General features: G+C 45.7%; 2 protein-coding genes across 4 annotated transcripts; one reads left to right on the plus strand and one right to left on the minus strand.

Moving 5' to 3' along the window:
* The first annotated feature begins 93691 nt into the window (after window positions 1-93691).
* On the plus strand, window positions 93692-460702 carry TBC1D10B (TBC1 domain family member 10B). The gene is made up of 9 exons (XM_078652863.1): window positions 93692-96390; window positions 248511-248610; window positions 255649-255756; window positions 259611-259717; window positions 270219-270333; window positions 308274-308339; window positions 348775-348964; window positions 418132-418286; window positions 458249-460702. The coding sequence occupies exons 1-9, from the start codon at window positions 94523-94525 to the stop codon at window positions 459212-459214; spliced, it is 3675 nt and encodes a 1224-aa protein (XP_078508989.1). The 5' UTR covers window positions 93692-94522; the 3' UTR covers window positions 459215-460702.
* Window positions 460703-547792: 87090 nt separating this feature from the next.
* LOC144768862 (sesquipedalian-1-like) lies at window positions 547793-572052 on the minus strand. 3 transcript variants are annotated; one of them, XM_078652865.1, is made up of 2 exons: window positions 571557-572052; window positions 547793-550387 (listed from the first exon to the last, which is right to left on the minus strand). In XM_078652865.1, the coding sequence occupies exon 2, from the start codon at window positions 550369-550371 to the stop codon at window positions 549580-549582; it is 792 nt and encodes a 263-aa protein (XP_078508991.1). In that variant the 5' UTR covers window positions 550372-550387; window positions 571557-572052; the 3' UTR covers window positions 547793-549579. The 3 variants fall into 3 exon arrangements, with proteins under 3 accessions (XP_078508991.1, XP_078508990.1, XP_078508992.1); XM_078652864.1 differs by having other exon boundaries at window positions 571760-571991; XM_078652866.1 differs by having other exon boundaries at window positions 571550-571948.
* Between the last annotated feature and the right edge of the window lie 4664 nt (window positions 572053-576716).

A 576716-nucleotide genomic window follows, 5' to 3' on the forward strand; every position in this document is an offset into this window, starting at 1 on the left:
TTTTAGAGCAACAAGACTTTGTGGAGATGCCTCTGGCTGCTACATTCCAGTCAGCCTCTGAGAGTAAGATGTAGACAAGCTGGTAGCATGGGTGTTAGCAGTGGAAGCTTCACTTATGCAGAAACAATAAATACAATTGGGACTGCAGTGAAAACGTCCCTCACATAGAAAATGGGTATCACATGGGCAGAAGCATTACATGGTTCACTCACTGAGTAGGCACATCATGGGAAGCAGCAGGCCAAGCTTCACTTACACACTGCAAAATGTAAAGCATCAGCTGCAAGGGGGCAACCTCCCTTCACATAGAACATATATAGCCCTGTTGATATCAGGACAATCTTTGGGGCTGTGGTTGGTGGTACCACCTCGCAAAAACAAATCTAGGGAGAAAAGACAGTGACTTTTTGGCACAGTAAGTGGTTTGCACTTTTTCCTGTTTGTCACCAAATGAGAGCATTTCAAAACAACCTTTACCTTCCTTACAAGACTATGCTGCAGGCCCTGACAGCTGAGTGCCGCTAGGTCCCATTTTTGGGCAAGCTAGGGGCAACTGAGACTAGAGATAATCTAATTCAGAATGATGTACACCCACTATTATTGTTACAACACTGAATCCTGCTGCTTGATTCCTACTAAAGTGAATTGGGGCCTTGGGCATGCAAGAAGCCTTTGTGGGCCCCAGTAAGAAGTTGGTGCAAAAAGTGTGAGAAAATGGCTGCAAGGGGGCCACAGGGGCATGATAAGACAAGGAGAACAACGCGGCAGAGGCGCAGACAATCTCACGAACAGAACATATCCAGTTCCAAAGTCAAGAAAGATTGAAAAATTTACATATGCCCGTTCAGGAGAGCGTTTTAAATTACATAAGGGCTTTCACCAATTGTTGAACCAAAAAATCTGAGAGAGAGAGGGAATCATAGTCTACCTGATTATCCAACAGGAGAAAGACCCCCTTACTTGAGAAGGTTCATTACCCCAAAGGCACTATTAAAAAAAACCTACAGAGATCGTCTATAGAAGGCTTCCAGATGATTGTGTTGTGTCCCCAGGGGAATCATCCAAGATTTAAAGGAAATTTTTTTTCTAACATAAGTGTAGAAGCCGGTGACCCCAAAGAGACGGCATGTTCTGATGAAGGTGTTCCAACATCAAGCACAATAACACCGAAACGCGTCGACGCATTTGTGGCTAGAATCCCAACAAGGTCAAGGAGGTAGCAGATATTCATAAATTATAGATACTGTCTACTGTACCACCAGCATTAAAGAAAAGACCAGTGGATCTACATGAGTAGTGGCGGAAAAACATCAAAGCCACAATAATAGGGGGTTTGTGAAAAGGATCCAATTGTTGTTTTCTGTGGAAATTTTATTAATTAACTTTTTCTCCTTTGTTTTATAATTTTGATGATTGTGATATTATGTTTTTTATGTACAATGAACTGTTATTAACTGTCTTTTGAAACTTTTACTGTACTTATTCAAAGAAATGTTCTTTGGATTTTTTTTTTTTTAAATCTTTTTATTATTATAACACAAGAGGAAAAATATACATATCAGGTGTCATTAAACGAAATACAACACAGCTGTGGACGGCAAATGAAGTGAAGAAGTACTGTACAGTCAGAATCAGAAGAGAAATCAATACCAGCGTAAAGCAGAAGTAAAACAATTAGATAGCAGTGACCGCAGGCACCCCCCCACAGCACCCGCCCACCAGGAGTACAGGATATACGAGGCAGACATATGACACCCAGATACGTTTAGGCAGAAATCAGGAGAATACGCCACATCTCTTGTGAAGAAAGGAAAAGGGAAATAGAATGGTCATAGAAAATAACAAAGGAAAAAAAAAAAAAACACAACCCCCCACCCTACACCCCTGCAGATGGCTACGACCTAGCCCCACTAGCAGCGTGCCTGTCGCCCCCTAAACTACACCCCAAGGAAGGGAAAAAGTTGGAGGAGGAGAATGTTGCAAAACGATACGAGCTCCCAGACTCCCATCCCCCCGCCAAAAGCAGACACCCCCTAACGTAATGTTAAACAAGTTTTAGCAAATCAAGAGACAGTCCGTAGGGGAGCCGCAAACAGAAAAAGGGCCATCCCGCCTGACCCCCGGCACCACAGAGGCAGCAAATCCCGTCCCGAGCATATCAGACTAACAATAATCAGACAATCAGATTCACATCCGGCCCTCGCTCCCACAGATACCACCCATCAAAGACAAAAGAAACAGTGCAGCAAAGTCCAATCAAGTTCAGCCCAAACCCTCACGATCCATCACGATGACCCCGTCCAGTACAATTAGGTCGCTGCGTTTCTCCACGCAGGCTCTGTCCATCTGAACCGCCTTCACAACAAGAATAATAGGAAACAGTAGAGTGTCAAAATCAATTCGATAGGAGGGAAAACAGGATAGACGTCCACAGAGTCCAAAATTCAAAGCAAGTCCACTGCCCACCAGCGATAAATCAGCAAAGCGGCCTTGATCACTCACGAAAAGAGGCAAAGGTGTGATCCGACAGACATTGTAGAAGTCACAATGGCTTACGAAGATAGTCACATCCATCTCGGGCGGGATCGACATAGGGCTAAATATACGTCCAGTTCTTTCGGGCTCGATCGCCGCCATCTTAGGGTCGCAGTAGATTTCCGTGTCGGTATCCTGCACAGGGTCCTCGGTGACAATCAAGGCGTTCTCCACGGAAGAAATATCTCGGCTCTCCAGGAACAAAGGGCCGGGATCCGGTCCCAAGCCTATATGATCAACAGTTATGATCATCTCCTGGAAGGTGGCGGTGAATCGTGTGTGGAGCTCCAAAATGGCGGCCATTACAGTGCGTAGCGATGGTGTAGTTTCAGCCCGCTCCATCGCCCCACAATGAGCGACCGGACGGGTGTCCGAACCTCGGAGGTCGACTTCTCCGGGGCACAGGGCAGAAGCAATGTAGAAACCACTTTTAACACGTCCAAAGCACGATATCAGTACTGTCGCTGCCCACGGGGAACCGAGCCCAGAAAACCCCGGGAGCTCAACAGGGCCTCCGGGCAACGGAGCCCCGAACAAATAGTCGGTACAATAGGCCACCGTAGTTGCTGGGGAGAGCTGTCACCAAATCACCATCCATAACGGGAGAAGAAAAACGCCACTTCGGGAGACCGGAACCGCCCATGGTCCGCGGCCGATGTTGTTCAACTCCAACCCGGCCGCGTTAGAACTCGAGGCCCCGGCTTCAAATCTGGGGTAGGCCAAGAATGACACACGACATATCTTTGTCGTCCGAGCAGCTAGAAATTCCGGGATTGCACCTTTCGAGTCAGGCGCAGTTCACCTGCACGGAAGTCCGGCGGGAAATCAGGATAGGAGTCAGGATTCATGAGCCTCTGGCGGAGGTCGGCGGAGCCGGGAGCTTATGCGGCCATCTTGGTTACGAGCGAAGCTCCTCGTTCTTTGGATTTTTAATTTATCTTTTTGTGACAAGAGGCTTCATTTTTACAAAAAATTAAAGAGATTGTGAACGTTTACTTTTAGTGTGGAACTTCTTATCTAATTGGTTTATTTTTACATAAAATCTCCCAGTAATACCTCTATAAGGAATGTCTGTATGATTGGTTAGTACCCGTGCAGTAACATAACACACCCATTTCAGTGTACACCCAGGGATCTTTTCTTGACTGCATGATAAGACAACCCGGAGCTCAATGTCTTCAACCTGTGAGGACGCTTTTCACAGAATAGAAAATAGATATGGAGGCAAAATGGTTCCCCAATGAAGAAGGGGGTTAGTCGTGTTCAAACAAGGCATGGAGACAGTCAATAGTGGCATAGGCGCGGTATGCTGTGTGTAATATTTGAAGTAGTCTGTAAAACAGACGTGGCTGATGGTATCTGGCTGGGACACCTTAGTCTCAGAGTGGGCAGGTCAGCACTGTAGTAACCATAACAATATTGAAAATCGAATAGGGTACTGAGAGGGGGAGGCCTTGGATAATCTCCAAAACATATTATACCATATAACAATAATGCTGCAGCATGGAGAGAGTTAGCTGCTCTGTGAGGATTGCTATTGTTGAGTTTTGGTACCATTCATAATGCAATGTCCCTGCCCTTCAATGCTATCGAAAGTGCACGATTCCTACTTCCATCCAACCCGAAGGATGAGTGGTGCCTTGATGGGAAAACTGTGGCAGGGAAAAGCCTGGAGGGTGGATTAGGACCCATTAGCCTCCTGTAACCTTTGCCTTTTGACAATACAGGTTGGGATGTTTGCTGTGTGATCTAAACATTGCAACACTAAGGAGTAAGCTTCTAAGTGGGCTTTTACCATTACTGCCATTCAAACATCTCCAGTTGAACTCTTTGAGGACAGGGAGTAATAAATGCCTCATGTTCTAATATTTCGTCAAACAGGGGCATTCTCTCCTCTATTTGCTTATCCTCTGTGCTTTAAATAAAATGAAAAAGGTGGTTGCTTTTTAAAGGGAAATTGGCCAAAGCCGAGTAGCAAGGAATCCATTATAAAAGGCATGGCCTATGTAATTAAGGGCATGACCTAAATTCTGTGAATAAAAATCAATGCTTAATATAAAGTGCCATCTGTCTAGTACTTATGTGCCTCTTTTGCCTGATCCAAAAACATCACACAATAAACACATATAACAAAAATAGAGTTATTGACTTCACCAATGCTTGTTAGCACTGATTTATATTTAGCATTAGATAAATAAGTTGTAACTCCAATTGTTCCCTTTACTGCATGTTGGAACTTTGGTCTGCCGGACGTCATTATCTTTTAGTACGCAGACATTCATAACAAGTCCATTTATAGATATATTGCCCGAATCGTAATCTGATAATGACGACCGGCAGACCAAAGTTCCAACATGCAGTAATGGCGAAAAATCCTCCAGCTAGCTCTCTCGGGCTTCCCAAACCAATCATGCGCACTCGGTACTTCTCCATGCCGGCTGCATTGCAACCTATATGGGGAACATGCCATCCCATACAGCCCCTGGCTGGGCGGTTTCTCGACCAATCACTGCGCTCCACTGGAGCGTTGTTATTGGCTATGGGGAGGGGAGGCTGCCTTCTTTCTGTTCCTGTCAGAGGCAGGAGAGCATGAGCAGTAAAGACGAGGGACCCCCCACACCTGACCACCTCCCACCCCATGAGTCATGCCTACCGCTACTGGTGTAAAGGCAGCCCCAAGCAATACAAAATACACCTGGCACGGCTGTAAGCAACAACAGAACAAGCATTTCCCACTTAATTGTTCACTCCTCACTGCCGCTCCATGGACCACATCAAAACTCCACCTAGGTACATATAAGTGCTGGTAGTGCCCACTGGCAACTGCAGGCTCAAATTAGCCAGAGCGTATGCGATGAGCTCACAAAATGACTTGACTAATTGTGTAGTGAAGTCATAATTCAGTATTTTTAAAAAACTAGTTTTATTGGGGTTTTCAGCTAAGAATTAAGGGCCTGATTTGATCTTGGCGGGACTCCCTTTGTCCCTCCGCATCGGAGTGTACAAGTACTCGGTAAAGGTGATGGTAACCCACCTGCCGTATTTAGATGTGTGCTGACTGAACAGCTGTCCGTATCGACAAACTGTTTTCCGTCGCTTAAGCGCCATACCTTCCATACTCAGCCCTTTGTTGTTCAACATCTATGTGAGACCCCTGGCTGCCATCGCGGAGGACGCTGGGCTGACCATTTTTTCATATGCCGATGATACCCAAATTGTTTTCTCCCTTTCCAGCAGTGAGAGCAACAGTGTATCGATCTTGAAAACTGGATTGTCACGTATAGCTGAGTGGATGCAGAGGCATCTCCTCAAACTAAACGGTGACAAAACCGAGATTCTCATCTTAGGGAAGAATAAAGATCTATGGGGCCCCCAACATTGGCCCAGTGACATGGGACCTCTTCCCCAGCCAACTTCTGTGGTTCGCAGCCTTGGTTTTCTCCTGGATGACAAACTCTCCATGAGACAGCAGGCCACTAAGGTGGCCGCCATCTGCTTTGCCACCTTGCGATGGCTCCAGAAAATTCTATGGATGCTGCCTCATACCACCAGGAGAACTGTCGTCCAGGCGCTAGTAACATCTTGCCTGGACTACGGTAATGTCCTCTATCTCGGTGCCGACGCTGCTACCATCAACAAACTTCAGGTTGTTCAAAATTCGTCGGCCCGACTTCTTTGTAACATCCCGAGGAGACTATCTGCATCACAGGCCCTTCGCGATCTACACTGGCTGAGGATCCCCAGTCGTATTAAATTCAAAGCCCTGTGTTATCTTTTTAAAATCAAGCACGGTTCGGCCCCACAATACTTACAGAGTCTGGTCCAATCCTATAAGCCTAGTCGCACATTAAGATCTTCTCACAACTGCGATTTTGTGGTCCCAAGATTCAAGCTTGTAAGGATGGGGGGCCGGGCCTTCTCCCATCTAGGCCCCAAATACTGGAACACGCTACCCATCACTTTAAAATCAGAAACCAACCTTTTCTGCTTTAGGAAAAAATTGAAAACAATACTGTTTCAATGATCTGCCTGCCGCTTTAGCTGATTCATGATGCTGTTGAGAGGTCTGTTTTTCTTCTTTAGTCTATCCCTTGCGCCGGGAAACCCACTGCGGGTAGCTGTTGCGCATTATAAATGTAAATAAATTAACAAATAAAAAAATAATAACAGTGCTAACAGTGCTCCGTTGCGTCAGGCTGACAGGCCTATTTAGATGTCCCCGTTTTGCTGGTGCTGTCCTAGCGGTTTGCTGATGGAGTGAGTCCTTGGTAGAGACTGTTAAGTGCTACTTATTGGTCTGTAAATACACATATATGTTGTATTTGCTTCTAAAACATATGTAGGTAACGTGTAATGCCCCTTTTTCTACATATTGCATTGCATACAAACAACACACAGACACTATTGAATGCACATCCACTGGCACCACAGGCACACCTACAATCACTCATGAACATATTTTTTTTAAGTGTCAATATAGGTGTGTTCATTTTACCTTGATAAGTTGTAAAATGAACACTAAAGCATTACACATAAGAAATAAACTGCATGTAAGAGCAATGTAAAAATATATGAGGCTAAAGCAAATTGTTTACACACTATTCATAGTAAGACAAGTGTAAAAGAAGCTTACCTTAGATCCCAGCGACTACGAAGTTGATTGGCGTCATGGTCAAGTAGTAGCAGCAAAGAGAGGACCTGAACAATGGGGTTCAAGATGAAACGGAAGAGGGAAACATAAAAAAGGTATGTTTCTACCTCATTCCGTTTGATTCCGCTAACTCAAAGTTGGAGGTACCAAGTTTCTTCAATGGAAAGGCACATCGTGATTGGCACAGCATTAATCTTGGCTGGTCTCCTGTTGACAGCCTCTTCTGTCTTTGACAGCATTGTCCCTGGGAGAAATTTCATGGCAGAGTCAGCGGCACTCAGAGGGCTTTTCATCCATGAACCGGCTAACATCTAAATTGAGCAGGTGGACTGCAAAGTAGGTGGCCAGTGAAGCCGTTCAAAAAGTGATGGCATGACCAGATCAAAATCAGGACCAAAGACAGTAGTGGTTTGGCAATGTAATAAAACAAGACGGTATGGAAATGCATCACGTTCACATGTTAAAGGGAAACATAGCTATGGAATGGGGAGAAAGGTGAGACAACTGTCCAAGCGTCTCAGTTCTAGGTGACCAGTGGAGGGGTGTTGCTGTGCTGCCTGCCTCGTAGACTGTCCGACCAGTAGAGATTCCACCCATAATGAAAAACAACTTGAAGAAGGATAGAAGCGATTCAAACTTGACGGCAAGATTCAATGGTAATCAGCAAGGGCAAAAGGTGAAGGCTGGAACAGGGCCTCCCCATCTGCGTGGGCTGGGACTCGGATTGGGCAGGGTGGCGGGTACTGCCGTATGTGGGCATCAGCCAGGTCTGCTGGAAAGTGTGTGAGCTGGATGGACTTTGCAATCTATGCTGTGCAGGTGGTTGAATGAAGCAGTGGAGGAGTGAAGGGGTAGGGAGAAGCTGGTAGGGAGAAAAATACAAACACCGTGGGATGTCCACAGTGGTAAGTCATTGCTGCAGGTAAGTTGGTGGAAGGGCTTGAGGAGGGTGTCTCAACCTGCAGAGATCAGCTATTTGCAAAGGTAACAAAACTTTTTTAGAGCCAGCCCTCGCCCTCAGCCTTACCCCATTTCCTCAGTGCTCCATGCCAGGCATAGATTGCGGGCGCCTGCGCAGCTTTCCATTACAAGGTTAGGGTTCTCTTGGCCAGCAGGAGGGCCAAGCTGGCGAGGTATGACCACGCCTTGTGTTGTTTCCTGCGTTTGAAGATGTAGAGGGCACAGCCCTCTCACGATTCAAGATCAGTGAGCTTGGTTACCTTTGCTAGCACGTCGTAGATTAAGCAGCAATAGAGGGAGAGGGCAGAGCAGGACCACAACATGTGCTGCAGATCGAACCTGACAGCAACCACCCGGTAAATATGTTACTTCGAAGAGCTTGCACGCACTGAATTTTTGGCGCATTTGCAAGTTGTTGCTTTTTACGTGCCACGATCTTTCTTTTATTATTTGTCAATCACCACAGGCTAAGCTTGAAGTACCAGTGAGGTGAAGACTGGTCCCCCGAGCCCTGATGAAGTTGCCGCAAATAGATTGGCAACCAAAACATGTTGGCCTTTCCTATTTGAAATGGTCAAATACATGCCATTCTTTTAATCTGAGGTACTCATGGCAACGAATAAAGTATGTTCATTTGCAAGTGAGTTACACCTCATTTTAGCTTGGAGAAGCAAACGCTTCTTTCTCTCTTTTCACGATCTGGTCCAGTTGGTATAGGATGACACAAGCACTTAGAGTGCATTCGTATACACATCACTTCTTTCTTTTCTTTTCTTCACCTCTCAAAATCTGGACACCTTGTTTTCTTTTATGGTTATGAAAGTTACCAATGATAATAGTGTGGGCAAACTGGTGAGTGCCAACCAGCAGCTCCCTTGGTTACGCTGACGTGAGGTACTTTCTGACCTTTCACACATTTTTTCATCTTGCTGTTTACAAGATGAAATGCCACTTGGTGTATTGACAAATAGTAGTAACTGAACACTCGTATCGGGAGGTGAATGGCATTAATCGTAAAAACCATCCAATGAGCAGAGACAATGTTTTAACTGCTCCTGATATCCGGTAATAAAATAGTGTTTGTAAATAATCAGGTTTTGTGGAACTATAAGTGAATGAGTGGGGGAAACCTGATTATTATTCCCCCTTATGCTCCTTTTTGTATATGAGTGCCTGTTTTAGCCTTTTCGAGATTGGTCGGGACCATGGCCAAAAATGCTGCCCATTTTTTCATACAGTAGTACCCACCCTACACCATTCATATCCACAGAGTAACACACTCACACCAAATGTACTCCACACATTTACTACAAACCAACCCTATGCACAAATCAATGTAACAGCACACACTACAAAACCATACAAACCACACCTATATACACGTCTATTCTAGCTACCAAACATTTCCACCATTACCTACAAACAGTACACAACTCTATCCTATACCACTAACCAATCCACTCATCACTAACACAACCATAATCCGTATCATACTTAACTACAACCCATCCAGACACCCCCACTCTAATTACTCCTAACATACACCCTTTTATCACTAACAAACCTATACTCAGCCTTCCATCATTTATCCACCCAACACCCTCCTCTTCTTTCTACCACAATAACACAACAACACAACACTTACACTCCACAGCACCACACATTTGAACTCTTGCAGCAAACAATTCTAAGACAACAGACTTAACTATACTTCATCCCCTCCTACACATTACATACACTCTACTCACAAATACATCGCCACCCCCTTTACCTTACAACTTCCACTTGCATACAATACTATACAAACAAATCCATCTCATAAAACAAATACATCAGCACCTCTTTTCACTACTCTTCGAAAACAAAACATATCACTTACACCAGCACAACAAAATCTCTCAAGTACAACACCTCATAGTACTTACAGTCACAAAATACAATCATACACCCACCTTTCAAACTACATAAATGAACAAACTACAATGCCAAGCTTTCTCTATTCCACCACACATAACACACATACAGCAATGAAGCAATTCTCTTCTAACCGCCTCTCATCCATTAGACAATTTAGAACCTTACATGACCCACATGCTACACCACCACCCGTAACTCATACACCTTCCGCCCTAAACATACGCTAACAACATAAGCAACGTGCCACACATCACAACGTTGCTTCTACATGTCTACTACACAACAAGGTTACACCACAAAAACAACACAGCACACCAACTCCCTCTTAAACACTGTCTCCACCAACTATGCACACAAACCCATCAAAATGCCTTCTTAGCCTGCTGGATGAGGACCACGTTACAGTACAGCTACACAATTGCTATCCTAATACAGCTAATACCAGCACAAAAAAACACACCTGCTACAAACCCACACAATACTGATCACTCTTCTACAAAACAAAGTCCCACTGTCACCAAGGCTCATTCTCTAAACTGTCTACTAATGGATGCTCAATCACTCACTAAAAACAAACATCACATCTATGACCTCACTGACACAAAACCAGGCATACTATTCATAACTGAATCATGGTTGGGAGATGATATGGCTCCAGTCCTGCATGAAGCCGTTCCTCTAGGCTATCAAATGATCACCCAAAATCGTACAGGCAAAAGAGGTGGCCTAGCTGTTGTGCTCAGGCAAACATTACATATCACTAAAGTGGCTGACATCTCCATAAAGAATTGTGAGGCTCTTCTCACCATTTGAAATCCTACACCGTCTTCCTCCTGTAACTTCCTGTTCCTTTACAGACCTCCACCTAGCAAGGCAACATTCCCAGACACACTTCTGGACACAGTTTCAAACCTGATAACAATACACTCCGACCTATGCATTCTGGGTGACCTCAACATTTGGTTTGACAAACCCAATATGCCCATCCGATAACAATAATCACTGGCCTAGACGCAATGAACCTGCATCACATCGTTCACAAACCCACACACATCCTGCAATGTCATGTTTGCTAATACTGAACTAGTTACCTTTCAAGCTATAACTCCAGTCACATGGTCAGACCACCATGTGCTTGCTTTCCAACATAAAACAACACTAAGCGACTCACCTAAAACCACCTAATGTGTATCCACCTATCGACCGTGGAACAAATTCAGTTTGGAACACTTAGAAACACAAATAACATCCAGTACAGATCTGGAAACAATAAATTCTGTTAAAAAAAACGATTTGAGTGGCTACAGGAAGCTTTTTTTTTATCCTGATACCACTCAAAACCACAAAAACAGAACAAAAGAAAACAAGCACCCTGGAGAAATACAGAGATAAAAGACATAAAACAACAAATTAGAAAGCTGCAACATGCCTGGCTCAAAACAAACGCCAAACAAGACACACTTCGCCGACAGAAAATTAACAGATCATACAAGTCAGCTATCAAAAAAAGCAAAGAAAAGATACTATGCAGACAGAATTCACAATGCTAAATGAGCAAATAAAGAATTCTATAAAATACTCAATAAATTTCATAAACCAAATTGCCTAAAAAGAACTCATTCCGTTTCTCAAGATTTCAAAGAAAAACTGGCAAATCATTACACGGACGAAGCAGACACGTTGGACTCATACTTAAAACAGAGACAAAGCACCAGCACTAACCCTTTTACAAAACAATATTACAAGAATACTCTAACCCAGACTCTCTGTACCTTCTAACACATTTCACATGATTAATTTATGGACCTGGTCAAAACAAGCAGGATGCCGGCAGCCCTTCTGACCAGTGTCCACTGCAAACTTTCAAGAAAATTCTTCTAACAACCTCTGCTGCCACTCCAGTAAGAAGAATCATCAACGATTCCTTAACTACCGGAATATTTCCAGAAGAACTTAAAAAGTCATACATATGCCCTTTATTGAAGAAGAAAAACTTGGACCCGCTGAACCCTGACAACTACTGACCCATTACAAATGGACCTTTTCTGGGTAAATGGATAGAAAGAGTAGCGTTCGCCCAGATGTCACAATTCATGGAGGAGAATGCCATATTTTCAGACTTCCAAACAGGATTCCATACAGGAAGATGCACAGAATCAGCCCTCCTTGCCATCTGGGATGACCTGAATAACACAGTTGACTGTACAGGGTTGCTGCGCTACTCCTCTTGGACCTCTTGGCTGCCCTTGACACGGCTGACCATGACACTCTGATATAAAGACTATACGAAGCTGGCATAGAGGGGACTGCTCTAGACTGGATCACGTCCTACCTTCAAAACAGAACTAATGTCATCCATACCCCACGTTTCTCATCCAAACCGTACTCCACAAAAGCAGGGGTCCCTCAAGGCTCTCTCATCTCACCCATGCGTTTTAACACCTACTGGTTCTGATCAATCAATTTCACCCCACGTGCTATAACTATGCAGATGACACACAAATACTCCTTCAACTATAATGCCCCAAAGACATTGGAAACTCGCCAATTTTCAGTTGTCTCAAAACCATGGATCAATGGATGACTTGCAGCCAACTCAAATTGAATGCTTCCAAAATGGAAATACCCATGTGTGTCGATTGGAAACATTATCACCCGCTTGCCTCCTGGCCTGATGAACTGGGATCACCTCCTAAAGTATCAAAGGAAGTAAGAAACCTTGGAATGACCATGGCCTCCAAGCTATCGATGAATGTCCAAGTGGACAAACAAGCAGGATGAAGCTTTGTTACTATAAAAACTCTGCAACAATCTTCCCCCATTTGGGATTTCCACACAAGGTCTAAGCTACCATCTCCCTTGTTCTGTCCAAACTCGATTACGCCAATAGCCTCTACTATGGATCACCTTTAACAATCATGAAAAGACTACAACAGGTTCAGAACTCAGCTGCCAGACTACTTTTGCATTTCAAACCGCAAGACCACATCTCCCCTGCCTTGAAAGCCCTGCATTGGTTACAAGTTGCAAGAAGATCCACGTCCAAACTGTTTGTATCACTTACAAAGCGATACATGGAATGGGACTGCTTTTCATCAGGAATAAAATCACCAAACACATTCAACAAAGGAACCTCCGGACTAGAATGGCACTTTGCCTCAATATCCCAAGATACAAGAAAAAAACATGGGTGGCCCATCCTTCTCTATTCAAGCAGTGAAACTATGGCACTCTTTACTCCCCAACATAAGATTCATGGACAAACACCATATCTTCAGAAAACTGTTCAAGAATTGGCTCTTCCCCACATAAGCACCATACGCAAACAGAAATATACAGAATATCCCTCCGTATATAAGCATTTATTTGTGTTATAGATATGTACCTATATATGTGTATTGCTGTGTATAAACATGTAGAATAATTATGATTAAAAATAATAATAAATAAATTTTTAAGTGCAACACTTAAAAATCAGAGTTTATCGAATGCATCTTTAATCTACATATACTTACTTCCTTTATGCATCTATGTATCTTCCATGTACTTGGGTCTATATATTTATTACTTCTCTCCTAAAAAAAATACAATGCATTACCCTATTTCTCACCCTATACCTCGCTCAATATATCCTCTACCTCAACTCTAACTCATCTCAAACTTCTCTCTACTACTCTTTCTAATGCACCACCCTATTTACCACCCTATTCCTCTATCAGTATATTTAAACTACATATACTTACTTCCTTTATGCACGTATATACTTTCCATGTAATTATGGATCTATATATTTACTACTTTCTTCTAACTCAACATATCCAATGCACTACCCTATTCTCACCCTATACCTCTCGCAATATATCTTCCACCTCGACTCTCTGACTCATCTCAAACCTCTTTCTACTACTCTTTCCAATGCACTACCATATTTCTCACCCAATACCTCTATCAATATATCCTCTACATCCACTCTCTCATTCATTCCGAACCCCATAGCACTATTATGATCCCCAAAATACCCATTTCTAGACTCTCCCCTACTCTACCCCTCCTTGCATCATATGACACCTATTTTACTATACTGGTCCCCAAAACAAGCCTTTTTAAACTCTTCCCTCTGACTCTTCCCCTCCACATCCCTTTTTACTCACCCCAAGCCTCCTCCTACTGCTTTGACCTCCAAAACAAAAAAACTAAAAAAAAGTCTAAATCCTTTACTCTTCTATCCCTCCACTATCCTTTTCAATCAAAATAACGGACTAACATGTCCACTTCTCAAATTTCATATTTCACTATACTAATTCACCACTAATCCTTTATGGGTTCCAGGGTAGCGTGCTTCTCGCCAAAAAAGTGCTTCAACAACCTATCAGGGGTAACAAGCACTAAATAAATGCAAACCTTTTTTCCTCTTCTATCCCTCTGCTATCCTTCAGAATCCAAATAACTGACTAACCTATCCACCACTCAAATTACTTTCATATTTCACTATACTAATTCAACACTAATCCTGTATGGGTTCCGGAGTAGCATGCTACTCATCAAAAAAGAACTTCGACACCTCTTTAGGGGTAGTAAGTGCTATATAAATGCAATTACAGTACAATACAATGTGTAACATAATATGCTTCCAGTATTGTGCAATGAAGAAGAGTATTGACTCAACACTTTTGTCGCCATGGCATGCACAATAGATAAATAAAAAATGTGTAACTATGACAAGCAGTAAAAGTGTCTTACAATAAGAAAAATACACATTATTTATTGAGAAAGGGCCTGGAGTCTATTTAGTGCTCTCCCTATGGGCTTTAAAGGACTCAAGAATTATGTCCAATTCATTGGCAATGTGGTGCTTGCGCAGTCCCCGACTTTCTTCGCTGCGCAGCGCATAACTCTATGCTGTGACCCAATGCAGCACATCCTCTCTCCACTGGAAGACATGGGGAGCAGTGGGTGACTTCCATTGACTCGTCAAGAGGCGCTTCGCCAATATAACCGCCAGGTTGACAAAACGCATCATAACCTTGGAGCTCATAGACCTTGAGTACAAGTCCAATATACAGTGCTTGACAGTGCCCCAGTGTTCAGACCTGATCAGGTCCCCCATGGTGATCCTAACCTCCACCCAGTAAGGAGATAACGAAAACCAAGCTCAGAGCATGTGAAGTAAATCTGCTTCTTGTGTCTGGCCTCGAGGACAGCTAGAGGGTATAGTGAGAAATATAGAAAGCAGTTGAGTCATCTGAAAAACGAAGTGGGGATAACGGCAGGTTGATAAAATAGTACAACAGTTGGGGTAGCATGACCATTTTAGCAAGGTCAGCTGACCTGCGACCAATAGGGGCAGGGTGACCTAAAATTCATTATGAGATTTCCACGAAGTTATGGTTCTCATTAAACTGACTTCTAAGAAGTCTTTAGGGCCACAATATATTTGTATACCCAAGTATCGAAACGTTTGGTGAGCTATACATATAATTATCAAAAACAAGTAGAAGATTATCCTCATTGGTGGTGTGGTGCTTTCCATAGTTCACCCATAGTTGGACAAATCAACAAACCATTGGAGCATCCTGGATATAGACGTCAGGTCCACCTGGAGATTGGAGAGATATAATATCATGTCATAGTGATATAGCATACAGCATAGGTCCCTAAGGGATCCCCAATGTGGATTGTCTGATGTGCTGTGTCAATTTTTCCAGCACCAGCACAAAACGTAACAATGAGAGCGGGCATCTCTGTCTGGTACTGCGTGACACGGGATATGGCGATTAGACATGTGAGCCCATCTAGGCCCCTGCTTTAGGGGCAGCATACAGTAATTGAACCCAGCGTATATAGCGGGGGGATGCTGAACCGTACTAGGGCTGTGAACATAAACTCTGACCAAAGTGTATCAAATGCCTATTGGAGGTCTAGGGATAAGCAGCTGGCCTCTAGAAGTTGACCCTGTGCAATGTCCATGATTTGGTAAAGGCGGTAAATGTTGAGTGAGGTGTTCCGGTGCAGGACGAATCCGCACTGGTCTGGATTTATTCATTGCAGAAGCAGCGGGAGGAGGCTTTGCACCAGTACCTACAAGAGGTCATATCCTCCGGATCATGGCCTGGCTTCAGCAAAGAGGTGACTGTCGCCTGGTTTGTAGTGGAGGGCAACGATCCTGCCTTTAGTGAAGCTTTAAAGAGTCGTTCCAACAGAGGCATTAAATTAGTCGCAAATGTGGTGTGAAATTCAACTGGCAGTCCGTCCTATCCTGGTGCCTTATTACGAGCAAGATCATCAATGGAACAGCATAGTTCATCCGTCGGGAGTGGAGCACGTATCGCCTCATGGTCAGTAGCGGATATTCTAGGGAGCTGTAGTCCTTCTAGAAATGAGTTGATATCGGCTGGGTCAGAAGGGGGGCAGTGTATAAAGTGGTGCAGAAGAGTTTAAAAGCTTTGGTAATGTTCAATTGGGTTGTTATGCGAGTAGGTGGGGATACGGACACTAATAGGATGGGGGTAGGAGATGGCAGTGGTCTACTTATCCAAGCGAGCAGTGTGCTGTTTTTTTTGCTGTCCATGTGTGATTCGAAGAGTTCAGCATGATTAATTTGTGCCTCACGCAACTACTCTTTATGAGTGTCGTCCGCCTCCATTGCCTATTCTAGTAGGCCTAAACGATTTTCAGTTCGAACAAGGTCATCGAAGATAGTCTTGCGGGCACCCACAATGGTATTAATGCACACCCCCCTTACTACCACCTTACACGTTTCCCACTCCACCATTGGAGAAGAGGCTGTGTTGGTGTTTTCAGCAAAGTATGTTTCAATCGTGGTCGCCAATGTTTTCCTAAACATTGTGTAGTGTAAGAGCTGAGGCTGCACCTGCCAAGTGGGCATGGGGGTGGGGATGCATCCCCAATATAGTGTAAGCTCCAGGAGTTGTGGTCAGACAATGTCTTACCCATGAACGTTGCATGGGTGACATCAGTCCATTGGGGTGCAGTGCAAAGGATCCTGTCCTGGTGTGCATGTAAAGAATGAGGGGGCTGAGTAGGAGTATTTGCGCAGTCCGGTGTTCCTGTCCATGAGACATCAGACAATGATCAACCCATGACCCACTGCTGCAGGGCTTTGGCCTTTTTGATGGAACCCGTACCAGGAAGGGGAGGGTGGGAACAATCTAATTTAACGCCGAGAATTGCATTGAAGCGCCCTCCCACCCCACCCGAGTGCCAAGGATACTGTGCCCAAACAGTTAAAACAGTGGATTAATGCACCAGAAATACATCCTGTTCAGTACTGGGGGCATGTACGCTGCCCAACACTACTTGTCCCCATCCAGTGTGCCACTAACAAAGGCATACCCACCATTAGTGTCAGTTTTGGTGTCTACAACTGCAAAGGACACCCCTGCACAAAGCCATATTGCTGCACCTAGTGAAAATGTTGAATATGAATAGCAAACAATTGTCCCATCCACCTCTTGCGTAATTTCACAGTCAGTCGTAAAATAATGTGTTTCCTGCAAGAAAACTATTTGGGTTCTGAAGCAATTGAGCTGCGCCAGGATACGGTGCTGCTTCTGAATGGATCCCCTGCCCATAATGTTCCATGTTAATCCATTATGTGTGCATGCGATCGCCGCCACATTACTAGGCAACATGCAATCAACAACCAAATCCCATGCCTAGCATTAAACAAACTCATACAGGTGAGTGATGATTACAGCAACTTTTGAACAAGTCCCAGTACTAGGTCCAGCGAAAACGATTGCTTGACCAAAACAGGTGAAACATTATAACAGGTGAAACATTATAACAGGTTTGTGGAGTTTGCAAACACTATAGGGGCATATAGGCCAGAACACTTATCCAAATGAGAGGCAAGGCAACCAAAAGCCGCTGAATCGCCCGGGGTGTGGAGCCCCGGACTCCAGGTTGTGCGCTTTGACCATGCACAGCAGATGTGCATGAGGGGAAAGCCACCAAATTCAGGGGGTATCAAGGGAGGACGCCACTAGGTAAGGACCATTTACAACCCAAGATGGGGCCTCCTTCTTCATATGCCAGCATCCTGGCCTAGTCCCTGGAACAGTAATAAGCCAGGAGGGTTTGTCAACAGGGCACCACACTCAAGAAGGAGCACAAACGTGTTGCCAAGGTCAGCGGTTAATAGTTCCTCACACCCAACATCCATGCCACCCAAGGAAGGTTCATTGTGGCACACCATAGGGAGTTCCAATCAATTGGGGCAGTAAGTCAGGAGAGGGGGGCAGTGACTCTCCAATGCTGTGAGGTATAAACTATGCCTTAACAAGCTACTCCCTGCATGGTATGACAGAGGAGTTCATCAGCCGTTTAGCAGAGGCTGCACCTGAAGGGGGCCTCGCGGGCCAAAGTCATAACGGCCACCAAGGACCCAGAGAAAACGGTGTGGGCAGCTTCAGGGCACCCAGCAACAAAGGGAGATTCTACCTCTCCCATGGGAAAGAGCTCGCACCAAAGGTGGCACAAAAATACTTGACCAATAGGTGGCCAGGTGGCGTTTTAGAATACCCCCCAATTGGGAGATGCCGCAGTAGGCCAGAAGGGGACAATGGGGGGGGGGGGGTTATTTCACCACCGCCACCCCAGCAGAGGTCACTTTTGGAAGGTGGGTGGCGGTGCCCAATCAACTTTCGAGACCCACCCCGAGCAATAGCATTGTCAAATTGCTGGATGGCATGCAAGGCGGCTAAGAAGGGGTACATTTGATGAGTGAAAACCAACAGGGAACTTTATGACCCCATAAAACGGCATGTATGATGGCCTGAACAAACTAAGAGGTGTCACCATTATAGTAGGCAGATTACAGAATGTGATTGTGATATGTCAGAAATGATTTATGACCTGTTAGCCGTTGTGGGTTATGCCCTGTCACTTGATTTAGAAGCCTGTCGAAATGATCTATGACTGTGAAATTAACTGTCATGTCTGTGATTTATGAGCTTGTCAAAACGATTTATGACATTCCGTGACGTTCATTCATGGCTGGTCATAGTGGGATATGACCACAGTACTGTAACACAAAAGGTAATTCATACATGTTATGCAAAATAAACTGCGGCCAACATCTACCACAGGACACAAGACACACGAGTTGGCAATCTTTATTGGAAAATATGTGTGTAGAATGTCATGAATGGCAGTTTGGGAGTGGGCCCAATGCGGATGTTATGTGGTGTAACTGAAGGGAACAGTGCGCCACTGATGCTGGTGTCAGAGTCAGAGGCATCATACCTGAGGAGCTGGAGCAGAGTAGCCGGTGCTGTTCTCTGATGGAGGTCACCGAGGTGAGTGCATCTCTTCTTACCTCTAGCGTCTCCTGCAGACAGAGGGCAGCTCTGTTGGGCACACAGGGAACAGCGTCGCGCCAACGTTGTTGGGGAGGGCACTGAGGTTTTGGCGCTGGAGGCCCAGATGTAGCGGGCCCAATGAAAGTCAAGGAATTGCTGCTTCAGACAGTTCCATGCAGATTGTGGTGTGTCAAAGAAGGAGTGTTGTGCTACAAAAACACGGGTTAACCCAAGTAATCACTGGTACCTGGGCGAAGTGTTGATACAAACAAAGTGGTCCCAGATAGACATGCAATAAACTCAATCGTAACAAGAATACGTACATACACAGGTAATTATGACGACATTGTTTTTAATCACAACGTGTATTGCATAAGATTCATTCATAAAAATGAGTACATATTAAATCACATATAGTGCCCCTAAGAGAATGAAATAGGGAAGGGTAGTGCTGGAATAGTGAAAAGATAAGAACTGAGACAAAAGGTCACTAAGACCAAAATGCAACAGAAATTGTAAAGAATTGACACAATGGAACAATTAGTTGATCAATCAATTTAAACATTCATGCCTCGAATGAAATCACAAATGATAAATGATGAAAGAGGCTGAACACAAGAGGAAGAGTCAACGTTTCGACCCAGATGAATGCAGGCGTGGTATAAACCTTGCTAGAGGGTCTTCATCAGGACAGGGGTTGCGGGAGGTGGGGCAATGGATCTGCGTAAAAAAATTACATTAAAAATTAATTAGTGGGTCACAAAGGATCCCCAAGGGCTTAAATAGATAAAAGGCCAAGGAGGGAACATGCTCATAAATTGAGAAAGGAATACATCATTGGTAGCAGAGGTAATCTCTATGGAGGCCAGATGGTAGGGAAAGCCTGAGAGGCACAATCGATCATTTAGTAATTAGGACTAACCGGATGGCAAACTCTGTATATAGGTAGTTAATACAGGGTATACTTGTCAGGGACACATACTCAAGTGAGAGACAAGATTATTTTTAAAAAAGGGGGAAGTTATATTTCAGTATAGACCTCATTATAAATGACTGATTTAGGCCCCATTGGTAAAAGTAGTTTAAATGACGAAAATGCATACATCCATGGCCCAATTGAAAACATGTGCATCTAGTTTGCAAAAGCCGCTGTTTTTAAAGGTTAAAGGCTATCACGCTTGATTGACACATGACCAAAGATCAAACCAGTAGACGGATGAAGGCTCGCCGTTCATGGTTAACTACTCAACAGTGGCACCTCATACGGGTGCTTAAAGTATCAAAGAGTGCAAAATTACCATCACTTGCATGTAAAAGTAGGCATACCTGTCAATGAGATTGCCGATGGCAAAAAGGCTGTTGAACGGTAAGTGGAGAATCAGTGTGTAGATTCTGTAAGGTAGCAAGATGGTGTATTACGACCCACACTCCCAAATACAACAGACTAATATGGGTGCTTACGAATTAACATACCTGTCAAGGGCAAAAGAGATGGCAGAATGGGAGAAGTTCAACTGCAATTATACAATTAGAGGCATGCGAGGGGCACCGCTGAGGCAAATTAGAGGCGGTCCTAGTCGCTTCAAGACGACGGAAATCTACGAGAATAGTGGGACAGTATGTCAGTGGTAATGTCCCGACATGTACACTTATGATCAAAGCAACATACCTAGGGTGGTCTAACAACATAATTAATACACCTTAAAATTGACATACCTGCCAATGGCAGAGTTGCAGCAGAAAAAGGGGAAGGAGGGGTGGTTCAACTGTCGTATTTGGATGTGGACGTATGGAAGTCAACGCTTGGTTGTGTGTAGTGGCGGTCCTAGTCGAACCCACAAGGTAGAATCTATGAGGGTGGCAGGACAATGTATTAGTATTAATCAACACGTAGGTAACGGGCCACTCACACATTGTTATTGTTACCGTACCTAACAAGGGCAATGCTGCCACAACGCGTGGGGATTCAGTCACAGTCGTGATACACGCTGGAAACCGCTGGTAAATTACATGGTTCAACTTTGTAAACAGTCTAAGGGATGTAATCTGCAAAAAACAAATTGTTGGTGCTTCGTCAATAAAACGGGTGAACCACTCGTAAAACATAGGAGATATAGTCCACCAGAACACGTACCGCGTAAATGGAAGAGTCATGTACTGGATGAGAAATCCTAACCGACAACGCTCATCGCTGGTCTCAGACAGCACTAGCCGCAAGAGGTATCTCCTATAGAGTTCCGATCACGTGACCTTGAACAACCATGGTCACAAAAAGGGGACTAGTCAAAGGATCGAAAAGATCTATGTTCATACCAACTCCGGTATGTAGTTTGATAAAGATAATAGTACAAGTGCTTCCTGATTTACAAAAAGCTCACCAGCGAGTGGAGAACTGGTGCATGTAATCTAAAACAATCATAATACCCGGGATTAACACCCAGCGTGCAATTTTTAGATATTGTTCAAAAGGCAGAATCAATACATTTACCTGCACGTGCTATAATCGGGGTGAACAATTACCTAGTAGCTTACGATTTGGACACATAATTGATATATAATGTATTGCTCATAGAATCGATCTATAGATAGGTATTATACAGGAGACAGAATCAGAAAGTTGGCCTGCATGCGCTATAACAAGGAGGACAATAACCTTATAGCTTGCATGTTGGACGCACAATACATATATAGTGTCATAGACATTACCTATCGAGCACGATGGTAAAAGCCGTCACTGCAGGAAAATTATTATTATGAATTTAGAAAAGTTATTACAGATAACATTGCAATGTAACAGCCAGCATTCATATTCACAGATTGGCCATTTGCGCAAAAGTGCTCTCAGTTTCATTAAGCCCTGTCTTTACTGAGTCAAACAGAAACATTCATTTAGCTTCACGGGTATTCAACACATTCGTGATACTACCACCCCTCGCACCTAACGTGACTTTCTCAAGGATAACCCACCTCAGACTCTCAGGTGTATGTTGTTTGATTTTAAAATGATCGACTAGAGGGGCTCCCACTACCTCACAACGGATTCTGCTAGTGTGTTGAAGGATCCGGGCTTTGGCCTTTTGCTGAGTCTGGCCAATGTAGATGAGGTTACATTCACATAAGATGGCATAAATTACATTTTGAGTGTTACAGTTCGTAAATGATTTCAGTGAGATCTTGTGATCCTTGTATTCAAACACCTTTGTCTGGATTGTGTTGTCACATGCTTTGCATTTGGTGTATCTATGATGCCCTGTGACAGGTGGGAGATTCAACAATGATAGAACGGTGGTAGGTTCTGTTGAAGGGAGAAATGATCGAACAACATGATCCCTGATGTTCTTCCCTCTTTTGAAAGCATGTAGAGGCAAGGTTGGATATCCACTATCGTCGGATATTAGTGACCAATGTTTATTAATGATCTTTTTGAACCTGTTGCTTTCTGTTGTAAAAGTGGTAACACAGACCATGCGATTATCTTGTTCATCATTATGTTGTTTAGGTTGTAGTAAACATTCCCTGGGATTGTACCACACTCGTTTTTTGGCCCTCTTAACCAGACGTCGGGGGTATCCTCTCTCTGTATCAGCTTATTCATCAGATCATCGGCTTGCTCCATGTAGTGCAATTTATCGGAACAGTTCCTGCGAATTCGCAAGAATTGCCCGATAGGCAAGTTATCCCGGAGGGATCTGGGATGGTGACTGCCATACTGGAGGAGTGAATTCCGCTCAGTAGGTTTGCGGAATAATGTCGTCTTCAGGATTCCATCGTCATTATAGATCGTGAGGTCAAGGAAATCAACCTGAGATTGGTTAGATTTAAATGTAAATTTAATGTCAGCAGACTGTAAATCCAACCAGGCCTGGAAGGCAGAAAGCTCAGTATCAGTACCCTTCCAAATGAGTAGGATATCGTCTATATAGCGGACCCATACTCCAAGATGGTGTTTGAATGGGTTCCGCTCATTAAGAATAATGTCTTCTTCGAAGGCCGCCATGTAGAGAATTGCCAGGTCTGGGGCAAAAGTGGCCCCCATCGCCACTCCCTTAGTTTGTAAATAGAAGTGGTCCTGGAACATGAAAAAGTTGTGCATCATGGCCAGCCGTAGAAGTCCTATGATGAACTCAGTTGGTGCGGGTACTGGGGCGGTCCTCTGATCTAGGTAACGTGTCATGATGGTCAGGGCTTCCTCTTGCGGGATGCTTGTATAAAGCGAGGTTATGTCGCAGGTGACCAGTATTTCTTTCTTTGTGTCATAGGGTAGGCCATCTACAATGCTTATAGTATGCATAGTATCGCGGAGATAAGTTGGTGTCGTCTACGCTAAAGGTTTCAAGAAAAAGTCGATATGCCGACCCAAGGGTTCCAGCATAGAACCGCACCCTGATACAATGGGCCTGCCAGGTGGCTCACTCAGGTTCTTATGTATTTTTGGCAGGGTATATATAGTCGGTAGCCTTGGAGTCTGTTGATTTAGGTAATTGAATTCCAATTCAGTAAGGAATCCTTCATCAAGGCCCGACCTGGTCAGATGTAAGATATCAGAAGCAAGCGCCATTGATGGATCAGTATTGAGTCTTCTATAACTGATGCCATCATTCAACTGTTTGAAAATGTCATTCTTATAGTTCTTAGTGTCCTGAATGACAATGGCACCGCCCTTATCTGCCGGTTTGATTATTATTTCTCTGTTGTTCCCAAGGGATTGAAGGGCCTTCTTCTCATTCCTATTGATGTTAAATGGATGGTATTGACGTTTGTCCAGGATCTGATTGACATCACGTAAAACCACTGTTTCATAGGCTAAAATTTTATGTGACATGCTGCTCGCAGGTGGTACGAAATTAGAGGGGATTCTTAAGCCAGTGTTTGATTTGCATTGGTAGGGCGGTCTGTTTTTAAAGAAATATTTGAGTCGGACTTTTCTGAAGAATTTGCAGAGTTCAGACCTGATGGTAAATTGGTTGGGAATGTTGGTCGGTACATATGAAAGTCCCTTGCCCAGCACACTCAGCTCATCATCAGAGAGTTGATAATTTGAAATATTGACCACCGGATTGGATGGACTCACCACCGGTATACCTTGCGGCGGGTGGATATCTCCCCGTGCTGTTCCGGTTGGAAGTGTACCTGCTTCTGTGGCCTGCCGCAGCCACCCTCCCAGTTCTGGTTCCCTGATTGCTGTCCTCGTTGGTATCCTCTGGACCAGTTGTTGCCTCGGTTCCTGGTGGGTTGCCATTGTCCCTGTCCCTGTTCTAAAAAAGGTTGCTGGCGGGGTTGGTAACCGTAATCCTGTCCGCTGTTGGAGTGACTGGGTCCAGATTGGTCAAAATCCCCTTCCGAGCCGTAGGAGGAATCGGAGAACGTTTTATAATTGCGTCTCCCTCGTTGGTGACCCGCGCCTCTGTTGGTGAAACGACCCTGGGTGTCTTGACGATAATAATCCTCCTGTAAATAGGGGTAGGTTTTCTTCTTATCGTAAAGTCTCCTGTATAATACCTATCTATAGATCGATTCTATGAGCAATACATTATAGATCAATTATGTGTCCAAATCGTAAGCTACTAGGTAATTGTTCACCCCGATAATAGCACGTGCAGGTAAATGTATTGATTCTGCCTTCTGAACAATATCTAAAAATTGCACGCTGGGTGTTAATCCCGGGTATTATGATTGTTTTAGATTACATGCACCGGTTCTCCACTCGCTGGTGAGCTTTTTGTAAATCAGGAAGCACTTGTACTATTATCTTTATCAAACTACATACCGGAGTTGGTATGAACATAGATCTTTTCGATCCTTTGACTAGTCCCCTTTCTGTGACCATGGTTGTTCAAGGTCACGTGATCGGAACTCTATAGGAGATACCTCTTGCGGCTAGTGCTGTCTGAGACCAGCGATGAGCGTTGTCGGTTTGGATTTCTCATCCAGTACATGACTCTTCCATTTACACGGTACGTGTTCTGGTGGACTATATCTCCTATGTTTTACGAGTGGTTCACCCGTTTTATTGACGAAGCACCAACATTTTGTTTTTTGCAGATTACATCCCTTAGACTGTTTACAAAGTTGAACCACGTAATTTACCAGCGGTTTCCAGCGTGTATCACGACTGTGACTGAATCCCCACGCGCTGTGGCAGCATTGCCCTTGTTAGGTACGGTAACAATAACAATGTGTGAGTGGCCCCTTACCTACGTGTTGATTAATATTAATACATTGTCCTGCCACCCTCATAGATTCTACCTTGTGGGTTCGACTAGGACCGCCACTACACACAACCAAGCGTTGACTTCCATACGTCCACATCCAAATACGACAGTTGAACCACCCCTCCTTCCCCTTTTTCTGCTTCAACTCTGCCATTGGCAGGTATGTCAATTTTAAGGTGTATTAATTATGTTGTTAGACCACCCTAGGTATGTTGCTTTGATCATAAGTGTACATGTCGGGACATTACCACTGACATACTGTCCCACTATTCTTGTAGATTTCCGTTCTCTTGAAGCGACTAGTGTGGAAAAGTGAATTTTGCCATGTTATATGTGCCTACGTGTTCCCCATCTTATGCTATATGTGCATGATCGATATGCATGTATCCCCCTATGATCGATTAAAGACGCAATCACAGTTGTGTCCAGCTCTAGTATGCCAGTTTCCAGTTCTCGTGAAAGCAACGAGTATTAGGCCTATGTTGCCACGTTTTACAGTGTGCACGTTAATTCAGTAAAATGTCCCCGTTTCTAGGCCTCAAAAGGGCCCGGACACCAGATTCAAGCTCCTGTCTCCTGAACCCTCTCCGAGGAGCGATACAGCCCCCACCTGCATCCCTGACCTTTCACTTCCTTTCGCGCAGCACAGTGCCCGGCCCGGCCTGGCTCTGCCTGCCTGTCTGCCAAGAATATGTTATGCTTCTAGTTATCAGTCCAGTCCTCCTTCTCTGCATTCCTAAGCTACTGAATCGCATCAATAGCTTCAGCCAGGGTCTAGCCTTTCTGTCTCCATGCAAGAGAAATACTGTATTAATATTCATAGAATATTCCTAGCACACGCAATACATGTAGAATAAATGCATGCACCAGCCTTAGTGTCAAGTAGCCTTTGCCCTGATAACTTTTGGACTCTATCAACATGTACTCCAAACACCAGATACCAGATATGATATAGGTACATGTCGTCCTGACACCGCAGACTTTAGTCTCCTCTTCTAGCGCAGAAGTCATAGCCCCCAGTTCTTTCCTGGTAACACGTCATTGCCCGTTTGCGCGCACCACTAGGTTAAAGGTCCCAGCTGCTCGAGTAGCCCCCTCCATGTTTTCCGCCCCATTCATGACACTTCTGTGACGTTCATACCACATGTTTCAGTGTACGCCCTGTACACGCCTTCTTGTTACACCCATTTTGTTCTTATCTTTCGCGACTGCTACGAGTTACGCCTACTGTATTGAATGTAATGTAATTGTTTTAGTATATATACAATGTACTGTTAATGTGATGCTGCGTTCCTGCCATTTTCCCTGCCCCCGGCAGCTGCCATCCCTTCTATTTCCGTACAGGCTATCCCGTTCCTGTCCCTTCCCTTATGCCTGATTAAAGCCTGTTAGACTCAGATACCTCGAATCCTGTCTCTTATTTATTGAGCTATCTGTTTTATTCACTGTATTCAAAAATAGTACCGGTAATTAATTATTTATTTACCACATAATGGCGCCCGAATAGGGACTTGCCCTTTCCCCACGCGCCGGCGACGCCACGCAGGCCCCCTGACCCTCTGCAGCCGTGACGGAACCATACCGTGCACGTGCAGATATTTCTGCTTCAAGTATCCCTCAGGCCCACGGAGGAGACGGAGGTTGCGGTCCAGCATCCAGACGAGGCGGTGAGGAATGCGGCGAGTCCCGACCAGAGCCCAAGCCGAGAGTACAAGGTCCGAGGTATCCGGAGGCCCACCTGTAACTGAAGTCCGAAGTTCGTAGTCCGACGTCGTAGCAGTCCAGTTCAGTCCGAGGCCTTCCGTTCTTGCTGCCCGGTGAGTACCGTTGCTGGGGTAGTATCTAGACAGGGTCAATTAATTTGTCTCTGGTCCAGTGGGTTTGGGTACACAGATCCAGTCCGAAGTGTTCACCTAGGTGGATACGGGTCCTGACGTGTCTCTTTATGGGACCGGTATGTTTCGTACTGTTTTAGCAGTGCATCTAGTAATTCTAGTAAGTTTCGTTCTCGAGAAATTCATGTGTTCTGTTCCCAGTATATCAGGTAATATTCTGTCCGAACTGTTATTCTAATGTTATTTAATGTGTTTTCAATGTCGTGGTATGAGTGATCTGTTTTTCTATTCATTACTGTGTTTATCGTGTATTGTATTGTATTCGGATTCAAGTCTAGAATGCCTCTGTTTTCCAAGCTACGTCAGTTAAAGACCAGAAAAGGGTTACTCGAGGAAGCAGTTCCTGTCCCGCCTAGGGACAGTCCCGGACATTTTATGTATCATAAGCATGGCTTAGGTGCCATAGTATATCTAGACTTATGGGTGGACTATACCAAGGAGTTGGAAGAGAAATATAGATGGCCCATATCAGGTACATGGGATGCCGAGTGCATCATGCGAGTAGAAGAAGCACTATGGAAAAAGAAAGCCAGACAGTCCCAGAAAGATGCCATCGAGTTATGGCGCAAAGAATCTCACAAAAGAACCGAAAAAGAATTCAGAAAAACAGAATTAAGTAGAGAATCCTCAGAAAGAGCCCAAGAAAGGGAATTAATCGAAGTAGGTGAACGAGTTAGAGCAGAACAGTCAGACAGACAGAGAAATGCCCTTATTAAGGGTATGTATCCTCTTCTTGCCGAGGGCTTGCCAAAAGCAACCCCGGAAGCACCCTGTAATTTTCCGCCGCCATTGGTCCCGACTAAGCTACGTCATAAACCGACCGCAGCTGATATTTTTCTCTCGTCCTATTTGGACGATACAGTCCCAGACTATGCAAATCCTGTTCCGCCTGCTCCCGTTAATAATGTAATTCCCGTTCCTCCAGCCGCTGGTCCCGTGGGTCCAGTTAATGTTACAGCACCTGTTACAGCACCCCCGGCCCAGCCTACAGTACATGTACCCGTTTTACCAGTCGCTCTACCAGCACGTACAGTACACACCGACGATTCTAGTTTAGGAGCCGCGGGGGGAGATTCTCCTGGTACCCCGCCTCAACACAGACGTATGACGCTACATGAACTAGCGTTACAGCGTACGCCAAAAGTGAATACATACGTAGATATCAAGCGAGCACTTACCGAATGTCGTTATGATCCAGTTCCAGGCGATGGTAACATGGTCATATATTCATTACGTTTAAGACGGGTGACCGACTATTTGGACACCCTGCCCGATATGAGAGAACATCTAGACAGAATATATCGTTTTATCCGTACAGGAGTGAATCCAGAAAGTATTCACGAAGCCATGGTTCAGAGAAAAGTCGAGACTCAGCTCATGCTTTTAAAGTTTTTAATTAACTGTTTTATTAGAGAGCAAGATTGTCCGGAAAAAGATCAGGAAGAAATGAAAGCCCTGACTAGGTGGAGTGACAATATAGCCGAGGGAAGACACAAGACACAAAATTGTATAGAGAGTATGTACAAGAAAATTCGTAGGGAAATCATAAAGTTACACGAGAAACGAGAAGCAAAACAAGCAACCGAGAAAGAAGATGACTCTTCTACCGAAGAGGTAGACGACGAGAATCCCTCCAGAATAGCGTATGTAGGTAGAACTAGACTTTCCGACCGACATTCATATCTAGACTACAAGAAAGTTTTTCCCTCTCCAGCACCAGAACAATGTTCCCTGGAACAAGTATTCCAGGCTACAGATAAAATCCTGAAATCACGAATAGGTTATAGCGAGCTCAGTACCATGCATGAACAAGAACTAGCCCGATCAGCAGTCCGGTGGACTACTGATTCCGCCACGTTTCCTGACGAAATAGTGTCTCAAACGTTTCTGAAACTGCCCCCAGCCGAGCAGCGACTGGTGGGTATGTATATGATCCAGCACCTCATCACACTATATGAGGATCAGCATTCCGATCCAGGTCCTCTACATGATGTATTAAACGAGTTACTCCAGTACAGATGGAAAGGTCTAGGTACCGATTTAATTAGTGTCATTCTAGAACAGCGCCACAAATACCGAACGTTTCTGAATCCGCATTTTGTTCACGTCTCACCCCCAGAAAGTAAATCATTTTACATAGACAGACAGAATCCGTTACGAGAAGTACATCCAGTCAAGAAAGAGGGTGGTGGTCTAGAACGAGTATTTGTTTACACCCCTATCACAAAGATGGAACTCTTAGAAATGAAGAAGTTAATTCCCTGTCATGATAAAGATCCAGCAGGGTTCCACCGTGAATTAAAAGACATGCTCCGTATGGGAGAATACACGTATCCAGATATCATTAAAATGTTAAAGGTCCTGTTGCCTGCGGGCATATATGAAAAACTCAAAGAAAAGGAATGGGAGGTGGGAGAGAAAAAGATAGATTGGACAGCTTTAGAAGCTGAAGATAATACACGAGTACCAGGTACCGGTCTTGGGGATAAAGCTAAAGAATTGCCCGAGTTATTGGTACAAGTTTTGCCAAGATTACTAGCCACGAAAAAGGAAGACTGGGATGCCATCTCAGCCTGTAAACAGAAACAAGACGAAGATACTAGTGATTTTTATTCTAGATTTGAGAAATGTTTTATTATTAATAGTGGTCTGAAAACAAGTAGTGAATCATACCCTCATCTTTTTGTTACTAAACTAGTCGAGAATTCAAGTCCACAAGTTAAAAATCGAGTCTTGAAAGTCGAAAGCACCTGGCAAGCTAATTCTCCGTCACAGATGCTCCAGATGCTCCAGTACCACCAGAACAGAATCAGGGAAGAACAAGAACATGAAAGGAGACGTATGAAAGACACGAAAATGAAAGTATTAGTTGCACAATCTGTTCCGCAAGACAGTCAGAAGAGGGGTACGAATCAAGCCAGTCATCCTGCAGTTCCCGTTAAAGGGACATGCAATTATTGTAAACAGCCCGGTCATTTTGTAAACGAATGTGCAGTTCTGAAACACAACATAGCTACTGGTAAGACTAAAGAAAAACCACGTCCGCCTAGACAAGAACAAGTTTCACAGACTTCCCAACAACCACAGAATGCACAACAGACAGTTACAGCACCGCAGCCTATCGCTGCCACACAGCATGTTACACAGCAGATGTACCAGTATGCACAGTCAGAGTATCCAGATTACCAGCCATATTCATGAAACAGCCTAGAGAGGGAGGTAGGCTTGCCCCTCATCGAGATACCTGTAGATCAAGAGGGTCCCTATGTACACAGTCAAGTATTAGGGAAAGACAGAAAGTTTCTGATTGATACAGGGGCAAGTAGGACTACCATCAGTAATGACGTGGTTCCAGGGGCTCCACTCTCAGGCTCTAGAAATGTTTCCCTTGGATTTTCAGGAAAGCCTATTGTTAATGAAATATCGAAACCAGTTACTCTAGAAGTTGGTCCATTGTCCCGAACTACAGATTTGTTACTCACGAAATCTTGTCCAGAAAATTTATTAGGCATCAAGACATTAAAAGAATTAGGAGCAGTCATATGCTGTTCCCCAGAAGGGGTCCGCCTGTTCCTCCGAGATTTCAAGGGTCATTATGTATTACGTGATTTTGATCCAAGATTGTTGAATGTACCACAGCATTTATGGGCGCAAGGTCCAACTGATGTAGGTTGTATGCATATCACACCCCATCGTGTGACTCTGAAGCAAGGTGTTGTATTACCACGAATCCGACAGTACAAATTGCCACCTGAGGCTGTAGCAGCCTTATCCAAAATTATTGAAGAGCTTATTGTTCAAGGAGTGGTTGTAGAAACTGACTCCAATGTATGTAATTCTCCTATCATCCCAATTCTGAAACGTACTGATCCAAATGCACCTCCAGTTTATCGATTAGTGATTGACCTTCGAGAACTTAATAAATGTATCATACCCCAGTACCCAGTGGTTCCCGATATTTCTTCTCTATTGACAGCCATTGATTTCGAAGCCACATTCTTTACAGTTATTGATCTCAAGAACGCATTTTTCAGTGTCCCCATTCATCCAGACAGCCAGTTCCTTTTCGGATTCTGTTTAAATGGAAGGAGCTATAAATTTACACGAGCTCCTCAAGGTTTCACAGAAAGTCCTAGCATTTACAGTCAAGCACTTAAAAGACAACTAGACAATATTCACATGCCAACTGACACTGCCCTGCTCCAATATGTCGATGATCTACTGATCACAGCCCGTTCTGAACGTGACTGCGAGCGTGCGTCACTTACAGTCCTGTATTTTCTGGCCGAGATGGGGCACAAGGTGTCCCCTTCCAAATTGCAATTCTGTGTCCAGCAAGTGGTCTACTTGGGACACTTACTGTCCAAGAGGGGTAGGCAGTTGACACCCGACCGTATCCAGTTAATAGCACGTCTTCCGCAGCCCAAGACCCAGAAGGAGGTACGAGCTTTTATCGGCCTCACTTCTTACTGTAGACAATGGATTCCTCAGTATGCATTTCTAGCCAAGCCACTGATACAGTTAACGACACAGGAGGCAGCCGTATCGTCTGTCCTCCCTTGGACCCAGGAACATACACTTGTTTTTAACGAGTTAAAGAAAGCTTTATGTAATGCACCTGTTCTCGCAACACCGAACTATAGTAAGCCTTTTACACTTTTTGTCACAGAACGTGATGGTACTGCATTATCTGTTCTCACACAAGATCAAGCAGGACAATACAAGCCCTGTGCTTATTTTTCTAGCACATTAGATCCAGTGGCCCAGGCTCTGCCTGCGTGCCTCAAGTCAGTTGCAGCCACAGCACTAGCTATCAGACAAAGTGATTCCATAGTGTTAGGACACTCCCTGACAGTACAAGTTCTACACTCCGTGGAAGTTCTTTTAAACCGAACACAGACTCAGCACTTGACAATTGCACGTTTAACAGGTTATGAACTGACACTGTTCCAGCCACACATAGAAATTAGACGCTGCAACATTTTAAATCCAGCTACACTGTTACCGTCAGTTACTTCAAATCCTGCCACACATGACTGTGTGGAAGTTGTTAACACCATGACAAAGCCAAGACAAGACTTAACAGATATTGCATTACCTGATCCAGACCTGACACTTTATGTGGATGGTTCATGTATGAGAACAAGTACAGGAGAACTAGTAGCCGCGTATGCAGTGACTACTGACACTGAAGTTATAGAAACACACCGTATTGACACTCTGTCCGCTCAAGCAGCAGAGCTCGTCGCTCTGACCCAAGCCTGCATACGTGCCAAGAACCTGAAAGTTAACATATACACAGATTCACGATATGCATTCGGAGTCGTACACGACTTTGGAGTGCTCTGGCAAGAGAGAGGTTTCATGACTTCTCATGGAACCAAGATTCAGCATGGTCTCCTCATTCAAGCCCTGTTAGATGCAATACACTTACCGACAGCTATCGCTATCATGAAGTGCAAGGCACATACGAAAGTCACTGACATCATTTCCCAAGGTAACGATCTAGCAGATCGAACAGCCAAGCTCACAGCTCAGACTCCAGACATTCCAGTTAACACGACACTGACACACACTCCAGAACAGACTACTTGTATGATAGTTAAGGACCCTACACAAGATGTCATAGACATACAGTTACATGCTACTCCCGAGGAAATCAAGAAATGGTCCGAACAAGGAGGGGTCCAGACAGATCAAGGATGGTTGACGAAGGGAAAAGCCACATGGTTTCTCCCCGACTCAATGGTTCAAATCATTATTAACACCGCACATAGTCCAGCACATTTAGGAGAAAAAGCTATGTTAGACAGTATTCAGAACCTCTGGTTCAACAAGCATTTACGAGCAGCAGCCAAGCAGAAAGTCCGTACCTGTATGATATGTTGTCAGTTCAATCCAGGTAAAAGTGTCCCGGTGGAACAAGGTGGATTCCAACCCCCTGACCACCCTTTTGAAGTCCTCCAGATGGATTATATTCAGATGGAGCGATGTCGAGGTTTCAAGTATGTCCTCGTAGTTGTATGCGCTTTGTCCAGGTGGACAGAAGCATATCCAGTTCCAGATTACACAGCTGCGACCACTGCCAGGCAGTTGGTTCGTGAGTATTTTCCCCGCTATGGATTACCCAGGGTCGTGTATTCAGATAACGGCCAGCCATTCTCATCCGAGCTCATGAAACAAGTATCCCTTCTGTTAGGGTACCAGTGGAAGTTCCATTGTGTACGCCATCCTGAAGCAGCCGGTCTCGTAGAGAGACATAACCAGACTTTGAAAATCCGCATTGCTAAAGTGTGTACAGAAAAAGGTGTAGATTGGTTAATAGCCCGGCCAGTTGCTCTTTTCTACATGAGAATGGTTGCACATTCCAGATCAGGTCTGTCCCCGTACGAGGTCGTATTCGGCCACCCTCCAAATATGTGGGGTACACCTATGCCCCGTAAGATTACAGATGTTTCCAGTAATATGCTGACAGATTACCTTGCCTCCTTGATGTCTGCACTACAATCTTGTCGTTCACAGGTTGCCGCTGCATTTCCAGACAACACTGAGGTGAAACCGCATGAAGTCGTTCCGGGGGATGTCGTCCTGGTGCGCAACTTTGATCGTTCAAGTCCGTTGGAGCCCCGTTGGAAGGAGCCCCAGCTGGTGTTATTAACAACAAGGACCGCCGTCAAGCTCGAGGGACGTAAAGGCTGGGTGCATACCAGCCACATCAAGAAATTCCATGGATTGCGACAAAAGACATTTATCAAAGACTGCCCTATTCTCAAGGACTGCCCAAGCACAGACTCTGAATCCAAACTTCCCCTGTTAGAGAAAACTCCGCAGCAGGAGTATAAAGCCAAGTTAAGGTCTAGTAAAGTAAGTCAGCCAGTTTAATTGTCTAAGTCCCTCTCGGGTGAAACGGTTAGACAGGTTCCTGACATGTATGAGATAGACCCACACAGTGAGAGAGTTAGTCAAAACTCTAAGAGATGTATTATCGTTCTATTCTTTTTATTGTTTCTAAGTCTTATGGTTACATGCATAAGTTATGCGTTACATTTATGTTTTCCTATTTCACATGTACATATGTTTTCTAACGTTACAGTAGAGCACACATTTAGTGACCTGCCTCCTCACGAGTTATCCTATCGTCTTGCTATGCGTAACAACACTTTTATCCGAATGTTGCACTATTCACACCAGACCAGCAATGCCACTAATTGTTGGGTGTGTGGTCGACTCCCCCCTTTTCAGACACCGAAGGGAGTTCTGCCACTTTTTCCTTATCCGTTTTCTCATAATGGTATGTGTGGAGCATGTTTCACGTTAACGTCATCCTCAACTGATATGTCCCTTCTGAATAGAACATGTTTCCCAGACAAGCAAGGTCTTTCCCATAGAACCGGGTTAGATCTAGAAAATGAAGTATATGATTTAGGTAATTATTCCTCGAATTTCATGGTTCTGAATGTCCAGTCCGATACTACTCCAGATTTGCCTGCTATTTCAGTACTACCAGTCAAAGGCGAATTATGTGTCAGAAAGAATGGTTCCGCACATGTAGGACATATTGATTGTACTACTATTGTCAAGTATAGTGACAGTGGGAAATCCATTTTCAAAGCCTCACGTCATTCTTATTTTGTTTGTGGTCAGACCGCATATGTTCGTCTGCCCCTAGATTGGGATGGAACTTGTTACATTGCCTTCCTACTGCCACCAGTTTTTCTAGCCCCATCTGATTATCACAGAAATACACATCTAGTACACGTTAGACATAGAAGGGAGACTGAGTCCCCAATTGTCGACCAAACTGAAACTACTCTAGAACAATATCAAGACTTCAATAAAGGTTTCTTCTTCTTTATAGGCCCTGTCCAGAATAGTAAGCTAATACGTAGGTTAACCAGAACCCTTGAAGCAGTAGTGAATGAGACTACTTCCGCTCTAGGTAACTTAACTGAAGAGCAATCTGCTATGAGATTTGTCGTGCTCCAAAATCGTCTCGTTCTTGACGTCATGCTGGCCGATAGAGGAGGAGCATGTAGAGTCATCGGATCTAGTTGCTGCATTTTCATTCCTAATAACGCGCCGTCTGTTTATTCAGCTATAACCAGACTTCATAAAATTGCCCATCAGTTACACCAGAATCCAGGCACCTGGACATGGTCCGGTTGGCTCTGGAGTATCATATCTGCCTGGGGATGGAAAGTATTGTCATTCCTAGGTATAGCAGTAATGATCATATTCAGTTGCTGCCTCTGTTTACAATGTGGCCCTGCGATTTGCGGCATGTGTGCTACCTCTTGTATTCCTAGTCCTAAATCCCGTTCCAAGATAATTCGAGACGAGCAAATGATGCTATATGAAATGATAGATGGTATCATGAATATAGATGTTTCCTGATGGAAACGTAGGGCACAAGGAGGGAATGTGGAAAAGTGAATTTTGCCATGTTATATGTGCCTACGTGTTCCCCATCTTATGCTATATGTGCATGATCGATATGCATGTATCCCCCTATGATCGATTAAAGACGCAATCACAGTTGTGTCCAGCTCTAGTATGCCAGTTTCCAGTTCTCGTGAAAGCAACGAGTATTAGGCCTATGTTGCCACGTTTTACAGTGTGCACGTTAATTCAGTAAAATGTCCCCGTTTCTAGGCCTCAAAAGGGCCCGGACACCAGATTCAAGCTCCTGTCTCCTGAACCCTCTCCGAGGAGCGATACAGCCCCCACCTGCATCCCTGACCTTTCACTTCCTTTCGCGCAGCACAGTGCCCGGCCCGGCCTGGCTCTGCCTGCCTGTCTGCCAAGAATATGTTATGCTTCTAGTTATCAGTCCAGTCCTCCTTCTCTGCATTCCTAAGCTACTGAATCGCATCAATAGCTTCAGCCAGGGTCTAGCCTTTCTGTCTCCATGCAAGAGAAATACTGTATTAATATTCATAGAATATTCCTAGCACACGCAATACATGTAGAATAAATGCATGCACCAGCCTTAGTGTCAAGTAGCCTTTGCCCTGATAACTTTTGGACTCTATCAACATGTACTCCAAACACCAGATACCAGATATGATATAGGTACATGTCGTCCTGACACCGCAGACTTTAGTCTCCTCTTCTAGCGCAGAAGTCATAGCCCCCAGTTCTTTCCTGGTAACACGTCATTGCCCGTTTGCGCGCACCACTAGGTTAAAGGTCCCAGCTGCTCGAGTAGCCCCCTCCATGTTTTCCGCCCCATTCATGACACTTCTGTGACGTTCATACCACATGTTTCAGTGTACGCCCTGTACACGCCTTCTTGTTACACCCATTTTGTTCTTATCTTTCGCGACTGCTACGAGTTACGCCTACTGTATTGAATGTAATGTAATTGTTTTAGTATATATACAATGTACTGTTAATGTGATGCTGCGTTCCTGCCATTTTCCCTGCCCCCGGCAGCTGCCATCCCTTCTATTTCCGTACAGGCTATCCCGTTCCTGTCCCTTCCTTATGTCTGATTAAAGCCTGTTAGACTCAGATACCTCGAATCCTGTCTCTTATTTATTGAGCTATCTGTTTTATTCACTGTATTCAAAAATAGTACCGGTAATTAATTATTTATTTACCACACTAGGACCGCCTCTACATTTGACTCAGCGGTGCCCCTCGCATGCCCCTAATTGTATAATTGCAGTTGAACCTCTCCCATTCTGCCATCTCTTCTGCCCTTGACAGATATGTTAATTCGTAAGCACCCATATTAGTCTGTTGTATTTGGGAGTGTGGGTCGTAATACACCATCTTGCTACCTTACAGAATCTACACACTGATTCTCCACTTACCGTTCGACAGCCTTTTTGCCATCGGCAATCTCATTGACAGGTATGCCTACTTTTACGTGCAAGTGATGTTAATTTTGCACTCTGTTGATACTTTAAGCACCCGTATGAGGTGCCACTGTTGAGTAGTTAACCATGAACGGCGAGCCTTCATCCGACTACTGGTTTGATCTTTGGTCATGTGTCAATCAAGCGTGATAGCCTTTAACCTTTAAAAACAGCGGCTTTTGCAAACTAGATGCACATGTTTTCAATTGGGCCATGGATGTATGCATTTTCGTCATTTAAACTACTTTTACCAGTCATTTATAATGAGGTCTATACTGAAATATAACTTCCCCCTTTTTTAAAAATAATCTTGTCTCTCACTTGAGTATGTGTCCCTGACAAGTATACCCTGTATTAACTACCTATATACAGAATTTGCCATCCGGTTAGTCCTAATTACTAAATGATCGATTGTGCCTCTCAGGCTTTCCCTACCATCTGGCCTCTATAGAGATTACCTCTGCTACCAATGATGTATTCCTTTCTCAATTTATGAGCATGTTCCCTCCTTTGCCTTTTATCTATTTAAGCCCTTGGGGATCCTTTGTGACCCACTAATTAATTTTTAATTTAATTTTTACGCAGATGCATTGCCCCACCTCCCGCAACCCCTGTCCTGATGAAGACCCTCTAGCAAGGTTTATACCACGCCTGCATTCATCTGGGTCGAAACGTCGACACTTCCTCTTGTGTTCAGCCTCTTTCATCATTTATCATTTGTGATTTCATTCGAGGCATGACTGTTTAAATTGATTGATCAACTAATTGTTCCATTGTGTCAATTCTTTACAATTTCTGTTCCATTTTGGTCTTAGTAACCTTTTGTCTCAATTCTTATCTTTTCACTATTCCAGCACTACCCTTCCCTATTTCATTCTCTTAGGGCCACTATATGTGATTTAATATGTACTCATTTTTATGAAAGAATCTTATGCAATACACGTTGTGATTAAAAACAATGTCGTCATAATTACCTGTGTATGTACGTATTCTTGTTACGATTGAGTTTATTGCATGTCTATCTGGGACCACTTTGTTTGTATCAAAGAAGGAGTGTTGGCTGTGGATTATCTTCAACCTGGCCTGAAACAAGTGCACATACAATTTCTTCTGCTCTTGTGTTATTTGACCACCGGGAAGGAGGCATGTTGGTGCTGAACCACTAGTGTGTAATCTGGGAAGTGAAGGATTGGAGCATTGCCTATAGTGATGGGCGAGTTCTCCCTGGCACTCCAGAGGAGGGCAACTCAGTCCTTAATGATGAGTATGCGGGCCATTATTGGGTGAGGTTGCACACCTGGAGGAGGGCGTCATGTTAGCCGTGAACAGTTCTGATAGTCAACGAGGTGCCACTTTAGTCTTAAGTAAAGTATCAGTATATTGAGTGGCATTGGAACCCTCTGTATTTTCTTGCATGCTAATTCGGCATACGTTATTGCAACATGCATGTCCCTTTACATCCTCAGCACACTCAAGCAACATTGTGACTTGCTTATGGAGTTCGCAGAGGAGTGATGTTTGTTCAGTTTGCATGGGTGCCAGGGAGGAGAGCAGGGCTCGAGTCGGGGGTACATGCGGGTGGACGGCGTCCCCCCACTTCTTTCACAGGGTGGACGCCGTCCCCCCTGCCAAGAAGCTGGGCCCCACAGAAATGTTTTAAGAATGGTTGTAAGTACACAAGTCTACTACAGATACTAAGCTGAACGTGTCCCGGTGTCATTTTCAGACACCAAGACAGGTTCAGCACTTGACGTCATGAGATCATTTGCATTTTGTCAGTCCCTCCACTTATTTTTATAGGACTTGTGCCTTGTAGGAGAGAGAGAGGTTTCATTAGCCTTCACCCTATCTGTTAGTTTACGGTCCTCATCTTTGAGGAGGCTTAATTCTGTGGTAACTGCGCCAAGTTGCTGCTCTATTGCAATTGTGGAGCCAGGGATTTCTTGGAAAATAAGATCCAGCTTATCCTGTGGGGGGTGCAGTCCACGTGGGGGATACACAGTCCTCCACAACCAAAAGTGAAGGAGTACCAGATTGGGTGGATTAGGACAGAGCGAGCTCGGGTTGTTTAGGCACCAGTGCGGCCCATTTTGAAGAGCAGAGATGTGGAAGGGCGTGAGAGAACTCAGTGAGAAGAGGCCTCCTGCAGCAGTGACTCACAGGCCAAGTCTCAGTCCCAAAACGTGCAGCACCAAAGAAGTCCAGACAGCGAGTCTCCCCTAGAACATCCAATGTTGTATGGAGCATATATGGCTCTTTCAGGCAGCCCCGGGAAATTGCAGTATGGAATGAGGTCGTAATGTTGCAGACCTCCGAGTATTTGCTACGTTTGGGAGTCCCAGAAGCAGCAGCAGGACGAACCCAATTGTGGCACTGATTAATCAAGTAACTCACTAGGGGGTGGCAGGAGGACACCACAGCAGGCGAGATAACTCCCCGGGTGAAGGATTAGTAGAGACCCTTGCCATGCCTCAGCCGTCCAGGCAATTTAGCAACGGACTCGATGGAGGGGGGCACCGCGACTCGTCCCTTAATCACAGAGTGGGTTTATTTATTTATGTGTTTTTATATAGCGCAAACTTTACCCGAAGGTGTCAGAGCGCTTTACAATGGAACCAGTTACATAACATAACGACTCCAGAGTACATGACTTAAATAAAAGATACAAACAGATAAACTCTAAACTCACTTAAGAATGGTCGCAAGTACACAAGTCTACTACAGATACTAGTGGTTAGAGTTACATATATGCAAATTGCAAATTCACTCAAGATCACATATTAACCACTTGGCTGCTAAGGCACCTGATGCTCTTCCATTGACTTTCCATTGAAATCAATGGAAACTCCATGACGAGTTACCCTTGTCATTAGCACTGAAGGGGTTAAGAAAGGTAAAAGCGATTCGGGTTGTGCATATATATATATATATATATATATATATATATATATATATCCGCAATACCTCGCGGCGCTTCACCTATTTAGGTGAAAAACAAGGCATGGACCAACTTTTTTTGTAGCGTATAATTTATTCACCCCAACAGCTAGTCATGACGCGTTTCGGCCGTCCCTGCGGCCTTGATCACATATATGTATATGTATATATGTGTGTAAGAACAAGTCCAGCGGGAGAGTTGCAAGAGTGGTTCAAGGGAGAGGTAGCCCAGGTGCAAAAAAGCAACGTACGGGCAGTGAAATTTTCCAAACGATCTTTATCAAAACACTCAACCCACGATGGCTGTGGAATGGGAAAGGGAACGGGAAGAGGCGGCATTGGATATTTTCCAGGACATCGATACAGGCGAAAGTGACATAAACAATGTGCCGGTTCCCAAAGACAAAGGAGGGAAAAAGGATGATACCAAAAACTTACTGGCAGAATTGGAGAAACTGAGGAAGAAAGAGGTGGCAAAATGGTGGGAGATGAAATCCCTTAGTAGATACATTGAAGTTGGCCGTGTTCCTAGAGGGTTAAGAATTCTAGTAGCTCCCACTTACGAAAATCCAGACCCTGCCATGCTCCAAGATTGGGCGGACAACAGCGCTCAGGCATCCATGAACATGCTCAAAATACTGACGAAATACGCGGTGAGTGACAGAGAGAAACTGATTACCCGCATTGAAGAAATTATAAAAGAACTAGATACAAAAGAAAACAAAGACGAAATCAACAAAGCGTTGGACGAAATCAAAGTGAGAATCTTGAAACATGAAGAAGAAATTAAGGAAAGGAAAGCCATAAAATTTCAAAGAGACAGAAAGGATTATATGACTGGCAGAATCTACACTTTTGCCAGAAAATATGACCAAGTCAGGCGCCAGCCCATACCAAATGCCATAACTAATAGAGGAGTCCCTGGAGAGCAGAGCGAACCCGAACGAAGTACAGACTATGAGTCAGAAAATGAAAGCAATAATAGCACAGGAGCTGCAGGAGCGGTACCGACACCAGCACAGGAGCTGGCTTTTTTACGGTTGCAGCGCCTCACCACCCTAAGACCCAGGACACCACGCCAACAGTGGAGCAAACCAAATACGAGACAGGACCCACAGCAAAAACAAAAAGCCGCCGCAGAAAAGACAGACGGTGGGGGAAAAGGAACAGCAAAAACAACAACAAAAAAACAATACAGAAAGAACAAATGACGATGATGCCAGACACCAAAAATAGCGCAGACAACACAGTAATCAACCTTTCTAATATGGAACTATCGCAAAAAGAACTTGAAATGTTATCTTTGGATTTGACTTTCTCCTTCGTACACTAACTTTGATTACACGCAAACCAGAATCGATTTCTTCCAGTATACGCATAAATTAAAGCTACAAAAGCATTTTATCAACACCACCAACCAAGTCTCTGACATGCAATTCAACACTCAAGATGACCCAGGATTGAGTGTAGCAAACATGAACGCACTTAGAGACATGATAGATCTGGAACAAAACAATGAGAGTGAGCTGATATCATCAGGAACGGCGGCCTCTATGGCAGATATAGACATTTATAAAACTGTGAAAACTAACTTCAAACCACGTTCTGTCTTTATGCCAGCTATGCCTAAAGACGGACTAGACCTATTTATAGACTGTGTGATTAAAGACTTGAAAGATCTGTCAATACGCAGCTCCAGTGATTTCTTTAACAATTACCAAAACAAAGACTGTATGTATGGCAAATTTATGGACAAAATTAAAGCAAGATCTGACATCGTGATCAGGTGGTCTGATAAAGGGGGAAACATTGTGCTGTGGCCATTGGAAATGTACAACAGGGAGGCCATGTCACAACTACAGGACCACGAGTGCTATTCCAGGATCACTCCCTCGCACATTGTTGGGATACAGGAGAAATACACCAATGCACTGTACAAATGGAAAGGTATGGGACTGCTAAGCAGACAGGAGTTCGAATTTTTGAAAACGGACTACCCGGTGTCCCCTCAGCTGTACCTTATCCCCAAGATACACAAGAACGACAAAGAACCACCAGGAAGACCCATCATTGCAGCAATAGGTGGACTTTTTGAAAACACTAGCATTTTTATTGACCACTTCCTGCAACCGTTTGTATCACGACTTCCAGCATATATAAAAGACACTGGAGACTTTCTACGTAAAATCTTCGATGTAAAATGGGAAACCGATTATGTATTTATGACTTTGGATGTGCAGTCGTTGTACACTAGTATCAGACACCATGACGGGCTACGGGCCATCAACGATTTTCTGGGGCAGAGACCTATAACATTGTACAACCACACTAAAATGTTATTACAAATGACAGAATGGTGCATGACTAACAACACCTTCCTTTTTAATAGACTCCACTATAAACAACTGCAAGGATCAGCTATGGGTACCTGTATACTACATTTACATTTACATTTCTCTCCCAGCTATGCGAATTTACACATGGGCTGGTGGGAGGAACAGGTACTAGGAGTCAAACACGCAGCCACACTAACCAAAAATGTAGTCATGTACAAACGTTACATCGACGATATTTTTATATTGTGGCAAGGACCAAAAGAGGAGGCTGAATCATTTGCTGAACAGCTAAATGACAATGTACTGAACTTAAAATTCACATGTACCACCAATACCACCTCCATACAATTCCTGGACTTAGAACTCTACACTGAACACAGTAAAATCCAAACGAGAACCTACCGCAAGCCCACTGCGGGAAACTCAGTGCTACACGCACAAAGTTTCCACCCACATAACCTCAAAGAATCCATCCCGTATGCAGAATGCCTACGCATGACTAGAAATTGCAGCACTAATACAGGGCTCACTGAGGCAAAGGAAAATCTGTTTTCCAGATTGGAAAAAAGAGGGTACACCAAAACAACTTGCAAGAAAGCAGACACCAAATGCAGAACATTAAACAGAAAAGATCTTCTGTTTACACAGAAACAAGTCCCTGCCACACAAACACCTACCAAAGAACCTCCTAGACTCATCACAGGCTTCAATGCCTACCACACCCAGGTCAGGAAAATACTGACTAAACACTGGTCGTTGGTAAGAAATGATCCTGCCATTGGGGAATTGTGTGGAAAAAGACCCTCTATTGCTTTTAGGAAAGCCAAATCAATGAGAAATCATTTGGTCTGCAATGCCCCAATCCTGAAAAAACCTGCTGATTGGCTCACTAACCAAAAGGGCTTCAAGAAATGTATAAAATGCAAGGCATGCAAGCATGGTATAAATACTAGTAAAGTGGATGTGCCTTTCAGACAAAAACCATTTTCCATTAGAGACAAATACACCTGCAAAACGGAATACGCAGTGTACGTTTTGGTTTGTGTTTGTGGGAAACGATACGTGGGGAGCACAATTCACCCAGTACATGTTAGAGTTCTCCAGCACCTCCGAGCAGTGACAAATGATGACCCGGCCTATCCTGTGGCCAGACACATCAAAACGGTCCATGATGGTGACATTGATGTACTGTCGTACTTTGTCATTGATAATGTCCCAAAGAACATCAGGGGGGGAAACCGTCTCCAAACACTGAGGAGATTGGAATCGAGATACATAATCCTCTTGAACTCCAAGATACCTAATGGCCTCAATGCAGATGAGGCTCTTAGCGTACATCTGTAGTCACAGTAGGACCAATATCATTAGTTCCTATCCTCTTCCCATTTTCCCTTTTCCTTTCCAAGAAACATCTGCTGTTCGCATTTTTAACCTCACATCACGTTGTACATATGAGCACAATTACCACCCCTAGACCCTGTAGAGTTTATATAGGTAGTTCAGGCTAGTTTGGACAGGCATGTCGTCTCATTATTGTTATTACAGTATGTGTATGGTTTCAATATTAACAGTGTTCTCGAGGTTTGATATATGTAAAACCCTATGGAGTAAAGCATGGATATATTTGTATGCATTTTAAATGTGTTGGCGCAGAAAGATTCCGTGTGTAAGACAGGAAGGTTTAACACTTTAGTCATGTTTATGGCGCACCTCCACTCGGGCACGATATCTTACTCATCAGATATCCCCATCTTAGTCCACTTGGAGAAGAGGGTTAAGGTGCCTGTGACTTTTGGTACTAGCCTAGCGCCGTTAACGTGCGACACACATAGTTTAGGCGTCTCAACCTCACTCGGGTATAAACCCAGGGCCTTCTTACTGTTTAGGCCCGGTATATGACGAACCAGAACTACCCTTAGACATAAGTTTTTTAAACCCTTTGTTAGTTCCACACGTAATCACACCATCAGAGAGTATCCCTTACACAGTGAACATTCACAATACACGGCTGGATACAAACGCGATGTCCCAGCGCGTAACCCGAGAACCCGACGTAATTTGTCACACATACACGTTTTTACTCACTGTTAGAATACCGCCGCAGACAGGGACCGCCGAACCGCACCTGCCAAGCGCGTATGATAGAATGAAGGAATCACTAGGCTGTCATTGCGGGGAGGTTTCTATAGTAACGGTGAAACGTGAAAGCAAAGATGACGCTATGTAGGAATGTGCATGCCTTAGGAACTTTTCTATGTCTGCCAAAACCTAGCGTAGCTAGCATAGCATGGCAACAAGGCAGCAAAAGTGTAAAACAAGCTTGAACATACCGAGAAACAAGAGTCAAACATGCATGATGTAATGTGATGTCATAGGGGTGATGAAGCAAAGCTTCGCATTTGCGACTTGCTTTTGTCATGAACCTCGCTCATGTGTAACCAAGTAATAATTTGTACGTCTTACTAACCTTTATTTCATGTTTGAAACGAGGTAAATGAAGCTTGCATATGTGTATTTCTAATACGATTAATTCGAGTCCGTAAAATGGCCGCTGCTTTGAAATAGCTTCTGCGCATGCGTCAGTCACACTCACGTGTCCTGACGTGTTTGCAGGTTTGGAGGGAAATAGTTGCGCATGCGTAATACATAGCTTTGGCAATAACGTGGTACTGCTCGTGCCATTGCTCTTGTGCCTGTGTATATGTAGCTAACATTTAGACTGCATAGTATATTTTTATAGTGATAAGTTGAAAGTACAAAACCAATGATGTGTTTCCATATCGTTATTTCTATGTATTAATTTGTTCTCGCTTACTTTTCATGCACCGCGGGAAATGGGGGTCTGACTGAGCCGAAAGCCATCTTGGAGGTCCTTACTGCGCAGGACCGTCCGCCTGGGGAGAAGTCAACCTTGGCTGGTGGAACTCAGCCAGCTGGCAGGGATGGGCAAGATGCTCCTGAGAAACTGACCTGCGAACTCAGCAGGACGGAGTCATGTGTCCCTATTCTGAAACAATGTTAAATTGTCACTGTATTTCCCTGGACTTTCTCATGAGAACCCCAATCTCGCTAGGCGGTACCCAGAGATGCAAAGTAGGCATCCAAATAGTGTGTTCTGATTGGTGTGTTACCCAAATCCTACCTTAGGACCAATCCAAATTGAGGGATTCTGACACTTTGCAACATTGGGGGGTGGTACACCGTCCCCAAACTGTATATCTACCCTGGGTTCACCTAGGGAAGTCGTCCGACTTGTCTGGTTTAGCTGACCTGTCACTGACCCAACGCACTCAATAGGTGACTGGAGATACAGAGAGCTGCGGAGCACTCTGTCCGAATTTGACCATAGACTAAGGTTTTACTGAACCTTAAAGTGCTGGCGAAGCACTTTGCTGGGAGTTCGCTGACCCAATCGGGGTCTTGATCGATAGCTGCAGAGCGGGTGGAGCGCAGGCGTTGCTTCCAAACTGCGGGTGCGGTCCTGTCCTGAGGGGTTCCTGTCCTGAGGTCCTGTCCTGATTCCTAATCTGAGGGTTTCCTGTCCTGTCCTGGGTGTCCATTCTGCACCTGCTGTCCATTGAGGGGTATCCTTCCCTGAGGGTTTCCTGTCCTTAACTGACCCGTGGCCAGGGTTTGGTTTCCACACCAGTCTAGGTAAATATTGCTCTAAAATCTTTAAACTTGCACCTTTCTATTTTTCTGTCTTTTGCTTCAATAAAGACACACCTTTGCATATGTTGATTTTTCCATGCTTTTGCCGCAAATTATTGAAACGTAAAGACATTGCATATTTTCATAACGTGTTCCCATGTTCCCCTACCTGTTAGAAATCATATTTTGCATTGCAGTTTGTCATTTCCTGATATGGTCTAGAACGGCCTTACTTAAACTGTCCAAAGAACTTTTGCCCTAAATGCATAGCGTTTCCTGTTGCATCTCATATTAGCATTTCCATGATTACCCTGACTTTATTTCTCTATAGTTATGTACTTTTCATTATCTTGATTATCGATTGTCTTATTCTTGTGAATCTAATGCTTACTGAGAACGAACTTTAGATAAAGACTTTAAAACTTCCAGTTGGCCGTGGTCATTTTACAAAAGTATTGAATGTCATTTTGAATTGTATTTTGCTGCCTTCCCTTTTACAGCTAGCTCCCTGATCCATTGTGGTCATAGGTACCCGTGTCGGTGGATGGTAAGTCGGGTACACTAAGGAATAACAGTAGGGAATTCACACAAATTGGTAGCGGCCCGTGAAGTCACCCGGTCAATGTATATGGTGAATTGAAATATATGGGCCCGAAGCCGGAAGCGGCGAAATTATTGGTTGGGTGACCTCGCGCGCTCTATCAGTTTTTCTGGTAGCAGAGGTATGGTTAGGGACTAGTTAAAGGTTAGGCAGGATTAGTTAGACTAGTTAAGTCGGTAGCTGCTAGTATATTAATGCTGCTATAAGAGCGGCCATTCCGAGGGAACTGATCACTCTCTTGAAAGGTGTTGCTTTTGAAATTTATGAATTGTTTTATCATTGTTATTCTTGTTCTTATATTGTTATATGTATTAATCCATGCATTTGTAAACCGTCTCGTTCAATGTTATCCGAACTCCCCGGGGAATTGAATGGCAAAGTGGTGAATAGAATCCATTTGCCTTGAGGTCGCAGGCTCAAGGAAAGTTAGGTGCAGGTTAGGTACAACCGGGAAGCACTAACTAGGGTTTTTCTGAATACGTGTGTGAATAAATGTTAGTAACGAGGTTCATTGGCAAAATTCCCATAGTGGCGTAACCTAGTAAGGGTCACATCGGAAGAGTAGCAGGTTCATCGGAGCTTGGGTGAAAGCAGAGGGGTCCGCTGGGAAACCTTAGACTCGTATATATCCCGGAGAAGTGGATGAGTTTAGGGGAGTAACAGGTTCACTGATGCTAGAGTGAAGGGTAGGCGGAAGAGATCTACCCGCAGCGTGTGAAAAGTAAATGGAAGTAGTTTACTTGCAGTAAAATAACTCTTTCTCTGTCTAGACACTTGGGCACTGTGGCGAATGTGTATTCGTTGTAAAATAACAAAGCACTGAGCACTTTTTGAAAGAAAGAAAGAAAGTTTCCGTTACCTTGTGAAGGGAGGGAGTCAGGCGCGAAGCGTCTCTGACGTCACTCCGTGCCGCGCTGGGATTGGTAGAAGCAGCGGGTGGGTAGCGGGGCTGGAATTGTAAAGGAGGGGTGAGCGCCGAAGCGTGAGAACTGTCTCACGAAGAGGCCGCGCACCCATTGGTCGAAACTATTTGAACGCGTGCACCCCATTGGTCGCACGGAATTGCAAGACGCGTTCTGATTGGAGGTAACTTTGTAAGCAAAGTTAAGCATAGAAATCGTATGTGGCACTCGTATTGTCCAGAGACTAGACCCGATCCAAGAAACCTAGGTTTTGAAAGGGATCAGTGGAAGGCTAATAGATACGATATTATGTACGGAACTAAGAGAAAAATGTCCCTTGTAAATAAGGTGAAGAATTACTTCAAGACGGACAAACCGATTAAATCCAGAGAGGGCGTAATAGTTCCACCACCCAATACTCCAGCCTCTTTCATGATGTTTGATCGAGGGTACAATACCTGTGTGTGGTTGGAAAATTGGGTAAAGTACACAAAAGATGACGGAATATTGGCTTTTCCGTTAGACGGTACTTTCAATGGTAGGATTTTATTTAATTTGAGAACCCGAATGAATGAATTGCATCCCAGACCGAGACTAACGCAGTATGAGGCATTAGAGGAATGGGAGATTGAGGCTTTCGAAAGAGAGAAACCCCGAATGGACAAAGGTCTGACCAAGTGGTACCCAAGGCTGAAACAAGAGACCAGGGATAAAAAGATGAAACAGTGGAGACAGAGCATGATTGTTGAGGGTCTGTTTCCCATGATGCCAGCATGTCACACTTCTGCGGGAGAGAAAAAGACAGAAAAATGTAAGCACTGGGGGGCTCTTGGGGAGTCAGACGATGAATTATTAGATGACATTTTTACGCGAAGCCCGCCCCCTTATAATGAGGGAGCCCGACCTTCCAGTGCAGGTGAAAATCCCCAGCGTCCATCTATTAAGGAGGAGGACAGATCCCTAAGTAGGGGGGGAGGTGGTCAGATACCGCCCTATTTTGAGAATCCCGGACCCGCGGAGGTAAGAGATATATATCCTAGAGTGCCCGTGAGCCCGGAGGAAAAATATTCTCGCGAGAGAGTCTTTTTCCCCAGACCTCTTTATGAAAACGAAGAAAAACCATTAAGTTCAGGAATGCCCTTTTTACAGCCTCCATATGAGGAAGAGCGCAGGTCATTTGGCACGGGAACTTTGTTCCCAAAACCAAATTATGGTGGAGGACCAAGTGAAACGCATCCTACTGCCCCGAGTTTTACCCCTCACCTGACCCCACAGATAATACCTGACAGAACATTAGGAAGGGTACTGGATGAAAGGGAGCAAGAGGCCCTAGCTAAACAGAGAACAGAAATAATTCAGAAAATCTCCCAGTTAAATAACAGTCCTGAGGCTTTGACTATTCCGGTAACAATTGGACCAGTGGTTCCGTTATATGGGAATAATCAGGGAAGTCCAAACCCTCCAGTTATTACTCCAATCATGGCCCCACCAAGGCAGGAGCCCATGATAATAGATGATCAGTCCAGTGAGTGCGAGTCTGAAGTTGTGTTCTTGGACCTGCCAAACAAACAGACCGGGAAGGGAGTGCAGAAGAGGCATAATCCTTTTAATGCGAAAGAAATTAAATTAGAATCAACGTCAGGTACTAGGAGTGTCTCTCTGGTAACACCTGAAGAAATTGAAAATTGGAGTCGTGAATTAGAAAAACAGACTCCGCAAACGAAACCTTTAGACCTCTACAAACTGAGGGTAGAAATAGAGGAACTAATGGCAGGAAATATGGGATTAGACAGATTAAATACCTACTCTGAAGAAGAGTTGCTGTTTATGTGTAAAAGCCTTACCAGAAGTACCCGAGTGCTCTACGAAAAGCTGACAGACACTGCAGCTAGTATGGGGGTAGATATTTCAAGGTCCAAGCCCTTGCAAAAACCTTACAGAGCCGATTTCTCAGACAAAGATATAGAGAACCTGAATGTGTCAGGGAAAAAGTTGCAGATTAAAGAGTTGCTAGCAATTCTGCAAAAATGGGGAGATGTGGAAAAATGGAAAAACAGGTGGGCACGAAAGAAAGATGAGGCTCGAGCCAGACAAACGACCCCTGAGTTCGCTTTGAGAGAAGTAGACAAGCCCGAAACGTTATGCCCCATGCGTGAAGTACCAGGTGGGAGGTATGTGCACGTTCCATGGTCCAGACAGGATATTGTGTCCTTTACTAACGATTTCCCGAAATTGCGCGAAAAGCCAGTTGACTGGTACCGGCAGGTGGAAAGGTTCGTAAAGGTGCAAAAATGCCTGTGGAAAGACCTGGATGGATTTTTCGATATTGTGGTCCCGGTAGATCTATGGACCGAGTGTAAAATAGCCATAGCCTGGCCTAGTGAGGAGTACCCGAGGGACTCTAACACAGGGGAACCGTCAATTGAAGTGATGAAAAAATATGAACAAGTAATTCAGCATTTGAAAAATAAGGTGCCCGCAAAGGAAACTGATTGGACCAGGATAGATAGAACGACGCAGGAAAGAGACGAGACAGTGCACTCCTATTATGAAAGGCTGTTGCAGGTGTTTAAAACATACAGTGGTATAGATAACATCGAGATGAAGGATATGACGCATTTTATTTACAGGTTTGTAAATGGTTTAAGGCCTGAAATTTGTCAGTGGATAAAAGATAACAAAATTTGTTGGCAGTCCAAAAAGATAGACGAAGTCCTACGGTATGCAAAATACTGTGAGGACGAAATGGCAGAAAAGAAAAAGGCTCTCAAAGAGAAGGTTATGTGGGCTCAAGTGAAGCTCGCAGAACAGCAGGAAAAACAGTTGAGTAATATGGCCAAAAACACTCAGAACCAAGGTCCTGGGGGTGGGGGAGGAGGTAAGCCCCGGCCCAAAATGAGCAGGGAAGAGGCTATGAAGAAATTTCCCTGTCACCAGTGCGGAGAAATTGGACACTGGCGAAACGAGTGTCCTTATCTGCCCGATGATAACCCCAAAACACCTGATTTAACTCCACAGACGCAGAAAGAAAGACCAAGAAAGACTCAACCACAGGTAAAAACGATTCAGGTGCCCCGAGCTCCAAAGCAAGTATATAAGGGAAAATCCACAGAGGGTGATGAGATAGAAGTCTGGGAAAGCAATGAGAACAGAAATGCAGCAACTTCGCAGTATTTGTTAAACGATACCTTCCTTTGTGATGACCAGTACTGACGGGGCCTGAGAGGGGAGGACGAGGAGTGCGTACTTGGCACCTCCTTGCCGGTAGACCAGTCCGGACCATACATTGAAGGAAAGGTTGACGGAAATGATGTCACTTTTCTGTTGGACACTGGCGCTACCCGTTCTACTGTGAGAACAGTGGACGTTCCAAACCTACCCCTCTCGGGAGAAGCCATCCAAGTAGTGGGTGTATCTAATCAATTGATTAGTACTCCTGTTACCAAACCAATGGAGATATCAATTGGAAACTTTAAAGAAATGCATAGATTTGTCGTTTGTGACACCAGTCCAGTGAACTTACTGGGACGTGATTTGCTGTGCAAAATGAACTGTACCATCTTTTGCACACCAAAGGGTGTTGAAATTCAGACCCCAGATGAAGATGGCATTTATAAATTAATGTTAATCAGACCTGACTCAGAAATTAAACGAATGACCATGCAGGATTTGCCCAAAGAACTCCAAGAAGCAGTGAAGCCAGAGGTATGGGACTTTACTGGGAAGGATGTAGGGCTAATGAAAAACGTGGATCCCATACAGATAGCAATCAAGGACAATGCAGTATACCCCAATACTAAACCCTACAGAATGCATGCAGAAGTGAGAGCAGGTGTTACCCTGGAAAAACAGAAATTGCTAGAAGGAAACATCATACAGGAAGTAATGAGTAGCCCATGTAACTCACCGATTATGGGCATCAAGAAGCCTAGTGGCAAGTACCGAGTAGTGCAGGACCTAAGAAAGGTAAACAAAATCGTGGTCCCCTGCTGCCCTATTGTCCCGAACCCAGCAGTGATTCTGTATCAGATTCCCTGGGATGCTGAGTGGTTCACTGTGATAGACCTATGTCATGCATTCTTTTCCATTCCCTTGCATCCAGACAGCAAATTTCTTTTCTCATTTGCCTTCAATGGTCACGTGTATGTCTGGAAGAGGGTCCCTCAAGGGTACACAGAGAGCCCCTCTATCTTTAATCATATCTTGAAAAAATGTTTGGAAACTTTGGTCTTACCTGGAAACTCTGTCCTAGTGCAATACATTGACGACCTCTTGGTGGCGTCTAAAAGTCATAGGGATTGTGTGATTGACACCATTGCCCTACTGAATCACCTGAGTGAGAAGGGACATAAAGTGGCCCCTGACAAATTACAGTTCTGTGCAAAATCAGTGAAATATCTGGGGCACCAGATAGAGAAAGGTGTCAGGAAAGTAACATCAGAAAGGGTGAGAATAATTCAAAAGATGCAGTTACCCCGTACTCAGAAAGAGATCAGAATGTTCCTTGGAGTGATAGGATACTGCAGGCAGTGGATTCTGGGATTTGCAGTCCTAGCTAGGCCCTTGATAAAAATGACTAAGAGAGGAACACCGGAGATTGTACAATGGGATGATGAAAGCTTAACAGCCTTCACCAAACTACGAGATTGTCTGTGTACAGCCCCTGCGTTGGGAATGCCAGACTATACCAAGGAATTTGCCCTGTTCTGTGACACTCGTGATAACTGTGCATTGTCAGTCCTGACACAAGAACATGGCACGACCAGAAGACCTGTGGCATATTTCTCTGCCACCCTGGATCCAGTGGCTGCTGGATTACCAGGATGTCTGAAAGCAGTAGCTGCTACCTGCGCAAGTTTAGAGCAGAGTGAGTCCATTGTCATGGGACATCCTGTAACGGTGTATGTTCCACATGGAGTGGTAATTTTACTGACCAGAACGAAAACTCAGTATCTCACCCCTAGTCGGCTGACTAAATACGAGAGAATTCTTGTGGGTGCTGCAAATGTAAACATTGTCAGGTGCAGTATTCTGAACCCCGCCACTTTGCTCCCCGATCCAATGGATATGAAAGATGGGGTGGATGATGAGCATAATTGTATTGATTTAACAGAATTCAGCACCAAACCACGCCCAGACATTAAAGAAACACCATTGCCTGTGCATGACAAGGAATTATTTGTGGATGGTTCATGTCTAAGACATGAGCAAGGAGGCCTGAGTGCTGCCTATGCGGTAGTCTCCTTAACTAAAATTGAAGAAGCAGGTTATCTATTTGACGTAAAGTCTGCACAAGTAGCCGAATTGATCGCTATGATAAAAGCTTGCAAAATTGGGAAAAACCTACGCATAACAGTGTATACTGACAGTCAGTACTGTTATGGGGTTGTGCATGACTTTGGCCAATTATGGCTACAGAGGGAGTTCCTGACTTCATCAGGTACCCCTATTCGAAATGGAAAAGTTGTTCAAGACCTTTTAGAGGCAATCCAGTTACCAAAGGAACTGGCAGTGGTAAAATGTGTTGCTCATAAGAAGGGCATGGACACTGTATCACTGGGAAATGATTTTGCTGATCGAGTGGCCCAATGGTGCGCCAGAGATCGATATATCATAAATCCAAAACGAGGGGGGCCCGGAACCAGCTGCCAACTTCAAGTGTTTGAAGAAGTGCCTACATGGGATGAAGTGAAAGAGTGGCAGCAGGCGGCACCTTGGCAAGAGAGAGAGAAGTGGAAGGAAGACGGGTGTAGACCAAGACGTGTGGATGGTGTCATCTTGGGCCCAACTGGTATGCCTGTGTTACCTAGACACTTACTTGGCACAATGGCGAGATTGATACATGAAGGATCACACATTGGTAGGGACGCCATGATTCTAGTGTTCCAAGAGACTTGGTACAGTAAAAAGTTCAGGAAAGTAGCAGAGTCCCTCTGCCAGAGGTGCCTGCCATGTCAAAGGATGAACGCAGGCAAAAGAACTGCGGTGGAACTGGGAAAAATTGGGAGGTCAGGGGGTCCCTTTGTGAGAATACAAGTTGATTTCATCACCATGCCACGTTGTGAAGGGAAGCGATATGTCCTTGTCATGGTCTGCCTATTTTCGAAGTGGGTGGAAGCTTTCCCTACTCCCCAAAATGACGCAATGACAGTAGCTAAGTGTTTACTGAAAGAACTGATACCTAGGTTCGGGGTCCCAGTCACTATTGAATCAGATAGAGGCCGACATTTTCAGAATGATGTAATCGACGAACTCTGTAAGGCCTTTGGAATCACACAAAAGCTTCACTGTGCGTACCGTCCAGAGGCTTCTGGAATAGTGGAACAAATAAATGGAACTAGCAAAAACAGACTAGCAAAACTGTGTGATGCATCTGGCATGACCTGGGTGAAGGCCCTGCCCTTGGTCCTGATGGGACTCCGAAGTGTTCCTGACCGCAAGACAGGCCTAAGTCCCCATGAAATCCTGATGGGAAGAGTGATGAGACAAGCATGGGTACCAGGAAGCAAACTGTTGAGTATTACTGATGATTTGGTGCTTGAATACTGCAAGAGATTAGGTGACCAAGTGCGTTCTATCTCTCGCCAGATCGGAGAAGACGCCATCCTCAATCCAACGACTCCTCTCCACAAACTGGTCCCGGGGGACTGGGTCAAGATAAAGAAGCATACTCGGAAGAGCTGGCTGGAGCCAAGGTGGGGAGAGAAGCGTCAGGTGATCCTGGTAACAACCACAGCAGTAAAGTGTGCAGGGGTTCCACATTAGATACACGCCAGCCACACCCAGAAGGTATTACCAGACGAAGAGCCTGAAGAAGAAGGGCGTCCAGCGGAGGACTCTGCAGGAGCCAGACCAGAAGTAGCTGACGACGTACAGCCCAGTACCAGTCAAGCTGCGGGATCAGCAGACGTTGGCCCAGGAATAGTTGATAACGAACTACCAAGAGCCCAGCCTGCTGAAGGGGTCCAAGAAGCTGAGCCAGAAGTAGCTGAAGACGAGCTGCCGAGCATATGGCCAGAGGAGTGGATACCATTAATTGATCTCACCGAAGACCCCATTCGAACAAGAGAGCAACTTTGTGAAGGTAGAGAGTGGACTAGAGAGGAAAAGCAAGGCAGAGGCGAAGAACCTCAGGATCTTGAGATTCACATCAAAACTGAGGAAGGAAAAGGTCAGACAGGGACAGAACAAGTGATTGATACTCCTCCACTGACTCCTGATGTCGAGAAGGGACAGACTAGACATAGCGTAATAGTTCGAGCAGAAGAAAATCCAGAGATCGAAGTGCTTGGACAGGATCAGATAGGATTAGAAGAACGTGTTCAGGAAACAGAAACAGAGACATTTGAAAAGCAAACACAAGACTGTCCTGAACAAGGCCAGATTAGTAACCAGGCAGAAGAAATAGATGCTATCCCTGGAACTAGTCAGATAGGAGAGGGAGAAACTGAAGCAGAATTGCCACCGACTAATGAAAACAAGAGGGCAAGAGAAGAAAACGAAGTCCAAGTGCCAACTAAAAGACTTAAGAAAAGAAAGCACATTGAGCCTGGATTTGTCAAGAAATTGAGGCTAAGGATAAAAACGGTGGAAGAAAAACGTGCAGAAGAGAGGAGAAGTGCTCGCATAGCTGAGCAACAAGAAGGTACCTCCAAAAGAAGGAGTGATCGAATAAAGAGACAAAACAAACAGTACAAGTCACCTGAATGGATGCTCGTTTTGGAAGAATTTGAAGATCTTGAAATAACTGACGAAAGCGACGGAGAACCCGTCCCCGAGTACTCTGCCGAAGAAGAAGACGAGCCACCGTGAATTTGCACAAAGTAAGCTACTTGTGTGAAGACACAAAGAGGGGTCGAGAAACTTCTTCTGAGCCGAAATGTCTGATTCAAGCGTGAATGGTAGACCTAGTCGCAGTTGTTGCAAAACATGCTGCAAGGTATGTGTATGTAGTATAGTTATACTGATATTAGTTTGGATAGGACTAACAGTGTTCATTCCCTTTGCAGTGAGCAAAAATACTAATATTTACCCTACTGAAATTGTAAATACTGACAGTGAGGAGCTGACAACACAGACTGTAGCAAGACATGAGAGAGCACTGAAACAAACAAAACAAGACTTAGAAGCATCAGATGAGGGAGGACTACATTATCATGGAGTTAAGAACAAGACACACTTAAATGTTTTTGCAAACTTGTTAATACACTACGTAGAGACTATGGAAATTGAAGATTGCTATGTCTGCATGAAGCTACCTACCTCTGTAGCTGAAGGCGTGACATACCATCACCTGCCCCTGACATATGGAATCTCCTGTAGCATTTTAGCCAGTTTATTTTACAAAAGAGGACCGTTACAGTACTATTACTCTAACAATGACGTGATCTTTTTTGAACTTCCTATACGTGGGAACTTGAATCCTGTACATACCAAAAGTGACGTTACTCGCTATATGGGCGAATACTTTCTGACTATAGGTAATATCGACATAGGTGACGCACACAGAGATAACTTGACTTGTTCTTTGCGTGAGCAGGAAAAAATGTTCCTGAACATGGCAGAGAAAAGGAGAATAAAAATACAAAGAAAAGCAGATGACGAAAGACAGAAAAGGCCAAGATGGGCAGAGAACATGGAAGGCACCTCAACTGGTGGGGCGGGTCCTGCTCTGTTGCTGGATTTTGAAAAGAAAGGCAAGCTATGTCTTCACCGCGAGAAGACTAGCTATTATAATAACATTTTCATTGGTTCCAGTGAATGCGAACATAATTACAAGGTAATTGGAGGTTGGGGTTTCAAAAATGGGTCAGAGCCGGTGTTTCCTGGAATTTATTATATTTGTGGGGACAAGGCTTATTTCAAATTGCCGGATCACTGGTATGGAAGCTGCTATTTTGGCATTGTCTTCCCGAAAATATACCATGTGAATGGAGTTGCTGGAAGCAGTGAAAATACTAATGGCTTAGTGCGTAGTAAAAGAGAAAGCGTAGGTGAAATAATGGGTAGTATTTTCAGTGCACTGATACCTGGAGTGGGAGTGGTTCTGAACACTCACAGAATTTGCAAATTGTCTACTATAGTGGATGTGTTGTCTACTGACACAACTCATGGATTTCTGCTGGTCAATACCGAAATGGTTGCGATCAGATCAATGGTTTTGCAGAACAGACTTGCTCTTGACACCTTATTAGCAAAAGAGGGCGGAGTCTGCCGGATGTTGAAGGTGCAACATTGTTGCACTTATATTCCGGACAAAAGTGTACAGCTCAAAAGATACGTGAAAAACATTACTAATTTGGAAAGGGAACTCAAACCACTCGAGGTTGACAGTGCCTGGAAGAGACTGGTAGATGGTCTCTCAAATGTAGGTCATTGGCTTGCTAGCTTAGGAAAAAGCTTATTGTTTAAGGTACTGATGCCAATTGGAATTATAGGTCTTATCCTATTCTTCATATTTGTCTGTTGCAAATGCCGTAAGCACACCAGAAAGCATCAAGTGAATGCGAGAGGAGTGAAACGAAGTGTGGATGAGCTTGAACTGGAGGAAATAAATAATCAGATATACAAAAGGGTGAAAAATTCTCACCCTACCAAAAATGAGAAGGAAAAGCTGAATCGCTTGTTGGAAGAGATAGAGCTGTATAAAGTGTGAGAAGTTGGCATCTGGTTCCATTTATTTTGTGATGATAGTAAATATCATCAAAGAGGGGATTGATGAAGCAAAGCTTCGCATTTGCGACTTGCTTTTGTCATGAACCTCGCTCATGTGTAACCAAGTAATAATTTGTACGTCTTACTAACCTTTATTTCATGTTTGAAACGAGGTAAATGAAGCTTGCATATGTGTATTTCTAATACGATTAATTCGAGTCCGTAAAATGGCCGCTGCTTTGAAATAGCTTCTGCGCATGCGTCAGTCACACTCACGTGTCCTGACGTGTTTGCAGGTTTGGAGGGAAATAGTTGCGCATGCGTAATACATAGCTTTGGCAATAACATGGTACTGCTCGTGCCATTGCTCTTGTGCCTGTGTATATGTAGCTAACATTTAGACTGCATAGTATATTTTTATAGGGATAAGTTGAAAGTACAAAACCAATGATGTGTTTCCATATCGTTATTTCTATGTATTAATTTGTTCTCGCTTACTTTTCATGTACCGCGGGAAATGGGGGTCTGACTGAGCCGAAAGCCATCTTGGAGGTCCTTACTGCGCAGGACCGTCCGCCTGGGGAGAAGTCAACCTTGGCTGGTGGAACTCAGCCAGCTGGCAGGGATGGGCAAGATGCTCCTGAAAAACTGACCTGCGAACTCAGCAGGACGGAGTCATGTGTCCCTATTCTGAAACAATGTTAAATTGTCACTGTATTTCCCTGGACTTTCTCATGAGAACCCCAATCTCGCTAGGCGGTACCCAGAGATGCAAAGTAGGCATCCAAATAGTGTGTTCTGATTGGTGTGTTACCCAAATCCTACCTTAGGACCAATCCAAATTGAGGGATTCTGACACTTTGCAACATTGGGGGGGTGGTACACCGTCCCCAAACTGTATATCTACCCTGGGTTCACCTAGGGAAGTCGTCCGACTTGTCTGGTTTAGCTGACCAGTCACTGACTCAACGCACTCAATAGGTGACTGGAGATACAGAGAGCTGCGGAGCACTCTGTCCGAATTTGACCATAGACTAAGGTTTTACTGAACCTTAAAGTGCTGGCGAAGCACTTTGCTGGGAGTTCGCTGACCCAATCGGGGTCTTGATCGATAGCTGCAGAGAGGGTGGAGCGCAGGCGTTGCTTCCAAACTGCGGGTGCGGTCCTGTCCTGAGGGGTTCCTGTCCTGAGGTCCTGTCCTGATTCCTAATCTGAGGGTTTCCTGTCCTGTCCTGGGTGTCCATTCTGCACCTGCTGTCCATTGAGGGGTATCCTTCCCTGAGGGTTTCCTGTCCTTAACTGACCCGTGGCCAGGGTTTGGTTTCCACACCAGTCTAGGTAAATATTGCTCTAAAATCTTTAAACTTGCACCTTTCTATTTTTCTGTCTTTTGCTTCAATAAAGACACACCTTTGCATATGTTGATTTTTCCATGCTTTTGCCGCAAATTATTGAAACGTAAAGACATTGCATATTTTCATAACGTGTTCCCATGTTCCCCTACCTGTTAGAAATCATATTTTGCATTGCAGTTTGTCATTTCCTGATATGGTCTAGAACGGCCTTACTTAAACTGTCCAAAGAACTTTTGCCCTAAATGCATAGCGTTTCCTGTTGCATCTCATATTAGCATTTCCATGATTACCCTGACTTTATTTCTCTATAGTTATGTACTTTTCATTATCTTGATTATCGATTGTCTTATTCTTGTGAATCTAATGCTTACTGAGAACGAACTTTAGATAAAGACTTTAAAACTTCCAGTTGTCCGTGGTCATTTTACAAAAGTATTGAATGTCATTTTGAATTGTATTTTGCTGCCTTCCCTTTTACAGCTAGCTCCCTGATCCATTGTGGTCATAGGTACCCGTGTCGGTGGATGGTAAGTCGGGTACACTAAGGAATAACAGTAGGGAATTCACACAAATTGGTAGCGGCCCGTGAAGTCACCCGGTCAATGTATATGGTGAATTGAAATATATGGGCCCGAAGCCGGAAGCGGCGAAATTATTGGTTGGGTGACCTCGCGCGCTCTATCAGGGGTATAAATTAAGTCACAGAATGCAGAGATGTAGTGAACAAGGCGGGAGCTAACTGCCGAAACGCGTCAAAGCAGCCATTAAGTGAATAAAACTTATTTGGAATTCGAAATTTCACGGAGTCAGTGCCTTTCTTGTATTGTGAAGTTTGGAGTGTTCCTGATATATATATATATATATATATATATATATATATATATATATATATATATATATATATATATATATATATATATATATATATATATATATATATCCGCAATACCCTGCGGCGCTCCACCTATTTAGGTGAAAAACAAGGCATGGACCAACTTTTTTTGTAGCGTATAATTTATTCACCCCAACAGCTAGTCATGACGCGTTTCGGCCGTCCCTGCGGCCTTGATCACATATATATATATATATATATATATATATATATATAAATAGATATTACATATTTACGCAGCATGATCTTCTCGCCTTTGCTGGGGTACCTGATTACAGCCTGGCCTTCAGGGTGTTGTTGCACTCAAGGGCAGTGATCTTGGGCCTGGAGTGATCCCCAAGCTGGTGATGGCCAGATGTCCTCCATGCTTGCTAGATCTTCAGTGGGCAATTCCCAGCCCCCCGGCCGCTCACCTGGGCTGTGTCCGATGACTTCAGGGGGAGAAGAAAGAAATCAGGGCACACCTGTGCACCTTTCAATTTGGCTGCTCTAGGCCTCCTCTGCACCTCAGGCAGGCCCCGCCATGCCAGTCCGGGCCGTCACCGGCGTCCTCCACCGCTACAATCCATAGGTTGGCCTCACCACATTTGTCTGCATGGCCGCAATCACCGCTGGTGGCGTTGCACTTGGGGTCTCTGTCTCTCTCACGCTGTGCTCCCTCACACATGCCTTTCGGCCTCTTTGCCTTATAGGCCGACGCCTCTCTCGCTTCTTTGCCGCCGATGCAGCATGAGGCCCTGGACTTGGCACAGTCTGTAACGAGGTAGACAGGGACTGCAGGGACGTAACACACGCCCCCGCAGCCCACGCGGTGCGGGGGCCCCTAGCTCCAAGGGGCCAACATCACCTTCAGCAGGGCTTCCAATAAGCGAGACAGACTAGTGGATACTGGACCTGAGGTCATTGCCAAAACAGTATGGTTTCAAAATAAGGGAGGATTCCATAAATGCAAATCTTGCAAAGCCTGCACACATGGAATCAATCGTACCAGTTAGCGTGATGGTTTTTGAAACAAGGAACATAAGATCACGAAAACCCTTACGTGCAAAACTGATTTTGCCGTATATGTTTTGGAGTGTGCATGCCCACTACAGTATGTGGGTAGTACAAAGTTACCTGTACACAGACGCATACTCCAACATTTACGTGCTATATCAACTCAGGATAATACTTATCCTGTTGCACGGCATTTTAAGACCCACCACAATAGTGACAACAAGGATCTTAAATACTTTGTGGTAGATTCTGTTTTGGCTAGTAGGAGGGGTGGGAACAGAGAGGCAAAATTGAGAAAACTCGAGACAAGATATATACTACAACTAAACAGTAAACATCCAGGAGGTTTAAATGTGACGGAAGACCTGTACACCTGTTTACATTAAATTAAATTAAACTATCTCTGAATTAAGTAGTTATATAGGAAAGCCTCGGTTTTGAGTTCATATGATGTTTCATGGTAGTTGTTGGTATACTCAGTAGATCTAACGAAAACTCTTGTTGTTTTATTCAACAGCTCCCTCTGTGGACCTCCTAAAATGTTTTCATCTTTGGGGAACAACCTCTAGTATGTGTTGAGGACTTACCCCATTATATGAACTATCAATCGCCTATAATCAGCCATGAAATATGGGTAAAACATTGAACGGAATCGTTTTTGCATCATCAGAGCATGATTTGAATTTGTAGAATTATCCACATTGAACTACTGTAATAACGTATGGATATTTTGAGGTCTTTTGTATGATGTTTATTTGACGTAGCCTGCAGATCGGATGTCCTCTTCAAGAGAGAAGTATAGATTAAAATGTATTTAACTGGGCTCAGTTAAATAGGTTAGTGTAACCGAATTGTCTGCAATTTCATCAGCAGTACTGAATACAAATAGGGAGAAATAGGAAAGAAAAAAATCTCTGAGAAAAAGAGTATAAAAAACATTTTTATCTGAGCACAAGTCACTTTTGGTATTAGATGTGGACAGAATAATTTGTATTATGTCGAATTTATCATTTTTGTAAGGCTGTCAGTGGTAATAAAGGAATATCACTATTGGATGATAACATAAATAACATGGAAATAAAATTAGGGTTGGACGCAGGGTATACATTATTAACTAAATGAGATGTACTGTATTAACTAAGACACAGGGACTATTCAATCCGGTCCTATTATCAATATATGAATAAGTTGCAAATTAGGTATTTTAATTATATGTATTTTAACTTGATATTTTACTATATGATGCACTCAACAACTTTTTTGATATGACAGTATGAAATGTATATTTTATCATCTTTATATGTATGTATATTGTATATATTTGATAGGTATTATGCATATAGATATATTAACACGTAAATATATTAGAATTATGTGTTGTTTTGCTATGCCACTGTATTTTACAGTTAATGTCCCCCTTTAGCATGTGTTTTCCATTTCCATTTCTATTTTTTGATTTATCCAATCAAAATTGAGCACTTGCATTTTAAATAAGTCACTCTTACTCACTTTCGTTGTCATGTGAGCAAGGCACAGGGGTGCCGAAACGTCATGAAATCGACAGGCGAATAAAGATTTGAATGCTGCAAATTTGGTCCGTGCTTGGTGTAACTGCGCCTGCTGTGATTTGCTACGCGCGGAGTATACTTTGGTTTTTGATATATACATATATATATATATATATATATATATATATATATATATATATATATATATATATCCGCAATACCTCGTGGCGCTCCACCTATTTAGGTGAAAAACAAGGCATGGACCAACTATTTTTGTAGCGTATAATTTATTCACCCCAACAGCTAGTCGTGACGCGTTTCGGCCGGACCATGCGGCGTTGATCACATATATATATATATATATATAAATAGATATTACATATTTACGCAGCATGATCTTCTCGCCATTGCTGGGGTACCTGATTACAGCCTGGCCTTCAGGATGTTGTTGCACTCAAGGGCAGTGATCTTGGGCCTGGAGTGATCCCCAAGCTGGTGATGGCCAGATGTCCTCCATGCTTGCTAGATCTTCAGTGGGCAATTCCCAGCCCCCCGGCCGCTCACCTGGGCTGTGTCCGATGACTTCAGGGGGAGAAGAAAGAAATCAGGGCACACCTGTGCACCTTTCAATTTGGCTGCTCTAGGCCTCCTCTGCACCTCAGGCAGGCCCGCCATGCCAGTCCGGGCCGCCACCGACGTCCTCCACCGCTACAATCCATAGGTTGGCCTCACCACATCTGCTGCTTGTCTGCATGGCCTCTGTCTCTCTCACGCTGTGCTCCCTCACACATGCCTTTCGGCCTCTTTGCCTTATAGGCTGACGCCTCTCTCGCTTCTTTGCCGCCGATGCGGCATGAGGCCCTGGACTTGGCACAGTCTGTAACGAGGTAGACAGGGACTGCAGGGACGTAACACACGCCCCCGCAGCCCACGCGGTGCGGGGGCCCCTAGCTCCAAGGGGCCACCTTGGCACTGCACTCTGGCCGGAGAGCTCCTGATTGAGCCCGGAGGGGGCCCCTCTAAGTACCGTGCAGGGAGGCCCCTCACTTTTCGTTACGCCAGTGAGGGACTGCTCTCCACCACCTCAACCCCAAGCTGTAAGGCACAATGTGCCGGATAATAGTGGGCATGCTGTTGAATTCCGGGGCACTGCGCCGGGGAACTACCAAAGGACGACCGCCATCTTCGGTAGTTAGCTACGACCCAACACAATTGGTTCACTTCAGCGATATCACTGATTGTGACTGTAAATGTGAACTGTCTTCACCTTGAAGAAGTGCTGGAATAGGAACAAAACATCTGGGCTGATTCAATGTATATGGTGTTTTAATTCCAAGATGATGTTCATATGAAGTCTTATTCATGAAGTACCTATATAGAGTGGACATTACCATACATGCCAACTCTCCTGATTCAGGCAAGAGACTACTGATTTTAAGGCTATTCTCCCACCTCACGATTCCTGGATGCAAAAACCTGATTGGTCTTCCCACGGTATGGACTTGTTATGTGTGACTCTGATTATGCACTGCCAGTAACCTTCTCCAGCATCAAGTGCACACAATTTTTGTCATGCTCTCTATACATGCATTAGTGATTTGTCTGTATCCTGATAAGAAGGAAAACAAGAGTATATAATATTTCCATTTCTGATATTCAATCCTGCAGCAGCACACTTGCAAGTCCCTTACATGCAAATAAATCTGATGCAGGTCGTAAAAGATTTCAACAGGAGAAATAGATTCTCCCTATATTTTTTTTAATATATCTAGCTTTCCTCTTCCAAAATGGTGGTATGTATGCATTGCAGGGGCTGAAAGTTCAAGTTAACTTTTTGTTCTGCAGATATTTCAATGATACAACAACACCTGAGTGCCTCTTCCATTCTAGATTTAAGCAAAACAAAACTGTGATTGAATGAAGAAGACTTTTCGTAGGTAGTCCCTTTTGGATCCATGATACCAGTGTTAGTAGTGTGGACCCATGAAATCTAGGTTGCTGCAAAAAAGAAAAAAAAGAATTTGCATCCAGATTTATTCAGGTAGATAGAGTTTTTGCAAGGCATGTGCAACAGCAAGCATTACTCACAGGTACTATTTTGTAAGATTAGAGGGAGGGCAGAAGGAAGCCCTGTGGTGTGGCTATGCTTTCTAGATTGTTTTAATGAAATTAGGCAATGGCAATCACTGTGGACATCAAGGGAGCCGGTACAGCTGTCCACTGATGCATCAGGCACAGAAGGTTTAAGAGCAATATTGGGTTTAGCATGGCGTGCCAGGGCATGGCCACCTCCTTGAATAAGGTCAGGTCTGACACTTGAATATCACAGCATAACATCTCTTTCTCATTCTGGTGTCATTGTTGCTGTGGTCAGCCCACTTAACTAACAAACATGGGGCATATGATTGGACAACATGGTAGCAATCTGAAACATGAATGTGCTTTCTGTTTATGTCCCACCATATTGTTTTTATGAAGACATATGGGGCCCGATGTAGGTAATTAGTATTTACCGATTCGTAAATACCGAATTTTACCGATTCGGTATTTACAAATCGGTAAATGCTATGTAGGTATTTTTACCGAATAAATTAACAAATCGGTAATATTCGGTAAGAATCGGTATTTACCGATTCGGTAATTGCCACAATGGCAATTACCGAATCGGTAAATACCGATTCGGTAAAATCACCAAATTGACTAGGGGGACAGGGTGTCACTTTGACACCCTGTTGCACCACTGATTCAGGCTTGTGTGCCATGTGGCACACATACATGCCCTAAGGGCATGTATGTGTGTCACATGGCACAGGTGTACATGCACAGATGTGCATGTACACAGGAATTCGTTATTTACCATCAAATAGTATTTGATGGTAAATAACGAATTCTTAAGGGCCTGTGGCACTGTTTGCAGTGCCACCTACATCTAGATTTACCGAATCAGTAAATTTACCGAATCGGTACATTTTAGGCCCCCTACATGTCACAAACCAAATACCGGTCAGTAACGGCCGAAATTGGCCGTGACAGACCAGTATTTCGTGACCTACATCTGGCCCATGGTGCACTCCTGCCTCCAATATAATACTGAAAATAAGGCAAGACAAATGGTGGGAATTTGGAGATTGGGTAACAGATGCTTTTTCTTATTTACAGTGGGAGAGATTCCGAGTAGAGTGGCCAGAGACTAATTAAGAGATGCCTTTCAAGGATGGGTTTTATGGACTCGTGTTCTAAAACCGCAACAACGGGGGATGGTGGAGATGGCTCTAGCAGTGGGGAAAAGATGATAATACCAGAGCTGTCTGGAGAATTTTTGGGACGATTCCCTAGTGGGTGGTACTAGAGTGAATGAGCTTGATATCTTGGTGGTTTCAATCAAATAATTCACCATCTAGGCTTAAGAAGAGTGCAAATCCAGGTATTCGGTGACTGAGAATCTGGCATGAATAGCATATCAAGCAAAGCTGATAAATTTAGGAGAGCCAAGAAAAGAATACATTCTCACGGAAGCCTTGATGAGATAGGCTAAATTCAAAAGGAAGAAAAAACATTCCTGGGCACTAATAAATGAACATGCCATCTGAACAATTTAGCAATGTGAACACTACTGGCTGGTTCCCCTCCTTTTGTATTTCTACTTAACAGAGTGCAAACTATTTGAGTGATTGGGCACTTCTTCATGTCTAGGGTGGAGGAAAGCATTGGCAAGAATAGGTGAAACCCAGTGTCGCTATTTAAATGCACAAGGGTGGAATGGTTTAGGAAGTGAGGGTTGTGGTGTGGTATATTGTAAGATGTAATTTAGTTGTGCCAAAAACCAGGCAAAAACCTCTGTCTTGATTATCCACTTGAGGAGAACGATCTCACTGTCATGGCTATTGGTGGCTTATTTGAACTTGCAAAGATATCCATAACTGCCTTAGATAGGATGATAGGGAGTCCACAAGGGGTATCGTCTGACAATTTTCCCTAGACGGTCATGCCCAGGACTTCAAACTCAAGAGGGGAGCGTGTGGTAATCAAAAAAGAGACTAAGGGGGTCATTAGGATGGCGGGCGGCATCCTCGTGGCACATGGGGGGTACCATAGGTACCCCCCATGTGCACCCCCTACCCCCCCGGAGTCCCTGGGGGCCTGCAACGGGCCCCCGCAGGGATTCTCTGCATGCCTTTCCGTGGCGGCATTGCCGCCAAAGAAAGGCATTGAAAAATGCCCATCATAATATGGCTGGCGGTGTCTGATACACACCGTCACAATATTATTCCTTTTCCGCCCCGGCCGCAAGGCGACTGGGGCGGAAAAGCGGTGGACGGTCTTTCCGTCCACCGAGGTCCCTCCCGCCATACTAATATGGCGGGGGGGGAAACTAGTGTGGATGTCGGGCGGATGCAATCCGCGGAGGCAATCCGCCCGACATCGTAATGGGTCCCTAATTGTCTCAAACTTTAATTTTTGTTCGGTGCAAGCCTAGGTGGGGTCAAGCATAGCTTAATTCATTTGTGGCACTTAGCAAACTAGTGTCTTGATGGGGTGCTCTTATCTGACATAAGAATAAAAAACTTTTTCTGAAACATAAGCAGAACTCTGAAATCAAGGGGCTGCTGGTAGGGGTTGGAAAAATGTGGGTCAGCTAGGGTGTGCCGTAGGGTTAGCCGGCAGCAAAGTGGTCAGAATTGCACGGCGGGACTCAGATTGCGATCGCAAGGTAAAAGACAAACACAGTAAAGGGACTAGACTTGCGGCAGGTCATGCTCAGAACTGGGTGGAGTCACACAGGAAGTTTACTGCAAATGTTTATAACATTGGACTGGAAGCAAACACACCAGGATGAAACCTCTGATGGGTTAGAATTAAGTGCATGAGTGACTGGGTCACTTGTAAAGGGAAGGGTGACAATGTTCACACTGTATACCTATACCCATTCCTGCGCTGGCAGCACATAAAAAATAAAATGTTATACCAGAAGTAAATCATACATGCCAACAGACCTGATCCAGGCGAGAGACTCCCAATTTTGCATCGAAAAATGGCTTTGTTTTAGGTGTCTCCAGAAATTGTCTCTGCTTCAATAGAGGTTAACCGGGACAATACATTCCCTGAATTTTGTTTTCAAAATTGTAGTATCTGGCCTCAGCATAGGAAGAATGTTAGCAAGGGGATGGTACAATATTAGGAGGGAAATGTGCCATGTGGGACGGTTGGTTAATGGCGTGGAGAGCCAGGTGGGTGGTTGTTAAGTTGCTCTTCTGGAATTACTAAATAAATGCTTCTTCTAACCTCTGAATTTGTGTCCCCTTTCTACACAAATTGGTGATGAGCAGGTAAGAAGAGCAGCGCTCACCTCATCGGCGATCTGCAGTTTGGATTTCCTGTTGTGCAGTAGAATTAAGCACACCACACTATAGAAGCTCCCTCGTGACCTATGTTTCTTTTTATCTGATTCGCAATGAATTCGAAAATGAGCCGTATTAAATTACAATATACTACAAAAACATCATTATTCTTTATAACTTTGTTTATTAATTTTTTTTCACTTTTCTTTAAATATCAAAATTAATTATCAAATAACAATTTCTCTTCAATAAACATATACATATACTCAGCATGTCTAACTGTAACTTTTACACATATTGACATCATGTAGTCCCCAGGTAAAGGTTAGCACAAAAAAACCAAAAAAACACACTCTCTCATACATTCATACTAGTTCAATCAGCATTCATACTACAATCATCAGCACAAAAAGACTCTGGAAAGTTGGAGACATAAGTATGGCAATAATCTCCTTTGACTAGAAGAACAACTGCGATGAGTAGGATCTAAGGGCCAGATGTAGGTAATTCTATTTTACCGACTCATAAATACCGAATTTTACCGATTCGGTATTTATGAATTGGTAAAATAGAAGGTGGGAGATGTAGGTGAAATCGGTATTCGAAATATCGATTCTGTAAAAATCGGTATTTGAAGCCCATAGGAATCAATGGGAAATACCGATTCTGTAATTACAGAATCGGTAAATACCGAATCCTGCAAGGGTGCAGGGGGTGTCACTTTGACACCCTCTAGCACCCCAAATACAGGCATGTGTGCCATGTGGCACACAGACATGCCCTAAGGGCACGTCTGTCTGTCACATGGCATAGGTGTGCATGCACACATGTGCATGCACACCTGGATTCGGTATTTTACCACCCAATTGGATTGGGTGGTAAAATACCGAATCTGTAAGGCCTTTGGGACTCAGAAGAGTCCCACCTACATCTGGCAGTTACAGAATCGGTAAAAATACCGATTCTGTATTTTACCGATTCGGTAAATTTACTGATTCGGTAAATTTACCGAATCGGTAAAATTGGCCCCCTACATCACAAATACCCATTTACCGGTCGGTAAATGGCCTCCTACATCTAGCCCTAAATGTCAGTGGCCGACGCAATTCGGTGAAACAGGATGAAGATGGACGCCACCTTCATGAGGATCCGCTAAACAACCAACCAAAGTAACAATACCCAGGGACTACTGTTAGAGTTCCTGGGATTTGTGATAAAACTAAGAGGACCGACCCTTTAATATTGGCAATATATGTCAATTTCCGATTCTGGTAGTAACTATAGCCCCATGAGGAAATGGCAGAAAGGAACACCTATAACCGTCCACTCTTTCTTGGACCTGGCTATTCATCACACGCTTTTGAGTGCAGACAACGGCATGGAGGCTTATCAAAGGAACAGCTCATCTATTCTCTGGTTCCATCTTCAGTCACACAAGTACTTACTTTTCTTGTGAGCACTAGAAGGAATCTTATCAGGGACTTCTCTTTGTAATTGCAAATGTATGAAGAAATATTTTTTGAAGCTCTTTTAAAGGTGCTCCTCGCAAAGACGAGTTGCGATTTTTTTTAACAGTTGGTTCAACAGTTCGTTTATTGCGGGTAGCTCCGGCATGTGGCTCTGAGTCGAATTTTTATAGACAAGGATACCTCCGACACCATAGATTGAATACTTATTTGTTGCCACAATAGTCCCTTTATTTGACCTTGGGCTTAAAATGTATATTTTTTTGTTATTTTCACTTTTTTATATACACAATTAGAATATCCTTCATTTAAAAAATGTAATCACCTCTCCTTAAATCTTATCTATACACAGTCTCTATATATACAAAACATTCATTTATATACAACATCTATATACACAAAACATATAGGTTTGTACACCTTATGTACATGCATATTGTCATTGCCTTCAATATTTATTGGGAATTTTTTTGAGGATATCAGCCTTTAAAGTATTTCACAAGTTTGGATGTTGTAACCATATTGGTGGGGGATTAGCAAGGAATTCTTTAACAATTTGTAATACCTCTCTGTAACTACTTGTTTAGCAACTATGGCTAACATTGCAGCTCCACCTCATTTTTGCATTCAGTTGGGGAACCACAATTGGAACGGGAATTGTGGTATCCCATGTTCTTGGCTTATGTAGAGGTACTGGAAGGTGATAATTGTTATGCACAAAGGAAGCTATCATTGCTGATGCATTATGTGGAATAGGCTTGAAAGAATTTTAAAATGTACTTCCTTTGGAGGGTGCAGGAGATACTGACGTTTTTGACCAAGCCATTAAAAGAATGAGTATTCGGCTTCGAATAAAATTGTATACGGTGATGGAACGATTTACATTTTATTCCCGTACACAAAAGGAGGAAGAGTTGATTAAAGACTATGGGCCCAAAAACCATCAGTAATCCCTCGGCCAGCTCTTTCCAGCCGAGGGAATACGATGGCAGCTTCCAACTGCCTTTCTGTGCCGGCCTTTCTGACACAGAAAGGCATTGGGAATCTGTCTTTGGGGGCGCCCATGGGTGCAAGGCCGCCGAATGGCAGCTTACGGGGTACCTATGGTGCCGCCGTTGATCCCTGCAACCGGCGGCAGGCACCTTGAGGTGCCTGCCACCGGGTGCAATGATGAACTGCATCTCTGCTCTTTGCAATGAGAGCATGCATTCCGTTCGGAATGCATGCTCCCATTGTAAAGAATAGGATTCGGTCGCATCCTACTTCCTGGACTGGAACCGACGACAGGATGTCGTTAGGTTCCAGTTCTAATCCGATGTCGGCCTCTCCGACATCTGAATCGGGCCCTATGTGTCTATGGTACAGACATTAGCAGGATCCTGTGAATTAAAAACTATTAGCTATGAGCAAGTATTGAGGGATCAGATAATAATGAAGATGAAAAGAAAGAAAATTCAGGAGAGACTATGGACTGGAACAGAGTCTTGTTTAGGTTCAGTCATAAATATTGCCAAGAGCACTGAACAATCAAAGAAGTTCGTAAACTTAAATGGAAGGCAGAATGTTAAGTCCAGGATACCAGTCCAGGATACTAGTTCTGAAGTCTGTGCAGTGAAAAATCTGATTTATTCTAAAAATAAAAAAGATTCAGAACATAGAGGCAATGAGAAGAAAGAAAAATAATAGTAGTCAATTCCATGTGAGAAATGTTAAAGGGTTTCCAGCATGGTATAAAGTGTGTGTCAAATGCAAGAAAAAAGGACATTTTGGCTAGGTGTGTAGAGCAGCATCATATCTAAAAGTTTCTTCTGTTACTTTGATGAGAAAAGAGAGGACTGTGTAAATTTCAATTCCATCTATGTGAGTGACACTAAATGTAAAGGTGTTCCCAATCCTAGGTTTTACCTATCCATGGCAATCCAGTAGCAATGATGGTAGATTATTGTGTCTGGTACAGTACCATTGGAAACATTATTCACTAACACTTTGAGTGAGAAAAAAATGTTTCCTCCTAATATACAACCAGGGGACAAAATTGATTTGGAAGGGTAAATTTAGGCAGATTTCTAATTTGAAGGAACAACAAGAGCAAAATATAGGTGGCAAACAGAGGAAATGACATTCTGGTGAGGCCTTACCAACAGAAAATGGTAATAACTTTGGATCGGCATGCTTCCCTGCCAAGGTACCTGGCTACATCTGATACAAACCTGACGGAGTATGTTTCTGGCATATGTACATCTTTTTCTAGTTTGTTTCAAGAACAGTTGGTAAAATATGTAGGTTTCAAACAAAGGATTATCCGGAACGAGGAGGCGATACCAGTGATGAACAAGGTTAGGCACATGGCCTCAGCTTACTGTTATAAACTCAAAGACATGTTGAATGATTTATGTGAGAAGACAATTATGCAACCCATAAAGTCTTCCCCTTGGGATCTCCCATTGTTTTGTCTCTTAAAAGGTATGGTGAACTTTGTTTATGTGTGCACTTGTGCAGTCTTACTAAGGAAATCTGGGTGGATAAACACCCTCTTCCTAATATCCATGAGTTAGCTTCAACACTGGCTGGTGCTACTGTTTTTTTTCCACTGTAGATTATACAAGTACGTACCACTAGGTTGAACAGTACGAGGACTCTAGACTTTTAACAGATCTAACAGCGTTTGTGACGAGACGTTTCAATACTTGAGAATGCCATTCTGCTTGACAAGTGTAGCTTTAGTGTTTCAACACTTATTGAAAAACATGCTAGAAGGTGTTGTGGGAGCTGTTGCCTTCCAGGATGATATGTTTATTTCAGGAAAATCCATGAAGAACATGATATGGTTTTGTGCGATTTGTTGAAGATATTGCAAGACAAAGGTCTAACATTGACATTTTTAAAATACAAATTCAAGCAGGATAAGGTTGAGTATTAAGGTCATGAACTTTCTAAAAATGGTATCAAACCCAAGTACTAGCATGTGAAATGAATTTTAGATGCTTCTGCACCTAAATCTAAAGATCAATTACTATGATTTTAAGGGTTGGCAGAGTGTTATGGGAAATGTGTGCAGGATTATGCAACCCAAAGTACATCTGCTTAGGCAATTTCTAAAGAAAAATGACAATTATGAATGAGGTAGTAGTCCAATGGCGACTGGTGACTTTTGAAAGTGGTGAGACATCCATTTAAATGTTAAAAATGATAACGGACGCTAAATGTTTTAGAAATAGAAAGGACCCCAATTACCTCTGCCTTACGAATAGAATCCTGCAATGCAGTGGTGATCAGGGCCCATTAAATTTATAAAGCATCTGTTACACTCGCAAAATAAACAATCTTACCCAGACATCAGGATTCAGCTTGCACCTGCAGACCAGTACATCCAAGTTCACATTCTTCTGCATCGAGTTGCCTGGCTCCAAACGTGCATGCTGGTCCCACAGAAAGTCTCAGTATCCCGGCCAATCCAAGCACTGCTTTAATGCTGCTTACAATGGAAAACGTTACCGTAAAGGGTAGACTCATATAGTGTAGCTGGGACCTGGGTGGATAGCGGTACAGTATGGCAGTTGTCCCAGTACGCAATTGTTTAAACAGAAAACACAGTATTCAACAACATTGTACATAAAAAATCGTTTTTCATTCTGATGTTCTTCCTGACCCAAGGAGAGTGGGGGGAAAAGAAAAGGGGAAGTGGGGGGGGAAGAATAGGGGAAGTGGGGAAGGGTTCTAGTGAATTGTAGTGCAAATGGATAGGTATCAGACAAAGGTACAGTGCAGATGTTGTGCTCCTTATTAAAATAAATCAATACACGGCTTCTCTCAGAGCCACAATGAAAGCCAACAATGTCATATATGTACATAGCCATGCTTGATACATTCGTAAATATATATTACTGAAGCGCAAGCTGGCAAGTTGAGAAGATGTCGACGTTTCGACCCCACAGTGTTATATGTATCTGAAAAACTTTTAAGGGGGTCTTCCTCAGGACAGGGCGGTGATGAGGAGGAGGGGGCACACGAGGGAAGTTGTTTGTTTTAATTCATTGGGTCTTGTCATTTATTTTTAGATAATTAAGAATGTATCAAGCATGGCTATGTAAATGTATGACATTTGTGGCTTTCATTGTGGCTGTGAAAGAAGCTGTGTATTGATTTCTTTTGATGAGGATCACATGATCTGCACTGTACCTTTGTCTGATACCGATCCACAGGAAAGACCTACTGGACATCCACCCTCAAAAAGAGAAAGAGAAAGACGAGACACCCATTTTCACTACCTCAATTCCATATACCCACCAGGGACCTCTGCTCTGCACAACTTGCCCTGGCTTCCGTCCCATGTATCTGCAAGACCACAGCCCGAGGAATATAATCTTCTCCTACCTCGCAGCAAAGACCTGGAAACCCATGCCTCTCCAACTCAGGCAATCACCGTCACTGTCTAAAATCAGGAAGGACCTCAAGACCTGGTTCTTCAGCTCAACCACAGTCCCTCGATGATCTGCAGCTGCATCCTAAACAGTGGCAAAAACAACAGGTGATGGACAGAATGGAGAACATTGTCATACATTCACCCCAGTACAGAGATCTAGGCCTAAATCCATCGTTTTTTTGCACTCCATACCACCCCAGGTCAGACATGGCCATATGCAAATCAGCCTTGACCCTGTGCCTCATGGGAACAGTCCAGCCCGTACTGCCAAGCCATGTCTTTCCTGGACCGGAATCAAGCATCCAAGGACCGGTTTCTGGCTATCAGCCGTCATCAGCCTGGATAGCTTGACTCCAATGGTGTGGAGAGCATGGGACTCACGTCTGAGCATACCCATCCAACTCAGGGCGACAAAGGCAAAAACAACAGGTGATGGACAGAATGCAGAACATTGTCATACATTCACCCCAGTACAGAGATCTGGGCCTAAATCCATCGTTTTTTACACTCCACACCACCCCAGGTTAGACATGGCCATATGCAAATCAGCCTTGACCCTGTGCCTCATGGGAACAGTCCAGCCCGAACTGCCAAGCCATTTCTTTCCTGGACCGGAATCAAGCATCCAAGGACCGGTTTCTGGCTAACAGCCGTCATCAGCCTGGATAGCTTGACTCCAATGGTGTGGAGAGCATGGGACTCACGTCTGAGCATACCCATCCCACTCGGAGCGACAAAGGCAAAAACAACAGGTGATGGACAGAATGCAGAACATTGTCATACATTCACCCCAGTACAGAGATCTGGGCCTAAATCCATCGTTTTTTTGCACTACACACCACCCCAGGTCAGACATGGCCATATGAAAATCAGCTTTGACCCTGTGCCTCATGGGAACAGTCCAGCCCGAACTGCCAAGCCATGTCTTTCCTGGACCGGAATCAAGCATCCAAGGACCGGTTTCTGGCTATCAGCCGTCATCAGCCTGGATAGCTTGACTCCAATGGTGTGGAGAGCATGGGACTCACGTCTGAGCATACCCATCCCACTCGGGGCGACAAAGGCAAAAACAACAGATGATGGACAGAATGCAGAACATTGTCATACATTCACCCCAGTACAAAGATCTGGGCCTAAATCCATCGTTTTTTTGCACTCCACACCACCCCAGGTCAGACATGGCCATATGCAAATCAGCCTTGACCCTGTGCCTCATGGGAACAGTCCAGCCCATACTGCCAAGCCATGTCTTTCCTGGACCGGAATCAAGCAACCAAGGACCGGTTTCTGGCTATCAGCCGTCATCAGCCTGGATAGCTTGACTCCAATGGTGTGGAGAGCATGGGACTCACGTCTGAGCATACCCATCCAACTCAGGGCGACAAAGGCAAAAACAACAGGTGATGGACAGAATGCAGAACATTGTCATACATTCACCCCAGTACAGAGATCTGGGCCTAAATCCATCGTTTTTTACACTCCACACCACCCCAGGTTAGACATGGCCATATGCAAATCAGCCTTGACCCTGTGCCTCATGGGAACAGTCCAGCCCGAACTGCCAAGCCATTTCTTTCCTGGACCGGAATCAAGCATCCAAGGACCGGTTTCTGGCTAACAGCCGTCATCAGCCTGGATAGCTTGACTCTAATGGTGTGGAGAGCATGGGACTCACGTCTGAGCATACCCATCCCACTCGGAGCGACAAAGGCAAAAACAACAGGTGATGGACAGAATGCAGAACATTGTCATACATTCACCCCAGTACAGAGATCTGGGCCTAAATCCATCGTTTTTTTGCACTACACACCACCCCAGGTCAGACATGGCCATATGCAAATCAGCTTTGACCCTGTGCCTCATGGGAACAGTCCAGCCCGAACTGCCAAGCCATGTCTTTCCTGGACCGGAATCAAGCATCCAAGGACCGGTTTCTGGCTATCAGCCGTCATCAGCCTGGATAGCTTGACTCCAATGGTGTGGAGAGCATGGGACTCACGTCTGAGCATACCCATCCCACTCGGGGCGACAAAGGCAAAAACAACAGGTGATGGACAGAATGCAGAACATTGTCATACATTCACCCCAGTACAGAGATCTGGGCCTAAATCCATCGTTTCTTTGCACTCCACACCACCCCAGGTCAGACATGGCAATATGCAAATCAGCCTTGACCCTGTGCCTCATGGGGACAGTCCAGCCCGAACTGCCAAGCCATGTCTTTCCTGGACCGGAATCAAGCATCCAAGGACCGGTTTCTGGCTATCAGCCGTCATCAGCCTGGATAGCTTGACTCCAATGGTGTGGAGAGCATGGGACTCACGTCTGAGCATACCCATCCCACTCGGGGCGACAAAGGCAAAAACAACAGGTGATGGACAGAATGCAGAACATTGTCATACATTCACCCCAGTACAGAGATCTGGGCCTAAATCCATTGTTTTTTTGCACTCCACACCACCCCAGGTCAGACATGGCCATATGCAAATCCGCCTTGACCCTGTGCCTCATAGGAACAGTCCAGCCCGAACTGCCAAGCCATGTCTTTCCTGGACCGGAATCAAGCATCCAAGGACCGGTTTCTGGCTATCAGCCGTCATCAGCCTGGATAGCTTGACTCCAATGGTGTGGAGATCATGGGACTCACGTCTGAGCATACCCATCCCACTCGGGGCGACAAAGGCAAAAACAACAGGTGATGGACAGAATGCAGAACATTGTCATACATTCACCCCAGTACAGAGATCTGGGCCTAAATCCATCGATTTTTTGCACTCCACACCACCCCAGGTCAGACATGCAAATCAGCCTTGACCCTGTGCCTCATGGGAACAGTCCAGCCCGAACTGCCCGAGTCTTGACCCTGTGCCTCATGGTAACAGTCCAACCCGAACTGCCAAGCCATGTCTTTCCTGGACCGGAATCAAGCATCCTAAACAGTGGCACCTTAATAATCCCAAAACCAATGTTTTCACACAAGCAAGGGAAAAGCCTTAGAAATATGCTACTGTACACACTCATTCGCTAATGAACTACAGACAGATCAATCAATCAATCAAAGAATTTGTAGAGTGCGCTACTCACCCGTGAGGGTATCAAGGCGCTGAAGGTGAGATGGTCCAGGGTCAGTCGTAGGTGTGCGGGTAGGGAGTTCCATGTCTTGGCTGCCAGGTAGGAGAACGATATTCCTCCGGTGGTGGCTCTGCGAATCCGTGGGACGGTGGCAAGGGCGAGACTGGTGGAGCGGAGCTGGCGGTGGGGGTGTAGAACGAGAAGCGGTTGTTGAGGTATTCGGGGCACATGTTGTGGAGCGCTTTGTGTGCGTGGGTGAGCAGCCTGAACGTGATCCTCTTGCTGACGGGGAGCCAGTGCAGGTTTCTTAGGTGGGCTGGCTGTGGCGAGGGATGTCGAGGATGAGTCGTGCGGAGGCGTTCTGTATGCGCTGAAGGCGTTTCTAAAGTTTGGCTGTGGTTCCTGCATACAGGGCGTTCCCGTAGTCCAGTCGGCTGGTGACGAGGGCCTGGGTGACCATCTTTCTGGTTTCGGTGGGGATCCACCGGAAGATCTTTCGGAGCATGCGCAGGGTGTTGAAGCATGAGGACGAGACTGCGTTGACTTGCTTGGTCATCGTGAGGGAGGAATCCAGGATGATTCCCAGGTTGCGTGCGTGGTCCGGGAGTGTCGGTACGGTGCCCAGCGTCGTGGGCCACCAGGATTCGTCCCAGGCGGATGGGGATTGTCCGAGGATGAGAACCTCCATTTTGTCCGAGTTGAGCTTCAGACGGCTGAGCTTCATCCATTCTGCAATGTCTTTCATTCCGTCCTGGAAGTTGGCGGTGAGGGGGTCTTTGATGAGGGAGAGTATCAGTTGGGTGTCGTCGGCGTAGGAGATGATATTGATGTTGTGTTTGCATGCGATGGGGGCAAGGGGGCTCATGTAGATATTGAAGAGGGTTGGGCTGAGTGAGGAGCCCTGGGGTACCCCACAGATGATCTTGGTGGCCTCGGAGCAGAAGAGAGGGAGGCGGACACTCTGGGTTCTGTCGGAGAGGAACAATGTGATCCAGTCCAGGGCCATTCCTTGGATCCCAGTGTGGTAAAGGTGGGTTATTAGGGTGCGGTGGCAGACGGTGTCAAAGGCTGCCGAGTGGTCCAGGAGGATGAGAGCGGCAGTCTCTCCGTTGTCCATCAGGGTCCTGATGTCATCGGTGGCTGCGATGACGGCGGTCTCGGTGCTGTGTTTGGCTCGAAATCCGGACTGGGATGGGTCAAGCGAGTTGTTTGCTTCGAGGAATGCAGTCAGCTGTTTATTGACGATCTTCTCGATGACTTTAGCCGGGAGAAGAGATATGGGGCGGAAGTTCTTGAGGTCTTTGGGGTCCACTGTTGGTTTCTTCAGAAGGGCGTTGAATTCTGCGTGTTTCCAGCTTCCAGGGAAGGTGGCTGACGTGAAGGAGCTGTTAATGATGTTCCGGAGGTGGGGTGCGATGATGGTGTCGGCTTTGTTGAAGATATGATGAGGGCAAGGGTCGGAGGGGGAGCCGGAGTGGATGGTGTTCATGACGCGGGTGGTGTCTTCAGTGCTGATGGGCGTCCATGCGCTGAGGCTGGTGGTGGGGGTCACTGGTTTGGTGTCTGGAGGCAGAGTCTGGGGTCCGAAGCTGTCGTGTATATCTGCGATCCTGCGGTGGAAGAATGTGGCGAGGGAGTTGCAGAGGTCTTGCGACGGTGTGATGTCGTTGTTGCTGGCGCTGGGGTTGGAGAGCTCTTTGACGATGCTGAAGAGTTCCTTGCTGTTATGGGAGTTGTTGTCTTGTAGTGTAGTTCCTATCTTCCCAATAGGCTCTGCGCATTGGAATAATACCTACAGCAGTAAAGGCCTAGGCCAGACGTTAACTAGGTCTACTACTGTCGATACTAGACTTAAAGTTTTGGGTTTGCCAGCGTAGCTCAGAGTTCGCTAGAAACTTTCTCGAATGTTCAAGGAGGAATTAACTTGCCTGATTAGACAAGAAGGGATTTAGTTTCTGACAACCATAGAACATGACAACTTTGCTCTCCCCTAATCAAGAGTCAATCTCGAGAGTCGTGAGAACAAAAGGCAAATTATTTTACTCAGTCAGTACGTGCATTCTTAGTCTCATCAGAATGTAGAGAAAAGGAAGAGACGGGCGTGTTCAATAAAAGATGTTATTTATTGATCAGTCTCTTTTCTCATACAAGAGAAATGGATCGATATTATGGCAATACTTATAGTTAAGTAAAGTGCATACATTAAAAGCAATAGTATAAAATAATACTGTAAAAACATTGATATGGTTCCTAAGCCATAAGATGTTTAAAATGAATAAAATATATTTACATACACATATACATTTGACTTAATGTACTCAACTGGTGTTTCTAGATACGCCTACCCCGTGTACCTGACCTAAGTCTAATACGTGGGCGGGAATAGAAAGTTACAGTTTAAGTTAAGTTTGTTTTTGCCAAGTGAATAACTAAAGAATTCTCTGTGAGGGGTTATTCAGTTCTGTACCTGGAATTTAGGATGAATGAGGAATGGTATCTCTCTCTCTGGTCTCGATATTCCAGGCTGCCTGCGAGGGCTACCCGGAAACGCCGGTGCTGGATTCTCAGCAGGAGAAAGCAGCGCGTCTCTCAGCGCGTCAGGAAGGCGGGGCTGCTGCCAGCGGGGTCTGCTCTGCTCTTCGCTTCGGCAAGTATGGCTGCTCCGTCTCGTCACCACGCGTGTGTTTGCATATGGCAAGATCGGTAATATTTATACCTTTAAGGTGCCGAGATTGACGTAAGGATGGACATAGATACGTCAATAAAGATGTCATACGATTTGCTCGTTAGCACATTCTTTTACTAAAGTTCTCGGTGAAATCAAAACAATGGCCGCAGGGTTTTGCCCAGGTTGTCATAGGTTTGATTTGTTATGAGAACTCCGTATGCCTTATCAGGGGCTGGAGGAATATCGCTTGTCTAATTAGATCGCAAGCGTTATGACCTAATCAGATAACACGTTCCTGTGCCGTAGTGTGACTGCGTCAGATAACGGTATCTGCATCATGGGGGTTTTCTGCCTCATGGGCTGACTGCTAGTTAACTTGTTGGTTTGTTTAACTAGAATAGGGTCAGGAATAGGGGGATCGATTCAGAACCTATAGGAATACATGACACCCACTCCACGCTAACTATGGACATATTTACTAATCTAGGCATAGTATAACATAGTACAACATACTATAGAGTAGTGTGTATACCTTACCACCCCAAAATACATAAATGCATTTTGAAATTTTCAAATATACTGAAAAAAAAATTGCAGACATATATATATGGTATGCACTCAAGCTGTAGAAAAATGCCAAAGTAATCGCATTTGTATACATTATTGCTCGTTTGGTATATGAGAATTACACATGAAATGGTTTCTGACAGAAAAAAGTTTCGAGACCATTCCATCACAGAATAAAATATCTTTATGAACATGCCAGCGGGCAGCTAATGTCTATAAGCTATCTAAAATTTAGAAACCTTAGTTCTCTAAGAATAGTTCTTACTTTAAGCAGAAGATAGTGTCCCGAAAAATATGCAAAAATATTTGGGGCTGCTGAAAAAACTGCTGTCCGTGAACTGGAGCGAAAATGTTCATGTGACTTTATTTTTAAAGTTGAAGGCCGAATTCAGGGAACGCCGTGTGCGAGCTTGCTCAAAAGTCTCTATTTCTGTTCGGGTGAGAACATCATATCATTTAGGCTTTCGAAAAAACTGTCAACAGCTTCCTGGGAAAGTTCCACTAACTCGGAAATAGGTGTAATCATGCATTCTTGCGCATGATTGTCTCCATTGACATTCTGATTTGCATTACTGACAGAAGGTCGTACCTGTTCGATGCTGCTTTCATCTTGAACTTCACTACCCATCAATCGTAGTGGTGAAGCTTCCACGAATGCCGTCATCAGGATTGGTAGCCTTTGAGGGCAGCACAAAGCATGAACCTTGATCGGGCTCAACAATGTTTCTGCATCCATCGGCGCATCCGATTGTAGCGTCAGACAGGTGTCTAACACGCATTCTTCTCCGCATAGCAGACACCTCAATACAGGTAAAACACATCTTTGCCACATTGGTCGAAATGATAGAAACCAAGTCATGTTCAGGTCTCTAAGCCGGGAGAGTCCCAGGATTTTTGATATCCGGTCCCGGTATCCAATGGCTAGGATTGTTTCTTCCCTTGTCGCAAGAGTTCTGTCTGTGACATGGGTTCCCATAACGAAAAATAAGGACTAAGAATAGGATTCCTGCAATTAGTCCCAGGATCAGGGGAAGTCCGCCAAAAATCGAATGGATGAAATCTGGAAAAATACCCAGTATGGCTTTGAATGGTGTTAATGCCATCGAAAATACTGTCTTAAATACCCCTGAGATCCCATTGGTATCAGAAATATTTAAGATTTCATTCAGGATTTCCGCGAAATGTACGGGGGAATTAGTTGATAATAATGTATGTATCTATGCAGTCGTCCTTGCGACTTGTAGATCATACGTTTCTTTTGATGACGAGAGCCTGGTAGGCGTCTGAAGAAGGGCTGTTTTCATTCTGCTTAAAGTATCTATTCGAATAGAAGTAATTTTCAAATCGGGCCATGCCCTTGCCTCCCTGTCTGGGAAGGAGCTGGGGAACAATGTGCGTCCACAGCACTTGACCTTCGCAGTAGTAGTTACTAGATAAGGAGTCCCGGGCATAAGACTACAACATCTGCGGTCTACAATAAGAATGTAACTCCCATTATAGAGTCTTTGAAAGAATGGTTCTATTTCTGTTGCAGGTGCGCCTTGCTGGTGACATGAAAGGTTGTATGAATTCCCTTCACAGGCTCCATGCAAACTAATTCCGTTACACAGAAGCGTGCCGCTTAGTGACATCGCACAATTGTTGCCACTAAGAAACACTTTCTGGCCTTTATTACTGACACATGCATGTGAATAGGGCAGGTTCCATGTTGTTTTAAGGTACCCCTTTCCCAATTTCTCGTACATGCCAGCCTGTATATATTTTTGGCAGTATTGAAACCTGAAGGTTGAGATTGGAATATTTATGATTCCGTGTATTATCCATTCACTGACAGGTCGTTCTGACATTGTCATTGGTAATCTTTCTAGTTTTTCAATGCTCAAGATTGTATAATCAGCACCCTTTTGCGCCATACCGATTTGTCTATCAGTAAGGTTAAAGATTTGGAATAGTGACGTTGTGTTGATTAGACGCCAAGGCACATAGCCTGAACGCAGATTTTGTAACGTCCAGCCAAGCTGTACAATAGAACGCAATTGTGACTGACCATGTTGTAATAACAGTAAGTCTTGCGATAATATATCGATTGCTGAAGACACAATGCTGTCCAAAGAAAAAATTCTGGAGGACAGAGTCATTAACCCATTGTCCACTACAGAAAGTGATTTTTCCAAATTGATACGGTCAATTTCCCGTATTCTCTCTGCTGTTTCAATTTGAGTAACCTTCCAGGCCTCATTGTATGCTGCATATACAGAGGCTGCTATGAAACGCTTTTGACGCTGTTTGCGTGGTCCCAAAGTGAAATCACGCAAGTCAGCACCATCAGTAAGTAAAGTTAGGTGTTGCTTAATTTCAGGCAGTGTGGAAGTTTGTAGCCATTGAAGGCATAATTTGCCCACACTGTAGGTGGTAATTATCCCTGGGTGATGTCTTTGGGGATATCTAGGGTCTGGCCTGGTCATTTTGAAACCTTGTGTTTTGTTCAGGAATCTGTCTTGACAGTTATTAGTATCTGTGGGCCAGATCAACCACTGTTTCCAATCAGGATGTGTTCTGTTTTGGTTTAATATTTGGTTTACGTCTATCTCTTCATCTGTATCAGAGTTATTGCTAAACATTATTGGCTTTGGAATAGACGGTTTATTTAAATCTTTGATTTTGGCTAAGCCAAGACAGGTGGTCTGTTGAACAGTGTCATTTAAAAATATCATTTGTTCTGGGATCATGCAGGCTCTAAACAAAGCTTCTATACCCTGTACTTGCCATTCTTTTGTACCCCAAACACTTTTCAATTCAACATTTTTGTCCCAATAATCAAATCCAAAAGTATTCATTTGTTCAAAAAATGAGTCTGAATATAACAATTTTGTGTTGGTTATCATGGTTTTCATCCCTGTCTTGTTTGACAATTTAAAATAAAATGTTTCAGCATTACTTGTGTTAAAACCTGAAAAGTATGAATATTTGTCATAAACGGTTCTTGAGCTCCCTTTTGGAGGTGTTGCACAATGTTCCCATTGATTATAATTTAAAACATTTCTAGGTTGTGCAGATCTATGTAAAAAGTGATTACCATAGTGGTTATAGCAATACATACTGTCATAATTTGTAGAACCCTGCAAATAATCATGTTTGGTAAATTTAGCAGACATTACTAAGTCAGACATCATGTTATTAATGCTTTCGAAGTCCCAATCATCAGCAAATGAGTTTGGTTTTGCAAAGTCACTCAATGAGATCTTAATTTGGTGTGGATATTTCAGGATCTCGACCGGACCATAAATTTCATAGTCAGTGTTGTCCCAGGCTACCCCACCAGGTATTGGATTGGCTGTGAAGTTGGCTGAAGAAAGTTCTCTTTTCTCGACGTGTGAAGATGTGTGTGGTTTGAGGATCAAGTTGATTTTCTGACTTGCTGTGTCCATTTTAGCATATTTTCCCTCAATGAAGCGTCCCAAAGTAAGTACCATGATGAGCCAAAGTATGAGGATAAATGCACCAAAACCCACCCAAAATTCAATCCATGGAGAAATCAGATATGTTTCTTTCAGTTGTCTCAAAAGTTCCTTAGCTTTGTCTTTAAAGGTTTTTGATGATGGCTGTGTCTTTGATTCACTGAAGCCTTCAGAGGAATCATCGAAGTTTATGAAGTAGCCGGATGCAGTTCTGTCAATTGTTCCAATTGGTTCAGGATTTTTGTTTCTTGCATTGTCACTTGGTACTTCATTATAGATTGGTGTGTCTCTGCTAAATGTTTTTATTTGGGTTTTCAGAGGTCTGAGTTCTATTGCATTGTTGCATAGTCCTTGTTGTTCTTCTGTAGGCGTTTCGAATGTGATTAGCCTCCTCGATAGGACCTCTGTACTGGTAGCAAACCTTGGTGTTCTGCTACTTATTGGGAGTCCACTTGGCCTACTGTTTGTTATCGGCCACATGTTGTGGTTTTACCAGGTCGATGGATACAACTCGGTTCTCCTTTTTACCAGCAAGTGGCGGTAGTACAACTGATCATGTCCCGTTGACAGACAAGACAGGAACTGCTTTTCTGTAAGAAGGCCCAAATTCCTTCTTTACCGCGATCTTTTCCCTGACTAGATCCCCGACTTTTGGAATCCAGACAGGTCTTGCTGGGACAGGTGGTGGTTCTTCAGTGGTTGTTGGCTGTTGTTTCAACTTAATGTTGCTCAGGTCTTTTCTTGTTTTGTTTAAGTCCTGCAAAATAGCCAAACGGTCTTTGATATCAAAGGTTTTTTCTTTCACCACTGAAGTCTGACTATCAATGTCAGAGATCATCATCCTAGTTCCAAATAATAATTCGTACGCACTGAATCCCTTCAGAGAATTTCTTGGCAAGTTATTGAGACTACGTTGGACACTTATTAGATGTTTGACCCACCCAGCTCCCGAACCTAATATCCTTTCCGCTATAGATTGCTTTATGCCTTGGTTTTTTCTTTACACCATCCCGTACCCTCAGGAAGGAAGTGAGAAGATTCCCGCTGGACTGTGCTCATTTGATCATGTTTCCCCTCAGGCTTGAGGGCTAGAGTGGAGACAATGGTCAAACGTAGCATGCTCTTAGCGTATATGCCATTTAGACTCGCAAATCTTTGTATAACAGTCCGGACGTCAGCCGAGTGTTGGTGATCTACATTATAAGTGGAACTAGCCTGTATATGTTAATCGCAACCCTTCCTTTTTACTCCTGATTTTTTCTGGAGTAGAACGACGAGGTTTTAAACTGTTTCTTTCCCCACTGCGATCTCTGTTGCAGTTTGGGCAGTTTTTTACAAACATGGTATGACGCAGGATCATGCCTGGCCACCAGTACCTTGATTGTAATTCTTCCAGAGAATCTTTTAGTTTAAGGTGTCTGAGACCCTCGCCCATATGTGCGTCTGCGATTAACAAGTTTCTCCTGTCCATGTTTGGAATCACCCTATCCCCCACTCCAGGGATTCGAGCAAAAGGGACGGAGTTTGCATCGATTATGTATGTATAATTGAGTGGATAGTTGATCGGTAACGCTGAGCAGTCGCCTTTTGATGACGTTTTCACTGCCAGCACTGTTTCACCGTCAATGTATTTTAATGTACGCTTTTTTCGATCTACGGGAGCCGATTTAGTGGCTGCCGCTGTGGCTGTCTCAGCCAATGAATTCCCTACAACGTGAACGCCATCACGCTGATGACTCAGTGAGTGTGTCACGTGAGTCTTTGGTAGTTCTTTTTGTAAAAGAGCTATTTGTTCCCAGAGCAGTTTCTGCTTTATTGGTGCATCTGTGTCATCTTTGTAACCGTTTTGAATCCATGTCTGCAAATCCCTGTTGTATGATTTGACGCAGTAATATGAATCGGACACTATAAGTGTCGGGAATTCGCGATCCGCATTATCTAGCGCCATTTTTAATGCTATTATTTCAGTTTGTTGTTCTGAATTAGTTTCTACTGAGTGTGATTTTGTTAATAGAGGTCTTAGTTTACCTCCGCGCCACACTTCTTTTGTAATCTCACATGTGGGGTTGTATGCTTGTTCTCCCCAAACGGACGGTTGAGCATGTCCGTCTGTATAGATTACACAGGCGTAATGTCGTAAAGGCAGAATGTCGATTGGCAGAGGATATGTTTCTTCATATGCTAGATTTTTCAATTCTTCTAGTTCTGGATCAAAGTAGTAGTATACTTTGTCCGTTGTGATTGAATTCACCCATTGTAACCATTCTGGATCCAATGTTGTTGTTGGTAAATTACACGGTGTTGGTAATGCCTCAAAGGCTGATTCAGCTGTTCTGACTGTGATATGTCTACCGTCTGCTTGATCTTTTTCTCTAGCTATTGCGGTTTGAACTGCATGAACAATTTTTTCTTTGTTGCTGAATTTCTGTTCAGCTTCTGTGTACAAGTGTGATTTGAATGCAATCGGTACCTTTTCTCCCTCATTAGAGGTCAGGTATGTGAATCCGCATCTCCCTGGGATGACTCGAATCACAAGATTGCGTGTGTTATCACGTGTTTCTAATTTTGTTTTAATTAGCATGTCTGTTTGTAAGGATCTCAAAATTTCTGTGTGTATTTGAGTCCAATTGGATCTTTTAAAATCTGGTTTAATTAGATCATAAAGGGGTTTGACCCTTTCTGCGTAATTTGCAATGTATGTTCTTCCGAAATTTAGGAAGCCTAGAATTGACTGTAAGTTTTTTAGTGTTCTAGGTGCTTGGAGTACGGCACATTTCTCTAGGAAATTGTCAGCCAGGCTTTTGCCTTCACTTGATAATTCATATCCTAAGAACAGGACTGTCAGATGGGCAATTCTGGACTTTTTAAAGCTGAATTTGTAACCCTCTGCAGCGAACCCAAGTATTATGGTGTTCACTCTTTTCAAGTGAGTATCCAAGTCATCATCTGTTAAGTAAATGTCATCGACATAAGATAATGCTTCATCATCATATAGTTGTAGTAATTCTGTTACTCTCGCTGAGAATACCCCCGGGCTGTTCTTGTACCCCTGGGCTAACCGACAGAATTGCTTTTGAGTGCCATTTACTGAGAATGCAGTTAAATATCTGCTCTCTGGTGCTATGTTTTGACAAAAGAATCCATTGGAGATGTCCAAGGTTGTTTTGTATTTTTTGCGCACTATGTTATTCATTAGTGCAGCACTGTGTGAGTTTTGCACTGCAAAAGTTTTGCAACATGTGTTAAGGTGTCGGTAATCCAAAACTAGACGATATGAATTGTCTGGTTTGGAGACCGGAAACAAAGGATTGTTCATTTGTGAGGTGCAAGTTTCAATCACCCCCTGGTATTCTAGCTGATCTAGTATTTCATTTACCTGTTTTTTAGCTTCTTGCTTAATTGGGTACTGCCTTTGTGCAGTAGGTTGTGATTTTAACTGGATTTTGTGATGAGGGGAGTCCTCATCCCATCCTACGTGATTTTTATATAAAGCAGGAGCTAGAGCCACTGCCCACTTTCTAGCAAGTGTGTATTTTTTATGAATTGGAATTTGATTTGAGAAGGCAGGCCTAATTACTTCTTCGCCATGAGGGCACTCCCTGACAAACTCTGGTGGCCAGTCTTTTTCAGCTAGAAGGATATCATAGCCCTTGGAGAGATTATCCCAAAATAGTCCCCTTATTTTCCTAGTCTTATCTCCCTCTATACGTAATGTTATCTCGTATATCTTGTGGGGTTTGCTAACTCTGGTGTCTGCAGTTTCCACTTGAAGATATTCATTCGTGTCCACTGTCTCCAGATGATTCATAAGGACTTTGCGAGCTATGCTCACTTCTGCTGCGCTGTCTAGCATTGTCTGAGCCCACTCTCCGTTTTTCAGTTGTGTCCTCAGTATTCTCGGCATTGTTAACTACCTTGATACTGGCTACCTTCTTTTTTGGAAATTGTAATTTCTTTTTTAGTTGAGCAGGTTCCTTGTCTTTGGACTTGGCGTGCTCTTCTCTTTGTTCTGATCGTCCTCTTCTTTCCGATTTCTGCGAGGAATTCTGAAAAGATTGAGAGGGACGTGTATCAATGTCTTGATATCTATCAGGCTTCTTTATATTATCCCTATTTCTAAGGTTATATCTTTTCCCAGAGGGGTCACTCTGGGGTGACCTGTGTCTCTGGTTCGGAGATTTCTCCCTTCGCCTAGGAGACCTTCCTCTGGACTGGAATTTCTTTTCTTTAGGATTGGATTGTTTGTTTCCATCCCAGTTCTTTTTTGGTGAATTATTATTAAAAAATATTTTTTCTGGACTTTCAGTCAGTTGCGGTTTTACTGGTATTCCACCTAAACTATCTCTACCTAGTTCCTCATAGGATTTTTCTATGATTCTGGCAATTTCAGCTGGTTGGTCTGCTATATCTGTCTCCTTTAACCTCTGGCGGATCGCCACGTTTGCTGCTTCACCTTTTATGTTGGCTAGTAATATAGCCGAGACCTGCTTGAAGTCTTTCAGTAATTTCATACCAAGAGTTAAAGCGGGCTCTGGACCGTATTCGTCTTGAATTTGTTTTAGCACATCTGGTATTACCGAAATGGATGGAACACCGTGCGTTTTTGTGTAGATGGAAGCAAAGACTGTACCCCAAGTGTCACAGTCCTCAATGTGTGGTGCGATTCCCATTGGAAGACAGATAGTCAGAATCCTGTGTTTTTCTAATGGGGTGGTGTCAGGAAACACCGCCTCTATTTGGGTAATTTTCTGTGCCAACCAGAATGGTATTTGTTCCCGTTTAGCCGGTACCTTACCTAGGCAGGACTGGATGTTCTGTGGTGTAATTTTATTTGTGGTCCCCTGGTGAGGGGTCAGCTGTGGAAGTTTAATCGCTGGCTGAATTGTTGATGTCCGCATCACATACTGAACTAATTGTCTATGAATTTTTATTAATTGTTTTAGCTGTGTTAACAGTTCTGCTGCAGACATCCCATTGATGTCTGGATGTGGTATGTATCCGGCTAGGACCGGCCACGTTGCTCCTGGTCTACCTAAAGGACCGAGCCTGGTGATGTGATTATTATGTTTTAGGGCGCCATCAAATAAGAGCAAATGCTCTTGGAATTTGAGTGGTACTTCCACCTCCTCAAAAGGAGTGTACTCATTAGGAGGTTCCTCTATTTTGTAATAGTGGAAGTACTTTGTTACAGCATTTGCTGCTGGAAAATGTATCCATGAATAATATACCTCTGTCTGCCGATATTCGTGTGCCTCAATTACGAATATGACTGTACCACCTCTAGGTGTCAGTCCATTTTCTATAAGTTTTAAGGTTATAGATTTCCTTTTGATGACCGGGATGAGTATTATCTCCGGGTCTGCATTTTGTAGTGCAGTATCAGCTTCTGCTATTTCAGCTGCTAATCTAACTGCCTCTCTTTCATCATCACTCTCTGCCATTTTACCGACAGGAAGCTTATGTCTTTTGTTTGCAGATCAGGTTTCTTATGGAACAAAGGTTAGATGCACAATATTTTGGAACTGTTTATCCTTCAACGTTGACTATACCAAGAACCATACATAGGAGTTCCCTCCTGCGAGGTCTGGCGGATATAACCTTTCACCCACTCCAGACGTCTTTGGAGTATGTGGGAAAAGGGGTCTGAGTGAGAAAGCACGACTGAGTTACTCTAAATGTCTTACGTTAGTTTTATCGCCCTTTTCAAATGCGTTGGGCGCCATGTAGTGTAGTTCCTATCTTCCCAATAGGCTCTGCGCATTGGAATAATACCTACAGCAGTAAAGGCCTAGGCCAGACGTTAACTAGGTCTACTACTGTCGATACTAGACTTAAAGTTTTGGGTTTGCCAGCGTAGCTCAGAGTTCGCTAGAAACTTTCTCGAATGTTCAAGGAGGAATTAACTTCCCTGATTAGACAAGAAGGGATTTAGTTTCTGACAACCATAGAACATGACAACTTTGCTCTCCCCTAATCAAGAGTCAATCTCGAGAGTCGTGTGAACAAAAGGCAAATTATTTTACTCAGTCAGTACGTGCATTCTTAGTCTCATCAGAATGTAGAGAAAAGGAAGAGACTGGCGTGTTCAATAAAAGATGTTATTTATTGATCAGTCTCTTTTCTCATACAAGAGAAATGGATCGATATTATGGCAATACTTATAGTTAAGTAAAGTGCATACATTAAAAGCAATAGTATAAAATAATACTGTAAAAACATTGATATGGTTTCTAAGCCATAAGATGTTTAAAATGAATAAAATATATTTACATACACATATACATTTGACTAAACGTACTCAACTGGTGTTTCTAGATACGCCTACCCCGTGTACCTGACCTAAGTCTAATACGTGGGCGGGAATAGAAAGTTACAGTTTAAGTTAAGTTTGTTTTTGCCAAGTGAATAACTAAAGAATTCTCTGTGAGGGGTTATTCAGTTCTGTACCTGGAATTTAGGATGAATGAGGAATGGTATCTCTCTCTCTGGTCTCGATATTCCAGGCTGCCTGCGAGGGCTACCCGGAAACGCCGGTGCTGGATTCTCGGCAGGAGAAAGCAGCGCGTCTCTCAGCGCGTCAGGAAGGCGGGGCTGCTGCCAGCGGGGTCTGCTCTGCTCTTCGCTTCGGCAAGTATGGCTGCTCCGTCTCGTCACCACGCGTGTGTTTGCATATGGCAAGATCGGTAATATTTATACCTTTAAGGTGCCGAGATTGACGTAAGGATGGACATAGATACGTCAATAAAGATGTCATACGATTTGCTCGTTAGCACATTCTTTTACTAAAGTTCTCGGTGAAATCAAAACAATGGCCGCAGGGTTTTGCCCAGGTTGTCATAGGTTTGATTTGTTATGAGAACTCCGTATGCCTTATCAGGGGCTGGAGGAATATCGCTTGTCTAATTAGATCGCAAGCGTTATGACCTAATCAGATAACACGTTCCTGTGCCGTAGTGTGACTGCGTCAGATAACGGTATCTGCATCATGGGGGTTTTCTGCCTCATGGGCTGACTGCTAGTTAACTTGTTGGTTTGTTTAACTAGAATAGGGTCAGGAATAGGGGGATCGATTCAGAACCTATAGGAATACATGACAGTCTAGCCGATCTTTGAACGATGTCCTTTTGGTGGTGCGGATCATCTGGTGGTATTGGCGGGTGGTGCTCTTGAGGGCTGTCATGTTTTCTGCTGTCCGTTTGTGGCGCCAAGCTTTTTCGAGGGTTCGGCATGATTTCTTTGCGGTCTTGAGGGCGTCTGTGAACCATGAGGTTTTTCTGTTGCTAGTCTTGCCTGGGGGTTTCTTCAGTGGAGCGAGGCCGTCGGCGCAGTTGGTGATCCACTGTGCGAGGTTGTCTGCTGCGTCGTTGGTGTCAGGGGTGTCGACAGGTGGGTTCTGGCACAGCGATGTGTTCAACTGGTCCGTGGTGACTTTGCTCCAGCATCTGCGGGGGATTTGTGGCATGTGGTGGTGGGATGTGGTCTTCTTGAAGGTGAAGTGGATGCAGCTGTGGTCGGTCCAGTGTAGTCTGGTGGAGTGGCTGAAGGAGACGAGGTTACTGGCAGAGAAGATGGGGTCGAGCATGTGGCCCGTGAGGTGGGTGGGCGTGTCCACTAGCTGCTTAAGTCCGAGGTTGGCGATGTTGTCGAGCAGGGTGGTGGTGTTGTTGTCGTTGTTTTTCTCCAGCTGGAAGTTCAGGTCCCCTAGGGGGGGCTGATGAAGTTGGCGATCGGCGGGGCATTATACCCCCGTCATGGGCCATTGCCCGTGTGATGGATGTAGTGTCTGCCACTTAACCAAAGCCACAAACAGTCTTGTTTAACAACACCACCACTTGCGAACTCAGAAAGCTTATGAACTGTAACACACAAAGGCTAGTGTACCTCATAATCTGTCCTTACAATTTGCACTACGTGGGTATGACAGCCTGCAAGGTAAAGACAAGGATCTGCAAACACCGTGGCAATCACAGCCGTTTTACAACTAAAATGTCAACCCAATTTATTGAGATGAAACACACAGCACAGGACTACCAATGGGTGGTCCTTGAACAAATGACTGAAACTACGAGTCCAAATTGTTTGAGAAAGAACAACGCTGGGTGTTTAAACTGGAAAAACCCACACTGAGGGTCAGCACAATATAGCATGGGGACCATTTGTTGTCTAACCCCTAGATAGGAAGAGGTCATACACGGAACTTAGAATATTGAACCATATCAAACATCCAAATTGTATGAACAAGCCATCTTTTGTAAGCCTGCATACCAGGAAAGAATATTATATATGAATACATGTATACGAGGGAAATAAATATGTATGGATACATGTTAGGGACATGCTCTCCGATCACCTGTTGATTTCAGAAACATGAGATTTAAATGGTTTGGTCATGATAGGCTTCCTGACTAATTCACATATATACACCCTTGGACATGATGGTGACCATTATGGATGAAAATATATGTTCCACATGTCTTCTGCAGAACATCTCACAAATACTTGTATGTTTTTTAATATACATGCTGACATAAATGGCAACATCTCTCATTCATTTTTATATATATTATGCATCTCAAATGCATCTCATATCCACATAATCTTTTTACAGTTATTTTTACTCAGTCACATCCCTCTGTTAAAACATTGCATCCATCTCTTGAAATGATGTCGAGAACCTGTGAAAATAGCTTCACAACCCCGTTCGGGCTCCTTTCTATTACATGAATGAAACCAGAAAGTGGTTCCACTCGCTGCCGCCACAGGAGGTGGTCTAGTCTCCCCACAAGAGACCAACACAGTGCAGCGAGGACGCACCGCCGACAGACATGCTGGCTATTAAACCAACAAACAGGGATGATATCGGTACTATCTAGAACCCAGAGCGTATCTGTCCTTTTGGGTGACTGGACGAGAGGATGCTTTAACGTAGTGAGTACGGCACAGCAGATTTCGATTCAAGGAACATCTGCTGAATACAGATTCAGGCATTATTTTGACATAATGGGCACAATTTATTTACCCTGCAGAGTGTGACTATAAGCTCCCCATGACCATTGGAGGATCCATGAAACAAAACATTTGCCTAAATAATGTATGTGTCTAACGTTCATTTCTATGTGTTGTGCGTCAGTAGGTACACTAATTTTATCAGATGTGCTCACCTCTATTTTTTAGCAAGTACTAGTTTGCTAGTTATGAGACTAATAGGTGGTGCTCACAATGTATATAAACAGCACGTATTTGAAGTACTTTAATATATAAGTATTAAATTAATTACGTTTTCTGCCAAACCCATTGGCAGACTAACCCTCTCATTATTATATTTTGAGAGTACAAAAAAGTGAATACCAAGCAGGTATAGTCATGTTCTTATATGTAGCATGCAGAGTATTTGAGCACGATTAGTGCCAACAGCACTACGGGACTAGTATCAAGGAGGAAGATCCTTGGTCCAGACGAAAAGCCAATGGGATGGCTTGAAACATGTCGACCCTTAGAAAGACAGGTCATCCACCCTTCCTTCTCCCAGTTTTTAATCATACAGACTAGAGGAGTGATTAAATAATTATTTACCTACTAACCTAGTATTTTAAGGTTTTCGTTCCACATTAAATTGCCGCCCCCCCACTCCGATTATCATCATTCTACACCGTATTAATACATCTATACAGGCTCCCACGTAATTTGTAGGTCACAGCACGCCTTGTTCTACAGTGGAGCGGGATGGACCCGATGATGAAGCATGCCACCAAGGGGCAACCCTGGTGGGTGAGGGTTAGATAAGAAAACGTGTTTGCTTCACCTTGTGCAGGTTTATTTCACATCAAACTGAGTAGCTCCCGATATTTTGATTACTTCTCAGTAGGAGAACAAGCCTCTCTGTTCCTCTATCTCCCCCTAATTGTTGATAGTATTGCAAGATGGACACAAGCTCCGCAAATAAAAAAGGAAATGTTGTTAAGGGTCATTTGAAAGTTGGAAACTAATAAACTGCAGCCTCTTTCAAAAGGTTAAACGGTTTAACGGAGTGGTGGGGAAGAGGTGTTACCACAACAACACTAAATCAGTAGGTTTAATGCGGTTGCTCCTCTTTAGCTACGCCAGATAACCGCGCACTCCCTTTTCCGCCCACAGCCTCCAGCCGATACCAGTCGCTCGCTATTCATTCCAGTGTGTCGGGAAAGGCGGAGAATGGAGCTGACTGAACCAGAGTCAACGGCAACGAGGCATGAAAACAAAAGAAAGACTATAAACAGTCGGCTATTGGTAATGCGTTCCAAGTAGTACGCTCCATGCCTTGATTGTCCTTTTTTTGTTTCTATGCCCCTTTGGACTCAAATGTGATTTATATGTCAGTGTCACGACGGGAAGTAGTTCCACGGCTGTGCGATGACATAGACCCCACCTTAGGCTGTTGCGCACGCGCTTTAACAGGTTCGGAGTAAGTTTAATGTTGTGATAAGTGTACGCGCATGCGCGTATGCGCCCTGCCGTTGGGGCTCGCGCGTGCGCATTTTACACCGAGGTGTCAGAGTGTGGAGGAGGAAGGAAGGGCCGAGCCGGGTCTGGAGCCGATGGTAGCCCGACAAGGAGGAGGGAAGAAGACTTCACGAGCTGGAGGCCCGGCACAGCGGCAGTTCGGGAACAAGAAAGGTCGCGGGTAGGGACACCGCGTCCTGGGGCAATAGGGTAGGAGGGCTTCGAACCCTTTACCCAGTTACTGTGGTAACGATGAACGGGGTGGAAAAGGTATCAGATGGGGAATAAGCCCCCAACAACCCTCGGGGGAACGGAGCTCTTTATACACCACGAACGCAGCATACTGTATGCAGGGTGTAACATAATTAGACCCCCCTCACGCGTCCACAGAGTAGAGAATATATCCTGGCACACGCTCTGCCCTATGCCTTGTGTGTGAGGCATAATAACGACCTATACACTACCATTGATGAGAGAGAGAAAACTCCTAGGCACACTCCGCTTTAAGGCTAAGGGTGGGTGAAAAGAGGACAGTCTTTCCCTGAAATAACATTGCCAGTCTAGTCCTGTCGTTAGTCATTGTTAGGTCATCTTTTGTACACTACCACCCGAAAGGGAGGAGGCAGAGAAACCACAAGCATGAGCAGCAGACACTTAATGTAGAAGGCTTTGGGCCCCCTTTACATATGAACTGGTTAGGAGGGGGCCAGGGGACAACTAATAATTCCACAAGAATAGGGTTACACTGGTCCCTAGGTAGTGTGACAGTGCATTTAAATGTATGGAGACCCCCCTGTTGTAGGCCTAAAGTGGGGGGACACTTTAAAGGGGCTCGGAGTGAAGGAGCCCCTCCTTCCTCAGTATGGAAGCACCTCTGTCGCAGCCTCCTCAGCCAGGGGTCACTAGCCCACCTCTCCGACCTAAGCCCATTCCGCCTCCTCGCAATCCATCTTTCCGACGCGGATCCCAGGATGGCCGAGTACGGCCGGATGGGACAAGGAGTCCCAGCAGTGGTAGCAACCCTACCAGTCCCCCTACCAGCCCGCAACGAGAGCCTACCATAGTCCTACAGCAGCGTCATGAGGTGCGAGGGAATGGAGCAGGCCCAGCCACAAGTCCCCAGAGGACACTAGACTCCAGCAGGACCTATGTTGGCCCTCAACAGCCTGCTGAGACCAAGGGCAGTGAGGGTAGCCTAGTCATCAGCACTCCACAGATATTGCCAGATGCTCAACAAAAATGGGCTTTAGAGGGCTCCAAAAAAACAATGCCAGGGGTTGAGACCAGAGTGGGTGATGACAAGCCAAATGCAGCACCTTCCATCAGCCAGCAGTTGTCATCTCCAGTCTCAAGCTTCCAAGGACCTTTCTTCGCCCCCAGTCCACAGCGGAGGCCTGAAACCAATGTAAACAACTCCACTCTTCAGGAGACACCTCTTACCACCAGCGCCGAAGGGGTACCTTCAACCACAAGTTTTCAGCGGCGAACAGAAACCAATACATGTGACACTGGCCTGCAGAGAGTGCCATTTGATAGACCAGTCTGGAAAAATGAAATGAGCACAAGTTTTAGCAGTGGTCCTTTGCCTGTCCAATCTGGCACTAGTGCTAACTATGCTGCAAGCCCACAGCAGATACTTGAACGCAGCAGCCCACGATGGGTGTTGCCTGGTAACAGGGAGCCCGATGTCGTCAGCATGCAACCTCCTTTGAGGACAAGGCGGAGTCCCACCACAAGCCCGCAGAGGGCACCACAGATAGTGAGTGATGTCTCTAGCTCACATGGGGCTCTTGAAGCAAGATTGGCAAGCACCCCAAATCCAAACAGGGAGCACGAGACATTGGCTGACACCACTGGGCCTCAGGAAGTTCCAGGAACCAGGCTAATAACTGATGTCACCAGCCGAGCAGGGACCCAGGTCGTTTCTCCAAAGCGTGTGTACTCCTATAGCGTTATACTTACAGGCACTTCCAATACTCCGCCTGGCAGTGGGACACCAACAGGTAGTGGTAGCCCGTCTCATGTAAAGTTGGAGACTGCGACAAGCCCAGTCCTTCCTGCAACATTTTTGGCCAGCCCGCTGTTTTATTCCCATGAACTGCCTACTAATGTAGTTACCACCACCTCTGTGAGTAGCACCACCTCCCCAAGTGGGCCTGAGACCCGGCCCTCTGCAGAACCAGTCTTCGAGGCCCGGGCTCTCGTGAGCCCTGCCAGCCCCCAGCGGAATCTGACGTCTAAGCCACCTCTGCCAGGAATGTCAGGGCCACGTGCCGGGAGCAGCGCTGGCCACTTGGGCCCTATGTCTTCAGCTTCCTCATCGTTGCAGTACATTGCCCCAAAGTCTAGCCTGTACTCTGGCCTAAGCCCAGTGCAAGAGCAGCCTCATAACAGTACAGACTCTGTCCCCCATGGTGGACCTAGCTCCGAACCTGTGGCACAGTCTGGATCCGTTTTGGTGCCAGAGGCAAGCCTTGCCTCTTCCCCGCGCCGGGATGCTGGGTCCCTTTCCAGCCTGGACCCCAGTCTCCCATCTTATCGTAGCCAGCAGCCTGCCCCGGACTCCATGAGCTACTTGGACTCTGTCAGCATGATGTCAGGCACTGTTGAATCCCTCAGCCTTATGGACGATGCAAGCTCCTTGGGTTCTGACTCGGAGATCAACGGCATGAGCTATCGCCGGACGGACAAGTATGGCTTTCTGGGTGGCAACCAATTCTCCGCTGGCACGTGAGTATTGCTTTGGAAATTGAACTGTTTTTAGTGATAATCTTGCTTTAAATTGATGCCATCTTGTGTGACACAGCCAGTCATGTCTTTTGAGTCTGCAGAATTTTGCACTCTAGGCTAGTAGCTATGATTTTCTCATTGCAAGTAGGCTTCCAGGTTCTCCCTGCTAACCACTGTTAAGGACCAGGAGCATGCTTAAGCATGTTGCACATAGTGTGGAGCCTTCTGGGTGCTATGATTTTGTAAGTACGCGAAGCCCCCTGGAAAAGTCAACCAGGAATTCTGATTCCTACCAGAGATTGTTCTTTGGATTGAATGTCGTTATCTGGCAAATAATTGATAGTGTGTGTGGTCACTTTACACTAACACATATCACTAGATGTCTCACATTGGTATCATGCTTATCTATAGTTATTTGCTGTCAGGGATTGTCACCCTTTGAGTTGTAGTTTTCCTTATATGTATTCAGTATTACCTTGAGTTATGGAAGATGTCCTGTCAAACACCTTTTATCAGTGTTTGGTCCCTAATCGTGTAAAATGGAGAGGAGTGGAGCAAAACCATACCCATTGGATGTCATATATTGGAGGTTAGAAGGCCAGGTTGGGAAGGCAGCTCGGTTTTATATAGCTATTCAGGTGAACACTTGTTTGTATAATTTGTGTAACGTCTATACCACAAGCAATAGGAGTACAAGCACATCTGGAATCAGAGGTGGCAGCAAGCTGCTAGTGACGTTTATCAAACAGTAATGTCTTGGTGCTCCAGAATCGATCATAGGGGTTTAATGTTACTGTGGCTAAGCATTTGTTGTTAAATTCGTGGGTTATAAGGTATGCTCATTAAAAACGTATGCTTAAGAGAGAATTTTTCAGTGGCCAGTCTTTTGGTTACACAAGCTTGATGTCTATTTGGCTGTGAATACTAATGTGCATCACAAAAAGGTAGAGGTTACTACTTACCACCATATGTGGATACTAATGTGGCACTTGCAAAGCTCGTTGGAAGCATTTTAACTTAAGGCAATTGGGTGCCAATCTGGAAGAGGCGCCTTATGGACACAATCCAAATCTTTGGAAGATTGGTGTGGTTCTAAATGCAATATGCAAACGGGATTGCTTCTCTTGGGGTCAGTAGTGCATGGATTCCTGCTAGCACTTTAAGACTCTCAGTTGTTGGTTCAGCCTTGTAAATTGGCATACTGCCCTGTGCCTGATCAGTGACCAGTCTGCTTGATGTTTTTTCAGCTGCCAAGCATCAGCTATACTTAACTCTAGTGCATGAGCCCAAACTGGAATTGGTGGTTGCAAGGAAGCAAATGGAATACTTGATTGTGTTGGTTATTATAAAGTCATTGCCTGTTTGAAGTGGTGTTGACGTTGAGCACAAACATCATTGTCGCACACAGGTTATCACTTATCCTGGTCCTTCAGGAACTCATGAAGGCATTGTTGGTGGTGTTCATTCCCATACAAGTGCATACTTTGTGAACCCCGATTTTCCTCCAGCTCATAAAACAAAAACTTGTGCATGGTGATTTCATTATAACTCGAGTTGTGTACTAAGGTTGCATTACTTCGGGATGTGAAGGAATGGACCCTAGTGGGTGGAATACATATGAAACTAAATAGGAAATACGAGAGGCTTCAGGCAGACCTCACTGAATGGCGAGAACTTTTCAACTCTGCCCTAAACCCTGATGAACCGGAGAGTGAACAGAATTATAAGGAGCTCAGTGAGTGGAACGGATGCAGATGAGAATAAACGGGGAGAGTAGTGCGAGTGTGCAGGTTTGATGAATGCCCCCCCGCCCCCCCAATTGCTTACTGATAAATACAGTGATGCCTTTTCATTATCCCTCATTGTCACTTGTAATATTGCACCTAACAAAATGGTGGACTTGGAATCTTAAGTGTTGTGCATACGATGTCTGCGTACCAATGTCTGTTGCAATGTTTGTTGTAAAAAACATCCCCCAAAAAGTTGTTAAAAAAAAGTTGCATTACTTCTCTTGCAGCAGCAGATTGGGCCTTTAAAAGTTGTACAAATTGCCGAGGTGGTGTCTGGGCAGTTGTATAAACTCCTTTTGGGTTCATTGATGTCCAGGGCAGAATTTAGTTTCATTAAGACATTTTAGGCCAATCTCTGGAAGTGTACAAGCAAGTGAGCAACATTCAATGATAAACACGTGTTTTCAGTACTTGTCAGTATGGGACAGCCTCTCCGTGGGCCTGTAGTTAGAACATTGACGGCAGACCTTAACCAGAATGGTCTGGTTTATGAAAGAACCCATGGGAGGCGGAACAAACAAGTAAAGGGTCCATCCCTTTAGAAAAGGAAAATAAGAGCAAGGCTTGAGGAGTCTGATGGCCTTTATCTTTAATAGACAGGCCGACTAGACGAGGCTGGTAGGCTCTCCCTGCATTGAACTGACAGGCTATGTTGGCCTGGAGTGCCACAGGCTAAATTAATTAGACTGGTCGTAGAAGGACCACGATGGAAATTGACCAAGACGATTTGGTAATTTGTATTTGTAGAAAATGTATAAACTAGAGGTATCTGCTTGTAGACAATGACCAGAATAATTAAACTTTGAAAATATTTTTTTATGGGCGTGACCATTTAGGTTACTTGGTGGGATTTAGCCACAGAGAATTGACAACCTAGGTTGGCATTGTAGGTTTTATCTCTTAGGAAATGGGCTGACTAGATGGGCTTGGGTTTTGTTTTATTTGTAGGGAGCTGTGATGTGTTTGGTGGACTTTAACTGTAGGGAATACATGCATTATAGAAATCTGGGTTCGCTGTGTTTAGGGAATAGACAGATAAACCGGGATAGAGCACAGAGGTCTTGCAATGGTCGCTGATGCACACATATCAGTGGTGTCCATTGGCAGTACTACCCAAGCCATAGTATTCCCAAACTCCTATGTTCCGAAGCAGCCCTGTCAAGTTACCAAGGTCCTTGTGTGATGTGCTGCTCAATTCCTGTTTTTTTTTAATTATGAAACTTTCAGTCTTGTTTGTTCCATAATAAAACAGAACTACAATTCCCAGAATTTAAAGACATTGAAATCTGGCTTGGAGCAGCACATCACGCATGGACCTGGACAGCTTGGCAGCTGTGCTTATGCACTGGTACTCACCATTTGAGCTTTGTAGTAAGGTGTAACCATCATAAAATGTTGTTTCCTAACGACCCGTGCTCAGCAGTTCGTGAGTTGTTCCCACATAGTCACCGCCAAGCACAAACCCTTGCTCTCTGTAGTCTGCCAGCCACGAAGCACGTCTTATACCTGTGCCACGTGCATCTTTTGGAATACCTCGTTAGTGGTGCATTAAATAGCCATCAATCTGTCTGCCATTGGCACAGCAAGTCCCAGAGCATAGACACTCCGTGCAGTTGAGATGCCTATGCCTGGAGCCCAGCCCTCTTAGTCTCTGCTGTGTGCGCGGCCTCACACTCCTGGCCCTCATGTCTCAGGTTCTATCATCACGGAGGTACAGGCAAAATGTTCAACTGTTACTACCAGAGCTAGAGCATAGACACACGTCTTCCATGCCAATGCATAAGAATAGGCCCTCTTTGCCCTTTCCATGCTCAGCCTAAAGTAACAGATCTCCATCCTCATGTCGCTCCCAACCAGGGGCGACATGCCCCTATCCCGACCTATCGTCCTCGGTGCCTGTGCCGCACACCGCCCAATCTACAGGCTCCCTGTGCCCCTTGCAGGCCTACCATGAGGCACAGCCACTCAAGCATGTCCCTGAAACCACAGGCTTTCTGTACTCTGCCATTCTCGTCCCATGGACATATGCCCATGCTATAGCCAGCCCTTTATCAAAAGCAGAATGCAACCGGGCCACACTCAAAGCGCCCTGTCCTTCAGGGCCAGGGCCAGTGCCCAGCCCCTGCCCACGGGTCCCTAGTGCCAGTGCTAGCCTAGCGCCTGAGCACGGAGCGCCGCCGCCGCCACCGCACAAGCGCTCCTTTGTGCGGCAAGTGTCGGCCGAGCGCCTGGCCCCACCTCGCTCTGTTTCCAGCGGCCTCACGTGTGGGATCTCTTCGAGCCAGTGGGCCGCACATGCACATATTCCAAGACCGCCTTTCTCCGGAATGTCCGGGAAGCTTCCGCCTTCCGCCTGCCGTCGGTCTGAAAGTAAGATTCAGGAAGGCTGCAGGGCCCGAGAGCAGTGAATGACAAGATATCTGCTTTAACCTTGGCTGGCGACGTGTTCGTCTCCGCAGCCTCATTCTCGGTCCCATCATGGCCCATCGGAGCGCCTAGACTGCATACCTTCCACCTCCCTGGGACGGTGATGTTCAGGGGCCATAGAGCGTGAACGTATTCATCAAACCATGTACCCGGAGGCCGGAGTGAGTGCAGCCCGCGCCATTCTCCTTGAGATTGAGACTTGGCTCTGGAGGCGAGGCGGCCCTTTAATGCTGGAAGATGGCAGCTAGAGAGATGCTATTAATGGTTCATAAAGGGAAGCTGAAGTGTGGGTGTGAAGAACTAATAGTGGAACGAATGTATTGCAAACCTACAAGTCGAAGTGATGTAGAGTTGTATTCCACGCCTGTCTTTGCCGAGGACAGCTTCAAAATGCTGGCACTGAGCCTTGTGGTGAAAATGAAATTTGAGACAAGGAAAATGTGTGGGCTGTGCATGTTGCGACCCTACCTTCCCTAATGATCGAAGTTTTACTGCTTGATAAAGATAAGCGGTGCATTTTTATTGCCTTGCCAAGTGTGATCAGAGCCTAAACCTTTCCACAAGGATACCTTGGCTGTGAAGGCCAGGGTAACTTGCCCTGTAACATCTCACCTCGAGTCCTGTCCAGCCCTGTAACATCTCACCTCGAGTCCTGTCCAGACTTTGGCCAAGTCTAAAGAAGCTGGCTGCTGGTACCAGTGTAGAGCCCTGTATAGAGTTTATTTATTTGGGGTGTGTTTTAGAACGATGCCGTCGCGATTTCTGACGTTTAAGATCACTGTTGTTTAATAAACAGTTAGAGTTTAGGTTGACCGTTCTTGTTCCTTGGTTACTGAGCTCCAGAACCTCGGTGGAATGGGGATGTCTACAATCCGACCTGTTGGAGGGCACAAATCGTGTTCATGTTTTTTTTTTTTTAACTGCACATACAAAACTCCACTGTGAAAGACTTGGCTGAAATTGCGCATTTTTAGAGGAGGAAGAAACTGTCAGATCTCAAGTATCTTAGGCCTGGTTCCTTTGTCTTTGCTTCTATGAAGTTTTGGTTGGTATAAAGGCCAAAGTTTGTTGCCTCGCCCAAGCCTGCCTTGAGCCTGTTTTTACAATTTAAAAGAAACGCAGCCTACAGTTCTCCGGCTCCAAGGAATCAACACCATCTACTCATTGCCTTTCTCCCTGAAGCCCACAAATGCTGAGGTGCTGTGGGAAGATCGCATGATAGGCCTAGAATACACATCAGTTAGGTGCGTAAAGCCTCAGTCTGAGGTCTCTGAATTCCAAGTCCTAAGCCTGGGTTTTTACCCCTCCTTGCTTTCAGTCTGTTGGTTGGATTTTGGTTATTGTAGAAATCCATAGTCAGCCCCCCTTCCCACCCACTCTTCCAGAACTCGTGGCTGGTCTTGATATTTACGTTTGTCAGCCTTAGCCACTGTCCCAGCAAAGAACTCTTCGCATATTGAACATTTCTTTTTGGATCCTGTAGAAAAGAAGAGCAGCTGTTTTTGTTAAGTAATATTGGCCAGATTAAAAAAAAAACGGCGAGTCCGGAAAAAAGCCTGTTTCCATAATCTATTGTGATCATGGGAGTAGCCCTAATTATAGTGTTTTGAACTGTGTATAGGAAGGTCTTGGAATATTTCTAGCTAGGCTTCACAGAGAGTCTCTTGTTTCATTCTGCGCGTTCTTTATAGATTCCTGTTTTTCATTTTGCCAAATGGTTTCGTACTTTGGACTAACGTGTCTCTTCTTAGGGCGGTGTGTCAATGAGTCATAGCTTTCTTTTCCTTGTTTTTACCTCTGTTTAGATCTGTTTTATCCATTTAAGTACATCTGCCAGCAGTGTGATGTTTCTGTAATATCTGCTTATAAGTTGTGAGGCCTGCGCCTGGATGTTACATTACAAGTTCCTGGCTTACCTGGATCTTAGATTGCCTACGTCTAGATCTTGAATTGCCTTGTCCTGGAACCAGAATTGCCTTTGCGTGGATGTTTGATGATCTCAGAGTGAACCCAAATTATCTCCCTTTCCACTGTCCATTTATATGCATTGTTTGTCATTTAGCAGACATAACTTTTAACATGTTTAGCAAAAGACAGTTTAACAAAAGTATTTCATTAATCGCAGATCTATTAATTGACTCTCCCATTCTTGCTTGTTAGCTGGGTCACAGGCGATTCATCGCTGCGTAAAGTAGGCTCCGTTTATTCTGCCCATTGCTTTTGCCACTTGAGAGATGAGAAATTCCCTGTATCGTGGTTGCTATTGGGTCTGAGGGAATTTGGTACTTGGGCGTCCCACATGGGCTGAACCTGTCATATGGTTAGCCCCATAATCGATTTTGTGTATGGCTAATGTGTGCCTCTAGTTGAGTATACAATGACACCATATTCATTTGGCAACATCATGTAAGTTAAATGTAGGCCTATGGTGACTTTGCTCCTCTTAGTCGGCATTAAATTGTTGAGAACTGTGCAGAAAATGCTTACATTTAAAATGTCTGGCATGTTAGCAAACCCGTGGGAATTTATGGCATGATGCTAGGATTTTATATAGCGCAAACTTGACTCAAATCAGGTATCAGAGCGCTTTACACATCACCAGTTGCATTACACGGAGAAGTGTGGCTCACTGGTTAGAGGAGGCAGACCTGGAAGCAGAGGTCAGCCCGGGACCAGGGTTCAATTCCCGGCTCGGCGGGGTCTTGAGTCCTAAAATGTCCATGGACTCGACAATTCTCATTCCGGTGCCTACTCGATTCATGGGTTCACACTCTGCGACTCTGGGCAATAGCTTGCTTAATCTCCACAACGGCCCCTCGCGGCGGGATGCCTGGCTTTCACCTTGCGGATACCCTGCCGGGGTTATCTCACAGGGGAATACCAGGACGGGTTCCCTAAGCAAGCGCTTAGAAACCGCTTGGTGATTTGCGCTATATAAATTCCTGTACATTTACATTTACATTTACATTTACATGAGGACACATTCATTTTTGGTAGGCACATGGGGATGAAGTGATTTGCCCAGAATCACAGGATGTGCAGCGTCATTGTAGGGACTCGAACCCAGTTCCCCAGATTCAAGGTCGACTGCCCTAGCCGTTAGGCCAACCCCTCTCCCCTTTGGTTGATGAATGGCTTTAGACTGGCTTGTGTTCATATTGTGGAAAGTCAAAGACTATTACACACAGTTGACACAACAAATGACATGATGTTGTTGCAGTGGCATTTGAAATGTTTCTAGTCATCTTGTTAATAATGCACATTCCTGTGCCAATGTGAATAATAATTTTTCTTACATTACTTTTGTTCAGTGGAGCATTTTTGCTAAATTCAGAATCTTTACAATGATTATCCCTCCCGCATCGGGTAATTAACTTAAAGAAGTTAGCCAGACAGAATGGAGATTTTATTTTCATATAATACTACTTCACTGTAATGAGATGTTGCTTCGATTCAGAGCTTCCTGTGTTAAGAAAGGTACATAAGAAGGTTTTGAATACTAGGCTGACATCCATACTTGGAAACCTAAATGTCTACCACTATCTTAAGTTTGTGGCGGTAAGGCATGTAAATACAAAGAGAAGCCCCTGGGAACAGTCATTTTTACCGGGATTTAGCTACTTGATTTGGCATGACTCAACATATCTACCATTGAAACATTTCATTACATATCAGTAGGAACAAAAATGTCTATTGGAGTGATGAAGGCCAAGACGTTAATTAACTAAAGTGTTTTATGCAGTCACAAGGGAGCAATAGTTCTCAGATTGCTAGGGTTTCGCTGCAAGCCATAGAGGAATTATGTGAGCGTTCTGTGCACATACCTGTATCTTTGTGCCACTTACACTCGAGCCCTACCATGCAGCGGTTCAGTTGTTCCTCAGCCGGAGAGTTGACTTTGGACCCTTATAAGTTGCCCTTTTTTTCAGCTGTCAATCTTGCAGCCATTGCAAGGACGTGCGGCTATATAACTGCAGTCCTTTAAGAGCTTCAGTGTTTACCAGTCCAGCTCCTGATAGTATTCACAGCCTGTCGCACTTTAATAAACCATTCTCCTAAAGAAAACTGCCTCTTAACACTTCACCATCTTGGAGAGTCCGCTAGAACTGGGAAGCTGAACTCTGCCCGTGTTTCCAAAAATTAAAATTTAGAACCAAACAGGATTCTTCAGAAGAGCAGTGCCTCCGATCTGGAACTGGCACCCTTCAGCTGTGATGCCTGCTTTATCTATTGTCATGGCACAGAAAGTTAAAAACCTTCATCTTCCTCAGTTTTCTAAATATAGAACACATTTTTTCTCTTTCTTGTTTTCCTGAGGTGGTGTAGTTTACTGAGAAAAATTGTATTAAAAGTTAACTGTTCCTTCTGAGTTCTGTTCAAATCCCATCATTCCTACCTGGTTCCCCATCCTGCCCTACTCTCCCTTCCCACTGCCCCCATACCTGTCTTCCAGAAGTCTTTTTGTAAATGCTTTTCATAGTTACTCTGTGACGTTCTCTAATGTTCCCCAGGGTAGAAAACTGTACATATAACATGCACATTGATTATTATTATTATTATTTCTGAATTTGTAGAGCGCATGGTTACACTTACAGTGTGTCCCCGCGCTGTCAGAAGAGCCATCTACTCCGTCAGTCAGACAGGACGGGTTAATCTTTAGGGAAGAGGAAAGTTTTGAGCTTTCTACGGAAGATGAGCTCCGATGTTTCCAGTCTTAAGCTCAGGGGGAGAGTGTTCCATTTCTGTGCCGCCAATGTACGAAAGGATCTTCCTCCCATTCTGGCTTTCTTATGTCTGGGGACAGCGAGGAGGCCTGCCCCTAACGAGCGGAGTTGTCGAGTGGGCGTATAGGGGCAGAGAAGGTTCCGCAGGAAGGCTGGGCCCTTGCCATGTACGATCCTGTGACCAATACAAAGGACCTTGAAAACAATTCTTTCATTGATCGGAAGCCAATGTAGGGTTTGTAGGGATTTTTTTGAAGGGGCTCTTCTGGGCAGCCGGAGGACCAGGCGAGCGGCAGCATTCTGAATTGTCTGCAGTCGCCGCCGGCTAGTGGCATTGGCTCCCAGATAAAGGGCATTGCCGTAGTCCAGTCTTGACGTGACAAGGGCGTGGACCAGGGTCTTCCTAGATGATTCTGGGAGGAGGTCGATGGTTTTGCGGAGTTTCCGTAGAATCGAGAAGCACGTCCCGGCTACCCGTCTAGTATGGTAGTCGTAGTCCAGCTTTGAGTCCACCCATACTCCCAGACTCTTGACCTGGTCACTAGGGGTAGGAAGGGGCCCCAGGGTCTGCGGCCACCAAGCAGATGACCAGACTGAGGGGGGTTTTCCCACAATCAGCACCTCAGTCTTGTCACCATTAAGACGGAGGCAATTCTTCGCCATCCATCCCGCCATATCCTGGAGGCATGCTGAGAAGTTGGCGGCGACTTGTTCAGCAGGTTGGGTCAGAGCGACCACCAACTGTGTGTCGTCTGCGTATGTCACTACTTCTACCCCGTATCGTTCCGCAGTAGTAGCCACGGGGGTGACATATAAGTTAAAAAGGGTTGGACTGAGGCTTGAGCCCTGCGGCACTCCTTGACCAAGGTCGAAGGTGTCAGAGCGTGCTCCTCCTTGCTCTACCGAGAAGCTACGGTAGGTGAGAAAGGATTCCAGCCATGACCAGGCCAGGCCTGTCACCCCTCCTTTCTTCAGACACTGTAGCAACGTGTGATGTGCTACAGTGTCGAAGGCTGCACTGAGGTCCAGGAGCACCAGTGCTGCCACATGTCCTGCATCTACGTGTTTCCTCAGTGCCTCAGTCGAAAAAAGGAGGGCTGATTCCGTGGAGTGGCGTGCTCGGAATCCCGATTGGTTGGTATGCAGGAGGCCTCTGGACTCTATGTGCGCGGATAGTTGTTGGTTAACCAGCTTTTCCGCCAGTTTAGAGAAGTAGGGTAAAAGCGAAATGGGGCGTAAATTGCTGAGCTGAGACGCACTGATGTTGGGTTTTTTCTTCAGAGGCAGTACGACTATGATAAATTGACCTGGAGAATAAAACTGACTGGGCATGTGTAATATTGACTATTAATGTATGTTGCAGTTGTACATAGTGAGCTAGACCTGATGGGCGTTGGAGCGCTTGGCATAAGAACAGTTACAATACTAAAGCACTTTTAACATGTTTCTGCAGATATTGCAGGCAGGTTTCAAGTTGAAATCAAGCTGAATTTATTCCTTTCAGGTACTTCGTATATAAGTTTCCATGTCGTCTCTTCTGATTTTTTTGGGTGGACGGACCACTTCTTCACGGTTGAAAATTTAGGCCAATAACACATTCTAAGATGCTGTTTAGAGTTAAAAATGTGCCTGTGTTTTAATTTCTTTATTGAACCAAACTGGTCAGTATCTGAGCTTGTCTCGGGAACGTTTGTTTATAACCGAGGACGATGCAAAACAAGTGATACACCAGACAACTTATGCTGCTGTGTCCTTCATGAAGTTAGTCATTCATTCCATCTGACGCTGATAAGGGAATGGTTTACACTTTGACAGACACAGAAGGACAAGCCGGGGGAAAAAATAACATCATTGTGTTTTTTTCCAGCAGGATTTCTACATCCTGTATTGCTGAGAGCAGCATTCTTTACTGCAGCTGCCTTAAGGTTGCTTATAGAAAAGAAAAGTAGGATTCGAACTATACCCCCAAAACATTTAAGAGCAATGTAGTAGTGGAAGACTGGTATTAATTTGGTGTGTCTGAGCTTTGTATGTGTACTGCAGCTATATTATTTATATTTGCTGTTCGAAGTGCTCAACATACGGGTTGTAGCAAGATGGGTGTTGGGTTGGGAATGTCCCCTGCTTGGTTTATTGGCGTGTTCCTATGACCTGAGTGCCCAATCTGATATCCTGAGCTTTTCTTTTGGTAATGCTAATTCTAGTGGTAATCTAAGAATGTGTGTAGAGGCCTAGATTGGTCCCTAACTATGAGACGTCCTGGACTTACCCTGTGTGCACCAAGCATTCCCTCACTGTTGACAGTGTACTACTGTTCTTGTCTTTGGTTTATAGCATAGAGTTGTGGTGGCAGCACAATGTGGTTAAGAGAATTAATAGGCCGACCAGACCTTTATATCTGTGTTCCTTTAGTTAGGCCTCAAAAACACAAATTGAAGTGAGAAATGCTTCCAATACATCTAACAACTGGTAATTGCTTGGGGTAGCATTCCAGCTCATCGTCCTTTTGATGCCACCTCAGTTTGGACCAAGCCATATAAAACAAAGTCTTGAGTCTGCTCTACTAGCAACAGGCCTGCCTGAACTGCCAGGCTCTCTGTGAACCACTTGGGTAGGGCCTTCCACTCCTATGTACTTGCCCATACCCTTGGACTAACATGCTGTGTGCATGGTAAGTGTGTTTGTGTGTAGCACATGCATTATATGTATTGTATTGTAATTATATAACGCTTACTACCCCTGACAAGGCATCGAAACGCAAGTGAGTGAGTGAGCCAAAGTAATGGGATTTATTTGGCTATTCCTGGCTTAGCCTAACACAAGATGGATGGGGCCGCTCTGTTCCCAAATAGTACAAGTGTATCGTTTATATTCCTGCAGCTGGAGGGAGGAGACCCAGACACTGAAGTGAGGGGAGTGGAGTGAAGACAGGACTGCCATTAGATGCCAAATGAGACCTTTTGGTCAGCAAGGAGTTCATAACTAGTCTACCTTAGCACTGTCATTGTTGTTCGGGAGGAGTAAGGGGCAGGCCTCAGGCTGGGTTGCTAAAGGTGAGGAAGTCACTAGGTAAAGCCTGCCCTTTTGTCTTTCTCTGATTTCTTCTCCAGTTGGGCGAATGACAGCCAGTTGCAGAAACCTGCACCTCTTTGTGCATCTGTGGGTTCTACAGGAGACAACATTCCTAATGCTACCAGCTGTGAGAAGCTTCACCCTACACAAAGATTGTGTATGGAGAACAGATTGGAAAGGACACTTGAAAGAAGAAGCAGCTCAAACCTGTTCTGTAGTTTGAAATCATGGATCCACCTTTCCTGTCTGGAAGTTCTGTATAAAAGTGGACCCAGCCACACCTCCTGACTTATTTTTTCCAGTTCCAAGTTATCTATGACGAGGAAAGGGTGTGCTCCACAGAGTACTCGGAGGACTGCTTTGCAATCATAGCTGAAGTCTTCCTGACAGCCAGTTTCAGAGAGGTGAGGATACATCACCTGAGGCCTGCATTTCTTGCTGGATGAGCTCTGTACCTGCCCTTAAACAACTAGAAGCCTTTCTGCCTGCTGAGAGAAAGTATTAACCTGTCTGGCCCTACAGGAAGAGAGACTGTTTAGGAAGGAGTGAGGTCCAGCACATCCCAGATGACAGTGGGGCACCGAGGAAGAGACGGACAGTACAAGTGCAATGTGGAAGTTGAGCTGTGGTGGGGAAGTAGGTGTGTGCTTGTTTTGTGGTGATTGAACAGTGTGTGAGGGGAAAAGCCATTAACTTTGTGATAGGATAAGGGGAGTAGCAGGAGACCAACTTTTTTAATAGACAGACTTGGTAATGACTAGGACATTGATCAATATTTATTGGTTTTATCTGCTTCCGTGTGTCAGATGGCCCACGGCCGTCTGATGTCATGATGGGCGTGTGCGGAGGACGGCTGGGACCGTCCGAACCGCTCACGCATGGAATTCTCCCGCACACCGGGGGAATTCCGGCTGCAGGGAAGTTGCTTTAAGGGAGTGGTATGGGCAAAGCCTACTGATATTTAGTGCCTTAAACCTGGCAGTCGCTGCAGTATTGAAGGATGTGAGCTTCACCTTATAGCTGTATTGAGTGTTGGTAGGAAAGAAATTTACATAGTCTGTTGTGTGGGGGTGTAGTAGATTCTACAAAGTAAACTATTTCAGTCTCGATGTGTTAACCTTAGGGAGTGAATTGTCATTAAGTGTCAAATAACTGCAAGGCTGAGATTCTGATTTAAAGATTAGAGGTGTAGGATAGAAAGAAGAACAAGATCATTTGCTGAGAAGTGATGAGCTAAACTGAACAGGTAGAGGACAGAAAGTGAGTTATTGAAGGGAAAAATATTAAAAGACCCAGCACTATACATTGGGGAGGCCCACGGGGGTTGGGCGGTATTGAGAGAATCTGAGGAGCACTGGGAGCTGGAGTTGGGATATAGGGATCAAAAGAGCACTATGCCAGTTATTACCAGGGATGCAAAAGTAGTTACCTTAGTGGAGTGGGCAGCAGTTTGACATTATCCTCTGCTGCATGGAGATCATATAATAGTGATATAAAGTAATGTAGGATTAAAAGTGAAGGGATGGTTGGTGGGGAGAAAGCTGGAAACTTGTAGACGAGTGGTGTAAGGAGAGTGGAATTGGTGGAATGCAGATTGTGGGGGTTGAATTTTATGTGGTAAGTTGATCATTAGGAGTTCAGTGCTTTGACAAAATGGAAATGAGACACTGAGTAGTGTTTAGAAGGAGAGGTTGGACAGGCCTATGGATTCTTGAGCATTTGAGTTCAACATAATTGAAGCATTGTTGCTAGGCCCAAAAAATGATAGCTTGGTTGAGAGATGACAGTTCACTGGAGGACAGTAAATGGATTGTTTTGAGAGAATCAAAGGGATTAATGGAAATGGAAAAGATCAAAGGTATAGGATTGAATTCAGCAGAGCAGGCGGAAGAGAGGGTGTTTATGGCGTGAGCTGGTGAATGGGGGACCGAGTGCCAGAAGACTATTGGTGATATTACTTCTAAGGAGAGTGATTTTGAGGTAAAGTAGGAAGTAAAGTCACTAGTTGATAATTAAGATGTTGCAGTGAGAAAACACAAAGAAATGGTGTTTGGTGTTCGGGATGCACTTTTGTTTGTTGGTAGTTGGGCTGGGAATATCAGTAGGACAATGATGGCCTCTTTTGATGTTTTGAGGAGTTCAAGTGTGTAGTCCTGCCTCCGCTTGAAATGGTGTTTTTGTCCAGAGCCTGAAGGTAGAACGTTGTGTTAATGTACCAATGTTCAGGGGCTTGGAGCAGGAGGTTTATAGTGCAGGGGGGATATGGACAGTTTATGCTAACAAAAGTCCATAATTGGTGGCATTGTAGGTGGAGTTGAGAATAGAAGTAAGGTCATGGGGGAGGTTGAGTCGGGTGAGAGTTTTGTCAGCCATGCAGAGTCTGATTTCTTGGCTTTGGGCAGTGGGGAGTGTGTGTTGTCATTCAGTATTAGAAGGAAGAGGTTCGATTAAGGGATGGCATTGGGACAGTGAGTCGTAGGTAAAAATGAAATGCCAGGATTGCTATGAGTGTATGTGCCAGAGAATTGTCAGGCTACTTCCCTACGTGAAAGAAATTCACTAAAATACCTTTTCAAAATGAATCCGGCACTTGATCACCCGTAAGCCGATGATTAAAAAGCATAGATGTGGGCCCCTTTAACGCCACTATAAATGTTTTATATAATTGTGAACCAAATCCATCTTTGTTTACTTTGCTTTACCATTGGGGTGCTGTCCTATAGTCTCTTCCACCCCCTTCTCTGATATTGGATTTAATAAAAGGGAAACCGCCTCTTCCATCAGGGCAGATAATTTTAAACCTTTCAGAAAGTCATCAATATGTTGCTCCTGACCCTTTTTTCCTCTACCATATCAGTACACTACCACGGTCTGTGGGTTCCTCATTCTGGTAACCATATTACGATTAGCCCTCTCTTTTGCCCTCTAGGCTAAAAATCGACCGACCTATAAATTCCGTCTTCTCATAGACTTCTTGCTGAAATGTCTGATTATTGACCAATGCCTTTTGTATAACAAGGAGCAGCACATTTCAAAACTACTTCCAGATGATCCTTTAAGCCACTAGGATAGTGCGAGATATCAGCAATCGGAAAAGAGGGAGGCCCCAAGAAATATAAATCCGAGAGGCAGTGTCAAACCTTTTCGAATAAGTAGACCTAATTCTTGCCTTATTTACACTCCACATTTCCACCACCCCTAAACGAAGAGAAGTATCTTTCAATGTCTTTTCGGTGTGCCTCTTACTGTGCATCCTACTAGGGTTGGAGCAATCCAGGCTTTAATCTAGTACAAAATTAAAATCCCCCCCCCCCCGATAACCCGCCACCCTCCTCTGCAGTTAGCCTAATTCCCACCCCAGTTTCCATGAAGGGTTTGGATTATCCAATACCAGACCATAGAAAGAGGCTAAATTAACCTCGCAAGTATCAATCTGTGCTGGGAGTATTGCCCAGTGCACCTCCCCATCTGTAATAAGTGGTTGGTACCTCATTAGCAACTCCTTTTTTTTTTTTTTTTTTTTTAAACCAAAATTGCTACTTTCCGTTTGGGTATGATTAGCTGAAGAGAGAAACTATCCCAGGGCTTCAGAAACATTATCTTTTAGACTCACTTCCTCTTATCCAATGAGTATCCTGCAAAAGAATTACATTAGGCTTAAATTGCTTTGCCAGGCAAAAATTGCCTCATTCATTCTAATATTAAGCCTGGTAACTTGAGGCTAATCACGGTCATGCCCACCGTCCTAAGAATCTGGAATACACCACCATAATCTGACACCTAGCCAAACTTGGCAGAGTTTTCTACCTCAAGCTTCATTAGAAGCACATACTTGTCAATGTTCTCATGTTTGATATACCCAACCCGATTTCCTCCCTTGCCAACCCATCTCTCCTCCCCTCAACCTCCCAAGACCACCCAAAACCCCTGAAGTACCTAGGCCCGAAAGGTAAATCTCCCATTTCCCTCCTCATAGTTAGTTCACTGGAGAGGCACCTGGGTTGGCTTTGGCATCTCAATCATACTTAAAATTCCCCTACTAACTAGCCTGGACCTCTCTCCAGCTGAGATACATTTTCTTGCCTCTTGCATATGGGGAAAAAACCTGTAATCTCCCAGCCCATAAACTTTCAACCTGGCTGTTTGAATCATATGAGCTTGAACCCCTTTGGCTTTAAGAGCATTGATCATCTGTTTAAATTCCCACCATAAACGTGAAGTTTCAAAGGACACATCAGGGAAGATTTGCAAAGAAAAATCCTTCTCTACATTTCTGGATTTACATTGAATTGCTTTTTTCAGGAGGACTTTTTGACCCGAATATGAAAGTCTTGAAAATCTACCAATATTGTGCGAGGTTTTCTCCCATTTTCTTTCGCACCACTTCCAAAGATACTCTATGACCCCGGGCTATAGATGAATCTGATCTATCATCCCTCTCAGAGTCCAGCGGGAAGCAATTTAGGATGTCAATTGAAAATTTGATGGAACAATGGGTACGTATTGCTCTGAATCGAACTGTGTTGGAATGGGGAGGATTGTAGGAGAAATTCCTCCCCATGTTCCAGCTCCTCTTAAAAGAAGTTCAAGAGATCAAAGTGACACAAACTGTTATGTTTAGTAAACTGGAAGAAAAGTTGGAAGTAATAGAGAGTAAAATCATGGACTTGAATGCCCATCAATCTGAGGTGGAGCAGAAAGTGCCCAATTTAGAGGATGCACTCGTCAATCGGACACATATGGCTTGTCTAATACCCGAAACCCTATCGGAACAATACCCCAGGCTCCGGCTATGCGAAATGAGATGAGGAACATGAGTGAGTTAGAGGACTTGGAAAAATCGATTGCGCATGTCAAACCTACGCCTGGTTGGAATTCTGGCGAGATGGGAAAGAGACTTTGAAATGCAAGAGGCGGTTTCTAATTAGATTTCTTTCCATGTGTTGAAAGTACCTTTATCAGATTTAACCATTATCGGTTGAGGGACAGACTGTGTCCTAGAGTGAGGTCTAGATGGGTAGGAGCAGAAAGTGTCTTTGCTTGGTGCTCAGGGTACGGCAAGGAAACTGAGAATCAGAATCTGACATGGGAACAACCATTGTAATAAAGTGGCTCTGTATATACTGGACCAAAATAAGGTACAGTGTGCACAGAGTCCACAATCCCCAGAGGTTTGGCAGAAGCTAAAGTTAGATATAACCTTACTCTCTAAAGTGGTAGCTTGGTTGGGCAGTAAGGCAGTATCAGAGAACAGTGTAAAGCATTTGTTGTACACACTCAGTCGGCAAATGGTCTCACACACTCAAGAACTGAACTCTAGGCCAATTGTTTTGTATATAAAAATATATAGTTACTTTATTTTAGAACGACAGTAGGTATGGTAAATACTTTCTCAGAATGAGATGTTGCAATTGAATACTTTCAAATAGCAGTTGACTTTTAAATGCAATAGTTACAGTTGTTGCAATATGCAACACAAGTTAAACACAAAATAACATTGAGCTCATGGGGAGTTTTTAAGTAAATTGAATACAATTACTTTACATACGTTTTTCGTACTCGGAGCTGGATCCTGGATTTAGCCCTAGTGCATTTCCTGTAAACGATTGAAATAAATCGTTTTTGTTATATAGACAATTTTTAAGGAATATTTGTAAGTTTGAAAAATCGACACAAAAGAATTTCTGGTAAAAACCAGACAATGGGTTCCTATGGAGGAAAATTGGGTTAACAGTAAATCACGGTTATAATTACTTTTCAGGTTCAGTGCTGTGATCAAAGATACAGCACTGGGATCTCTCCTGATTGTAGGTGAGTAATTTCATTTTTGATGTTCGGACAATTTTTAAGGAATATTTCCAATTTGTGAAAATCGACACTAAGAAGAATTTCCAAGTGAAACCAGCCAATGGTACCCTACGGAGAAAATCAAGTTATCTGTCTTTGGGTAAGTACTCAACTGGTAGAGTTAAGGTTCTGGGGGTAGACTCAGGGGTCTCCCAGGGTCAGGTAAGTACAGTTGTTAGACCCTCAGCGGCACAGGGGCAGCCGAGTGCAGAGTGAGTAGGCCCAATGTTTTCCTACGGAGGATAGGGGGCCTTTGGTTGGTGGCTGCTAGCAGGCAGGCCACGCGGCTGTGGGAGCTGAGGTCCTGGTCACTTACCCAGGGCAAGTGGGGAAGGAGAGTAGGGTAGTTGTTGAACTTCCAGCGGCACTTGGCGGCTGGGTGCAGGGTGCTTTTGGGCCTTCTGTCTCCCAATGTTATTCAATGGGAAAGCTGGAAGTTGAACAAAGGCTGCAGGCTCGGGAATGGAGATTCTTCAGGTGCGAACACCACTTTGAGAGGTAAGTTGGGATCTTGGAGGATAGGTGGACACCCAGGAGTTGGGCACAGGGGGCCGTGAGGTGCAGGGGTGTCTTTTGATTTTGGGAAATCTTACCCTCAGCTGGTCTCAGTTGGAAGGGTCCCTTGTTGTGAGGCTGCAGGCGTCGTCAGGATCGTCGAGAACGGTCCTTGGGCACTGGATTCGTGGTCACAATCGCCAGGGGACGTCCTCGTGGTCTTTGTTTACTCAGGCACAGGCCGGGCTCGTCGGGTGCAGAGTATGCTGGATTTGCGGTTCCTGGCTGGCGCCAGTGGTGTTTGTTGCTTGTTTGAGCAGAACCACTGCTAGTGGGAGTCCCAGTCTTTAGATGAGCAAGGCAGGTAGGTCCTCCGGGGTTTTCGACGTTGCTGTCCGCAGGAGACGCCGGTTTCAAGGATCAACAGCCCGGTGGGGCTGGGGCCAAGTCAGTTGGCGTTGTCCTCTTGTTAGCAGCTGCACGGCAGGTCTTATTCTTTTTGGTCTTCTTTCTTGTTTCGGAATTGGGATCTGAGCAAGGAAGGTTTAGGATGCCCCTAAATACTAAATTTAGGGGTGTTACAGGTAGGGTAAGGGTCCCTGTCCTGTGGTGAGTACACCCCCTATCCTGCTCCTCTCCTGTGGAAGGGGGGCAGGAGCCAATCTCTGATTGGGCAGGGCTCCCCATCCTCAAGATGGCGAGAGCCCGGAGTAGTGCTTCACCTCGCCTTTTCCATCTGAGGGGTGGGGTTGGCAGAGGCTGGCACACCCCCTTTCCTCACTTAGGGTTTTCCGCCTGTCTTCCTGCCAGAGTGGGGGTCAGAACCTGTGGGGGCCAGTTGCTGAGTACAGCAAGTGGCCTGGAGAAGCTCACAAAGGCGGCATGCCTTTGAAGCTCCCCCTGCCCATCCTGGGGGAGGAGACCTAGCACCTCGTCCCAGGATGTGCATTGTTGCAGGCCCAGGAGAGCAGGTGGCTCTCTACCCAGGGGTCCAGCAACATGTCTGCTGTGTGGCAACCTAGGCAGCCTCTCAGTCAGGACACTGGTAGTTGGTTAGGTTTCAGAGATGCCCTCTGTAGTGCATTTTACACTAAATCCCACACTGGCATCATTGTGGGTTTAATGTGCTGAGAAGTTTGATACCAAACTTCTCAGTCTTCAGTGTAGCCATTATGGTGCTGTGGAGTTCGTAATGACAACCTCACAGCACCATATATTCTTAATGGCTTCACTGCACTTACAGTGCCCAGGAATGGCCCTGGGTACTGTAGGGGCACAGGGCTCATGCACCTGTGCCCACACCACTGGCATAGTGCACCCAGCTAGAGGGGTGACTGAGGTATGCCAGGGCAGTGTGTTTGTGGGCATGGCACACAGGGATGTGTGCCATGTCGACTCTCTGTTTAGTTCTGCACCAAGACACTCAGCCTGCAAAGGCAGTGTGTGTGTGTCAGGGTGCAGGGCCTCTAAGGGTGGCACAATAAGTGCTGCAGCCCTTAGGGGCCGTCACTGGTCACAGTGCCCTGGGTACCATTTACCAGGGGCTTACCTGTGGCCAGAGATGCCAATTGGGTTTAGGCTTTAGTCCAGTTTTTAGGGAAGGAACACAGGCCCAGGGTACCTGATTGGCATGGACACAGGGCACACCAAGGAAAAATGCATCAGTTACCAGGCAAAAAGTGTGTGTGGGGAGGGGGGATACTGCAACAGAAACCCACTTTCCTACAGCCATCTACTGCGTCAGAATATAGAGTTCATGTCAAGGCAGCTGAGGCACATTTCATTGGGATGTGGCCTGTCCACACACTGCATGCACTGAGGCACAGTTCACCTAGATGCTCACTTCTCTGCAAGGCAAGGGTTCACCTGGAGGCAATAGTGTGGCATGATGCAATGGAGGCAAGCACTGAGTGCACATAGGTAGTATACCTTCAGACACACATGCTCTGAGCTAACTCACGGCCTGCTCCCTTATATTATAGAGATATGATTGGGTAGCAGTGAGGACTCGCAGTACCTTTATCATCCCTGTCTTCGACAGCTATATCTCTGAGACTGATATAAATATAGTGCCCAAGCATGTCTACCGGGATGTCATCATGAGCAGATGTCAGTTTACTATAAACCCTCAGATGGCAAGTAATTTAAAAAGTATTACTAGTAAACGCAATTAGGGAGTTCTGAGAAGTTTATTTATGTTTAGCTTCATAGATTTGTCTGTGAAATTCTCTGTTTCACTTTGCAAGTTATTATAAACTAGTAATAGAGTGTACAAGAAAAAATATTTCCGAAAGTGGGTGTTATTGTGTGTCTTGCTCCACCCTCTTCCCTTCAGTCGGCGACTGCTTGTCAGTCGGACTCTGTTCCCCTCGCCTGCTGGGTCGCTTCAGCCTGTCCCTTGAAGTACTACATTTCCAGTCTGCCTCTGTGTGTCTTTCTTTGCCATATATTGTGACACTCAGCCATGGTCTCCACCGAGTTCTGTGCCTCACAACCCTTCACCGTCTGCTGCTTTTTCCAGCTTCTCTCACCCTGCGCTGTCCCGACTCCCGGGCGTTTCTATTTCCAATCTGAGCAAAACATCCTCCACTTCCTGCAGACATTCATATCCATTGCAGACAGAAGCGGTTTCTTTTCTTTTTTTCACAATCAAAGGAAACTGTCTGCCTCGTTGTTCAGCACGCTTTCGGCCACTTCCTCTTTACTGGAGCAGTTAGGAGGAGCAATAAGAGATGTGTGCTCAGGCTGTCCGTGTGAAGCCCCCAGAGTTTAAATGCGCCAAGCTAGGCTGGTGCATGCACTGGTCTGGGCCTGCAGACTCATCATGGGCAGTTTAATCAGACCCCCCAGGATTTTGCGGCATAGATTTGCAAATTTAGCGACACAAAAATGGAAATTTAGCAGCATTATTGCGCAACTTTAGTGTACTTGTAATAATTTCTTTTCAGCTTTAGATCAATTTAAACTGATTTAGGAGAGTATTCCACTGTGAAATAGGCATGTTTAAAGTGTCTGCGCAGTGAGACTGCCCCCATCTGTGCTGTTCTGATGCAGCAAAACACCTGGGGTGCTGCAAAAGCTAAAAGGGACATACACCTCAGAGTGCTATTAGTACATCTTATGAACTCCGTGTAGTTAAGGTGCAACCCGGCGACTAAATGGTGATGCAGCACATACCCCTGTTTACCTAAGTCAAAGCACCATCACCCCCCCCCTTGAGACCCAGTTATACGCCTTTGTGTCGAGTATATGCAAAAAGAACAATTGATGGACAGAATGCAGAACAATGTCATACATTCACCCCAGTACAGAGATCTGAGTTTTAAAGAGCCAGCCCCCACCACCACCTCCTGTATTGATGGTGGGGCTGTGCATGTCTAACCCAACCCTGCGCCTCTCACATCTTGGCCAGGAGGAAGCAGATATTGGACGGCGCCACGTAGTGACATGTGCGTACAGCCAATAAAAGGGCATTGTTTGTTTTGTAGACACTTTTTTGTAAATATTGTGGACAAATTATAAATATTGTGGCTATCGTGCTAGTCAGCTGATTTCGTGATTTTTTTTCTTGAATAGCCAAATCACGAAATGCTAGAGGGTCTTAACTGACACCTCAAAGGCAGCCTGGGTGCAGGGTCGTCTTGTCCTCTAGGGCAATCAGGCATTGCCAGGATGATCTGACAGATCAGTGTGTGGTCCTTTTTTAGGTGTGGGCCGATTTCATGACCAAGTGGGCGCCAGTTTTCACTGTTGATTATCCGATGTTACCACTTTTTTAGCTATCTGCATCGCTAATGGGGGCCACTTTGATTTTGGTGCCCGGGCCTACCTATGTCCCAGTTCCACCCTGCCTGGATGATGGTTTAAGTTGTCTCCTGTGCCCAAATCTGTAATATCCCAGGATTCTGAAAGAAGGGGCTGAGATTATTTATGCGTCTTCATGTGAAATATCTCTTGGACAAGTTGCCATTATTGCCCATGCTGTGGGCTGTATCACATCTTGAGTTGGGGGAAAAAGTAATTAATACCCTTTTCAGAGATATTTCTTAGATGATGGAGTGATTATGTTATTTACATTACATTATGTGTAATTAATGTAGCTCACGCTGAGGCTCCATTTCAGTATACACGGTGGGGTCTCTGGATCAGACGCCATGTGTCTCTTTATACGGCACTGGTCGAGCTCCATACAAACCGCTGCCAGATCAGACTCTTTACATGAGTTTGGTTGGTTGTTTATTTCGTCTGCTACCCTCAGAAGTATCCATTGCAAAATGTTTGGGGCCACTAACAATTTTACGTAAGCCGACCACTTCACAGATCAGTGCTGTAATTGAGAAATAAATTACCAGGCCAACCCATAAATTGGGGTTGAAGGTGTGGCTGAGGAAAGGGTGTGGAGTCACAAGAGCTGGAGCTTGAAAAGCAAAAGTCCAACTGGCAGCTTATAAATTTAAAAAACTGCAAAGAAATTGGCAACAAAGACAAATGTGACGGTAAATCTGTTCAAGCTTTACCTAATTGGTCACAAAGAGGCTGCATTTTAAAATATCTTGCAGGGTTAGGACACCTGTTGCAGAGATCTTTGTGTGTCAAGCAATTTTGAAGGGATTGTAATAGCAGTAAGATAATTGGTTGTTAATGCAGTTCGGGAGAGTTCTGTGTTTTGTTCAGTAACATTTCTTGACTCAAAGTAGCATAGAGGGTTAGTGTGCCTGCTGCAAAGCATTTCATGTAAAGTGCACATCACAGATTTGGATTGTATGTAGATAGGTAAGTGTACTTCTTTTGACACAGAGATCATTGTGTCACTTCCAGCTCATAAGTAGCAATTCTAATATAGCACAGTGATAGATTTTCCAGCATCGAGGAGCTTCATTTGAACTGTGAGTCATAGGTTTAGGTCCATATGTTTTTTTTTCCTTCATCTGTTGTTTTCCTAAGATTTCAAGTAAGAGTTACCTTGGGAAGAAATAAAGTATTGCTAGTAGAGACAACCTCAATCACTGTGCTGTGTTTATATCCTGAGTTTGTGTTTCTCCCGACCAATTGCTCCTAATGTATAATTTCTACAAGTCTAAACGATATGTGATTCCTACACCATAAAACCCTCCTGTTTTATGTAAAATGTCCTGTACATTGATATATACAATTGTAAGATTTATTGTGTCTCTGTCTGTGTATTAAGTGCTCTAACACCCTGCACTGACATGAGTAGCGCTATAAATGAATTCAATAAAAATAAATTTGTAGTTGGAATTCAAATTATTTGTGTAATTTCTTATACAGACAGAGATAGATACATTTTGCTTTTTTACAGTGCCAACACATCTCACATGGAGTTGAACAAAGTTAAAAACCTTACTCCAATAGTTTCGCTTAAGTACTTGTGAAGTGATAACAAACTGTGCACCTTTGTTTCCCTCCATTGCATTGGCATCTAGCTGTTAGGTTCCAGATAGCTCCCAAGCAGGATGATACTGTAACAAAAGGAGGGCTGTTTGCTGTTTAAATCAGACCTTTGTTTTTGGCCTAGCTTGATGTTTAAATAGGAAAGCCCGCCCCCACACTGCCTGCAGGTTGCTCAGAACAGAAAGCAGATAATATTGGTAAATGACACCAAGACAAATTCAGCACATTTCAGTGAGTCATCCAGTTCCCAGACATACCTGCCAGAACCTGGATCTGGCTGGATCACCCTACATTCTAGCATTGAATACACAGATGATTTTGTTGAGGGGGACCCTTGAGGGATGGAGACTCCTTGCATCACAGGGGGGTGCATTATACTTGTGTCTAGGTTTTGCATATTTTTGGAAATGTTTCTGAAAGAAGAGATGTCCAAGTTCTTCTGGTAGATTGCCCTGATCAGAAGGACTTGGAATGAAAAACCGTTTAATGTGAACGGTGGGATTTTCAATGTCACATGTGACAGTAGATAGTAACTTTTACGTTTTAGCTGTTGGGGTATTGGTCCAATAGGGTTTCGGGTACTCGACAAGCAATTTTGAATGGTCTGTGTCTTTGAAAAAAACAGCTAGTGAAAAGAACTCCTTTCATCAATCGCATGGTATCTTGTAAAGGCATTTTGCTAGTTTTTCCTTTAACATTCCCTCCAAGCCTTGTGGAGTCTGATGTGAAGTTTGCTTATGGTTTAGCTTATAGACTTCTGTAGTCATGGATCCTACATAGTGTTTTGTTGTTTGTCCAGTCAAGTACCTGGTTTACTGTGCAGCCAAATACCTAGCCGTTTGCTTTTCTGCTTAAGGAAGACCGAAGTGCACAGAAGAAATAATGGAAAAGTGTGCTACTCTTGATGGCATCTAGCCTGACTTAGCATGATGACCTCAGTAACCGTACATCTACTTGTAGCCAACGATTGTCCATCTAACCTCTTACTTGAGTAAGACACTCCATCAACGGATGTCAGTGGGAGCCGTTTACGTTTGTCTGTTTTGGAGTTGCGGACAATGTAGAACTGGCTGAATCCAGTCAAGATTTTAAAGAAAAAATGAAAGGGCTAGTTAATGTGATTTGAGCATATTACTGAGCAGGTTGGAGTTGGGAGAGGTGGGCAAGCCTCTGGAAAAGGTCGATGAGATAATGGAAGTTTGTGTATTTTAGAGGTGATTACTGTTTTGGGCGATATTTGTAAGTATTTTAATGTGCACTTATATATTTATTTTTAATACAGTAAACGTGATTTTGTTATGAGACTTTTTGGAACGATTGCATCTCTGTTGGTCAGAACACCTGTGTATTATTTGGTCTTAACAGATTATGTAAGGCAATTTCACTTGCAGGCACTCATTTCTTGTGAGATTACAGAGTGATCAAGGTTCTACTGGAAGTTGTGAGTGGATTGGCATAAAAGGCTGATGCCAGTTCAGAGACCAGGGATGAGAGGCAGGTGTTAGCTGTGTCACAGAGAGACAAATGCGAGCTGAGAGGCAACAAGAATAGGTTTCTATAGCAGCCGAGAAGGATTGAGAGGAGAGCATGAAAGCATAGGGTCAAATTTGAGCAGAGACGATAGGAAGAATGTCAGATGTAAGCAGAAACGCAATTAGAATAGGGTCCAATAGCTGAGAGTTAAGGGGGTATGAAAAGATATAGGAAGAAAGGCACTGTGAACAAGACCAATGTCAGAGGGTCGATGAGAATAGGAGCTGGAAGGCTATTGGAAAAGGCTCTGAGCTCGGTGCAGCTGTGCAGATAACTACAGGTGCTTTGGACTCACTTATTTGTGTCTGGTCTCTGGATAGGTAGGCCTGCGCAGTGTTGACCGGGACCTGAGGTGGAAGGGAGGTGTTGCCGCTGTAGAGGCATTTGTACTATATAAACTATCTAGCTTGTGTTCGTCTCTGGTCTTATCTGCGGTTGGCCGGGGTCTGAGACAGATAAGGTACTCGTAGTTTACCCACACCCACCTGTGTCTTGGCCTCTGGTGGGTTCTCCTTTTGGAGTTGACGAAACTGTAAAGCTGATGAGCTATTTATGCGTTTGACTCCTCATCTGTCCAAACCTCTTAATGGCTTTTTAGTGAGTAGGTTGGGGCTTCAAGGTGGATAAAGTGCACATCTCCTGTCTGGGTTGCTGCGGCAGATGAGCTGCTGTGTTTGGTACACTTTCTCCGTGTAGGGTTGATGAGGCTCTGAAAGGCTGTGCTTTGGCACACTTCTTTTAGTCTGGGCCACTTGTTGTCAAATAGCACTGTTGATCGGGCTCTTAGGCGGACTCAATGCTGGGGCTTGGACACACTTTCTTTTGTCTTGGCCTCTTTGTGGGTTTCATTGAGGGGTTGACTGGGCTCTAAGGTAGATTCGGTACTTGTGTTTTGGGCACATCTCGCTGCCGGGTTGCTGAGGCTGTTGAGCTGCTGTACTTTGGCACAGTTTCTCCTTGTAGGCTGTGCTTTGGCACACTTCTTTCAGTCTGGGCCACTTGTTGTCATATAGCACTGTTGACCGGACTCTTAGGCGGACTCAATGCTGGGGCTTGGACACTTTCTTTTGTCTTGGCCTCTTTGTGGGTTTCATTGAGGGGTTGACTGGGCTCTAAGGTAGATTCGGTACTTGTGTTTTGGGCACATCTCGCTGCCGGGTTGCTGAGGCTGTTGAGCTGCTGTACTTTGGCACAGTTTCTCCTTGTAGGCTGTGCTTTGGCACACTTCTTTCAGTCTGGGCCTCTTGTTGTCATATAGCACTATTGACCGGACTCTTAGGCGGACTCAATGCTGGGGCTTGGACACACTTTCTTTTGTCTTGGCCTCTTTGTGGGTTTCATTGAGGGGTTGACTGGGCTCTAAGGTAGATTCGGTACTTGTGTTTTGGGCACATCTCGCTGCCGGGTTGCTGAGGCTGTTGAGCTGCTGTACTTTGGCACAGTTTCTCCTTGTAGGCTGTGCTTTGGCACACTTCTTTCAGTCTGGGCCACTTGTTGTCATATAGCACTGTTGACCGGACTCTTAGGCGGACTCAATGCTGGGGCTTGGACACTTTCTTTTGTCTTGGCCTCTTTGTGGGTTTCATTGAGGGGTTGACTGGGCTCTAAGGTAGATTCGGTACTTGTGTTTTGGGCACATCTCGCTGCCGGGTTGCTGAGGCTGTTGAGCTGCTGTACTTTGGCACAGTTTCTCCTTGTAGGCTGTGCTTTGGCACACTTCTTTCAGTCTGGGCCTCTTGTTGTCATATAGCACTATTGACCGGACTCTTAGGCGGACTCAATGCTGGGGCTTGGACACACTTTCTTTTGTCTTGGCCTCTTTGTGGGTTTCATTGAGGGGTTGACTGGGCTCTAAGGTAGATTCGGTACTTGTGTTTTGGGCACATCTCGCTGCCGGGTTGCTGAGGCTGTTGAGCTGCTGTACTTTGGCACAGTTTCTCCTTGTAGGCTGTGCTTTGGCACTCTTCTTTCTGTCTGGGCCTCTTGTTGGGCGTAATGTAGCAGTGCAGTCTCTGAAGCAGGTTCTATACTGGTGCTTTGGACACACTCCCTTCTGGCCCGGCCCCTTCGTGGGTCTCCTTGAGGGGATGCCGGGGCTCTGGGCAGTAGCAGCGCTGTAGCAGCGGCAGGTATCGGTGCGTGGGACGCTCTCCCTTGTGGCTGGGTCTGTGGGTGGGTCTCGGCGCGGTCTGACTTCGAAGCTCTTTTACTCCAGGCTCAGACTGCTGAGTCTGTGCTGACAGCGCGGGCTGCCGGCGCTGCCTCAGCACTGCAGGGCTGCTCCCTGCTCAGGTCCTGGGCCCGCCTGCTCGAGTATGCAGCCGCGCGTTTTGTTTGTTGACTGAGTGAATACAGCCCTTGAAGCTGCCACCGCCCGTGATAAAGTTTATTACTCTATATGGTGATGCTGCATGGTAGTTTACCGACTCCAAATCACGTGGGCCTCAGTTTTTTCTTTGTTTTCAAAGACGCGGTACCTACCCTCACAGACCTACCTGCCCGTCTGTCTCCCCGTCGTGCGATGACTCCAGACCTACTACGGACTGGTTTTCAATGTACACAACAACACACGATACATTATTGACATCACACGGCAGATTGGCATTGCAGCAATAACCTGACTCATGACGTGTTTCTGGGCAGCGCTGTGTTTTCTATGTGGCTTGCCTCTTAAGGGCTGCCCTCTGCCCTGCGCTATGTCCCCTATCTTCCTTATCACGAGCCATGATGTTGCCTCTTTACATTTTCTAAAGTATTTATTTCCCCATCGCAGGAAGTGGGAAATTCGTGTCCTGAAAGCTTTTTTTTTTTTTTATTCCGACGTGTAGGAGAAAAATAGTACCTTCGTTGTTTGCTTGTTCTTGTGGCAGTTTTTCGCCTGACTTGATTTCTGGCTTGGTCTTCTGGTCTCCATTTCCAATTTATTTTCAAGTCGAATTTGATGAGATTTGGTAGCGGTCTGTACTTCGGGCCGCTAACTGGTAGTATGCACGTTTGCCTTTTGTGAGATTGTTTGGCGTTCTGGTTTATTGTGCTAGCGGATACTACCTCCCGGCAGCTTGTGCAATATCTTGTAAATAAAGTACCTGAGAAATAGCACTTCTGTATTTGGTTTTGTACAGTGTGATGGCGCAAGACGGTGCTGCAGTGGGAGCAGTCCGCTTGCCAGAACTGTGAGACAGGATTCTAGCAAAAGAAGACTATCTTTGGGAATTGGTGCATATTAGTAGATTTATGCTCCAAGTTAGTGGTACAGGTCCGTTTGACTGTAGGATTAAAATAAATCAGTTGTTTCGAGATAGCAAAATAGCACTTTTTCTTGCAATTATTTCTTCGTTTTAAATTAACATTTGTGCCTTTTCTGGTGCAGGTGGGAGTGTGTGTCATATTTCTGCAACCTTGTACTAGGAGGACAAATCTTAATTTGTTTTGCTTTGTTCTGAAGGCCTGTGTTCAATCTTTTTTCCTTTAAACTCTATGGCTGTGCCTAGCAGCATTTTTCAACTAGCATTGTTAGTGTGGTGTTAAAATGGAATTAATTGAATCATAGTTGGTCTTTTGAAGCGAATTGTGTGTCCGCACTATCGAGCACAGTTCAGCTGTGAGGTATACATAACACTAGGTATATAAGCGTACTGAGTTTTTCAAAGGACAGATAGTCTTTGAAAACACTAATGTGGAGTGTCGAGACTTTTTAATTTTGGCCAATGTTAATGAAAACGCTCGCCCACCCTCACAAACTGACTTGTTCATAGGCATCTAGGTATACCTCAAAAGAATAGCTTTCACTTGATAAACCAATTCTAACACTCCTATTTATTGTTGCTGAGAACAGGGGCCACTTTTTTGTACCGCTTGACTGAATCCACACTTTGCTATTAAAAAAGGGTGCCTTTCTTGCCTGGCAACCTATAAGAGTGTGAATTACTGGTGAAACATACTTTGAAAAGAGGTCATGGGTTTCGCTCAGGTGAGGCAGTGTCTGCATTTTATAGTATTCCCGTGGAGGGTGGAGACCCTAGGGAGATGACTGTGCACCCTGGTTCTTGAAGCAGTGGCAATTTGGCGTTCTTGAGTGAGAATTGGCGTCCCCCAGTACCATTTTCGGGACAGGACCTGAAAAGACTTTTTCAACTCAGCGGGGTGCGGAGGGGAGGGTGGTGGTGGAGAGGTTGCGGTCGTTCGCAATGAGAAAGCTGCCACTCGGTTAGAAAATCTACTCTAGCAGCAGCAAAGAATCCGCATCCTCTGGAGCTCCGCATGGTGCCGTTCATGCTGATTTTGCAGCACAGAACAAGCTCCCGGCGCTAAGAATCAGCACGACGTGCCATTTTCTCCCGCTTGTAGAACTCAGCGGAATCTCTCAAGAAAATACATGTAACTCCACAGAATTTCGCGGAGTGAAATTCTGTAAGTTCTGCCCACCCCCTACATAAAAGAAACACAGATGATGGACGGAATGCATATCAATTTAAACATTCACCCCCCCGTCAAGAAATCTGGGTTAAATCCATTGTTCTTTTGCTCACCATGCCACCACAGTTTAGACCCAACTATATGCAAATAAGTCTTGACCCTGTGCCTCATGGGAACAGTCCACACCGAACTGCCAAGCCAGGCTGATGAGGGGTACTGCCCCGAAACTGGTCCCAGGATGCTTGTTTCCGCTCCAGGGAGGACCTGTCTTGGCAGTTCGGACTGGACTGTTCCCCTGAGACACAGGGTCAAGACTGATTTGCATATGGCTGGGTCTAAACTGGGGTGGCATGATGAGCAAAAGAACAATGGATTATCCCAGATATATTGACTGGGGGAGAATGTTTGATAAGCTGTACATTCCGTCCATCATCTGTGTCTCTTTTGCTTTCTCGCCCTAAGTGCCCTGGGTATGCCCAGACATGAGTCCCGGGCTCACTGTGCCACTGGATTCAAGACAGCTGGCTGATGAGGGGTGATGCCCCAAAACCGGTTCCAGGATGCTTGTTTCTGGTCCACGGAGGACCTGGCTTGGCAGATGGGTCTGGACTGTTCCCATGAGGCCCTGGGTCAAGACTTATTTGCATATAGCTGGGTCTAAACTGGGATGGCATGGTGAGCAAAAGAACAAAGGATTTATCCGAGATCTATTGACTGGGGCAGAATGTTTGATTTGCTCTGCATTCAATCCATCATCTTTGTGTCTTTTGCACCCCTACTTAAGGCACAGCATCCTTGTTCGTCTTTGCGATCATTATTTAGTTTTTTTTAGCTTTGATACTTGTCTGGGATCTTCACTCATTACACTGGCTTGAATGCTTTTAACACTAATGCTCTATATAAGTAAGTCAAAAATCCAGACCAAGTATGCATGCCTTATGTATTCCTTTTAAACACATGAATACAGTGAATTAGAATAGGGCATGAACCCAACTCTGTAGTACCTATGTAAAGATGCAGGTAGGAGCTAGGTTATTGTGCCCAGTGCTTTAGAGCAAGCACACCTACCACTTAGATGAGGAAGTACTACAAAGTCAATTGGAAAGAACTCCATGCATACCATCACACCCCAGGGAGAGATGTTTAAGTGGACGGCCATAAGTAGGTTGCATTGCCGAAAGAGAGATGTGGCAAACAGGGACTGGAATGTGATCTCTAGATCAAGGTGGAGGGAGTAGTACTGCGCATAGATGTGACGTCCATCATCCGGAATTTTACAAGGCTCCGTATTGCATTAAAAGCCAGTATGCATGATTTGCGTGGGCCTGGGTAAGACTGGAGCGGGGGATGCCACCAACCTCTGGGTGGCATAGTTGAGGGTCTTCTCAAGGGGTTGAAAGTGGTTTAGCAGAAGACAGGGTCGGGCTAGTTGACCAGTGCACTGGATACGATTTTAATGAAGGGAATGGTGAGGTTTGCAGGTGAGGCGGGCACATAAAGCACGAAGAGAGGAAATGGGTGCAGCAGTTGTTACATGTAAGCAGTCAGAGGAGTTTGAAATGGAGGCGAAAGTCAATGGTCTCGGTGTAGCTGGAGTTTAGCATGAGGCTGCGCCTCCCGTCCGGTGCAAGACAGGTAGATTAGAGCACCCGTCATGGCGTCGTTTGAGAGCCGCGCTCCGCTCGTGGTAATCCTGAAAAGCATTAGCAGAAGAGCTGACTGCGCCGTTTAATTACTGCTGTAAACCACAGTTCAGGCGATTTAAAACGCGCCCTCAGCCCGAGCTGGCGGATTGAGGATTACTACCTGCAGCAGCCTGCACACGCGGGCAGGAAGGAGCAGGTCCACTGCTGCGCCAGCCTTCCATTGGAGCGGTCCAAGCTATGGCGGAATTAAACCACCAACGACCGGGAGGGGTGTTCCACTCGTCGGAAACCTACTGCTCTGCTGCCTATTTGTATCTTGAAGCCTTCTTGGTGCCGTGCTGCACAATATAAGCTTCCTAGGGTCTCCTTCCATTTTCCGTGTAGTGTGGAAGGGTTTATGGTTCATTTTTTTTTTAAAGCAACAAAAAAAAACAACAACAAATATGTTACGTTTCAGGCGGACAGATCTATCCTTCGTTCATGTTTCTAGGCTATACGTTTGAAGATTAATTCGCTGTGACCAGGGAGCGACGCTCTGAAAATATGAGCTCCCTTCTTCTTCCCACATTTCCACACCCTCTTGCCTTCACTGGCGGTGGCTAGTGTGGCTCTGCCAAATGGTCTGACCGTTAACACCAGCGGTGTGGGAAATTCACATGTTTTGCTTTCGCGGAATTGTATGGCATTTGTGGGAAAATGATGTAAAAGTTTGTGTAAATATACAGATTGTAAATCCGTCATGAGCGCCTTTTGCAGTAAAATAATGATACTTAAAACACGTGGCACGCTACAGCAGCTCACGGTCTTGCCGTTTATGTTGTTCCTGCACACTGTCAGGAATATTTTGCTGTAAATGGTGTGTAATCACACGATGTGGCTTAATTCGGAAATTTTGCGCATGCAAAATTCCCAAAGTTATGCTAATTATGCAGGTGTCATTTTAATTTCAATTTTAATTTCACCTATGCCAAGTTAAAACTCATCAATTATATTTCTTTTTTGAGGTCCAAGGTTGGATTACAGGGAAGAGATACACAGAGAAACATTATAGTATAGACACTTATATACCGATAGAAAAGACAGAGTGCAGTGTTTACTAGTATTGTTTCGGCCTGACTCATCTCTAGGTATAAGGGTAAAAGTTCACCAAGGTCTGGAACAGATTCGTTTGGAATAAGAACGTTTACTTGGTGCTCAGAACTCGATGCTATGGTTTTCCACAGGTTTCACAAGTTGCACATCCACCGTTGTGTTGCACCCAGTCTGCAATTACCTATGTTTGCTTAGATCCAAGGGCTTTGTGACTCACTTCTTCAGGGACGTAAGGTACATTTGTATGTATGTTTGCGATGTTTGTGCTGTTTAGCCCAAGGCAGGAGAGTGCGGTACATAGTCCAAGGCAAAGACATAGTCAACGTGTAATTGGAGTTATGGATGGTTACTGAGAGTGGCAGTGTGCTGTTTATTAGTTATGGCGTAGTACCTTTTTAAAGAGGTGTGTCTTCAGCGCTTTTCTAATTTGGAGCAGGGTTGTTGCAGTCCTAATGAGCACGGGGGTGTCTTTCGAGATACTGGGTACATAAATAGAGAAGCCCTGTTTTTTTCCTTTTAGCACTTATTAGTCCGCAATCTGCGGTGGCTTGGCTGCTGGCGTGCCAAGAACCATCTGAGATGGTATGTTTGTCAGCCGGACAGTAACGGAGGGGACAATTGTGATGGCTTTGTAGATGATACAACTGGTTTGAACATAGGGAGCCAGTGACTTTCCATCAAAATGTAGGCGGTGTAGTTATTTCTTCAGGCTCTGGATGATACAAGCTGTAGTGTGTAGTGATTCCTTTTGGGGGCACTGTGGAGCAGGGCATTACCACAATCCAATGTAAGGGCATGGTGTTTGAGCAGCAGTTCTGAAGTTTCTTTCTGGAAGGAATGGTTTCACGTTTTTTAATTGGGAGAGCTAAGATAGTAATTTATTTAATTGAATTTTGATGGATTTCTATTTTACTGTGTCGTTCAAACCAGATTTGAATCTTTTTTTTTTTTTTATAAATTCTTTTTATTGTTGCAGCAGGCGAATCATAAGTATTAGGAACAAGACAGCGCGGGGGAGCATCAACATTCCGCTCTACCCGCCGTTACGCAACTTTTGAAATAGTCAGTTACATTGCATTCATCCTGACGAACTTAATTTTCATTTTCACCCCGAACTCCCCCCCCCCCCATCAACTATAAGTAGAGGCAGTAACTGAGAGACCTCTCCTCGAAGCCCCCCTTCCCGTCCTTCCCCCCCCCTAAGCAGCAGAACACCCTCCTCAACCACTCCCCCCCCCGACCCTCGCGGCTCTCTCGGTCCTCTAAGTTGTGTGACATTGAGCATAGGCAAACCCCCCGTCCCGAAATCTTCAAGGGTACAAAATGCTGGAGTCATCGACATATGCACCATCCCTGTGATTCATCCCACCACCCGCCCACTTCCCCCACCGGTCCCACCCTACTACTCCAACCCATGGTAGTGCCTCCACTTGGCCCATATTTTTCTAAATTTGCGGGGGCACCCTCTAGCTTTGTATGAAACTCGTTCAGCTGCCATGTACATATCTAGACCTCTTCTCCATTCCTCGAGATCTGGTTTCCCAGGCGCCCCCCACAGTCTTGCAATGTCTCTTTTTGCGACCACCAGGGCCAGCTGCAGAAAGATGAGTAAGTATCGCGTGATATCCACCTCCGTGGACATTCCCAAGAGCGCCAGTTTGGGGTCCTTAGGTATCTCTACCTCCAGTACCGCACTCAATTCATTGAAAACCTCGTCCCAATATTCCTGTATCACTGTGCATCCCCAAATGATGTGGAAGAAGTCGCCTGTTAGGTGCTGGCATCGTAGACAGGCGGTGTTGGTAACCCTCCCCATCCGGAAAAGCCTCACTCTGTCAAAGTATGCCCGATGAAGGACCTTAAACTGGATGAGGCGAAGCCTCGATTTTATGGCCACTTCTCGGGGGTGCATGAGTATGAGTTCCCAGTCCAGGTCCTCCAGCGCACCCACGTCTGCCTCCCACCTCTCCCTGAGGGCCTGTAGATCCCCCAACATGTTATTTGTCAGTGTTTTGTAAGTCATGGATACCGCCCCCCTTTGTATCTGTTCTTGCAGTAGACGGCCCTCAAGTGGTGCAAACTGGGGAATGTCAGTGAGAGATATGTTTTGGGCTCCCCATGCATGTCGCAGCTGTATGTATTTGTAGTATTGGGTTCCCTGGAGTCCAAATTCCTGCTGCAGTGCCTGAAAGGTTTTAAGTTCTCCCTTTGCTATGACATCACCAACTGTGGAGATGCCAATGTCATCCCACCTTTGAAACCCACGCAGCTTGTTTAGTTCAGTCAGCCACCTACATGACCATAAGGGTGTTTGGCGGGTGAGCCTTTCATGCCAGCCCATTCTAACCGACGCTCTGCGCCACGCCGACAGGGTAATCTTAGTCGCAGGGAGAAGCTGGCGCCCCCCCCTACCCCCATATAAAAAGTGGAGCACCGTCCTATTGCCCCACGTAGATCTCTCTAGTGCATAGGTGGGGTGGTCAGCCGGGGCGTGTATCCAATCGTTGATCGGGGTAAGGTGTTCCGCCCAGTAATAGGCCTCCAAATTGGGTAATGAGATACCCCCACTATATTGGTGACGCTGCATAGTCGTGAGTGCCACCCGGGACTGCTTCCCCAGCCACAAGAAAGAGCGGAGATCGGCATGGATTTTCCGCAGTGTCAGAGCCGGAAGGGGATAATACTCATTTTGCAGGGCGTATAAAAACTTCGGGAGTAGGATCATTTTATATAGAGCAGCCCTGCCCAACATGGTGAGCGGGAGCGGCCTCCATCTATCCATCTCCGCCTTGGCTGCCACCAAAACTCGGTCGACATTGTCCGTGAAGGAGCGCCGCTTATCTCGGGTGATAAAGACCCCTAAGTACCGGAAGCCTTCCGTGGTGTGGATGAGCAGCTCAGGCAGCTCCTCCCCTCGCGGGGCACCCTGTGGGTCGTAGAGGACCGACTTATGCCAGTTTATAGCGTGTCCGGCTACCGCCCTAAAGTCGTCTAGTTCCCTGAATATGGCCGGTATCGTCGTAGCCGGGTCGGTCACGTATAACAGGACATCATCGGCGTATAGGGAGATCTTCTCCTGTTCAGTGTCCGATTCCCCCCAGTGGAAGCCAGTCACCTCTCGGTTAAGCCGGATACGGATCGCAAGGATCTCGATCGTGAGGGTAAAAAGGAGTGGAGACAGCGGACACCCCTGCCGCGTCCCCCGCTCTATCGCGAACTCCCTCGACATTCGCCCATTTATTCGCACTCTAGCCCTAGGTTTCGAGTATAGAAGTTTCACCCAGCGCTGGAAGGTGGGCCCAAACCCAAACCGTTCAAGGGTCCCATTAGGAAAGGCCAGTGGACCGCATCGAACGCTTTCTCTGCGTCCAAGGAGAGGAACCAATGTGGCTCACTCCTGTCGCCGACTTCTTGGAGCCAGTTGTGGGTGCGCCGCAGGTTTAGTTTGGTGGCCCTGTCCGGCAGGAACCCGGACTGGTCTGGGTGGACCAGGCCCGGTATTACCTGTCGTAAGCGTCGTGCCAGAATAGTGGCCAGGATTTTAGTCTCAATATTCAGCAGCGAGATTGGGCGATAGGAGGAACAGTCGCCACGGGGCTTGCCTTCTTTGTGAATCGGGATTATGGTAGCTAGGGCCAGGTCCGGCGGTAGGCCTCCCGAGGCGAGAGCGTCCGCATATAGCGACCTCAAGTGACGCGAAAGGAGGTCCCCCGTTCGTTTGAAGAACTCCGCTGGGAAACCATTTGGTCCCGGAGCCTTCCCCGGTTTCAGGGCAGCCATCGCCTCTGCGATTTCATCTAGGGACAGGTCGGCTTCCAAAGCCTCACTATCTTCGGGGGTCAACTGCGGAACTTCCACGCTACCCAGGAACGACTGCACCGCCTCGCAGTCCCCTAGGTCCCGCGCCCTGTAGAAGTCTTCGAAATAGGTCGCAAAGGCCTCCGCTATAGTGTCGTCTGTGGACGCCCGTGCCTTACTGGGGAGCTCAACCCAATCCACCCACCTGGCAGCTTGCTCGCGCCTGCTCAGCCATGCCATGAGTTTACCAGATTTGTCTCCGACATCGTATAAGCGATGCAGGGTGGCCAGCGCCTGTGTACGCGCCTCGTCCGTGCTTAGCTCTCTATACAGCCTTTGAGTGTCTAGCAGTATTCTGAGATCTACCTCCTCCTTCGTTCTGTGATATTCAGCCTCCCGGGTCAAGATGTTTGCCTCCTCCTTCGCTATAGCTTCCGTGCGTTTCCTTCTGGCCTCCCCCACCCTGGATTGGAAGCGGTCCCTCAACACCGTTTTCATGGCTTCCCATAGTGTCACCCCGGACTGTACCGATCCCTCGTTTTCCGCCAAAAAAACTCTGATATCCGCTCTTATGCCCCCTAGAATTGCAGGAGTCTGTAAATCCCATGGCGACATATGCCACTGTGCCTGACCTCTCCCCCTTCCCCGACCTATGTGTACGAACAGCGGGGAATGGTCCGAGATACCCCTCGCCCTGTAGTCTGCCTCGTCTCCCGCCGAAAGTTCCTGTCTCGATGTGAAAATGTAATCTAGCCTAGAGAAGACCCTGTGGGCCCCAGAGTAGAATGAGTAAGCTGCGTGGGTAGGATGAAGCCACCGCCAAACGTCGGTGAGACCGATCGTGTCCATTCTACGCGCCAAAGCCGTCTCCGCAGCCACCGTGTGGGGGTTCCCAGAACGATCGCGCATCGTGCACATCACGTCGTTGAAATCCCCCCCCACAATCTGTATCGTGTCCGCCGTGTCTAGCAGAATGGTCGTGATCTCCTGCATTGTTCGTGTTTGTAATTTGGGTGGAGCATAAACCGACAACAGAGTGTACCTGCGCCTCCTCCATGTCCCCTGCACCCCGGCAAACGATCCCTGTGGGTCCAACCATGTACGTGCGACTGTGAAAGGTGCTGTTTTCCTGACTAGTATTGCCGTGCCCCGTGAGTCCATGGTGTACCCCGCATGTGCCAGAACGACGTACTGCCCGCGCGCCAAAAAAGCACAGCGGTTCCCCCTCAAATGTGTTTCCTGCAGGAAAACGATGTCAGGTGCTACACGCTTAATATATGCAGTAACCAGGCTCCTCTTAATTTTGGACCCCAAACCGTTCACGTTCCAGGTTAGCGCCTTAACCCCGGCGCCTTCACCGTGTGGTGTAGCTAGTGTACTCGCCATTGTATCACCTGAGGACCGTCCAGTACCGGGCCCCAGGGCCGGGATGGTAGCAAGGGTAAACTCTCCCGAAGTTGCTGCTGCATGCACACCTGTCTCCCTCCCTTCCCAACATCCCAACACCCCAACATGAGGTAAACTGTAACCAAACCCCTTCCCGCACCCCCCTCCCCACCTCCCTCCCCTTCCAGTTGCATCCCAATCCGGGTCTCAACTATCCGTGGGAGAAGGCCTGTCGCCCTCCCACACATCCCACCCTCAATCAACAAACAGTAACCAGTACTGAAAACTTAAGGAATAGTAGGGGGGTGTGTCAACTTGCGTGCTCCGCTGCGCCGAGCCGCTATCTTCCCCGATCCCTATACAGCAACGATCACGAATGTGAGTCCTGAGTGTCCATATTCATCCCTTGACCCGAGGAGTCTTGTTCCAATTGCTGGATTTCTGCGACCAGCGGGTGCACTGAGTCGTTCACTGTTTCCTCGTCCTCTCTTCCAGATATGCGGTCCTCCAAGTCCTCCACGTCTTCACCTTCTGAACGGGTTCCATTCCGCAGGCAATGGAATCTCGAGCCCGCCACGGAGTCCGTGCCCGGGGATGTGGATCTGCTGCCTCTCCCACCCTCCTTGTCTCGTGGCCTGTATGGTGTCGCCGGTGTTTTCTTCTGCGTCCTCCGTACTCCCCGTCGCCGTGTTTTCGGCATTTCCCAGGGCGTCCTCTCCCGGACCGATTTGTCCAGCGCCGCTCGACCTGCCGCCTCTCTACTGTTCAGAATAGGTCGCTCTTCGAGCCATTGCCACACATCCTCCGGGTGAGCAAAAAAGATGGAGTTGTCTTTATAGATCACCTTGAGTTTGGCGGGGAAAAGGAGCATGTAAGTAATGTTCAAAGATCTCAGCTTTGCCTTCACCGAATCAAACGAGCGGCGTTGCTTCGAGACCTCCTGACTATAGTCCGGAAAGATCATTATGGTGGTATTCTCCAAACGGATCTCCCCCATTTTCCTGGCCTCCCGTAAGATCAGGTCTCTGTCTGCATAGTTCAAGAAGCGCGCTATCACTGGTCTCGGTCGCGCACCCTCCGGAGGCTTGGCTAGAAGCGCCCTGTGTGCCCTTTCGATGATGAAGCACTGGGAGAATTGCGCTGTTGGGAAGGTATCTTTCAGCCATGTGAGGAGAAAGGCGGACATGTTCTTTCCCTCAATCCCTTCTCTAAAGCCTACAAAGCGAAGGTTATTGCGCCTCGACCTATTTTCCGCGTCGTCCACCTTCCACAGCAGTTGACGGTGAGAGGCCTGGAGTTCCGCCATGTCCTTCTTGAGAGTAGAAATCGAGGCTTCATTGTCAGTCAACCTAGATTCGGTTGCCGTTACCCGGTCCGTCAAATTTCGGAAGTCCTGCCGCAGTAGCGTCACCTCGGACCCTACCTCTCCAATTTTCGTCTCCAGGGCCGTCCGGGACGCTTGTATGTCGGTCCTGGACGCTTGGATGGCCTCCATTAACATGGCCGTGTCATTGCGCGTGTCAGGCTGCAGAGAGTGTTGCACCGCCCCAGAACGCGTTGCCGTGAAGTCGTCCATAGGTCCCCGCCTCGCAGCCCTGTTCGCCGTGTCACCCTTCCCCATGATGATGAAGTCTGCAGGCCGGAGGCTCCCTATGCAGGCGTCCTGTCTCAGAGGCGCGGAGGGGCCCAGTCGCGTAGCTCCAGTGACGCTAGGTACTCCGGATGTCACTGTCCGCTGTACCGCGTCAGCGGTCTCCCCGGCTCACCTCCCGTCGCAGTCCTGAGGTCCCCCAAGTGTCACCGTGAGGGCCGATGGCAGGGGTCGCGTGTCTGCCGTCCTGCAGACTAAGTCTCCAATGGTGGGGGCTGGGTAGTCAGGGCCCAGGCTCTCAGCCACTTTTCTCCCTCCAGTGCCCTTCAGGTCGGGCGCCTCCGCAGCTCCGCCGCCATGTTGGTAAAGGCGGGAGCCGCGCTCGAGCCGGTCTCTGCTCTCAGATTGCCAGGAGGGCGGCCCTTGATTCCTCTGTCCTGGGCTTACCTCCGCTCCGCCTCGACGAGCACTCTCGGGCAATCCGCGACCCGGGGAGTGCAGCCGGTGGGGGATTTCGCCGTCACACACCGCCGGCCGCCATCTTGGTGCAGGCAGCCGGTGCCTCGCGACTGTCTCGGCTCACCTCCCCTCCTCTGCCGGCGAGACGTTGGTCACTCTTGGGGGTCAGGCGGGTCGCGGAGCCACCTTCAGCTGGGCAGTGTGCGGCAAGACCGCACGTGGGGCACTGGGAGCGCCGCGCTCCGCCAAGCGCCGCAGGCGCCCTCCTGGCCGCCGGAGAGCCGCCGGGGACACCGCACAGCCCGGGTTTCTGCAAAGGCGGCTGCACTCCACTACGCAGGTACTCCAACCAGGTACCAGGGTGTATTGTCGTCCACACAGTGCCTCTTTGGGATCGTGGGGGATATGAAAAAGTCGGATAAAGTGCCGCTCGGCCGGAGCTCCGGCAAGGCACGTCTACTCAGCCATGCTGTTGGCCACGCCCCCCACCAGATTTGAATCTTTATTCCTATTTCCCTACAAGGTGCTAGAACCTTCAGGGTTTTTCTTATTACCATATTGTTAATTGTATTCTTTCACCCATCTGTAAATAAAAAACTATTCTTTTTCAAATAAGTATTTCTGACTGTACATAAAGTGTATATGAATTTTGAAACGTCTACCTTCTAATAGAGAAAACTGTGACTGCTTGAATTTGCTACAACTGTTGCGCTCAGTGTGTCAAGGGAGTAACATTGTTATATAGTTGGAATGTAACAGTGCCTGAGGCGGTGGGCCAATAGTGGTAAACTGCCTAGCAGCCTCGGATTGCCCCAGGACGCTTTGAACAGTACTCGCTTCTTAGTATGGAAGCCTTTTGTTTCCTCATAGGTTAGACGACGTCGTGGCATAAAAATGTAAAATCAACAGAAGTGACATTACACACCCCTAGACCTCTGATTTTGCAGGTCTTAAACACCTGTCCCATTTTAAGTCCCTCAACAGAGTTCATTTGGCTTCTGAGGGGATGGGAAAGGAGCAAGCAGTGCAAACTATAGGATGTAAACAAGGCTTCTGTAAAAGTGTTCACTTTTTAGGTCCAGCCTGTAACAGCTCGCATGCGCTATTCTGGCGAAGACTTCATGTAGGGGCTTTGGAAAACGAACCTAAGAATCGATCACGCTCGTGCACGTGCTTTTTGTTTTGGCCCACACTATTGGCCTTTTTAACAAAGACAGCACGCAATTAGCCAAAGGTGGGCGCATTGCTCCGCCCACGGCCTATTGGTGTCGGTTACCCGTACGGCCGCCATGTGGTTTCAATTATCCTGCCCAGACACGGGTGCGATAATTGAAACCAGATGTGTCGCTGTGGCTCGCGCGCATCACTCGTTTTTCTTTTGTACTCGAACTGCTACCCATTAACGATGTTGTCGAAATCTGTAAAAAAAAATGTATTGGCAAGCTTCCGTTTAAAGACATAACATTGCTTTTCAAGTAAAAATACAGACTCTGCAGCTAACTAACACAACAGTTACAGAAAAAAACTTTAAAAACATTGGCTGCAACAGAACGAACCAGAAGTCTTCTCATGCAGGCAACACATTTTTTTTCCGTGAGAAAGTTACATGATAGTGGCAATTAGGGTCAAACAACGGCGAACCATATCCGTTGAATTCCACTATGGCCATCATACCAAGAGGATGAGGTTTCTTTAGTCAGTCTTTCATGTCCAGTTCTGCCTCTGGTGCGCAGCATAGTGACGACACTCGCGGGTTCGGTTCCGGCGAAAGGGAATGGACGTTGCCCTTTCGCGCTCTTGTAGACACAGGGTCAGTGGATCCAGGAGTTAGGGGACGGGGCGGAAGCCCACAATCAGGTAAGATCCTTGTGATAACTTCATTGTGGAGATGTTTGGGTTGTGCATCAAAGCTCTTCAAATGGTGGCTCTATGGATGCGCAGTGTGCGGCAGCAAGGCCATTCTGTTGTGCTTCAGGCCGGAAGTGCCCAAAGCCGGTTTAAAGCAAACAAACCCTTGTGCATCTGAGAGTCCATAGCCCAACACGTTGAGGTCTGTTTGCACAAATTATAACCCTGGTAGATCAGTAGCATCCCAGTACCGAATGAATGAACAGCCCTCAAGCGGCTCCACACATAATTCGCAATTCTTCAGAAAGAACAAATATTCTAGCCCACACTCACTGTCAAATATATCACAATTCATTTTTAGACGTTGCTCAGAAACCATATTGCCTGCTCTCCTGTTCAGATAAATCTAGTGCCTTAGTCCCTGTTATACGGATTCACGTTATCACACGGCACAATGCAGTCATACACACAGCTAATCCGTACTAGGGTTTCCACAAGGTCCAAAAGGCATCTCCATCCTTTATGTGCCCCCTGCAAATGGGTTCACATAGATTGTAGTATATTTTCAATTCGTAGCAAGTGCACTTTTTCAAATTTGGGCAATTGCTAACAACAATTCTTGATGGCAACCTTAATATACTTAGCTGGGACTATACTGATTAGTTTATTGTCCACAATATTTTAGATTGTCATCGTGGCATTAGTTTTACTTTTGAAGGGTTAATAACACCTTTGGCTAGTCAAGAACTCCCTGTTTTCTTGCAAATTAACGGAGCAAGGCCCCCTAATGATTTTTAGGTGGCCCCTTTTACTCCAAGAGACTACTATAGTAGTTTATTTTTGGGGATTGTTGCTGCTCTGTACGTACCCTTTAATCTACTTCAGAATGCAAGATGTAGTAAGAACCTATTAGTCAGAAGAACAAAAACACAACCCTAGTACCTCGAAAGACCTATTACCATACAGATCTGAATAGTTCACTATTTAGAAGTGTCCTGACGGAGGTTCAGTTCTCATGGAGGGGTTGAAGGAGTTCCCTAGTCTTGTTAGACCTGGGGAGAAGGGCGGCTCTTACAAGAGAATGCGATTTATGGGCAGTGAGGTAGTAACATCAGTCACGCACACATTTAAGAATTACAAACAAACGTATTCCCATGAAGAAGTAAATAAAAGAAATGCTTTTTGTTTTGGTGGAATAAAAATGTTGAAAGTAGAAATGTTTAACTGTGTGACCTTTCTAGGATGATTGTGTTCCTTGCTCGCAGTCTCTGTAACATATCTTGGGAAGCATTTGCAGCGCAATAGGTCTCATATTTCCAAATTTGAGCTATTGGCATTGTAAATGACAATGCCTTTATTTATATGTTTTGAAAACCCGCAACACCTAAATAAAAGACATTGTCATTTACAATGCCAATTGCTCAAACTCTCGCAAATGCAAGATCTATTGCATTGCAAATGCTTGTTGTTACTGCTGTTACCTTCCTGACATCGGATACACGGTAGCAAAGGCAGTGCCAGGGGTACTTAAAGGAATGATTTTTGGCAGCTCCAACTTGATATCCTTGTCTGGCAGGCCTCTGTAAACCGAAAATGTGTGCATATGCAAGCCAACCCCCCCCCCCCCCTGTCACCCTCACACCGTCACGCACGTGAAAGTGGCAACATTTATCAGTTTTCTTGGTATAAATTCACGAGAGAATATGTTGGACTATCGCACTGGCAGGTGGGCTGAGGCTGATGATACATCTGACTATGAGTCAGAATTTATAGTATAGATCTTTGTTTTTGCCAGGAAGCCAAAGCAATGCCAGCAGGGCGCATAGATTGTTCATTACTCATTCCGAGACCAGTAGCAGGTTGAGCCATGCAAACCCTACAGCTAGTAGATGCTGAACAAACCACCCGGTGTCTACTGCATCGCTGCCCAAACTAAAAGCTCTGTCTACCCACTGGATCAACAGGAGGCCATGTTCAACTAAAAGAAATCCACATTTTGCTGCTGCATTGACCAGGAGAGTACACGTCCTGGGCAGTTGCATCAATTCATTTTAAAGCCCTTATAGAGTGAGAAAGGTTCTTACGTCTTGGACACCCTTGCAGTATTTAATGGTATAAGATGAGCATTATATTAAAATGTTTTAAAGTTATCTTAAATGTTTATATCGAGCTTTGTGACTATCTGCAGAGACAGGAGAATATTCTTAAAAGTGAACAAAATTCTTGATGCCCATTTACTATATCCAAGCATTCCGGTCCCTTTATTGTATTAATCCCATGACTGATGAGGTTTTTCTACCCCCACTGCTGAGCACTTTTTAGGTTGAAAGCTACCAGACCGCGCAGTGGTCTGATTTTCTAACAACATCTTGGGGACATTTGTAAAGCTTCCCTGGGAATGCCTTCTGCCCATTACATACCAGATCTGGTGGTTTAATGTACCAATGCGTCCACTGTAGGGGGCCTGTGTTCGACCTCCTAGTCACAGGTTCAAGTCCTGGCGGATCCACTCAGCCTTTCATCCTTTTGAGGTAGATTAAATGAGTACCATTGATTTGGGCAACAAGCCTCTGTTATTCAGCAACAAGATACCCTTGGGTGAACAAGCGCTTTACAAATCTATGTTATGTAGCCTTTGTGGTTTGTTGTAATTCACATTAGCTTGCTTTCTATTTGCTGGCTCTGCTTGTTTAGCGCTGTTAAACTTGAATTTATCCCTTCCGTTACCCAAACTCTATTTACTGTATTCCTTCACCAAGTCTGGATTTCTGGAAACAGGCCTTTGAATCTTGTTATCTTGTCACATTTGTTGTGCATTCAAATACAGAGGTCAAATGTCAGGCTCGGTCTTCCAGGGAGCTTAGTGTTTACTTTTCTCTTTCTAATTCAAAGTCGGAGGATTTACGTGAAAATCATGCTGGCTACTAAAGGTGTGCTTGAGAGGCTGTATGGTGTTAGTTTTTTTTCTAGCACTCAAATGTAAATGTCTGTAAATTAACTGTGCAGATAGATCAGAATTAGAATAGCACAAATGAAGTACACTTTTGGTAATTCTGAAGTGTGGAGGAAACAAATATTTTAATATGATAAAAACAAATCAATACACTAGGTGATGGCATTTCTACACATTATCGTTTGTGCACTGTATACCTTTACCACTAAAACTGTGTGTCTGCGCAAATCTAATTGTCATTTCAATTGAAAATATATTGTCTGTATTGGTAGTGCGCTACCACACCATGCATACTCCACTTTACCCCACTCCAGTCTGCACCACTCCACACTGCGTCACTGCATTCTACTCTGCGCAACTCAACTCTACACCATTTCACTCTATGCCTATCTACTCTATTTCCACTCTATTCTAAGCCAGTGGACTCTACTACACACTACTCTATGCACCACTGCACGTTTTACCACTGCCTCTACATCGCTCCACGCTCTACTCTGCAACACTGCACTCTATGCCAATGCAGTCTACTTTGTACCACTTCACGTTATGCCAGTGCACTCTATGCCAATCCACTCTGCGCCACTCTAATCTGCTCTAAACTCAATGCCACTCTAGTGTTCACCACTCCACTCTACCATGTCCCGAGCCACTCTGCTGCACGCCACTTTATTCAAAACAACTGCACTCTACGCCACACTGCTCTGCAACACTTTACGCTACTGCACTCTACTTAATTGTACTCTACATCACTACACTGTGCGCCACTCTATTGTACTCCGTACCACTGTACTCTACGCCACTGCACGCCACGCTAGTATACTCTGTCACTCTATTATACACCACTGCTCTCTACGGCAGGTCTACTCTGGAATACTGCACTCTATTCGATGCCACTATACTCTATGCTACTAACAGGCCTCAACAAATCTACTTGCCCACTAACTATCAGGCAAGTCAGATTTTATCAAGGGAGCTATATTTAGGACCTACTCGCCCTTCGACGAGCTGATAAATAACAGGTGTTTTGTTCACTCACTAAGTGTAGGAGCATTAAAGATGCCTTTAAGTCTTCTTTTTATCTTCTCACAATTATTCTGTGTCCAGCTACAGAGTCCATAAGGCAGTCTACATCTACAATTACTTTTCTTTATCTGACTGCAAAGTTTGAGCATTTTGTGAAGTGAAGCATCTGACAAACGTGCTGTACAAAAAGTGTGAAATGAAAGGCTGTAGGATGTCATGTTTTATTCGAACACACGCTAAAAAGTGAACTGTACAAATATTTCAAAATACATTTCGGTACTTATGAAAGCCCTTGTTTTGTAATTGTGTGCGATTACAATATTTTTTTAATGGGATGAAAACAAATCAGAGCCCTGTACTTGGTGATGTGCAAATCTTAAATCTGTTTGCTGAAACCCAATTTCCACATATTATTGTTTATACACGATATAGTTTTGTAAGTAAAACTGCATTTTAGTTGAACGTTTTGGCCATTTCAGTGGGAAATTTGCTGTCTGTAAGTGCACTAACTCCTCACGCTTTAATAATATATTTATTAAAAGTGAATTTTTAAAGATGAACTGAGAAACATTCCTGACCCTGCACTGATGGCGTACCCTATGTGTGGGCTAGATTATTATTCTGCTTGGAGAAAACGTTAAGTCTACTAAATAAAAGCGAATAGGTTTTTTTGTACAGCAGAAATGCCGAACTCGTGTATTGGGAGGCGCTCTCATTTGTGAAAAAAAAAAAAAAGTTGACTGCAAAATAAAATATTTGCCTAGAATAATATAAGACCAGTTTATGGGTCAAGTACATTGGTTAGGTCGAGTAGACTAGCCAAGTCACTAGACCTGCGGGTCTAGTAACATTTTGATGATTTTTTGAGGCTTGCATTCTACTCCACTACTCTGTGCCCCTGCACTCTACCCTGCACAGCTGCACTCTACTCTTAACTAATCTACTGTCACTACACTCTACGCTACTGCACTCTTCGTTGCGCCACTCAACTCTGCACCACTCTACGCCACTGCACTCTTTGTTGATGCTCTCTACACCACTTTACTCAAAACCAAAATACTCAACGCCCCTGCACTTTAAGCCAACTACTCTGCCTACTGCACTCTACTCACTATACTCTGCAACACTATACTCCATGACACTATACTCCACTGCACTCTACGCCTCTGTATGCTATGCCACTCTCCACTATTGCGCTCTGTCACTGCACTCTATTTCACTCTGTGTGGTCTTCCCTGTCTCACTCTCCTCTGGCACTCTACTCTACACCACTGTATTCTGTGCCACTTCACTGTATGCCACTGCAGTCTACTCTGCATCACTCTGCTCCATGCCAGTGCACTCTATTACACTGCACTCTACACCACTGCACTGTATGCCATTGCCCTCTATTCTGCGCCAATCTACTCTACTGACTGTACTGTACAACTCTGCACACCACTCTACCCTGCGCCACTTCACTCTACTTTGAAACAATCTACTCTGTCACTGCACTCTACTCTGAACCTCTCTACGTCACTCTACTGTCAACACACTCTACACCGCTTTACTCCAAACAAATACACCCTGTGCAAATCTACTCTGCACCACTGTACTTTATGCCACTTTACTCTAGGCCACTCTACTCAACTTTGTGAAACACCACTCTGACACTCTACTCCACTCTGACACTACTCCACTCTATGTTACTCCTCTCTACAACGCTCTACTCCACAACACTACTCCACCCTGTGTGTGGGGGGCTCTGTGTGTGTGTGGGGGGCTCTGTGTGTGTGTGGGGGGCTCTGTGTGTGTGTGGGGGGCTCTGTGTGTGTGTGGGGGGCTCTGTGTGTGTGGGGGGGGCTCTGTGTGTGTGGGGGGGCTCTGTGTGTGTGGGGGGCTCTGTGTGTGTGTGTGGGGCTCTGTGTGTGTGTGGGGGGGGGCTCTGCGTGTGTGTGTGGGGCTCTGTGTGTGTGGGGGGGCTCTGTGTGTGTGGGGGGGCTCTGTGTGTGTGGGGGGGCTCTGTGTGTGTGGGGGGGCTCTGTGTGTGTGGGGGGGCTCTGTGTGTGTGGGGGGGGCTCTGTGTGTGTGGGGGGGGCTCTGTGTGTGTGGGGGGGGCTCTGTGTGTGGGGCTCTGTGTGTGTGTGGGGGGCTGTGTGTGTGTGTGGGGCTGTGTGTGTGTGTGGGGGCTCTGTGTGTGTGTGTGTGTGGGGCTCTGTGTGTGTGTGTGTGGGGCTCTGTGTGTGTGTGTGTGGGGCTCTGTGTGTGTGTGTGGGGCTCTGTGTGGCTGTGTGTGTGTGTGTGTGTGTGTGTGTGGCTGTGTGTGTGTGTGTGTGGGGCTCTGTGTGTGTGTGTGTGGGGCTCTGTGTGTGTGTGTGGGGCTATGTGTGTGGCTCTGTGTGTGTGTGTGGCTCTGTGTGTGTGGGGCTCTGTGTGTGTGTGTGTGGGGCTCTGTGTGTGTGTGTGTGGGGCTCTGTGTGTGTGTGTGTGCGGGGCTCTGTGTGTGTGGTGGGCTCTGTGTGTGTGTGTGTGTGTGTGTGTGTGTGTGGCTTTCTGTGTGTGTGGCTCTGTGTCCGCGAATACTCTCTACTACTCTCTAATGCTCACCTATTGCCATTGTAAATGACAATACCATTTATTTATGTTTTAAAAAAAAAAACGAAAATAAATGTCATGAGCAATGCCAATAGCTCTACCTTTAATAATGCTGAGACCATTGCATTGTAAATGCTTGTTCTTATAAGTCGACCAATTTAAAAAAAATGTATTTATTTTATTTTTGGGGGTGTGTTTCAGCGAAGTTCCAGTTTACTGCGGAAACAGTTGTGAAACCCATGGGGATCCCAGAAAGCTATACATTACTGAAAAGTAGACTATATTCTGAATTAAGCTCGGAGTCATTTTTGTAGATCTCTTCGGATTGCTCTTTCAAAACTAATCCTTGAAATAAAAAATAATGAAAATTAGTAGGAAAAAATAGTAATTGGTGACAATTTGCACAATTAATGTGCCATTACATCCATTGACCCTTTCTGGTCGCCAATATATTTAGGGTTTGTAGGTTCTCTGAAACCACATGATTACCAGATCCAACAATTGAGCTGCAGCTTATAATGATTTTTTATTGTGTACCAACGATCAGTACTTAATGTGAGCTGGTGGTTTCCGGTGCTCGGCACCGGCACTTAATTGTCAACACTGGCACTTGTGACAGTTTGCTACAAGGTGGCGCTGTCTGAGATGACCACAACAACAGTCAATTACTCATTCAGTTAAATACGTTAAATATGGCTATTAGATGCCACCCAGGCCATTCATATAGCTTTGGGGGCCTGGATTAGTCAGAATCGTCACAATTACTGGAATTTGATGGTTAGTAGTTGCGGTGTTACTATCATTGGATGCAGCAACGTGTGGTGCAAGCTCCAGTGGCCACCTCACAAGAGCCCTGGCAATTATTGTTTTACAAATTGAGCACTGCCGACCATACAGCATTATATATGGTAAAATATAATGAATGAAAAAATGGGTTTGAAGGAAACGTATGACATTATGAAATGTGCACACAAAACTGAGTTTAGGAACAGTGTTTTTTTGTACACCTCTGAATTTGGGGTTACCCATACTATCTATCATGTGATTCTGAGGACATCTTGCAAACTGTCTTCTTTCTTGTACACTGGCTTAGATTTGGAATCCAAAAACGCAGGAAAATACAGCTGCCAATAACAAATGTTCTACTAGTCTGTGTTGCCATAGGTCTCCCAACAAAAACTGTGCCACAGTTGCGTAGCTGGGCCTGGCGCAGTGAGGCAGATTACCCCAACACACGATGTAGAGACCTCACATTTCACCCAGGAAAATCCACTTTTTTTTCTTTTTTCTACTTACAATGTGGATAGCGACTGAATTAGGGCCCTAGCTTAGCTACCACCCACACAAAATAAACGTATACAGTTCTGAAAACTAGACATCCAGTGGAGTTGGGAAGTTACGTCAATCTCTTTACCTTTTTTTCTTTTTACCCAGAAACCCATGTAATCCTAGAAAGTAGCCTAAAATAGAGTTCCGATATCTGTGGGATAAATTTCCCACACATGTCTTGATAAACAACTTGAGTGGCGGAGCCCACAACCAGAATAGGAAACGCCCCAAAACACATGTACAAATCAAATGTATATGTTGAAAAGCAGCCCTTAGTTTGCATGTGCAAGCTGCGAATTTTCAGCCTGGGCTCAGCAGGCACCCACAAAACCTACCAAGCCCAGACATATCTGAAACTAAACACCCAAGGGAGTTCAGGGTGTTTTAGCTTGTGTGGTTCGTACAGTGCGAGTTTTGTTTGTAGTTCTCCCTTTCCTCCTCTTGATTCTGCTCCACCCTCACACTCTGAAACCTCTTTTGGTTGCATTATGATTTCTCAAACGCACTATAAGAGGTTTGAAACTTTTCTCAGCTGTAGAAGTCACTGCTAAAATGGCTGTTCAGTTAGTAGGGAGTATATATTCAGAGGATTTGTGCCTGGTATTCTTTTGAGCAGATAAAATGCTTTCTATAGAGGGAATCTGGGTTCATTTCACCAGAAGAAAACACATTGCTGTTGTGTTTCTCAGGAGCAAAGTTCAGAGCTAAATGTTTTAGTATGGTCTAGTTGTTTTTGATGCACATGTTCATACAGTGGTACTGTTCCTTTATGGATGCCAGGAATTGCATCATGTGTACATTCTAAGGCTGTCTAGAAGTATTACCTTGGCTAAGGTTCTCTGCAGTTCTCTGCCGTTGGCTCTACCCGGAGCACTGCTACATAAGATGTTTCGGAGCACAGAAACCTGCACACACCATGTGGTGCTAGAAAGGAAGGAACAGTAACTTGTAATGCTAGTTCTCCATCACGGGAATATCCATTAAAGTGAAAAGCATTGAATAGCCCATCAACTTTGCGGGATCCCTCAGCACTTTCAAAACAGACAATATTTCTCTTCACATTTTTTATTTAAACATACTTAACTGAAGGCTACATAGGTAAAAATCTTGTTTAATCTCTACTGGTAAAAAAAACTAATTATAGTGAAGAAAAGCTCGGTAGTGAAAAGTTTCACTGGCGCTCATTTTATGAATATTTTTGTGAAGGGGAAAATAAAATTAAGGGAGCTAGGTCAGGGTTGTGGAATTTAATAAACTATCTACTTTTCCATGGGGCAGGTTCCTTCATAAAGCTACTTGTCTTGTAACAAAATCCACTTGTCCCTTTGGTGCAATGTAGTGCGGCGACAAATTATGGCAGCAATCTCATTATATAAGAGATCTGATATAGCCTCTCTGATTATGCGAGGGCTCATACCATAGTAGTGTTTGAATACTTGCAATCCCCTTATGTTGCCACGTTTCTGCAGATCTACATACTGGGGCTAAAGGTAGTGGTAAGCAATAGTTCCAGGGTTAGAATGCCCTTTTGAGTCTGTGCAAACCTACTAACATGCCTGTTTTAAGGGTTGTCAACAACTCTTCTCTAATCTTTTCACATACTAAGATATGTTGGACATTTTCTCCTGATAATGGCAGACATAATAAACCTTCTTCCAGAGTTGGGGAAAAAAGTGTTTGGAGGGAAAGTGAACATGCAAGTACTTAGATTTTCACATGAGCAAATCTACACATGCAAATTTGCTCATCCTAAAATGCAGTTCACAAATATTTTCTAGGAATACTATTCTGTAAATTCTTGGGAATTCACGAAAGTCGTATAGCTGCACTTAATGCACGGATATATACCTTGGGGGCACTGTTTAGACTTTCCTTAATAATAGGGCCCCTTATTTGGTTTGGCGTTGACCATGACCTTTTGAGTTTATTAAAATTCTGTCTCTCTCTCTATTGGCTGGCTTCACTGTGAGTGACAGCATACTGCTCTTTCACAAGGAGCATATCCGCAGACAAAGTAGTTTTGTTCAGTGAAAGTAACTACTGTGGCAGTGTGTGCTTTTTGAGACCAAAAACAAGTTTTGCTTTTGCCAATGTTTGTCATAATGGTGAGGACCCGGCAGCTCCCACACCAAGAAGGTTTTTCAAAAAACATGCCAAAACAATTCACACATTGACAAAACTAAAAAGCTGAGCACCAATTTCAGACCTACTGGCTTTGCCAATGCTTGTTTATTTTTGTTTCCCATAATCTTATTGAAACTGGTTAAAATGATTTTCAACTATGAATATTTTTGGAAAATACTAGCAGGGAAAATGTCAGCAAGCAGCAAGGCAGCTCAGCAGTTCCTTGAATGGTCAGTCACAGCAAAGTGGAAATCCTTTCAACGCACCAGCCTTTTCTCTGGCATAGTTTGTTTCAGGTCTGCTTATGGTGCTTGGAGTGGGAACGTGACTCCAAGACCTGTGAGCACTGCTGAGCCACTCGCCTGAAGGGGCTGAGGGAGTGATTCCCCCAAGCTCCTTGCCACCCTACATTGGACGATCCGGCAATGATTCAGCTCCAGATCATGATGAAGGTCTCAGGATCCTTTGTAGAGTCACTCCTGGCAGTCCTAGTCACACAGTCTCATTGGGGAAGTAGGGGAAGTCCCACAAGCATACAAAACCAAACAAATACAAGGCATTTGACTTCTCCCCGCCTGTCGAAGACGTCCAATAAGGCGCATGGGAGTATTGGCACTCCAGACCTTGTGCTTCGGCAGAGTCCAAGTCTGGCTCCGCTCCGTAGTTCCCTGACTTTCTTGGTGCAGGAACGACCCCGGCCCTGATTAAAGAATTTTTTGAAGCCATGCACCTCATATTTAGGTGCCCCGGTCTCTGTGGAGTGGCTCCATGGGTTTTGGAGTGGTCCCCACTGCATCTTTGCTGGCAGGTTCGCCCTGTGCCCCAGTCGTTCCCTGTGGATCCCTTGTTGGATTCAGAATAGAGCTGCACTCAAGACCAAGACCTTCCTTGGCATCCGCTCCAATGCCAACGCCCCCAGCGCTGCCATCCCCATCTCATTCCCCGACTCCAGTACTGAGCCGGATGGGTGTTGCCCGACGCAGACCAGGACCCTGCTCTCCGGATTGGAGCCTGTACCTTTGACTTTTTACAGGCCTGGAGAGGAAGGCAAGTGGAAGGTGTCTGAGGAGTCTTATGAATACTAGCATCCCTTATATGAAAATGAGGTCAACTGGTATGAGGAATTAGCAGAGGTCAGTTGGTTAGACACCTCGCCTGACACTGACTTCATCTCTCCTACTACTGTGGCTACGGAGGAGGGAGTCTCTTTTCCTATGGCGGTGCGTAGGGTGGCTGAAGAGACCATCAGCTACTCAGAGTGGCATTCAAGACTAATATCTTGACAGAGTTGCTTCAGCTGGGAGTCGCCTCTCCTAACTTCTGATTCCCTTTAATGAAACCCTTACCAACGTCCAACTAGGGGTCTGATCCAAGACCAGCACTGGGGCTGCTGTGCATAGGACAATTGCCCGCTACCATTACTCTGCTCCTGGGGAGCGCAGAGCTTGGTGGTCCAAGCTTCGACTTCTAGGGTCAACGCCAGCGTGTACCCTTCAACTCCACCAGCTAGGAATCACAAAAGGCTGGATATCTTTGGTATAAGAATGTTCTCTTTCGCCACCCTTGCACTGTGGTCGGTGAACACAGTGTGCCGGTATTCCATAGGAATATGTGACGTTACAACGCATGCCATTACATCGCATGCTGTAGCAATGCAAAACTTTACCTTGACTTTCTGTTGAGGGAGTGCAGGAAGTTGGAATAGATTAATTTTCTATTCGAACTCCAGTGAGTGCAACAGTAGGGAAGGTGCTGGAGTTAAATCAAACCCCTCTACCCACTGCTGCAAGACTTTTTACGTTGCAAAGGCATGCGATGAAATTGCATGCGTTGTAACGGTTGCGTTGAAAAGGCTGTTTACCATTCCATAGCATCTGGGATTCGGTTGTGCAAGTGCTGCCTATGGTCTCGAAGGAGGCCCAGGCCGAATTCTTTCAAGCTATTGCTGATGGAAGAGACTCAGCAAAGTTAACATATGATGTGGACTTGACACGACTGACTTGCTGGGTAGAGCGATTTCATTGTCTGTGGCCATGCGGCACCAAGCTTTGCTTATTGACATGTCCCTTGCAGGTTATTGTCCTTTTGAAGCGAAGGCGGACTCCACGCTGGAACGCTTTTAGGATAGCAAAGCAGAGCTATGGTCTTTGAGCTTGCCTATGCCCTCTCGTCACCTCCAGTCCGCCTTCTGACCCTTTCGTGGCCATGGAAGGGTTCTCTAAACACGTCCATACCCTGCCAGCCACCACGGCCAACAGGCTTACCATCCTTTCTGTGGCTGAGGATGCAGGCCCCATAGACCACGTGGGACAAGTAGCAGTGATCTTGTCAGTCCAAACCTCCCCCTCCCCCTCCTCCCCCCCCCCCCCCCTCCCCAAGCAGTCGCAGCCTCGTAGCCCTTTCGTTTCCCCTCCAACCATCATGGGCATCCAGTGAGGGGCAGGATATGCCATCATCTGCACCACTGGCACACTTAGCGCCAGGATGCTCCTTTGGGAGTGACGGCTGCGCTTCATAAATACTAAATTCACTAAAGGTCAGTAAGCCGACCTCTGGGTTCTCCAGAATATCCAAAGGGGCTTGTCCCACCCCTTTGAGCCTAGCCCTCGAGCCAAACCACCTAGTTGTGATAGGTTGACTGAGGACCACATTTCAATACTCTGCCAGGAAGTGCAGGCTCTCTTTTCCAAGGGAGCCATAGAGAGGGTGTTGGCATCAAAAGGAGGTTGTGGTTTCTATTCCCACTATTTTCTGGTGCACATGAAAGACTGAGGAATTTGTCCTATCCTAGATCTACGCCTACTCATCCCTTTCTGGAAAAGGAGAAATTCAAGATGCTCACGCTCGCATAATTTATTTTCAACGTTATTTACAACACTAGCCCAAAAAATTATCAGTTGTAGTCTCTGGCACTACAACCTCTTGTTTAATGTCGGTAACAAGGAGGCTACAATGAAGATCTACATCCTCCTACATAGTGTGTGACTACAGGCGTTCCTATACCAGTCCTCTATGGAGAATATACGGCCCATATTTAGGGTAAGAGGAATGTAAGCTGGCCTCACATCATTATAGTATAAAATACTGTGATACACGAATGCAGTGTCACACTTGCTTTGTGTTTGTCTGTCTCTTTCAGCCTATCGTTTTTAAATATTGTGTGTGCTTGTTATCTTCTAAGTACCTAAGAATGTGTGGGATGACAAAGGTCAGCCCGAATCTAAAGTGGCACTAACAGGAGTACATGCCACAAAATGATCCCTTGTTCTGTTCTGACGAATGCCATGGACTCTTGTTAGACAAGAGGCAGGAACTTGTTGGCGGTCTAAGTGGGGATGGGGTATTGGTTCCCCTAGTCTCCACACTGGTTTTTAACACCACTGATGTCTCACTTAAAAATATATTTTTGATTTGTTTTATTGGTTTTTAACATATTCATATCACGGGTTCAATAGTCAGGTAGAAGATCCTCCTTTACTATGAAGTGTAGGCCCTCTCTTCATCAAATAGGGTTTTTGAAGAGCTTGGGGAGTCCTATGATGAAGCATGACACCTTGTGGTGTGTGAGGACATCCTGTCACAATTTTTTGTGTGTCCATAACGGCTTGAAGGTGGCAATCACTTATAAAGGAACAAATAAACATTTTCTTGTGTATAACATTTGTGATTGTAGAGCAGCTCACCATAGAGACCCCATTGCCTCCTAGTTCCCTACCATGGAGAAGTTCCAAGGTGTTGTGGTTTGAGCTCATCTGAAGAGGTCTGCGGTTCCATTCTTCCCGTACCTTGACGCTTTGCTTGGGGCAATCCCACCTTCAACAGCTCTCATTTCCTACCTCCAGACTACACCAAACCCTCTACACTTACTGCAGTTCACTATCAACAAGGCAAAGTCACACCTTACTCCCGCCCCGACGCTCCCTTTCATCGGAGCTGTTCTTGATACAGTGTAGTTTATGGCCTATCCTTCTGAGTAAGAGTCCAGGATATTCAGGTTATGATACTGATGTTTCAGCCTCTATCCTGGATGTCAGTGAGGCGAACCCTGAGGTTGTTGGGCCCTGTGGCATCCTGTATACTGCTTGTTTCTCATTGCCTTTGGCATATGTGGGCTCTACAGTGGAATGTGAAGTCCCAGTGGGCCCAGCATCAGGTAAATTTCTCCGACATGGTCCAGATCTCGGAGGGAACTGCGAAAGATCTGCAGTGGAGCTAATGGACTGCAATTTGGACAGTGGCAGACCTCTTTACCAACCAGAGCTGACTGTAGCAACAGATGTGTCACTCCTGGGCTGGGGTGACCCCCTGGAGGAGATGGAGATCAGAAGACCCTGGCCTCCAGCGGAGTCTGAGCGCCACATAAACATGTTGGAGCTTTGGGCGATTCGCTTGACATTGAAAGCCTTTCCTCCTTTGATCAGGGGAAGGCTGGTGCAGGTGTTCATGGCCAACACCATCAAACTGGGAGTGGTGGGGTCGTAGACCCTTAGTCAAGAGGCTCTGCATCTGTGGACATGGCGTAAACACCAGGACAATTCCCTAGTGGTTCAACACCTGGTGGGCTCCTTGAACGCCAGGGCAGACCAACTCAACCGAAGCTGCTTATTGGATCACGAATGGTGTTTCCATTTGGAGGTGGTGCAAGGACTCTGTCAGTAGTGGGGAGGGCCCTGGTTAGAGCTACTCACCACAGTCAAAAACGTGCAATTTCAGCAGTTTTTAATACTAGAGATTCTAAGGCTACTCTGGCTCAAGTTGAGCTTGGGCCTCCTATAGGCCTTTCCGCCAATACCACTCCTGCCTAGACTTCTCAAGAAGATCAGTAATGACCTGACTCAAGTAAATATTGTGTCTCCAGATAAGGGATTTGGGACCAAGTAAGTGCCTTTCACTGCTAATGGGGGACTCCATTCTCTTAAATTCTCCCTTAACCAGCCCTCATTAGTGTCTTCTCTATTCAGAGTAGCCATTTTTACCCTGCTGCGTTCCCAACTGCAGACGTTAATCGCAGTGCCCTATGTTGATTCAGCTACTAATTAATTAGCTACTAATTCATTACCACACCGGCCCAGGCCAGGTGTTCTAGTAATTGACCTCCCTTCCTTGCTGCAAACGATCACTTAGGCTCACCACCAGCTGCGCCTGTCCCCTATTTCTTGCTCTTGCACTCTGTGCACCGGTGTTTAATTAATTAGCACTACCACGTAAGGTTACATTCTAAATACCTTACTAGAACTAACTATGCAATCCTTCGCTTTTTTCCTTATACTGTGCCTTACCTGACAAGTTCCATCACTCTTCAGGCCTTCTGCAAGCCACTACTTCTTGATGAAAAATGTGGGTGATTTATGCTCATTAATTCTGCAAGTCACCACTTCTTGATGAAAAATTCGGGTGATTGATGCTTATTACTGTTGTTTCTTTGATTGCACTGGGAGCACAACAGTATCACCTTATGTACTATAATATGTATCCAGGGACCACATATTAATGTAATTTACCGTCTTTTATAGATTCCTCTCGCTCACACTCCCATTGTCCTGATGATGATCTCTAGTCTATGAGATCGAAACGCCGTCGACTTCCTACAACAAGAAACTCCTTATATTGTAAAAATTGGTTCTTAGGAGTTTCTACTTTGTTGTCAATGCGATGTATATATTTTAATAGTCATCCCTACTCGCCACTTCACGCTTGCTGTCACTTTGTGTGAGCACCTGAACTATGTTTGTATATTGTTGCTAAAACAAATAAAATGTGTGTTATATAACTCCCCTGTGTCCCTGTTAAGTAACTACTTAACTGTTCCTTCTTGCATTAATTCCCTATATGCCCACTTATTTACAGGCAATTTGTTTGAATACCACCCTTTCGCTACTTTTTGCCTTCTCCTTGTACCCTCTTGGCCACTTAGAAACCACTGTTTTCCTAAAATATCCAGATTAGGCACGGGCAGTGTGGTATGCTGAGCCGATAAGCATGACCATTGGCCTTCCGATCAGGCTGCCTTTTTGAGAGGATCTTCTGTTGCAGCAAAAGGGGAGGGTTCGGCACCTGAACCTGCAAACTCTTCACCGTCACGCATGGAGATTTAGTGGTTACAGTTGACAACTTTCGACCTTACTCCCAAAATCTGTGCTGTGTTTCTGGCAGCCAGGCGTCCTACATCAAGTCAGTATATGCCTGCTGTTGGAATAATTTTGTGACGTGGTGTGATTCACACTACATTGTCCCTCTTTCTGCACCTCTATCCAAGGTCCTTCTGTTTGCTCTATCGTTGGCCCAGCAGGGCTCTGCTGTGGGCACAGTTAAAAATTATCTTTCTGCTATTCGGCATTTTTGCAGTTGCTGGACTGACCATCTTTATTTAAGTCACCTGTTGTGGCTAGCTTTCTTTAAGGCTTGCAGCACATACCCCCCCCCCCCCCCCGGACTACATTCTTCTCGGGGACCTGAACTTCCACCTTGACAACGGCAATGCCCCCGACTCCACCAACCTCCTCGACAACCTCTCCAGCCTAGGATTGAAGCAGCTCGTCAGCACACCCACCCACAGAGCGGGTCACACTCTCAACCCCATACATCCGCTTCAGCCACACCACCCAGCCCCTTTGGACTGACCACCACCGTGTCCACTTCACCTTCAACACCACCACCGCATCCAAGCCCGCCTGGCTTGCCACCCCCCTCGACGGAACTGGAGCAAGGTCACAGAGGAGCACCTCAACACCACCCTCCGTCAAAAGCCCCCCATTGCCACGAACGACACCAATTCTGCAGCCAGGGAATTTCACCGCTGGGTCTCCTGCTGCACAGACAAGCTCGCATCCCTCCGCCCCGCCAAACAACGCCCTCTGAAAGTCGCCTGGTTCACCGCTGAATTCAGAGAAGCCAGGCGCTCCTGCAGTCGCCTAGAGAAAACCTGGCGAAACCTGAAAACCACAGAATCACGGAAAAACCACAAGCGTCCTGAAGGAATACCACCAGCGCATAAGAGACACCAAATGGACCACCAACGTCCAGACCAACGTGACCAATGCCTAAGAACTTTTCAACGTCATACAGCAGTTCGCTAAACCCACCTGCGAAGCCACGGACGTCACACCTTCCCAGGAACTTTGCAACAAACTAATTTCCTACTTCCATTTTAAGATTAAGGCCATCTATGACAATTTCAGTGAACAATGACTAACACAACCCCCCTACCCGCCGCCACCGATAAGCCTATGATCATGTCCTGGGATCCTGCTAGCGCCAAACTCATCACTGCAACCACGAAGAAAACCCACTCAGGAGCCCCAACGGACCCCTGCCCACCTCACATATTCCATAGGGCCGCCGCCGCCATCGCACCCGAACTAGGACGCACTGTTAACGCCTCCCTCTGAGCAGGCATCTGCCCAGACGACTGGAAAAGGGCAGAGGTAAAACCCCTCCTCAAGAAACCAACGTCCGACCCAACGGACCTGGAAAACTACCGGCCCATCTTTCTCCTCCCCTTTGCGGCCAATGTCACAGAGAGACTCGTAAACCCCCAGCTGACAGCCTTCATAGAAGAGAACTCCATCCTGGACGCCTCCAAGTCTGGATTCCGCAGCAACCACAGCACTGAGACCGTTCTCCTCGCCACCGACGACATCCGTATGCTGCTGGATCAGGGACACACCGCTGCCCTCATCTTTCTAGACCTCTCCTTAGGGTTTGTCACCATCTCACATCTTACGCTCGTCGCCAGACTTCACGACGCGAGAATACAAGGAGCAGCCCTTGACTGGATCCAATCCTTCCTCTCCGACAGAACCCAGAGGATCCGACTCCCTTTCCTCTCCAAACCCACAGAAATCAGCTGCGGAGTACCCCAGGGATCATCACTTACCCCCACGCTCTTCAACATCTACATGGTCCCCCCGCCACCATCATCGGACGACATGGGCTCAGCATCATATCCAACACCGACGTCATCCAGCTCATCCTCTCGCTCACAAAGAAACCAGACTCTGCTTCAAGGAAGCAATGAAGAACTTGGCAGCCTGGATGAAGGACAGCTGCCTGAAGCTAAACTCGGAGAAAACCGAGCTCCACATCCACGGACCCAGCACCTCCGCCTTGGACAACACCTGGTGGCCCTCTGCCCTCGGGAGCCCACCCACCTCTACAGACCACGCTCGAAACCTCGTCAACATCCTTGACTCCTTCCTCTCCATGAACCACCAGATCAACGCCGTCGCCTCCACTAGTTTCAACTGCCTTCGGATCCTCCGTAATTCCTTCAGATTGATCCTGCAGAGGAACTGTCACCCACGCACTCATAACCAGCAGACTGGACTATGGCAACGCCCTCTACTCCGGAATCAACAAAAGTCTTCATCACAAACTCCAAACCATCCAGAACGCCGCAGTCATACTCGTCTTTGGGACACCGCGCCACGAGCACATGACCTAAAACCTACAAGCCCTCCACTGGCTCCCCGTTGAGAATAGTGTCCCCTTCAAACTCCTCACCCACGCCTACAAATCCCCCTACAACTTTGGACCCAAATACCTCAACAAGAGATTATCCTTCCACGTACCCTTGAGAAACATCCGCTCTGCCGACCTTGTTCTAGCAGAGGTCCCCAGCATCCTCAGAAACAGAACCGTCAGGAGAGCTTTCTCCTGCAGCGCAGCCAAAACCTGGAATGAGCTCCCTGTGACCATCAAACGCTCCCCGACCCTGCACACATTCAGGAAGGACCTCAAGACCTGGCTTTTCGACTGATCCGGAGCCGCTGCCCCCCCACCCCTTCCCCCTCAGCACCTTGAAACCCTCACAGGTGAGTAGCGCGCTTTATAAACCCCTGATTGATTGGCTAGGAGTCTCTATCAGATTAACCAAGTTGCTTACCTTTGGTAATGCCTTATCTGGTAGAGACTGTCTAGCTGCAGATTCCTTACCGACCTTCCCATCCTCCCTGCTGTGCAAGCCGATTGAAATATAAGGGATACCCATATCAGGTCATTAGTTTTCACACCAGTGGTCAGTTCTTATTTAGGCTCTGCTCTCCTCGTGTTGAAAGTGGTGAAGGTAACTGATGTCAGCATGTTGGGGTGGCGCATATATAGGGTCCCGTACATCACTTCTGGAGTGGCCAACCTCAACGTGGAGCCAAACTATCCCAACTACTGGCGTGCAGGCATACGTCTCAAAAAACGTCCAGATCCAGTCTGATGCCTGGGAATTATTCTAAGGTAAGGAATCTGCGGTTAGATAGAACTCCTTCTGGTACCATTGCCTCGAGCTAATGCAATCTGATCTTGACTTTCTGGATCAAGCGTTCAAATTTCAATGCTGTTTTGGCTACTTCTTGGCACAGGGCCTCCATTTCTTTTTTAAATTCTAGGAGCGACTCTTAGTAAAGGGGCTGTTAAAGTCCCTTTTCAGCAGCAATTCAGCAAAGGGGTCCTCTGAGTTTCTATATGGGGCTTCCGTTCACCTAGTTTACCTGCCATCCAGGTCAAAAAGTTGTCGTCCTTTGCTGCTGTGCTCTATGTCGATGATATGTTATCAAAGTTATGTACTCTCTACCCTACCTCAAATAAAGTTAGAGGCGGCAGTTGCTCTCCAAGAAATCGGGCCAAGTGTGCTTGAATAGGGCAAATTGTAGGTGAGCAGTCTCGCTTTGGAGGTTAGTGGTGTTTCATATCACCACGTTAGATCTTATTATTCTTTGTACTCCATGGGCTTATAGGCTCCTCCAATTAACCTTTTTCCTCCTTTTTGTTCACCTTATGCTGCGATTGGAGTATCTCAAAAGGAGGAAAGTAGGCCAGGAGTCTCACTATCATCCACAAATTGCAGCTGCTCTTGCTTTCTTATTGGTCAGGTACACTCGCATATTCCTCTTCTCTGGTAAAGGCTAGTTCAGTGCAGCTTGTATTTGGGGTGGGACTGCTTCAGTGCCCTAGGGGCAACCTCCCCATTTACTAAATTGGGGTCCCATCTGGGTGGGTGGAGATGACTTTCCTTTGAGGTTGGCGTGAGTTCCAAAGTCTAGGTCCACAATCCCCAAGCCTTCTCCTTTGTGGCGCCACTCAACTTCTCGATCCCTGAGCTCCACAATGACTGTACACACTTGAGGTTTTTCCAAGTACATGCTGAGGGACACTGGTTCCATCAGGGCTGTCTGATCTTTTCTCTGTTTTTCTACGAGTAGGCAGTCCTAGTGAGGAGCACTGCTACAGAGACAAATGGTCCAGTTCCTTGCCTCCGCCGCTCACCACCCAATCTGTACGTCTTTGGTTTCCACTTTGGTGACTTGCCCTCACTGTGTTACCCTCCTCATTTTGAACTGTGCTTCTTGTGCGTTCTTCTTTAGCGACGCTCATGGTGCACTTTTGGCAGCCCAGAGAATAAGGGTCTTGGTGGAAATCTTCTCTCCTCCACCATCTTCTATCTAATAGCAGTTTGTACATCTCTCGGGAGAGAGATCTTATTCGTGAAATGTTAGGACATATCTCATATATGAGCTATGTGATGACGCTGATCCACACGGCAAAGTCAGCCAGCGCATGGAGTTCGTCAAGGACACATCCACATGGGTCTTTGTTATAACCAGGTCTCTACTGCTGACCCTTTTTAGGGAGATGTTGCTAAAATTGCAATAAATTAAGACCCTCGGTGTGGTGATGTCTCTGTCTAACAATGTTTCATCATCATGCATGTACTCCCAATGCAGAGTGCATGATTTGATTGCATCTTGCACACTGCTGTCTTGTGCTCTATTCTGAGATTATGAAAATGCATTGGGTTTCAGTCGCGACGGTTCGAAACCCAAGACATTGCTTTGCATTTTTTTGAGGTCTGTAATCCCATGGGTGTTGACATTTTGGAACTGGTCTTAGGTGTTGCTTTCCTTAAAGTTGACAGATTCTGAACATTGATGCTGTTTTGGAAAGTCATCTTAAATGTTTAAATGACTTGTAGGGTCTAAAAGCAACTCTGATCATGATAGCAAGCATGTCCCTAAAATGTCATCCTCAAATTGTCTCCATTGACGGCTAAAGACGCTAAAAATGACGTCTTTCATCAGAGAGAATAGCTTATGGTGGAAGGATCTTTGTTTCCTCCCTGCCCAATAAGTTGCAACTCTGCTGCTGTGAGCAGTTTTCTTGGGTCTTCTGAAATGTTCTTCTTTCCTCGGTCAGATATCTCGCTGCCCTTTGAAAGTCCTTATAGACCTGTTTTTTAAACCTTACACTCCTACATGGACTAGGAGGCCGATCGCACATAGCACTTTACAGTTCTATATTAAAATGATGTGTGATTTTTGTGTTTTTTTTTTTTTTACTGCAAGCCTATTGCCGCCATCTTTAAACGGTGGTACGTTTACTGTTTTTTCATCTTTTATTTTGTGCATAAGCATATCAATTGCTGAACTACTGCCTTTGTCAGTGCTTGCATATTCTAGAAAACTAAAAAGTACTGCCTCTCATACATGTATCATTCTTGCTCGATATCTGCCTTCATTTCTTCTTGTTTGACTTAAACCCAGTGGAACACATGGCTTAAACAAAGAGAGAAAGCGGAATGACCGTGCTAGCGCTGGCCATGTCGTAGCTCTTTTTGAATTCATTTTAGCTATGAAAAGCTACAAACCATTGAAAAAGCAGATAGTTCTCTTTGGCGACACCTTCACCTTTTTAGCTTCGTAAAAGCTTGTTTGGCTTTGAACACACCATGGGGGTGCATGTGTTATCTTGCCCACCTTTCGCCTTTATATGCTACTTCTCATACATACCCTCTGCGATCTCTGTTTCTGTCCCACCGAAGCTCATACATTGCTTTCCTGTTGCTATGGGTTTCTCTTTCCTGAAAACGCGCTTTTGTGCACCTTTTTTAGGTCTCGCTAGACGTACGCAAAAGCTTCGCTTTTGCGTCTAGCGAGACAACTAATGTCATCACTTTCAGGGGAATGTAGACAGCAGACTGTCACGAGCGTCTCCTGCCGGAGATTCTACCTCGTGAGCGCGCACGTCGCCGTCCCTCATATTCCCATGCAAAGAAAGGCACACTGAACACACACATGCAGGCAAGAAGGCACACACACACAGGAGCGCACCTACACACATACAAAGCCCCCCCACCCCCCCCCCGCCAACGCCGCATACATAGAAGTCCCCCCCCCCACCTGCCGCCGCCGCATACATAGAAGGGCCCCCCACCCACCTCCCTGCCGCCGCATACATAGAAGGGCCCCCCCTCCCCCTGGCCGCCGCCGCATACATATAAGCCCCCCCCCTCCCCCGCCGCATACATAGAAGTTCCCCCCCCCCATCGCTGTATACATAAAAGTGCCCCCCCAGGTGCCGCATACATGCAAGCGCCCCCCCCACACCATACATGCAAGCGCCCCCCCCTTACCGTGATTCTAAGGTCTTGCAGCCTCCGCGGGGCTCTCCCTCGGGCATGAGCCCCGCGTCACCAGCACTGCTTTCCCGTGGGCGCGTGCGCGGGCTTCCGAAGACGGAAGTCCCGCCCCAAGGAAGGTTTCGCTTTCGGAGCTGGTTTTGCTGGGAGGAGGGGGAAGGAGCCAGGTGCTGGTCCCGCGTTGGCACACTTGTTCTTACTTGCTCCTTTTACTATTCTTTACACAGCCTCTCTCCCTCCCCATTCAGTCTCCCGCCCTTTTCTCCGATAGCAACCCTGCACATCGGGAATTTTTCCCGACCACGATAAATCGTCATGGTTTCCTTTGACTCGGGGTGTCACGTTTTTGTAAAGATGCCACATCAGCTGCTGATGTTAAGGACGGTGCCCATTTCCCTTTGCCTCTTGACATGGAGAGGCAAGGAAGCCGCACGCCTTTCCCGCCGAGTGGAGAAGCACTGATTTGTAAATACTTCTCGACAGTCAGCAGGAAAGTGTGAGTAAATGGTTAGTGGTGCCAGTGTGTGGTGAAATGCGAGGGGGCAATGCTTGCTGCCCGTGCTGTGTGAGAGTTTACCCTCCTTCCTCCCCTTGCTCCATTTCTGCCAGTCATGCACTGCACTGCAGAAGTAGCTCTGTGGAGAGCGAACATAATGCACCCTGGGATGTGATTGGCTAGAAATTAGTGCATTGGCTTCACTGTGCATGGAAAAAACTGGGGAGAACTGGATATCGCACGACTTTTAATGCACTGATCACACAGCATTGCACGTGCACAGCAGTGTAAGTTTACATGTCTTTGGCAGCGCAGAATTATTTTTTTCCTGTCTTCCTTCATTCAGGAGACACACAGGCAGCACTGTCAGAAAGCTCCAACCCCGCGAGGACATGTCCTACACTGACACAAGGGGCAGTTGTAGGGGTTAATGTATGTCACATGGAGCTTATGACTTGTCTGAAACCTTTCAGTCATAGATTTCTGTCACCATGTGTGCTTTACTGCACGCTTGCCCGCAGCAGAAACTCTGTGTCCAAGATTACAGTATGTGCGCAGGCAGCTGGGATCTCAAATGATTACTCGGGCCACTGAATCTATGGAGTTCGATGCTGGATGAGAGACCCTGATCTAGATTACAACCTGCGCGTGCCTGCGGGTTCCTTCCCTTGAAACCCCACTGATGTGTATTTTAGGTGACATGTATTTTAATTGTTACTGCGAAGGCAATGCAGGCCCTGTAAATTACTCCAGCGGAAGGCGTGTCTATGATCAAATGCCTGTGTGCAGTCTGCTGGGCCATTCGTGGTAAACATTTATCACAAACATAGAAACAATAGAATAGGAGCAGTGGTTATTTGCTGTCATTTTTCTTTTTTGCATTTTTTAGTGAGAAAACTACCCTTGCACCAAAAATATAGCGCAAAAGGAGGGATTTGCATTTCACACAATTGCAGGTAATATCACAATATTTTTCCCGAAATTTCACAATGATTTCACTTGGAGTGTGGCTGTTGAGAACACTTATGGTGGGTTTGGCTGCAATATCAACAAAGGAAATACAAATGAAATGGAATGCGCTCACAGGTACTTGCAAATGGTTCAAATTATTTTAATTAACTTTGCTGCTTATTTTATGTCTCCTGGATAATAAGGCAATATTTGATTATTAAAATATTGATTTACTAATTGTATTTTTGTACAGCTAATGTGCACATTTATATGACTTCTGTCCGTTGTATATTTTGGGCATATCTTCTTTCGAGTATAATATTGAGAGGGATAGTGCATAAGCGCCAGCAACACGGGTCCTGAGGCAGTGAACTCCGAGTGTTGACACGAGGGTGTGCAAAGTGCACACTCACTCACACCATTGGAAAGGTATGTGATGTGAAATGGAAGGAGCATTTGTTATGCAATAGGTCTCACATTTGCGAGAGTTAAATCTATTGGCATTGTAAATGACAATGCCTTTTATTTATGTTTTAAAAACCCAAAAATACATTAAAGGTATTGTCATTTACAATGCCAATAGCTCAAACTCGAGTAAATGCGAGACCTATTGCATTGCAAATGCTTGTTTTGTTTAGGTTAGACTACGAAACACAGCTGTCTTCAAGACCAATTATGACAAATTCCTTAAAATAACACTGGCTTTGCCTCTTCCCCAGAGATGGATATCCCTCTCATCGCAGCGGAGGGCTGTCCTCCTTCTCCATTACACATTCAATCCTTTATGATACATTTAATGTAGACATAAAGACATCCTTTTCTTGTTTTCTTTCTCTGCTTCAGCAGATAATGTTTTGCTAATATTTTGATTTAGCTCGTCATAATATTTGTTTGGTTTTCTTCACTAGATAGATTTCTTTTAAATGCGCACTCTGTATACTATTAACTCTGATGTTCATTAAGCATTTGTTTACTTGTCTGCGCTGAATGTACAGCAGTATTTGAATTACATTGGAGAGTTTCACCTTTCAGTCAGATGTGTACATGCTCAGTCAGCCTTGAACATTTTGTTTTCTCTTGCAGGGCTTTAACAATGTTCACTCAGCACTGTGTGTTTTACCATTGCATTTGCTCTACAGAGATATTCAGCTGGCTGTGAAAATTAGAATGGTCTGTATCTCATCTTTTAGGTCTTGCCTGAGACAGCTAGGTGCTATAATTTGCGAGACCTTTTGTTAGCTCACTGTGGGCTTAGAAACTTCTCATTGCTTATCATTGTCGTCTTCGTCTCTCTCCTTTGCTTGCTTCTCTTTGGTCACCGCATGCCTGCTTCACTTCCTTTTCGTGTTTGGCCCTCACCTGGAGCACAGCCCAAATACTTACCGTTCTACAGCTTGAGCTTTTCAGAGCAACTTTGTCCTTTTTGTTGAAGCACTACATAATAGTGCATGTGTTTGCTGTTCGTTTCTCTTGTGCTTTTCCCTCCTCGTGTCGCTTTCTCTTACCCATGCACTTTTTGTGTTGTTCCATGTTGCTGTTTGCCTCCTCCTGCTGTCTCCGTTGTTGCGTGCCCCCTCCCTCCCAACCTCTGGTTGCTTGCCACCACCCACCCTCCGTGTTGTTACTTGCTTCATATGTTCAGAACAAAAAAGCACAGAATGTCATTTACATATTCCTGTTTGAAATAGGTTTCTTAGCCAAAGAATATAGAAGTCTATCATAGTTCTTTCGCAGGGGATCTCCATTGATAATCATAAGCACTGAATAGTACTGTCCATATGCAGGTACCCGGAGCAGTTCTTTCAAAGTCACATTTACTTCACCTTACTTCGGAAAGGCCAAAAGTTCTATTTTGTGACCTTAAGACAGGCTACATTGCCAATTATTTTGAATTACTTTAACATATGGAAAAAGGGGCTTACGTCTTTAAAAGTCGCTATAAAGAATAAAAAGTGATATTTTAAAATCTGTCTTCACTCTTTTTAGAGAAGGGAAAATATGACAGTGTAACTATACAGGCTGCAGCTCTGGAAACAATGAGAATAGGAAACTGTGCGTTTGAGGGCACCTTGGCCTTCAGTGTCCCATCAGACCCCGCAGATCACAGTTTACCCGGTCCTTTTTCTGCCTCTTGCTGACAAGATCCGGGAGCGAAGCTCTGCCTTTTAAGCCTTTCTTTCTTTTAAATTATTTGATCTGTCCCTTTATAAAGGGATTTACCTGACATATCTTTCTGTGAACTGCCCAGAGTGTTGCAGAAAAATGGCAAAAGCAGACCAGTACAGGATCTGTATCCCATATTTGCCTCACACTTATGACCCCAAGACATGTCGTCACTGCAAGACACTTTCCAGATGCACTTTTTCGGAGAGAGGGGGAATTTTCCTCCATGGCAAAGTGGAGCACCTTAGAAAGCAAGATTATTTGGCTAAAGAGACTTCTGAAGGGCATGGAGAGACTGTTTCCTCAACCAGTGCCCCTGTGTCATGCTCTGAGAACTCCTGCAGAGGGAGATCCACAAAAGAAGATCTGGCAAAAAACTTTGCTCCTGTTCAACATAGAGGACATCGAAGTTGATAAAAAATATAGCACCTATGTGCTCGCATGTTCGACCTCGATAGTACATATGGCGTTGAGGAGGAGAGCACCTTTGATGTCACGACACCATACAAAGCTGAGACATCCTTCGACTTATTTGACCAAGACAGTGGAGTGACTTTTCAAGGATGAAAGTGCGCAGACTTCTATCAGAGTCTGACTCTGAGAATTCCCAAGCCTATTTTCCATCCATGCTGACTTTTTCAGTGACCACTCTGGATTCTCCAAACCTACTGGCTCCAACGGAATCCACTCCAACTCATACCCCACCATCTGCAGGTCTATAGTTGCCAACTTTAACAGATTCTCCCCCAGCGAGAAATTCTCCTGTGGATGATATCAACACCTTCCAGGAGGTACTTATAAGGGGTGCTAACAGATATTGATTTATTGACTACTGCAACATCCACATTGGTAATTTTTGAGACACTTCATCAAACATCTGCCGCTAGACCACTACTACCTTTGGTTCCATGTCTCTTGGAACCAGCTATGGAACTTTTTTTTGACACTAGCTGCTGTAAAAGCTGCACCATCACGCCTACAGAAAAAAATACAGGCCACCAGATCCTATTCCAGACTCTTATCGCCTCAGCTGTGCAGAAACTACATGCTATTACTCCATCCTCCACTGTACCTTCTGACAAGGAAAGTAAGTAATTGGATCCAGTGGTCAGACAAGTCAGAGGGGCATCTACAGCTTCTATGAAAGCTGCTAGCGCAACTGCTTCTCTAGAGAGTTATGGTAGGTCTAAGTAGGACTCCAAGAATTCTTGAAAGATATTCCCAGAGATAAAGGTCATGTCTTTCAAGAAATGGTGAATGAAAGCATGATGGTGTCAAATCAGGTCATCGGTGCCACAGCTGATTCCTCCACTCAAGCAGCGCATGGCTATTGCCATGGCTTAGCTCTTAGGTGCTCTTTTTTTGCTGGGACTCAGGCTTGAAACCTGTAGCCAAACATCGAATTCTGAACATGTAGTTTTCATGAAACGCCTTATTTGGCTCTCAGCTGGCAATGAGATGTGAAGTAAATCTGAGCTCGACACTCTAAAAGTTGTTGAATTAGAGAAAAGGCAGAAATATAGGAGACCTTCTAGTAGGCCCTATGACCACTGGTACTTCCACCAGAGGTTTCAAACTCCTCATTGGCATTAAGAGCAACTGCAACAATTATCATCTCAGCAGCCACACTGACATCAGCAACAGCGCCATCAGTCAAGGGACAAAGGAGGTCAGCTATCATCTCCCAAAACCACTAAACTAACCGGTGGCAAACAATGAGTCTTCTGTTCCCCCTTTTCTGTTACCCACTCTGTTAGGGGAAAGTATAACATCGTATCTACAAGAGTGGCAAAATAACCAGAGACAAATGGGTTCTGAATATTGTGGAACATGGATTCTCTCCCAGATTATCCTCCATCATCCCTTCCACTGAAGAAATCACCCTTCCATTAGGAAAAACTGCAGCCAGACGTCTCCATCCTCTTGCAGTAAAATGCAGTGGAAATGATCCCCGCTCACTTGAGAGCGATGCAAATGTATTCTCATCTGATGGAGAGTTCGAGCCACAGATTCCTTACCTTAGAATAATCCCCAGGCATCAGACTGGATCCAAATTGTTTTTCGTGAGCAGTACCCCTGCCTGCTGGTAGGTGGCATCGTTAGGCTCTATGTGACATTGCCTGTGCCGCAAGTGATGTGGGCGGTGCCTATATAGGAGCTACCCTGCTGCGCTGATCCCAGTTAATTTCTTTCCGTGACAGTCAGCTTTGATCCTGAGAAGAGCTACCCCCAGTCTTTTTGACTGGCTCTTTAACGACATTTTGTCTAAGATTTCTTTTGGGACTTTGGCCCCTGGTGCGGCAAGAATCTTTACAAAGAAGGCTGGTTTCAAGCCCTGAGGCTCCTGTCAGTGCCAATTGTCATTGATTAACCATTGCCTCATCTTTCTTTGGTGCCTCAAGTGTGACCTTCAAACCAAGGCCTGCGTCGATTGTGACACGATGCACCCCAAGACCGTTGAGGGAGTGGTCCCTCAAGCCCCTTGCTGCTAGAAGTGTAATGCCGCCATGGTCTCGATCCCCGGTCAAAAGGAAGGTCCTGGGATCAGGCTCGAATCCATCCAGAGCGCCTGTTGTCACAGTTGTTGCTTCTTATTACGGAGACGACGCGGGCTACATTGAAAACGGGAGGCGTAGCTCTAGACATATCCTTTGTGGATTTGGCGAACAAAAGTGATTACTGCCTGTCAACATAGAGGATATAAATTCAGGATTGACCAGATGGGATTAGACTGCTGCCAAAATCTGTAGTTGTGGCGTTCCTTTATGGAAGTTTGAAAGAAGCCGTCTGGTAGAGAATTGTGTTCTCTATAAGTTTTCATACTTGGAAACGGAATGTATGAATTATATTTGCCCTCATAGTCCTGATGAGGCCTGGATTTATAGGAGGCTAAAAAGCGTCAACACCGTTTTTTTGAAGACACCAATATACAAAAAAAGTCTTTTTGACTGTGATGATGAAATAAGAATTAATAAGGAGTGCTAGATGGAGAGAGGTTTAAAGTTGTTAACCTTGGACACTCTTTTTGTGATTGTTTTGGTGATCCGGAAAGAAGGAATTTTTTTTGATTAACTGTAGATAAACATCTTTTTGTAAAATAAGTTGGACAAAAGAACCTCTAATTTGGTTCTAAGAAAATTGTATATATGTGTAAATGTATACATCTTGTTGGTTTTGTATATATGTATAAATTGTGTATATATCTGTGTTAAATGTGCGATACCAGTACTTATGGAGAAACATGGTTTAATTAAAAGAAATAGTTAAACCATATACATGATGATAATTATTTGTATTTGTTTTGGCTGCCCAGTTGGAGAAACTCTATATTTAAAATTGTTTCCAATTAAGTTGTGGTTAAAATGACCAACCCAAGAATGGATAATTAATGGTATCTATTCTTATAATCAGTTAGACATATAACAAATCCGTAGGCTTTATTTTTCTTTTCTTATTGTTGTCACAGTTAAAGTTGTCCGGGCGTTGAGGTAAGTACCACAAACCGAAGAAGAGCTAGAAGTCGAGAGGTCTTCTACTTCACTCTGTCTGTTGAAGTCATTTGATAAAACAAGGGAGAGTCTGCATTCAGAGGCCTTGAACTTTGGTTGAGCCTGCGCTTGGGCCGTCTTGTCACCTCCCTGAGTTTTCAGGAGTCAGACCAACACCCATTCAAATTTGTGAATTTTATGAGGCCATGGACCTCATATTTTGGCGGCCGTCCCCGCTGGAGTGCCTTAGGGCTTGAGAGGGACCCCTACTAGTATTCTGCCAGCGGGTTTGCCCCCGGCACCAGTCGAGCACTTTGGGTCCACGGTTTGTTCCGAAAACGCGACAGTCGAGCCTCCAGAACCTTCACCGGCTCCAATGTGACGTTCCTGGTACCCACAGGCTGCGCAAACCCCATACTCGTCCCCCCGCCTCAGATACAGAGCCAGATTGGTGTCATCTGATGCTGACTCAGTCACCAACAGGGAGCAGACCACCCAGGCTGGAGCCTGTGCTGTATTCCTTTGGGCTGGGACTTGGAGATGATTAGGATGGGCCACAGGACCCCAATGGATACCAGCCCCTATATGTCACAGAGGACTCCTGGTAAGAGGACCAGGTGGATGCTAGTAGACTGGACACCTCCCCAGATACTGTCTTGGGTTCTCCTCCTACCATGGCTATGAGGAAGGACCCTCATTAGCTGTGGTGGGGAGGAGGTTGGCTGAGATCCTAGACCTTCAACTACCTACTGTGGCTGGCAAGACCAATATCTTGACTGAGGTGCTTCAGTTGAGAGTCACCAAATCCAAACTGATTCTCCAGTTTTTCATGGACATCCTACTCGGGTCCTAGTCCAAATCTGGGGCAGAAGCTTCTCTGAGTAGGTCAATTATACTCCGCCATCACCCTTCCCTAAGGGACGCTGGTTTCCTCACAACATGACCCACCCCCGAGAGCTTGGTGGGCCAAGACTCAACTTTCAATTAAATCCTAATGCATTCCCTACCACTACCCTGGAGAGGCAATCCTAGAGGCTGGCTATCTTGGGGAAGATTATGTTCTCATCCAGCCAGGCACTGCAGTCAGTGAACATGGTGTACCTTTTGGGACGAAACTCCCACTCACTCTGGGACTCAGGTGCTGCTTATGGTCTCAGAGGAGGCCCGAGCCATACTCTCTCAAGCTATTGCCGACTGGAGAGACGCAGCGAAGTTTGCCATTCACCATGGGCTGGATACTTCTGACACCCTAGGAAGAGTGGTTTCATAGTCAGTGGCCTTACGGCATGACGCGTGCCTGAGGACGACTGGCTTTTCTGAGGCTGTCCAGACCTCACTCATGGACATGCCCTTTGATGGCTGCCATCTCTTTGGAGACAAGGCAGACAAAGCGCTGGAGGGCTTCAAGGACAATTAAGCTACCGCCAGGTCTTTGAGCCTTTGCATGGCGCCTCTCCAGCCACTGTCTTCTCCTTTCGTGGCCACAGAAGGGTCTTCCAGCCATTTCTCCAACCACCCAGCCACCATGTCTAGCAAACCTCTCAGTCTTTGCATGGCTAAGGATGAGGCACCCACAGGCCTCGTGGGTCAGATAGCCAGAGTTCTCTGTAGTGGGACCTGAAGTTAGAGTGGACGCAACATCAGTTGAATCTCTCTGACATGGTCCATATCTCAGAGGCCAATGCAAATGATGTGCAGTGATGGCTGACAAACTTCTGTTGGGTCAGCGGCAGACCCTTCCCCAACCAAATCGGACGGTAATGGCAGACTTGTCACTCCTGGGCTGAGGCGGCCATCTAGCAGAGATGGAGATCAGAGGACTTTGGTCTCCGGTGCAATCCAGACTCCAAATCAACCTGTTGGAGCTCTGAGCGAACCAGTCTGCATTGAAACTCATCCATCACGTCTGCCTCCTTCCCAGAAGGATGGAAACATGCAGAAGTAAAACCTCAGCAAATAAAAGCTACTGCTGACCAGGAAGAACTCAATAAATACTGGCCCATCTCCTTGCTCACGTTCCCAGCTAAAGTCCTGGAGAAAGCAATAAATAGACAATGCTCCAAACACCTAAAGATTAATAACCTCCTGGATCCATCCCAATCGGGATTCCACGCTAATCGCTGCACAGAAACTCCCCTAATCGCAGCCACAGATGACATCCAATCTCTCCTAGACCAGGTAGAGATCACAGCCCTGATCCTCCTCGACCTCTCTGCAGCCTTTGATAATGTGTCGCACTACACCCTGCTACATAGACTTCAGCAGATGGGATCCAAGGAAATGCCCTTAAATGGATCGCTTCCTTCCTCACCGGAAGAACCCAGAGCATCCGCCTTCTTCCTTACACATCTGGCCAAAAGAACATCATCTGCTGTGTTCTCAAAGGGTCCTCACTGAATCCAACCCTGTTCAATATATACATGGCCCTCCTGGCCACTCTGGCCAAATGCTTCGGTATGAACATCATATTATGCACAGACGACGCTCAGCTCATCCTCAAACCCCACTCAACACCGACGAAACAGAGATACCCATTTTTCGAGAGCAACACCTCCCCATGAGACGACTCCTGGTTGTCAGCGGAACTGGGGAAACCCTCCACTCATACAGACCATGCCAGAAACCTCGACAACAAGCTCACTGTGAAGAAGCAGATAAACGCTGTTTCCTTAGCCTGCTTTCTCACCCTCTGCACACTCTGGAAAATATTCAAATGGCTACCTGTCAACACCAGACACCCTCATCACTAGCAACTTGGACTACGGAAACTCCCTCTACGTGGGCATCACATTACAACTACTGAGCAGACTGTAAACCATCCAAAATGCTGCAGCCAGGCTCATCCTCAACCTCCTGAGAAGAGCCCACATCACCCGCATCCTCAGAACGCTCCACAGGTTCCCCATCCAAAACAGGTGCCAGTTCAAACTGCTCCCCCACACCTGACTAATCCCAGCAGCAACCACCCCCCACCCATTCCAGATACCCTCGTGGGTGATAAGCAGCAGATTGATTGATTGAAAGCTTTTCTACTTTCATCAGGGAAAGGCTAATACAGGTGTTCACGGACAGCATCACTGCTCTGTGGTACTGCAGCAAGTAAGGTGAGGTGATGTTGTGAACCCTTTTTCAAGATGCTCAGCATCTCTGGACATGGCTGAAATATCAGGACATTTCCCTGGTGATTTAACACCTGGCAGGCTCTCTGAACACCATACCGGGCAAACTCGGGGGAAGATGCCTAGCGGATCATGAGTGGCCTCTCCAGCCGGAGGTCGTGCAAGGTATTTCATCAGTGGGGCAAGCCTTGGTTAGATCTGTTCGCCACCTCCAAGAAGCCACAATGTCAGCAGGTTGGTGTGCTGGAGTTTCTAAAGAGGCTCTCGCTCTGAGGCGCTTTTTGGCTCGAGTGAAGATCCAGCTGCCTGTACGACTTTGAGCCAATACCACTCCTGCCCAGAGTTCCCAAGAAGATCAGGAACGTCCTTGCCCAAGTCATCCTTATGGCTATAAACTAGAATTGGAGTGTCTGGCATTCCGAGCTGGTAAGCATGTCCATCGATCCTCCGATCAGGCTGCCCCTTGGAGAGGATCTCCTCTTGTAGCAGCAGGGGAGTGTTTTCCTCCTGAACCTCTCAAAGCTCTGCCTTCATGCGTGGAGATCGATCGGTGACAGTTAACAGCTTTTGACCTTCCGCTCGAAGTCTGCAATGTTATTTTGGCAGCTCTGTCTCCCTCCACCAAGACAGTATACATTGGCTGTTGGAGCAAGTTTGTGGGATGGTGTACAGACAAACAGATGGTCCTTTATCTACACCCCTTTCCTAAGTTCTTTTGTGTTTACCTACCCTGGCCTAGCAGGGCTCTGAATTGGGCATGTTGAAGGGTTATTTGGATGCTATTTCAGCTTTCCTGCTGCTGCCAGATCACCAATCCCTTTTCAAGTACCCTATTGTAAATGGGTTCCTTAAAGGTCTTCCACACGTTTCCTCCAGCTCCTTTCATTATGCCTCAATGGGACCTCAATTTGGTTCTTACATTTCTAATGTGTGCTCCCTTTGATCTACTTCGTAACTGCAATAAACAATGAGGACAAGTCTTTTATCTGGTTGTTAATGTGACAAGAGTGAAGTGCTATGTGAAGTGCAGTTATGTTAAAAATGTCTTTAGGAATGCCCTTATAAAAGTTTTAATAGAAGGGTCCGAGGACATGGATAAAAAAATATATATATCAACGGGATCAGCGTGAGGTTTAAAATATACCTCTGTATCCCTTTTTGAGTTTAGGTCTACTAGTTTCAGCCTTCTGGTATGGTAAAGAGGCTTTCGTCAGGACCAGAGTGATTGTGTGGCGTAAAAAGGATGGCCACAGTGGTACAAGTATCAGCACACACCCTAAAGTGTGCTGTGAGTGTAGTGGGACCTTTGTAACTTACAGATCCTTAAAAGAGGAGTACCTGTAAAGGAAAAGGCTTTTTAGGTGCAGGTACGTCATGATAAATTAACATGCATGTCTTACATTGTATTTATCACTAGCGCTCCAGAATGCTTGGATTGGTGGCATCATGTATGTGACTTTGTGAAGGCATGCATGATGTTTATCGTTTAAAATAGCCCTGCGTGGCTACAATATGCCCCTGTGCTACTCACAAAAAGTCCAATCTATTATAGAGGTTCGGAGATATAGGTGGACTATGTATGGCGCGTGGTGGCACATTGGGTGAGTTTTACTGATAACAGGTGGTTTAAAAACACTTTTAAAAGACAGTTATGATGCTGTAGTTTCCAGAGATAGCGCATAATATTTAGACAGGCGAAAGCACAGGTAGCTTAGACTGACACTTAAACAAGACTGACAACACCAAACATGTAACAATGGAAGCGTCCTCACTTTGACTCTCTGAGGACTTAACCTCATGGATTCCCTCGTAGAGTTTTACCTTAGTCCGAGCCTACGGGAAAAGAAAGGAGGGGAGGACAGTTGGTGGCAATAGTGGAAGATGAAAATGCCTGTTTATGACGTGGGGAAATGGTGAAAAGTATGCCTACATTGGGAAAATTGCCCCGTGTGGGTGAAAGCAAGCCTGACAAATAGTTGGTCGGTAGCAGTGGTTGTTAAGTAGGGTAGGAACCTGATCGTGACTCGGGGAAATGGGGAAGGTACGCCTACCTGGTGAAACTTTCCCGCCTGATGGTTACAGCACGCCCGACATGGTGAAAATTGCACCATGATGGTTGCAGCACGCCCGACAAGAGTCGTGTTGAAGGGCGATGTTGGGGGTGCGGCCAAATAGAGTAATGGCTCCGTGGCAGAAATATACGTAATAAAGCATGGTGGCTTTTACTTACATTTGTCGTGGTAAAAGTGGTCCGTTTGACCTACGCTCTACCCAGGGGTCCCGCCGGTGGCGATATACGCTGAGTATGTCCGATACATGTAGTGAGGGGGGCGGAGGCGGAAACGCCAGTATCGTCACGTGGGCGGGAGTCTGCCTTTAGCAACTAGAATGCTGACTTAGACGCCAGCTAGTTGCGCATGCGCATTTCAAACGTCCCCTTGCATGAAGCACCTGAAAATACAATGCGTGTGCATTATCGTTAAGTCTGCCTTTAGCAACTAGAATGCTGACTAAAACGCCAGCTGGTTGCGCATGCTCATTTCAATTGTCCCTTTACGTGGAGCACCTGAAAATACAATGCATGTGCATTATCATTAAGATGTATGTGGGGATGGCACTTAAGTTGGCATTTCAGTGTAAAAGATGATGTATTCAAGTTCATATTTCATAGTGTATCTGCTGGTTTTGCAGATCGTAACTGATCTTTTATGCTCCTCTCCATCAAGGCTACCTTTATGGTTGCAGTTACATCCACTTGGAGGGTCAGTGAACTGCAGGTGCTATCATCTTAGACTCCCTACGTTTCTTTTTACCCACACAAACTCGTTCTTCAACTGAAGCATAGTTTTTGCCGAAGGTAGTTGCCCCATTTCATGTAGGCCAGTCACTAACCTTGCGATCCTTTTACGATCTGCCTCATCCATGTAAGGAAGAAGATAGACTCCACCGGCTTGACCCAAAAAGAGTGCTGTCATTCTACCTTGACTGCACACAACCATTCCGGGTGGACAATCAACTTTTCGTGGGGTATGTCAGAGCCAAGAAAAGGAAGGCCGTGCAAAAATGAACCATCTCCTGATAGAGTGTAATCTCCATTAAGATTCACTACGCATTGGCCAAGAAGCAACCCAGAGAGGGCTTGCGTGCTCATTTCAATAGAGCAAAGAATGCAACTGTTGTGTTAGCACGCGGAGTTTCGGTCCTGGACATTTGTCGGGCTGCCATGTGGGCTTGGTTGCACATGCTCACCAAGACTCTAGCTGCAGATTCCTTACCAACCCACACATCCTCCTCTCTCTGTGAACTGATTCTTAGGTACAAGGCTTTCTTTTTCAGGGCCCTTGTGTCACACACCAGTGGTCAGTGGTCTTGGTGGCTCCATGCTCCTGGCATGGGAAGCTGGGGTGGTGCCTATATAAGCACTTCACTCGTCTCTTCTGGCGCGGATGAAGCCACGTGGAGTCAAGCGACACCACCTGCCGGAGTACTGGTTACGGAAATATTTCCGGATCCAGTCTGACACCTGGGGATTATTCTAAGGTAAGGCATTGTCGGCTAGATAGTATTGACCAGATAAGGCATAACTGAAAGTAACTAACAGGTCTGGTATTTACTAGTGAAAAAGAAAGAACCGAAAAGCAGGTACAGACCCATTTTAGAACTAAAGAACAACAAACAAGTGAATTTGCAGAAAAAAATTCGGAATATTGGCTCTTCATCAAATCTGCCATCAGCTCCATCAGAGAGACTGTTAATGTTCAATAGATCTACAGATGCCTATTTTCCCTTCCCTATAGCCAAGAAACACAGAAAATTCCTGAGGTTCACTGTAGAAAGGGACCATTACCAATACAAGATCCTTCCATTCGGTCTCAAATCAGCACTGTGGACTTTTTCCAAATACACTGTGGTTGTAGTAGCTCACCTAAGGAAAATGAAACTTTTAGTTCATCCATACTTAGACGATTGGCTCATCAAGGCATATTCATCCCAGTTAGCAAGTCAGCGCTACCATCTTGCTGTCATGACTCTCTTTCGGCCGGGTCTGCATGTGAATCGTGACAAATCAATCTCAACCCCAAGTCAATCCCTACATTTCCTGGGTGCTGTACTAGACACACTACACACAAAAGTGCTTCCTTCCGAGGAGAGGTGAATATCCTTGAGAAAGTCACAATATGAGGACAATAGTCCATCCAATGGCGATACAAGTCTCCTCTCTCTCTCTCTCCTGTGATTAATGGCATCCGAGCATTTTTTTGCTCCCAAATGCCTGTCTACATGAGGCCTTCCCTACAATATCTAGAAGATCAAGGGATCAACTCAGGACGATGGGTGGATAGGGTGATGCCATTCCTGCAAAACAATTACTCAGGTTGTGGTGCTCAGGAACTCTACGCAAAGGAATGAATTTCCAACAAGTTGTACTGACCCAAACCATAGTGCCAGATGCCGCCCAATAGGTTGGGGTGCACATATGAAACCTCTACAGATGGAAGGTATGTGCTCTCATAAGGAACAGTCTTACCGCATCAATCTTCTGGACCTAGGGGTAGTACTCGTAATCCTAAAGACTTTTCTCCTGTCATTCAGGACAAATTATCTCCTAGTTCAGATGGACAATACGTCAACCATGCATTATCTCAATGTGGTACACTTGAAAATGCCCTATGGATCAATTGGTCAAGCACATTTTTTCGCCTTTCCTCCAAGTCTCCTACTGCCAACAGTGAGTATGAAGATGTCACGCTTGAAGGCCAGAATGATTATCTTTGCTCCAGAGTTGCCTAGACAGTGGTGGCTCACGGATCAACTTCTCCTCTCTTAGTGTCCACACGGGTGCCTGCTGTGCAGACTAGACCTTCTTCAGAAGTAAGGAGGCCAGATTCAACACCTCAACCTTTCATTATTGAATTTAGCTTCTTTGTTCCTGAACTCATACAATGTGGTCACCTGAACCTTCCTACGGAATGCATGGCTTTGTTGGAGAGATCCTAAACCACTACCTACTAGAACTTCTTATTCTTTCTTTTGGAAGAGATTCTGCATCTTGTGCTCTCAACAATCCTCTACTTGTTAAGCTGGGGTGGTTCTTCCATACCTCCCATTTGTCTAAAGCTAAATTGCAATTCTCCTCGATTAGAGTGCATCTTGCAGCAATCACAGCTTACCATGGAAGTCTTCCTTCTTGGTCACCATAACGTCTGCTTGTAAAGTTAGCGAGATACAGGCCTTATGTTCCCAAGAGCCTTACACAATTTTTCATACTAATAGGGTTGTTCTGAGAACCCATCCTACATTTCTTCTTAAAGTAATCTCAGATTTTCATGTCCTGTCAGACTATTTCATTACTTACATTTTTTCAGCATCCCGACAGATCTGTTTATACTCTCGATTTAAGGAGGGTGTTTAAGATGTACCTAGACAGGACACCATCTATAAGGGTACCAAAGTATTTTTTTCTGAACCATCATTCTTTACAAACGGGTCTGGACACTTTGAAAAAATATTTATCTAGATGGATTGTCTCTTGGATAATCCTTTTGTTTTCAGAAGGCCAACAAAACCTTGCCTGGAGGACAGAGAGCCCATTCCTCTAGAGGTAAAACAGCTACTGCTGCATTATTTACAAACATTCCAATTGCTGAGATTTGCAAAGCTGCAACTTTGAGTTCGATTCACACCTTTAGAAAACACTATTGTCTTTGTTCAGATGTGAGGGCAAATGCCCAAATTGGCCAAGCCTCTCTGAGAAATGTGTTTGCCTGATTATACTCATCCCTTTTATCGTCTCCCTCGCAGAGTTATTGGGGTTGAATTTGCTAATCTATTCACAGATTATGATTATCAATGGAGATCCCCCAAGATAGAAGGAATGGTTTCTTTTCTGTAATCCTAGCTCTTTCTCAGGTTAATCGCCACTGGAATCGTAAGGAATCCTCCAGAGGGAAGAGATAAAATAAGTATAACTATGTGCAGCTAATCTGTTTGTCAAAAAGAACCGAGTAAACTGCCACCTGCAGGGAATGATGGCACAGTGGAGGTCAACGTGCCTTTAAAGGCGGAGTTCCCTATTCTCATTGTATTCAATGCTGCAGCCTGTACAGCTACATTGCCATATATTTTCCATCGCTTACTTTAAAAAGAAGCAAAAAGGGTTTGTAAAGAACTATTTAAAAGGTCACTATTTATTCTTTCTTGTGAATTTTAAAGACTTTCGCCTTTTTTCTTCCAGATGGTAAAGAAAGTCAGTATAATTGGCAATGTTCGAGGCATATGGGCTGCAGATGGTACATTTATGAATAGATCGCCATCTGGTGTTGGGCTCGGATGATTGCACTTGTTTTTCTCTTGGAGAAGTCTTTTGTAGTCACAAGACTGATGACTCCTCCCTTGGGTGCTAGTGCGCAGGGGCATCGGCTCCATCCTTAGATTGTTTTTTTCCGCCATCGGGTTCGGATGAGGATCGAAGCGATCCGGATCGACTTCGAGAAAAAAGTTATATTTCGGCGCGTATTCCTTTTCCAATTCGACGGTATTGTTATCGAGCGCGAGTTCATTTCCATTTCGACGTCAACAACATCAATTTACAACTTCTACGTCGACCAGACCGGGAGGCCTATCTCGACGTAGTCCAGCCCGGAGTTCATGGAAAAGGACTCCATTCAAGAAATGTCCAACGTGTGGTGCTAAGTTCCCACACAAGGACTTACACGAGGTGTGCAACCTCTGTTTATCACCTGAACACGAATCCAGGGACTGTGAAGCCTGTGCGGCATTCTCCTCCAAGTCAACGATTAGAAACCATCGCACCCGAAGACACGAGGCGTCGAGAATGCAGTCAGATGCAGTCCCGGAGTTGTTCGAGGCACAACATCCAGAAGACGAAGAAGAAGATGAGGACGAGTCGGGTTCGGAAGCGGACAAGTCCGACATCGAAGAAATCGACGTTCATCAAACCATGAGTGACAACGTCCCTTTACTAAAAAACCGACCCCGTTTGGTGTCGACCCCGCCTTCGAGCCCGGTCAGACAACCGAAAAAAGTTTACGACGCCCCGCCTTTAGGCTCGGCACCGAAACCGAAACACTCGGCCTCCCATCATGTCGGATCCGAGAAACGGTCGGCATCGACACCGAAGCTCCATAACAAGGAAAGCTCGCAGTCGAAACATTCCATGTCGAAACCGAAACAAGCTTCGACGTCGAAGACTTCCTCGACACCGAAAAGATCGGACTCGAACAAACTCTCGGTGCCGAAAACATATAACACTGAAAGTCAAAAGCAAAAGTACCTTTCGGAACCAAAAACTTCGGTACCGACACAGGAGCATCAAACAGATCCAAAACAAAAGACTTTGTTGATCCGCAAACTGGCAAGGTGGTGACAAAACTACCTAAAAAGAGGAACAGTTGGACGACAAAGCTCCTCCTCCTAAGAAGAAAACAATGGGGACAAATACAACTCCTCCCCTTTCTCCACAACCTAGAGACACACCCTCTTCTCCTCTTCCTCACACTCTGCCAGCTATTCCTGCTACACCACGCCCATCTACACCTCAAACAGATGTAGAAAGTGACACAGGGGAGGGAGAACTTCCTAGGGATGATAACGACACTACCCCAGAAGATACAGACCCATGGGAAGATTATAATGCAGGATCAGATAATGATAATGACCCTGCCCTGTATCCCTCAAAACCTTCACCACCTGATGATAATACAGGTTTTGCACAGTTAATTAATAGGGCAGCAAAATACCACAAGGTAGACTTACATGCAGAACCTCAGATAGAGGATTTCCTTTTAGAAACACTACCTGCTGCACAAAGAACCTCAGGGACCCTACCAATGCTTAAGGGTCTCCTTAATCACACATCAGACATATTTAAAGACCCAGTGAGGGCTAGGGTATTAAATCCAAGAATTGACAAAAAATATAAGGCAGCCCCAAAGGACCCAATATTTATTAAGGGACAAATACCTCTGGACTCGCTAGTAGTCACAAACGCTCGTAAGAGAGCAAATTCATTAACTACGGGAGAAGCTCCTCCTCCTGACAGGGAGTCCAAGTTAATAGATGCCTCTGGCAAAAGAGTAGCATCCCAAGCGGCAAACAGCTGGCGCATAGCTAATACGCAGGCGCTACTTGCACGTTATGATAGAGCTCAATATGATGAGTTAGAAAAGCTCATTACACATCTCCCTAAAGAATATCAAAAAAGGGCAGACCAGCTCATACAAGAAGGGAAGATAATAACAAACACTTCCATTAAGTGCGCCTTAGACGCAGCAGACACTGCAGCAAGATCTATAAACACCAGTATCATGTTAAGAAGACATGCATGGCTCAGAGTCTCAGGATTCAAACAAGATTTACAAACCTCCTTGTTAAACCAGCCTTTTGATGGGAAAACACTTTTCGGCTCAGGGACAGATGAGGCCTTAGAAAAGATGAAAAAAGACACAAACGGCTAAATCAATGGGAGCATTGCAACAGCCAACTCAAAGGGGTTCCTTTCGTAGGTCCACCTATAGAGGCGGATCCAAGAATACAGGCACAAGCCAGCAATCAACCTCTTTTACACCAACATCACCCAGAGGTAATTCTAGAGGCAGTTACAGAGGTAACAACAAGGGTAGAGGTCGCGGAAATAACAGCAACCGCAACTCTCCAACCCCAAAACAGTGACTTCATAAAGCTCCCCCCAGACCATGTAACACCGGTCGGGGGACGTCTATCACAGTTCCTACCTGTCTGGGAAAACATCACATCAGACAGGTGGGTGAGACAAATTATCCAACATGGTTATTGCCTAGAACTGACAGCTACCCCACCAAACATCCCCCCCAAACAGCGTCCAATGAGTCAAGATCATCTAACATTGTTAAAACAGGAAGTACTATCACTACTACAAAGCATGCCATAGAGAAGGTTCCACAACATCAACAGGGAACAGGAGTATACTCTCTATACTTTCTAATTCCCAAAAAAGACGGGTCCCTAAGGCCAATACTAGACCTCAGACCTCTCAATGCATACATAAATTCGGAACATTTCCACATGGTCACGCTCCAACAAGTACTTCCTTTACTGAAGAAAGGGGACTTTCTTTCTACACTGGATCTAAAAGACGCTTACTTTCATACCCCAATTCACAAAGCCCACAGAAAATACCTCAGGTTTGTGGTAGAAGGACAACATTACCAGTTCAAAGTCCTTCCTTTTGGGGTTACAACAGCACCAAGGGTGTTCACAAAATGCCTAGCAGTGGTGGCAGCACACCTAAGAAGACAACAAATACATGTCTTCCCTTACTTGGACGACTGGCTAATAAAGGCCAAGTCACAACAAGAATGTCTTCAAAACACACAGAAGACAATTCAGTTGCTGCACCAGGTAGGGTTTACGGTGAACTACACAAAATCCCACCTGCAACCAAACAAGGTTCAACAATATCTAGGGGCTACTATAGGCACAGAAAAAGCCAAAGTATACCCCAATCCAGTCAGGATTAAAAAAATGCTCACATTGATTCAAAGATTTCAACCACAACACTCACTAACAGCTCGAGTGTTCATGCAGCTATTAGGAATGATGTCATCCTGCATACTGCTAATACCATATGCCAGACTACAAATGCGTCCGCTCCAAGAATGTCTAGCAACACAGTGGAATCAGGCTCAAGGTCAGATTAAAGATCTGGTGTTGGGAGACGACCGCACACATCGCTCTCTGAAGTGGTGGAACACAACAAACATTTCCAAGGGGCGGTCGTTCCTAGAACCAATTCCACAAGTGGTGCTAACAGCGGATGCATCGCTCACCGGATGGGGAGCGCATATGGACAAATATACAGTACAGGGAAGATGGAGTGTACAGCAAAAAAGACTGCACATCAACCATCTAGAAGTACTAGCAGTGTTTCTAGCATTAAAAGCTTTTCAAATGCTGATTATAAGCAAAGCAGTCCTGATCTGAACAGACAACATGACAGCAATGTATTATATTCAAAAACAGGGGGGGACACACTCTCTCCAACTATCCAGACTAGCGCAGGAAATTTGGAGATGGGCCATTCCTCAAAACATCTATCTGTTAGCCGAACACCTTCCAGGAGTTCAAAATCAGATAGCAGATATCTTAAGCAGGGAGTCAGAACAAATACACAAATGGGAACTGCACGACCAAATACTGCAGCCATTCTTCCAAAGATGGGGACAACCAGAGATAGATCTTTTTGCCACTCATCAGAACGCAAAATGCCAAAGCTTCGCATCCAGGTACCCACACCACCTGTCGCAGGGCAATGCATTATGGATAAATTGGTCCAACAAATTTGCATACGCTTTTCCCCCTCTCCCACTAATTCCGTTAGTGGTTCGAAAACTGCAACAACATTCAATGACTATGATGCCCACGTGGGCACGACAGCCGTGGTATACCACGCTTCTGCAACTCTCACAGGTGCCACATCAAAAACTAAGAATCCTACCCATGCACCTTACACAGAACCTTGGAGAAATAATGCACCCAGATCCTAAACAAATGAACCTAGCGATCTGGCTCCTGAGATCCTAGAATTTGGATACTTACATTTACCTCCAAACTGTATGGAAATCATTAAGCAAGCGAGACGTCCCACCACCAGAGCATGCTATGCAGCAAAGTGGAAAAGGTTTGCTGTATACTGTAACAGTAACAACATCAACCCTCTGGACGTATCCACAAAAAATATTATTTGCTACTTACTACACTTACAGCAATGTAACCTTGCTTACACCTCCATTAGAGTACATCTTGCAGCTATAGCAGCGTACCTGCAAAACAGGCAACATCTATCCCTGTTTAGAGAGCCAGCACTTAAAGCCTTCATGGAAGGCCTCAAAAGAGTCATTCCACCAAGACTGCCACCTTCCCCAGTCTGGAATCTCAACATAGTACTCACCAGACTAATGGTACCACCCTTTGAACCTATGCATAGGTGTGAAATACAATTCCTTACATGGAAGGTAGCCTTCCTTATAGCCATTACCTCCCTCAGGAGAGTGAGTGAATTACAGGCATTGACAATACAAGAACCATTCCTACAGTTACACCAAAATAAAGTGGTTCTTAGAACAAACCCAAAATTCTTGCCTAAAGTAATTTCAGCATTCCACATCAATCAGCCAGTGGAACTACCAGTATTTTTTCCAAAACCACAGACGGTAGCAGAGAGGGCCCTACATACATTAGATGTCAAAAGGGCAATACTGTATTACATAGAAAGAACACAAACTTTTAGAAAAACCAAACAATTTGTAGCTTTTTCCCCAACACATAAGGGCAAGCCTATCTCTAAAGCAGGCATAGCCAGGTGGATTGTAAAATGTATACAGATATGTTACATAAAAGCAAAGAGAACATTAACTGTTCTTCTAGAGCTCATTCTACACGTAAACTAGGGGCATCTATGGCATTCTTAGGAAACATTCCCCTAGATGACATATGCAAAGCAGCAACTTGGTCTACACCGCATACCTTCACAAAACACTACTGTGTTGATGTGCAGCAAACACAACAAGCAAGAGTGGGCCAGGCTGTACTAAAAGCTTTATTTCAAACTGTTGCAACAGACACTGGTGACCACCGCTAGGGAGGTAACTGCTGTATAATCTATTCAGAAATGTACCATCTGCAGCCCATATGCCTCGAACGGAATATGCTACTTACCAGCATGCATCTGTTCTTGGCATAGAGGGCTGCAGAGTGGTACATGCCCTCCCTGCCTCCCCGGAAACCTGTGTCTGTTCCAACACTATCTTATTTAGATACACTTACATGGGCATCTCTTTCTGTATTCTATCATACTACTCCATCTAACCCTACTATGGCAAAACAATCTAAGGATGGAGCCGATGCCCATGCGCACTAGCACCCAAGGGAGGAGTCATCAGTCTTGTGACTACAAAAGACTTCTCCAAGAGAAAAACAAGTGCAATCATCCGAGCCCAACACCAGATGGCGATCTATTCATAAATGTACCACTCTGCAGCCCTCTATGCCAAGAACAGATGCATACTGGTAAGTAGCATATTCCTTAACCTGCATTAAGGCTGCACAATATAACACACTTCTTATGTGCCTCCTGGCCTTTCTGAAGTAAGGGGAATAAATGAGACTTTAAAAGAACTGCTTGTGGGTGAGACAATTCAGTGCTTATAATTTCATTGAAAATTCACCTGAGGGAGAACTAGCATTATAGATAAGAAACCCCAGCGCCGGGACACGTCTCCGGAGGTAGCTGTGCGCTTTACAAATGCTGGTATTTCATTTTCATTTCAATAGTCACAATATATATTTAATTACTTCAGGATATCATTAACCTAGTCTTAATGGAATCAGAATGTATATACATAGGAAGGTAAATGTTCTGGTGCATTATCTACCAAGTCATCATGTTCTACAAAGACGCATATGCACATCACACACACCTACAACTTCACACAATCACATGTACAGACCTACTGTAACACGGTTGTATGTTTTTTCAACGAACTCCGTTGTAACGCATGCCTTACAACGGAATGCTATTTACACGCCTATCTTTTTCCACGTATTTTAGCGTGGTGACGTCATAAGTAAAAAAAAAAAACCGCCCGTTTCCTTCCTCTGCGATGCCGATCACATCACGTCTAAAGGTGAGTGTTTTTTTGGGGGGGGGGGGAAGCCCCCCCAACCCCCCTTTTTTATATGTAGCCTTTACCACACATGCCTTTACTACGTACCTCGTAGTAAAAATATGCGTGGTAAAGGCAGTCGTTGTAACCACGCATGCGTTGTAATGCATGCGTGGTTAAAGTTTTCGTTGAAACGGCCTCGTTGTAGTGGCCGTTTCCCCTGTAACACAAACCATCAACCTCCCGCACCATTATACACCCCAGTACATTATTACTTGGGGAGAGGATGTGGTCTCACCTCTAGAGCTGCCGACTTTGGAGCTGGGAAACCAAGGTTCGAGCCTCAGGGTCGACTCCACATCATGTGATTGTGGGCAAATCACTTAATCTCCCCGTGCCTCCCAAAAAAGAAAATGAATGTATTTATTTATTTATAAGTGTAATTTAACTGTTGCTCATGTAAAGCGGTCAAAAACCTTCAGGTCGAGTTTGCGCTATGTAAATCTGCAAAACACATTGTCTCACAATCACACATACTCTCATAGTTGCTTCAGTCTAGGTCCTTCTAGATGTTGCACTGCTACCATTGGCACATACCGGTTCTTTTCGTTAGGGATGCTTGTCCTCATGCCGGCTATGTTGAAACCGGCCTTATCTTTAATTATTGGAGGGAAAAAAATCAGAGCGTGTTTATCCAGGAAGTATGATTTCAGATGGAATCCTTATATTGCATTTTGTAGCACTAAAGCCATATGTTTACTAGATGGGACAATAGTCATATGCATTACTGTGGCAGTGTTTTTTCATCATGATGTTTTTACATTACAATTTAGTTTGATGTATACAGTCTTTAGCGAACATGTATTTATATCTAACTATGTGAATTTAACATCCGGATCAGTTATTCCTTTGCTTAGCTCCTGGATGTCTGTGAAGCTGAAGCTGCAATTTTGCTTATGATGCATTATTCTGAATCCATCCATTTTACTACAGCAGCCCAGCATATTTGTACTTGTGCATGTATTAAATATGCTGCTGTAGCATCATGAAGCAGAAGTGCACATGCATGATAATGCATGCATGCAATACATCATTGCGCTTTTTTCTCAATGCTCATCAGCATTGGGAATAGCCATTGTTTGGCCAATACTGCAGAGTATCAGCAGTAAACATTGACAAAGTCAAGAGGTCTTCAGTGGCAAAACCAAAAGGTGAAACCTTGCTTATTTTATTGTAGCTCTACTTTTTAAATGCAAAAAGAAACTCAATTCTGTCATTGTGGTGTGCTGATGATTATATATATATATATATATTTATTTTTTATTTGTGCTGCCATAGCCCACATTGTTGCCAGGCAAGATCTAGAGTGTGGGAGAACCGTAAAATCCACAGCTTAAGGGAGTTCCTTGAGCTAGTAGAATACTGAACAGCCATGTTATGAGGGATAGTAGTGAGCTGCAGCAGCACCACATTGGCCACTCCATGAAGGAATATGGGCAGCTGCTGGAGTACTGCAGGTGTCCTCTTATGAGGAAGAGCAAGAAGTACCACTACTGTCTTATCGCAGGAGGAAAGCATGAGCTGCACACGTAGGACATTCCAAAGAAGGCAATCTTGTACCTCTGATTTCTGAAATGATACCAGCGTGAGATGGGACAGTGTCGTTCCCAAAAGAGACAAAGGCCCTCAAGGAGCATATGGTATACCTCACAAAAATTATGTTTCTTCTTGGACGAAAGAACTGTACGCTAACCCACAGCATTGAACAAGTGTAGAGGGCTGCGACTATGGCATGCGTCTTCACAAGCAAAACCGTTGTCGGTTCACACATTGCATTGATGGACCCTGGAGTGCTGCTGCCTAACAGCCAAGAACAATTACTTCTTGGACAAAGCCGTTATAAGGTTGACCCGCTGTACTGAACCGTGATAGAATATTGTGAATATGGTATTTGTCTTCGTGTTCGAATCTGGTGTAGGGTGACCTTCTGTATCTGAGGCTTAAGAGAAAGAAGCACAGCATGAGCAGTATTAGGCTGCGTTCAGAATTTGGCTGGATGCTTTCGTGCACTGTAGTAAAGGGAGTGTTTAATTCCACATGCTGAACTGTAGTAATAGTGTGTCCCCCGGTTGTTAACAAAAAACTGCTAACATCTCCGTCATTGTCTAGTTTGAGTGCCATTCTGGTGTTGGGGTAGAAAAATAATCCTTCTGGCAGGGAGAGGTGGGTAGTGTTGTGTCGTATTGCAAGAGTCCCTGTAACGCCCCCCCCCCCCCAATTGTATTATGGATTGTGAATTTGAGGGTCGATTTGATTTTGAAACTCTCATTACTTCAACCGAAAGGCTTGTAATATGCTGCCCTCCAGATTTAGTTGCGAGCCAGTTATGCATCTTTTTAAAGTGAGAAACCAAACTAATATAGCAGAGTGTATGAATTTCACTTTATTTTTCTTTAATAAATTGAGGGAGGACACTTACTTTACAAATAGTAGAAGACCGTCTGTGAGTGGCACCTTGTCACGGGTTCTGTTGCTTCTCTTGCTTGTCTTAAAGTGGAGTTTGATGGATACATTGTTATTCAAGTCTTTTGTGAAGTCCATTGTACATAGTAAGCAGGTTAGACTCCACAGTACAAACAATTTGCTTATTTGTTCACACCTAAGGATAGGTGCAGAAAACATCTGGTTCAGTTGCAGGGTTTAAGAGTACATCTGCAGAATACCACACCAAAACACTGGAGCTTTCCAACTGATACCCTAGTCTTAATTTGCCTGTCAGACCAACACTCCTAGCAACATTTTGTGCAGCATCCTATTCTTGGTAGATGGGGGAGTAGAGACCACAGAGAAAGCAAGAAGTGGCTCTTCGATTCTCTGCCTCCTTCAGCAGTCCAATGCAGACAGTGGACAGGGAATAACTCTAGCTTGAATCCCTAGTCACACTAGTTGGAGGAGAGAAGGACAAAGATGCCAAAGAAACATGGGAGTTCCCAACACCATGTGCAGCCTCGGGGGAGTAAAAGTTGTGTTGTCTGCATGGTTTGCCACAATAACCCATGCTTAGGAAACGACCAGGCCTAGACAAGATCAGGTTCTTATTTTGTAACAATGTCTTCTCACACTTCTCATTTCGCAACCTTGAACGGAAAGCACACTGATGTGGGTGCCGAGACTTGGGCGTGTTTACCAACCAGGAATAGGAACAAAGTCGGTAAGCACGATAACCTGTGCTGTAACCACACTTCCAGCCCACCAATCAGTGAATATCGGTAAACACTTTGGTTTTAAAAGCCCTTCGTCCTTTTTTTTGTCCCACCAATTCAGTGCGGATCTTGTAGTTGTGCATTTCACTGTTCATCTGACCGCATGATTACAGTTTTCACAGTCCCATTCGCCTTACTGGATTATATACGACATTCAGAAACAATTCAATTTGTCTGGGCATGTGCCAGATCTGGGGTCTAAAATCTTGCCGTATACTCAGATATTTACTTGTTTAGAACATCGGAGATCATACCATAATGGAGAACTAGGGTTAAAAGTAAACCACTTTCTTTTCTTGCAAAGGTAAACATTTTTTATTTATTGAATAGGCTATTTTATCAACAGGCACCAACGTATTGTGGTGCCTGAACTGCTTACTAATGGGCACAACAGATGTGCTCGGTCTTCCTCTATGTGGTCCCCCCTACCCCCCTCCCACTTACCTTCTGGCAGGCAATCGATCGTAAATCCTTCAAAACATCTATTGCTGATTTTATGCTTCGTTCCAATGTTTCCTCCTTGGGTGGAATCTACTTCCAGTGCCAAGAAGTATTTTCCTAGTTATACACGTAATAAATAAATTCTGTCGATCAGTCAATCAAATTCACTGAGTTCAAGACAGATTGACATGCTTATATGTCTTGTATTGAGAGAAAAGTGAGGACATTTTTATTACATGAATGGCTGTAATGCATTGGGACCCGAGAATTGTGCTTTTGAAACATGCAATTGAGCTGTTACCGATAAAATATGAAATCTAGAACTACATGGTCCACTATGCAATGCAGCCCTAGAGAAAGAGGAATGGCTAAACAAGTCCTTTCTGTTGTTCATGCTTGTTTGTTGTAATGCGGCTCCTTAATATATTTTTGCATTAAAGCCACAGAATAGTTTTTCCACTGCATGTATATAACTTTCATCTTGGTGTGTTCTATCAAACGATTTTGGGATTACATTGCATAAAACTCTCACACAATTGAATATTCTATTGAGCAGTAACATAAAACTTCATGGAACATAAACAAAATTGTAATATAACGGGTTACAAAAATGGCATCTAAGCATATCCATTTGATCAAATATAATTACATAATAAATAAAGCAGAATAAAGAAGGGAGGCCTTCCATTAACGTCCTCTGTTTTTATTTGTATCCAGTTATTGGACCAGCTCTCTGTTTCCTTTGGATGTTTTAGGTTGACGTTCTTCCTCAGCTGGCCACCTGATCTGTAACACCTTCATGTGAGGTGTTGCCTAAACCATGGATGACTGTGCTTTTGTCTCTACCTCTGCAGGTACCTGCACCCGTGTGAACTTAGTGTTTCTGCTTTTCTTGATGGGTGGAAAGCAGAAGTCAGTAGACTAGTTGTACCTGAGATGGTTTGGTTATGTAGGGTGGTCACACAGACCTTTCTGCGCGCTTCTTATAGCAGAGCCTGTTTACAGCCTTCTCAGGATTGGAAGGTTAATCTTTCACTATCTGCTCCACAATACGACAATAGATAATACATTGCAGGCTATCCTACAGGAATACTATGCAACCTTTTACACCAGTAGCATTGTACGTTACTCTGGGACTAAGATAGTCCTCTGTAGAGTTGAGCCTTCGCTCTTATTGCCTGATATCTAACCCTGTCCAAATGCTGTGTTGCTAGACTCTGCAAAATCTCGAAGTGCAAACATTTATTTTTGGAGGACCTTAGCTATGTTTTCCCTCCGTAAGGAGGCTTCGTAAGTCAACTTGACTGTACAATCCAGTCCTGGAACAATGTGACTGAAGGACCTGGTTTTGTGGTAAGAAAAGTCAAATTGTGCAACACCTCTTTCCATTAAACAGATAAACTCTGTAGAGACTTATGGTAAATTTCATATTTATTAAGCACTTGTCTCACTAGTAAGTACCATAGTATTCAAGATATGGGACCTTAAAAAAGAGATGCACTATATTTTTTTCCCTAAATTGTGAGTGTCCCATTGAAATAACTCCAGCTTTGAGAACATTGTATGTCTTATCAACATGGATTTGTTAAAAAAATTATGACAAAAAGGACTCGTTATATCTAACTTGAGTGAGTTACATTTCACTATTTAAGGTTTTTGTTTCTTTCAGTAGTTAAAGCCGTTTGCAGTCCAATATAATAGAGATGTCTCTCTGTGCAGCCTTTTCGCCTATTTTAATAAATTATTAAACCAGGGAGCTGAAGTGAAGAGCTGTTAACTTTGGTAAAGCGTTTGGTGAAGCATTTCACACTTTGTGCAGCAATTTTAATAACTTCGGAACTGTTGGAAGTTAGAAACAATTCTTTTCTTTAAATCTAAAAATGATGCTGCAAATGGTAGATTATATGACAAGTGAGGCAAATTCGTGTTTACACGGAAAATGTTGGAACCTTACAAACTAGTTTTTCTAGTGGCCCTTTGCAAATTGACCTGTCCTACTCCGGACCATCCTCTGCAAAGTGGCATGCCATGTCCTCAAGTATAAATCCAAGGTAAGGTGCGGAAGTGGTAAGGTACAGTCTGCTGTGTCAACCTTGGAAAGACTTGATTAACGGCTGGGGTTTGTACATTAGATAAGGACCCACAGAATGCCTGCATCCCAGAGGCTACGATGTAGAGCCTTTTTGTGTGCCTAGAGACCTCTTTAGCTGCCTTTCTAATCTCATTTTATCAAAAAATTACAAATACTCATTTAGGTTGGGGTTTGGTTAGCCCCGTTCATTCATTGGTCTGTCGAATTGTCATTCACATTTTTGTTTCGGCCACCACAGCATGGGACTACAGACCAGCCCACTTCAGTCATCCTTGTATGTTTAAATCTTGTTTTCAGGTAACAGTAATTGAAAAATATTAACATCTTTCCATTGAGTTTATAAGAATCATATTTTTCTGTGGTGGGCATTGAATGTAAATGGATTTTCATACACGTGCCTGCTAAGAAGCACTTGTACATTTATATTAACGTTTTATATATGATAGTTATTTGTTTTTAGGATTAACTGTGTTTATTTGATTTTCAATACACATACATCAGCCTATATCCTAAGGCCGACGGGGTATGCCGATTGTAAGTAGTTTTGTTATAAACAGCATATTGCAAAAAGTGAGTCACCCGTGGCATTACTCAAAAAGGTTATGTTTTAAGAATTTAAGTTTAATATGTTTTATTGAAAGCACATGGTGGCCAGTTTTAGGTTGCAGCATTTTCTGAGGCATATATTTGCAGTAAAAACTTTTTTGGGGGGGGGGGAGGGGGGGGAAACCCTTCACACTAGCTTGCCAAGCCTGGCCCAAAGGCTTTTGCCAATGCTTTTTAAAAAAATATTTACCACCTCTGCATGGAGTCAAAATATATAGCCAAAATATAAAATTTTAATGTTAAATAATATTTAAATTGTGGTTATAATTGCGTTAGTAGCTGAAGTAATATTTCAGGCGCATTTAAAAAACTGTTAAATTCCTGAACCCGGTCATAGAAAACCGGAAACTTACTAAAACATACTGCATTTTGTAAAATTGTATTTCCTTTTGAAGTTTTTTAATTTAAGGGTGCTGTTTTCCAGTAGTAAACTGCTTTTATAACCATATGTTTGTGGCTTTATTATTCTTTCAGTACCAATAATGAATGAAAAATGTCCTAGCTATCGTAACGGAAAGTTTTAATCCTAATAAGGACAACTTTAACTTTATTAACTAATTAACTTTATTAAATAGCATCTATTTTGAAGAAACACAAACAAATTCATTTCCCACAACTCTTAGGGAAAAGGTCAACAGATCAAAAATATATATATATTGTCTAATCACATGAGGCCAGGACCCCTTGCTAGTCCCCTGTTTGCTGCCTATTCCTCTTTCTTCCTGTGACTGCAGGTGGATATGGGCATCTTTAATCTTGCTGCGACCCATCTGACCCTAGAAAAAACATGAGTGGAGATGTATGAAGGTTAAACTATACTGTCCTTGCAGCATTCTTGACAGAAGCCAGTTCAGACAATAATACACTGGAAACAATACATGCATCAATTCAGGAGAAAAAACTGATATCCACCTTAACGGATACCCATGACATCATAGGGTGGGTATGATCTCGGGTGAGTAAATCCTCGCTTGTTTGTCCTTAATAGACTTGAAACTTTCCGTTACGATAGCTAGTACATTTTTCATTACATGTCTGGACCGGAGGCAAGGATTACGCTGGTTCAAAGCTTATCCACACCCAGCGAAGCAATATTGAGGACTGGTTTAAAGTAAAAACTCTTGAAGGTTGAGTCTGACGACCAGTCCGAGGCATTTTGAATATCCTCCACGCGGGCTCTAAGTGCGAAAGCCTTTGAAGCCATAGCTCCTGTAGTCCAGTGAGCCCCAAAAAATATGCTATTGATGCCATCTTCTTGCATGGCCCATCTGACCCACCTGGCGATGGTAGGTGAAGAGACTGCCTTGAATGGTTTTTGCAGGACTATCTGCAATTGCTGCTCACCATGGGGGGTTGAAGGCCTGCCATCATAGCCTCTTAACACTTTATACACCTCACTACGTATAAGTTCTGGGAATCTGGAAAAGAAGAATAAGACACTAGCCTAGAATTAAATTTGGTATGTTTTGAGATATGGAAAGTAACTCCCTCAGGGGTAAATACTCTACCTGTTGCATCCAGTGCTCTAATGTCAGAGAAACGTCAAAATGAAACTAGGCGCAGGAGCATGGTCAATTTGGTCAACAACTCCTTCCGGGAGAGATATTTATTGGATTGCCAAGACAAGAATAGGTTAAGAACTTTGTTAATATTCCCCATCATGGAGAACCTAGGTGCCAGAAGAAGGTTGAGGCGAATGCCTCACAATAATTAATGCACCAAGGGGTGCACACCCCCCTTGTTGGCCAGCGATTTGCAAAAGCCCTGCTGAAATTGTGGATCTGAAGCTATTAATGGACTTCTGTGCAATCCCCTGCGATGCCAGGGAGGCAAGGAAAGTCCCGATGTGGACTACCTCTGTCCCCATGGGATCCAAATTTCTCTGACACCAGCCCAACCATCGAGCCCATGCTGACCTATAACATTTGATTATACTGTCAGCTTGAGCAGGGAAAAGAAATCAGGGGAATAAGGGACGTTCCTTAAAACGAGGAGCTATTGAACCCTATTTGGAAGCTCCCGGCCTCAAGAAGGACCCAAGCGTCTGAGGTAAGAGACTCCCAGTTGTGGGCAAAGTTCTGAAGCCTGCCCCCCAGTCGTTAGTGTAGAAAAATGTGAACGCTCACCTTGATTAGCTCTCTGGTTACCACTGCCTCGGTATCCTCCCCTCGTACCTCTATGATGGGGTTAATTTCTGGTGTACCACTGCCTCTGTATCCTCCCCTCGTACCTCTATGATGGGTTTCATTTCTGGTGGGGTAGAAGTTTAACTTGTTAGCGTCTTGGCACTTTCCTCTCTTGGTGCTGTATCCCCCTTCCGGAGACTGTTTGCTATGCGCAGCTAGCCGAACATCCTCTGCTTCGGCCAGCCCTGGTGAAATCCTAGGGCGTAACAATGCGTTTTATCAAGGCCTGGGCTTCATCAAGTGTATTAAAGGTCTGCATGAATTTTCCAAGCTCCTAAATTAAACGGTTGCCAAACAGTCCCCCTTGTGCAATGAGATCGGCTTTGGAGGTAGCAAGATTCCCCAGCTTGGGGTCGATCTTGATGGGGAGCGACCAGTGCTTTTCCATGGAGATAGCAGAGTTTGGAGCTTTACAATCAAGTTTTGCGGCCCAGAGGACCAATGACTAGGGTGAAAACGCTGCAGGACACCACACGGCCCTAATAACTGGATGGGTACTGGTCAAGCCTAGGCGGATGTCTGCTGGTATCTAGATGGCAAATCGCGCTAAGCACCTCACAATACAGACCCCCGTGGGGGCTTTATGCTCCAGGCGTAGGGGTACCCGGCACTAGTAGAAGATACGTCTGGCGGCGCTGTACAGACTGACGAGAAATGTGTGCCAGCCTGGGTCAGCAAGATGCGCCATGTGCGTGAACTGCAGCTCCCTCTAGCGGCTGGAGGGCTGCTTCGCAATGGCCCCAGGTGCTGAAGTTCGGAGAAAAAAAGGATGACTGCCGCAGAGTGGAGACTAGCATTCATTCGGCTGTATAACAACAGTATTCAATACAAAGGCAATGATGCAAAGAACAATATTCCGTAAACTTGAATAGGCAGAAAAAAGGACCGTAGGCCAGCGACACTTAACTCGGCTGCTAAAGCAGAGAAGAAAGAGGAAGAGGCAACACCAATAGGGGACTATCAAGGGGTCCTGACCTCATCCGATTGGACAGTATATATTGTTGATATGTTAATTTTCCCCCCTAAGAGTTATAGAAAATTACGTTTTTTGTGTGTTTCTTCAAAATGGCTGCTGTTTAATAAACTGAATAAAGTAAAGTGTAAAAAACAAAACACACAAAAGAGCAGACCAGGTCTGAAAACGGTGTGTAACTGCAATAGCGACCGTGAGGCACTAGTGGTGAGTGTGCGAGACAAAGGGTTGCAAAAAATAGAGACTATTAGTCACATAAGGCTAAAGTAATTCCCATCAGACCACCCATGTGGTGGAGTTAACGTCACATGGGAATCACTAGTCTTACCATCCCAAGGTCGACCATATAGTGTCGATGCGGGAAAGGTTGTAAAGAACATAGTCTTGTTGTGACACCCTAAAGTGATGTGAATGAAAACAGTGCAGTGCTCAAAAAATGATAATAAATAAAATTGACTACCGAGACTCCGAAAAGCATTACAATAGAAGTCCAAGTGTCAAAGATTAAAAACACGCCAAGTAGTAAGACTACTCTGTGGCGCTGTGCAGTTTGGTCGACATGTTTCAGCTATAAGAGCATTTAGCCCAGCTTTCTTCAGGACCTTTGACAGAATAATGGCTACTGCAACTACATATGATGTGTATAAGTGAAGGAAAACAAAAATGTACTCGTACAGAGTTACACATATACCAGGAACCTGTATACTTGGAACCTGTATACTTGGAACCTGTATACTTAAATGTCCACTGGAGGGAAAGAAAAGTGTCTTCTTCCTATCAAGAGACAAAAGAACACAAAGACAATATGTCAAACAACACCAAATATCACACATCCACCTGACGTACACACACAGAGACCATGCAGACACACCTGCAGGAATAATTTACATTCTGCATTCTGAAAAGCATAATAGCTTGATCACTTTGAGGCATTACCTCTCAGTGATACTCACCCAGCTTTGTGTGGGTGAAGACCTCACCTCACCCGGCAACCGCTCGGGAGTTTGAGGCCCCGCTCTATAGTGTAGAGATAAAAGACACAGTAAGCACACAACTTTACAGTGCCCAACCCAATGGTTCTACACATTTAACCCAACAGACGTGTGATAGTAGACAAGATGTCACACCCAACACTGACCACCACAAAAATTCCCATGGGATGCATAGAAATCGCACATCTTGCGATTCTGAACATAGCCTAGTTCACTGACATTCCTGGGTGTCTCTAGATAACTTCTTTAAAAAGATGATGTATATCCTAAACCAATATACAAAGTTTTTCGAAAAAACACATGTTTTTTCAAAAGATGGATAGAGATGAGGGGTAAACTGAAGACCTATTAAAGACTATAGCACTATTGTGTAGGTGGGAGGTTACTGGAAAAAACCGAGTAACTGCCTAGACCATCCAATTCAAGGGCTCCTAACCTGTATAGGAATATCAAAGGTAGAGTACCTTGGCCCTAAATTAGATTGAAAAGATTGAAAGTAGGGGCTATACCAGGTACCAATGAGCTAGCTGTTTTAGCGGGGAATGGTTAATCCAGTAGCCCAAATAGGACCTCACTTAGGTCAGGTACGAGCACTCTGTGACTCACCTGTCCGTCGGTGCCCTCGCTTCTAAAACGAGCGGAAGTGGAGGTGGAAGGGGTCCCGCCTATCCTCCTTATATAGCCCCCGTGGATTAGGTGCTAAATCCTCCATAGAGTAAAGATAAAAATAAAATCGCGGCAGATCGCGTGAAGGAAGCCGCTGCTTTTTTGCGCATGTGTAGAGGCTGTTGACCACTATTCTCTGACGCATGCGCAGTCACCAGGTCTCGCCAATCAGCGGAAGTGAATATCCCCGGTTGGTCCATTAAAGAGCGAAAATTCTTATATTGGATAACTACAGCTCCTGTGGGGGTTGGACTAAAACTTTTTTGACGATAGTTTCACTGGGCTTGGTCAGGATCCTGATTATATACCCCTACTGGAGATATTTCTTCCATAACATAGGACCGGCGGAATACATCAGACCGGTCTCGCGTAATGGAGATCAATAATGACAGATGGAGTGTTTCTACATTATTTACATGGAGTGTGATCATTTTTAATTCGGAAACATCTATCCTAGGTAAAGAGTTTCCTTAGGGAATAACTGTTACTTATTCCCTAAGGGGCTTTGTCACTGTGTCATTACACAGTGTCCTATGATGGCATATATGCACTTTAATCTAACTAAAAGTCTTGATTCTGCCTCAGACACCGTCCGTTTTCCTCTGTATAATTAGCAAGCCGAGGAGTCACTCTTTAAGTATGTCCCATCGCACATCAAACACCTTGAGACCCGTGTTGACGAAACTCTTTACCTAGGATAGATGTTTCCGAATTAAAAATGATCACACTCCATGTAAATAATGTAGAAACACTCCATCTGTCATTATTGATCTCCAATACGCGAGACCGGTCTGATGTATTCCGCCGGTCCTATGTTATGGAAGAAATATCTCCAGTAGGGGTATATAATCAGGATCCTGACCAAGCCCAGTGAAACTATCGTCAAAAAAGTTTTAGTCCAACCCCCACAGGAGCTGTAGTTATCCAATATAAGAATTTTCGCTCTTTAATGGACCAACCGGGGATATTCACTTCCGCTGATTGGCGAGACCTGGTGACTGCGCATGCGTCAGAGAATAGTGGTCAACAGCCTCTACGCATGCGCAAAAAAGCAGCGGCTTCCTTCACGCGATCTGCCGCGATTTTATTTTTATCTTTACTCTATGGAGGATTTAGCACCTAATCCACGGGGGCTATATAAGGAGGATAGGCGGGACCCCTTCCACCTCCACTTCCGCTCGTTTTAGAAGCGAGGGCACCGACGGACAGGTGAGTCACAGAGTGCTCGTACCTGACCTAAGTGAGGTCCTATTTGGGCTACTGGATTAACCATTCCCCGCTAAAACAGCTAGTTCATTGGTACCTGGTATAGCCCCTACTTTCAATCTTTTCAATCTAATTTAGGGCCAAGGTACTCTACCTTTGATATTCCTATACAGGTTAGGAGCCCTTGAATTGGATGGTCTAGGCAGTTACTCGGTTTTTTCCAGTAACCTCCCACCTACACAATAGTGCTATAGTCTTTAATAGGTCTTCAGTTTACCCCTCATCTCTATCCATCTTTTGAAAAAACATGTGTTTTTTCGAAAAACTTTGTATATTGGTTTAGGATATACATCATCTTTTTAAAGAAGTTATCTAGAGACACCCAGGAATGTCAGTGAACTAGGCTATGTTCAGGATCGCAAGATGTGCGATTTCTATGCATCCCATGGGAATCTTTGTGGTGGTCAGTGTTGGGTGTGACATCTTGTCTACTATCACACGTCTGTTGGGTTAAATGTGTAGAACCATTGGGTTGGGCACTGTAAAGTTGTGTGCTTACTGTGTCTTTTATCTCTACACTATAGAGCGGGGCCTCAAACTCCCGAGCGGTTGCCGGGTGAGGTGAGGTCTTCACCCACACAAAGCTGGGTGAGTATCACTGAGAGGTAATGCCTCAAAGTGATCAAGCTATTATGCTTTTCAGAATGCAAATTATTCCTGCAGGTGTGTCTGCATGGTCTCTGTGTGTGTACCTTAGGTGGATGTGTGATATTTGGTGTTGTTTGACATATTGTCTTTGTGTTCTTTTGTCTCTTGATAGGAAGAAGACACTTTTCTTTCCCTCCAGTGGACATTTAAGTATACAGGTTCCAAGTATACAGGTTCCTGGTATATGTGTAACTCTGTACGAGTACATTTTTGTTTTCCTTCACTTATACACATCATATGTAGTTGCAGTAGCCATTATTCTGTCAAAGGTCCTGAAGAAAGCTGGGCTAAATGCTCTTATAGCTGAAACATGTCGACCAAACTGCACAGCGCCACAGAGTAGTCTTACTACTTGGCGTGTTTTTAATCTTTGACACTTGGACTTCTATTGTAATGCTTTTCGGAGTCTCGGTAGTCAATTTTATTTATTATCATTTTTTGAGCACTGCACTGTTTTCATTCACATCACTTTAGGGTGTCACAACAAGACTATGTTCTTTACAACCTTTCCCGCATCGACACTATATGGTCGACCTTGGGATGGTAAGACTAGTGATTCCCATGTGACGTTAACTCCACCACATGGGTGGTCTGATGGGAATTACTTTAGCCTTATGTGACTAATAGTCTCTATTTTTTGCAACCCTTTGTCTCGCACACTCACCACTAGTGCCTCACGGTCGCTATTGCAGTTACACACCGTTTTCAGACCTGGTCTGCTCTTTTGTGTGTTTTGTATCTTGATGTAGGGGAGCGAGCAGAAAGGTCATTAAATAATTCCCCCCGACCCTCCACACACCTGTTCTGTTTTTATAAAGTAAAGTGTAAACCTGGCCTCTGGACCTGACACAGAATTCTATGCATTGTCTTATTTGGTCACTTCACTTTACTTTTCTGTCCTTTGAGTTTAATGTTTGACTTGTGTCTAGAGGAAACGTACTTTGGTATTGTGAAAGTATGCCATTGGGCAAGATTTAATAAAATGCTTAACATTTTCTCCCCACGTCAAAGGTGTGCATCATGCTGTAATTCATATTGGTGTAAGCATGCTCATCTAAATAGTAATCTCCTTTTGTAACAAAATAAAGATAAATTAAAGAAATTTGTTATTCAAAAAAGTAATTATTGCCATTTTTAATCAGCTGCAGTCTGTTGTATTGTAGTGCTTAGCAAGCCAATCAAAGGTTCCTTTAGTAATCCAGTGAAGATCAAAGTAAAATGTAATTACAGCAATTTCCTTCAGTAATCTTTTGTGGGATAACCCAATTTAGAGATTTTTCTGTGTTCTAGTAAATGGTAAAGCAATCAGTTATCTTATCAAATTTAGTATACGGTAATCAGGACAGTCTAGCATGAAGCAGTGAACAATCTATCTATTGCAGAATAAGGTGATCTGTAATCTGTACAGTAATGCTGTGCAAAGCAATTAAAGTAACCGGATTCCGTTATCCATCAAAACTATATTCATTGAAGAAAAATCCTTATTCTTAAGCTTTGCAAATAAAACGCAGTAATAATTTTGATAAGCAAATCTTTTTGAATTTATTATAGTGAGTAAAACAAAATAAACACACTTAACTATGGTGTACCGATTCCCACCATGTTATGTTCCCCGCTAAGGCCTCTCATGTTCTCCAGAATACCTAGTAAAGCAATGCAGGCAGCAATCCATCGACCATTCTAGTATTCCGGAAAGAGTAGAGAAAACCTTGGACCTGTAACGCCCAGTGCTGGAGCATTCCCAAACCATATGAAAGAAGCCACACTCCAGCTGGCCCATTCGGGGCAGTCCAGCATAGGAAGTGTGTCCTTTCTACACAGGTGTTGGGGAGTGAGATAGGGCATATGCAGGTACTTCAGTTGTATGAGGTGGAGGCAGGACAGAATGACCAATTCACAGGGGGCCATGAGAATTCGTCATTCTGAACCCAGACTGTCTTCCCAATTCTTCCTTAAGATGGCGAAATGGTCTGCTGCGTTAATTAAAATGGACTTGTAGAGAGCTGATATGATGCCCCAGCTTAAGGGGCTTAGTGTAACTCTCGATTCCAACTTGTTATATTTCCAGTGGGTTTACCTTAACCGATTGATAAACTGTCAAGGTGTGGTGCAGTTGTAAATATTAATAGAATTGTGTCTTATGGAGTTTTAACTACATTTGAAGCTCCTAAAATGGTTTCCTTTGCGAGCCACACAGATGTTGCCCATATTAGAGACACCATTTAAGGAACCATCAGTCGAATTCCTACAGATGGGCAGCCTGGAAAAGCCACCTTCCCTGCCACATGGGGAGAAGCGGGGGGGGCGGGGGGAGAAGAGTTCTCTAGTGTGGGTTTCCAGCCCTATAGATAGCCTATTACCAACCCTAGAGAGGCTCCCTCGTGACTTCAGGGAACGGCCCTGGGAGGAAGACCCCCCATGTAATATACTCGCAATATGCTGTCGTCCAATCAGGGTAACTTCCAGGCGAAATGTGGGATCAGCGTGGCCCGAACAGCAAGTCCTATATCACTTGAATTTTGGAGGCCCGGTAATAAAGATGTGGGTCATCTCTACCCAACCCTCCTCATAGGAGGATTGTCTACATTTGTAGAAAGCACACCGTAATGAGAACAATTGCTCCCTGTAATTGAATGTATTGTGAAGCAATCAAGTTAACCACGTGTAAAGATGAAGTAATCCGTGATCTTCATTAATATTATTGATGGTAAGGTAGTTAGTTGGAGCTCTCTTGTAATCTGATGCATATATGTTCTCTGAGCAATCTCTCTGTAATCCAGAAAGTGGAAATCTACTTTGAATACAGAGCAGTATAATCGGAGTATCTGTTTGCATCCTAATGCTAGATGCTATATTCAGAGAAATGTTTATAATATAATGCAGCATAAAGTAATTAAAATAATTGCGATCAGTGACCTATAATAGAACCAATTTATTGTTTCTGGAATTCTACAAATGGTTAAGTAACCAGCGTACTTGTCTGCGAAATGTGATGCAGGATAGGGCAGTAATCTCAATAGTGTTCTTATTTATTCCAATGCAGGTTAAATACATCACCTTCAGTGATCAGATGCAAAGTGAAAAACAAAGGACATCCTTTTGTAATCTAGTAAAAATGTAGACCATTCAGGCTAATTGTATATAGTTTCATTATGTAATCCAGTTGAGGTAGAGAGATAGTCCGAATAATCTCCATATAAATTAATTCATGGTAATGAGAAATCTGTATTTATATTCTGATGTAAGATGGAGGAACTAGAAAAGCCTTTGAGGTTGAGTTTTTTTATCCTAACAGTGGCAATCATAATACAAATTGAGCATGAAGCCGACAGATTTCACAGAGCTGTGTGCGGCAGTTTATATTGTACTTATTTATAGCTTTGTATCTGTGAAGTGTAAATGTTTTAATACTTTAAGCAGATGCAAGTGTTCTTGTGCTCCTCGAGTAATGGATTTGATGTGAAGATCGAGATTGAATTTACTGTTGAAGATTAAACTTTGATTTAGAATGGTTAACCTTTTATGTAGAAATTGCAATGGGTGTCAATTTCACAATCAAGTTTTGAGTGATGAAGTGTGTCATCAAAATAATTTCAGCCTTCTATGGGGGAGAGAGAAGGTGTGTGTGTGCTGCACCCAGGTCAAGGGGAAAACTCAACTTCAGACGTTAATAGTGGAAATGAAGGAGGGCTGTGCAGGGTGTTTTTTTAGCGTGTCATGATGTAATGTAAGAGAATTGTAATTAGATTATTTACTTCTAGAGTTGCACGAGAGATTTTCTCCCCAGATATTTTTATGCATTTAATTTTAATGTAACATTTTTTACTGAGTATTTTTTCAGATTTGAAGATTTTTCTTTATTTGTATATGATTGTAGTTTCTGTGTATTTAAAAAAAATGTATTACCTGTTTTTTTTATGGACCTGCGCCCCTCCTTTGTTATTGGGGCTCGGATAGCTCCCAAATCCACCTCCTACTGAAACATACCATGCAAGCCTGAAGCCCACTCCTATGCAAGGTGGCTTTGCTGTAACATTTGGACCCTACAGGATGGATGTGAAAGGCTGCACAATTAGGCATCTCAATTCCAGTGTATGTGAGGTTGAAGTAGATTGTCTTCCTTCCCCTTACAAAAAAATATGAGATCCTGCAGCATTTGGCCGGCCAATGGGATCAGAGGCTGCGGGCAGTGGGCCTCCCTCCAGGCTGCTCTAGCAGAGGACCAGCAGCAAAGGAGTGATTGCGGAAACGGGTCTCCCCAGGTCAGCACGTGGGAGAGTCTAGCAGCCGGACCCAACATCTCCAGGCCAATATGTAATGGGGACATGAAGCAGTAAAAGGCCAACAAAGAAGCGACCAGGGAGGCTGCAGCAGTGAGCTTCTCCAGAGGATCAGTAAATGATGTTGCAGCACACCCCTGTTTGTTGCTATGGGAGAGGCTCTAAATCATATACTTTCTGGCAGACCGCAAACTGTAGCTGGGGGCCTCTGCAGGCAACTGTGGAAGAAGTATCAACAATAGGCCACTGCGGGGCAATTGGAGAGCCTGTAGCAGCTGGAATGTTTGGAACAATTGGAGAGAGGCTGCTATAGATTGGGCCCTCATGTGGGTGGTCCTGCATCATTTGCCTCCAATGGTCGTAGAGCCTGTATACACAAGTCCTCCCCAGTAAGTATTGTAGAGGCTGCAGTAGATGTCTTGTAATGGGCATGTCCGAGAGTGCAGCATCCCCCCAAGGGGGTGAACACCCAACAGCAGGACTCAATACAAGTGGGGAGCTCATTCAGGAGAGTATAAGCATGTCCTCATCTCCAGGTTACTGTTGGAGAGTGAGAGTGGAAGTAGGAAAGCCCCAAACTGTTCCAGACAGCTAACCCTGTATTTGCTACTGTTTCCAAGCAAGGTTTCTTTGTGGTTTTTTCAGCTAGTGAGAACCTACTCCATTGTATCACAGCTTGAGGGGGGGGGGATTGCCCACCTGCATGGGCCTTAGAAAGTGATCTTCCTTGCCTGGGTTGAGTAAGGACTTTCTATTTGGTCACAGTCAGTTGAGTACTGAATCCACAGACACTTACTGTACTCTTGGGTTGATTTATCTTCTTTTCATCTGACCAACCTGTGAAAATAATTGCGCTGCCTCATATATATAGACTTAGCCCTAGTGTGTGTTACAAAGTCTTTATGTATGATGGTGAGTCCCTCCTACAGGCGGTTGCACCCATACAGTATTCTCCACCAGAGGGACAACATTTGTACTTTGCCCTCTTCCCTCGCTAAAACGTCTGCTGAAGCTGTTGTCGTTATCTATTTTTTTTCCACATTTTTTGATTGAGCTTGTAAACACACCCATTTCAGCTGTGCTGCTTCCCTCCGTTTGCTTTGGATGGAGCCATAAAAATGCTCTTGGGTAATGACTAGCAATTGCTTCTGGAACAGGAAGGTAATTTGTACTAAAGGCCATGCAACATGATGGTGAGGGTGTGAATGGTTGCATGTGAGAAAGTTGATAAAAGTTTTCATTGACAGTTGCGTTTATGAGGGGTTGCAAAAGAATCAACTTTAAATTATTATAGCCTTAAACACAAGTATGTGGACCCAGGAAAAGAATGTAAAAGATAGCTTCTTCTCTGATCAGATGAGCACTATGTCTGGTCTCAAATAGGGGTTCTGGCACTCGTTCTCTTTTTAGGTTTCGACCTGGCGATCTGCGCAAGCAGTTCGCACAGTTGAAATCTTTTGTTTACCATATTGGCTATTGGAACGTCCCCCACCTCCCATTGGCTAGCTCCATAAATGGAGGCTAGCCATTGGGAGCCGGATCTGTCCGTCAAGGCATGACCAGATTCGGGGGCGTTCCCGCGATTTTTTCCCTCTCCGCCTCTGCGATGTCGTCATCGCGGCGGTGGGCGGAGCTTCGTTTTTTTCCCTTCTGTGTTTGTTTTGGTCATTCCATGCGAGGAAGCCCAGGTGAGTGCTTGTTTTTTAGTGGTGGAGCACGTGAATTCAGTGTAAGTTAGTTAAAAATACATGATGAAGACACAGGCCACGATCTGGCTGTTCATCAAATGCATGGGCGCTAAAACTAATTTTTGCCCCTTTATTTGTAGTGAGGACTACGCAGTGGTTTGTCTGATGTGAAATTGCTCGGCTGATCCCCTTTGTTGCAGCATGCATAACTTTTCATTCTTTCAGTTCGACTTTACAGTCCGTTTTAATAATGTCCTTAAAACTGCGGGTGTTCAGTACCCAAACGGCCTAAATAGACTCGTATGGGCTAAGCATCTCGTGCCCCTCGTGAGACACTTGTAAAACTGCTCATAAGATTTGCAACAGGGAGTTTTTTCATGGTTTGGCATTTTTCGTAATGCATTACAGTTGAATTTATATAGCGCTTCATATCCTAACCGCACTGCAAAGCGCTGAAGAGCATCATAGAGAGTGCAGAGTGGAGAGTGCATGGAGAGTGCATGGAGAGTGCATAGGGAGTGGAGAGTGCATAGGGAGTGGAGAGTGCATAGGGAGTGGAGAGTGCATAGAGAGTGCAGAGTGGAGAGTGCACAGGGAGTGCACAGGGAGTGGAGAGTGCACAGGGAGTGGAGAGTGCATAGGGAGTGCAGAGTGGAGAGTGCATAGGGAGTGCAGAGTGGAGAGTGCATAGGGAGTGCATAGGGAGTGCATAGGGAGTGGAGAGTGCATAGGGAGTGGAGAGTGCATAGGGAGTGGAGAGTGCATAGGGAGTGGAGAGTGCGGAGAGTGCATAGGGAGTGGAGAGTGCATAGGGAGTGGAGAGTGCATAGGGAGTGGAGAGTGCATAGGGAGTGGAGAGTGCATAGGGAGTGCAGAGTGGAGAGTGCATAGGGAGTGGAGAGTGGAGAGTGCATAGGGAGTGGAGAGTGCATAGGGAGTGGAGAGTGCATAGGGAGTGGAGAGTGCATAGGGAGTGGAGAGTGCATAGGGAGTGGAGAGTGCATAGTGCATAGGGACTGCAGAGTGCATAGGGAGTGGGGAGTGCAGAGTGGGGAGTGGAGAGTGCATAGGGAGTGGAGAGTGCATAGGGAGTGGAGAGTGCATAGTGCATAGGGACTGCAGAGTGCATAGGGAGTGGAGAGTGCATAGTGCATAGGGACTGCAGAGTGCATAGGGAGTGCAGAGTGGGGAGTGGAGAGTGCATAGGGAGTGGAGAGTGCATAGGGAGTGCAGAGTGGAGAGTGCATAGGGAGTGGAGAGTGCATAGGGAGTGCAGAGTGCAGAGTGCATAGGGAGTGCAGAGTGCATAGGGAGTGCAGAGTGGAGAGTGCATAGGGAGTGCAGAGTGCATAGGGATTGCAGAGTGCATAGGGAGTGCAGAGTGGAGAGTGCATAGGGAGTGCAGAGTGCATAGGGAGTGGATAGTGGAGAGTGCATAGGGAGTGGAGAGTGCATAGGGAGTGGAGAGTGCATAGGGAGTGGAGAGTGCATTGGGAGTGGAGAGTGGAGAGTGCATAGGGAGTGGAGAGTGGAGAGTGCATAGGGAGTGGAGAGTGCATAGGGAGTGGAGAGTGCATAGGGAGTGGAGAGTGCATAGTGCATAGGGAGTGGAGAGTGCATAGGGAGTGGAGAGTGCATAGGGAGTGGAGAGTGCATAGGGAGTGGAGAGTGCATAGGGAGTGGAGAGTGCATAGGGAGTGGAGAGTGCATAGGGAGTGGAGAGTGCATTGGGAGTGGAGAGTGCATTGGGAGTGGAGAGTGGAGAGTGCATAGGGAGTGGAGAGTGCATAGTGCATAGGGACTGCAGAGTGCATAGGGAGTGGGGAGTGCAGAGTGGGGAGTGGAGAGTGCATAGGGAGTGGAGAGTGCGGAGAGTGCATAGGGAGTGGAGAGTGCATAGGGAGTGGAGAGTGCATAGGGAGTGGAGAGTGCATAGGGAGTGGAGAGTGCATAGGGAGTGGAGAGTGCATAGGGAGTGCAGAGTGGAGAGTGCATAGGGAGTGGAGAGTGGAGAGTGCATAGGGAGTGGAGAGTGCATAGGGAGTGGAGAGTGCATAGGGAGTGGAGAGTGCATAGTGCATAGGGACTGCAGAGTGCATAGGGAGTGGGGAGTGCAGAGTGGGGAGTGGAGAGTGCATAGGGAGTGGAGAGTGCATAGGGAGTGGAGAGTGCATAGTGCATAGGGACTGCAGAGTGCATAGGGAGTGGAGAGTGCATAGTGCATAGGGACTGCAGAGTGCATAGGGAGTGCAGAGTGGGGAGTGGAGAGTGCATAGGGAGTGGAGAGTGCATAGGGAGTGCAGAGTGGAAAGTGCATAGGGAGTGGAGAGTGCATAGGGAGTGCAGAGTGCAGAGTGCATAGGGAGTGCAGAGTGCATAGGGAGTGCAGAGTGGAGAGTGCATAGGGATTGCAGAGTGCATAGGGATTGCAGAGTGCATAGGGAGTGCAGAGTGGAGAGTGCATAGGGAGTGCAGAGTGCATAGGGAGTGGATAGTGGAGAGTGCATAGGGAGTGGAGAGTGCATAGGGAGTGGAGAGTGCATAGGGAGTGGAGAGTGCATAGGGAGTGGAGAGTGCATAGGGAGTGGAGAGTGCATAGGGAGTGGAGAGTGCATTGGGAGTGGAGAGTGGAGAGTGCATAGGGAGTGGAGAGTGGAGAGTGCATAGGGAGTGGAGAGTGCATAGGGAGTGGAGAGTGCATAGTGCATAGGGAGTGGAGAGTGCATAGGGAGTGGAGAGTGCATAGGGAGTGGAGAGTGCATAGGGAGTGGAGAGTGCATAGGGAGTGGAGAGTGCATAGGGAGTGGAGAGTGCATTGGGAGTGGAGAGTGCATTGGGAGTGGAGAGTGGAGAGTGCATAGGGAGTGGAGAGTGCATAGGGAGTGGAGAGTGCATAGTGCATAGGGACTGCAGAGTGCATAGGGAGTGCAGAGTGGGGAGTGGAGAGTGCATAGGGAGTGGAGAGTGCATAGGGAGTGGAGAGTGCATAGTGCATAGGGAGTGAAGAGTGCAGAGTGCATAGGGAGTGCATAGGGAGTGCAGAGTGGAGAGTGCATAGGGAGTGCAGAGTGGAGAGTGCATAGGGAGAGCAGAGTGGAGAGTGCATAGGGAGTGAAGAGTGCAGAGTGCATAGGGAGTGCAGAGTGCATAGGGAGTGCAGAGTGCATAGGGAGTGCAGAGTGGAGAGTGCATAGGGAGTGCAGAGTGCATAGGGAGTGCAGAGTGGAGAGTGCATAGGGAGTGCAGAGTGCATAGGGAGTGGATAGGGGAGAGTGCATAGGGAGTGCAGAGTGCATAGGGAGTGGAGAGTGGAGAGTGCATAGGGAGTGGAGAGTGGAGAGTGGAGAGTGCATAGAGAGTGGAGAGTGCATTGGGAGTGGAGAGTGGAGAGTGCATAGGGAGTGGAGAGTGCATAGGGAGTGGAGAGTGGAGAGTGCATAGGGAGTGGAGAGTGCATAGGGAGTGGAGAGTGCATAGGGAGTGGAGAGTGCATAGGGAGTGGAGAGTGGAGAGTGCATTGGGAGTGGAGAGTGGAGAGTGCATAGGGAGTGGAGAGTGCATAGGGAGTGGAGAGTGGAGAGTGCATAGGGAGTGGAGAGTGCATAGGGAGTGGAGAGTGCATAGGGAGTGGAGAGTGCATAGGGAGTGGAGAGTGCATAGGGAGTGGAGAGTGCATAGGGAGTGCAGAGTGGAGAGTGCATAGGGAGTGGAGAGTGCATAGAGAGTGGAGAGTGCATAGGGAGTGGAGAGTGCATAGGGAGTGGAGAGTGCATAGGGAGTGGAGAGTGCATAGGGAGTGGAGAGTGCATAGGGAGTGGAGAGTGCATAGGGAGTGGAGAGTGCATAGGGAGTGGAGAGTGCATAGGGAGTGGAGAGTGGAGAGTGCATAGGGAGTGGAGCGTGCATAGGGAGTGGAGAGTGCATAGAGAGTGGAGAGTGCATAGAGAGTGGAGAGTGCATAGGGAGTGCAGAGTGCATAGGGAGTGGAGAGTGCATAGGGAGTGGAGAGTGCATAGGGAGTGGAGAGTGCATAGTGCATAGGGACTGCAGAGTGGGGAGTGGAGAGTGCATAGGGAGTGGAGAGTGCATAGGGAGTGGAGAGTGCATAGGGAGTGGAGAGTGCATAGGGAGTGGAGAGTGCATAGGGAGTGGAGAGTGCATAGGGAGTGGAGAGTGCATAGGGAGTGCAGAGTGGAGAGTGCATAGGGAGTGCAGAGTGGAGAGTGCATAGGGAGTGGAGAGTGGAGAGTGCATAGGGAGTGGAGAGTGGAGAGTGCATAGGGAGTGGAGAGTGCATAGGGAGTGGAGAGTGCATAGGGAGTGGAGAGTGCATAGGGAGTGGAGAGTGCATAGGGAGTGGAGAGTGCATAGGGAGTGGAGAGTGCATAGGGAGTGGAGAGTGCATAGGGAGTGGAGAGTGCATAGGGAGTGGAGAGTGGAGAGTGCAGAGTGCATAGGGAGTGGAGAGTGCAGAGTGCATAGGGAGTGGAGAGTGGAGAGTGCAGAGTGCATAGGGAGTGGAGAGTGCATAGGGAGTGGAGAGTGCAGAGTGCATAGGGAGTGGAGAGTGCAGAGTGCATAGGGAGTGGAGAGTGGAGAGTGCATAGGGAGTGGAGAGTGGAGAGTGCATAGGGAGTGGAGAGTGGAGAGTGCAGAGTGCATAGGGAGTGGAGAGTGCATAGGGAGTGGAGAGTGCAGAGTGCATAGGGAGTGGAGAGTGCAGAGTGCATAGGGAGTGGAGAGTGGAGAGTGCAGAGTGCATAGGGAGTGGAGAGTGCAGAGTGCATAGGGAGTGGAGAGTGCATAGGGAGTGGAGAGTGCAGAGTGCATAGGGAGTGGAGAGTGCAGAGTGCATAGGGAGTGGAGAGTGGAGAGTGCATAGGGAGTGGAGAGTGGAGAGTGCATAGGGAGTGGAGAGTGCATAGGGAGTGGAGAGTGCATAGGGAGTGGAGAGTGGAGAGTGCATAGGGAGTGGAGAGTGGAGAGTGCATAGGGAGTGGAGAGTGGAGAGTGCATAGGGAGTGGAGAGTGCATAGGGAGTGGAGAGTGCATAGGGAGTGGAGAGTGCATAGGGAGTGGAGAGTGCATAGGGAGTGGAGAGTGCATAGGGAGTGGAGAGTGCATAGGGAGTGCAGAGTGGAGAGTGCATAGGGAGTGCAGAGTGCATAGGGAGTGGAGAGTGGAGAGTGCATAGGGAGTGGAGAGTGCATAGGGAGTGGAGAGTGGAGAGTGCATAGGGAGTGGAGAGTGGAGAGTGCATAGGGAGTGGAGAGTGCATAGGGAGTGGAGAGTGCATAGGGAGTGGAGAGTGCATAGGGAGTGGAGAGTGCATAGGGAGTGGAGAGTGCATAGGGAGTGGAGAGTGCATAGGGAGTGGAGAGTGCATAGGGAGTGCGGAGTGCAGAGTGGAGAGTGCATAGGGAGTGCAGAGTGCATAGGGAGTGGAGAGTGCAAAGTGCATAGGGAGTGGAGAGTGCAAAGTGCATAGGGAGTGGAGAGTGCATAGGGAGTGGAGAGTGCATAGGGAGTGGAGAGTGCATAGGGAGTGGAGAGTGGAGAGTGCATAGGGAGTGGAGAGTGGAGAGTGCATAGGGAGTGGAGAGTGGAGAGTGCATAGGGAGTGGAGAGTGCATAGGGAGTGGAGAGTGCATAGGGAGTGGAGAGTGCATAGGGAGTGGAGAGTGCATAGGGAGTGGAGAGTGCATAGGGAGTGGAGAGTGCATAGGGAGTGCAGAGTGCATAGGGAGTGGAGAGTGCATAGGGAGTGGAGAGTGCATAGGGAGTGCAGAGTGCATAGGGAGTGCAGAGTGGAGAGTGCATAGGGAGTGCAGAGTGCATAGGGAGTGCAGAGTGGAGAGTGCATAGGGAGTGCAGAGTGGAGAGTGCATAGGGAGTGCAGAGTGGAGAGTGCATAGGGAGTGCAGAGTGGAGAGTGCATAGGGAGTGCAGAGTGCATAGGGAGTGCAGAGTGGAGAGTGCATAGGGAGTGCAGAGTGCATAGGGAGTGCAGAGTGGAGAGTGCATAGGGAGTGCAGAGTGGAGAGTGCATAGGGAGTGGAGAGTGCATAGGGAGTGGAGAGTGGAGAGTGCATAGGGAGTGGAGAGTGCATAGGGAGTGGAGAGTGCATAGGGAGTGGAGAGTGGAGAGTGCATAGGGAGTGGAGAGTGCATAGGGAGTGGAGAGTGGAGAGTGCATAGGGAGTGGAGAGTGCATAGGGAGTGGAGAGTGCATAGGGAGTGGAGAGTGCATAGGGAGTGGAGAGTGCATAGGGAGTGGAGAGTGCATAGGGAGTGCAGAGTGCATAGGGAGTGCAGAGTGCATAGGGAGTGCAGAGTGCATAGGGAGTGCAGAGTGCATAGGGAGTGCAGAGTGGAGAGCAGAGTGCATAGGGAGTGCAGAGTGGAGAGTGCATAGGGAGTGGAGAGTGCATAGTGAGTGCAGAGTGCATAGGGAGTGCAGAGTGGAGAGTGCATAGGGAGTGCAGAGTGCATAGGGAGTGCAGAGTGGAGAGTGCATAGGGAGTGGAGAGTGCATAGGGAGTGGAGAGTGGAGAGTGCATAGGGAGTGGAGAGTGCATAGGGAGTGGAGAGTGGAGAGTGCATAGGGAGTGGAGAGTGCATAGGGAGTGGAGAGTGCATAGGGAGTGGAGAGTGCATAGGGAGTGGAGAGTGCATAGGGAGTGGAGAGTGCATAGGGAGTGCAGAGTGCATAGGGAGTGCAGAGTGCATAGGGAGTGCAGAGTGCATAGGGAGTGCAGAGTGCATAGGGAGTGCAGAGTGGAGAGCAGAGTGCATAGGGAGTGCAGAGTGGAGAGTGCATAGGGAGTGGAGAGTGCATAGTGAGTGCAGAGTGCATAGGGAGTGGAGAGTGCATAGTGAGTGGAGAGTGCATAGGGAGTGGAGAGTGCATAGGGAGTGGAGAGTGCATAGGGAGTGGAGAGTGCATAGGGAGTGCAGAGTGGAGAGTGCATAGGGAGTGCAGAGTGGAGAGTGCATAGGGAGTGCAGAGTGGAGAGTGCATAGGGAGTGCAGAGTGGAGAGTGCATAGGGAGTGCAGAGTGGATAGGGAGTGCAGAGTGGAGAGTGCATAGGGAGTGCAGAGTGCATAGGGAGTGCAGAGTGGAGAGTGCATAGGGAGCGCAGAGTGGATAGAGAGTGGAGAGTGCATCCCCTCTACTTCTCTTCTATGGACACTTGTACTTCTTCTACTTCTCCACCAGCACAGTGTGTGTTTCCACTCGCCCGTGGCACTGGAGACTGAAGCACATCCTTCTTAGGGTGACAACCGTCTAGCTGGTCATTATGGACACTCTTTCCAGTTCTGTACTTTTATGTGATCACACTATGCATTATGGGGGGTGCAGTGTTGTTTTGATTCCATTAGAACACAGCTGAAAACAATGATTTGTAGATAAAAACTCTAGTCCCACTAAATCTTGGAAGTGCTTATTCACACACACACATGCATGCACGCACATATGCAAACACACTCTCTCTCCCTCAACAGGTGCACTACCTCCTCACAAGCACGGACAGCAAGCGTCGCCTTAATGTGCCACCCCAGCACGGTTTAACCCCCTCAGCTGTCAATTGGCCGTCTGTCACGTGACACCTGCAGACCAGACTCTGAATTTCTTCAGTGAAATCCAGTAGGGTACAATAGGTCTTACATTTGCAAGAGATTAAGCTGTTGGCAATGTAAATGACAATGCCATTTATTTATCTGTTTTCAAAACCAACACATACATAAAAATGTTGTCATTTACAATGCCAATAGCTCTAACTTTGGCAAAGGCGAAACCGTTGCATTGTAAATGCTTGTTTTGTATTAGGTCTGGCTTTATGTCTCACTTTAGCTTATTAGGTCTGGTTTGCGAGAACAGCTGTTGCAATACCTTATGTGATACAGAAAACGAGCTAACACACTATTGAAGGAGAAGCTCTGGCTCCCCTAAGCATGGATCTTTTTTCCCCTATTCGATGTGGTTGGGAACAAATGATGGTCTTCCCCTGAAAGAATACTAGCGTTGTACACATTATGGTCAAAATGGTAAGACTAACTTGGATATGGTGACAGGCCAGTGATATTGATTCTGGACCTGTTTGGTTCATTGAGAAAACTTACTTCAGATGCCCTAGGTCTTAGGTTTATTTATTTATTTATTATTTTTAAAAAACAATGTTATGGCAACGGCAGTAGGCCTAAATCATTTATTGGGAAAAGTATGTGTTAAAGTCAATAAGACGTGGATTGTTACACTGTATTAAAGAATTTTCTAAGATAATTGCCACAGACGACCTTAATATGTAAGGTTTTGGTTACTGTTACAAACCTTTTTTAATTATTTATTTTTTAGGTCGAGCCTAGTCAGTGCTGTCTCCTCGAGGCATGGTGTATACAGTTTGTGGGCTTACAGCCCACCCATTACCTTTTTATTCATTACTTCGATTTGCACTTTGACAAGACTAGCTTGCTAGTGATTAGTCTTTGCTCTTTGTCCCTCCTTTTTGTGTATTGTTTTCTCCCACAGAGCTCTGCCCGATTACTTGTAGTCTTACACTTTTCTGATTATCCACATACACATTAGAGTTGCGCACCCTAACACACACACACTGTACAAAAACAGAGTGTAGTAATTGTATGGCTCTTCAATCAATGGCGGCAAAGCACCCAGGATAATGTGTTGCATGGCTACACACATATAAGGTCCAAAAGGTGAGACCTATTGGCTTGTTTAATGTTGTTGCATTTTAGGTCCAGCTTGAAAATGCAGGTGTTTTCGAGGGTATATAAGATCACCAGGAAATTAGCTAAAGTTAGTTGTGCTAAAAGAGGGGCTGTGTACTACAAGATATTTTTTTTAATTAAGTGTTAGTTCGCCTAATAATTAGTTCCATTCCTCATAACTGATAGGACATTGTTAACAAAGACAGCAGGTCAATTACAGCAGGAAGGGCCTTTGCATGGTCTTTCCTTACCAATACAGTGATAAGAGCTTTCATTTTGTAAACTGAAAGACCGGTATAAGAAGGGAGTTTACACTGAGCTGCTTAAAAAACATTACAAAAAGGCTTTACAGTATGAACTCTTTGCTAGACATCACAGGCAGGGAGGGCCTTTACACCGTGAGCATTCAAACATATGCAGTAGGTAGGGGTTTACATAGTGAACTCAGAAATATATAGTAGAAAGGGGTGTTTCATTGTGAACACTATGAGAAACCTCATAGGAAGCTGCTCTACATTGTAAACTGTGACACGTACAATGGAAAGGGGTTTTACATTGTGAATTCGAACAAATGCAATAGGAAGAGGTTTAGTACAGAGGTCCCTTTTTTAGGTCTCGCCTACGCAGCGCGCATGTGCTGCATATGAGGACCTTTAGCCGTCGCTCTGCTCTTTTTGGAAGCACACACTCATGCTTGTGGCGGCATCCAGCTTGCTGAAGCGAGCAGGGGTGCGCCACAAGCACGAGTGCAGTGCTTCCAAAAAGAGCAGACTGGGCGCACATGCATGCAACACTCCAGGGCTCTCTCTCCCTCTCTCTCCTCTTGCTTTCTCTCTCTTTCTCTCTCTCTCCTGCTCTCGCTTTCTCTCTCTCTCCCCCTCTCGCTTTCTCTCTTTCTCTCTCTCTCCCCCGCTCCTTGTGCCTATAACAGACCACTTGAAACAAAGCAGAACTCTTTCATTTTAAATGTGGATGGTGCTATAAGGTATAAAAACCAACAGTGCTCTCATCCACTGCAAAGTTAATTTGCAGTTTTTTTGCTTAATGGAAAACATTTGTGTGCTTGGCATGAAACGTTATTTTTGTTAGGAAGACGTTCTAACTATTCTGCTATGTTGTAACTGCGAACTGTTGCTCTGGACAGCGCCCTGATACTCTTTGGTCGTTTTCACGCTACATAAAACTCTCTAAATAAAGTAAAACAAAATAAGTTTACAACAAAATTTTAGGAATACCACACATAATGTAGCTGCCTCCCAATTCAGGGTTCCAGGCATAAACAGGTATGTGGGTGTGAACGCTCGTCTGGGCCACGCTTGTCTCACCTTTCCCCCTTCTGGCTTAATATTTACAGCCCGAGCTGTCTACATGCCGGGACGCCTGAAGAGAACAAACATTTACTGCCTTCCCCTTCCTCTCATGAGAGGGCGATCCGACCCGGCCTGCTCCATGCCTTCAGGTCACATCACACTTCGACTTGACTCGCTTTTGAACACAACAAAGTGCTGCTCGAGTGTCTGCAGCCTGCTCTGTTAATTTAACCGAAAATGAAGTCTGATTCAGATTCATCTTCCAACTACTCGTGGCCTTCGCTGCCCAAGCAAGATATTTGTATCCCGAATTAAACTGGAAATAAAATAGATCACTCCTAGAGGGCATCCAGTCTCCAGCAGTTGCTTTGGTGGGCGGAGTTGCCATGCGGTGCTGGTTGGACCAGTATCCCATCTGTAAACGTCCTCCCCCTCCCAGTGCTCCCACCCTTGTGCCCGCCACTCGTGACAGCTAGCAAAACAGATGGCAGTGTTTCGTTCGGTACAAACTTTCCATTCAGTCAAATTATGCCTGAGACACGTATTCATGTATGTATGCAATTATTTTTTAACTGGTGAGACCGCTTCGGAACCCTCCTTCTCCATTTTAATTATTGCCCACACTCCTTAGTTCTAATGCTTAGCCTTTTTTATGTTCTGTTTTACTTATATAATTAATTATACCTGCTCCCCCTCCAGTTGTTTTTTAAAACTTCTGATTCTATTATTCCAATGTAATCACCGCGAGATATTTGTATCCCGAGCTAATTAAACTGAAAATAAAATACATCACTCCTAGAGGGCATCCAGTCTCCAGCAGTTGCCATGGTGGGCGGAGTTGCGATGCGGTGCTGGTTGGACCAGTATTCCATCTGTAAATGTCCTCCCCCTCCCAGTGCTCCCACCCTTGTACCCCGCCACTCGTGACAGCCAGCAAAATGGATAATGCCCTCTCTTCCTGGGAACGGCAATGTTGTTCCTGTTTACGTTTCACAAGTTATTTACTATTCCATTCCCTGAGGGTATTTGCCTTTTCCAGGATGGTGTGTTTCTATAGTTTTGTCCTAGCAAGAGTCGCTCCTAAGCAGTTGACTGTGTTTAGGTTGTGTGTGGGCCACGAAAGCAGTGCACTGCATCCCATAGCCCCCCTGTTCTGTTAATTGTGCTTTGTTCTCCTCTAGGTACCCCCCTTGGCAATCATTTAAAATGGGAGATTAATAACAAAATGCTCATTTGTCTTACGTTACTTTTTCTTTGCAAGGTAACGATCAAACCTGCTCTGATATATTCACAGTAATTAATCAAATATTGCTATTTTGTTCTAAACGATTACATTTTGAACGAAGTTTCGTGGAAAGTAAATAAGAATTATTTTTAATTTTTTTACACATGTGAAACAAAGTCTGGCAGAATGAAAATAAGTAAAAGCACTAATCTTTTTTCTGCTAATTGTTTATTACTAAATAATGTTACACAATCTTATCGCAAAGTAGGAAGGGTTAGAGTGGGGACTCTGTACCAAGCGACACAAACGAGACAGGCTCTGCTGAAACGCATCACCCGTCCTTGCTGAAGAATGACAGACTTAACTTGCTGAGTTTATAAGACGAGAATAGCAGGCCTCACTACTTAACTGAATATAGACTTACATAGTTCAAACAGGTATGTGGGTGTGAACCATCTGAAGTTCCAATTAGGCCTACCTTTCAAACTAAGATTGGGTTAGTGTGAAAGGACATGAACGTGGGAATGCTATTAAATCTACTGCCAATATGACAGAATATTCCTTCTGTTAACATTGCAGTCCTATCTCATGCACTAGGATAGGATTATTATTTTAAAAACAAATTTTTAAAATGTTTCTGCAGCATTCTTGGGTTCCACTTTATATCCCTGTGATTTCTCAAATATTGCTTAGTCGGTTGTCAGGTGGTTACAGTCCAAGCCGTTCTTTAACTCAGAACAGCACATTGACTAAGTCCTTAGTGCCAGGAGGTCTAGAAAACCAAATTCTGAGCCGTGTTCTATCAAACATATTGTTCCCTTTCCATAAAGATGTGCTTCTTGAATGGTGTTGCAAGGAAAATCCTACTTTCTAAACTGGCTTTGTGAACGGCAAAAATAGTAATTGTACAGCTATCCAATCCCTGGCGGCACACCACCAGGATTATATGCTGCATAGCTAAGCACTTATAAGGTCCCAAAGGCGAGACATATTGGCTATGCCAATGCTTTTTTAAGTCTCTCCTTAGTAAATGCTTGGTGTCTTCAGAAAGCTACTTTATGTCCATGTCAATGTATACTTTGGGTATGCATAAAATGTTTAATGGATCTCTTTAGGCAGAGACTAAATGGTCATATTTATGGTCATGTTCAAGCCAATAGGCTTAATTTATTGATTTTTAAATATGTCAATAAAGGCAATAGGTGCCTCATTTTACACTGTGTATGACATGACAAGATCTGTAGATCATGTTGATTGTGAAAAGCCTTATGTTCACCAAAAGGTGCATAATGGTGTATTGCTGGTTGTTAGGATTAAAGCCTACTAATACACAAAAAGGAATGTGGACCCTAACCAATAACAGAAACGATCTACATTAACAGGATTAGCTGCCCAAGTGACAACTCTTCATGGTACGTAACTTTGCCCCTAGTTAATCTCCCAGTCCTCAAAATGAGATGTTCAAGTGTGTAATAGACTTAAAATCATTTTCGTATTTGTCATTTTGAGAATAGTGTTTAGTTGTGTGTATATTATTGTGCTTCTCTATTTTTAAAGAAAAGGCATTGGTTGAACATGGATTTATTCGGTTATTTTTGTGTTACTCCTATTTGAGTTTCTAGTTAACAACACCTCCCTAAGTCAGCCTTTAACTACCATACCTTAAAACCCAATGAGTCAGGATTTACATTGTGAACTGAGACAAATGCCCAAGGAATGAGGCTTCCATTGTGGATTCACTAAAAAATGCAGTAGGAAAGAGTTTTTAATTAAGGACACAGACAATAGAGGGAGGTGCTATACATTGTTCAAGACACAGAGACTGTCGCACATCTCTATTTCAGGTGGGACTGTTGTGGTATTTATTTCATTCTGTAGATCTGTTTAGAATTTAGTTGTGTGTGGCTAAAAGTATTTGTTCTTTTTAAAAGTAAAAACACCGGACATTGATTAATTAAGAATTACTGTGCACTGGGTTTTGGTTCATACATGTTCCGAGGTTTAGCCAAACTTAACTTATGTTTCAGAAGATACGGGTACATTGATATACATGTTTACCTAATCCCCTCTCCATTGACCCACTGGGAAATTAGGCAAAGGATGAGAGAAGGAGAGAGAGTTGGATAGAAAGGGTGAGGATACAAGAAGGTTCTATAGCGGAGAGCCCACGGGAGGGGGGGGGGGGTGAGTGAGTCGGAGTGGCTTCACGGGGGCTCGTAGGAGTCTAGATATGTGTCGAGTGACTTCCACATCCCTCTGGTTGCTGGTCTTCAGGGTGAGTTTTGTAGGGCAATGCTATCTGTGCCTCTGAGGTACGTCACCCAGTTGACCCAGGTGGGACTGTTGTGGTATTTATTTCATTCTGTAGATCTGTTTAGAATTTAGTTGTGTGTGGCTTAAAGTATTTGTTCTTTTTAAAAGTAAAAACACCGGACATTGATTAATTAAGAATTACTGTGCACTGGGTTTTGGTTCATACATGTTTAGTTGCTTTAATTCGTTCTTCCTTTTTCAAATATGTTATTGATTTTATAAACAAGTACATTAGCATTTCTGTTCCGAGGTTTAGCCAAACTTAACTTATGTTTCAGTAGATACGGGTACATTGATATACATGTTTACCTAATCCCCTCTCCATTGACTCACTGGGAAATTAGGCAAAGGATGAGAGAAGGAGAGAGAATTGGAAAGAAAGGGTGAAGAGAGGATACAAGAAGGTTCTATAGCGGTGAGCCAGTTTGTATTTATAGCTCTGTATCAAAACCGAGACCCCACGGGGGGGGTGTTTGAGGGAGTCGGAGTGGCTTCACGGGGGCTCGTAGGAGTCTAGATACGTGTCGAGTGACTTCCACATCCCTCTGGTTGCTGGTCTCCAGGGTGAGTTTTGTAGGGCAATGCTATCTGTGCCTCTGAGGTACGTCACCCAGTTGACCCAGCCTTTGTATGAGGTCTTAGTTGTATCCTTCCAGTTGGACAGGACCATTTTCACTGCCGCGGTCAGTAGGAGGTCTAGTTGGTCCCTGTCATGCAGTGAACTTAGCCCTGTGGTCATGAATGCAGTGGTGAGGGTGGGAAATTCAGGTGTTAATGTGCACCCCAGTGCTTTATTTGTAAAATCAAAGATTTTCTCCCAGAACGTTTTGAGTGTCTGGCAGTAATAGATGAGATGTGCTAGGTCCCCCTTCTCCTTGCCACAACTCCAGCAAAGATCGTCTTCCCTGAGGCCTAGTGAAAATAATCGAGCAGGGGTCCAGAATGCCTTGTGGAGTAGCCAGAAGTTTGTTTGTGCTAGTACCGGGGAGATTTTATTACATGAGGGAGAGGTCCAAAACATAGCCAGCTCTTGCTCATTGAGTGAGATCTTGTCTTGTTATACCCATTAGTCAGTTGACTTATCGTTAAGTTTGATGGAGTTTGGGCGTAGAAGTTTATAGAGGTTCTTTTAGCTTAACCTTGATTTTGTTTTGCTACACTGCTGATTAATATTCAGTTCTTGATATAACAAGCTGATAGTAACTCTAACTTTTCTCTTAAACTTCGAAAATCTCTTGCTTTAGTCATGTTGTAGGAGGACCTGTAACCTTTTGAGGGTAAATGCAAATCAAACCGAGGTATTAGTTCTGGGGAATCAACCTTAGACCTGGACTTCCATTTCGTAGTCACTAGCTCTTGGCCCACTCACTGCCCTCGCTAATGTGACCAAAAATGTTGGTGTTCGTATAAATGCTTATCTTACACCCTTTTGAAGAGTTTAAGGAAAATTATTCCTTTCCTTTGACTTGAATGGAGATTGTTGTTGACCCAGGCAGCTATTTTATCCCTTTTGAATTAAAGGAATGCAGTATTACTTGGCTTACTTACAGATTTTACTAACGCCTGCAGATTGTGCTGATTGCAGCTGCCACGTTTGTTACTTAATTTACCTCAGTGCTCTTCTATTAAATCCCAGTCGAACCTTCTTCACATATTTCCACTATATATATGTATCGTGTTCAGGACAGTTAGCGTGATGCATAAGGAACTTGCTGCAATTTGTACTTGTATCTCAGTTCTCATCTTCATCCCTATGTGCCCCCTCACATGCTTTGTACCTTATGCACTCTTGATTGTGCCTTGTTCCATTATACCCATGTGGGCAGATGCTCTTTTTTGGTTCTTGTTTGTAGTCCCAGTACACTACAGATAATATACTCTACCCATGTAAGTGAGCGGTTTGACTGTGAGAGTGCAGCATATTAAAGCCATACCTGTTGACATTGCCAATACGTGTAATTTGAGGATTTGCCCCAAGTATTGTGGTGCAGCTTAGGAAAAAGGATTTCACTAATTCTTTACATATGATAGTCTTGGCCTGTTCGCGAACACACCTTCAGCTTAGTAAACAGTATCTACAGTTATGCGACAAATGTTTCTGAGTAAAGGCATGTAAAAAATACTTGTAAGTTGGCAGAGGCTGAATTAGAAATTCATTTAAACTGTGCACTAGTAATTGTCTTCTGTTAAAGTCTGAAATATTAAACTGTTCAGCATATGGAAATGCAATTTAGAAAGCCCAGTGAACTGTGGAAGGGCATTTTAGACTTAAAGGATTTATGGTAGTACTCCCAAAAATCTTACTGTTGGTGACATATATGTCAGAAGTAATACCTGTTCTGGGTGTTTCTGTGTTGGGTCCAAGTGTGGTAAGGAACGTGTGACTGTTAAGGGAAATTTACTTTGGCAAACCCAGGTACTTTGATACTAGGGATCCGACTCCAGAACTTGCAAATTTAAATAATTAATAACTCCAGTTGTGCAGGGCCATACTGATTGCAGAATAGGTACTATACATATCTCCATCACTTAAGAAAGATGCTACTGGCCGAAACTCTTTTAAGGCACATGTGACATCAGTTTGGGAGGTCCGACAAACTCAAATTGTTAGTCATAATGCTGTCAAGTACAACCATTGGTAAAGTTTTGGAGTATTAGATCAGTTGGTTACCACAAATGCAATTGTTTTAGGAATTAAAGCAGTTGTGAAAGTGGTATGTAAGCAGTAGTCTTTTAGATTGTGAACACATATGCACCAGTAAGCCCATAGTTTATACACTAAAATTATACTTGAATGCTGACGATGCAAAATATGCTGTGCTGCCTATTTTTTCAAATTCCTGTTGAATATTTATGAAGTTGGTGTTAAATCACCAGAAGCTGAAAACAGCTCTGGCAGAATAGAGTAATCAAGCATATTGCATATTGTACTGTTGTCTAGAGCAGTACATATGGAGATGGGTATAGAGACTCAGATTATAAAAGCTATATTGACAGTAGGTTTTATAATGCTATATGTATAAAATGATCAGGAGGATACTGTAATAACTTCAGTCACTTTGGATTTTTTTTGTGAACAGTGTGGGTTTAGGGATTGAGAATGTAATATTAGATGTTTTAAAGAAAGTATTGAAACACAGACAAAAAAAATCAAACTAATTTGTTTTACGATTGTTTTTTGTTGTATTGGGATTCTTTCAGTATTGTTAAAACATTCAGTTGAAAGTGATTATTTGTTTGTGTCCGAAAGTGGAGTCTTGCTTCAGTGGTCTTCAGTTTCGTTTTCTATATGCGCAGATGTCTCTGCCTGAAGATGCAGAAAGGAATGATCTAGCTGCTCTGAATATGGCTGAAATAAGCCAAATTTTCAGATGACGAGTAACTGGCCAGTCAAGAGTTCTCATTCCCCCTTCTCAGAATGTTTTTTTTACCTTTCTTAGTATGTGCTGGCCTTTGAGTAAATCCCACATTCTGTCATTCATACTAGGAAGCAACCAAGGGAGATAAGGAAAAGGCGGGTGGGGGGAAGGAGTAAAGTCTAAAGTAGTGCTAATTTACAATACATCGCATTTGAGCTAAAAATATGTAAATAGCAATTTTCAGAAAAGGTTTACATTACAAAAACAATTTACTCTGGATGCAATACTTTTCATTACAAAAACATTTTACACAGGATACAACGTTTTACATTCCCTCTGAAGGAAAATATTACACAACGCATTAAAGAACGAGTCTCAGTTAACCACGTAATCTTTTTGCCACCTAGATTCTCCCTTATTTCTGCATAGGTAATGTAGTGTAATCTCCGGGAGTATGACGTTTGTGCCAATGTGTTCAATTCTCATTGGACGGGAGAACTTACTAACCTTCACATTGTTTTCCTGGTAATTTCACTTTTACCCAGTCTCCTATCTAAAAATTGGGTTGGTTAACACAAGTCTGTCAATCATAACTTTTTAATATTTGCTTTGATGACATCTTATTTTTTTTTTTTACATCATGTCCTGTCTATTCACAGTGATCGGACTATCACTTGCACTCCAATATGTCGAAATTTTCATCCTCTATTTTCTCCCCCTTAAGGAATCAAAAGGTGATACGCCTGTAACACTATTTGGAGTGGTTTTATAAGCCCAGATTGTTTCTTATATAGTCCTTGCATTTGGAACATGCATCTTTTCAGCCCTTTCCATACATTCTTTTATCGTCCGATTCACACGTTCAACCATTCCATTTGCTCTTGGGCAGTATAGAGCTGTTTTGAGATGTCTTATTGTCATTTCCTTGAATTGTTTTTGCATCTGGTTAGTAGTAAATTGTACCCCATTGTCCGTAATGAAGATTTCCAGTATACCTTATTCAAAATAAATGTTCCCTAAACAAATCTGTCCATATTACATTGGTAATGCAGTGAACGCACCTTGATCAGTACCCACTGTGTAGTTAGTGGCCCTATAATATCCAGAGACAATTTAGCCCATGGTTTACTCGGAAACTCCACTGAGGATAGGGAGAGGTATACGTGTTTTAAGAGTTTTGTCACTGTTGGCACAGTCCAAACAATTTTCACCACTCTCAATCATGGCATCCATATTAGGCCACCAGTAGTTGGGCTTACTTTGTCCTTTTGTCAGACTGCGACCCGGATAGCCTTCATAAGCAAGAGCTATTCTTTTTTGCCTCGTTCCACAAGAGGTAATCATTCCCTGACATATAAAGTTCCCAGAATCATTTAACGCAAGTCTTAATTAGCAATACTTTGCTATAGAGCTTGGTAGTTCATTTTTACTTTTGGGCCACCCATTATGCATATAGGTGAGAAGAGTTACAAATTGGTCATCTTTATTCATGCTCTGTTCCCATCATTGGGATTTAGGCTCGGTAATCTTACTTCTAGGATGAACTTCTCAGAAGATTCTTCCAAATCTCCCTTGTTCTTCTTAAGTAGATTATATGAAAGATAATCACAACTTTGTTAGGTGATCCTGGCACATGCTGCTTTCTGAAATTGTATCCCTCTAGCCCTATTACCCAGCGAGAGATTCTAGGTGTTCTTGCAGATCCCTTTGTGGTAAATTCAAAAATCAGGGGTTGATGGTTCGTCCTAATGGTGAATGGAACTCTCCATCATCATTTAGTCTCTATTTTTTATTTAAAATCACAAAAGACAATTCATTTAAACCATAGAGGTGAAATACATGTGCAAAATGTAAACATATTTAAACATTAAAACAATATTATACAAGGGATGTAATAAATCCTCAGTGATAAAATACTTGTATAATAAAAAGCTAAAAAAAAACTGCTAAGATGAAATCCGGCTTAACAGCCACCAAGGTATACACAAGTATTCCAGGTCCTGCATACACAACTAGGTTAGGTTTATTCTAAATTAATACAGCAATGTACAAGTTACAAGTGCGATAACCCCAACATGGGGACACAGGGGGGAGGTTAACTATGGCAACAGCGATCACTATGGACTCATTAGTAGATGTTTTTAAGATCCTAAGTGCTTCGATACTCAACCTAGTGCCCATATTTGAACATAGGGGTTTCAGCCATTTGGTCCCAGGGATTTTATATGCTGGACATGCAAACAAAATATGGGACAGCGATTCATTTTGGCTGGGACTAAATAGGCATTTGCTGCTAATCGAGGTATGCCATTTTCTAGCAAACAAATTGGTTGGAAGAGAACCCACCCTAAATTGGTGATAGTTTCCTATCTTTTGAAGTAGTAATGAGATCCCAATACTGTTTGTACTCCACTTCATGCTTAAGCTCAAGAAAGTCTCTGGCTAATGAGGGACAAGTTAGGGCAGAAAAACGCTTCATAATAAGCGAATTCCAGTATGTTGCCTTAAATTCACTTTTCGCTGGGAAGGAATTTTCGACGGGATTTGCCCACAATCTACTCATCCCCATCTCGCAAAGAGTTATTTTTACTTGCCTAAGCCACGGGATTTTACTCATACCGTTAAGCCTTCCTAACTTCCAGAAGAGCCTGTGCGTAGTGGGAAAGCTCTGGTGTAACGCAGAGCCTTCTCCAGTAGGCCACAGGCCTAAAGTGTGCCACATCCTCGATTTGAATAGGAACCTAAATCTAAAAATAAGGGCAATAGCGGTGTGGACTATGGAAGGCCAATTAGTGACCTCAGAAATTTGTTCTGGGCTTTTACTAGAGGAACCAAGTTGGCAAAACCCCACAGTTCGGCCCCGTACAGAATTGAGGCGCTGAATTTTTAGGTGTATATTTTAAGGGCAGGAGCAGCTGGTTTGGTGTAAGAAAACCGCTGCTCCTTCAGCAGGGCACCTGAGAGTTGGGCATGCTCGACAGTAAGTAAATCAATCTAAAGGCTTCCAACTGAGTTTACTATCAATAGTTACCCCCAAATAAGTAAAATTCTGTGTCTGTTCCAGAATACCTTCCTTTATTTCAACACTACCCTTGATATTCTTATGTTTTTGTAGGACCATAAATTTAGTTTTCTCCACATTCACTAGGAGATCGTGGTCCTGACCGACCTCCTCAAATCCCTCTAGGGCACACTATAAGCCCTTACGTGTCTTGGAGAGTATAAGGGTGTCATCTGCAAACATAAGCAGAGGAATCATCATTCCTCCTAGGGTAGGTGCATCAGTAGGGTAGTCCTGAAAGTACTGTACTACCCCGTTAATATAGAGGTAAAAGAGAGTTGGTGCTAAAACGCACCCCTGGCGAACCCCCTTCACTATAGGGAACCTTTGCGTAACGCTCCCTTGCATGTCCCAACGAACCTGCGCATAGTTGGCGTCATGTAAGGTAACTAGGAAAGCCAGAATTTCTAATGGCATATCTAATTTCAAAAAGGCTCTCCACATTTTAATGCGGGAGACAAGATCAAAAGCCGACTTAAGGTCGACAAAAGCTGCATAAATAGTACCCCCCCTAACATAACTATACGCCAGTAAATCTAAATAAACCTAAAAACCTGAACATTGGTGCTGGTACATGAGCGGAAACCCGCCTGGAGTGGAGACAAGATCGCATATTCTTCATTCCAGGCCTGTATTCGGCTCAGAACCCACCTAGCTGAAACTTTCTGTATGCAATCAATAAGACTTATCGGCCTAGAGTTGCCTGGTTTAGAGCGGTCCCCCTTCTTGAAGATTGGGAGAATTTCTGCTCCTGACCATGTACTGGGCATAGATGCCCCACTTGCTATAGCATTCACGAGGATGTGAATGTAAGATGCCCAGTTAGGTATATTGTGGAGGAACAGATCCGCGGGAATACAGTCAGGCCCTGGCGCCCTACCTCTCGGGACTGAGAGTAATACTATTTCCACCTCTTTCTTAGTAAAATGAATGGTAGATATGGGAGGCGGCAAATCAAATATTTCCGGTATCTTATCCGTGGTTGCAAACTGGGCTTTAAAGTGAGATACCCACTGATCTGGTGCTATGTGGTTCACTGGCACCCTACTTGGTATGCCGCTGCCCCATTTCACTTAGTGCCAAAAGGTGGTCATACTTCTCCCTGTGCATGCCTTAAGCAGCTCGACCCAGTGCCGTTCGTCCCAGTTCCTTTTAGCTTGATGTTGGGCCAGCTTGTACTCCGTCCTTGCCCTTTTTATATCACCCCTATTCTTCGACCTGATCGCCCTGGCTACCGTTCTGTAAGCCGTTCGACAGGATTAGTCATACCAGGCAGCCGCTTTAAATCCAGAGTGTTACTGGTTTTTTTTATTTGTAGTAATAAAAAAGCCTTTAAGCTTATTAAACAGTTTCCCTTGGACCTGCACAACTTTTAGGTTAGTCTCTTCTTGGGTGGCACACTTCTGAAGAGTATCTAGTGCACTAGCCACCAGATTACTCATCTGCTCTAGATGCTCTTTTTTAATCACATTTGACCATTTAACTCTCCTAGTATCATTAGTCAAAAGTGCTTCCACGTTGCCAGTTCCAGGTGCCTGACCAACACCAAAAGAAATAACTAAGGGATGCATGGAAAGCACTAAGGGGTTGTGGTCGCTTTCAGTACGTTCACGAACCTCCACGTCTATTAAGGAGGGCCAAAATTCCTTATTATAGATGAAGTCAATACGACTAATATGCAACGTTGTTAAAGGTGTGTGTACCCTGCTTATCGGAAGCAGTTCTCCCGTTAGCAGCCTTAACCCCCCTGATCAATGGAAAACACCTTTAGTTGCATTGCTGCCCCTGTCCATTTTTTTGATTATCCAAAGGTGGAATGTTCCACTGGGCGTCCTCCTCTAAATTGAAATTAACATCGTTTTCATCCAGGGGTTCAAAAGAACAATTAAAATCGCCAGCAGTTATCAAATTATTTACACCTCTATGTTCAGTTAAAAATATATCTAAGAGATCGACAGTGGGAGAAGCTTTTCCCCCTTGCACCCACCCTAGCATAAACATTAATAAGTAACAAATCGGGATCATTTACCATCTACATCCTGATTATTAAAAAATTTCTACTGTCGATATGCAATTCCTCCACCCTGTAACATTCAGATTGTCTCACCCAGGCTGTGAGATACCCCATCGGTCTTCCTCTCTGACCCCCTTCCGCTTTCTTGGAAAAATGTAAGTAGCCCTCACGATATACATGGTCAGTAGCCCAAGTTTCCTGGAAGATCAGAATATCGTGGCCTTCAATAAGTGGACCAGTCCGCTGAAGAAGTTTTTGATGTAAGCCCAGCTATGTTCCAGGAAACTAATTTAAATCCTATACCAGGGTCAGAATTATTACTGCTACATGGAGAGTGTTGTTTAATAGTTGTTTCCACTGGACCAGTAACCCCTACATGTGGGGGCATGCTAATGAGAGTTGATCTACACTCCCAAGCCACACCCTGCATGTTAACAGACAGGGCTCGATCCCGCCTTTGACCAAATATCGTAGTCGATATAGAACCTCAAGGGTTGTTGATGCCTGTTACACATTCGCCCAACTGATCACATGGGGGTATGACTGAATTATTAATACTGGAGTTAAGTCCAAGTCAATCTATATCCTCCAGATTAGAAAAAGCTTCAAATCTATTGCATGTGGGAACCACATAATCGTAGGGGCCTGTTACCAAATCTATGTCCCTTAATCCTACTTTACCTCTTACGGGGGCAATAAAGTTACGATAGAAGAAACCTAACGGTAGTATGTTGATATCGTCCTTACTTAGGTGCCCAGACCCTGCCCTATCTAAAATAGTTTGGACTAAGCATGGGGACCCAAAACTTAGGACAACGCAGTCTCCTCTAAAAACTTTCGGGGACTTACCAACCCACGGAATTCTTCGTACCATTTTGAATTCACTGAATAGTAGGTTACCCACCCCAGTTCTAGAATGCAACAAGTGAAGGGCCTTATTCTTGAGTGATGACCAATGTTCGTTAACACCAGGAGGAAGCATGGGTACATTCGTTAATACACCTGTATATGAAGTAGCTTCAGGTGGGAGATAAAGAAACATACTAGTGCTCAAAGGCCCTCTTTGTCGCAGCACAGGGGCCTGATGACCCACTGGGTCCCCTCTATGTGATGTGTTAGCAATAGGAGGATGTATGCCCATAGAATTAGCCATAGGAGCCCTCACCTCACTGAGGGGGGGCAACCATCATCATTATTGGGTAGTCTAGTTTCTGCTCTGCTTTCATGTCTGGGTTCATTGGATCCCAGTAGCACACCCTCTCTCACTGGTTGGGGAATAGTAAATAGATACTGCTCAATTTTAGCCATTCTCGTATCTATACCAGACAGCTTCAACAGTAATGGATCTAGCAAGGCCGAGAGTTTTTCTTCGAACCTTGTTAAAAGGGCAGGCTTGAGATTGCTAAGAGGCTGTTGGTCAGTGACCTTTATTCTAATATCACATATACCCGGGGTTGCTGGAGTTAAAACAACCTTGGAACCGCCCTCACTGCCCGGGGGTACCGCCTTCTGTTTCACCACTTTACAAGCCTGATGCGTGGTTTTAGGCAAACCACGTACTTTCCTTTTTTATGAGCGGCTTCCCCACCTGGGACCAATGTGGACTTTTGCTGACGGGTGAGTACCTTGACAGGTGATACAGACGGTGATGACGAAATACTAGCTACCGGGGAAGACCCATTTAGCTGGTGCACTGGGGAGATAGTGCCCGCTGGGATGGTACGATCAGCTACTACACCAGATTCTGAGACAGGGGCAGGAGGCAATGAGATGACTTCAATAGGGAGTTATTGTGGTTCAAAGGAAAGTCTCCTTTCATTCAGCTCAATCTAATGTATTAACATGGACTCAGCCCGTAACAAAAATGCATCCAGCGTGCCTACAACTCCTGGCCCTCCTCCTCCCTTGCGCTTGATCTTACTCATACTTTCAGGCTGATAACAAACAAGGGTAATACAAATATGGGGTTAAAAAACAAGAAAGAGCGGACCAGATTATGCGAAGGCAGATGAAAAGGGAATGGCCCAGCCCGGTCTCCTTTGGTCTCTGACAGGCTCGAAAATAACTTAAAATGCTTAACTGCCCAGTAGCACACTAAAGGCCTCTTTTTCTACTGCAGAGTATCTGATTTCCGCTTCCTTTTAAGGCTCTGGATGAAAAGGCTACAGTTTGTTCTGTCCCATCTATTTTTTTGTGTCAGTTGCCTCCAGCCCCGTGTTACTCGAATCTTTGGTTAGTTGCATGGGTTTGTTTAAATCAATTTTCCTAGAGGCTGAACATTAACTGTGGCCAACGTCTTATTTTCAAATGCTTGCTGACACTCTCCCATACAAATGGAACTTTATTCTTGAGTAAGTTGCATAAAAGTTCAACGAACGCTGCAAAGTTCTGGACAAATTTAGAGTAGAACTCTGAGTCCTAGAAATGAATTAAGTTTTTCTTTATTAGTGGTGGCAGGGTCTTCCTTTAAGAATTCTAGTAGGTCACGTTTAGGTATGATACCCTCTTGGGATATGATGTGGCTGAGTTGTTCTACTAATTTTACTCCTGTGCGACTTTCTTTTTTTTTAATAACTTCTACGGGTAGAGTCACGTTCAATTTCATTGGTACTGTAAATCAAGATATCAGCTTGGAAGCACATTGTATGATGGACACCTTATAGCAGATGCTGCATGATTCTCTGAAAGGCAGCAGCTCTGGACACTAGACCGAAGGACATGCGTGTATATTAAAATGCTCCCAGGGGTTTGATGAATGATGTGAGGTGTCTTGAAGGGGGATCTTACCCTAATCAAAGATGCTTCATTCTTTAGTGTCCTATCGGCTGCATATCATCAAGTAGAGTAAGTACTTCATGAATACAAGGCAGCAGGTGTCTGTCAATCCATATATTAAAGTTTAGGTTGTACAGATCGGCACAAAGCCTGATCTGTCCTTTAGTGGATTTGTAGGCTATCACTATGAGGGCAGGCCATTCCAAACTTTCAATTGGTTCAGTTACACCAAGACTTGGCAATGTATCTATCTATTCCTTGAGTGGTGCATGCAATAATAAGGGTGTGGGTCTAGGTTTATGTGCTACAGTTTTAGCTTTGGGTTGAAAATTAATATAGTGTTAATTCTTTACCAGCCCTAGTTCATCAGAAAATAGCTCAGAGAACCCCTTGCATACATACTCTCCATACATGGTTGGGTTCACAAGTAAGACTGGTTCTTATCTGTTTGGGTCCATCTTCATTCCTAGTTCTTTTTATATGCTTCCACCCAAACAAATTTGACCCTTTTTCGATAACACATTCCTTTCCTTCAGTACTCATGTCTTAGAAACAAATAAGCATTCTCATCATTCCCTTAAGTTGAATTAAATCCCCATTGTAAACCCCCAGGTTAGATGTCTGGTTTTTCCAACAATTCATAATGATTAGGGAACATTCTCTCAAAAGACATTGTGTCCAATAATGTATATGGAGAACAAGAGTCAGCAAAAGACAGTAACAGGTTCATTGTCTAAAGTAATCTCACAGGATGGAAATTCCACTTTTTCCCCATTCTCTCTCACTTTATTTTCTTCTTGTATGTCGGGTTCTGTTATGTGTACGTGATTATTTTATAGATCTCTGCTTGTTCTGCAAAATGCCCCTTGTTTCAACTCTTCCGGCACTTGGAGCTGTGGGCTTGAAAATAAAAACTGTTTGCCAGGTATCCTATATTTCTGCAACAATATTTCATTCTTTCATTTCTTTCATTAGAAGCATGTGGTTTTATAGGTTATTCCATTCTGCTCCTTGTAGGAATTCCTTATTTTTTCAATTGCATTGACTTCTGTAGTAGATTGATGTATCTGTGTATTAGTCTATATTTCTCTCACGCAGTCTGCTGTGTGTTTGATTCCCACCGCTATGGATTGCTTTAAGTCTGGGTCTTTTGCCAACTATTTCTCCTCTACTCTGCGATTCTTGTTGCACCATACCAACTTGTCCCGGATTAATGAGTCCGTAAAGGTGCCCAATTCACAAGTTTTGGATAAGCGTTTGAGAGACGCAATTTATGAAGTAACTACTGGCTTGTGCCCTAGTAAATAGTTTGTCTTTCTAATACTGCATTTTTGATTTTCCAAAATGTTCGTGAAGTTTATTAAAAGTAATCTGATACACATCCAATTGTGTCTGATTCCTCATCATCTTCTTCCCCTTCTTGTTGAGTTAAATATCGTAAATTTTGAGTCCTTCTATTCCGAGATTGTGTAAAAGTGTTGATTCCTTAAGGTTGTGATTTTCTTTTCCCTCGCCTTCTAGCAATTAAGTAGGACTCTGAGTTTTGTCCACTGTTTCCAGGGGAGGGCAGGTTTACCTTCATTTTGAAATGGTGGTGGGTGTGACATACTAGCTGCTGCCATGTTAAAGGTATGTAGTAGTGCTGACGGTAGAGAGCAGTGGATACAACCAATATAATTATTAGGGTAGCTTATATTGTAATTGGTACAATAGATGGGGATGGTGTGACATCAAATTGTTTTTAAAAAAAATAAAATTGGCTTGTTAAAAATTGAAATACCACAGTGAGAGCAAAATCATATTGAGAAAGAGCAGAATAGTTCATTCTTTTAAAATAGTCCTCTTTTTATGAAGAATTGGATCCGCTGCTGGCGGATGTGAATGGGGTTCTCATTATGGAGTAATGAAATGAGAGCGCTGTATGGAGCTTAAAGGGTCTGTCTGAGCACAACTCCTTCAGAAACTATTCTATGAGATCTGCTGTAGGTGCAGGCCACTGCCTTTACAAGATGAGTTGTAAACTTGTGGTAAGTAGCGGCTGTACTGCTTTTGACTTTTGGAGCCTTTAGGGACTGCGTGTAGTCGAAATGTGGTGCTTACCGCTGTGGTGTGTTCCGATGTCAAGCGATGGCCGCTGCAAGATGTGCAGGTATCCTGAATATGGCGGTTGACTCTGTGTTGAAGTCTGATATTAGGCAGAGGCTGCATCTGATAAAAGATGTGGATTCTACAGAGACCAATGATCCCACCGTAGAGCCAAGAGGCAGCAGAGATCTCTGAATTGCTATCCCTGATGCCATGCCGCGTTATGAAATTAACGAAAGGTAGCTTCAATACGAATTGTACAGGTGAATGTTGCTAATTGTGTGAGCTGGTTGTATGAATAGATAAACACTGGAGGTATCCCCTTGAATATTGGCCACACTAACCTTACAATGTCAATCAGGAGACAATGTCTTGAGAAATGTTTGTTATTCTTGCTTGCTTGATTCTGACTGGGTACTGTCTTGGGGGTGATGGTATCGTTGTCCCTACACAGTGCGGATCATCGCCAATGTTGTAAAAGTATCTTCACTCCAGGAATATATACATCACGTCACTTTGACACTACAAATATCAGTCAAATCAAAATGAACGTTGGATCCTTCAAGTGAGAATGGGCATTACATAATTTGTTACTAGGAAGATACCCAGGAGATAAAGAAGGTGGGGGAGGAGAAGAGTCTAAGGAGGAGATAATTTACAACAATTACACACACAGTACCGGTACTTAACTTCCAAGGATTCACTGTATATGTGTGAGCTAAACATCAAAATGGGTTAACAGTATGACAGGGCTGCAAGCAAAACAAACTATGTTGGGGTGAGGAGTGAGCGGAAACCAGTCCGATATGAATTTGTGTTACGAATGTATAGTATATACATTACTGATGAAACCTTGTCTGGAGTATAGAGTCTAGTTCTTTAGGACCCTCCTGGGTAATAGTTAAATTCTCAGTGTTTCGCTTGCTTAAGGGATATTTATTTTCAAGGCTGCAAGTGGAGTATTGTGTTAAGCTCTGGAGCGGACATCAGAAGTAGTGCGTCCAGTTGGGTAGGGACATAATGAATGAACGTATCCACTTCAAAGAGAACATTCTCACTACCTCATCTGACGTATTGCATCTGGTATGGCATCCCATACCCTGCAGTCGTTACCATATAGGTAAGTACCACATAGACCATTTTTAGGGAGGGGAGGGAGGCGGCCTGGCCCTGCGGCAATCTGTATGCTTTTGCATGTGCACAGTAGAAGGGGGGGGGTGTTGAGGGCACATACCTGGCCTTTGGCATAGGGTGTCCTAGTAAGGTATTGTAATAAAATGGGACCAGTAACTATAACTCCTGGCCTAAAGTAACTATAACTCACACCCTTGCCATGCACTCCTTATACCCTCACATATTACATCACTCATGCCTAGTTTAGTGAGCGCATTAATAACAAACCCAGTGACATCTGAAATTACTTCATTTATGACAACACTATGCATGGCAATAGTACGAGTTATAGTTCAAATAACTGTAACAGGTGAATTTCAAGTTCAAAGTGGAATGTGTTTACTGACATGTTCACTTACCTAAACCTGTGTTTTTTTTCTTTTAATTTCGGAGTTATTTTTCAAAATATAAAGTAATGTATTATTGCCATTCTTAACTACCTTTACTTACTTTTTTTCGTTTTTGTCCCACTGTGTGGGTTTTTATTTAATACAATTATATATTAAAAAATTACAAACATTAGTTAAAAAAATGAGTTTTTAAGTTTCAGCTGTGGTTAAGGGTTTTTAGGGTTCAGAGTTGGGCACGAGTTAACCTCTTAACTACTAGGCATTTTCAAACCCAGCCCCTTTTGGCTATTTGGGGTAGTTGGAGCTTAGAGTCCCATTACATTTTTCCACATAAGGTATCCTCACCAAAATTGCATCATTTTTTCCAGCATCTTAAGGACCCAGGGTTTGTGGATTCCTCTGGAACGAACTGAGAAAAATGTAGTTTTTGAGAGAAATAGGAAAAATGTGCATTGGATAAAAGTGTTTGTTTTTTTCCCTAAAAATGGCATCAACAAATAGTTTGCTGTGCTAAAGTCACCATCTATCCAGCTTTCTGGAACATTCAGAGCTGAATAAAAAATCCTAGTTTTATACCACAGTTTGGGGATTTTTCAAAGAGCTGGCCTATTTTTTTCTATATTTTTTGTGCTCTCAACCTACTCTCAATTTGTGGTCGAAACCAGTGTGAAACCCATGAGTGATCCAGGAAAGCTATAGAGTTCTGGAATGTAAATTTAAACGCCAGCATTTGTAAAGCGCACAGCTACCTCCGACGGAGGTGTCTCGGCGCTGGGGGCCGTCTGGAAGATTAAGCAAGCTATTGCCCAGAGTCACATGATGCTGGGCTAACCTGCCGCCGGAGCAAGGATCGAACCGTGAACCCTGTGGTCCGGAGGCAGGCACCCTGGCCGCTGCGCCACACCTCTTCCACACAACATAAACAACATTCCGAGTTCAGCAAGAGTTCATGTGTCCCTCAAGATTGTTCCAAAGAAAATAACTGTTCAAATAAAGAAATATTGAAAGAGTATGATAAAACGGTCATTTGTGACAGTTTTCATCTTTAGCTTTTTGTCACGATGGCTGATTTACAAGAGCAATACACCATTGCACCTGCTAAGCCCTTCTTTTTGTGGGGATTTACAGGGGTTTGTCGGTTCTCCACGAACCCAAAGTTTCCATAGCCCGCTACCGAGTCTCACCATGCAATGTGTTTTCATTGTATACGGAATATAGAACGATTCATATGGTGAAATATGTAGAGTGCAAAATGGGTATCGAGGAAACCTATGAATTTATGAAATCTACTCAAGATATGGAGTCTAGGAGCAGTGGTTATTTGTAAATCTCTGAATTTTGTGTCTGTACTAGCATATGATTTAGAGAGTACTTTTAAAAATGTCTTCTTTCTTATACACTGGCATAGATGCAGCAAACTTCAATAGGCAATAACAAATGGTACATCAATTGTGTTGGTGGGCCAAGTGCCTGCAACAGGAAACCACCCAAAACGCAAACATAAATGCATCACATTTTTCAACTCAAACTGACCCTTTTTTTGCTAAGTGGGTAGCTCTAGATTTTGGACCCTGGCTCAGCCAAAACCTTGAGAAACCTAGCAAACATGTACATATTCGAAAACTAGACACCTAGGGGTAACCAGGGTGAGGGGACTTATGTGTCTCTCACCGGATTTTTTTGAACTCCAGAATCCATTGCAAACCTCAAACTTTGACTAAAAAAAACATTTTTCTCACATTTCTGTGATGAAAAAGTTCTGGAATCTGCAGGGAGCCACAAACTTCCTTCTGCCCTGTATTCGCCCTAGTCTACCTATAAAAATGGCACCTCACTTATGTGGGTAGACCTAGTGCCAGCAACAGTAAACTGGTCAAAACGCAACATGGGTGCATCACGTTTTTTCCACTGAGAACGGCCCTTTTTTTAATTTATTTTTTGCAGAGTGGGTAGCTGTAAATTTTGGACCCTAGCTCAGTTGGCGCCTAAAGAAACCTAGAAAACCTGTAAATTTGTTAAAACTAGACACCTAGGAGCATCCACAGTGGGCTGATTTGCGTGGCTCTCACTGGGTTTTTTTTTCTCTTCCACCCGGTATTTCCCCAAGTCTCCCTATAAAAAGGGTACCTCACAACGGCCCAAGGCACAACATGGGTGCATCACATTTTTTTCTCAGAAAACATACCCTTTTTTTCCAGCGTGGGTAGCAGTAGATTTTGGACCCTAGCTCTGCCGGCACCTACGAAAACCTAGCAAACCTGTACATTTGGGAAAACTAGGCACCCTATGGATAACCAGGGTGTGGTGACCTGCATGGGTCTCCAGGTTTTTTTTTTTCCTAGAATCTCCTTCAAACCTCCAACTTTGACTGAAAAACACATTTTCTGTACATTTCTATGATGGGAAGTTCTGTAATTTGTAGAGAGCCACACATTTTCTATCACGTATCATTTCCCCAAGTCTCCCGATAAAAATGGCACCTCACTTGTGTGGCTGGGCCTAGTGCATGCAACAGAACCGGATCAAACCAAGCTCAATGAGTGTCCCTTTGCGAGGATTCTTATTGACCGTAGTTTGATCAGTTCCTGTCACGGACAATAGGCCCAGCCACACAAGTGAGGCCGCATTTTTAGTGGCGGAATTCTGGGTGGTAGGAAGTTTGTGGATCTCTTCTGATTCTAAAAGATACGTTTCAGAAATGCACACAACAATTACGATTTTAGGCACAGTTTGAGATTTGCAGGGTATTGTGGGTAGGAAATATTTGTGGGAGCCACGAGAGGCACACCACCCTGTACTCCTTGGGTGTCTAGTTTTCAGAAATGCTGGGGTTTATTAGGTTTCCCTGGGTGGCAGCCAAGCCAAGGCCCAAAACTGCTGCTATCCCTTCTGTTGATGATTCCATATTGCATCTTTGACCCCTCCCTTTTGTGAGTGCTAGGCCTGCCCACTCAGGTGAAGTACCATTTGTATCAGGAGACATGTGGGAACACTTGGTGGCTGGAAATCTGAGGCTCCCTGCAGATTCCAGTACTTTGAGTCACAGAAATATGAAGAAAATGTTTGTTTTTAGCCTATGTTTGAGGATTGTGAGAGCTTCTAGGTAAAAAAAACCTTGTGGGATTCATGCAAGAGACAACACCCTGGATTCCCCCTAGTTTCTAGTTTATGAGAATATCTCCTTGATGGGTGTATTCTTTTTTAGGAGTATAAATCTCTGGAAACCTGGCAGACAAATATTCCACCACAGGCCGAATTTTGAAAAACATGTCATGGTCTGGATGGTCCCGGGCAATGCAGTAGATTTGTCATTGAAATACATCATGTGCTGCAGTAGCAAACATAATCTCTGCTCATGTACAGTGCAAAGATGTGTAGTACCCAAACCATGCAAGTAGACCAGTGGGACAGCAAGCTTGGTTTGTACACTAAAACCACTTTGAGCGCAAGGACCAAACATATCTTTAGCTCCTTAAGTGAGGTGGGAGTCTACTTATGTGCCCTAGAACGGGAGAGTAGAGTGCCTCAATGCTCCCTCAAATTGTTCAGCACTCAAATTTGTTTGCTGCACATTTTGCTCAAGGAAGCCAACATCCAAAAAGAGATAGACAGGCAATTGTCAAAAAATTGACTCTATCGAATTTAGACTCAGCGTTGCTAGTGAACAGCAGAATTTGGGGCTGAACTGAATTGAGAGGTTGCCAAGAGAGCACTCTGTGCTTACCGCTGCACATGTCTGTTTTTGGGTTGGTCTACCCTGCTCTAGTTGCTTTGCTGCACAGAATGTGCTTGCGAAGGGACAGCACGGCTGCCATCATCATGTCCCTTAGAATTGGTGGAAGACAAGTTGTCGACTGGTACTCTGCTGTCTGAAAAATCACTTCCAGATTCTTCTTCCTCAAATAGGGTGGTCTGCTGACTGGCTTAAAACTTACTTTTAAAACACTGTCCTACATAGAAGGCAGCAGTATTATTCTAAATCGGTCAGTGTGTGAGTCTGTGAGATGTGAGCAGCAGTAAATATACAACAAATCATTATTTTCAATATTTCTACAGGTTCTCCAAAGACACAAAAAAGACTATATTACTTCACCTTGCAACATACCCAATACCACAGTATACTTTTGTCATGACATATGCAAAAGTTTATTGTTGAGGGACCTGCCAGGGCCATTGCCAGAATAAAAGTAATTTCCTCGAAGTAACAAATCTCCCTTTGAGCCAAAGAATCACACGTTCAAATAGTAGCCGCTGCAACTTCATGTGCAGGTGTGCTCCTAGTGAAACTCTGTGCTATCACTAGGATCAATGGAATTATGAGGCAGGAGAGCACAAAATTATGCAACAGGGTTGGCTAAATTATGCAGCATAAGGCAAAAAATGTTTTATAGTATGACTTCATTGTTTTATGATTTGCAACCATGATAGTACTGTCAGAGGAAATAAACAGCTGAAAGAACTAATAAACCTGTGCGCAGGCCCTTCCACTGCATGCTAATATGTTGCTACATCCATTAGTATATACTGCACATGCCTCAAAAATCTACCATCCACTGTATAATACGCAGATGGTACACATGTGGCATATGCAGTATATATATAATTTTTCAGGAATATGGGTTTTCCCGTGGGTGCCAGCCCTAACTACATTGCTTTACTGTTTTGGGGGGGAAATATTTGGTTCTCCTGGGGGCCGATCGGAAAAAAACAATTCGGGGGTGGTGTGGTGGTTGGTAGGTGGGGGGGAGGGGGTTCAGCCCATGGGCAAGAAGGCATACACCACTGACAATTGTATTTGGTCCTCAGGGGGCGCAATTGTCTTTCCCGGGAGAAAAATATGTTGAAAAAATAATAAAAATATATAAATCGATATATATATTCATTCCCGGGTGGGAGCCGACCTGTTGCCACAAGGGCCAACCCCCTTGCAATCCCTGTTGGCCCAGTGGGTTTCCTGGCTGTGGATCGTGGCCAAATGTAATTCACAGCCAGGAAACCATTTCAGGGAGGCCTTGTTTGAAAGGGGAGACTCTCCCCTTTCAAACAAGGACTCCCTGAAACCTTGGGAGGCATTTCTGGGCCTCCTATCCCTACTGAAGCAGAAAAGTGGGCGTACCTCCTCCTGGAATGTGCTCTGACGGTGAATATGTAATGTCCGTGTGGCTCCACAGCATGCTGAAGTTATAGATGGGCAGAGGGGGTTGGGGGCTGCCGTGAGAGCGATTTCGCATCTCCCCCGCCCAATAATAATCTACTGATGCAAGCACCAGAGTATCCTTTGTATCCATCTCTGCCCTCTCCAGTGACCACCAGTGGCCGGCAGACACACTGGGGAGGGTGTGTGGGTGTCGGCCATTGTCAAAAACCCGCTCCTAAAGGATTAAGGGTAGTAAGGGATTCTTAGGTTTAAAAAATGGGTAGGGAGAAAGGTTAGTAAGGGGTTGTCGCGGTATAACAATGGGCAGACGGGCTACCACTAAAAAATAAATGTATGTATATAATTATGTGCCTGTGTATGTATGTATGTGTGTGTATATATATATATATATATATATATATATATATATATATATATATATATATATATATATATATATATATATATATATATATATATGTGTGTGTGTGTGTCTGTGTGTGTATACATGTGTGTGTGTCTGTGTGTGTATACATATATATATATATTACCTACTGGCGGTCGCCAGTAGGTATATATAGTTAGGATTTTTTCTCTATGGGATTTTTGAAAATTCTATGTCTAATAACTATGGCGTTTGTGGACGGAATTGGCTGAAATTTTCAGGCAAATGGCACATTTTGTTTCTGAGCAGCCCCTGAAAATTGGGGGGGGGTTCGTCCAGGGGGGGTCGAGAAAAAAGGGGGTCCCAAAACGTGTTTTTAACATTGAGTTTTCCATAGGGCGGTTGGCCTCACTTTTAGCCCGAACGGCTGAATGGATTTGCACGAAACTTGGCAAAATTGTAGGGACTGGTAGCCCGATGTGCCTTTTGTAGGTCTCAATATATGTGCTACAGTGGATTTTGAGAAATTAACGTTTAAAAAAAGATATATATCTGTAACAGCGGACCGGGCAGCGCTCCAGGACGCGTACTTTTCGCGCAACGGAGCTTTGTGAAGCGAAGCTGATTGGTTCTCCGGCGTCTGTCAACATTCCAAACAGTCCGTAGCGGCCGCCATCTTGTCTCTCGGTAGGATCGAGAGACAAGAGGAGGCCAAAGCGAAGGGGCAAATGACCATAAGGGGGAATAGTAGATCCTCGCTGACCCCCTAGGTTTGATGTGGAGGTTTTAAAAGGGCCCCGCGGGGCAAAAAAAAATAATAATAATAATAATCGAACGGCTGAATGGATTTGCACGAAACTTGGCAAAATTGTAGGGACTGGTAGCCCGATGTGCCTTTGCTAGGTCTCAATATATGTGCTTCAGTGGATTTTGAGAAATTAACGTTCAAAAAAAGATATATATCTGTAACAGCGCACCGCTTCGCGTACTTTTCGCGTTACGGAGCTTTGCGAAGCGAAGCTGATTGGCTCTCCGGTGTCTGTAAACATTCCAAACAGTCCGTAGCGGCCGCCATCTTGTCTCTCGGTAGGATCGAGAGACAAGAGGAGGCCAAAGCGAAGGGGCAAATGACCATAAGGGGGCATAGTAGATTCTCGCTGACCCCCTAGGTTTGATGTGGAGGTTTTAAAAGGGCCCCGCGGGGCAAAAAAAAAAATAATAATAATAATCGAACGGCTGAATGGATTTGCACGAAACTTGGTAAAATATTAGGGACTGGTAGCCCGATGTGCCTTTGCTAGGTCTCAATATATGTGCTTCAGTGCATTTTGAGAAATAACGTTCAAAAACAAGATATATATCTGTAACAGCGCTCCGCTTCGCGGAGATAAAATTATATCTGTATTACCTAGCTGTTGCTAACACCAGTTAGCGACGGCTAGTAGGAGATAGCGACCATCTTGGGCCCCACTTTGCATGTGAGTGATATTTATCACTAATGACATGCAAAGTGGGCATGCCAAGATGTTAGCGACTGGAAACAGTCGCTAACATCGCTATCTCCTATTATCAACTTTTGGAAATATTCGAGATAAGCGCGAATATCTCCAAAAAGTAACAGCTGCCCTGAGCAGTTCTTAGCCATGTTATCCAATGGGAGGTGGATAACATGGCTAAGAGCATTAGCTCGGTAATGCATGAATATCGCTGAGTTTTCAGCGATATTAATGCATTGCGGTCGTTTTTTATCGTATTTGCGATAAACCTTGATAATAGCAAGGTTTATCTGCGATAATTTCTGACGGTAAAAAAATCTTTGCAATGCATCGTTAGGGATAAATATCGCTTAACTTTGGTAATATGCCCCAACGTCTGTTAACGTTCGATTCGAAGGAAATCAGGAAGTGTTGAAAAACATTGTCTGCGCCATCTTGTCTTTTTTCAAATGCCACACTTTTGTCGTGCACGGCAGCCATTTTAGATGCCTTGACCAGACCCACTCTGTGCACGCTGTCGATCCTTAGCATGGCTCCCCACCCTCGCAAGCATCTCACCCAGGCAGTGGTCACCCCCGCTCTCTGTCTTATGCATGGGTAATAAACCTCCCCCCATCTGCGCTGCTCTTCCCTGAGAATCACACCCTGTGCCCGCCCGACACCTCCCTTTCGCCCTATTCACTACCGCACCCTCTGACACTCCTTTTCCTCTGTGTCCGATTGTCCAGGCCGGTCCTAGGGTATCAGCTAGCCCTGCAGATGTAGTTTATGGCCACAGCTGTAAAGAATCACCCCTCTTCAAAGGAGTTATAGTAGATCAAGGCCCACACTCGATGAGATCCGTCACAGCAGAAGCGTTGCTATTATCTGAAAACCATCCTGTATTGTGATTGGGGAGGGGACCGAGCGTGAAGCGGAAGATTCCAGGGATGACTCTTTGTACATCAAAGTTTTTACAATTATGTGTCACATTAAAAATATATAGCACTCCGACAAAGTAGTAAGATTATAAAACTTTAATAATTTATAAATATATACAAGAAAACAAAAATAGTAATAACATATAAACATTTTTAGGGAAAAACAACGAAGTAGCGGTCGGCTGTGCGAATAGTCCCAACGCAGCACAACGTCCAGATTTGCGGCGTGGGGCGTCGCGGGGGGTGGGTCATCAGTAGCAAACTGTTGTGCGAATAGTTCCAAGGCAGCAGAACGCGCCGAAATCTAGATGACACGAAAGTGATGTCTAGTAAGTTGCCACCCAGCAAATAACGGCGTGGGGCGTCGCGGGGGGTGGGTCATCAGTAGCAAACTGTTGTGCGAATAGTTCCAAGGCAGCAGAACGATGGCACCAAGGTGATGTCCAGTAAGTTGCCGCACTGGTTTTGGTATCCTACAATGCTGCTCCGAATAACGGCGTGGGGCGCCCCGGGGGAGGCGGCGTGAACGGGCCTCTCCAGGTGGAGTGTCGTCTGTTGTAGTGGGGCGCCCCTTTACCGTTTCAGTTGCCATTCCGTCCGTTTTTGGTCCACTGTGTCAAAAGCCGCAATTCAGCTGAGTTGCGCCCACTCTTGCGGTGCAGCGATAGGCGGCTGTCACAGGACTCTCAAAATGGCGGCAGGCTCTTTCCTTTTTGCGCCTGGTCCACTGAAATGGCCCTGGGACACCTTGGAAATCGGACGCTTGTCTGCTAGGTCTTGGACCCCATTCTCGAAAGCGTCCCCTCCGCCTTGAGAATTCATCAAGTTTTGGGGGCCCCGACTCCTGCAGGCTTCTGGTGGGGAGCGGCTGCCATGATTGCTCGCGGAATGACCACGACGGAGCTACGAGATGGTGGTGCTCTCATGCTGACGCCAGCTTCAGTCTGAAACATCCAGAAACAAGGTGGGGCTTTCATCGTTTGGGAAAAAAAAAGTTTTCATCCAATGAAAAGTGTTGTTTTTAGGTCATATGATCAAGCCTTCCATCATTAGGAAACCAAAAGTAAAATGAACCAATGAAAAGTTTTATAAACAAGTCACATGACCTGTTATGCGGCATAGGGTATAAAATGCGGAGAAAATACGTTGGTACGTGAGGCGGCGTCAGTAGCGGACCGATGTGCGAATAGGCCGAAGGCAATACAACGCGCCAAGATCCGGATGGCACCGAGGTGGTGTCCAGCAAGTTGCAGCACTGGTGTGGCCATCCTACAATGCTGAAAGTCGGCGTGGGGCGCCCGTTGGCCTGTGAGTTTGCGTCAGTAGCGGACCGATGTGCGAATAGGCCGAAGGCAGCACAACGCGCCAAGATCCGGATGGCACCGAGGTGGTGTCTAGTAAGTTGTCGCACTTCTGTGGCCATCCTACAATGTTGAAAGTCGGCGTGGGGCGCCCCGTTGGCCTGTGAGATGGCGTCAGTAGCGGACCGATGTGCGAATGGGGCCAAAGGCAGCGCAACAATATTTTCTGACTGACACCACAAGGCGCTGAGATGCCAAGATCCGGATGGCACCGAGGTGATGTCTAAGTTGCGGACTGATGTGCGAATGGGGCCAAAGGCAGCGTAACAATATTTTTTGTATGGAAGATACCACTAGGCGTTGAGATGCCAAGATTCGGATGGCACCGAGGTGATGTCTAGTAAGTTGCTGTACTGGTGTGGTCATCCTACAATGCTGAAACTCGGCGTGGGTCGCCCCATTAGCCTGTGAGATGGAGTCAGTAGCGGACCGATGTGCGAATAGGCCGAAGGCAGCACAACGCGCCAAGATCCGGATGTCACCGTGGTGGTTTCATAGTAGAGAGGCACTTCATCTGCAGTGGGGCGCCGAGATCCGGATGGCACCGAGGTGATGTCTAGCAAGTTGCTGTACTGGTGTGGTCATTCTACAATGCTGAAAGTCGGCGTGGGGCGCCCCATTAGCCTGTGAGATGGCGTCAGTAGCGGACTGATGTGCGAATGGGGCCAAAGGCAGCGCAACAATATTTTCTGAAGAGAAGACACCAAAAGGTGCTGACATTCCAAGATCCGGATGGCACCGAGGTGGTGTCTAGCAAGCTATGCAGTTGAGTTGTGTGCGCACTTGCGGCGAATAGGTCGAAGGCAGCATAACAATGTTTTTTGAATAGAAGACACCACAAGGCGTTGAGATTCGGTTACCACCGAGGTGATGTCTAGCAAGTTGCCGCACTGGTGTGGCCATCCTACAATACTGCTCCGAATAACGGCGTGGGGTGCCCGAAGGGGGGGGGAGCCGGCGTGAATGGGCCTTCCTAGGTGGAGGCTCGTCTGCTGTAGTGGGGCGCCCCTTTACCGTTTCAGTTGCCATTCAGCTGAGTTTCGGCTGCTCTTGATGCTACAGCGACAGGCGGCTGCAAGAGGACTCTCAAAATGGCGGCCTGTTTTTTGGATTTGGGCCTGGTCCACTAAAATGGCCCTGGGACACCTTAGAACTCGGACGCTCGATTTTTTTTTCCTTTCCTGTACATGCAAAAAAAGGTAAATGCCCGGTACGTTACACGCTTCATCTGCCACGATGAACTCTCCAGAGGAACCGAAAAAATATATAGTTGTGGTAACTATACCATGCATCGTCATATGGAGAGGTGGCACCAATTAATTATAGTGCTGCATAAAAGAGAGATTTGGAGGAGAACCCCTGACCTGCTAGTACATTCATCAAAGAAGTGGCACTGAGAGCTTCAGAGGCAAGGGAAACGGTCCCAAATATTTAGAAGAACTTTGGAAAGATTAAAATGACATGTTTAGATTGTGGCAAATTAATTTCATGTGGACAGATGAGTGTTACTCTAATAAATACAGCATATGAACATCATCATAGTCGATGGTTGGTAGAGACATTTTGACTATATCCTGGACCTGCCCGTCCTCGCCCAAAATGGCGCCGGAATAAATGGGACTCGTAACTCCTTGTTGTGTACTGGTTGCAGAACCTTGAAATCACGAGATACGTATGCAGTTTTGAAGCACATGGCGGGCGGGGACGAGAATTGATTGAATATTTCGACATCCCTATTGATATTAAGTTCTGATGTGTTATTGATTACTGTACTGTTGAAAGTTCGAATTAACGTCACCCATGGTACTTGCCCGCAAATGTATATCTAGATAATTTTATTGTAACTGGCCCTGTCGTATTTTAATTATAAAATGTACGTCCACCGATTCCGTAACTGTTAGACACCTTAGTTCTTGCAACCTAATGGCCCGCCCGTTACGTTCCTCTACAGTGTAAATGTCTATTCATCATATACGATTACAGTTTGCTCTGTGGCAGGCCCACGTGGTTATAGGCTCGTATTTGTATAATGAAATTTTCACAATAAAGGTTTTTAAAAGAAAACATGGTAGTAGTATATACATTGGTAAAGTTTTTAATAATAGTGACTGTTTTAGAATCATTAAAAGGCAAGTGAAATAAAGCAGACCAATTACATGAAGGGTAAAAGGTATAATACGAAGGAACGCAGTAAAGATAAATGGTCAAGGGCTGTTGTGTTTTCTATTCCTGCAACATAAAGTGATCGATAAGAATCTCATATTCAGGCATATCGGCGACTAAGACAGCAGGTCGACCCTCTTTTGCTCAACGGCTCCGTCATGGGACGAAGAAACGCTCTTTTTCTCGAAAAAAGAATATATTTTACTTGCAGGACAGTTGTAAAATTTCCGGGAAAGTACATTAGCCTGGAACATTATAACATATATTTAAGAAAAAATAATGTTCGGAAGTAATGAAAAGCGTAATTTTTAGGTCATATGACCAAGCCTTTCATCATTACAATAAGAAAAGTAAAATGAACCAATGAAAAGTTTTATTAACAAGTCACATGACTTGTTATGCTTACGTTACGCACTGCGCGCCCCGGATGACTTCCGGATGCGCTAACGCGGCGCGTCATATGACGCATTACGCGACAACGCAGGTACAGAATATAGTCAAAATGTCTCCACCAACCAGCGGTCGGAACACAACCCCTTTCAGCAGGCTAAATAGTTCTGTTAAATGACAACAGAAGGGACAGGCAACAAGAACCGTCAGTCAAAGAGGGGAGGGCTAGTTCTTCTCTACCGGGTTACATTGGGGCGCTACCGGAACTGATCGAATTGGTAGTCTACAGTGTTTCTGGATGTTTCAGACTGAAGCTGGGGTTAGCATGAGAGCAGCACCATTTCGTAGCTCCGTCGTGGTCATTCCGCAACCAATCATGGCAGCCGTTCTTTATCGTTATTTTGGGCGGGGTGGGTGGCGGAGCCGAGCTGTTTTGCAGCCATCATTGTGTGGAGTTCAGTTCATCTCACTAGTTTTGTATTTGTCATGAGGGGTTGTTCCTAATGTTTCTATTTTAGCGAGGTCAAAAAGAGATCCCATTAGTGGCCTACTGATTTTGCTCGATTCCTTTTCTTTTTTTTTTACACGATTTTTCGTTATCTGCAAAGACTAAACAGAGTATTGCGACTCTGTGTTTGTTTGTAAATAGAGAATGAACCAAAGAGAACTAATTCTAAAACAGTAAATACTTGGATAACAATCAATCAAATGGAGAGAGAAGCAGGCACGACGGATTACAACGGGGGCAAAGGCCTGCGTTAACTACCTTTCACTATCTGCAAAGAGAGAGTACTCCTAATAGAAATGAGGGGGGGGGGGCACCATTCAAAGCAGATCAGTGTGCATAAACACGAAAATGTTTTCACTTACCACGTACTTGACATTCGACAGCTTATGATATTTGCTATTAAAAAACCATTGAAATTCACTGAAAAAACCATAGGTTATAGACCATATATAGTTAGGAATTAGCATTTACAAAACCTTGAAAATTCACTGAAAAAACCATAGGTTATAGACCATATATAGTTAGGAATTAGCATTTAAAAAACCTTATTTTACTCACACAAAACCATTGAAATTCCATATATAGTTAGTTGCACTAACTATATATCGCGCACCCGCAATCCACTGCTGATCATGTCACATATTACATCATTCATGACATGGTCAGTGACATCACTGATGACATCACTGATGACATCTCAAATGACATCACTGATGACATCTCATTTGACATCATTCTTGTGCTAATACGATAAACCTCTTCAGACTCTAATATAACCTTAGATACACTCAGTGTATACAGACACTCACACACTGCCACTCATCCATGGAGTTACTCACACACCCAGTCAGTCATGCAAAGAAACAATCTCACCTCCATTTCTTCAACTATACAGTTAAACACACCTTACTTATTGAAACATATACTAACACATATTTACTCTCTTATACAATCCCTGATACAAGTTCACAATGATCGATACAACCACTCACTCATTCAGTGGCTCTCATGCACAGTTATTTATATATGCCAACTCTCACATGTACTGTGTTTTACATATGTACTTACTATGACATGTAGCATTGAGATATCCATTCACTCATCAATACACTCATGCACACAGTCAACTGCCCATGTAGCTGTTTCCACATGCACTCTTGAACTCATACACCTAGTGAATAAACTGCTCACACATCTATGCATAGTCACACACCTTCCAGCCACCCCCACACAAACTCAATCTCCCATAGAAATACTTGGGCAACCAATTAATAACACATATAGCCTCTCGTATAGCTAATGATCAACACATGCAGCAGTTTACAGAACAACAGACATAATGATGCACAAATTAAGACAGTTTAGTCACTAACCCATGCATTCAGTGAGACACATTTAATCACTCACTCATACAGTCAGTCACGCACCTACTAAATCCTTCATCCAGACACTTATACATCCACTCATTCTTCAATATGTAAGACATATTTTAACTTTACAGAAACATACAGTCACTGGATGTTGTCATCAGTGATGTCATTTGAGATGTCATCAGTGATGTCATCAGTGATGTCACTGACCATGTCATGAATGATGTAATATGTGACATGATCAGCAGTGGATTGCGGGTGCGCGATATATAGTTAGTGCAACTAACTATATATGGAATTTCAATGGTTTTGTGTGAGTAAAATAAGGTTTTTTAAATGCTAATTCCTAACTATATATGGTCTATAACCTATGGTTTTTTCAGTGAATTTTCAAGGTTTTGTAAATGCTAATTCCTAACTATATATGGTCTATAACCTATGGTTTTTTCAGTGAATATATATATATATATATATATATATATTTTTTTTTTTAATTGGCACCTTTGATTGGTAAAGTACAACAGTGTAAAACATGGTGTTGTAAAGTTCAACACATTGTACTTACTACATGCATTGTTAAGTACCATGTTGTAAAGATGTATATACGGTAACATCATTCATTCATTGCAGCTATATTTTGAGGCCCATTCAAGCATTTTCTCCTCATTTCTAGAGGCCATTTCTGTGTATTAAGTCCAGTACTTGATGCCTTATATGTACTGTTGTGTCCAGTTCTGAGGCCTCATCTGAAGTGTTTTCTAGATCCAGAGTTGTCTTTAAACACTGAATTCAGTTTGATATGCCGCCTTGTTGTTTTGTGTAGTTCCGGTGGCATCAACTAATGTATCACATTCATTTCTGGTGGCCTTGTTTTGTCCATAATGTTTAGTGGGGAAGACATTACCTGGCGTATTAATTCAGTTCCGATGCCTTCATCTGGTTTGTGTTAATTTTTGCTTCCTCGTCTGGAATTTCTGGTTCTTTTGGCCATGTACGTTAAGTAGTGAGACACATCTATAGTACAGTGTAACCTCTGTAGTATTGCCTTGTTGGCCTCATAAGAGGGGAGAGTGTTCAGTTTAAACGCCTACCCTAAAGTGCCATGTGCAGTTGTCAAGGCTGTATGTGCAGTGTTGTTGGGCCCAAAATGCAGTATTGTAACCACTTTTGAAGGGCTCATGTAGAGCATTGTTTCCAACCCTTGAACCCTTATTGTGAGTTTGCTATCCTATCCTGGGAGCTTTCATTTGGAATAGCCAGTTCTCTAAATAGTTTAACCCAACCATTCTGGAAGGTTCATCTGCACTATTGTCCTGTTCTGAAGGACTCGTTAACACTTTCATTCAGTTCTGGACGCCACCTCTCTTGTGTTGTGTGACAGTCCCATCAAAAGGAATGGCCAGTTCTGGAACTCCATTTTGGAGTGCTTTGTCTATTTCTAGAGGCTGCCGATGGCATATTGTAGAGAGTTTAATTGGTAGCATCAAGAGTATTGTATTCTGTTTGGAGAATGAATGAGAGTATTGGGTCCAGTTTTGAAACTGATTTGCGAGTATCATTCTGTGTTGAGATTTAGTATAGAGATTTTTGTCTAATTGTGGATGTTTTTTCTAATGCATTCTGCAGTTCTGAAGTCAGGTTGTAAAAGCCTCATTTAGAATGATTCTAGTGCCTGTTGACCTATCTGGAGTATTGTACATAGTTTATGATGCCTTGAATGTATACCTATTAGTTTTGTAGGCCACATTTTTCACAATATTAGGGACTGTTGCTCATCGGCAGGCAGGGCCCTATTTTGAAGTGACTTTAGTACTTTACTAATTTTGTTGATTTCTGGAGACCTCCACCGATACATTCTGCCCACTTATGGGGGCACTTCAGTTGTATTGTCTAGTTCTAGAGTACTCATCTGCTGCATTGTGCTTAATTGTAGAGTTTCCATCTGAAGTAATGTCCATCCTTTGATACCTCACCTGAAACTTTGTTACTATGTTTAGATGTTGCATCTGCTGTCAAGGTCCATTTCTGGAGTGATTTGTAGTAGTACTGTGTTCCAGCCTGGAGACTACATCGAATCCGTTTCTGTATTTCGTCATCATGGGGAATGTGTTTTATTTGTAACTTCGGTAGACACAAGTTGTATCCTGTGTTTTCCCAGTTCCTGTATGTATGAGGAGAAACCCTGTGAAAGAAGCTCGCAGGTTCCTTGACCTGGCTGACCCTTGACTGTGCATTATTGACTATACGTTTCATTAATTTGGGGAGTAAATGGAGTCAGAAACCGGGCCAGAGACAAAGGGTTTCAATTGTTGTTTTTTTATTTAGTCGAATAATCCTGAAACTTTGACCTGATGAATATCATTTAGACAGACTTTTACATAAACTACCAAAGAGGGTTGTCCTTAAAATTAAAAGTGTCCTCTTTCCCTGTAGCCTTCTGTACATCACCCATCCGTTTACAATCTCTTTGCTTTCTCAAAATGAACTTTGAAATCCCTCAAAAATCTGCCATTTCCTCTGTCTATAAAGACTGCCAACCCACCACACAAGTGAAACTCTGTGGCATTCTTTGCCTTGTTCTGCAGCATTATGTTCAGTTCTAATGGACACGTGTGCCCTGTCTCCAGTTCTCGATGCCTCATTGGACAGCCGCGTTTGGAGAGATCTACAGTCCTCAAAGCCTCATCTGTAGGCTTGTGGTCAGTTCTGGAGGCCTCATTTTGAGTACTCCGTCCATTATTGGAAAGCTCATTAGGTATACTACATAAAAAAGTTGGAATTGTTAGACTGTATATTAAAGAAAAAAACGAGAAGTAATGAAAAATATTGAAAACAAATAATTTAGCTTTTGGGTAGTCGTCCTCCTATTGTACTGCTTAGGGGTAATAGTCTCTGAATAGTTGCACCTAATCAGAGCGGAAACCTGTCATAAACACACATTTTCAGAATATGAGAGGATATCATGAATTCGCTGAAGCGTACATGCTCACGCATCCCCTGCAAAGCTCTGCTTCTTTATTTATACATTGCAGAAATCCGTCTGGATATCGCTCCCCCACACCCAAGGCCTTTTCAACATTGTAACAGTTCAGTTGCTATCATGCATACACCACTTCTATGACCCTGTTTACATCGAACAAAGTTTATGGGGACATCAAATTTGAACATACTCGTCCAACCCGCCTAGATATTTTTCAGCTGTGGTGCAAGTAGGTTCTGTCCTCTGCCTTGCTCCCGCCAGATCCTTTATATCACACTCGGAAGTAGACCAATTATTTTGCTCTCTTAATTAATCCTCTGTAGATGGAGTCATGGTTTACTATTGCTGCTATGAGCCTAACGCGTGGTTTTCTTTGAGAAAGGCATCCAGCAGGCTAACCATTGTGACGATACCAACATACACTCCAAAACTGAGATACTGGTACTGCTCCCTTCGGATACAAAACATCTTCTCATCCATGCTATATATCATTAACACCTCTGGCGCAACGCCAAACCGTAGTGGTCTAGGTGCAATGTCTAGATTTATCCTTTGTACAGTTGAAGGTCTAATGTAATAATAATAATAATAATCCACATTTGTAAAGCGCACAATCACCCGTAAGGGTCTCTAGGCGCTGGGGGCCGTCGGGAAGATTAAGCAAGCTATTGCCCAGAGTCGCATGGTGCTGGGCTAACCTGCCGCTGGAGCCGGGGATCGAACCGTGATCCCCAGATTCCAGCGTCAGTCGCCCTGGCCGCGGCGCCACACCTCTTCCCAATGTACGGTTTATTGTGCACTTTAATGTGTGGAATTTTAATTTCTTTTTCTAGAGACCTTTCTCGCATGCATTTTTCAATGTGTTACGACGGTATATTTGTTTTGCTCAATGTAATCCTGAAGCATGCTTTGGTTACTGGCCCATGTGTCAATAACATCTGATTTACAGTTAATGCACAGTATGTAATATATCAATTTCTGTGTAAAATATACTTTTTATCATTAATGTGATTCTTGCCTTATGAATATGTTTTACAGAAATTAGTTTAACAATTTGATCTTGCAGTCGATTGATCTGTTCTGTCCTTTCAGGGAGTCTTCGCTACCGGTTGAAGTGGCTCGCCAGAGAGAGCTGAAATGGTTGGACATGTTTAAACACTGGGACAAGTGGGTGTCGCGCCGTTTCCAGAAGGTAAGTGTGGAATGTAGTACCTATATCTTCCGTGAAGGACGTTGGAGTATATGGAAGCTACTAGCCATAAACTAGAGTTTTGCAGCGTGAATCTTTCTGGATTCACTATGCTGTGCATTATTCCGCGGTCTTGTGGTTGGGTCCGGATTCGTAGTCTTTTCTTTGTGTTTTTTTTTTTTTTTTTTCTTTGCCCAGGTGGGCGTCGGCGTCACACCCCCTTTGGGTGTATTTCCGGTGACGTCGGCATGCTTCCTGCGGAAGCTCCCACTGTTGGGCGCCATCTTCAGATTCTTTTTTTCCGCGGTCGGGTCTGGATCGTTCCCGTTTGGGCTCCAGACATTTTTGGAGAAAGAAGAAAGAAAATACAGAAAAGACGAGGAGAAGTCATCTGAAGACTCCAGGGGACTTCACCGACGAAAGACAAGCAAAGATAAGGCGTTTTCCATCCAGATCTTCGACGACCGTCGACGAACACGCGACCAGAGAGGCCCTGGACGCTCGAGGATGGACAACACGCCGTTCAAGTTCTGCCGTAACTGCCACCACAAGTACGCGCAGAAGGACCAGCACCCGGTATGCAACCTTTGCCTACCGGTGGACCACGAAAGCGGAGACTGCAACGCCTGTTCCGCCTTCACCCCGAAGACCCTTCGTGTGAGAGAGAGGCAGAGGGTAGCACACGCCGCCCTGCAGGGGAAGGCCCCGACCCCGTCGCTCTACGAGCTGGGGATGTCCTCCGAGGAAGAAGACAACGCTGCCGCCGAAGACGACAGCTACACGGTCGTAGAGACCGATTACACGAAGACTTCTGACAAGGTAGGAGACTCTTCGGCCCCCAAGAACCCGAGAGACTCTGAGTCTCGAAAAATCGAGGGCAAGACCCCGAAAGCGCCGACGCCAAAAAAGGCGGCGTCCGCGACTACTCCCAGGCCCAGCGGATCCTCAGAGAAGGAGTCCCCGGCGCCGAGAGCTGCTGATCAGCAGAAGACGTCGAAAATCGTCCCCGAAAAGGATCGATCGACGAGGGAGAAAGACCCGAAACTGTCGACGACGACCAGAGACCCGATATCCGGTTCGACGTCGAAAACTTCGACTCCGAGAGGCACGGCGACGAGCCATCCGTCGAAGAGAGCGGCGGAACCATCCGACGCGGAACACGCGGCCGAGATGGAAAAGAAAAGAAGGCGCCTCGAGGCAGAAATGGAGAACTTCATGCAGCGGAAAAAAGATTTCGACGCAAGGATGAAGGCCTTCACGATCCCTCACAAGACCAAGCCACCAGTGCTGGAGGCGGTCGAGGAGGAAGAAGAAGAGGTCGCCGAAGTCACCGAGCAAGACCAGGACGTCGAGGTGTTCGACGACCAGGAGGAGTACGAGAATCCCCACGAGAGCTACAGCTATGGGGAGGAAGATGAGGGCAGGACAGACACAGAGTCGGCGCCCTATGACCTTCAGGAGGTAGATTACATCGATGTCGACACCGACAGCCCGGAGGAGGTGGTCGACACCTACCCCTCGAGGCCCTCGCCGCCGGACGACATCGGGGCCTACAACGCGGTGATACAATCTGCCGCAGCAGCTTTCAAGCTCAAGCTCGACGAAGAGAAGCAGAAAGCAGACTTCCTTCTGGAAACATTGCTCCCAACACAAACGAGGAGCCAGTTCCTCCCGATGCTCGAGAGCGTCTTGGCTCAGGGGAAGGAAGCTTTCAGGGAGCCCGCAACATGCAAGGCAGTAACTCCCAGAACTGAGAAGAAGTACAAGCATGCCGCAAAGGACCCGGCCTACATTCAGGGCACGGTCTCCGCAGACTCCATTATCACGGCCACAGCAAGGAGGAGGGCTAACGTACCCACTACCTCGGGCCCGCCACCGGATAAAGAGAGCAAAAGGATGGATCTGGTGGGCAGAAGGATCGAACGGAATGCCGCGACCCACTGGCGCATGGCTAATTCCAACGCCCTGGTAAACAGACACATGTACCAAATCATGGAGGGACTGGGGCAGTTGGTGAAGGACTTGCCCCAGGATGCCAAGCAGAAAGCCGAAAAGCTAATTGAAGAGGGGAAGAATGCTGCAAATTCTTGCCTTAAGACGGCCCTGGATGGGGCAGACACCGCCAGCAGGCTCATGATGATGGGCGTCACGGAAAGGAGACACGCCTGGCTCAGGATATCCGGTTTCAAACCGGAGGTGCAACACAGCATCCTGAACACACCGTTCAACGGCAGTACGCTTTTCGGACAAACAGTTGATGAGCAACTCAGCCAACTTAAGAAGGATAACGAAACAGCAAGATCCATGGGAGCATTGCAGTTCAGAGGGAACAAGAGGGGCACCCCGTCACGGAGGCCCGGCGGAAGAGGCGGAAACCAGCCAGGTACATCACACCAGGCTTTCCAGCAAACGCACCAGGCAGACTCGCAGGGTCAGCAGGGCCATCAGAAACAGCCCTGGCAGTACCAACAAAGAGGCCAGTCCTTTCGAGGGAGAAATGGACGGGGACAAAATAGGAGAGGGGGCCAGCAGCCCACCTCCAAGTGACTTCAAAAAAATCCGTGTGCCCACCCACAAAAAAGATCCCAGGGGGCAGCACGTACAGATGGGTCAAGACAAACTAGACACCTACGACCACAGGACACCAGTGGGAGGAAGATTAAGATTCCACCTCCAGGAGTGGAGAGGAATCACATCAGACAAATGGATCCTCAACATTATCCAATTCGGATACTGCATAGAGTTGGAGGCGAGGCCAACAAGCAGAAAACCAAGAAGAAAGCCGCTAGCAAGCAAGCAGCTGCAGTGCCTTCAGGAAGAAGCAAAAGAACTCCTGCGGAAGCAGGCCATAGAAAGGGTACCCTTCAAGGAAAGAAACACAGGAGTATACTCAACATACTTCCTGGTACCAAAAGTAGACGAGACAATGAGGCCCATTCTCGATTTACGGTTCGTGAACAAATTCATAAGAACGCAAAAATTCAAAATGACCTCCCTGCAAGAGGTGCTCCCACAGTTGCAGACCGGGGACTTCATGGTCACTATAGACCTCAAAGACGCATACCTGCACATCCCAATGAACAGGAAGCACAAGCACATGCTCAGGTTCACCGTCGGAGAAAGCCACTACCAGTTCACGACACTGGCCTTCGGTCTAAAATCGGCACCAAGAGTTTTCACAAAGTGCCTCGCAGCAGTCGCAGCGCACCTAAGAAGGCAGGGAATACATGTATACCCTTACCTGGACGACTGGCTGGTGAAAGCAAACTCATACCAGAAATGCAAGCTGCACGCACATACAGTGACCAGCACGCTCATAAACCTGGGGTTCTCCATCCATTGGAAGAAATCATCAATGGAGCCGGAACAAGTGAAGATCTTCCTGGGAGCACAGATCAACACCTTACAGGGCAAGGTGTTCCCCAGCGAGAAGAGGGCGAGGGCGCTGGTGAAGGAAACTCGCCTCTACCGGAAGGGACAAGCTCGGACAGTGAGGACGGCGAGCAAGATCATGGGGATGATGGCATCATGCATCCACCTGGTACCGAATGTACGACTCCACATGAGACCCATTCAAGAATGGCTACAGGAGCAATGGTCACAAGCTACAGGCAGTTGGGAGGATCTAGTGGTTGTAACGCACGCAGTGCAGAAGGAGATGACATGGTGGACCATGGAGAACATAGCAAGGGGAAAGCCTCTAACGCCCCCAACGCCAACAGTGACCATCACCACAGACGCATCCCTGAAGGGATGGGGCGCTCACATGGAGGAGCTCAAGGTGAGGGGACTGTGGACACCGACGGATGCCACAAAGCACATCAATTACTTAGAATTGAAGACAATCTTCCTTGCACTGAAGGCCTTTCAAACAAGACTGTACAAGCACAAGGTATTGATACAAACAGACAACACCACTGCGATGTTCTACATCAACAAGCAGGGGGGCACACAGTCCGCACCGCTTTCAACGCTGGCGCAGGAGATATGGAGATGGGCCATCCCTCTCAAGATAGACCTGCTAGCCATACACCTACCAGGGAAGGACAACATACAAGCCGATTGGCTCAGCAGGCAGACATCGGCATCCCACGAGTGGGAGCTCAATGCTCAGGAGACAAGATACCTGTTCGACAGGTGGGGGACACCATCGGTGGACCTGTTTGCCACACGCCAGAATGCAAAATGCCAAAACTTCGCATCCAGGCAGCCCGAGGAGGGGACACTGGGGAATGCCCTATGGATAGATTGGTCAAGGACATTTGCCTACGCCTTTCCCCCGATACCACTGATGCACAGAGTACTGAGCAAGTGCAGAGCGAGCAACATGACACTGATACTGGTCGCACCGCAGTGGGCGAGGCAGACCTGGTACTCGCAGATCATGGAGATGACACAGTGTGCACCCCACAGATTCAGCAGGAGGAAAGATCTACTGTCCATGCAGAACGGAGAGGTACTGCATCCAGAGCCAGAGAGCATGAGCCTAGTAGCGTGGCTCCTGAGGACATAGAGTTCGCACATTTGAGACTACCAGAAAGCACCCTGAGGGTACTTCGGGAGGCACGAAGGCCCAGCACTCGAAAGTGCTACGTTGCGAAATGGAAAAGATTCACAATATGGTGCAGACAGGAAAGACTCCACAATAAGATGAAGAGGGACTCCACAGTGCTAAGGTACCTGACGCACTTACTGGAGAAGAACCTTAGCTCATCCTCGTTAAGAGTTCACTTGGCAGCGATAGTAGCCTACACAAGGGGAGAAACGTGCAGGAGCTTCTTCACATCACAGGTGGTGAAGAGATTCCTAGAAGGAGCGAAAAGGATCGCGCCACCCAAGCGGGTGCCGCCACCTGCATGGAACTTGAACACAGTCCTAACGGAACTCATGAAAGAGCCCTTTGAACCACTTCACAAGGCCTCCCTAAAGATGCTAACTATGAAAACAGCCTTCCTGGTTGCGATAACGTCCTTACGCAGAGTAAGCGAGCTTCAAGCGCTGACGCTACAAGAACCATACATACAAATACACAACGATAGAGTTGTGATGAGGACTGACCCACACTTCATGCCGAAGGTGGTATCCAATTTTCACATGAACCAGTCTATACAGATACCGAGTTTTTTCCAAAAACCCACAACCAGCGCAGAGAGAGCTCTGCACACCCTGGACGCCAGAAGGGCAGTCATGCACTACATTGAAAGGACAAAGGGGCACAGGAAAACGAAACAGTTTTTTGTGTCCTTCGCAAACAGCTTCATGGGCAAAGCAGTAACCAAAAGGACCATTGCACGATGGATCGCACAAACAATCCAACTCTGCCACAAACGGGCAGGACAGGAACTGGCTGAGGGGACACGTGCCCACTCCACCAGGAAGAAGGGCGCTACAATAGCCTTCCTGGCTAACACACCCATAGAGGACATATGCCTGGCGGCAACATGGGCTTCGGTGCACACGTTCACGAAGCACTACTGTGTGGACATACAAATGAACAAGGAAGCTCAAGTGGGACAGAAGGTGCTACAGCACATATTCAACACCCAACGCTCATCTTCCACCCAGCCGCCACAGAGATGAGAAACCGCTACAAAATCTATGCACAGCATAGGGAATCCAGAAAGATTCACGCTGCAAAACGAATAGTTTTCTTACCTGTCGGTGTAGTTTTGCAGCTTGAAGATCTTTCTGGATTCACTAGCGAACCCACCCACCTCCGCCAGAAAGATGAGGCTGGAGAGAGAAGAGGTGGTTAACTAAAGAATAGACTTTGAAAGTACAAAGCGGTAAATACAAACTAAGAAGAACATTGCCATTACTTCGGAAACGAAAGAAACACGGAAAAAAAGAACCCGAAGATGGCGCCCAAGAGTGGGAGCTTCCGCAGGAAGCATGCCGACGTCACCGGAAATACACCCAAAGGGGGTGTGACGCCGACGCCCACCTGGGCAAAGAAAAAAAAAAAACACAAAGAAAAGACTACGAATCCGGACCCAACCACAAGACCGCGGAATAATGCACAGCATAGTGAATCCAGAAAGATCTTCAAGCTGCAAAACTACACCGACAGGTAAGAAAACTATTCGTTTTCACCACAGTTCACCATGGAGGTTGGCTGGAAGGGACGTTGACTTGGCAGTGATGAGGATTCGCTGTCCAGCACCATTTTTAGAAGGCATAGCAAGCCAGTCATTAAGAATAAACAGTGTCTTATGTAGACATGTCACATGTTTAGTTAATGCTGCAGTTATGCTAGCTAACTAGTCTTAGTGCAGTTGTTCGCCATTGGTTGACTTTTTTTGCCATTCTTATTTCCTTGCTTCTTATTCAATAACGTATCTTCCTCTTCTTGTGTTTGTCCCTCCCCTGGAGCAATTGCCATCCTTTTGATTGGCTGACTTGTATTCTTCCAACTGTTCACTTTAGGGAAATCATTTTTACTTTTTGGTTAAACTCTTCATAAGAGTGCATGTGTTTTCCAGCGCTCTCCCAAATGTCCTTCTCTTCCCTCCTGAAATACCCGTCCTGTGTAGATCACTCTCTTACAGTGCTTCACCCCAGCCAAACTAATCTGCCACTCTATGTTGTTCTTTCCCTTGTGTGCTGCTTTTCTCTGCCTTTTGCATCCACTCCCTGTTTGTGCCCCCCGCACCTCCATTGCACCGCTCCACCGCGTGCCCATTTTTTATTTGGAGAGCAAGACAGCAAATTTCTGACTGACCTTCCACCTTGCAAAAGCACTTTTGTGCTAGTGAAACTTCATTTTTTGGTAAATAAAAAAATATGTCCCTGTCTCATTTCGTATGTGCATGCATTCTTCATCACTCATGCGCGCCCCTACGAAATGACTTGTTCAGTGGCAGCTAAAGCCTTTTTGCTTTTTATTTTTAATTTAATATTTTCGGAAATGCTGTACAGCATTGACAAAACCAATAGATGCAAAATGCAAGAACTATTTGCTTTAACCTTTCAAACTCAGATTGCTTCCCTGTATGCATCTATTTGTGTTTGCTTGATTATTCGCCTTTTCATGGATTGTAGGTGAAGCTGAGATGTCGAAAAGGAATTCCATCTTCTCTACGGGCCAAGGCATGGCAGTACCTGTCTAACAGCACAGCGCTTATTGAGAGGAACCCAGGAAAGTTTGAGGTACATGCTGGAAAGATGATCAGGGGCTAATAAGTGGTTGAAGCAGTGCATTTTATTCAGTGGACGTGGTAGCATTTTCTAAAGTAAATTGTTTCTAATGGGGGGGGGGGGTGTATGATGTATGGGTTTTTTTAAAAACTTGTTTTCACATTTTTTAAATTTCTTTTGAAATGTGCTTACGTGTCAACAAATAATTTTGAGCATAGAACATTCCCCACCTTGACAATACCATTACCAGATTTGTAGAAAAAAGGGTTGTTTAATACATGGTGTCTTCCCATTTTCAACTTTTGGCTTCCCAACCTGCTTGTCTCATTCTCACATGCTGTAGAATCTAGCCACAAGTCGATACGAGGAAAGAGTAGGTCATAACAGTAGACTAAAGTTTCCTCTACGAGCAACTATTTATCTTATGCCATAGTATATTTCTGTTATCATCAATGCCCTCTCTCCAACCCCTTAAGACATAGGCAAAAAATGCAACTCCTCGATTGTCTTTTTTCTTCCTCCAAAGAAGAGAACTGTCATCGTCACCCACGTGCGTAGTGAAAGAGGCATGTCATGAATAATGCATGCAGTTCCCGGTCCAGCCACCAGTTGGCAAGGCACCCACAAGTCATTTCGAAAGATCCTATATACTGAGTATTAGAAGCACATTAAAGGAATTCGTGGGCTTTTTTTTACGTTTGGTATTAGCCAAGCCTTTCAGTTTTAATTTATATAATATGTAGTTATACTTAGTACACAATTTGCAGAGTAAGAGCTTTTTTTGTTTTGCTAATAACTTTGATGCAGTTTGACAAATATTCACAATATTTTGAAAAACTATTTCATCCTCCGCTTGCTCCTTCCTGGAAAGTTTCAGGGTGATCCAGCATGCAGGGGCCCCAGAAACAAGGGGTCCCAAAACACACTTTCTGCACACAATTTCCATTGTGAATTTTAGATAAACACGCACACAGACACACACACATATTCATATATGTGTGTGTCTGTATTTCCAATTTGTAGGTGGCGAGCAGCTCCTTTATATGAAACACTCTACAATACAACTGACAGTCTAAAACTGTGTTTACAAAAAGGGGGGAAGTCCTATGTTTCAGGAGAAGGCGAAATCACCACTCACCAAGAGGAGTGGTAGGTCCAGCCACAGTGTTCGTCCAACGTATCAGTATAAAAAAAAAGGTTCTGGGCTGTTCCTAGTAATAAGGAGTGTAAGGTCCGCTCAGTTGTTTGGATGTAGTAGGAACTAAGTGGAGTCCTGCGGATGGGCATCCATTTTGTAGGATGTAATGGCCTCACACACCCTTGCAGGTGTCATGCTTCATCATCGGCAGTGCTCCTCGTTGGGTCGGCGGTGCAATACCCAACGGGCGACACCTCAAAGAGGGGCTCTTTGGCGGAGATCTTCTATCCAACTGCCGTATGGGTGAGGTGCGGGTGTGGGGCCAAGATGATGTAGGCGTTGCAGTGAGTTAAAATGAGGCTAAGGGTGCCAAGATCAGGTTTATTCTGGGGGGTCCCTTGCTTCAATTAAAAGAGAACTAGACTGTACTCGAAGGGAGGTTATGTTCCCTTGTGCAAGACTAGGCTAGTGTGTGCAGGACTGGGTCGACATGTTTCTCGCAATTGTACATTGACTAGCGATTCATCAGGACCAGTGTCTGAATAAAAATTATTTTGGAAACTGTCTACAAAATGTATTTTCCTACGTATCAGGTACTTAATACTGATTCTCAAGTGGAAAATGAAGGTGTACCTGTGCTGCGCTGTATCTGCCTAAACTATCTGGTCAGTGGTGAGCAACAACAACAGCACCCGGCGGGTAGTACATCGGGTTATAACCTCTGTATTTTCAGGTTGAAAAGTCCAGTGTCTTTGTGGAAAGACCTACCCCTCGCCGCCGGGTCCGGGAGGTCTACAACTGCTCACCTTAAATGTCTGTTTTTCTTGCAGCACAGTTTTTAAGCATAGGATTGGGACAGTGCCACCCACACAGAGCCAGAAAAGTGACAGAGACCTTTGCCATTTTTGCAGCAGCGCCTTTAACCATAGGATAAACTTGAGCTAACCATGCCAAGCTGAAAAATGACAAATCCCTTTTACCTCTCCAGGCATACCATTACAGCTTTGGATTGGTAGAATAGCCAACCTGGAATGAATAAAAGTAGTCTTGGACACCGTATTCAAGCTCATCAGAGAGAACAGCAAGACATAGCTTTGTCCTGACACAAAAAACGTGGAAACTAACCAGAGTTCCCTACCTCCTTTTTTGCATAATGTATGTGGCACTTCAAGTCTGAAAGTGCATTGCTTTAACTTCTACTGTGGGCTTCCTTGTGTCAGGACAAAGCTAGTTCTCTCTGACAAGCTTTAATTAAAGCGAAACACGTGTCAGGGACTGCTTTTATTTATTCCAGGTTGTCTGGAATCGGCATGTCAAGTTTTCTGCATTGCTTCACATTTTACCTGCCACAGGAATTTTGGGCCTGGTTTAGAGTTCAGCAGAAGCAATAGCCATCCCATTTAAACCGGAGTAATCCGTCTTTGGAACTCTAAATCAGGCCTGTTTCCTGATAGGGAACATAATTACACCAAGCTTTGCAGAAAACTAGCATTTTGCTTGGTATAATGTAAATCATTTCACATGTTTTAAAGACATTGTCTTTTTAAAAATCTGAGCCTTCTAGACCTTTAATTTGTAGATCTTTTGAGGAATTGTGAATCCTTGGAGGATCTGCAAAATCCATTTACACTACAGGAGTGCCATTGGATGAGAGAGCTTTTCCTCCCATCATTTTCTGCAGATTCACGAACCCGGCTATGTATTTTCAAAATCCAGCACTTTCTCAGATTGACTGATATTACTGAAAAAGTTTTGTCGCAGTGAACATTATACACAATGTGACACATTGAACACCACACTAGGACAGATTAAGACAAACCGGGCATAATGTTTAGGACTGACACTAGCCGGATGACTAGGCCAGTCAGGAGGATCAACAAAGGGACCTTCTGCATCAAGAAAAATATTTCTATGGGGTTCGAGGGATTTACTATCCTGGAATCCACAGATCACACTAGGGGTACCTTATTCACAAATCTGGCCCTGGATCTGTGACGACTCAGGAAAAAAAGGACAATATGGCACTCCTCAGCTGCATTGGCCCTATGGCCATGCTACGCTAGAATTCTGCGCAGGGCCTGGCCATAGCCTACCAATCCCGGATATGCACGGATGATAGTCATGTGCAACTGAGGTAGCTGCTGTAAGAGGGGCAGGAGGTTCTGACATTTTCCAGAGGCCATGTACAGCCAAGGGTTGTCTGTCCACGATGGTTGGGCTGCATGCCTAATCATTAGGTCACACTCGGTGTATGAGCCCCACTGCATATGGCCAAAGGTCAGGCAAAATTCACTGGAACAAGTCAGTTAAAGAATGGTAATAATGATCAATTAATACTAAAAACTACTGAAATTTAGTATTTAAAGTTAGTTCCGCAATGGTGAGGTTATGGTTTGCTTGGCTGTTTCGTGAGTAATGCTTTGCGCTGCTATCTTTATGGTGCATGTTTAAGTTTAAAAAAAAAAAGTTTTACATCCTTAACCATAAATACATTGCAACTGTGTTTTCTGTTTTTTTGTTTGTTTAATGAGTTTGCGTGTGTGTTAGAAGAGATACCATTGGTTGTAATAATGCTCTCTGATCCCTATCTTGGGCAGCACTACTCATGACTTCCTTTCTGGAGTTTTGTTGTCATTTGTGCTAGTCTCTCATTAACAATGTTACATTTTTAATATGTTGTTTAGTTGCCTAGTGGACTTGCATATTGTTTTCACTTTTTCCCCTGCAGGAATTAGAGCGGGACCCTGGAGACCCTAAGTGGTTGGACGTTATTGAGAAAGATCTTCACAGACAGTTCCCCTTCCATGAAATGTTTGCAGCCAGAGGAGGACATGGGTGAGAAAAACTGAATGTGTGAGGCATGTAGTATTGGACAGCGCCTGGGCATAGTTCTGGGATTGGAGGGCAATAGGAATGAGCGTAGGATTGAATTGCATGGGCTGCACTGATAGAAATGTAGCAGGGTAAGGGGAATTGGGACTATACAGCTGTAGTAGTATATGAATAAATTTATGGGGCTGTTTAAAGTTATGAAACTAAGGGGAGACAGCTGATTGGTTCGATGAAGTGTCATGTATTGGTGAAATGGGCAGAAGTGGTTGGAACCATTCGCCAAAATTATTTATTTCATTTCATGTTGCATTGTAGAACGCTTGAACAGACAGTAGCTGCATCAGAGCATTAAGGAAGGAAGGACAAGAAAGTGCATGAATATGCAACAAATTCCTTAGTCTGTAAACAGATAGGAACAGATGGGACTGTTGTGTTCTGCTGTCCCTTGTGGTACTGCAACAAACTGGGCCGGTTGGGGTCTTAGACCCTTTGTCAAGAAGCCCTGCATCTCTGGACTTGGCTGGAACAGCAGGGCATGTCCCTGGTGGTACAACACCTGGCAGGTTCGCTGAACACCAATGTGGAAAAACAGCGATTGATGCCCTGCAGATCACAGATGGCATTCTCAAGGCCGGAGGTGGCACAAGGTCTCTTTCAGCAGTGGGGAGAGCCTTGGTTAGATCGGTTCACCTCTGCCGAGAACACGCAATGTCAGCAGTTTTGCGTGCTGGAGTTTCCAAGGTGATTCACTCGGAGACTCTTTTCGTCTTGAGTGGAGCACAGGCCTCCTGTATTCCTGTCCGTCCATACCACTCTGGCTTGAGTGCTCAAGAAGACCAGGAACGACCGGGCCCAAGTCATTGTTGTGGCTGCGGACTGGACATGGAGAGCCTGGTATCTGAAGCTTCTCCAGCTTAGCATCTATCCTCTGATCAGGCTGCCCTTTCGGGAGGAACTTCTGCCACAGAAGCAGAGGAGGATTCTCCACCTGAAGCTGTCACCTCTACGCCTTCTTGCGTGGAGATTGAGCGGCAGCAGTTCATAGCATTTGACCTGCCTCTTGAAGTCTGTAATGTTATTTTGGTAGAGAGATAAACAAGAAAAACTAGCTACTACGACAATGTATGTGTAGTGTGTGTCTGCATAGGAAAACCGATTGGTTTTGTATGAAGGCCCTCACCCACCAACCTAGTTGGTGGCATGCTTCATCATAGTGTACCTCAGGTGTGCTACGACGCCGGACTACAGCAGAGTGGGTTTTGTTACGTGAGTGTGAGTGCTAGTGCGTTGAGTGAGGTTTTAAAATTCTGTCCAAGGGGTCCCAAACATTTACTTTATTGGTGGGACCCTGGCAGGGTTAAAAACAAAGGCTTTAGGACGTGTAGGATAGACTTATGGTCTCCCACGTCGAGTGTGGTCTACTAGTTTCAGCCAGGCCTTTTTTCTCAACTGGCTTTCTTCAGGACCTTTATATGTGTGGGGGTGGTACAGGGGTCTTATGTGCTGTCAGTACCCTGTATGTGTAGCACACGCTAAGGTGCTGTACTTGTTAGAGGTGTTTCCTCTCCGTTTTTACTCCCAACTACGGGGGACAAAGTTCCAAGGGTCTCTGCCGGGGGTCCGAGACACCTGTGCGCATTGGCAATGTCTTTGGTACCGCTGCGAATCTATGGTCCTGTCAGGAGCTCCGTGCCGGACCATAGGTTTGCCGCGGTACCGAAGACCAGGGGAAACAGACTAGCTACTCTAGTTCCTCTCTCTCCCTTTGATTGCATAACTATGTTATTTTGGTAGCTATGCGTCCCTCCAAGAAAGGCTGCACCTGCAGATAGAACACATTTGTAATATATTGTACAGAAAAGTCTTTTGACACTCTTTCTGCTGCCCTTTCTGATAATTTGCTTTTTATTGTTAACCCTTGCCCAGCAGGGCTCCTCTCTGGGCACCCTAAAAGGGTACCTTTCAGCCCTGTCTGCCTTTCTCAGGTTGCTAGACCAACCCTCATTATTTAAATCTCCCATTTTAAATAGGTTCCTCAAGGGACTTGTACATATTTTCCCACATTTCCCTTTCATTATGCCTCTGTGGGACCTTAATTTGTTTCTCACTTACCTAATGTGGGCTCCATTTGAACCTCTGCACAATTGGCCCCTCTGGCTGCTTACCATCAAAACAGGCGTTTTAGTCAGGAGGGTGAGTGAATTGCAGGTTTTGTCATTCAAGTCTCCTTACCTGACAATCTTCCCTGACAAGTTGGTGGTTTGCACTAGGGCCTCTTTCCTTCTGAAAGTGGTATCACCATTCCATGTGGGGCAATCTGTCACCTTGCCCACATTCTATGCTCTGCCGCATTCCTCTAAGGAAGAGGAGCGACTCCACCGTCTGGATCCAAAAAGAGTGTTGTTGTTCTACCTTGACCGCACCAAAGAATTCCATGTGGATGACCAATTCTGTGTAGGTTACTTTAGGGGTCGTGCAGTGCAGAAGAGGACTATCTCACGATGTGTCATCCTCTGCATCAAGATTTGCTATGCTTTAGCTTCCTAAAGGCTTAAGAGCTCATTCCACCAGAGGGAAGGCTGCTGCCACAGCGTTGCAACGTGGAGTTTCAGTCCTCAACATTTGTCAGGCAGCAACATGGGCATCCCTGCTCATGTTTACTAAGCATTACTGCCTCAACTAATAATTCCGCAGGGAAGGCCTCTTTGGCCGTTCTGTCTTGCAGGACTTTCTGGTCTAAGCTTGTCCTCAGTCACTCCTCCAAGGGATAATATTGCTTGTGCATCTGTTCAAAGGTAAGGAATCTGCAACTAGATGTCTCCATCAGATGGACAAGTTGCTTACCTTCGGTAATGCCTTATCTGGTAGAAACATGATATAGCCGCAGATCCCTTACCTACCCACCCATCCTCCCCGCACTGTGGACAGGCTTCTAGGGTTAGGACGGATCCCTTTCAGGGCCCTAGTTGTTGAAATACATCATTGTCCATGCACTTTATGGCTCGGCACTTCTGGCGTGGAAAGTCGTGAAAAATAACTGACGCCAGCATGCCGAGTTGGCGCCTAAATAGGTGACGTGGACATCACTTCTAGCGCCGATGACACCGAAGTCATGCAGAGCCAACCGAGACAACCTACCGGTGCACAGGAGTATTGTTTGAAGAAAAATCTTCTGGATCCAGCCTGACGTCTGGATATTCAACAGTAAGGAGTCTGCCGCTATATCAGGTATCTACCAGATAAGGCATTAACAAAATTAAGAATGTGCTCATCAATGTGCCAGTCACACCTGACTTCCTCTCAGATGCTCGCTTTCATCCGAGCTGTTCTGGGCACAATGCAGAGCCTATCCTCCCGAACGGTGAGTCCAGGATATCCAGTTTATGATACCGATGTTTCAGACTATCCTGGAATTCGTTGAGACTAACTCTCAGGCTTTTGTGCGTCATGGCCTCCAGCCTTCTGGCAACACATGCCCGTTGGCATATGGAGCCTCTGCAGTGGGACTTGAAATATCACTGAGCACAGCATCAGGGAAATCTTTCCGACGTGGAGCAGATCTTGAATGGAGCTGCAAATAACCTGCAGTGGTGGCTGGCAAACTGCTTATGGGTCGGTGGTAGACCCCTTTCCCAACCAGGGCTGACTGTAGTGACAGATGCATTACTCATGGGTTAGGACAACTATCTGGGAGAGGTAGAGATCTGAGGACTCTGGTCTACGGCGGAGTCCCAGCTCCATATCAGCCTGCTGGAGCTGTAGGCGATCCAGCTGACATTAAAAGCATTTCTTCCTTTGATCAAGGAAAGGCTAATTCAGGTGTTAACGGACAACACCACTGCAAATGTTACTGCAACAAACAGGGTGGGATGGGGTCATGGACCTTGAGTCAAGAGGCACTGCATATGGCTTGAACGTCAAGGCATTTGCCAGGTGTTTCAACATCTGGTGGGCTCTCTGAACAGTATAACAACTACTCGTAGGGGAGGGTCCGAGGGAAATGTTTTAACGACAAAACAGGTAAATACCCCCAGTGTAACTACATAAAAAACAAAAATACCTGTAAGTCGAATGACGCTGAGAAAATTAAACTAACACTGGATATGTTGCACAGAAAGGATTGAGTCAGTAATCAGAATTCAGACTGGCTATCAACAATTGCTGTTTGAGTCCTATCAGCCCACCCAGATGGCGGAGCCTCATCATGTAGGACACCCAAACCTTGGTCTGTGTGCGAACGCCCAGATGTATTTTGGCATCGCATCACTTGGCCATGGTCTGGTCACCGCAGTTGTTCATGTAGATGGTGAAGCTGATATGTGCAGTGCAAAAAATAAATCAAGTGAAGTGTATAAAATGGCTGAACAAGCAAACAAGGAACTTTAATAGCGTTTGCCTGGACGTCAGATTAAAAAATAGTGAGGTGACAGTGTGACAAAATCACTGTCAAACTTGCTTGGTAGAGATCAAAAATCGGGCCAACATGTTTCTGCCATAATGTGAAAATTCATTGGCATTCTTCAGGGCCAAGCTCTTGTGTGCTACTGCAATTACACTATCAAACGTGCTAGAATGATGAAATATGTAAAAAAAATAATTAATAAACCATTAACAAAATAGAACTCCAAAGCAGACAAATTCAGCCTTCGATGCCTAACGAATCACAAATAGTGTCTCCATCCAGAAGTAGTGCATGATCTCTTCCAGGACTGGGGATAACCTTGGTTAGATCTGTTCACCACCTTTAGGAATGCGTAATGTCAGCAGTAATGTGCTCTTGAGTTTCCAAGGCGGCTCACGCTTTGAGATGCTTTTCGTCTCAAGTGGAGCTTTCCGCCGATACCACTCCTGCCCAAAGTTCTCAAGAAGATCAGGAACAACTGTGCCCAAGTCATTCTTGTGGCTCCAGATTGGGCATGGAGAGTTTGGTATCCCAAACTCTTGAGCATAAGTATCTGTCCCCTGATCAGGCGGCCACCATGGGAAGATCTTAAATTGCAGCAGTGGTGCAGGGTCCTGTACCCAAACCTGCGCACCCTCCACTTTTATAAGTGGAGATTGAGCGGTGAGAGCCTTTGTCCTTCCTGTGACGCTATTTGGCAGCCAGGCGTCCCTCCACCAAAACAGTCAACTCCTGCCGCTGGGACAAATTTGTGACGTGATGTGCATCCAAAAACATTGAACTTCTTGCTACGCACATACCCTACGTTTTATAGTTTGTTCTTTTTGTTGGCCTAGCAGGGCACTGGTCCGGGCACTGTTTAAGATTACTTGTCGGCTATATCTGATTTTTTGCGGTTGCAGAATCAACCTTCTTTGTTTAAGTCACTTGTTGCGACTTGTTTCTACAAGGGACTACAAAACCTATTTTCTCAAAGGCCATACATTATGCCACAATTGGATTGCAATCTGGTCTTAAAGTTTTCTTATGTGCACACTCTGCGAGACCAAGCACAACTGCCTGCTATAGTCACTTAACATAAAACCGGATTTTCTTGTAGCCATAATATAAGCAAGGAGGATTAGCGAACTTTCAGCACTCTCTGTGCAGCCTCCCTACCCAGACATACTAGAAGACCCATGCTTCTCAATTCCAAAGGTGGTGACTATCCATGTATGCTAAAGTATATCATTATCTACTTTCTTCGCACCGCCTCACCCTTTTAAGAGAAGAGACTCCACTGTCTGGACCCAAAAAGAATGTTATCCTTCTGCATTGATAGTACTAGAGAGTTCTGGGTGGAGGAGCAACTATTCATTGGTTATGTTGTGGCGGTGAAAGGAAAGGCTGTGCAGACTTGGACCATCCCACAATGGAAATTGCTCCGCATAGAAATCTGCTACGCATTGGCCAAAAAACAGCCCAGAGTGTTTGTGTGCTCATTCTGCCAAAGCCAAGGCTGTGACCACTGTGTTAGATCTCGGTGTCCCGGTCCAGGACATCTATCAGGCAGCAACGTGGGCGTCTTTACCGATGTTCACCAAGCACTATTGCCTGAACGGTCATGTCCATCATGGCGGGCACTTTGTCCATTCGTTCCTGCAGGACATTTTGGTCTAATACGTTCGTATACCCACCCAGGAAGGTATTGCTTGGGTATCTATTCTATGGTAAGGAATCTGCGGCTATAAGTCTTTATCAGATGAAAAAGCATTTTACCTTCGGTAACTCCTCATCTGGTAGAAACTGTCTCGCTGCAGATTCCTTACTGACCCTCCCTTCCTCCCCGCTCTGCAAATGGATTTCTGCTTAGGGTTACCCTTATGAGGCACATAGTGACGCACACCAGTTCATCAGCATTCTTCGTGGCTCCATGCTTCTGGCATGGAAATGTCGCTAAAAGAAACTGTCATCAGCGCATTGGGATTGCGCCTTTATAGGCACCACTTAAGGCCAGGGTGCTGCAGATGTGAGGCCAATGAACTCCACCTTCCAGGATGCATGAGTACTGTTTAGGAATCTCTGGATCCATTCTAAAGCAATGAAGCTGTGGATAGATAATCTCTACTAGACAAGGCATTAGCGAAGATCAGTAACTTGTTAGAGAAGCATTTACTCCAAACAACATGTTTTATCAGTCCTCATTTATTTCCACTAGCCTGGCATTCTATGTATAACATGTATTTGTTCTGTTTCAGACATGCATACCTTCTGCCAAAGGTAGATGTTTACTAATGTCTTGCAAAGTAAAAAAGCCACTTTTTCAGTGTGACTTTTTTCTTCTTTAGACATAAATGTTACTGCAATACTCTTTTAAAAAATCATCCATTGTGTGCTTTCTTTTTTGTTAACATTGCTGTTTACAGATTTAGTATTCAGGCCCTGATGAGGCTGGGACTGTTAGCTGGCCAGGATGTACTATTTGCACACTGTCTGGTTTGCAAAACACACTTTATTTTGTAATGTGAGCGATGTATTAATTATTGTTTCGCCAAATGTATATTCAAAGAAGTACACAAAACCTACTCAGGGATTGCAGTCCCCTGTGCAGCTGAGAATTTCAGGAAGAGCTGGGCAGGTACGTGAACTGCTGCGAGCAGCCTAACCATGTCACCCCGTCCGCTCCAGATAGCAGAGGGCCCCGAGAATCCGGACTCCGGTAGCCAGCACCAGCCTGCGCCTCAACCGTGCCTGAGATGCCCTGGTTAGGCTGTTCGCAGCAGCTCACGTACCTGCCCAGCTCTTCCTAAAATTCTCAGCCGCGCAGGAGACTGCTCTCACATGTAAGCAGGACAGGGTTACGTTTCGGACACTGGATGAAGGTTTATGATAGGTGTCACTATTCTAGTTATCCCTTATATATTGCTACAGGCGCCCTGAGGAAGTCTATGGTTAAGGACGAAACACGTGTTGGCTTAATCTGTGGCTATTTGTTGTTAATGAAGATTGGAGTGCTGATTAATATACAAACAAGATATGGAATAAAGTGCAAAAAAGAACAACTTCAAAGACTGCTGTGTGAACTTAATATGTGCTTGATTACATGATTGTTGCTCAGGATATTGACTTTTTGTCTGTTACATATGTGTAGACCGAGGTCTACATTCTTTGACAACACGGGGTGGTCGTTGTACAATATCCTTAGAGCGCTCTCATTAAGAAAATATTAATTGTATACTTAAGCTTCATGACCTTGCGCAGTTTATACCCTACTGCCCTTTCTCACGGATTATGTTGGAATCATACCCCAACATTAATCCCAGTGATAGAAGTATGATTCCATGCACTGGGGGGCTCCCTTGAGGTACCCGCCTGTATTCCCTGTTACGGCCTTTCAGGGCCTGACAGCAAGCTAGTGCCGCTGCTGGCCACAGGCTGGATTCTGCCCTCCTGCTGCTGAGCCCACCTCAAGCAGAGGAAGATAGAACAATAGCTTTCCTGTTGCAGGGAGGTGTGATCCCCACCCAGACAGGACTTTGTGTATTGGGCTGGGGTGGGGTGCTTGCCAGCGCCACCAGACTGCTTTGTAGGGCACATTTAGTGCCCTTCTTACATACTCCAGTTGGAACCAGTTCTGGGAGTCCTTGGCTCCTGCTCTGGTGTGAAACTGGACAAAGGACATGGGAGTATCCTTCCCTCTTGTCCAGCCCCTCCTCTGGGAGGGACCCCTGAGTCGTCCCAACCCTTTTCCTAGGGTACTCAAGGGCTTACCTGTGGATCGCTCTTCAGATTCGTCGTGGGACAAGACTCGAGCCTAAAACCACGTCGCTCTTCGACCGTCTGGACACTTGGACTTCGCCTGGAATAGAGACTGCATCAAGGAAGACTCCTGCTGCTCCTGATTTTTTCTTTTTTTTTTAACAAACTTTATTAGGTTTATAAATCAAGACATCAGCAGTTTGTCAAATCCTAGTTCTAGCATTTCCCCTCTTGATGTGCCCTTTGATCATACAATTCTAGGGTCTCTAACGAAGTCCCATTACACATATCAATACAATATCGCAGAATAATTGACTGAACAAACAAAGAAGAAAATTACATATGAGTCAAGGGGAATATCCTCTTCTGCTTAGCGATGCCCTCAAAATATCCTTGGGTCACAAATCCTAACAATTCCAATCTAATACACTCACAAACTTCCCTCCCCCCAGGCATGTCGCTTCCAATGTTATGCTGTACTATCAATAGACATCAGCTTTACGTAGTTGGTGGCATCCATTGGCCAAATAATGTGGCCCTGTTGCTCCTGATCTCGCTGTTCTTCAAGTTTTCTTCCTCGTCTGTGCTTCTTATAGGATCTTCACCAGACCTGTTGGCATCAAGGACCCTTGAAGTAATCTACCTTGATGTGAAGGAGTCACTCCCCTGCATTTGCGGGCACCGCAACAAAGCTGGCCGGTCTGCTGACCTGGACGTCCTGCAGACTTCGAAAGGCTCAGCAACACAGGTGGTGGTTCTGCAACTCCCTCTCTGCATTTTTGAGGCCAGTATTCCTCATCGGAACTGCTAGGACCAAACCCCTGTGCACCACATCGACTTGCTGTTGCCAAAGCTTGTTGGCTCGGCACTCCAGAGATCTTCGGGCTACAAGAAGCTCCAGCATCTCTTCCTGCCAAGTTCAGTGTCCTCGCCGCATCCTCTGCACCATGGGCCTTCCTTCTTGGTGAGCTGCTTGAAGTCCTCTTCCAACTCCTGTGCCATTTGGCCTGTGGGTATATTCCTGCTTCAGTGGGCTCACCTGCTTGCTCAGGACCTGCTCGGATTCTTCTTGTGGTGAGTCCCTTGGACCTTGCTGATCCCAACGTTGCTTCTTCCTTGTTCTCCACACCAGTGCAGCTTCCAAGGCTTTTTGGTTCTCACGCCATACACCGACCCTCTGGTTCTCAACTACGGACATGGGACAGCTCATGGCACGGCTCCTGGTCTTCCTCAGTGTCACCTGGTCCTCAGAGCTGCAGCGATATGGTCACAGTCAACACTTCTAAACTGTCCAACATTGGTGGGCATTGCTCTTCTTTTCTCCTGGCTAACTCCAAGAGGCAAAGACTCTGTCCCCTCTGCTTACAGGTTCTTCACTTCAAGAATCCACCCTTGGATTCCACCAGACTCCTGCACAGTCTTCTCCAGTGTCATCTCTCCTGAAGACCCCCATTGTGGTCTATAGCGGTTTCCGACGTTACTTTGCACCTACGCACCAGTCTTCCTTGGTGTAGGTTTCTTGGTTCCTGGGGTATCCAAGGGTGGGCTAACTCTCCACACTTCTGTCTTCCACAGGGTTTCTTCATGGTCCAAACTACAACCTCGACTTTCCCGTTGACTTCTATTGAGTACGAGGCTGTGTTTCCACCCGGCAAACGGCCTCCATGGAGTTCCTGGGTACTTACCATAGGTGGTTCCTTGTGTCCCCCGCTCCTCTGAGTCTCCTTGTCCAATTCGCGACTTTGGTCGCAGTTCACATTACACCTTCTTAGTATATGGTTTGGTGTCCCTCTACAGACCGCTGTATTTTGTGCTTACTTACTCATTTGCAATTCAAGTATTGTTGTATTTGTTTTTTGTATCTCTGGGTAGGAAATACACATGTGTTATTAAGTGTTGTGTAATAAATAGACATATTTGTATATATATACACGGTGTGGTTCTGTTTAATTTAACATACACTACAGGATTAGAACTGGTAAAAACAAGCTGCTTAACACTCCTTCAAGATAAGCCTGAAGGCTGCTCTCCACAGCTACCACTTTGGTGCAAGGTGCTTTAATTATTTAAGTGTGCACCATAAACTAAGCCAGCTTCCTACATCTGGTATTTACTTTCTAGAAATCCTGGGAAGTTTCAGGTAAAAGAGGAAAACGGGTGAGCTGTGTTTTTGGGTTTGAAAGTGACAAAAGGAACATGAAAGCATTATATGTGCTATCTACCTCACTATTATTAGTGCCTTTGCAGATGGAGAAGTAAAATAATTATTTTCTTGTGGCAGGACCAATTGTTTGATGAAGCAGGTTGGTTTGTCTCTTTTTTGTGTATCATTTTTTAAATGAGCAATTGCCATTGTCTTTCCAGACAGCAGGACCTATACCGTATTTTGAAGGCGTACACCATATACCGGCCAGACGAGGGATACTGTCAGGCTCAAGCACCTGTAGCAGCTGTCCTACTAATGCACATGCCTGCTGAGGTAAGAATTTACAATTATATGTTTTCCAAAGAAAGGGAAGGGCTTACTATAGCAGGTAACAAAATACTCTGCTTTTAATTAGTGTACTTAATTCTGACCCATCTTTGTTATGTTATGAAGTATTTTTAGAGCGCTGCGTGCATTATGCTTTTTATCGCTCAAAGCCAACATAAGGGCTTAAACCATGGTAAGAAGGATAAATAAGCCATAACAAATAACCACATATTAAATGTAAACTAAAAACTACTGATTACACCTTGTTTTGAGGCTTTATCCAATCTCTGAAGAGTAGATTCCATCCAAAAGTGCGGGTAAAGGGAGTACCATGTCCTAACTGCTCCCACTAGGAGGACTGTGCTACCTCGAGTGTTCATTTGGGGTGTTTGGAGGATAACCTTGTCAGTAGAACGCAGGATACAACCTGGTATGTGCCTTTTTAGTTTTAGTTGCTAGGAAATCGGGAGATGATTGATTAGGAACTCCTTACCAGAGTGCCATAGTTTAAAATGTGCTTGTTTCACACTGTAGCAAGTGCAGTGATCCAAGTACTGTGCTGACATGGCCTTGCCTGAACACACCTTGGAACGAACAGTGGCAGCATTCTATATCAGATTAATAGATGAGGTCTTGCAAGGTGTCAGTTGAGCTGCTAGGTAGACTAGATTAAGGTGTTGATGACAGGACGTTAATATTAAGCCTGAAAACACTTTTCAGTGTCTGTATTTCGAGAAAACCGATATAAACACCTTAGGTGAATAAGCATCAATTATAAGATCAGCTTCAACAATAATGCCATTATTGCAGATGTTTTTGTTTTTTGCAAAGTCTGATGGCTCCTCTATTTCCGCAGGTAGACTGATTGTATTCCAAAAACCAGCTTTGTTTTTAGTGATGAGAGCTCTGTTTTATCGGAGTTGAGCTTTAAAAAGGTTCCCGGATAACAGCTTTGGGTGAAGTATAGACAATTTGTAAGAGATATTGACCTGTCTACCTTTTTGGATTAAGTAAATTGTGACAAATCCACAATCTGCTGTGGTTCATTACATGCAGAACTGGACTCCAACAAATTGGAGAAATTTAGCCAGGGGCTTCTGCAAACAGTAATTAAAAACTGAGATAAAATGGAACCTGAGGAACAAGTGCGTTGCTATAAATCCACTGAGTAAAAGTTGTTTTTAGCAACCCTCTCTTTTTCTCTTTTAAAAATATTGTAATCCATGTCAACGCTTCGCCTGCAAAACCTAATTTTCCCTGTGTCGACTCCAGTGTGGCATGATAGATGGTGTCAAAAGCACCTGAGGGATGTAAGGTAACTAGTGCTCTGACACCACCACCTCCAGTCTTCTGAGATAAGCTAAGGCAGGCAGCATAATAAGTTCCATAACATGGCTCGGCCTGAAACGAGAGTGTTCGGTTTCCGCCGCTAAGTTCTGAATTTGCCTGAACCATATTTCCAATAATTCACCTAAACATGGCTTTAGCAAAATGAGGGAGAAATTGTAAGGCAAGCTTGCAGTTTGAACTTGACTAATCCTCTGAAAACCTATTGGTGCATTTTCCTTGTGAACAGGATGCAGAAGTGTGTTTAAAAAGTATGCAAGTGAGGAATTGTAGGTTTTTTGTAAGTGAGGAATTGAAGGTCTCAATAAATTTCTAGATTTACTATTAGGTTGAAATTTCTCTAGTCTATTGTGGTTTGTATTATGCCTCCTCTCTATATTTTTATAAAGGCACAGATCTGAGATTTGAAACAGAATTTAAAAAATGGAGTGACTCTATGAATGGAATTGGATATCCCCAATATAAACAATTAAAATTTGCTAAATGCAAGGTCCTACTTATTGACTTGTTCTGTGGTTGGCTTCTTAGAATTAAGATAAAGTTGGCTAGGCAATTTTTGGGATTTAGCGATAAGCATGCTCAGTCATCCAGTCATAGATTTAATTCTCCCTTTCAAGGGTGATGGCACCAGCCTCCTCATCTAAGCCTGAGACTTCGTTACAGCTGACTGGCATGGCAGATAAGCTTTGAAATTTACATAAAAAAAATCAACCATTCCATATCTATTTCTAGTTGTTTGTCATCAGCTGATGGGCTACAAAAGCCACTCCTCCCCCTAATTTGCCCACCGTTTCCATGCAATGGATTTAGAAGCTCCAAGGGACTAAGTCATCCAACATTTGGACAGTCATCAGACAGCCTTGTTTCTGTTAAACATGGACTGAATTATATATTGCATTCAGAGATAAGCAATTTAGAATTTTTCTTTCACTGATTATCTGCCTTCTCGTGTTGCTTTTAGGGATACCGCCTTCAATTGCAGTAGGTATGCCATGAGTGTACTATTAGCAAGGGGCTTTTGTGATCGAGATTTTCGCTCTCTAATGCAGCTACTATTTCCCCAACTGGTAAAAGACTAAGTGTGAATAATATTAGCACAGACGGCAGAATATATCAAGTGCCTCTATTTAGCCCCTATCCTAACAGTGAAATTACTTTGACCTTCCTTCACTTTTTTCTGCTTTCAGTTTGTCTTCATCTCTTCATCCTTACCCGTTAGCTTTCCCATAATGCTAAGTTTAGCTAATCTGAATTTAAATGTAATTAAATGGCCTTTCAGTTTAATTAGTAGAATTCTTCTCTAACCCTAGATCTAACTAAACCGTGTATTTAGTTTACATAATTGAAATGCTACCCTGTATTAAACGTTTATGCTAACCCTATTTTCCTTAATAAATCTAATTTAATTACTTTATTAAATGGCAACTTACATGCAATCGTTACCCTAATTACATTTAGGACTTCAAATAAATGTAATTCAGTTATTTTAAATTCTTATCCTGAACCTAAATTAAAATATAAACCTTATGTTCACCATATTTCGAAAAGTAACCGTATTTGTAAGATTTCAAATGCATTTGTATTGACATCATTTTATCGATTTTAAATCACTAACTGCGAATGCCTTTGCAGAACATTATTTAAAATTAAATAAGTAATGTTGTAACACTAACCCTTTATTGTAATTAAATTAAAGTGTGCGCCTAGTAGTTAAACCCTTCACCCTAACCCTAAATTAAACATGTGCATTATTTTAAATTATATAAAATATTACACTGGTGGTCTTATAGCCCTAATAATAGATTATGCAATCCTTAAAATGTATTTCTCCTCCTACTTTTTGGGTAGTGATCGCATAACTTCACAAATGCAGCTGTAATAAATATGTTAATGTGATAGCAGGGAAGTAAATTTCCAAAGTAATGACTGCATAGTGGATATTGAAGATCTGGAAAACTAGAATTACACGTGTGCATACATAAGTTAGTAACGTTTCCTTTGATGCCTTTATGTACATGAACAACTGCGTTGCTGGTGTCTGTGTTAAGGACCACCCACATCTTCCCAGGCTAAAAGTGAAGCTCCATAGCAGGAGTGCTCTCATATATACACATTTTTAATTATTCCTTCTTACTTTTGGAAAGAGAGTCCCTCCTCACTGCATAGGCAAATTAAAAGCTTGATAGTCTGTGAGAGAGATCCATGCTTGAGTCATTGTAAATGTGCAAAACTTTCCCTTTCTCAAAAACTTGACCCTCCATTGATTAACTGCTTGGTGTCATTGAGAATCTTAGAATTTTCATCCGTGGCTGCGGAGGTGTCTGTATAATCCTTTGCTCAATACTTTCTCCAGTGTTTGCACAAATCTTGTGAAAATATTTGGGAGAGGCTATCTTGAACATTTGTGTCTTGTGCCCATGATATGTACATAATGGAGCACTGGGTAGACCTCATTTAGTAGTGATTTCAGAAGTCAAACTAGCACTTGTAGTGGACACTCAGTAAATTCGAAATCTGCAGGCACAGACAAAAGGAGGGAGGGTGCGGGTACGAAGTCACTGACAACGAGAGGGCAGGGGGAGGAGGCATGGACAACGGGAGGGAGGGTGCCGGACAGAAGGCATGGACAACGGGAGGGCGGGGGAGGGTAGAAGGCATGGACAGCGGGCGGGAGGGCGAGTGGACTTAGAAGGCTTAGAAGGCACCAAAGCACGTTGTGCCTGCAATAGGAGAACCTCTGTAAAGAAAATAGTGCTCACAGTCTAAATAACAGATACCCTGTAACAGCCGAAGTAAAGGGGCCAGTTGCCATCGGAGGTAACAAATGAAGAGGAGGCGGTACTAAGGAGGGACTAACAAGCCTATTGACGAATCAGTAGCCCGCATTTAGGACGGACAAAGACACAAGTCAATGGCAAATATGGGCAGAGAGTGGGCGGAGCTTCCTCAAAGTCAAAGTCAAAGTTTTTATTTGTAAAGGTACTCATCAGAGGACCACAAATATACATTTACAACATTCAAAGGAAAAATAAAACATAACTTCACATATCAATCAATATAATTTTAAAAAAGTTTTAAGAAATTTATAAAAGTTATAGCAAACGAGTTCATTTGGAGGCTGTTTACACAGATCCATTAATTCACTCACTCGAGTAATTCTACAAGATCGATAAATGGGAGCGAGGTATCTTTTCCGAGCAGTAGTTACCATTGAACTGGGGCATACATACAACAGATGCTCTAAGGTTTGGTCTCCCCCCTCACACAAGGGACAAATCGTGGATCCCCCTGGCTGCCATTTTACGGTATAAGATAATACGGGTAAAATACCCAGTCTTAACAAAGTAATCATCCTCCTTGGGCCGTGTGGCAATGAAAACCCAATATATGGTCGTTTTTGTTTATATTCCAGGGAGTTTACAAAAGATTTGTACATTGGCAGTTTTTTACAATGTTGGTAGTCTAGTTGATAGCTTAGCTTCGGGGTAAAGCATTTTAAGAAAAGTTTCATTTGAGCATTTGACCAGCCTTTCAGCATTTCCGGGGTAATCTCTGCCATTTGTAAAATAATTTTCATATTTTTTGAAAATGTTTGATTTCTCGATGCATCCTCCAACATTTCCTGGCCCAGCAGATATCTTAATGTCCCTTCTTTTGCATGGAGTAGATTGTAACTCCATCTTATTACATTTGCTACCGCCGTGGCATATGAGCTCGTGATCGAAAGTTCCATACGTAGTGCTTGGACTGGTGTAGAGTCGGAAACTTTCATTATCCTTTTTAAAATTTTTCCCTCCTTACGATCCATATAGGACCACTGTGCCATTGGAATATATTCTGTTGCGTATGACAAAACAGGAGGAATTTTTGTTTTATAAATTTTTATTAAAGAGGAGAAATGCCGATTCCCAGTTGTCCGGTATAGCCTTAGGAGGGCCTCAGTATGCACCTCAGACTTCCTCTTCAGATTTTCTATATGACTTTGATTAGAGTTATTTTTTGTGAGGATCCTGCCTAAGTATGGATATTCGTTGACTGTTTCTATCTCCTTTCCACCTATACTCCATCTATATTTGACAATAGATTTCTTCTTTGAGAAAACCACAATTTTTGTTTTGTTTAAATTGGGAACTAAGAAGTTAGTTTTAGAGTAATCATGAAGGATGTCCAAAGATAGTTGCAGACCATAAGGAGTAAGATCGAACATCACGATATCATCGGCATATAGTAGCACTTGTATATTTTGTTTAGCAATTTTAGGGGACAAATTTGAACCTTGAAATAATTGTTTAGGTAAGTCGCTGAGATATAGGGAAAATAATAATGGAGCTAAGAGACATCCTTGCTTTAGGCCGTTAGATGTTTTTATCCTTTCTGTTAATCCTTGTTCGCCTCCCATTTGGACCTGACTCCATGTATCAGTGTGGAGGTTCACTATTGTTCGGAGCAGTAAGTCTGGGATGCCAAGTTCCTTAAGTTTAAACCATAGAGTAGGGCGATCTACTCGATCGAATGCCGTTGAGTAATCTACGAACACCGCATATACCGCCTGGGATTTACCAGTTACATATTTATCTATTATTGTTTGTATTATAGCGATGTTGTCCGTTACTGAATGTTTTGGCCGAAAGCCAGCTTGAAACATAGGGATTTTTTTTAATGAGAAAGCCCATTCTTTTAATCTTTGTAGTACCTCCGCTGCGAATATTTTTCCAGCAGCATCCATTAAAGCAATTTGACGATAGTTTCCTGCAATTGACCTGCTTCCCTTTTTGTATATTGGGATGATGGTACTTCCCTGCCAGGATATAGGAATCTGTCCAGTGTTGAAAATATGATTGAATAAATTTGCTAACAATTTACTCCATTCCATTATATTTACCTGATAGATCTTTATTGGGAGCTGGTCTGGTCCAGAAGCTGCTGTTTTCCTAGCTTTTCTTATATTCCGTTCCACTGAGATCGTTGTGACTCTATATACATATGGGTCAACGTCATCACTACCTTGTTCTGTGCTTTTCCCCTCAAAATTACCCTGGTTTGCTTTATATAAGTCCATTAAGTAGGATTCCCAGTCCTTTGGAGTAACGGGTATAGCTTGTAACTTTTTTTTTGTACCAGTTAGTTTTGCTACAAGTGACCAGTACTTCCGGGAATTCATGTCTTTTGCCGCTTCTTGTATATCCACCCAATTCCTGTCTTGATTTTCGTTCTTTATTTTTTGCTTTTTCCTTCTAAGTTTATTTTTTAGTTTATTTATTTCCTTCTTAGTTGACATAGAGTTGTTCAAATATTGAGAACGTACTAATCTGTTCAACTTTTTCTTAATTACATTTAATTGGGTATTTTGTGTATTATTTTTATTGCGGTTTTTAATCTCATTATTCACACCTTTAGGAGCGCATTGCAGTTTGTCCATTAATAGATTTTTTAGCTTATTGGTAATGAACTCGAAATTTTCTATTGGATCATCCAAGGTAATTTCTGTTAGGAGATCTTTCTGTTCGATCAACCTCGATATTCTGTCCAATACTTTCGAGCTCCAGAAGATTCTTCTTTGGGCACTATTTACCACAACAGTACTTCTAAAAAATGTTAGCTGCCTACTGGTAGCTGGTTGAGTCCTCCATTCTGTTTTTAAGATTAGCAAAGCATGGTCACTCTCTGGGCGGAGCTTCTATTCACCTACTCCTCTACAATGAGTCTCACAGAGCAGCGCATGCGCGCTGGCTCAGGTTCGATCTGAAAAAGCTCTTTCATGAGTACTACAGAGGGAAGGGTTCTCCCTCCACCCAGATGTTAATTCATTTGAGTACAGCTTTTGATTTGTCAAAAATGTGTGATACCATAGAAAGAATGCTTATCCAGTATTGGGGTATCTTTCATAGATTCACATGCCTGAATCATTCCCCGTCGCCGAGGCGGGAGTCCCACGGTAATTATATATACAAAAGCAGTGCCTTAGAATAATCTGTAGTAGGCTGACAAGACTATAGGCCCCAAAAGGCCCAAAACTTAGCAGCCTATCTACCTCATTATATGAAAAGAACTGAAAGTAGTTCCAACCATTCAGCTGTCAGCACCCACTATAACCTTCCCAGCAGAGGCAGTTCTCCTCAGATTTTCACCGCACGTCGTGTGGAAGGGAGTCTCCCTGAGTGCCTACTCCGTTTTCAACTTTTTTCTACAGAATGTCTGAGAAGAAAGCCCTTTTCAAGGCCTGCAGGACCTGTGATAAAAAGAGGGTCCATGTAGATGATCAGCATAAGGACTGCATCTACTGCCTGCATCCCAATCACATTGTGAAGGATTGCAGGATTTGCCGCACCTTCCCTGCCAAGACCATCGGGACAGGGAGGCAAGGGTTCTTCTTTGGCTCAAATCATCTTCCACAGATGATGAGGACAGAGCTTCCACATCCAGCAAAAGAGCCAGATCCAGAGATAGCTCTTCTCCTGAGAGGAAAAAACAACACAAATCCTCTCATAGAGCTTCAGAACCCTCATTCAGGTTATCCTCTCCTCCTCTTGAATCTCCAGCTTCTCCGCCTTCAGGATCTTCATCTAAAACTGTGAGTAAAGCACAGACAAAAACTGTTTCTCTGGTGTCTTCTCACACAGTCTCTGTGACTTCTACCACCTCAAGCTCTTCGGCTACGGTGTCTACCTCTGCTATTACTTCACCTATTGTGTCAGCCAAGGTTTCCTCAAAGAAATCTTCAGGGGCTAAGGATGTTTTTTTAATCTCTTCAAAATCATCGTCGACGACCATTCCATCGACCGTTCCATCGTCGTCGAAGTCATCGTCGACAAAAGCCCCCTCGACGTCAAAATCATCGTTGACGAAGGCCCCGTCGACGACATCCCCATCGACGACAAGTCATCTACAGTACCACCGTCGACGACAATCCCATCGAGCTCGTCGACAGCCATTCCAGCAAAGAGTCCAGTAATCACTAAGACTCCGCCTGCAAGACCCTGGCCTTCTCTACCTCAGGTGTCTCATGCCTCAACTATAGCATATACTCATTTTCAGATAAAAACCTATCATAGGCAAGACTACTCCAATATTTCTCCACTGCTACCATCGCAGATTTTAGAAACATATGTGGAAGATGTGGAAGAAGAGGAATCTTGATGATGGAGATGATGGTCCCTTTGGGATTGCACGCCATCCATCCGAATTACAAATAAAATGCCAGGATGCGGATGAAGAAGAGGATATACAGGAGCATTACTACCAAGAGGATTTGTCTACACCTTTCTGTAGACAATGATACAGAGCTCCACATTCGGAGGAGTCAAGTCATCTTTCTCCTTCGTTGATACAGGACTTACAGGCCATGTTGGCAGACTATCGCCAAAGGTTCCCACCTACACCGTCCACACCAATTGTACCTCCGGTACCAGCGGACGTACCTACGCCTCCACCACCGCAGCCTCCAGTGTCGCCAAGACACACTGCAGAACCCACACCACAAGAGGATCGTTATACTTCCTCTTCGGATGAGGATGGAAGAGAAGAAGGCGAGTTGCCCCATGACAACACACCTGCGGATCCGTGGGATGACTATGTAATACTCATGCCTTCCCCTCCTTTGCCGCAACCCTCTGATTCTCCGCCGGAGGACATTGGCGGCTTTCAGAATATCATGCAAAGGGCGGCTACAAGATTTGAACTACCAGTTACTATTGAGCAGTCAGAATGTTTTTTGCACGACTTTAAAGAGGGGTATAGGAAGATCACCAGGGCATACCCATTATAGAGTTTATTTGGAAGGAAGGTCTTAAGATTATGAAGACACCCGCTTCTATCCCGGCAGTCCTTCCTCGTATTGAGAAAAAGTATAGAGCACCGCCAGACACTCCATCTTGTTTGGTGGGCCACCCACGTCCGGACTCTGTGATATTCCAAGCTGCTCAACAGAGGTCCAAAAATCCATCCACTCCAGTCTCAACACCACCGGACAAAAGGGCAGGAGATTGGATCTAATAGGCAAGAAGTTCTCCACCAATGCTGCATCCTCCATCAAGGCAGAAAATGGTCTTGCGATTCTTGCCCGCTGTGACCGACAGATGTGGTCGGAACTATCTGAATTCATAGAATTGATACCGGAAGATCGTCAGCAAGAAGTATGTAAAATAGTGCTTGAAGGCGGGAGGGCGGCTTCAGAAATAATAGATTGCGCCCTAGACATCGCAAACACTAACTTTCGTCAGTTAGCGGGTGCTGCGGTGCTCAGACGACAGGGCTGGCTCAGAGCAACCTCCTTCAGACCTGAGGTGTAAATAAAAATCCTCGATATGGCTTACGACGGGGACTCGCTCTTCGGTAAGCACATTGATGACGCCTTACTAACCATCAAGACGGATATAGACACTGCAAAATCGCTTGGTACCCTGCAATATAAAAGAGGTTCTTTTAGAGGAGCAAGAGATCGTGGATTTTCTTCCAGAGGTAATTACCACAATCAACAGAACAGGCAATACCAGTCGCAGTATAACACACCGTATTACCAATCTTCATTCAGGCAATCTTCCTCCAGCAATTTCTCTCGTCAGGGAGGAAGACGAAGATCAAATAAACAAGGACGAGATTCAAACAAATGTCAATGAGCTATGCCGGACTCCAGTCCACAATCCTTCCCTCCCTGTGGGCGCAAAGATCTCCGTCTTTTACCAACAATGGCGGAACATCACATCAGACCAGTGGGTCCTCGACCTAGTGGAAAGAGGACAAACTCTGCTGTTCGTAAAGAAACCACCTACGACCCCGCCCAAGGATCCCCCTCCCCCTCGTCTTCACTTACTGTTTAAAGAGGCCTTAAACATGATTCAGAAGAATGCGATAGAGAAGGTTCCAATCTCGCAGAAAGGAAGAGGATTCTACTCTCGCTTCTTCCTTATAAAGAAAAAGTCGGTAGAGTGGCGCCCAATTCTGGATCTGCGCAAACTCAACAAATTCTTGAAGAAACAGAGCTTTCGCATGGTGACATTGGCAGATGTGCTCAATTGTCTCAACGAAGGAGATTTTATGGCTTCTCTGGACTTGGAAGATGCTTACTTCCATATTCCTATACACCCCAAACATCGCAAATACCTACGGTTCACAGTGGCTGGCGTCCACTTTCAATTCAAGATGCTCCCATTCAGGCTGAAATCGGCACCAAGAATGTTCACAAAATGTTTGGCCCCAGTCTCTGCAACGTTGAGGTCCCAGGGGATGCAGGTCATCCCATATCTCGACGATTGGCTGCTCAAAGGACCATCGAAACAGATCACAAGACAAGCGGTCAGAAGCGCCCTTCGTCTATTCTCAAATCTAGGCCTCACTCTCAATGCAAAGAAATTGCAATTGCAACCCCTACAGGTGTTAACCTTTCTGGGAGCTTCACTGGACACCCAACAGTGCAAAGCGTTCTTGTCTCAGGAACGGCAGAACAAACTTCAAAAACTGGCAAGGCAAATCTCAACAAGAAAGTCACTTTCTGTCCGAACATATGTGTCTCTTCTAGGGATGTGCTCTTCAGTGATCAGTCTAGTCCCCTTCGGAAGACTCCGGATGAGGCCACTGCAAGAGGAGTTGCACCGACAATGGCAACAAATAGGAGGGTCTTTCGACGATCGCATAAAAGTGACACCCAGAATGAAGCATGCTCTTCAATGGTGGTCAAAAGAAAGCAATCGGTCTCCGGGTCGAACGTTTCTTCAAACCCTTCCGGAGTTCATTCTGACCACAGATGCATCCATGGAAGGATGGGGGGAGGCCATCTCCAGGACCTCCAGATTCAAGGCGGATGGTCTCATCAGTATCGGCAGAAACACATCAACAGTCTCGAATTAAGAGCCATTTTCCTTTCTCTGCCAGCGTTCCTTCCGAGAATTGCAAATTCTTCAGTGCTGGTGCGTACGGACAATACCACCAGCATGTTTTGCATCAACAAGCATGGGGGAACGAGATCTCTATCTCTGTCGCAGGAAGCTTAAGAGATGTGGGAGTGGGTTATACAACACGACATAACCCTCAGAGCGGAGCATGTAAAGGGGTTCAAAACTCTCTAGCCGACAACCTCGGCAGATCCCTCGCATGTTGCCACGAATGGGAGCTAGAACAAGAACAGGTGAACAAGATCTTTCAGTGATGGGGCACACCAACTCTAGATCTGTTTGCGACGCAACAGAACAGCAAATGCCTGTATTACGCCAGCAGATTTCCTCAACGGTGGTCAAGAGGGAATGCCCTGTCCATGAGATGGTCAGGAAGCTATGCATATGCTTTTCCTCGGATACCGTTAATACCAAGCATTCTGCAAAAGATGAAGATGGAACATTGCACTCTTCTCCACATTGCTCCTCGCTGGCCGAGACAGTACTGGTTCCAGGAACTGCTCCTGCTATCTCAACAGCCTCCAATTCGTCTCAAGCCGACACTTGCCATGTTGTTAAGGGAAGGAGGTCAGATTCTGCACCCGGATCCACAATCGCTGCACTTGCACGCCTGGCTCCTGACTTCCTAGAGTTTAAAGATCTCAAGATTTCTGCAGACTGTAGAGCAATTCTGTCCAAGCCGTGCTCAGAGTACTATCAGAACGTACCATTTCAAATGGAAACTCTTCTGTTGTTGGTGCGAAGCAAATAATATCCATCGTCTTCAAGCTCCACCTGAAGATATCCTACCTTACTTGCTTTCACTAGCCAAGGCGGGTCTAGTGTTCTCTTCTATTAAAGTACATCTTGCCGCCATATCCCGATTCAGAAGAAGCTCGAACAAGCCTTCACTATGTTCTTCCTCAATGATAAAGCAATTTCTGAAAGGGTTGTTTCGCGCCTTTCCTCCAATTCAACTTCCACCTCCTGAATGGGATCTCAATATTGTCTTGTCCCAGTTAATGAGGAGGCCGTTCGAACCTATTCATAGAGCTGAATTAAAATGTTTAACCTGGAAAGTGACTATTTTACTAGCTCTCACTTCAGCCCGGAGGGTGAGTGAGATTCAGGCTTTCACCATTTCGGAACCTTTCCTTCATTTCTCTAAGGATTATGTCACCTTGAGAACAAATCCAAAATTCATTCCTAAAGTACCATCTCAATTTCATTTAAACCAGCCAGTTAAGTTAAAGATTTTTTCCCCGGATCCTGTCACACTGGCAGAAAAGGCCTTGCACTCTCTGGATGTGAAACGTTGTCTAAAGTTCTATCTTCAGAAAACTAGAGACATAAGGAAATCTAACCAGTTATTTATTGCTTATGGGCCAGTTGCGCTGGGACAAGCTGTGACGAAAGCAACGATAGCCAGGTGGTTATCTTCAGTAATACAATTCTGTCACGAAAAAGCTGACCAGCCTTTAGCCAGAAAGGTAAAAGCACATTCCACCAGAATGATGTCGGCGTCGACAGCATTATTTGCCGGAGTCACACTGGCGGACATTTGCCGAGCTGCGACATGGAAGAGTGTCCATACCTTTACAAAGCATTACTGCTTGCAATCTGCATCACAAGATGATACAGCAGTGGGACAAGCGGTGCTGCATCTTCTTCATTAAGGTTAGACTTTTAAAGGTCTCTCATATTCTATTCATGACATAAGAGTATGCATAATACACTGTAATATTTTGCTTGTCAAATGCTGTTTAAATATGAAAAATGTTATCTGAATATAATTCTTTCTTTTTAGAAGGTTTTCTGCATTTATGTATATTTACATTTCTAGTGCTCTATAACCTTCCGGATCAGTGGGGATATATAGAATTACGCTTTGTCTCCCACCTTCCGCAAACGACTGATATGGGTTTACTGCTTGCTATTCTGATTCAGGCATGTGAATCTATGAAAGATACCCCAATACTGGATAAGAAAACAAGTTACTTAACTGTAACTACGGTTATCCAGTATTGGTATCTTTCATAGATTCACATGCACCCACCCTCCTCCCCGGCAGAACAGTTCTTTATTAGGGATACATACTTCTCACTTGTGCTGGGAAAATCTGAGGAGAACTGCCTCTGCTGGGAAGGTTCTAGAGGGTGCTGACAGCTGATTGGTTGGAACTACTTTCAGTTCTTTTCATATAATGAGGTAGTTAGGCTGCTAAGTTTTGTGCCTTTTGGGGCCTATAGTCTTGTCAGCCTACTACAGATTATCCTAAGGCACTGCTTTTGTATATATATAATTACCGTGGGATTCCCGCCTCGGGGACGGGTAATGATTCAGGCATGTGAATCTATGAAAGATACCAATACTGGATAACCGTAGTTACAGGTAAGTAACTTGTTTTCTTACTCTCCAACCATTTGTGAATATTTGGTTTCCCACCTGCTTGAGCTAAGCCCTTTATCAAGCAAAGCTATAATGTTTGACCTTTGAGACTGTTTAAGGTTGCACACATGCCACCAGGATGCCATTAAACAATTTCTCATCTGTAATTAAATGGGTATGGTGTTTGTTCTTCTCAGGTTGCTGTGTGTGAAAGTTTGTAATTAATACAGCAGAGCTTTGTTGGTAGGAGTGGTGCGCTATCTATAAAGTAGATCTGTTTATTTTGAGAAGTTAGTACAAAATCAGTTGGCGTGACTTATGTATTGTGAAAAGCATATGTTAAAGTCCATAGACAATTATGGGTGCACTCTATTAAAATCTGCAGAGGGGGGTTTTGTTGCATTGGAAATCTCACAATTTACCATAGTAGGCAAGGGTTTTAGTGTTGGTTATCCACTCTGACATACTATGGGGATAGAAGATTTAGCACTCTTATAATTCTTGTTAGTCCCTCTTTGGAGATCCTGTATTTTGCTTTTCCTGCTGCAATGTTGTATGGCTTTCTCATTTTGTGACAGCAAGTGTGTTTCCTTGTTGGAAAGCTTACGCGTAATACAGTATCAGATCGGGACACCTAGCCGCAGATTCCTACCTATGAATTTACCCGGGCGTCAGACTGCATCCGGAAGATTTTTTGTGAGCAGTACCCCACGTGCCAGCTCAAACGTAAGGAATCTGCGGCTAGATATGGTCTATACCAGATAAAGCGTTATGAATGTACGTATTTTGTTTGTTAAAGACAACATACCTTTAATAATGGATTTCTGTCATTCTGTTATCAGCTGTAAGTATTTTGTTTACAAAAATCTTACAGATTGCCATAGAAGACAAGGTGTTTGCTGTTTGTCATCCTGTTACAGACCCTGGGGGTAGAAGATTTTCATTGTGAAAAACATTGTTGATACCTTTTGAGATGACCTGTATATTGTTTTGCCAACTGCCAGAAGAGTTCATACACCGAGAGCAGGTGGGGGACTATGAAGCAGTGGAGGGGGAGGGAGTGATGAGGAGAAAGTGAGAGTTATAGAAAGTACAAAAGTGAGGGGGAGGAGAGGTGGGGTAGGAGAGGTAGGGCAGGAAGTACAGGGAGAGACTATGGAGGTTTAGTGAAAGTGAGCTAGAAGAGAGGGATAGTGAGAACGAGGAAGGCATAGTGAGAGTGCAATAAAAGAGGGAGAGGAAGGAAGGTTTGGAAGGGATGAAAGCAAGTGGAGGAGGTGAGGAAAGGGTCACATCACCTACATCCTGTTGTCAGTTGGCTCCCCTTGCCAGCCCGCACCATCTTCAACACCTGTTGTATCACGCACAATGCCATTGCCACCAGAATCCTTTCTTATTTTGCAGACAATATTCCATCTCTGGATGTTCTCAGCACACTTGCAGCCAGGACACTATCAGACTGAAGTGTAAAAAAGATAGAAGGCAGCAGGCCTTTTCCATCTATGCACCCAGAATCTGGATCAACATCCTGCATCCATCAGGACCTCCCCAACACTGCACCAATTTAGGAAAGCGTTGAAGGCTCACCTCTTTAAAGGTCATATTATCCCAGCACATTAACAGTCTATAGCCCAGGTACCTCTCCTATCACTTGTTGACTTTATGGTTTTCTTTGACACTGTACCATGCCCTATGCCTTTTGCCAGGGTTCACCTTACAGAAACACCAAATACATACATACAATATAGGCAGCACGATCGAATTTGGACATTAATGGAACAATAAGGCTTATCGAAACTGGTACATTCAAAATTTATGTGGTTTTACGTGTTTGCGCAAAGACACACCTATGTTCAGGAGCCACCTGTCTGTTCAACTTGAATTGCTCTGTAGGCCAGACAACCCAAATTGAACCTAATATGGGCCTCAATAGGGATCTGGTTCAGCTTGTCACGATTGGAGTAATAGGGTTGAATTTATTAGCAGATGACTCGAGGCTGGCTGCATCACGCTGTCTAGTTTTGAGAGGGGCCCGCAAGTACTGCATTGCGAAGTCCAATTTTGGAAGAACCATAGAATGGGCCACTGATTTTAGAAGGGATGGGTGACATAAGTTTGATCAGGATGTCTTCATTGAAACTAGCTGCATTAATTAGTGTATTGCTGTGTGGGATCGTAGGTAAGGATGGGTCCAGTGTGATCCCTAGTGAAGAAACGGAGGAAGTGAGTGGTGGGGAAGAAGTCAGGTATGTTTATATTGATTATCAGACAGGAGACAACAGGAGGAATTCTGTTTCTTGAGGATTTATGGTGCTCTGGGACTTTTCTGACATCCTGTTTTTTTTTATGAGAAAAATAAAACGAGGAGTGAGGATGCAAGTATTTCTAAACCATGTATTTAAAGATGTGTGTACCAAGTATCTGGGACATTTAGTTAAAACAATTCTGACTGACCATAAGGCCAAACATAATGATCTCAGGTTTTGCGCTGTTCTATTGTAGATATTTAGTATATGTCCAATTTTTCTTACTTGCCTTATAGAGCTTCAATTGGATCTGATTTCAAAGATAATCTAATTAAATATATATTAGACAAAGCCGGGGGTCAATAGTCGTCTTGTTTAGCGCTACATCGGATTCGCATCTCACTGGGAAATAGTAACACTAGTTTAAAACTTTGTGGTCACTGGTTTAACAAGCATTTGCAATGCAATAGGTCTCGCATTAGTAAAGTTTGAGCTATTGGTATTGTAAATGACTCATTTTTTATTAATGTTTTTTTGAAAATAGCTAAATTAATAGCTTTGTCATTTACAATGCCAATAGTTTTAACTTTCGCAAATGTGACACCTATAGCATTTGTAATGCAATGTGTGTTGTATTTACGTGACTTACATGTATTGATATTACAAATAACAATGGCTTTTAATTTTTTTAAATAATTAAAACTTAAATAAAAGTTATTGTAATTTATAATGGCAATAGCTTAAACTTTTATAAATGACTATTGTGAAGATTACTACTTGTAATAATGCAGTATTTCATGATTGCACTCTGAAGTGTACAGAAATATTGTAAGAGTTTCATGGCAGCACTTCAATGCATCATTGGCCATCGCCGCAAAAAAGCCGAAAAGAGAATTATTAGTGAAAGGAAGTAGTGCTGTAGAAGACAGCACACGACCGATCATCTCGCCACCATTCAGTGGTCCTAATCTCTGCAAGCTTCACACCTGGAAGGGGAAGCAGGCGCCAAAATGAGCCAGAAGCACCTCGCCACCATACGCTAAATAGCTTCCACTGCATGCGTGCCGTGCCGCGAATGTTAGAAAAGCAAACAAATAGAAAAGGAAGGCGGCGGTCACCATGTTTGAAGGTGTAACCGAGGTAAAAGCTGCACAGCCGGCAATGATGTAAAGGCGCCCGCCACCTTTCTTTTCTATTTAATTGCGCCATTGTTAAAGTTAAAGTGCGGCTTTTTACCGATGTTGAAAAGAAAAACAAAGGATGAAAAAAAGAATTATTTAAAGTAAAAGCGCGACGTTTCAGTGCTTTAAAAAAATGCATTTGTTAAGGCGCACGATGCTTGCTAAAAAAAGGCCGTGCGGGATAGCATGTCCTGCCTGCAAAGGTATGTCATTTAAAGAAAACAAGCTGCACCCAGCCCTGGACGCCCACCTTCGCGGGTCACTCTGGGCTTCTCTCTCTGCTGTACAGTTCCTGCACTCGCAGCAGTCACAACACGAAGCGTGGGAATAGGCTCCTTACGATGCCGTTGATGGGTGTGGAAATCGGGCGGCAGCTCCCTGCCCTACTGTCCCTGCCTGCCTGGCACCACTGTCGCTCCTCCATCCGCTCACAGCGTGGCACCACTCAACTCAGCCCTGGAGGTCCCTGCCTCAACCGTCCCGGTTGCCAATAACCCCCACTGCGGCCGTTGCCTCGAGGTTGCAACGCGGACAGCCGCAAAGACCACGAAAAGGGAGGGTCGGCATTCCTCTCCTCTATCAAAGGCCCAGCAGAGGTCCAGTGGCTCCTATGGGCGGCAGCGAGCACAGCCCAGATGTCGGAATGCGATCAAGATTGTCCCCATTGTAAATGCATGCCATCAATACAGTCAGAGTTAATAACAAGTAAAATAACTTCACTACGCAGCACCTTCTCTGTTGCGCAACCCGTGGGTTAAGAGCCACCCGGCCTCTACCACGTCACGTCGCGCTCTGGTTCGCTGTGGTCCCGTGACCACGCGCGCACAGTCTCATCTCCCCGGATTCCTGTGCGCGCTCTTATCAGCCGTGGTGGTCGCTCTGACTGCGACAGACTCCCTCCCGCGAATAGAGGCTACCCGAGGAGATTGCCTGCCGAGAGAGGCTGCCAAGTTACACCCGGGCAGCGCCGAGGTCTTCGCTCCTTCCACAGCCTGAGTGAGTGGGTGGACGGTCACCGCGAGTAGTCCGATAGACCCGGTGAGTGGGGGGTGAGGGGGAGCGCCTGTGTGTCTGTGCATCTGTATGTGTGCGTTCGAGTGTGTCTGTGTGGTGTCTGTGTGGTGTCTGTGTGGTGTCTGTGTGGTGTCTGTGTGGTGTCTGTGTGTGTCTGTGTGTGTACCTGCCTGCGTGTGTGTATGTGTGTGTTTGCGCGCCTCAGGGACTCTGAGGCAGGGGATGTGCACGGCGCCGGCCTGGACGTGCGCGTCCACAGACACCAATCGGCACGCGTGTCCGAACCCTGTCTCAGATTCCCAGGAGACGGGCAACTATAGTTGTCGAGCTGGACAATGCTTCGCATTGTGCCCCAGCTCGACCTAAAAAGGACTAAAGCAACTTCATAGCATTGGGGTCACACATGCTACTGAATCTGGCTTCTCCAATAAAATCTGTGCAATGGAGTAGAGCTGCCTAGTATCACCACTAGCCCCTCATTTATTATTTGCTGACTATAATCCTAAACGCCAATAAAATGTAACTGTAAATGCCTTCTTTTTTCGAAGAATTGTTGCCTTAACTGGCGTGGACAGATGCATCCAATGTGGGTTTCTTTAGGATAGGGACAAGTACTTTGCCTTTAGCCATTTCAGTGATAGTCCTGTTTGTTTATACATTTATGAGATGATTTCTAAAATAGCTAGGGTTTACCAACCATGTTCATTTTCCATTGCCTAAAAAAATTCCTTCTTATACACATGCCATTAAAATAAATTTGAAGCAGGGAGCTGTAAGCATTTGTGGGGGCTAACCCACATTGAGCATATAGAACACCTGTATTTGAAGCATGTGTCGGCTGTAGATTCACATGCTCTGCACACTCCTGCCATCTAGTGTTGGGTTTGGATTCTACAATTTGTTTTTTTCCTCGAAGAAATCTATACGTAACATCGAGTCACCTCCTCTTTGAGAAAATGCGCATGTTCAATGGCGCCATTGTTATATTGATAATTTTCTGCCATCTGGTTTGGACAGATTGCACGAGAGCACTGTGTATCTTCAACGCCTTCGCGGCCTGTTTTAGTACAACGGGCTTATAACGATTTCTACTCTAAGAACCTAACTGTGCCTCTGTTTCAGAGCAGCATCAAAAAATCCACCGTGAAGAATCTAGATCAGTGCCTAATAATTGAATGATGTTTTTTTGGGTTTCGCCTGCCGAAGGCTGCGCTCTGCGCAGCTCTTCAGCGCAGGTGAAATCCTATGTCGTCAATAAGGACTCCTGGAACGTCCCCCGGCTCTCATTGGTTAGCTCCATAAATGGAGGCTAGCCATTGAGTGCCGGATCTGTCCATCAAGGCTGGACCAGATTCGGGGGCGTTCCGGAGATTTTTTCCCAGGGCGGAGTTACGTTTTTTCCGTTCCCTCCCCTTTCACTGAAAGTGAATTCAGATGCGCTGTCCATTCCCGCCCCCTCCGTGTGCCTTTCCGCCCCCCTTGCTGTCCTGTGCACGTTTCCCGCCGTCCGTGTCCTCTCCCGCCCCCTCCCGCCGTCCGTGTCCTCTCCCGCCCCCCTCCCGCCGTTCGTGTCCTCTCCCGCCCCCTCCCGCCGTCCGTGTCCTCTCACGCCCCCAGCGAGTGCCCACCTCGCGATTTCTGCCCGCCTGCCTGCCTAGCGAGGGCCGCCGCGCTGCCCGCGGCGACCCGGAAGTACCTGGCCGGCCGGCCAATCCCTTCGCGGCCGGCCGGAAGTCCCGCACCCGCAGCCCGGGGGAGGGAAAGGGAAGCCTTGCTGTTTGCCGCTTCCCCCTGCCTGGGGGAAGCCTTTGCCGGTGCAGCATAAATCTGGAGCGGGCCGCACTGAACCTTCTGGATACCTGCGCAGTATGCAAACAGAATATAACATCACGCGGACCCTGCTTGCTACCCTGTTTACACTCCTTCTGTCGCCGCTGCCTGCCCCCACCGGAGCGGTACGTCAGCGTGCCGGCTGGGCCTCAGCAGCCTCTGCCCTCCCCGCCGGCCCAACAACCGCAGGGCGCCCGAGCAGCGTCGGATCCGCCCAGCACCCAGGGTGAGTCCCTGAGCTTTTTGTAATGCAAAATTGATCGCGATATAACGGGGTGAACGTGGCGATAAATCGCGATAGTCTATTAATTAGCTATTATATTGAGGTTGGGTAGATGGTTCCTGGACAGTTTGTTCAGTCAGTATGGAGGGGATCAGGTGTGCTTCTGGGGTTATGATTGGTGTGACGCTATAGTTAGGATGAATACTATGTGTTCAGCGCCAGGAGTTGACAGGGTAGTGGTAAGTGATGTGTGACATAACTTCGTGGAGTGGTTGACGGAGTGGTTTTTCGGATTCTTTGTTGGCCTGGTGGCGATGGTAATGGTCGGTAGGCGCGTAGTACTAGTTATAGGATACTGCTCGTGTACCTTAGTGCCACTCCAGATGCTGAGTGATTTTTGATCCATTCTGTCTTGGTCTGTGTCTTCGAGTACAAGGTACCCATGCACCAAGCCTTCCTGTTGACTTATAGGCTGCGTGGGGTCTCCAAGTACAAGTGAGAACTGCGGGTTACGCCTGCCCCTCCTCGCCCTGGTGACAAGTCGTCGATTTCTCTGGACGGCATGCGCGCGCGACCATTGCCTCCAGCAAACACACAGGGTGGCATGTGCGAAGTGAGAGTCGTGGCTGAGCTGTGATCAGAGCATGCACGGAGGGGGCGGAGAGTCAGTCTGGCGAGCAGGGGGAAGCCCAATGCTGCCCGCACGACAAATCACTGCAGACTTCTGTTGTCTCAGTCCTAGATGAAATTAATAGAATCGAGGGGGACGGGGGAGGCAGAAGAGGACTTGCCACCCCTACGAAACGGGAAGCTTAATTGAGCTCCAGAATTTTGCCTAACTTTGTGCTTTCCCTTTCTTTGACACGCGATTGTTGCGAGGGGAATGACACTTGCTCATCTAATAAGTTACAGTTTGTTTTTTGTGACGGTAGAGCGTTTCAACAGGCGGTGGAAACGCTTGTCATTTGACAGCCATAGTCTGCACGTTTTTTTTTTCTAAATAAAATGTTATTTAATGATTGTGGTTTAATTACACTAAAATACACATTGGTAAGCCATACCCTATCCATCCCTGGGCCCTAATAACACCTTACTGTAGCTAGCTGCCACCCTGAGCCGACCCTAAAAACGCCTTACTGCCCCTAAACACTTCCTATGAGTGACCCTTAAAACTCCCCACTCCCCGCACACTGCCCACGCATGAGGCCTACAATCTGCCCACTGCCCCTGCGCACTGCCCCTCTCTGAACACTAAAGGCACTTTTGTGCAGTTTTAAGAAGCACAAACTTGGCCACGGCAGTTGGAGCCCTTGGATTATATAATAGAGGGGAGGAGGCATGTTTTTTAGGCCCAGGGAGATTATGTGATTTTTTTTGTCAAGAATCACACAGTATATTGGCGCAAGGCGTTCAGCTGTGCTATTTGGCACCCCATTTGTAGGGTGATTAGATTGAGTGTATTTTACCGTTAAAGGACCTAGCACACTAGTGTAACCAGGTGCTGTATGTAGCACACGGACATACCAATAAAGGGAATTTAAACTGCATAGCTGCGCTGCTCTAACTTTTCCAAAGGCGAAACCATTGCATTGTAAATGCTTGTTTTAATATGCTTCAACAGTCAGTTGTTTTTTGTACTTTTGATGTACTTGCCTGTTCATTTATATTTATTTAATTTTATGTACAGCGTTCTGATACCCTGGGGTCATGTTTGCGCTTTATAAAACACTCCGCCTAAAATAGTCCGCCTTCTGATTCGAGTTTTCAGCAATTATTTAGCACCGGGCGACTTCAACATGCGCGTCCCCTTCCAAGATTCACAGACCGTGATCGGCTCTAGGTGATCAAAGGTAAAAAAAAGACTTTTTGGGAAGTGCCATCAATTTGGGGCAAAACATGCATACTCTGACTAGCGCGACATCTGCAACCTCTGCTTGTTGCCGTGGCACAACAGTCAGTACTGCGCTGCCTTTGGCCTGTTCAAGAATAAGAAAACCTTATGCTCCAGACGCGACTGACTTCCAGCTCATACCATGGAGATGGCGGCAGAGGCTGAATACTCTGCAGATTAGGAGCAGCAGCTAGAGATCGGCAACTAAGAGTATGTTCCCGTGGAGGTGGGGGTGGGGGGGCATCTTGTGCAGTCCACACTATGTCGCTTCCAATTAATCAAGCCAAAATGAGGAGGAAGACCACGAGGGGTAGAGGTCGACTGTGGAGCTATGGAAAGTTAAGACAACTTCGGGATCGTGGCCTAGGACGAAGAACACGTCAAGGGCCGGGAGTAACTAAGGTCCCCAGACCCTGACACATACCAAAATACTACCCCCGCAGCTCACCTACCATTGCCTTGGTGTGCCATAGCCTTCAGCTTCTGGCCAACACTGATAGTGTGCCTGGGAGCAGAGACAGGATGAAATTGCCCTTAATGTGACTAGACTGCAGGTCACAGGGACAGACATTGACAGGGGGACACAGCCCTCGCAGCAGCAGTCGGTGCCGACAAAGCCATCAATGCTTGCACAGCCTGTGGCGCTGGCAAAACCTTCGATGCCCCGCACTTCATCAGAGTCGACAAAGCCGTTCGAGACAACCAAACATATGCCGTCGATTCATCATACTCCTGTTGGAGCAGAGCCATACGAAGAATTGATTGGCATTGACGAAATCCCTTGCTCTAGTGCAGCACAGGAAAAAAAAGACTGATGAGGACAATGCGGCCAAGAAAGGTCAAACAACTACTGCTGATATGGAGGGGAATGTTTTTGAAAACCTTCAAGAACTTATGGTTAAAAAACATTCTCTAGAGGAGGAACATTTGCCTGAGAGGGCACACAAACAGAAAAGGCTGGACATTGAACTACCACAGCCTCTTTCACAGAAGAAGTTTATAGCGCATAAGGCCACTAGTCCTATGCCACTTGACATTACACCACCTCCACAACCTATGTCACTATCATCCACACATTCAGATAATGCAGACACAGGGAACACTAGTCATTATACTCATAGCGCAGACTCACAGGGAACCCCTCCCCAAAGCCCAGACCTTTGGGATATATATGACGTAGTACTGCTAGACCCAGACATTGAGGTGCCAGCCCCAGCGAAAGCGTCACCTCCTGACTACTACTTCTCATCAAAGTGTTATTCAGCTTGCTGCTGAATACTATGAAGTGCAGATGCATGCTACGGAGGAAGAAACTAGGCAAGACAGAGCGCTTTGTTAAATACTTACCAATGATGTAGTCAATACTGAAAGCCTCCACGGAGATATTCAGAGACCCAGAAAATTTGGGGTGTGCTCACCACACATTGAAGAGAAACACAAGCCTTCCCCTACTGAACCACTTTGTATCAGGGGACACCCAACAGCTGACTCACTGGAAAAACAACTCCAAAGAAGAGGGCCGTCTCCCAAAGTACTGAAGATGAACCTCCCCCTGATCAGGAAAGCAAAAGCATAGATGCAGCCGGAAAGTGGGTTGCAGTGGGCCATGCAAATCATTGGCACCTTGCTATCTTGCTTCAACAGGGCCACTTGGAATGACATGAAAGAGTTATTACAACCTCTTCCAGAGCAGTACAGAAAAGAAGGTTTAGTTACTGAAGGTAGTTAAATCTCAAATGCAACTATACGCTGAGCCCAAGACAATGCGGACACCGCAGCAAGAGGTATCAACTCCTCAGTCCTTCTGCGTAAGCATGCCTGGCTACTCATCTCTCAGTTTAAACCTGAGGTGCAACAACACCTGCTTTATGTTGCATTAAGTGGGGATTATCTCTTTGGCCCGTAGATAGACTTAGTAAAAAACATTTATAAAAAAAAAAAAAAGGATTTATAGACTGAAATCCATGGAGGAACTGCAGTTAACTACTCCACGTCAGCAGTCCTTCCGTAGATATCAGAGGTGAGGGGCCTCCAAGGCATATCACAAGGCAAGGGGGTAAATGTTACTGCAGAGGTGGCTTCAAGAGGTGTTACCAGAGAGGCAGAGGTAGGGGAATTCCTAGGAAGGGAAACTCCACCATCAAACAATGACTCACCACACATCCTCCCCCCCCCCCCCCCCCCCCACCCCCTGACACACAAAACCCATTGGGGAAGGCTGCAGCAGTTCCACTACCTGTGGCCAAAAATAGCATCAGACCAGTGGGTACTATCCATCGTCTGCCATTAATACTGCCCGGAACTGATCTTCAGCCTGCCAACAATCCTCCCCTCCCAAAACATTCCTCCATGTAGACAGACCCTCAGCATCTTCTCCTTCTCAAATCGGAGGTAAAAGCTCTCTTGTTTAAAAATGCCTTGGAGCCCGTTCCACACAGACATCACGGCAAGGGGATTACTTCCTATACTTTTAAAGTACCAATAGTGTTTAGCAAATGCCTAGCAGTGGTGGCAGCCCATTTGAGAAGACACAATATTTATGTCTTCTTTTATCTCAACGATTAGCTGATCAATAGTTCAACAAGACAGAGGTGCTTGCAGGATATGCAGGCCACCATCAATATGTTACACGCATTGGGGTTCAGAATAAATGCCACCAAATCACATGTACAGCCTCTTCAGATGCAGCCCTGTGTGGGATCAATCCTCAATTCGGTCTCAGCCACAGCATACCCCAATGCCCAGAGGTTTCTCAGTCTCCAGAACCAACTGGCTCTTTGTCATATCATCACCTGTCAGTCAGAACAGTGATGCGCCTCCTTGGCATGATGGTCTCCTGTATCGCAATAGTTCCTCATGCGTCCCTTACACGAGTGTCCAGCAACTCTGTGGTCACAAGCTGAGGACAATGTAGAGGATCTAGTGTTGGTTCCACCCAGGGTCCATCAATCATTGTACTGGTGGTTCACAGAGAATTTCCTCAAGGGCAGACCTTTTTTGTACCCGTTCCTGTAAGTGACAATTACCGCAGGTGCTTCACTCATAGGGTGGGGTGCGCATATGAAGTACATGAAGGTTCAAGGTTCTTGGACCGGTCATCAGAAAATGCTACACATCAATTTGCTGGAGCTCATAGTGATTCAGATGGCTCTAAAAGCCTTCCTCCACAATATAACCGGAAGACCGTTCGTCTCTGAACAAACATGACAGAAGTGTATTGCATTCAAAAACAAGGAGGAACACGCTTGATACAGTTGTGTCAGCTGGCACATGACATATGGCACTGGGCGACCTGCCATTGTATACACCTCTTGGCGTAGTATCTCCCAGGAGTGGACAATTCTGTGGCAGACCTGTTAAGCAGGACGCAGCAACAAGTCCATTATTGGGAACTCCAACCAGAGTCCTCTACTGCTGCTTGCAGCGGTGGGGGAAATCCGGATGTGGATCTGTTTGCCATTGTAGAAAATGCAAAATACTAACATTTTGCCTCCCAAGTACCACCATACACAGTCCATTGTCAATGCTCTTTGGATTAATTAGTCAGGGATATTTGCATACGCGTATCTGCCTCTCCCACTTATTCCATATTTTGTCAGTAAACTCAGACAGGCATTGCTCAAGATGATTGCGGTAGCTCCCCCCTGAGCGCGACAACCCTGGTTCACAACACTCTTAGAATTGCCCCAGTACCTCACAAGAGGCTCCCCAACATACCAGACCTTCTCACGCACAGTAAGGGCAGGGTCAGGCATCCAAACCACCAACAACTCAACCTGACTATCTAGCTTCCAAAGTTATAGAGTTTGGATACTTGCATTGCCTCCAGAGTATATGGACATTTTACTGGGGCAAGGCATCCAACCACAAGAGCTTGTTATGCAGCTAAGTGGAAACTCGTTGTACACTACTGTATAGACCAGCACATAGACCCATGTGCGCTTACTGTACAACAGATAGTATGCGCCTTGTTACACCTACAAAAGTCGTGTTTAGCATTACACTTCCATACAACTGCACCTTGAGGCGATTGCAGCTTTTCTGCAGATCCGTCGCCGTTATTCACTTTTTCGAATACCTGTCATTAAGGCCTTCATGGAAGGGTTGAAAAGAATAATTCCAACACGTGCACCACTGTTAGCCTCATGCAATTTAAATGTTGTTCTTACAAGGTTGATGTCCACACCTTTTGAACCACAGCATGCTTCTCCACTACAGTTCCTCTGTTGGAAGGCTGGTCTCCTCATAGCTATAATGTCCCTAAAAAGAGTTAGCGAAACTCATGCTCTTACCATAGAAAAACTTTATTTTCAGGTTTTTCAAGAAAAGAAGTAAGTCTGCAAGCGAATCCTAAATTTCTTCAGAAGGTCGTCTCTCCTTCCTATTAAAAACTTAATTGACCTGTTTTTGTCTCTGAACCAGAGACTGGGGCAGAGTGAGCACTTTATACATTTGATGCTAAAAGGGCATTACTGTACTAAATTGAGAGAACTATACCTTTCAGGAAACACAACAGTTTTTTGTGGCTTTCTCGAATCCAAGAAAGGGTAAAGCCATTTCTAAAGCAGGCATTGCCATGTGGATTGTGAAATGTATTTCAATTCCCAAAATTATAGCCAGACAAACTTTACCAACAGTTCCATTCACACTTTCTACTAGAAAGAAAGGCGCTCCAGTGGCTTTCTCAGGCAACATTACTTTAGCTGATATTTGTAAAGCAGCTACTTGGTCGAATCCACATACTTTTGCGTGGATGTCCAGGCAAGGCAGCAATCTCTTGTGGTACAAACTGTCCTACAAACGCTATTTCAAACACCATCTGATGCCCAGAGCCACCGCGAGAGGAGTACTGATGTACAGTATATGGGTATTTGCTGCCAAGACGTTACGAATAGAGTAGATTACTTACCCTGTAAGCATCTACTCGTAGCGTGTGGTGCTGCAGATTCACATGCGCCCTCCCACCTTCCAGCAGGCATACGCTCGTATCAGATTTACACGTAATATACGTTCTGTATACAAATATGTACATATTTTTAGTTTATTACAAATGTTCATGCTTTTATAATATCTTCACAAGCTCCAGCCTCACTCGCTATTATGGCGGCAAATAAATTGACAATCTAACAGTGGAGCTGTTGAACATGCGCAATTTCTCGAAGAGGACTCGACTTCACGCCGGTAATAAAAAAACATGTTATAGAGTCCGAGCCCAACATTAGCTGGCAGGAGTATGCATAGCATGTGAATCTGCAGCACTACACTCCATGAATAGATACTTACAGGGTAAGTAACATACTCCATCCAGTTAGTTTTTAGAATCTGGTGCAATGCAGTTCGTGCAATGAGGAATTATTATGTATCTATTTCCAGGGATGGCCGCAAAACCCTGGATTTTGTATCACAAAAGAAGCTGCAACATGCAGGTAGGAGGGATTATGTTGCTGGCTCAGGCCTGAGTCATGAATGCCTGCATCTACTGCTATGAGGCTCACCTTTCTCATTCAAGGGCCTTCTATGAGAAAGACCATCAAGTTGCACATACTTGTGAATGCCTCTTGGAGGCAAAACACAAAGTCTGAAAACTAGGGACTATGTAGAACTGCATGACTTTTTGAAACTAGAACCATTTAGTTCCTACCACTGAGTTGGATGGAAGCACTGGGACAAATCCGGTTCTGAGAGCCATATCCCCAGAAGAAATAGATAGACTCCTGGCCAAATCCCTTATTTCAGAGGTTGTGCTTATCTCCCTTGAAATAAGCATTCCGTTCCCTCCAATTAATAGGCATAAGAACCCTAAAAGTTGAACTTCTGTCCATAAAGGGTCCTCATTACTCTCAATCTGTTCTTATACCAACAGACCGCACAACTGTATCTTCCCAGTTCATTTAAGATTAATCTCAAGGAGCTGGTGAGCAAGGTTTGTAAATTAGGTGTGTAAATTAAAATCTGTGTCAATTTCGGTATTGAAATCTGCTTTGGGAGATTATTCCTTGTTTTGAGAAGCATGCAAAACAAAACAATAGATATTTTCTGTTTTGGTACCAGTGATATCTGGCTGAGAATTGAGGCCTCAGATTCCTTATCTTAGAATATTTCCCAGGTGTCAGACTAGACCTGGAAATTTTATTGCACTACCCTGTGCGCCGGTAGATGGCGTCCTTCGACTCTGTGCGTGAAGTGATGTGCTGTGCCACTATGTGTCACCCCATCGCACTGACTTCAGTTCTTTTCTTTCTTCTCCAGTCTGCACCATTCCGGAGAGAGCTACCCCCAGTCAATTTTTTATTGCCTTTTTTTTCTCAACATTTGTTGAATACATTTTTAAAGATTTCATCTCCTAGTGTGTTGGGGATGTCAACTAAAAAGCCAATAGTCTTGAAACTATGCAATGTGGATCTCAGGCAGATGTTTGTGACAGACCCTCGTCTGGTTTGCTTTGGTGCTTGGAGAAGGACCACGTCTTCAATAACTGCCAGGACCTTTGCACCATGATCCTGAGGGCGCTGATGGAATGTTCCCTGAAGCTCCTTGCCTCCGAGGTCGGACAACCTAGTGATGCTCACGGTTCCTGTCATGCAGAAGGTTCCGGGACTGCTCGTGGAGCTGCTCCCGATGACTGTCGTAGCACTCAAATCATCATGTAAGTCCCACAAGAGGAAAAAGTCAAAGAAGTAAAAGCGGTCTTTGACTTTCCCAGCTGGTTCCAGGCCTCGCTGTACCGCTGCGACTGTGCCAGGGCCTCCCAGAATTTTCTAAAGCGATCTCTGTCCGATTTATGGAATTTTATGAGGCCTTGCACCTCATATTTTGGCTGCCCAACCAATCTGGAGCTTTTTTGTGCCCCACAGGTTTGGGAAGGACCATACTGGATTTTGAGCGGGGCATCCGCCGTCTGAGCCAGTTGAGCCCCTTGTACCCAGTGCTGGATCAGGAGCCGCACCGCCTGATCCTTCGGTGCCTGCTTCAGTTCCGATGTTGCCAACGCCCCATTGCGGCATAGGCCCCATCGTCATTTCCACTTCAGACATGGAGCCTGACTGGCATTGTCCAGTGCCTGCGCCGACCAGTACCATGCCCTCCAAATCGAACCAAGTTCTTTTTTTTTTTTTTTTTTGATAGGTCTGGAGAGGATGAAGATTTCAGTGGCAATCAAGACAAACTTCTTGGCGGAGGTACTTCAGCTGGGGTCACTCCCTCTGAACCTATGCTCCCATTCAATGAACCCACAAAGAGGTCCTGCTTGGAACCTGGTTCAAATAAAGACAGTGGCCCCCAACCATCGTACTGCTCCCGGGACCCCAATTTCCTCGCCCAGCACCCCTTTGGGCTGATAAAGCCACTTGTGTGAGATTTGGTTGTTGTGAGAAAGTGGCTCTATATATACTGGACTAGAATGAAGTACAGTGTGTATAGAGTCCACCAACTCCAGAGGTATAACAGAGGTAAAAGTCAGAACTGACCTTACTCTCCAAAGTGGTAGCTTGGTCGAGCAGTAAGGCAGTACCAGAGGACAGTGTAAAGCATTTGTTGTACACACTCAGTCAGCGAAAGGTTTCACACACTCAAGGACTGAACTCCATGCCAATTGTTTTTATATCCACAGATATAGTTGTTTTATTTTTAGAACCGTTATAAAAAATATAATTTTCTCGTTATGAGTACTCTCATGTGATTACTTTGCAAAGGAGCAATTAAGTTTGTGCACACAATTAATACCGTATTGACAGTAAGCAACACAATCCTAAAACACACTATAGCATTGAGCTCAATGAGTTTTCCACATGTAAGTACAGTTGATTACTATACAGATTACTTTAGTAGTCCCAGGACCAGATCCTAGATTCAGTCCTGGGGTCTAAGCTGAAATCAGATTAGCAAAAACGTTTTAGTTACTGTAGTGAATTTTCATGAATATAAAGCTGTTTTAAAAGTTCACACTTAGAAACTTTTCAATGCAAATCTGACCATGTTATTCAATCGGAGAAAATTCAGGTTGCAGGTAAAGTACGGTCGCGTTACTTTTGTAATCCAGCACTGGTCTCCTGGGGCCAGCACTGGGTTCTTAACTTGAAACAGGTAGGTAATTGCGTTTCAGTATTTCGTATGATTTTTAAAGAATATTTAAAGTTTTCAAAAGTAGACAGAAGAAATTTCATAGAAAAGCAGACAATGGGTTCCTATGGAGAAAATACAGATTACTAGTAAACCCGGTGCGGATTATTTTTACGGTTCAGTACTGGGCTGAAAAGTACAGTACTGACTTCTCCCCTGATCACAGGTGAGTATTTCGGAATTCGTCTGATTTTATATGATAATTTTCCGTTTTCAAAACTTCACACGTGGAAGAAATTTCATAGAAAAACAGTCAATGGTTTCCTATGGCAGAAATTTAGATTACTAGCAGACACGGTTGTGATTACTTTTGTGGTTCAGTACTGGTCTACGAGGTACAGTACTGGCTTCTCTCCTGATCACAGGTGAGTAATTCGAAATTCGTTATTCGGCTGATTTTAGATGAATATTTTAAAGTTTCAAAACTTCCCAGATTTTTCGAGTCAAACCAGTCAATGTTATCCTATGGCAGGAAAGTGAGTCATCAGTTTTCAGGTGAGTACTCGACTAGTGAAGTTAAGCTTTCCCAGGCTGTTGCGGAAGGAAAGGATGCTGCGAAGGTCGCCATTCAGTGTGGCCTGGACACCGCGGACTCTTTAGGGAGAGCGATCTCTACAACAGTGGCCCTGCGTCGTCATGCCTGGCTTCGGTCCACTGGGTTTTCGGGGGATGTCCAGAGTTCCCTCATGGACATGCCTTTTGATGGTACTCGCCTGTTTGGCGATAAGGCAGACAGTGCGCTGGAGCGTTTCAAGGACTCTCTGGCTACGGCCAAGTCCTTGGGTCTCTCCACCACGTGCCCAGCCACGTCTACCTTTCGTGGCCACGGAAGGGGCGCCCCTGCCTGCTTGTTCAGTCAGAAGCCTGCGCAGAACCAAACTCAGCACAGCCGTGGGCGTGGAGGCCGCTGTGGCGGCACAGGGGGCTAGCGGGCGGGTCAGGCCACCTCCGCTCCCGCAGCATCCGCCTCAGAGCCTTCCTAGTCTGAGCTTTGGGTACACCCCACGCCAGTGAGCGGCCGGATTCGGCATCACCTTCCCCACTGGCGTTCTGTCACTTACGACAAGTGGGTGCTGCTGCAACTCATCCGGAGGGGTTATTCCCTTCCCTTTGAGTCTACCCCCCCAGCCTTGCCACTTCAGTTCCACTTCATATCGGTGGATCATTTTGCGCTTCTCCAACAGGAAGCCATGGCCCTCTTGGCCAAGTGGGCCATCAAGTGCGTTCCTGGGTCAGAAGTAGGACGTGGTTGTTATTCCCACTACTTTCTGGTCCCCAAGAAGGACAAGGGGGGCTTGCGCCCTATCTTGGACCTCAGGAACGTCAATTGCTTCCTCCGGAAGGAGAAGTTCAAGATGTTGACTCTCACTCAGGTCTTGGCTGCCCTCAACCCTGGAGACTGGATGGTAGCGTTGGACTTGCAGGACGCATATTTTCACATCCCCGTCATGCCGGCCCACCGGCGTTAGCTGCGGTTCACAGTAGGCCAGGAGCATTTTCAGTTTGCCGTGCTCCCCTTCGGCCATACCAGCGCTCGGGTGTTCTTGAAAGTGATGGCGTTGGTCGCAGCTCACCTGTGCAGGTCAGGGGTGTCAGTCTTCCCCTACCTCGACGACTGGTTGTTGAAGGCGGGCTCGCCCCAGGCAATGGTCACCCACCTTCAGACTACGGCCGACCTCCTGCATTTGCTGTGGTTCTCCATCAACATGCCTAAGTCGCACCTGAGTCCCTCTCAGAAGTTCCCCTTCATTGGATCGGTTCTGGATTCGACGTGCTTTCGGGTTTATCCCCCCGCGCAGCAAGTCCGGGATATTCAGGCTATGATTCCAATCTTTCAGCCTCTATCCCGGGTTTCAGTGAGGATGACCCTCCGGATCCTGGGCCTGATGGCCTCCTACATCCTGCTAGTGCAACATACCAGATGGCATATGCGGGTTCTGCAGTGGGACCTGAAGTTCCAGTGGGTGCAGCATCAGGGCAACCTGTCTGATCATGTCCAGATCTCGAAGGGCACTGCACGACAATTGCAGTGGTGGCTCACGAATCGCGATTGAGTCAATGGCAGATCCCTCTCCCTTCCCCAACCGGAGCACCCGGTGGTGACTGATGTGTCCCTCCTGGGATGGGGAGGCCTCTTGGGAGAGGCGGAGATCAGAGGCCTCTGGTCTCCAGCGGGATCCCGGCTCCATATCAACCTTTTGGAGCTTCGGGCGATCCGACCTGCACTGAAGGCATTCCTTCCCTCTGTCCGGGGAAGTGTAGTCCAGGTGTTCACGGACAACACCACTGCCATGTGGTATTGCACCAAACAGGGCTGGTTGGGGTCGTGGACCCTATGTCAGGAGGCACTGCGCCTCTGGACATCGCTGGTACATCGAGGCATTACCTTGGTGGTTCAACACCTGGCAGGTTCTCTGAATGCCAGGGCGGACAAACTCAGCCGCCGGTGCTTGATGGATTACGAATTGATTCTGAACTTGGACGTGGCGCAAGGTCTCTTTCAGCAGTGGGGAGAGCCTTGGTTAGATCTATTCACCACCGAAGAGAACGCGCAATGTCATCAGTTCTGCGCGTTGGAATTTCCAAGGCGGCACTCACTTGGCGGCGCTTTTCGTCGTTAGTATAGCTATGGTCTGTTGTACGCCTTTCCGCCTATATCACTTCTGCCCAGAGTGCTGAAGAAGATTCGGCGCGACATGGCCCAAGTCATCCTTGTGGCTCCGGATTGGGCACATAGATACTAGTTTCCCGAGTTACTCAACATGGCGATCGATCCCCCGATCCGACTGCCTCCAACCCCATGCGTGAAGATTGAGCGGCGACAGTTGACAGCTTTCGATCTTCCTCCTGAAGTCTGTGATATTATTCCTTCAGCCAGGCGTCCCTCCACTAAGACAGTATACGCCTGCTGGTGGAACAAGTTTGTGGCATGGTGCACAGCTAAGTCTGTGGATCTCCTTTCTGCCCCTCTTTCCGAAGTTCTTCTGTTCCCTTTCTTTGGCCCAGCAGGGCTCTGCTCTTGGCACTATCGAAGGTTATCTTTCAGCCATCTCCGCCTTTCTATGGCCTCCAGATCAGCCTTCTCTTTTTAAGTCTCCGGTTGCTTACCGTTTCCTGAAAGGCATCACGCACACGTTTTCTCCCGTGCCGTTCATTATGCCTCAATGGGACTTGAACCTTGTCTTAACATATCTGATGTGCGTTCCCTTTGAGCCCCTTCATAACTGTCCTTTGCGTCTTCTCACTCTTAAGATGGCTTTCCTGGTAGCTATCACCTCTGCCAGAAGAATGAGTGAGCTCCGGGCTCTTTCTTCCAAACCTCCTTTCCTTTCTGTTCATCCGGACAAGGTGGTTTTAAGGAACCGTCCTTCTTTCTTGCCAAAGGGCATCACGCCCTTCCACGTCGGGCAGACCATCACTTTGCCCACCTTCTTTCCGCCTCTGCATCCTTCAAAAGAGGAAGAGAGGCTCCACCATCTGGACCCAAAATGTGCGCTCTTGTTCTATCTGAAGCACACACAACAGTTCCAAGTGGATGACCAGCTCTTTGTTGGATATGTGGGCGCCAAAAAAGGTCAGGCCATGCACAAACCATCTCTCGGTGGGTTGTTCTGTGCATCAAAGCATGTTTCTCTTTGGCTAAGAAGGAGCCTCCTGTGGGACTGCGTGCCCATTCTACCAGGGCAATGGCAGCCACTACTGCCTTGGGACGCGGCGTTCCTTTGCAGGACATTTGTCAGGCGGCTACGTGGGCTTCGCTGCACACGTTTACCAAGTATTACTGCGTTGACAGTCCAGGCCGGTGAGACGGCTTCTTTGGCCGTTCTGTTCTCCGTGACTTTCTGGTGTAATCTTGTTCGCAGACCCACCTCCGGGGTTGGTATTGCTGGGGCATCTATTCTAAGGTAAGGAGTCTATCACAAACGTGTCTCTTTCAGATGCACAAGTTACTACTTGTGTAACGATGTATCTGTAAGAGACATTAGTTAGTGATAGATTCCTTACCGCCCCACCCATCCTCCCCGTTCTGCGAACTGATTTTGAGGGTTAAAGTCATCCCTTTCAGGGCCCTGGTTTCATGGCACCAGGTGTCCGTTTCTTGCATGGCTCTGTGTTCCTGTCGCGGAAAGTCTTGTACAGAACTGATGTCAGTGCGCATGGGTGGCGCCTAAGTAGTCTCCATGACGTCATCTCGGCGATTATGACGCCAGCAACAGATGCGGCGCTGCATGACGCCACCTACCGACACGCAGGGGCACTGCAGATGAAAATCTTTCCGGATCCAGTCTGACGCCTGGGGATATTCTAAGGTAAGGAATCTATCACTAACTAATGTCTCTTACAGATATATCGTTACACTAGTAGTAACTTGTGCTTATAAGATATACAAGAACATCATTAAAAATGGTTCATATCACGTTTGCTACTCCCTCGTATTATAGGAGCTTCTGCCTCCCTGTAGCCTACAGCAGTCTCTTGAGATTTCAAATGATACACCTGAGGCTGTGGTTTGGCAGTACTCTCCGACTGTGTTTTAACCTTGACCACAGATAAAAATACCATTTAACTCAATCGCGACCCTCCTCGGAAAGTGACAATTTAGCCTTTTTTGTTTAACATCATCTGGGAATAAAAAATAACTTGTAACTCATTGAGGTGCTGTTTGGGGAAAAATAGTGTACCTTCTTTTCTTTTTTCAGAGGGTCAAAACATTCTTTAGCAGGTACTTTCCTAAAATATTTTTTCTTTAATCTACCTCTGCTAAGTTTCTAGTTTCTAAAAACATAAGTGGGTCATTTATCAGAACTCCACAAATATTATAGGAAATGTAATCTTAATCTGTAATCAAGTGTTACTGATATATTCTGCAGTTCTTGAAGTCAAATGCAAAATGCATTAGTATTCTAATGTGAAGCAGCTGGGTATAAAAGGATGGTGAAGTCCAAGGGTTTCTGTAAAAACGTTAAGATAAAAGTAGCCTATGCAGAAAAAAGCAAATGCCCACAGAATAATGTGCTCCTCCACGCCACAGGCTGGAGAAATGAGACTAGAGGTGACAGAAGTAACGAGTAAGAATCCTGGAGTAGGGAGATTTTTTATCAGTTTGCTCTTCTTTGCAGTTAAAGTACTAGAGTCTGGCGGACACAACTGGGATGTGCCTATGCATCCACCCCGGAGGCACATTGTTATTACGGAAGCAGCAACAGACTTTTCTGAGACCCCTTTATAATGTGGATCAGCCGAACACCAAATGAGTGGTGGCCAAATCACAAGGGGGTGTTCCCTCATTTGCACAGGCTTGGTCCATTGGTACCTGTTGGCATTCTCCTGCTGGCAGGTGCAATATCAAACTGCACTCACCTACTGGGGATAGCTGCCGCCTCTACAGACTGAGGTCATCCACCTCCAATGAAATACAGATCTGCTCCATCTTCAACTGATGCTCTCCTCAGTGCATGTTTAGTTTAATTTATCTGTGCTGGGTGCGCAGATTTACGGGTGACTCTGCGTACAAACCAATACAGTGCCGCCGATGCATAATTCATGCCCCATTCTCCTGTGCCATCCTATGGAAGGACTCGCCACTTTTAGGAATGTATGGGCTGGGCATCAAAATGACTTATGTAAAACATATTGTTCGCTATTTCCAGAAGAGGAGCTCAAGTACAAAAATGTCTCAATAGTGATCCTTGTTGGATTCTCTCCTTAGAAATCTGACAGGTTTCTCCGAGTCCACATAAACTGCCTCTTTGGCTTAAAGAAGCACATCACTTTGTAGACTCTGTAATTAGACCCCACTCTCCCTTCCTTATAGAGTCCGTTCAAACCTGACTTCAGGATGGAGGTTTAAATATTGGTCCTATTTGACCTGAAAGAATACAAATCCTTGTATGCTGCATACCATACATGTCCCCTCTCATGAGCTTTCGCCATGTGGCCCACATCACACTCTATTAGCTGTGTCTCATTCGTCCTCACCCTGAACGTATTGCAGATTGGATCTCACACACATCTTCTTTCACGAACTGCGCGGCGAACACAAGGTTTATCCTTCCCTTACAACGCCTTGTTGATTTATGCCTTGACAACTCCATTGAAATCGGACCCACCAAAGTTCGTTTGGATAGCATTACCTTCAGTCAGTGGACGTAGAGTATTCCACCGAGGTGTTCGCTTTGGCATACCAAAACTGTTGTTCTTTCCAGAAACCGAGGACATTTTTGACTCAACCCCAGATCGGGTCTCATTTTTACTACACGGTTCACGACACTTGAGTCCCGGGCCCTGCCGGGTCAGAATTATCACCGGCGGAGCGACTTACCTGGAGACTTTTCACTTCATCATAGCCCCGAGGAGTCGCAGGAAACTATCTCATGAGCGACGTAACACGTGTCGGCTGGATTGTTTTGAATAACATTAAATACTTCATTTCGCACGAACCAGAAGATGAATTTCTTGTTTATCCACAAGCTTTGTTTCTAATTGTACCAGTGTCTACACTGACACATTGTATTACATGTAACGGTTGTGTGCAAGGGTATTCTGTTGCGTATTTCTGGTGTGACAGCATCTGCGATCACATAATTGGGGGGTTATAGGGCTCATCCCCTCACCCTTTTTGCACCACATTTTGTACCTATCATTTCCGGACCCTTTGCATTGCGCCCTTTCCCCGACACAAAAACCCTTGTGAATTTCTTGGTCTTGTTTCACATTCAAGACCGTAAACTACCAACACACTACCCTCCCTTACTGACGAGATCAAGATCTCTGGTGGACAAACAACGCAGACATCAGTGACCTTGACAGGCATCGGAGTTCAATAAGAAGACACAAGGCATGCTGCTTGTTTTGCATCCAAAAATCTGCAACTCTTTCCAATACAAATCCATAAGATTCCATTTCTCTTCTATTAACAGATGCAGCTGGACATGCACCTCTTCAAGAAATGGATTGTCTGCAAGTTCTACCGGATTCCTCATACACCTCATCAGGGGTAGCAAGCGCTATATAAATGCAAGCCTATTTCCTCTTCTATCCCTCCACTATCCTTCTCCATCCAAATAACAGACTAAAATCTCCACCGCTCAAATTAATTTCATATTTCACTATACTAATTCAGCACTAATCCTTTATGGGTTCCGGAGTAGCGTGCTACTCATCGAACATAGAGCTTCGATGCCTCGTCCGGGATAGTAAGCGATATATAAATGCAATTACAATACAATAGACACTGAGCAATAATTTCTGTAATACGTTGCACTTGAATTCCCCTATTTCATACCACGTCTTCCTGTACAGGGTTTCATTGCTTTACAACTGGGTTGTCTCTTTTAAGTGCACATGCTAGTGCTCCGAAATCCTGCTGTTTTGACACAGTAGAAAATAAACTTGCTGCAAAGCATTCTGGGAGTAACCCTAGTCTTGAACGATCTTTTATTTAAAGGGAAGAATTCGTTTTAAGTGTTGATTTGAAAACAAAATGCAGGGATACAGTCTTATACAAAACTGCTCTGGCGTCTATGGTACAGCAGGGACTCGTGAACTAACTAATAACTCCTTTTAGGCCATTGTCACAGGCAAGTAACATTTTTCGTATTTACAGGCCTGTCCGTATGAGGTGCCTCTTTAGTATTCTGCTACTTTTGAACTTCTTGTATCTGCATCAAAGGTCTCATATGTTGTGCGCACAATGTGAAAAGTTGTGTTATTGCTCCTTTGCGAGCTCATCTTTGCATTTAATTCAGTTGAGGCGTTTTTCTCCTCTTGTTTGCTGTTCCTTTATGTAAAGCTCTGCACAGTTCTTCTATCGCTGATATGTACTTTCTTCTTCCATTGCAGCAAGCCTTCTGGTGTTTGGTGCAAATCTGTGAGAAGTACCTTCCTGGTTACTACAGTGCCGGTCTAGTAAGTATCGCCAACTGGAGGACGGAGCTCAAACTTAAGAGGACAATTAGAAATGTTCGCAATCACCCTCACCTCGGGATAGTTAAAAATGCTGTGTGGCTGGTTGCCATAATGTTTTATTCTTCAGTTTCACTCCCTGCTGTCCTGTGATTAGGAGGTTATCTTCTACTGGACAGTAGAGCTCCACCCACTGATCCGCCGCACCTTCTTGGCACCCAGCAAGCTCCTGCACTACAGTTCATTTCTCTGCCTGCTGATAGAACAAATACCAACCAGATCCACATTTGGAAATAATTTCTTTTCAACTAGGTTGCTTTAGTATTTTTGACCATCTATATTGTCCTCAACTTTTTCTCTGGAATCTCTTGCTCACTAAGCTATACTTTTAAAACTAGGGTTTGCAAGCAGTGTCGAATGTTTCAGGGACTTTTTTCTGATTCTGACCCTCATTCTTTGACTCCACAAACAGTTGACATGTGTGCCCAGTTGCACTTTCTTTTCCTTCAGTATACTATTGTCTCATTTACTGTGCGTTTTCATGGCGTCTTAATCTTTACAATGTCTGCAGTAGCAGACCATGTTGGAGTGAAACCCATCTCGATTGACCGACCCTTTATCTAGAAGCCATGGCAAAATCTTTTAACAGAAGGTAGTAAATTACCTCGAATCAAGACACTCAGCCCACTTTGCGGGAACAAGAAATCTTACAGGCAGCAGTCTCAAATCAGTTGAGAGTATTTGCTATTTCCAGGACTGCAGTTGTAGTGACATAAAACTGTTCCCTTAATTTCATATGCTTTTATGGTGCTCCGCAATGGTAACAAAGGTGGGTAACTGAGTAGCACGATGTGCCTATACTTTTTTTAATTTTAGAAACACAGTTCCTCTGCTTTTTGTGACAATACAACAATCCCTGTTGGGTTCATTCAGAGAGTTGACATGCTTCAGATAAAGTGTAAGGTGGGAGTCTCCTGTGCGGGGAAACCAAGGGAGATGCAGACAGCGTAACAAGCCTTCTTGCCAGAGGGGCTGCTTACCTGAAAGAAATGTAAATGTGTGCAACTGATCAATCTGCAAATGTCAAGGGTGCTTGGAAGCCGGTATTTGCTTTAATTGATGGAATCACTTCAAGCTTCCTGATGAACCATTTTTTCTTTTTTATGAGATATTGTAGGGGAGCTACCAGCTAAGTTGTAAAATGTGTACGTTTAAAAAACATATTTAAAAATATTGCACTATGTACAGTGTGGGTATTACTAAAATCTATTTTTTGGAAACATCATTTTATCTTAAACCTTTTTGCGCATTTTCCAGGAGCCTGTCTTATACTGCGTGTAATGGACGTTTAAAATAACTTACATGTTCACTGTGGTTTCTGCCACACACTTGGGACCTTGTAGCATTAAACATACAAAGGTCAGTATTCTGCACCAACCAGGATTCATTCAATTCTCTGGCTCTCTGATACAGTGCATTAACAAAGACAGGTTTTAAAATGTACAATAGTGCCTTTCCCACTGGTTAACATAACTTGCATTTAATTTTCATTTAAGCTGTGCATTATTTTTATATGTTGTTACCTGAAGGTGAAAGACTGAAAAAAAAGTAACAGAATATATATATATTTTTTTAACCACACCCCTGTGCTCACCCCGCCACCATTGTGCACAGCATTACAGTTTCCATAAATTTGTTGTACTCACTTCGATCACTGGTGCTTGGTGAAGGCCGGCTGCTGCACTCACACACCCCAACTCATTTCTTCATTACCCCACCACCACTCATGCAAATTATTATATTTTTTTTAATGTCGTTTTTGCAGGGTTCGGCAGCTACCATTTGCTTTTGGGCTGGTCCACCTTATTACAAATGTTTTTTTTTTTTGTTTAAATCCCTTTTGGACAGGTAAAATAATTTTATCATTTACCGATCCAAGTGGCATCTACCATCTTGGATTTGAAAATAAAAACAAAAAGAAAGAAAAGGCCCACTCAGGCAGTAGGCATGCACAAGTATGAAGATGCATATGGGCTCCTAGGTCATCATGCATGCATGCACCAACTGAATGATGCATCGCCAGTACTTGGTCGCCTCGCATCATGGCCCACTTTTGTTTTTATGCAAAGAGCATTTGCTTTTTACCAATGCTGCATAGCATCACTAAAAAGCATTAGCAAAACCAATAGGTCCCAATGGCAAGACATATTGGCTTTACCTAGGCTTTTTTTTTATTACCTCATTGGAGTCTGTGTTTTCTTGCACCCTCTTTTGTGCACTGCTCAAGTCTCAAATCCTGCGCCCCAGCGTTTGAGGAATATTGGTCTGCTTAGCATGGCTGAAAAGGAGATGTCTCCTCTCCTGAAGTCCATACATCTGTTCCCTGATAGCAGTAGCAGAAAACCAAATGATTGTGAATTTTTCCTAGTTTGGAGCCCTGTGGAAAGTAAATTAGGCCTTGCAAGTATGTAACTTTAAATTTTGACACTTCCTTATTCTTTTTACATTCTGTTCAGAGCTTCCAGAGTGAAACATATTTGAAAAATAAGCCATTCCATGTATAAAGATTGAAAATAATAAATGTAATGTACAGTTTTGAGAGACTTTAAAAAATGTTAGCTTCTTTCATTTTTGTTTTACTTTTTTTTTTTAAAGCTCTTTACCAGCAACTCGCATTACTGATGCGAGACCTTTTGGCTTTGCAAATGCTTTCTTTTTTGGTGGCATTTTTTTCTCTTTTGATTGATCCAAATGTTTGTGGTATGCTTTGATTGCCTCTTTCTTCTGTTTTTTAATTCTACTGGCCCTGTGTTAAAGATTATCTGGTTACTATAGCTTTAGAGGTTTTCCTATTGTTAAATGGTTAATTGAGGGCTACTCGTCTCCTTTCTGCTACTTAAAAACGCCTTGAGGCCAGAACATTGCAAAATGAAAGAATGAGGGGCTTAAGATTACGGTCCGTGAAAGGTGCATTCCAAAACGATTTCTCTCAATCACTATTTCTGGAGATTATTTAAAAGTAAGGCTCTCTGTTTCCATGTTGATGGATTTGTACTCATAAATACTGATAGAAATCGATTTGTTTTCTTGTTGGTATTCATGCATTGAAACAGAAGAATAAAATACATATAACATGTAGAAAGGCTCTTTAAGTGATTCCCAGTACTGACTGTGTCCGTCCTGGGACAGACAGATGGATATGTCCTCTTCCAACCCCTCCGTGTGCAGCATTAATAGGTGAAGCGTTTACAGTGACGTGGCCAAAGAGGCACCTGAACAAAGAAGCATTCGAAAAAATGTGAAGAGCGTTGTTGGAGTTCTACTCTTGTTTTTCTGCACACTAGTAGTCTAGGTTGGTGAGGTCTGTTGGGATTTTCGTTCCCAAGCTTTTAAAATTTTTACAAAACAATTATCATACTTTTTGCTAAAAAGGAATGATGGGGGTCTTCCGTACTGTGAGGTAAAAAAAAGGGACAGACACCTAAAAAAAAAAAAAAATTCTCTTTAGGGTGCCTACTACCTTGACGAAGTATAAATGTGTGCAGTTGGTTAATCAGCAAATGTAATGCTGCTTGGGAGTCAGTGTAAGCTTTAAATGATAGAAGCATTTGAAGCTTTGTGGTGTCAACGATGTATTATTTTAGGGAGTTACTGTAAGGTGTTACCAGTTCTGAAATATGTTCTTTCAATCGGAACCTATAAAAATGTTTTGCACCCGTTACACCCAGATATTTTCTTTAGGAAAGTAGGATCTGCTTTTATGGTTACCACCAATTTTTTGCCTGGTGTTTTGCTGTTTCTGACTAGTCTGACTGGGATCTTAGGTACATCTTAGATTGGACACTGGTGTACCGTTATCAGTCCCTAGTATATGGTACTTACGACGAACAAAGCAAACAAAAGGATGTGATGGAAGGAGCGCTGAAACTTTTCAGGCACTCACCCCAGTCACAGATCTGGGTTGAATCCATTTTTAACTGACTTCGCCTTCCTGTTCAGGGAAGACCTGGCTTGGCAGTTCGGGCTGGACTGTTCCCATGAAGCACAGGGTCAAGACTGATTTGCATATAGCTGGGTCTAAACTAAGGTGGCGAAGTGAGCTGAAGAACAATGAATGGATTCAACCCAGATCTGTGACTGGAGGTGAGTGTCTGAAAAGTTTCAGCGCTCCGTCCATCATCTCCTTGTGTTTGCTTTGTTGGTCCTAAGATGGCAGGGTATGCCCAGATGTGGGTCCCTTGCTCACTTTGCCACTGGATTCAAGCGAGCCTGGCTGATAAGGTGTGTTACCCCGAAACCAGTCCCAGGATGCTTGTTTCCGGTTCAGGGAAGTCCTGGCTTGGAAGTTCGGGCTAGACTGTTCCCATGAGTCACAGGAGCAAGACTGATTTGCATACAGCTGGGTCTAAACTGAGGTGGAGAAGTGAGCTAAAGAACGATCATGGATTCAACCCATATCTGTGACTGGGGGTGAGTGTCTGAAAAGTTTCAGCACACCGTCCATCATTTCCTTGTGTTTGCTCCATTTCTCAAAACATGACAAACTAAAGAATCAATGCTGGGTTCTGTTGTAGACTATCACCTGGGTGAGAATGGTGCCAGAACTTGCATTTTCACTCCTTCGCCCCCCCTATACATTCTTCTTATTGAGTTAAGACACACTCTCAAGGTCTGTCTGTAACCTACATGTCCCTTACGCCTTGAGTGTACGTGCTTTGTGAGCAATATTTGGTTCAGCTCTGTCCTGCCTGATCTGTTCTGCAGAAAATGTAAGGTTACACTTATGCCTTCTGTGAGAGAAAGAAACCTGCTTTGCTACTGCTATGCTCTCTGATCTGTGAGGCAGTGAAGCTTGCACTGCTGCTGTTCGATTTGTACCTGTCCTGAAATGGGAAAAGCTTGTGCTTGTGTTACGTGTCAAACAAACATCTTTTTTAATGGAGTAGGCCAATTTGTAACATTTTAGATGACAAGTGTTTCTATGTCATGTGTACGTATCAAGCATTTTAGCCTACGGCACGTTGTAAACTGGGGTTTTGAGCCCGTAATAAAACTGTTATTAGCAAAACCGCTCGCCCCACAACTCTGCAAGATACTGTCTGAAAAAAGCATCTAATTGTGAAATGGAAAATAAAATGTAGCTCCTGGGTTGCTACTTTTTTGTTTTTTCCCTTGTGAACAGCCCAGTGGCTGCGATGGCAGAGACGGCCTTTCAGACGCAAATGCAAGCATTGGCTGCTAAAGGGCTAACATTAACACTCCTTGGAAACCCTGTCTGCCAAGGGTACCTCATTTACCAAAAGAGTGGGAGCAGCGGCAGATACCCGTGCCTTGACACAGAGGAAGGACACATGACGACTTGTCACCGCCTCTTCTCGAGCCCACCTAGTGGTATGAGTTGTTTAGGAGGGGCGCTTACACCACCACTGTGCTGCGCCCTGAGTTAAAGAAGTGCAGCACATACTGCAGGTTCTGCGCCGTGAGGGCTGCCAGTGCTGACTGCGTCATTCAGAAGGGGTGTGCACGAAAGGTCACGCATGTGTCACTACGTATGAGCACGTATTGAACGATACGACTGCATGACGTCATAACAGGTATGCACTCGTTTTTCGTTACTTTTCCCTTAAGTTTTTTGCCTACTCCGTTCATCATCCTAAGCCTAAGGGATCACTTTGCTGAAAAAACATTGGCAAAGCCAATAGGTCGAAAAAGCCGACACTGGCTTTGCAAATTGGTTGTTTAGGTCTCGCCTGTCGATGCGCATGCGCATCGAGCAAGCGAGACTATGGGGGCTTATCCACTCTTTGTCCAACTTGCAAGGAATCGTGGCGATTCCTTGCAGTGCCCGTGACTTTTAAGCTCAATGCGCCTGCGCATTGAGCTTAAAAGCGCGTGCACATGCCCCCAGCCGTATTTTCCCTCAAGGCGCACTCCTCCCCCCCCCCCGCTCCGCCCCCCCCCCCTACCCGCCGTGTCGCATTTCTCCTCCCCCTCCCCTTCCCCTTCTCTGCCTTCGCCGTGCCTACCCTACTCTCCTCCCCCCTCCTCCTCTCCTCCCCCCTCCTCCTCTCCTCCCCCCTCCTCCTCCTACTCTCCTCCCCACTCTCTCTCTCTGCTAATAAGATTAAATTGCTTCTAATCGTGCGTTTGAGTCTTGCAGTTTCACCTTGGCAGCATCCAGCACTCCGCTGCTAAACAAGCGCTGCCCCTGCAGTTCAAGGTTTCTCGCTGCCCTCCCAGCCCCGAGTGCGTCTGCATGAAGCTACTTCATTGTAGATATCACCTATTCAGTGCGTATGATGGGCCTCAGCGAGAGCAGCACCCCACCGAGAAACCCCCATTTTACATGTCTGAAAGCATCCGCTTTGCCCCCAGCCGTATTTTCCCTCAAGGCGCACTCCTCCCACACCCCCGCTCCGCCCCCCCCCCCTGCCCGCCGTGTCGCATTTCTCCTCCCCCTCCCCTTCCCCTTCTCTGCCTTCGCCGTGCCTACCCTACTCTCCTCCCCCCTCCTCCTCTCCTCCCCCCCCCCTCCTCCTCCTACTCTCCTCCCCACTCTCTCTCTCTGCTAATAAGATTAAATTGCTTCTAATCGTGCGTTTGAGTCTTGCAGTTTCACCTTGGCAGCATCCAGCACTCCGCTGCTAAACAAGCGCTGCCCCTGCAGTTCAAGGTTTCTCGCTGCCCTCCCAGCCCCGAGTGCGTCTGCATGAAGCTACTTCATTGTAGATATCACCTATTCAGTGCGTATGATGGGCCTCAGCGAGAGCAGCACCCCACCGAGAAACCCCCATTTTACATGTCTGAAAGCATCCGCTTTGCCCCCAGCCGTATTTTCCCTCAAGGCGCACTCCTCCCACACCCCCGCTCCCCCCCCCCCTGCCCGCCGTGTCGCATTTCTCCTCCCCTCCCCTTCCCCTTCTCTGCCTTCGCCGTGCCTACCCTACTCTCCTCCCCCCTCCTCCTCTCCTCCCCCTCCTCCTCCTACTCTCCTCCCCACTCTCTCTCTCTCTGCTAATAAGATTAAATTGCTTCTAATCGTGTGTTTGAGTCTTGCAGTTTCACCTTGGCAGCATCCAGCACTCCGCTGCTAAACAAGCGCTGCCCCTGCAGTTCAAGGTTTCTCGCTGCCCTCCCAGCCCCGAGTGCGTCTGCATGAAGCTACTTCATTGTAGATATCACCTATTCAGTGCGTATGATGGGCCTCAGCGAGAGCAGCACCCCACCGAGAAACCCCCATTTTACATGTCTGAAAGCATCCGCTTCCACGACAATATGTATATTTAATGCCACTGCATAACAGGCTGAATTATATGCTGCGCACTGCCAGTCCAGATCGGCTATGCTCTTAAGGCATTACCGCAGATTCCCTTTCAGTCGTGCATTATTATTATTATTACTATGCCATCACGTTGAAGAGACCCCTTGAATATCTAACTTTCCACTACAGGGGATGCAAAGGCGCGCTCCTGCTTTGCAATTCAGACCAGACGACACGTGAAATTCATGATTGCCTGTCGTAGCGTTTGTAGCTCTGTTGGTAAGAGGGAGATAGGTCAAACGGATCTTTGTTTAAACCACCAACTTCACTACAGGTTTAATTGTTTAGATTATTTCAAACGTAGGATTTAACTCCTTTCTAGAAGAAAAAACGCGGCCAGCATTTACACAATTATTGGAGATTTATGTATTTTTTATACAGCGCCTAATACCGCCCTTCTGCAGTTTTCGGCACATTAAGTGACGGGCGCTACTAATACGAACTTTAATGCTACCGAGTTTAGCCACCTCCGAATCAGTCTTGGCGGATTCAAACTGAGGGCCTACAGATCGCTGCACTTGCATCCTGCCACCATTTAAAAAGATGTGTGCAAGGCCAGCTGATGTATGAATTAAAGTAGGTCAATAAAAGATTGCTCCCTACAACTATTTGGGATAAATAAAATACGAGGAATGGAGTATATGACGTGTACCACCAGAACACCCATCTCAGTAACACTGGCGAGGACATTTAGTGCAAGCGCACTTTCTTTACCTTAGACTATTCCACCCCCCACCACCCCCACCACCACCACCACCACAACATTGTCATTCACTCTGCAATGTAGTGCTTAAAACCCTAACGCATCAATCCGCCCTTCCAGAAAAGCCTACTTCCACAGCCAAGTTATACCACAACAGTACACCGGCCTCATGAAGCGGGACCTGTGGAGGGGAACTGACTGGTAGCAGTGGCGTCTATGACTCACCCTCACCCTCAAACCTTCACCCTCAACCCCTCACTCACCCTCACTCTCACTCACCCTCACTCAGCCTCAACTACTCTCACTCACCCTCAACCCCTCACCCTAACTCACCCTCACCCTCACTCACCCTTAACACCTCACTCACCCTCACCCTCACTCACCCTCACCCTCACTCACCCTCAACACCTCACCCTCAACCTCAACCCCTCACCCTCACTCTCACTCACCCTCACTCTCACTCACCCTCAACCCCTCACCCTCACTCACCCTCACTCACCCTCACTCACCCTCACTCACCCTCACTCACCCTCAACCCCTCACCCTCACTCACCCTCAACCCCTCACCCTCACTCACCCTCACCCACTCTCACCCTCACCCTCACTCATCCTCAACCCCTCACCCTCACACAGTGCAATAGGTCTCAGACCATTTCAGTTAGAGCTTTAAGAAATGTTTATGGCTTTTTTTATTTGTAATTCTTTAGCATTGGCTACAGGAAACAAAAATGCTAAACATTTACAAAAAAAACCCATAAACAATTCTAAAAGCACTAACTCTAATGGTGCGAGACCTATTGCATTTCCAATGCTTGTTTTAATAAGGCCGCTGACAGCACGACACATGGTGCCCAGAAGGCTTTTTAGACATGACTGTCTCCTGCTGCACTACCTGAATCTTCTTCGGTGAACTCTGCGACAGTTTTCACCTTCAAATTTTATAGAGTTGTGCGACTTTGTGCTTCCTTTTAGTCAGAGGTGAAATCCTAGTTTACCGAATTACCTTCCGGTCTGCCCCACGCCGGTAGTCGCCATCGCCGGCTCCTCTTTCATAGCTTTCATAAGCAGTAACACTACAGATCTGTTTGTATCTGGCGTTACCCACTGTGTCCTATTCGCTGTCAAGTTGATGACTTGAAAGCGGCTGGAAACACATTTAAGTGAATTTCTACACAGATATCAGTTTCTCCCAAATTCCACTAGGTGGCGGCAAAAGATTGGACAGTGCAAAGCACCTCCCGAAACCAACAAAAGCTACTGTATGCATTGTGTTGGAGTATGGGAAACAATACCGTGGATTTTTTTTTTGCATTCAGCTGGGGCATAACAAGAAAAAGGCATGTATGTTACCGAAAAGGCCTCGTCCCTGTAGGAATAAAGTATCTGGAAGCATATGAACTGTTGGTTTCTTCTTTATTCAGACAACCCCTCAGCAATCAGTAAGCACACAGAGTGACAAGCATATAATGAATCCAACATTCCAATCCAAGGAATTAAATACAAAGAACTATAGAATTGTACTGATTCTTAATTCTACTGAATCATGCAATTCCAAAACATGACATACTAATTAGTCAAGTCAAAGGATCTTTATTCGGATATAAAAAAATCCATAAAAGTACAGAAACATCACAACAATCACATAATAACAGTTAAAACAATATAAAACAATTTAAAAATACAATCATTATGTGCGATGGTTACCTATCAGCCTATATAAGGTAGAAGCCTTCAAATTACATCATTATAAATGCATCACTATGGTCTTAACTGGCGCTCAATAAATGTAAACATTGTAAGATAATTAGCTATTTACAAAGTGTCAGAAACGTACTGTGCGGACTACTAAAGTGTGCAAAAATGCAATAAATAAATATTGGGGCTCTTGTGCAAAACCGCAATAATGTACAAGTGGTTCAATTTATCAGGGCATATTCATGGTTGCTCGAGAACGTGTCGCTATTTGGAGAAAGCAGCTTACTCTAAAAATTACTTCATCACAGCCCAACAGTAATAGTTCCTTGAATGCTAGATTAAAGTCCACCACAGCATGCTTTTTAAAGTAGGGAATAAAATAAAGTTTTGTATATCTAGCATAGAAACCACAAAAGAACAAGAAGTGTAACAAGGTTTGCTTACACCCTAGATTACAGGAACATTGCAAGGTCTCCAGGTTTTTATTAAACCCCAATGGAAATGATAAGGAATGTTTAATACTTCCATCCCTAAGACGAAAGAGCAAACGTCTGTTCCACCTCCCCAAATTTTTTCTAAGGTATCCCTGCGGCATGTTGTTAGGCCTGTTACCCTGTGCCAGGAGGGGAATGTATCTTCTGATAGCAGGTTTATACTTCTCTGATGTATCTCTCTCTTTCTGATATAGATTGTACAATGCCCCTCTTACTAGCTTATGTTGTGTTTGTTCAGTGGCTTGAAAGGAAGAGAATAAGTGCTCCAAGCCCACACTAGCCAAACCTCTTTTTACTGCCCCTAGCCAAGGTATATGGTTTGCCCTGTCGCACCCTAGGCAATCCATAATTATTTCTTGGGTCAGAGAAACGGCAGGGTTCCGCCATATTTTTAACCAAAATAGTGCAGGTCTTGACCTTATGAAGTCCTCCACATAAAAAAGGTTCAGCTCCCTGTGACAAATATAAGTGGGTGCTGAGATAGACGCCCCCAGAATCTTTCTACAGAATCTGTTCTCTTCGATCTGTTTACTGGCGCTATTAGAATACCCCATACCTCAGCACCATAGGTTGCCGTAGGTAGGCATTGGGTTCTATAGATTTGCAATAACGGATTTACTATCTCAGCACGTTTAGGTTGTTTAAGGCTGATTATGGAATTTATTGCCTTACCCAGCTTGTTCCTCCCATAAGCCACATGGGGCCACCAAGAACATGTATTAGAGAACATCAGGCCTAAATAGGGGAAAGGGCTAGTGCTTTTTAGGGCGTCGCTCCCGGACATAATATGCTGAATATTGTATTTTTTAGGCCCACACGACATTATATATGATTTGTTAAAATTTGTACACAAACCAAGATCTGCCATATAAGAGACAAAGCCCATTATTAAAGTGCGCATTGCTTTGGGGGTACGGACCATAAGGACCGCCTCGTCCGCGTATAAGAGACAGGGGAGTAAGGTTCCATTGATGCTGGGACATCACTTGTTTGACTAGACAATGAGTTACTTAATTCATTTATATACAAAATAAAAAGCAGGGGAGCCAAGACACATCCTTGTCTGACCCCCCTGCCAATTAGGATGTCCTCTGAAACCTCCCCTTCATTATTTATTCTAACGCAGGCTTTCAAGTCACTGTGCAAATGGGCCAAGAAATATACAAGAGCTTTATCCAGGCCATAATTTAAGAGGGCCACCCATAATTGGGAGCGGTTAACAAAATCAAAAACTGAACTTAAATCCATAAATCCTAAATATAATGGTGCTTTTTTGGCTATAGTGCATTTGCTCATTATTAGATTCAAATTCAGACATTGCTCCACGGTCCCCACGTGACTTCTGAAACCCAATTGGCACGGGTGTAAGATCTTATTATCCTCACCCCAGGCCCTAATCTTGTTAAAAATGACTCTACCTAGGATCTTCAGGGTGTTATCAATTAAAGATATAGGGCGATAACAGCTAGGTTTGAGTCTGTCTCCCTTCTTAAAGATGGGGACGATAGTACTGTTGGACCAGGTCTCTGGGGCAGGGGTATAGGACAAATTATTAAAAACATTACACAATAAAGGTGACCAAAATTCAGGCTCTGATTTGATTTGATCGATGGATAATCCATCCGGACCAGGTGCCTTCTTGCCTGCGCTTTGATTGATTGCGTCTTCCACCTCTATTATCGTAAAATTAAGTGCCAGAACTGGGTAAATGATGTCAACTGATGCGCGTGGTGCAGCATAGATATTTGTGAAATGATCTTCCCACGTTTTACCTGATATATTGCAATTAATAGGGGTGATATTTGATCCTATAGACCTCAGAGATTTAACCTCGCCCCAAAATCCGGACACATCTTTAAGGGCGGCAGTGCTGGCAAGGGATTCCCACTTGTCCTTTAAAAGTTCTTCAGCCCGAGTTTTTGTGGCACGCTTATAGCGTGCTCGCAGTAGTCTTATCAGGGGCTGGTCTTGTGGTTTTACTAAAAGGGCCTCCCGTAGTTCCCGGTCTATATTAGGGAGGTTGACTGGTTTAGAAATCTCCTTTTTAAAGGCCGCACATAACCGTGTAAAGGCCGCTATAATGTCAGAACCTTGGTGATCAACAGACAAACAGATATCAATCAGTTGGGGGTACTTGTTGATAATGCATGATAAGAGCCCCTTATTATTTACCCCCTTCCAAATTACTCTAAGTTTGTCAGTTGATACCGTCAGATTAGTTGCCTCCTATTTCCATACTAATTAACCACAATACTACACAGCCTCCTTCTTTCAATAAAACAAACCAAACAAACAAAAGATTAAGGTTCACAAACATAATCATCAAAACGTTTTGCTCTACCAATGTTTCTACCAAAGGTATTAACCTTTAATTCATGGTAATATTGTGGAACATTGTCGAGACAAAGTTCAGAGGAGGTTTCAGTTTGAGAAAAGCTCTCAATGGAAACCACAGGTGGAAGATTTACAGCAGAGGGACCATCCTCACTCTGAAGACAAAAATCAAACATAACATTCAAAGAAGAACATTCAGGGAAAATATTGATCCACCAATAGTTGCGAAAAGACACACATTTATTAGGATCCCTAGATGTAAAATCATTTTTGACTAAAGATAAATGACTTGTATGACATGTACTCCCATCAGATAGCTTGACAGTATTTTTCATAAGTTTCACAATTTGAACTGGAGAACCAAACCTGCTTTGACCCTTAGACACCTTCTTGTTAGATTTGACTCAAACCCCTTGTCCAATGGACAAATGGACATCCCTGGTACCATGTTTTTTGTCAAAATACTCCTTATTTTTGCATTGAGACGCTAAAATAAAGTTTTTGATTTTCTCAGATTCCCACATAATTTATTTGCTTCTGTACATCCATCCTGGATTGACTTTAGAATGTGGAATGCGACCTCTCATGACCCCAAAAGGGGTCTCTCCAATAGAATCATGACTAGTGACTCTAAGTCCTAAGCATTTTTATAAGTTCATGTTCCAAATTTTTCTTACAGTGAATGGCCAACTGCAGAACACCCTAACAACTTGGTTGACCCTCTCCACGGCACCATTGCCCCATGGGTGATAAAGTGCAGAAAATGTGTGTGAAATGCCAGCAATATCCCATAGTTGATTGTCTCTCAACCGACTTAAATTGCACACCATTGTCAGTGAAAATGTTTTTGGGGAAACCTTCACATATAAAAACACTGCCTAAGAAGTCAATAACAGCAGTGGTGTTTGCTTTATCAACCACTTGGATTTCAAACCATTTAGAAAAAAGAACAAGTACAAGAATATATTTGGTTGAACCATCACTCCACACAATGGGACCCATAATATCCAATGCTAAATCATACCATGGAAGAGAGGGGCAACCTAAAGAGCTTAAAGGAGGGTTAAGTGTTTTTTGTGATTTATCCGCACACTCTCAATCACTACATGATCTTACAAATCTTTCAGTTTCTAAGTCCACTTTAGGCCGCCAAATAGAGACTTGACATTTTTCTTAGTGTGAGTAATGCCACTATGTCCTTCATGGCAAAGGGAAATGCGCTTATTTCTTAAGGAGATAGGTGGAACAATTTTGTCTCCTCTAACAATGTACATTCCATCAACACCCAATTCATTTCTAACCTCCCAAAAAAGCTTTCATTTCACCAAGCAGATCAGGTTTGATAGGACCCCAATCCTGTTGTACTTTAATTCTTACAGATTTGAGGATATCAAGTTCCTCAGCTTGTTCCCACTCTGATTCATTTAACCCTTTAGTTTAATTAGTAGAGAAAATGCTAGTAACACAAAAGCCATTTCAGGGATTATAATCAATTCCTCTGAGAGGTAAAGATAATCTGCCAAGAAAATCAGCAGTTACATTTTTCTTTCCTGGGACATATTTCACATCATAGATTAAATCTTGTAAATGCATGGATAGCCTGGGGATCCTAGCAGATGCTCTGGACAATCCATCTGAGGTAAGTAACTTTGTCAGTGGTTTATGGTCAGTGCATACAGTAAATTTCCTTCCCCACAAAAATTTGCGAAAGCGCTCCAAAGCCCAAACACAGCCTAGTATTTCCCTTTCTATAACAGAGTATTTCTGTTCAGTGGGAGACCGTGTCCTGGATTCAGATGCAAAAACTATGTCTGAACCTCCCTCATCTATTTGGAAAGAACACTGCCTAAACCTTTGCCACTAGCATCTGTGGTGACAAAAGTGGAAGCAGTAGGATTGAAGGCTTGTAGTTTAGGAGCTTTGCTGATGGCACGCTTAATATCATCAAAGGCACATTGACAATCTAAAGACTAGTCAAATTTGTTTTAGTTTTTTGACAAAGAACGCATTTCATGAGTGCGTTCTGAAAAAATTTCAACTAACTTAGAATTGCATTCTGCTAAGCCTAAAAATGAGCGTAATTCCTCTTTATTAGAAAGTGAGGTAGCTTGACTGATAGCTTCAACTAATTTTGTTTAGGTTTAATGCCCTGTTCAGTGAATTCGTGTCCAAGATAGGTAACTTTATTTTCAGCAAACTTGCATTTGCTCGTTTTAGCAGTAAGACCTTTCAGAGATAGGATGGATAAAACTGTTCTTAAAACTTCATCATGATGTTGTCGTGATTTACCCATAATTAGAATGTCATCTTAAAGGTGGTGACTTCTTTTATGTTGCCAAAAAGCTCAAACATTAACCTTTGGAAAACGGCTGCTGCAGACGCAAGTCCAAAAGGCATGCGTCGCAAATGGTAACAACTAAAAGGCGTACAAAAAGTTGTTAAGTGTTTGGATTTTTTGTTGAGAACAACCTGCTGGTATGTGCTAGAAAGGTCTAAAGTAGAAAACCATTTAGCATCTCTGGTTAGCATTAACATTTCATCTATGCGGGGCAAAGGAAATTGGTCCACCACAATATTTTCATTTAAACCTCTAAGATTTGCACATTAACAAACCTTGCCATTGGCACGTCTGGCTACAACTAAAGTCGAAACCCATTCAGATGCTTCTATTGGTTCAATAATACGCACATCCATTACTTTTTGTAGTTCTTCCTTGACTTCATCCCTAACAATAAAGGGAATATTACGTATCTTGGGTGACGCATTGTGTTTGAATCTTATCAAATGGGAAAAACCTTTCAAATTGTCTCTAGGGCCATTAAACACTTCTGGAAATTCATCGAGAACCCATTTTTTGTATCTTCAGCATCACATGCAACAAGAACTTGTTCAGGGTTATTTGGATCAAGAATAATTGAAAGTTTCTTTTGGTCCTTCCACCTTAAAACAGAAGGTCCATCTTTAGCTACATATAAATTGTACAAAGCGTGTGTACCTTAAAACTAAAAATGAGTTCTCTGAAACCAATGACATCAATCTTTTCACCAGTGTAACTTTCTGTAAATATATGTCAGGAGATGATAAATAATCACCAATTACTTTAACAAAATGCTTAATCCAAATACTTTCAGCAACAATTGTGTACGGAGGACCTGAATCGGCAGCAACCTGCAAAGAAACCCCACCAAAAGAGACACAGAAAATGTTTACTGTTAGATTGACTAGAAATTAATCTTCCATTCGTTCCAATGTGTTCCTATGTTTCCAGAGGATTACTTTCCTTCGTCTACAGTAAACCGCTTTTCATTTAATCTACTTTACAGTTTGTGGCATAGAAAACACGAACGGTAAGGTAACGCATTTTTTGTTTCCCATCGTACCTTCCATTCAAACATATTTGTTTTCCATGAGTCTTCCGTGCTGTGTTGCCTCGGGCGCATTCTCGTGCAATCATTCTACGCACGTTGAGCACTCGTACGCACACACATCGGATTTCCTGGAGAATCCTTCTATGACACTGCTTCCGTGTCAGTGTCACAGCGCAGCAGGATTGAATGAACGTTTGTGCCGAAAGCCATCCCGCACGACGTAGTGTACGTCCCGCCATTTTGGATTTTGCAACATTTTTTTTTTTGCATTATCTGCAGTACCCATCCTCGTCGCCAAATTCTTGTAGTGATAAAGAATCTGGAAGCATATGAACTGTTGGTATCTTCTTTATTCAGACAACCCCATAGCAATCAGAAAGCACGCCCACTGACAAGCATTTAATGAATCCAACATTCCAGTGCAAAGAATTAAATACAAAGAACTATGGAATTGTACGGATTCTTAATTCTATTGAATCATTCAATTCCAAAACATGACATATTAACTAACCACAATACTACAGACCCTTAGAGGTTATTGAGGCTGAGCCTTTAATCTGTTCCAGTTGCGGTTAGTCAACCTTTAGTCTGGTGAAATCTTGATCGCTGTTCCAGATTGTAGTGCGAAAGTGACGTTACAAAGCTGAAATTCCATGGGCGAATACTGGGAGGGTAGTCTACGCAGGGGCTCAACTAGACCCGAATATTCCCAGGGGTAGAGAGGGGAGAGAAGGGAGCTAAAAGGTTAAAGCTTAAGTGCTAAATTCCAGAACAGTAGCTTTGGTGGCGGGTTTGTCTGCCCATCTTGGTAAAGCAGAATCAGATATTATCAACTTTAAAAAAGATGTTGTCCTCTCTGAGAGAATGGAAGTATTGGAGAACAACGCTGTCCTAGTAACGAAACAGGACTCACAATAGAATTGAGTTCATGTGTGACGAGGTGGATAGCTGGTACGAGGGGCCTTGGCTACTACCTGGTAAATATGAACCTATGGTGCAAATATACAAGATAGATGTGTTTGAAGAACAGAAATTGATAAGTGACTGGTTGGACGTCCTTTTTAACAAACCTTTTTTGTGTTTAACTTTCACTGGGTGTACAGAACAAGGGTCCAGAAAGGTGGATTAAGACCCCATGCCCTGAAGAAATTGCCTCTACGACAAAGAGGCAATGAAACATGTCGACCCATCATTAAATGGTCTGCAAGCATGCAGTATAGTTTTACTTTGAATAGGCCCACGTGTTTAGAATAAAGTGGTTTGGTAACTGTGTGGCTTATCTCAATTTTAACTTCACCAGGTTTATTTTTGTTGTCAGCAGACACATCTATTTTTCACTGGTTTTCTGGACACCAATGTATGTATATATATATATATATATATATACATACATATATATGTATTATTTTTTGCGAGATAGCGACCGATGATGAAAAACGTGGGTACAACTGATGATAATTAACCAGTAAGAAGCTCTGTTGGTGTTGTGCACGTGAGGTGCTATCTCTTTTGTTCGCAATTTTTCCATACATTTTATTTACAATTTTGTGTCTTATATACACCTGTTGAAGGGGAGGGTATTTGTGTATAACACAGTGACTGTTAATTTGAAGATCGTTGTTTTATAATAAATGAAGACAGGGCTAGTATGAGTAGGGACAATACCTTAGAAATAAGAAGGTTTGTTTGGGTAGAAAATGAAATCCCACTCAGGAAGCCAAAATAATTTAGTGCCCTTGTTGATCAGGTCTAATTGCCTTTGTTGGTTGCTTTGAGTGAAGGGTGACCTGATCTATTTCCCTTCTATAGCTCCCTTGTGTGTGTTAGACATTATGGTAACCTTAACAGCATACACCTTGGAGTGGCATCCAAAAAAATGTTTTATTCAAAGGCCCCCATTTGGAGTTAACAGGATGACACCACTTCTGGCGTCCTTTAATGCAGCCTTAAGTTCCAGACACAGGGAAGCAAGAAGTATTAGTCAAAATAATACCCTTTCAGGCTTAGAGTGCTAGACGGGGACAAAGTTGTTTGTCATTTCTACCGCAAAGTTTTTAAGCATAGGATTAGCGCAATGCCATCCTGTGTCTGGACACAGCCAAACCTCTCTGAAGAGCTACGATGATAGCGAAACACGTGTCACATGTTGCTTTTATTCATTCTAGGTTGGCTTGGGTGGTATGTTAGCAGTACAAAGCTGTAATACTGTGCCTGGAGTGTTAAATGCTTTTTGTAATGTTACAGCTCAATGTAAATGGCACTGAGCTAATCCTATGCTTAAAGACTTTGGCGTAGAAATGGCAAAAGACTTTGTCCATTTGTAGCGCTGCCATGAATGGCACTGTGCTATTCCTATGCTTAAAATATATATATATATATATATATATATATATATATATATATATATATATATATATATATATATATATATATATATATATATATATATATATATATATATATATATATATATATATATATATATATATATATATATATATATATATATATATATATATATATTCCACAACTTTGGCACGTTTGTGCCAGACAAATGAGGCTGCGCACTCTGCAATTTTCTCCTGCTTATTGTTTTGTTACAATAGATAAACCCAACGCATTTCGGTCTTCACACAGACCTTGAGCACAATTAACTTCCCAACATTCAGTGCAAACTATATTTCCTTTTCCCTGCCACACCATTTCCTGTTTTGCTAAGCATTATGGTTCTTGTAGGTCAAGGGAAGCCTAGGATTAAAAGTGACTAAGTGCTTTTTATGCAAATATGCCACTAAAGTGACAATGTGCAATCATTATTAAATGTTACAAAATTGTTTCATGCAAAAATTAACTAGAAAACATTCATTATTTAAATATTTTGAGATATTTTTAAAGTTCTTATTCTTAATATATTCCATGTGAACTGTATGTTCGAGGCATGTGGGCTGCTGATTTTATATCTATGCATAGATCGCCGCCTAGTGTTGGGTCCGGATTATTGCACATTGTTGTCCTGGAAGAGTCTTCAAAGTATCACGAGATAGGTGGCTCCTCCCTTGGACTACACTGCGCATGGGCATCCCCTCCATGCTCAGATTGTTTTTTTCCGCCATTGGGTTCGGATGTACTTCTTAACTCACGTTCGGAATTTATATTAAAAGTACTCTTTTCGAGGCCAAAAGGCCCTAGGGGCGTCTGCATTGTCTTTCGTTCGGTGCCTTTTACCTTTCCGGTTCTTTAAACTCGACTTCGGAAGGCTTTTTGCTTTTCGACGCCAAAGGCCCCTCGACGATCGACGATGGAACGGAGTCCGTTCAAGCGCTGCGTCGGCAACTCCAAATATCCCCACATCGACGTGCACCCGGTGTGCAACAAATGTCTCTCACCAGACCACGACGAGGCCAGCTGCATGGCCTGTTCGAAATTCAGGTCGAAGAAAACTCTCCGTCTTCCACGCGCTGCAAGACAGTCGGCGCGAGAATCGGCACCAGACCCAGAAAACATCTTCGGGGGTGACGATGAAGAACATGTACAAGAAGGGGATCCGGAGCACTCTGATCCGGCGTCGGAGCCAGACGCCACCTACGACGAGGACGAGGGAGAACTCTACGTCCATGATGAAGACATCGTCGAGGTAGGGGACGACGTACAACCTATCGGAGCCGTCGACGACGACTCAAGCGAGGAGCTAGGCCCAACCGCAGTAGCGGGGCCCCATAAAGACTCTTCCGTGGCTCAGGTCGAGGCATCGCCGGAAGGCCTTAGCCAAGATCTTCATCACCGTTCTATAGTCCCGCTTCAAGGCCCGACTACGAACATTTCCAAAGAGCCCTCGGTCGATCGCCCACGCTCAGTGGAAAAATCGAAACCGAAAGAGAGACACAAAATCGAAACCGACACTGGTTAAAACAGCCATCGGCTCGACGACTTTGGAACCTTCCAAGTCCAAACATGCGATCGACCCCTCGGGGTCGAAAGGGGGCGTCGAACCGAAGATCGGATCGACTACGCCTGTGTCTACAGTGAAGCACGTCACGCTCCCGTCGACGTCGACTTCCGGCTCCAAAGATGGCGGCTCTTCAGAAGGACTCGAAGCCCGGAAAACCATTGTTCCGAAGTTGAAGAAGCCGCTGCTGGTCAAGGCCTTCGACCCGAAGCCAAAACTCGGATCCAAAGACCCTACCGCGTCGAAGCACAAAGGCGTTCCTGCAGCGCAACAACAGCTCGACTCGACGCAAGGCCTCAAACGCACTACACCGTCGAAGTCGGTCGAATCGAAGACACCGCCTCCATCGAAGGCAGTCAGTCCGTCGCCAATGCTTGCGGCGCCGATAAAGTTCAGACTACCCCCAACAGCACGGCCTAAACCTGTTCAACATGCACAGGCTACCGGATCTACCAAGTCGACGTCAGTTGCTGCATCCGCTCAGTCTCGGACGGAAGACGTTGTGTTCCAGCCACCGACCCACGACGACCAGTTGAAATTATACATCGACTCCGAATCAGGTCGACTCACAGTTTACAAGCGTAAGATCAGGCCTGATGCACCTATGGAACATTATAGGATACCGCAGAAGAAAACAAGAGACTCTACCACCTCTCCTATACTTTTTGAGCCCGTGCAATCACATGGTCAGGACTATGCCTACTCTCCCACATATGTCACTGAGGATGTGGAAGGAGGGGACAATGAGGACCAGTTTAACTATCCCATTGATACTGATCAGGATGAGTCCCAGCCGTGGGCTGACACCGTGGACCCTGCTGACCCTCTCACCACCCCTGATGCTCTTTCATATGCTATCAAGCCTTCGCCTACTGAAGACACTGCCGTGTTCAACGCACTGATTGAGAGGTCGGCACATAACCATGACGTGGATATGCACGCTGACCCCGTGGAAGAAGACTTTCTTTTTGATACATTCTCCACATCACAAAGGTCTATCAAAACTTTGCCTATGCTCAAAGGTGTGCTCAAACATGCAAGTGACATTTTTAAAGAGCCCACTAAAGCACGGGTGGTGAACCCAAGAATTGAGAGGAAGTACCGGCCTGTGCCCGTGGACCCTACCTACATCAAGGGCCAACTCCCGCTGGACTCCTTAATGGTGGCTAATGCTCGCAAAAGAGCGAACTCTCAGACAACGGGTGATGCTCCTCCTCCGGACAAAGAATCCAAGATCTTAGAGGCCTCTGGAAAACGTGTAGCAGCTCAAGCTGCTAATATTTGGAGAATCTCCAATACCCAAGCCCTGTTAGCAAGATATGACAGGGCACACTATGACACGCTAGAGCAGTTACTGCAACACCTGCCAGACGCTTATAAGGATGGGGCAGAAATGCTTATACAAGAAGGGAAGTTAATCTCCAACGCGTCCATTAGGTGCGCGTTGGATGCAGCCGACACAGCAGCTAGGGCCATAAACACTAGCGTTATGCTTAGAAGGCATGCCTGGCTCCGCATCTCTGGATTTAAGTCGGAGATCCAAACTACCCTGCTCAATCAACCTGTGAACCCTGACTTCCTGTTTGGTCCGAAGGTAGACACCACTCTTGAGAAGATTAAGAAGGATACTGAAACTGCGAAATCCATGGGAGCTCTGCAGTCTCAGGAGTTCAGGGGCGGTTCCTTTCGTCGCTCCGGTAACAGGGGAGCTTCAAGAGGACAAGCGTCGCAACAAGCTCAATACACCAAGGGAGGCACACAAACCACCTATAACAAGAACAATAGGGGTGGATACCGTGGGAACAGCAGCAAGGGCAGAGGACGTGGAAATAATAATACCAGATCCTCCGCCACTAACAAGCAGTGACGCCTTGTCACTGCCCCCGACCATGTAACACTGGTCGGGGGGAGACTCCAGCAGTTCCTGCCAGTCTGGGAAAGCATTACCACGGACAGGTGGGTTAGACAACTTATACAACACGGTTATTGTCTAGAACTGACCTCCACTCCACCCAACATACCCCCAAGGCACCGTCCTATGTCCGCCGAGCACATGCACTTATTGCAGCAAGAAGTCATCTCCATGCTGCAAAAAGGCGCCATAGAACTCGTGCCTTTGGAACAACAGGGTACAGGGGTGTACTCACTGTACTTCTTAATCCCAAAGAAGGACGGGTCTCTCCGGCCCATTCTAGACCTCAGACCTCTAAACCAATACATCCTCTCAGAACACTTTCACATGCTCACTCTGCAGCAAGTTCTGCCGTTGCTCAGTCAAGGAGATTTTCTAGCAACATTAGATCTGAAGGATGCCTATTTCCACATTCCCATTCACCCCAGTCACAGGAAATATCTCAGGTTCACCATCAACAACCAGCATTACCAGTTCAAGGTCCTGCCTTTCGGGGTCACTACAGCACCCAGAGTGTTTACGAAGTGCTTAGCGACAGTAGCCGCGCATCTTCGGAGACAACACGTCCATGTCTATCCTTATCTGGACGACTGGCTGGTACAGGCAAAGTCAGCCCAGCAGTGTGCCGACCACATGTCCCGCACAATTCACCTCCTACACAGTCTGGGTTTTTCGCTCAATTACCAGAAATCCCATCCTCACCCCGCACACGTACAGCAGTACCTAGGCGCGGAAATCAACACGCTCGCTGCCACAGCGCAACCAAACGCAGCGAGAGTCAACAGCATGCAAGTGTTGATTCAAAAATTCAGGCCTCAGCGCTCACTCTCAGCGCAGGTGTTCATGCAACTGATAGGCATGATGGCCTTCTGCATCTTCATAGTCCCCCACGCGAGGCTACACATGCGTCCGCTTCAAGAATGCTTGGCGCGCCAGTGGAACCAGGCTCGAGGACAGCTAAAAGACCTAGTGTTGGTGACCGGTCGTGCATACAACTCTCTGCATTGGTGGAACACACACAACCTTTGCAGGGGACGACCGTTCCAAGAGCCTGTGCCACAGATAGTGCTGACAACGGACGCATCTCTCCAGGGTTGGGGAGCGCATGTCCTCCACTACACAGTGCAGAGACTATGGACACCGCAGCAGCGGAAGATGCACATCAACCTACTGGAACTGATGGCAATCTTCATGGCGATGAAGGCATTCAAGTTGCATCTCTGCAACAAAGTTGTGCTGATCCGGACGGACAACATGACTGCAATGTATTACATCCAAAAGCAGGGAGGGACGCACTCTCCACAGCTGTCCCATCTAGCCCAGAGCATGTGGAAGTGGGCCATTCAAAGGAACATGTTCCTCATGGCGGAACATCTCCCAGGCAAGGACAACCAGATGGCGGACCTGCTCAGCAGGCACAGCCATCAAATGCACGAGTGGGAGATACACCCCTCAGTGCTCCAACCATATTTCCAGCAGTGGGGTCATCCAGAGATAGACCTCTTTGCCACACACAAAAACGCAAAATGCCGCACCTTCGCCGCCAGGTTCCTACACCCTCAGTCTCGGGGCAATGTGATATGGATGAACTGGTCGAACAAATTTGCGTACGCCTTTCCTCCAGCACCACTCATACCGCTGGTAGCACGCAAACTGAGGCAACACTCCATGACGCTCATCCTGGTTGCTCCACCATGGGCAAGGCAGGCGTGGTACACCACGTTCCTAGAACTTTCCGTGGTTCCCCACCAGCACCTAAAACTCACGCCCAGTCTCCTCACTCAGAGCCATGGAGACATTCAGCACCCAGATCCGTAGCAGTTGAGCCTAGCAATATGGCTCCTGAGGTCATAGAGTTTGGCTACCTGGACCTGCCTCCTGACTGTATGGACATTATTAAGGAGGCTAGGCGACCTACCACCAGGGCCTGCTATGCGGCAAAGTGGAAGCGTTTTGTTATCTATTGCTCCAATAATAACATAAATCCGCTTGATGCTTCCACGCAAAACATCATATGTTACTTGCTGCACCTATACAGGTGTAATCTAGCGTATAGTTCCATCAGGATACATTTAGCTGCAATGGCGGCTTATCTTCAAAATAGACAGCACCTATCCCTTTTCAGAGTTCCAGCCATTAAAGCTTTTATGGAGGGCCTGAAAAGGGTCATTCCTCCAAGACACCCGCCTTCGCCGGTATGGAACCTCAACATAGTCCTCACCAGGCTCATGGGCCCGCCATTTGAACCTCTTCACTCTTGTGAAATACAATTTCTCACATGGAAAGTGGCTTTTCTGGTCGCAATTACGTCGCTACGACGAGTTAGCGAGCTGCAAGCCCTCACTATTCAGGAGCCTTTCATTCAAATTCATGCTAATAGGGTTGTGCTCCGCACCAACCCCAAATTTATGCCCAAGGTAGTGTCACAGTTCCACATGAACCAAACTATCGAACTACCTGTTTTCTTCCCCAATCCGGATTCAGTGGTAGACAGAGCACTACACACACTTGATGTTAAAAGGGCTCTCCTGTATTACATAGACAGAACTAAAGACTTCAGGAAAACTAAACAACTGTTCGTTGCCTTCTCTCCACAACACAAGGGCAACCCAATTTCTAAATCAGGTATAGCCAGATGGATTGTTAAGTGCATCCAGATCTGTTATCAAAAGGCTAAACGCAAGTTAACAGTTCCCCCCCAAGAGCGCATTCCACACGCAAATTAGGGGCATCCATGGCTTTCCTAGGTAACATTCCTCTGGAGGACATATGTAGAGCAGCTACATGGACCACCATACACACATTCACCAAACACTACTGCGTGGATGTACACTCAAAACAGCAAGCTGCTGTAGGTCAGGCTGTTCTCAAAACTCTCTTTCAGACTGCTGCAGCTGGCACGGGCAACCGCCAATAAGGAGGGTTCTACTATTTATTCTATGCATAGATATAAAATCAGCAGCCCCCATGCCTCGAACGGAATATGCTACTTACCAGTATGCATCTGTTCTTGGCATGTAGGGCTGCTGATATTTATATCGTACTTTTATGAACAAAGATCCAATTCATTTTTGCCAAAATTCCATCATTTCTATTGATTTTATATCCTCCATTCTATTTCGAATGTTGCAAGTCAATAACCCTGATAATTGAACTGATTTTGATATTCTATTTGTTGAAATTTCATTTATTCTGAACTTTCTATTGGTATGTATATACCGTTGAGTATTACAGTCTTTCCTAACAGCTCATGCTCTCCAGTGGGCTATGTTTGGTAGAAATTGCGTAACTTTTGCGCAAGGAATGCTGGTTGATTAGTCTTCCTTTGTACAAGTCCGTTGTCATTACACTACTATCAGTGGATTTTTTTGTGTGACTTGTGAAGTTGCTGTTCCTATGATTAAGGCACTCATGCCGAAACGCGTCAGGAGTTTGCATATTTAGAGTTTGCAATATTTAAATAAATGCTCTGTGAAGTCTGGAACTGGGCTGTGGCACTTCTGTTTGATATATAGATATATATATATATATATATATATATATATATATATCAATCTATCCAGCGGCGGTCACCACAGTTTAGTTATAATTAGGATCACGTTTCCATAGGAACTGTATGTTTTGGTTTGCTAATAACTTTGTCACCGTTTTACGAATCTTCACAAAATGTTCCAAAAAAAGTCTGCTTGCCTCTGCTCCTTCCTGGAAGGTGTTGGGGTGCTCGGTCAAGCAGGGCTGAGAAAAAGGGGGTCCCAAAGCACGTTTTTCCCAATTCAATTTTCCATAGGAAAATTGAGTTGTGCTACAGAAAAAAATGGCTGAACAGAATTACACCGACTTTCGCAGAAAGCTAGATCTTTACAGAGAAAGACTGCTATTTTGTGATTTGGTGTAAATCAGTTGAGTACTCTTTGAGAAATTAAAGTTAAAATGTATGTACATTTCACTCTAAAGAGTATCACGGACCCAATAGATGAAACATTAATGATGTGATTGGCTACCACAACATCAACAAAGATGTTGCAGCCACCATTTGAGGACTCTGGGACTCAGAACTCAGAACCTGCATTCTTTAAAAGAAGGGGCCAAAAGTGTATTTTTGTTTATAGAACCTTGCATCCATAGATTGCTGTAAAAATACATTTTGTGTTTTAAAAAAAAAATAGTGGCTCCCAAACTTTTGGTTATGAAGCCACTCTGGAGTAGGTCTCAGGGTGGTGCTGCAATACAAAATTAAGGGGATGGAGCTGTGGCATGGTTGGGTCCCCCCTTCTCCCAGCTGATTTTGTACCCCATTTCCTGCGCACCGCTGCATTTTGTTGGTGAGGGTCGGTGTGGCCTCCCCTGTCAAATTTGATTTCGGCCCTGGGACCATATCCTCTGGGACCGGTCTATTTGTAGTTGGCGATGGAAGTGTGTGGTCCCCTCCCAAGACAATTACAGCCCAAGGGACCCTATCCCCTGGGTCCCAATGCATTTTTTAATTGGGAAGGGGGTATGGGTCCCCCATTGAGCCAGGATATGACCCAGGAACCCTATCACCCCTGGCCCACCAGAAAACAGTGAGAGATAAACAAGGACCCCCTGGGTATCACAAATACACAGATTCCTAGGGCAGGGTAAAAAACCAATGTGAATACAAAATCCTAGGACATCCACAGAATAAGTGACCATACACGCTGGAACCAATAGAGAAAAAGAATTGTCGGGAGATAATGTGTATATTAAAAAATATAGTCTTCGAGACCCCAACCCCAGGGAAACTAATGTTCCCTTGCCGATATTTAACTGCTCCTGCAGCCGGGAGCAGAGATCTATCTCCCTTTCTACTCTCTAGCAGGCTGGAAACAGAGGATTGCTCCTACCTGGTGGGAGCAAAAAGAAAAGCTACTGCCACTAGGGGAGCAAGGAAGAGAAGCCGGCTCCTGACGGCACCTTAGGATGAATGATGGCAGGAGAGCCTTGTTTGAAATGACGCCCCTTTTTATTGTTACTTTAAAAAACAGTTTGAAATTTACTGTGAAACAAAAACAACAAACACTAACGTTTTCCTATAACATTTGTTTTTTTCAGTGAATGTCTAAGGTTTTTTTTATATAAAGTAAGATATCATTACAATTCCTAACTTTAAGATCACTTTAACCAGTTTTTCTCAAGTGAGTGCGGATATACATGGGTATATATATATCTAACACCGATGGAAGAGTCCGTGCTGAAATTAGGACTCACCTTTTGCCCGAACAAAGACATGGAATTTACGCAAACACGCATAGATCTTTACAAATTTACTCGGAAAATGAAGCTGCATAAGTTTTTTAAGATCAAACCTACTCAGCTGGAATCAAAACATCTGAGACAGAGTAAAGAGACCGATCTCCTAACGGTCAATGACCTCACGGCCTGTGAAGTTTTACAAAATCTGAGACGAGATGGTGATATGGAGACCAATGCAGCAACGAACACGTTAACACAGAGACTGGATAATGTTGACGTAGAACAAGAAGCACCGAAAAGCACATTCAAATTGGCTTCAAGATTTGTTCCTCAGACTGCAATGGATGCAATTGATGTCTTTTCAGAAGTGGTAACCAGGGATCTGGCTGCCATGAGGACAGAATCTAGACCCCGGAACAAGCACCATAATATTAGCAAGGAACAACAACATGCTGTGCAATGTTTGACGGAGGATGAAAAGATCGTTTGCAAACCCTCCGATAAGGGAGGCAACATAGTCATTATGTCCAGATCACAGTATGTAACAGAGGCCAAACGACAACTTGACGACCACACATGCTATAAGATCATTACCAAGAAGGATTATTTGATCAGCATTGAAGAACTTTACCAATTGCTAAAAAGATGGCATGATCGACAAATGATTGAACTTGAGGAATATCTCTTTCTGAAAACTGTGAACCCCATTTTACCCTGTTTTTACCATCTGCCGAAGGTTCACAAGAGCATGTGCAATCCTCCTGGAAGACCAATTATCTCCTCCATAGGAGGTCTTACTGAGAACCTATCCAAATTCTTAGACCATTTCCTTTTTGGCTTTGTACTGTCTTTGAAATCATACATAAGAGACTCTACGGATTTCATCGAAAAAATAGAATCTATTGATTGGCAACCCTCATATATACTCATTACGTTAGACATTACAAGTCTCTATACTTGTATAGACCACGAAAAGGGACTTATTGCTGTGGAATTTTTCCTAAACCAAAGAGAACTAAGATTTGCATCGCACAACAAGATGCTGTTGGAACTTATCAGATTTTGTCTGTATAACAACATTTTTCTCTTTCAGGACACCCTATACCAACAGTGTTCTGGGACTGCGATGGGTTCCTGCTTCGCCCCCAGCTACGCGAATTTATTCGTGGGCTGGTGGGAGGAGCAGGTAGCCTGGGCCCCTGGAAACGCAGTCTGGAGCAATAAACTAGTGGCTTGGAGCAGGTATATTGACGACCTGTTCCTTGTGTGGAATGGGTCTATAGAAGAGGCCAATGAGTATATTACTGTGCTTAATAACAATGAGTGCAACCTCAAATTCACTGGGGAAATCAGCAAAGAGAAGGTCAATTATCTTGACTTAGAAGTGAGTGTGCAGGGTGGTAAAATCAGCACCAAACTTTATCGTAAACCAACGGCAGGGAACAGCGTTTTACACGCCTCAAGCAGCCACTCTCGGAAATTGATTGCTAACATCCCTTACGGTGAATTATTACGATTAAAACGTAATTGCACCAACAATGAGGATTTCGAACTAGCAGCTAGTGATAGCATAAAGAGGTTCCAACATAGAGGCTATAATAGCAATCAGCTTCGAGAGACACTGAAACGAGTCAGAAAGATGCCTCGCGGCAAACTGTTTGAAAAGAAAGTGATCATTGAATCACAAGTGGCCCAATTCAGAATGATCACACCGTTTGCCGCGAACTCATTTAGACTAAGATCGATCTTGTCCAAACATTGGCACATCTTGAGAGCGGACCCAATCATAGGTCCAGATATTCCAGCTGTGCCTGCTATTACCTTTAAAAGGGCAAGATCGTTACGTGATGATTTGGTTCACAGTTATCTTCCAGCAGAGAAAAAACGCATGGGAACTTTAAAGGATGCAAAGGGTTTCTTCCCATGTGGGAAATGCAAGGCCTGCTCTGCTAGTAAGAGAACCTTGACATATGATGTACCGGGTTATCCAGGTGGCAAGAAAATTAACAAATTCATGTCCTGTCACACTGATCATGCAGTATATTGCTTAGTCTGTCCATGCTCGTTAAGGTATGTGGGTAGTACCATCAACCCAGTTAAACTTCGAATACTGGAGCATATGCGGGCAAAATAAAGACTTTAGTTATCCGGTAGCACGGCATTTTGCCATTAAACATCAGAGTGATAGAACTCTGCTACGCTATTTCTGCTTAGATCAAGTGGTTGAAAATCCAAGAGGAGGAAATCGATTACAGGTCTTGAGAAGATTAGAATCGAGATTCATCATAGATCTTGAGACCAAGGCTCCCAAGGGACTTAATATAGGGGAAGAACTTGCTACTCACCTGGGCTAAGAACTTAACCTGCAATACATACTTAACTACATAATTCTGTACGCAATATCAGTGATCATTGAACTGGATATCATTCTGAACATGTATATAGTGAATACAATGTTTTGTATTTGTTCTTTATGGGATTTATTTTCTATGTACTTTTTTGTGTGTCACTTTACTGAGTATTTAGCAACCCAATAAGAGGTTGCAATTGCCGATCCACGGCAAGATTTGGTTGAATATACCACCTATTAATAAGAATAGCGTTTTGTCGCTTTAAGAATACATTCTTTATATTGTATTTTACCTCAGATATGTGACCGCTGAAGATGTACTGTTTATTATATCTGCTGCCGATACACGGCGAGATTTGGAGATGTTAATGCGTCAATGTCTTGATTGGCGTTTTGAATACAATGCGAAAATTGTGCATTTTATTTCCCATGCTGACATAAATGCAGAAATGTAAATATTTTAGGCGTTCAAAGATGGCGGGCGCGCCGTTTTCTGGAAAATGCATTAGTCCTTTGTTTGTGCCGTTACTTGGTACAAACATAGATAAGGGCGTAATTATGGGCGCTGTGTTGACAACACTGACGAAGGGATTCTAATCCCGAAACGCGTCTGTTTTTCTGAATAAACCGTCCTACTAAACTGCTGTTGCCCGTGTGAGTGCTGTGTTTTTCTTGAAGCCCGGCTGGGCATTTTTCTGGAAATTGGAGCATTGGTATTTCATGCGGACACCACCGCATTACGGCACCCGCCCTGAAGAGTGACTCACGTTTGGTGTCTTGGAGCTTTGATATATATATATATATATATATATATATATATATATTCACTGAAAAAACCATAGGTTATAGACCATATATAGTTAGGAATTAGCATTTAAAAAACCTTATTTTACTCACACAAAACCATTGAAATTCCATATATAGTTAGTTGCACTAACTATATATTGCGCACCCGCAATCCACTGCTGATCATGTCACATATTACATCATTCATGACATGGTCAGTGACATCACTGATGACATCACTGATGACATCTCAAATGACATCACTGATGACATCACTGATGACAACATCCAGTGACTATGTTTCTGTAAAGTTAAAATATGTCTTACATATTGAAGAATGAGTGGATGTATAAGTGTCTGGACGAAGGATTTAGTAGGTGCATGACTGAATGTATGAGTGAGTGATTAAATGTGTCTCACTGAGTGCATGGGTTAGTGACTAAACTGTCTTAATTTGTGCATCATTATGTCTGTTGTTCTGTAAACTGCTGCATGTGTTGATCAGTAGCTATATGAGTAACTATATGGGTTATTGATTGATTGCCCAAGTATTTGCATGGGAGACTGAGTGTGTGTGTGGCTGGATGGGAGGTGTGTGACTCTGTACAGATCAATGTGTACTTGTATCAATGATTGTATAAGAGAGTAAGTATGTGTTAGTATATGGTTGAAAACGTAAGGTGCTCTATGTTTAACTGTATAGAGTAGAAAATGGAAGTGTGATTGATTCTTTACAGGACTGACTAGGTGTGTGAGTAACTCCATGGATGAGTGGCAGAGTGTGAGTGTCTGTATAGGTGTATGAGTGCATATGATTGTGTTGTAAACATGAGTGATTGTATGTATGAATGATTGTATGGGTGAATGAGTGAATGTGTGTGTAGACGTAGGAATCAGTGAGTACGTATGTAGTAACTAGTATTGGTGTGTCAATGGTTTCAAAAATTATACTCTGTTTTTAACACTGGGTGAAACAGAGGTTATATTAAAATGTGAAGAGATGCATTGTATTGTCACATGAATAATATCATCAGTGATGTGGTCATTGATGTCAAATGAGATGTCATCAGTGATGTCATCAGTGATGTCATTTGAGATGTCATCAGTGATGTCATCAGTGATGTCACTGACCATGTCATGAATGATGTAATATGTGACATGATCAGCAGTGGATTGCGGGTGCGCAATATATAGTTAGTGCAACTAACTATATATGGAATTTCAATGGTTTTGTGTGAGTAAAATAAGGTTTTTTAAATGCTAATTCCTAACTATATATGGTCTATAACCTATGGTTTTTTCAGTGAATTTTCAAGGTTTTGTAAATGCTAATTCCTAACTATATATGGTCTATAACCTATGGTTTTTTCAGTGAATTTCAATGGTTTTTTAATAGCAAATATCATAAGCTGTCGAATGTCAAGTACGTGGTAAGTGAAAACATTTTCGTGTTTATGCACACTGATCTGCTTTGAATGGTGCCCCCCCCCTCATTTCTATTAGGAGTACTCTCTCTTTGCAGATAGTGAAAGGTAGTTAACGCAGGCCTTTGCCCCCGTTGTAATCCGTCGTGCCTGCTTCTCTCTCCATTTGATTGATTGTTATCCAAGTATTTACTGTTTTAGAATTAGTTCTCTTTGGTTCATTCTCTATTTACAAACAAACACAGAGTCGCAATACTCTGTTTAGTCTTTGCAGATAACGAAAAATCGTGTAAAAAAAAGAAAAGGAATCGAGCAAAATCAGTAGGCCACTAATGGGATCTCTTTTTGACCTCGCTAAAATAGAAACATTAGGAACAACCCCTCATGACAAATACAAAACTAGTGAGATGAACTGAACTCCACACAATGATGGCTGCAAAACAGCTCGGCTCCGCCACCCACCCCGCCCAAAATAACGATAAAGAGCGGCTGCCATGATTGGTTGCGGAATGGCCACGACGGAGCTACGAAATGATGCTGCTCTCATGCTAACCCCAGCTTCAGTCTGAAACATCCAGAAACACTGTAGACTACCAATTCGATCAGTTCCGGTAGCGCCCCAATGTAACCCGGTAGAGAAGAACTAGCCCTCCCCTCTTTGACTGATGGTTCTTGTTGCCTGTCCCTTCTGTTGTCATTTAACAGAACTATTTAGCCTGCTGAAAGGGGTTGTGTTCCGACCGCTGGTTGGTGGAGACATTTTGACTATATTCTGGACCTGCGTTGTCGCGTAATGCGTCATATGACGCGCCGCGTTAGCGCATCCGGAAGTCATCCGGGGCGCGCAGCGCGTAACGCAAGCATAACAAGTCATGTGACTTGTTAATAAAACTTTTCATTGGTTCATTTTACTTTTCTTATTGTAATGATGAAAGGCTTGGTCATATGACCTAAAAATTACGCTTTTCATTACTTCCGAACATTATTTTTTCTTAAATATATGTTATAATGTTCCAGACTAATGTACTTTCCCGGAAATTTTACAACTGTCCTGCAAGTAAAATATATTCTTTTTTCGAGAAAAAGAGCGTTTCTTCGTCCCATGATGGAGCCGTTGAGCAAAAGAGGGTCGACCTGCTGTCTTAGTCGCCGATACGCCTGAATATGAGATTCTTATCGATCACTTTATGTTGCAGGAATAGAAAACACAACAGCCCTTGACCATTTATCTTTACTGCGTTCCTTCGTATTATACCTTTTACCCTTCATGTAATTGGTCTGCTTTATTTCACTTGCCTTTTAATGATTCTAAAACAGTGACTATTATTACAAACTTTACCAATGTATATACTACTACCATGTTTTCTTTTAAAAACCTTTATTGTGAAAATTTCATTATACAAATACGAGCCTATAACCACGTGGGCCGGCCACGGAGCAAACTGTAATCGTATGTGATGAGTAGACATTTACACTGTAGAGGAACGTAACGGGCGGGCCATTAGGTTGCAAGAACTAAGGTGTCTAACAGTTACGGAATCGGTGGACGTACATTTTATAATTAAAATACGACAGGGCCAGTTACAATAAAATTATCTAGATATACATTTGCGGGCAAGTACCATGGGTGACGTTAATTCGAACTTTCAATAGTACAGTAATCAATAACACATCAGAACTTAATATCAATAGGGATGTCGAAATATTCAATCAATTCTCGTCCCCGCCCGCCATGTGCTTCAAAACTGCATACGTATCTCGTGATTTCAAGGTTCTGCAACCAGTACACAACAAGGAGTTACGAGTCCCATTTATTCCGGCGCCATTTTGGGCGAGGACGGGCAGGTCCAGGATATAGTCAAAATGTCTCTACCAACCATCGACTATGATGATGTTCATATGCTGTATTTATTAGAGTAACACTCATCTGTCCACATGAAATTAATTTGCCACAATCTAAACATGTCATTTTAATCTTTCCAAAGTTCTTCTAAAAATTTGGGACCGTTTCCCTTGCCTCTGAAGCTCTCAGTGCCACTTCTTTGATGAATGTACTAGCAGGTCAGGGGTTCTCCTCCAAATCTCTCTTTTATGCAGCACTATAATTAATTGGTGCCACCTCTCCATATGACGATGCATGGTATAGTTACCACAACTATATTTTTTTTCGGTTCCTCTGGAGAGTTCATCGTGGCAGATGAAGCGTGTAACGTACCGGGCATTTACCTTTTTTTGCATGTACAGGAAAGGGAAAAAAAATCGAGCGTCCGAGTTCTAAGGTGTCCCAGGGCCATTTTGGTGGACCAGGCCCAAATCCAAAGAACAGCCATCTCACAGGCTAATGGGGCGACCCACGCCGAGTTTCAGCATTGTAGTATGACCACACAAGTACAGCAACTTGCTAGACATCACCTCGGTGCCATCCGGATCTCGGCGCCCCACTGCAGATGAAGTGCCTCTCAACTATGAAACCACCACGGTGACATCCGGATCTTGGCGCGTTGTGCTGCCTTCGGCCTATTCGCACATCGGTCCGCTACTGACGCCATCTCACAGGCTAATGGGGCGACCCACGCCGAGTTTCAGCATTGTAGGATGACCACACCAGTACAGCAACTTGCTAGACATCACCTCGGTGCCATCCGGATCTCGGCGCCCCACTGCAGATGAAGTGCCTCTCAACTATGAAACCACCACGGTGACATCCGGATCTTGGCGCGTTGTGCTGCCTTCGGCCTATTCGCACATCGGTCCGCTACTGACGCCATCTCACAGGCCAACGGGGCGCCCCACGCCGACTTTCAGCATTGTAGGATGGCCACACCAGTGCGGCAACTTGCTACACACCACCTCGGTGCCATCCGGATCTTGGCATCTCAGCGCCTTGTGGTGTCTTCTACTCCGGAAATATAGTAGAAAATATTGTTGCGCTGCCTTTGGCCCCATTCACACATCAGTCCGCTACTGACACCATCTCACAGGCCAACGGGGCGCCCCACGCCGACTTTCAACATTGTAGGATGGCCACAGAAGTGCGACAACTTACTAGACACCACCTCGGTGCCATCCGGATCTTGGCGCGTTGTGCTGCCTTCGGCCTATTCGCACATCGGTCCGCTACTGACGCAAACTCACAGGCCAACGGGGCGCCCAACGCCGACTTTCAGCATTGTAGGATGGCCACACCAGTGCGGCAACTTGCTACACACCACCTCGGTGCCATCCGGATCTTGGCGCGTAGTGAAGCTGCAGCAGCTGCAAATAAGCTTCAGACAGTGTTACAACCGCTGCTCAGAACTCTCAACTATGACACCACCTCGGTGCCATCCGGATCTTGGCGCGTTGTATTGCCTTCGGCCTATTCGCACATCGGTCCGCTACTGACGCCGCCTCACGTGCCAACGTATTTTCTCCGCATTTTATACCCTATGCCGCATAACAGGTCATGTGACTTGTTTATAAAACTTTTCATTGGTTCATTTTACTTTTGGTTTCCTAATGATGGAAGGCTTGATCATATGACCTAAAAACAACACTTTTCATTGGATGAAAACTTTTTTTTTCCCCCAAACGATGAAAGCCCCACCTTGTTTCTGGATGTTTCAGACTAAACTGGCGTCACCATGAGAGCACCACCATCTCGTAGCTCCGTCGTGGTCATTCCGCGAGCAATCATGGCAGCCGCTCCCCACCAGAAGCCTGCAGGAGTCGGGCCCCCAAAACTTTTGATGAATTCTCAAGGCGGAGGGGACGCTTTCGAGAATGGGGTCCAAGACCTAGCAGACAAGCGTCCGATTTCCAAGGTGTCCCAGGGCCATTTCAGTGGACCACGCCCAAAAAGGAAAGAGCCTGCCGCCATTTTGAGAGTCCTGTGGCAGCCGCCTATCGCTGCACCGCAAGAGTGGGCGCAACTCAGCTGAATGGCGGATTTTGACACAGTGGACCAAAAGCGGACGGAATGGCAACTGAAACGGTAAAGGGGCGCCCCACTAAAACAGATGAGACTCCACCTGGAGAGGCCCGTTCACGCCGCCTCCCCCGGGGCGCTCCACGCCGTTATTCGGAGCAGCATTGTAGGATACCAAAACCAGTGCGGCAACTTACTGGACATCACCTTGGTGCCATCGTTCTGCTGCCTTGGAACTATTCGCACAACAGTTTGCTACTGATGACCCACCCCCCGCGACGCCCCACGCCGTTATTTGCTGGGTGGCAACTTACTAGACATCACTTTCGTGTCATCTAGATTTCGGCGCGTTCTGCTGCCTTGGAACTATTCGCACAACAGTTTGCTACTGATCACCCACCCCCCGCGACGCCCCACGCCGGAAATCTGGACGTTGTGCTGCGTTGGGACTATTCGCACAGCCGACCGCTACTTCGTTGTTTTTCTCTAAAAATGTTTATATGTTATTACTATTTTTGTTTTCTTGTATATATTTATAAATTATTAAAGTTTTATAATCTTACTACTTTGTCGGAGTGCTATATATTTTTAATGTGACACATAATTGTAAAAACTTTGATGTACAAAGAGTCATCCCTGGAATCTTCCGCTTCACGCTCGGTCCCCTCCCCAATCACAATACAGGATGGTTTTCAGATAATAGCAACGCTTCTGCTGTGACGGATCTCATCGAGTGTGGGCCTTGATCTACTATAACTCCTTTGAAGAGGGGTGATTCTTTACAGCTGTGGCCATAAACTACATCTGCAGGGCTAGCTGATAGCCTAGGACCGGCCTGGACAATCGGACACAGAGGAAAAGGAGTGTCAGAGGGTGCGGTAGTGAATAGGGCGAAAGGGAGGTGTCGGGCGGGCACAGGGTGTGATTCTCAGGGAAGAGCAGCGCAGATGGGGGGAGGTTTATTACCCATGCATAAGACAGAGAGCGGGGGTGACCACTGCCTGGGTGAGATGCTTGCGAGGGTGGGGAGCCATGCTAAGGATCGACAGCGTGCACAGAGTGGGTCTGGTCAAGGCATCTAAAATGGCTGCCGTGCACGACAAAAGTGTGGCATTTGAAAAAAGACAAGATGGCGCACACAATGTTTTTCAACAATTCCTGATTTCCTTCGAATCGAACGTTAACAGACGTTGGGGCATATTACCAAAGTTAAGCGATATTTATCCCTAACGATGCATTGCAAAGATTTTTTTACCGTCAGAAATTATCGCAGATAAACCTTGCTATTATCAAGGTTTATCGCAAATACGATAAAAAACGAGCGCAATGCATTAATATCGCTGAAAACTCCGCGATATTCATGCATTACCGAGCTAATGCTCTTAGCCATGTTATCCACCTCCCATTGGATAACATGGCTAAGAACTGCTCAGGGCAGCTGTTACTTTTTGGAGATATTCGCGCTTATCTCGAATATTTCCAAAAGTTGATAATAGGAGATAGCGATGTTAGCGACTGTTTCCAGTCGCTAACATCTTGGCATGCCCACTTTGCATGTCATTAGTGATAAATATCACTCACATGCAAAGTGGGACCCAAGATGGTCGCTATCTCCTACTAGCCGTCGCTAACTGGTGTTAGCAACACCTAGGTAATACAGATATAATTTTATCTCCGCGAAGCGGAGCGCTGTTACAGATATATATCTTGTTTTTGAACGTTAATTTCTCAAAATGCACTGAAGCACATATATTGAGACATAGCAAAGGCACATCGGGCTACCAGTCCCTAATATTTTACCAAGTTTCGTGCAAATCCATTCAGCCGTTCGATTATTATTATTATTATTTTTTTTTGCCCCGCGGGGCCCTTTTAAAACCTCCACATCAAACCTAGGGGGTCAGCGAGGATCTACTATGCCCCCTTATGGTCATTTGCCCCTTCGCTTTGGCCTCCTCTTGTCTCTCGATCCTACCGAGAGACAAGATGGCGGCCGCTACGTACTGTTTGGAATGTTTACAGACACCGGAGAGCCAATCAGCTTCGCTTCGCAAAGCTCCGTAACGCGAAAAGTACGCGAAGCGGTGCGCTGTTACAGATATATATCTTTTTTTGAACGTTAATTTCTCAAAATCCACTGAAGCACATATATTGAGACCTAGCAAAGGCACATCGGGCTACCAGTCCCTACAATTTTGCCAAGTTTCGTGCAAATCCATTCAGCCGTTCGATTATTATTATTATTTATTTTTTTTTGCCCGGCGGGGCCCTTTTAAAACCTCCACATCAAACCTAGGGGGTCAGCGAGGATCTACTATGCCCCCTTATGGTCATTTGCCCCTTCGCTTTGGCCTCCTCTTGTCTCTCGATCCTACCGAGAGACAAGATGGCGGCCGCTACGGACTGTTTGGAATGTTGACAGACGCCAGAGAACCAATCAGCTTCGCTTCACAAAGCTCCGTTGCGCGAAAAGTACGCGTCCTGGGCCGCTGCCCGGTCCGCTGTTACAGATATATATCTTTTTTTAAACGTTAATTTCTCAAAATCCACTGGAGCACATATATTGAGACCTACAAAAGGCACATCGGGCTACCAGTCCCTACAATTTTGCCAAGTTTCGTGCAAATCCATTCAGCCGTTCGGGCTAAAAGTGAGGCCAACCGCCCTATGGAAATTAACATGGGAAAAACGCGTTTTGGGACCCCCCTTTTTTCTCGGCCCCCCCTTGACGAACCCCCCCCAAATTTTCAAAGGCTGCTCAGAAACAAAATGTGCCATTTTCCTGAAAATTTCAGCCAATTCCGTCCACAAACGGCAAAGTTATTAGACATAGAATTTTCAAAAATCCCATAGAGAAAAAATCCTAACTATATATACCTACTGGCGACCGCCAGTAGGTAATATATATATATATATATATATATATATATATATATATATTTATAATCAATTAGAAAAACAAAAGTTTAAGATTAGTTATAATTAGGAAACCTAATTTACTGTTTCTATGCAAAGACAACTTAAACTACACAAACCGTAGAAGTTAAGAAGTTAAAGTTGTACCTCAGTTATAATTTGGCCCCTCCCCCACAACCTGCTATAACTCACTCCTCCGTACACAGTGTTGTGAACTCACTTCTAGCCAGACTACATCAGCTCCCTCTGCTGCTATGCACAGCGTTCCCATAAATGTTGTAATTTTAGATGGCATGAGTGTTGCTATGAAAGATATTTTTTAACGTGGTATAAGTAATGTAATATGAAGGGCTGTAAGCTTTACATGGGGAAGGCATGTGTTTCATGTGGTCTGGCTATCTGGCGACTACCACAGTACTTTCTCCATAATTTCCCATAGAGTGGTATGACGTAGAATGTTGAAGAGTGGAGCAGAGTGCAGTGGAATGCAATGGCGTAGAGTGCATTAATGCAAAGTAGAGTGCTCTGGCGTACAGTGGTGTAGTTGTGTTGTGCAGAGCAGAGTGCAGTGACTTCGGGTAAAGAGGCGCAGAATAGAATTGTATACCGTGCAGTTGTGCGATATACAGAGCAGTGGTGCAGGGTGCAGTGGTCTTGAGTAGAGCGGCATACAGTGCAGTGGCATTTAGTAGAGTGGCGTAGAGTGCGGTAGAGTAGATTGACGTTGTGTGAAGTGTATTGGGGCAGAATGACGTGGAGTGGCATAGTGGCATGGCATATAGGGTGTGGAGAATAGTGGCCTGGTGTACACTGCAATGCCTTAGAGTGAAGTGGCGTAGAGTAGAGTTGTGCATAGTAGGGTAGAGTTGTGCACAGTGGAGTGCAGTGGCGTAGAGTGTATTAGAGTGGTAGAGAGTAGAGTAGCATATAGAACACTGAGGTAGAGTGCAGTAGAGTATTGTGGTGGGTGCAGAGTAGTGTGGCATATACATCAGTGGTGTAGAATGGTGTGCAGTGGTGTAGAGTGGTCCAAAGTAGAGTGTAGTGGCATAGAGTGCAGTGGCAGAGGCTTAGAGAGCAGTGGCATACAGTTCAGTGGCGTAGAGTGGTGCAGAGTGCAGTGGCACTTTCATAGAGATATATATTTTTTTACATTTCACTTTCAATAGTGCAATGGTCCTTTCTCAATCATTTTGAGAGAGTACCGTGGTACTCTGTAAACTTCATAAAATATATATATAAATCATTAAACTACTTTAATCTAACTCTAGAGTGTTTGCTAAACTGCCTCATGTTTTCCTATGCATTATAAAAAGAGTAATAATGTAGATATCACATTAAATCACAGAATAAAGACAAAGTCTGGTCCAAACAAAATGGCAGCCTTTTTATTTTCCAAGGGCTTATATTGATCCGCAATATTGTGTTTTGCCATCGTCATGTACTGTGTTATACGGCAAAGGTATTGTAGTATAATGTGGCTCAATATATCACTAGGTTTTTGTCCCCTAGTACTTAAAAACAAGTGAACAAATTCAGATCAGATCATAAAAAGCACCTTTACCACGCCATAATCTATATTCCTACCAAATTTCATGTAAACCCGTTGAGGTTTTTAGTTGCTACATCTGATTAAAAAGTCCATGGAAAATGCATTGATGGGAAAATGTGCCCCCCCCCCCTTTTCCTTGCACCCCCTTAACTAATCACCAAAAAAACAGTGTAGAAAACAATAGTATGCGTCCAGCTGTATCCTTATAGAATATCTGCCTCCTCCCTTACAAAAATGTCTGTCCATCTTCATAGTAGTCTGGAGTAGGAAGGGATAGGGAGCAGGAGTTAATAGAATGTACTAACAAGAGAGATGTTAGAGCCCACTTAGAGGATTTGTCTCGAGGAAGATCTAGGAGTATCATTCTCACTACAGTAAGTAACTTGCACATCATTAAACATAAGAACTAATATGCAAAGATAGTGTATGTGACTACAATGAAGTGGCTGCTAGTAATTCTCAATGCTTGTAGGAAGGTTAAAGAAAGACCTGACCCCTCTCCTCATGTCTCCACAGGAAGCAATTCAGTTGGATGGGGAGATATTCTTTGCCCTCTTGCGCAGGGCATCACCAATGGCATACCGGCACTTGAAGAAGTACAAGATTGATCCCATACTCTACATGACTGAATGGTTTATGTGCATCTTCTCACGCACGTTACCCTGGTCCTCAGTGCTGCGTGTCTGGGACATGTTCTTCTGCGAAGGTAAGACTCACTTGATAACTAGATATCCATCCATACTAATGTTTCTTCACGCTACCTTCCCTCTTGTATGCATAAAAGGCACAATGTCTCCACAAAAGTGCAAGATTCTGGGACACCATTTATAAAATGTATATTTTCCAATCGGATAAGATGAAAACGTGGCCAGGCAACATTTTCAGATTTGTTTTTATTAGTGAGCTGAAATAGAGTAAATAAAACATTTCTCTGAAAACGTCACCCAAAGCCATGAAACCTTGGAGCAAAAGAAAAGCAAGAAATGGTGCCCTAATAATACAAAGTGTTCCCTTAATGGAATTAGACACTGTTCCTTGTAGACTCCTGAAAGATTCCACCATCTCATCATGTCCAGAAAGGTGTCAGGCAGTTTTGTTTTTTTCGACTTGTGTTCCCTAACACTAATTAAGCCATTTTTGGAGGTTGGAGTCCCTCACAATACCTTTGGATGTTACCTTTTCCCCTGACTTTCCTTGATGATGTATCACACTCCTTTTGTTTTTCAACACTCTGCCAGCTTTTTAATTTTTTTTTTTATAAATGCAGCGCCTATGGATGAAAAATGTCAAAGAATGATGTCCACAATGTCTGTGTGGTCTGTTTTCTTAAAACCACTCCACTAAAGACTGTAGAATTTGTCAGCAAATGTAATGTAGGAGGCTGTGGGACAGGGAAGGCGCCTGCCTCAGGGCTACTTAAGAGGAAATCGGATGCAGGTTGTCACTAGCAAAGTCCATCTCTTCAGATGACGGACGCCACCATTGTAACCTCCTTTCCTTCCATGCTGCTGCTTCTGCCACTTCTGCAAGTGGGTCGGCAGTTACTCATCATCTCTGGCTCTTCTAATTCTGGTTGACATCAAGGGACAGATGGTCATCGAAGTATAACCACGCTCCAATGTTGAGAGCCTTTCAGTACTCAGGGTTTACTTAAAGGATCCAGTGTACATAGACATTTCCACTTTGGAGAGGGGGGCTCTCCATCCCTTGAAGACTCATTCCCTCAGACTCTTTTTGGCAGCACTTGGGTTATCTTCCGCTTGATGAGGATAGAATCTCTTCTTCTCTGGATCCCACAGATTTGCTGATGGTTGTCTCAACAGAAGATTATAGCCAATTCTCCTGCAGGTTAAAGTTCTCCTCCTAGAGTTCAGCCACAACAGAGACACTGGCTTTCTTCAGAGGTCATGTCTACACTTCACATTGGAAAGACTTAAACATCCTTATGAGTGTTATCACAGGTAAAAAGATGTCACTTTCTTGGTGTTCCATCATGAGACTCAGGGAAGAGGAGCAGGAACATACCTCTCATCACAAAGGGCACGCGCTCCACTTTCCGGAGTCTCTTAATTCTAGAAGAGAAACTTGGTGTGCAGGTTTATGCCTCAATAGCTTTGTCAAGTTTATCTGGTTGCTTGGTTAGGAGGAATACTGTTGTTCTGAGTCTCAGATTAGATTACATTTGGGATGGAGGAAATCATTTTTGCTGATGATATCCTTCTCTATACAAATGAACCAAAGGCTATCATAGATAGACTGCTGCACGTCTTGAAGGTCTTTTGGATTCTACTCCACTTTTAGAATTAACTATAATAAATCTGTAGTTTACTGCCTGTTTGCCTTGTCTCTTAGTCGGTTATAATTCGAAAGGGTTTTAGATATCTTGGATTTATATCTCCTGTGATAAAAGTGAATTCTTTGAGCTCATCCTGTAGGGTGCGCTTGTCGGGTTCCAGGAAGATATCTGCTGCTGAAGAAGGCATACCCCTCAGTCTCTTAGGCCGGGCTGCTATGTTCAATATGATCACAATGTGATTCTTACATTGCCTCTAAAACTTTCCCTACTGTGTGCCAGAGGACTTTGTTTTAAATCCCTAGATGCTTATGATACCTAGATATGCTACTTTTTTGGCCACAGTCTCAATTCATCTGCTCCAAAGCTTTAGCCAGGCCCAATGGGTCTACAACTGATGCATGGCTCTGTCCAAACTTCGAAAATTTTACTGTGGTGCCTAACTCGAGAGTTGGGCTTCTCAACTGATAAGGACCCTTTCCTCAGGATAGAAAGACAGGTGATGGAGCCCCATAATTGCCTTACGGGCATGTTACGTAGTTGAGGAAAGTTTGTTTGATTAATTGAAATGTTAAAGAAATAGTCATTGAGAATAAAGCACACTATTGTGTCATTTTAATAAAAGTATAAGGGGAACATTCTAGCCCAGCAGGCCCCAATATACATAATCTAAGTTGGTTTATCACGTCATGTTAATTGAAATCCTATTTAGACACTGCACATTTATTGATCACCTCAGGGTGATGGAACTCCCAGTTTGGCACTACATATTAGAAATAACCATCCAATCTATATAAAATATTTAAACTTGTTGTCTATTCTTCAGGGTAATGACGTATATCTTACATTATAATATGCTGGATTCATCTAATAAAACTACTTCATTCTTTACTAAACTTATGGTCCTATTGAACAAAGCTTCAACAAAAAAATGTAAAGCTTGATTATACTTTTTCCTATTCAAATTTATGGGAACACCATAGAAATATTTATCAGCCTTGTACAGCAAGAAGGGATCTGCAAATTTACCAGAGCACATGTTATCCGTGATGGACACATGGAGTTCTGCATCTGTGAGTTTAGGCTGAAAGGGTACCTCGACTAGATGCACACCCGTGTGGAAAATCACCTTCCCAATGGATGTTGGGCGACTGGAGCATTTCCCTAAATGAGATATTTTATTTATTAGCACATAGGGGATAAGATAATAACTTGGTGGACACTCTAGAAAACTAAAAGAAAAATTAGCCATGGACTTAGAAGAGCTTGGAGGCCTTTCCTAGGCCTGAGAGAGAGAGCCATTAGAGCGGGAGTCAAGATTGGTCCAAATCAACATTTTACAAAAAATCTTTTACACAATGGCAAACGTAGTACAGTGTGGTAGAGCCTGTTGTGATCTTGACCTTAGGATGCAGCTAGATGAGAGCCATACCCTCTGGTCCTGATCCCACTTTCAATCCTTTTGAGACTGGGTCAGGTGCTGTTTGAGGCTGGTGACAGGAATCCCACTTAGCAGGGATGAAAAACTCCTTTTGCTAAGTATTTGAGATGACAAAACTCATTCCAGCTGTGAGAAGGTGGCCTGGTATATGCTGTCCACTAATTAAAGTGGGCACTCTGTACCAGTCCACACGACCCTTATGATGTATGAGGTCAAAGATAACCTTATTGAAAGTCATCCTAGTGGTAGTTATGGAGAGCAGTCTTCAGGCTTAATTTTGAAAGAATGTTAAGCAGCTTGTTTTACCACAATATCACCTCCTAAATGACTAAATGAAAGGAGAACCACACAGTGTTTTTATAAAAATATGTATTTATTAATATAACACTCTCTACTACTCTCTGTACGAGACTAGGGCACAAAGTACACTATACTGAATCAATAGAACATTCGTAAATCGCAAAATACACAGCGGGCTCCAGGGGGAGACCGAACCATATACAAAACAAGCATTAGAAATGCAATCGGGCTCGGATTTATTTGAGTTTGAGCTAATGGCATTGTAAATGCCAATGTATTGTTGCTATGTGTTATGGAGTGTGTTCATGTGGTGTGTACTGCCAGTGATCTCCTTGTGAGTGTGCGAATATTGCACCGTTACTGCCTGTGATGTCCTTCTTGTGAGTGTGAGAAGCTTGCACCTCTGCTGCCTGTGGTCTCCTTGTGAGTGTAAGAAGCTTGCACAGCTGCTGCCTTTGATGTCCTACTCACTACTCTACTCTACTCACTACTCTACTCTACTCACTACTCTACTCTACTCACTACTCTACTCACTACTCTACTCACTACTCTGCACTCACTACTCACTACTCTACTCACTACTCTACTCACTACTCACTACTCTACTCTCTACTCACTACTCTACTCACTACTCTGCAGTCACTACTCACTACTCTGCACTCACTACTCTACTCACTACTATACTCTGCACTCACTACTCACTACTCTACTCTACTCACTACTCTACTCACTACTCAACTCACTACTTTCTACTCACTACTCAACTCACTACTCAACTCACTACTCACTTCTCTACTCACTACTCTGCACTCACTACTCACTACTCTGCACTCACTACTCACTACTCTACTCACTACTCTACTCACTACTCAACTCACTACTCAACTCACTACTCACTTCTCTACTCACTACTCACTACTCTGCACTCACTACTTTAGTCACCTCACTACTCTACTCACCTCACTACTCTACTCACTACTCTACTCACTACTCACTACTCTACTCACTACTCACTACTCTGCACTCACTACTCACTACTCTGCACTCACTACTCACTACTCTGCACTCACTACTCACTACTCTGCACTCACTACTCACTACTCTACTCACTACTCTACTCACTACTCACTACTCTGCACTCACTACTCACTAATCTACTCTACTCACTACTCTGCACTCACTACTCACTACTCTGCACTCACTACTCACTACTCTGCACTCACTACTCACTACTCTGCACTCACTACTCACTACTCTACTCACTACTCTGCACTCACTACTCTGTGTGCCTGGTGAAAGCGTGCACTGACGGCTGGTGGTGTGTGTATGCCTGGTGAAAGTGTGCACTGATGGTTAATGGTGTGTGTGTGCGCCTGGTGAAAGCTTGCAGTGACGGCTGGTGGTGTGTGTGAGCTTGGTGAAAAGCTGATTACCCTGCATACTCACATAGTGATTACCCTGCATACTCAAACACTGCTCACCCTGCACAGTCACACACTGCTTAACCTACACACGCACACACTGCTCACCCTACACACTCACACACTGCTCACCCTACACACTCACACACTGTTAACCCTGCATACTGCTCACCCTGCACGCTCACACACTGCTCACCCTGCAAAGTCACACACTGCTCACCCTGCACACTCACACACTGCTGGCGCTGGACACCAACGTACTGCTCACCCTGCATACTCACACACTGCTGACCCTGCACACTGACACACTGCTGGCCCTGGACACCAACGTACTGCTCACCCTGCATGCTCACACACTGCTGACCCTGCACACACACACACTCCTGGCCCTGGACACCCACATACTGATCACCCTGCATACTTACATACTGATCACCCTGCATACTCACACTCTGCTCACCCTGCATACTCACACTCTGCTCACCCTGCATACTCACACTCTGCTCACCCTGCATACTCACACTCTGCTCACCCTGCATACTCGCACTCTGCTCACCCTGCATACTCGCACTCTGCTCACCCTGCATACTCGCACTCTGCTCACCCTGCATACTCGCACTCTGCTCACCCTGCATACTCGCACTCTGCTCACCCTGCATACTCGCACTCTGCTCACCCTGCATACTCGCACTCTGCTCACCCTGCATACTCGCACTCTGCTCACCCTGCATACTCGCACTCTGCTCACCCTGCATACTCGCACTCTGCTCACCCTGCATACTCGCACTCTGCTCACCCTGCATACTCGCACTCTGCTCACCCTGCATACTCGCACTCTGCTCACCCTGCATACTCGCACTCTGCTCACCCTGCACACTGACACACTGCTGGCCCTGGACACCCGTATACTGATCACCCTGTATACTCGTATACTGATCACCCTGTATACTCGTATACTGATCACCCTGCATACTCGTATACTGCTCACCCTGCATACTCACACACTGCTGACCCTGCACACTGACACACTGCCGGCCCTGGACACCAACGTACTGCTCACCCTGCATGCTCACACACTGCTGACCCTGCACACTCACACACTCCTGGCCCTGGACACCCACATACTGATCACCCTGCATACTTACATACTGATCACCCTGCATACTCACACTCTGCTCACCCTGCATACTCACACTCTGCTCACCCTGCATACTCACACTCTGCTCACCCTGCATACTCGCACTCTGCTCACCCTGCATACTCGCACTCTGCTCACCCTGCATACTCGCACTCTGCTCACCCTGCATACTCGCACTCTGCTCACCCTGCATACTCGCACTCTGCTCACCCTGCATACTCGCACTCTGCTCACCCTGCATACTCGCACTCTGCTCACCCTGCATACTCGCACTCTGCTCACCCTGCATACTCGCACTCTGCTCACCCTGCATACTCGCACTCTGCTCACCCTGCATACTCGCACTCTGCTCACCCTGCATACTCGCACTCTGCTCACCCTGCATACTCGCACTCTGCTCACCCTGCATACTCGCACTCTGCTCACCCTGCATACTCGCACTCTGCTCACCCTGCATACTCACACACTGCTGACCCTGCACACTGACACACTGCTGGCCCTGGACACCAACGTACTGCTCACCCTGCATGCTCACACACTGCTGACCCTGCACACACACACACTCCTGGCCCTGGACACCCACATACTGATCACCCTGCATACTTACATACTGATCACCCTGCATACTCACACTCTGCTCACCCTGCATACTCACACTCTGCTCACCCTGCATACTCACACTCTGCTCACCCTGCATACTCACACTCTGCTCACCCTGCATACTCGCACTCTGCTCACCCTGCATACTCGCACTCTGCTCACCCTGCATACTCGCACTCTGCTCACCCTGCATACTCGCACTCTGCTCACCCTGCATACTCGCACTCTGCTCACCCTGCATACTCGCACTCTGCTCACCCTGCATACTCGCACTCTGCTCACCCTGCATACTCGCACTCTGCTCACCCTGCATACTCGCACTCTGCTCACCCTGCATACTCACACACTGCTGACCCTGCACACTGACACACTGCTGGCCCTGGACACCCGTATACTGATCACCCTGTATACTCAAACACTGCTCACCCTGCATACTCAAACACTGCTCACCCTGCATACTCACACACTGCTGACCCTGCACACTGACACACTGCCGGCCCTGGACACCAACGTACTGCTCACCCTGCATGCTCACACACTGCTGACCCTGCACACTCACACACTCCTGGCCCTGGACACCCACATACTGATCACCCTGCATACTTACATACTGATCACCCTGCATACTCACACTCTGCTCACCCTGCATACTCACACTCTGCTCACCCTGCATACTCACACTCTGCTCACCCTGCATACTCGCACTCTGCTCACCCTGCATACTTACATACTGATCACCCTGCATACTCACACTCTGCTCACCCTGCATACTCACACTCTGCTCACCCTGCATACTCGCACTCTGCTCACCCTGCATACTCGCACTCTGCTCACCCTGCATACTCGCACTCTGCTCACCCTGCATACTCGCACTCTGCTCACCCTGCATACTCGCACTCTGCTCACCCTGCATACTCGCACTCTGCTCACCCTGCATACTCGCACTCTGCTCACCCTGCATACTCGCACTCTGCTCACCCTGCATACTCGCACTCTGCTCACCCTGCATACTCGCACTCTGCTCACCCTGCATACTCGCACTCTGCTCACCCTGCATACTCGCACTCTGCTCACCCTGCATACTCGCACTCTGCTCACCCTGCATACTCGCACTCTGCTCACCCTGCATACTCGCACTCTGCTCACCCTGCATACTCGCACTCTGCTCACCCTGCATACTCACACACTGCTGACCCTGCACACTGACACACTGCTGGCCCTGGACACCCGTATACTGATCACCCTGTATACTCGTATACTGATCACCCTGCATACTCAAACACTGCTCACCCTGCATACTCACACACTGCTGACCCTGCACACTGACACACTGCCGGCCCTGGACACCAACGTACTGCTCACCCTGCATGCTCACACACTGCTGACCCTGCACACTCACACACTCCTGGCCCTGGACACCCACATACTGATCACCCTGCATACTTACATACTGATCACCCTGCATACTCACACTCTGCTCACCCTGCAAACTCACACTCTGCTCACCCTGCATACTCGCACTCTGCTCACCCTGCATACTCGCACTCTGCTCACCCTGCATACTCGCACTCTGCTCACCCTGCATACTCGCACTCTGCTCACCCTGCATACTCGCACTCTGCTCACCCTGCATACTCGCACTCTGCTCACCCTGCATACTCGCACTCTGCTCACCCTGCATACTCGCACTCTGCTCACCCTGCATACTCGCACTCTGCTCACCCTGCATACTCGCACTCTGCTCACCCTGCATACTCGCACTCTGCTCACCCTGCATACTCGCACTCTGCTCACCCTGCATACTCGCACTCTGCTCACCCTGCATACTCGCACTCTGCTCACCCTGCATACTCGCACTCTGCTCACCCTGCATACTCGCACTCTGCTCACCCTGCATACTCGCACTCTGCTCACCCTGCATACTCACACACTGCTGACCCTGCATACTCACACACTGCTGACCCTGCACACTGCCGGCCCTGGACGCTCACACACTGCTGACCCTGCATACTCGCACTCTGCTCACCCTGCATACTCGCACTCTGCTCACCCTGCATACTCGCACTCTGCTCACCCTGCATACTCGCACTCTGCTCACCCTGCATACTCGCACTCTGCTCACCCTGCATACTCGCACTCTGCTCACCCTGCATACTCGCACTCTGCTCACCCTGCATACTCGCACTCTGCTCACCCTGCATACTCGCACTCTGCTCACCCTGCATACTCGCACTCTGCTCACCCTGCATACTCACACACTGCTGACCCTGCACACTGACACACTGCTGGCCCTGGACACCCGTATACTGATCACCCTGTATACTCGTATACTGATCACCCTGCATACTCAAACACTGCTCACCCTGCATACTCACACACTGCTGACCCTGCACACTGACACACTGCCGGCCCTGGACACCAACGTACTGCTCACCCTGCATGCTCACACACTGCTGACCCTGCACACTCACACACTCCTGGCCCTGGACACCCACATACTGATCACCCTGCATACTTACATACTGATCACCCTGCATACTCGCACTCTGCTCACCCTGCATACTCGCACTCTGCTCACCCTGCATACTCGCACTCTGCTCACCCTGCATACTCGCACTCTGCTCACCCTGCATACTCGCACTCTGCTCACCCTGCATACTCACACACTGCTGACCCTGCACACTGACACACTGCCGGCCCTGGACACCAACGTACTGCTCACCCTGCATGCTCACACACTGCTGACCCTGCACACTCACACACTCCTGGCCCTGGACACCCACATACTGATCACCCTGCATACTTACATACTGCTCACCCTGCATACTCACACTCTGCTCACCCTGCAAACTCACACTCTGCTCACCCTGCATACTCGCACTCTGCTCACCTGCCCTCAGCGAACTAGCATCCACCTGGAAAAATTTCCAGAGAGGCCATGGACTGTATGGGCTTGGAACCATTTGGCGGTTATACAGCAGCGAGGGAAACTGTGCCTGTTCTGTTATGTATTAGTGAAGTGGCTGCATCAGACAGGGTTCAGAAAGTTCAAAATGCCTAAACTTCATTAGAAATTACGGAAGTCTGGGAATGTGCATCAGTCTTGCAGTCAACAGCCTGTTCTAGAAACTGTGGGGCAGTGAAGTTTTTAAAAATCTGATTACGTAGACAACGTCTCTCTCCTCCGTGTTCTGGATCATTGAACTGAAACCTACACACATTCAAACAACGGACGGACACACTCCCCTTCCCAGACCCTAAAAATAAACAGTCAGCACACCATCGCTCATTATTCTTACAGACTGTCACGCAGAGGCAGAAAAAAGACACCCCGTAGCAACTTAAAACAAGAACTACAGTGTGGACGAGCATGTATGAGTCATCTTCTGTGAGCCTCGCCTGCTGCCTCTCGTCATTTAACATTGAACGCGCTCACCGCTGTGAACGCGTTTGCATCATCTGGCTTGCATTACACGGGCACTCTGACAGCTCGTAATTAAGATTAATCACTCTGCCATGCTCGCTCTCGCACACAAAATGCCACATCGGGCACGCGTACATTACTTACAGCCTATCACTTCAAGGCTACTACATACACAGCACAGGGAAGACGAATCACTGACCAGATGCCAGAAAACGCAAAGGAATGTGTGGAATTCCTCTCACCAAGGCCCTTCTTCTTCTTCTTCTTTTTTTTTCTTATAACATTAGGATCTCTTAACTCCTCCCCCAGGAGGGGGAGGAGTCCGAGCCCTAAAAGATTAATCACTCTGCCATGCTCGCTCTCGCACACAAAATGCCACATCGGGCACGCGTACATTACTTACAGCCTATCACTTCAAGGCTACTACATACACAGCACAGGGAAGACGAATCACTGACCAGATGCCAGAAAACGCAAAGGAATGTGTGGAATTCCTCTCACCAAGGCCCTTCTTCTTCTTCTTCTTCTTTTTTTTCTTATAACATTAGGATCTCTTAACTCCTCCCCCAGGAGGGGGAGGAGTCCGAGCCCTAAAAAATGGTATAACAACAACGACTTGACTAGACACAGTGCCTAGAACCTATAGAATTGCTGGGACCACAAGGAACCACCCAGAGGAGTAACACCCTTTGGAACATAGGAGGTTGTAAGGCCAACCGGTGTTACCTATCTCAGAGGAGCCGGGTGCATAGGGGTCAAGTGGTGTTGGAAACCTTTGTCGTTTTCAATGGAGAGTTGCAAAGAAGTACTGCTATCAGGAGGGCGAAGAGTGTCCGTTTGAATCCAAACCTGGATTCGAGGTGAGTAGAACCTGAAAGCAGAGGGGACAGAGTCTGGGTCACTTTAGGTGACCAGGGGCTCAGTAGTGGAATGCCCACCAATGTTGAGTGCTTCAGGAGTGAAGAAAGGTTGCTTGACTCTGCAACCACGGGGACCTGGAGACGTTTAGGATGATGAGGATCCGGAGGTGAGATGTCTCACAAAGGATGTCGAGTGCTGATGGGTCGATGTCCGGCTGGAGCACCAACAAGCCTTGGCAAATGCACCCCACGCGGTCTGAGGAAACCGGTTACGGTGTGGACCAGCAAGGTCCAGGGGACTCTCCAAGCACTGGAGAGTCAGGGCACTTTTGGAGCAACTAGGTAAGCCCAAGAACAAACAAGGTAACCCTCGCCAGTACCCACAGGCCAACGGACATGAGATCGTGAGGAGACCTCAAGCGAGTTTGCAAAGTACCAGCCCACAGGACACTTGGTGAGTGGAGGCCGGAAATCTCTGGTGCAAATACTGCTCACTGCTCTGGGTCAGGACCACAGGGAGTTCAATGCACAAACTCGGGAATCGTCACTAAGCATATGCAACTGCAAATGTACGCGGTGCACAGGGGTTCGGGTTGCACGGTCCCCACGAAGGATACTTGTCTCAGAATCGCTGAGAGGGCAGATCAACCTCAGGGACCTTCGTAAACCCACCTCCTGTGCCATGGAGGGCTCTGGCGGAGTCAGTTAACAAAGGCCATTGAAATTATATTTAAAATTTCACCACTGTTGCCGATCGCTGACCCCCGTTGCGGTACTATAGTCTATGTGTGCACGTTAACCTATTTTGCGACAGGGCCGCTCGAACGGCTCCAGGCGTCACTCTTTGCTGCCCCAATAAATGTGGCTGAATATGTTACTATGTACTCCGCCAGAGCCCTCCATGGCACATAACGTGGGCAGGACGCGGCGATCCTTATAACATTACGCAGCTTCCGAGGGCCCCTTTTAACTGACTCCACCATAACTTACAATGGCACATACCGCGGGCAGGATGTGGTGATCCTTAAAGCATTACGCGACTCCGATAGTAACTACGCTTGCGTGCTATACACAGACACACAAGCGAGACGCGGCAAGTTGTATCTAAATAAATGCTTAGAACCTTGAGATTATCACACAATGGGTCACGAGAGACCATTTACATTTTCAAAAGAGGGCACAACATGAGGGGCGCAATGCTCCATGCTGATTAGTTACAGGCTGACAAGAAAATAGCACCAAACAATTTTTGTTTTCAGCCAGTCCAATGTGAGTAAGCGACACACGTACAGGGGATACTCCATTAAGCATGACTCCATCTAGCTAGTGTACAATAACTGAACTGCATTTTGGAGCACTACAGCTTCTACACATTTCAACACAGGAGAAAACCCTTCCTAAACGATGACCGCTGTAGACAAATATCTTTTTATAAGAGATAGAGAAATGAAAGAGAGAACCACAACCCCACCATCTCTCTAATGATCCCTACCATCCTTCCATACACAGCCATAACTTTATGGAAGCCTAAACCTGTTGTACTGACCGCCGGGTACTGTTGATGCCTGGGAACTAGACATAATAGGTGAGTCCTTTGTTCAACATCAATCAGAAAGTTTTCTGCTGTATTATCCACAGGGGCATGCTGTCCACCTTTGTTCACTGAGGATATATTTTTACAATGGTTTTTATCTGTTTTTACTTAATCAAGACACTAGTTGCACATTTAATAGTGTGTTCCGAATGATGTACGAAGTCACCATTACCATGGTCTAAGACCTACACCTGTTTTTATATGCCTTTGTGTCTCCTTATTACAGGTAGATCCAGCTCATCACAGGTACATTGACACATTAAGCACCTTCTTTTTGTGACACTCTGATTAGCCTACTGGATACTTCTGCAGATCCTTTGGTGTAGATAGTTTCCGTAACAAAATAATTTTTAAGGTCCTGAAGAATCGCGAGAAACATGTTCGTTATTGAACACAAGCGCGAGAAACATGTTAACCGTTACAAGCACACACTAACTGACACTCAAGTAGGAAACGTATTCCATCAAGTACCGGTTATCTTCTTTTTAACTAAGGCAGGAGACCCCCAGAATAAACTTTCACCGGTACTCCCAGCCTTATTTTAAACCCACTATCACGTCTGCACACTGCTGGCCCCACACCCGCACTTCACAAAACGGCTGTTGGATAAAAGGTCTCCGGTAAAGTGCCCCTCTTTGAGGTGAGCCCATTGGGTATTGCACCGCCGACCCGACGAGGAGCAGCCCAGATTATGAAGCATGACACCTGAAAGGGTGTGTGAGGGTATTACATCCAACAAAATGGATGCCCAACTGTAGATCTCAGTGAGACCAGTGGCATCCAGACAATAGTGTGATTCGTACATAATTCCTTTGAGGAACGACACAGCATTCCTTGTTTTGATAACGTTGCAGGCTTCCAAGATTCTTAAAGAAGTACAATCTAATTTTATTAGATTTACTGTTTGCATTGGGCCATCATTTATAGGCCGGGGCAGAACTCAGCGAAGTGACCTAAAAACTCTGCCACTCTACGAGTAGTTCCACAAGTGGCGGAGTGCGCTATTCGCTCAGGTTTTTAGCGCCGGGTGTTTGTCCTGTGCCGGAAAATCAGCGCTAACGGCACTGTGCGCAGCGCAACAGGGCGCTGCTTCATTTGATTTCTCGAGTAGATGTTCTACTTGAGCGGCAGGTTCCTCAACACGAATGGAAGGTTTCTCAATGCGATCTGTTGTGGCCATCCGTGACTGCCTGCAAATCTCGCAGGGAGGTGTTCTGGAGTAAGATTTTCCTCGCTCATCAACTTTGTTGGAGAGCGATGAAAAAACTCTGCTACGTATAACGCAGTTTTTCAGAACTCCCGCGATACACAGAACACGAAGTGGGAAAAACTCTTCAGACTCCACGAGCGGAGTTACACACCCAGGCCTAATAATTTCCTTCTTTTCTCTTACATCATTGTTAACTGGTTGTGTGGTTTCATCCATATCTATGAGTTTAACGGTGTTGTGGCCTATTGGTAATAAATGAGTAAATCTTGCGTCTTTGGTCAATTTTTAATTTTGATTTGGTTAGAAAACATAAAAAAATATGTTCTGGGATCTTGTGCATGTGTGGAACTATTTTACCTTTTAGGGATTCTGAGAGAGCACCAGAATACCAATGGTGGATAACTCTTATTACAAGTAAGTAACCTTTCCTTCTCATTTTAAACACAGTAATTTTGTACCTTACTAGAAAACAGATTTACAAATCCTAATTTGGTAGGTTCCCATGGCTGAAGTTGTGTGTGAGGTATTTCCTCCAAGGTTAGCTTTCATGGTTAGATCAGTGTGTAGGGGCCTTGAAGCTTGAATGGGACGGAACAGTGTGTAGGATGAGCTCCCAGGGCAAAGATGGTTCTCGTAGGTTGAGATCTTTGAAGTGTTTGAAGACTAGTTACTCGGTCACTCGTGTCACAGTGGAGGATTGGTTATTTTAGTATCTTTTGTTTATTGACGACCACTCTTACCCCTCTTTCCTCTCTTTCCTCATTCTTTCAGGTAGTTTGATATTGTTGTAGTTATCCATGATTTTGTTTCTACTACATTGATGGTATTTGTTTTTGTGTTTAGCATTTTATTGTCTGAGGATTTCTGATATTTTTTTGGGAGGACAATTCAGTGCAGATGGGGTGGTTCAGGACTGTTGAAGTTAATTTGTGAACTGTCTAGATACAGGAAAATGTTGCAGTAGGCACTACTACTCTTCTACTGTTATCTAACGTTATCAGCTTCATTGCACATTTGAGTTAGAATTTAGGTATATGTAATAAGACACCTTTTCAGGGGTGTGCAAACATTTCTTAAATATCTACTTGTCCCATGGACAAGATGCTTCAGAAATCTGCTTGTCCATTAAAATAATCTGCTTGTCCCATTTAATGCAAAGTTGTGAGATGACCAATTATTATTATTGTACCATTGTGATATGATAAAAATTATTCATTGAGCGCGCGTTCACCAGCAGTTTCTTGGCGCTTAGTAGGAAGTGCATGGACATGTGCAGCGAAAAATTATTAATTGAAAGCCAGAGAGAAAAACCACATCTTGAGCGATTTCCTGAACAGGGGGTAGGAATGGATTTGGCGTAGTTCGGGAGGAAGTGTGTTCCAGAACTGAGGCGCCAAGAACGCAAACCGTGTTTTTTCTGTTTAAATGAGCGCGGGGTCAAGAGATTGGAGCTAGCAGAGCGTAGGGCACGGGGGGAACATACCGCTGAATTCTATTAGCAATAAAATCGGGCCCATGAGATGACAGGGCTCTGTGGTTCAGACAGCACAATTTGAAGAGACAGCGCTGGGCGACTGGTAGCCAATGGAGGCTCTTAAGCAGGGGTTTCACATGGTATGAATTAGGTTGTCCGTACACAAGTCTGGCTACTTGATTCTGCACCAGTTGAAGCCGATGTAATTGATATGCAGGGATTCCAGCGTAGAGTGAATTAGCATAATCGATGAGTGACATAACTACGGCCAGGATGACTTGGATAAGGGCCTCAAAAGAAAGAAATCTGCTAATTTTCCGAATACTGCGTAGATGAAAGAAACAGACAGAAACTACCGAATTAATCTGGGTCTTCAAAGTAAGATCGTCGCTGATTGTCACACCAAAACTTTTGACCATGCTAACTGGAGAGGGTGGGAGGCCCATGGAAGGGGGCCAGCAATTGTAGTTCCAAGGGTTGGCTGGGGTCTTAGTGAGGACAAGCTCTGTCTTGTCCGGGTTTAATTTTAACTGGTTTAGGTTCATCCAGTTTCTGATAAAGGTCATGGTGGACCGAAAAGTCTCCATTGCAGAAGGTGACGAGTCAATAGTAAAAACAAGCTGGAGGTCATCAGCGTATTTAAAAATGGTTACTTCTGTAGTAGGGGATCTCTGTGTATAGTCATAATCTAGTGAATAGTCCCGCCCATGTGCGTGGACCCCGGAGCAATCAAAAATAATCTCTTAAAGTGTCGAAAAAATGCAGAACTGCACAGACACTTGAGAGAATTTAAAGACAGATAATGCAGCCTATAAAAGGCTACACTGTCCTGTACTTCAACTAGAAATTCCACCACAAAATCCACAAAACAGCAAAGCCTGTACAGATTTCCCTTGCTTTAACAGCAAACACCCTCTGGAATGATAGAGAGGAGAACCTGGACAGACAAGCCCCATAGGCTGCCATTATGTGGCTCAGAACAGGATACTGTGCCTTTAAGAGAACCTTCCAGAACTTCACAGTATCCCAGAATGCACTGCAGGTCCCATTTACTGTCAGTTCTTTTTTCTGGCTCCTGCAAGCAGGACCCTGGAGCATTGAGCTCTCCCTTTTTCAAGTGTTTCTTGGTGATTTTTCACTATTAATTTCGTTTTGAGTGCTTCTAAAGTACTTTGGTGCTGTTCTTCTTGGTTTTTGCTCCTTTTTGATGTCAAATATCCCTGCATTATTTGACAAATGCCCGGAGTGCTCCAGGAAGAAGGCCAAATCAGATCCCCATGAGGTGTGTATCCTCTGCCTTCCCTCTTCCCATGTCCCAGAGGAGTGTGAGATTTGTCAAGGCTTCTCTGGCAGGACCCTGAAGGACAGACAGAAGATCAGGCTTCAGGGACTCGAGGAAAGAAGGCTGAAGGCGCAAGGTGGGTCTGGAGGGGCTCCTTCTGCCCATGCTGAGGCCTCTGGGGGGCTCCCCAGAGGCAGGAAGACCAGCAAGCGTGCCCACTCTCCGTCTGGGTCGATTGCAGCGACCACGACGTCGAGAGGGATGACTACGGTCTGTTCCCCGTCCCCCCAGGGCTCTGGGGCGAAGCGCCGTCGGCGCTCGACGTCAAGGGATGTGCACAGACCGCCGTCGAAGTCTCCGGTGACGATTTCGTAGTAGGTGATCGACGTCGAAGGGCCCGGCGTCGGCGCTCGCCGTCGGCGAAGAGGAGGAGAACATCGTCGTCGAGGGGATCCTCGTCGTCTAGGAGTGATCCGCCGTCGAAGCGGAAGAGGTCGCCGTCGAGGCGCAAGAGGTCGCCGTCGAGGCGGTCGCCGTCGAGGCGCAAGAGGTCGCCGTCGAGGCGCAAGAGGTCGTCGTCGAGGCGGTTGAGATCGCCGTCGAGGCACGAGAGATCGCCGTCGAGGCGTACGAAGTCGACGTCTAGGCATGGAAGACGGTCGACGCCGAGGAAGAGACGCTCGACGTCGAGGGGCCGACGCTCGCCGTCTGGTCACCGTTCTTCGACGTCGAAGAAGCGGGATAAGAGGCCTGATGCCATGGGAGGCTCTCCGACGTCCCAGGCTGGTGGTGGATCACCGGGCTCGGTGTATTCCGAGGTGTATACGCCTTCGCAAGTTACGCCTCCGCCGCCATTGCCGAGGGGTCCCCCTCTGAGGGCTCCTACCACTCCTCCGTTGCCTCCGCTTCCGCCAGCCGTGCCTCAACCTCAACCTCAGGTGCCACTGAAGCCTCCTCCGGTCCCTCCGAGGTCGTTTTCATTGCCCAGGTTTCCGACCCCTCCAAAGGGGCCTCCTAAGCCACAGGTCCCTGCCAAACCTAAGACGCCCGCGCCGGTGGAACCGGCAGATCGCCCGAGGCCTAGGAAGTCAAGATCACGCTCCGGTCGGAGAGGAAGGTCTAGGAGTCGTCACAGATCCTCCACTAGATCTAGACGCTGGCATAGGAGACGAAGGTCCGGGTCCCGCACGGACTCCTCCAGGACACGATCCTATTCGCCGACCTTGTCTGATTCCCCGGGGATGAGGGTGTCTCCGGTGGATGACATCCGCACGTTCCAGGAGGTTCTCCTGAGGGGGGCTACGAAATTGGGCATCACGGTGACGGCTCCTACACCTACGACGTCCGTGATATTCGAGACACTTCACAAGAAGCATCTGTCTCGCCCTCTGCTACCATTGGTGCCAGGGCTGGTTGAACCTGCGGAGAAGCTGTTCCTTACGCCTGCGGTGGTGAAGGCCGCTCCCTCCCGACTTCTGAAGAAGTACAGAGCACCGGATTCGGACCCGGCCTTCCTACGGATGGACCCAGTACCCGACTCCGTGATAGTGACGGCGGCCAGGAAGTTACACTCTACCTCCCCGTCCTCCACCGTGCCGCCTGATAAAGAAAGCCGATGGATTGATTCAGCTGGAAGGAAGGCTTGTGGAACTTCTTCCACGACCATGAAAGCCTCCAGCGATTCGGCATTGCTGGGGCAGTACGGCCGTGCCCTGTGGGACTCCCTAGAACAGTTCACGGACCTTCTGCCACGAGACAAGAAGGAGGACTTCCTGGAAATACTTAAGGAAGGGATGCTGGTTTCAAACCAGGTCATCAGCGCGGCTGCGGATATCTCGCTGTTGGCGGCCCATGGTTACTGTCACGGGATCAACCAGTGCCGCCATGCTTGGCTCAGGCTCACGTCCCTCAAGCCGGAGGCCCAGCAGCGGGTGGCCAATCTGCCCTTTTCCGGAGAAACACTGTTCGGAAAACATGCCGATGATGAGATGGCCCGCATGAAGGCGGAGGCGGAGACCCTGACGGCTGTGGGCTTGGAAAAGCCCAAAGAAAAGAATTCCTACCGCCCGTTCCAGAGACGGTTCGGTGCACAGGGAAAAGGACGAGGCAGTCTTCGGGACAGCAGCAGCAGCAACAACAGCAGCAGTTCCGGAGACCCTTCCAGAAGCGCCAGAGGGGTAGAGGTGGACAACAGTCCTCTACCGTGAACAAAGGCCCGGCCGGGTCTCGACCCTGAGCGGTTACTTCCCCTTCATCCGTTACCCGCTCCGGTGGGGGGGGGGAACGTTCAATTTTTTCTGGCAGAGTGGAGAAAAATTACTCTGGACAAGTGGGTGCTGAATATTGTTTGCGATGGATACAGTCTTCGGTTCACCAGCCCTCCTCCATCGATTCCTCCGGTCAGCTCGCAGTATCAACTGCGCGAGCTCCAGGCGGAGGCGATATCCTGTTAAGGAAAAGGGCGATAGAAGACGTACCTCTGTCTCAAAGAGGAAGAGATCTGTACTCCCGGTTCTTTCTGGTCCGAAAGAAGGACAAGAACGAGTTCAGGCCCATTCTGGACTTGCGACAGGCAAACAGGTGTATTCGCAGAGAAAAGTTTCGTATGCTGTTGTTGCATCAGATTTATCCTCAGTTGCAACAGGGAGACTGGCTATGTGCTATAGACCTACAGGATGCGTACTTCCATGTGCCCATTGCACGCAAACACAGGAAGTTCCTGCGATTTCAAGTCGGCACCAATCACTATCAGTACACAGTACTTCCATTCGGGCTGAAGTCTGCGCCCAGAACATTCTCGAAGTGCATGGCAGTGGTAGCGGCACACCTGAGGAAGAACAAGGTGTTTGTCTACCCGTACCTGGACGATTGGTTGATCAAGGCCTCCTCCTTCTCGGAAGCTCAAGCACACTTCCAGAAGACGTGCGTTCTATTGAACAAGCTGGGGTTGCACATCAACATGTCCAAGTCTGTCCCGACTCCGGTCCAGTGCATTCAGTACTTGGGTGCCACCATCGATACGATGTCAGCAAGCGTGTCTCCTTCGGAAGGCTCAGGCTCTTCTGGCCACTCCATCTACAACAGTGAGGAAGGTTTCTTCTCTACTGGTATCGATGGCCTCTTGTATCTTCCTGATGCCACACGTGTGGCTACACATGAGACCGCTGCAGGAGTGCTTGGAGGATCAGTGGGACCAGAGGAGAGGATCTTGGGACGACAAGATACGGCTGTCTCTGCATGCTCTTCAGTCTCTGAAGTGGTGGTGTTCAGCGGAGAATCTCCTCAGAGGGGTTCCCTTCCGCAAGGACATTCCCACTCAGACTATTGTGACGGATGCTGCTCTCCAGGGCTGGGGAGCGCACTCCGGAGACTTACAGATTCAAGGGACGTGGTCCCCGACGGAGTCCACGTACCACATCAATTTCCTGGAACTCAGAGCTGTTCATTTGGCACTGAAGGCCTTTCACCCGTCCTTCCAGACCAACTCTCTGCTTGTACAGACGGACAATACGACCACGATGTATTACCTCAACAAGCAGGGGGGCTCGAGATCACGCACCCTGTCGCAGGAGGCGCAGGCGATCTGGCACTGGCTTCTGACCCGAGGACTGACAATAACGGCCACCCATCTGCCAGGTGTGCAGAATGTTCAGGCAGACGCACTGAGCAGACTGATTCAGGAAAACCACGAATGGGTCATAAACGACGAAGTACTAGGAGAAGTCTTCGCAAGGTGGGGATCTCCAGACGTAGATCTGTTCGCCACCGCAGAAAACAGCAAATGCCGAGACTTCGCCGCCGGGGACGCTGGGGAATGCGTTATGGATCAACTGGTCGAACAGCTTTCTGTACGCTTTTCCACCCATTCCCCTGATTCCGACGGTTCTCATCAAGCTGTCCCAGTCCAGGGCGCGGATGATCCTGATTGCCCCGTAATGGCCCAGGCAGTGGTGGTTCACGGACCTGCTTCACCGGTCTCTCCTTCCTCACATGAAGCTGCCGTGCAGGCCGGACCTTCTCACGAAGTTCGGGGGGCGGATGTTGCACCCCAACCTCTCGTCTTTGAGTTTGGCGGAATGGCTCCTGAGATAGTGCAATATGGCCATCTGAATCTCCCAGAGGATTGCATGGACATACTGAAGGAGGCTAAACGACCTTCCACTAGAACTTCTTATGCTTACAAGTGGAAGAGGTTTTGCATCTGGTGCAAGTCTAAGAACTATGACCCTACGACATGCAAGGAGGATGTCATCCTTCCATATCCACTACATCTGGCGCAGTCTGGCCTTAATGTCCATTCCATTAAGGTTCATCTGGCTGCTTTGACTGCCTACAGGAAATGCCCTTCACAGACTTCCTTCTTCCAGATCCCTGTGATCAAAGATTTTTTGGAAGGCTTGAAGAAAGTATTCCCTCCTGTCGTGCTTCCTTCCCCTTCCTGGGAATTGAATGTGGTGCTGTCCAGATTGATGAAGGAGCCTTTTGAACCTATTCATAAGGCTTCGTTGCAGCACCTGTCCTGGAAGGCGGCGTTCCTCGTGGCCATTACATCGGCCGCAGGGTGAGTGAAATTCAGGCCTTGTGTTGCCAAGAACCTTATACTGTATTTCATGCTGCTAAGGTTGTTATGCGTACTCACCCTAAATTTATTCCCAAGGTTATTTCTGATTTTCATGTCAACCAGACTATAACTTCACCTACGTTTTTTCAGAATCCTTCATCTCCAGCGGAAAGGTCTTTGCATTCCCTGGATGTTAGGAGGGTGTTGAAATTTTATCTGGATAAAACCAAAGATATTCGTAGGTCAGACCAATTGTTTATCAATTATAGATCAGTCAGGACGGGTCTTGCTACCTCTAAACAGTCCATCTCGAGGTGGATTGTGTCCTGCATACAATTGTGTTACCAAAAAGCTAATAAGACCTTAGGGGGCAAACCTAAGGCTCATTCCACCAGGGGCAAAGCTGCCACAACGGCTTTGCTTCGTAATGTTCCCATTGCAGAAATCTGCAAGGCGGCCACTTGGAGGTCGGTCCATACCTTTGCTAAGCATTACTGCCTGGACACTGATGCCAGGGCAGACGCTCAGGTTGGGCAGGCTTCGCTGCGAAATCTGTTAGCACAATAGTGGTGTTATTTCTCGTTTCTCCACCGCCGCTTTGGTGTGGGGATGGGCTTGCCATTCTATTCACTAGATTATGACTATACACAGAGATCCCCTACTACAGAAGGAGTAGTTTCTGTCCTATAACTCCAGTTCTGTAGTAGGGGTATCTCTGTTATAGTCATAAGCGCCCGCCCTCCTCCCCGGTGGAGAGAGATAGTTACGTAAGGAATGCTACAGGTCTGGCGTGTTACGCCTTCAAAAAGAACTGAAAGTAAATGGGACCTGCAGTGCATTCTGGGATACTGTGAAGTTCTGGAAGGTTCTCTTAAAGGCACAGTATCCTGTTCTGAGCCACATAATGGCAGCCTATGGGGCTTGTCTGTCCAGGTTCTCCTCTCTATCATTCCAGAGGGTGTTTGCTGTTAAAGCAAGGGAAATCTGTACAGGCTTTGCTGTTTTGTGGATTTTGTGGTGGAATTTCTAGTTGAAGTACTGGACAGTGTAGCCTTTTATAGGCTGCATTATCTGTCTTTAAATTCTCTCAAGTGTCTGTGCAGTTCTGCATTTTTTCGACACTTTAGGAGATTATTTTTGATTGCTCCGGGGTCCACGCACATGGGCGGGACTATTCACTAGATTATGACTATACCAGAGATACCCCTACTACAGAACTGGAGTTACAGGACAGAAACTACTCCTTCTTTCATCTGTATGTCTAAAATCAATGGCAAAATGTACAGATTAAAAAGAAGCGGGTGGAGGGAGGAGCCCTGGGAGACCCCACAAGTGAGTCTCTTTTTCTCCGAGGAGAAACCGGAGAGGCGAACAGCTTGTCATTATATCATAGCTTTGGTAAGACCCACTGATATGGCATGTCTTGGATTCTAACAAGGCCCTGAATATGCCTTTGTTCTGGACTTAATATACAAGGGCTTCTAATTTATGTCAGCTCTTTGAATAATTTCGAACACAATTATATATTGCATGTTGAATGTGGCTGGCACCGCTTCTAAGGGAGGCAATACAAGTTTTGTCTGGGCAGAAACTCATGGTTACATAACTCGGGATTTACGCTGGAGGTATCGCAATGTCTCATCAACCTGTCGTTCGGTGTAGAATACCTCTTCGTGCTGCAGGTTGATGAAAAAGTGAAAAAGGACGTAAAGTCTGCAAAGTCTGTGAGGGCCTTACAGGACAGTAGTTTTCGTGGGTCCTTTCTTAAACACCAGGCAAGGCATGGTTCAAAGCCTACCTTCTTTGATTGAGGCCAATCATACCAAAGGCAACAACACTCCTGCCAACATCAGGCAGGTAAGGTTTGCAACCACTGAACCTATAGGGGAAACCACAGGGGTAGGGGAAACACCAACAAAGGGCTTTCCCCTGTTGAAAAGCCCACAGATCCCATCGGTCATACTTCACTTGTCAGGTGGAGACTAAGCCATTTTCTCCATTAATGTCCGCAAATCATCCTAGACAATTGGGTGTTCAGTATTATGCAACATTGTTACTGCCTCAAATTGCTTACAACTCCTTCCAACACCCTCCCTGAAAACACAAGTTTAGTCCAGAACACTTCCACCTTCTCCAAGAAGAGGAGTGTGCACTTCTACTAAAGGGGACCGTAGAGCCAGTATGGCCACAGAGGCATATTCACTGTATTTCCTCATACCAAAAAAAAGACTAGTCCCTCAGAACAATACTCGATTTCGGGCCAGAAAACTTCAAAATTACCACACTTCAAGAAGTCATTCCCCTTCTGCTGCAAGGAGTCGTTATGGAGGTGCTCGATCGTAAAGATGCCAATTTCCACATTCCAATCCACTCAGTGCATCACAAGTACCTGAGCTTCATGGTATGTGGTCATCACCATCAATACGAGATCTAACCAGACCCTCCAGCTTTTCGCGATTTCGCGATTAACGAAAAAATCGCGAAATCAGCTGAGAAGCACGATGGCCGCGATATTTACTATTTCGGCCGCGAAAAAGGTGTCCCAGCTGCAATAAAAAAAAAATGGTGGCTGTTTTCATCTCGTCCTTGCAGAGGGTGAACCACGAACATTTCCAACACTCCCTTTTTTTCCTGAAAACCTCTGTGCCCCGTGCCGCCGCACCAGTAGTGAGCACTCAGTGCAAGATAAGACATGCCCCGGCTAGCAGAATCATTTGGAGCAGGAATGAATTAGTAAGTTGCTCGTCTAATGTGTGTACCCTTGGACTCCACAGCGTTAGAGCAGGGGTGAACGAAGGGTGTCGTCACTGCCAATTTCGTTTCTGCATAGCGGAAGCAGATAACAAGACTAGTACTTTTTCCCTGTCCTGTGGCCTCATTAATGTTAGATCGCTGAGCTGTCACAAATATGATGTATATGAGCTTCTCACCGATAAAAATCCCGACCTACTGTTCATTACAGAAACCTGGCTTGATTCCAACTGTGACCCTGATATTATACAGGCTTTACGAGAGAATTATCAGATGGTCCGCCTGGACAGACCGATAGGTAGAGGAGGTGGAATTGCGATCGCCTTTAAACAACACTGGGCTTGTAAACTTGAACCAATTAGTTTGGCAAGTTGTGAGGCGGGCTTTTTCACCATAACAATCGACGGAAACATGACTTTAAAAGGTCTGTTAGTTTACCGCCAACCAGGACCTATGTCCAGATTTAAAGGCAATCTTCTAGAGTGCGTCACTGAAACAGCGATAAGAAGTGATAAGTTTCTGCTGCTAGGTGACTTAAACACACATCTAGAAGATCCACTAGACAAAGGAGCGATGGAGCTCCGGGAGGAACTTCATACCCTACAGCTGGAGCTCAAGGGACAGCTTCCCACACATAACCGTGGGCATCTGTTAGATCCCATATTCGCCAACTGGGAGGATGTTTTGGTTGCACCCCCAGAGCCCTTGCCCTGGACAGATCACTTTTTTGTCCCATTTGTTATTTACCTGCCTAAGCATAAAGCTCATGCTTCCGCCCCTCTTAATTACCCTCGTCGAAGGTGGGCAACATTTTCCCTGCCAGAGTTTAATAAGGCTCTCATTGCGGAAGGGCCTCCAGGAGGCAAGGATGTGGCAACGGCCGCTCTGGACTGTACAGCCCCATTGGGACGGCCAACAAAAGGTGCCCACAGACAGATAACTGCTCCCTGGTTTGGCGAGGCGTTGCGCCGCGCCAAAAGGGACTGTAAACGAGCAGAGAGACAATGGAGAGTGGCATATGATGACTTGATGAAAGAAGCTTATCATATTAAGAGACGCATCTACCATAATAAAATCCGTATAGAGAAAGCCACATACTATGCAGACAGAATCCAGGGGGCAGAGAACTCCGCCAAGAAACTGTTCAGCATATATAAGTCTTTAGCCACCCCAAAAACCTCAATTCAAGACAAAGGTCACTCAGTAGCAGCATGCAACCGCATCGCTAACTACTTCGGAGATAAAGTGTCTAAAATTTACGCTGCTTTCCCCGAAATACCTCATGCAGCGGAAGAGCCGGCAGACCTAGTAGCAGAGGAAGATGATCAAAATCAGCTACTTAATTTTACCACCCCCTCACCGGAAGAGCTAGTTAAAATTTGCAGATCTGTTAAATCTGGCTCTCCCCGTGATACTGCATCCCCAAAAAGGTTGAGTGACAGTTTGGAGACCCTTGAACCCTACATCAGGCATGTGTTGGATGTCTCCTTCCAATCCAGTTCAATACCTGAGGCTTGGAAACAGGCTGTGGTGCTTCCCCTCCGCAAGAAGCCCAGCATTAGCTTTGAGAAACTGGACAACCTACGCCCCATCTCCCTGCTGCCTTACTTCTCCAAGGTAGCGGAGAAGGTGGTAAACAAACAGCTAATGACCTATGTGGAGGAAGGCAACCATCTTCACCCTACCCAATTCGGGTTTCGACCCCGTCATTCTACGGAGTCTGCCCTTCTGAGGGCCACCGAAGCTCTCAGGCAGGGTGCAGACGAGGGACAAACAATGGCGCTAATCCTATTAGACCTTAGCGCCGCGTTCGACACTGTAGCACACTCCATCTTGCTACAGTGTCTGAACAAGGTTGTGGTGAGAGGGGCAGCGCTGAAATGGATTTACTCATTTCTTACTGGCCGGGGTTTCCAAGTGAGGCAGGGTGACCACTACTCTGAGCGAATTCCTTTGGACCAGGGGGTGCCGCAGGGCTCGTCCCTGAGTCCAACACTTTTTAACCTTTATGTCGCTCCGATTGCCACCTTAGTAGAGAGTCACGGCCTCAGTATGGTGTCGTATGCCGACGACACGCAGTTGGTTATCTCCCTGTCGCGTGCACCCGGTCCTTCGGCGGACATCTTCAGAGCATGCATGCAAGATCTTGCTGCCTGGATGTCCGCCAACTGCCTCAAGCTCAACGGAGGCAAGACCGAGGTGCTGGTCGTGGGGGGCTGCCAGTCTGCGTGGACGTCGGCATGGTGGCCATCTTGTCTAGGCCCAACACCCATTCCGTGCCAGAAAGCTAGGAATTTGGGCATCTGGTTTGATACTGCCCTCACCTTTGGCCCTCAGATCAACCAGGTGGTCGGACTATGCTTTGGGACCCTTAAAAGTCTCAGGAAGACTCTGAAGTTCTTGCCCGTGAGAGCCCGACAAACCTTGGTACATGCACTAGTCACATCAAGGATGGACTATGGCAATCTTCTCTATTTAGGTACCTTGGAGAAGAACCTCAGCCGCTTACAGGTCCTTCAGAATGCCGCTGCCCGATTAGTGCTTAGACTACCCAGAAGAGCCGCTTCTGCAGCGGCCCTTCGGTCTCTGCACTGGCTCCCGGTCAGAAGTAGGGTAGAATTTAAAGCACTATGCACGTGCCATCGGATCATTAACGGGAGATCTCCTCTCCCTCTGCAGGGACTCTTGACATCCTACGAACCTCCCCGATCCTTGAGATCCTCCGGCTCTGGACTCCTGGTTGTTCCTAAGGTGTCTAGAGCACGGATGGGCGGAAGATCTTTCAGATACCTTGCAGCCTCTAGATGGAATAAGTTACCCGTGGCACTGCGATTAGAGCCATCAGAATCAATTTTTAGAGCCAAGCTTAAAACTGCCCTATTCGCTCAGTAGGTATGCCGCTTCTGTAAGTTCCAGTAATAAAAGTTTCTCCTCAGCGCGGGGACACGCCGCTGTTGCGTCACCAAGCGCTTTATAAAACTCCCTAAAAATAAAAATGTTTGTTGTTCATCTGTATCAGACCACCAAGCCCTGGCAACGCCGTTCCTCGGAGCGCTTCGTTTTCCACCAAAGATGTGTTAGGCCTCCTTGGACGGACTACATGTACTTCAGGCCGCTGCTCAGGTAGGCGTCGCAATTTAAGAACTGCCACCGCTTGTCACTCACACTCCCCTACTCCTCACCCAGACCCGCCCGTCTGCTTATAGAGGTTACACTGCAGAATTTAATTTCGGGGTGGGCAAGCGGACGCTCGAAGTAGTGTAACAAACGACCTGATTGATGTCAGCATCTCTCACAATATTTAACAGATTTTTCAGGGCCATTTTCAAAAGCGGTTACTCTCTCTCTCAGGTTAATGCGTATTAAAGGGGAGGGTGTGTGGTTTATTGACCCGAGCTGACGAATTTGGATTTGGGATGCCAGGTTCGAATCTCGGCATTGAGCGTCATCCTGTGATTCTGGACCAATCACTCAATCTCGCTGTGTCTTAAAGATACACCAGCAAAAAAAAGCTGGTGCTCATGTAAAGCGCTGCGGGTCGAGTTTGAGTTAGATAAACCTGTAAAATAAAAAACAACTGAAAGGTCTGTCTGGATTGTTGCTTACTTTGAGATAAACAGGCACAGCCAGGGGTTTAGCTGTCAACAGTGCAACAGGTGCATTAGCACAGGGGCCCAGAACTGTGATGCTCCATTTGCACCTCCGTTATGGCTTTTTTTTCACTGTGTACCGCAGGTGGTGGGCTCCTATTTTCCTTATATTTATTAGGGTATTTGACAACTTTGCAGCACCACTGGGGAAAGACTTGAGATGCTAGTACCGACACATCTCAAATCTGGAAGTCCTTATGAACAACCATAAAATGAAAAATCGCAAGGTTTGAAGTGAAAAAGAAAATAAAACTGTGTAAAATAGTAGTAGTTTAAAGATTAGCAATAATTTACGAACTGGTCATCTGGCACTGCTGAGGAATTCTGATACTTCCTGGGACCCTAGCTGGGATTCTAAGACACCGCCTAGAAGGTCACTCTAGGAAAATCTTGTAAAGCTGACAATACACTCAAGAAAAGCTCACACTGCAGGTATCCTAGAGCATGAGAACCTACGACTGGAGGAAGCTAATAGTTTCTAGGATCACAAAAACACAGAAAAAGCTTTCACACAGGGGCGGTGGTACCAGTGTTAGAGCCGTAATGAGGTGGGATGTACACTGCACCACACATCACCTGTAAGTCACATTGAGGTGGGGGCTGTATTGGGCTCACACCCACCCCATGCCACTGATCTGCGTAGAACAATATATTTTTATTTTATTTTGATAATCTTTTTATTGCTACGTAATATTACAACCTTTCAGATCACCACAGTTCCAGGGCTATTCACAAAATGTCTTACAGTTGCAGCTCATCTGCGCCAAGACCACATTCATTTTTCCCCATACCCAGACGATTGGTTGGTCAAGAGCAGCAGCAAATTCCAATGTCTAGTGCATACACAGGCAACAGCTTCCTCCTGTGTTACTAACTGGTATTCATCATAAAAGACAAAAATCCCATCTTGTGCCTTCTCAGTTACAGCCTTTTATAGTCTGTATACTGGACACGGTCACCACAAAAGCCTATGCAAAAAACACATGCTGCCTTTTTTTCAAATAAACAAACTTATTCTGGTATGCTCATTTGTGTATCTTCTAAGGTTATTGATGGCATCTTGCATCACAATAGTACCATATACAAGGTTGCACATATGGCCCTTGCAAGACTGTCTGGCAGTCCAGTAGTCACAAGCTCCGGGATCACTGGGAAGGTTTAGAGCTGGTCTAGGGCAAACTGCACCACTCTTTGCAGTGGTGGACACCCACCAACATGGTGCAAAGCATGCTTTTCACAGACTCAGTCATATTTGTGACCATTACTAGGTATGGTATGGGGAGCTCACTTAGACCTGCACATAATACAGCAGCAATGGCACACACAACATTAGAATCACAACATCACTTTTCTGGAGCTTCTAGCTTTCCAACTATCTCTCATAGCGTTTCTTTAAATCAATTGTGCAAAAGTACTTTGAGTCAGAACATATAATGTGACTGCCATGTACTACATACAGAAGCACACATTCCCTGCAGCTCTCCCATCTAGTGCAGACCATTTGGCACTGGATAGTTAACCACAAGGTGCTCCTCATGGCACAACATCTCCCACGAGTAACCAGCCACCTTCCAGACCTGCTCAGCAGGTCATATTGGCAAACTCACAAGTCCTTCAGACATACTTCAAGAAATAGGGCACTCCTCAAATAGACCTATTTGCAACAGCCAAAAGATTAAAAATGACCAAACTTTGCTGCCAGATACCCACACCAACTATTCATAGGGAATGCCTTAAAATGGTCAGGGATATTTGCTTACGCTTTTCCACCTCTCCCACTTCCATTAGTCATCAATGAGCTCAGACAAACATCTCTCACCCTCATCCTAGTTTCTTCGATTTGGATACGCCAGCCTTAGTTTTCCACTCTCCTAGAACTTTTCATATTTCCACACAAGAAGCTTCCTCTCAAACCAGATCACCTTCCTCCGAAACGAGGAATATCAGACACCCAGGCCCAGCACAGCTCAATCTGGCATCTGAGGTCCTAGAGTTTGTATACTTGCATTTCACTCAAGAATGCAAATTCATCCCTAAACTGGTCAGGTGCCCTACGATTCACTTTTGTTACGTTGCAAAATGGAAAAGATCTGTTCATTGCTACATAGCCAACAACTTTGAACTCCGTTCCTTTAAACCCTGCAGTGCACCAGATAGTTAATTACCCCCTACACTTACAAAAGTCACGGCTAGCTTACACATCTGTTAGTCTACATATAACCGCTGTTGCATTTTACATGCAGAACAGTCACCATATGGCACTGTACAGAATTCCAATCATAATGGCTTTTCTGGAGGGACTTAAGAGTAATGCCTATATGGAATCTTTTTTATTAGATTTTTTACTGTATAATACGAACATAGTGGACTGCATCACAACGCCTTAGAGGTTATATAGCCAATCTACAGACACACAACACCAGTGTGGACGTTGACATAGTTCAGTCCAGTAACCTGAAGTAAAAGACGGAGGTAGGTGAGGATTCATAACGGGGCACTTAATCAGGGAGAACACATAGACTGGGTGTGAGGGGTTGCGACTAGCAGAGCGCAGTAAGTATTAGTGAAATTGGTACCAAATGTCGTTTGGACGAGACACCGGATGAACTTCTGCAGTGTAGTGCCCCATCATTTTGTTGCAGTATGACATGTCTGAGCCATTGGGCCCTCGTGGGTGAATTATTTTACGTCCAGACCAGTGCCACCTGTCTCTTGGCTAGTTCCAAGACTACCGACAGTCCGCATGTTCTGGTAGGAAGAACTTGTATGTTTCTCAATTGCAATCTGAGAACAAGGGTCAAGTGGGGTTTCCAGTATATCTCTCACTATATCAAATATGTCTCGCCAATACAGTAACACATTTGGACAGTTCCTAGCCATGTGCACAGAACCTGCATTTACCAAGCCTCATTGTTTTCAAACACCTTGGCCCCTATTCCCAAATGTATCCAGTCGTTCAGGGGTGTAATAGTATTGATGCAAATATTTAAAATGTATCAATTTGTTTGTAGTTGAACGGTGTCCTTAACTTGTGCTCAGCAGAATGCCAGGTTTTATCAGAATAATGGTTACTCAAGAAATCTTCCCTTCTACAATTAGCCCCTGGGAGAGTGTCACTGGTACAAGACAAAACCAGGGACTATAAATAGGAAATTGAATGCCCCATGTCAGCTTAAAGTATATAGGAAGTTAATAACGACATTTCAGGAACTAGGTCAGGAAAGGTAGCAAACCCTGCTCTGCCCGCTGAGCGCAATCTCATGATAACTCAACAGTGCTAGTATTGAGTTTCCTTATCTATCTCAAAGATTTTGTAGTGAAAGAAAGGAGCCCTCAAAAATGAGGTTTCCAATTGTAGCCAAGCCCAAGGTGCTTAGGGGTTTCTCCATAGCTTGTTCTTTAGTGGGAGGAAGTAGCGGTTTATCAGTAAGGGTTATTAGAGGAACGTATGGCATATTGAGAGCCATTAATGACAGCATGTCCCACCAGGATCGACAGGTCATGGCGACAATGTCCACATCATTCTGCACCAGACGCGGCCAGACACACACATTCCCCTACAGCGACTGGGAGCTAACAAGTACTCGTTCGACTCTGACATACACAGTGTTGGACCCGGCCTCATGGCGTGGTCCTACCCCTCCCGCATGGCGGGCCCAGGACGACATCGGCCCTCCACCCAGCATCGGGCAGCCCTTTTGCCCGACACTGCACGCACCAACATTGCTGGTCCGGTCACCATCCCGGACCCCCCCTGCCGGCCTGGCCCCATCGTGGGCCCCTCACGACCTAAGCACGAGGCCGCGCCCGACTCCATCTTGGGCCACCACGTCACGACCACGTGGCTCCGGCCCAGGCCCAGCGAAGCCCAGACATCGAGGCGCCAAGATCTACCCAGGTGGTCGAGTGGCCACTCGACAGACCCCGGAGGAGGGGAGTTTCGATGACTCTCCAACCGTCCCCGGACGCCTGGTATCGATCGCCCCCGGCATCCCTGGGTGCTGGCCCCACCCCCCTGCTGGGTGTCTGGACACCATCTTCCCGGCCCCTCTGACCCCCAGGCGCGAGGGTCCGGACATCAAAGGACTCCAGTCCTATATCTGGGCCAGCCCCGGAGTAGGACGGCAGTTGTATCCTGGACTGGAAAGTCCTGCTGACGCTGTCACGGCCGACCCCAGAAGAACGCATTTCCTGGAACCTGAAGAGAACTTGAGATCCTGCTGGCGCTGCCGCGGCCCACCTTTGCCGAACCATCTTGGGAGCCTGCTGGCGCTGCCGCGGCCCACCTTTGCCGAACCATCTTGGGAGCCTGCTGGCGCTGCCGCGGCCCACCTTTGCCGAACCATCTTGGGAGCCTGCTGGCGCTGCCGCGGCCCACCTTTGCCGAACCATCTTGGGAGCCTGCTGGTGCTGCCGCGGCCCACCTTTGCCGAACCATCTTGGGAGCCTGCTGGCGCTGCCGCGGCCCACCTTTGCCGAACCGTCTTGAGAGCCTGCTGGCGCTGCCGCGGCTCATCCTCTCGGAACCCCCGGCTCGAGGATTGAGAGCTGTGCGCAGGGTATCCCTTCCTACACCCCAACCGAGACTGTCCCGCTTCCCTGACCCCCCTTTTTCGAGACTTTACAGACCCCTCGGTCTACTTGTACATATCGCTGGGAACCAGCGGCCTTTATTTCCTGATAAAGCTTATGAACTCAACCTCTGGTGTGGTGTCCATTTGTAGCGTGTGGTTACTCTGCTGTGCGATCCTAGGAGAGGGCCCTCACCCAGGAGGCCTCTCAGTAACGCTCGGCTACTTCTTGACGGAGAGGTGGACCTAGGGGTGGTCAGTCAGACATCTTCTGCCTCCCCCGGGGTCGCCTTTCTAACATTGGTGGCAGGCGACGGGATCCGAGCCGACGCAGATCGTACAAGAGAGTAATTCGCTCACTACCGAGAAAAACACACCGCGACCATGACTACTCAGGAAACCAGACCGACAGCGGAATTCCAGAAAGAAAAGATGGAAGATTACAGCCACAAGGAATTAAAACAATTCTGCAAGGACCTAGGCATCGCTACCACGGGCCTCAACACCAAAGAGGACTTTAAATCAGCCCTGCAAGCCTGGGCGGACACCGATAACGCGCCGCCCCAGAATGAAGATAACCCGGGCCCGAACGGGCGCCCAGAGACCGACGCGAACCCAGCAGGGGAAAGACCCGCAAACCTGGCCACGGGCCTCCCCCACGGAGACGCCCGAGAACAAGAAAGGAACCGGCTCCACGAGTTGGAGCTCGCCCGACTCCGACAAGAAGGAGAGATACAGCTGGCAGAGAGGAAATTAGCCCTCGAGCAACTACGGCTAGAAGGAGACCTAGAGGAAAGGCGAAGACAACGAGACCTCGAAGAAAAGAAACTCATGCTAGAGCATGAGCGCGGCCTCAAAGAACTGGAAATCAAGGCCAAGACAACCGAAACCGGCACCGCCGGGGGTAAGACCTCACCCCCGCAGGTGGACACGAAGGTGCACATACCCAAGGAGGTCGTCAAAGAATACTATAAGAACGACGACATCCAACAGTGGTTCAAAGCCTACGAGGTCGCCATGACCGCCCATCGAGTACCCCTCAAAGACTGGGGCGCCGGCTTATGGGGAAAGTTCATCAACGAGGGGAGAGACGCCCTGCTAGAGCTCCCCGACGCCGAGATGACCTCGTACGAACACATGAAGACCGCCCTCCTCACTCGCTACGGACTCACCCCCGAAATGTACCGGCAGCGATTTCGAGACTGTAAAAAAATCCCCGGTACCACTTGGGTGGAGTACGTGAACTTTTACAGCAGAGCCTTCGAGGGGTGGATCAGAGGCTGCCAGGTCACCACCTACCAGCAGTTGGTCAACCTCATCCTATGGGAGCATCTTTCCAATAATTGCTTCGTCGAACTCCGGCAGCACCTCCTCGACAGCAAATTGACAGAGCCACGAAAACTCGCTGTCGAGGCGGATAGATGGGTGAGCAACCGAGTTCCCCGGAGTCCGATGGGAGACTACGGCCGGGGATCCCCGGTGAACCACCGACCCCGAGGCGGCGGAGGAGGCCAGAGCAGGGGCCGAGACACCCCCGCGGGGTCATCCCCTACCTCCCCGTCGCCATCCCTGGGTTGGAGGGGAGGCCCCCCAGCCAGGCCCGGGCCCCGCCCGAATGTTACGTGCCACAGATGCCAGCGACAGGGCCATTATGCGAACGACCCTCTCTGCCCGATGAACCAGCGACCCGGCACCACCGGTCCCCCGAGCCGCCAGATCGCGGCCGCCGCCCTGAGTGCAGAGGGAAGCGAAGAAGAGGGCAACGACACCGAGCAGGCCGAGTGGGAGCCCGCAGCCATGATCTTAGCATGCCTGGGTGATCGAGACATGATCCCCCGAGACCCGATCCCAGGTAACACCCAGAAATACCGCCAATGGGTCACCATCAATGGACGCCGGGCCGAAGCCCTCCGGGATACTGGAGCCAGCGTGACGGCGGTCCGCTGCCACTTGGTGACCCCCGAACAAATTCTCCCCAACGTCTTGTGCCCAGTGCGGTCGGCGGACAACTCTGAAAGTTTGTGCCAGATGGCCCGCATCCCCTTCGAGTGGGGAGGGGTGTCGGGCATGCTGAAAGTGACTGTCAGAGACGATGCCCCCGTGGACTGCCTCCTCGGGAACGACCTGGAAAGTTCCCTCTGGGCCGGCGTAGAGCGGAGAGAGCATCTGGGGATGCTAGGCCTTCCAGAGTGGGTTTGTGCGACCACCCGCTCCATGTCCGCCCGGGCCTCCCCCCCCCAACGGAGGAAGCCCCGATCGAGGAGCCGGAGTGGCCCGCACCTCCACCGCCCGCCGTCCCCGAGGACACCGACCCTGAACCCGGCCCCCAGGGGCCCAGCCATGAGGAAATCACCGAGCTCGGCCACCTGCCGGAACTAGCTCAGTGGCGCCAAGAAGGTGGCCCCACCCGCGAACAATTCCGACAAGAACAGAGCACCTGTCCCTCCCTCGAGGGGATTCGACGGCAAGCCGCCACTCAAGCCGCTGGAGACCCTGCGGGGTCCCACTGGGTCTATTGGGACAACGACCTTCTCTACAGTGAACAGAAGATTGCCGAACTAGGGGCCAGCCGGGTGCTGGTCGTTCCCCTCCGATTTCGAGACTTCCTCTTGAACTTAGCACATGATGTGCCCCTCGCCGGGCACCTAGGGCAGGACAAAACTTACAGCCGCCTGGTGAATCATTTCTACTGGCCGAAAATGTGCAACGATGTGCACAATCACTGCAGATCCTGCCCGACCTGTCAAGCCAGCGGGAAGAGCGGGGGGAAAGTCAAAGCCCCGCTCCAGCCGTTTCCCGTGGTCACCAGCCCCTTCGAGCGAGTGGGGATAGACATCGTGGGGCCCCTGGACCCCCGCACCCCTCAAGGGCACCGCTTCATCCTCGTGCTGGTGGACCATGCCACCCGCTATCCGGAAGCCATCCCCCTCCGAACCATCACGGCCCCAGTAGTAGGCCGAGCCCTAATGGGGATCTTCTCCAGAGTCGGCTTCCCCCGAGAAGTCGTGAGTGATCGGGGCACAAACTTTATTTCCAAGTATATGCGATCCCTGTGGCAACAGTGCGGGGTCACATATAAGTTCACCACCCCGTATCACCCCCAAGGAAATGGACTTGTGGAGCGGTTTAACCGAACACTGAAGGGAATGATCAAGGGCCTCGAGGAGCCACTACGACGCAAATGGGATTTTCTGCTGCCTTGCCTCCTGTTTGCATACCGCGAAGTACCCCAGAAGTCCCTGGGGTTCAGCCCCTTCGAACTATTGTATGGGCACCCGGTCCGAGGCCCCCTCAGCCTGGTCAAAAAAGGCTGGGAGACGGCTGTCCGAGGTGCTCCACCAGATGTCTACCAGTACCTCCTGACCCTCCGCAACCAGACTCGGAAGTTCCGGGAACTTGCCGAAGCCAACCTTGAAGCCAGGCAGGAGGAGATGAAACGCTGGTATGACCAGAACGCCTCGTCCATCGAATTCGAACCGAGCCAGCAGGTCTGGGTCATGTCCCCGGGTGAACCTTGTGCCCTCCAAGACAAGTGGACGGGGCCCTTCAGAGTGGTGGAGCGCAAGAGCCCCGTCACCTATCTGGTGGACATGGAGTCCCCCAGGAACCCCCTCCGGGTTCTACACGCTAACCCGCTCAAGCCGCACTTTGCCCGCACTGAACTAAGTCTGCTGTTAGCGACCGATGAAGGAGCTGAAGACGACTCCGAACCGTTGCCAGATCTCATGAGCACCACTGAGAAGGACGGCTCCATCGAAGGGGTCATGCTCTCCTCCACCCTGACCCCGGAGCAGCACCATGACTGCCGGCAGCTGCTGGGGCAGTTTGCAGATCTGTTTTCCCTCACCCCCGGAGTCACCCGGTGGTGTGTCCACGATGTAGACACCGGAGACAGCCCGCCTGTAAGACACCGAGCTTTCCGAGTGCCCGACCGAGTTCGGGCCTGCATCCAGTCCGAGGTGGCCAAGATGCTAGCGCTGGGGGTAGTCGAACCCTCCGACAGTCCGGGGGCCAGCCCAGTTGTCCTGGTCCCTAAAGCCGCCGCCCCTGGCACGCCCCCGGAGCTCCGGTTCTGTGTTGACTACCGGGGGCTGAATGCCGTCACCAGGACCGACGCCCATCCCATCCCCCGGGCGGATGAACTGATCGATCGCCTGGGGGCTGCGAAGTATCTCAGCACCTTCGATCTCACGGCGGGGTATTGGCAGATCGGCCTCACCCCTGGAGCGCAAGAGCGATCAGCCTTCTCGACCCCTGATGGCCACTACCATTTCAAGGTGATGCCCTTCGGCATGAAAAACGCCCCGGCCACCTTCCAGAGACTCGTGAACAGAGTGCTGGCCGGGCTAGAAGAGTTCAGCGCCGCCTACCTAGACGACATTGCGGTGTACAGCCTCCGCTGGGATGCACACCTGACCCACCTCCGGGAGGTCCTGTCGGCCCTCAGACGGGCCGGACTAACAATAAAGGCCAGCAAGTGCCAGATCGGCCAAGGGTCCGTGACGTATCTGGGACACCAGGTGGGAAGCGGCCGGGTGGCCCCCCTCCAGCCAAAGATTGACGCCATCCGGGCCTGGGAGCCCCCAATCACCCAAACAGCCGTCCGAGCCTTCCTGGGGCTCACAGGATACTATCGGCGATTCATCAAAGACTATGGAAGCATTGTGGGGCCCCTCACAGGACTGACCTCCAAGAAGCTACCCCAGAAGGTGTGCTGGACCCCAGAGTGCCAAGCAGCCTTCGAGACTCTAAAGACTGCCATGTGCACCGCCCCTGTGCTCCAGGCCCCCGACTACAGCCGAGAGTTTGTGGTCCAAACCGATGCCTCGGAGCACGGCGTTGGGGCGGTCCTCTCCCAAGTGAACTCTGAGGGAATCGACCTTCCCGTTGCCTTCATCAGCCGGCGGCTGCTAGCCAGAGAACCGCGCTAGAGCACCATCGAGAGGGAAGCCTTCGCCGTCGTGTGGGCCCTAAAGAAGCTCCGGCCCTACCTCTTCGGCACCCACTTCCGGGTCCAGACCGACCACCGGCCCCTGCGGTGGTTGATGCAGATGCGGGGAGAAAACCCGAAACTGTTGCGATGGTCCATCTCCCTGCAAGGGATGGACTTCACTGTGGAGCATCGCCCCGGCAACGACCACGCCAATGCTGACGGCCTCTCCAGATTCTTCCGCCTCGGCGAGGAGAATCCCCAAGAAGATGGGCGACTCTCCCCTGCCTTCAGCTGGGGGGGACGCGTGTTGGACCCGGCCTCATGGCGTGGTCCTACCCCTCCCGCATGGCGGGCCCAGGACGACATCGGCCCTCCACCCAGCATCGGGCAGCCCTTTTGCCCGACACTGCATGCCCCAACATTGCTGGTCCGGTCACCATCCCGGACCCCCCCCTGCCGGCCTGGCCCCATCGTGGGCCCCTCACGACCTAAGCACGAGGCCGCGCCCGACTCCATCTTGGGCCACCACGTCATGACCACGTGGCTCCGGCCCCGGCCCAGGCCCAGCGAAGCCCAGACTTCGAGGCGCCAAGATCTACCCAGGTGGTCGAGTGGCCACTCGACAGACCCCGGAGGAGGGGAGTTTCGATGACCCTCCAACCGTCCCGGACGCCTGGTATCGATCGCCCCCGGCATCCCTGGGTGCTGGCCCCACCCCCCTGCTGGGTGTCTGGACACCATCTTCCCGGCCCCTCTGACCCCCAGGCGCGAGGGTCCGGACATCAAAGGACTCCAGTCCTATATCTGGGCCAGCCCCGGAGTAGGACGGCAGTTGTATCCTGGACTGGAAAGCCCTGCTGACGCTGTCACGGCCGACCCCAGAAGAACGCATTTCCTGGAACCTGAAGAGAACTTGAGAGCCTGCTGGCGCTGCCGCGGCCCACCTTTGCCGAACCATCTTGGGAGCCTGCTGGCGCTGCCGCGGCCCACCTTTGCCGAACTATCTTGGGAGCCTGCTGGCGCTGCCGTGGCCCACCTTTGCCGAACCATCTTGGGAGCCTGCTGGCGCTGCCGCGGCCCACCTTTGCCGAACCATCTTGGGAGCCTGCTGGCGCTGCCGCGGCCCACCTTTGCCGAACCGTCTTGAGAGCCTGCTGGCGCTGCCACGGCTCATCCTCTCGGAACCTTCGGCTCGAGGATTGAGAGCTGTGCGCAGGGTATCCCTTCCTACACCCCAACCGAGACTGTCCCGCTTCCCTGACCCCCCTTTTTCGAGACTTTACAGACCCCTCGGTCTACTTGTACATATCGCTGGGAACCAGCGGCCTTTATTTCCTGATAAAGCTTACGAACTCAACCTCTGGTGTGGTGTCCATTTGTAGCGTGTGGTTACTCTGCTGTGCGATCCTAGGAGAGGGCCCTCACCCAGGAGGCCTCTCAGTAACGCTCGGCTACTTCTTGACGGAGAGGTGGACCTAGGGGTGGTCAGTCAGACATCTTCTGCCTCCCCCGGGGTCGCCTTTCTAACACACAGCCATTGCCCAGGATGACACCCAGAATTTCAGATAGTGTGCATGTGCTTCTAGATAATATAAGTGGAAATCTGGGACAGCAATCCCTCCAGCTTTCAGGTGTCACTTTGAGCATGTCCCAACATGCCCAACATGCTCTTGGTTGACCACCTCTCCATATAAGCCGCAGGAGGACCTGTCGCAGCTGCCTAAAAAAGGTCATGGAGACGCAAAACAGTATATGAGTAAAAGAAAATACAGAAATAGTGGGAGTACAACCATCTTGATGAGTGGTATTCGCCGCATTATGGAGAGGGGTAAGACAGATCCATCTCTCAAAGCAAAGCAAACCCTCAGCTGCTCCAGTCCTGTGCCAGAATTACCCCTTATAAGCTTATTGCAGTCTCAGGTGACCCAGATGCCCAAGTATTGGACTGCCTCCAGGCTCCTTTGTAAAGGCTAGCCCATTGTGGAAAACGTAGAAAAGTCAGTATGAGGTGTGGGGGACTTCATATTTAGACCAATATTTTTGCAGTCCTGAGAAACCCCCAAAATGCACAACTTGATGAATAATGTGAGAGAAATTCTCTTGAGGCCGCAAGATGTACAGGATCACACCATCTGCATATGGCAAGATAATCAATGAGCTGTTCCCAAGCCGCAGACCTCAATGTGAGTGTTCTATCTGGACAAAACATGCCAAAGGCGAGTGCAAAAATCAGTTGGGAAAGGGGTCACTCTGTCTGTTCCTCATACCCACACGGAAGGAGTCTGAGTGCAACTTATTAATCCATATTCTGGCCTTTGGGGAGGTGTGCAAAAGATTATGTTCGAGGCATGTGGGCTGCTAAATTCATATCTATAGCATAGATCGCCACCTAGTGTTGGGTCCGGATGATTGCACATTGTTGTCCTAGAAGAGTCTTCGAAGTATCACGAGATAGGTGGCTCCTCCCCTGGACTACAGTGCGCATGGGCATCGACTCCATCCCCAGATTGTTTTTTTCCGCCATTGGGTTCGGATGTGATTTCGACGTCTCCTGTTCGGAATCGTGATAGAACTTTTTCAAGGCCAAAAGGCCTTCTTTGCAACGTCGGTATTGTCCGCGTTCGGTCCCGTATATCTTCCAGCTCGTGGAGTCGGATATCCGGGGGGTCGTGTGACTCTTCGGTGATCGGGGGCCTGGTCGACGCAGCAAGACTTCGACGGCATGGAACGGAGTCCGTTCAAGAAATGTCCCGTGTGTGGATCTAAGTACCCACACATTGACGTCCATCCTGTGTGCAACAAGTGCCTGTCGCCGGACCACGACGAGGCCAACTGTATGGCCTGTTCGAGATTTCGATCGAAGAAGACGATCAAGCTTCGGTGCGTGGCGCGCCTTGAGGCCCAGCGATCTGCTCTGGCACCAGTGGACATCTTTGACAACCCCGAAGCAGACGAGCAAGTGCGTCACCTGCAGATTTCCCCTACACCGGTGGAGGTCGAGTCCGACTACGGAGCGGACGTCCACAGTCAAGACATTGAGGAACTCGTCGAGAAGGTAGGGGACGACGAAGAAGCATATGGGGCCATGGAAGATAGCTCGGAGGATGATCTATGCCCCGTTCGTACTCTTACAAAGGCTCAGGTCACGGGATCGCCACGCGGCCTTACCCAAGACCTTACACCTCAATCCACGGCCCCGCCTTCCGGCCCGGCTACGGAGACCTCCGCGGAGCCGCCATTATTGAAACCGAAACTGAAACCCTCGGTATCGACGAAAACAAAGATGGCCGACACGCCATCGAAACCGAAGACGTCTGCTCCACCATCGACGCCGTCGTCTTCGGGGGCCTCCAAGCCGATGAAAGCTGTCGACCAGGCAAAGGTGCCAAAGGTGGTCAAGGAGCCAAGCTCGAAGAAGGCCGTCAAGCCGGTGTCCACCAAGGCGGACAAGCCGACATCCAAGAAGACTTGTGGAGCCTACATCGGGACCGTCTGTCGCGCCGAAGACCAAGGGGCCCGTAGAGGCAAAGTCAGTGAAGGGCGCAGGGCCACGGTCTGGGGTCGTGACTCCTAAAGGAACACCTGTCGATCCGAAGCCGTCGGCATCGACGTCTGTGGCCGTGGACAGTGATCGAAGCGCACCGGTCAAGGGTGCGCCTCGACAAGACAAACACAAGTCATCCATGCTCGGGTCTTCCCCTGGGGGCGGACCACGGACATCGGTCGGGTCGACGAAACCGTCCGCTTCCTTTACGAAGCAGGTCTCGGACTCCCTCAAGCGCCTTAAGGACAAGGCTTTGGCATCGGAACCGAAGACTCCTTCCGCACCAAAGCCGGCGGACCCACAGAAACCCACCTCGGCGCCGATCCACTACACGTTGCCGCCTAAGGTGGCGCCGAAGGCCTTTGCACCGCGGTCGGTGCCCAAGGACACTGTGTCGAAGTCAACTCACCCGGCTGGGACTTTGGGTCATCGACACCCTTTAGTTGAAGAACGGTTGGAGCATTTCATAGATGCCGACACCGGGAAACTCACGCTATACACGAGGAAAATAACTTCACAGCCTTTAGAGTCGTTTACAATTCCTCTGAAACGAAAGAAGCCTGCACCAGAAACACCAGTTCTGGTTGAGCAGATTCTTCCACAGCCCAGGAGGAGTGCAACACCTTCACCCACATACTCTGGGGATGATGGGCAGCAGGATGAGGAGTACAATTTTCCTGCACATACAGAGCCTGATGAGCAGCAGGACTCATGGATGGACACAGGTGATCAAGGGGACCAGCAGACGGTCCAGGATCCTCAGGTTTATAACGTCAAGCCGTCTCCCACTGAAGATTCTGCAGCATTTAATGCCTTGATTGAAAGGGCAGCTACAAACCATAAAGTGGAAATGCATGCTGACCCCGTGGAGGTGGACTTCCTTTTTGACACTTTCTCTACTGCTGAAAAGACTGTCAAGACTCTCCCAATGTTGAAAGGGGTCCTTAAGCATGCGGCAGACATTTTCAAGGAACCCACGAGATCAAGGGTTGTCAACCCACGAATTGAGAAGAAATACAGACCGGCACCTGGCGACCCGACCTACATAAGGGGCCAGTTGCCTTTGGACTCTTTGGTGGTCTCTAATGCCCGCAAGAGGGCAAACTCCCAAACCACGGGTGAAGCTCCTCCCCCAGACAAAGAGTCAAAAGTGCTGGAGGCATCTGGGAAGAGGGTAGCAGCTCAGGTGGCCAATATCTGGCGCATCTCAAACACGCAGGCTCTGTTGGCCAGATACGATAGGGCACACTATGACACCCTAGAGCAGCTGTTACAACACCTTCCAGACCAGTTTAAAGAGGGAGCTGAAATGCTTATCCAGGAGGGGAAGCTCATCTCCAACGCTGCTATAAAGTGTGCGCTAGATGTTGCGGACACAGCAGCGAGAGCGATCAAGACTAGTGTGATGTTGAGGCGTCAGGCATGGCTCCGCATCTCGGGATTCAAGCCAGAGATACAGACTACTATCCTCAACCAGCCCGTTAATCCAGACAGGTTATTTGGTCCAGAGGTGGACACCACCCTGGTGAAGATCAAGAAAGATACCGAGACTGCCAAGTCCATGGGAGCTCTCCAGTCACAACAATTTAGAGGGAACACTTTTCGTCGCTCAGGCAGTCGAGGTGTTAACAGAGGGCACATGTCGCAGCAGACGCCATTCAATAAAAGTGGTGCGCAATCCTCCTACAGCAAGCGGGGCAGAGGTGGATACAGAGGAAACAGTGCCAAGGGTAGAGGCAGAGGCAACAACAGTTCCCGTTCCTCTGCCGCCAACAAACAGGGACTCCCTGTCACTGCCCCCCGACCATCCAACACCTGTTGGGGGGAGACTCCAACAGTTCCTGCCAGTCTGGAAGTCCATCACCACAGACAGGTGGGTCAGGAAACTTATCCAGTTCGGCTATTGTTTGGAGCTGACATCCACTCCACCAAACATACCCCCAAAACACCGTCCTATGTCAGCAGAGCACTTGCACTTATTGCAGCAGGAGGTTCTGGTGATGCTGCAAAAAGGCGCAATAGAGCTCGTGCCAGTGGAGGAAGAAGGCACAGGAGTTTATTCCCTGTACTTCTTAATCCCAAAAAAGGACGGCTCACTCAGACCGATTCTAGACCTGCGCCCCTTGAACCAGTACATTCTTTCAGAACACTTCCACATGTTGACACTGCAGCAGGTTCTTCCCTTGTTACAACGGGGAGACTTCCTCGCAACCTTGGACCTCAAGGATGCTTACTTTCACATACCACTCCACCCATCCCACAGAAAGTACCTCAGGTTCACCATCCAAAACCGGCATTACCAGTTCAAGGTACTCCCCTTCGGAGTGACCACTGCTCCCAGAGTGTTCACGAAATGTCTGGCGACAGTGGCGGCCCACCTCCGGAGACAGAGTATACATGTCTACCCTTATCTGGAAGACTGGCTCGTTCAGGCAAAGTCAGCCCAGCAGTGCGCCGCAGATATGTCCCACACCATTCACCTCCTTCACAGTCTAGGATTTTCACTGAACTACCCGAAGTCGCACCTTCAGCCGGCCCATGTGCGGCAGTATTTGGGCGCGACGATCAATACTCTGGCTGCCACTGCTCAGCCAAACCCAGCGAGGATCGACAACATCCAGTCGCTGATCCAAAAGTTCAGACCGCACCACTCACTCCCAGCGAGAGTGTTCATGCAGTTGATAGGCATGATGGCCTCCTGCATCTTCATAGTCCCGCACGCCAGGTTGCATATGCGTCCGCTCCCAGAATGCTTAGCGCATCAGTGGACTCAGGCTCAAGGACAGTTGAACGACCTAGTGTTGGTGACGGGTCGGGCATACAGCTCTCTGCATTGGTGGAATCCACACAACCTTTGCAAGGGCTGACCGTTCCAAGAGCCTGTGCCACAGATTACACTGACGACGGACGCATCTCTCCAGGGATGGAGAGCTCATGTGCTCCACTACACAGTGCAGGGACTATGGACGACGCAACAAAAGAAGATGCACATCAACTACTTAGAACTGATGGCAATCTTCATGGCTCTCAAGTCCTTCAAAGTACATCTGTGCAACAAAGTCGTTTTGATCCGGACGGACAACATGACCGCCATGTACTACATTCAAAAGCAGGGAGGTACGCACTCTCCACAGTTGTCTCATCTGGCTCAGAGCATGTGGAAGTGGGCCATTCAGAGGAACATCTTCCTCATGGCGGAACACCTCCCGGGCACGGACAATCAGATGGCGGATCTGCTCAGCAGGTACAGCCACCAGATGCACGAGTGGGAGTTACATCCATCAGTACTCCGCCCGTACTTCCAGCAGTGGGGTTATCCAGAGATAGACCTGTTTGCCACGGAGGAAAACGCAAAATGCCAAAGCTTTGCCGCCAGGTTCCCTCACCCACTATCGCAGGGCAATGCGATATGGATGAACTGGTCAGGCAGATTTGCGTACGCTTTTCCCCCAGCGCCTCTCATTCCGCTGGTGGCAAGAAGGCTAAAGCAACACTCGCTGACGCTCATCCTAGTTGATCCAACGTGGGCGCGACAACCATGGTACACCACGTTCCTCGAACTCTCCGTGGTACCGCATCAAAGACTGCACCTCACACCCCGGCTCTTAACGCAGAACCGTGGCGACATTCAGCATCCAGATCCGCAGCAGCTCAATCTGGCGATCTGGCTCCTGAGGTCTTAGAGATTGGCTACCTTGATTTGCCCCCTGAATGCATGGACATCATCCGGGAGGCAATAAAGCCCACTAATAGAGCTTGCTATGCAGCGAATTGGAAGCGGTTTGTCATCTACTGTACAGAGCACGCTATCAACCCGCTCGATGCGTCCATTCCTAATATCATCTGCTATTTGTTGCATCTTTACAAATGCAATCTAGAATACGCTTCCATTCGGATACACTTATCCGCCATAGCGGCTTATCTCCAAAACAGGCAGCATCTCTCTGTCTTCAGGGTGCCTGCCATTAAAACATTCCTGGAAGGGCTGAAGCGGGTCATCCCTCCCTGGACCCCGCCAGCTCCTGTGTGGAACCTTAATGTGGTACTTACCAGATTGATGGGTCCCCCGTTTGAACCTCTGCATTCATGTGAGATTCAGTTCCTCACATGGAAGGTGGCTTTTCTCATTGCCATCACGTCTCTAAGACGTGTTAGTGAGCTACAGGCGCTCACAATTCAAGAGACATTTATACAAATCCATTCAAACAGGGTGGTGCTGCGCACTAACCCCAAATTTCTCCCGAGAGTGGTGTCGCAGTTTCATGTCAATCAAACCATCGAACTGCCCACATTCTTTCCAAACCCAGAAACGGTAGCAGAAGGGATGCTCCATACGCTTAATGTCAAAAGAGCGCATATGTACTATATTGACAGAACACAACCTTTTAGAAAGACACAGCAACTCTTTGTTGCCTTCGAAGCCCAGCATAAAGGCAACCCCATTTCCAAAGCAGGAATAGCCAGATGGATCGTTAAGTGTATTCAAATTTGCTATCAGAAGGCTAAGCGCACTTTAACGGTCCCCCCAGGGCGCACTCCACACGCAAGTTGGGGGCCTCCATGGCATTCCTAGGTAACATTCCTTTGGAAGACATTTGTAGGGCAGCCACATGGTCTACACCACATACGTTTACCAAACATTACTGTGTAGATGTGCATTCCAAACAGCAGGCAGCTGTAGGACAGGCTGTTCTTAAAACACTTTTTCAGACTTCTGCAGCTGGCACGGGCGGCCGCCGTTAATGGAGGGACTGCTATGTATTCTATGCTATAGATATGAATTTAGCAGCCCACATGCCTCGAACTGAATATGCTACTTACCAGTATGCATCTGTTCTTGGCATGTAGGGCTGCTAACATTCATATCGCCCGCCCCCCTCCCCGGCGCCCGTAGACTTTTCTTGCATTTATTCTCTAGCATGGCCATCACTTACACTGTTAAACTCCATCTTTTCCACAATGGCTAAAAACAATCTGGGGATGGAGTCGATGCCCATGCGCACTGTAGTCCAGGGGAGGAGCCACCTATCTCGTGATACTTCGAAGACTCTTCCAGGACAACAATGTGCAATCATCCGGACCCAACACTAGGCGGCGATCTATGCTATTGATATGAATGTTAGCAGCCCTACATGCCAAGAACAGATGCATACTGGTAAGTAGCATATTCATTAGTGACAGTAAGTAGCTCCATTGCCCGATATGGCACAAGACTTCTCTCATGAACAGCCATTCCAGCATATCAAACACATTTTCAGTGTCAAGGAGCCCTATTATCACGTGTAGAACTGGATCCACTCTATGAAGGGCCACCATCAGTGTTCTTAAATTAAAAGCTGTAGATATCTGGGGGAGAAAAGCAGCTTGCTCGGGTAGGACCGAGAATTAAATGAGCGGTTGGTGGCATTGTGCCAGTAATTTGGCAAGGATTTTATTATCTGTATTTAAGAGGGATAATGGACAGTTTGAGGAACAGAGGGTAGGATCTGTATTGGGTTTTAACAGTGCAATTGTGACTGCCTCAGTTGTGGTGGTGGTGGGCGTAGACTGCCTTTAGTTAGTGCTGCATTGTACTTATCTAAAAGCCGTCGTGCCGGCAAGGCTATATACTCTATAAAAGTCTACTGGGAATCCGTCATCTCCTGATCCTTCCCACTGGGGAGGCTCATTATCACTTTTTTAATGTGTTCAAGAGTTAGTGGCGAGTTAAGCAACTCCCTGACTACACCGTCCAGCCAGGCTACCGCTACCTGGTCTTTGTAACCTACAAGAGCAGGAATATATATAGACTTGCATAAGACTGCCGGAATTCAGCCAGAATATCACTTGGTGCTGTCGTGGGTTCTGCCCTGCCATGGCAAATACTAGTGACCCTCTTGTGTGGGTGACTGGACCTTGTCTTCTAGGCTAGCATTCTGCCAGGCCTATCACCCTCCAGGATGCCTTGGGGCAGTGCCCCCAATATCAGATAGAGGACCTTGTGCTCTGCCTACTCTCTGATCTCAGACATAACCTCTTGAATCTTTGCGAAGATTGCTCTATTATTGGTACTTGTATATGTTTTTGCCAACATTTTGTGCTCAGATTCAAGACGATCTAATTATTTGCAAATTAACATGAGGGCCGCAGCGGTTTAAGATATACACATTCCCTTTATTAATCTACCAAACCATTGGGGTGGCTAGTAGGGAGGAAACACATAGGGCCCGATGTAGGAGCCCTAATACCGGTCGGAAACGGACGAATTCGGCCGTTTCCGACCGGTATTACGGTTTTCTTATGTAGGGGGCCACATAAGTACAGATTCGGTAATTTTACCGATTCTGTACATTTACCGATTCGGTAAAATACCGAATCGGTAAATGTACAGAATCGGTAAATAGAGATGTAGGTGGCACTCTGAAGAGTGCCACAGGCCTTCAAGAGAGTCGGTATTTTACCACCCAATCCAATTGGGTGGTAAAATACCGAATCCAGGTGTGCACGCACATCTGTGCATGCACACCTGTGCCATGTGACACACAGACATGCCCTTAGGGCATGTATGTGTGCCACATGGCACACAAGCCTGTAATTGGGGTGCTAGAGGGTGTCAAAGTGACACCCCCTGCACCCTTGCAAGAATAGGTAATTACAGAATCGGTAAATACCGATTCGGTATTCCACATTGATTCCTATGGGCTTTAAGGCCCATAGGAATCAATGGGGGATACCGATTCGGTATTTACAGAATCGGTAAATACCGAATCTTACAGATTCTGTATTTACCGAATCAGAATTACCTACATTTCCCCCCCCTCTAATTTACCACTTCTTAAATACCAATTCGGTATGATTCGGTATTTTAGAAGTGGTAAATTAGATTTACCTACATCGGGCCCCTAGTGTTTTGAGGAGGATCAAGTGGTCAGACAAGACTGGGAACATACTTCAATCTTGGTTGGCCCAGAATCAGGCAGGGAGCTCGCTCGCCGAGCCTTCACCCATAAAAGGATGGGAGAACATTATTGAGGACCTACAAATCAAGTGCGGGAATACCAAGATCCATAATCCGAGACTGAAAGGGCAACCGAGACCAGGAAGCATCTGCCCAAACAGAGATATACGAGAATGCAAAAGGCTTCTGCGCAAGGCCCTCGCAGAAAAGAAAAGAGGGGTTAGCCGAACAGAGGGACCATCAATCGGATCGCTGAGGTCATCCCTTAGGAAGAAATTATGGGAACACAAAAAAGCCAACATGGAAAGCGAATGGCTCAAAGTCTTTTCTTTGCTTAAACAAAGGAAACCAGCGCAACTGGCGGAGTAATCGAGGACCCTCAAGAGAAAATAGAGTGTCTGAAAAAGAATGGTTGTTACATGTGAAACAGCTATATGTAACAGCGCCCCCCAACAGAGATCCAACAAGTGGAAGGGCGGACCCAGCCGGGCAAGCCGAGCCAGTCAATATAAAGCCAGGAGTCAGGCTCTCAAGCCCAGGCAAGGTCTCCACGGACAATAGATCCCCGGCCGATGCCCAGGGCACCTTACCTGCCAAGATAAATGCTCAACAGGTCATCAAGATCATCAAGAGCATGGCAAATGATGGGGCCCCAGGGCCTAATGGAATCCCAGCACCGGCTTTCAAATTGGCACCAGAATTCTGGGCATCACTCCTGACCCCGCTCTTCAATTACATCTACTCGACCGCCTTAACTCCGGAGTCCTGGAGGTGCTCCATATTGGTCCCCATTTTCAAAAAAGGAGACCGCCTTAAGCCGTTTAATTATAGGCTCATCCCCCTGCTCGATTTGGAAGCTAAGGCTTACGCCCGTCTACTTCTGACAGACTTGGAGAAGTGGGTTGAAGAGAGAAACATAATACCATTGCATCAGACTGGCTTTAGGCAGCAGGCATCAACCATTGGCTGAGAGATCCTGGCGATATCGTATCTCTCAGCCAAGGCAACCGCAAAAAATCAGCCCGCACTCTTCTGCTGCTTCGTGGATTATAGTACAGCTTTCGACAAAGTAGACAGAGAAATGGACTATGGTGGAAGTTAGAAAACTGGGGCATTCCCTCACACCTCCTGAGGGCAATAAGATCATTATATGAGGACACCTGGGTGCGGATTAAAGCAAGCGCCAGCACAGTATCCCCCAAAATAAGCACGGAGAATGGGCTGAAGCAAGGATGCGTGCTGGCCCCGTTCTCTTCAACCTATACACGGCGGACTTGGGGGAGGCCCTAAAAGGCGCCAGTTTAGTAGCGCCAAGACTAGGAAGCATGAGGCTGCCAGTGTTACAGTATGCCGACGACACCGTCATAATGGACCACATGAAGGTGGCCCTACAAAGAGCCCTATACGCATCAAACAACTTCAACATCACTAATAACCTGACAGTCAACCAAGGAAAAACCAAGGTCATCACTTTTGGGTCCTACCATCTGAAATCCAGCATATGATTGCATGCCCAATGTGTTATTGTACAGTTTGGTACCGTATGGCAGTCAAGAAAATCCAATGATTCCACCTGCAATTACATGCACAATGTTTTGTGTACAGTTTAGTAGTCTTCTGGCAATCAAGAGAAACCAATGATTCACTCTGATGTTTAGTTTTTTTTTTAGTTTTTTTTAAAGTCATGTGGTGTTAGTCACCAGCACACAGAGAGTACTCTCAATAAATACTGTGCATGACATTTTTTTATATTTCTTACGTTTTTGTTTGTTTTCTTTTGTTATGTAAACCCATTCACTAAGCTGTAACAGAGTTCAGACTTTCACCTGAGTGTCATGTAAGGAGAGTTTACATGCATTCACAACAGTTAGCATTTCTGATATATAGCGTTCTTCTATATTGCCCTATCTGGTTCGTAGTACCACACGAACATGAAATGGTTGTCAGCAATGCATTAACATTATAGTGAATATTTACAGAGCATTTGAATTCACTGAGTTCATTGTACCTCGGCTGAGGGCACAATGTATAGTTAACATGTCAAACACAAGTGAATCTTATTGTGACTATGACTACCACAGTAGGCGGTGTAGATAATTTGTTTTAGGATACATACGATATTAGTTACAATTGGATTGAAATTTATAACGGGAGCGCCTCCTCGCAGTTTTTCACCATCTACTCACCTCCGATTTCAGCTATTTAGCTGATGAGAATGGCGATGCGACCCCAAGGGATCTCTGTGGACAAGAGGCTGCATGGGCAGTGGTCAACTTTCGACCCACCTTTAGCATTGTTTATTCATGCAAAGCTCAATACTGAAGGAGGCCGAGGTGCGACAATTTAAAACCTAGTGCAAGGCTCCATAAACATAAGTATGTTTTCAGTAATAGTAATAACAGATTTTTAGTATTATCGTTAATTGATATTTAGAATCTAGAGGTTACTACTACTACTAGATGGCTACATTTGCAAGCAGATAGGAGGGCATTTTGGAAAACTAAATTGTGGGGATTGCTGACTTATTAACAGGATAATGTGCTGCTTGGCTAAACACTTATAAAGTCCCAAAGGCGACACCTATTGGCTATGCCTATGCTTGTTGGTCTTGAAGTCGATTTAGTGCTGGAAAAAATGAAAAAGGACACAGATGTGGCAAAATCAATGGGAGCGCTTCAATCCCCTCAAATAGAGGTTCCTTTTGGGGGTAAGGCCTTCTACCATCTTGGCCCACGCCTATGGAATGATCTCCCCATTCGCATGAGACAATGTACAGACTACCTGGCCTTTAGGAAACTATTGAAAACATCGCTCGTGTAACAAGTCTTCTTGGTTCGCTTATGTGTCCTAAGCGCTTAGATACCCTTATGGGGTGATTTGTCCGCTCTATAAGTGAATAAAAATAAATAAATACATTTTGGCACTCTTTTTATAGGGGAGCGTCCATGTCTACAGGCACTTACCAGAACACTTCTCATATAAAGGAAATTACCAATCCTGCTTTACAAAAGGACGTTTCAGAGTGGGTTCTAGGGGAACTAGTCCCAGGGGCAGAGGTAAAAACACCACACGTCGCACTTCCCCTTCCTCAAGCAATCAGTGATTTCCCAACACTTCCAGCCGACTATTCCACACCTGTCGGCAGAAGACTTCAAAACTTTCTCCGCACTTGGAAATCAATAACAACCGACAAATGGGTGCTTGGAATTATCCAACATGGCTTTTGCCTGGAGCTTACCAACAATCCTCCAAGCATTCCTCCTCGATTACACAAAATATCGCCAGACCACCAGCACTTGCTTCAACAAGAAGTGCACTCTTTATTACTCAAAGGGGCTATAAACCACTCCTACTTCAATACCACGGGTCAGGGGCTTTTACTCTCTATTTCTGATTCCCAAAAAGTGCGACTCTTTGAGACCTATTCTAGATCTCAGAGAGTTGAACAAATACATATTGTCAGCGCATTTTCACATTGTCACTCTTCAACAAGTACTACCTCTGTTGCAGCAGGGCGTCTTTATGTCTAAACGACATCTAAATGACACCTACTTTCATATTTCAATTCATCCCGCTCCTCTCAAATACCTCAGATTTGTGATAGCAGGCAGACATTACCAGTTCAAGGTACTTCCATTTGGTGTCACCACACTCCCCAGAGAGTTCACCAAATGTCATGCTGTAGTAGCCGCTCATCTCAGAAGACAATGTATACATGTCTTCCCTTACCTGGAGGACTGGCTTGTCAAAGCAACCACTTACCAAACCTGTATAATACATATTCAGACAACAGTACATCTGCTTCATCCTTTGGGTTTCTCAATAAATGCACAGAAATCTCACCTGTGTCCCGCACAGGTGCAGTCTTATCTAGGAGCACCCTTCAATACTCTCAAAGCTCTAGCCACTCCCAATGTAGCCAGGATTCACAATATTCAGGCCACAATATTACAGGTTCACCCCAATCAATCATTACCAGGCAGAGTCTTCAAGCAATGATGGCACCCTGCACTGCAATCGTACCTCATGCAATGCTTCACATGTGTCCTCTGCAGGAATGTCTAGCACGTCAGTGGAATCAATCACAGGGTCTATTAACCTATCTAGTGTTGGTAGACGGCTGCAACCATCGCTTTCTGCAGTGGTGGAACCCTCAAAACTTAGGAAAGGGGCGACCCTTCATAGACCCGATTCTACAGATTATATCGACAGCGTCTCTAACTGGTTGGGGTGCTCACCTTCAACATCACACAGTACAAGGCTTGTGGTCACACAGTCACAACCGTTTCCACATCAACTAGATAGATCTGCTAGCAGTGTTTCTAGCACTCAAAGCTTTTCTCACCCAACTTCTAGGCAAGACTGTCTTAGTCTACACAGACAACATGACAGCAATGTATTACCTACAAAAACAGGGAGGGACACACTCTCCAGCTGTCGCGACTTGCACAAATCATTTGGAATTGGGCGATTCACCACAAAATGTATCTCCTAGCAGAACACCTTCCAGGAGTAGACAATCAGATTGCAGACCCACTCTGCAGACACAGGTAGCAAATCCATGAGTGGGAACTTCATCCCCAAGTTCTTCTTCACTACTTTAAAAAATGGGGATTTCCACAGATAGATCTGTTTGCCACAGTACACAGCACAAAATGCCCTTACTTCGCATCCAGGTTCCCACACCAAGCTTCCAAAGGCAATGCTCTATTGATGAATTGGTCAGGGATATTTGCTTACACTTTTCCGCCTCTCCCACTAATTCTGTTACTGGTACGGAAGCTCAGACAAATGCCCCTCACGCTGATCTTAGGAGCCCCCACTTGGGCTTGCCAACCTTGGTGCACTACCCTGTTAGAACTCTCAGTGGTTCCACATCTAAAGTTACATCTCACACCATCTCTCCTCACTCAGAGCGGTGGAGAAATCAGACATCCTAATCCCAAAGAAGTATACCGATTTGGCTCCTGAAGTCATAGTTTGGTTTTTACAATTACCACCAGACTTATGAATGTTTTCAAAGAGGCAAGAAAGCCTACTATTAGAGCATGTTATGCTGCGAAATTAAAACGGTCTGTTGTCTATTATAACAACAACCATATCAACCCACTTGATGCTTCTGTAAAAAACATCATTTGTTATCTGTTGTAATTACAGCATTGTGGATTAGCCTACACATCTATTCGCTTACATCTAACAGCAGTAGCTGCATATTTGCAAAATAGACAGCCCCTATCCAGAGTACCAGTGATTAAAGCCTTCATGGAAGGATTAAAAAGGGTAACACCACCAAGAATTCTCCCTGCGCTAGAGTGGAACTTAAACATAGTTCTTACAAGGCTAATGGGTGCACCTTTTGAACCAATACACAAATGTCCGGTGCAATTCCGGTCATGTAAAATCACTTTCCTGATGGCGATAACTTCACTAAGGAGAGTTAGTGAGCTTCAGGCATTGACTATACAAGAGCCTTTCTTTCAGCTTCAGGATAGTGGTTCTTCGCACTAATCCTTTTTTTTTTTTAATTATTAAATAGAATAGAGAGGGTACATTAAAAATAAGTAAGTAGATTAAAAGGAGTAACAATTGATTGCATACATATAGCAGATAATCATGTCAAGCAGACAAGGGAAAAAAAGAAAAAGAAAGAAAGAACTATAGATGTCTAGAGAATCATACAAAACATTCCCATATGCTGCCAAATTTTGCAGAGAGCGTATACCTCTAGTTTTGGTCAGTGCCCGTTCCCTCTCATATATGCCTTTCATAAGGGCAAGCCATTAAAAGAAAATAAGAGGGTAGGCGAAATCCATGCCCTCGCGATGCAGAGGCGGGCAGCAACTAGTGCAATAGATACAAAACTTCTCATGGCATGATTATCACTCTCCTTAAGCCCTAGCATGATCTTTGTTAGTGAAGAAAACATTTTGAACCCAAACATTGACCAATATGTTGTGTAACTTTCTCCCAAAAAACACCCAACATCGGGCAAGTGCAGAACATGTGGAAGATGTTGGCTGCTATAAAACCACACTTAGGACATGATCTGTCTACTCCATCTCCCACAGGCCCCTGTACCTTTTGTTGCTATTTACCAATCTCTAAAGTACCGAGAGCTGAAACTATCTCAGAAGTATCTGTAGTAGTACCTAGTGTCTGACTCGATTTGGAAGCTAAACAATTAGTGTCATCACTCCTGAAACAACAGATTTGTGAATATGTTGAACTAATTTTGGCTTTACGCGAAAGATTTAAAAAATGTCAGTAGTTCATGAGAAGGTGGAAATTGTAGCCGTTGTCGTTTTAGGAAGTAGTCTCTAATTTGTATTTGTTTGAAAAAAGATTGTTGTTGTTGAAGACTAAAGGCAGATTGTAAAGATGCAAAGGTACAGAAGCCATTGAGATCATAAAGCTGGTCAAGTTGTTCAATTTCACACATGCCCACCTGCAAGCAGTAAGATCATGAAATATACTTGGGAGAATTGGGTTATTCCATAGTTTGAAATAGTCATGTTGTGTGAGATCTTCGAGAGAGAATTAGCAATAATCGAGAATTTCAGGCCATATGTGGACCATGTCCCTAATGGTCTTGAAACGGACGCTTTTATAATAATTAGGATTATTGATCCTATATAGGAACATTTTGTTGTCTGTGTCCAATGCTAGAGAAAGGCCAAAGTATGGTTGTTTGTCAGTTAGTAGCCCGGTGAATGCTGCCCAAAAGTAAAGTTTAAAATCAGGGAGTTGTAATCCACCCAGTTTATAGGGGAGTTTAAGGAGAGTTACTGCACTACGTGCTTGCTTATAGCCGCATATGTAACTATTGCACCTTCTAATTTTTGTTTTAATTAGTTTCGGACGCGTGTAGCGATAGCTCTAAACAAATATAGAAACTTGGGCAAAATTGTCATTTTAATTAAATTGCACCTGCCAATAATGGTTATTGGAAGTTTAATCCAAATCTTAGATTTTTGTATAATCAAATGCAGTAGTGGCTCGTAATTAAGCCTCCATATTTGTTCAGTAATAGCAGAAATCCGAACACCAAGGTAAGTTACAACAGCGCAGCTACCAGTTATAGGTGTAGACAAATCTAAATTATGAAGGATTTGATTATTATGAGAGTTGAGTTTATATCCTGAAAATGGCCAAAAGTTTTTGCTTCTTCGTGAATTGCAGTCAGTGCTGTTGCAGATGAAAAAAACGCAATATGGTCGGCATAAGCAATGGCCTTCAGTTGGTAAACCCATTACTAAATAGAGGAATCAACGTAGTCCGATGTAATGCTTTAATGAATGGCTCAATATATAAAGCAGGTTTATAACTAGTCATACTATTCAATTCGGTATATATGTCTAAAAACCCACTATGTACAAACTGTCAACAACTACACAAATATATATTTTTTTAGGATTTATTGTTTTGAAAAATATAATTTTTGGCTTATTTATAGATAGATATTTTTTAAACACATTTCAGTACATTTCATGATATATTGGTATTATTTTTGGAATTTTTCAAATATATCCAGACATACACATAGTTAAACATTAAAAAAGGAAGAGAGACATGATGCAGGCAAAGCGGTAGATGCACTACGCGCGTTTCGGCTTGGGAGCCTTCATCAGGTGACCCATCTTTGACACTATAATTTGAAACATAAATGACAGTCAATTGTACAAAGAAATAGAAAAACGAAAATCAAACAGTAGTGGGCACATATTTTTCTCATTATTTTGATTTATATTGTTTGTTGAAAAAACATTCTCATTTGTTTATATACATTTAAAAATCTATAGTACTTCATTATATACATGTCATAGTATTTCACAATCTAATGTCTAGCCACTTCTAACCACTTCTAAGTGCCATACATTTCATAAGGATTCATGTTATGTACCTCAATACATTAATGTTTTGGCCTATGTTTTAAGGGAAACATAGATATATTCATTTTCTTATTACAGAAAGACAAGTATGTAGACTTTCAATCAATAAATCTTTTGACAATAGAACGTCAAACAATATAGGAACAAATGATGAATTGATCAAACTTGTAGCTCTAAGAAAGAAAGCTAAACGTATAGAGCTACATGGAGAATATACGTTACACTATCTTCGAGCGGGTATAATTCCCCAAGGGTTGCAGATAAAAAATATTCCAGGCCTATTTGCCCACATCAAGGAATTTTTGGTAAAATGGTCACAAATAGCTAATCGCTGTTCACGTGATCTGATGATGCTAATAGTTGAAACAGCGAAAGATCTTATAATGCAGCTTTTAAAAGAAATCACAGAATTAGAAAGTAAAATCAAGTCTTCCCCAGCCATTGCTGACGCCAAAAAAGCACGTGACGATATTGATCTAGAACTTAGCTCTTACAATGACTATTTAACAAAAAGGAAAGCAGATAAACTACAAAAAGATATAAGGTACTTCAGCAAGGAACGGATATATCCCTACCTTGCTGATGGATTTTATGCGTCATCAGAAGATAGCAATGTAGATGACTTTGGAAATCAACAATTTACTACACCAAACTACAATAAAAAGACAACTACATTCTCAAATACGTCAGGATCAGAAATGATGAAGGATCAACATTCTCTGACCCTCGAGGGGCCAGAACTCCACAATATAATCAAAGTGGCCGGTCTTTTTTAGGGAGACGCAACCCACAGAGAGGCTGGAGACCAAGATACCAAAACCATCAGTATCAACCACCGATGCAATACCAACAACCCTTGCAATACCCTCCAGTCCCATTCTCGCACCCATACCAGGTCCCTCAATTGATCAATCCCAATCAGTTACTAGAAACCAGGAACGCTCGGTATTGGAGACAATAGATTGTATACCTATCTTCAACTTAAGTAAAACCAAGTTTAATAAACCAAGTATGGCCTTATTATCGAAAGGTTTATCCTTTGTTCCGCACTCAGGCCTCAACAAATTTGAATTGTTCACTGATCTAATGGCCTTCCTGCGCAAGATCCGTCTTAAGTTCTTCTTTACAGAGATTAATGCAGATAACCATGAAATCAATCAATCCAGCTTGGCTCCTAAATCTACCTTTATGCCAACCCTGGATGAAGTTGCACCAGAAGTTGGCATATTTGAGAAAGTGGTGTACAATAAAATCCTTCAAGCGACTGAATATGTACTAAGGACTCCTTATAACATTTCAACTGAGGAACATAATACCTTATTGAGTTTTAAAAATTCAACATCTGTGACAATTAAGAGCTGCGATAAGGGAGGGGGTATAGCCATTATGGATACCCAAAAATATACTGCCAAAGTTGAAGAAATGTTGTCAGACACCAGGTTCTATACCAAGATCGCTAAAAATACTACGGCTATATTAAAGCAAAAATACTTCGACTTACCAATCAGGCTTTGAACCAAGACATTATCTGCCAAAAAGTGTATGAATATTTGAATGTACAGAATCCTAAAATGCCTTGCCTATATGGAACTCCTAAAGTCCATAAAAACGCTTCAGACCCCCCATTGAGACCAATTGTTAGCACAATTGGATCTGTCACAGAGCCTATATCAAAATATCTTGATGCCATGTTACGTCCTTACATTGAAAACATACCTGGATACATAAAAGACACGTGCCAGATAATCAACTCGCTAGAAGGAACACCATATAACAACAAACGACAATGGCTTGTCACTCTAGATGTGGAAAGCTTATACTCCAACATCCCATGCGAAGGTGCCCTTATAGCAACAGCATGGTTCATAGAAACATACCAGGTTGATTGTAATTCCAAATTTATCCTTGACTGTCTTAAAATTATCCTCACGGAAAACATTTTTGAGTTCAATGGAACGCTATACAAGCAATCAAAAGGTGCGAGTATGGGCGCTTCGTGCGCACCGACAATAGCGAACATCTATGTCGCCCATTTCGAACACCAATTTGTGTTTAAGGAAGAAGCTCCCTTCTTTGAGACCATTTTAAATTGGTCTAGATATATAGACAACATCATCTTCATATGGGATGACAATGAAGATGCTCTGTCTGAATATATCGAATGGCTTAATCTCTGTGATAATCTCCGATTTACCTCACACTGTAACACTGAAGAAATTGAATTCTTGGACATCATGATAAAACATGAAAGCGGTTCACTATATGTGGACCTGTATACAAAACCAACAGCCCGCAACACGATCTTACACCACTCTAGCTTTCACCATGTACGCCGAGTGGACATCAGATAGCGCGCTGCAGGGTGGAGTTGCTGCAGTGCGATAGCGATTTTTAAATATCCCGTTTTCCATTTGTTTTAATTTAAGTTGGATTTACCCTGTTTTTAGGTGCTAGGCGCTGCCCCTATACTTGCACTTTATTTGGATTAACACCGCGCTTTCGGCGGGTCCCGTGAGTCATCTACGATTTTTGGCCGCCATCTTGGGGGGAGACTTGGACGCCTGACGGCGCCATCTGGGTTTGCAGACCAGCTGTCACAAGGACACGCTGACCTGCATATAAAGCTGCCCTTTCTACGCGCAGCGTTTACGCGCAGCTTTTGCGCCGGAGTCACGCCAGAGTCCAGCCCGTCTGCGCTAAGGACGGGCTAAAGGGCGGGAGACTCTGGTCTTTGGGTGCTCCTAACATGCCTCCTCAAATAGGTCCCCTATATCAGGACCTGGTCCTCCTGAGACCTGTATCGCTTCCTTGCCATCATACTTGTTTGCCTGATACTTTACAGGATGCATTTTATTACTCCTGTTTTAATACCTTTGCCAAATCATCGGCAATTTGTCACATTAGGCCCCTCTCTGCTTCTACTCTTATGTCGGCTAGCTTGAAAGAATCGGGTTTTCTTATTAATACGAGATCCTTAGTGAAAAATAATATCGCTTTTCGCAATTTTGTTTTAGTTCAAAAGCCCACATGGGTTTTTCTGACCGAAACCTGGGCAACTGAGTCTTCGGGACCAGATCTGGTTGAGGCTGTGCCGGATGGATACTCATTGGCTAGATTGGACAGAGTAGGGCGTAGGGGAGGTGGCCTTGGAATTCTTTATTAGACCTCTCACACTTGTCACACTACTCAACTTTCCAGGCCTTCCGATCTCTTTCAAGCCCTGCACTTTCTTATCAAATCTCCGGAAGCTATGCCTTTTGCAGGTATCTTGGTATATAGACCTCCTGGGTCTAGAACAGACTTCTGCCAGTCTCTCCTTAATATCCTGGAGCCCTATTTTGGAGCTGCCAACCTAACAGTCTTGGGTGACCTAAACTTTCATTTAGATAACTCCGATTCTAAAGACTCTTTGGATCTCCTCGACTCACTATCCGCATGTGACCTGGTGCAACTGGTCAAACAACCCACGCATCAGGCTGGCCATATACTGGATGCAGTTTTTTCCAATGATGATAGGCTTAAAACCAAAGTCCCTATTCCACTGTCCTGGTCTGACCACTTTGCTGTCCCCTTGGAGCTTCTGGTCGCCTCCACACCTGCTAAGTCAGGTGTTTCCAGTCACCTCAAGCTTAAGAGGAAAATTAAGAACATCACAAGCACCTCGCTGGCTCCATTCATGCAAAACTATAAACCGGACTTCTATGAGGACATCAACCTGGCGGCTTCGGAACTATCCAAAGCCATTAGCGCAGCAGTTGATGTGCTTGCTCCTCTCGCCTCTTGCTACTCTGCCAGAAAGAAACCTTCTGCACCCTGGTTTTCGGAGCCTCTTAGGCTCTTGAGACAAGGGAGTAGGAAACAAGAAAGGCTTTGGCGTTCAAGCTGGAATCTAAAGGATAAACACAAGTCGCTCCTTAGGGAGTATAAGTTGGAGATCATCAGAGTTAAGCAAGAGTACTTTGCTAACCTGACGATGACTCTTTCCTCTCCCAGAGATCTTTTTAAAATAGTGGACTCGCTTTGTGCATTACAGATACCGGACCCTGTTGCAGGTACCCAGGAATTCTGTGATAAAATCGCAGGATTCTTCCACTCGAAGATCGCGGATATATACCTGGATCTGGAAGTACAAAGATCTGTTACACCTCCCCCGCCTGTTCTCCTTTCTCCGCTTTCGAAGGAGATCTCTCTAACTGCTCCCAAGAGCTTGGTAGAGTTCCCGCCTTTATCCTATCAGGAGGTTGATCTGCTTTTAAGCAAGACAAGATCGGGATCCCCTTTGGACCCATGTCCCCTTAAAGTACTGAAGGATTGCAGAGACTCCTTGCTCCCCCCTTTCCTTGCCATCATGAATAGGGCTATGAGAGAGGGCATCTTTCCATCTGAATGGAAGAACGCAGTGGTCAAGCCCCTCCTAAAAAAGTCCACACTTGATCCTGAGGTGCTCAAGAATTACCGCCCCATCTCTTTGCTCCCAGCACCCGCAAAGATGCTGGAGACGTATCTTAATCAACATCTGGCGGTTTTTCTTGACTCCTCAGATCTCCTGGACCAATCCCAGCATGGCTTCAGGAAACACCATAGCACCGAGTCTGCCCTCTTGGTCGTATTGAATAACATCCGTCTGGAGGTGGACCGGGGTCATTCCACCATCCTGGTCCTTCTACCTCACGGCTGCCTTTGATACCCTCTCCCCCTCGGTGCTAACATCTCGCCTGAGGGAGATAGGGGTGGAAGGGGGGCGGCCTTGAGTCTGCTGGCCTCCTTTCTCGACCAGAGGTTTCAGAGGGTTAAGCTGGGAGACTTTTTATCTCCATCCCTACCCGTGCAATGTGGGGTCCCTCAGGGGTCGGCATTAAGTCCTACCCTGTTTAACATCTACGTGACCCCACTTGCCAAGTTGGTTAGATCTTTTGGGATGGAGGTAGTCTCCCATGCAGACGACACGCAGATTCTGGTGTCCCTTTCTCACCTTGATGGCTCATCCCCGCTCAACTTTAGGAGCTGCATGGAAGCAGTGTCACAAGGGATGATCTGCAATTCATTAAAGTTGAACGGGGAAAAAAACTGAGATTCTGGTGTTTGGCCCTAAGAATAACATCTGGTCACCTGAATGGTGGCCGCCCTCGCTGGGGGCTTGCCCTACCCCCACGGAGTCATTGCGGAATCTGGGAGTTCTGATTGACCCTGCATTGTCCATGACTCTGCAGGTAAACAGAACGGTCGCTACCTGCTGGGGGATTATCAAAATACTCAGGAAAATAAAACATTACCTGTCCCCCCAGGCGCGGAAGCAAGTGGTGGTAGCACATGTCGCTTCGCGACTCGATTATTGTAACGCCCTATACATCGGCATGAACAAGGGCCTAATAAAGCGTCTTCAGACCGCGCAAAATGCGACCGCCAAATTTGTCCTTGACGCTCCCAGATTAGCATCATCAACAGCAGCTAGGAAGGCCTTACGTTGGCTTCCTATTGAAGCGAGGATCACCTTTAAGGTGCTCTGCCTGACTCATAGTGCACTTTCTGGCAATGGTGCAGGCGGGTCAAGAAACTGCTGGCCCCCTATGTTTCGGGCAGACTCTTACGCTCTTCTTCAAAGAATTTGCTGGTGGTACCGCGCTTTGGGAAGAGCAGATGGGGCGGTAGGGCCTTTTCCTCAATCGCCCCTAAGCTATGGAATACTCTCCCATGCGAAATTAAAGTTCAGCCTTCCGTCCCACACTTCCGTAAAGCTTTAAAAACCTGGCTGTTTGCAAAGGCGTACTTGTAGTTACTGTTTTATTGCTTCTGATTTCTTTTGTTAGGCGCCTTGATGCCTTCGGGCTAAGTCGCGCGTTTACAAGACTATTTTCATTTCATTTCATTTCACCCCCTTAAACAAAAGAATGGAATTCTGTTTGATCAATTTTTGCGACTTCGTCGTAATTGCACTAAACTAACAGATTTTGACCAAAGAGCCTGTGAAATGAAGAGGAAATTCTTGGATCGAGGATATCCACATAGGGTGGTGCGCGATGCATATAAACGTGCTTTTTTTATGATCGCCAACATCTTTTAGGAGGCAACCTCAACAATAAAAATGCTAACCTGGTTTTCGTAATGAGACATTCTACTGTCAATGAACGAATTCGCCAAATAATATGTTCAAACTGGCATTTATTAAATGTCAACAAAGCCCCTAATCAAAATCTGGAAAAACCAATGTTCGCATATCGAAAAAACAAAAACATAAAAGATTTGATAGTAAGATCACGGATGCCCCCCATCAAACAATTGTCACAGCGAAGTGTTGTGGACTTATCTCCAGTACGAGGTAATTTCAAATGCGGTACATGTGTATCATGTCCTCTAGCGATAGAAGGTCCATCAATTTGTTACAACAAAGAAACTGTAAAATGTAAAAGCATGACCAACTGTAAAACTAAAAACATTGTGTACATGATACTATGCCCATGCAATAAAGCATATGTTGGGGAAACTGCGCGATCATTGAATGTTCGACTTACCGAACACCGATCGGCTATTCGGACAAAAAAGCTAGCAGCCCCCATGGTGTGCCATTTTTTGGAAAACCAACATAAACCGGAGGATATACGATGGTTTATCCTAGAAAATATCATACCTACAGCAGGGATCTGCTGTGAGGCGATTAGGAAAAAACATGAAGTATATTATATCTTTATGCTAGATAGTGTAAAGAAAGGATTAAATTCAGTCACTCCTTGGGAGCAAGCGATTATCTGAGATCCAGTACAGAAATTTGAAATCACAGAACATAAAAATGTATATAAGGGAAAACCATTGAACTAATAATATATTCTTATTTTATGGTTACAAGTATTTGGAAGAAACAAAATTTAAATGTATATCTATGTGGACACTCAAACATTAAGATCGGGGCACACAGGACCATCAGTTTCGTCATGCGGTTATGACGAGAAATTTATGAAATATGCTATGTTACTTCCTTTCGTCTTGTCATCCCCGTTGAAGCATACCAATAATCATTCATGACTATATCAGTATATGCACTTCTCCTTTAAGTAAAATAATAAGTAATATATGTGATGGAATAGTAGGACATCATTTAGAAATTATTTTACTAGTGTTAGTCTGTCGTTTATCTCATATCATTCTCAGTTATTCGTGATTCTTATTTCTAATATCGTGTAACTATATATGTACACCAAACACAATATAAATGGTACCATTGGCTATATGCTTTTCGTGGATGTACGTAGAAAATGTTATTTTTATCATTTATTCCATCTAGAATGCGTAATTAATATATACGCTACATGCACTCGAACTTCTACTCGAGATACTGATGTTGTCCGTCGTTTATCTTATATCACCCCTTGTTATCGTAATTTTTAGTTTCGTTTTTTCACTATGTATTTCTACATGTGCATCCTAATCAATATAAATGGAACCACTGACTATTTGCTCTTTTTAGATGTATTTAGATAATATTGGTCGTATTATTTATTTAATCTAGAATACGTAATTAACATATATGCTACATGCATTTGAACTCTCTCTCGAGACAGTGCTGTTGTCCGTCCTTTGGTATCATGATTTTTCTCATAACAAACTAGTCCGTCTTTCATCTCGGTATACAATACCAATAGGGACGCCCCTTTAAATATGGCGCCTTTCACACTCGCTGTTTTCCGACACGGGTTGTCGGTCTCCACCCAGTACCAGATGCTGTGAGGGCCAGACGATATCAGAGGCTGAATTTTATCAGGCAAGTTGGCCGAATAGTTAGGGTTTATATGTATATCATGGAGGTTGCAGTTACAACCTTACGATGTATCGTAATGCGCAATTAGGCGAAAGCTTCCTCTAAGAAAAGGTCTAGCACTATGATGCCAGTCCTTGCGCAACTATCCCATGCTAAATCTCCCGTATGGAGAAGCGATCTTTGGCACAATTCATTAGTATGACAGCCATAAACCAATACCATAGCCTTGTTACAAAAGGGCATTTGTTTCACCGCATTGCGTCATCCTGCCTCTATTTAATCTTTCCATATATGCGCCTCTAGCGTTATATTCATGAACATATTTACATTTTCAGAACTATCGCTACCATCTTCGTGACCTACAGTCTGGCCCACAATTATCGTTAGATGATCTTGAATTTCAGGTACTTATTGGTATTGTTTCCAATAGTACACTTATTCTTATGTGTCTGCACATATAGTAGTAGGTGGCTACAAACCAGGCTTTTCTTTATAATTGTAGAGGAATCATTCACATCGATGATACCCTTGAGGATACTATTTCCAGAAATATCGGCTCCCATTTTTCAGCAATTAATACAACTCACCATCCATGATGTTGAAGGTACATGAGTATTCTGGACAATTATAGCTATCTTGAGGAATGTGCAGTGTTACGGAGGACATATCCATATTGTTATGTAATTTGTCTTTTAGGACTCCATAACTCTATCTTAAATTGAATTCGTCCGTACCATACGACGACGTTTGGTAAGCGCTCCCAGTACCATCTTAGAATTATCAGCACGATATTTTCACGTTTTGCACCTTTCGGGCTATAAGGTTGAAAGCGATGTCTTTTTCACTATACCTCAGTAGTCACTAGTTATTGGTTTCTTTTAAACATATAGGACTATTTATTTTATTTTACACCAACTCCAAACTCTCTCTCTATCCGTCATGTGGAGTGCACCGCTCTCTACAACATTTATTCATCTTTTATTGTCTTTAGGTAAACAAGCGACTGAAGGACTTCATTTGTATATGTTTTTAATCATCTTCTATTTACACCCTGAGTTTTCTAGTAAGTACCATGATATTCTCATGTATACTTGGTGTGGTTTGCCCGGAAGCCAGACTGCGAGGGGTCGAGGGATCCGTTCGTCTCGAGGAAGGCGGCCAGCTGCTTGTTGACCGTCTTCTCGATGACATTAGCCGGAAACGGGAGCAGCGAGATGGGGCGGTAGTTCTTGAGGTCGGTGGGGTCGGCTGATGGCTTCTTGAGTAGGGCGCTGAGTTCGGCGTGCTTCCAGCTCTCCGGGAAGGTAGCGGTGTTGAAGGAGGTGTTGATAATGTCCCGCAGGTGGGGTGTGATGACAGCGTCGGCCTTGTTGAAGACGTGGTGAGGGCAGGGGTCGGTCGGAGATCCGGAGTGGATGGAGTTCATCGTGCGAATGGTGTCTTCGGTGTTGATCGGGGTCCAGGCGCGGAGGGTGGTGGTGGGGGGGCGGGGGTTCGGTCGTGGCGTGCGTCGGTTGAGTGCTGAAGCTGTTGTGAATGTCTGCGATCTTGTTGTGGAAGTAGGAGGCGAGGGAGTTGCAGAGGTCTTGCGAAGGGGTGATGTCGTTGTTTCCGGCGTTGGGGTTGGAGAGCTCTTTGACGATGTTGAAGAGTTCCTTGCTGTTGTGTGCGTTGTTGTCCAGTCGTTCCTTGAATGCGGTTTTCTTGGTGGCGCGGATGAGTTGGTGGTGCTTTCGGGTGGCGAGCTTGAGGGCCGCCATGTTGTCCGGAGTTGGGTCTCTGCGCCAGGTTCTCTCGAGGGCTCAGCAGTTGTTCTTGAGTTCGTCGGTGAACCATGGGGCTTTCTTGCTGCCGGGTCTGCTGGGCGGGGTCCTCAGGGGGGCGAGGTCGTCTGCGCAGTCGCTGATCCACTTGGTGAGGTTGGTGGCCTCCTGGCTTGGGTTCGGTGTGCTGGTGGGGGGGTTCATGCTCAGGGAGGTCGCGAGTTGGTCGGCTGTGATCTTGTTCCAGCTTCTGCGTGCAACCTGTTGCTGGTGGTGGTGGATCCTGGTCCTTCTGAAGCTGAAGTGGACGCAGCTGTGGTCCGTCCAGTGGAGTCCGGTGGCGTGGCTGAAGGCGATGTCCTTGCTGGATGAGAAGACGGGGTCGAGTGTGTGTCCGGCGTAGTGGGTGGGGGTGGTCACCAGCTGCTTGAGTCCCAGGTTTGCGAGGTTGTCCAGCAGGGTGGTGGTGTTGCGGTCGTTGTTGTTCTCCAGGTGGAAGTTGAGGTCCCCGAGGAGGATGTAGTCAGCGGAGGGAAGGGCGTGCGGGGTGATGAAGTCGGCGATGTCCTCGCTGAATTGTGTGCGAGGTCCCGGGGGTCTGTAGATGAGGGTGCCTCTGAGGGTGGTCTTGGGGTTGATGTGGACCTGGAAGTGAAGGTGCTCGGCGGGTGCGAGGGTGTCGTCGGTGTTGGTCGTGATGCGGATGGTGTTCCTGTGGATGATGGCGATGCCTCCTCCTGTGTTGTTGATGCGGTCCCTTCGGATGATCTTGTAGCCGTCTGGGATGGCGATGGCGATGTCGGGCGCTGAAGAGGCGTTCATCCAGGTTTCTGTGAAGAAGGCGACGTCTGGGGCTGTGGAGTCGAGCAGGTTCCAAATCTCGATGGCGTGTCTGTGGACGGAGCGGGTGTTGAGCAAGATGCATTTCAGGTGGCTTTGGCTGTTGCTCGTCTTGGTCTTGGTCGGTGCTGGTGTAGTGGAGGTCTGGATGCAGGTGAACTTGCAGGAGTTGCAGCAGAAGGGTCCGTGGGTGCGTCTATCTATGTTTCCCTTAAAACATAGGCCAAATCATTAATGTATTGAGGTACATAACATGAATCCTTATGAAATGTATGGCACTTAGAAGTGGTTAGAAGTGGCTAGACATTAGATTATGAAATACTATGACATGTATATAATGAAGTACTGTAGATTTTTAAATGTATATAAACAAATGAGAATGTTTTTTCAACCAACAATATAAATCAAAATAATGAGACAAATATGTGCCCACTACTGTTTGATTTTCGTTTTTCTATTTCTTTGTACAATTGACTGTCATTTATGTTTCAAATTATAGTGTCAAAGACGGGTCACCTAATGAAGGCTCCCAAGCCGAAACGCGTGTAGTGCATCTACCGCTTTGCCTGCATCATGTCTCTCTTCCTTTTTTAATGTTTAACTATGTGTATGTCTGGATATATTTAAAAAATTCCAAAAATAATACCAATATATCATGAAATGTACTGAAATGTGTTTAAAAAATATCTATCTATAAATAAGCCAAAAATTATATTTTTCAAAACAATAAATCCTAAAAAATATATATTGTGTAGTTGTTGACAGTTTGTACATAGTGGGTTTTTAGACATATATACCGAATTGAATCGTATGACTAGTTATAGGCCTTTCCAAACCAGAATTCTCTCCCTATGTATGACTAGCAATTTTTCTATATAGGGGTCCCCTACTTTTCAAACTCAATATATAAAGCAAACAGCATAGGGGAAAGCGGGCACCCCTGACGGGTACCGCGATGTATCAGAATAGAAGCCGAATGCAGGTTGGTATATAAAAGTTTAGCCTGTGGGTTGATATATAACGCACACATCTGTTTAATAAAGCAGCCTGGTAGGCCGTTAATAGTTAATGTTGCCCATAATACGCGGTCGAATGCTTTTTCAGCATCTAAAAGGACCATCCCCATATTACGAGATGTCCTGTTAACAATATCGAACGCTGTTATGGCTGTATTAACATGAGCAGTAGTATCTCTACCAATTATAAACCCATGCTGAGGATCGGATATGAGATCTGTCGTAAAAGGCGCTAGCCGATTAGCCAGTACTTTGGCAAAGATTTTAGCATTGGAGTTAGTTAGGGATATTGGGCGATAGGACCCGCAATCTTCTGCAGATTTCCCCTTTTTAAGAAAGAAAACAATGTTAGTCATATCCCAAGATTTGGGAGCAAGGTATTTGCTGTGCTTATATTCATTCACAGGCATTATGGGATATGTAGTTTTGACATTTCCAGCATGTACTATTCACTGGGAGACTAATAAGAGGCTTGGGTTCAAAACTTCCAAAGTGTCCCAGCACGACTTCACCCTCGAGGGATGAGCTCTTCAAGCAATATGGGGAGCTTGAGTCCCTTGCATCTGAAGACACCGATGCGGCCCATTATTGCTTTTGGAAAAAGGGTTCAGAGGCCAGTAGCACATTTGTGCAGATCAGAATGGCAGCCAAGTAGGCAACTTATGGGACGGAACTGAAAAGAAAAAAATTGAAAGTTTTAATTTAGCCCTAAGCTGAAAATGTCAAAACTACATATCCCATAATGTGAATGAATATAAGCAGAGCAATTACCCCTACTAAAGACCACACCCACTTGAAAAAGACTTTTATGGAAACGCGTTATGATGTTTGGAAAGCTGCTGATCTAATAAAGGAATGTGCCAAGCCTCTGGGAGTGGAGCGTCTCTGTTTGAAAATATATAGTTGGGGGGGGGGGGGGGGGGGGGGGCTGTGGTCTGATACGCCAATACACCACTGGCAGTGACAGTGTGCCAGTGTTTTAGATCACTTTGATGAAGGAGATGTATCAAGTAACTATGCAGTATGGGCTAATATAGCTATTGAGAGAGTTCCGGTGACGACATAAACCATGGGGTCCAGTTGTTTGTAAATATAACCAGAATCCTTATTTAACCTTATCACACATGGCACTCGTTGCATATTTCTTACATGTTTATTTTCGGGTAGTTGGCTTGGAAAAAAAGCTGTGTTCTTCAAAGTGCAGCTAACAGTGGGTAGTTTTTAGAATTTTAGGCACAAATTAGGTTTTGTTTAATTTTCTTGATTAAGCTGTTGATAAAATAGCGAGCAATGGTGTGAGTCAGAGGATTTGCGTGAATCTGGAGTTATTGCATTTGCCACACAATCTGCAACGTTTGCAGATTTCACCCAAAATGTTGCTTCTAGCTCAAATGAATGAAATTAATACTGCCAGAGAACATGCGCATTGTTTTTTTTTTTTACTGCTGCATAATTTGGTTCTACATGCTTCATAGCCCTTATAGCCCTGACAATGTTTAAATGTTAAAGTTCTCCACAGTGGTTTGGGGACTGCCTGTAGGATGATATCTGTATTTCTCAGGCAACTGTGAAATATTATACATATTTCATGGTTCCCTGAGCGATATGGGTTTTTATACCACTACATTTTGTGCAATGTTTTAAAATCACAATCATGTATATGTATACGTGCAAATATTTTTTTCATTTTAGTGATGCTCATACAAGGTAAATATATGAATATTGTTAATTTTTATCTAAAAGATATTTAACCTTCGGGATTTAATGATGAAAAAACTGGGCTCTGCATCCTTAGCACCTGGTGCTGTACGCGATCTCAGTGCTTTGAAGAGTATGGCCCTTTCAGGTCGAGTGGGATTCTCTACTCATTTAGTACGAAGACTGATTAACTTTTGTTTTTGGATTACAGTCCGGTTCCACTGACTCTGTGGCCCTAAGTTTACTAACCTTCTTCTGGTTTGTTGAAACCATTTAAATGGTTCCTCCGCCACCTCACATTAGTCTAATACATTTTCTCTCATTAGAGTTACTCTTCTTGGTGTTCTCATTGAGAATTCCAAGATCATTTCTATTGATGCTTTATAATCCTATCAAGTATAGAGAGAGGGGGCTGCATGTCTCAATAAGTAGGAGTTACTCACCCTGTTGCGTCTGATTCTAGTGGTCCTATATTCTCCACCTCCCAGACACCATGCCCATCTACGCTTAAAAAACATTGCACCATTCATGCCTGGCAGCGATTGAAGACACTTGGAAACTAGTGAACAGGGCAGAGTGTAGGTTCTGGGCTTTTTTGACCTGTGCATATTCTGGCTTCTTTTTTATCCTATTTTGTGCTGTGCAGACATTGTCTCTCTGTAGTTGATTTCTGGCATGAGTATCTCCTGAGTCTGAAGGATATGAGACATAGGACTACTTGTACAAATGTCTTCCCGGTGAGTAAATGGTGCCTGGGCACCAGAGGCACTAAGGTATACAGTGTTTCCTTCCATTATAGTATTGTTGATTGCAGTGAGCAGAGCAGTGTACGTTGTGGTGTTAAGAATTGCTTCTCCTCAGTTCAGTGGCAGGTCACAAATGTAGCCTCTGAAAGCTAATATATATATTTTAACTCTTTCTGTTTATCCTAAGGAGTGAAGATTGTCTTCCGTGTGGGACTGGTATTATTACGACACACTCTGGGCTCAGTGGATAAGCTGCGTAGCTGCCAAGGAATGTATGAAACCATGGAAAAGTTGCGAAACCTGCCCACAGAGTATATGCAGGAAGCATTTTTAGTCCATGAGGTAAGAAGTGCTGGGTTGAACAAATGAGAGCATACCTTGCATAAGCAGATAATAAATTACCTGACTTCTTCTGTGTATGCTCTTCAACAAATGTCCTTGCTTAGGAAGTTCACTGAGCAACTGAAAACCCCAATTATTCCAGTATTGGAGCTTTCATAGATTCACATGCCTGAATCATTCCCTGTCGTTGAGATGGGAGTACCCGGTATATAAAAAAGCGATGCTTAGATAAGTACCAAACTGAAAAGAGGCCTAGGCCCATTTCCATTTTGCAGCCCATAACTCTTGTTATGTAAAAGAGACCAAAATTGTCCCTGAACCAATCTGAACCTCTCACCCTCTAGAACACTCCTTACAGAACCTTTTGCCCCTCAGATTTTTTACCGCACGTTGTGGTAGGGAGTCTCCTTTGAGCTCTGCTCAAGTGTTCTCTTACTACTTAAGATTTGGAGTATTTGCCAGTGAATTTCAACTGCTGATATCATCTGCATTGCTGACTACTAATTCATTCTACCTGAGAATGTCTGGAAAAGAGAAGAAGAGTTTGTTTAGAGCCTGTGTCACTTGTTCAAAGAAGAGGCTCTACACTGATCTACACTGATGACCCTCATTCTGACTACATCTACTGTCTTTACCTGGACAATCAAGCGAAAGACTGTAAGTTATGTCGTACCTTTTCGAGCAAAACTCTAAGGGACCATGAAGGACGCCTTTTAATATGGCTTCAAAAGCTTAAGTTCAGAATGGAGCTCATCTCCAGTGATAGTGATGAGGCATTCTCTTCGTCATCTAGGAGGTCCCAAAAGAGGAAGAAATCTCCTCATTCTCACACCTTAGAGGAGCGTCCTGAGAAGGCCCTCAAAAACACCACTCATTGGTCTTCTGGGCGAACTCCCTCAAAATCTCCTCAACATAAAGAAAAGGAGTGTAAGGGACGTGCTTCAGGGGTTAAGACTGTGAAAAAGACAGGTTCGGAGCCATCTAAGTCACCCCCTCAGGTCAAACAGGCCTTCAAGAAACCTTCCTCAATGCCTCCTGAGGTAAAATCAACAATTTCTAAATCGTTGACATAGAAGGCCTCGTTGTCGACAACGAAGATTGAGGTAAAATGGCTTCTAAAGAAGCCTTCACGTTCACTGACTGGTGATTCTTCGTCAACGATGGCACTGTCGACGACGGTATTGACACCGGTATCGTCGACGACGTTAATTTTAGCGATGACGACGACTACTCCGTCGGCGGGATCGTCGACGACTACGTCGTCAACGACTGATAAGACACTGATGCTGATGGCGGTTTTGATGACGACGATAGCATAGACGACGATGGTTTCGATGACGGGCTCGTCGACGAGGGAGAAAACACCAGAGAAATTGGAAGGTGCAAGTAAAAAAGAGAATTACACCGGAAATCACCTCACTGAGTAAGATTACGCCTCTTGTGCCATCACACCTGCTGGAGGAGCAGGAATCGAAAGAGGAGGATGAAGGCCCTTTTGGCAATGCGAGTAGTCCTTCACGACGATGACTATGAGGAGGATTACGGGGAGTATCAATACACACCCCAACATCAGAGATATCGTCAGGGTTACCAGGAAGAGACGGTTGGCATGCCATCTTCCTTCTTGATGGACCTACAATTTATGTTGGTGGATTATAAGAAGAGGTTTTCACCAACTCCAGGACTCAGGAGTTACCAGTACCTGCTCAGCGCCCACGCTCCATTCCAGCTACTACTGTTAGAAATAGGGAGTTACTGCCAGAGCCCTTACCAAGATCACCTCAACCAATGCCTCAACAGTATCCAGTCACCACGGATGATGACCAAGAAGAGGGTGAGATAACGGACCCTAACAAGGAATGGGATGATTACCTTATTCCTTCGCCTTTTTCTCCCTCTCCAGTGCCAATTGACACACCGCCGGAGGACTTTGGCGCCTCCTGGCAGAGAGGGTGGACGATTGGATAATGCTGGGAAAAGATTTTCTTCAATGTCTGCTCTTCTCGTCAAAGCTGCGAATGCCCTTGTCATCCTGGGCAGATATGACAGACAGATGTGGTGCGACCTAACACCTTACATAGATCTGATTCCTGAGGATAGTAGAGAGGAGGTCAAGAAGATCCTTCAGGAAGGAGAAAGGGCTTTGGCTGAAGTCACTGCTTTTAGATCGCTTGGAGGGGTGGCCGTTCTGCGCCTTCAAGGATGGCTGACCGCAACGGCTTTTAGGCTGGAGGTCCACAATAAGATCTTGGATCTTCCCTTTGATGGGGAGGCTTTGTTTGGGAAGCATGTGGATGCGTTGCAAAGCATCAAGAAGGATACAGATACCGCAAATGCCCTGGGCACTCTGCAGTACCCGAAGGTGCCCTTTCGAGGAGCTTGGGGTAGAGGACAGACATCGTATAGAGGGGGATACCAACAGAGCTGATACCCCTCCTACTCATCATCTTCGCAACCGTACGGGCAACAGTATGGGCAACGACAGACCGGGAGCTATACAAAATCTCTTCCTAGAGGAAGAGGAGGTTGTTAAAGGGAAGGACAACTCCCGAAGACAATGACACCCTTCAGGATCCGGCTGCACTTATCCCTCTCCCTCCAAAAGTTCCCCTGGGTGGAAGAATTTCCAAACATCTTCATTATTGAAGAAAAATAACTACGGACCGATGGGTCCTCAATCTAATGCAATTTGGACATACTCTAGAGTTCCTTTAAATCCCCCCTTGTACTCCTCCGAGGCGCCAGGAGGTCAAACATCTACATCAGGTGCGCTTGGAGATTCGAACAATGCTCCGAAAGGGAGCAATAGAACCGGTGCCAATCTGCCAGAGAGGAAGGGGATTTTGTTCCGTTTTTTTCCTAGTTCGAAAGAATGTTCTTCAATGGCGTCCTATTCTGGAACGGAGATCTCTGAATACTTATCTCAAAAAACCATCTTTCCAGATGGCTTCCCTCCAAGACATTCTGCTACTCTTGAACCCATGGGATCATTTGACCACCTTAGACCTGCAGGATGCGTATTTCCACATCCCCATTCATCTTTCCCACAGGCAGTACCTTCGATTTGCAGTAGCCGGAGACCATTACCAGTTCAAGGTATTGCCATTCGGCCTCAACTCAGCCCCAAGAATTTTCACAAAATGTCTGGCTCCAGTGGCTGCTTTTCTAAGGAGACAAAGACCCCAAGTGTTTCCTTACCTGGACGACTGGTTATTCAAAGTGCCTTCTTGAGCATTGTCTCAGTCGTCAACAGTGGCATGCGTAGAATTGTTTGCCGAGCTGGGCCTGACTCTGAACACGGAGAAGTCATCCCTCCATCCTGCACGGACCATCTCATTCTTGGAGGCGATTCTGGACACCACAGTAGACAAGGCCTATCCTTCTGTGGAAAGACAACGGAGGCTAATCTCTGTATCTGAGGCGTTTGCAAAAAGAAAGTGTCTTTCAGTATGCCGTTAAGTCATTACCACTGATGCATCCCAACCACCGGCTCCGCTGGTCATTACCACTGATGCATCCCTGGAAGGTTGGGGAGCCTTTCTTCAAGACCTCCAGGTCAGTGGCCGTTGAAAGTTCCAGGCGCAACAACTTCACATCAACCTACTAGAGCTCAGGACTGTGAGATTAGCATTGCTGGCTTTTCTGCCGAAAATACAAGGATCAACTGTACTAATCTGGACAGACAACACGATAGTGATACATTGTCTCAACAAACAGGGAGGTACAAGATCACTCCCCCTGTCTCAGGAAGCCCAAAAAATATGGGAATGGGCAGTCCAAATGGAATATCCCTAAAAGCGGAACATCTTCCCGGCGATCAGAATGTCAAGGTGGACACTCTGAGCAGGCTAAAATAAACTTGCCACGAGTGGGAGATCAATCAAGATATCCTAAAAGACATCTTCCTAAGATGGGGAGAACCGTTAGTAGACCTCTTCACGACAGCTCAGAACAAAAAATGCCGGTTCTTCGCAAGCTGGCTTCACCAACGGGGGTCTTGGGGGAATGCGTTTTTGATGGCATGCTCAGGCGTCTTTGCCTACGCCTTTCCTCCAATTCCCCTCCTGCCACGCATTCTGACAAAGATCAAAAAGGAACCGTGAAGAATGACCCCGATAGCCCCCTCGGTGGCCCAGGCAACACTCGTTCACTGAGCTTTTATTACTGTTGGAGGTTCACCCAATTCACCTTAAACCAATACCTTCGTTCCTGATGATGTCCCAGGGACAAGTACTTCATCCGGATCCGAATTCACTACGTTTAGCAGCCTGGCTTCTGAACACTATGAATTTCAACATCTAAATATTCCATCAGAATGCAGAGATATATTGTCAAAGGCCAGAGGGGAGAGTACAAACAAATCATACAGGATGAAATGGAAGAGGTTTTGTATATGGTGCCAGGAAGTTAATATTCATCCTCTGAGGTCGGCAGCTCATGAGATTATCCCTTATATTCTGCTCTTAGCAAAATCTGGCTTAGCCCATGCTTCTATTAAAGTGCATCTGGCCGCTATATCATGTTACAGAAGAACTTCCTCAGGACCATCTTTGTGGTCTGCTAGAATCATCAAACAATTCATGAAGGGGTTATTTCGAACCTTTCCTCCGGTAAAGCCTCCACCACCTCTCTGGCAGCTGAACATTGTAATTATCTCAATTAATGAAGCAGCCCTTCGAACCCATTCACAGGGCGGATCTCAAATTCCTATCGTGGAAGGTAGCTCTTCTCATAGCACTCACTTCGGCCAGGAGAGTTGGGGAGTTACAGGCTCTCACTATACAGGAACCTTTCTTGCAGTATAAGGAGGGCCGGATTGTACTCCGAACTAATCCGAAATTCATACCTAAGGTGCCTTCAGACTTTCATTTGAATGAGCCACTAATTCTTAAAAGATTTTTTCCTCAACCGACTACAGCGGCGGAGAGAGCTCCTCACTCACTGTCTCAAGTTTTATTTACAAAAGACAAAACTTTTCCGAAAGTCTTCACAACTTTTTGTATCTTTTAGTACGCCCAGGAAGGGTTTTCCTCTATCCAAAAGAGGGATTGCCCAATGGATTTCCAGTGCGATACAATATTGTCATCAGGCGGCAGGAAGCCGTTGAATGCACAGGTTTGTGTTCATTCTACAAGAGCAGTATCCACTTCCACAGCTTTGTTTGCTGGGGGGCCTGTCCAGAATATCTGCACGGTGGCTACCTGGAAGAGTACGCACACCTTCACCAGACATTACTGCATGGAAGCAGCCGCTAAGAACGATGTGGCAGTGGGACAAGCTGTGCTGAGAAAGCATTTACAGTGACGGTGAGCCCTCTTTCTTATCCCTCCTTCCTTTGTGTTGCATATTCACATTTTGTTATGCTTTTTGATGTCACAGATTAAGAGTGTTATATATTTTATTATCTTAATGTTGAAAGTGATCTCAATGTTGGAAGACATCTACAAGTATATATTTATACAGAGTACAGTTTTTCAATGCCTCTGCTGCCTGAAATCAGTTTTCGGCACAATAAAATGTGCTGGTTTACTGCTTGCTATTCTGATTCAGGCATGTGAATCTATGAAAGCTCCAATACTAGAGTAAGAAAACAAGTTTTTTTACCTGTAACTGTAGTTCTCCAGTATTGGAAGCTTTCATAGATGCACATGCGACCCAACCTTCTCCCCTGGGGGGCTCACCTTTGGATTTTTGGCACAAAAGATATCTGAGGTACAAGTGCTCTAAAATCTGAGGGGCAAAAGGTTCTCTCAGGAGTGTTCTAGAGGGTGAGAGGTTCTGATTTGTTCAGGGACAATTTTGGTATCTTTTACATAGTGAGAGTTATTAAATTGCAAAATGGAAATGGGCCTAGGCCTCTTTTCAGTTTGGTACTTATCTAAGCATTGCTTTTTTATATACCGGGGACTCCCATCTCGAGGACGGGGAACGATTCAGGCATGTGAATCTATGAAAGCTTCCAATACTGGTGAACTACAGTTATAGGTAAGTAACTTGTTTTCTTACCATAGGTCTCCTGTGTATGGTTTGAACAGATTCCCGCACTTTGAAACTTCACTGAAGAGCTGCAAACACATTTAAACTGCTGCGCTGTGGTGTCAGTTACCTGCTTCAGTAGTTGCCCTCATGCTATCTTGAGTCTATTGACACCCCTGACATCTCAGGATGTCCTTCTCTGTTGCAAGTTATAGGCCAAGAGCACAATTCTAGGCTTGACTTCCCCATTTCTTGCATATAAAAAACACCCTTGGCTGCCATTCATTGGATGTAGATGTGTACTTGAGCCATTGCCTTGTATTTGAAGTCTAAGCTTAGACGCCCGAGAGGTTTCTTTTGCTCGGTTAATTGTTTATTATTAGAAGCCTGAAACTGGGTTGCTCCATGTACTCCAAGACATTGCTGTCATAAGTTCTCACGCAGTCACTGTCCACTGAGTGATGTGTTTTTCAGCTAAGCAGAGAACATTGTTTGCTGCTGATTTAAATGTGTGTGCAGTTGTATTAGTCTTTTCTTAATCAGAAATATTAAGGCAAAGTTTGCTACCTGAAAATGGTTTTAGAAATTGTGAAGGATACGGGCAGCATCTCCATATTCGGGTCCTCTCCCAAGCAGTTTCTCTTGTGGGGCTATCCTCCATAATATGCATGCATGTGGTCTTTGTCCAGCATCAAACAGTTTGATATCTGTTGGTAGTCTTTCCTTCCAAAGATTTCCAGGACCTGATTGGGAAAGTCGGATAATGGAAGTAAAGGTCAATATCAATCAATCAATCAATCAATCAATCAGAACATTTGTGTAGCGCACTACTCGCCTGTGAGGGTCTCAGGGGGGAGGCTACTGCTCGAAATAGCAGTCTTGAGTAGTCTTCTGAAGGCTAGCAAATCATGCGTCTGCCGTAGGAGGATGGGGAGGGTGTTCCAGGTCTTGGCGGCGAGGTGGGAGAACGATCTGCCGCTGAAGGTCGCTCTACGGATTCAGGGGACAGTGGTGAGGGCGGCGGAGCGGAGCTGGCGGTTGGGGGTGTAGAAGGTGAGTCGTCTGAGGTATGCTGGTCCGGTGTTATGGAGAGCCTTGTGTGCGTGGGTGAGGAGCTTGAAGGTGATCCTCTTGTTGACGCGGAGCCAGTGCCTTTCTTTTTTAACCTCACACCACAGTCAGCCCACAGCCACCTCTGCTGAAACTCCGAACTCATTTTACTTTGAATCTGAGATTTCAGCTGAAACAAACTACTTAAATATAGTTCCAGGAGCTCCCTTGAGGTGTTTCCTCCGGGGTAGCTCTGGGTGTTACAAGGTGTATTGTTTAATCAGATTGCATTCTGACAATCATGCAAGAAAACATCCAGATGAAAGTCTTTGGTATCTCTAAGGGCAATAGATAATCGTTGTCATTCACCTACTTCTGTGACTGCTTATTTTGCTAAAAAAAATCAATGCCTATACGCATTTCTTGTCTTTGCACAAATGATTACCTGGACAAAGAACCAATATGATAAAAACTCACATATCTGGTTAAAATGTATTTATTGCACCCAAGAGAGTTGCCCATAAAGTCCAGGCTGTGCCTAATAAACCTCAAAATATTGGACGGAGTCTGCTAAGATCGTGACCGCCTGCATCACATTGGGAGAGCGGTGTCCCCGGAATGTGTGTGATGTAGTGGAGCAAAGGGTACATTTATACACACGATTTTGGGCTACCCAGCTATTCAGGAATGTTGGTCACGAGTGGTGAGGAAACGGTCACTCTTTATTTATTTATTTATGCGATTTTTAAAGCGCTGCAATTACCCATAGGTGTCTCGGCGCTGTGAGCTAAATCTGATACCCGTAATGTAAATCTCTAAAGCAGTATTTTGTGTATTTTATGAATAATCAAGTCATTGAGAAAACAACCATGTCTTTAGTTGCTTTCTAAAGATAATCAGCGTGGGACTGGATTTTATGCTAAAAGGAAGGGAGTTCCATAATTTTGCAGCTGCGATGGTAAAACGTCTGTCTCCCCAGTTGACTTTCCTTGTTCTGGGTATATGAAGGAGATGAGCAGTATTGGAACGAAGCGTTCTGGGGGTTGATAGAGGCTTGAGTGAACTCCTAAGAAATCCAGGTCCAGTATTATTTATTGCCTTGTAGACAATACAAAGGGACTTGAATTTCGTGCGACTTCTGACCGGAAGCCAATGCAGTTGATCCAAATATCTAGAAACAGAGCTAAATTTTGGAATGCCCAGTAAAACTCTAGCTGAGGCATTCTGTATCATTTGAAGTTTGGAGATGACCTTTTCTTGTGCATTGAGGAAGAGGGCATTGCAGTAGTCTGTGCGTGAAAACACCAGTGTTGAAATTAGTGTTTTTCCTGTAGTTGTGGGAAGATATGGAAGAAGTTTCTTTATTTTCCTTAAGATGTTAAATGATGATGAAACTACAGCGTTCACATGATGGTGGAAAAGGAGTTTATCATCAAATATTACTCCCGAGTTTCTGACTTTACTGACTGGTTCAGGTGGAGTGCCCATTTCCTCCGGCCACCATGAGGGAGACCACAAAGGCTGAATCTTACCAAACAGCATTACTTCCGTCTTTGATGAGTTAAGTTTTAGACAGTTGGAAGCCATCCAACTGCTGATGGCCCTCATGCCATCTTTGAAGTTTGCTGCTATCTTGGGACCGTTTTTATGTATGGATAATACCAACTGGGTATCATCGGCGTATGTTGTTAGGTTGATGTTATAGGCTTTTATTACCCTCGCTAAGTCCGAAACATAGATATTAAAAAGGGTCGGACTTAGCGAGGAGCCCTGTGGAACTCCACAAGGAAGGATGAAGGTAGGAGAGGTGAATGTGCCTAACTTAACTGCCTGTTTGCGGTCCGCCAAGAAAGATGTAATAAGATCTCTGGCTTTGTGTTTAATGCCGATGGCCTCGACACGGCCGATCAAAGTAGAGTGATCGACCGTGTCGAAAGCCGCCGATAGGTCCAACAAAATCAACACAGCCTGTCCGCCGTTGTCCATCGTGGTTCTTATTTCATCTGCCGCCTTGAGCAGACATCCCTCTTAAGCCAAGGTATATTCTGCTCAATGTACCAGATGATATGGACGTCCCCTCAGATAAACTCCTTTTTTGCGACCTGGGGCTGGCTGGTGGCCAAGCGCGATGTGGCACGTCGCTAGGGAGTACCAGAAGTCACAACCTTGGGAGAATGGAGGAAGGGGATGAACCTGTGCATGGCGGAAAGGGATAGACCTATGCATTGCGGAAGGGGATAGACCTATGCATGGCGGATGAAAAAGTCACTTAAAGGATTAGGGGGTGTCCTAGACTTCCCTGCGGATGTGGTGAACCCTTTACTGTGATTGTAAGTGAAGTATGTACTGTAATGTCATCTCACTTATTCTTGCAGTACATCCTCCTTGATGCTACTCCTGTTTGCTATGTGCTTGATCTTTGTAAACAGATGTTTGTGTACTCCTGCCTCCTCTTATGTTCGACACCTGGTTGGGGTGCAGGTTTGCACCCTAATTTACTGTTTGTCATGACAAAAAAAAGAAAAATATATATTTTTTTTAATTAATTTAGTGAGCTGGTGGAGAGAGTCCTCATGCATTAAAAAACGTTCTGCTCCACACAACGCTGTTATTTGATGCTTATTCTTGCTTGGGCAGGTGTTGTGTCCCATACACGGCGAAGAATGAGCAGAGAGCAAAAGCAATAGGTATTTAGTCTCTTTAAGCATCATCAGCACAACAGGATGATTTTCAGTGTTTTGATTTTGCTGGTGGTACCCCTTCTTCTGTACCATAAACATCCCCCCACCCCCAGGCCCCTTCCTCCAGGGAAATTAAATCTTTTTCACAACTTCCACAGTACTGACTATTCTGTGGACTGCATTTTAGATGAGTTTGTAACACCTCTCCAACTCCAAAGTCCATTATATTTTTGCTTGGATATTGACATCCTCTATTTAAAAAAAGACATCACAAAAGGAAAGCAATTTACACTTCATCAATCAGTGCACTAGCACCAACTTTTCATAAATAGCGGTGTCTTACCATAGCAGTTTATTCACCAAAATGTATGAGGTAGTGGAACTGGCTTAGCGGCTTTCTAAATCTCAATATTTGGTTTTACTGACATCACGTGACCTTTGACTCGCCCATTCTGGCACCATCATCACAAGAAGTCTGATGTACCTGATGACCTCTCTCGGGGTAACCTTACTAAAAAACCAAGGACATTCTACAGTAAGTTCATTAGTGTCTCAAATTAAAACATCATTGGTCCAAGCATAGTTATTGCATGACCAGACACACCCTGAAAAGCTGAAGCACAGCTTCAGTTGTTGAGAAAGTGGCTCGCATCTAAAATCATGGGTTCAAATGCTGATGAACAGCCTATCTGAAAGAAACAGTTAGTTATAGATTCCTTACCTTAGAATCTCCCCCAGTCGTCAAAATGGGTCCGGCAAGTTTTTCCTCAGCAGTACCCCTGTACGTCGGAAGGTGGCGTCGGTCGACTCCTTGCTCGTCGTTGTGGTCGCTGGGATGACGTTGCAGTATCAACATAGACGCTGCCTTCGCACGCTGACATCCGTTCTTTCTTTTTCCAGGCCAGGAAGCGCAGATCCGTTGAGAGGGGTACCCCCAGTCAATTTTTTTTTTCACAACCAAGTTTATCCCCCAGTCAATTTTTGACTGAACGTTTTCTCGACTTTTGTCGACTTCTTCGTTCTTGAGTTGATCGACTCCTGGTGCACGAGGGATGCCCGGCTATAAGGCTTTCAGTTCCTGTAACCGACTCATGTCTGTGACGGACCTGCAGCGCGTGTGCCTCTACTGTCTGTAGCGCGACCCCAAGTCGTGCTCCGACTGCCGGACCATGGCCCGAAGTCTTTGCGGGAGCAGTCCTGAAATTCTTGAGGCCCGTTAGTTGACTCTGCGCCGCTTGAGGTCCCTGTCGCGGAGGAAGTCTAGGGACTAGTCGCGAAGTCAACACCATTCTTCTTCGAAGTCTTTGCACTCGGGGTCAGGTAAGTCGAAGCACAAAAAGAAGTCTAAGAAGCATTGTCGCTCTTCGACTTCTCCCATCGGCCGACGCGACGAGGGATGCGGGTGCTGCCCCTTCCTTGGCTCCGCGTCTGGAGCCTCCTGGGTCGACTTATGGTGCCCCTACCTTTCTGGGACCCGGTGCGACCCCTGCCCTGCTTCGGAGTATCTACGAAACAATTGCATGCCATCTTTGGGCAGCCCTACTCCGCCGGCGTGCCTTTTGGGCTCCGTGGACTCGGCTGGGGGGCCCTGGGGCTTCGGCTCGGTCCCGCCGGGTCCCCCTGCATCCAGGCCTGGATCCGGATCAGCGCCGGTCGACCTTGTTATGCTTCCCCCGGCGCCGATTCCACCGGCACCACGTCTCCCACCGGCTGTGTCCCCAGCCGACATCTACCCCGGCCTCCACCTCGAGGTAGACACTGATGCCGACGGATACTTTTGTGCCCCTGTTCTACCCTGGCTCTTTGAGACCAGATTGGCAGCCAGTGGAGGGTGAGGAGGACTGGGAGTGGTATGGAGACCCTTTAACAGATCAGCTGGTGTATGAGCAGGACTGGAGAGAGGAACTGGGGAAAGCCATTGGTTTGGATACCTCACCCGACCTTGGCATGTTGTGTCCACCTAACGTCGGAGTGTCATACGCAGTGGTGTTGCATAGGGCGGCCGAGGCTCTCCACCTCGAGCTACCCACGGTGGCAGTCAGGACTAACCTCCTGACAGAGGTGCTTCAACCAGCAGCAAGCTCTTCGGAGCCCATGCTGCCGTTTAATGAAGCCCTGACCGACATCCTTTTGGGCACCTGGTCCAGGCCCAACACTGGGGCTCCTGTGGACAGGATGATTGCCCGATGCCACCGCCTGGCCCTGGGTGACCCCAATTTCCTCTCCCAACACCCCATCCTGAGAGCTTGTTAGTCCAAGCCTCCACGTCCCAGGGCGAATTCCCTACCGCTCCCCCAGACAGGGAATCCAAGAAGCTGGATCATCTTGGGAAAAAGATGTTTTCTTCCTCCAGCTTGAGACTGCGGCCGGTAAACACTGCATGTCTATTGGGCCGTTACACCAACTCCGTGTGGGAAACGGTTGCGCAAGTCCTGCCTCAGTGTCGGAGGAGGCCCGGGCCGTGCTCTCTCGAGCGGTTGCTGAAGGGAGAGACGCAGCGAAGTTAACCATCCGCTGTGGGCTGGATACCGCTGACGCACTTGTCAGGACGATTTCCAAGTCAGTAGCCCTTCGATGCTACGCCTGGTTGCGTTCAACTGTTTTTTCCAGGGATGTCCAATCCACACTTATGAACATGCCCTTTGATGGCTGTCGCCTTTTCGGCGACAAGGCAGACAACGCGCTAGAGCGCTTTAAAGACTCTCCGGCTATGGCCAGGTACTTGGGCCTCTCCACCACCCACCCTGCACACTCTGCTTTTCGCCCCTTTCATGGCTACGGAAGGTGTGCCCCGCTACGTCCTGCCCAGAGCCACGGACCGGCGAAAGCTGTTCAGCGTCAACGCGGCTGGAGACGTGGGAACCACCGCCGTGGTTCTGGGGGCCAGCGGGCGGACCAGTCCACCACAGCCCCCTATGCAGCGGCCTCCAAATCCTCCTAGTCTGACCTTTCAGGACCACCACAGTGGGCGGCAGGATGCACCATCACCTCCCCCACTGGCACACTATCACGTCGGACAGGTGGGTTTGCAAATAGTCTGAAGGGGCTACTCCCTCCCCTTCATGACTACCCATCGATCCATGCCACCTCAGTACTATCGCATGTGGGAGGATCACCTGGCCATTCTCCTACTGGAAGTTTCGGCTCTCGACGAATGGATCCATTGAGTGCGTTCCTGCCCCAGAAGTAGGTCATGGTTGCTATTCCCACTACTTTCTGGTGCCTAAGAAGGACAAAGGCCTGCGGCCTATCTTGGATCTCAGGAACGTCAACCGCTTCCTCCGGAAGGAGAAGTTCAAAATGTTGACGCTCGCTCAGGTCTTGTCTGCCCTCGACTGGGAGATTGGATGGTAGCGTTGGACTTGCAGGACACCTATTACCACATCCCCGTCCTGCCGGCCCACAGGTGTTACCTGCAGTTCACGGTAGGCCGCGAGCATTTTCAGTTTACTTTGGCCTTACCAGCGCCCCTCGGGTGTTTACGAAAGTGATGGCGGTGGTCGCAACTCATCTGTCAAAGTCAAAGTCATGGTACTTATAGAGCGCACTGTCACCAGACGGTCACCATGCGGCGTCGCCTATGCGGCTTCCTGGCGCTGATACTCATACCGCTGTGGAACCCCTCCTGGCTTTCCCTGTGAAGTGTCCACTCCTGGGCACCCCCAGGGTGAAGCCAGGCATCCTTAGCGCTGTTGGGGCCAGTATGGAGGCTAAGCAAGCTATTGCCCAGAGTTGCAGCGTGGGGCCCGTGATTAGAATAGGCACCGAGGCGAGAATTCACCCATACGGCCACAGGATTATGAAAAGAAGTTCCATATTTAGGACCTCCTATTTCCGCCTCCTTGAAGGTAAAAGAGTGCCCCATAAGTATTTGACTCCTATACTATTATTAAGTCGTTAACTGCTCAACTGAAGAGTTTTGAATTAGAACAAACCAGGAATGAGTATACTTCACCAGGCCCATACTTTACAGATCCTACAGGATCCACTGGAAAATTAAAGCTGCTTTCTCCCTTTTCTGCGAAGGTTTCTCCTCGTAACAAGTGACAAAGAGAGTCATTATTTGGTTTTGGTCTTGATAAAGATGGAATAAATTACGAATACCATCGAAACGCGTTGACGCTCTAAATTTAGACACAATCTATTCACTCTGCATTGTTGGAACAAGGAGGAAAATGCACTAACCACCTGGCAATGCGCGTTACATGCCCCTGTTTTGTTGTAGATGTGTTTAACTACATGACCAATTAGTCTGGTCTGCGTTTGAAACTCTCTCTTGCTGCTATATTGTTTTTTACTAAGAGCTTTGTCATAAAATGTAATTATTTTTTATTCTTATGTTGTTTTTAATCCATTGAATTGTAGACAGAATGTCCTTAGAAAGAATATTTTAAATTGTTTTTTGTAATTAAATAAATGTAATACTATATTCAATTCGTTTTGTTGCCATTGAATTATATATCGTGTATATTGTCTCTCTATTATATGGGGTACAAGTACTCACCAGAGTATAAAGTGTGTAAGAAGGTAGTGATTGAAACAATTAGTTAGGTGTGAATGGGACAATACTTCTTTTCTCTTACCTTAACGCATATTAGCAGTCACCCCTTTGGGATTTCTCTTTTATTCTACTGTCATCTCCCACCTCCAGACTACGCCGACCTCCTGCATTCGCTCGGGTTCTCCATCAACTTGCCGAAGTCACACCTGACCCCCTCTCAAAAGCTCCTCTTCATCTGAGCCGTTCTGGACACAACACAGTTTCGGGTTTATCCTCCCCAACAGCGACTCCGGGATATTCGGGCTATGATTCCGATCTTTCAGCCTCTATCCTGGGTTTTGGTAAGGATGACCCTCAGGCTGCTGGGTCTTATGGCCTCCTGCATCCTGCTGGTGGATCATGCCAGATGGCATATGCGGGCTATGCAGTGAGACCTGAAGTTCCAGTGGGCCCAACGTCAAGTGGATCTGTCCAATTGCGTCCAGATCTCGGAGGGCGCTGCTCACCAATTGCAGTGGTGGCTTACGAACCAGGATTGGGTCGAAGTCAGATCTCTCTCCCATCCTCAACCAGAGTTCACAGTGGTGAAAGATGCATCACTCCTGGGATGGGGCGGTGGAGATCAGAGGCCTCTCGTCTCCGGTGGAGTCCTGGCTCCACATCAACCTTCTGGAGTTTCGGGCGATTCGTCTTGCACTCAAGGCATTCCTTCCCTCTGTCTGGGAAAGAGTAGTGCAGGTGTTCACGGACAACACTACCGCCATGTGGTACTGCAACAAACAAGGCGGGTGGGGTCGTGGACACTGTGTCAGGAGGCCCTCCGCCTCTGGACATGGTTGGAACATCAGGGCATTTCCCTGGTGGTTTAACACTTTGCAGGTTCTCTGAACACCAGGGCGGACGAACTCAGCCGCAGGTGCATGATGGATCACGAATTGCTCCTTAACTCGGAGGTGGTGCAAGGTCTCTTTCAGCAGTGGGAAGAGCCTTGGTTAGATCTATTACCTTTTCTCTTCTCACTATTTTATTCACCCTTATTGGTCCTGACGAAAGCCTAAGATCCTCTGACTACCAAAGGCTGAAACATGTTGACCTCTTTTTAAGATACGAAATGCACTTGAACCCCTAACAATTTCAAAAAGTGCACCACTAACTTTTTAACTAAGTCCGAATCCAGACCTATTAAAACTTTCTCAGTCTGGCTGTCCGGATTTTTTAACTACACCGTCACCACAACCCCTCCCCTACTATTCACGATCACTACTGCCTTAAACCAAAGGCAATACCTCCTGGTGGAGGGTGCACAATACAAAAAATAACTCAATGATTACGCACGCACGTGTAAAAAAAGCGGGTACCCAGTATATACCGCTAAGAAAGAACCATCCTAGTACACGTGTATGAGAGTTATATTTGATTGGGAGATACCAGTTCCTCGACTTGTGAAACCCAAGGTTTAAGCAGGACAAGTGATCCTTTCCCCCCCCCCCTTGATCATAATAGATCTATTCGCCACCAAAGAGAATGTGCAATGTCAGCACTTCTGCGTGTTGGAATTTCCAAGGCAGCACTCACTAGGCGACGCTTTTCGACGCAAGTGGAGTTGCGGTCTTCTATACACCTTTCCGCCTATACCACTTCTGCCCAGAGTGCTGACGAAGATCAAGCACGACTGGGCCCAAGTCATTCTTGTGGCTCCGGATTGGGCACGAAGAGTCTGGTATCCCAAGCTCCGCAACATGGCCATCGATCCTCCAATCAGACTGCCTCTTTGGGAGGATCTTCTGTCGCAGCAGCAGGGGACGGTCCTCCACTCTAACCTGTCCAGCCTCCACCTCCTTGCGTGTAGATTGAGCGGCGGCAGTTGACATCGTTTGACCTGCCTCCCAAAGTCTGCAATGTTATCTTGGCAGTCAGGCATCCCTCCCCTTAAACGGTATACGTCTGCAGAATTTGTGGCATGGTTCACAGCAAAGGCTGTGGATCCCCTTTCTGCCCCTCTTTCTAAGGTTCTGTTGTTCCTACTTTCTTTGGTGTCGCAGGGCTCTACTCTGGGCACTCTCAAAGGCTACCTCTCGCCATTTCTGCCTTCCTTAGGCTTCCTGATCAGCCTTTTTTTTTCAAGTCCCCTATTGTAAATAGATTCCTTAAGGGCATTACTCATCTCTTTCCTCCTGTTCCCTTCGTAATGCTCCAGTGGGACTTACCTTATGTGCGCTCCCTTTGAGCCTCTGCATAACTGTCCTCTCAGGCTTCTTACTTTGAAAACTGCCTTTCTGGTGGCCATCACCTCTTCACGCAGGGTGAGTGAGCTACAAGCTCTTTCTTCCAAGCCTCCCTTTCTGGCTGTCCATCCGGACAAGGTTGACCTTAGAACTATACCTTCCTTTCTTCCCAAGGTGGTTACTTATTTCCACATTGGCCAAACCATCACTTTGCCCACCTTCTTTCCACATCCTTCAAAAGAGGAAGAGGGGCTCCACCGGCTGGAACCAAAACGTGCGCTTTCCTTCTATTTGGATCGCACAAAATAACTCAGGATCGACAGCCAGCTCTTTGTTGGTTACGTGGGAGCTAAGAAAGGACGGTGTGGTCGTGGTACCCTTAACAGTTTGTCTACTCCCCTTCTAAAGTAGTCAGTCCCAGACTAAATTTGTGTACTTTATACTCTTTATTCGGTTTGGGCTTTAGGTCTTAACCAGTCTCTTAAGTCCAAAAACAAAACACGCTGTATAATTCTAGGGCTCTTCCACTGCGAGCTTCCAGGGGGTCTCTCTTCCCACCGTCCTCTCCCGGCCAGTGTGTTTGGACCCAAAAAGATACCAAAAAAAAACAAGTCCCAGGCTACTTGTCCTTTTGGTTGCATATGAAAATTGGGGGGGCTCGCACCATCACAAAGTCCCTAACGTGCTGAGCCTAATGTGGTTGGGGAAACATTGGTGCCATTAGTGCCCTGTTACTCACGCCCACAGCCCCCGTATTAACCCCGAACATGCACGTTGCACTTGCCTCCTCCCACGACTCTCCTGGGCCATGGTGTACGGAGACCCCGCCTCCTCGCCCTAGGGGAGACTCGAGGTCCCGGGCATGGTGCTCCTAGAGCAGTTTCCTCTGGTTGGGTCTGGTCCGCTGTCGCGTCTCTCCCGTGCCGGCTCTTCGGTGGAGCTAGGCTCCTCGTCCTCCTCTTCTTGTCCGCACTGAACTCCTCGAGGCTCCTCCGATTCCCGACGGTCCACGTCCTCCTCTCGGTCTCTCGTCTCTCCAGCCGAACGCCAGGTTCCCAGCTTTCTGCGCTTTTCATCCGTCCCCGCACCTGGGCTTTCCTCAACCACTGGACCGTCAACCTCACTTCCGGAACCCTCCTCCTCGGCGGCCATATTGGGTTGGTCGGTGTCCTTGTCGGGTGAGGGTTCGAAACCCTCAGTCGGGCCGTTCACAAACAGACCATCACCAGGTGAGTCATTCTGTGTATTAAAGCCTGCTATTCTTTGGCAAAGAAGGAGCCTCCAGTGAGACTGTGCCTCCATTCCACCAGGATGACGGCAGCTACCACTGCTTTGGGATGAGGAGTCCCCCTAAATGACATCTGTCAGGCAGCTACGTGGGCATCGCTGCACACGTTCACCAAACACTGCTGCCTGGACAGCCAAGTCCAGAGAGACGGCGTTGGAAAGTGGTTATTGGTAGGGGCAAATGTAGGTCTGCCACTGGCAATAAGGCAACTAACATATGGTAGGATCCAGCATAGGTCTTTGAAAATAATTCCCATGCTCAACCCTTGGTGTAACGTGGCTGCAAGCAGACAGGCTTAACTTCAAGGACAGGTATGTAAAGCACTTAAAAATACCATTTCAGTAAATAATTAATACACAACACATAATAAATATCCAACACCAATGTATAAAAATAGGAAGTATATTTTTATCTTTAAAATGACACTAAAACGACAAAAATCCAATGTAGGGAACCGGAGATATGAATTTTCAAAGATTTAATAAAATATAGCACTTAGAAGAATATAGCACTATATTGTGATACCTGCTCGCAATAGACCAGGGCAAAGTCAAAGTTTCAGGCCGGGCGCGATGGAGCCCTGAGCGGCTACAGCCCCTGGCATGTCCTGGTCTCAGTTTCTACCTTCAAACTTAGAAACTTTTCTAGAGCTTTTTCTCTTGAGGCCTCTTGAAGCTCCCAGCCAGTCGTTGTGACGAGGTCCCGGTGAACTTCCCTGGAGCAGATCTAGAAAATATTTCAAGTTTGCTTCTTCTGGCCAAACCAGGAATCCAGGCCCACACGCGATGGAAGGCAGGCGGCTTGGCTCTCGCAGTTGCTCCCGGTCGACTTTTCTACGAGCGGACTTGGAAACTTTTCTGGAGCTTTTTCTCGCGTGGTCTCTTGATGCTCCTCATGTAGCCGGATCCGGTGAGGGTTCGCCGGCTTCAAATTTTCCCTAGCCCCGGTCAATCTCTGGAAGTCGATGGTATGGAGCTTTTAGCGGGACGAACCTGGGTAGCTTGTCCGGCTCGCGGTTGAAGGCAGGCGGCCTGGCTGGCCAGGTTGAGTCTGTCCCTCTATGGAGCTTTTTTTCAAAGTTAGTCCAAAGTTTTCCAAACTTCTTGAATTTCTTCTTGAAGTTCCTCAAGAGGTCCCACGGTGTCTCAAACTTACTCCATGGGTCTGGAAGCTCCAAGATGGTCCTTGAAAGTTGAGGTCTTCAGTTCCCACAATCCACTGGTACAAGACCCTTACAAATCCACTGATGGGTCTCCAAGGTGTGATTTAGTTGGTGATGTTCCAGTTGAGCTTCTTTTAACCTGTAGCTTTCAGGGAGTCTACTCTTTAGTTATTTTCCAGCAAGATAATCCACAGGTCTGTAGTTTCAGATGGTGCAGTCTTCAGAGGTTAGGCCTTAGAGTTCCTTGCACAGCAAAATCTTCTCAGCAGGGCACTTCTTGCTTCATTCAGTTTCAAGCAGCAGATCTAGAGGGCTCTTCCCCTCTTGGATACTTATTCAAAATTCTCTGGGTCAAGCAACAGGTCACTTCTGACCAATGGGAACAGGGTAACTCCTCATAGTTATGACCACATCCTGTAGAGTGTGGCATTATTTTGTCCCAGAGTGCATCAAATCTGTCAAATCCATTATGTCTGATTTTCCAGAAAGGAGGTAAGAGCTGGCTAAACACACCCCATGTGATGGCTTATTTGCATAGACTCTTCCCCCTACCATCTGCACATACCTTCCTTAAGCCTAGCCCTGACTCTGGGTCAAGAGTGTAAAAGTGTAACTGACACCCAGGCCTCCCTTCTGCCTTTGAAGAGCATGGTTTATGGCTCCACCCCCTGGCCTGGCATTCCTATGGACCAGCACACTGCCCTCCCAGCAGGGTTGGTAACCACAGGGGCTCTTTAACACCTCTTCAAAGCAGACTGGCTAATCCACTTAACTCTGACCAATCAGGGGAACGACCACTGGAAGGCTGAATTTGGACTTACAAACTAGAAAGTCTAATAACTTCTTGTATGTACACTTTAGGAGAAATTCAACAATATAATATTGGATTTACTACTACCATTCTGGGAAGTCATTGAATGGTCAGTCTAGTCCTCTCCTATCATTAGTTATTAATCAATAACTTCGTACCATGTTAACCTACGGGCCATGGGGAAAATGACTCGGGCCAGTTTTCTAGCACCAGGGCTTCTAAAAACATATTTCCCTAATTTCTACAGGGCCCCCACCCCCTGTGCAACTAGGGTAGACTTTCGGGGTTCTGAATCTGCAGAAATATTGCAGATCCTCCTTACTCAGTGCTCCTCACATCAAAGTCGAATTTGAGCAGCACTTTTACACAATGTGGGGAGTGAAATGTGAAATTTCACTTTAGCCAGGAATATAAAAACTCATTTTATAAGGGAGTACCTTATACATATCTGACCCCCCCATCCCTGGGATAACTAGGGCAGACCCTGGAGGTCCCTAATATGCAAAAACATTGCAAGTTATCAATTTTTAAGTGCCCCTACCACCAAAGTCGAGTTTGGGCACAATTTACATTTTAAAAGCAGTCCTGGCACCCAGTGCTGCTTTTAAACTGACCTCAGGCTTCAGCAGTGCACACATGCAAGTGCAGAAAAAGCTGCTGGCCTCTAAACTGCCATGCCCCAGGGTACTGGGGACTTCTAGGTAGTTTCAATCCCCTGCCCTACTATATACTAGATTTAAGAAACAACAAAATGCCGACCCCACCACTATTCAAATGCTCATCAGTCTGAGCAAACAAATCAGACTAGATTCAAGATTTGTTTGGTATATTTTATTTATACCTTTTGCTTTTAGAAATTTTAAATGCTTAAAAATGAACATATGTCTGAGAAAGACACCCTACATTTAACATTCTACAAAAATGACATTCTACAAAAATGACACCAACATAACTCAATTATAAAACAAACACAAAACACAATATGCCTTGTTAAACAAAAAATAAATCTTTACATGTATTCAAAAGAACAACAATATTTCACAATACTCCAACTCAATGATAGAGACACGTTTCAAAGAAGAAATCAAGGAACACAGATTAATTCAGAACATTAATCAAGATCAGAACTTAATCCTGTATGAGTCATGTATTCCTTGTATTCTGCCGACGCGTTTCGAAACCGTGGACAAAGTGCACGGAATCTCATCAGGGCTCAATCAATGGGGTTCTGTGAGGTGTTTTAAAAAAGAAAAAAAGAAAAAAGAGAGAGCACTATGTCACCAACCTTCATTCAGTACTGGGTGACCAACCCACCTCCCCCTGTGGTAGCCCTCCTGTACCTGTTTATGAATCAGGAGCAATTGTCGCGGTGATCCTATGATGTCATCAATTTGTCAAAACAGTGTTATCTGCAAGATAACAATGCACTAAGTATATGGAGTTATAATCAAGTACGTCTGGTGTATACTAGGAAAGAAAAAAGACATTCATACCTTGGACGGGTCTATATAATCCTCCCTTTCCAGTGATTTAATTTATTGATGTGTTTTCAGCCTCGGAGCAAAGCGTGTAGTATTGCCTCCGCCGCGATCTTAGTCTACAGCGGCACCTCTTAATGTGTAAACAAACAGCGTTCTAGACGGGACAGAGAGCGGGACTTTAGTCTATTTGTAGTCATTGCCCAAATGGTTTCTACATGTAGGGCAATACTGAAGAGTACAAAAAAGACGAGTACAAGAAAGACGGGCTCCCACGCCCATTTACCTGCGCTCGAATGCTTCTGCGCTTCTGCTTCGCTCTCCTAGCTGGTGTGTGTCTTCCAGAGCAGTCGGCGAGGAGACGCCTTCCCGCTCGTGTATTCCAAGAGTCACCTCGCAATAGGGAATAGAAACTAATTACTGTTCCGTTCTCTCTAGCAAAACGGGTTTCTAAATGCGCTTGCTTACGCGGAGGCTTACCGTTTTAGTCATGCGCCCAAAGCTGTCCAAGTGCTTCAAAAACAGCAGCCGCCATTTTTTTGGGAGGCGGGGATATAGGCAAAAGCCCAGCGCTTGGGCTTGTGGTACCTGTAGTCAAAGTTGAAATTCTGATAGAGACAAGTACGTCTCAAAAGTCAGATGGAGCACTTCAAACACACAGGCAATCGGGAAAATTTATAGCCTTGAGACCTCAGACATACTGTTCAGTCCAATCTGGGCACTGTTGAACCTCATAATTAAATAGGCCTCTTTCCGTAATAAAATCTCTTCAATGTCAACATGACCTTTTCCCGTGGGCATTGTAAAAAGTACTGTCCACGTGAAATCAGTTTCCGCATGTTCCTGGTCAACAAAATGTTGGACCATGGGGGCAGTGAGTACTTTATTTTTGATCCGCGAACGGTGTTGTGTCATCCTTGTGTTCACTTGCTGGTTAGTCTTGCCAATATACAATTTCTGGCAACCACAAATGATAGCGTAAACGACATTTTTTGTTTTGCAATTTGAAAAGCCTTTATTGGTCCATTTCACGTTTTTATGTTGGAATTCACTCCCCTCGAGACAGGACCCACATGACACACAATTACCGCATTTGTGATGTCCAACTATGGGTTTGAGTCCCCATTTCGAAAGTAGATCTTGCTTGGGTCTAGGTGTTCTTATGTCTGCACGAACCACATGTTGACCAATGCTTCTGTTCTTTTTGTAAGCGAAAATGGGCCGCGGAAAAGGACACTCCAATTCCTCCAATAAATGCCAGTTTTTAAGGACCATTTGTCTTATCCGGTGGGTGTCTGGTCCAAAGGTCGTGACGCATACCATTTGTTCCAGGTCACGTTTCACTTTATTTTGTAGTAAACACTCCCTTGGTGTATAGCGGGCCCTCTTGTATGAGTGTTTGAGCATCTTTTTAGGATATCCACGGGTAGTCATCTCTTCGCAGAACCTGTGTGCATGGTGGTCAAAGTCCTCTATGCTTGAGCAGTTTCTGCGGATGCGAAGCAGTTGCCCATATGGTAGGTTGCTTCTCAAGTTACGTGGATGGGCACTCCGATGATGGAGAATCGTGTTCTTATCTGTCTTCTTGCGGAAAAGGGAGGTTTTAAGATGTCCCTCTCTGCAAGTGATTTCAACATCTAGAAAGGTCATGGAACTTTTGCTTTGTTCTAGAGAGAATTTAATATCCTGGTGTTTATTATTCAGCCACTGGTGGAAGGCAATCAGTTCCGTGTGGCTCCCCTGCCACAGGAGCCACACGTCATTGATATACCGTAGCCACTGTCTGATGTTTTTTTGAAAGGGATTATTGTTTTCAATGAACCTTTGTTCATATTGTGCCATAAACAATATGGCTACCTCCGGAGCATAGGGACAACCCATGGCTGTCCCCTTGATTTGCATATAAAATTGATCATCAAAACGAAAATAATTCTTTTTCAGTGTCAATTCTGCAAGTTGCAAAATAAATTTTGTCGGTACTCTATGTGGCCTTTCGCGGGTCTCCAAATACATCTCAATCACCTCAAGCGCCTCGTCTTGAGGGATCTGTGTGTATAAGGACGTAACGTCCATGGTGACCATAATTTCAGATCCAGGGTCAAACTCGATGTCCTCAATCTTTAGAAGGAAATCAGTAGTGTCCTTTAGATAGGACCGCACTCCGCTTACAAAAGGCTTTAAAAAGAAGTCAATGTATTTGGAGATAGGCTCCAAACAGGAATCACATCCCGAGACGATTGGTCGCCCCGGGGGGTCAGTCAGATTTTTATGGATTTTCGGCAGGAGATATAACACCGGGGTGCGTGGGAACTTCTTCACAAGATATTCACTTTCTTTCACTCCTACATATCCACTCTCCCTGCCCTCCTGAACTAGATCCATTATCGCTCCCTGAATCTCCTTGACAGGGTCTCCCTGTAGCTTCCTGTACCAAGTCACGTTGTCAACTTGCAGCTGGCCTTCCAGCAGATATTTGTCTTTCGGCCATATCACCACGGCCCCACCCTTATCTGCTGGTTTAATCAAAATAGATTGATCTTCTTGTAAATTCTTCAATGCTTGCCTTTGTCCTTTACTCACATTCGGTGGAACATACTTTTTGCTTTTCTCAAATTTGTTAATGGACGAAATTACAATTTGCTCAAAGGCATACACTTGTTTAGGAATGTTTTGGCTTGGAATAAAGTTCGACTTATTTCTAAGCCCAGTTGTCTCACTATTCACACTTGGTTGCTGGTTTGCAAAAAAAGCCTTTAGTCGTATTTTACGGCAAAAAGCTATCATTTCCATCTTTATTTTCGTGTAGTCCGTTTGTTGGCTAGGAACAAATTTGAGTCCCAAATTTAGCACTGATTCCTCGTCCTTAGTGAGTATTTTGGAGGACAGGTTGACTATATTAGTTGCGGCTGCTATGACTGGTAGTGGTTCCGGCGCGTGCGCATCTCCCACGGAACTTTGTATCTTGTCTTGCCCTGTTGGTTCTTGTCTAAAAAAGAAACCTTCTTATTGGGGTTACTTTTTGGGTCAGGCCCAGAGGAGTCAGATGAGGAGGATGTTTCTGAGAAGGTCTTAAACCGATTCCGTGATCGACCCTGGTATTTTTGAAGTGCTCCACGTGAGTCAGCCTGGGCGTAATAATCGTCCTTCAGAAAAGGATATGCCTTTTCTAAGCTGAAGGATTTGCTATCTCTCTCGTATTGGGAGGTTTTGTTGTTGATTGTGTTGTCCCTGAAGGACAAAATCTCCTTTTCTATTTTCTCTATCAGTGCTTTAGCGTCAGGCACCACAGAACTTTCCAAGATATTTTTGGTGAGTTCCTGAATCTCTTCTAGTTCTTTCTGACAGAGTCGTTGTGCTGTCTCGATTGTGTGGACCATCAGGTCCCGGCTACACTTAGTGTTGATGCAACTGAAGCCTTTTTTATACTCCGCGTCCTCAGTGAATATTACCGGTACATTCTTCACCTGGAGACCCCAGGGGATTGTGCCTCCCCTTAGATGCCTAAGCAAAAAATGACCATGTAATTCCGTGCGGATATGTTTTTTGCTGAGTCTGGTCAGTTTATCGGACTCCTTCTGCTGTTGTGCAGAGGTACTGAGGGCGATGTTAGAGAAGGGGTCTGAATCCAATAAGGACTTGATATGGCTCTCTGAAAATGATAGTGTCTTTCTCCGACATACCCTTAGGAAGGAAAACCCTTCCAAACACAAATGGAGCAACGAGTTAAGGAACACGTGTTACTTTGATGCCCTTATCCCTCTCGCGGGTCAATGAACCCGCCCTGAACTTGAGTAGTTAAGGAGGTAGGTCCCAGGACGCAGGGTCAGCAGGACCATATATTATATTTAAGAAACAACAAAATGCCGACCCCACCACTATTCAAATGCTCATCAGTCTGAGCAAACAAATCAGACTAGATTCAAGATTTGTTTGGTATATTTTATTTATACCTTTTGCTTTTAGAAATTTTAAATGCTTAAAAATGAACATATGTCTGAGAAAGACACCCTACATTTAACATTCTACAAAAATGACATTCTACAAAAATGACACCAACATAACTCAATTATAAAACAAACACAAAACACAATATGCCTTGTTAAACAAAAAATAAATCTTTACATGTATTCAAAAGAACAACAATATTTCACAATACTCCAACTCAATGATAGAGACACGTTTCAAAGAAGAAATCAAGGAACACAGATTAATTCAGAACATTAATCAAGATCAGAACTTAATCCTGTATGAGTCATGTATTCCTTGTATTCTGCCGACGCGTTTCGAAACCGTGGACAAAGTGCACGGAATCTCATCAGGGCTCAATCAATGGGGTTCTGTGAGGTGTTTTAAAAAAGAAAAAAGAAAAAAGAGAGCACTATGTCACCAACCTTCATTCAGTACTGGGTGACCAACCCACCTCCCCCTGTGGTAGCCCTCCTGTACCTGTTTATGAATCAGGAGCAATTGTCGCGGTGATCCTATGATGTCATCAATTTGTCAAAACAGTGTTATCTGCAAGATAACAATGCACTAAGTATATGGAGTTATAATCAAGTACGTCTGGTGTATACTAGGAAAGAAAAAAGACATTCATACCTTGGACGGGTCTATATAATCCTCCCTTTCCAGTGATTTAATTTATTGATGTGTTTTCAGCCTCGGAGCATAGCGTGTAGTATTGCCTCCGCCGCGATCTTAGTCTACAGCGGCACCTCTTAATGTGTAAACAAACAGCGTTCTAGACGGGACAGAGAGCGGGACTTTAGTCTATTTGTAGTCATTTCCCAAGTGGTTTCTACATGTAGGGCAATACTGAAGAGTACAAAAAAGATGAGTACAAGAAAGATGGGCTCCCACGCCCATTTACCTGCGCTCGAATGCTTCTGCGCTTCTGCTTCGCTCTCCTAGCTGGTGTGTGTCTTCCAGAGCAGTCGGCGAGGAGACGCCTTCCCGCTCGTGTATTCCAAGAGTCACCTCGCACTAGGGAATAGAAACTAATTACTGTTCCGTTCTCTCTAGCAAAACGGGTTTCTAAATGCGCTTGCTTACGCGGAGGCTTACCGTTTTAGTCATGCGCCCAAAGCTGTCCAAATGCTTCAAAAACCGCAGCCGCCATTTTTTTGGGAGGCGGGGATACAGGCAAAAGCCCAGCGCTTGGGCTTGTGGTACCTGTAGTCAAAGTTGAAATTCTGATAGAGACAAGTACGTCTCAAAAGTCAGATGGAGCACTTCAAACACACAGGCAATCGGGAAAATGTATAGCCTTGAGACCTCAGACATACTGTTCAGTCCGGTCTGGGCACTGTTGAACCTCATAATTAAATAGGCCTCTTTCCGTAATAAAATCTCTTCAATGTCAACATGACCTTTTCCCATGGGCATTGTAAAAAGTACTGTCCACGTGAAATCAGTTTCCGCATGTTCCTGGTCAACAAAATGTTGGACCATGGGGGCAGTGAGTACTTTATTTTTGATCCGCGAACGGTGTTGTGTCATCCTTGTGTTCACTTGCTGGTTAGTCTTGCCAATATACAATTTCTGGCAACCACAAATGATAGCGTAAACGACATTTTTTGTTTTGCAATTTGAAAAGCCTTTATTGGTCCATTTCACGTTTTTATTTTGGAATTCACTCCCCTCGAGACAGGACCCACATGACATACAATTACCGCATTTGTGATGTCCAACTATGGGTTTGAGTCCCCATTTCGAAAGTAGATCTTGCTTGGGTCTAGGTGTTCTTATGTCTGCACGAACCACATGTTGACCAATGCTTCTGTTCTTTTTGTAAGCGAAAATGGGCCGCGGAAAAGGACACTCCAATTCCTCCAATAAATGCCAGTTTTTAAGGACCATTTGTCTTATCCGGTGGGTGTCTGGTCCAAAGGTCGTGACGCATACCATTTGTTCCAGGTCACGTTTCACTTTATTTTGTAGTAAACACTCCCTTGGCGTATAGCGTGCCCTCTTGTATGAGTGTTTGAGCATCTTTTTGGGATATCCACGGGTAGTCATCTCTTCGCAGAACCTGTGTGCATGGTGGTCAAAGTCCTCTATGCTTGAGCAGTTTCTGCGTATGCGAAGCAGTTGCCCATATGGTAGGTTGCTTCTCAAGTTACGTGGATGGGCACTCCGATGATGGAGAATCGTGTTCTTATCTGTCTTCTTGCGGAAAAGGGAGGTTTTAAGATGTCCCTCTCTGCAAGTGATTTCAACATCTAGAAAGGTCATGGAACTTTTGCTTTGTTCTAGAGAGAATTTAATATCCTGGTGTTTATTATTCAGCCACTGGTGGAAGGCAATCAGTTCCGTGTGGCTCCCCTGCCACAGGAGCCACACGTCATCGATATACCGTAGCCACTGTCTGATGTTTTTTTGAAAGGGATTATTGTTTTCAATGAACCTTTGTTCATATTGTGCCATAAACAATATGGCTACCTCCGGAGCATAGGGACAACCCATGGCTGTCCCCTTGATTTGCATATAAAATTGATCATCAAAACGAAAATAATTCTTTTTCAGTGTCAATTCTGCAAGTTGCAAAATACATTTTGTCGGTACTCTATGTGGCCTTTCGCGGGTCTCCAAATACATCTCAATCACCTCAAGCGCCTCGTCTTGAGGGATCTGTGTGTATAAGGACGTAACGTCCATGGTGACCATAATTTCAGATCCAGGGTCAAACTCGATGTCCTCAATCTTTAGAAGGAAATCGGTAGTGTCCTTTAGATAGGACCGCACTCCGCTTACAAAAGGCTTTAAAAAGAAGTCAATGTATTTGGAGATAGGCTCCAAACAGGAATCACATCCCGAGACGATTGGTCGCCCCGGGGGGTCAGTCAGATTTTTATGGATTTTCGGCAGGAGATATAACACCGGGGTGCGTGGGAACTTCTTCACAAGATATTCACTTTCTTTCACTCCTACATATCCACTCTCCCTGCCCTCCTGAACTAGATCCATTATCGCTCCCTGAATCTCCTTGACAGGGTCTCCCTGTAGCTTCCTGTACCAAGTCACGTTGTCAACTTGCAGCTGGCCTTCCAGCAGATATTTGTCTTTCGGCCATATCACCACGGCCCCACCCTTATCTGCTGGTTTAATCAAAATAGATTGATCTTCTTGTAAATACTTCAATGCTTGCCTTTGTCCTTTACTCACATTCGGTGGAACATACTTTTTGCTTTTCTCAAATTTGTTAATGGACGAAATTACAATTTGCTCAAAGGCATACACTTGTTTAGGAATGTTTTGGCTTGGAATAAAGTTCGACTTATTTCTAAGCCCAGTTGTCTCACTATTCACACTTGGTTGCTGGTTTGCAAAAAAAGCCTTTAGTCGTATTTTACGGCAAAAAGCTATCATTTCCATCTTTATTTTCGTGTAGTCCGTTTGTTGGCTAGGAACAAATTTGAGTCCCAAATTTAGCACTGATTCCTCGTCCTTAGTGAGTATTTTGGAGGACAGGTTGACTATATTAGTTGCGGCTGCTATGACTGGTAGTGGTTCCGGCGCGTGCGCATCTCCCACGGAACTTTGTATCTTGTCTTGCCCTGTTGGTTCTTGTCTAAAAAAGAAACCTTCTTATTGGGGTTACTTTTTGGGTCAGGCCCAGAGGAGTCAGATGAGGAGGATGTTTCTGAGAAGGTCTTAAACCGATTCCGTGATCGACCCTGGTATTTTTGAAGTGCTCCACGTGAGTCAGCCTGGGCGTAATAATCGTCCTTCAGAAAAGGATATGCCTTTTCTAAGCTGAAGGATTTGCTATCTCTCTCGTATTGGGAGGTTTTGTTGTTGATTGTGTTGTCCCTGAAGGACAAAATCTCCTTTTCTATTTTCTCTATCAGTGCTTTAGCGTCAGGCACCACAGAACTTTCCAAGATATTTTTGGTGAGTTCCTGAATCTCTTCTAGTTCTTTCTGACAGAGTCGTTGTGCTGTCTCGATTGTGTGGACCATCAGGTCCCGGCTACACTTAGTGTTGATGCAACTGAAGCCTTTTTTATACTCCGCGTCCTCAGTGAATATTACCGGTACATTCTTCACCTGGAGACCCCAGGGGATTGTGCCTCCCCTTAGATGCCTAAGCAAAAAATGACCATGTAATTCCGTGCGGATATGTTTTTTGCTGAGTCTGGTCAGTTTATCGGATTTATTCTGCTGTTGTGCAGAGGTACTGAGGGCGATGTTAGAGAAGGGGTCTGGAGAATTGGAGGAATTGGAGTGTCCCTTTCCGCGGCCCATTTTCGCTTACAAAAAGAACAGAAGCATTGGTCAACATGTGGTTCGTGCAGACATAAGAACACCTAGACCCAAGCAAGATCTACTTTCGAAATGGGGACTCAAACCCATAGTTGGACATCACAAATGCGGTAATTGTGTGTCATGTGGGTCCTGTCTCGAGGGGAGTGAATTCCAACATAAAAACGTGAAATGGACCAATAAAGGCTTTTCAAATTGCAAAACAAAATGTCGTTTACGCTCAAAAATAAAGTACTCACTGCCCCCATGGTCCAACATTTTGTTGACCAGGAACATGCGGAAACTGATTTCACGTGGACAGTACTTTTTACAATGCCCATGGGAAAAGGTCATGTTGACATTGAAGAGATTTTATTACGGAAAGAGGCCTATTTAATTATGAGGTTCAACAGTGCCCAGACCGGACTGAACAGTATGTCTGAGGTCTCAAGGCTATACATTTTCCCGATTGCCTGTGTGTTTGATGTGCTCCATCTGACTTTTGAGACGTACTTGTCTCTATCAGAATTTCAACTTTGACTACAGGTACCACAAGCCCAAGCGCTGGGCTTTTGCCTATATCCCCGCCTCCCAAAAAAATGGCGGCTGCTGTTTTTGAAGCATTTGGACAGCTTTGGGCGCATGACTAAAACGGTAAGCCTCCGCGTAAGCAAGCGCATTTAGAAACCCGTTTTGCTAGAGAGAACGGAACAGTAATTAGTTTCTATTCCCTAGTGCGAGGTGACTCTTGGAATACACGAGCGGGAAGGCGTCTCCTCGCCGACTGCTCTGGAAGACACACACCAGCTAGGAGAGCGAAGCAGAAGCGCAGAAGCATTCGAGCGCAGGTAAATGGGCGTGGGAGCCCATCTTTCTTGTACTCGTCTTTTTTGTACTCTTCAGTATTGCCCTACATGTAGAAACCATTTGGGCAATGACTACAAATAGACTAAAGTCCCGCTCTCTGTCCCGTCTAGAACGCTGTTTGTTTACACATTAAGAGGTGCCGCTGTAGACTAAGATCGCGGCAGAGGCAATACTACACGCTATGCTCCGAGGCTGAAAACACATCAATAAATTAAATCACTGGAAAGGGAGGATTATATAGACCCGTCCAAGGTATGAATGTCTTTTTTCTTTCCTAGTATACACCAGACGTACTTGATTATAACTCCATATACTTAGTGCATTGTTATCTTGCAGATAACACTGTTTTGACAAATTGATGACATCATAGGATCACCGCGACAATTGCTCCTGATTCATAAACAGGTACAGGAGGGCTACCACAGGGGGAGGTGGGTTGGTCACCCAGTACTGAATGAAGGTTGGTGACATAGTGCTCTCTTTTTTCTTTTTTCTTTTTTAAAACACCTCACAGAACCCCATTGATTGAGCCCTGATGAGATTCCGTGCACTTTGTCCACGGTTTCGAAACGCGTCGGCAGAATACAAGGAATACATGACTCATACAGGATTAAGTTCTGATCTTGATTAATGTTCTGAATTAATCGGTGTTCCTTGATTTCTTCTTTGAAACGTGTCTCTATCATTGAGTTGGAGTATTGTGAAATATTGTTGTTCTTTTGAATACATGTAAAGATTTATTTTTTGTTGAACAAGGCATATTGTGTTTTGTGGTTGTTTTATAATTGAGTTATGTTGGTGTCATTTTTGTAGAATGTCATTTTTGTAGAATGTTAAATGTAGGGTGTCTTTCTCAGACATATGTTCATTTTTAAGCATTTAAAATTTCTAAAAGCAAAAGGTATAAATAAAATATACCAAACAAATCATGAATCTAGTCTGATTTGTTTGCTCAGACTGATGAGCATTTGAATAGTGGTGGGGTCGGCATTTTGTTGTTTCTTAAATATAATATATGGTCCTGCTGACCCTGCGTCCTGGGACCTACCTCCTCAACTACTACTATATACTAGGGCCTTATGGGGTGTAGGTCATGCCAATTACAGAGGTACCCCACCATAACAGTGTACCGTAGTGTATGTTAGGTGTTTTAACTGTATTCTAATGTGTTCCTTTCAGCTTGGCACTGGCCCTGGGCCTAGTTAGGCAGAGCCCGGGGTCAGTCAAAATCAGTTACCACCAGCATCAGTCAGCAAAAGGTTGGGAGGTGCCCAGGGCACAGGATGACTTTGCAACATACTGCTTCTTTGGCTGTTCTGTTCTCCAGGACTTTCTGGTGTGAACCAAGGGGCTCATTAGGATGACAGACTTGCGTCCGTCCGCCACCCTAGAGGAGGAGGGACCGTCCGCAGGGGCAGCGGCGGTCCCTCCAGTGCAATTAGGATGTGACCGCCAGCCTGGCGGTCACATCCTCAATATTTAACATTGCGGCGGGTGCTGCTTGAAGCAGAACCCGCCGCAAGGTTAAATTTGCATGCTTAGCATTTGCATGCACAAAGCGGCAGGCACCGCGCGGTGCCTGCCGCTTCGTGCACGCAAATGTGGGTACCATAGGTACCCCCCCATGTGCACCCCCCACCCCCCCCAATCACCCTGGGGGCCCGCAACGCGCCCCCAAAGAAATCACCGTACGCCTTTCCACGGCGGAGAATCCGCCGCGGTCGGAAGGCGACCGCGGCGGAAAAGCTGCGGACCGATTTTGAGACCCACCGCCATCCTAATTTGGCGGTGGGTCTTTTGTACCTCCCCGGCGGTTTTCCCGCATCCTCTGGGCCGGCGGTGGCTTCCGCCGGCCCGGAGGGTGCTGGAAAACCGCAATCCTAATGAACCCCTTAGTTTGCAGACCCACCTCCGGCGTTGGTATTGCCGGGGTATCTATTCTAAGGTAAGAAATCTATAACTAACTGTTTCTTTCAGATGAAAAAGTTACTTACCTTCGGTAACTATATATCTGTAAGAAACGTAGGTTAGTTATAGATTCCTTACCGCCCCACCCATCCTCCCCGTTCTTTGAACTGACTTTTTTTATTTTTTTTTATTTTAAAGCCCTTTATTGGATATTGCGCATGTCGTACACAGCACATGGCCTACAACCCGGAGGCTGGCCGCTCGAAATGTCAAGGAGAAATAACAAAACGTATCCAGTACAACACAGCCATTCAGCCGACAACCCGGAGGTCCGGATGCGAAATAATTCAAGAGTGTGAAACAAAAACACAAGGGGTATCATCGGAAGGATAAAGTCATGTCACATCCCTAGGAGAACCCTACGGTATCCAGTAGTGTGCATACCTTGTTCCGCTACGTCTGCCAATCATGTCCCCAAGAAGGTCCGAACACAACATAAGAACTCAAAAGAAACACCTCCCCGCCCCCCCCCCCACCATGCACATCTATCCCCACTCAGTTCCAAAATGTCCGCTTCTGCCTACATCTAAATCTAGACTAGTCTGCTGTCTCGAAAGTGCCATAATGGACAAAGCTCTCCATCCTACGCCTTGGCCACATGCTATGGGGAGGTCCTGTTCTAACCCCTCGCTACCTAACAACCGGGTATTACTCTAAGGTGCTAAACAAGAGCAACCCTACTCCTATCCACCATCCTCACAAACTCCCGCCCCCTGAGTCAACATCTAGGACTGCTCCGTCGAGCCATGAACTATTCCGCTTCAGTAGGTTGCATCTCCTCCGAGTGCGCCCCTCCTCAACCGCCACGTCCAGTTCCCCGGCCTGTAGGCGCGTCTGGTAGAGACCCCAGAAGTTCTTCGGATGACTGGTTGGTGGAAATAGCTCACTGTAATGCTCCGATTGAGTGCAGCAGTACAGCATGTCGTGCGCCCATCTTTTCACCGTGGGCAGAGGCCCTCTAATCCAGCATAACGCCAGCACGCGCCTGGCAATCAGCATTCCCATGTCCGCAAGGCGCCTAACGGCTACCGGCAGAGACTTGGAATATCTAATTAGCTCCAACGCCGGATCAGGTGTCAAGTCTATTCCGAGGATCTCGTTCAATTCCGTGTAGACGCCATTCCAATATTTACTGACCCCCGGGCAAGTCCACGCCAGATGCAAAAAATCCGCGACCTGCACGCGGCAACGTTCACATTGCGCCGGAGGCCATATCTATGCAGTCGCTCGGAGGTATAATAAACCCTCTGGAGAAACTTAAAATGAATCAATCTATGCCTACCATTTAGCGATATCCTTTTCGTACTCGTGCAGCAGTATCTCCACATGTCGTCATCGACAGTGGTCTGCAAGTCCTGTTGCCAGGCGGTCCTGGCTTTCATGTACTGGTGCTCCCTATGTGTCATTGCAGTCTTATATAGCGCTTTCACGAGCTTGCGAGGTGACTCTGCCTTGATTACATACGTGAGTTCCGGAACCACCGGTGGCTCCGCCAAATCAGGTCGCAACAATTCCAGAAGAGCGCTGCGGACCCTAAGATACTGGAACTTCAGCAACAGTGAGCTATGGACTATGCCCGTCACCACCTGGTCCCACTTCTTAACCGTGCCATCTAAAAACAGGTCTCCCATTGTGGAGATGGCCAGGCTGTGTAGCACTTAGATTACGCCACGCTCTGTAAGCGGCGAAAGCCAGAGGGCCCATTCTATTGGCATGGAGGGCGAGTATATGAGACCACCGCACTCTGGGCTGTTTGCCCGCCCAGGCAAGCTTAACCATAAGCTGTGTCAGAGTCTGAAAGAAAGCTTTCGACAGCACCATCGGAATAGCGCTAAATAAAAAGAAGAATCTTGGGAGAATTACCATTTTCATTATGGCAATGCGCCCCATGAGTGAAAGGGGAATTCTTCGAACTGACTTTTAGGGTTAAGGTCATCCTTTCAGGGCCCTAGTTTTGTGCACCAGTGGTCAGTGTCTTGCATGGCTCTGCGCTTCTGGTTTGGAAAGTCATGTACAGACCAGACGTCAGCGCGCGAGGGTGGCATCTATGTAACTACCGCAACGTCATCCCGGAGACCACTATGACGAACGCAGTCGACCAACGCCACCTTCTGACGCGCAGGGGTACTGCTGACGAAAAACTGTCCAGATCCAGCCTGGCGGAAATTCTATGGTAGCGAATCTATAACTGGCCTATGTTTCTTAAAGATCTATCGTTACCGAAGGTAAGTAACTTGTTCAGACAGAAGGCCAAAATAACAAGGGTCAAGCCTTAATGTCCAATTACAGCCTCTAGTGTTCAGATATGCCATCAGATTTTCAAGCGCATCCAACATATACCCAGACAGCATCTGAAATACCCATGCATTGCTTCAAATGCTCAGAAATATGTATAGCTGGTGACACCCACTGCCATGTACATGGTCAGAATCCTAACAAATATATATTTTGGGAAACCATATTGGAAGTCTTGCTATCCATGAAATTGAGTGATTTCCAGTGGCCCTGCTTCACTGTTGTATGTAGAACCAAGTGCCTTACCTGCACACATCAAACCTTTCAATTTCCGGGAACCCATAGTCAAGTTTCATCTATTTTATGAATTTGATAACCCATTATTAAAGAGGTTGGTCACCTCGGTGCATTCCTCCTCTATTTTTCATATTGGGTCGCCTCTTTGGCGACCTAATCTCCCAAATGGTAATTAACCATGCCAGGATTATCATCATTGGGGACTTTAACTATTGGCCCACGGACGTTCGCGAAAGTAACCTCTCGGCGGAATTTTCAGACCTCCTTCTGGGTATGAACTGCTCTCAACACGTTCATGTAGCCACTCATACCAAGGGAAACATTTTGGACCAAGTTTGGACTTCAAACATTGACATCACTTCCCCTTTAATTTCCCCTTGTCCTTGGTCCGACCATTCCTTTATTTCCTTCACTCTGGCTCACGTCTCCCTCACTCTTCCGCCTCCTGTCAGTAATCTCTTAGCTCGAAACTGGAAACGGGCTAATATGGAAGAATTCCATTCTTTACTGGTTACTTCTGTCCCCAGTACCCAGGACTCTATTAATTCTTATTTTATCAACAAAATTGCTGTTATTAAAAATAATATCCCCATTTCTTCCTCCCCTACCGCTCCGGCCTTACCTTGCAAGAACTCTCTCACTAGACTCTTTTCCCTTAATTTCCAAAATAGATTTTTTGGCCTTACTCAATAAAGTAAGTTCCGGCTCGCCTAATGACTGTTGCCCTCCCCAGATCCTTAAGGAGGCTTTTCTTGCCTGTCCTGATCCTCCGCTTGCACTCCTTAATAAATCCCAAGCTACAGGCATTGTCCTAGATTCCTTTAAACGTGCCGCAGTTGTCCCCATCCTGAAAAAGCCCAATGCTGACCCCTCGGTATTAAGTAATTTCCGACCTATCTCTCTGCTTTTCTACCTTGGTAAGATCTTAGAGGCCCATGTTACTAACTGCCTAAGCTTATTTATCGAGAACTCTCAGTTCCTTGACTCTCAACCGGCGGGCTTTAGGCCAGCTCATTCTACTGAATCCGTCATCTTGGCTGTGATGGACGAGCTCAGGAAAGGAGCTGATAATAATATCTGTCAGGCACTTGTGCTTTTGGATTTATCGGCAGCTTTTGACACGGTCGATCACGAACTCCTGATCGACCGTGTCAACAATGCCGGTATTCAGGGCTCGGCGCTTAAGTGGATCAGATCTTTTTTATTTTAGCGCTCCCAGACGGTTCATTAGTCTACATTTTCGGCATCACAACTCAGTCTGACTTGCGGAGTCCTTCAGGGCTCCGCCTTATCGCCCCTCCTGTTCAATATATACATGCAACCTTTGATCGTTTCCCTTCGCAATAGCCCGGTTACTATCTTTAACTATGCCGATGACCTTCAGCTGGTATTCAATCTTGATTCCACCACTGCATCCTGCACTAACTTTCAATATACCATGCTCTCTATTAGTGAATGGATGTACCATAGCCAGCTGAAACTCAATCCAGACAAAACAGACCTTGTCTTAACTGGTGGGCCTGCTAACCCTTGGAACTCTAGCTTCTGGCCATCCTCTTTAGGCACTACCCCCCTACCGGCAGACTCTGTTAAGAGTCTCGGTGTCATCATTTGTAAAGATCTATCTATGAAACCTCAGATCAATGATGTCACTTCCTCTTGCTTTTTCCATCTACGCAGAATTCGTTAAATCTGCAGGTTCCTGACTACGGAGGCTCTTTCACTTGTCATCATGGCCCTGGTCACTTCCCGTATTGACTACGCCAACGCTCTCTATGTTGGCATTCCAGCCTACCAGCTACACCGTTTGCAACTGGTGCAAAATCAAGCAGCCAGGCTCGTTTTTCGTCAACCCAAATTCCAACATGTTTCCCCGTTGCTGAGGAACCTTCACTGGCTCCCGATGGACAAACGCTGCATTTTCAAACTTGGCTGTACCATCTTTAAGGCATTATCTGATCAGGGCCCTGCCTTTATCGCCTCTAGGATCCATCGGTATGCCCCCTCCCGCGATCTTCGCTCCTCTCACCATAACCTGCTTATCACTCCAGCTTTTAAGCGGAAAAAACATGGTGGACTCCGTTTCTCCCTCTTGGCCCCTAGGCTAGGGAATGCACTCCCGAGCGAACTCAGACTTACTCCTAGCTACGCCTCATTTAGGAAACTTCTGAAAAACCATCTGTTTCGGCAAGCCTATGAGTAATAACGCTTCCATCATCGCCTTCTTCGCTGCTAGCGCCATGAAACCACCTGGTGTCCGTGCGCTGTATAAATATTTTTAACATAACATTCCCTATTAGCCATCCTCAGGAAGAAAGTCTGAATTTCCGAGCAGAGATGTAAAGGAGAATGAAGTAAAGTTTTTAGGTCTCTGTTTAATGCCAATTTAGTTCCATGCTTACATTGTTCTATAAAATGGTGAGACATAGAGGTTCTTAGCTTTTAATTGTTTCCGATCTCATGGACCTCAAAAAGTTGCGATTCTTAAGGCGTATAGTGAAGGAAACTCCTGGGCTTTTATGCATCTTTCTTAACCCGGTCATGCATAAAACTCAATTGTGCCCCAGACAGTACCATTTAAGATTTGGGATAGCATGGCTGAAGCCTATACCAGCGAAGAACTGTTCTCTTTAGGCCCCTCCTAAATGTAGTTTTTGAATGTCACTTGGAGTTTCATCTCCTGAGGCTACTAAAGTGAAATTTCTCAAAGGAAGAGAAACCCTTGTAAGAATTCTGACCCATAAAATCTGCCTGTTGTGAAGACCTCCCAAGCTATATTCTACAATTCCATACTGTATTTCAGTACCTCTACATTTAATTGCCTCATTGTTCAAGCGAGATATCTGCCTGCCTTCTGGGATATTGTAATACCCACATGATCCTCAGGTAAGGTATTCGCTTAAACTGTTATATTGATCTTAAAATGTGAGACCAATAGTGCAGGCAAGTAAACTTCAAGCTCAATAATAGAGGCCAGGATATGATCAATGAACATGTTTGAAAACATTCCTCCACAATTTGATGCCTTGTATTGCCCTACTACTGCACATTCTCGTCCACCCTAAGAGCCAGGGGAAAAGCTGCCCATTCACACTAACTCCAGTGGGAGATGACTTGTAGGTCACTGTTACCTGTCTTATGAAGTGGTCTTCAAATCTCATTTCCATCAACATATCATCTAAAATGTCCAATCCACTCTTTTGAATGTCTCCTTTTACTGCTGTGCTTCACATCTCATTAGGTGAATTCATTATTTTGTGTTATTCCCCATTGGCAACCCCTCATATATATATATATTGTCTGATTTGAATTTACTAGTTAAGCCATCACCTTGTCTAGTCTTGCCACTAGACATTTATTCAGAAATGTGCCTTTCACATTCAGAAGTGAAATGTGCCTTCGTGAGTCTGGAGACTTTTGTTTTTACCAGACTTTGATAATAAGAAGGCAGTGAACTACATTATTGTTGGAGTAAGAGTTTGTGCTGCCACAATAGCATTAATGACTTCCCTCACATTTTCAGTCAGCACATGGGCAAATTGCTTATCAAAGTTAGCTGTAAGCAAATTCAGGATTGACACTTTCGCCTTATTCAGGATGCTTATGGCTGGCGCAACTTCTTGACTTGCAATATGTGTTTGCAGTAGAGCCCAATTCTCCACTCTTGATGTTTTAACTTTGCCCGTTAAGGATCATAATGAAATATACCCACCTCTATCCCGGAACGGTCATAACTATGATATTAAAAGAGAGCAGTTAAATGTAAGATTATAGCCCGCTCATGGTTGTATCTGTCCTTAATGAATGCAAGCAATCTAGGAGGTCAACTGACACATATAATATAGTTTTAGAAAACTGCAATTTTAGATAAGTTTAGCTTGTCATGTTGGTTCTTTCCTCTTTACACATCCGCATTCTTCTCTTCTCACCCAAGAAAATGGTTGTTGTGCTGTTTTTGCTACGTCCAATTTCTTCTTCCACCCCTCCCCCACACCTCCTTCCAACACCAAAGAAAATCCAACTAATTTCTCTTGCAATAAATACTGGTCTACATGAAGGAGAGACTGTACTTACTTAACCACAGGTTGCTGAATGACATCACTGATCCCAAGTGAGCAAGACCACACTGAAGATAGGAGAGCTGGAGAGAATTAGCTGCTGAGTGCTTTTCGTGTTAAGTCAGGGTTCATGCTGGAAAGGATGTTTCTGTCTCCATTGAAATATCTCAAACACCCACAGTTAATTGTGCTCACTCCTGTATTACAGTGAGTTTCACGATGCTAAGGAGACTTGTGTACATAGCGATACAAAAGGGGATGAACTGGGGTGGCTGAGTGAACTAAAGAATGGTGATGGATTAAACCCAGATCAGTTGACTGGGGGTGAGTGTTTGATTTGTTCAAACGCTCCGTCCATCATCCCCTTTTGTATCGCTTTGTTCGCCCTAAGTGTGGCAGGGTATGCTCAGACGTGAGTCCCTTGTTCACTTGGCCACTGGATTCAAGATAGCCTGGCTGATGAGGATTATGAATCCGAAACCGGTCCCAGGATGCTTGTTTCCGGTCCAGGGAAGACATGGCTTGGCAGTTCGGGCTGGACTGTTCCTATGAGGCACAGGGTCAGACTGATTTGCATATAGCCATGTCTGAACTGGGGTGGCTGAGTAAACTAAAGAATGGTGATGGATTAAACCCAGATCAGTTGACTGGGGGTGAGTGTTTGATTTGTTCAAACGCTCCGTCCATCATCCCCTTTTGTATCGACTTGTGTACATACCTGACCCCACCGCACACCAAAATAGACATTGTTTATTAGTAACCACCCAGTTTCTTGTGAGTTGCTATGGAGAGTCAGGGAAACAGTGAATGACTGGAAGTATGCGGGCTATTGGGGACTCCTGGACTTAAACATAGTACCACTTATCAGAGGTTTCACTTCTATTATTGGGATGTTTAGGATACCAAGGAATACAAGGACTCTGAGTAATGCAGATCTTCACATCATAAGAATGCTTGTCATAGAGATGCAGTTGCAAGCGATGCTTTACCACGTAATAACTTGTTTAATATTGAAATGCAATGTAACCAAGCTCTTAGAAATACTTATATCTTATTGTGCTAATGTATGATTGCTTTAATACATCATGTTTGTATTGTAATTATATTCTCTTTCTCTTGCAGATAAGTGCTCTGCCCGTGACCGAGGCCTTAATTGAGCGTGAGAACACCACCCAGCTAAAGAAGTGGCGTGAGAATCGTGGTGAGTTGCAGTACAAGCCATCACGTCGACTCCATGGCACACGTGCCATTTTTGAGGAACACCATCGCATGAACCCACCCCTGACCGCGAGCTCCAGCCTCCTCAGTCTGACCAGCCTGCGGCGGGCCTCCAAAGAAGAAAGGTGGCGTGACAAGGGGCAGAAAGATGCTCATGGGTTTTCACCAGCCCATTCCATTGGTAACCTGGCACTTTCCTCTGGGCCCACAGCCGCCCCATCCGCGACTAACCTGAGCGCCAATAACATTATTAATAGCAAAGGCCAGAAGACAAAGGGGAAGGTGGAGAAGGCCGCTGGGGAAGTGAAAAAGCCGACTCTCGGACCTATGCCTCCTGGTCAGGTGGTATCTGAGGGACTGCACCCGGCTCTGCCCTCTCCCACAGGCAACGTCATGCCCCTCGGTGAGCCAAAGAAATCCAAGGACCGCAAGAAAGATAAAGATTATGAGAAACAGCTAGCCAAGGAGCAGAAGGAGAAAGAGAGACAGGACAAGGAGAGAGAGAGGCTGGAGAAAGAGCGGGAGAAAGAGCTTGAGAAGCAGCGAGCCAAAGAGCAGAAAGAGAAGGAAAGACTGGACAAAGAGAGAGAGAGACTAGAAAAAGAGAAGGAGAAGAAGCTTCACAAAGAGAAGGCAAAGGAGGAAGCCAAGTTGAAGAAGGATCGAAAGATGTCCTTTCGCAAGAAGGAGTCTTCCGATGTGCTACCAGGGGCTCAGGAAAAAGGGACTGGAGATGCCTCGACCCTCTCTGAGAAGGCAGAAGGTGGCAGTGACAATGCAAGCATACCAGTGTCTCATGTGGCAGCTTCAGAGAAGTCTGACCCTGCGGACAGCTCTGGGGCAGCTGTGGTTCAGGATTCCTACTTCTGAGGTAGAAGAGGATGTGATATGGGATAAGAGCGGCAGGCCGGAATGTTCCTCATTTGGCCAGCGCAGCTAGCACTGTTAGTGTTGGAGGAGCCATCCCGTGTCGTAACCTGATGCACTGGTTGTATACTCGTGCCACGGCAGGAGATAGGGAAGATGAGGTGGTGACAGAGCCAGTTGCTGGGCGTCTGTACTCATCTCTCCACCCTGTGGGATTTTCCTGTTGCTATTGTAACGTAACCAAGCTTGGGACGCTCCATCTAGCTTGATCAAATGATGTAGGTTTGAAAGACTGACAATATTTCCACAGTAACAAATATTTGTCTGCTTCTCAGTCACCTTCATTCCCCTGAACCCTGTCATAATGTCATTTTGTTCTTAATTTCGACCACCTTGCCGTCGTTGGACAGAGTTGAGAATTTTTCAGACTCCACCAGATATGTTATCACACCTACATAACTTCCCCCCTCCTGTGCAGGGGAGGGTCAAGTCGTAAGAATGGATTGTGTTGTTAAGTCTGCGGGATAATGTTTACGATTTAGGGAAAATGTTGTGATTTCGGGATGGGGTTCCCATTCCCATGAATGTGTCACTGTGTGGTGAGTGATTTTTCATGATGTGTGAAGGCAAATGACTGCCTATGGTAGCCATCTGGCGATGTTCAAATGGTGAATCACTGTCACAGATAGCATTCTTGGGTGGGGTACATGACTTTTTTTTTTCCCCACCAAAGTTGTGAGAATGATGTATTGTCCTCTGCAGAGGTTTGGTATGGGTGTGGAAGAGTAGGAACTAGAGAAAGAATCTGACTAGGCAGAAAGCAGAGTTGAGTATATTTGGGTTTGTTAGCACCTGGATTTCTGGCATCTGTGTAGCGGGATCTGTCTTTGCTGCTCTGTTGCACAAACAGTCCTCTTCCCCAGAAAAGCTAGTTGCCCCCACAATTGGGTTACCGAGTAGGATTATAATTAAGAAACACAGGCACAAGGGCTCTGTAATGCTATTGCAATGTCTTATTTCCTTTTTGTTGTCCCTTTCATATGGCTGTTCACTTAAGCTGAACTTCAGGCCACAACTCTGTGGCAGTTTAACTCAGAACTAAAACCTGCTGTTAAATTGACCAACATATATTCCAGTGAAGGTTGAGGGCTAAAAGAAAACCTTTCCATCCATGTGCTTTACCATATGATGGGTGTATTGGAGTTGTTGTTTTAATGTGAATCACTTGCTCTGGGTGAAATTCCTGGATGTTGGAGACATCTGGTGTCGATGCTGAAAATGGACTCTTGCTATACCATAGCATACTGTTACTTCTGAACATATAGGCTCTTATTGTCACCCCAGATCATATGATGTGCTTATGTTGCACCTGATAATATGGCCTCTTGGATTTCACTCCTGAGTGACTTGTCTTTTAGTACTTCTAAATGGGAATTTGATGTCACTCCTGAACCCACCTGTTACCAGGTTCCACATATGTACCCCACCCCTTCCCAATGATTCTGAAGCTCTTACTATGCACAACACATGTTGATGAAGATCCTGTAGGGCATGCTTTTCCTGTGGAGGTCAAGCCTTTGTGGACCAAAATAGGACAAGTCTTTACCTAGCCGTAACCATCTAGGACTTTACTTTCTAATCACATCCCATGGGTAGCATCAAACCTTGCCTGTGTTGTGCATGCCTTCGCTAAGCTCTGCTGGTGTGGTACACCAAGCACTGCACATGTAGGAAATGTCTTTTCCAGGCTCCGCACATGAAGGACATGCTTTTTCCAATCTCCACCCATGTAGGCACACATCCAAGTCCCACTAATGTAGGATAAGCCTTTTTCAACCCCATCCCATTAGGATATGCATTGCACAAGCCCTGGACATGACTTCAGGGAATACCCATGTAGTGCATGCTGTCACCAAGAATGAGCCTCGCCAATACAGAAAAGCGCCTTTTTCAGTGCAGCCCTTGTAGGCCATGCCTTCCACAAGCCTCACTTCTTAACCCTAATCTTAATCAAGCCCCATTCATGTTGAACCCTTTATGCACGTCCTGCCTTAGTTAAGCCTGAACTTATAGGACAGACCTTCTCCAACCTTGACCTTGTGATCTACGACTTTCCCTAAACCAGCCCTTATGGTATGACATGCCTTGCCTGGGTAGGGCACGTTTTTCCTTAGTTTTGTCCATCTACTACAACACTGTTTCTAAGCCTTGCCTATGTAAGGCTTGCCTTCTTCTCCACTCCCTTAGCCCTCCATGATCAGTGGCTATTCAGTTCTAAGGCACGGAGACTACTTGGGCTGCATGTCAGATATCAAAGGCTCTGTCAGTGCCTTGTCTTTAGCTCTGGAGTCCAGAGTCTTGCACCGGCAGTACCTCCTTTCTTCAATATCTAGACACTGTAGGTCGAACCTTCTGGATTGCAGTCTGATTCCTCTTCAACTGTACCTCTATCAGCCTCTACGCCACTTTTCAATTCCTTTTTTGATTCTTCATTGAGGATTAACAGCATCTATATAGAGAAGTGGGTTATTATGTTAGGTAGCCAAACACCTTCTTCCTCTCGTTTCCTTGAACTGTGGTTTTTATCTCAGGGTTCTGCATTTGTGGCCCAGAGTGCAATCTGTTCTTGGACACCATGCTGTGTTGAGTCCTACAGTTGACACCAAATGTACTTTGCTTTTGGTCTTGTAGGTTGGGCATGGCTATGTTGTGCTCTCTGAGAATTGCTCAGCCCACTTGGTAAGAGTTCTGTATGCAATACTCGGTCTTACCCCTAGACTACGTGTTCTGGATGCTGGGCCTGTCGAAGTCTCTGTTTTTGTCATCTTAAAGCTGAGGCATTGCTATTCTCTGCTTTCTAGGTCCTGCAGCTGGGACCACAAAAATACTCTGCTCTTGTACTGGAGGTAAGTCTGGGGCAGAACTCCACTCTTGGTGTACTGAAGACCAGGCTAAAGAACACTGCTGTAATCTACTCCCTCTAGGTCACTCCAGGTACGGTCTGACCCGTTCGCCGCTTTCTAAAAAACTGCAAAAGAATCCTTACCCATACTTGGGGCTCAGGGCCCTGGGCTGTTACGGCCTGGCTCATACTTCCCTTTCATGTCCTGCAGGGCACTAAAAGGCAGGGCGAACCTGTACGATCATGTTCTGAGAGTGAGCTCATTCTTTGTTATAATTTGCACTGTTGCTCCTTGCTGCTGTAAAACTATTTGTGCTTTCATGTGGAAAAGAAAGCCCGATGGGTGGGGTGATAACAGCAGTAACATATTAACCTATTAACCATGAACTGGAAGAGACCTAGTCTTGTATCCTGTATGTTAGACCTGGACATGGAAAGTGAGGGTATCTTTAAGTGCTGGGGTCTCCAGCTGCAAGGAGGTGGTTTATGCCAGGTCTTCTAATCTTAGAAAGCTGACTGTACCATGGTCTGACTATCCCAATTCTAGACATGGACATATGTGAAAAAGACCTGGCTTGCTGGTTGCTTCCCAGGAATTACCTATGAGGATGCTGAGCTCCGGGCCCAGCAGAGCCTTGTGCCATCTTGACATGAAAATATAGTAGCTTAGCCCAACTAAACTGTCTCTCCAGGGCATAGTACAATGCAGGAACTGGAATTGCAGGGCCCAGTTGACCCATCTCTGCCAGAATTATTTGCAATCTGACCTGCGCCTGCCTGTTGCCATACAGATGATCTTGTGGCGCAATCAGCCTGTAGCTCCCAAGCATAGAAACATAATTGCACAGAAAATCTGGGCCCAGCCAACCTATCCTTACCTTCAATTATAGCATAGAAATATAAGAGGCCATGGGACCAAAACAATCTGCTCCTCGAGGGCAAACTTGTATACAGTTCTGGATCAAGGAAATTGTGGGCCTAAATTACCTGTGCCACTCAGGTGTATAACCATAATGAAACAGGAATTCCAAGGTTTGATCTTCCTTGTCCATGTTGATGTTAAATTGTAATATTAACCATCCCAAAAGACCCTCTTTCTCCTCTTGGACTGTAAAGTGCCCCACCCCCCCTTTATCCTTTAATACGGGCTTCCTGGCATTGGCATCCTTTGCAAACCCCTTTGCTTAAAGCGCCTCAGGTGCAGCGCAACACCTTTCGCTTTGTAAATATTAAAGTATATAAATATATATATATATATATACATATAAATATCCTGTCTAATTATATTATTTCCATACACAATTTTGCCTTGACCTTTTATTTAACGGACTGACACTGGAACAAGTGTGACTCCCGCCCCCCAGTCCCCTCCTTGTGGCGCCAGCGAGTGCACTTATGTCTTGGAAGTGGCTCATGTTGCGCCAAGAAGTCATGTTTACATTTGTCATTTTGTTTATTTTTTAATAGTGTGTATGTATGACAGCTTGTTAATGGACATACCTGGTAGGAGCAAAAAAAAGCGACTGCTTTTTCTTTTTTTCTGACCATGCTGTAATATTGTTGATCACGTGAATGAAATCCTCGCCCTTTTCCCTTGCAATACAGACTGCTTTATTCTAACCAATCTCTAAGCCGCATGGCTTGCGTCTGATGTCTTCATTTCTCATATAATTTTGCATCTTGCCCATGGCTGAGCCCAGGTTCAACTGCCTGCTGAAAATGTACAAGATCACAGTCTGCGTTTAGACATGAAGTATGACGTTTTTTTATATAGTGTTACCGGTAAGTAATATATTGTATTGTAATTACATGTATAAATCGCTTTATACTGCTCACTGAGATGTGTCAAAGCACATGCTCGAATGGTTGACATTCTCCACTGAAGTCTAGCTGCTGGATCCCATGATTAACACCCACTTTGCAGCCAGCCTCACTGCAGATATTAGACTGTATCAGCACATGCAATCTCCTTCTCAATACATTCTTCACCTCCTCACACATCTTTCACAAACTCAACTTTAACAAGTATAGTGCATAACTCGAACACACAGAGGCTTGGCTGGGTAAGCAGTCATGTTATCCAAGAAGTCTGTGACATTTTACAGATTTGCATATAGTCAGTGAGGTCCTAGGAAAAGCAGTTCTCCAATATTGGATCTTTTATAAATTCACATGCTTGAATCCTTCCCAGTCGTCGAAGTAGGAATCCCAGGGTACTATGGTAAAGCAGAATGTATCTGTATAATAGGCTGTAATGGCAATGCAAAGTCAGTTTATTAGCCTATCTGTCCTTTTTAAAAAGGCCCGAACATTAACTATAACCAATCAGGTAAGCGCACCCTCTAGAATACTGCCAATAGAGGCTGAATCCCTCACATGTTCTACCGCATGTCGTGTAAGGGAGTTTCCCTGAGCTCTGCTCCGTTTTTCCCTTTACATTAAAAAAATTATCTGCAACTATGTCTGAGACTACTAAGAAAGTCCTCTAAAGATCTTGCAAAATCTGTGGGAAGAAAAGGCTCAGTTTGGAGGATCCACTCAGAGACTTTCTTTACTGCTTCTACCCTCAACATCAGGTAAAGGAGTGCAACAAATGTCACGCTTTCTCTAAAACCTTGAAGACATGGAGGAAAGGCTACTTCTGTAGCCACAAAAGTCTAAACCTCAGAAATCCACCACTTCTGATAGATACATCTGCCTTGTGGATTCCTCACCTTGTGAATATCCCCCTGCGTCAGCAGCTTCCGGAAATTCTTTTTGTAGCTTCGCGCCAACGTGGACCGACGTCACAGAGGCACAGCATCGCTGACGTCACCGACCCCATATCAGGCCCACGCCGGCGTGATGACATCAGTTCCCTTTTTTCCGCGTCATCGACGCTAACGGTTTTCTAGGGATCGTCCGTAGCTTTTGCAGTAACTTTGTTACCTTGTGTTGTTGGTGTTTCATTGTCTTCTCTTTCGACATGTCTTTGAAGAAGACCGGATTTAAAGCCTGTGGAGAATGCGGCAAGACCATGTCCATTACGGATCCGCATGAATGCTGCTTATGGTGTCTTAGCTCCGACCACGACGTCGATGACTGCCGGTCTTGTAGGAAGATGACACCTAAGGCCCTCCGGGAGAGAGAAGCTAAGCTTCTTGTGGCGAAGCTTAAAGGAAGTAAGGAGAAGAAGAAATCGAGGTCGTGGACTCGACGCTCGAGGTCAAGATCTCGCTCGAGGTTGCGATCGGACTCGTCCTTGGCCCATGCTTCGAGGTCGTCTAAAAAGAAACATAAGAAGAGGACCCATGAATCCCGACATCGCTCGAGGAAGGATTCGGGTTCTAAGCCGAAGTCGCAGGTGAAACTGGTTGAGAAAGAGGTGGTGTCTTTGGCTTCGGAAGATCAGGACGCCGGGGGTCAGGTGTTGCATCCGAATTCGCCAGGTTCACCGAAGCAGGCAGCGAATCCATCTCCAGTTCCATTCCATCCTCCGGATCGGGAGGGTGAAGGTGAGGGGGAGATGGTTGGAGAGGGAGAGGCTCCGTTGCCCGAAGGTCTGTCAACCCCGGTGCACCAGCCTGAAGAGGAGGTCGACGTCATATCGACTCCACGCCCTCAAGAGCAGGCTGGGGGTTCGTACCCAGCCTTTCCGGCTCCAGGTCAGGATCCGACGCATTTTCTAAATGCGATGTATGGTATTTATTCCAGGGCTATGTACCCCTCTGGGGCTCCTGTTGGTCCCACGGGTCCGATGGCATTTGGTCTGGGTGTTCCCCAAACCTATGCTCCTGCGCCCTTTATTCCGGCACCGCTTTGGCAATTTCCGACGCCGGCGAGGCCTTCGACTCCGAAGCCATCGACGCCGAAGTCGACGACTCCGAATCCTTCGACGCCGATTTTATCATCCCTGATGACGAACCCTGAGCGACGTCGTGGGATTCTTCCTCGTCGGGCTCGGCGCCGGCTCCGACTTTGACGGACCCGACAGTGGATCCGGCAGCTTCGAATGTGAAGCGCCGGGCGAGGCGTGAAGCCCAGAGGCTGATGGAGGAAGAGAGCTATCGTGAGGAGTATTTGGAGGAGGGTGAGCTGCAGGATCCTGAGGACCCTTTTGAGGATCTTTCAGTAGCCAGTGGCCTTGAACTGTCCCCTGAGTGGGATTTGGTTTCCGTACCAGACGAACCCTCTAAAGATGTGCCTCCTTACCACATAGTGATTAGGAAGGCTGCACGTTTGTTGAACATTGCTTTACCTACTGCTGAGTTCAAGTCAAATCTTCTCACAGAGGTCCTTCACTCTCCATCATCGGTGTCTGAACCATTGCTGCCCTTTAATGATGCCCCTAAAGATCCAATTTTAGAGGTTTGGAAGAAACCCTTGTCAGCTCCTGCTGTGTCTAGGGCTGTTGCCAGAAGGTACAGAGCTGCTCCTGATGACCCAGAATTTTTATCCACTCACCCTCTGCCTGAGAGTTTGGTGGTGCAGGCGGCCTGTTCCAAACGATCAACGGGAGCTTTTCCTCAGGTTCCAGCTGAAAAAGAGTAGAGAAAGCAGGATCAGGCTGCTAAAAAGGTTTTCTCCTCCGTCAGTATGGCGCTGAAGTCCACAAATGCGACCTGCCTGATGGGGCGTTATATTCACGCCCTTATGGACACTGTAAAACAGTTGGTGCCCAAGTTGCCGTAGGAGGTTAGAAAAGACTTCCAGGAGGTTATCTCTGACACTCAGGCTGCAGCAAGGCAGGTGATTCAGAGTGGTTTGGACTCTGTGGCAAGGGTCATGGGCTCTTGTGTAGCTACAAGGAGAGCCGCGTGGCTGAAGTCGAGTGAATTTTCTTCAGATGTCCAATCTACGTTGTTGGATCTCCCGTTCGACGGATCTGGTTTATTTGGCAAGAAGGCAGACGCTGCTTTAGAACGCTTTAAAGACAGCTGGGCGACAGCCAAGTCATTGGGCCTTCAGACCAGGGGCACTTTTGGAAGGCATACTAGAGGATTTAGCAGATCTTCCTTTTGATCCTACAAGTCAACGCAGCAGCAGCCGCAGCAGCAGCAAAACACGCTGTACAGGTCTTATAGGGGCAAGCAAAGAGCCCGTTCTCGAGGCCGTCAAATCTCCTCCTCTTCCCCGTCCCAGCCCCCTGCCAACGCAGCAAAGCAGCCCTAGATCCGCCATTCCAGATCATGTGGGTCCGGTGGGGGGTCGTTTTACCCATTTCCTACGAGATTGGGAATTGATAACATCGGATCTTTGGGTTCTCAATCTCGTGGGGAATGGGAATGCTCTTCCTTTTCGGGAGTTTCCCCCAAATTACCCTCCTTGCCAAGGTTTTTGTTCGGAGGACCACCTGCTTCTCCTGCAGGAAGAAGTCCTGGCACTGTTCAGAAAGGGTGCGATAGAGGTGGTTCCGGAGCAGGAGAGGGGTCAGGGATGCTACTCCCGGTATTTTCTGATCCCCAAGAAGGATGGCAGGCTTCGGCCAATCCTGGATCTCAGGATCTTGAACCTTTACCTGAAACAGGAAAAGTTCAAGATGCTCACTCTTGCACAGGTTCTTCAAGCGCTGCTGGAAGAGGACTGGATGGTGTTGATCGACTTGCAGGATGCGTATTTTCATATTCCCATCTTGAAGTCGCACAGAAAGTATCTCCGTTTTACGGTTGGGTCGCAACACTACCAGTTTGCGGTCCTTCTGTTTGGTCTTACTACTGCGCCTCGAGTCTTCACCAAGGTGATGGCAGTGGTGGCAGCACATCTCAGGAGGTCGGGGATTCCGGTTTTCCCGTATCTGGACGACTGGCTGATCAAAGCGGAGTCGCCAGAGAAGGTTGCTCATTCATCTGCAAGAGGCAACTCAGTTGTTGCACAGGTTGGGTTTTTCGATAAATGTACCCAAGTCTCACCTGGTGCCCTCCCAGCGCAACCTGTTCATAGGTACGGTACTGGACACTACTGTATGTCGTGCATTCCCTCCTCCTCAAAGGATTCGCGACATACAGGAAATGATTCCTTTATTCTACAATGGAGCGGTTGTTCCAGTCCTGAAGGTCTTACGTCTGCTCGGTCTGATGGCTTCTTGCATTCTGTTGGTCAACCATGCACGCTGGCACATGAGGGCACTCCATTGGTGCCTCCGCAGGCAGTGGTATCAGCACAACGGAGATCTCAGGGAGTCAGTGAGGATCTCCAGAGAAACTGCAGCGGATCTGTCTTGGTGGAGCGTGGAAGGCAATCTGTCGCAAGGAAAGCCTTTTCAACTTCCTCCATCGGTGGCCACGGTAATAACGGATGCATCCACTCTAGGGTGGGGTGCTCATCTGGGGGACCTGGAGGTCAAGGGTCTTTGGTCTCCAGAGGAAAGGTTGCTTCACATCAACCTGCTGGAATTACGGGCGATACGTCTGGCACTCAAGGCCTTCCTCCCTTCCCTTCGGGGGCGGTCAGTTCAGGTCCTGAAGGACAACACGACCGCGATGTGGTATGTCAACAAGCAGGGAGGAGTGGGGTCGCATTGTCTCTGCAGAGAGGCTCTGCGTCTCTGGTCCTGGGTTCAGGATCATCAGATTTGTCTGATGGCATATCATCTGGCCGGAGTTCAGAACGTTCGTGCAGACAGTCTCAGTCGGCAGTTCTCTGCCGACCACGAGTGGAGGCTTCATCCAGAGGTGGTTCGTCACGTCTTTCGGACGTGGGGAACTCCTCGGGTGGGCCTGATCGCCACTCGCGAGAATGCTCACTGCCAGTCATTCTGCAGCCTCCAGTTTCCGATGCTGGGAGCCCTGGGGGACGCGTTTCAGTTGAGTTGGGGCTTGCAACTCCTTTACGCGTTTCCTCCCATACCCTTGATTCCTCGGGTTCTGAGGAAAATTCGCCGAGACCGGGCCCAAGTCATATTGATCGCCCCGGATTGGCCAAGAAGGGTGTGGTACTCAGACCTTCTCCACCTCTCCTCTCACCCGCCGCTCCGTCTCCCTCACAGGGCAGATCTCCTCTCCCAGATGGAGGGGCAGGTTCTACACCCCCACCTCCAGACCTTACACCTTCATGCCTGGAGATTTAACGGGGCAACCTGAGTTCCTTTTCTCTCCCACACAATGTGGTGGATGTCATTTTGTCAGCCAGGCGTGACTCCACTAAGTCCATTTATTCCTATAGATGGTCTAAGTTCGTTGCTTGGTGTGGGGAGAAGTCCATTGACCCTTTAAGGACTCGTTTGTCCAATATTCTTCAATTTGCTCTTTCCTTGGCCCAGCAGGGTTTTGCGGTGGCAACCATTAAGGGTTATTTGTCGGCCTTATCGGCTTTCCTTTGTTTGCCTGACCAGCCCTCTTTGTTTAAGTCACCTATTGTTTTACGGTTCATCAAGGGCTTTATCAATAAATTTCCTCCCACTCCTTTTATTGTACCTCAATGGGACTTGAACCTTGTTCTTACATTTTTGATGGGTTCACCTTTTGAGCCTTTACACTCATGTCCCTTGAGGCTTTTGTCTTTCAAGACGGTCTTCCTTGTAGCAATTACCTCGGCAAGGAGGGTAAGTGAGCTTCAAGCTCTTAGTTCAAGGCCCCCGTTTTTATCCATTCATGCTGATCGAATGGTTCTTAGGATCAGGGCTGCTTTTCTGCCGAAGGTGGTAACTCCTTTCCACCTGGGGCAATCTGTTACCCTTCATACCTTCTATCCTCCCCCTTCCAAGGAGGAGGAGCGGCTTCATCGCTTGGACCCTAAGAGGGCGGTGAGCTTCTACCTGGACAGGACAAGAGAGTTCAGGTTGGATGACCAGCTGTTCGTTGGATTTGCTGGCTGCAGGAAAGGAAGATCTGTGCACAAGTGCACGCTTTCAAGATGGATAATTTTGTGCATCAAGATCTGCTACTCCCTGGCGGGTAAGGAACCTCCAGAGGGTATAAGGGCTCATTCTACTAGATCTGCTCTTTCTAGAGGTGCGTCTGTAGAGGACATTTGCAGAGCCGCGACTTGGGCCTCCCTCCACACTTTCACGAAGCATTACTGCTTGGATACCGAGGTGAGGAGGGACGGCCACTTTGCGCGCTCTGTCCTCCAGGATTTCTTGGTATAGAAGAGTGGACACCCTCCTCCGGGAGTGGGGACTGCTGTGGGACTCTATTCACTAGGTGAGGAATCCACAAGGCAGATGTATCTATCAGAAGAACAAGTTACTTACCTTCGGTAACGCTGTTTCTGGTAGATACAGTGTCTGCCTGTGGATTCCTCACTGACCCGCCCGCCTCCCCGTTGTCCACTCTTGTATACCATGTTTATTTTATATATATATATATATATATATATATATATATATATATATATATTATATATATTTATTGTCAAAGGAAATGTTATGTTGCTTTCCCTTATTGTTTTTGCACTATGTGTGTAATCTGGACATTGTGTACTGTGTATACTTTGTATTGTTCTACTGCCATTGGTCCGTCCGTGTGCCTCAAAGGCACGGAAAAAAGGGGCGTAACTGATGTCATCACGCCGGCGTGGGCCTGATATGGGGTCGGTGACGTCAGCGGAGTCGCGCGCGATGCCGTGCCTCTGTGACGTCCGTCCACGTCGGCGCGAAGCTACAAAAAGAATTTCCGTAAGCTGCTGACGCAGGAGGATATTCACAAGGTGAGGAATCCACAGGCAGATACTGTATCTACCAGAAAAAGCGTTACCGAAGGTAAGTAACTTGTTCTTCTGAGGAGGACAGTGATACATCTGTGAGAACCCACAAAAGGTCAAGATCTTCAGACAAGGGGACATCTGCAAAGGGCAGAAAGGAATTAAAAATGCATCATAAAGGTCCTCTGAGAAAGGAGAAGCTACAACTCATCTCCACAGAGGCGGCCTTCTATCAACCTACTAGTCCATCTGTGAAGACAGGAGTGTGAGCATTCTTCCTACTCTGAATCGGTCAGGTCAAAAAGTCCTCTCAAAGCCCTGTCAACGACGACATCACCGTGAAACGTTTATCGACGACGACGGTCACCACAGTCCTGGCCATGAGACCATAGTCCTCGAAGACATCGATGACAGCCATAAACCCACCCATCACATCTACAGGGGTAATATTGTCAATTAAGACACAGTCGACGGCGGTGTAACCCCTGACGTCGACGAAGTCTGGATCGATGACAGCACCGTCGACTGGGGCATCGACAACGGAGTTCCGAACGTTGATGCCAAAGTTCACCTGGTTGGCAACATCGACGGGACAGTCGACAATTATAAAAATCTCAAAAATAACAAAAACGGTTTAAAAACTGAATTGACATCCCCTAGCAAGGTCTCCTCTTTGTCACCAAGTCACCTGTTGGACCTGGAGGAGTTGGATGACGATGGTGCTTTTGGGGAAGCGCACAAACCATCAAAGCTCCAGGTAAAATACCAGGAGGAAGCCTAAGACGAGGAATTATTATCATCAATATTATGCCCCTCCCAACTGGCTTTATGAACATTTTCATTACCATTCTCATTCGCAGCCAAGGTATTATAAAGTGCGAATTCCCATATCACTAGTCCAGGATCTGCAGGCGCCATGCTGCAAGATTATAGAAAAAGATATCCTGACCCTCCACAGAAGCAACCAGTAGCACCACCTCAGCGTACCTCTCTTGCTATGCCACCGCATATGACTCGGTTTATGACACCCAGGATGACACCTGCCTCGAACATAGCAGTGCCACCAAGAGAGAGCCTAATCTGTTCAGAAGATGAAAGGGAGGAAGACGAGATCCCTGAACTCCGACCCCCATGGGATGACTACCTTCTTCCCATTCCATTGCATCCACCACCGCACCCTTCAGATTTTCCCCCTGAGGACATCGGGGGCTTTCATAATCTGATGGACCGGGCTGCAACACAATTTCATCTCCCAACCTCTGTTAAACAGTTCAACTGTTTTCTCTATAGCTTTAAGGAGCATGGAAGTCGGTGAGGGACATCACCATCATTGATTATATCCGGGAGGAGGATATTAAGATAATGAAGAACCTGGCTACAGCAGCAGCAGTACCACCTTACCTGGACAAAAAGTACAAAGCTGTAGAGGATTCCCCCGCTTGCCTCACAGGTCCTCCCAAACCAGACTCTGTGCTTTCATAGGGAGCGCAAAGGCACGCCAGAAACCCTTCTGCTTCCATCTCCGTGCCGCCAAACAAAGAAGGCAAGAGCATGGACATCATAGGGAAGAGGTTCTCCCTCATGTCTATTATCACCGTTCAATCGGCCAACTCGCTAGTGATCCTGTGTCCTTACGACCGACAAATGTAGTCCGATGTCACCAGGTTAACTGACTTGGTGCCTGAGTACAAAAAGGCAGAAGCAAGAAAGATCCTCTGGGAGGGTGCGCGTACCTCCTAGGAGATTATAGATTGTGCAATGGAAATCGCCATCTCAGATTTCCGCAAATTAGCCAGAGCAGCTGTCTTGAGATTGATGGGATGGCTTAAAGCCACATTCTTTAGGCTGGAGGTACAATAGAAGATCTTGGACATAGCCTACGACGGAGAATCATTGTTCGGGAGACACACAGATGATGCTCTATTGATGATAAAGATGAAGACTGACACCGCTAGGTCCCTAGGCACCCTTCAGTCTAAGTAGTGACCCTTTTGAGGAGCTAGAGAAAAGGGTTTATCTTCCAACAGGGGGGGGGGGGGTTATCAACTATCTCAACAATATCAACCCTTTCAGTCACAATATAGAACCGCTTACCAACATCAGGCGTACGGCCAACCACCCTCGATTGCCTATAACAAACTAGGCCCATGATGCTTGCCAGAGGAGTCATGTATATGTTGAAAAGTGTGGGGCTGAGTCATGATCCCTGTGGGACTAAACAGATGATGTCCTTGAGTTCTGATGTGAACAGTGAAAGCCTTACTAGTGTTTCTCCAGTGAGGGCTGCCGTCTGTCCATGGTTGAGGATGGTGTCTATATCGTCTTTATAAGCGAGGAGGGTTGTTTCGATGCTGTGGTTGTTTTTTAATCTGGGTTGTAAGTTATCCAGGAGTTTGTGCCATTTTATGTGGTCCGAGAGTAAACTGATGTTATCCAGTATTGGGGTATCTTTCATAGATTCACATGCTTTGAATCATCCCCGCCGACGAGGTGGGAGTCTCGCGGTACAATAAAATATATACATTATAGTCATAATAACATCATACCATAGGCTATAGTAGATAGCAAAGTCACTACACTAGCCTATCTTAGTCCCTTTGCAAAAAGAACCAAACTTGAAAACCAGCCAATCAGGCAGCAGCCCCTCCTAGAACCTTCCCCACAGAGAGGCAAACCCTCAGATTTTATACATCACCTCGTGTGTTAGGGAGTCTCCCTGAGCTCTGCTCAGTTTTTTCTTTAAGCCTTACTTTCTGTGAAGAAATATGTCTGATTCTAAGAAGAGTTTGTTTTTGGCCTGTTCTTCATGTGGGAAGAAGAGACTACACTTTGAGGGCCCACATAAGGAGTGTATTTATTGCCTCTACCCAGCACACAAGGTTAAGGACTGCAGGATCTGTAGAACCTTTCCTGCCAAGACCTTGAAGGATAGAGAAGGACGCCTGCTGGTTTGGTTGGAGAAGTTGAAGGCATCATCTGAAGTGGTATCTGAAGGTGAGGGCAGTATTAGTCCTCAAGTGCCCACCCCCATATCCAAGAAGAGGGATAGATCTGGAGATCCTCCTGAGAAGCTGAGTAAGACCTTGAAAACATCCTCTTCTGAGGTAAAATCTAGAGATAAGGTGAAGGTTTCTCAGACAACTACCTCAAAATCTCTTCAGGGCCCTCCGTCGATGAGTAAAACATCTTCGTCGATGAGAAAATCACCACAGAAGGTGAGTGGATCTTCAGCGTCAAAGAAAAAGTATACTGTCGACAAGATCCCCGTCGACTGCATCGACGACGAGTGTCCCTATGCCGTCGACTCACATCATGTCGACACCGGCTTAGTCGTCGAAGATCCCGTCGACTATGCCTCCGCTGTCGACGACTGTTATCCCGTCATCGACGAGTATCCCGTCGACGATGCATCATGTTCCGTCGAAGAGCCCGCCGTCGACGACCAGCCCACCGTCGACGATGATACCGTCAACGATCTCACCATCGACGATGATTATACCCTCGACGGCCAGTCCACCGTCAACGACAACTTCAACTGTGACGTCGACAATGTCTTTTCCGTCGACTACATCTATGATCACAACATCGGCGATGCCGTCTGTTACAGCAGAATATGAATCACCATCGACATATATTTCTGCCACTTTGAGGCATAAAAAAACCTGCGCCTTTACAATTTACGCCTATTTTGAGCTCTAAATTGTCGTCTTCCAGACAATTTTACCATGATGTATCACACATTTCATCTTTACGTCCTAGCCATTATTTGGAGGAATCTGAAGATGATGATGACCCCTATGGAGAGGCACATGACCCTTCACAACTCAGGATAAAATATCAGGAGGATGATGAAGAAGAGGAATACTATGAACCATGTGAGTTTTTAAGAGGGCCTCAAGAAGTATTCCATCAAGAGCCAGTGGTTCAAATGCCTGCCTCCTTGCTCCAGGACCTTACGGCAATGTTAAAAGACTATAATAGCCGTTTTCCTCCAGTTCCACCTCCACAACAACCTTCTGCACCTTTAGAGATGCAACCTGTGACACCTGCAACACCAGTTTCTGAGCCCCAGGTGACAGGTTTCCTTCACAGCTGCTACAAGATGATGACGGGGACATGGTAGCTGAGGATTGAGAAATTCCTAATTCACCCACTACCGTAAACGAATGGGATGAATATTTAATTCCGACTCCAGCGTCACCGATTCCTCCAGCTGCAGACTCTCCTCCTGAGGACATAGGAGGTTTCCATGCCAGTATGGAAAGGACATCAGCTAGGTTTCACCTAAACATGCCAGTACAGAAGACGGAATGTTTCTTAAATGATTTTAAAGACCTAAACAGGAAGTCTGCACGTTCTATTCCCATAATTGATCATATATGGAAAGAGGGAGTAAAGATCATTGAAACTCCATTCTCCATTCCTGCAAGCCTCCCTAGGATTGACAAAAAATACAAAGCGCCGGATGATGCACCTGCCTGCCTTTCGGGTCACCCTAAAGCAGACTCCGTTATCTCTCAGGCAGCGCAAAGAAAATTTCGGAACCCTTCAACTCCAATAACAGCTCCTCCTGACAAGGATGGAAGGCGACTGGACAACATAGGCAAACGTTTTACCACGATGGCAGGCGCTACTGTTCGGGCTATGAATTGTTTAGCCATCTTAGGCAGATATGACTGTCAATTATGGTCAGACATCTCGCCCTATATAGATCTGCCTGATAATAAGAAAGTGGAGGCAAGAAAAATTCTCACGGAGGGTGAAAGAGCCGCTTCCGAAATCATAGATATCTCTATGGATATAGCATCCCTCGTATTCCGTCAACTAGCAGATGCGGCTACACTTAGAAGACAGGGCTGGCTTAAAGCCATTAATTTTTGCACAGAAATCCAGACTAAAATCCTGGACATGCCTTTTGATGGCGATCTTTTGTTTGGCAAACATATCAACGACGCACTACAGGATATAAAAAAGGACACAGATACTGCAAGATAATTGGGTACCTTGCAATATCGGAAGACACCTTTTTCGAGGAGCAAGAGGCAGAGGTTCTTACACCTTTCGTGGGGGTTACCAGAAATACCAACAGCAGGGGAACCAGGGTCGATACGGATATTCGTACCAACAACAACAGCAAGCCTACAGGAACCCTCCAACGGCCGCCTATAGACAACAAGGCAAGAGGCATCAACCTCAAGGCAGAGATTCTGCCAGAAGGCAGTGACATTCCTGTTGCACCTGCACCAGACATGCCTCAAGCATTCAAAATTCCAATTATTTCCCAACATTTCAACAATTGGATGAAAATAACCAAGGACAAGTGGGTATTAGATATCATAAAATGTGGACACACCCTGGAGTTCACCAAATTTCCCCCTCTTCAACCACCTCCAAAGAAAAACCCACAGCATCTTTCTCTACTCAGGAAAGAGGTAAAATCTATGTTGTCAAAAGGGGCGATAGAAAGAGTTCCTCACTCTCAAACAGGAAAGGGATTCTATTCTAGTTTTTTCCTGGTAAAGAAAAAGTCTGGGGATTGGAGGCCGATCTTAGACTTGCGAATGCTGAACAAGTACCTTCAGAAGAAATCCTTTGGCATGGTAACACTTCAGGAAATTCTTCAGCTTCTAGACCATGCGGATTCATGACAACCTTGGATCTCCAGGATGCGTATTTTCATATCCCTATTCATCCCAAACATCGAAATTTTCTGAGATTCACTGTGACAGGCGCACATTTCCAATTCAAAGTCCTTCCATTTGGCCTGCGCTCTGCTCCAAGAGTCTTTACCAAATTTCTAGCAAGGCATCCAGCTATTCCCATACCTGGATGACTGGCTAATAAAGGCTCCATTCTTTCGCCAGGCTTCTCTTGCAACAACCAAATGCCTGCAAATATTTCATTCTCTAGGCCTCTCGGTAAACGCCTTTATCCTTCTCAAGTGATACAATTTCTGGGAGCAAGATTAGACACTATTCAAGACAAAGCATTCTTGTCCGCAGACAGAATATCTCGCCTTCTCTCTCTGGCATCAGACCTTCTAAAAAGAAAGTTTGCTTCAGTGAGAATGATCAAATCTTTTCTGGGGATTTTGTCGTCAGCAATTCTGATAGTGCCTCAGGCACGGCTAAAGATGAGGCCAATTCAAGAGGAGCTAGACAATCAGTGGTTTCAGATCTCAGGTTCATTCGACAACATGGTTCAAGTAACTCCAGTTATGAAAGAAATGCTTTCTTGGTGGAGTTGTTCCAAGAATGTCTCCGTAGGGCTCAACTTTCAGCCTCCAGTTCCGGATTTCATCATCACCACAGATGCTTCCCTGGAAGGTTGGGGTGCGCATCTTCAAGACCTAAGCGTAAGACGGAAGTGGCCTTCAGCAATGGCGAAAATGCACATCAACTTTTTGGAGCTTCGAGCAATTTCACTGGCCCTGCAGTCTTTTCTACCTCATCTCCGAGGATCTACAGTTCTCATCAGAACCGACAACACCACTTGCATGCATTACCTAAACAAGCAGGGTGGTACAAGGTCTCACATTCTGTCCCAGGAAGCTCAAAACATCTGGAAGTGGCTTCTCTGGCACAATATCACAATCAAGGTGGAACATCTTCCAGGGGTCCAGAATACCTGGGCAGATTTCCTCAGCAGGGCAACGAAATCGTGTCACGAATGGGAGCTGGATCAAACAATACTGGACAATATCTTTCAGAAGTGGGGCAAGCCAAATCTGGATCTCTTTGCCACCAAAGACAATCGGAAGTGCCTTTTCTTCGCAAGTTGGGAGCCGGAGAAAGGCTCCTGGGGGAACGCTTTCATGATGAGATGGACGGGAATCTTTGCCTATGCATTCCCTTCCTTTCCTCTGATCCCGAGGCTTCTACACAAGATGAAGAAGGAACCATGCTGCATGATTCTTATTGCACCGAAATGGCCACGTCCGCACTGGTTCACAGAGCTTCTCCTTCTCTCCAAGTGCAAGCCATTCCGCCTTCCAATACTACTGGATCTGCTAACAATGAGCAAAGGCCAGATTCTTCATCCTTGCCCATCTCAACTGCAACTCCATGCTTGGTTCCTGGACTCACAGATTTCAGGGATGTAGACTTACCTCAAGAATGCAGGGACATACTGAATAAAGCAAGAGCCCCTTCTACATTATGGACGTATGCCTTAAAATGGAAGAGATTCTGTTGCTGGTGCTCTAACAACAACTTACATCCGCTGGAATGTTCACCCGATAAGGTTCTGCCTTATCTATTGTCGCTTTCAAAGTCTGGTCTAACGTTTGCATCGGTTAAATTGCATTTGGCCGCTATTTCAACATACAGAAGGTCTTCTGAAGTGGCATCACTTTGTTCCAATCGTCTCATTAAGCAGTTCCTGAAGGACTTTTCAGAACTTTCCCACCTATTAGAGCTCCTCCGGAGTGGAGACTAAATCTGGTTCTACAACAACTGATGAAACATCCATTTGAACCCATTCATTAAGCAGATAACAAGTATCTCTCATGGAAGACGGCTCTACTGTTGGCACTCGCCTCTTCCCGACAAGTGAGTGAAATACAGGCGTTTACTATAAGGCAACCATATTTGAAATTTGCTAAGGATTACGTTTTCCTGCGGACTAATCCCACATTTATACCTAAAGTTCCTACTTCATTTCATCTCAATGAACCGATAATATTGCGGACATTCTTTCCTAATCAGACTTCCGCAGCGGAGAAGTCATTGCATACCTTGGATATCAAAATATGCTTGAAATTCTACATATCTCGGACTGTGTCCATCAGAAGATCTGATCAGTTATTTCTCTCGTATGGTGGACCAAAGCCAGGCTCAGCTGTATCAAACGCTACTATCTCGAAGTGGATTGCATCCACGATTCAATTCTGCCATTGTAAGGCAGGCCATCCATTGGCAAGCAAGCCTAAAGCTCATTCTACTAGGGCAATGTCCTCATCTACAGCATTGTTTACTGGTGTGTCTTTGGACAAGATTTGCCGGGCTGCAACCTCTAAGAGTGTACATACTTTCACTCTGCATTATTGCCTGGATCTGGCAACAGAAGCTGAGTCAGCAGTTGGACAAGCAGTGCTACGAAACCTCTTTAGAAAAGGAAAGCCTGATGGCAGGAATGTTTGGTTTCTGATATTGTACAGATTCTTTATTGTATAAAATCATTGTTGTGTATGTATATGGCTTACTCTTTCTCACAGTATAGGTTTGTTTATATATTTTGCAATAGTTTGACATGGTATCTCTTGAACTTCTTATGATACCCACCATCCACTATGTGTATAAGTATTATTTACTGCTAGCTACTCTGATTCTAAGCATGTGAATCTATGAAAGATACCCCAATACTGGATAAGAAAACGATTTACTTACCTGTAACTTCAGCTATCCAGTATTGGTATCTTTCATAGATTCACATGCGACCCTCCCTCCTCCCCGGAGAGGCTTACCTTATCATTATGGCATACTTATGGTCACTTGTGCTACGAAAATCTGAGGGTTTGCCTCTCTGTGGGGAAGGTTCTAGGAGGGGCTGTGGCCTGATTGGCTGGTTTCGAAGTTTGGTTCTTTTTGCAAAAGGACCAAGATAGGCTAGTGTAGTGACTTTGCTATCTACTATAGCCTATGGTATGATATTATGACTATAATGTATATATTTTATTGTACCGTGAGACTCCCACCTCGTTGGCGGGGATGTTTCTAAGCATTTGAATCTATGAAAGATACCAATACTGGATAACTGAAGTTACAGGTAAGTAACTCGTTTTCTTCTTCTCTATGACTTTGGCTGGAAAGAGGAGCAGCAAGGTGGGTTGGTGGGTGCTGAGTATTTTGTGGTTGGCTACAGTGTTTTTTGAGGAAGGTGGTGATTTCGACATGTTTCCAGCTATCTGGGAAGGTGGCTGCTTTGATGGAGACGATAATGGAAGTGAGTGCAACGCCGATCATGGCTCTTCCCAGGCTGTAAATAGTGTGGAGCAGGGATCTGTGGGAGCCCCTGAGTGGACTGCCTTTATTATTGCTACAGTGTCCTTGATGGATAGATGTTTCCATGCTGCCAGTTGGTGGTCTTTGGTTGATGAGGTTAACAGGCTGGGAAGGTCGATGAAATGTGGCTGGGATTTGAAATTGCTGAAGATTTTTGTGATTCTTTCATGAAATAAGTCAGAGGTTGTTGAGGAGTTGTTGTGTAGGGGGGATTTGGGTCGCTGCTGTTGAGTTGGTGAGGTTCTTGACGATGGCAAAAAGTTCATTACAGTTGTTGGAGCTAGATTTGATTCTCCGGGTCGGTCCTATTTTTTGGTCTCTTTTTCTTGATGCCGATAGTGTCTAAGTGCGGACTTGTATGTGTTTCTTGCAGTGGTTCCTAAGGTGGTTCTCCATTTTCTTTTGAGTTGTTTGCAAACTCACTTGGATTCTCTGAGGTCAGTGTTGTACCCCCTAGGTTGGTTGTTGCATCTTTTGGTTTGGTGTTTTTCAGGGGCGCCAGGGTTTTGACACAGGTGGTGATCCAGTTGAAGTTGCCTGTGTTCTTGTTGATGTTGTTGGTGGGGTCTATGTAGTTTAGTTAGAGGGCATTCAATTTCTGTAACTTTCTTCCAGTAGCAGCTTGGGGTGTTGCTGGACTCCGTAAAGGTGGTTGGTTCACCTGCTATGTGGAAATGGACAATGTGGTCCACCTATGTGAGTGGGATGATGTGGCTGACTTTAACCTTGTTCCTGGTGAAGAGGTGGTCATGGGTGTGTCCGATAATGTGGGTAGGGTATTGCATGTGCTGAGTGAAGCTGATGTTCTGTAGACTTACAAGCAAGTCTGCAGAGTTGGAGTCTGTGAGGTCGTTGAGATGAAAGTTGAGATCGCGTAGTACTATTAAGTCTTTGGTGCCCTTGGAGAGGAGTGGGGTGAGGAGGTTTCTAAAGTGGATGGGAGGACCTGGGGCCCCGTAGGAGAGGGCGCCTTTGATAGTGGTTTTACTGTCAGTCTATGGCTTCAAGTGCATGTGTTACATAAAAGTTGCTTCTGGGTCAGTGTAAGAGGTACACTTGATTGTGTTTCTGTTGATGATGATGAGTCCTCCGCCTGGTTTGCAGGATTTTGTATCCAGTAGGGATGGTTTTTGCGATGTCTGGCACCAATGTGGGGCTGAGCCAGGTTCTCGTGAGGAAGAGGAGGTCTGGTGCATTGGATACAGTGAGGTCCCAAATCTCGGTGGAGTGCTTGCCAATGAGCGTGTGTTGGGGAGCATGCAGGTCAGTGAGTGCTTTTGTGCAGTGTGGGTGTGTGGTGCTGTGAGTGTGTGGGTCTTGAGTTCTGACTTGGTGAGAGGTGCCATGTGGACGGTGGGGGCAGGTATGTGGAGGAATGAGAAGTGACAATGGGATCAGGCTTTGGAGCCAACTGTAGACTGAGGGGCAGCTCAGCAGTAGTGTTTGTGGAGGCATCTGGGGTCTAGTTATTTGGCAATATAGCTGCAGGAGACATTTGGACCAGGGTTGCTGGGGGTGGGTGCAGTCCACACGCGGACAGGTGCCGATGGGTATTCCTTCAGTCTCCATTAAGTAGGGCCTTAAAGAGTGAGAGGAGAGCGGGGATGGACTCAGCAAGAGTGGGAAAGTTCATCGGGAATGGCAAGGTGGCAAAACAAGATCAGTGGTGCGAGCCGGGAGGCAAAAACTGACAGAAGAGACCAAGATACAAAACAGAGCAGTAAGAGAATCAACAGATGCAAAAGGGGCAGTTAAGAGGAGCAAAGGATGCAACAAGGATTAACTAAACAGAGACAATGGGCAGCTGGTATAAACAAGAAAGAGCAGTTACCAACTCTGGGTCAGAACGAGCAGCTACCAAGAAAAACAGCCGGAGACAGACACCAGCATGAAAAGTGGCAGGAGACCGCCACAAACATGAGTAAGAAGGGCAAGCAACGCGAGGTCAAGGTCGCGCAGAAGCGAGACACCTTGGCACCTACTAATCTCATGTGATCAAACCGTACTTCTATGCCCACTGATTTTTTTGGGTGTTTTTTTTTTTTTTTTTAACGAAAGGGATCCCAGTAGCTAACCAAGATAAGCAACCCCCCCCCCCCCGCCTAAAGGGGAATAATTCGTTATACACCTAGCCTTTCCATATTCTCTGCTGTTTCTGAACTCACCCACCATCCCAATTGAGTTTCCTGCAAGAACACAGTTAGCTTCAGAAACTTTACATAGGGCCCGATATACCTCTGAAAATCCATATCTGAAAGAAACACATAGTGATAGATTCCTTACCTTAGAATTACCCCCAGGTGTCAGACTGGCTCCGGAAAGGTTTCGTCAGCAGTACCCCTGCGCTTCGGAAGGTGACGTCATGCGGCTCTGCGTCCGTCGTAGGAGTCTTAATCGCCGGATGACGTCACAGCAGCTACTTAGACGCCGCCCTAGCGCGCTGACGTCAGTTCTTTCTTTTTCTGCGCCAGCAAGCTAAATCCGAGAAGAGCACGTACTCCCCAGTCACTTTTTGACTGAGTTTTTTTAATGCCTTTTACCTCATTTCTTCTGAATCGATCGACTCCTAGTGTTGTAGGGATGCCTGGTTTTAAGAACTGCAGGGAGTTTCTTTTTTTTATTTATTTTTTAAACTTTGTTTATTAAAATTTTCAATGAAGTACAGTACAGACATCACATACGGAAAGAGTATGAATACCTGAGGATTTCCGGTTACACACATCCTGTGTACATTGAGAACGTGCAGTTATATTATTACCAAACGCAAGCAAAAAAACACAACAGAACGAAAAAAGGCAATCATCAGAGGTGTCAGTCGGTACTTCTGGTCAGTATACAAGATATACATTAGAAATCAGCAAATAATCAATAGAGCTACATGAAAGCATTAGGGGAGCGAACTAGCATCACATAGCCATCTTATATTTGTTTAGACATATAATGGGGCCATTACGACGAGGCAAGGCGATATGTGAGGAGTGAGGTCTAGACCAAGTTATCAGCATTTAAGGCACATTCTCTTGTATTTAGCTATGGGTGGATAGTCCCCGCCTCCGAACCTGGATCCTGTGCATCCAACTGTCTATTGTGACTTACGGCCTCTTGTGTATCTTGTCATCGAGGGCGAGTTTTTTCTAGCTTGTGTCCATGCCAGGAATGGTTCCCATATATCGCGTGGCCTGGACGCTGTTGGCATTAACTCCCAGTATGTGCCTAGCTGTGTGTGTCCGTATGCTACGTCTGATAACCAGGCTCCAAAAGTAGGTAGAACGCTACGGCCCCATCTTACCGCCACCTGACGCCTGGCATATAGTAATAGTAGTGCGTGGAGTTTGCGTCTGGCCGGTTCCGTTTCTGACACTAGATCCAGGAGCCCCAGATGAGGTGTGGGGGCATCTGACCTTCCAACTATTTGATTGACGGCATCAAAGACTGCGGTCCAGTACCTATTAAGGCGAGGGCAATTCCAGGCAACATGCAAGAAAGTAGCCTCATCCATGCCACACCTCCAAAATCTAGCGTCATCTCTTATACCCATGCGATGGAGGCTGACAGGGGTGCGGTAATATCTATGTAAGAATTTGAAATGCACCAGTCGTAGTTTATAATTTGGTGAGAGTTGCAGGAGTTGCTTACAACAAAAGGACCAATGTGTGTCCTACAATGGTGGGTCTAGCTGTGCATTCCAAAGTTGCATAGAGATTGGCGTAATTGCCGGGGCCTGATCCTGCATAGCAGTATATATGCGAGTGACTAATTTTTTCGATGAGGCTCTAGCCAACACATCCTGGAGTGCGCGCAGTGTGGGGGGCTCGTCCGGGAATCCCTCCCAAAATGCCGGACATGATGATTTCAATTTATGGTAACTGAAGGCGTCCCGGAATGTCGCAGGCCCTTCTTCTCCCTCTGCTCTTGGATCTTTGAACACTCCCTCCGGGTATACATCTGCAAACGTGCGCAGTGAGGTGCCAGCGTAAGATATCTCACCCCCACTTTCCGCCAGACAGGGGAGCATCGGATTACGTTTCAGCGGAATAGCCGGTGCATATAGGAGCGGGAGGCAGGCTCTCTTTTGCAACTCATGCCATGCCCAGCGTAGGGTGCCAGCAGAGTCAACATCCATGGTGGGCCTCGGGGCTTTGTGGTATAGTGGCACATTTAAAGGGTATGGAGCTACCGAGTCAAGTTCGACCGCCACATGCGGCTGATATGGCGTCGGGTATACCCAGAAATGTAGAAATTGGGCCTGTGCACATAGGGCGTGCAATTGCATGTCCGGTGCCCCTATGCCACCCTGACTCAGCGGCAGTGTTAATAACGCCCAGGAGACTCTGGCCTGTGACCCCGCCCACACCAAAGCCAAAAGGTGAGACCTCAGAATAGTAAAAAAGTGTTTTGTGAGTGGTATTGGGATATTTGTAAACAAATATAAAAATTTGGGCAGTATCACCATTCTCGCTATTGCCATCTTCCCAGCAATGGAAATAGGTAGATTGGACCAGATTGCCACTTTGCCCTCATGCCAATTCACTGCTCTCCCAAAATTCAAAGACCAAATGTTCTGAAGGTTGCGGCTAATCCATATGCCAAGATATTTTACCTCCTCCGCCTCCCATCGCAGTAGGAATTCTGATTGTATCTTGGGTGTACTATCCGTCAGTGGGAAGATCACTGATTTAGACCAGTTTATAGTTATCCCAGTTAGGCCACCAAATTTTACAAACTCCCGCAGTAGGGGATCCAAATTGTCTGCTGGGTTTAGGACGTACAGGGTGATGTCATCGACATACAAGGAGATTAATAAACTGCGGGAACTAAAGCCAATCCCCCGTGCTGTATGATTCTGGCTGCGAGTGGTTCCATGGCAGTTGTGAACAGGAGGGGGAGAGGGGGCATCCCTGCCTAGTCCCTCGGGTGACGTCAAACGGGTCGGATATATTGCCATTTACTCTCACTCGGGCCGTTGGTTTGATGGAACTGCAGGGAGTTTCTTCTGCATACCTCTGCCTGTGGATTCCTCACCTTCTGAAGATCCCCTGCGCCAGCATCCCACAGAATTTTATCCTAGCTCGGCCCCGCTCGCGACTCCGCATGACGTCACAGGAGCCATAAAAGAGCCTCGTCGGCATTATGACGTCCGCTCCCGTTTTCTAGCACTCTCCATGTTTTGTGGAGTTACTTTGTTCTTCCTTCTGATTTATTTGTTGCTAAAAGTCTTGTCGTCTTTGAGGAAGTCGGGTTTTAAACCCTGTAGGGAATGTGAGGGTCGAATGTCCATCACTGACCCCCATGAAGATTGTTTGTGGTGCCTAACTTCGGATCACGACGTGGAGGACTGTTCCTGCTGCAGGATAATGTATCCTAAAGCACTTAAAGAACGGGAAGCCAAATTGTTTCTGGCCAAGGCGAAGAAAGGAGATAGAGAGCGAAAACGAGATAAGTCGAAGTCATCGACTTAACATACGTCGAAGTCGTCGACTTAACATACATCGAAGTCGAGGAAACATAAGAAAAAAAGAAGACATGGATCTCGGCGCCGCTCGTCGAAGGATAAGGCTTCGAGGTAGACTTCACCTGCCCCTCGACGTTTTCGTAAGGACTTAGTATCTCCTTCGCCTTCTCCTCGTGTGACTAAGGAAAAGTTTCCTTCGCCCAGAAGCACTCTGAGGGATTCTCCAGCTACAGACGCCAAGTCGATTCATGAAGTTCCACCTTCTCCTGTACCGGAGATTGAATCGGTGGTTTCGGCAGTGGATCCGAAAGTTCCGACGCCAGATACTCCCAGTTTGGATTCTGGCTTTAGTCCATATCTACAGTTCCTGGCTCCAGGTGCGGATCCATTGCACTTTTTAAATGCAATGTACCGGTTTGTACAAGGGCGGCTTTCCCATCCGGAGCACCTTCTGGTCCTGTGGGTCCGCTGGCATTCAACTTGGGTGTGCCCCAACTCTATGCCCAGGCACCCTTTATGCCCTTCATGCCGATGGCGCCGTCATGGCAATTCCCGGCGCTGAGAGTCTCGATGCCGTTGATGGAATCCTCTGTACCGTCTGGTGAGCGCTCCTCTCAACCTCGTGTGGATCCCATGCCTCCTTCGCAGCCATCTTCGACGCTGGCTCCGGCAGAGTCACCAGCTCGTTCGACGCCATTGGCGCTGTGTCCACGGATTTGTTCATGGAGAGAAGCTCAGAGGCTTTCAGAAGAAGAGCAGTACCCTAGAGAGGAGGTAGAAGAAGGCGAGTTGGAAGAGTCTCTGGATGAATTCGAAGGAATTCAGGAGGCGATTGGTTTGGATATCTCTCCAGAGTGGGAACTCTCTTCTACAAGGGCTTCACCACCTCAGGAGATTGCTCCCTACCATTTGGTAATAAGGAAAGCTGCACAGCTGTTGGATTTGCAGTTACCTACTGCTGAATATAAGCCACATTTATTGACAGAGGTTTGGCATGCACCATCCTCCATAGTTGAACCTCTATTACCCTTTAATGAGGCTTTGTTGGATCCTATCCTCGAGATTGGCATAAACCAATCTCTTCGCCTGCTGTTTCTAAGGCTGTGGCTAGAAGGTATAGGACTGCACCAGGGGATCCAGGTTTTCTCTTTTCACATCCATCTCCAGAGAGTTTGGCGGTGCATGCATCTTGCTCAAAGCAATCTTCAGGTGCTTTTCCACAGGCCCCAGCTGACAGAGACTCAAAGAAAATAGATCAGTCCTCTTCTAGCATGGCTCGGAAATCGACCAACGCCACTTGTCTTCTGGGACGTTACATGCTTTGGTTGACTCAGCAAAGCAATTGGCCCCCAAGTTACCTGAAGAGGAAAGGGGAAGCTTTATGGAGGTTCGGTTAGACGTACAGGCTGCGTCTAGACAAGTTATTCCGTCAGGTCTGGATACGGCTGACTCAGTAGCTAGAATTATGGGCTCCTCCATTGCTACAAGAAGGCAAGTTTGGCTTCGTTCTTCTGGATTTTCCCCTGATGTCCAGGCTACTCTTGTTGATTTGCCCTTTGATGGCTCAAAGCTTTTTGGGGAAAAAGCAGATTCGATACACAAAAATCACCTGTCTATATGTAATAATTACAAAAAGGCCCTAAGAAGAGGGTCCCAAAATTATACACCAAGCACCAGAGTTAACAGTTGTATGAAATTCAATATTCCAACAACCGAGTTCCTTTAGCAAAATTATTTTTATTTTTATTTTCATAATATCAAAAATGATTGTCAGACTTTTACAGGATATATAAATGGATAATTTAATACTCAACAATAAATATGCATATACACAATGTCCCACACATCACATTCAAAACTAAGTCATACTAACATGCATTCAAATTGACCTGTACATTCATTTTACAAGACAAACTGTTCCAAGACATCACAGATCAATCAAGGTGGTAAGGTTGCCACCGATGTTCTGATGGTAGGTTCTCGTATATCGTCCCGGTGGTGAATAGAAACACAATCCACGGACACGAGATGAATTAAACGCCAACGCGCGTTTCGGTGTATGGCCCACGCCTGGGCAACACCTTCATCAGGGCGGGGATGGAAGAGTGGTGTGGGACAAACAAGCACACCTAAAATCACAGGGAGATGTCTCATCAATATATATATTTGCATAATTATATAGCATGAATATTTATTAAAGGCACCAATGTGACTAGAGTCAGCCCCGTTGAAAAACTAACTACATTTAAAAAAACAAAAAAAAACAAAGACAACACAGTCTAAAATGTGGATTGGCGTGCACCAATGAAATCAAGAGGCAGAATAAGGAACAATAAGTGAAGAAAACACATCCGTGTTTATCTAGGCACCAAGTGCGTTGTGTTAAATAATTTAGAAGAGCAAAGATAAGAATCTGTAACAAAGGTTAGAAATGTGCAAAAATAGACGAGGGCATGCCAAGTGTTTAGAGCAAAACACCTTCTCACAAACTCAAAAGGTACCTGAAGAATGATGCTACTATATTTTCCTTATGCACGATCAGAGAAACGACCAAAACATCTAGTCAAGTTTCATCTATAACAACAATCAATAAAGGACAGTTTCTCAAATGCTGAAAAATAGCCGCTGTCCCTCAAAGGAACATAATGGAGACAACGGGGAGGTCATGCAAACCGCAATACCTACCAGAGATCCACCAGATTGCCGAAGATCTGTATTAAAATGATGCAGAAACCATTAAAAACTGCTGAAGGTACCAGCAGTTGATCGCTACCGGAGTCATTCAGTGGATGAATGAGAAGGTTTGGCTCAGCAGTTATTTCAAGGAGGGATACATCATTTCTGGGTAAGGAAAAAGAGATTACGGTATTACACTAAAACAGGGTGGGAGGTGGAAAAATATACTTTTTGTATACTCCCTTAGGTGGCGGTGCCCCTTGATAGGAATATGGGAGTGCCTAGATGAGTTTCAGCATAAAGGGGCCGTCACAAATAAATATCAGCGGCGCACTCGAAGAAAAGGCCAACAAACTGCTCGATCTACTCGAAGAGGAGAAGATATATATATATTACACCGTGATGCGATTTCTGGCAAAGATAGGGTTTCATAGCGTCTGGGGGCAAGATATTCACGGAAACCCTTGGGATAGTTAAAAAATAACCTATAAGGACAACCCACAACCCAAGCAAAACACTTATATACTCGGAGTACGTGGGAGAAGTGATCAACGTCTCGACCCAATGAGGGTTAATTAAGCCTAGTGGGGAAGAGCAAACTTACCGGGTAGAGATAAAGGCTCCTTCCTGGATGGAGTTTCCTCCGGTACATGGCGTGGCGGGAAACCCTGCAGTAGAACGAGTCTAAGAAAGACTGGGCAATTTAAATGCTTCCCGACCCGATGGACAACCAATGGAGAGGCTAAGTACTCTGCATGGAACAATGGAAGACGGACTGGAATAGAATCAACTTCAGGGGTGAAAACGGCGGCCGTCTTGGAACAGGCAAAGGGATCACAAGAGGGAATCTATCCTTATGATCTTAAATAAAGGTAAAAAAAATGGATTATATGCTCACAAACTGGGGTGCACAACCAGTACCAAGTCGCTACTCGTACCATGTAACAGAGATAGCATAAAGAGCATCAGAGGCAGGATAATAAAGAATCGAATAACATCACATATGCGAGGCCAAATCGGTTTTAATACAGGGTAACAGCAGCCAGAGGGTGGTAGAATTCAATCAGTGTATCAGGATTCAATCTGTAAATGAATTACACCGGGAGCAGCCTATATCCCAACTACATCAGGGACTAAAGATCAAAATTTAGATAATAGCATTCTCCCAGAGGCAATGTTCATTCAATCTTTTGTTTACAGAATCTAAAAGGTAGATCCAGAATACTTCTCTTTTCTTACAAATCATGGTGGGGTCCTTTCCAGGGGCTGTACAGATTTTTTCCAGGATTGACCACTTAGGGTCAATTTCAGAATGATTCTTTTCAAGCCAGTGGCTAACCAGAGGGCCTGAGAACTGTTTAGTTTGAATGTTTGATTTGTGCTCCCCAATTCTAGTACTACACTCTCGTCCGGTATCTCCAATATAGATAAGATCACAGGGACACGTGATAATGTAAATAATATTGGAGGTGAGGCAATTTGCCATTCCCTGTAGGGATATCGAGCGCTCATGGATATTGATGGTAGTGCCCACGATGGCATTCGGGCAGGCTTGACATGTCCCGGCGCATTGGTTCCCCTTGATTTGTCCAGGGCCGCAGATGGAGTTTTTGACACGGTGCAGATGGTTCCAGAATTTTCCCTTTTACTAGGTGGTTCTTAAGATATATGTTTCTCTTAAATGCAAAGACAGGTTTGGGGAGTTTACTCTCGCAATTTTCCATGTTCAACAGATACCAACAAGAATTGATGGTTTGCCTCAATTTGTGATTGATGTTGGAGTGATTGGTAACACAGACTAGCTTATTCATAGATCTGGCTTCATTGGTTTGAAACATGGCATCTCGATTAAAATATATTGCCCTTTTAAAAGACTCTTTAATCAATTTGCGAGGGTATCCCCGGTTCAACAGTTTTTTTAGTGTCAGCTTGTTCGAGAAAATCTTTGATATCAGTACAGTTTCTTCGAATACGAAGAAACTGATTAAAAGGGATACTGTCCCTTTGACAGCGATGATGATAACTTCCATACTGCAACAGAGTATTTCTGTCAGTAGGTTTGGTGTATAGAGAGACATGCAGTTCATTCTGACTGTGCTCAATCCATACATCCAGAAACTCCAATTTGCAGTTGTTAGAGTGTGCCGTAAATTTCAGGTTTACATCTGCAGCATTGATCCATGAGATAAACACATCTAGGGTGGTCTGATCCCCCTCCCAGATGAAAAAAATATAATCAATAAATCGAGACCACGCTCGAACATTCTCATGGAAGGGGGCCATCTCATTAGAGATATTTACTTGCTCAAAATGCCCCATGTATAAGCAAGCTACGCTGGGGGCGCATGAAGCCCCCATGCTAACTAACTCCCTGAACTTGTTGGAAGAAGCAGTTGTTAAATTGGAAGTAATTCTTACTGAGAACCACGTTGAGGCATTGAACAATAAACGGGGCATTGGTGATTCCAGGTTCAGTGGACAGAATCTCTTGGAGCACCATAAGTATGCCTTCCTGTGGGCTGTTAGTATACAGGGACTCCAGGTCCAAAGTTACAAGAGTTCCCTGTCGCAGTGATATTGCATCTTCTCAATTTTTTAGATAAAATGGCCAGTATCCTTAACAAAAGATTCCAGTTTGCTAACCAGCGGTTTTAGGAATCGATCAATATATTTGGAGAGAGGCTCTGTGGCAGACCCAATAGTGGATACGATAGGCCTCAAGGGAGGATCAAGTACATTTTGTGGGTTTTTGGCACCCCATAGATGATGGGCATACGGGTGTGCCTAGGAGTCAGAAATTCCACTTCCTTGGAGCATATGTATCCCATGTGTACGGCGGTCTCGACCATGGACGAAATACAATGTTTCATACCAGGTTCAGTGTTTCTGACAATATGTTTGTAATGTCTGGTGGATGAAAGTAGAGTATTAATTTTCTCAATATATGAGGGTGTATCAAGAATTTCAATACCCCCTTACTTATCACAAGGCTTAATCGTTAGTTGTTTGTTCTCTTTCAGGGACATCAAGGTGGTATTTTCTGCTCTAGAAAGATTTCAGGGAGGTTTAGGCACATATTTGATGATTTTTTTTCAATTTTAGAGGTCACAGCCTTCTCAAAAATACCCACCTCTGGTCCGACAGCATCGAGGATGGAGGTGTATTCAGAAGGGGGTCTCAATCCAGAGATGTTATCTGTGGTTTCAGGGGATGGTCTAGTGAGAAAATACATTTTAACCTGATTTTTCGAAAGAACAAATGAAGATCTTTCATAAATTCGAAATTATTGAAGTTGGCGGCAGGGACAAAGGAGAGGCCCCTAGATAAAAGGGTCACAGCTTCTGTGTCAATGTTAGTCGTAGATAGGTTAAACACAGGGATGTTTACGTTTTCCAATATTGGTGGTGCTGCCTCTGTATGTACATTTGAGGCTGACCCTGACGGAAATTCCTCTGTTGGGGGGGGTCCGAGTCCTGTGTCGGACGTCCCCCCTGCGATTTCCTAAAAAACAACTAGGCATCGCTGATCTTTCATATGGTTCCTGTCTGGACTGATAATTCGAACTATAGTTGGAATCATAGTTCATGGGGCCCTCTCCTTCAGAGTCCGTAGTATCTGAGAAAGTTGCGACCCGTCTATTTCTCCATCGGGGAGTACCACTGTGAGAGCCATAATCTTCAGGGGGGGGGGGGGGTATAGAAGTTGGTTATCAAGTAGGGATAGGCGCGTTCTTGAGTGAATAGCCTAATATCCTTCTTAAGCTTTTCCGTCTTCCTCTTGAGGGGATAGTCAGAGAATGAATCTAATTCCTGACAGATTTATTCTAACTTCTTTTTACCCATTTCAACTGAGTTATCTTTTTTCAGCTTTTCTTCAAGTTCTTCTGTCTCCTTATTGAGGATGGCTATTACCTCTCTCGCTGTCTCAATGATAAGCATCATCTAATCCATGGAGCATCTGTTTGATATTAAAGCCCATTTCTCCAGGAATTGTCTAATTTCTATGAAGAGTCTGGGGATGTTCGGACCCTTAGTCCGATGGGGATCGTGCCAGCCTTCAAGTATTCCAGCATAAAATTAGCGTGGAATTCAGTCCGCTTCGATTTCTTCCTCAAATTAAGCAATTTAGTCCATTCCCCCTCTAGGCCTTTGGAGAGAGTGAAATGTTTGTCACTGCCTGCCGTTAAACCGGTCATTCGGGCAAAGTCCTCATCAGAAAACCCAAAGGTTTTAATGCTTTCCATAATGGTAAATGTAAATGTACAGGAATTTATATAGCGCAAATCACCAAGCGGTTTCTAAGCGCTTGCTTAGGGAACCCGTCCTGGTATTCCCCTGTGAGATAACCCCGGCAGGGTATCCGCAAGGTGAAAGCCAGGCATCCCGCCGCGAGTGGCCGTTGTGGAGATTAAGCAAGCTATTGCCCAGAGTCGCAGACTGTGAACCCGTGAATCGAGTAGGCGCCGGAGCGAGAATTGTCGAGTCCATGGACATTTTAGGACTCAAGACCCCGCTGAGCCGGGAATTGAACCCTGGTCCCGGGCTGACCTCTGCTTCCAGGTCTGCCTCCTCTAACCAGTGAACCACACTTCTCCACAATGGTAGGGTAAAGTGGGAAAGAAAAAGAAAGAAAGAAAAACAAATACAATTGATACTGGTCCTATACTGAAAAGATAAGGAAAAGAAAAGGACCATCTAGTGGGGTAGCAGGAAGGAGTCAACCGCATCAGAGTGACGGATCAAGATAATCAATATAAACTGGGAACATTAAAGAAAAAGAATAAACTATCCTACAAGGAAGCAACCGCCAAGGACCAAATCAGCAGATAAGAGAAAAAAGAAAAAGTATAGTACGGTGCACACTTATCCAGGAGGAGAACAAGACCCCCCACAGCAACAAGGCTATGACGTAATAACCAATACAAAGGTGGAACCCTAAGAGCTAATGATAGGCAGGTGGAGCAGGGGAAATAAGTAGATCCAATACACAAAACTCACCTGCCTTTATGTAATAATTACAAAAAGGCCCTAAGAAAAGGGTCCCAAACTTATACACCAAGCACCAGAGATGACAGTTGCATATATTCAATATTCCAACAACCGAGTTACTTCAGCAAAATTATTTTTCATTTTTATTTTCATTATATCAAACATGATTGTCAAGACTTTTACAGGATATATAAATGGATAATTTAATACTCCACAATAAATATGCATATACACAATGTCCCACACATCACATTCAAAACTAAGTCATACTAACATGCATTCAAATTGACCTGTACATTCATTCTACAAGACAAACAGTTCCAAGACATCACAGATCAATCAAGGTGGTAAGGCTGCCACCCGATGTTCAGATGGTAGGTTCTCGTATATCGTCCCGGTGGCAAATGGAAACACAATCCGCGGACACGAGATAAATTAAACGCCAACGCGTGTTTCGGTGTATGGCGCACGCCTGGGCAACACCTTCATCAGGGCGGGGATGGAAGAGTGGTGTGGGACAAACACGCACACCTAAAATCACAGGGAGATGTATCATCAATATATATATTTTCATAATTGTATAGCATGAATATTTATTAAAGGCAACAATTGGACAAGAGTCAGCCCCGTTGACAAACTAACTTCATTTAAAAAAAAAAAAAAAAGACAATACAGTCTAAAATGTGGAATGGCGTGCACCAAAGAAATCAAGAGACAGAACAAGGAACAATAAGTGAAGAAAACACATCCGTGTTTATCTAGGCACCAAGTGCGTTGTTTAAAATAATTTAGAAGAGCAAAGATAAGAATCTGTGATAAAGGTTAGAAATGAGCATAAATAGAGGACCAGGGCATGCAAAGGGTTTAGAGTAAAAAACCTTCTCACAAACTCAAAAGGTACCTGAAGAATGATGCTGCTATATTTTCCTCATGCACGATCAGAGAAACGACCAAAATATCCAGTCAAGTTTCATCTATAACAACAATCAATAAAGGACAGTTTTTCAGATGCTGAAAAATAGCAGCTGTCCCTCAAAGGAACATAATGGAGACAACAGGGAGGTCATGAAAACCGCAATACCTACCAGAGATCCACCAGATTGCCAAAGACCTGTATTAAAATGATGCAGAAACCATTAAAAACTGCTGAAGGTACCAGCAGTTGATCGCTACCGGAGTCATTCAGTGGATGAATGAGAAGGTTTGGCTCAGCAGTTATTTCAAGGAGGGATACATCATTTCTGGGTAAGGAAAAAGAGATTACGGTATTACACTAAAACAGGGTGGGAGGTGGAAAAATATACTTTTTGTATACTCCCTTAGGTGGCGGTGCCCCTTGATAGGAATATGGGAGTGCCTAGATGAGTTTCAGCATAAAGGGGCCGTCACAAATAAATATCAGCGGCGCACTCGAAGAAAAGGCCAACAAACTGCTCGATCTACTCGAAGAGGAGAAGATATATATATATTACACCGTGATGCGATTTCTGGCAAAGATAGGGTTTCATAGCGTCTGGGGGCAAGATCTTCACGGAAACCCTTGGGATAGTTAAAAAATAACCTATAAGGACAGCCCACAACCCAAGCAAAACACTTATATACTCGGAGTACGTGGGAGAAGTGATCAACGTCTCGACCCAATGAGGGTTAATTAAGCCTAGTGGGGAAGAGCAAACTTACCGGGTAGAGATAAAGGCTCCTTCCTGGATGGAGTTTCCTCCGGTATATGGCGTGGCGGGAAACCCTGCAGTAGAACGAGTCTAAGAAAGACTGGGCAATTTAAATGCTTCCCGACTCGATGGACAACCAATGGAGAGGCTAAGTACTCAACATAGATATGGGACCCCCTCTAATAATATTTTAAAGGTCAGGGAAAGAGAGGAACACAATTATATCATCAAGAAATATTCCCTCATGACCTAAACAATTCTGAAAATAACAATTTATATGCTTTGAAAATTATTTTTTAACACAGGGTGACTGCATTTGCTTTTTTTACATATGTAATTTTTTTTACTTTTTTATATAAGATACATATTTCATATTTTTTTCTTCTTTTATCCAATTTTTACTTTAAAGTTATTACAATCATTTACTAAAACATGTGATACTTCATTGAGGCAATAAAAAACATACAATAACCATGCAGAGAAAAAACAAGATACTTAAATCTCACACAGACTTCATCCAAACTCTCTCATACATACTACATTCACTCTTTATTCTGCGTCTGAGGGATCGCAAGTTGTAGCGCAAAATTATTACGCAAGGTCGATGCGTTTCGGTGGTGTGGGACCACCTTCCTCAGGACCTTTTGGCAGAACAGTCAGATTTTCACAAAATAAATTATAAACACTGCATGGATCGATATCTGTAATGATAAATAACATATGTATTTGTACCATTATCCTGAATTAATTTGTCTTATAATCTAATTATACAATACAATACCACTGTAACTTAAAACACCCTGTGAGAACATCAACAAGAACTAATTCACAATTTATCTTTCATTACTTTTTTGTCTTTTGTCAGTAATCCAGAAACAAGCAACACAACACAGTTATCTCGGTACAATAATTAAAAATATATAAGGTAACCTGAAATATAACAAAAAATGAAAAAATGAGTGAGAGAAAATTAGAGTAACGAGTCTGCCAATTCTCTTGTTAGGTTTAAAAGACAAGTTTACACATGGTCAACCTAATGGTGGTGGTACAGGATAAGTTTATTGGTTGTTAATTTCCACAAATATGACAGGCGTTCTTACCCTTTTGATTTCAGTAGGGTAGATCACCGCTTCGATTATAACTTCAAATTAATTTGTCACACTGAATTGTTCCTAAAATGAATTATTTAGGAAATATACATTTATCAAGTATGAACATCTAAACATGTTGTTAAAGGATTTTTAGTTTATAATCCTGCGTATCTATTTGCTTACCAAAAAGCGTGCTACCCGTTCATTAAATGGTCGGTAATACGGGGGTTGTCTGGGGCTGTGAGCCTTAGTCGATGGGTATTATTTTCCTTGTAATTAACAGAGGCGGCTCCTAGCATTTCCTTTATATACTTTGGCTTGTTGTTATATCACGATCTGATGGGGGCATCTTTCTCGTTTAGTGGTGATTAACTGTGATAATAGGAGCAAGGGTAGAACATGAGATACAAATTTCATTTAAACTAACTGATAACACATTAACTAAATATCTAGTTATCTTCTTACTAGTTATAGGTTGCTTACAGTAGTGCCATCATTTATATTAATACATTCGTGTGTTGTCCCTCTAATGAAAGTAAGCTAATTTAAAGCTACTAAGCTATCGCTTCCAGATGGCGGTAGTATTACATGTGAGTATCAGGGTCTAAGCTGATTCTTGCCCCACAAAAGCATACCCTTCCCCACTGAAGCCCGACAATAAAGTTATTTGTATGCGGCTTATTTTCTACTAACAAGATTTAAACCAGGTTTAAATATTTATTAACTTACTTTCATTTGCTGAGATGTGCATCATATAACGCTTGCTCCGGCACTCCAACCCGTAACCCCGTAGGCTCAGAAGAACCTCACGTAGGGTCATCCTTTAAATATCGTAGTGTTCGCGCCAAATGTTTTCTTCACGTGATCGTTTTACTGGTGGGCGCCATTTCTAAGTGGTGTCGTTTATTTGTTTATTTTCTTCCTATCTTCGTACCGTCCTCTAATTTAGATAGGCGACCAAGCATAGAACCAGTTACTCACTTAGTAAGTCAGAGCCGGATTCTTAGATCTATATAGCGGATTTTTGCACAAGCAAGTTGATATTCCATGAATCCAAATATCATATTTTCTTCAATTTTGCGACAGCAATTTTTGAATTTAAAGTGCTACCCTGAGTTTTAGGAAATTTAAGGGAGTATGTACGTTTTTACCGAAGAGAGCTGACACTGCGATGGTTTGAGTGTCACCTGTTTACAATAGCGGGTTCTTTTTAAGTGTCATTACTACACAGTGTTTCTTTCTCAGATAATGCCCACAGATTAGTAGCTGAGAGGACTGTGTTAACCGGCTTACAAGAGCGGTTTTTTGGGCGCCATTACTCAGTGGTGTTTATTTCTCTGACTGAGCTCACACATAGTGAGTTCTAAGAAGTCTAATAAGATACAGATAACACTCAGATGTGTGTGAATCACACTATCATATTCAGGCCCCACTTAAGTTAAGATGTATATGTGTGAGCTGTATATTAAAACACATATCATGTATGGACTTGTAGTCATTAATATTAATGATCCAGTGCTACGATTAATCCCATGTAAGTAACGCAGATTTCTGCTAATAATCACAGGGTTAGCATGCGGTATAAAACAAATCCTCGCAGCACAGATATCATGTACATGAACAATAGAACCACGATTGGTTCTTTTATTGAAGGATTCATATTCTCTATTTAGAACTTAGAAGTTATAAGATGATTCCTGATTGGGTCATTTTGGGAAGGATACAGCATAGTATTGTCTGAATTGTCAAAAATAGATTATCAGTGGGAGACAGTCGAAATATATCAGCAGATATATATCTTTAGATACGGCATGTGAGATAGGTTATTCTGTCACATACCAGGAGATATTTTCATTAAGACCCGTTCGCACACTGTCAAAACGAAAAATCCAATAACATTCACGTTTTTCTGGTTCGTTCCAATGATTCTCCATTTTTATATTGGATTTTTTCCAAGACACACCATTTGAGTTCAGATTCATTATGGTTCAGATCAACACAGTGTTGGGTCAAAGGTGCTGTCATTTTTTTAGTCCTTTCAGATGATTTGTGTTCACTAAATCTCTGTCTGAACTCTCGTCCCGTTTCGCCTATATATACTAGACCACATGGACATACAATATAATAGACAATGTTTTTACTCCTGCAGTTCGTGAATGATCTTAATGTAATGTTCATATTATTATGCTGAATGGTATTTCCTGTTATCGCAGATTCACAAGCATGGCAATTACCACATCTGTGGTTGCCTCGAATAGTATCACCGTCAGTCAAAGTTGTTTGTTTCTCCCGTGATTGAGCTTTATACCTTGTATGGACCAGCCGGTCTCTAAGGTTTTTGTTGCGTCTGTATGCTACCAATGGTTTCTCCAAGATAGTTTCATTCTCTACTTCAAGAATTCTCCAATGCTTGTTGATTATATTCTTTATTTTATAATTTAATGTGGAATGATTTATTACGCATGTAATCTTATCTTGGGATTTCTTTCTTTTATGTTTGAGCAAGGCGTCTCTATCATAATACTTTGCTCTTTTAAAAGCTTGACGAACTAGGCGGTGGGGGTAGCCCCTTTCAATTAGCCGTTCTCGTAGGGCTGCGCTATGGGTGTCATAATCAATGAGAGATGTACAATTTCGGCGAATGCGAAGGAATTCCCCAAAGGGGATGGAATCCTTCTGACAGTGAAGATGGAAACTCCCAAATTGGAGGATGGTATTTTTGGCAGTGGGTTTACGAAAAAGACTCACCTTTAGCTCACCATCTCTCCCTTCAATAGCAATATCTAAGTATTCAACTCTTTCGTGACTGTAATTAGATGTAAATTTTAGATTTATATCGCTGGCATTAAGCCAGAGGATATAATCCTCCAGTTGTATCGTGTCACCGTGCCAAATAAAAAAGATATCGTCAATAAAACGTCGCCATACGGAGACGTTCTCAAAAAAGGGGGCATCTGTGTTGTAGATATTTTTTCTCTCCCATTTGCCCATGTATGTGTTTGCCACACTTGGTGCACAAGATGCGCCCATACTTGTGCCCTTTACCTGCTTGTATAGGTGACCTTCAAATTCAAAGTAGTTGTTAAGGAGGACGACCTCCAGACACTGAATGATAAACGCGTCAGGTCTATTATTGGGATATCTCTGGAACAGAGAGTTAACCGCCTGTAACGCTTGACATTGAGGAATGTTGGTGTACAACGCCTCAATGTCAAGCGTTACTAGGATGTCAGTCATAGGGTTGAATGCCAGACCCTCTATTTTGTTTATCATGTCTCCTGTATCTCTTACAAATGACTCATATTTATGAGTGAGGGGACATAAGAAGGTAGCTACGTATTTGGATAATGGCTCAGTATTAGAGCCAATGGTGGAGATAATTGGGCGCATTGGTGGATTACTTTCGTTCTTATGTGTCTTGGGAAGACCATACATAGCCGGTGTGACAGGGCAAGATTTGTTAAGAAATTGGAATTCTTTGTCACATAAGTTTAACGAGTGGGGCGGCCATGTTATGTTGGTGTGAAAATACATACAAGGTCTAAAGAATATATTGATATTCAATTACTGTGATTAGCTCAGTGACTATAATTAGTAGACATTACTTTTATAGACCAATGACTTATATGTATTTTCACACCAACATAACATGGCCGCACCACTCGTTAAACTTATCGTGCATCCTAACACCAACACAACATGGCCGCCATACTTAACATTATGATAGTCCGCCTTTTATATCCATGGGCACACAGCCGCGAACCGAGAATTCCCCTTCCGTGTTCTAACGCCAAAGGATTCAGACCACAGCGGTATACCTAAACGAATCACCCATACGCGAAGCCATAAAAATATCAAGTAAGTCGGCTTTCAGCTGCGTTGTCTAAATGGAGTATAACTAAACTAATGTACACTTGTACTTGATTTCTGACTGCAAACCAAGTTTCGGTTTATAGAATTCACCATTTTCCGACGACACGTGAGTCTTTTTGTACTTAACCATTTCGATATAGGCACGATAACACACCCGTTTATGATAATAAACTCGTCACAAACACTGTGCTCGTTTTTACATTTACAAGAATGCACACGTTTTATTTAAAATATACACGACGAATCTTTATTTGAATTAAACGACCACTCGTATCACTCCCCCCCACCTGCTTGTTACGCTCAGTACGATATACAAATATTATAGAGAATATACAAATAGAGCTATATTTTTATGTTGTAGAGCTCCCAGAAGAAGGGTAAAATTACCCGAAATGCATTGGAGCAGTTGGCGTTTTTTGTTACAACATGATGGACACTAAGAACAGTTATTATGACTACTGAATGTCACATCAAAATGAAGAATTATCATAAGGATTAATGATTGAAAAAAGAATAAAAAGTGTTATCAACTTTTGTGGAGTCTCATTTTGAGAACAGAAGGTGTGCCCACGCTACAGGGAGGCCACTATAGGTTTATAGTGGCACTTGAACAGTTTGAACTTTACAGGCGTGTTTAGGACGGACACGCTACCTGATGGAGCACCCAACCTAATTACATTTTGTTTTTCAACAAATTTCGAAAATTTCATAAGATTTGCTGTGCATCCCCCCAGTCCTTTTTTATCACAGGGAGTCAGTCAGGATCTCCAGAGAAGCTGCAGCGGATCTGTCCTGGTGGAGCATGGAGAACAATCTCTCTCAAGGGAAGCTCTTTAATCTTCCTCCATTGGTGGCCACAGTGATAACAGATGCCTCTACCCTAGGATGGGGTGCTCATCTGGGGGATCTGGAGATCAAGGCTCTTTGGTCCCCAGAGGAAAAGTTGCTTCACATCAACCTTCTAGAATTGTGGGCGATATGTTTGGCGCTCAAGTCCTGTCTCCCTTCCCTACGTGGTCAGTCGGTCCAAGTCCTGACGGACAACACTACTGTGATGTGGTATGTCAACAAACCGGGAGGAGTAGGGTCGTACTATCTCTGAAGAGAGGCTTTGCGGCTCTGGTCCTGGGCTCAGGACCAGATGTTCTTGATGTCAAATAATCTGGCTGGGGTGTGTACGGACATTCTCAGTCGGCAGTTCTCCGCCGACCACGAGTGGAGGCTTCATCCAGAGGTAGCTTGTCACATCTTCCGGATGTGGGGAACTCCTCAGGTGGACCTGTTTGCCACCCTCGAGAACGCACACTGCCCGTCAGTCTGCAGTCTCCAGTTTCTGAGGCAGGGAGCGTTGGGGGACGCGTTTCAGTTGAGTTGAAGTTCACTACTCCTTTACGTGTTTCCTGCCATACCCTTGATTCCTCGGGTTCTGAGAAAGATTCGCCAAGACCGGGCCAAAGTTATATTGATCTCCCCGGTTTGGCCAAGAAGGGTGTGGTACACAGATCTACTTCACCTCTCATCGCACCCTCCATTCCGTCTCCCTCTTAGGGCAGACCTCCTCTCGCAGTCCCAGGTTCTACATCCCCACCTCCAGAGCTTGCACCTTCATGCCTGGAGATTGAGCGGGCAACCTGAGTTCCTTCTCTTTCCCGCCTGACGTGGTGGATGTTATTTTATCGGCCAGGCGACACTCCACCAAGTCTGTTTACTCCTACAGATGGTCAAGATTCGTTAAATGGTGTGGAGAGAGATCCATTGACCCTTTAAAGACCCACTCATCGAATGTTCTTCAGTTTGCTCTTTCTTTGGCTCAGCAGGATTGTGCTGTGGCCACGGTTAAGGGCTTTTTGTCGGCCTTCTCAGCTTTCTGTGTCTACCTGATCAGCCCTCTTTATTTAAGTCTCCTATTGTTTTGAGATTTATCAAAGGACACACCAACAGTTTTCCACCTACTCTCTTTGTTATGCCCCAATGGGATCTTAATCTTGTTTTGACTTTTTTGATGGGTTCCCCGTTTGAACCCCTTCATAGCTGTCCTTTGAGACTTTTGCCTTTTAAAACAGTCTTCTTGGTAGCAATTACCTCAGCAAGGAGCTTCGGGCTCTTAGTTTGAAACTTCAGTTTTTGACCATGCATGCTGAAAGGATGGTCCTCAGGACCAAGGCTGCTTTTCTGCCTAAGGTAGTTACTCCCTTCCATCTGCGGCAGTCCATAACTCTCTCTGTGTTTTATCCTCCCCCTCACCCTTCCAAGGAGGAGGAGAGACTTCACCGCCTGGACCCTAAAAGAGCGAAGAGCTTTTATTTGGAGATGAAAAAAGGTTTTACGTTTGGACGATCAGCTCTTTGTGGGCTACGTTGGACACTCAAAAGGCAAAGCTGTGCACAAGCGTACTCTGTCCAGGTGGATTATCTTGTGCATCAAGATCTGCTACGCCCTTGCTGGTAAGAAACCACCTGAGGGTATAAGAGCCCATTTTACAAGGGCTAAGTCTTCCACGACTGCTTTAGCTAGAGGTGTTCCTGTGTTGGATATTTGTACGGCAGCGACTTGGGCCTCCCTCCATACTTTCGCAAAGAATTACTGCTTACATTCTGAGGTGAGGAGGGAGGGCCATTTCGCGGTATAAGAAAGGTGAACACCCTCCTCCGGAAGTGGGACTGCTGTGGGAATCTATTCATAAGGTGAGGGATCCACAGGCAGATGTATCCATCAGAAGAACAAGTTACTTACCTTCAGTAACGCTTTTTCTGGTGGATACAGTATCTGCCTGTGGATTCCTCACTGACCAACCCTCCTCCCCATTGTCATCCTTTGAATACCTTAAAGGATACCTTATTTGGCTTGTTGTTTTATATTGTATCGTCTTAGAATCTGGTACATTTATAGGAAATGATGATGTTCTTTAGGTTTCCTTTTTGATGTTATACTGTGTATATTGGTTCAAATGTTGTGTACTGTGTGTACTATGGGTTTGTTTTAGGTCCACCTGCTTCTCCTCAGAGGCACGGAAAAAATGGGTGGAACTGACGTCACCATGCTGACGAGGCTCTCTTATGGCTCCTGCGACGTCATGCGGAGTCGCGAGCGGAGCCGACGTCCTCGTTGGCATGGAGAGCTAGGAAAAAATTCAGCAGAATGCTGGCGCAGGGGAAAATCATAAGGTGAGGAACCCACAGGCAGATACTGTCTCCGCCAGAAAAAGCGTTACCGAAGGTTAGTAACTTGTTCATCACCGCATGATGTCAGTGACGGACCTGCACTGCGTCAGTCTCTACTGCCTGGGGCGCGACCACAACTCCAAGTCGTGTCCTGACTGCTGGGCCATGGCGCCGAATACTTTGCGGGAGCTGTCCCGAAAGTTGCTGGAAGTCCGACAGTTGACTCCGTGCCGCTCAAGGTCCCAGTACCGTGGGAGGTCGAGGGACCGGTCGCGGAGCCGTCGCCATCGTTCATCTGGATCCAAGTCTTCGCAATCGGGTCAGGTAAGTCGAAGCATTCAAAAAAGAAGTCAAAGAAGCGTTGTTGCTCTTCGACTTCCCGACGCGGCTGAGGGTGCGGGTGGTGCCACACCCGCGGTTCCGGCGGAGCCTGCGACGTCGCCGCTGGTCTACCCACCTTTTCCGGGTCTGTCTGCGACGCCTGCTCAGGTGCAAGAGTTTATTGCTGCCATGGCCCAACTCTTTGGTCCATCTGGCCCCACGGGTGTGCCTTTGGGCCCGGCGGGCCCGACTGGGGTTCCTGCCCTTCCGTCGCCGATTGTTTCTGCCCCGACACTGCCGTCTGCTTTGGCCCCGGTGCTGAAGGACCACCCTGTTTCCGGGCTCGGATCCTGGGCGACACCGGTTGACTTCATAACACATCCACCAATGTCGACCACACTTCCAGCACCAACTCTGACGTCGTCCGGTGCTACTGCCGACGTGGACCTCTGTTTCAGCCCCAAACCAGACATGGCGCCTGATCGGCATCACTCTATGCCGATTCCGATGCCGATGGGGCCTTTCTACCCCTACTTTGGAGAAAGGGGAGGACTGGGAGGGGTCTGAAGACCCTCTCACACAACAGTGTGAATATGATCCAGACTGGGCAGAGGATTTGGGGGATGCTATTGGTCTTCCACCTCACCTGACCTTGGCTTGCTGTCTTTTCCTTCCGTGGCTACGGAGGAGGGCGCAAGTTACGCAGTGGTGTTGCGTAGGGTGGCCACGGCCCTCCACCTCGAACTCCCTACGGTGGCCGTCAGGACTAACCTCCTGACAGAAGTTCTTCAGCCAGTGGCAACCACTTCGGATCCCCTGCTGCCTTTTAATGATGCACTTTCGGATGTTCTTTTGGGCACTTGGTCCAGGCCCAACACAGGGGCTCCTGTGGACCGGAAGGTGGCTCGACGATGCCAGCGCCGGGCGACCCCCTCTTCCTCTCCCAACACTCCACTCCTGAGACCTTGGTTGTCCAAGCCTCTGCTTCCCAGAGCACGTTCCCTGCCACACCTCCGGATAGGGAATCCAAGAGGCTGGAGCAGCTTGGCAAGAAGCTGTTTTCATCTACCAGCTTAGGGCTGCGGTCGGTGAACAGGGCATGCCTCTTAGGCCATTATTCCCACTCTGTGTGGTACACGGTTGCGCAGGTGCTGCCCCACTGTTCAGAGGAGGCCAGGACAGTACTCTCCCAAGCTATAGCAGCTGGGAGAGACACAGTTCACCATTCGTTGTGGGCTTGACACCGCCGACTCGCTGAGCAGGGCGATTTCCCTGACAGGCTGAGGACAACTGCCTTCTCGGGGGATGTCCAGAACCCTCTGATGGACATGCCCTTTGATGGCATTTGCCTTTTTGGCAATAAGGCAGATAGTGCGTTAGAGCGCTTTAAGGATTCATGGGCCACGGCCAAGTCCTTGGGCCTGTCGGCCACTCTGCCTCCTTTGCCTTCTGCTTTTCACTCCTTGCGGGGCCGTGGAAGGGGTGCCCAAACAAGTTCCTTTCAAAGCTACCGGCCCGTGCAACAACAACCTCAGTGTGGCCATGGACGTGGGAACCGCCAAGCCGGTTCTGGGGGCCAGCAGGCAGGTCAATCCACCTCCACCTCCGCAGCATCCACTTCCAAGCCTTCCTAGACTGTCCTTTCAGGCCCATCAGACGCCACTGGGCGGCAGGATTGGCCATTATCTCTCCCACTGGGGCAACATCACCTCGGACAAGTGGGTGCTGCAAATTGAAGGGGCTACTCCCTCCCCTTCGAGACTACCCCTCCAGCCATGCCACCTCAATACCACCGCATGTCAGGGGACCATCTTGCTCTTCTTCAGCAGGAAGTAGTGGCTCTCTTGGCCAAGGGGGCCATCAAGCATGTTCCTGGACCAGAAGTAGGTTATGGTTGTTATTCCCACTACTTTCTGGTCCCCAAGAAGGACTAGGGCCTGCATCCTATCTTTGACCTCAGGAACGTCATCCGCTTCCTCCAGAAGGAGAAGTTCAAGATGTTGACGCTAGCTCAGGTCTTGTCTCTCTCAATCCTGGAGACTGGCTGGTAGCGTTGGACTTGCAGGACGCATATTTCCACATCCCCGTCCTGCCGGCCACCGGCGTTACCTGGGTTCACGGTAGGCCACGAGCACTTTCAGTTTACTCTGCTCCTCTTCTGCCTTACCAGCGCCCCTGGGGTGTTCAAGGTGATGGCGGTGGTCCCAGCTCATCTTCGCAGACCAGGGGTTCCAGTCTTCCCCTATCTCGATGACTGGTTGTTGAAGGCGGGCTCCCCCCAAGCCTACGTCTCCCACCTCCAGACTGCGTCCGACCTCCTGCACTTGCTGGGGTTCTCCATCAATGTGCCGAAGTCGCACCTGATTCCCTCCCAGAAGCTCCTCTTCATCGGAGCGGTTCTGGACTCGGCGCAGTTTCGGGTTTATCCTCCCTAGCAGTGAGCCCGGGATATTCAGCCTATGATTCCGATCTTTCAGCCTCTATCCTGGGTTTCGGTCAGGATGACCCTCCTGCTCCTGGGCCTGATGGCCTCCGGCATCCTGCTAGTGGATCATGCCAGATGGCATATGCAGGTTCTGCAGTGGGATCTGAAGTTCCAGTGGGCACAGCATCAGGGCAACCTGTCAGATCACGTCTAGATCTCGGAGGACACTGCACGACAATTGCAGTAGTGGCGCACGAATTGTGAATGGGTCAATGGCAGATCCCTCTCCCTTCCCCATCCGGAGCATACAGTTGTGACAGACGCGTCCCTCTTGGGATGGGGCGGCCACATGGGAGAGGCAGAGATCAGAGGCCTCTGGTCTCCGGCGGAGTCCGGGCTCCATATCAACCTTCTGGAGCTAAAGGTGATCCGGCTTGCACTGAAGGCATTCCTTCCCTCTGTCCGGGGAAGAGTGGTGAAGGTGTTCGGGAGGCTCGGCACCTCTAGACTTGGCTGGAACACCAGGGCATTTCCCTGGTGGTTCAACACCTGGCAGGTTCTCTGAATGACAGGGTGGACGAACTCAGCCATCGGTGCATGATGGATTACGAATGGCGTCGGAACTAGGATGTGGCGCAAGGTCTCTTTCAGCAGTGGGGAGAGCCTTGGTTAGATCTATTCACCACCGAAGAGAACGTGCAATGTCATCGGTTCTGCGCGTTGGCATTTCCAAGGCGGCACTCGCTAGGCGACGCTTTTCGTTGCGAGTGGAGTTGCGGTCTACTATACGCCTTTCTGCCTATACCACTTCTACCCAGAGTGCTGCAGAAGATCAAGCGCGACCCGGCCCATGTCATTCTTGTGGCTCCATACTGAGCTCGAAGGGTAAGGTATCCCGAGCTACTCAGCAAGGCCATCGGTCCCCTGATCCGACTGCCTCTTCTGGAGGAGCCTCTGTCGCAGCAGCAGGGGACGGTCCTCCACCCGAACCTGCCCAGCCTCCACCTCCTTGCGTGGAGATTGAGCGGCGGCAGTTGACATCTTTTGACCTGCCTCCCGAAGTTGTAATGTAATCTTGGCGGCCCTCCACGAAGACGGTATATGCCTTCAGGTGGAATACGTTTGTGGCATGGTGCATAGCAAAGGCTGTGGATCCCCTTTCTGCCCCTCTTTCAGAGGTCCTTCTATTCCTACTTTCTTTGGCCCAGCAGGGCTCTGCTCTGGGCACTATCAAGGGCTATCTCTTGGCCATTTCAGCTTTTTTACTGCTTCCAGATCAGCCTTCCTTTTTCACGTCCCCTATTTTAAGTAGGTTCTCAAAAGGCATTACTCGTCTTTCCCTCCTGTTCCTTTCATATGCCTCAGTGGGACTTGAACCTGGTTCTGACATATCTGATGTGTGCTCCCTTTGAGCCACATCACAACTGTCCTCTTCGTCTTCTCACCCTAAAGACTAGTTGCCATCACATCTGCCAGAAGAGTGAGTGAGTTTCAGCCTCTTTCTTCTAAACCTCCTTTTCTCTCTGTCCATCCGAACAAAGTTGTTCTAAGGACTCGTCCATCTTTTCTGCCATAGATTGTCACTGCCTTTCACATTTGGCAGACTATCACTTTGCCTACCTTCTTTCCGCCTCTGCATCCCTCCAAAGAGGAAGAGAGGCTCCACCGTCTGGACCCAAAACGTGCACTCTCATTCTACCTCAACCACACACAACAGTTCCGGGTGGATGACCAGCTCTTTGTTGGTTACGTGGGCGCCAAAAAAGAGTGGGCCGTGCACAAGAGGACCTTCTCTCGGTGGATCGTTCTAGGCAGTGTCGCACCTCCAATCTTCTCCACCGTCTTCATTCGTTGCTCATTAGGCAAAGAACTCAGTTTAAAACCTTATGCACTATTCATAAGATTCTGCTCAGCCAGGGTCCCCAATCCTGCAGCAGCTCTGCACTGCCTATGTTCCTAGGCATGCATTACGCTCTGCTGATCAACATTTGCTATGCGACCCACGAGTCCGCCGTTGCTGAGCTGGAGGTCGTTCCTTCAAAACCCAGCCTCCCGCACTGTGGAACTCTATTCCTCAGGCTGCTTGCGGCACTCACGATCACTGGGCATTCAGGAAGCTGATTAAAACCTGGCTTTTCACATCCATCTAGCTATATCTCTCCCGGCCTCCGCAAGCACTGGGACGCCCTGTTGCTGGGGCAGGCATGCGCGGTATAAATCACCATAACATAACATTAAGGTTTGTTATTCTTTGGCTAAAAAGGAGCCTCCAGTGGGGCTACACACCCATTCTACCAGGGCGACGCAGCCACTACTGCTTTGGGTCGGGGAGTTCCCTTGCATGACATCTGTCAGGCAGCTATGTGGGCCTCGCTGCACTCGTTTACCAAACATTACTGCCTGGACAGCCAAGTCCGGAGAGACGGCTTCTTTGGCTGTTCTGTTCTCCAGGATTTTCACGTGTGATCTTGGTTTGCAGACCCACCACCGGGGTTGGTATTGCTGGCTTATCTATTCTAAGGTAAGGAATCTGTCACTATGGGTTTCTTTCAATTGCACAAGTTCTGTAGTAGGGGATCTCTGTGCATAGTCATAATCTAGTGAATAGTCCCGCCCATGTGCGTGGACCCCGGAGCAATCAAAAATAATCTCTTACAGTGTCAAAAAATGCAGAAAAGCATAGACACTTAAGAGAGAATTTAAAGACAGATAATGCAGCCTAAAAAGCTTCACTGTCCAGTACTTCAACTAGAAATTCCACCACAAAATCCACAAAACAGCAAAAAGCCTGTACAGATTTCCCTTGCTTTAACAGCAAACTCCCTCAGGAATGATAGAGAGAGAAGAACCTGGACAGACAAGCCCCATAGGCTGCCATTATGTGGCTCAGAACAGGATACTGTGCCTTTAAGAGAATCTTCCAGAACCTTCTCCCAGTATCCCAGAATGCATAGCAGGTCCAACTTACTTTCAGTTCTTTTTTCCGGCTCCTGCAAGCAGGACCCTGGAGCATTGAGCTCTCCCTTTTCAAGGGTTTTGTTGGTGTTTTTTCACTAACTTCGATTTTGTGTACTTTTAAAGTACTTTGGTGTCTTTCTTCTTGGTTTGCTGCACTCTTTTGTTGTCCATAATGCCTACATTATTTGACAAATGCCCGGAGTGCTCCAGGAAGAAGGCCAAGTCAGACCCCCATGAGGTGTGTATCCTCTGCCTTCCCTCTTCCCACATCCCAGAGGAGTGTGTGATCTGTAGAGGCTTCTCTGGCAGGACCCTGAAGGACAGGAGGAAGATCAGACTTCAGGGACTTGAAGAAAGAAGACTGAAGGCTTGAGGTGGGTCTGGAGGGGCTTCTACTGCCCATGCTGAGGCCTCTGGGGGTCTCCCCAGGGGCAGGAAGTCCAGCAAACGTCCAAGGTCTCCGTCTGGGTCGGTTGCTCTGACCACGACGTCGAGAGGAAGGTCCACGGCCAGTTCCCGGTCTCCCCAGGGCTCTGGGTTGAGAAAACGTCGCCCGTCGACGTCGAGGGACTTATACAGGCCACCGTCGAACCCGGTGTCGATTTCTTTGCCGTCGAGTGGACGGCATCGGAGGGCCCGGCGTCGGCGCTCGCCGTCGAGGCGACACCGCCGTTCGCCGTCGAGGGCGAGGTCATCGTCGTCGTCGAGGGGATCCTCGTCGTCGAGGCCGTCGTCGAGGAAGGCGAGGTCGCCGTCGAGGCGGAAGAGGTCTCCGGCGCTGAAGAAGTCGACGTCGAGGCGCTCGAGGTCGACGTCAGGCGATCGAAGAGGTCGTCGTCGAGGCGGTCGAGGTCGCCGTCGAGGCGTCAGCGCCCGTCGAGGTTTAGAGGATCGTCCATCTGGTCGGGGTCGACGTCGAGGCATAGAAGCCGGTCGACGCCGAGGCGTGTGAAACGGTTGACGCCGAAGGGCCGCTCGACGTCGAAGGAACCACGGTCGACGTCTGAACACCGGTCTTCGACGTCAGGGGGTCGTAAGGACAGGCCGAGGACTGTGGGGGGCTCCCCTCAGTCAGGACAGGATGGTAGCTCGCCGGGAACGGCGTACTCAGAGGTGTATACCCCGAAGAAGACTGTTAAGCCGCCTCCTCCTCCTCCTTTGCCTAGAGGTCCTCCTCCGAGGGCTCCGACCCCTCCCCCATTGCCTCCTCTACCTGCTCTTCCGTCAGGACCGCAGGCCCCGGTGCCGGGTGCTCCTCCTCCGGTTCCACCGAGATCGGTGTCGATGCCCAGACTTCCGACACCTCCGAAGAAGACTCCTAAGTCGAAGGTTCCTCCTAAGCCCAAGACGTCCGACCCGGGGAAGCCGGCGGAGCGTCCCAGGCCCAGGAGATCGAGGTCACGCTCCGGGAGGAGAGACAGATCTAGGAGTGGACACGGTTCCTCCTCGAGATCCAGACGTCGCCATAGGAGGCATAGATCCAGGTCCCGTTCGGCCTCTGGGACCCGTTCATATTCACCTACATTGTCGGATTCACCGGAGACGAGGGTGTCTCCGATAGATGACATTGGCACGTTCCAGGAGGTTCTCCTGAGAGGGGCTGCGAAGTTGGGGATCAAGGTGACGGCCCCTACGCCCACAACTTCTGTGATCTTCGAGACTTTGCACACGAAGCACCTGTCTCGCCCCCTACTGCCTTTGGTGCCAGGACTGGTCGAGCCTGCTGAACAGCTCTTCCTTACGCCGGCGGTGGTGAAAGCTGCTCCCTCCAGGCTTGTCAAGAAGTACAGGGCTCCAGAGTCGGACCCGGCCTTCTTACGGAAGGACCCAGTGCCGGATTCGGTGATTGTGACGGCGGCTCGGAAACTGCATGCTACCTCCCCGTCCTCCACTGTGCCTCCGAATAAGGAGAGTCGCTGGATTAACTCAGCTGGACGGAAGGCGTGTGGAACGTCTTCCACGACGATGAAGGCCTCCAGCGACTCGGCGTTGTTGGGGCGATACGACCGTGCACTGTGGGATTCCATGGAACAGTTTGCGGACCTTGTCCCGCGCGACAGGAAAGAGGACTTCATGGAGATCGTCCAGGAAGGGATGCTGGTTTCGAACCAGGCCATCAGCGCCGCGGCGGATATCTCCCTGCTGGCCGCGCATGGATACTGCCACGGTATCAATCAGAGACCCCATGCTTGGCTCCGGCTGACGTCGCTCAAGCCTGAAGCGCAACAACGAGTGGCAAATCTGCCGTTTTCCGGCTACACCCTCTTCGGGAAACACGCAGATGACGAAATGGCCAGGATGAAGGCCGAGGCTGAAACCCTGACGGCTGTGGGCTTGGAGAAGCCAAAAGAAAAGAAACCCTACCGCCAGTTCCAACGACGGTTCGGGTCGCAGGGTAGAGGAAGGGGGACAGTCTTCTGGGCAACAACAGCAGCAGCAACAGCAGCAATACAGAAGACCCTTCCAGAAACGTCAGAGGGGTAGAGGTGGACAGCAGTCCTCTACCGCGAACAAGGGCCCGGCTGGGTCTCGCCCCTGAGCGGTTACTTCCCCTTCGTCCGTTACCCGCTCCGGTGGGGGGAAGCGTTCAATTTTTTCTGGCAGAGTGGAGAAAAATTACTCAGGACAAGTGGGTGCTGAATATTGTTTCGGTTCACCAGCCCTCCTCCATCGATTCCTCCGGTCAGCTCGCAGTATCAACTGCGCAAGCTCCAGGCGGAGGCCGACATCCTTCTAAGGAAAAGGGCGATAGAAGATGTACCTCTGTCTCAAAGAGGAAGAGGTCTGTACTCCCGGTTTTTTCTGGTCCGCAAAAAGGACAAGAACGAGTTCAGGCCCATTCTGGACTTGCGACAGGCAAACAAATGGATTCGCAGAGAAAAGTTTCGCATGCTGTCGTTGCATCAGATTTATCCTCAGCTGCAGCGGGGAGACTGGCTTTGCGCCATAGACCTACAGGATGCGTACTTCCATGTGCCCATTGCACACAAACACAGGAAGTTCCTGCGATTTCAAGTCGGCACCAATCACTATCAGTACACGGTACTTCCGTTCGGGCTGAAGTCTGCGCCCCGGACGTTCTCGAAGTGCATGGCAGTGGTAGCGGCACACCTGAGGAAGAACAAGGTGTTTGTCTACCCGTACCTGGACGATTGGTTGATCAAGGCCTCCTCCTTCTCGGAAGCTCAAGCACACTTCCAGAAGACGTGCGTTCTCTTGAACAAGCTGGGGTTGCACATCAACATGTCCAAGTCTGTCCCGACTCCGGTCCAGCGCATCCAGTACTTGGGAGCCTCCATCGATACGCTGTCAGCAAGCGTGTCTCCTTCGGAAGAGCGACGTTTATCACTCCTTCAGAAGGCTCAGGCTCTCATGTCCACTCCATCCACGACAGTGAGGACGGTGTCTTCTCTGCTGGGATCGATGGCCTCTTGCATCTTCCTGACACCACATGCGCGGCTGCACATGAGACCGCTGCAGGAGTGCTTGGAAGATCAGTGGGACCAGAGGAGAGGATCTTGGGACGACAAGATACGACTGTCTCTACATGCTCTCCAGTCTCTGAAGTGGTGGTGTTCAGCGGAGAATCTCCTCAGAGGGGTTCCCTTCCACAAGGACATTCCCACTCAGACTATCGTGACAGATGCTTCTCTCCTGGGATGGGGAGCGCACTCCGGAGACCTGCAGATTCAAGGGACGTGGTCCCCGTCGGAGTCCACGTACCACATCAATTTCCTGGAACTCAGGGCTGTTCACTTGGTGCTGAAGGCTTTTCAACCGTCCTTCCGGACCAACTCTCTGCTTGTACAGACGGACAATACGACCACGATGTATTATCTCAACAAGCAGGGGGGCTCAAGATCACGCACTCTGTCTCAGGATGCGCAGGCGATTTGGCATTGGCTTCTGGCTCGAGGACTCTCGATAACGGCCACTCATCTGCCAGGTGTGCAGAATGTTCAGGCAGACGAGCTGAGCAGATTGATTCAGGAAAACCACGAATGGGTCATAAACGACGAAGTACTAGGAGAAGTCTTCGCAAGGTGGGGCACTCCAGACATAGATCTGTTCGCCACCGCCGAAAACAGCAAATGCCGAGACTTCGCCTCCAGGTACTACCAGCCGGGGACGCTGGGGAACGCGTTATGGATCAACTGGTCGAACAGCTTTCTGTACGCTTTTCCGCCCATTCCCCTGATTCCAGCGGTTCTCATCAAGCTCTCCCAATCCAGGGCGAAGATGATTCTGATTGCCCCGGAATGGCACAGACAGTGGTGGTTCACGGACCTGCTTCACCGGTCTCTCCTTCCTCACATGAAGCTGCCGTGCAGGACGGACCTTCTCACGAACTTCGGGGGGCGGATGGTGCACCCCAACCTCTCGTCTTTGAGTTTGGCGGCATGGCTCCTGAAATAGTGCAATATGGCCATTTGTATCTCCCAGAGGATTGCATGGACATACTGAAGGAGGCTAAGCGACCTTCCACTCGGACTTCTTATGCTTACAAGTGGAAGAGGTTTTGCATCTGGTGCAAGTCTAAGAACTATGACCCTACGACATGCAAGGAAGATGTCATCCTTCCATATCTGCTGCATCTGGCGCAGTCTGGCCTTAATGTCCATTGCATTAAGGTTCATCTGGCTGCTTTGACTGCCTACAGGAAATGCCCTTCACAGACTTCCTTCTTCCAGATCCCTGTGATCAAGGATTTTTTGGAAGGCTTGAAGAAAGTGTTCCCTCCTGTCAGGCTTCCTTCGCCTTCATGGGACTTGAATGTGGTGCTGTCCAGGTTGATGAAGGAGCCTTTTGAACCTATTCATAAGGCTTCGTTGCAGCACCTGTCCTGGAAGGCGGCGTTCCTCGTGGCCATTACATCGGCCCGCAGGGTGAGTGAAATTCAGGCGTTGTGTTGCCAAGAACCTTATACTGTATTTCATGCTGCTAAGGTTGTTATGCGTACTCACCCTAAGTTTCTTCCCAAGGTTGTTTCTGATTTTCATATCAACCAGACTATAACTTTACCTACGTTCTTTCAGAATCTTTCCTCTCCAGCGGAAAGGTCTTTGCATTCCCTGGATGTTAGGAGGGTGTTGAAATTTTATCTGGATAAAACCAAGGATATTCGTAGGTCAGACCAATTGTTCATCAATTATGGATCAGTCAGGACGGGTCTTGCTACCTCTAAACAGTCCATCTCGCGGTGGATTGTGTCCTGCATACAATTGTGTTACCAAAAAGCTAATAAGACCTTAGGAGGTAAGCCTAAGGCTCATTCCACCAGGGGCAAGGCTGCCACGACAGCATTGCTCCGTAATGTTCCGATTGCAGAAATCTGCAAGGCGGCCACTTGGAAGTCGGTTCATACCTTTGCTAAGCATTACTGCCTGGACACTGATGCTAGGGCAGATGCTCAGGTTGGACAGGCTTCACTGCGAAATCTGTTCGCAAAATAGTGGTGTTGATTCTCTTTTCTCCACCGCCGCTATGGTGTGGGGATGGGCTTGCCATTCTATTCACTAGATTATGACTATACACAGAGATCCCCTACTACAGAAGGAGTAGTTTCTGTCCTGTAACTCCAGTTCTGTAGTAGGGGTATCTCTGTTATAGTCCTAAGCGCCCGCCCTCCTCCCCGGTGGAGAGAGATACATATTCCTTTAAGGAATGCTACAGGTCTGGCGTGTTACGCCTTCAAAAAGAACTGAAAGTAAGTTGGACCTGCTATGCATTCTGGGATACTGGGAGAAGGTTCTGGAAGATTCTCTTAAAGGCACAGTATCCTGTTCTGAGCCACATAATGGCAGCCTATGGGGCTTGTCTGTCCAGGTTCTTCTCTCTATCATTCCTGAGGGAGTTTGCTGTTAAAGCAAGGGAAATCTGTACAGGCTTTTTGCTGTTTTGTGGATTTTGTGGTGGAATTTCTAGTTGAAGTACTGGACAGTGTAGCTTTTTAGGCTGCATTATCTGTCTTTAAATTCTCTCTTAAGTGTCTATGCTTTTCTGCATTTTTTGACACTGTAAGAGATTATTTTTGATTGCTCCGGGGTCCACGCACATGGGCGGGACTATTCACTAGATTATGACTATAACAGAGATACCCCTACTACAGAACTGGAGTTACAGGACAGAAACTACTCCTTACTTACCTTCAGTAATGATCTATCTGTAAGAAACATTAGTAGTGATAGATTCCTTACCGCCCCACCCATCCTCCCCTTTCTGCAAACTGATTTCTAGCGTTAAGGTCATCCCTTTCAGGGCCCTAGTTTCAAGGCACCAGTAGTCAGTATCTTGCATGGCTCTGAGTCCCTGGTGCGGAAGGTCATGTAGAGAACTGATGTCAGTGCACGAGGGCGGCATCTAAGTAGCAGCTGCAAAGTCATCCCGGCGATTATGACGGATGCGGAGCCACACGATGTCACCTTCCGACGTGCAGGGGTACTGCTGACGAAAACTTTCTGGATCCAGTGTGATGCCTGGGGGTAATTCTAAAGTAAGGAATCTATCACTAGTAATGTTTCTTACAGACATATTGTTACCGAAGGTAAGTAACTTATGCGTTAGAATACTACAAAGAGTCCCCTTTAGGAGTGCAAAAGAACCTTAATTTCTAGATGTTGATAGTGCCAACAAATTGCATCAGGTTTGTCCTTTCCAGAGATTAGGCTCCATGTATTTCTACTCATTATATGGTCACATTTCTTTCCACAAACATTGAATAATCAGGAGTACAAAGTTGCACGTGTCTGACCTGTTTACTTGCCAAAAACCCAAACCCACCCAGCGCAGCTGCTCCAAGAGCATGGCACACATGCCTGTATTTGGGGTGCTAGAGGGTGTCAAAGTGACACCCCCTGCACCCTTGCTGAAATCGGTATACCGATTTTTACAGATTCGGTAATTCAATTACCGAATTTACCTAAATCTCCCACCTTCTATTTTACCGATTCATAAATACCGAATCGGTAAAATTCGGTATTTATGAGTCTGTAAAATAGAATTACCTACATCTAGCCCAAGATGTGTTCATGCTGCTCAGACTGTGGATAGTCTAAGAAGATCAGGAAAGTAGTGTTCTAAAAACCAACCAAGCACCCGTACCTTGTTTGTTGAAGGAAGAGGTCACGGTTTCTAATTAGTATGGCTGTCACTGGTCTAGGACAAATTCCCGCAAGGGACAGTGGCACCAGGTCCCTGTGACCAAGATCAACAGAGAAGAACTTTGAGAGCCCCTTATGGACAACAGCTACAGTAATCCAATACTTCAAAAAAGCTCTATGATGGGAACCTGTGACCTCTCTGGAAAGCCAACAATGCAGATGTTGTTGCATCTGGATCGATTTTTGCATATTTGGCCCTAATCTCAAGGTATGTAATTCTCTCTAACAGTTCCTTTTTTATATATATATATATATATATATATATATATATATATCTTTATTTAGGTTTTTATAAACATACATGGCTTGGTAGTTCGGACTGGACTGTTCCCATGAGGCACAGGGTCAGAGCTGATTTGCATATAGCCAGTGTCTAACCCAGGGTGGTGTGGAGTGCAAAAAAGATGGATTTAGCCCCAGATCCTTGTACTGGGATGAATGTATGACATTGTTCTACATTCTGTCCATCAACTGTGTTTTTTGCAATTTTCACTCTGAGTGGGCTGGGTATGCTCAGACGTGAGTCCCAGGCTCTCCACACCACTGGAGTCAAGCTATCCAGGCTGATGAAGGCTGATAGCCAGAAACCGGTCCTTGGATGCTTGATTCCGGTCTGGGAAAGACATGGCTTGGTAGTTCGGACTGGACTGTTCCCATGAGGCACAGGGTCAGAGCTGATTTGCATATAGCCAGTGTCTAACCCAGGGTGGTGTGGAGTGCAAAAAAGATGGATTTATCCCCAGATCCTTGTACTGGGATGAATGTATGACATTGTTCTACATTCTGTCCATCAACTGTGTTTTTTTCCAATTTTCACTCCGAGTGGGCTGGGTATGCTCAGACGTGAGTCCCAGGCTCTCCACACCACTGGAGTCAAGCTATCCAGGCTGATGAAGGCTGATAGCCAGAAACCGGTCCTTGGATGCTTGATTCCGGTCTGGGAAAGACATGGCTTGATAGTTCGGACTGGACTGTTCCCATGAGGCACAGGGTCAGAGCTGATTTGCATATAGCCAGTGTCTAACCCAGGGTGGTGTGGAGTGCAAAAAAGATGGATTTAGCCCCAGATCCTTGTACTGGGATGAATGTATGACATTGTTCTACATTCTGTCCCTCAACTGTGTTTTTTGCATATATCCAATACAGCATGTACAACGCACAGGTAGAGACATGATTGCCAAAAAAAAGGAAGAAAAAAAAGAGGAAAGAAGATTATCCCAATAACGGAAAATTACAGAGCTTTGTGTTTAGTAACAGTCAGAGCAGTGATCATTGTACCAAAGGTTTATATATGAGAGGTCACTACTACCCCCGGGGGACATATCTGTATAGATGGAATCTACAATCAGTGCTTGTAATGTGCAGGCAACACATACGGTTGGACAGGGATCTGTCAACATGCTCCAGCACTGGAGGCCTAAGTAGTGCTGGTGGTATCAATCGGGTGTGTGAGCAAGTATGCCAGATGTCACGAGGGCGTGAGGCGAGGGGGGGGAGCTCTGTGAATGTTTGTTCCTGCCAGAATACCATGTTGCTGATCCAGTCCTTGAAAGTGGGTGCCCTGCCCCAACCCCACCTACATGCTATTCTTTTAGCAAAGAGAAGGCTAAAGAACACACATTTCCGATGTGCCACAACCAAATTTTCAGTGTAGCAAAACAAGGCAAGCAAAGGGGAAAACGGGAGCTGCAGTGAAGTAATCTGTTCTAGTGCTGTAAGGACTTGACATGGGCTTGTACAGCGCCACAATCCTAGGCAAGATGCAGGAAATATTCCCCCGCAATACCAAGGCGATCACAATTATCACTATTGTGCAATTTGTATCTGTACATTTTGGCAGGGGTATTGTAAGTGAGATGTAAGCATGTGAGCCAGTATTTCGTTTTTTTGAAGATCCCTTTCTGTAGGACGAGCATCTTTGGGTGATAAACCAGAAGGAGTAGTGGGGAGTACAACATAAGGGCATGGGAACGTCTGGCGATGCCTTGCCATGCCTTCACTGTGCAAGCAATCGGTGATGGGTCTACCGCTCGTGGCGGTCAATATGGCGTCCTCAAGCGGTATGGGGGGGGGGTCAGATAACCTGTGTTCAGCTGCCACCTGAGGCATGTGTTTGGGAGGATGGAACCAAAAATGGGCATAGTGAGCTTGCGCGCATAGGTAGTATAGCTCGAAGTTGGGTACATCGAACTCTCCCTGGGAATAGGGCTTAGTAATTGTGTTCCATCGAGGATGTTTGCCTCCCCAGGTCAGCCGAATCAGTTCCGAGTGGTGCGCAGAGAAGAAATGCCTGCAGGAGTCGTACGGAATATTTTTAAAAAGGTGGAGTAGCTTGGGAAGGATTACCATTTTTATGAGGGAAGTTCGCCCTGCGAGAGAGGAAAGGAGAGCAATCAATCTTCCGGGTCCATGTATAAAAGACAGATCCATGCCAGGAACCCTTTAGGTAATCCCATGCATTGAAGGATAACTAATAAATAGTCCCATTCAACGGAGTCAAAGGCCTTTGTGTCGTCCAGAAAAACTGCCACCAGGGCCAACTGAGGGTCAACTGTCTGTAAAATTGAGAAGAGTGTCGCCAAGTTACTTGATGTTGCCCTGCCAGGGATAAACCCTGCCTGATCTGGGAGAACTAGGTTCTCCATGAGCAAGTTGAGCCTGTTAGCTAATATTTTGGCGAGGATTTTTGCACCCGTATTGATCAAGGAAAGGGGGTGGTAGGAGTCACAGCTATCCACAGACTAGCCGGGTTTTAAGAGTGAATAAATAAGGGCTTCCCTCGAAGAAGGAGGAGGAAGAGACCCCAGCTCTTGTGCCTCACCAAAGACCTGTTTAAGAATGGGGAGCAGCTGATCCATGTATGTTTTATAAAACTCAATGGGGAGGCCATCTGAGCCAGGGGCATTCCCGGACTTCATTGCATAATTGCCACACGTATCATTTTCTAGGGGTGCAGCGAGAAACTCTCTCTGCGCATCTCCAGCCAACCGAGAGTTATGTCTTGTAGGTATGTTGAAAAGTCTGGAGGCTCGGTTCTATGGGTGCTATATAAATCAGCATAAAAATTGGTAAAAACTTTTAGGATATCTAGACTGTCACTATGACGCATGCCGTTATTGTCTCGAGTTTCTAGGACGTAGTTAGAGAACTTGGGCAATCAAATTTCACCATATTTACGCGCCGTGAAATACTTCACCCGAAAACGAGCCTCCCGGTCAGCCGTGTGTTTGTAGTCTGAGAGCTTATCTCTGAATGTTGCTAGTTGATGCCCAAAGGAATCGCTCCACAGATCCTCTTCCAATTGTTTAAGTTCCCCCTCAAGCGTGCGTAGGTTGCAGCTGAGGTATCTCAGGACTGCGAAACATTTAGCAATACAAGACCCCCTGATCGTAACTTTAAAGGCCTCCCAGACCGTGCACACCTGTGTGACTGAATCTATGTTTCGCTGGAAAATTGTGGTGATTTCTGTTCCCAGCTCAGCCTGGAAGACGGCATCCAGCAGTGCCTCTGGCATTAATCTCCAAAACCTAGGGGTAGCGATCGAGTTGAGTGAGACAACCATCATGAAAACTGGGGCGGGATCAGAGTATGTCCTGGCTAGGTGCTCAGCTTTGTTAATCCACGGGACAGGACAAACCCCCGGGAGACCACCCAGTAAACCAAGCGAGCCTAGGATGAATGTGCTGCGGTGTAGTGAGTGCCTTCCCTACTGCCGGGATGCAAGTGCTGTCACCCATCTATGAGCCTGTGAGCAGAGAACATGTCCGCTAGTGCTCCTTGTGTCCTGGTGTAGTGTGAGGATTAGATCTGTCTAGTGCAGGATGGAATGCTGTGTTGAAATCTCCTCCCCAGTGAGTGGAGCCTACTTGGAGTATACGCCCCCAAAGTTCTGTGAAGTAGTCTGGCTCGCCTATGTTCGGCCTGTAACAACACACTAGTGTGACAGATTGCGTTCCTAGTGTGCCCCAGAGCATGCAGCTCCTCCCCAGAGCGTCTTGGCGAGTGCCTCCCAGTATCAAAGGAGTATTCTTTTTTATAAGGATCACTGTACCTCTGGAGTAAGTGGAGTATGAGAAGAATAGGCGTTCTGCGGCCCACTTATTGGCAAAAGTGGGAGTGCGAGATGAGTCTCCTGCAGCATTGCGATGTGAACGTGATGCCTATCAAGGTACGTAAGTATTTGTCTGCATTTCCGGGGCTCTCTCAGTCCCCTGACATTCCATGTGAGGAGATTTATCTGCAGTGCATGTATGCATAGCTGAGTAATATGATAATGTCACAATGTGCTCTGAACAGAAGTGTGTGGGTGTACCTCTTAATGTGCAGTCTCAAATCTACCTGTTGGAAAAGAGCAATAAGAAAAACAAATGTGAATGAGTCCCAATCCGCCCCCTCCGACAACCCAACAAAAACTTTGACATTACAAAGTTAAAGTAGTTGCAACAAAAAGGCTAGGAGAACGCCCGTGGGGGGGGGGGAGAAACACTGGTGGGCAATGAGATCCTCCCTTCTCCCATAGCCGTTAAGCCAGTTCTCTAATGAAAGGGGGAAAGAGAGGAAGGGGGGGTTGCTTAACATAGTCTAGATTATTATAAAAAATAAAACGAGGAAGAACGTGCACGCCACCTAAATCAATTTGAGTGTTTAAGTTCCTTATCACTTAATTAACTTTTAGTAGCGGTCCATCAAGTTCATTCATCTGTAAGGCGGAGGGACCAGGCACAAAACAACAAAGCCCGCTGTTAGCCGCTCGGGCCCACCAAATACAGAGTGGCCAGCATGAAAGGAAGACCATGGACATCCGCAATGCGCCCCGTCAGATAAGAGATGTAGAACCCTGAGCTTCAATCCGAGCCGAGCAATGGAGATCTCGAGAGGCGCTCTTGGGATTCCCGTTGTGGTGAGTCTTTTCTGACGGCCCTAAGGAAGTCGTCAACCTGCTGCCCATTGGTAAAGAAATGTTGTGTGCCCTGGTGTGTGTATCTCAGACGGGCCGGATACAAAAGAGCGTATTTGATTTGCGCCCTGCTGACTTTTTTCTTAGCTGGTAAAAACTTGTCTCTCGCCTCCTGGACTGCCGCCGTGAATTTGTTGCCTTTGAAGTGTAACGTTTTCTTGTCCCTGGCTAGTTTCAGAGCGGAGTCGCGGTCACGATATTTAAGGAGATGAGCAACTATTGGTCGCGGATTGCTTCCTGGGGCAGTCTGGGGCCTAAAGAACGATGTGCTCGTTCCACGATCAGCTGGGTGGAAAAGGCCTCAGTGCCAAAGGTAGTGTGCAGCAAATGCTCGATGAATTCGTCCATATTCCCTGGTGCTCTCGGGAATCTCAATGACGTGAATGTTGTTGCGCCTACTGCGTGCCTCCAGATCCTCATTTTTGGCCGCAGTTACCTTGAGGAGCTTGTCCATTTGCGCCACTTGCAGTGTCACTTGAGTCGTAGAGTCTTCGTTGTCGGAAATCCTCTTCTCCACCTCCTTGAGCTGTTCGTCGTATTTATCCACTTTCAGAACTATAAAGTCCATGCGGCTATTCATGGAATCCATTTTATTGGAGATGTCTTCAAGGCTGTGTTGCATGGCTAGTAGGAGAGTTTTTACTTTGTCAGCTTGGGGGGGTCGGGGGAGCCTGCACTTGCTCGTCAATGGGTGGCTCTGGGTCTTCTGAGCTGGAACGTGTGGCCACCTTTTTAGTATCAAAAAGAAGTTTGGACTGGCTACTATCAGGTTTCCCCAGGGCAATAAGATTGTGGGGTGTTGGAGGTAAAGCACCGGGGGAAGATGAGTGGTGATAACTGTGCGCCTTCCTCCGCCAAAATAGGCCCCACCAGGGCACCCCCGCAGTCGACGGGCCAGCAGAAGAGAGTAACCAGGGAATCTGCCCCTTCGGGGCACCAAGCTTATATGACGGGCAGCGCCTGTGTCTCAGCAGTAGCCACCAGTTCGAGTTAGCAGGGGCTAGAAGGGTATAGGCTGCACGCCTTTGACAGCAATAGCAGGGATAAGGTCTTGTGCACAGAATGGGCAAGCCAAAAGAGTCCCTATAGCGGTGTGGCACTGATGGGCTACATTGCAGGGAGTCCCCAGCAAGCTGCCTGTGTGATCAGTAGGAGCGATTCAGTAGCTCTTGTGAGGCTTAGGAGAGTAGTGCCTCAAGTCACTTGGCGAACCCTGCAGGCGTCAAGGGAGAGACGGATGGCGATGTCTGTGCATCTTCCGCTGCATGAGTGGCTTCTGGCAGTGCATCTCCCGCCGTCAATGAGCCAGTAGGAAATACCTGCCAGGGAGACCGCCCCGTCGGGGCACCAAGTGTAGGAGGCATGTAGCGCCTGTGTCGCAGTAGGAGTCCCCAGCGTGACTTAGCCAAGGTATTGAAGATTTGGGCGGCGCGGCGGTGATAGCAATGTGGCACCGGAGGTCGAAATTGCAGGGAGACCACAGCAAACCGCCAGTGTTGCCAGTAGGGGTAATTTAATAGCTGTTGCAAGGCTTAAGAGCGTAGGACCTCAAGTCATTGGGTGAATCCTGCAAGCGTCTGAGGGTTAACGCACAGGTAATGTAGGGGACTAATTCCGGAGAAAGCGACCATTGTGATGTGTTTGTTTCTCTTACCTCATGTCGACTGGCGGTTCCAAAGGGGATCGCGCTGCCTCACCTGTTCTTTATATATTAATTATAGTTGATTGGTTGATTAGGGGGTGTGGTTTTTCTTTGTAATAAAAGGGTCCTGGTGTTGCCAGGACGATGAACAGTCTAACCTGTGTTTGGTCACTCATTACTTCTGGCTTCTACATAACATCTTTGGCGACGAAGGTGGGATACTGTGGCTGTTCTCCCACTTTATTCCTGGTGCTGGTGTGGAGCTGCAGCGCTCCTCTGGGGGTGTTTGCATTCCGGCGAGTCATCATGCCGAGTTCCTACATCGAGGAGAAAGTGGTGCCTTCGAGACGGGTTTTGGTGTGCCCGGTGAGCCCGTTTGCTGCCTGCCCGCTCCGGCTGTGTTTGGGGGCATGCTAGCCTTCATTTCGTGACGTGCTGCTGCGGTAGGCCGGCTGGCTCGCGGCAGCGACCGCGCGTTTGCTGTTGTTTCAGCAGTGATCCATACGGAGCTGTGGGGCCGCTCTCATTGCGAGGAGAAAGGTTATTCTGAGCGTCTCGTGGCAGGAGCGCTTTTTGAATCCTTTTAAATGGACTTTGCGGTATTATGGACTGCTGGCATTAAAGTTGTGCCCTGACATTGTTGTGGATAGTCATTGACAGTAGCTTGTTTGTGTCAATTATCAGCAGTCGAATACCTTTACACAGGAGTTTGTGGCTACCATCTACATTTATGGCTTGCTGAGTGGCATTGCATCCAGAGTTCTGGCCACTGTGATTTACATACACTGGGTTAATAATGACAACCATACCCCCAGTGGAGAATTTCCTGTTGGATGGTCCACCATCTGCCCAGGCGGCCCGCTGGAAGGAGTGGGTGGACCGTTTGGAGAATTACTTTGATGCCATCGACTTGGTGGAGGACCTGAGGCGTCCGATGTTGCTACATCTTGGAGGGGCGGCGATTCACCGTTTGGGGCGGTCATTGGTGGAAGGCACTCCACAGACCTATGACACTTTAAAACAAGCTCTGACTGCCCATTTTGAACCCCTGGCAAACCCTGATTATGAGAGGTTCCTGTTACGTCAGGCTCGACATTTTCTTTGCTTGTCTGGGCACCCTGGCCAGTGCCTGTCGGTTGCCGGATGCTGCAGATGAAATTAGGGCCCAATTCATACAGGGATGTTATTCCAGCAAGCTTCGTGAAGCAATATTACAGGTGCCAAATATGCCTATGACTGACATGTTGACTCGTGGTAGATCCAAGGAGCTTTCGAAGGTCAGGGCCACTCATATGGATGCTGCCCTTCAACATGCTGTAAAGGTGGAGCCAGTACACGCTGTTTCAGCTAGGGTGTTTGACAAACAAAAGATGCTGCATCGAGGCAAAACGGAGTGAGCCCGGACTTGTTATGGTTGTGGGGGTTCGTTTCCTCATAAAGGAATTTGTCATGCAGTTGGGAAGCAATGCTCCAACTGCAATAAGGTGAACCACTTTGCAAAAGTGTGTCATTCTGCTCCTGCGCGAGGGTCTGTTCCTTCGTCATCTGCCCAGGTGTACTCAACTGTTCCAGTTTTGGCGGAGGGTGATATGGATGATGACGATGAGACTGTACACATTTTGCATGCTTTTCAACCTGGAGGTGCTGTACGGAGAGGTTTGCCCAAATGTTGTGTACTGGTGAATGGTCATTCGGTGCCAGCATTGATAGATACCGGTGGATCCATTAATGTGTTGGCTGAATCTATGATGTTGGGGCTGCCAAGTATTCCTGTTTTGAGTGGGACTTCTACTAAAGTGTTTGCTTTTGGAGCTCGTGAACCTCTTCCGCTGGCTGGTGTTTTTTCTGCTGAGATTTCACATGATTCTCATGTTGTGAACACGCTGGTGTATGTTACCAAAACTGGCGAAGGAATGCTGTTGAGTTGTCGGACAGCCGAGAAATTACACCTGGTTGTTTTTGCGTTGGCCATCCATCAAGGGACTGTTGATGAGTTGCTGGTCCAGTTCTCCCCGTTGTTCGATGGCATAGGCTGTCTGAAGGACCGGATGATCAAGCTGCATATAGATGAGTCCATACTGCCAGTGGCATTACGTCATCGGAGGGTGGCTTTTCATCTTCTGCCAAAAGTGGAGGCCGAATTGACAAAATTGGAAGAGGCTGATATTATTGAGAAGGTGGAGGGCCCGACTCCATGGGTGTCACCTATTGTGATTGCACGTAAGCTCAAGCAATCTGGGGAGGTCCGTATGTGCGTGGACATGCGTTTACCTAACTTGGCGATTAAGCGCGAACGGCACCTCACCCCTACTATAGATGATATCGTGGTGGAAGTAAGCGGGTCTAGGTGGTTTTCTAAAATGGATCTTTGTGCTGGTAACCACCAGTTGCTGCTTGACCCTGCTTCCAGAGCAATCACCACATTCTCTACGCATGTGGGTTTACGGCGTTACAAACGCCTTAGTTTTGGCATTTCCAGTGCTGCGTAGGTTCGCCGGGACACTATTCGTGGGGTCTTGTCTGGACTGAAAGGCGTAATAATCGTCAGGGATGATATTTTGGTGCATGCCCCGACCTTGGATGGACATCTCAGCCGCCTTACAGGTGTGTTTCAAAGTTGCTAGATCATGGACTCACCCTGCATAAGGAGAAATGTGAATTTCTGAGGAATAACATTTCGTTCTTTGGTTATCGGTTTTCGCAGGATGGCGTGTCCCCTGATCTTTTGAAAGTGTGTGACATTCAGTCAGCCTCTGCTTCTGTGAATGTGTCTGGTGTACGGAGCTACAAGGGGATGGTCAATTACTGTGGCCGTTTCATTTGTGGTTTATCTGATCTAACGGCTCCTTTGTGGGAACTCGCCAAGTCTAATGTTGCATGGGACTGGGGCCCGGAGCAGGAGTCTGCTTTTCAAGCTACTAAGCAGGCCCTATCTGCTGATACTATTTTGATGTACTTTAATCCATTGCTGGACTCTGAGCTTTCCGTGGATGCAAGTCCAGGTGGATTGGGGGCTGTACTTTCGCAGCGGCAGAGGGATGGTGAGTTGGCTCCAGTGGCGTATGCTAGTCGTGCTTTGACTGTCACTGAACAACGGTATTCTCACATTGACAAGGAGGCCATTGCAGTGCATTGGGGATGCCGTCATTTTCATCTTTATTTGTATGGCCAGCCTTTTGTTGTATATACTGACCATAAGCCACTCATTCCTTTGTTTATGAGTTCATCTTCAAAACCTCCTCCCCATATTGAAAAATGGATTTTGCAGTTGCAGGACTACTGTTTTACAGTGGTTTTTCGTCCTGGAGTTTTGAATCCCGCTGATTACTTTTCCCGGCACTTTCGTCCTGCTACTGTTGCCGAGGAAAATGATGCCAAGGAAATTGAGGAGTATGTGCGACTGGTGGTGGAACGTTCCAGGCCTCTCCCTATTTCTATGGGGGAAATTGTGGGTTCCACGGCTCAGGATGGGTGCCTTCAACTTTGCCTGTCCGCTGTTGGTACTGGAAAATGGACTGAGCTAATGCATTCCACCAAATGTCGTACGGCGGAAGCTAGGTCTACCTTGGCATCTCTCTTTCAGGTGCGGGGTGAGTTGGCCCATTCCCCGGAGGGATGTCTTATGAGAGGTCCACGGTTGGTAATTCCTGCCTGTCTTCAACAGCGTGTGGTGGATCTGGCTCATTTGGTCCATCAAGGGGTTGTAAAGACCAAATCCCGTTTGCGATCTAAGGTATGGTTTCCTGGATTGGACGCTCTTGTGGAGAATACAGTGTTAGGTTGTGCGCTATGTCAAGCTGCTGGGGGAGGGGATGCTTCAGCCCCCATCATCACAGAAGGAATCCCCTCATTCCCATGGCAGAGGGAGAGTGCTGATTTCAGATGCTTACCTGATGGGCGGCATATGCTGGTGGTGATAATGACTTTTTGAAATATCCTGAAGTGGAAATAATGGACACCACCACAGCATGTCGCACTATTCCGATGTTCGATAAAATCATGGCCACTCATGGTTTGATCTCCGAATTGCGCACTGATAACGGACCCCCTTTTTCTAGTCATGACTTTTTGACGTATTTGCAGACCAGATGTATTGTGCACCGTAAGGTTACCCCTTTATGGCCTCAGGCTAATGGAGAGGCTGAACGCTTTATGCGAACACTCAGTAAAGCAATCAGGATTGCCATCACAGATCGTCAGGATCTAGATTGTGCTATCTTTTTGTTCTTAAAGGAATATCGGATGACTCCTCATTCCACCACAAAAGTCAGTCCGATGTCTTTTTGTATGAATCGTCCCATTAATGATTTTGTGCCCCAAATGGACGCGATTCCAGCAAGCTATGCTGTTGTGGCTGGGGAGCTAAAGAATCGGCAAGTGATGAACGATAAAGTGGCATTTCGACGTGGGGTTAAGCCCTGGACTTTTGTAGTTGGTGATCTTGTAATGGTGAAGACCCGGCATCGTAGGGGGAAGTTCAGTCTACCTTTTGAGCCTGAGCCTTGGGTTGTGCAATCGGTTCATGGGACAAAAATCACTGCTGGGAGGGATGGTTTGGTTATTTCACGTAATGTATCTTTCTTCAAATCATATCGTGCTCCTGTTGCGGTTCAGGACTATGGACATGTGGTATCATCTGATGCAGACTCTGTGTGTTCAGATGACGAAAATAATGATATGGGTTCGATTCCCTCTGTTGTTCCACTGGCAGACAATGTGACATCTAGTCAATATGGTGAATTTCCATCTGTGTCACCATCTGGTATGGAGTCTGAGCCTGTACTTATGTCTCCCCCTATTGAATGTTTGTTACCCGAGTCTGACTCTCGACGACCGGGTGTGGGGAGGTATCAGTTACGTCCATGTCCTGTTCGTTCTACATGTTTGAAGAATTATGTAACATGCTTAAAATGAATGTGTGTTTTATGTTTCTTTTATTTTTTATTTTTGGAGGAATGTGTTGTGTTTGCTTCTCTTACCTCATGTCGACTGGCGGTTTCAGAGGAGATCGCGCTGCCTCACCTGTTCTTTATATATTAATTATAGTTGATTGGTTAATAAGGGGGTGGGGGTTTTCTTTGTAATAAAAGGGTCCTGGTGTGGCCAGGACAATGAATAGTCTATCCTGTGTTTGGTCACTCATTACTTCTGGCTTCCAACATAACAACCATGAGGAACCGCGAGAGCCGGTCCGTCCTTGGATGCCAAACAGTGCTGGTCGTACGTTGCAGTGGCTTGTGCAGTACTGAGTGCCGCACCGGGTGAGGTAACGTGATGGTGTGTGTAAAGGGCAAATTTCTCCTTCTGTCAAAAAGCATGTCGCTGCCAGGACAGAGAGACGGGAAGGAGCGAAGCAATGGCACTGCAATGGTGTCTTAGTGATGCTGGCAGGTAGGGCGCAATCAGTGCAAGTCGACTGGGGCCCTCATGCCACGTGGGATCCCCGGTGCTCGCCTACCTGCTCCAGCCTATGAAGTCTTCCGTCAGGCACCGCTTTCGGTCTGCGCGCGGACCGCCTCACCGCAGAGCTACCTGCAGCGGCATCCGCGAAAGCAGATCTCGGCACCAGAGCGGGGCCGCCAATGCGTATAGTTACGGCGAGCACTTTCAGCAAGAGAGATGCGTGTAGAATTAGGATAAATGCCAAATTATGCCACCAAGCAGCCAGAGCCTCACAGGTGTGCGGCCATCTTGGTCGTGCACCACCTAGCGCCCCCCTCTCCAACAGTTCCTTCTTCTGCTTTTAGAGAGTCCATACTTCAGAACAGGCTTTAGTAAGGCGACGCCTCAGCTACTCCGTCTATCTTATTCGCCAGGGCCACACAGGATTATTATACCTCCTTTAGATTCCTGCACATCTTATCGGCATCTGGTGTAGATATCCTCCTCCTCATGGAGACATCAGCATACCAGGCCCTGGAGGCCCTGGGCATTTGAGTAGGCAACTGCCGTATATAACTTTATTGCTCATGATTTCCCCATTATAAAGAAATTAGTGGTGAAGCCAAATGTGAAGTTCAGTAAACAGTACTATGCTCTGTAAGCCTATATCCTAGTTATAAACAAATCAAAACCAGAGCACAAGGGGGTAATTTTGTTCCTTGACCCAGAGTGTGTGAGCCGCTCAGGTGGTACCTCTGCTCGGGGTTTTTTGTTTCTATAACTGTCCGTGTTATTTATTCTTGTGAGTGTTCTCTCACTCTATAATGTGTGACGATTTTACTACTAAGGTGTACACATCAAATATTACCAAATGTGAAAAAACACAGGGGCATATTACCAACAACTAGCAATAATTATCGCTATGTTGGCTTAGCGGCAATAATTTTATCGCCGTGTTGCGGCGATTTTTATCGCTTAGGAGCCTTGCTATTATCAAGGTTTATCTCCTAAGCGATAAAAATCGGCCGAAATGCATGAATATCGCTGTAAAGTCAGCTATATTCATGCATTACCGAGCTAATGCTCTTAGCCATGTTATCCACCTCCCATTGGATAAGATGGCTAAGAACTGCTCAGCGCAGGTGTTAGCTTTTGGAGATAGCGCGAATATCTCCAAAAGTTGGTAATAGGAGATAGCGATGTTAGCAAATGTTTCCAGTCGCTAACATCTTGGCACGCCCACTTTGCATGTCATTAGTGATAAATATCTCTGACATGCAAAGCGGGGCCCAAGATGGTCGCTATCTCCTACTAGCTGTCGCTAACTGGTGTTAGTGACAGCTAGGTAATAGGGAGATAATTGTATCTCCGCTTTCTTGGCTTTTAAAGCCAAAAAAGCGGAGATAAATCCCTTGATAATATGCCCCACAGTCTTTAGGCCCTTCCTATGCAATTCAATCAGCAAGGGCATGTGATCATGGAGGCAAAAAAGGTTGGTCACATTTATTTGTCTGGCGGTTCTTCACCAGTGGTTCCTGCCATTTGTCGTTTTTTGTGCTTTCACATGCAATTTGCTCCACATGTAATGATCCTGTGCTTTGGGGAGATTCCATGTTGGGTGTCACTGTCCACGTGTCCAGTCAGTCAGGTGAGAAATAGAATAATTCCGATTTTTACTCCATTTCAGTGGATAAAGAGGTTTTTCATAAGCTTGTTCGCCACCGTTTTAGGATGTCTCGGTGTTTGGTGATAGACACAAATGTGATCCTCTTGTCTTTCTCTTCTGCGTTTCAAGAAGAGACTTAAAACAGACCCATGATTGCTTTAAATGTGTATTGTACCACATCTTAGAACTTTTTTGGGCAACTACGTGGCTCTCTGTTTTTATGTTAGTCTATCAGCCTGCATGCCACAGGTCTGCAAATTCAATTAGTTCTTCTGTATCATTAAATATTGGCTGACGGATAGGGTCTCCCAATGTGTTTTCGGGTGGTAACTTTCGAAACAGAGCTGTGGGTCTTGGTGTCTGTTTGTGTAGGCCATTGTTGCTAGAGCCCCATCGTGTGGTATGATGACTAGATCTAGGAAAACTAGTTTGATCTTATTGTATGTTACAGTTAACCGCGGCTGATCCACCGGTACATTAATGTAGGAAAGGAAATGCTGAGGTTTAAAGTTTATCACTTTCCCAGATTACATTGATGTCGTTTATGGTAGCGATTCCAAAGTTTTATCTAGTCAGAGAAAGAAGCTGGTACCACTGAATGCATTGATCAAAAAACTAGATGAGACTGGGAGCGAAAAAAAGAGTCCTATTCAAGTGCCTTCTACTAGTAGTAAGAGCTCTTCTTCGAACCCAGGAGAAATTATGTAGTGAGCCAGCTTGCCTCGCGCTCTCTGTGTACATTGCGCGAGGCACCTGTCTCGTGCTGCCCGCTTACGTAGTGGGCTTTGACAGTTGGTCGCTGTTAGCCTCGGCCATTTTACATCCTGTCACTGCTGTGTGTCGTGCTAGCGGAAGCCAACAATAAACCTTATCTTGAATTTACTACTCATGCCTCTGAGTTATTACAACTCTTTATTGGCGACGATGGAGTTAGGTTTCCGCAATGGACCCGTGAAGATTCTTCGAACTGTAAATGGCTTACCTTGTAAGAAGGCAGAAAAAAAAGGCAAAGCTGACAAAAGTTGGCCGCGAATGCTGCGCTTTCAGCGTGTTGAGAGAGTGCCCTGCTCATCAGATCGGCTCTGCTGTGATCGACGCCGGATCTGTCTCTCCTGCTTCCTGCCTGAGGTGATTTTGCATTCTCACGTAAGTCAAGCGTGAAGTAGTCACCGCCTACCACGTTAGCTTCCCGGCACAAGTAGCTGCCCCTCATTCCATCTTAAAGGGGAAGTAACACTATTTCGTGGTGAGCTTATGTACTAAGGAAAAACGTTTTGATATATGAGCTGTACAGCATAAAACAATTGTTGAACTCAAGGGAAAAATATCTCTGGGGCTAACTCGACCCCACTGAGGACATTAAAGTTATAGCACGACATATTGAACTAATTTTAATTACACAAGATAACAGAAAGGGAATTAACACTTAAGATCGAAGCCTATTTCACATGATAAAGAACACTGACACTGTCAGGCCCTGATTAATGGTTCTTTTCATGTACAATTAAAGGTGTTCTTCCTGTTCATGTTGTACCACTGTTGTTTTTTGACAATAGTTCATCAGCAGGGTGTCAACAAAAGACCCTGCAGTGGCATACGTACTACTACTTGCTCTCTTATTAAAATAAGTAATGATGCAGTCAATTCACCCTCCGCCTCCCTTCTTAGAAACGCCAGGGGAACCACCTGTGGCTTGGAGAAAATGGTTTGATGCATTTGAGAACTATCTGGGTGCCATTGGAGCGCACAGGTTTAGAGCAGAAAGTAAAATATTTTTACTTCTTCACTTACTGGGGTTTGAAGGAAGAGAAACACTCAAACATTTACCTGATGTAGTTGATGAAGGTGGTGAAGAAACTGATGAGTATCAAAACACTGTTAGAAAACTGAAGATAAGGTATGGCAAGCAACCCAGTGTCGTTGTGTTAAGACATAAATTCTTTAAGAGAGCGCAAAAAACAGAGGAAGATGTTGACACGTATATCACTGCTTTTAGGAAAATGGTAGCAGAATGCGAATTTGAAAATTTCAGTGAACAACTTGTGCGTGATCAATTCATTAGTAAATGCCTGGATAAATCCATCAGACAAAAGTTGTTGTCCTTGGAAAATCCATCTTTAGATGAATCCATCCGCATAGCTAAAAGCATTGAGACATCACAATCCTCCATCAGAGAACTTGAAAGTAAAAATGTGGAAATGGTGACTCCTGTTCGCTTTAAAAATGTGGTGAAGAAAAAAGAATTTCAACAGAATAATTTTTTCAAAAGAACTGATATCTGCTTCAGGTGCGGTTATCCTTCACATGCAAGAAGTGGAAGGCCTTGTCCCGCAAGGAATGCCACATGTCGAAAATGTGGGAAGTTGGGGCATTTTGACAAAGTATGCCAGACAAACAAGAAAAGTCCAAACCAAGTCGCATGTGTTAAGGAGTCGAGTGACAGTGACAGTGATGACACCCTCTGTGAACTTAAAGACATGGTTCTGGTGGTAAAAGAAGGAGACATAATAACGGGTGATCCTAATGACTGTGTTGATCCTTACGCGATCATTGGTGTCGGAGATAAAAATCTGAGACTTTTAGTAGATTCAGGTGCCAGGATCACAATGATCAGTGAATCTTTATTCAAAAAGAAATGGGGAAATAGACCTCTGCAACCACCAGATCGAGAACCAGTATCCTATGAAGGGAAGAGCATTGATCTTCTAGGGTATTTTGAAGATTTCTTGGTGTTCAAGAACAGGCACATATACGGGAAAATCTATGTGGCTGTCAATGGATTGGACATTCTTGGATGGTTCCATCAAGGTTTGTTCAGCATGATGCTACGTCCTGGAGCAAAAGAACAAATTTTAGTAATTCGTGACCAAACACATGTGGAAGAACTTCTCAATAAATTCCCAAAAGTGTTTTCTGGTGAACTTGGAAAGATCAAGGGGTTCAAGCACAAGATAAAGATTAAGAATGATGCTGTGCCTGTCAAGCATAAAATAAGGAGTATACCTTTCAGCATCCGCATCGATTTGGAAAAAGAACTCCTATCTATGCAAAAAAGAGGGGTAATCGAACCGATTGAATCGTCGGATTGGTCTTCGGCTTTAGTTGTAGCAAGAAAGAAGAACAATGAACTCAGAATCTGCATCGATCTGCGCAGTCTAAACAAAGTGATTTGGGTGGACTCGCACCCATTACCCAATATCACGGAAATGCTAGGTGTAGTTGCAGGGGCTAAGGTCTTCACCAAACTTGACTTGGCCTCTGCATACCACCAAATCGAACTTGACAAGGATTCACGCCACTTCACTGCGTTTAACACACCATCTGGATTGTATCAATTCTGCCGTATGCCTTTTGGCCTGGCGTCTGCAGCCTCTGTCTTTCAGAGAGTCATGGTCAATCTTCTCAAAGGAATCAAAAATGTTGCCATATTTCAAGATGACGTCCTTATATATGCTAAGGATCAACAGAAACATGACATTGTGTTGTCCAAAATTTTGTCAATCTTCCAAGAGCATGGAGTTGTACTAAAGAGAGATAAGTGTGTATTCTCTAAAGACAGTGTGGAATATCTGGGCCACACCATTTCAAGCGAAGGCGTCACACCAAAACCGAGTTTGGTTCAAGCAATAGTAGACGCATCAGCTCCAAAAGACAAAGCAGGTGTAAAATCACTTTTAGGCCTGACAGAGTTTTATTCACGTTTCATCCAAGACTATGCCACCAACATTCGCCCCATTTCAAAGTTGTTACAAGACAAAAGTGAATTTGTGTGGGATGAAGAGTGTAAATTAGCGTTTGAATGGATCAAAGAGAAATTGTGCACTGTTAGTGCCTTGAAACCTTTTGTACAGGATGTCCCTTGCACATTGACAGTTGATGCTAGTAACTATGGGTTGGGCGCAGTTTTGACACAAGACGTTGGTCCTAATGAACATACTGTAGGATTTGCGTCCAGAGTACTTAGAGAGGCAGAAACCCATTACTCTGTGATTGAGAAGGAGCTCCTGGCATGTTGGTGGGGCATTGAAAAGTTTAAAAATTATCTGTGGGGGTGCAAATTCACACTTCAAACAGACCATAAGCGTCCATTCTGGGTAACACAAAAGGTCGAAGTGCTACTCCCCGCATTGCACGCCTTGCATCTAAGTTACTACAATACAATTTTGATGTTGTCCACATTGCTGGGGGAAAAAATGTGAGAGCAGACGCTTTGTCACACTTACCTCCCTCCACTAACAAGACCATGCTAGGTAATGATGATTGTTGTTATGATTATAATGAAGACTGTATTATTGCCAGTGTTGAATTGCTACATGTATGTTCTGTAGGACAAGAAGGTTGGAGGGAAGCTCTAGAAAGTGATCAAGTTCTAAAAGAGGTGAAAAAGTATATTGTCCAAGGGTGGCCGAGAGAAAGGAATGTGGGTGTGGACTTACAACCCTATGTGAAGGTGAGTGATGAACTCTCTATTGAAGATGGTCTAGTTTTCAGGATCGAGAAACTGGTACCCCCCGAAAATATTAGAACCACGCTTTTAGCCAAGGCCCATGAAGGGCATCTTGGAGCCACACTCACTAAACGTAGAGTAAGAGAGTACTTCTGGTGGCCACAGATGGATAAAGATATTGATGCAATGGTGCAAGAATGCACAGTTTGTTCTTCTAGTGACAAAAGTTTTCGTACAGCCAGTCCACCGCTCACACCCATACCTCTTCCTGGTGCTCCGTGGGAGAAGCTCGGTATTGATGTGCTAGGGCCTTTCCATAGTTTGCCCCATCAATGCAAATTTGCCATTGTGATGATGGATTATTACACTAAGTGGCCAGAAGCTACATTTGTGTCCAAAGTTGACTCCAAAGAGATCATTGACTTCATGAAAGAAATTTTCATGAGAGAAGGATTTCCTCGTTCCATCATATCCGACAATGGGGTACAGTTTGTGTCCACTGAGTTGGAAGAGTTCCTTAAAGAGTCTGCCATCACTCACTACAGAAGTTCCCTTTACCACCCACAAACTAATGGCCTTGTAGAAAGACTCAACAGAGTTATTGGTGATTGTGTTAAATGGGCTATTGAACACAACAAAGCTGTTCCCCAGAGTGTGAGGGCTATGCTATGGTTCTACAGGACCACCCCACATTCATCTACAGGAGTGTCTCCCTTTGAATTACTTAGGGGCAGGAAACCATGCACAGAATTTAGACCTGCATGGATGTCTAAATGGTTCAAATCCCATTCTTCTCCCCAAGAAATTGATGAACAAGTCAGAAAAGGGAATGAAAAAGTACAGGCAAAACAGAAAGAATACTTTGATGAAAGGAAACGGGTGATGAACAGAGCATTTGCTGTGGGGGACTGTATAAGGATAAAGAAACAAGGGTTTGTAAAAAAAGGTGAAGCTAAGTTTGGTGATATTGTTGTGGTTGACAAAGTCTGTGGTAGTGCGGTTCGTGTAAATGGACAGCACTGGTGGAATGTTAACAAAGTGGTAAAAGTTAAAAATGTTGAAAACAATCTGTTGAACTCTAATGATGCTAAAAGTGTTTCAAGCGAAAATTCCCCATGTGATTTCAGTGTACAGCCTTCCGTTCCTCAATACTCCATGGTGAGAAGGAGCACTAGAGCCATCAGAGTTCCCATTAGATTCCGTCGTTGATTTTCTCACCCTCCTCTGATTCTTTCTTTTGTTTTCCCTCTCCATCTACTTCTTCTTTTCTCTCTGTTTAAGGAAAGGAGATATGTAGTGAGCCAGCTTGCCTCGCGCTCTCTGTGTACATTGCGCGAGGCACCTGTCTCGTGCTGCCTGCTTACGTAGTGGGCTTTGACAGTTGGTCGCTGTTAGCCTCGGCCATTTTACATCCTGTCACTGCTGTGTGTCGTGCTAGCGGAAGCCAACAATAAACCTTATCTTGAATTTACTACTCATGCCTCTGAGTTATTACAAATTACAAGTTAATACCTGCTCAACACAATTCATTACAAAGGTGTACTGTACACCCCTTCTGTCTCTGAAGGATATGTGTGCAAAGCCTCCACGTCCAGGCTTACTAGTATTTGGGTCACTGGCTCAAATGTCAAGTCTTTAATAAGACTCATGAAGTCTTTGGTTTTCTTTGACTATATCTTCATCTTCAAGAACATAAAAAGAAGCCAACAAATTGGCCCAGTGGTTTCAGCAAGAACACCAGGCGGGAAGCAAGTAAGGGAAACCTAGCTTTAAAATCTTCTGCGAGTGCACGGGAGGCGGGGGGTGTTTGACTGTTTTATTGATCCTCAAAGGATACCCTCATCAGTGACTTGTATACCATTGATCCGTGCTCTGTATGAACATTCCCTGTTCGTGGCACACACCGTTGGATGTAAAATTTCAATCAAATCTATTGTCAAAAAAAAATCTTCTGCGAGGTAGAACAGTATGGCATCTGAGGATTCTTGGCCTCCAAAATACACATTAACTTGCATTGTATTAAGCCACTTTGCAGTGACACACTCCAAACCAGACAGTATGGCTGCTTTAGCTTCAGGTGTGTGGTTAGATCGAAATTTCAAACTGCTTTTTCCATCTTTCATCCCTTTGGAAGTCTCGCACATCCCAATCGAGAAGCCACACTATTGCCTCCTTTTTTGTCCTTCAGTTTTGTAACTGTTTCCTTTCTCGATTTTAGTCTGGCAAGAGCATGCAAGTCAGCCTTTGTCGGTCTGTCTGCATTTTCCTTTCTGAACAGTCTTCAGTTTCTTCATCACCATCTTCTCAAACATAACTTTGGAACAGGGTTCGAGTCTCGACAATGACGCTCAACAACCTGTGATTCTGGGCAAATCACTTAATCTTCCCGTATCTACATGAATGTGTCCTTCTGTAACTCGTTTAAAGTGCTCTGATACCTGATACCTTCGGGTCAAGTTCGCGCTAAATAAAACTACAGGGGGAAAAACTAGTTCTAGTGAGATCATGTGCAGAGGAAAAACAAAAGATAGGTTTTTAGGTGAAATCAGTACTGAAGAACTGGGTCATGTTCAGAATTTGGTTGCTGGTCAAAATAAACACTTGGGCCTAGATGTATCAAGCCGTTTGCGAATCGCAAAGGCCGAAATTCGCAGTATTTCGGCCTTTGCGAATCGCAAACTGTCTATTTGCATGTTTTGGCATGCATCAAAAATTCGCAAATTAAGGAATTGCAAAAAATTGCGATTCCTTATTTTACCATAGCATTTAAGGAATCGCAATTTTGCGATTCCTTAAATGCTATGTATGTAACATTTTCCAATTGCGAATTTTGGTTAAGAAATCGCAAATTAACACCAACTTGTAGTTGATGTTAATTTGCGAATTCTTTTAAAAATGCACTATTTGGCATTTTTGAAGGTGGCATGTGACGCACACACATGCCCATAGGGCATGTATGTGCGCCATATGAACACACATGTAAATTTCAGGGGTGCAGCAGGGTGTCTTTGAGACACCCCTGCACCCTTGAAATTATTCTCAATTTGCGAATTCGCAAATTGCGAATTCACAAATTGAGAATTACTTCACAATCATTCCTATGGGCCTCCTGGCCCATAGGAATGCATGGGAAATTATTCCTTAATTGCGAATTCGCGAAATGCGAATTCGCAAATAAGGAAGATTAAGGAATCGCTAAAAAATAGCGATTTCTTACATACATCCCATTTTGCGATTTCTAAATAGCGATTCCTTAAAATTCGCTATTTAAGAATCGCAAAGGGATATGTTGATACATCTACCCCTTGATGCGAACTTACGCATCATAGGTTCTTCGTTGGCACTCATAAATATTGGAAATGGCCCCACCTTGGATCCTGGAACACTTATATTTTACATACATGCATATGTAGCAATTGGGTTATAAACAATGAATTTAACAGTTCACAAAGTTCTACCAATAACCAAAACTGAGGCCTATCCCCAGCCCACTTTACCAAATTTCAGATCTTTTTCCACTCAGTTTCATAAATAGTATAAGAAACGGAGACAAAGAACGAATAATGAGCAGAAAATGGATTTAAAGCATAAACTCCATTTGCTGCACCTAAAATAATCAGAAAAAGATGGTAGAAATGAAGTGACATGCAGCCAGTAAAGCAGCAGTCCTGCAGAAATCAGTGAAAAGAAGGGGGGCCTGTAAGAATCCAGCAGCCTCCCCCATCTCACTGTGCCTTCTCCTGGCAGCTGACGAGGAACAGCAGCTCTTTCCAGGGGGGGGGCACGACTGAATGAATGAATGGGAGCGGAATGTATTGTATGGTATGGTGATTGCATTTATATAGCGCTTACTACCCCTGACGAGGCGTGAAAGCGCTGTAAAAAGTGCCTCCGTACTTCTAAGCACGTGGGCGTCCACAGCCATGTTATCGCCCAACAGAGTGTGCCATTCCAAAGCAGGGAAACGAAACGACCACATTTAGTTGCCGGACACGAGAAACGAATCAGTGCGGGCGAGAGGTGGCCTTTGTGTGGGGTGAGCAGACGTCCCGGATTTGCCCGGACAGTCCCGGTAGATTTGGGCCATTTTGGCTCATTTCCCGGTTTTGAGAGGGGATTGACTGAAAACAGTGAGAGGCACTTTTTTGGGTGTTCTAAAGCTTTGCTAGTTAGCAGCTGTTATAAGTAAGCAATTTAATAATTAGGTATGATTTTCGTTGTAGAAATTACATTTTATTTACTTTTTTTAATGCATCTTCTGTGATCCTATGTTAATGACAGCTGTCATTCAGCGCCATTCCATGGATTAAAAATGGTAGTCCTCTTTTTCCCAGATGTCCCGGTTTTTGGTTCTCAAGATCTGGCCACCCTACCTTTGTGGTAGATATTTATAACACACTCGCAGTTGTGGGCTTCAGTGCCCCTTGGTGTGTGCGCCAAGTCACAGAGGCGCTGCCAGGCCATATAGGGAAGGTGGCCTGTCAGCTTGTTGGCAGTTCCTTACACCACGAGTGAACAGCGTGATATTTTTGTCTGCGGTTGTCAGCCAGCCTTCCCCCTGCCGCCGCCTCCTGTCACTTGGCCGGAAAGGGAACGCACAGCAGACAGACAGTGGGACAGAATAGTGGGCCCTGTGCTCTCCAGCAACCAGAGCCGAGCCTGTGGCCACCCACAGAGGTGCGCCACCCTCGAGACAAATCGAAAGGCCTCATGGTAGGCCCACACATGAAAGGCCGGAAGAGCTGGTGCAGTAACACTGTGGCATCAGGAGCGTAGCTTCCCTGTGTGCAGCAGGTGCAGTGGCACCAGGGACCAGATTATTGCTGTACCCTACAGTTCAAACAGCGGGCAGGACGAGAGGGCCCATCTTGTTCCTTTGACGCGCGGGCTATGTCTGCGACTGTGAAATGAGGGTTCTTAGCTTCCCCACTCTCCAACCCTCCTCTTGGACAAGCCATATTTTTCTGCAGAATGACAGCGGCAGATCGTTATGGAAGTGAGCTGACAGCACGGAGGCAGCAGTCGAGGAGAACACGTCATACTTTCATGTGTGGTAGCTTACCCCATTCTTTTTAAACACCTCTGGCCTTGGGAGACTGTTTTGCGCCATAATCACATTGACTGTCTTATTAAATTACGCTCAATGTTGTTTTTAGAATTGTGACCGAAAAGTTTAGTGAAAAGGACGCTTTGCTATTGTTGGCGGTGAGAATATGGGAGTGATCAGCTAGCGGGGAGGTAGCAGCCAAGGTTATCAGAACTGTTTCCCCCCCACAAATGCCTACAAAGCTGACAAAACAGTCACGGTGATCTGGACCGATGTCCTATACTCGGCAGTCCGTCATCTAGAAGGCAAGTGGCCTTCTGAAATGCTTTTTCTTATTTTTTGGCTGGTGAGCTAGTTGTGACGCAAAGTTATCTGAAGTGCTTCTTTTCCAGAATTCTTACCAGGCTGCCAGGGACAAAATGTTATAGCGTGCTGCAGAATGTTTAGCGGGCTGCCAGAGACAGAATGTTTAGCGGGCTGCCAGAGACAGAATGTTTAGCAGGCTGCGCCTTCACTGCAGACAACCTCTCACAATCTCAAAGGGGGCAACATAGCCTGGCAGCTCTGTAGTAGAGCATCCAAGTACCGCCCAAACTCCCTGTGTCCATGGTGAGGTCTGCAGGGCTCACGCCAGGGAGTGGCTGGTTGCCAATGAGCTACCTGGCCACTACGAGGCCATTTCCAGAGTGGACTCTCGGGGGCTTTTATAAACCAGCTCAATCTGTGACCTCCATTTCTTCTGGAGGTCAAAGCGATACCCTATGCTGGTCTCCTGTTTACCAAGAATGCTAACAACCTTTAAGCTGCCAGGGGTTCTTGAGGAGAAGCCAAGCAAGGTGTAGATGTTGGGCTGGATAGCAGGTGCTCTGATGTGTGTGAATGAATGGAAAATGAAAACTGAGAAACCACACTGGAGAAAACAAAATCATAGAAACCCAATTTTAAGGAAATAGAATTGCAAGAAACACAAAAAAACGAAAATTAAAGGAAACATTTTAAAGTAAAGATAATTTTAGGGAAAATCAAAAATTGCATTAAACTTGGGTGGATTCTAAAACTACTTTAAGGGTTCTGGAATGGGTAATATTTAGGGTGATGAAAAAGAGCTTTAGGGATCAGGAATAATTGGTGTTTGGGCAAAGGAAGGGGTTTTAGGGTTCAGAGATGGGTGGAGTGCAGGGGTGGCAAGGTTCTTTTTAGTGTTCACGGATGATTGGTGTTTAGATGTGTTTTTAGGTTTCAGGGATGGGTGGAGTGTAATGGTGTTGGTGGGTTGTAGGGTTCATGGATGGGTGGAGTTTAGTGCTGATGAGGGTTTCTAAGGTTCAAATATGGGTAGCGACTGGGGTGGTGAAAAACTTTTATGGTTCAGGATGGGGTGGAGTTTAGGGTGGTGCGAGTTTTTCGAGGATCAGGGATGAGTAGTTGAGGGTCTCGGAGACTGGTGTTTAAGAATGGTGAGGTTTTCTTAGGATTATGGGGAGGGTGGAGTTAGGACGTGCGGAGGTGTCTTAAGGGGTATGGGATGGTTGGAGTTTAGGCTTTGTGAGAAGATGGCCTGGCATATGCTGTCCACTAGTTGTAGTGGGCACCTTGCACTAGTCCAAACAACCCTTTATTGATGATAGCTTTAAGACAACCTTTATTGAAAGCTACCCTAGTGGTAGCTATGGCGAGCAGCCTTCAGGCTAAGTCTTGAAGGAGTGTAAAGCAGCTTGGTTTACCAGATTATAACCTCTTGAATGACCAAATGAAAGGAGAACCACACACGGTATATATAAAATATATGTATTTATTACTAAACACTCTCTACTAACCTCTGTATGAGATTAGAGAACAAGATACACAATATCAACACGATAAGACTTAAGTAAACACAGTATACATTGGGCCCCAGGGGTAGACCAACTCATATATTAAGAAAGTGGTATAAGAACCACAACTTGCCTAGAGCACGTAGAATCGCTGGCACTCCAAGGAACCACCCAAGGTAGTGACACAGGGGACGTATGCAGTGTGAGAACACAGCCGCGAGTTCAGTTAGCTTCTATGGGGAAAGTCGCGGTTGGAATTTTAAAGTGTAAGGATACTTAGGAGAGGGCTTTGAGCAAACCCCTTTAGACTTAGGGGGTTCTAGGGCCAACACCCACAGGAGCACCGGAGTACTCGAGTTACCTCATCCAGGGAAGGCATAGGTGTCAAATGGTGTCGGGTCACGTCGTCATATTCAATGGCGACCTGCTGCAAAGTGCTGCTGCCGGGAAGAAGGAAAGTGTCCGGAGGGATCCAAGCCTGGATCGAACATGTGAAGAACCTGAAAGCAGAGGGGTCAGAATCTGGGTCACTTGCCAGTGACCCGGGACACAATAGACGAATGCCAACCGATGTCTAGTGCTTCAGGTGCAAAGAGGTGAAGCTTGACTCTGCAGCCGCAAGGACCAGGAGGCGTTGACGACAACCAGGAGCTAGATTTGAGCTGTCCCACAAAGGATGTAGAGTGCTGTGGTGTCGGTGCTCGGCTTGAACACAACAAGCCGTGGCAACAGCAACCCACGCAGGAAAAGATGCTTCGGTGCGGACCAGCAAGGTCCTAGCGACTCCCCAAGTGGAGGAGAGTCAGGGCACATATGGAGCAATCAGGTAAGCCAATTGAAAGTTAGAGTTGCCTTCACAGGGACCCCAAGAGGAATCGCACAATACCAGCCGACGGGACACTCTGTGAGTGTAGGCCAGTAATCTTCGGTGGAAACGCTGCTCGGGGCTTGGACTACAAGTAGCCCAAAGCACAGCCTCAAGGATCGCCAAGAAGCATATGCACTTGCAAATGTGCACTGTGTCCAGGGGTTCCGGTTCCACAGTCCCCACGAGGGTTAAGGGTCTCAGCTTTGCTGAGAGCTCGGTAGGCCTCTGGGAAGTCTGGGAACCCACCTCCTGTGTAGCAAATTCTTCAGAGTCCAGTGGGAGCTTCAGAGATGCAAACCGGTCAGATGCGTCTTAGGTGCCTGCCAAGCAGGGGAGTAACTCCTTTACTGCAAGGGAGATTCTTCAGTTATCTAGCGCCTTGTAGATCGTGGAGGTTCCAGGATTATGTATTAGAGTTTCGTCCAGGTAAATCCAAAGTCCTGTAGTCAGGGGTTCCTACTTTATACCCAAGGAAGGGGTGGGACAAACTCTGGGGACCCACCTACGGGAGGGTCAGGATAGAGGGGTGGTTACGCCTATATCCTTTGTCCAGTTTCGCGCCAGAGCAGGGGCTGGGAGCCCCTGCAACCGGTTTGAGCTGGACAATGCACAGGGACACCAAATGTACCCCCAGTGCAAACTTCGAAGCACTCTTGCAGTGCACCCACCCAACCCTAATACAATAAAGCTTGTCTGGGAGGTGGTTACACCTCCCTGTGACAGGAAACCTATTGTCCAGCCTCCCCTGCCGGAGTTTCTTCCAGCCCCAGGAGGCCAGACTCATGTCTGTAGCATCCATTTTGTGCTGCCAGGGTTCTGTTAAGCTGGTACCGGCGTAGTCCCGTTTCTCCCTCTAGGAGGTTGAATTCATACCGCCAGGACTGGTGGGGAGGCATGATTCCAAGGTGTTTGACACCAAACACGACATGTTTCCTTGCAGCATTCCAAAGGTAGCATTTACTGCGAGGTTATAATGCACTTAAGAGTATATGGTCTGGCTGCAATACAGAACAACCCCGGATAATACATTCCAAAGGCTGCAGAGGGGCCCTACTCATGCATGGGCACCCTCTCACACAAAACCCATCACACTGCCTTCAGGATTGATAAGGCCTGCCCAGGGGTGACTGATAGTTTTACATGTGCAGTGATATAAGGTAGATATAGGGAACCTATATCTAAGTAAGGGGTGCATGCACAACCTTACACAGGCTGCTGTAGCAGACCTGTTGTGTCATTTTGAGTGGTCTCTCAGGGGTGGCATAATACATGCTGCGAGGCCTCTGGGGTACCTATGCCTTGGGTATATAGGATACCATATACTAGGGCAGTGCTTCCCAAACTGTGCACCGTGGCTCCCTGGGGAGCCGTCAAACCTAGCATTTATTGTTGAAGGGTCTGTTGGCTTCAGTTAAATTAATTAGACTTAAACGCATGATGTAGATGATTTGTAAGTGACATATCTAAAGCTGTAAATGTAGTGCTTAATTGATGGCATGTTGAGGGAGATTACTTCCATATTTCACTGGATCCCCACGTTCCAACACTCCCAAAGAAAGTGGAAGATGCCAGATTAATTTTGTTGAACTCGTTAATAGTTTCATTTTTTTCCCAAAGGCATTTTACACCAATGCAAGTTATCAGGAAAGTACAGTTGTCCTGTCTATTAAACACACTAAGTATTATTAAGTATTGGCATTTGTACAGTACACACACATATCCAGACAGGCCTGCACTCTCCTTGAGCACAGGGAAGTAAGACACCATAATGCCAACATTTGGAAGCAAGAAGGAGGAACGTTTAAAAGAAAATTTGAGGAATTTGACTTGCATTTATTTGGAGGTAATTTTAGGGAGGAGCCAGCAAAACAAAAAGCTGAATGTGGTTTAAAAATATCATGAGCCAGCCTGCTGAGACAGGTGTGTTGGTACGTATAACATGGGTATAAATGGAAGTGCATGCAAATATTCTTCAAGCACAGAAACACTTTGGCCATAGGGCCTACATGCATAGTGATGCTATTTAGCACTGTAAGTGGGATAAAAAGGTTTGAAAGGGTACTCTAAAATAAAAAAAAAGGCATGGGCAAAGAAGTGTAACTAGGAATATTTTATTAGAGGTGCCGCCTTAGTAATATGAAACACCCTGCGCATATGATCAGAAAAGCTTCATCCCAATCACTTTCAGTGAGAAAAATACAAGTACTTCCAAGGCCGGGCTTGCATCCCTCCCACCCTTCAAAAAGTAGCAGTGGGGAGCCATGGGCAAAGGCCAATGGACAAGGGAGCCGCAGTTCGAAAAACTCCTTCCATCATCTCTTTGCGTTTGCTTTGTTCGCCCTAAGTTGGCAGGGTATACCAAGACGTGGGTCCCTTGCTCACTTTGCCTCTGGATGCAAACTAGCCTGGCTGAAGAGGGGTGTCACCCCGAAACCAGTCCCAGGACAGTTGTTTCCGGTTCAGGGAAGACCTGGCTTGGCAGTTCGGGCTGGACTGTTCCCATGAGGCACAGGGTCAAGACTGATTTACATATAGGTGGCGGAGCTAATGAACGATGATGGATTCAAACCAGATCTGTGCCGGGGGGGGGGTGTTTGAAAAGTTTCAGCACTCCGTCCATCATCTCTTTGTGTTTGCTGGAGTTTAGGCATAGAAAGGGTTTTTAGGATTCAGGAATGGGTGGAGTTAGGGGTAGTGAGGGATTTTGTGGTTCAGGGAATTTTGGTGTTGGGATAGAAAGGGTTTTCTGGCTTCAGGGATGAGTGTTGTTTAGGTGTGGTGGGGATTTAATGGGGCAGGGATTCTAAGATTTTAGGGGTTTTCACGGGTCCGCAATGTATGGTGGGTTATGGGTCAAAGAATTAAAACTATCCTAAGTAATTGTCAATATAAATATTTAATGTCCCCTGAAGTAAAGCAATGAAATAAATATCTCAGAAAAACGGTTTCTGTAAGTGAGACTTGCAATCATTGCGTTTACACTTAAATATTAGCATTCAAAAGCCAATTTCGTCCAAAGAGTCTGTGTATGAATCGGTTTCCACAAAAAATAAGTAAATGCCATTCCTCCTGATAAGTTGCATTAAACAGTTTAGATGAAATGGTTTCTCAGAAATGGTATTCCGTGAAATAGTTTTTGTATGAAATCCCATCCAACTGCTCTGATTCGTTACTGCTGCCTGACTTTATAGTCTCACACTGTGTGTGAACCCCAAAAAGGGGATAGAAAAATCCCACCTAATACCACATTTTGTCATACCCAAGGGACAATTCCGTCAAAGTCTGGTTATCCTATGAAGCCTGTTCAGTCACCTATTGTTCTTTTGATGAGGTGAACAAGCCCTCCTCTGTAAACCCTCAGAGTTGGTTTAACATTGGGGCAGATTTTACTTCAGTGGGTGCATGTCCACAGACTGCTTGGTCTCCTGTGCAGACCTTTAGCACCTTCCTGCAGCGGGCACTGTCACAGCTGCACACAACTGGGTTGATAGATCATCATCCTGATGACTTCCTGTTCACTGACACAGCTGGCACATCACAATGCCAATTTATCTTAGGGTCTTTTCAAACTCTAGCTTTTGACTTGGGAGTACCTCAGGGCCTAGAAAGATGTTCTAACATGCTAGACACAGGGCTAGTTCTACGTTGACACTTTAAATGATTCACGACTGGCTGGAAGGAGACAATACCAGCAGCGATTAAAAGTCTTTTGGCTTGCCTCAACTTCACAGCAAGTACAGTCTTTACCAGAAGGATGGCCCAAGTTACTTCTAACATAACCGAGAAGAATCACCTAATTTGGCTTTAATGAAGACCTGTGGCTTTGGCACTAGTTTCTCTAGCAATACAATGGCGTCCTCGTTTGGAGGTCACCATGGGCTTCCAGCCCAAAGCTTACTTCACAAATGTTTCCAGGAGGGTGGGGTTTAGTAACTGGTGCAGAAGAGCACTGCGAACTTCAGTGTTAGGACTAGTACCCGTAGTGATTGCTTTTCATTTATTGAGCTATATCTGGTCTACTTGACATGGCCTCTTCTTACCTGATAACAGGGCAGTGGTGCACGCGATCTACTCGCATTCTGCCAATTGCCTCCTGGTACTTAATCAGCAGAGAGACCAGGCTGATGCTCTCGCTTATTTTTAAGTTTGCAGCTGCATGGGTGGGCCTGAAGATAGCACCTTTCTCCGCAGATCTCTTGCAGAAAACCCACGATTATTGGGCGCTATCACTCGCTCTGTGCACACACAGTTACTAGAGGTAGTGCTTTAGCACCAGAACATTGCTCTAGGATTCCAATGCCTGGAACAATGCAGTCCTGATTATTTAGAGCCTAAAGTTCAGGATTTTGCTTTATTGAGCCATGGAGCAAGGAAATAGTCATGCTTGGATAATTACAAAGGTAGACGTAGTAGTAAATCACTCCAAAATGAATGGATACTCTTGCGAGCAGCTCTGAAAGGTTGGGGAAAGTCTTAACACAGAGCCAGATAGTAGGACCCCCAACTGACTTCCCGGTTGTTAAGGACATGCTGGGCTGTGTTGGTAGAGTAACCTGTCCAGCTGCCTTTGCACCAGCATTCTTAGGAGCCTCCGGGTGTGTCAAGCTGGTGAACAAATCCAAGCTCGACAATACATTTCAGGCCCTTTGCATACAAATGCCTATAATGCATATAAGCAAAAGTCACACATATGATGGCCGGAATGCAGAACTAATGAAACATTCACCCCCAAACCCCCCCCCCCCCCCGGTTTTGGGGTATTATCCCTTGTCAGCGAGGCTAGCTTTACTCCAGTGGCAGTGAGCCCAAGACCCAAATCTGGGCATGCCTGGCGCACTTAGGGGAAGGAAGCACATAATGCATATAAAGATTTCCAATGCGGGAGTTGGTCTGAAGGTATTCCGCTCCAAGACTGACAAAGGTGTGTCTGATAAACACCACTCAGGTACCATCTCCAGGAGCTTAGATTTCTTGACAACCTCCTCAGCGTTCAAGTAAACTGCTACTTTTTGTATGATAGGGTTCAAATAGCAGATACAAATACAGAACTTTTCCTATTGGATTTACAGGAACCATCAGAGCAGATTGGTTGTCATTAACAAGAGTCTGTAGGTGATAGACTATGGGAGCAACCAGACAGTGCTGGCAGCTGTTCACCCGGAGACTTGGTAGAGTTACAAGGTGGTACTAAACCAAGAATTCTGTGCCTAAGGGAGGGAATGCTCAGAATACCCTGGCAGCATATGGCTGGGAACCCAACTGAAGGAGACAGCACCTCTGTACCCGATGGGATGGTTGCTAGCCTGTGCAGTTGGGGGTTGGCCTGTAATCGCTTCATCACTCCACCACAATGGGTGCTACGGTCTCCAAACGCATTGTTATCACTTGTAAGTCTATTGCGAACCTACTATAGGTGACATGTACACCTGATGGTAGTGGGTTAGTCAGGTTGGCAGCCAGCTTCGTTTGTTTCATCACTGACTGCTTTTGAGTTGCTTGTAAATGCATCTGTTATCTAGGTTTAAATAAACCAGCAACATGCAATTTCTTGGGTCTCGTTTGTGCACTAATCAAAAGTATCTGGGCCAGTTGTTTAGCTATGAGTGGGGTCACTGCAATAATGCGATTGTGCGGCTGCAGTATTTTCCGCATAATTATAAATTTGCCGCATTTGCCACAATCTTTCATCAGTTGCATAATCTGCACATTTTAACAAAAAAATTATTTCTAGCTTAAACGGTTCTAAAGTTCCTATAAACGCAGTGACACTTGCTGCAGTGCAGTGGGAGGCTCTTTGCAAAGGTTGACTGGCCACTGTTCTGCTGCTATATTTGGGTGTTAAACAGATACTAAATGAGGTGCAGCCAATGCCCATAAAGTGTTAACAATGGTAAAAAAAGACAAAATAATGAAGTAATAATACCACAAAATGTACCTTACTAAGCAGCATAATTTGCCTTTTTTGTCGCATAATTTACTCAACCCAGCTGCATCATTTGCCGCTCCCCTTACACATAATTTCAGTGGCCCTGGCTATGGGATATCAGTGCTACCCTCAGCAAGTTGTGCCACGGCAGACACAGTGTCAATCTTAAATTCTTCTTCCTAAAATAATCAACAAGTTCTGATGAATATGAAAGCATAAAGAGTGTTCACTTTCCGGGATGCTCAGCAAGTAGAGACTTTCAAGAAAGTTCAACAAGCTGACATGGCCGGCACAGTGGCCTCCTGGAGTGCTTCCTTCTGTTCTAAGGAACTGCTGTAAAGGCAACCTTTGGTACTGGGGGCTGTAGGGCGATAAAGAACACGAAAAGCAAAGTTTAGGGCCTATGGACGAGAATCTTTGCGTGCACGGTCCTGGCATGAAAATTACTTGCACGTCGGTTGATTCAAGTGCTTTTAATTAGTTTCAGTAGAAAACCACAATAAAACATGCATCCCTTGAATAATTTGGACACGATTTTTACAAAGCATCGTGCATTTATTTTCCGCTCAGCAAGTATTAAAACCACAACATTTGTAAAGCTGCTGTACCGCGTTTCGAGAGAAAAATTGAAACATCTTGACTCAAATGTTATCACGCACAATAAGAAACTAAAAATGTTACTGGATTTTGTGATTCCGGAACCTGATTGAAGGCCACGCGTTGTGACAATGAATGGGCTTTGCAGACAGGTTTCTCTTGGCAATATTGGCACTGCTGCTACAAATGCAAATTCTTGAGAAGTTACAATCGGCAGAGGAACGCAGCATATCAAAAAGGACTACAATCTGAAGAAACAAAGTTCTGCCAAAGCCAATAGGTCTAGCTTGCATTTCGAGGTCTGGCTGTAATGTTAAAAAATAAGTCAGCTGAAGGGAAATAAAAAAATAAATGTTTGTCTGCAGCTACACCCTTGCTGCTTCAGAAATGTTTCTCCCCTGCTCTGACTGCAAGTGGTGTCCAGCCTCACAATAGCTTACCCACCAATTATGCCTATGCAGAAGTCCATTTTGTAAAAGTGCAAGTTGGGTGTACATTAAACACAGATAAGGGGGCATTAAGAGAATGGGCCAAGATTCTGCATTTGTACTCTACACTTTCACGAAAGAATGCCCTTGTAAATAAGGTAGAAAGTGTCTCATATTGCCCGCGCTCCCCTCACCCTCCACTGAAAATGAACACATTTTGTGGGTCACCTGTGTGAAACCCCTAGTGCAAAAAAGAGGTTTATAGTTAGTGGGCAGAGATGGGTGGGCTTCCGACACTGCCGCAGCCAAAAGGCCAATCTGTACAACCACCATTAATAAGTCTCATCAGGCCTTCCTTCCCCTCCTCACCACTACCCGACTTCATTCCTTGGCAATAAGAGGAAAACTGAAACATTTCATTCTAACTGAAATCCTTGTGTATTTTTAGTTGATGGCAAAGTTCATTTTCATTCCCTTTAGGCAAGCTTCAGAATGTGTGTTAAAGTCAGGTATACCTACCCGCGGGGCCTTCTGAGGAGTGTAGGGGACACTGCATCATTTACAGATCTGCAGGAGGTGGTAGGAAGAGAGGCCCACTTTACTCAAACAGTAGGTCATGGTGATGGACTGCTCCCCACAGGGAGGTGGCGGAGGCGAGGAAACTAAGGCCTTTAAAGCTCTCCTTGAAGGACGATAGGGCATTGGCCTGTACAGCACCCCTGAGAGACCAGTGGCACATGGGCTTACTAAACTCTCAAAGGTTCGTGGACTCCTGGGCATCAGGGCCATGACCTGCAAGTGCAGCTACCCAAGGGGCATAAGGCCGCTCTGGGTCTACACAGCTTTCCTTTCAGTGGCAAGGACCTAGCAGGCATGCAGAGCTCTCCATCCAGCAAGTTCTGTCTTAGGTTCTGTTGAAAAACAGTTATAACTCCACCACCCAGGGTGTGACACTTTCCAGCAGAGTTACACTCTATTAGATAATTACACCACTCCTGGTAGGGAATCATGCCGCAGTGTGGGCACACAAATAAAAATGGCAAGTCCAGTCCACTATCTTCACTCCCTGCAAACCTCCCAAGCAACCTGCTCCACACCAGCTTGAAATGCGTTAATTTCTACCAAATACAAATATTTAGGACAATGTCTTATCAAATACAGAAATGTTCAGGAGTGTGCAAATATTATACCCTCACAATCCCACTAGTACAAAGCTGGCCGGAACGTTCTCAGTAACTTCAACAAACATAGACCTGCCCACGCCAATCTACGGAGCACTGCCAGGAACAAGAACTACTACCCCAAATCGATCAGGTCCTCTTCTTTTCCGTCTGGTATGTCTGGCCCCACCTGCTTCTCCTGCCACGCCTTCCTCAGGAGGACCACCTCCTCTCCAAATACCCGGTGGAGGAGTGCAAAATCCTCCAAACCCATTTCCTTGCCCTGTGGAAGAGGTGCAGCATTGCCCGCTACCACTTCCAAGAACTGGCCAGGGGCCTCTAGTCTGACCCCACAGGGGGCTGGGTGGACCCTCTTAGCCCACATTTTAGGCGACCTCTTCGGGAGCTTGGCCTGGCCTCCTGAACCCGTGCTGCCCATATTACATTTGACCACCCCATCTCCCTGCGGGCCCCAGAGAGAAGAGTCCGGGGACAGCAGACCATTGCCCGGAAGGGCAGGCTTGCCAGAGAGCAGGCTCAGCTCCTCGTACTGGCGCTTCAGGTCACCAACCAGCATCTTGAGGTAGTTGTAGCTGGCGGCGAGGAGCACCTTGATCCAGGCCTCCAGGCTAGCTTGGCTCTCAGTCGCCATCTTGTACATGCGTAAGCCTGGGTCATTGTACACCAGGGCAAAGGCAAACTCTTCGTCGGACTCGCAAAGCTCCACCGAGCATCCCTCCAGCACAATGAGGCCCAGAGGGTCACGTTCTCCACGCCTCTCGAAGTAGAAGAGCAGGTTCCCCTTCAGGACAAACCAGCGGCGCTGGTAGGAGGTGTTCAATTCGCCTTTCTTGTTCAAGTAGCCCTCCTTGTCCACTGGCGAGTGGCCATGGCAGTAGGGGATCACACTGCGCTCGTGGAACTTCATGGCTGGGATTCTGTACCTGTGAGGAGGTAAATAGGAGTGTGAGCACAAACAATATTTTTTTAATAATGGATACATGGAACAGCACAAGCAGCAGTACAAGCTTTTTGTAAACCCATATGAGACAACACATTCAGCAGTAAGCAGCCTTTTCCAACACACTGTACAGTGCAGAAATCTGAAGGAGCAGAGTGCATGGCAACATCTATGAGGAAACATTGGGGAAAAAGAAAAAAGGAATTGAGAGAACTTAGTTTTCCTATTAAAGTACATTGATGTCGTTATGAAAGTGTCAACAAGAATCGACAGAGCTGGTTGCCAACTCTAGCAAAGACTGCCAGAATAAAAATCATCTTTCTTTGAGCCAGTGACAGTCAAGAGATTTAGATCCAAGAGCAATGATATCAAATTAAAGTACTGTTCCACACACAAAAAAAGTACATTGATGTCAAGGAAGTGTTATGTGGAAAAATAACATGGTTTACATTTAAGAAAATCGTAGTCTTTAGCCTAATTCAAGAGTACAAGTATGTAAGAGCCACATGGCACACTTTTGTACTACAGAGGTCATGTGCAGCACAGATTAAAAGATCAGTTCACATGTTGATTCCTAGCACAAAAGTCAAAGTCAAAGTCAAATTTTATTATGTTTTGGCTCTCATTGAGGGCCACAAAAGTATACACATAATTAGCATACAGGTAATGGATAAATGACATCATACAGCAAAAAGAATAGACACTACGCATCTGCTAGTAAAGCAATCATCAACTTCACCCTGAAATTCATTAATAAATATCTAAAATCCCTTTAAAATATTTAAAAATTCTGGAACAGAACATTTCGTTAGGGGGGCAATAAAGTGCATGGAAAAACATTTTTACATTTACAATTCCCAATTGTAAACAAATTGGTTTTAACCATTTTTGGCGCAAAGGGCGCAATACCGGACAAATAAACAAAACATGATTGCGATCCTGTACAGCATTATTACAAAAATTGCATAGAGGAGATACCCCATACCATTTTGCTAAAAGCGAATTGAGTGGAAGCAAATTATGGCGTAAAAGGTACCATAGTCTACGGACACCATGAGGAGTATTCCAAATAAGATATTGTTGGGCTAATTTTGGGGTATATGTTTTAACCAGGGCTTCCCTTTCTTTTTGATTGGGTTGGGCAAGTATATCAGACTTGAAACAAAGTTCCCAAGACATACTTTTTAATTTCAACTTTAACTCAGATGGTGAAAGTAAGAATAACGTACTTTCATCCAGTTCAAGCAGTGATACCGCTTTTCTAAAGTTTTTTACCAGCAGCGAGAACTCATTAAAGTTGCCCAGGAGTTCCTTTTTTAGGATTTCTCGTAAGGTACCCGGTTTACCTCTGGCCAAACAGGCTACCCATCTTACAAGGGCAACCAACCCCTGAGCCCAACAACTTCGGAGTCCGAATTCCAGCCTGCATGAAGATGTAGAACAAGCTGTATTAAATGAAGACATTTTTCTTAGTACCTTTCCTTCTATTTTTTGCAAGAAACCCCATTGTTTCAGCTCCACTAATTCAATTCCATATAGAAGGGTTGCAGGAATTTTCGCTCTAAATACATCCAGACATAGGGAGAAATGCCTCTTCCCGGTAGCTTTATACAAAGAACATAATCCCATACCATGGGCCAACGCTTTACGAGAGTTATGTTCAATGTGAGGCTTCTCACTAAGATTAGCAGATATTATTTTACCTAAAAACGTATAGGTTTTGACCACCTCAAGTTTTTGTCCGCTAATAGTCCAATTATAGCTACTAGACCTGCATTTCTTCTTACCGAAGATGCACATGATTTTACTTTTAGAACTATTAATTTTCATATAATGTGCTTCAGCAAATTGATTCAATGCATGAAGGCGATTAGATAGACCTTTCGGGGTCAAATCTAAAACAAGTATATCGTCCGCATACATTAGAATCGATATAGCTGTCCCTCCAATTATCGGGGCTAGTCCCTCACAAACTGCGATAGAAGTTGGTAAATCGGCCGTATACAAGGAAAATAATATGGGTTGATTCCTAGCACGTAATCCTGCGCTTCTATGTCTAGGACCTCAAGCAACCTCAACAGGAATACCATTTGCCAAAGACGTTCAGTTACTCATTGAAGGATGCCGTTGATCCATGATTAAAACATCCCCTCAAACTGGAAACAAGCTAAAAGACTCTGGAAGCATACCCTGTGAACATGCATCTGCACATGCGATGAAAATGTTGTGGGAAATGTAGACCTTATTACTGGTGACACACCACTGTGGGGGAGTCCAAGTATCTCCGAATAATAGAACCACCAACACACCAATACGAATTTGTGTGAAAGGAACAACTTCTGCTCCACCCTAAGAATCAACCTACAAATATCCTCTTACAACTCAATTAAGTCCCAGCTACATGCAGCAAGATCACAATACACGCCTTGCTCCCGCCCGTTCTGCTCCACACTCGACCGCTCTTTTTCCGGCAAGCAAGTGGTCATGGTTTTTATCTGACTGATGGGACAATAGATAGAGATTAAAAGGGTAGAACAACTGCAGATGACTACATTTTTCTGCGATCTAATTAAGAAGACCTAGTCTACCTGCTGTATCTGTGAGAAACCTAAAGTAACCCCAGTCCCTTGCAATACCTTGCTTCTTTATGCATATACTATGGCTCACTCTTAGATTGGAAGCCGAGACGGGCAATCGCCAATACCAATGACACACTGAAGAGGTTGCTATTAGACTCCTGTTAACCATTTCTAGATATGCTAAAAGGGCAAACTAAATGTCTTAGAAACTCATGCAAAAGAATACACCTACTCTAGAGACATGAAACTAATCACTAAAAGAGAAGTACACAAGAAAAATATTTACCAATGAATGTCTATTCATTCCTACCAGCTACGGCAAGGGCTCCAGTTGTATGTTGTACCAAACTATGAAAAGCACCGCCAACAGAGTACTTGAAACACCATCATATATGGTTTGTAAAGTCTAGGAACAAAATTATTTCAAAAATGAAGGACGCTGTATTCGTGAATGCCAGAAAAATTCAAGATTCTTTTAATGATCCATATAAAGTGCCAGCCAACGCGTTTCGTTCCGTCAAGCGGAACTTCTTCAGGGCGCAATGAATATCATCAGCTGATTTTGTCTTCTAAGTCGCAATATCGGAAATGGATATAGGATTGGTTCCCTCAATATGGGTAATTGGTAAGCGGGCGGCTATTTGGAAATATCTGTTCAAGATATGATGTTCACCTTTGATAATATAACGTGCACGTCCTGCACAGTTACTTGATCAGACTTCCGTATCCTCAATGTGATTCACAGTTTCCAGTATTTTAAGGTAGTGGCCTCACAGGGTCAAATATTAAAGCCCCCAGTCGGCGTCTCCACAATCCGCACGCCAGATATTTTCCCGCAAAAGTTCACGCAACTTTTGCGGGAAAATATCTGGCGTGCGGATTGTGGAGACGCCGACTGGGGGCTTTAATATTTGACCCTGTGAGGCCACTACCTTAAAATACTGGAAACTGTGAATCACATTGAGGATACGGAAGTCTGATCAAGTAACTGTGCAGGACGTGCACGTTATATTATCAAAGGTGAACATCATATCTTGAACAGATATTTCCAAATAGCCGCCCGCTTACCAATTACCCATATTGAGGGAACCAATCCTATATCCATTTCCGATATTGCGACTTAGAAGACAAAATCAGCTGATGATATTCATTGCGCCCTGAAGAAGTTCCGCTTGACGGAACGAAACGCGTTGGCTGGCACTTTATATGGATCATTAAAAGAATCTTGAATTTTTCTGGCATTCACGAATACAGCGTCCTTCATTTTTGAAATAATTTTGTTCCTAGACTTTACAAACCATATATGATGGCGTTTCAAGTACTCTGTTGGCGGTGCTTTTCATAGTTTGGTACAACATTGACTTTGCCCAAGGATTTGGGATATACTCTCAGGGCGGGGAGTATTTGAAATCTGCACGCTATTGTAAAAACTCAGTATATATAAATAATGGTGATATTTGAGTTGGTGCTTTGAAAGTGTAAAAGTGGTCCACTGCCCACAGTGTTGTGTAAAAAGCTCCAGTTGTATGTGTTTTGACTGAGCCACAACAAATCCTATCAATTTATTATGAAAAGAAGATATGCAAGAAGCTTTTGGTTAAGAATGAACAACAACAAGAAGGTTTTCTTATCCAAGTTGGATATCATATGCTGACGATACACAATTGATTGTGATGCTCAGCAGGAGGACAGTTCGGCCCACCAGTTTAAATCCTGCCTTGCGGAACTGGCCTCTTGCAATGACTGAAAGCTGCTTAAGGATCAACGCCAATAAAACAGATCATGATCATAGGCAAGTCTCCATCTATATGGTCGACGGCATGGTGGTGGGACACCTCTGGCCAGATCCCTGAACCTAAACCGAAAGTCAAAAACTTTGGAGTTTTGTTTGTTTCCAATCTTTCTTTCGAACCTCAAATCAGTAGTGTAGCAGGGAAGTGTTTTGGCACTCTGAAAAATGTTAAGGAAAATGTTGGACCTCATCTCCATTGAATCGCACCAAACCTATGGTTCATGCGTTGATCACATCCCAACTAGAAAACTGTGATGTGGTTTACCTGAGAACCACCAAAGGGAGCTTAAAAAAGCTCCAAAGGAGTGCAAAATGCAGTGGCCCGTCTGGTCCTCAACCTCCCAAGAAGGACTTCGGTTACAGCAGCTCTAGCCACTCTCCATTGGCTTCCGCTGGAAAAGAGAATTCGTTTTAAAGCGCTCTGCTTCGGTCGCAGGATTTTGGCCTCGAAGGGCCCTTGATACAGTCTTAGTCCCCGTGGCGCCAGTTGAGATCCTCTGAGGCTAATTCTGTGCAGATCCCCAAGATCCGGAGGGCCAGACTTGGGGCTCGCTCCTTTTCCTTCCTGGCGTTTCTGGTTTGGAATTCTCTTCCTGCTCCGTTAAGAGCCGAACCTCTTGAGACCCGGTTTAGCAATCTTTAAAAACCTGGCTTTTAAGTTCCACATAACTGCTGACTTGGGACTCCCTCTGGCTTCTACTGGGTTCTACTGCAGCTGGGTCAGGCTTTTAGCACTGGGACACACTGGTGTGATGTAACCAAGCGCTCCATAAATTCACATATTATTATTAATGGCTTGAATTAATGGATGACTTTTTTTGTGTACCTCTACTTTAGTAATTAGTTTCATTTCATCAATAAATTCACTGGGAGAGGGGTTTGAAGGAAGATGGGAGAACATCTGGTGTGAGGAGGTGTTAAAATTCGGGCTGCAAAATTCCAGTACCAAAGTTATTACTCAAAACTTTAGAGACATTCTGACTATTACCAAAAAATGAACAGTAAATAAACAATCAAATCATATGTTATCACGAGACGAGTGCGCTAACGAAAACCTGACTGCTACAGTTAACAAAAAAATGCTTTTTTAGGCTTCTTTAGTCCTTTATTCTCAAATTTACAACATGGAGAAATCAAAGGAGATCGTCAAAAATATTGTTCGCATATGTCAAGACTTGAGCCTTATGTTCAGCAAAGTTGGTATTAGATCACTGTTGTATTCACCTAGAAGAGGTTTTAAGAGCAACGAAGTTAACTATGTGGTTAGGTTTATAAGGATAGCTGAAAAAGAAACGTCAAACTTTGGTCAATCTAGAGCTTAGTGTTATTATGACTCAGTTCAATGCTCCTCGTTTCTGTAATTACTGTTTCTCATCAAGCTTTCGGTTTTAAACCTAACTTAGCCGGCGAGGGCGCAAGCTGACATTAATGAGTTTAAACTCGATGGTATATTCTGTTAGTTGTTTTATTATTTACTGTAGATGGTCATTATCGTTTAAATTAGCAGTAATGTTTTACTTAATTACAATACACAAGTTATGAGCCCAAAATGTTTTGCTATCACGTATCATAATGTAACAATGATAACAGATATTGCCTTTTACATGAATTGGGTCAATGATGGCGGACGAGCAAGCTCCGAGAGGCTCTTAAACTCACAAAGCGCATTGCTCAGTTTTTCCTCTAATTCTGAATCACTCACTCCAAGACCAGGCAGCTCAGTGTTCTGAAACTGCACAAAAACAAATCGACTTCTATATTGCAATGCAGACACGCAGTAAAATATAAGAATAGCAAAACGAATTTGTTTTGATCTGGTTCTTTATGCAGCACTTCTGTTTTTTACAAATACTCGAAATAACAGTAGTTTATAATAAGCAATGTAGGAAGGGATACAACAGAAGCAAGGTCAATATTATTTACATAACGGGATCCTAGTCAATAATTAGTTAATCTCCTATGTTTGCACATGTTTTCAAACTATTGCCATCAAAGAGGACCACTCCACTCCAGATCATTATGAACACCGTCTCACTCTAGTCTTGAATTTAACAAAAAATCGTTGATTTCAGGTGTGTTAATCTAATTAGTTAAATGGAACCAAAAAAAGACTACAATACCCAGAATGCACTAGACTGTAAAACAGAAGTCCAGGATTGGAAACAGTGTAATGACCTGGAGTGAGATGGCCACACTACTGTGGTCCAAAATAGTAAAACAATAAAAAAAACATTGATGCACGTTTCAGTAGTATGCAAGTAGTTATCACCTTCATCAGGACACAGACAAGCACGCAGTCACATTAATTTCTCATACCAGTCAGAACCCCACTTTTGTAAAAGATTTTTTTTCATAGTGTACTCTTATATATTTGCATGTTCTAAATATATCAAATATGTTGCTGTTTGTATGATGCTTTCAAAATCTGCTAATCATATCTCTCTACAGAATATGGAACTACTGTAGCAATTACTTCCCTTTGTGTACAGCAATACCTCCTATATTACTTTTCTTTAAGGTATCAAAGACCCCTGGAAACACTGTCTCAATGTTTCAAGTGTAGGGTATTCTATGTTCACCCAAGTGAGACACTCAAGATGTAGACACCATCAGGTTGCCTCGCTCAGCGTACCGTCTACAGACCATAGGCTTGACTCTTGTAAGACATATCAAGTTCATGCATTCACTGCATAGATTCGGCTATAACCTGAAGGTAATATGTTCCAGTCCCACTCAGACTGCTCTCATTGGGTTATGCAGGTCATGCGCTGGGAAAGCCTGTAAGTTATACGCAAGCCAAGAGTCTGAACTTGCAAGGTTAAATCATTCTTTAGAGGGCCATGTGCCATTAAGTTGGGCAGTAATTAACACCAATCATTAAGCTACAAGAAGCTAGTCAGTTAGAATTGTATGCTATATAAATGATGGTTATTGGTATAATTATTTACCTATACCTACAATGTATTACATATATTACGTGATTGTGTCCTAATTCAGCATCTCCGCTCAGTGCAGGTAATCACTCTGAGAAGAGCTAGAGGCTGATTATTAGAATTGGGGAAGCCAAGGATGCAAAATGCTTGCAATCTGATATTAACAAAACTACTCAGTTTAGATAGGAGTAAAATCCTAATTAAAAAAAAAATTAGCAGCAATGCTGAAAAGTGGAGGGTACCAGCCATTACGTCCTCATCCTTTCTTCCTCGCCGTAACCCTTAATTCATGAGAATGCTTTTGTGGACATAACAGGTCATCAGGCCAAAAAAATACATAAGTAAAAAATCATTTGTTTTCCCATCCCTCCAATATTGCCAACTGCGTTTCTCTCTCACATGATTAACATAAATAGAAGGCAACCCACCTCACTTTAAGTTCTGTTGTTTCTGTGCAAGTATGTTCACCGGGAACTTGTGATAATCTTGGTTTACATTTATTTCTTTTTTAGTCTATAGTAGACAAAAGCCTTTTCTAGAACGACGTCATAGCTAATTTAACAGCATAAGAGGTCCTGATTTAGCAGGCCTGTATGAAGTATTTTGGACAGCATGGAAGCCGCTGCTCTCGTAATACAGAGCTGTGGCAGTTCTACTGCGGTCTGCTTTAGCTGAACAATTTTGGGGCAGCATGCATTCTATTTACTTTGAACACTTCTGCTGGAGTGAAGCAAGTGGGGATTATTCAACTCTGTGGATGCAGCTGCCTGACTCCATGATGGCGCCACTTCACGAGAGTCAGTGTTGCTTAGCAACAAAAATGAGGTCGAAAGTCACTTGCATTTTTGTAGATGGTGAGCCACAGTGTTGTGTGGGCGATTGTGGCTGTGTTTATACAGAAAATAGAGCAGTACAAGAAGTGTCCTAGTTCGAGGCGCCATTTGGAAAATGGCAAGCCTGACCCAGAAAGTGATGAATCCCCTGGATTAGTTCCATCTACAGAAGATATACAGCGCATGATTGAAACGGCAAGGACCAACATTTAAAACCAGGGACAATCCTCCCTCCTGCAAGAAAAACTGTCTATACCTACCTGGTGGGCAAATTACTGAGGAGGAAGACATTAAGGGAAGATTCTTACAAGGGACTGAGGTTCTGCAGTGCATATGGGAAAATATGGTCTTTCCTGATATTCTGCTTCTGGAAGAAAGTGGAGACTTTTCTGTAATATTAAAAAGAACTCAAAACGCTATCACTATATGTGCAATTTAAAAAGTCGTCAGTGGAAATAAATAGACAACTATTATTTCCCTTGATTCTATTCTAATAGATATCCTGTTCAGATGTCCTAGATGATTTTCCACCAGTGGTGACTGCTCCGGCTGCCCCAGTAATAAAGTCTAAATCTGGCAGCAAAACTTGCCTATGTCACATCTAATCTTTCTTTTAGACCAACAGCATACTCTAGCTATGAAATTCAGTCACTCATTAAGGATTTTTAAAGACGGGAAGATCTTCAGGAATACTGAGCGGAATTGACACTGGAGCTCCAGATTGGTTTAGTTAGTTATACTCCTCTCCCAGTCAAACCTCTAAAAAGAAAGGTGTTACAAGATGGGGATACAAAAGTTGCAGCAGAAGAAAACAGTAGTGGCAGTTTAGTCTATCAGAGAGAGAAACGGATTTACTCAAATCTGTTTCAAATACAGAAACAAGCAGGGGATTGCCGACATGTACAAGATCTAAAGACAATGAATGTAGGTATTACACATATGAAATTCAAGATGCTGATTATGGGAAAGGGAAATTCCCTGGCGTCCTTGGATCTAATTGAGGTGTAGCTTCAAATGTTGATCTACCCAACATTTCAAAGGTATGGTGTTCACTAATGTGTTAGCAGCTTTGATATGGGCAGTACATTACAAGGGAACTCAGTGCTTCCTTATTTGGAGGACTAGCTCATTTGTGGTTCTTTTCCCAGAAGCTCAACAGCATGTGGAAGAAGTACGCGATCTCGTTCAACAACACAGATTTTTGTTTAGCCATACATAAGCCCATGTGACTCGAAGTCTTCAGTTTATTGGAGCCCATTTTAAGACAGTCACGGGACAAGGGTTTCTGCCACTGGCAAGGAATCCAAAATGTATCAATTGCTTGCCTGCATGGTTCAGTCAGCCAGAAAATGGCTGAGAATATTGGAAGTAATGCACTCACTTTGACCATTCGGCCCTGGTCCAGGCTACATATGTATGGCCCAGTAAACCACTGGTTGAGCCACTGGGACCTGGGGTCACAGCAGTAGGAGGTGCCAATTCATCCAGATATACAGTAGGCACTGCAGAGGTGGTTGAAAAAAGAGAACCCTTTCACAGGGATCGGTCGTAGAGGTAGTCCCAACTAGAAAAGTCACTCTAGATGTGAAAAGGTGGGGGATTGGTTGCCACTCTGTAAAAAAACGTCAATACAGAGGAATTGGTCAGGTCAGCATGTTAATTCTTCATCCAGGTCTAGGGAACTGAAAGCTTTTCATCTAGAACTATTGAAATGTACTCCACAGCAACTAAATAACTGTGTTCAGAACAGACAAAAGTAGTGATGAGTTACATCAATCATCAAGGTGGTTGAGTTTAGGCGCTAAAGGGCTTATTGACAAGCCCCTTAAGCCGCCGGTTTGTCACTTTTAATATGGGAAAGAGTGACACACCAGCAGTGTAAGGAGCTTGTAAATAAGCCCCTAAATTTTCTAGCACAGGAAAATGGGCCATGGGAAGAAGACAATTTGCACCCTCTAAGTGCAGTGTTTTTACCAGGGATGGGGAATTGAGCAGCAGACCGTATCAGCAGAATGTTTCCGGAGGCAGGGAGTATAGATGCAATGTCACTCATGTGGCCCAAAGCCCTGTAATATTGGTTTTCTCCGATTTCCATGATCCATGGTTGGGGAGGACAAAATAACACGTGTTAGTAGTTCTAGCTGAAAGCGACGCTCCAACTTCCCACTGCTCTTACAGTTAGCAGTCCAGCCTCATTGGGTAACCTTCAGATTGAAGCTCTCACAGACAGCATTATTTCGACTACAGCTGGAGGCATGGCAGTCGACATGCTAAATTGAGTCGCTTGCGGTTGTTCCACAGAGGTGATGGATTTAGTACAACAGTTGATGTACCCCTCTACTTTAAAGTTCACATTCTAGCCATTGGCAACCATTTGACATGTGATGTAGAGATAGACACTTTGCTGGCTTGAGAGTGGATCCTATTAAAGTCCTGGATTTCTAAAAGGATTGATTCATGCTGGGATTAGCAGCCTCTACTTTTCGCGCCCTGTGGGCAGCAAGAAGTGCAATTAGAAATCCCCAATTAGAAAATGTAGAACCTTTGGTGTGAAGGTTGTTGAGGAGTTTTTCCTGAAAAGACTGAGAAGGACTGGCCCTACACCATCCTGGAAAATGCCTTTAGTATTTCTACCTTTACAAGAATCTCTGTTAGAGTACTAGATAAGACAGAGTACGAATTTCTAACTTACAAAAGGGTATTATTGGTAACTATATCTTTAGCTGGAAAGATTGGAGAATTGGGTGTGTTGTTAGGCAAGGAGCCTTTTCTAAAAAAATAATTACCAAAGTTAAGTAATGCCCCAGTCATCAATGAATTTCCAAGGCTGCTTCAGATTTTCATTGTAGCAGGGATTCAATGTTGATAATAATAATCTTTATTGTATATGATTAATTAAAGCCTTTACAATGTGCAATACTGATAAAAACTCTTTAAAGTTGTAAAAGAAAGCACCATGCTAGAACATTATAGAAGAACCAAAATCAAAAATAATATGTGCATGAATGCAGAATTATCAAACAAGTGCCTTCAAGTGCTAACAGCAAATTTTGCCTGGCGACTTTAATAAAGTGCCAGTGTTTAAGAAAAGCAGCTATTTGTTCATTAAAAATGAGTAATAATATTAGTAAACACCAAGGTCGCAAAAATCAGCAAACTAGTGTTGCTCGTGTTTGTTTCTATCCAGTCTTCAGTAGAGGAAGGACGCTTACATACTTTGGATGTTAAACGGGCTCCAATGATCTGCCTGGAACAGCCTCATTTTAGGAAAGTTCATGCTCTGTTTGTTACATTTGAGGCACAAGGATATGGATTAAAACTGTCAAGTCTACTCTCAGTCGATTGTGGGTTCTGTGATGGCATAAGAAAGCGTCCTTATATTTTTAATTCATTGTTCTCCCATATTTGTCAGTAAAATTATGATACACCGTAGTTAGATTAGCATGTGTTGCTTATGAAGTCGAAATAAGTGATTAGGAGTCAGGTCATGAAGTGAGGACTGTGGCGAGGAACACCGAAGAGGAGGTAATGGACCTGTTACTTAGTCTTAATTTTCTTTACTCCAAGTCCTGTTCTTTCTCGTAAACAGTTGGGGTTTCCTCTATTTCCCTTCCTGACCGAGTTTCGGCTTCAAATATACTGTAGAGAATGATATTGCGCAAGTGAAAAGAGCGGACTTCCTTTTATGTTAATCATGTGATAGTTAAAGGAAGTCAACCATATTGGAGGGATGCGTAACAAGTGGTATTAATATATATATTTTTTACTTGGTGCCCTTTTTCTGTTCACAGGAGCATTACATATGGACACAAGTACTTTCACGAGGAAGACCTGGACTCAGATTAATGAAGATAATCAGTACACAAAAGGGCCATTAATAGTACTGTAGCTCTTCTGAGAAGTGTTGGTTCTGTCATTTTAGAAAGATGACAGCTCCGCCCCATGCAGGTAAGAGTAGTGGGGCCGGGTTGGGGGAGCTCCAAAGAAGACCATGAGGGAAAATTAATAAAATAATTCATTTTGCCTCATCGTCTGTCAAAATCCCCCACTCTTAATTGCACAGGCCACTGCTGACTCCGCAGCGAGATTCTGGTACTATCAGGGCTTTAAGGGGGATGAAAAAACTGGGGGGGTCTCTCAAAGGGACATAGCCAATGTAGTTAAGGGCGTGGCTTAAAACATATAAGCTAAAAATCTGTGCTTAGCATAGTGTGCCACCCTGACTCGTATTTTGCTGTTTCTATCATTGCCTCCAGATATGATACAACAAGTAACATCTTACCTTCAACAAGTCATGACTATTCACTTTGTCAATGGTTGTTAGTTGCATAAGATAAATAAGCAGCAACTATTGCTTGTATATAATATTGAAAAAACATCTACTTAAAGCCCTGGTGACACCACGACAATGTTGCTGCTCCTGAGTTTCAAAAAGAGAAGGGAAATCCAGAGAGAAAATGACCCTCTTTAAAGGATTTCCCTTCCCTTACAACGCTCACCACGCGCACATGGATGTGCCTGCTGTCACTGCAGTCCGGAAAAAAACGGACCGTCGGTGACGGAGCACAAAACAGAGCCCGATAGAGACCAGTTTCGAGGCCTCCATTAAAAAACTGCCGGTGCTCAGCCCCGGTGAGACCCGGCCCACTTAAAGCCATGGGTTCAATCCCAATTAATGTGCCGCATCACATTGGTGATGTGCTCTGGAACTAGATCACGAAAGATACCGCAGCTATGTCGAAAATTGCTTTCACTTCGTGCCCATAACTGGCACAGTCAGCCTCAGTCCTGGCAATCCAACCTTAAAAGTACAGCCACCATATTGAGGTGCACCAGTTCCCATGCAACAGGGATATGATGGATTCCCGAGGTACATTTTACATTAGCAGCCTTTCCTCATGACCCTTTGTTGACTAATGAGACTACGTTTTGGCCTAATTCCACTGATGGCATAGAAGTTCAGTCAAGGATACAAGAAAGCTGCCTCCACACAATGCCGCTTCTGTAAACAGGAGGAGGAAAACCGGATTCACATCTTGTGCATTTGTAGACGCTTACTAGCCCAACAAACCTTTTGGCTTCGTCCGATTTGGCTCTCTCCTAACACCAGGACATGCCAAGAAGCACTGGAAGTATGCATGAGGGGCAACTCCCCTCAGATGGCGACTCGATTTGTAAAATGTATGTCTTAAATTAACTCTTTGCTACCACTAGAATTCATGGGTACTCACAAACTTTCTCTCGGGGGCCAAATTTACAGTGTGGTTTGTGGCCAGGGGCCGCACAGGTGGGGGCGGGGTCAGTGGTGGAGGGGGCGGGGCTAGAGCAAAAACATAACTGTGACCATGCGTCGCCCCTGCAGCGGACGCATTCATCCACTGAGCCACCAGACCGGGCATACACACATATCCCTTTCTCTATCTCTCTCTCCCTCCCTCCCTCTATCTATCTCCCTCCCTCTCTCTGTCGCCCTCTGTCTCTCTCTCTCTCTGTCGTCCTCCCTCTCTCTCTGTCACCCTCCCTCTCTCTGTCACCCTCCCTCTGTGGCCCTCCCTCTCTCTGTTGCCCTCTCTCTCTCTCTCGCCCTCCCCCTCTCTCTCGCCCTCCCCCTCTCTCTCGCCCTCCCCCTCTCTCTCGCCCTCCCCCTCTCTCTCGCCCTCCCCCTCTCCCTCTTTCTCCCTCTTTCTCCCTCTGCCTCTTTTCTGATCTCTCCCTCCATCTCCCTCTCTGTCTCTATCTCTCTGCCTTTCTGTCTGTCTCTGTCTGAGTACTCATTGTCCTTGTGACGAAAATTAAACATGCAACCTATCTCTCTCTCCCTCTGCCTCTCCCTCTCTGTCTCGATCTGTCTCCCTCTATCTGTCTCCCGCTCTCTCTCTCCCTCTGTTCCCCTCCCTCTAACTCTCTCTCTCTGTCTCCCTCTGCGTCTGTCTCCCTCCCTCTGTCTTCCTCTCTCTCTCCGTCTCCTTCTGTCTCCCTCTTTTTCTCCCTCTCTCTCTGTGTCTCCCTTTCTCTTTGACTCCCTTTTCTCTTTGTCGCTCTCTCTTTGTCTCCCTCTCTCTATCTCCCTCTCTCTGTCTCCCTCTCTGTTCCCCTCCCTCCATCTCTGGTCCCCTCCCTCTGTCTCCCTCCCTCTCTCTCACTCTCTCTCCCTGTCGCCATCTGTCTCCCTCCCTCTGTATCTCCCCCTCTATCTCCCTCTGTCTCCGTCTGTCTCCCTCCCTCCTTCTCCCTTCCACTCCCTCCCTCCATCTCCCTCTCTCCGTCTGTCTCTATGCCTCTCTCTCCCTCTCCTCTCCGTCTCTCTGTCTCGCTTCCTCTCTGTCTGTCTGAGAACTCAAAATTAAACGTGCAAACATTCTAAAAACCGCCAAGTTCTACAGGCCATGCTGACCTGTCATTGGTAACTGGTTAAACATTAGATTGTGCATGCTGATTTTTGACGTCATCGGTGATCTAAATGCCAGCCCACAAATACAAGCCCCCTGCATATGGGCTAAACGTACTTTAAAAAAAAATGTTCAGTCATTTATTTTTATAAAATGGAAAACAAGCACAGTCCAGTAACATCAGAGGACAATAAAATTATGCTTCATTTTACATGTTTATTCACATCTTTGCCCGTAGATGTGGCAAGAAGGAATATCTATTTTCAGTCATTAAACCACTGCATCAAACAAATCAAGGGGGCTTTTCAATGTGGCAGTTAAACCGTTTCTCCTTCTCATACTCATGCCCTAAAATAAGATATATTATCTACCAACAGATGTATATCAAGTTTGTTTCTAATTGGAAGCTGCAGTAGGATGACCTTTTGCGAGTGAGCTTGCGAGACACTGCTTTTGCGCATGCTTCTTTCATCATTTTCCCTGTGAATGCGGCCCCCGAGAAATCACAACAGGCGGAATTGCAGTTGATTCCGAACTGTCTGTTGTTTTACACGAGGGCCGCATGGAAATGCCTGGCGGGCCGCAACTGGCCCGCGGGCCGTACTTTGAGAACCACTGCACTAGATGATCAAGAATGAACTTTTATCCTCCAAATTTGATTCTTTTTCTCCCACGCGCATATCGTTTTTTTATCAGAATTTGATTAGTGTTTTTTCTTAACTTTTAACCATGACTGTACAAATTGCAATGATTTTAATTAATTATGCAAATAAATTCTTACTTTGTTGATTGTAAGTTCCCAGGGTCATCTATGGCCATGGTCCAGCGCCCGGGGTCACACCATAGTGCAGGAAAGAAACTAACTGTGGTTCAACCTTAGTTTCTACATTTGACGTTGCAGTGGTTCTCACATCCCTCCCCTGCAGCTAACTCCCTCCGAGGAATATATGATTATACCACGCTTTCAATTACCACGCATGGCTTTACCACGCGAATTTTACATCGCAAGTGGCTTTACCACGCTGTAATTTACAACGAAGGATTATACCACGCGTAGAAACGTCTTACCCGACAACTGCACGTCTTTCACCAGCAGCCCTTACTTCCATCCACCATTGAAACAAGCGTCAAAACACGTCTACCAAAATGAAACAAGCATTTACAATGCAACGGTTTCGCCTTTCGAAAAGTTAGAGCAATTGGCATTGTAAATGACAACATTTTTATTTATGTGTTGGCTTTGAAAACATAAATAAATGGCATTGTCATTTACAAAGCCAATAGCCTAATCTCTCGCAAATGCGACACCTATTGCATTTGCACCCACACACACACACACACAAAACCGGGTCACAAGCAGGCAACAGAGGCACACACAAAAACGGGTCGCAAGCAGGCAACAGAGGCACACACAAAACTGGTGTATTTATTTTTTAAACACAAAAGACACCAAGGGTGAGAGCAGCAAAACACACATACACAGAGGGTGAGAGCAGCAAAAGACCCATACACACAGGGTGAGAGCAGCAAAAGACACACACACAGGGTGAGAACAGCAAAATACACACACACAGGGTGAGAGCAGCAAAATACACACACACACAGGGTGAGAGCAGCAAAATACACACACACACACAGGGTGAGACACAGGGTGAGAGCAGCTAAATAAACAAACACACACACAGGGTGAGAGCAGCTAAATACACACACAGGGTGAGAGCAGCTAAATAAACAAACACACACACAGGGTGAGAGCAGCAAAATACACACACACAGGGTGAGAGCAGCAAAATACACACACACAGGGTGAGAGCAGCAAAATACACACACAGTGTGAGAGCAGCAAAATACACACACACACACAGGGTGAGAGCAGCAAAATACACACACACAGGGTGAGACACAGGGTGAGAGCAGCTAAATAAACAAACACACACACAGGGTGAGAGCAGCTAAATACACACACAGGGTGAGAGCAGCTAAATAAACAAACACACACACAGGGTGAGAGCAGCAAAATACACACACACAGGGTGAGAGCAGCAAAATACACACACACAGGGTGAGAGCAGCAAAATACACACACACAGGGTGAGAGCAGCAAAATACACACACACAGGGTGAGAGCAGCAAAAGACACCCAGGGTGAGAGCAGCAACAGACACCCAGGGTGAGAGCAGCAACAGACACCCAGGGTGAGAGCAGCAACAGACACCCAGGGTGAGAGCAGCAACAGACACCCAGGGTGAGAGCAGCAAAGGCCACACACACAGGGTGAAAGCAACAGAAGGCCACACACACAGGGTGAGAGCAACAGAAGGCACACACAGAGGGTGAGAGCAGCAGAAGGCACACACAGAGGGTGAGAGCAGCAGAAGGCACACACAGAGGGTGAGAGCAGCAGAAGGCACACACAGAGGGTGAGAGCAGCAGAAGGCACGGGGTGAGAGCAGCAGAAGACACGGGGTGAGAGCAGCAGAAGACACGGGGTGAGAGCAGCAGAAGACACGGGGTGAGAGCAGCAGAAGACACGGGGTGAGAGCAGCAGAAACACGGGGTGAGAGCAGCAGAAGACACGGGGTGAGAGCAGCAGAAGACACGGGGTGAGAGCAGCAGAAGACACGGGGTGAGAGCAGCAGAAGACACGGGGTGAGAGCAGCAGAAGACACGGGGTGAGAGCAGCAGAAGACACGGGGTGAGAGCAGCAGAAGACACGGGGTGAGAGCAGTAGAAGACACGGGGTGAGAGCAGCAGAAGGCACAGAGGGCAAGGACAGCAGAAGACACATAGGGCAAGGGAAGCAGAAGACACATAGGTTAATTGCACTAGAAGACACCAAGGGCAGCAGAAGACACACACGGTAAGGGCAGCAGAAGGCACACACGGTAAGGGCAGCAGAAGGCACACACGGTAAGGGCAGCAGAAGGCACACACGGTAAGGGCAGCAGAAGGCACACACGGTAAGGGCAGCAGAAGGCACACACGGTAAGGGCAGCAGAAGGCACACACGGTAAGGGCAGCAGAAGGCACACACGGTAAGGGCAGCAGAAGACACACACGGTAAGGACAGCAAAGACAAACAGGTTAAGGGCAGCAAAGACAAACAGGGTATGGGCAGCAGAAGGCACAAAGGGCAAAGGCAGCAGAAGACACAGGGTAAGTACAGTAGAATACACAAAGGTTAACGTCGGCAGAAAGGGTAAGGGCTGCAGAAGACACATAAAGTAAGGGCACCTGAAAGCCCAGGAGGCAAGGGCAGCTTTGGAGCCAGAAGAGGACAGGCGAATGCTGAAAGGGTAAGGTCAGCAGAATAGGAATTGATAACAACGGAAGATAATTAAGATATAAAAGTGAAAGGAAACATGGAGGAGGCACGCATTATACTAAAAGGAGAATGCACAGTGAGATGGAAGTGTATCCAGACAGGACATAACGCAGGGGGACGAAACGTGCTGTCAGGTCTCCACTTCAAAGAACGCACAAACAACGTCCTGCCTGCCGACCAAGTTTACGGAACACTTTAGTGTCCGGCATAGTTTACACCTTTGAACAAATATAGTCATCAAAACCCGGTTTCAGCACTTCGTTTCCTCAGTTTTCGTACAATTTTCTGTGCACTGAAATGTGGTCGTGTCTCGGTCACCAGCTCCAAGCCTGCAGCCATTTCTGCGGTTCCTGCCCGCGGTGGTGCCAGGCAGAAGCAGCCCTGCTCTGCCCGGGGAGGCCCCACAACAGTGGGTGGGGGTGTCCAAGGGGCCGTGGTGTTCACAGGACAAGGGGAGAGGAGTCAGGGGAGCTTCTTCAGCCAAAGGGGTGAACCCTCGGATCTCTACCCCCGGACCCCTGGAGGGGGGGGCTGGGCCTCGATCACTCACCTCACACCGCGGGACAGTCCCGTCTCCCCGGGGGCAGCGCTGAGGGTGAACAACGGCCAGGCAGGGCCGGGAACCCCAGGCGGAAGGTGCACAAAAGTCCCGTCCTCCGGCCGCCGCTCGGATCCCTCGTCCCTAGCTCCTCGCAGCCCCGGATCGGCGCTCTCCGGTCCAGCAGACGGAGCTCGGTTCTCTCCAGCGGGCCCCACACTCCCTGGGCGGCCAGTCAGAGTCCCGGGGCCACCCCGCCTCCTCTTCCTGCAGCCGAGGCCGCAGTGCAGTCAAGCGCCGCCCGCTCTCCTCCCCTCCCCCGCCCGGCCTGCTGCTGCTGTCTGAGGCGGGAGGAGGGTCCGGACCGGCTCCTCGGGAAAGCTTTTCTTTTTCGCCGAAAATGGCAGGGAGTGGATGGAGCTCGCGGCTGCCATGGGCCCGGCGGGGATCAGTGGTGCACCTGAAGGGAGAGGGCACCGGGTAGGGTGACCAGAATGTTAAAGCCAAAATCCGGGACATTTCCCAAAAATAGAAGGACTACAATTTTACTTGCACACAGAATTGCTCCTTAGCAGAGAAATACAGAAGAGGCAGTAAGAACGTACATAAAATGCTTTTTTTTTTTTTAAGCCAGTAGCATGCCTGTTAATGAAATTGACTTAAACCAGCAGCTAACTATCCTTGCTTTGCAAAACTTAAAAAGATACTTCCCACCGTATCCAGCTGACCCTCTCTAAAAACTGGGACATGAGCTTCATTTATTGAAATTTGCCGGGACAGCTTATTAAACAAGTCAGGTCCCGGGCCGGCAGCCAATCACAGCACGGCCCGGGACACACAGCATCAAGGGGCGGGACTTAAAAAAAGAGTCAAACGCCCACGATTCGCGTTCTGACCGGGAAAGAGTGATGGACAACCGTGTCTTCCAATGGCTAGCCTCCATTTATGGAGCTAGCCAATGGAAGAAGGGGCGGTTTCAAGTCCCCACTATTGAGATAAATTAGATTTCGCCCTGGGCGGAGCAACTGCTACGCAGTTGCTACGGCCAGGGCAAAACCTAAAAAGGACTACTATTTTTACGTACACGGCACGTCTTTGGGGGAGGCTCTTTCCTTTTACTTAAAAAAAAATAAAGAGCGTTTTTTTAATTTAAGTAAACCGCTCCATATTTTTTGTTATTGGGGGGGGGGGGGGGGAGACCCCCCCAGCCCCCCATTCCACGCAAAACGACTGGAAGGAATATCACGTCTCCCCCCAACCCACGCAGAACGTACTTGCGTGGTAAAGACGGTCGTGGAAGGCACCCGCGTTGAAAAAACGTTTACGTGGTAAGTGTAGCGTGGTAAACGTTATGCGTGGTGATGCCTTCGGAGTAAATGATGTTTCCCCCCTCCGAGTCCTTCACAGATTTCTAGCTCTCCCCACTTCGCTACCCTCTGCCATTCTGCTAACCAGATATAAATGAATTATAATCACGAAAAAAACAGACTAAACCGAGGAGCTGACCCTGGTCACTATCTGGTCGTTTAGAAAGAGGAGAGAGGGGGAGAGGGGAGAGAGTTATTTCGGAATAGGACGCATATAGAAGACAAAGAACTGAATGTGACGATCGAGTCTACTTTTCCGACGTAATTCCTCTTTCATTCATTCAGATTGAAGTATTTGCTGGACGGTGAAATGGTGCAACAAATAGCATAAGGTCTCAAAGTAATATTTCTTTCTCTGGAACCAAAGCTCATCTTATATGTCTTTTAAGCCACTAGTAGAGATGCGTTACAGGAAACAGCGTTCTCAATGTCGATGTAAAAATATGGCGAAGGGCTCCTCTCTCGTTTATGTCCTACTTATTGCTCTGTTTTTTTTCTCGGATCACCACGATATTCACCTAGTAAAGCGTTCCTGATTATCCACACTTAAATGTGAGCAGGCCCTCCAGCCCGGGGTTTTCTTTTTGAATTCTGACACTTTTACTCATTAATTTGTAACAGGTTAAAAAGGATCATATACAAGTCGCATAGTGTAAAAGTAAAACAAAAAAAAGCCGTTACAGCATGATCCGCATGAGAAGTGAGTTGATGAAGACACCGGTTACAACATTTATAAGCGAGAGCTACAAGAGTGGGCGAAGGGGGCACACAGTGGCTGAAGGACACGTGGGTGAGTTCACACTGGTTAAGAGTGGCTCAAAATGGGCAAGAGATTGTGAGTGACCTGCTGAAAACATCCCTCTATAATAAAAAAAGGGCACAGTATAAGAGAACAGATAGAGTCTGTTCTCTTATACTGTGCCTTTTTTATTATTAATTATTTTGGGGGGTTACATATGGCGCGAACTGGACCCGAAGGCATCAGATCGATTTACATGAGAACTAGCCAATGGCCCACTTGCTATGGACATCAGAATACATGGAATTACCACACAATCCAGTCATTTCCTGGTTGAGTACAGTTGCTCACCCACCCTGGTCATTCCCCGCTGGTCATGTCTGTGGGCAGGTGTCCATATACAAACTGCTATGCAGCCTGTAAATCCCAATCATTCGACAAAAGCTGGAATGAACGTCAAATGGACTCAGGCGGCGGTGCAAGCTGCCACATAAACTATCTTAAGTTGTGTGAAACGCATGACTCTAGGCGGCTGATGTACTTCCCTACCCAACATCTGGCCCTGTTCCAGGAACCCTCTCCAACGACAGACCAGCCACACTCTCGCCCGCGGGGTTTGTTACTGTGCTAAATGATCACTCTCTCCTTACCACTCACTTTCACAACTGTTACCGCCCCGGCTCCACCGCTCTTAGCGCTGCGCCAGCTCACCACCCCCTCAGCGCTGCACCGGTCAGACCCCAGGAGCTTCGAGCAGGTACACACGGCGGCCGGACACACGGGCGGCCGGACACACGAGCCCAAGACACACTCTCCCGCCTCATTACTGAGTATAACAGGGACCGGCAGCGCAGGCTCACCGGTGTGAAAGGGGCGGCGGACAGGGAAGCGCCTTGAGTCCGCGTCCTTCGCCTCCCTCCCCTGCCTCAGGAGCACGGTCTCCGGGGCTGGTTCCGGGTCCCTTGGGCTCCGTGCCCGGCCGGACAGGTGCGGGGCGTCGACGCGCGCCTCCTCACGCTCCCTCTGGCCCGGACCGCCTCCTGCCCTCCGAGCCTTCAATGGTCTGAGGGGCGGGCCCGGCGAGGAACACCCCCGCCCCCTGGAGAGGGCCGGAGCAGGAAGCACCCAAGGGCGCAGCAGCCCAGGCGCTCCCACGGGCTTAGGAGGAACTACTGCATTGTGTGTCCTGTCTGGATAATGAAATCCTGACGTCAACCTGTGTGCGCTGTGTGACCGTGAACCATTTCTAGGGACGTATCACATAGCTGCCAAGTTTTCCGATCGCTGACGTGCGACATTTGTATGGCTCCAGTCCATCTTTGAGAGACGTTCTACTCTCACATGTGACACACTTCAAGTGACTCTTGACTCGTGAGTTGAATACAAGCAATTACTCCGTCTCTGTGAGTATTCAGTCACTGTATGCAGCTATCACACAGCAATTAAAAAGATCCACAAAAAAGCCAGAGTTGTTGGTGTTGCCAATGCGTATTAGCAGAGTTAGGTCAACGAATAACAGCAATGATTTTGTTAATCAGAATTGAACATGTTTCAATTCTGAAACTATTAGACTGTGGCTTGAACTATTCTTGGCCTGTCAAGGCTATAGTGCTATTTGGGGTGTCTCAATTGCTCCTGTTCTCTCATTCACAACATTTTCTCTGCAGTTTCTCGCTATAACCATCAAAAGTTGAGCGGAAGGTTCCCCTGGTTATATTAAACACAGGTTGGGGGATTTTACTGCAATGAAACGGTAAACCTGTGGTTTCTGTGAAGGGCTCTATTGGGTTTAAGAGTCCTAGTTGGAAAATACCACTCTCTGCACGGGACCCAGTAATATGTGGGACCTCAAGTAAATAGCTACTCCCAAATATGTGGGGAAACTATATCTCTAGCACCATCCCAAGTGAAAACAATGATATAATTTTTAAATTTAAATAGACATCTATATACAGGTAAACACACCAGAAAATGTGAAAGTGTTAACAAAATTTATTAAAATACCTCCCACTAGGGGTTACATTCTAGATAAAACAATAAAAATACGAAGAGTCAAAGTACAAAAGGTCGACGCTGCGTTTCGGTGTGGACTTCAAATGTTTACACCTTCTTCAGGACACTTTGACAGTTTCTTAAGTCATCTGTTGGTATTCTCTTTTGAACATTGAGATAGACTTCACAATCAATAGGAGTCGTCTGTGCCTTCACTTTTGCTCAATGGCCTGTTTTTAGTTCAAGTACACGTTGGGATCATCGGATGACGCGGAACTCGGAGGAGCAGGGAGGCCGATTTTTAAGATACCGGTTTTATTATAAAAAAAACCAAAGAACACAGCGCTAATGGAAAAAAGCTGCTTGGCCCGAAAGATGATGAAAATATAAAGCAATCATCTAAAACAATCCACAAAGATACGGTGGCCCCTCCGGTGTTTCCCAACGTGTACTTGAACTAAAAACAGGCCATTGAGCAAAAGTGAAGGCACAGACGACTCCTATTGATTGTGAAGTCTATCTCAATGTTCAAAAGAGAATACCAACAGATGACTTAAGAAACTGTCAAAGTGTCCTGAAGAAGGTGTAAACATTTGAAGTCCACACCGAAACGCAGCGTCGACCTTTTGTACTTTGACTCTTCGTATTTTTATTGTTTTATCTAGAATGTAACCCCTAGTGGGAGGTATTTTAATAAATTTTGTTAACACTTTCAAATTTTCTGGTGTGTTTACCTGTATATAGATGTCTATTTAAATTTAAAAATGATATCATTGTTTTCACTTGGGATGGTGCTAGAGATATAGTTTCCCCACATATTTGGGAGTAGCTATTTACTTGAGGTCCCACATATTACTGGGTCCCGTGCAGAGAGTGGTATTTTCCAACTAGGACTCTTAAACCCAATAGAGCCCTTCACAGAAACCACAGGTTTACCGTTTCATTGCAGTTTCACGCTATAAGCCATTTACCGGGTTGCTGACTGTGGTGCACCATAGTGTGCTGAGTGCAGGCAGGCTGAGCCTGGTTCTTGTCAGGGAAGAAGCCAGCTCTTGGACTCAGGCCCGGTTCTAGAGGGTGGGCCAGGCTCACTCAAACACCAACCTTGGCCCTCCCAGTCACGGCACAAATCCAATTGCAAGCTGCACATGTTAAATTCCTCTTTCTCTGTATCATCGGGCCAAACATTGTGGTGTCCTTAAGCTGCTGTGGGCTGGGCAGTGTCTGGGGCCTATCTCAGCCACACCCCAGTTTTCACAGCTCCAGTACCACCTGGGTCCCCACTCTGCCTATTCCTTACATTGGTATGTTATGTTATGTTATGTTATGTCATGTTAGGATGTCTTGTAAAGCGTGCAGCTGCCCCAGCAAAGGGGCGTCCCTGCGCTAGTAGTAAAAAAAGGCAGCTGAACGCCAAGGGAAACCTATCATATCTCACTTTTTCTACCAGAGAGAGAGAATGTATTTTGCAAAAAGGCATATTGCGAATAGGGTTGCCACCTTTACAAGAAATAAATATTGTCCAATTGTTGTTTAAAGAGTCTGTAAAGGCCTGGCTGTGATACTAAATAGGTCAGTAAATAAAATCACATGTATTAATTTGTAACATGACTTTTCACTCTTTGGTTCCTTTCATTATTTAGTCATGGATCATTAATGCAGCTCTATAACACATTTACAAGTACTTTCTATTTATATGTGCTGATAAGGGCTAAAAATACTGTCCGGGTCATAAAAATACTGGTGGTGCCGGTAGAAATCCGATAGAACAACACAAATGCCAGTGCTGAGACTGAAAAATAGAACTATTTTTTGGAAACGACTTTATGAACATAACATAATAGCCTGCTTTTTAAATTGCAACAATCCAATTTTATTATACTTTTTTAGTCATCATTCATTTATTTAATCACGTAATTACTTGTGCATGACAATACATGAAAAACACAGAAAAAATATATACAAATATATACAATTCAATTAAAAACATTGCAACTGACAACCATCACTTTAAACATGCTATTGGCCAAAAAACATTCATTCCACATTCAAACTTCCCACAACCATCCTACAAATAAAGGTCCCGGTATCAACGATACCTAAAAATACAAATAAAGCAAATTTTCAATACAAATTCAGTTTTTTGTGTGCTTTCTTTCACCCTAATTAGGAAACATATGCCTCCCTATTTACAACATTATATTCTAAGTGACCCGGGACCGGATCGGTTGACGCGTTTCGAACCCAGGCGATTCAAGTGTTCTCCTCAGGACCAACAATTTCTTTAATTGTCAAGGTCAATGATCAACATCTGTATGTAACTGTTTCATTCCAAGATGCATAACAAGAAGGAGCCGCTCATGTACGCGGGTCCTGTCTCAATGGGCAGCTTTACCTCCGTTAACTGTATGGCTGCCCCCGTTGTAACCAGCGACCGCTGCGAGTAATTTCTTGTTCGCACAGTGGCGAGTGAACGGGCGTTTTAGTCCTCCATGCACAATTCGGTTGATACCTTCGGCGTATGCTTTCAAGTTGTGAAGCTCAGCTGGCAACCCTAATCACAAGATTTTGTTTGTTGCAGGATCAGCAAAATATTTATTTCCTACACCCTCCCTTCCTGATTGATGTCATAATAGCAATCGTTTAACTTATATCTGAAACTCTGCTCGACAATGTAGATTTTCCACAGCCTACTGAAAAGAAAATCTGGATTTTATTAAAGACACGGAGGCTAAGATTATCCCTCCTCTTTGCCCTCAATCACATGCTGAGTTACCCTAAGTGTCTGGGCATACATCCTGCATTCAGACAACTCACTCCTCATTCTCACTGCTCACCCTTTACTCACAGCGATCACACTGCACTCAGACCACTCACCATGCATTCACACTTTTCACCCTGCACTCACCCTACAGTCAGACAAGCACACTACTCACCCAGAACTCACGTGGCACTTCACTCACTTGTCATTCTCACGGCTCACTCTGCAATCTCACTCAAACAAGCACATCTTATGTTAATAGGACTTCTAAAGCACACTGAATACCTGAAGGAGTCTTGGTGCTCGCTAATAAGGCATTGAATGACACAGAGTGATGGAAACTGGAAGGCTAAGGAGAGAAAAAAAGCCAGGTCTACAGTAGTTTCCGAAAGGCCAGACTGTTGGGAGCATTGTTAATGTGCGGTGGAAGTGCATTCCAGCATTTCGAGGCACACAACAAAAAGCTACTTCTGCTCCAACCTTACCGCTTAAATCTAGGAACAACTAGTAGTTTTGCATGTGTGGAGAGTATAGTCCTGCCTGGGGTGTACTATCTGAGTCTATGTTGTAAAAATTCAGGGCTGGAGCTCTGAGGAGCCTTGTAAACAATACCAAGTGACTTGAAGATCCTCTGCCTAACTGGAAGCCAATGTAATATCCTGTTAGACTTGGATACCGAGTGGTATTTTCAAGTCTTTAAGAGGAGCCTAGCTGCGGCATTCTGCAGAATTTGCAATTTATTTATGATGTGTTGGTGAGCATTGAGGAAAGGCTATTACAGTAATCAAGTTTTTGCCACCACTAATGACGAGATCAGAGCTTTCTGGAGAGGAACAGGAATGTAGGGAAGTGTCTTTCTTAGTGTTCAAAGCATGAGAAAGGTGGAGGATGTCACCACATTTACTTGGTCAGTGAAACACAGTTTGTCATCAATAAGGAAACTGAGATTGTGTGCCTTTCTCATAGGTGCAGGCAAGGAGCCCATATCCTGTGGCCAGCAGGACGAGGTCCAGAATGAAGATTGGGCACATCACTCACCACGCTTTCATTCCTCCCACTCTGCA

The sequence above is a fragment of the Lissotriton helveticus genome, chromosome 7 (genome assembly GCF_964261635.1).
Source record: "Lissotriton helveticus chromosome 7, aLisHel1.1, whole genome shotgun sequence".
NCBI lineage: Eukaryota > Metazoa > Chordata > Amphibia > Caudata > Salamandridae > Lissotriton > Lissotriton helveticus.

What these genes read in the sequence shown, in the direction of transcription:
- LOC144768862 (XM_078652865.1), bottom strand. Translation starts at nt 550,371, where the DNA reads ATGAAGTTCCACGAGCGCAGTGTGATCCCCTACTGCCATGGCCACTCG.
- TBC1D10B (XM_078652863.1), top strand. Translation starts at nt 94,523, where the DNA reads ATGGAAGCACCTCTGTCGCAGCCTCCTCAGCCAGGGGTCACTAGCCCA. An exon ending in GGAACCCAGGAAAGTTTGAG is followed by an intron (nt 255,757 to 259,610) that starts GTACATGCTGGA and finishes TTTCCCCTGCAG; the next exon opens with GAATTAGAGCGGGACCCTGG. An exon ending in TAATGCACATGCCTGCTGAG is followed by an intron (nt 270,334 to 308,273) that starts GTAAGAATTTAC and finishes CTTCCATTGCAG; the next exon opens with CAAGCCTTCTGGTGTTTGGT.